Genomic DNA, 576,716 nt, shown 5'->3' on the forward strand with positions numbered 1-576,716 from the left:
AAAATCTGAACCGGCCTGTAACCGCCGAAACCAGAAATCGCTATCCAATGCGACTGCAATAAAACACCAGTTACGTTAATGGTTAGCAGTCTTGCTGCAAACAAGTATTCTGTCTTAGAGGCCACAAAGGAGCTTACTAATTAACGCACATTAAACCACACGATCTTTGCTAATAATCGATCATATGAGTTATAGAATCCACGTCGTAGCAAATTGCAGCTGCATGTAAGGGAAGGTCGTGATGTTCTTGCTGTTCATTAAACGAGCAGCACCACAGAAACTGACATGCTAATTGCTTTATTTTCGTTGTTTAACTTTTCCAATGTACGAAAATTCACAAACGAAGTATTACGCTATCAATGGATGGTGCATGAGTTAAGGTGTGTTGTTACCTCGGGAAGTGAACGCATTATCCGTCACTGAACGAACAGTCATCAGAAACAGCGATTCCATGTAAAATGGAAAAAATATAAGAAAAAATTGAACTGGATGAGCTGAGAAAGTCGAACTGCGAGGTACGCAGACGCAGATTGTGCCTGTCAATGGTATGGAAATATGGCTGTAAAGAAAATTTTCCAAACAGCGCCATTACTTAGCGAATAAATCATTCCCACATTTGGAAGAAAAAAAGACAAAAATTCGATCAGCTTTATACGGAAGTACTGAATTAACGAAGTGCTGAAAGAAGAGTATAAACGAGATATTGGAAGAAGTCGTGGAATGCGTTATTAACGTAGCTACCGTGGATACGACTAGGTGCATGACTTTAATAATAGAAGAAACGGGCATATCGCCTGAAATGTGACGATATTGGGGAACCTTTATGATGTCTTGACACTCTAGTGAAAAAGTACATGTAAGTTATATCAAACACTAGTAAAAGTCCCTCCCCCCTCCCCTCCGCCAGGTGGGACTGATTTTTCTCTTGGGTACCTCCTGACAGCTAACTGGTGCACAAATACCGCGCTTAACATAATCTGCCTGGCGCTGAGTGCCAAATCGTCTGCGGTTCCACGAATAACTGAATATTGGTCCTAGTCTCTATCCTAAGGATAAAACTGCTCAACAGAAATTTAATTAGTGAACTCCAGAATCACTGATGAGGGTTTACTCTTTACTAAGCATTTCAAGCAATTGCCTCTCGCAGGGCACACTTGGTTGCAGGTGGAACATTTATTTAACAGATGGAGCGTGCACCTGAAACTGTAGCTACAAGGAGCACACTTAGAAGGCACTAATCCTGTGATTCCATACGATCAAACGATACTAACGTACCAACCACTGTCGGTCAGCAAGGATTTGTGACTAAGGAAACACAACATGGACGCGCAATTACACACAAAGATTCGAAATGGAAGTTCATCACTTTCCTTTAGTGAATTAATCATCAAACCCAGTTCACGAGCCATAGCGAAAAGAATAATGCAAGTTAACTGGGCACTCGATTTGTGAGTGAATTGTATCCGTTTAAGCCCGAGTTCGATTGCATTTGAGTTAACGTAAAACGAGACTGCCTTGATCACTCGCGACAATCCCGAACTTATCCCGGCGATTGAGTTTACTTATTAAAGAGAATGCTGACTCAGTATCTAAGTAACTCTCGCGCAGAAATGGCTGTTCAGTGAGAGTACGCCTCACTCAGTTGAGCGCGGATCAGCGTCTGCTTGCAGCGACTTGCCCCGTCCGTGGCCCTGATGACTTCTGTCCCTGTTTCGGACAGGCTGCTATACGCACACTTTCTGCTCACTATTACTTTTAATTCCATTTTCATTCCATTCCATTGGAACTACTGACGGCCTTGGGAGAGCCAGTCCTGACAAAACTCTACCATCTGGTGAGCAAGATGTATGAAACAGGCGAAATACCCTCAGACTTCAAGAAGAATATAATAATTCCAATCCCAAAGAAAGCAGGGGTTGACAGATGTGAAAATTACCGTACAGTCAGTTTAATAAGCCACAGCTGCAAAATACTAACACGAATTCTTTACAGACGAATGGAAAAACTAGTAGAAGTCGACCTCGGGGAAAATCAGTTTGGATTCCGTAGAAATACTGGAACACGTGAGGCAATACTGACCTTACGACTTATCTTAGAAGAAAGATTAAGGAAAGGCAAGCCTACCTTTCTAGCAGTTGTAGACTTAGAGAAAGCTTTTGACAATGTTGACTGGAATATACTGTTTCAAATTCTGAAGGTGGCAGGGGTAAAATAAAGGGAGCGAAAAGCTATTTACAATTTGTGCAGAAACCAGATGGCAGTTATAAGAGTCGAGGGACATGAAAGGGAAGCAGTGGTTGGGAAGGGAGTAAGACAGGGTTGTAGCCTCTCCCCGATGTTATTCAATGTGTATATTGAGCAAGCAGTGAAGGAAACAAAAGAAAAATTCGGAGTAGGTATTAAAATCCATGGAGAAGAAATAAAAACTTTGAGGTTCGCCCATGACATTGTAATTCTGTCAGAGACAGCAAAGGACTTGGAAGAGCAGTTGAACGGAATGGATAGCGTCTTGAAAGGAGGATATAAGATGAACATCAACAAAAGCAAAACGAGGATAATGGAATGTAGTCGAATTAAGTCGGGTGATGCTGAGGGAATTAGATTAGGAAATGAGACACTTAAAGTAGTAAAGGAGTTTTGCTATTTGGGGAGCAAAATAACTGATGATGGTCGAAGTAGAGAGGATATGAAATGTAGACTGTCAATGGCAAGGAAAGCGTTTCTGAAGAAGAGAAATTTGTTAAAGAAATTTGTTAACATCGAGTATAGATTTAAGTGTCAGGAAGTCATTTCTGAAAGTATTTGTATGGAGTGTAGCCATGTATGGAAGTGAAACATGGACGATAAATAGTTTGGACAAGAAGAGAATAGAAGCTTTCGAAATGTGGTGCTACAGAAGAATGCGGAAGATTAGATGGGTAGATCACATAACTAATGAGGAAGTATTGAATAGGATTGGGGAGAAGAGAAGTTTGTGGCACAACTTGACCAGAAGAAGGGATCGGTTGGTAGGACATGTTCTGAGGCATCAAGGGATCACCAATTTAGTATTGGAGGGCAGCGTGGAGCGTAAAATTCGTAGAGGGAGACCAAGAGATGAATACGCTAAGCAGATTCCGAAGGATGTAGCTTGCAGTAAGTACTGGGAGATGAAGAAGCTTGCACAGGATAGAGTAGCATGGAGAGCTGCATCAAACCAGTCTGAGGACTGAAGACCACAACAACAAACATTAGTTTTAATTAAGATGAGAATAAATAGACACAATTCAGGTTCCCAGCGTGATGTTCCTCCCTGCCGTGGAAAATATAAACACGGGAAATATGAGCAAATGCATGCAGAGAAAAAGTACTCTGCCGAACGTGATAACGCGAAACCACAAAACTATACGAGAGACGAATTGACTGACGCCTTTAACTAGCACAATCAGAAAATCGTGCTGTACTAGTCCGTAAAGTTTATGTTAGTTTACTCCGTTGCTCATTCCACGGAACATGTGCAAGGGTTTTCATTACGGTGCTGCACGTGTCAATATAGCCCAATACATCAGCCGCTTAGCAACTCTCCCGGTTCTATAACAGCAGTTGCTCGTACAGCGCGCTGGCTTGTACAACAGAGAAAGATGGGCCAGACTGGGATCGCATCCTAAGGGCGGGTTAACGGTCGCGGCTGGTACACCGCCCAGGCTATTTCCCAAAATCCTGTAGGCAAATGCTCGGCTGCACCTTTTTTTCCGCATCAGAAAAGGCGGTACACAAACCGTTCAAATACGATCACACACACAACAAAGTCTACGTAATTGACAGACAGGCGACGCACGCGATTTTCCTCCGCTGGGCAAGTGATGGCTGCAGCGACAGGGAGTGCTTCCTGCCACAAAGCCACATAAAATAAATCTGTCACATCCTGAGCACAGCGCACCCTGCTTTACACGGGATTAGTGCTGCGTTAAAGAAAACATGGTCCCATACTAGAAGCCGAACTCGCGGAAGATCACTTTGGATTTAGGAGAAATGTAGGAACACGCTGGACAATACTGACCCTACGACTTCTCATAGAAGACAGGTTAAGGAAAGGCAAACCTACATTTACAGCATTTGTAACTTAGAGAAAGCTTTTGACAAATTCTAAAGGTGGCAGGGGTAAAATACAGGGAGCGAAAGGCTATTTACAGTTTGGGTTCAGAAACCAGATAGCAGTTACAAGAGTCGAGGTGCACGAAAGGCAATCAGTGATTGAGAAAGGAGTGAGACAGGGTTGTAGCCTATCCCCCATGTTATTCAATCTGTACATTGAGCAAGCAGTAAAGGAAAAAAAATTGCAACAGAAATAAAAACTTTGACGTTTGCCGATGGCTTTGTAATTCTGGCAGAGACAGCACAGGACTTGAAAGAGCAGTTGAACGGAATAGACAGTGCCTTCAAAAGAGGTTATAAGATGAACATCAACAAAAGAAAAACGAAGATAATGGAATGTGGTCGAATTAAATCAGGCGACCCTAAGGTAATTACATTAGAAAACAAGACACTAAAAGTGACATATGGTATTTGGGCAGTAAAATAACGAATGATGGGCGGAGTACAGAGGATGTGTACTGGCAATGGAAAGAAAAGCGTTTCTGAAGAAGAGAAACTTGTTAACTTCAAAAATAGATTTAAGTGTAAGGAAGTCTTTTCTGAAGGTATTTGTATAGAGTGTAGTCGTGTATGGAAGTGAAACATGGACACAAACAGTTTAGACAAGAACGGCATAGAAGTTTTTGAAATGTGTTGCTACAAAATAATGCTGAAGATTAGATGGGCAGATCACGTAACTAATTAGGAGGTACTGAATAGAACTCGGTAGAAGAGAAATCTGTGGCACAACCTCACTTCAAGAAGGGATTGGTAGGTATGACATATTTTGAGGTGTCAAGGGATCACCAATTTAGTTCGGGTGTAAAGCGAGGGGGAGGGGGGGGGGGGTAAACACATCGTAGAGGAAGACCAAGAGATGAATAAAGCACCACAAGCAGGCTTAGAAGAACGTAGATTGGAGTAGTTATTCGGAGATGAAGAGGCTTCACAGGATAGAGGAGCATGGAGAGCTGCATCAAACTAGTGTTGGACTGAAGACTACAGCAGCAACACTAGTCATTTACAAATTGTTTCCTAGGCCTAACTTGCCTGTTACCTTAATTCTGTATTTAAGGTTTCAGGAAAGAAACACACATTTGTAAGCAACATGTATCGGGAATAATGTACAAAACGTAGCGTTTAGTAGCCTCGTGTAAATACAAGAAGAAAATACCATGTCAGTAGGCTCACAGTACTCAGTATCAGCAGTAACAAGCGTACAAAACACTCGCCACTGTTTCTGTTCACAAATCGTTCGAAGTACCTCACACCAAGTCTTCAAAGCGTGCACCTTCCGACCGAACACAGTCTTCATACTTTGACCTCCATACACTGTCATTGCCCTTAGTGCAAAATACGCTGAACTGGACGTTTGAGCATATCTACACATGTGATTTCGATTTTTACAAACAAGCTAATTTCTAACACGGTTTTAACTATGATTTTTCTTCAAGCGTTCCTATCAAGGAAGAAGTCAGGTATTATTTTCTACAGAACTGAATGCGTTGCTTCCTAATTTAGAAACGGTCCACTAGAAGAGAGCAAATTTGTTTTCCAAAATGTCAGTTCTACTAATTAAATACCCAACTTAAATACTGATGAAGATAGGTCGATATACGTAGTTAGATTAATTCTTACAAATAACAAAGTAAAATATGATCCAGCTTTATTTATATCTGGAATTGTCAGAATGCCTTGATCTGATGAAAGGTATAACAGTTCTATATCGATTACCTGGCTAAAGTGTGTGTTCTTCGTCATTTCGCACTTCCGCCGTTATTCTTTTCATTCATTTGGTTCGTTTTGAGCTATCTAAAGCAGTGGATTTTCGTTATTTCATCACTCTGTCATTCCTCATTCTTATTTTCTGCCGGCCGCGGTGGTCTAGCGGTTCAGGCGCTCAGTCCGGAATCGCATGACTGCTACGGTCGCAGGTTCGAATCCTGCCTCGGGCATGGATGTGTGTGATGTCCTTAGGTTAGTTAGGTTTAAGTAGTTCTAAGTTCTAGGGAACTGATGACCACAGATTTTAAGTCCCATAGTGCTCAGAGCCATTTGAACCATTTTTTTCTTATTTTCTCCACTCAAGTATCCTGCATCCTAATACTCTATTCAGCTCGCTTGATACTTCTTAACAGTCTCCTGTAAGTGGACCTACCCTGTGTATTTATTTTACCACAAATTTTAATTTATTTTCAACTTTTTGCGACTTCTCCCATACTATCAGCTTTGTTCCAGACACTCTAGGTCAACAGACCATTGCTTCAACACTTGCGTGGAGCGCCTGCCTCGCTATACATATACAGTTATCACGTCTTTTCTTTTTTAATAGCAAAATCTCAGAAGATAATTTTTTCCTTCATCTCCTTTTTCTAAAATTTTACACTCCTGAAGAATATCAAATTTGTGTTCATCGACAGATTTTCTTGAATATGAACCGTAGTTTCTGTAGTAGCAGCGATTTTGTTGTTATAGTGTTATTAGTCAGTAATTTTCCTTCTGTATTCTCTTTCTGTGCTGGCAGCTGGTGGCCGTACTTATTCCATGCCTACAATGTAGCATTCCGTCTGAGAACCCATTACCTCTCTTTCGTATGCTACACTCAGACAATGCTTTCGCACAATCTTTAATAAGTTCAGTCCTGCCGCTCCAGTCTCTTTTAAGGAACGACGCATCATCAGCAAAAGTCAGTCCATCATAATATTATGCTTGGTCATGAACACAATCTTCACGCAGTCAAACTCCACTGACTTCGCTTTTTCCTAATGAGAAAGAAAGAGTAGTTACAAAATTAATAATAAAAAAATAGATCTCATAGTGCTGCAACGACTGAATAAAGAATTTAGAAATGAAGAGTTGAAGGTAAATCATTTCAAAAGTAGTGCCTCAGTCGAGTGAATGCAATATTCTATAGTCGTAAAAAGTGTATATAGTGTGTTAAAGTGTCGAACATTTTTAGAGGCAGGACTACCCACCAAAACAAAGAGAAAAAGTCAAGTAACGGTTGGTCCTGAATCGCATACTTTCTGACATTTGTAAACTTTTTCATAGAGGCTGAAAACACAAGTGTTCAACGCTGTGAGAGGTGGTGACACAACACCACAGAAAAAAAAGACGGTTACACGTGGGCCCGGAAACACATACTTTCTGTGTCCCGTACTTTTGTTCATAGGAGAGGCTCAATCTGATGTCCGCAGGAGGAGGTCAACGTGACGTCCGTATACGGCAGTGCATCCCTGTGCCATTCGGCATAATGAACCGCGCACTCTTTGAAATGCACGCTGTTGCTGTTGTCAGCTCCGGCATGCTTTGACGACGCGATCCTGTATTGTCCGGGTGCGACTGACTGGGGTGGCGTTGACTTATGCCTTCAACTGTCGCCATAAGCAAAAATCTGTCGGACTGAAGTCTGGGGAACGGGGAGGCGAAAGTGTGACAGATGTGAAAATTGCCGAACTATCAGTTTAATAAGTCTCGGCTACTAAATACTAACACGAATTCTTTACAGGCGAATGGAAAAACTGGTAGAAGCCGATCTCGGGGAAGATCAGTTTGGATTCCGTAGAAATGTTGGAACACATGAGGCAATACTGACCTTACGAATGACCTTAGAAAATAGATTAAGGAAAGGCAAAACTACGTTTCCAGCATTTGTAGACTTAGGGAAAGCTTTTGACAATGTTGACTGGAATACTCTCTTTCAAATTCTGAAGGTGGCAGGGATAAAATTCAGGTAGGCAAAGGCTATTTACAATTTGTACAGAAACCAGATGGCAGTTATAAGAGTCGAGGGGCATGAAAGGGAAGCATGGTTGAGAAGGGAATGAGACAGGGTTGTAGTCTATCCGCGATGTTATTCCATCTGTATACTGAGCAAGCAGTAAAGGAAACAAAAGAAGAATTCGGAGTACGTATCAAAATCCATGGAGAAGAAATAAAAACTTTGAGGTTCGCCGATGACATTGTACTTCTGTCAGAGACAGCAAAAGTCCTGCAAGAGCAGCTTAACGGAATGGACAGTGTCTTGAAAGGAGGATATAATATCAACATCAACAAAAGCAAAACGAAGATAATGGAATGTAGTCGAATTAAATAGGCTGATGCTGCGGGAATTAGATTAGGAAATGAGACACTTAAAATAGTACAGGAGTTTTGCTATTTTGGGAGCAAAATAACTGATGATGGTCGAAGTAGAGAGGATATAAAATGGCAATGACAAGGAAATCGTTTCTGAAGAAGAGAAATTTGTTAACATCGAGTATAGATTTAAGTGTCAGGAAGTCGTTTTTGAAAGTATTCGTATGGAGTGTAGCCATGTATGGAAGTGAAACATGGACGATAAATAGTTTGGACAAGAAGAGAATAGAAGCTTTCCAAATGTGGTGCTACAGACGAATGCTGAAGATTAGATGGGTAGATCACATAACTAATGAGGAGGTATTGAATAGAATCGGGAGAAGAGGAGTTTGTGGCACAACTTGACTAGAAGAAGGGATCGGTTGATAGGACATGTTCTGAGGCATCAAGGGATCACCAATTCAGTATTGGAGGGCAGCGTGGAGGGTAAAAATCGTAGAAGGAGACCAAGAGATGAATACACTAAGCAGATTCAGAAGGATGTAGGTTGCTGTAGGTACTGGGAGACGAAGAAGCTTGCACAGGATAGAGTAGCACGGACAGCTGAATCAAACCAGTCTCTGGACTGAAGACCACAACAACAACAACAACAACAGGTTCAAATGGCTCTGAGCACTATGGGACTCAACTGCTGAGGTCATTAGTCCCCTAGAACTTAGAACTAGTTAAACCTAACTAACCTAAGGACATCACAAACAACCATGCCCGAGGCAGGATTCGAACCTGCGACCGTAGCGGTCTTGCGGTTCCAGACTGCAGCGCCTTTAACAACAACAGGAAACTGTTACACGGTACGTTCAGATATCTTAACCTTAGAAACATTTTGGGCCACCACATGTTATCGAATGCTACCACTATTGCCATGAAATATTTCTGTGTTGTAGATTAAAACTGAAGAAACTGCAAAAAGGTGGGAATTTAAGGAGATGGGACCTGGATAAACTAAAAGAACCAGAGGTTGTACAGAGATTCAGGGAGAGCATAAGGGAGCAATTGACAGGAATGGGCTAAATAAATACAGTAGAAGAAGAATGGGTAGCTTTGAGGGATGAAGTAGTGAAAGCAGCAGAGGATCAAGTAGGTAAAAAGACGAGGACTAGTAGAAATCCTTGGGTAACAGAAGAAATATTGAATTTAATTGATGAAAGGAGAAAATATAAAAATGCAGTAAGTGAAACAGGCAAAATGGAATACAAACGTCTCGAAAATGAGATCGACAGGAAGTGCAAAATGGCTAAGCAGGGATGGCTAGAGGACAAATGTAAGGATGTAGAGGCCTATCTCACTAGGGGTAAGATAGATACCGCCTACAGGAAAATTAAAGAGACCTTTGGAGATAAGAGAACGACTTGTATGAATATCAAGAGCTCAGATGGAAACCCAGTTCTAAGCAAAGAAGGGAAAGCAGAAAGGTGGAAGGAGTATATAGAGGGTCTATACAAGGGCGATGTACTTGAGGACAATATTATGGAAATGGAAGAGGATGTAGATGAAGATGAAATGGGAGATATGATACTGCGTGAAGAGTTTGACAGAGCACTGAAAGACCTGAGTCGAAACAAGGCCCCCGGAGTAGACAATATTCCATTGGAACTACTGACGGCCGTGGGAGAGCCAGTCCTGACAAAACTCTACCATCTGGTGAGCAAGATGTATGAAACAGGCGAAATACCCTCAGACTTCAAGAAGAATATAATAATTCCAATCCCAAAGAAAGCAGGGGTTGACAGATGTGAAAATTACCGAACTATCAGCTTAATAAGTCACAGCTGCAAAATACTAACACGAATTCTTTACAGACGAATGGAAAAACTAGTAGAAGCCAACCTCGGGGAAGATCAGTTTGGATTCCGTAGAAACACTGGAACACGTGAGGCAATACTGACCTTACGACTTATCTTAGAAGAAAGATTAAGGAAAGGCAAACCTACGTTTCTAGCATTTGTAGACTTAGAGAAAGCTTTTGACAATGTTGACTGGAATACTCTCTTTCAAATTCTAAACGTGGCAGGGGTAAAATACAGGGAGCGAAAAGCTATTTACAATTTGTGCAGAAACCAGATGGCAGTTATAAGAGTCGAGGGACATGAAAGGGAAGCAGTGGTTGGGAAGGGAGTAAGACAGGGTTGTAGCCTCTCCCCGATGTTATTCAATCTGTATATTGAGCAAGCAGTGAAGGAAACAAAAGAAAAATTCCGAGTAGGTATTAAAATCCATGGAGAAGAAATAAAAACTTTGAGGTTCGCCCATGACATTGTAATTCTGTCAGAGACAGCAAAGGACTTGGAAGAGCAGTTGAACGGAATGGACAGTGTCTTGAAAGGAGGATATAAGATGAACATCAACAAAAGCAAAACGAGGATAATGGAATGTAGTCTAATTAAGTCGGGTGATGCTGAGGGAATTAGATTAGGAAATGAGGCACTTAAAGTAGTAAAGGAGTTTTGCTATTTGGGGAGCAAAATAACTGATGATGGTCGAAGTAGAGAGGATATAAAATGTAGGCTGGCAATGGCAAGGAAAGCGTTTCTGAAGAAGAGAAATTTGTTAACATCGAGTATAGATTTAAGTGTCAGGACGTCATTTCTGAAAGTATTCGTATGGAGTGTAGCCATGTATGGAAGTGAAACATGGACGATAAATAGTTTGGACAAGAAGAGAATAGAAGCTTTCGAAATGTGGTGCTACAGAAGAATGCTGAAGATTAGATGGGTAGATCACATAACTAATGAGGAAGTATTGAATAGGATTGGGGAGAAGAGAAGTTTGTGGCACAACTTGACCAGAAGAAGGGATCGGTTGGTAGGACATGTTCTGAGGCATCAAGGGATCACCAATTTAGTATTGGAGGGCAGCGTGGAGGGTAAAAATCGTAGAGGGAGACCAAGAGATGAATACACTAAGCAGATTCAGAAGGATGTAGGTTGCAGTAGGTACTGGGAGATGAAAAAGCTTGCACAGGATAGAGTAGCATGGAGAGCTGCATCAAACCAGTCTCAGGACTGAAGACCACAACAACAACAACATTTCTGTGTTGTATTATTAACTATGTGTAGGACATGGTTGATGGTATCATCTATTGGTTTGCCGGTTCTGAAGCCGAATTGGTGTTGGCGCATACCCCTTAGAGCTCTGTGTGTTTGCAAGCGCTTACACAGTAGCTTCTCCTGAATGTTTGCTAAGCGCATTGGCCTGTAAGTCTTTAGACCTGAAGGATCCCTGTCTGCTAATTTATTAATAATGACTGTTTTGAAGGTTTTCCATACTGTGGTAACCTGCCCAGCCATAAGGCATCGTTCAGTAACGTTGTTAGGAATGTTGTGATCTGCGGAGCTAGTTTTTTCACTGTTTCCGAGTGGATACCGTCTAATCTTGGTGAGATTTCTAGCGCAACTTCTTCTTGCGCAAAACGACAGGTGACGGTTGCAGTTTTGTATGGTGAGTGTAGGTCTTCTCTTACTGTTGTATGATATTGTATGTCCGTATTGATGACGGTCTCAGGAAAGCAGTTTACAGAGCAGGAACTCCTATGTATTACTCCATCCCCTCGTCATCGTGCCGTCAGCCTGCCTTAGCGTTTCCACAAGCACTGGGGCTTTTATCTTCTCTGTCAGTATTTCGTATGGTTCCAGCCATATATGTTGCCCTGTTTATGTTGTTAGAAATCGTTCCCATTGTTGTCTACGCGTGTTGCATAGGGTCTGTCTGTATAAGTCTTGCGCATCCCTACACGCTTTAAGCCTTATGCCTCTCTCTGTATCTAGTATCATCCTTTGATACAATTTTCGTTTGCATCTGTCATCTTGTTTGAGTCTCGTGAGTTAGTTGGTCCATGGTACCGGTGAGCATTTTGTGTTCTTTGCTGTCGGTATTGATATATCTGGTGCAAGTTGTATTACCTGTGATAGTTTATGTGCTCTGTAATCCATACATCCATTGATACTTTATGGAACGTATTCTTAGATAATTTCCGTTAATTTGTTCTAGTCTGCCGGCCGGTGTGGCCGAGCGGTTCTAGGCGCTTTAGTCTGGAACCGCGCGACCGCTACGGTTTCAGGTTCGAATCCTGCCTCGGGCATGGATGTGTGTGATGTCCTTAGGTTAGTTAGGTTTAAGTAGTTCTAAGTTCTAGGGGACTGATGACCTCAGATGTTAAGTCCCATAGTGCTGAGAGCCATTTGAACCATTTTTGTTCTAGTCTGCTTTGTGGAACAAGAAGTGTCCGGTGTGTGATTTGGTCTTTGTGTTCTGAGTGTGTATGTTAAGACATTGTGGCCACTATTGGCTATATCGTCACGTACGCTTCAGTTCGGTACGTATGTCATTGCTACATTATTTGATAGCATATAGTGGTACAGGTCCCTCTGTGTTCATTACACGTAATTGCGTTTCTTGTATTAGATCGGTGATTATGCGTCCTCTGACATCTGTTCTGTCTGAGTTCCAGAAGATGGATCTCGAATTAATGTCAGCACTCATCACTAATTTTTTGCCCTCTGACATACATTGCTAGCTCTCTGATGTGGTCTGCGTAATGATGGCTGTATTGGGCGTACATGGATGCAATCACCCACGTAACGTTTCCGTTAGTTATCTCTATGGTAACTAAATGTGGATTGCGTAACATAATTATGTTGTAAGTTCTATTTAAAATTAATCTCGGACGAAACGCGCAAATGCTTTGTAAGCGGTCTGCTACTTAGACTGACTGCACTTTCCAAGTGTCCTGCCAGTGAACGGAAGTCTGCCACTTGTTTTCTTTACGACTGAGCTTATGTGATTGGTCCATTTCATATGCACTCAAGCTGTTACACCCAGACGTTTGTACGAATTGGCTGATTACAATTGTGAGTCTTTGTGGAGTGGCCAGTTTTACATTTGCGTGTATTTAAAGGAAGTCCTCATTATTTTCACCGCTTGGCAATATTACGCCGGCCGCGGTGGCCGTGCGGTTCTGGCGCTGCAGTCCGGAACCGCGGGACTGCTACGGTCGCAGGTTCGAATCCTGCCTCGGGCATGGGTGTGTGTGATGTCCTTAGGTTAGTCAGGTTTAAGTAGTTCTAAGTTCTAGGGGACTTATGACCTAAGATGTTGAGTCCCATAGTGCTCAGAGCCATTTGAAACATTTGAACCATTTGGCAATGTTATGGAGATGTGTGTGAATGTCTGTGCAGCTTTTTCAGGCAGTCCATCATTGTTTGTAGTACGCCAGAAAGAGAAGGGAACCAAAACACCGTCATTCTGGCCATATACCGGCCAAGCGGGGCAGACCGGCTGCCGCCTCATTCTCAGACAACAGCGATACGGAGAGGTTTGGTGTCAGCACACGGGTCTCCCGTAGACTGATGCCGCTATATACTGCTCTGTCAGTTGGCATCACAAGGCTGCGAGCACCTCGCTCCACTCCTCCCACCGAGGAAAAATGCCTAGCAGTGCCGGCAATCGAACCCGGGACCCCACATGGCAGTCAACCGCACCGACCAATCAGCTGCGGGAGTACACGTAAAAGATTTGTAGTACATTCTATTAACCCGACGGCTGAAGGTAACGACGTCACACTCCGAGGGAAACTGTAGTTGCACACACATACGCACCACTTCATCGGGAACACGAGAATGTCAGCGTTTGAGACGCAAAGTAAGCGCAGAGGGACGATAAAGAGAGAAAGGAAATAGCTGGGCAGACCTAATGGTACGCCGTTTTTACCCGCCGCTTACTCTCGTGTTAACAGCCCGCCCGCCGTAATGACGGCTCCTTAGCTGGCTGCGCTGCCGGCATAAATCAAGGCGCTCTGTTCCTGGAAGTCGCTGCCCACACCGCCTCCGCTATAAAACACGTCGGACTTTCTCCCGGTACGCTGCGAATCTCTTCTGGCAACGGCAAGATGGCAGAAAGGTCGCTTCTTACAGTTTTACTGCATGCAACTGCTTCTATCTACACATCTTGCATCGTGATGCTAGACAACTGGACAGCTAAAAGGTTGTGCGGTATTTGGAATTTTTATCCGTTTTCTGACGACCGTCTTTTCTGTTCCTCGAAACGTTCTCTTGCATAATCACGTTCGTTCCGTGCCAGCCAGTTTTGTAATAGCGTCTCTGCGTGTGTGTGTGTTTTATTACTAACAAAGTAGCTTACAATAAACCCTGAGAAACTTCCTCGAATATTGCTTGTCGTAAACCGGACACTTATCATGTTGGATGGGTGAGAATCAACAAAAGTTGAAAGAAGGATTACGCGCTTTACGAGACATTTATTTGTTACCCCCTTAGTGCATGTTTCATCACCACACCGTATTTCCTTCAGTAGCTAACCAAAGTTCGTCCCTTGGCGCTAGTAACAGACTTAGACCGTCAGGACCTTTTGGCTCAAATGGCTCTGAGCACTATGGGACTAAACATCTGTGGTCATCAGTCCCCTAGAACTTAGAACTACTTAAACCTAACTATCCTAAGGACATCACACACATCCATGCCCGAGGCAGGATTCGAACCTGCGACCGTAGCTCAGGACCTTTTGTATGGACGAAATTTTCGTAGCGGTGTCTGGCCAGCAAGGAAAGCTGCGACGGTGACGTATAGTTGTTGATTACCACGCTAAGCGTTCGTGTCCAAGGTTAGACACCGCATCGTCTCATGAAGTAAGCGCGCGTCTTTTTTCTTCTTCTTCTTCTTCACGTTCTTCTTTCTCGTCGACAGTCTCGTGCATGATGGCGACTTTTCTAATATTGAATGGCGAATTGTTTCGTTGGTATGTCATTTTTCGACCAGGCCCTCAAGTTGGTCTTTTGATACTTACTAGCTAGATGGACTTGCTCTCCCTGTCTTACCTGTGTCGATGGACAGGCTGTTCTTCATTACTTTGTCATCTGGTCTACGTGAGACGTGGGCGTACCATCTCAGTCTGCATTCTGTAATGTCATAGCAATTTTGGTGCTATTTTCAAACTACCCCTTCACGACTTTATCTTTACGGGTGGCTCCACACGACCATCGTAGCAGACACATCTCTGCTGAATGCAACTTTCGCTCGTGTGCCGCTTTCGCAACCCATACCTCACAGTAGGCCTGTTTGGTACAATTCTACCCGTGCTAAACAAGTAGGCATTGCTAGTCATGTAGACTCGTTGCTGGGTGTGTGAAACCTACATCGCCGGATAAACACCGTCGCAAATCTACGGAAGATCCTTCCCGGAGAAAGGGAAAATTTAGCGGGACATCCGTGACTAGTTAACCTGGTGTTGAAAAGAGCGGTGAATGGGAAAAATGGGAAACGGGGGCAAATGTCTACATACTCAAAACTGACAATAGAACATGAAGTTTGTCGTAACAGTGCTTTCTGGGTCTCATACATTGTCACACTGCAAATAACTCACGGATGAAACCAAGCCGGCCGCGGTGACCGAGCGATTCTAGGTGCCTCAGTCCGGAACCGCGCGACTGCTACGGTCGCAGGTTCGAATCCTGCCTCGGGCATGGATGTGTGTGATGTCCTTAGGGTAGTTAGGTTTAAGTAGTTCTAAGTTCTAGGGGACTGATGACCTCCGATGTTAAGTCCCATAGTGCTCAGAGCTATTTGAATCATTTTTGACGAAATCAACATTTCGGCCCCGGATTTTGTCAGGACCGCTTTGCTGAGCGTAACATAACGTCACAATTTTAAGACGGTTAATATTATTGATCTATTGTGGCGGAAGCAGTCGGAAACTTTACTGTGGTAAAAGGCAATGTACAACTCCATATTCCCACTTTCTCGACAACCTATTACAGTAAATTTTCCCACTCCTTCCTCCACAAGCGGCCAATAAAATCACGGTTTTCTAAAATGTGACGTAAGGTTATGCTCAGTAGAGTAGTCGTGGCCAATTATAGTGGACGAGATCACGTACCAGTAGACCACGGACTGTAACGGTGGCAGAAATGCTGACTTCATCATTGACAGTTATTTGCGATATAACGCAGTACCGCACCCATAAAACTTTCATGTTCTGAACGCGGAAGCCTACACAGCTGTATCTCTTGGGTACACTTTCAGCGCACACGAAGAAAGGCTGCACTTGTTATCAAAGGTTTGTTTGGTCCATGGAGGAAGTCACGGAGCTGCGGAAAACCGTGAACTATTGACTAAGACAGACCTTAATTCCCGAAAGCCTTCTTAGAGACTTTCAAGAACTGGCATTAAGAGAAGGATCTAGGAATATGCCCCAACCGCTGTGGTGGTTGGAAAACTGTTGGTGTATACAGGGGTCGATGAAAATATGGAAACGCCAAAAACACAATACATTACTGTGCATAACACGATGTAGAAAACCCGCTGGCATTCGAGGCAGCTTCCAGTCATCTTAGAATGGATAAATAATGGTGCTCGAGAGAATTTTATACCATTCTTCCTGCAAAACAATGGTCAATTCAGGTAACGTTGATGGACGTGGAAAGCGATCAGACTCCCTTCTCTCCAAAGCAGACCACAAAGGCTCATTAATATTGACATCTGGTGACAGGTGGCCAGGGGAGATGAGATAATTCATCCTCGTGCTCACATAACCAATCTCGGACAATGAGAGCCGTGTGAACAGATACCTTGTCATCTTGGAACAGCGCACCGCCATTGCGGAACAAACATTGTACCGTGGGATGGACCAGACCAGCTGAAATGGTCACGTACCCTTGGCAGTAATGGGACCCTGCAAAAGTAACCATTGGGCCCGCGGAATACCACGATATGGTTCTCAAATCGTCACCGAATCCCAGCGACGTTTCGCTTCTGCGACGTAAACTCGGCCAGATGGAAACAGATCGAAGCAAGACTCATCCGACGAACTGCCATTCTTCGATTTCTCTAGAGCCCGTGTTTTATGGCGTCTCTGATGGGTGGTTTCGGAGTCCCAGCTCGCCCAGCAGTTTCCTGCTTATGGATCTCCCTTCGTGTTTTTTTTTTTTTTTTTTGTGCTGACAGGATTCGAGAAAGCGGCATCCAGTTCTGCAGTAACTTTTACATATGTCGTGCTCTTATTTTTCGTCACGACTATTTTCAATGACCGACCGGCACGACCATTCGACAGAAAATTTCGTCCACATTGAGACATAGCCGATCATGTTTTTCAGCTTTCCCTGTGTGCGATACAGTTCTTCCATACGGTGCCCCTCGAAACGTCAAACACTGACTACTTCGGTTATGGGAGCACCCACGTACGAGTGCCAACAATTTGCCCACGTTCGAACTCACTTAACTCTGACGTAATGCACTCACAACTCTGTTCTGATCACGATGACACTCGCAATGTATAGGTGCCGTTCCTGGTCAAATAGAACAGCACAGCCTGCAGGCTCGGCTGGTCTCTGCATTTACGTTCAAGCATGCATTTCTCGCGATGTTTCCACGTTTTTGTTCAGTCCCTGCGTGTAGCTACGCACAGAAGGGAAGATTAGATGGGAAAAAAATGAGCGTCAACACACCTGTCGAAAGGTTAATAACTTGAAAAGAATGCATGTCTGATATTTCTTAAGCGCAAATTTCGTCCGTAGGAACCAGTGTGTGTTAGCACGAAGCAACTACGCGGTATCGGTATTTTTTGTTGATTTACCCGGGAAAATTGTTACGACTTCCGGCAAGTAATTACAGTCGAGTTTAACACATGTCACTTCCCAGTACAATAAGGTACCTCAGCCAAAAGACATTTCGTCGGATTCGTATTACGAAAACATGCGCGGTGCGGTGGTGCATCGTTTTAACCTGTCGTTGACAGAAGTGACAGCACAGGTACGGCGGCCAGGAAGACGGGGTGAGAGAGGTCGTCGGGGCCAGAATGAGCGGATTCGCAGGCGGCGGGGGCGGCGCCGGCTTGTGATGAGGGCGGAATAAAACATAAGCCGTGATCCCGGCAGGCCGCCCCCGGCTCTCGGCGGCTAAGCCGGGCCGCGTCCCGGCGCGGCAATAACCGAGGCATTTGCCTTTCAGATGCGCCCCACTTGAACTCCGGGGGTCGCGCCGGCTGATATATGATTGTTTAAATAACATTAAAAGCCGGAGGGGGTGGGGCTTAGCGCGTCGCAGCGGGCGACCGCGATATTGTTTTCTTGATGACGGCGGGCTTTAAACTGTCGCCGGCGCCGGGGCCCGGGGGCGGGCGGCCCAGGGGGCGGGGCCGCGCCGCGTCACGTGACATCGCGCGGGGCCAATCGCGGGCGGAAGGAAGGACGGGCTCATCCCCCCCCCCCCCCCCTGCCGGCTTCCAGTCGCGCGGAGCGGCGCGCCGGGCGATACGTCGCGGGTTGCCTACGAGCCGGGCTCGGTGCCTCCCGACACTCGTCTCCGCTCTTCCTTCCCTTCCGCAGAGGCCCGGCGCGCTGCGATCGATAAGGCCCGCTGCTTCGACAGCGAGCTCGTAAATACTGCAGCCGTGTTACTCGAGGAGCGTGACTCGAATGCCACAACCGACGACTTTACCGAGAAACGTAAAGGAACCGACAGCTGAACACTACAAGTAGTCGGCGAATTAAAATAACTTCTCCCATACGATAGAGTAAAAAGCAAACACACACTGTTCAATAATGCTATGTACGAAGAAGAAATATCACCGTTACTAGTTTCGAACCGACAAGTTCATACTCAGACATTTGTTCAGGTTAAAAACTATAGCCGCCCGGTGTGGCGATTCAGGCTGGAAGCGCGACAGTCGCAGGTTCGAATCCTGCCTCTGGCATGGATGTGTGTGATATCGTTAGGTTAGTTAGGTTTAAGTAGTTCTAAGTTCTAGGGGACTGATGACCTGAGATGTTAATTCCCATAGTGCTCAGAGCCATTTGAACCATTTGAAAAACTATAGATTAGCTGCGGTCTACATCTGATATTGGCTTTTTCCGTTGTGCCCTGTGTATTGAAAGGATTAAGCTACTCTAACTGGACTAAAAATGAATTACAACTACGCGAGCAGCTTTCTAAGACAAGAAATGGGTTATGAGTACAAAACTAATCCAGCGCTTATCGTAGTGCGTCCACGTGAACTAAGCGTCGGATCACCTCAAATGCTGCGCAAATGTTAGCGTTGCGGGCATCTGCTGTGAATTACACTGCCGCTTGGAGACGACCAACATATTTTTCTTATCTTGTGCTAACATTCTCATCCCTGCATGCCTTCTACACCCAGTACCCTGGACAATTTGAATCTGCATATTCCGGTTGTTATCTGCCACAACAATTCTGCTGCACCCCTCAGATCTGGCTACTCCTGGAAGCTGTAACACGTGTCCAGCTAACATGTTCCTTCCCCTGACCAAGGAAGTTTAACGAATCCTCTCAGCGAACGTGAATCTCCCTCTCGTCTTCCTTAAATTGGTTTCATGTGCCGTTATATTTCGTATCACGGTTTACTATTAGGCCTACTCCTAACTATGTGATGTGTGTAAACAGTTTACCAATGGTCTTGTAGTCGTACCGTCGCGTTCTTTCTCGTTTACAGCACTGAAACGCATTTTTCCACGTTCAAAGAGAAGCGTCCTTCCGTTCACCAACTAAAACTGTTATCTAACTCAGTTTCCTTACAGTCAACCATCGCCCCTGCTTTCCTTTGGACAATATCGCCGTCAGCGAAGAATCCGAGATGGTCGCTGAGCGTATTCGACAAGCAGCTCGTGTACACATTCAGCTTTTACTGTCCTATGAGCGTCCTCAGCCCACACCGCACGTTCCTTTCATTACTGTTTGACAGTAGCTGTCCAGTACAACGCACAGGCTCCTAAACCTAAACATTATGTTGGAGAGTCACGCTTGTGAGCAGACATGCACGAACACGGTTATCAGTCGACCGAGTGCCAGAGGTGGAAACCTTTTACAGATCTAGGAAAACGAAATCTGCCTCTTCACCTACTTCTCCAACGAGATACACTATATGAGCGTCGATGCGTGGAATTACAAGTGCCGTATACACCTCATATTGATAGTGAAATGAAATAAATGCGCCACAATGAATGAATTTTGATTAGAAATGTATATATGAACTATTAAATGCGCAATACCACTTCCAGAGAAACATGTGGCCAACAGCCGATGGAATACCTCATTGCGTTGTTCGCTCGGTCGTGAGTCAGGGTTGTAAGCCAGGCCGCAACCACATCCGCCTAATTACTGACCGCTGGTCCGTTACATTTGCATCCAGCTCTAAGACTGAGCTGAACTCCGCAAGGCAGCCTACCAGAACCGCTTTCTTCCTTTCCTATGGACTACCATTCGTGGATGGTACAGAACAATTATCTTTATTTCTCTGTATATGCCGCAGTTTCATCAAGCGAAATATGCGGTACAGTAGCAACACGTTTCTTCCACTGCTCCCTGCTTTCAATCGTTACACTGAATGCTTTGCTGAAGCAGCTATGAGCCGGCCGGAGTGGCCTGGCGGTTCTAGGCGCTACAGTCTGGAACAGCGCGACCGCTACGGTCACAGGTTCGAATCCTGCCTCGGGCATGGATGTGTGTGATGTCCTTAGGTTAGTTAGGTTTAAGTAGTTCTATGGGACTGATGACCTCAGAAGTTAAGTCCCAGAGCGCTCAGAGGCATTTTGAAGCACCTATGAGTTATCTTACAGTCGGCCGGCGTTTCCACGACAATTCCTATATTCGTGATATTAGTGTCGGATATCGAATATCCTAAAGAATTCCAGTTTTTAGCCTGTATACCCCTGTCGATGCCTCCATTGTAACCCAAAAACGTAAAGGGGGCATGTCCAGCAGTGGGAGTGCCACGTAAGAACGAACCGTTCAGTTGACAGTGCGATTTACAGTTTTCCCTCGTTTAAGGATCGAAAACACACGAAAGTGCTGGAGCCGGGGTATACGACGTACAACTTACACTAGAGCGCGCAATCTCTCGAGGAAGGCTGGCTATGGCATTCGCTATCAGAATACGCTAGGGAAAGAAACTACGTACCGAAAGGTGCTACAAGGACTGGAGCACCTATATTCAATCAGACAGCCAAGCAGCTCTGAAATCTCAGTCAGCACTTGCAAGAGGGTCAGACATGGCCGAAGAATGCCACGAATCTCGTGTGAGGCTGGGGCGGAAAGAAACAGGTGATTCGGGTAGGCTGTCTCTGCTAACGACTGGCCAGGACAGGGGCACTGGAAACTGTCCGAACTACCACTAAGGTGACGATAAAATTTAAACTGCGTAGCTGGATCAGAAGGCAGCACTTAGATCTTTGACCAAGACCCAAAAACAAAACATGGCGGGATAATGATGCCGAAATCCTATTTAAAGAGAACTTCAACTATCCTGGGCTTAAACAGCAGGCAGCCGGCCACGGTGGCCGAGCGGTTCTAGGCGTTTCAGTCCGGAACCGCGCGACTCCTACGGTCGCAAGTTCGAATCCTGGCAGGGCACGGATGTTTGTGATGTCCTTAGGTTAGTTAAAGTGAAGTACTTCTAAGTTATAGGGGACTGATGATCTCAGATCTTAAGTCCCATAGTGCTTAGAGCCATTTGAATCAAAGAGGAGGCAAGTTAAACTCACGATAAGGTTAATGACTGCCCATGGGAACTTCAAGAAACAACTACAAACGGTGGGAATGCAGAAAGAAACACCTAAATGTAGGTTGTCGTGTGGGGATGAGACTGCACCACACTCAATATTCCAGTGCTAAGCACTGGAGGCCGAAAGACACAAAACACACATATCAAAAAAAGTATTGCATCACCTCGGTTCCGAGAGTTTCGGCACCTGCACGGAAAATTTTAATAGAGATCAACATAAACATCATTTCCGCCCCTTTTATTGCTCATGAAAACCACACTTCGCATGTTGCACCACCATACAGCGAGACCTTCAGAGGTGGTGGTTCAGACTGCTGTACACACCGGGACCTCTATTACCCAGTAGCACATCATCTCGCATTGATGCACGCCTTTATTCGTCGTGGAATACTATCCACAAGTTCATCAAGGCACTGTTGGTCCAGATTGTCCCACGCCTCAACGGCGATTCGGCGTAGATCCCTCAGAGTGGTTGGTGGGTCACATCGTCCATAAGCAGCCCTTTTCAATCGATCTCAGGCGTGTTCGATAGTGTTCTTGTCTGGAGATCATGCTGGCCACTCTAGTCGAGCGATGTTGTTATCCTGAAGGAAATCATTCATAAGATGTACACGATGGGGGCGCGAATTGTAATCCACGAAGACGAATGCCTCGCCACTTTGTTGCCGATATCTTTGCACTATCCGTCGAAGGATGGGATTCGCGTATTGTACAGCCGTTATGGCGCCTTCCATGATCACCAGCGGCGTACGTCGGCCCCACATAATGCCACCTCAAAATAGCAGGGAACCTCCATCTTGCCGCATTCGCTGGACAGTCTGTCTAAGGCATTCACCCTGACCGGGTTGCCTCCAAACACGTCTGAAACGATTGTCTGGTTGAAGGTATATGCGACACTCTTCGGTGAAGAGAACGTGATACAAATCCTGAGCGGTTTATTCGGCATGTTGTTGGGCCTATCTGTACCGCGCTGCTTGGTGTCGTGGTTGCAAAGATGGACCTCGCCATGGACGTCGGGAGTGAAGTTGCGCATCATGCAGCCTATTGCGCAGAGTTCGAGTCGTAACACGACGTCCTGTGGCTGCACGAAAAGCATTATTCAACATGGTGGCGTTGCTGTCAGGATTCCTCCGAGCCATAATCCGTAGGTAGCGGTCATCCATTGCAGTAGTAGCCTTTGGGCGCTTGAGCGAGGCATGTCATCGACAGTTCCTGTCTTTCCGTATCTCCTCCATGTCCGAACAACATCACTTTGGTCACCAACATCGCTTTGGTTCACTCCGAGACGCCTGGACACTTCCCTTGTTGAGAACCCTTCCTGGCACAAAGTAACAATGCGGAAGCGATCGAACTGCGGTGTTGGCCGTCTAGGCATGGTTGAACTACGGACAACATGAGCCGCGTACCTCCTTCCTGGTCGGATGCCTGGAACTGATCGGCTGTCAGACCCCCTCCGTCTAATAGGCGCTGTTCATGCATGGTTTGGGCGGGTTTAGTGACTTCTCTGGACATTCAAAGGGACTGTGCCTGTGATACAATATCCACAGTCAACGTCTATCTTCAGTTCTGGGAACTGGAGTGATGCAAAACTTTTTTTATGTGTGTATTTCGGCCATTGCTTTCTTCAAGGGACTGTGTCTGCCAAAGAGCTGGTAAAAGGACTCCATCCATTGTTCAAGGGCTCTACTAGAATGACAGCGAGAAATACCGGACAATTAACTTTGTCTCCCGGAGTAAACAAACCAAATCAAAAGAAGAAATACATTGCTTGACTTGTACCGAAAAGTAGGTGCCTGTAATTTTCAGAGTGAGGTTCTGCCTGTAGCACAATGTCTCTCCTGTAGCATCTCCGACTAGAGTTTTTCGACTATTCAAGGGACAGGCGAAGTAAGAGAGTGAGACAGGAGACCTGCAGTGAAGGACAAGCTTTCCTGCTTCCTCCTTCGAATACCCGATGTGAAAACGAGTATCAGAATGGACGGAGGTACAAATTTCGCATAAAACTGTATATCACCTAATAACTGAGTGGGTGTGCAGCTTTCGTGAGCACACCAAGCTCAATGGCGTCATTCGTAGTAACGCACTCTGCTGTTCAAAAACAAAAAAACCTGTAGGCCGAGTAAAACCTAACTTTTAACTCCTAAAAAATTAATGTATGGTGAGAGAACCCAGGCAGGAGTGCTGTATGTGACTGTCGTACCAGAGAGACGTTTGATTAGCTTCTAAGGTATTACTTTGCTCCGAGTTAGTGCACAGGTGGTTAATACCCCGTTCGTGTCATTTTCCTTTTGTCTAGTAGGCTCTATAGCAGTTCAATAATATTAAGTTCTGCAGGAGCCCTTTAGGTCAGTTAACTGCAAGTTCTCGGTCGACTAGGTGACAACCGTGGAGGCAAACCGGCGGACTGGTGACATGTGCAGCGGGGATAACTTCGATATTGCGAAATGAGGACTGCAAGTCCGTTGTCATGCATAAATACTTTTATTTGTTTATTTATGCATTTATTTCACTTGGCAAGATTAGGGTCTTCGGGCGCTCTGATACATCTAACAAGACTTCCACGGTGAGTAAACATTACGATTTTTATGGTACAGAAGCAATATAATAATTATTATTATATGTACAACAATGAATAAGTGGAATTAAAGAAAGGTCAGTCTTATTAAAATCAATTTCCTCATCGTCTTTTTGTCGGATGTGAATACGCACATCTAACAGGCTGAGGAGACATAAACAGTTCGATTCACGATACACAACTACCCAGTACATCGGTGTAACATTATTCCCTGACGTTTGTATTTACACTTCGATATCAAGTCGAAAGCGCGGCTCTTTGACACACTGATAGTTAATACCCATAGGTTATTTTCCATATGTCTTGTAGGCTATAAAAAATATATTTACGTAACTAGACGCGGTTGCTCCCGTCCCTACAGCGCTACCTGACGGATAAATAGTATAACTACAATGTTCATAATTTTTTCATTGTGGCATTCTTAAATAAAAAATTTTTGTGTTTCTGTACATTAATGCGGAAAATTAATTGCGCTGCTGCCACCAATTGCAGGAAAGCGTTTTTTTTCTTACTCCTTGGGTTACCTGTACTTTGGGTCCTATGAGTCTTCCAGTACAAACGCTGATGCAGTCTATGTCTTACAAGGAGACTACACGGCAATCGGAATTTTGTAATTTTTCATATTGATGGTAAGCGAATATAAATTCCCCAAAGCAATTCGGCATAAATCTCAAAAATTCTCGAGAAAATCGTCTTTTAAAGTTTTCCAAATTTCTTTACTACCCTGACATATGGCCTAATTTTCGACAGGCGTGGCTCTGTGCTAGAATGCGTACGGGCCCGGACTTCCAGTCCTGATTGATGCAAATTTTTTAAACAGAGATGCAAGTTCTACGAGCATTTCTGTGAAGCCTAAAATACATAAAAATGGAGAAAATGAGTGAAGCTCGAAACTGGTAATCGCTGGTTCAAGTCTCGTTCCGGTCATTATTTCTTTAGTTTCTTTTTTGCGTCCAGTTCGAATACCTGCGATATTTAAATACGGAATTACCATATATATATATATATATATATATATACATATATATGACAATTACATATGAAAAATTAGCATATATATATATATATATATATATATATATGCTAATTTTTCATTTTACATATGAAAAATTAGCATATATATATATATATTAGCATATATATATATATATATATTAGCATATATATATATATATATATATATATATGCTAATTTTTCATATGCAATTGTCATTTTTGTGAAAAATGCACATCATCTTATTTCCAGTAATATTTAGCAAATAAATATCCAGTTTTCACTGCAAATATAAGCTTTTAACTAACGATATTTTATAAAACGTTGTTAAAGATTATTTAAATTAAAAAACATTACAAAATAGATTCTTTCATGTTTATGTAATTCACGCTTTACGGCTATTCTCAACAAACACGTATTTTCGTTTAAAGATTTAGCCAGCTTGCAGCATAAACCACGTATTTCTAGGGACCCTGTTCTTCCTGACCGTCGGACGGCCTTTGAGACATCGCCTCCATCTCCTCCACAAGCAACAAGAACTAACTGCAGCAATTCGTTTGCCGTGCAAAAAAAGTGGTTCAAATGGCTCTGAGCACTATGGGACTTAACATCTGAGATCATCAGTCCCCTAGACTTAGAACTACTTAAACCTAACTAACCTAAGGACATCACACACATCCATGCCCGAGGCAGGATTCGAACCTGCGACCGTAGCAGTCGCGCGGTTCCGGACTGAAGCGCCTAGAACCGCTCGGCCACCGTGGCCTTGCCGTGCGAGACGAGCGAAGAGCGAGATCCGAGAAGTTAACATATTAGACAAGTGGCAGTTTTCCATTTTATGTGGTACGTCGCATTAGCGCACAAGAGTTGCCAGTACATTTTTCGTAACACTGTACCTGGAGATGGAACACAATGAGTTAATTCGTCGAGCTCTCCACAGGCTGAAAAAGGGTCAGACAGGTCATAAATCTTACAAAAGTGCGTTTTCAGAGAAAACTGAGCACAATCAATAACCGAGATATTAAAAATAAAGTCCCAACAAATTGTACCTCTGACACGAATAGAAATTCGAACCTGAGTTCTTAGCGTTCTTGAGCAGATCCGTGGCAACATAGCGGGCGAGATGCGGCGGATTCGCTTCCATGGGGAGCCGAGTTTTAAGTACTGTACGCAATCCAGTTTTCATTTTCTGTGTTTCCCTTAAATCGATGAAGCCGCTGTAGCCTATTCCACTGATGCAGACTCACGTGCACGCCTTCTTGAAGGTGTCCGCTGCAGCGCCGGTGAGGGAGAGAAGGTGTTCCTAATAGCTAAACTTCGCGCCGTTGTCCTGGATTAAATACTAAACATCTCCGCAGTGACACTGTTTATGACACTTCGCCCCTAAATGGGACACAAAGCTAAGCGGCCCCCTCAGTGCTTTTAGCGATGAGTAGGCTATGTTTCGCAAAGGCGCATCGTCATTCTTCTCTCAACATCGCCATGATAATTATTATCATCGTCTGTAACAACAACAATACCATAAACATGATACTACATAATGTGCCCTTTCATTACAGCTACCTGCACGTAATCTTAACTTAAAACAGCTGACACGGAAGCAGATAGGAAGTCTTTTATCAAGCTGTTAGCCACACGAGTAAATAAAAGAAAAAATAAACAAAGTACTCGGATGGTCCATTTGAAAAGTCCGCGGCCAGCTTACTTCCTCGCCCAATGTGAATGTTTTCTCTATGGTTCCCACAACCGAGTCGTCGTTTGAGAATTAAACACACATACCCGTTCTCTTTCCGTCAAATACACGTTACGATTCACAGCTCCAACGTGAGAGCATTTTCAGCTGCAGCTCCCAAGCCCACGCAGGCTGTCTTGCAATGTAGGGGAAATTAAGCGTGTTGAGAGACTTGTACCAGGCCGAATGTCCCGTTAAAATGCTCCACTAACTTGCAGTGCTCTCTTTGCTGAAGGGTTAGATTCTGTAAGGGAAAAATACAGACATTACAGAAACTTTTTTTGCAGATAGTAATGAACTGTTTATTCTGGTATCCACTTCGCGAGGCTATATTTAATATTGTCTGTCAGTCACTAACAGTTTCAAAGCACTCAAGGCTTTGACATCTGGCACATGTCGTGATCATCAACACACTGTGCAGTCGCAGGATATATTATTTCATAATCATTCTTGATAATGGCCCATCATTACGAGATAATATACGAGGGTTGGAAATTAAATAGTGGCAACTATTTATTTACAGCCGATACAAAAGTCCTTCAAAGTAGTCACCAGCGTTGTGTAGAACCCGTTGCCAGCGATGTGGAAGGCGTAGTGCACCGTTAGCGGAGCCTGTTCTGTTGATAGTGCGAATGGAGCGGCCTACTGCCTCTCGAATCACTGGAACAGTGCTGAAGAGCCGGCCGTTGTGGCCGAAGCGGTTCTAGGCGCTTCAGCCCGGAACCGCGCTCCTGCTACGGTCGCAGGTTCGAATCCTGCCTCGGGCGTGGATGTGTGTGATGTCCTTAGGTTAGTTAGATTTAAGTAGTTCTAAGTCTAGGGGACTGATGACCTCGTATGTTACGTCCTATAGCGCTTAGAGCCATTTGAACCACTTGAGTACTGAAGCCAATGCCACGAAGTGGATCCTTCATCTTCGGAATCAAACCAAAGTCACAAGGACTTAAGTCCGGGGACTATGGTGGATGGTACAGTACTTCCCAGTCCCATCGACCGAACAGAGCAGCCACACCTTGCACTGTATGCGCCCACGCATTGTCGTGTAAAATGATGGGTGGGTTGCGCAGAAAGTGTCGCCGCTTCTTTCGCAAAGGTGGTCACAGGTGATGCTCCAAAAACGAACAGTAATACTGTACGCTGACGGTCTTCCTTGGAGGAACGTAATGCGTTAGGATAACACCATCGCAGTCGTACACGATAATCATCATAACTTTCACCATACAGGGGCTCTGACGCACTTTCGACTTTCGCGGCGACTTATAATAACGCCATTCGTTGGATTGGCGTTTCACTTTTGGTTCGTACGATGGGGCCCATGACTCATCCAGTGTTCCGATACCGTGTAAGAAAGCTTCTCCTTCACGCTTATAGCGCTCCAAGTGCGTATGAGCAGCGTCGTAACGCAGCCATTTCCGCATTTCCGTCAATTCATGCGGAACCCATCGTGATGCAATTTTATCGCATGCCCAGGCGTTCCTTCAGGATGCGAAGCACAGTCGTATGCGCTAATCCGGTTTCGTGGGCGAGCTCACGAATCGTATGACGTCGATCACTGTCCACTAGCGTGGCAACAGCATGCACTTCTTCTTCAGAGACGCTAGGACGACCTGCCCGATGCCTGTCTGACACAGTTTGCCGACCTTCGTTGAAGGCTTCTACCCAACGTGCCACTGTTCTGTAGGGCAATGCCGATTCCCCACACGCTCTTGAAGACTTGATGACACTGCCATGCTGTACGACCTCTGACACATTCAATTTTGATCCAACTTCGTTTCGAAAACATAGTGACACCATTACGTTAGACCGCTCGCTCACCAATGACTGTGTTTCCCTCGATTGTGCACACGCCTGTGACGTGGGAATGGCGAGTCCATTTGCTCGGAGGGAAGGTAGGTATGTCAACAACGTGCGACAATAGTAGAGTCCATTGCATAGTGTCTCCACAGCAGTGTTGCCACTATTTAAGTTCCAACCTACGTATTACGCGTTTGCACAACGTATCGATGGTCACCACGTGTCGCCGATGTTGAAGTCTTGAGCGTTTCGAAATCCACAGTGATTAACAACTAATATTAAATACAACTGTGCGAAGTAGATACCATAATAAAGAGAATAAACAGTTTATTATCGTCCACAGCAAGTATGTATCAGTGCTGACGTCTCCAATTTATTCCCGTAAAATGGAAGGTTTCAGATTATAGCTTTGTATTAGACTTACTTGGTAAATGTTTCCACGCGAAAAGCAAGGGCCCGGCTCGAAATGCAGAATCGCCTCATAGTTCCCAGTCAGCCCAACACCTGCACATAAGTGACGCATGAGAGGGGCAACTGCTTATATACTCTTATGGGACCTTTTACGTTTAATCTGATGTCGTCTGTATGATCCATATGACATAGACAAAGAGAGGATTGCAAGATGTTCCTTCAATATTTTCTGTAAACTACATCTTGAAACCTGCTGTTTCAGAGAGATAATGGACGCTTTACACAACTTGCCTATAATTTATTTAAAAAAGAAGAAGAAATAGGGGTGGTTTACCCGATCAAGTAAGGATAGCGAATAAAACCTCCAGAGTCCGTTTCAAGGAAACTATTTCGGCGTAGCTCTCAACCGGTTAAGGGAAGAAATGGGAAAGCTAAGTGAGGATGAGGTGGCTTCTCCCAGCACTGCGCCACCTCGCACTCTCAGTATAGCTTTCAGGGCTTGCATAGCAGTGTTAGAGGCACGTGACGATTCCATGTATGTACATAGCTCCCACGATCGGTGTTACGCTCATTTCAAACCTCCCGCGCCTTTTGTCGCCTCATCACATAAAATATATTTTTTTAGTCGCTCTTCTGGCTGGTTTGATACATCCAAGCAAGACTTCCTCTCCTGCGCCAACTTTTTCATCTTAGTTCAACTTTTGGATTAAGTGTTAAATAACTCCATCTCAACATCATACCTGCATCCAGCTTCTTCAAATAACTGTTACATCAATTCCAATCTCTGTCTTGCCCTGCAATTTTCGCCCTCTTGGACTCCCTCTAATATCATGGAAGTTATTACGTGATGTCTTAATAGATGTCCTATCATCCCGCCCCTTCTCCTTACAGTGTTTTCCACATATTCCTTTCCTCGACGATTCTGCTCAGAACGTCCTTATTCGCACATAATCAGTCCACCTAATTTTCAGCATTCTTCTATAGCAACACATCTCGAACGCTTCGATTCCCTTCTTTCCGGCTTTCCCACTGTCCACGATTCACTACCGTACAACGCAGTGCTCCAAAAGCACATTCTCAGAAATCTCTTCCTCAGATTGAGGCCTATGTTTGGCACTGGTATTCCTTTAATAAGTTCCCTACACCTGTGCTAGTCTGCCTCTTATACCCTTCTTGCTTCGTCCATTGCGCGTTATTTTGTTTCCAAACTAGAAGAACTGCTTCACTTCGTCTACATGGCGATTGCCAAGTTTGATGTTAAGTTTCTCGCTAATCTCAGTCCTGCTACTTTTCTATAATTTTGTCCTCCTATGGTTCACCCTCAAACTGTATGCTGTGCCTAGTAGACTATTCATTCCATTCAACAGGAAATGTAATCCTTCCCGACTTTCACAGATATTAGCAATGCTGTCAGCGAACCGTATCACTAGCATCTAGTCGTCCCGCTTCTGAACATTTTTTACACTTCCTTCCATGCTTCTTCGACATGTAGTACACTAGGGGAGGAAATCTGCACTACTGTCTTAGGTCGCTTTTAACCCCAGCAAATAACTCTCGGATTTCCATCGTTGTATCCCCTTGCTTCTTGTACATAGCCCATTTACTGTCACCCACCTTTCACTACAGTGTAAAACTATCTTCTGAGGACTTTTTTTTATAAAAAAGGTTCAAGTTTATGTTGTGAAGCACTTGTTTTTTGTCGAGAAATCCCTGTGAAGGTGTCTCGATGTTTTTAAGTTTTGCTTCCATTATAAAGCTCAATGTAACAAACGCCTCTCTTATGCCTTTGTGTTCCTAAAGCCAAACTCATCTGCTAACAGTTCCTTGATTTTCTTTTTCATTTTTGTATATATTATTTTTGTCCGCAACTTGCATGCACGAGCTATTAAGATGATTTTGCGTTAGTTCTCTCGCGGATCTGCCATTTAATATTGAAACTCTTAAGTAACTGTCGCGTTGGCCTTCCTCAGAGCTAGACAGCATCTGAGGTGAAAGAGGCGAGTAGTTTCCCTATTGTCTCTACCTGGCTTTCTCTCCGGCTGAGTTATGACTCTTCCAGCCCAGGGCGCGCTCTTATGCAGACAGGAGGGCCCATCAGCTCTCTCTGTAACTGTTGAGGCTGCGTCACGCACTCCTGCTGACAGAGAAAGCTGCCCTTCCCAGAATCGCTCGCGCGAGATGCGTATCGACCGACACAACCGCACCTGCCGCTCTCCGCTACCTCTCTCCTTGCCTTTCTTCCGTCGTGGCACGGTTTTCTTCTACACCATCAGATCAAAAGCATCCCGAGACCCCTACGTACTGCGGGACGGACCACTAGAAGTAGACCCGCCAGTATAACTAGGGGCCGGGGCAGTATTGCGTTGTCTGGAGAGAAACAGTAACAGCGTAGTGGGTGGGTCACAAGCTCAGTCACTTCGACCGTCGACTAGTACTGGGTGTCACTTGAGAAACAAATCGGCCAGCGACATTTCAATCCTTCTAAAGCTGCCCAATATGGCTTTTGGTACTGTGACTGTGAAGTGCAAACTCGAAAGAAGAACCATAGATAAACCGAGTCAGGGCAGACTTCACTTGCTGACCGCCGAACATTGCGGAGTGTGGCTGTAAATGAACTGCACGACACCAGCGGAAGGAATGACTCGTGATTTCCAGTGCGCTACCAGCAGTCGAGTTAGCAAGATGACTGCGCCTACGGAGTCAAAACGAATAGGATTCAATAGTGCAAAGAACGATGCCGTGGACAGTGGATGACTAAACGAGTAATTTGGAGTGATGAATCACGCTATACCCTTTGGCAATCCGATGGAATCGTTTGGGTTTGGCAAATGCCCCGACGACTTTATCTGCCATCAAGTCTAATACCAGAAGTGAAGTAAGGAGGAGGTTTTTTTACGGTATAGAGCTGTTTTTCGTGGCCGGCCGGAGTGGCCGTGCGGTTCTAGGCGCCTCGGTCCGGAACCGCGCGACTGCTACGGTCGCAGGTTCGAATCCTGCCTCGGGCATAGATGTGTGTGATGTTCTTAGGTTAGTTAGGTTTAAGTAGTTCTAAGTTCTAGGCGACTGGTGACCGCAGCAATTAAGTCCCATAGTGCTCAGAGCCATTTGAACCAATTGAACCACCTCTGCATGAATCAACATGGGTACCTCAAAAAACGATCGTCTAAAACCCAACTCGCTCTGTGCGTCCACGATAATACGGTAGACACCAGTGGCCAGGTGGACGCCATGTTCTTTTACTTCTCGAAGGTGTTCGATACTGTTCGCTTCTGCTGCCTAATGAACAAAATGCGAGCGAACGGAATATCAGACCAGCTTTCCGATTGGATTCAAGAGTTCATGGCAAGTAGAACACAGCTTGACGTCCTTAACGGAGAAACATTTTCAGACATAAAAGTAGCTTTGGCTTGTCTCGAAGCTGTATTGCTATTCACAACACATATAAACGGCCCAATGCTAGTGGATACTTACTGGAGGGACTGGCAGTTGTCCCTCAACATCTACATCTGCTTCCATATGGATACTCTCAAATCACACTCAAGTACCCGGCAGAGGATTCATCGAACCACCTTCACAATAATTCTCTATTATTCCAATCTCGGACAGCGAGCGGAAAATACGAACACCTATATCTTTCCGTGGGACCTCTGAGTTCTCTTATTTTATTATGATGATCGTTTCTCCCGATGTAGGTCGGCGTCAACAAAATATTTTCACATCGGAGGAGGAAGTTGGTGACTGAAATTTCATGAAAAGAACCCGCCGCGACGAAAAACGCTTTTAATTAATTATGTCCATCCAAATCCTGTATCACGCACGTCCTACTGTCTCCACTATTTTTCGATAAAACAAAACGTACTGCTCTTCTTTGAACTTTCTCGATGTACTCCGTTAATCCTATCTGGTACGGATCCCAGACCGCGCAGCAGTACTCCAAAAGAGGAAAGAGAAGCGTAGTGGAGCCAGTCTCTTTAGTAGATCAGTTACATTTTCTAACTGTTCTTCCAATAAATCACAGGCTATGGTTCGCCTTCCCCACAACATTTTCAGTGTGTTCTTTCCAATTTAAGTTGTTCGTAACTGCAATTCCTAGGTATTTAGTTGAGTTTATAGCTTTCAGATTTGACTGATTTATCGTGTAGCCGACGTTTAACGGATTCCTTTTACCACGCATGCGGATGACCTCACACTTTTCATTATTTCACGGTCAATTGCCAATTTTTACACCATTCAGATATTGTTTCTAAATCGTTTTACAATTTGTTTCGACCTTCCGATGACTTTTCTAGACGATAAACGACAGCATCATTTGCAAACAAGCGAAGGTGACTGCTAAATCGTTTATATACTAGTAGAAGAGGAACAGCAGAGGCCCTTACTATCTTGAGGGACGCCAGAAATCACTTCTGCTTTACTTGATTACTTCCCGTCAGTTACAACGAACTGTAACACCTCTGACAGGAAATAAAGAATCCACGAGCATGCGATTTGATAACAGGCCACTTGTGGGATACGGTGTCAAAAGTCTTCTGGAAATCTAGAAAAGCGGAATCAGTTTGAAATCCCTTGTCAATATCATTCAACACTTCGCGTGAGTAAAGAGGTAGTTTGCAGGATATCGATGTAAAGTAGATGTAGACCCCGATTTCGTTTTAGAATGGGTCTCACTGACCGTGGTCGGCACTTCTGTTTGTTTATCTAAAGTGTTGTTTTGTGAAGCAGCTGAATGGGTTGAAAATAAATAAATCGCCAGGTCCTGATGGGATTCCAATTCGCTTTTACAGGGAGTACTCTACTGCATTGGCTCCTTATTCAGTTTGCATTTATTGCGAATCTCTTGCCCAACGTAAAGTCCCGAGCGACTGGAAAAAAGCGTAGGTGACGCCTGTATATAAGAAGGGTAGAAGGACGGATCCTCAAAATTACAGACCAATATCCTTAACATCGGTTTGTTGCAGGATTCTCGAACATATTCTCAGTTCGAATATAATGAATTTCCTTGAGACAGAGAAGTTGTTGTCCATGCATCAGCACGGCTTTAAAAAGCATCGCTCCTGCGAAACTCCCTTTTTTCACACGATATCTTGCGAACCATGGATGAAGGGTATCAGACGGATGCCATATTCCTTGACTTCCGGAAAGCGTTTGACTCGGTGCCCCACTGCAGACTCCTAGCTAAGGTATGAGCATATGGGTTGGTTCTCAAATATGTGAGTGTCTCGAATACTTCTTAAGTAATAGAACCCAGTACGTTGTCGTCGATGGTGAGTGTTCATCGGAGGTGAGGGTATTATCTGGAGTGCCCCAGGGAAGTGCGGTAGGTCCGCTGTTGTTTCCATCTACATCAATGATCTTTTGGATAGGGTGGATAGCAATGTGCGGCTGTTTGCTGATGATGCTGTGGTGTACGGGATGGTGTCGTCGTTGAGTGACTGTAGGAGGATACAAGATGACTTGGACAGGATTTGTGATTTGTGTAAAGAATGGCAGCTAACTCTAAATATATATAAATGTAAATTAATGCAGATGAATAGGAAAAAGAATACCGTAATGTTTGAATACTCCATTAGTAGTGTAGCGCTTGACACAGTCACGTTGATTAAATATTTGGGCGTAACATTGCAGAGCGATATGAAGTGGGACAAGTATGTAATCGCAGTTGTGGGGACGCGGATAGTCGTCTTTGGTTCATTGGTAGAATTTTGGGATGGTGTGGTTCATCTGTAAACAACTCTGGTGCGACCTGTTCTTTAGTACTGCTCGAGCGATTGGGATCCCTATCAGGTCGGATTGAGGGAGGACATAGAAGCAATTCAGAGGCGAGCTGCTAGATTTGTTACTGGTAGGTTTGATCATCACGCGAGTGTTACGGAAATACTTCAGGAACTCGGGAGGGAGTCTCTGGAGGAAAGGAGGCGTTCTTTTCGTGAATCGCTACTGAGGAAATTTAGAGAACCAGCACTTGAGGCTGACTGCAGTACAATTTTACTGCCGCCAACTTATATTTCGCGGAAATACCACAATGGTAAGATAAGAGAGTTTAGGGTTCGTACAGAGGCATATAGGCAATAATTTTTCCCTCGTTCTGTTTGGGAGTGGAACAGGGAGAGAAGATGCTAGTTGTGGTACGAGGTACCCTCCGCCACGCACCGTATGGTGGATTACGGAGTATGTATGAAGATGTAGATGTACCTGCCTTAGCCCCTGAATGATAGGGCAATGCATTGCGAAATAAACAAACAAAATATGCTTTTACTAGCGTATCATTTTTATGTAAATTGCCATTTAGTTTTCATTATATGACATGCTTCATCAATACTGGCGGTCCATATACGACCGTTGTAGTCGAACGACTAGTTTAAGAGCTGCAAAAACATACTGCTGGTAACTTTGTGTTTACTGAAGCTATGTCTAGTTATGACTGCTTTGCTTTATACGTAGTGCAATGTTGCTGCAATTTAATTGCGCATGTTCTTCGTGAAAAGTCAGGTCTATGTTATAGTGAAACTTCCTGACATTGATGTAGTTACCACTGCTATTTATACCGATATTAAGCAAGAAACATAGATACTTAGTTAAACTGATGAAGAGTTTTGGATGGTTAATATTGTCGATCGATACCTTCCCACTTGTTCTTGACTTTCCTGCCTTCACTCATTCCTGCAAAGACACATTCTTTACTATCTTTATTTTTCTCGGTAATTTAACAACAGAAAAAGGTACAATCCAATATCTGTGTCATTAATCGGTACTGAGAATGTTACGCCACGAGTTTTCAAATGTGTGATACTTTTAGCACAACTTGTTTCGGGACTACGTTATTCCTTTATCAAATGCTTAAAGCATTCCTTTATCAAATGCTTAAAGCTTCTATGCCATTAGGCTCTGCCAGAAGAAAAATGGATTACAAGCATTTGATAATGGGATAACGTAGCCGCAAAACATGTTGCGCAAAAAATCTCACACATTTGAAAACTCGTGGCTAACAATCTCATTAGCGATTCATGAGACAGCTGCAAGATCGCTTGTCATTACTTTCATCGTGTCGTTTTGCTGTTAGTTTTTGTTTGCCATGTCCAGGATACTGTATTTTTTGCGTCAGATTCAGCGATTCCAGCCAATAGAAATTAAAACCAAACAGTTCCTGCAATAAAACTTGATCTCCCTTACCCTTAAAGCTGTTATTCTGTTAACACGTTTTTTTCCCAAGTCACAAGCCTTCCCACCGGCTTGACACTGTCCTGTTTCCACCTCTTTGTAATCACTACACCGGACCCGCCAAGACTCGCTCTCGCAAGATACTTATCGATCACTCCACCCACCGTTGTCGGTCCCTGAAGGTTCTCCTGTCTTGCTCCCGCCGTGCCACGGTGTCCTGTATCTACACCGCCAGCCGTTACGGGGTTGAACTGATTCCAGTTACATGCAATTGGGGAACCTAACTTTGGTGTCAGATACATTCTAATTTGAATTCAGTGTTACATTCTGATTTTGAGAAATTTTATTAATGGTTACACTTGCAAATAATGTGACTGTCGAAAAGAAAGATGTCACGATCATATAATCTTGCTACTCTCGTAACTTAGTAGACGATTATTACATACATCTCAAGCACGATATACAATGATGAGCCAAAACATTATGACCACCTGCTTAATAGCTTGCTTGTCCGTCTTTGGAACGGAATACATCACTAATTCTGTGCACCAGGGATCGGACAAGTTTGTTCGTAGGTTTATGGTAGTATGTGGCATTAGATGTCTACGCATATGTCATATAATTCGCGTAAATAAAGGGTCGCTCTTTGCGCATGCGGTAATAAAAATGAAAATGAAATGATCGTATGCTATTTATTGGCCAGGACATCCCCCTTTCTTTCTTTTTTTTTTTTTTTTGGTAAAGTAGTAAACTTTCATTTACAGATTAACAATACACTGATACGTATGAAGATACCTTTAAGTTTCTTGTGTGCATCTTCTGTTAATTATCGACAGCCTTTGTCTTTTCTTTTTGTTGAGATTGTTTCCTGATGCACAAATTTGTTTTTCAACTGTCTGTTTTGTTATATTTTGTCCGCTTGCAGATTGACTTATAACGTTACTGTATTTTATTTTGGTTCTAGTCCTGTAGGTGTGTATGGCAGAGGGACATGGAGTTTTTCATTCTTTTCTTTTTTCAGTTTTTGATAATTTTATGGGCTGTTAATTCTATCACTTAAAAATTGCTGACTTTAGTGAGATTGATCTGGTGCCATAGACGCGTGAAAGATCTCTTGCGCGCGTCGTTTGGTGATGATTGTGTGCTCAGCCGCCACTTTCGTCATGTTTGGCCTCCCAGATCCCCAGACCTCAGTCCGTGCGATTATTGGCTTTGGGGTTACCTGACGTCGCAAGTGTATCGTGATCGACCGACGTCTCTAGGGATGCTGAAAGACAACATCCGACGCCAGTGCCTCACCATAACTCCGCACATGCTTTACAATGCTGTTCACAACATTATTCCTCGACTACAGCTATTGTTGAGGAATGATGGTGGACATATTGAGCATTTCCTGTAAAGTACATCATCTTTGCTTTGTCTTACTTTGTTGTGCTAATTATTGCTATTCTGATCAGATGAAGCGCCATCTGTCGGACATTTTTGGAACGTTTGTATTTTTTTGGTTCCAATAAAACCCCATGTCATTCCAAGCATGTGTGTCAATTTGTACCTCTCTATCTACATTATTCCGTGATTTATTCAGTTTTCAAATTTATACTGACTTTTTGATCACCTGATATATAGCATATATATATATATATATATATACGAAAACAAAAACAGGAAAGTACCATATTAACAAAAATAGGAAAGCACCATATTTGATTTAGCGAGCTAGTCGTGAAATGGTGGTTGAGAGGAAGAGAGAGAGAGAGAGAGAGAGAGAGAGAGAGAGAGAGAGAGAGAGAGAGAGAGAGAGAGTGAGTGAGAGATAGAGAGGGGGGGGGGGGGAACACATATGAGACATATGGTATAAAACGGCTGGGTGTGTTTGTTTGTCCTTAAGATAATTTAGGTTAAGTAGTGTGTAAGCTTAGGGACTGATGACCTTAGCAGTTAAGTCCCATAAGATTTTACACACATTTGAACATATGGTATAAAAGGAGAAGTCTTTGCAAATATTAATATTTGCATAGGTGCACAAACACAGTCCTAGATAAACCTAATGTGATTATTGAAAAGGGTTGCAGTGAGATGTTTGTTTGGTATATTACTCAAGTAATCTCCTTCGTCGTGGTGAGAGATGTTTCACAGATTTATTTACACGCTATCTTAGTATGCACTATACGTGGAGCACTAATGGAACACCTCTAATATTATTAACATTTTTATTTTCCCATTGGGGTGACGGTATTCTTTGTTGTGGCGTACTATTTCACCTAGAAGAACACTGTAGATGCGCTGCGCAATTTTACACAAACACGCACTTTTAATATGTACTTGTAGGAGTGTTGGAGAGTGGGAGGGTGTCTGCGGCAGCAACGACGAGAACATGAGTGGTTAGGGGAGGGGGTGGTGTGGTGGCGGCGGCGTCGGTCGCGGCGTATGGGGACGGAGGGCGCCCTTGAATGCGGCGTCCAGCGCGATCTGCAGGCAGCTCTGGAACGTCTGGCGGTAGTTTTTTTTTTTTTTTTCCTGGCTCTCTTGTGCTCCTCCCAGAGATCCGTGAGGCACTGCACAGTGTCGGAATCGGATTGCTTTTTCGCGATTGTGGCATGCGCTGTCATCGCTAATGTCCACATGGTAGCGACGCGCTTGGGTCGTGGGAAATTTTTTGTAGCGGGGACAGTGAGAGCTGTAATTTCTATAGTATTCTTCTGCATCCCTCCTATATCTCCTGGCTTGTCCGACATGTGACAGAGAATCTATCTCCTTTCGGGGTTCGTATTGCAAGTCGTTTTAGTTGCGCCACTGCGACGACTTGCGTGTAAATGAGGATGAAGGACATACAACACCCAGTCCCCTGACGGGAATCGAACCCGGGCCCCCTTGCGTGGTAGGCGGTAACGCTACCGCTGCGCTACGGAGGCGGACTGCCTATGCGGTGATGGCGGCCGATAGCGACCGAGATCAGTTACGTAGGATTTGCATCATGTGAATTTGGTCGCCAAGACATCAACGTGATTTCACTATAAGGCTCCTCAAACCAGAGTAGCACGGTTCTGCCTCCGAGACACGGACAATTATACTGCTGAAAGCTGACATCGCCGTCGGGGAAGACATCAAGGATGAAGGAATAAAGGTGGTAACTTTAAAAATGCTTTCGTAATGAAATATTTTCATAAAATGTTTCACCCTTATTTCGACATCTTAGGGATTGAATCTCCAAAAACAGTGACATTCGAATTTTTTATTTCTAACACAGAAGTTATACAAATTTTCATACATTTTGCTTCAAAAACGCTTGAATCGTGAGATATTTGCATAAAAGCTTTGATTCCCCGTTTCACCCCCATAGGGGTTGAATTCCGAAAAACAATGAGATACTTATTTTTTTATTATTAATTGAGAAGCCAAATTTAAATTTTTATAGATTTAGCTTTAGAAAGGTTACATAATAAGATATTTTCATAAAACATCTCTTCCCCTATTTTACTTCACTAGGGGCTCAATTTCCAAAAACACCGAGAAGTCAAATACCAGTTTTCATAGAGGTAGCTTGAAAAATACTTTAGTAGCTTTTTAATAATGAAATATTTTTAAAACAAGGTTTCACGCACTATTTAACCCCGATATGGTTAAATTTCCAAAAATGCTGAAACAGATATTTCTTTATTTCTGACCGAGAAACCAAATAATTTTCGCGGGTCTAGCTTCGAAATGGCCTTAACAGTGACTTCAAAACCCTTCATCCCCTATTTCAGCAACTTACTGATGGAGTCACGATAAATCCGTCCTTAAACGAAGCGTACAAAGATCACACTCTGCAAATTTCAAATTTCTGTCCTTAGTGGTTTGGGCTGGGTGATGAAAAGTTAATCAGTCTTGACACTGCCTTTCTCTTTCTCTCTTTCTCTCTCTCTCTCTCTCTCTCTCTCTCTCTCACACACACACACACACACACACACACACACACACACACACACACACAGAGAGAGAGAGAGAGAGAGAGAAAGCTGGTCCCTACGCCGGGATATTGTTGCTCCTCGTACAAGCGCCCGAGTCTTCTGCAGCAATTTATCACAACGAGCCGAAAAAACGGCGAAAGATGAAACAATTCACCGGGATAATCCGGCGCCCTTAGCAAAGTTTCGGCCGCTGATCCGGCGCCGTATATTTGGCGGCGCGGTGCCGCGGCGCCTGAATAAAGCGCGCTGTATCCGCGTTTATATCCTGTTTGCGGCGCTGTAAATTCTGCGACGTTATTAAGCGGCGACCAGCCGCGCCACCTGCCGGCTTTGCCCACAGCAGCAGCGCACACAACGCCCTGAGCACCACCTGTGCTGCGGCCGGCTGCAGCGCCTATTTTCCGAGAATAATCCTTAGCTCTTCTCTCAGCGGCGTGCAAAAATATATCCTTTGTGTTTCACACTGTATGACATTGTTTATTTTTAAATACCTCTGTAGTTCCCTGTGTTCTTTGCAGTGGTGGAATAACCAAAGATTTGAATGACGATAATCGCCGTTCGATAGATCCTGCATTTTGTGTATAAATTAACGGACAATTCTTATCATCACCGACTCTCTCTGTCATTGCTGGCAATAGCCTCCTCTAGAATTTTCGAGCGTAGAAGCCGACCTCGGGGAAGATCAGTTTGGATTCCGCAGAAATGTTGGAACACTTTAGGCAAACCTACGTTTCTAGCATTTGTAGACTTAGAGAAAGCTTTCGACAATGTTGACTGGAATACTCTCTTTCAAATTCTAAAGATGGCAGGGGTAAAATACAGGGAGCGAAAGACTATTTACAATTTGTACAGAAACCAGATGGCAGTTATAAGAGTCGAGGGGCATGAAAGGGAAGCAGCGGTTGGGAAGGGAGTGAGACATGGTTGTATCCTGTCCCCGATGTTATTCAATCTGTATATTGAGCAAGCAGTAAAGGAAACAAAAGAAAAATTCGGAGTAGGTACTAAAATCCATGGAGAAGAAATAAAAACTTTGAGGTTCGCCGATGACATTGTAATTCTGTCAGAGACAACAAAGGACTTGGAAGAGCAGTTGAACGGAATGGACAGTGTCTTGAAAGGAGGATATAAGATGAACATCAACAAAAGCAAAACGAGGATAATGGAATGTAGTCGAATTAAGTCGGGTGATGCTGAGGGTATTAGATTAGGAACTGAGACACTTAAAGTAGTAAAGGAGTTTTGCTATTTGGGGAGCAAAATAACTGATGATGGTCGAAGTAGAGAGGATATCAAATGTAGACTGGCAATGGCAAGGAAAGCGTTTCTGAAGAAGAGAAATTTGTTAACATCGAGTATTGATTTAAGTGTCAGGAAGTCGTTTCTGAAAGTATTTGTATGGAGCGTAGCCATGTATGGAATTGAAACATGGACTATAACTAGTTTGGACAAGAAGAGAATAGAAGCTTTCGAAATGTGGTGCTACAGAAGAATGCTGAAGATTAGATGGGTAGGTCACGTAACTAATGATAAAGTATTGAATAGAATTGGGGAGAAGAGGAGTATGTGGCACAACTTGACAAAAAGAATGGACCGGTTAGTAGGACATGTTCTGAGGCATCAAGGAATCACAAATTTAGCATTGGAGGGCAGCGTAGAGGGTAAAAATCGTAGAGGGAGACCAAGAGATGAATACACTAAGCAGATTCAGAAGGATGTAGGTTGCAATAAGTACTGGAAGATGAAGAAGCTTGTACAGGATAGAGTAGCATGGAGAGCTGCATCAAACCAGTCTGAGGACTGACGACAACAACAACAACAACAACAACAACAAACGATTTTCACTGACACCGGAAAATCAAAACATTGTAACCACAGAAATTCGAACCACGAGTCTGTAACAACAACAGCGGCATGTCTCGCATTGTTTCTCAGATTTTAGAGGTAACGTGGCCTTCCGTGGCCCATCTCCGCCGCCGGTCTGTCGATATGTAACCCCCTTCACCTATGCCAGCCGTCCCATCGCTCCTCTTTTCACAATATATGTAAATGACCTAGTAGATAGTGTCGGAAGTTCCATGCGGCTTTTCGCGGATGATGCTGTAGTATACAGAGAACTTGCAGCATTAGAAAATTGCAGCGAAATGCAGGAAGATCTGCAGCGGATAGGCACTTTGTGCAGGGAGTGGCAACTGACCCTTAACATAGACAAATGTAATGTATTGCGAATACATAGAAAGAAGGATCCTTTATTGTATGATTATATGATAGCGGAACAAACACTGGTAGCAGTTACTTCTGTAAAATATCTGGGAGTGTACGGAACGATTTGAAGTGGAATGATCATATAAAATTAATTGTTGGTGAGGCGGGTGCCAGGTTGAGATTCATTGGGAGAGTCCTTAGAAAATGCAGTCCATCAACAAAGGAGGTGGCTTACAAAACACTCGTTCGACCTATACTTGAGTATTCCTCATCAGTGTGGGATCCGTACCAGGTCGGGTTGACGGAGGAGATAGAGAAGTTCCAAAGAAGAGCGGCGCGTTTCGTCACAGGGTTATTTGGTAAGCGTGATAGCGTTACGGAGATGTATAGCAAACTCAAGTGGCAGACTCTGCAAGAGAGGCGCTCTGCATCGCGGTGTAGCTTGCTGTCCAGGTTTCGAAAGGGTGCGTTTCTGGATGAGGTATCGAATATATTGCTTCCCCCTACTTATACCTCCCGAGGAGATCACGAATGAAAAATTAGAGAGATTCGAGAGCGCACGGAGGCTTTCCGGCAGTCGTTCTTCCCGCGAACCATACGCGACTGGAACAGGAAACGGAGGTAATGACAGTGGCACGTAAAGTGCCCTCCGCCACACACCGTTGGGTGGCTTGCGGAGTATAAATGAAGATGTAGATGAAGATGTAGATGTAGATAGTACATCATTTCCCCACGGGTTAGATATACGCGCTCCTTTCTACTGTTTCATCCAAATTCAGAGCATCCTTTACTTACGGCAAGGTGATATAATATTGAATGCGGTTCTAATAGTCCAACAGTGTCCTCTTTGCTAAACTCTGTAATAAACTTCTCGTACTTGTTTTTCCAATCACAAACATGTCTTATTACTGCGTTCAGTAACAGCGGTAGAGATAAGTTACGTTATTCCTCGCAAGATACGGTCACCGTTAGTAAAACTACAGGACAAAACCTACCCTGCAAGTAGGAAAGAAACCCTTATTGCCTGTGCAACCGATAAATTATTTATTCATCTTAGTTGCGTATGAATTAATTTCACTTGTACGGCAACCTCTTCACCAGTACCACCACTTAATCAGATCGATTCCTGCTCCTCCTCCCGCCTCCGCCAAACAGCAAATGGGTACTTTGGTTCAAATGGCTCTGAGCACTATGGGACTTAACTTCTGAGGTCATCAGTCCCCTAGAAATTAGAACTACTTAAACCTAACTAACCTAAGAACATCACACACATCCATGCCCGAGGCAGTATTCGAACCTGCGACCGTAGCGGTCGCGCGGTTCCAGACTGTAGCGCCTAGAACCGATGGGCTACTCCGGCCGGCAAATGGGTACTGGTAATCTCATACGCACACCTAAAAAAGGCAGCTGGGAGAGCTCTCGAAATATTGTGCACATTGACAACTTAACCCGAAAGCAAAATCGCGTCTTTGGCCGTAGCATCGATCTAAATACCATTCCGGCAGACGCCTTAATGATTTAGGGAACCCGCGAAAAACGTAAATCAGCATGGCTGGTCTTGACTGAAATCTCTCAAAGCCCATTTTTCTTGTGAAATTATCAGCTATTTACACGTCCGGAGTAGCGAGATAAACTAGCAGCCATCAAGTTTCCGCTCTTCGTGCTTGGAATAAAACAATAATACATAAAAATATATGATAAGAATAAAATCGCTGATCTGAAATTTCGTGGGCTGTTGATGATGTACATAGGTTTGAATCCCGATTGGAAGATACGGCTGTGGTCTGCTATTAACATTTTCTATGTCAGGGATTTGGATGCAGATCGGATTCCAGAGGAAGAGATTTGGAAAATCCTGTGGAATTTATGTTGTGAAGAGACAAGAAGAGGAGTGTAGTTGGTAGGATGAGGGGAGATTGCAGTTATGTTGGGAAGGGGTGGGTCAGAGCTCTCGCTTGGAATGAAAGAGGTGAGGATTGTTATATTGATAGAATGGGTTGATCTAAGGACTGATTTCATCCTCTGAGAGGTGAAAGAGGTTGAAATTGCCTTGGGAAACGACGTTGAGTGTGTGGAATAGTAAGGAGGGAGATGATGGTAACGTTGAGGTAACTGGTCGTGGCCTTCAAGCCTGAGGGACAGGTTGGATGTTTGGATTCAATTTCGCAGGAAAATAGGGCTAGTGAAGGTATTCTATGTGACTGTAGGAACTTTATCAGATGATGCAGGTGGCAGAAGCCAAACTGAGGCTCAAGGATTTTAGTGGGAGTAACAAAACTTGGGAGGGACAGAGACCCATTCACTATTCAGTGTTTGTATAGGTGGGGATAGGATGGATAAGGCCGCGCGGGATTAGCCGAGCGGTCTAGGGCGCTGCAGCCATGGACTGTGCGGCTGGTCCCGGCGGAGGTTCGAGTCCTCCCTCGGGCATGGGTGTGTGTGTTTGTCCTTAGGATAATTTAGGTTAAGTAGTGAGTAAGCTTAGGGCCTGATGACCTTAGCAGATAAGTTCCATAAGATTTCACACACATTTCAACATTTGAACATGGATAAGGGTCTCGTAGGTGAATACGACTATAGTGGTATGTACTGCCAGTCAGTAGTTTTTGTTTGTTTCCGGCTGTTTCCCCCCCCCCCCCCCCCTTGGATGTTTAGTAAGTGGAGGGGGGTTGAAGTTTGATTTGATGATGTGTTAGCAAAGTTTTAGAGTTTTAGTTAGATGAATTGGATGGTTGTGTACTGTGAGAAAGAAGTCTGGGAAGGAAAGCTTGGGTGAGTTTCCTATTTGTCTGGGACTTTGAAGGGCTGATGGGGACGAGCATCGGTTTCATCAGAAAGTGAAGTAACAGAGTTGGGGACTGAGGAACCGTTGGGACGAATGGGCGACAAGGTGGACAACGAGGAACGTGGTTTAGTGGGCACACTGCAGGGAAGATTGTCTGGAGCGTCGGGACATAGTTCTAAAACGAGACCAGTGTCAAAAGCCTGAGTTATCAGACGAACGAAGAGAGTGAGTGCCTGGGGTGTAAACCGCGCAAGATACGCACAGAGCCTTCGGAGACGCCAGTTTACAAGGCAGCTATACTAGCGCACAGCTCGGCCCGTCGCTACGCCACGCCGCTCGGTGAGAACAGAACGATCAGGGCGCAGTGGTCAGCCCTGCGGCCAGAGCCGCTGATAAGCCAATAAATCAATATGGCGGCGCGGGGCAGGGCGTAACAATGCGGTGGCCTCTGAGGGGCCCGCGCCGATAGCGAGGGGTGAAGTGCTGCCTGCCGACGAAAACGTTTTTCTGCCCTATTTAGGGCGAGTAAACAGGAAGGGGCGGGGGACAATCGCCTTTAACTGGCGCGACATTGACTTTCTATGGGCCTCCCTTTGGCTGACGGTATTGCTGTGGCAGTGGACGATAGAAATTGCAGAACAGCATTATAACATGAGGGTCTTCCAAATCCGATCGAACTTTAGTGCTGTAAATGATTGAAATCCTGGCACGCTATGTCAGGAGCCACATTTCAACACACGTAAAGATCTCGGACACAGAATGCTACCACCTCTAGCCTGAAAAGTTCCTGGGTATGGTTCTCAGAGTACTCGTGTCCTGCAACATGGCCGTATCTGCGTGTCGCACGACTCATCATAGCAGGCAAACGCTTTTGCATTTTCGTGAGACCGCTGGTTGCGTTCCCGCACTGATGCTGATTTCTGGGCCCTCTGAGATAACGTAAACAAAGACATACTTGCGTGGCGATGGCCTCTGTACTGCACAGCGAGGAGGTGGGTCTGGATAGTGTGACTGTTAAGCTGTCCATTCACATAAATGTGAACAACTGTCAAAAGGCTGAATAACCACCTTTTGCAGAGCGAGACGTGCAGGTAGAGATTCAGTGAGATTCTGGAATGTACCGACACGGATGTGAAACCACGCCGACTCCACTGCCGTGGCCAGCTGCACTAGGTTTCTCGGTTGTGGACCCATGGCGCAAACACCCCGATCGACGTGGTCACGAAGGCTCTCAAATGGTTCAGATGGCTCTAAGCACTATGGGACTTAACATCTGAGGTTTTCAGTCCCCTAGAACTTAGAACTACTTAAACCTAACTAACCTAAGGCCATCACACTCATCCATGCCCGAAGTAGATTCGAACCTGTGACCGTAGCAGCAGCGCGGTTCCGGACTTAAGCGCCTAGAACCGCTCAACCACAGCGGCCGGCTCGAAGGTTCTCAATTTGGTATAAATGGAGAGAGTTTGTTGGCCAGGGGAGTTTGGTAAAGTCATCCTGCTGCTCTTCGAACTACTCACGTACACTGTGACCTGGGTGACAAATAGTATTGTCCTGCAGCTAGATGCCATCGTGACTAGGAGAAACAAACTGCATGTAGGAGTAGACATGGTCCCCGAGGACTGATGCGTGCTTCTGTCGATCCACTGTGACTTTCAGAATGACAAGATCGCCCAGGGAATATCACGAAAAATTTCACGACACTATAACGCTCCCTTCTCCGGCCTAAACCCTTCCTGCAATTGCTACAGCGTGTTTGATTTCAGACGTTACACGCCGTACACGGCAATGGCCATCTATCCGATGAAGCATAAAACTGGCGCTTCATCTGAAATGGCCACCCATCGCCACTCAGTGAACATCAGTTTCCTTTATCGAAGTACAAATTCCAGTCTTCGTTGCCAGAGAATGGTAGTCAGTATGGGTGCACGAAACAGGCGCCTGCTGTGGAGGCCCAAGCGCAGTAACGTTCGCTGAGGAGACATTGTCGGTAGCCCCTCTGTTCATCTTGGCGGTCAATTGCTCAACAGTCTCTAAGCTGGTAGCAGGTTGTGTTCCAAAAATGAACAGCATAGAGATAGAAGTGATGACACTTTCTGCAGGACATGACCATCATTTTGCAGGACAATGCTCAATCACGTACAGTGCAATCTGTTAATGATTTGTTTGACTGATGGGGCTGCTAAGTGCTGTACCACCTACTGCACTCCCCTGCCTTCAGCCCTCGTGAGTTCAACTCGATCCCTAAACTGAAGAAACACTTCATGGCATTCGCTTCAGAACTGCTACAAATTCGTCGGGTAATAGACCGCGACGCTCGAACTATCAACACAACTGGCACTGAAAAAGTATCCTACGACTTCCAAATCGCTTACAACGGTTATACACAATGCTGGTCAGTAAAACTTTGAAACACGTATCTATTTTGTACGAGCTGTAAATAAATAGTTGCCGCTATTAAAGTTCCAACCCACGTGCATACATACTTCGCGAACCGTCGTACGGTGCTTGGCGAAGGGTACCCTGTACCACAGCTAGTCATTTCCTTTCTTGCTCCACTCACAAATATGGTGAGGGGAAAACAACTAACTATATGTCTCTCTACGAGCCCTAATTACTAGTCAGCTTCAAATGCCGGTTCTCTAAATTTTCTCAATAGTGTTTCGCAAAAAGAACGTCCTCTTCAAATGGTTCAAATGGCTCTGAGCATTATGATACTTAACTTCTGAGGTCATCAGTCCCCTAGAACTTAGAACTACTTAACCCTAACTAACCTAAGGACATCACACACATCCATGCCCGAGGCAGGATTCGAACCTGCGACCGTAGCAGCAGCGCGGTTTCGGACTGATGTGCCTAGAACCGCTCGGTCACAGCGGCCAGCACGTCGTCTTCCCTCTAGGGGTTCCCACTTGAGTTTTCGCAGTATCTTCATAACACTTGAGTGTTGATCGAACCTATCGGTAACGAATTTAGCAGCCCACCTCTGAATAGCGACCTGCCACACAGTCGAGCTGTACTCGAGAATGGGTCGCACTGGTGTCCTACACGTGATTTCCTTAAAAAACAAAGTCGGCCATTAGCGTTCCCTACTATCCTCCTGACAAGTTCGTTCCATTTCATGTGACTCTGTAGCGACACGTCCAGATATGTAACCGACGACTCTGTGCCACGCAACACACTTATAATGCTGTACTCGAACATTACCGTATTGTTTTTCCTACTCACCGGCATTAACTAACATTTTTCTACATTTAGAGCTATCTACCATTCATCGCGCCAACTACAAATATTGTTAAGTCATCTTGGACTCTCCTACAGTTACTCATGTTCGACCCCTTCCTGTGAACCACAGTATCATCAACAAGAAGCCGTAGATTGCTGCTCATCCTGCTTGCCAGATCATTTATGTACAAGGGAAATAATAGCGATCCTATCACACTTCACTGGGGTACTCCTAATGATACCCTGTTCTCTGATGAACACACGCCATCCAGGACAACATACTGGGTTCTATTACTTAAGAAGCCTTCGAGCCTTTGACATATTTGGGAACCTATTGCTCATGCCATACCTCTGTTAAATGTCTGCAGTGGGGTACCGTGTCTAATGCTTTTCGGAAATGTAGAAATATGGAATCCGCCTGTTGCCCTTCATGCATAGTTCACAGTATATCATGTGAGAAATGGGCAAGCTGAGTTTCACATGAGCGATACTTCCTAAAACCATGCTGATAGTGGAGACAAGCTTTTCGGTCTCAAGGAAATTCATTTTATTTGAACTGAGAATATCTTCAAGGATTCTGCGGCAAACCGAAGCTAAGAATATTGGTCCCGTTATTTTACTTTTCTTGTATACAGGAGTGACCTGCGCATTTTTCCAGTCGCTTGGGACTTTGTGCTGGGCGAGGGATTCGCTGTAAACGCAAGCTAAGTAACTGCTATTAGTAATAGGAGAGAATCTGATGTCGTGACAAGTATTTTGTATTAATCTCTATCGTTAACGTGATAGTGGTCAATTCCTAGTTGACCAGTGTCTATCCTAACTAGTCTTGTCCACTTGGCATCAGCTGAAGGTTCTTGATGCGAGTCTTCAGTTGACCATTCTGACTGATGACTATAGAAGATTAGCCTCGTCTTTTCATTGCTGTTGTAATATACTCTGGATGTTGGTCGAATTCCCGTTGTGTCTGGTTTTGTGTATACCATCTAGTTTGAAGGGCGCCATCTTATTTGTTGGGCGCATGATTGTTTTTCAGAATTTTTCTGTCCTTCAGGTTTTCTGCGTTGTCTCTTTCTGACCCTGTTCAAGCAGTCGAAGGCATACTGTACTGAAGGTGTGACAGAGATGCAATGTCGGAATTTGAGGTTGAGCGAAAGGATTTTAGATCTGAAGCGTTCTTATAGAAACGGTACGCTCTCTTCAGTTTGGTGCACCTATTATCCGTGGACAGATCCTCATCGGTTTCCAGAGTTATCCAGTGCCCAAGGTATCTGGAGAAGTTAGGCCTGTGTATTAACATCGCCTTTAATACGAGGAAGAAATATTTGAGAATGTACGTTTGAAGCACAGTGCTGTATGGATGTGAATCGTGGACTGTGCGGAAACCGGTAAAGAAGGGAATCGAATCGTTTGAGATGTAGTGCTATAGTGGAATGTTGAAGATTAAGTGGGCTGATAAAAATTGAGGTGTCTGTCTGCAGAATCAGCGAGGACAGGAGTATGCAGAAAATAGTGGCAAGAGGATGGTACAGAATGATAGGACGCGTGTTTAGACATCAATGAATAAATTCCTTAGTACCTCAAGGAGCTGTAAAGAGGAAAAACCGAAGCGGAGGACAGAGACTGGAATACACCGAACAAATAACTGAGAACGTTGTGTGCAGGTGCTACTCTGAGATGAAGAGGTTAGCAAAGGAGAGTAACTTGTGATGGGCTGCAACCAAGTAGTCAGAAGCCTGATGCCACTAAAAGAAATTAATTCGTTACCCAAAGGTATCCTGTTGGATGTGTCTGTGATATGTGTGATGAACTGTGCCTTTTTAGAGGCGATCATCAACTCAATTTTATCTACTAATGCAGGAGAGATGGTAAGCAGTTTCTTCTGCACTTGTAAAAAGTATGAGGTTAACTGTGAAGGTTGCTTTTTGTAGTCGATTTTCAATCTCTAAGTCATCTGTTTGTACTTTCACAAATAAATTTATCTAGCATGAAAATTTGGAGACAGTCCATCCATGACAGTTCTCCGCATTTTACACTACTGGCCATTAAACATGCTACACCAAGAAGAAATGCAGATGATAAACGGGTATTCATTGGACAAATAATCAGTTGGTAGAGCACTTGCCCGCGAAAGGCAAAGGTCCCGAGTTCGAGTCTCGGTCGGGCACATAGTTTTAATCTGCCAGTTTCAAATGTATTATACAATAAACTGACATGTGATTACATTTTCACGCAATTTGGGTGCATAGATCCTGAGAAATCAGTACCCAAAACAACCACCTCTGGACGTAATAACGGCCTTGATACGGCTGGGCATTGAGTCAAACATAGCTTGGATGGCGTCTACAGGTACAGCTGCCCATGCAGCTTCAACACGATACCACAGTTCATCAAGAGTAGTGACTGACGTATTGTGGCGAGCCAGTTGCTCGGCCACCATTGACCAGACGTTTTCAATTGGTGAGAGATCTGGAGAACATGCTGGCCAGGGCAGCAGTCGAACATTTGTGTATCCAGAAAGGCCCGTACAGGACCTGCGACATGCGGTCGTGTATTATCCTGCTGAAATATAGAGTTTCGCAGGGATCGAATGAAGGGTAGAGCCATGGGTCGTGACACGTTTGAAATGTAACGTCCACTGTTCAAAGTGCCTTCAATGCGAACAAAGGGTGGCCGGGACGTGTAACCAGTGGCACCCCATACCATCACGCCGGGTGATACGCCAGTATGGCGATGACGAATACACGCTTCCAACGTGGGTTCACAACGATGTCGCCAAACACGGATGCGACCATCATGATGCTGTAAACAGAACCTGGATTCATCCGAAAAAATGACGTTTTGCCATTCGTGCAACCAGGCTCGTCTTAGAGTACACCATCGCAGGCGCTCCCGTCTGTGATGCAGCGTCAAGGGTAACCACAGCCATGGTCTCCGAGCTGATAGTGCATGCTGCTGCAAACGTCGTCGAAATGTTCTTGAAGATGGTTGTTGTCTTGCAAACGTCCTCATCTGTTGACTCAGGGATCGAGACGTGGCTGCATGATCCGTTACAGTCATGCGGATAACATGCCTATCATCTCGACTGCTAGTGATACGAGGCCGATGGGATCCAGCACGGCGTTCCGTATTACCCTCCTGAACCCACCGATTCCATATTCTGCTAACAGTCATTGGATCTCGACCAACGCGAGCAGCAATGTCGCGATACGATAAACCGCAATCGCGATAGGCTACAATCCGACTTTTGTCAATGTCGGAAACGTGATGTTACGCTTTTCTCCTCCTTACACGAGGCATCACAACAACGTTTCACCAGGCAACGCCGGTCAACTGCTGTTTGTATATGAGAAATCGGTTGGAAACTTTGCTCATGTCAGGACGTTGTAGGTGTCGCCACCGGCGCCAACCTTATGTGAATGCTCTGAAAAGCTAATAATTTGCATATCACAGCATCTTCTTCCTATCGGTTAAATTTCGCGTCTGGAGCACGTCATCTTCGTGGTGTAGCAACTTTAATGGCCAGTAGTGTATTTTGGACGAGGTAGTAGGGACAAACGGCTCCTCCATGAAGTGTTGACTGAAGTGCCAACACCGTGTTGCTAAAGGAGGCCGAAATGCACGCTTTTAAGCTCACGCAGATTGGCGTGAGGTCTGGAACAGTTAAGGGAATTAATAGTAGCAAATAAAGTATGTAGTTGATGTAATACTTAACTTTAATCCATAATTGGAGAACATCGCTCTTGACGGTACATGTTTTACAATTTCAATATTAACTGGTAATGGCGCCTTGCTAGTCGTAGCAAATGACGTAGCTGAAGGCTATGCTAACTATCGTCTCGGCAAATGAGAGCGTAATTGTCAGTGATCCATCTCTGGCAAACTCTGCTGTACAACTGGGGCGAGTGCTAGTAAGTCTCTCTACACCTGCCGTGTGGCGGCGCTCGGTCTGCAATCACTGACAGTGGCGACACGCGGGTACGACGTATACTAACGGACCGCGGCCGATTTAAAGGCTACCACCTAGCAAGTGTGGTGTCTGGCGGTGACACCACACTCCAGACCTAAGGTAATTTTTGTTTGGATCGTTGGCTGAGTGGATACAGTTCTAGACTTTCTCATACCAGAAACACCCGAAGTGGTCGCTCGGAACGGAATGTGAAACACATGCCATTAACCACTACAACATGGAGCCCATTTGTCGCTAAGTCATTATAAAACACGCGTGCTCAGGAACTACTTTACCTGAGGTTAAGCACAACTAACATTTTGTATTTGAATTGGTTCACATTTGTATTAGACCGCAGAATACCTGAGCCGGTCCCCCTCCATTGTGACACTGGGAGAGCATAAATCGCAGCAGGCGGTGTTCTGCCGAGAGAGCGGCCCGGCAGGGGAGAGGCGCCGTAATTGATGGCGGCGAGTCGGCAGCCGCTCCCGCTAATCCGTGACAGGGCGGCGCCCAGCGGCGACTTGGCGGATCAACCCGCGCCGGCGCTAATGAACGCCCTGATCTACCAACTTCTTCGGGGATCAGGCGTCGTTATTACCCCCCAGATGCAGAGCCGGCAGATCCTCGGCGAGCCGTCTCGAGGCGCACCCAGCCTGCTAACGCTGCTCACTTGCGTCCCTAGTTTCGACGTCGGTTTATGTGCATAAGGCAGCCGTGGCGTCCCACCGGCGGCACTACGCTCAGTTTCCAGTAGCTTACGAATGTACTATATTAAACTGAAGTAATACCTAAGAAATAATAGTGCACTAACGAGTAGGAATTTCGTGAGGAAACGATTCTTACTTTCGGTCTTTGGAGCGTCCGTGACTTAGAGCTGTGGCGACAATACCGAGCGTTAAAAACCCTGGAGCTATTTAACTACTTTCAGGAAAGATTCGGTGATCCGACGCGTGGAATACGTTCGCCGCTAACAATCGACGTACCGCCTCCATCTGGCTCCTGACGACTTGCGCCAATAATGTTCTCTACAATAAAACACGAATTCTGTTTAATGTCAACAGGGAACAAATCACACACTAACGTCACTGTGAACTTTACAGGAAAGCAAATGAAATTTCTTGGTATCAATTCACCCTACCCAACTTCGTTACTTTAATGCAACATCACCTCTAGCGTCTCCACGCTCTATCCTGGGGCCTCTTTGTGCCCAACAGGTCGACGCCCAGCAATCCGCAACACTCGTCGAGACAAATAAGAAAGTGCCTAAGGAGAATCCGACGCCGGCGCAAGGGGACGCATTTTCGAATGCTTTGCAGCCTTTCCGTACCGGAAAAGTAGCCTCGAAAGATCACTGACTCCAGACTTCCGAAATGATAACCAGTTGAAAATACGCCAAACTCCTCCCCAGAGGACCCACCACGTGCCACCTCAACCCCGTGGTCTACCGACCGACTCGTTAAATATTTATGGCTTCTGGCCGGTCAGAATCGGGAGCAGAATGTGGGGCTGCCTCATCTCTGCTTTCTGGTGGATCCCTTAGAAATTACTCCGCGAAGAGAGTTGGAAACACCGATCATCCTGGGGAAACACTCGCCCTTGAAATCCTCTTCGTCAGCTCCGACCATAACCCATTTAGGAAGGTTAGGGTAAAGGTGGCCCATCGTCTTCAGGCCGAACGAAAAATCCCTCCCCCCTGCACCCAGAAAGTGGCTGAGGCGACTTCAGTAACGGAAAGTGCTACCACGAGTGGCCGGCCACACAGTGATACGTTACATATGTAGCTGGTGGTGTAACTTCGGGCGCCAACTTCTTTAGGGCAGGCCTACGCTAGTTCTGAAGGACAACAGAATAAAACGCAAGCAATACTAGTCATTTTTCGGACAGCAGCACATCATTGTCAGGAAGATGCCTTACCTCAGAGTTTCGTGTGGAGCAATTGTACTGCTTAGAGAAGTACCACTGTCCGAGGACAGACACAATAAAACGAATGAAGGTGTTCGCTCTAGCGCCACATACTGACAAACAGAAGCGTTATGAGGAAGAACGCTATTTTACGTCGTGCATGAAGGCGCGGCCTCGTGGCGACACGTCTGTACGAGTGGTCCGTCTCTAACGACCTCGCTGTTGACGGACCGCTAAACCCGACTTTCTTCTTACACTAGTATGAGTCGTGCTGAATGTACGAGGCCTTCAAAGCAGATTAAATCTCAACAGATGGTCAATATAGTCCACGATATTGCGTCAGCCGCGCGGGGTAGCCGAGCGGTCTAGGGCGTCTTGTCACGGTCCGCGCGGCTTCCCACGTCGGAGGTTCGAGTCCTCCCTCGGGCAGGGGTGTGTATGTCGTCCTTAGCGTAAGTTAGTTTAAGTTAGATTAAATAGTGTGTAAGCTTAGAGACTGATGACCTCATCAGTTTGGTCCCATAAGACAAAAAAAAAGGTGTTGAATGAACACCAACTGCAGATTCGCAAGGCAGTAAAGATCGAAAGCTACGCAATTGAAGGAGCATTTTAAATAATACCAAACACTGATGTTACTCTTAGTTGCCCAAAAGCGGTAGGTAGTATACAGGGTGGTCCATTGATAGTGACCGGGCCAAATATCTCACGAAATAAGCATCAAACGAAAAAACTACAGCGAACGAAACTCATCTAGCTTGAAAGGGGAAACCAGATGGCGCTATGGTTGGCCCGCTAGAAGGTGCTGCTATAGGTCAAACGGATATTAACTGCGTTTTTCTAAATAGGAACCCCCATTTTTTATTGCATATTCATGTAGTAAGTAAAGAAATCTGAATGTTTTAGTTAGACAACTTTTTTCGCTTTGTGGTAGATGGCGCTGTAATAGTCACAGACGTATAAGTGTGTGGTATCACGTAACATTCCGCCTGTACGGACGGTATTTGCTTCGTGACACATTACCCGTGTTAAAATGGACCGTTTACCATTTGTGGAGAAGGTCGATATCGTGTTCATGTATGGCTGTTGTGATCAAAATGCCCAACGGGAGTGTGCTATGTATGCTGCTCGGTTTCCTGAGCGACATAACCCAAGTGTCCGGACCGTTGGCCGGATGGTTACGTTATTTAAGGAAACAGGAATTGTTCAGCCACATGTGAAACGTTAACCACGACCTGCAACAAATGATGGTGCCCAAGTAGGTGTTTTAGCTGCTGTCGCGGCTAATCCGCACATCAGTAGCAGACAAATTGCGCGAGAATCGGGAATCTCACAAACGTCGGTGTTGAGAATGCTACATCAACATCGATTGCACCCGAACCATATTTCTATCCACCGGAAGTTGCATGGCGACGACTTTGAACGTCGTGTACAGTTCTGCCACTGGGCACAAGAGAAATTACGGGACGATGACAGATTTTCTGCACGCGTTCTATTTAGCGACGAAGCGTCATTCACCAACAGCGGTAACGTAAACCGCCATAATATGCACTATTGCGCAACGGAAAATCCACGATGGCTGCGACAAGTGGAACATCAGCGACCTTGGCGGGTTAATGTATGGTGCGACATTATGGGAGGAAGAATAATTGGCCCCCATTTTATCGATGGCAATGTAAATGGTGCAATGTATGCTGATTTCCTACGTAATGTTCTACCGATGTTACTACAAAATGTTTCACTGCATGTCAGAATGGCGATGTACTTCCAATATGATGGATGTGCGGCACATAGCTCGCGTGCGGTTGAAGCGGCATTGAATAGCATATTTCATGACAGGTGGATTGGTCTTCGAAGCACCATACCATGGCCCGCATGTTCACCGGATCTGACGTCCCCGGATTTATTTCTGTGGGGAAATTTGAAGGATATTTGCTATCGTGATCCACCGACAACGTGTGACAACATGCGTCAGCGCATTGTCAATGCAGGTGCGAACATTACGGAAAGCGAACTACTCGCTGTTGAGAGGAATGTCGTTACACGCATTGCCAAATACATTGAGGTTGACGGACATCATTTTGAGCATTTATTGCATTAATGTGATATTTACAGGTAATCACGCTGTAACAGCATGCATTCTCAGAAATGATAAGTTCACAAAGGTACATGTATCACATTGGAACAACCGAAATAAAATGTTCAAACGTACCTACGTTCTGTATTTTAACATAAAAAACGTACCTGTTACTAACTGTTCGTCTAAAACTGTGAGCCATATGTTTGTGACTATTACAGCGCCATCTATCACAAAGCGAAAAAACTGGTCCAACTAAAATATTCATATTTCTTTACTTACTACACGAATATGTAATAAGTAATGGGGGTTCCTATTTTTAAAAAAAACGCAGCTGATATCCGTTTGACATATGGCAGCGCCATCTAGCGGGCCAACCACAACGCCATCTGGTTTCCCCCTTCAAGCTAGACAAGTTTCGTTCTTTGTAGTTTTTTTCGTTTGACGCTTATTTCGTGAGATATTTGGCCCACTCACTATCAGTGGACCACCCTGTATACTCGAATTGATCCGGCCTGCAAAGAGTCCGGAAATGAACCCAATGGAGCATATCACGGATCGGTTAGAACGTCAACATCGCTCCGGATCCAACCGTCGAACGTGACTATATTCTCCGGTTTCCTCCGATGACACAGGCGATGGTCATATGCCGCACCACCCGCTCCTTCCACCTCCATGATTTCTACCTCACCATTTATGGCCGTCCTATCCACCTCACTCCTAGCCTCAAATACCTTGGCTTCACACTCGACCGCCACCTCACCTGGACTCCCCATCTCCTTACCATCCAAAGCAAAGCTCATAACCGCCTCCGCCTCCTGAAACTCCGGATGTGGGGTCTGCATCCTTCCACCATCCTTCACACCTACAAATCGTTGATCTGCCCCATCCTTTGTTATGCCAGCGTTGCTTGGATTTCCGCCCCTCCCAGGTTCTATATAGCCCTCCAAATCCTCGAACGCCATGCGCTCCGCCTCGCCTTCTGCATCCGCCTTCCGTCCCCCACGCGCATCCTCTACAACCTCATACCCTTTCCCCACCTTCTCATTTTCCTTGAACATATCCGCACCCTGTATATTGTCCGCCGCCTTGATCCCCCTCACCCCCTGATGTCTCCCTTCCTCTCCACCCCCAACGTTGCCGCGCCTTTACCGTTGTGTCCCACCCTCTCTCCATCTCCACACCCTCCATCTCCTTTCCCAACGCAACTTCCACCATCTACCCCTCCCTGATGATGAGCTTCGCCCTGACATCTACCCTTCCTACCAACTCTAACCCCCTCTTTCTGCCTCCTCCTCAGGGCTCCCTCTCCTCCCCCTCTGTCCTCCTGAGCGGCTTCCCCCTCCTACTCACCCTCCTTCTCTTGTGCCCCCTTTCAGTGTCTCTGCACTCCATCCTGCCCTGTCTTCCCTCTTCATCTCCCGCCCCACGTGTCTCCTGCCTCTTCGTATACCTGCTGACGCCCCTACTCTCTTCATCCCGCCGCTTCCTCTGCTGCCCCTTGCTCTCCCCTCCTTTTCCATCCTCTCTGACCTTTCCCTCGGCAGGTCCCACCTGGCAGTTTTATTCTTCGTCGTGTGTGCTCCAAGTGGGTTTTAAGTGTGTTGTTCTGGAGTGTTCTTAATACTGTGGCCGACTTTTAACCTGTGCATGTCCATCCAGTGTCTTCACTGTGTTTTAAGAATCGCCAACTGAGTTTTTTAACTTTCTGGTGACTTTTTTAACTGTCCCCCATGAACGTCACCATGTCAGTCTATTTTTACCTCCAATTTTTCCCATTACTCTGTTTTAAGTTCCCTTTTTTATCGCCTTATGTGTGAAACATTTTATTCTTATTTTAAATTGTCGTGTCACTTGGCTGAAGAGCGGCGGATTGTGCCGGTGACAGCCCTCCCCTGCCCATATGGGGCAGGGGAATTAAATCACAATAAAGAAAAAAAATCCGATGACACTGACAAGGGAACCTCCCCATCACACCCACCTCAGATTTAGTTATAGCTTGGCACAGTGGATAGGCCTTGAATAACTGAACACAGATCAATCGCAAAAACAGGAAGAAGTTGTGTGGAAGTATGAAAAAATAAGCAAAATATACAAACTGAGTAGTCCATGCGCAACATAGGCAACATCTAGGATAGTCAGAACTTATGAACGCCGTGGTCCCGTGGTTAGCATAAGCAGCTCCGGAACGAGATATCCTTGGTTCGAATCTTCCTTCGAGTGAAACGTTTAAATTTTTATTTTCAGACTAATCTGTCCGTACAATTTTAGTGTGGGAGTAGACTTGATTACCATTCCTCCAGGTTGTACACCTCTCGTGCAACCGTTAGATGTGTTTGGTTTTCGGCAAGTGAAATACTTTGTGAAAAGATTCTATGATTTTGCGAAGCTGCACAGGTACACAGAGCAGTATTGTTTACGTGATCGTGTGTCAATTATAAAAGTTCAGGCACTCACACATAATCAACTTCGCCCTCCAAAATTCCAGGACATGTTCAGATTTGCATGGACATATGCAGGATTTCACGGTCTACACACTGAAAAATTTAAAAACGTTAAAAACATATGTTTTGACAGAGCACAGGGAAAACTATGCGACTGTGAAACTGTTGCATTCATTTGTTGCAGTTTATGTGACAAACCCTCATGTTTTGATCACTTTTTTGGAAGTGATTATCACATCCACAAGAAAACCTAAATAGGGCGAGGTAGAAGAATCTTTTTACCCATTCGCCAAGTGTACAAGTTAGGTGCGTCGACAACATATTCCTGTCATGTGACGCACATGCCGTCACCAGTGTCGTATAGAATATATCAGACGTGTTTTCCTGTGGAGGAATCGGTTGACCTATGGCCTCGGGATCAAATGTTTTGCGGTTCCCATTGCAGAGGCACGTCCTTTCGTCTACTAATCGCACGGTTTTGAGGTGCGGTCGCAAAACACAGACACTAAACTTATTACAGTGAACAGAGACGTCAGTGAACGAACGGACGGATCATAACTTTGCGAAAATAAAGGAAGTAAACCTTTCACTCCAGGTAAGATTTGAACCAAGGACCTCTCGTTCCGCAGCTGCTCACGCTAACCACGGGACCACAGCGCTCCTGAGCTCAGATGGTCCTTAATGTTGCCTATCTTGCGCATGGACTACTCAGTCTGTATATTTTGCTTATTTTTTTCATAGTTCCACGCAACTTATTCCTGTTTTCTCGACTGATCTGTGTTCAGTTATTCAAGGCCTATCCACTGTGCCAACTGATAACTAAATCTGAGGGGGGGTGCGATGGGGAGGTTCCCTTGTGAGACACGTCATCAAACGATGATAAAGGCGAAGGGCGGACACACGGCATATTAACGTCCACTACTAGGTGTGCGGGTGCTTTTGGCCAGATAGTGTAGCAGACAGAGGCAGAGGCAGAGTGGGGGCGGCCTCGGGGGCGGCGTGCGCAGGACGCAGGGCAGGGCAGGCAGGGAGGGGCGGGGCGCGGGGGCGGCGGCGGCGGCGGTGCTGGCGGCGGCGTCGGCCGCGCGGCGCTCAGAGGCGCGATGTGGCGCCTGCCCGCCGACGACCTGTTGAGCGGACGCAGGAAGCTCGTCTACCACGGCGCCGCCGCGCAGCTGCACGCCTGCCTCCGCATACGTGAGTCCGCGCCCGGCTCTGTGCGCGCGCCTTCCTAGACGACGCCACCCGTTTCTCCAACGAGTTTCCTGTGCCAGCTGTCTTTCTCGTGCCCACAGACCTGTCCCTCTTTTGTACGGCATCGCTCTTTGGTAGCGTTTCGACGTTACAGTTAGCAGCTCAGATCAAGGAGGGAAGTCGTGTGCGCAATGTGTGTGAATCGTGTAAACTTTCCTCTCTGTGTTACCGTATTTCGACAGTTTGGGTATCGTATTTTCTGTACCCTAAACGAGTGTGGAAAACCGTCTACAAACCAGATTCTGGGCGAATTTCGTGTAGCGAGTGTCTTTCTCCTTTCCTTTCTCTCCTGCTGCACGTCTCTGTCTTCCCTAGCGTAAATTCCGCCGTACGAAGTCCTAGCTTTTCGTGCTTTCTCGAATTTTTTAAGTTAGCACCGTTTTGAAATTAAAAAAAAAGACGTGCTAAGATATCTCAATAATTTTATTTTTACATGAAAGCCTGTATCTTAATCTACTTTTCTACATAATGTCCGTCAATATTGAGGCACTTGTCATAACGTTGTACCAGTTTTTGAATACCCTCCTCATAGAAGTCTGCCGCCTGACTTGTTAACCACTGCATCACCACTGTTTTGACTTCGTCATCGTCTTGAAGACGCTGACCGCCCAAGTGTTTCTTCAAGTGCAGGAACGGATGGTAGTCACTGGGCGCAAGATCGGGGCTAGAAATCTACTCTGTAGGAATCAGCATGGGTTTCGAAAAAGACGGTCGTGTGAAACCCAGCTCGCGCTATTCGTCCACGAGACTAAGAGGGCCATAGACACGGGTTCACAGGTAGATGCCGTGTTTCTTGACTTCCGCAAGGCGTTCGATACAGTTCCCCACAGTCGTTTAATGAACAAGTAAGAGCATATGGACTATCAGACCAATTGTGTGATGGGATTGAAGAGTTCTTAGATAACAGAACGCAGCATGTCATTCTCAATGGAGAGAAGTCTTCCGAAGTAAGAGTGATTTCAGGTGTGTCGCAGGGGAGTGTCGTAGGACCGTTGCTATATACATAAATGACCTTGTGGATAACATCGGAAGTTCACTGAGGCTTTTTGCGGATGATGCTGTAGTATATCGAGAGGTTATAACAATGGAAAATTGTACTGTAATGCAGGAGGATCTGCAGCGAATTGGCGCATGGTGCAGGGAATGGCAATTCAATCTCAATGTAGACAAGTGTAATGTGCTGCGAATACATAGAAAGATAGTTCCCTTATCATTTAGCTACAAAATAGCAGGTCAGCAACTGGAAGCAGTTAATTCCATAAATTATCTGGGAGTACGGATTAGGAGTGATTTAAAATGGAATGATCATATAAAGTTGATCGTCGGTAAAGCAGATGCCAGACTGAGATTCATTGGAAGAATCCTAAAGAAATGCAATCCGAAAACAAAGGAAGTAGGTTACTGTACGCTTGTTCGCCCACTGCTTGAATACTGCTCAGCAGCGAGGGATCCGTACCAGATAAGGTTGATAGAAGAGATAGAGAAGTTCCAACGTAGAGCAGCGCGGTTCGTTACAAGATCATTTAGTAATCGCGAAAGCGTTACCGAGATGACAGATAAACTCCAGTGGAAGACTCTGCAGGAGAGACGCTCAGTAGCTCGGTACGGGCTTTTGTTGAAGTTTCGAGAACATGCCTTCACCGAGGAGTCAAGCAGTACATTGCTCCGTCTTACGTATATCTCGCGAAGAGACCGTGAGGATAAAATCAGAGAGATTAGAGCCCACGCAGAGGCATACCGACAATCCTTCTTTCCACGAATAATACGAGACTGGAATAGAAGGGAGAACCGATAGAGGTACCCAGGGTACCCAACGCCACACACCGTCAGGTGGCTTGCGGAGTATGGATGTAGATGTAGATGTAGATGTAGATGATCTAGAGTTTCCCATCGAAAAGATGTGATGAGATCTTTGGCCTGATTCGCCACACACGGACGGGCATTGTCTTGCAGCAAAACAACGCCCTTGCTCAAATCCCGTGGACTGTTGCTTTGATTCTGGTGTGACGTAGGCCACCCGTGTTTCATCGCCCGTAACAATTTGGCTTAAGAAATCATCACCGTCGTTGTGGTACCGCTCAAGGAAAGACAATGCACTGTCTAAACGTTTGATTTTGTGCACATCCGTCAATATTTTCGGTACCCAACGTGCGCACAATTTTCGGTAATTCAAGTGCTCCGTCACAATGTCATACAAAACACCACGAGAAACATTAGGAAAGTCATCCCGCAAGGAGGAAATCGTAAAGCGTCTGTTTTCTGTCACCTTATTGTCCACTTCCTCCACCAAACTTTCATTAGCGACAGAAGGGCGCCCACTCCGTTGTTCATCGTGCACATTTGTGCGGCCATCTTTAAATTCTCTCACCCACTTTCTTACCATTCCATCACTCATAATGTTTTCTTCGTAAACTGCACTGATCTCATGATGAATATCGATCGCTTTTACGCCTTTAGCACTAAGAAATCTTATAACAGCCCGTACTTCACAGTCGGCGGGACTCACGATTATCGGAGGCATCTTAAACACTCAGTACACAACGTAAACAAGGAAGAATCAGACTGTAATTGCGTCAGCGCGTAGATTAAGGTACAGGCTTTCATGTAAAAATAAAATTATTGAGATATCTTAGCACGTCTTTTTTTAATGTCAAAACGGTACTTCCTTAAGAAACACGCCTCGTGTTTTAACTTTGTGGTTGGACGCCCTGCCTGTCACAGCACTGATCAGTTAACATATGGAGGGAGCTCGTACGCGCCACCTGCTGTAAATCGAGTGTTGTGCTATTTCGATGGGCTGTTCGTCGCATTTTTATGATACGAAGATTGGAGATCAGCTCAGCATTTGCGTAAATGAGCGCGGGAAACGGCCTAAAAACCGTGATCGGACTCGTCGGTGCATCGGGGCGACGCCATGTGTATTCGATCCGTGTCTGGCTCACCTGCCTCTCACGCTAGCGCATTACGCGGTAAGCTGCATGTGCAGCTCAATTTTTTTTTTGCGTAAAACATCTGTCTCATCCCAAGTTCACTGTCTTGTAAGGATCCGCCGTTTTCACGATATGCCACTATTTTTTATTTTTTTATATTTTTATTTATTTTTTTATTTTTTTTATTTTTTATTTTTTTTTTTTTTTGCATCCCCCTTGAGCGGTCGTCAAAGGAACCTAAGGGAGAGAAGTGGCTCACGCTTCCTGTCCGTCAACCGTGCTAGCGCCGTTCTGCTGTGTGTTGTCGTACAAGCGCTCACCCAAATGAGCGTACTGAAGCACCTACAGTGCAGCAGACCAATAGTCCACAGTCAGCGCCTGGTCCACCTCCCTGTCTCGTCGGTTAAAGCGCTGGCGTTAACCTAACACCCACATCATTTTTTTAACGTCGATACGTCTTACCATTAAACTCATGGTCTTCCCGAAAAGCGGCTTGCCACGCATAAAGCGGTTCCATTCGTGTACGTGTGCCTAGTCGTTAGTTCTAAGCTACTCTTTGTTACATTTTCGTGGCCGTTCGTGGGATACAGTAAAAAAACGAGTAGCGCCTCACTGTCGTAGCTAACATACTGTGTACATGCCTCACGTTGCCGAATGTGTTCATCGCTTGTGCAGTGTCGTGTTGTGCCTGTGGCCTGGCCAATGGTGGAAGAGAAAGGAGCTAATGGAGGTATAGCCGAGTGGTGGAACAGTGACTACCCCTTTCTAATACCACCAAGGGGAGCTAATTGTCCCCAGCCGACAGGTGGGTCACTAGTATCAGGTCTTGTGCCCTCAAGTTAAGGCAGATCGCTTGTCGATGAGGGGTTTAATGTAGGATATTTTTTTTTCACTACTAGTATTCGAGGCGGCTTTCTTCGGCTAAGGAGGTGACTGTCTCGTTTGTAATACGGGGTGGACAAAAACAATCTGATAATAAGGTCGTAGCAGAGGAGGAGAAAGCATTTCGAATCGGCCAAGTTTCAGAGACAGTGCACCCTTGGGGAGCTACAACCACAAACGACAGCCAGACTGCGACGATCGCGCGGGACCTTGTCCTAGTTAAGTGCGTGTGGCTCGCATTGCGGTTTCGTCCGAATAAGCTGCTGGTGCGTTATGCTGCGTCTGCTGTGCCCCACCGCACTTGTTACGGAGTGCTTCACCCAGCAAACGTGGCAGAAAAATGGTCCAAATGGCTCTGAGCACTATGGGACTTAACTTCTGAGGTCATCAGTCCCCTAGAACTTAGAACTGCTTAACCCTAACTAACCTAAGGACACCACACACATCCATGCCCGAGGCAGGATTCGAACCTGCGACCGTAGCGGTCACGCGGTTCCAGACTGTAGCGCCTCGAACCGCTCGGCCACTCCGGCCGGCAAACGCGGCAGAAAATTCACGTCTAACGTACTTAGCCGATGGTTAGTAATTTAAACTCTGTACGATTGTGACTGTTCAGCTGAAGCCAGATATCTAGCTAATTTAATTAAAAGCCGCGCTGTGCAGCATTTATTATCTGGGACAAGTTAGTTTAAAATTCACACACTTCCACGCGGCGTGTGGTGGTTGTTTTACGACCGTAGTTACACAACGGTGCGTTTCCGACCTATGATTGTGTTGAAAACTTCGCTCGATTCTAGTTCCCCTACCCTATTTTGACCTTATTATCAGCTTGATTTTCTCCATCCCGTACGTACACACAGCTGGAGTGAGGCGGAGCTCTCTGTTGTCGTAAGACCGCGGAACTAAAACCATTAATCACGTGTTCATATGGTTTAGGAAACGAAGTTCACGTAATACTTTCTTATCTGATCGTTTCATCACATTACGTTCAGCCCTAATGATACAAATCGAGAGGACTAAACTATGTTCCAGCGCTGCTACTTATGATCTCCGCTTTCCCTCTGCGTCATTATCAACTGTACACACACCATTTTACTCACATTCAACACGTACATCGTCAATGAAGGCTCGAGGTAACTTACTCATACTTCGATGAGAAAAAGGATGCCAGTACCAACGAATAAAAAAAATTTCAAGTGTCTCTTATTATATCACCTACTTACACAGAGAAAAATTTCAGGTGCTGCTTCCCTATTTCTGTCTTTTCTGTATAACATTGATGGATTCGTTGTTACTGTGAGCCTTCGTGTACGAAGAGTTGGTGTCATTTTCTTGGAATTTTTCTTACGATATTAATCAAAATTTTTTTCTACATCTGGTCTACGCAACCAAACTTAGTAGTGTGTCACTCCTACTGCAATTTATTTTTAGCGTACGGAGAATCTCAGTCTTCCGTCTGTAAATTGCGTCACTATTAGTATTTACGGTACTTTCATGTTTCTGGCGACAGTATTTATTCGGGAAACGGGAAACTAGTATTCACGCAGATAAATGCGACAACCATCTCAAAGAACCACTCAGGCTCTCAGGCATCCAAAGTCCCACTCATTTGCTAGATTACCAGATTTGACTTCGATTTTGAAAAGTAACATTTCAATCATTCGTCTAAATGAATTTCAAAAATACTGAAGCGGAACTAGTTATCAGAGCCATATTTCATTAAAACCCTACAAAAACCACTAAAAGTCGTCTCCCCACTGGACGGCAACAACTGATCTGAATCACAATAAGCCATCCTGTGTGTAGTAAGAACAGAGGACTACTTGAGTTTAGTTCAATCTGTCGGCTACTTTCGTTGAAGCATTTACCACACCCGTATATTGCAATGAGAAAGCAAATTAGGGTTAAAAAAAAAAGCAGACAGAGAAAGAAAATTATGTGAATTTCAGTGTACGATTTTCAGTAGCAACTAAAGTGCCTGAGCTCTTAAAATCTGGGAGTTAGATTTAAAGTTCCTTGAGGCGATTCTCAGGCTTCAGTTTGTTTAACAGTAATTACGAAATTATTTCCATCGTATTCTGACTTGTGTACTGCTTCCTCGTACTGGTTACCCTGATAGGCTGTAACAAACAAAAATACAACAATCCACAACCCTCCATTCCTGTTTCTAATAGAGAGGCAGCGATTTCGGTTGAAAACATACGTGTCTATAAAAAGCATGACGCAGTGTTAGAATCAACAACATTTGTGGCACTGTAGGAAGAGAATTGCACCAGCGGCGATGATCGCCCTTTCATATAATTAATACATCAGTTCTTATAGACAATAGTTGCATTTATGACGTCAGATAGGACTGTTATACCGAACGTAGGACAGGTTTGTGCAATTAAACTTTCTGTTAAGTGTCAAGACAGCACACACGTGAATTCTGAGTCAAGCGTGCGAGATGTAACATAATTAATCTTATCCGAACTTACGTGAGAACAACGAAAAAATGTGAACAAAAAGCTGGCTTTCCCTTGTGTGAGTTTTTACATACGGAGAAGTATATCTGGAAGTCATTGAGCCGGACTGCCTCGTGTCTCTGATCTTAGACACCATACATTGCCCGATATTAGTTTTTACCGATTCATGAACAATCCAGTGTGTATATCAGTTCGATACACATGCGCAGCAGAATGTCGTACCACGAGGCTAGTATCACGCGCTTAACCTAGCTTGTCCATCGACCTTCCCAAATTTTTTTTTCAAGTCTTGTTAAACGGTATGCGAACAGTCATTTTTCCCGGTCCTACTGAAACCGCATAGCAATGTGTCTCAACCGAAGTCCACATCGTGATCGGTACTTTCCCTCTTTTATCTTACTTTCTCTAGGTTTAACGTTTTGGTAATAGATCAAACGGTTACAGGAAGCCAATACGCCAAAACAACGTATGCAGTGGCTTTCCGTTCAATATACTTTAACATTTTTTTCTAGTCACTACCTTACATCCCTCCTTTGTTACACATTTACTACAACGTACGGTTACTTCTCAATTGCTGGAGAAGAAGAATCAAGTTAATGCACGATTATTTCAAACAAGGTGTGGTATTCCGTGAAGACAATTGGAAGACAATTAATGTTCTCGTTTTTCCTCTTTGAGTAAATAACTTTCTTGGCCGTATATGGTGTTATCCAGACGGAAATGAAGTTATTCAGAAATGATATATTTATATCACAATATGGTAGTACAATTGAAGAGAAGAATTTTCCACTTATGCCGTCATAAATAATTATTTATGAAGCCAAGAGTTTGCGATTGTAGGTTTTACCTATTACTTATAAGATATTCAGTCTAGTAGGCAAAAGTAGTGTAGCTTCTGTGAATTATTGCCTCAAATAAAAAAAATGTTCTGTTGTTATCTCCCTGCCTTATATCACATTCACGGTTTTATCGTATTATGGTCTTTATGCAAGTATCTTCCGGTGGTATACAGTCACTTATAAAATAGTTTGGTTTTTCTGTGGAAATCGCACTTCTTTTAACAAATTGTTATGATGGAGCAGAACTACTACGTAAATTGAAAACGTTTCATTATTTCTTATCAACGGTTCTAAAAACATCCTACAACTTAAGAAAATATTGTTTATATCCCTTGCTGTTGAGCTGACACATTCTCAATCATAGTTATTCCGTAGTATAAGTATTTGGTAAGATCGGACTATTGGCAAAGAGCATTGCACCAGACAAAATTTTTCGTCAGTTACCTAAATCAAAATTACTTGAATATCTTAAAAAATGTCACTGTAGATTACCTTACCATGGCTTTTGTCTTAATTGGCTTCTGTGGCAAAAGATGACATCAACGGACGCTGCCTTTTTCTCTTTCTTCCTCTCGAACGTGTAGTTTCAATAAATCGAAAAACGTTAGCCAAAGCTAGTATCAGCTAGCAGAACATCGCTATATTTGTAGTACGTTGCAAATGTATTGTCTGAGTTTCCAGGCATATTATCGCGTAATGTATGCATCGGTGTTAATGAGCAGGTACGAATATCTGATAAACGAACATCGTTTGTGTTTTGCAGATTTGATTTGGTTTGATTTACTTTATTGCTCATTTAGAGGCCTGTTGCCTTTCATTTTATAACAGGTCGTTCAGTTTTTCATGTAGATTACAAACATATTTCATATCACAAACAACAATTGTTTTTCAGCCGGCCGAAGTGGCCGTGCGGTTCTAGGCGCTCAGCCTGGAACAGCGAGACCGCTACGGTCGCAGGTTCGAATCCTGCCTCGGGCATGGATGTGTGTGATGTCCTTAGGTTAGTTAGGTTTATCTAGTTCTACGTTCTAGGGGACGAATGACCTCAGAAGTTGAGTCCCATAGTGCTCAGAGCCATTTTTGAACCATTTTTTTGCAGCAAATACAATGGAAGTAATAATAAATTAAAATACATTAGAAATTGAAAAAACGCAAAGAATATTCAATTTTGCAGAAGACGTTGTTAAACGCTTTACTACATTTATATGTGTAAGGGTATTAAGAATTACTGTACTTTGCAGTGGGGTGCCAACAGTTATTAACTCCTCCGTGGTTTTTCCTAGAGCCTATATGTAGTCGTCACAATAGTTTCTGCAGTTTTAGGAACCTTGTTTTGGTTTTTTTCATAACTTCTAGAAACATTTGCAATTAAATGCAAGTGTTTCACTGATATCTTTATATTCAGAAGAGACTCAAAACTGCTTATTGGTTCTTTAGAAAAGACAGGCCACAGTTTGTCTCTTAATGATAAACATTTGCTGTTAATAATACCCAGACAAATTTTAGGAGTTTATTATTTGCCTCGCCGTTAATCGGACGCGGTGGATTCAATCCTCTCTCTAGCCACCGTATTTTAGATTCATGTACAGAAGGAGCATTGCTCAAAAACCAGTCTTGCCAACCAGTTTTACATTTCCCGTGATATCATTAAACCGTTCGGATTTTGAAATGATTCCTCGAATAAGGGCAAAACCCGCTACCAATGATGTCATTCGGTTAATCGAAGCTGGTGCTTCGTTGCTTTCCATGTATGTCGATAGAACGCTAAACTTTTTATCTTTCTCGCTTATTTCTGATCGAAGTTTCTCAAAACAATTTCAGGAGTGGTATTCTTAATCAATCCTGAAACGAAGTACTAAATTCGATGCCACACGCTGTCTGTGTTGTTGCGGTCTCCAGTGCAGCCCTCTTACGTCAGTCCATCCAGTGACTCCTCTCCTGCGGCAGCCTGCAACCACTGGCGCCTGCTAATGGCGGTCAAGCCTTAATCTGCCTCTACTACTTTTGACCCATTTCCCAACTGACGCTTCCTTAATTGCCCGGGATGTATCCTATCAACCGATCCCTTCCTTTAATCAAGTTGTGTCTCAAATTTCTTTTCTTCAAAATTCGATTGAGTACCTCCTCCTTAGCCATCTAACCTTCAGCATACACTTCTGCAGCTCCAAGTTCTAAGGCTTCTCTTCTCTTCTTGTCTGAACTGTTTATCGTCCACGTTCACTTCCGTACAAGTACACACTCCAGGTAAATATGGTAAGAAGAGATTTCCTAATATCTGTACTTTTCTCGTTATTACCAATTACATTTTGTGTCCTTTTTGTTTTGGCGATAGTGAATTATTTTGCTGCCCAAATAACGGAACTCGTCTACTGCCCAATCAAATGTATCAGCATCACCTGATTTAATTCGACTACATTCCATTACCCTTGTTTCAATGTTGTTAGTATTCGTTTTGTAGCGTCTTTTTAAGGCACTGTTCTTTCCCTTCCAATCATCTCCCAAGTCCTTGGCCGTCTCTGACAGAACTGCAATGTCATCAGCAAATCACAAACTCTTTATTTCTTATCCATGAAATTTAATTTCGTTTCAAAATATCTCCTCGGTTTTCATTACTGCTTGCTCAAAGTACAGACTGAATAACGTCATAGATAAAACACAAACCAACCTGATTCATGTCCTACGTGCCTTATAATTCCAGTCTGGTTTCTATAGACATTGGAGATAACCTTCGGTCCCTGTATTTTGTTCCCGCTACCTTCAGAATAATTACAAATACGTGCTCACATTTTGTACAAGTATGGGATCGGGTTCAGTAATAATAAGTTTTCGAAGAAGATTTACGTAGTATTTACAGCTCTTGCACTGTATTTCTGGCCGATACGTACAACATGTTTACGGAAGTATGTAAGTAGAATGTCATTTTACGTAATAAATGCTAAGTCATATTTTAGAAACAAGTACAAAGCTTATTTTCGCAATTTATGTCGTTCCAGTAATTTCAGCCCCCTTTTCCATTTCAGCTTACTTTAATTCTCCTTTCGTTTTTAATAATATGATGGCATAACGTCGTTTATTATCATAGTTAGTTGATATTATTTCAAAAGTGTTGTTATTAGCTTATGATGTTTCTGCTTCAGTCACCATTAGGCTTTCTGCTAGAAATGAACTTCTTGTGAGCTGGCCGGCCGCTGTAACCGAGCGGTTCTGGGCGCTTCATTTGAACCAAATCTTGTGAGCTGTCACAAAATACATTCTAGAAGACCGCTGTTAGATCACTGACATTATATATACGTAAATTCCCATTTTGGTGGAGTTTGTTGCTCTCTACGTTTTTACCAGTCGATTGACGCATGTCCTGGTCTAGGTGGCTATATCTCTTGAGTTTACTCAGAAATGGAGTCAGTCCGTAATAAGCCTGTAATAAGCGTGAGTCGGCTAAAAGTTAAGTTTCTTGAAGGTGGAATTGATTGCCTTTATTTACCAATATTGTAATCACTGTGAAGACTGCGATCCTGTGCTACTAAGGCTAGTACTGCGTCGGTAATGACGTCCATGTCGACAAGGAGCTACATTTTTAAAAGGAAGAAAAACGTATTTCGTCGCAAACACTCCGAAACAAAGAACCCATGAAGGTAGCACGCGAGAGCTTCATTTCTGGACCGGAAGAACCACGAGAAAAGGAAAATCAGATTACTGTGCTGTCGGAGAGCCGACAAAAGACGGCGGTTCCTTTGCTCTGGGTATTCCCAACGGACGGCAAACTACTTCGCGAAACCACAGCAGTCGGGCAGTCGGCGTCACGCAATAATCACGCGTTGCGAGCGGGCTTCGGCGATCCTAAGGCGGCGACATCAAAGGGTGATTTGGAAAAAAAAACTGAATTTGGTAGTTTCGCTATTACGTGTGTGTGTAAGTGTGTGTGTGTGTGTGTGTGTGTGTGTGTGTGTGTGTGTGTGTGTGTTTAATTCTGCCGCCAACGTTCTGACAAACACGAAAACATTCTCTTACTACACGGCTATTTTACGAATTTGCTTTTTCACTGGACCGATGAAAGATATTAAGAATTGGAATAGCGACAGACAGCTGGTAGGAAACGCATTTTGGTTAATTCGCAGCAACAAATTCGAAAATGAGTTGCAGGACTAGTTTCTTTCGTCACTGTACACCGTGAATAATGTCGCGTTCCACCAATCAGAGGTGAGCTAGTGCTGAAGAGCCTGCCTACAAATGAAGAGGCCGCGGGGTCGAATCTCGGTCAGTCGACAGATTTTGTTCAGTCTTCACTTTATCCTAGCCTTCACCCCTCACTGGTAACGACACGTGGTTTTGACTCGTCGTTAAACTGTGGGTCGCCTTTCCGCGGGTGCATACGTAACACGCAAGTCGCCGAAGTGGCGTTCAGTACAGAGACGTGCACCAAGCCATGGAGCCAGGTTCCAGCCAGAGGATTCAGAGATGACGATATCGTGGAGGAGGATGGAGGAGGATATTAGTGTTTAACGTCCCGTCGACAACGAGATCATTAGAGACGGAGCGCAAGCTCGGGTGAGGGAAGGATGGGGAAGGAAATCGGCCGTGCCCTTTCAAAGGAACCATCCCGGCATTTGCCTGAAGCGATTTAGGGAAATCACAGAAAACCCAAATCAGGACGGTATTCAACCGTCATCCTCCCGAATGCGAGTCCAGTGTGCTAACCACTGCGCCACCTCGCTCGGTGACGATATCGTGCAGTACCCTGGTATAACTGGGCTATGAGCACTATGGGACTCAACATCTGAGGTCATCAGCTATTTTTTGAAAAGTGAAGTTGATACCGATATCTCTGTAATTAATATAGCTATGAAAAAAGACTATACGACATTAGTAGGGATTTTTTCACAGTTCGTTTGGCTGGAAACAGAACCATATAAGAAACGGATCAGGAAACAGGTGAACAGCTTAGCTAAATCAGTATGTACATATGGGAGAATTAATTCAGTTTGATCACGTCAAAATGGTTCAAATGGCTCTAAGCGCTGAGATCATTAGTCCCCTAAACTTAAAACTACTTAAACCTAACTAACCTAAGGAGATCACACACATCCATGCCCGAGGCAGGATTCTAAACTGCGACCGTAACAGCGGAGTGGTTCCGGACTGAAGTGCCTAGAACCGCTCGGCCGCACTGATCACGTCACCTAACTTTTTTATATCACTCGCCTATTAAAAAGGCTGACCTATTTTATATAGCGTGGCGTAGAGTCCTAACAGTATTAGTACGTGGAGTGGAAATTATTGTAACTTACTAATGAATTTATGAATTAAAATGAAAATTTTGGAAGATTAGTCTCAAATGTGATAATTACGAGGCCGAATATTAACGTAGGTGCACAGTTTCAGTCAGTTAGTATTTAGAATAATTTCAACTTGTCAATTAACGTAATTCTCTATTAGTTCAGTGAAAAGTTACACTGCGAACACCTCGTGTGTTACATCATTGCAATCTTCATTTGCCTAAAACCCGTTTGTCCTGTTTCAACCGATTACTTGATATTAGTGGCGATAGAAAACTGCTGAGTTTCCCGCCGGGTGGCAGCGTTAAGACAAGGCGACGATTTGACGAGTATCACACGAGTATGACACTCGCCGGCGCCTTAACGCTGCCATCCGGCTGGAAAACCGAGAGCTTTTCATCAGTAGTGTACGCCGGGAAGGTGTACATTCAAATATTAGCGGTGTTTATGTGCCGCAGGGCAGCAAGTACTCGCCTGTAACCGACCAATCGCCCGAATCTGGACAAGGAGCGTTTTCGTCTGCTGCTATCTGTACTGGCTGCAGCGACTTGGGTGGGGCAGGCAGCCGCCTCTGGCAACGAGCGGTTTGGGACAGCAGTAGGTGTGCACGCCTTGTGCGGTGGTCGCAGAGAGGGCCACCTGCGACCTTCCCAGCCGTGGCCACAGGTGGGAAGACCACACCTGGAGGAGGTGACTAGGCACGCGGTTGCCTTCTGACACACGGGCCCCGCCACCGCTGCGGTCTGCGCCCACTGGTTTTTCCCCACGCTTCTTGGCACCCCACTCAGTAACTACGTGCTTCTGATCTCGTGGTAGTCTATAGTGGAGGAAACGTACCTAGCAAGTTTAGAAGGTAGTAAAATTACGATTCACCGCCCCATCGACTAAGGTCAGGTACGATGCACGCGCTCGGACTGGGGAAGGGTAGGAAAGCAAGTCAGCCCTTTCTTTCTTTCTTTTGCTTGTGCCTTGTTTCCCGTGGATACGCAGGGTCGGCATGGTTAATCGGATGTGGCAACGTTAGTGGAAGGGGTGGCCGGATGCCCTTCCTACCGCCGCCCCGTACCCCCCGGGACGGAATTAGTTACCCCAACTGTGTGCAACTAGTGTAATCCATGGAATAGTGCGAAAGTGTTCAGATGTCTGCGAGCCGTGTAACTGAGGCGGGACGTGGGGACCAGCCCGGTATTCACCTAGGGGGATGTGGAAAACCGCCTAAAAACCACATCGAGGCTGGCCGGCACACCGGCCGTCGTCGTTGACCCGCCGGGCAATTCGATCCGGGGCCGGCGCTCCTAACCGAGTCCAGGAAGCAGCGCGTTAGCGCTCTCTGCTAACCTGGCGGTTAAGTCAGCCCTGACTTTATCAGGAATCATCCCGGCATTCGCCTTACACGAGTTGGGGAAATCACAGAAAATCTAAACGTGGATGGCCAGGCAGGGATTTGAGCTGCCGTCCTACCGAATAAGAGTTCAATGACTTGCCAACCTGCCGAACGAGGACCAATATTGTTATGAACAGCTCGCTTGTTGAAGAGTCATAAACCGGACAAAAAAATTAGTCACTGCAGGAGACACTGCGTGGCCTCAAGTCGTTGAAGAAGAGAGCCACTAGTTTCCCACAGTATGTCATAAACCGTTGGAGCCACTCATTGATGATTAGTCCCCGTAGAGGTGCCAAATTGCGGAGATGCTGGTTGCTGTGACTCACCCACTGCTCCATATAACCCCAGACAACTTCTGTGGCATTAAGATCGGGTGATTTAGGGCAAACTTCTGAGGTGCTGTAGAGTCCTCGAGTGTTGCTCAAAACAGGAACGCACGACTGCAGCCCTATCAACGCGGCGACTGCAGCATCTCCAGCCTACTCATCGCGAAGATGTACAAGGAAGAACAACACCTGTTCACCGAGAATGTTGAAATAAACATCCCAATTCCTGTTCAAGGTTCAAAATTGTTCAAATGGCTCTAAGCGCTATGGAACTTAACATCTGAGGTCATCAGTCCCCTAGACTTAGAACTACTTAAACCTAACTAACCTAAGGACATCACACACATCCATGCCCGAGGCAGGATTCGAACCTGCGACCGTAGCAGCAGCGCGGTTCCGGACTGAAGCGCCTAGAACCACTCGGTCTCAGCGGTCGGCCCTGTTCAAGGAAACCTCAATGACTGAGCCCAAGTCATGAAAAAAAAGCCGTCTGTGTGTTCGATGCGTCGTACCATTTGAGGAAAACAGGCAGAATTGCGTCTCGCCGGATCCCTCCACTTACTTACTGTCAACTTTATTTGTTTCTCGGCCCATTGAAGACGTACAGCTCTTTGTCTCGCTGTGAACAATGACCTTGCGCGATATACTAGAATATGTACTGCACACACTTGGCTTCGCAATGTTCCCACGGAAACTGGTCGAGATGGGCCTGCGTTCACTGAAAGCAGAAATTCCTGTTTGGTTTCAGACCGTTTGTCACTGACACTCGTCGGTTAGGACCTTTTTAAGTCCCTGGTTTTACGCTAAGTTACACGGCTGCGAGTGGTACTTGTAGCCACGTTGGACAGTCCGCGCTGATTCCCCGACAAATCAGAAACTTCATTCAGTCTGTGGTCCTTTCTGGCGTCTCGTCCACCCACCTTACCGCCCACGCGCCACTCCACTGCCGTGGCTTCCACGCCAGCAGTGGTGCGACGCTTTATCGCCTGCTAACAGCTACACACCACCCATAGCGTTCCAAAGCGACCAGTCTTCTGTTTTAGGTGCGTGACTGATATTTAGTTCGGAGACCTTAGTACATGGTTGGTAACCGAGGACGCTGACTTAGCTTTGTGCGATTTCCCTATCCTGCTATTCGCAGATAAGCAGTTTGAGGGTGGTTCAAAAGGCACTGAACCGATCATATGTCAATACAAATCCTTTACGACTGAAGCGGAAATAAATTTTCATATTACAGACAGTATTGCGGTCGCTACATTCGAGTGCAGATGTCACCATATATTTTAACAGAGCCCACAACAGATTGCTTCGCACATCCACGCTCAGTGTGACAGCTGGTGGTTAGCAATGAGCTTAAGACAACTAAACGCATTCCCTTTCTCACTGTATTCTTTTTTATTTGTTCAACTGTTGCCACCCTTTCTTGATTACGCCACCTGATCTGCTTGCGTGTTAGACGTAGTCTTATGAAGATGACCTTCGTGAGTACGTGCAGAGTTCTCGGTGTATGTTTGATGACGCCGAGAGAAGGGAGAGGGTGAAAGGCAGTGTCAACACACTCCGTATCGCTCTCGAATAGCAGCAAAGCGGCCACCCACCTTAATGTTCCCATGTGGTGGACGAATCAACTGCGTCGCTTGCCTCCGTCCTCTAGATAGATTTGCAGTTTAACTGCAGACTTCCCTGTCAAGTCTACTGATGTCGCGTATTCAGTTCTCCTGCCCTTTATAATATCAATCTACTCCCAGTGGAAGAAAAGACTTTCTCTTCAGATGTGTCTATTATATTAACGTAGAATATTTTATCCTGTCTTGCTGAAGATGTTTCATTGATTGAAAAGCACTGATGGTTTTGAGTATAGCGGAGGCTCGTTCAGTTGTTATGCAAATGAAAAAGCTCATCGAACACACTCTCCTTATTCACTGAAACGATCGAATGCATTTGGTAGGTAATCGATCTTTTTATGCAAGAAGCCGAGAAATCAAGTTATGAAAGTCAACGATTTTTTCTTTCTATGAGATTAAATAGTAACACACTAAATCGCAGTTTATTGCGCTCCTGCTGTCGGTGAGCGGCTTCGATTATCACAACTATCGGCGGAACTGTTGTTGTAGTACACAGCTACTCCGATTACCAGTTACTCATGTGATTTGCGTGAAATTAATTTAGGTATAATGACGGTTATTGTAAACGAGATTGGTCACCACCAGTACAAAGAAACTGAACTGTGAGTCAGACTGTTATTCTTTATTTTTATGTAAAGTATAAATCGCTGAATTTCTATTGTCATTTTTTTTACTTATACTATTACAGAAGGTGAACTATATAACAATACATCTGTGTAGTCTGCACGTTTTAAAATCTAGTACGTTCCTCTCACATGTAAACTAGTAGGTCAGGTTGTCTACGTTGAATTGTTTTGAAGCAAGGGTTCCTGTATGCCTCCAGCCAAGTTTATTATCTGTTACATGGTGACAACAACACCTTTCTGCCCGCTGAACATTGTTGATAGCATTTTTTTACTTCTAGGATACTAGATGCCTACCTGCAAGCAGATCAGGTGGCGTTATCAAGAAAGGATGGCAACAGTTGAACAAATAAATAAAAAAGAATACAGTGAGAAAGGGAATGCGTTTAGTTGTCTTAAGCTCATTGCTAACCACCAGCTGAGACGTCACATTGAGCGTGTATGTGCGAAGCAATCTGTTGTGGGCTCTGTTAAAATATATGGTGACATCTGCACTCGAATGTAGCGACCGCAATACTGTCTGTAATACGAAAATTTATTTCCGCTTCAGTCGTAAAGGATTTTTATTAACATATGATCGGTTCAGTGCCTTTTGAACCACCCTCAAACTGCTTATCTGCGAATAGCATGCCAGTGTGAATTGCAATATCATAAAACTTAACGTCATGTAGTTCACATTAACGTACTATTCGTAGGTTAAGGCACTGAAACCCTTTATATACTAGTAAAAATCCTGTGCGATCGAGACTGAAATACATTTTTGCGTTAATAAAATACGCAATTACCAGGCACTATTCAAGAAAACCACGGTGAGATTGACTTAGAGCGTCTTGTGTGCAAATCAATACAATGAACATATGTTTAGGTGTATTTGTCTCGAGTGCAGCTCACATGAAGCTGCATCGTGGACGATAAACAGTAGGAATAAGAAGATAATAAAAGTTTTGGGATGTCTTGCTGCACGAGAATACTAAAGAGAAGAGGCAAGTCCGGATAACTAATGAAGAAGTATTTAACCGACTTGGGAAGAAAAGAAATTTTTGTTTTCGACATAGCTTGAGTAAAAGAATGGCTAGGTTGATAGAGAACAGTATGAGGCACCGAGAAATAATCGATTTGTTTATTGAGGGGAGTGTGAGGGATAAAAATTTTAGAGGAAGCCCAAGATTCGAATACAGAGAACAGGTCCTAATAGACGCTGGGTTCACTAGTTAAGCGAAGATGAACAAGGCTGCATAGGATGGAGTAGTACGGGAAGACGTGTCAATAAAGGGTTCGAGCTGAAGGCCATAGCGACAGATAATTACAGTTGTTTGTGCTGCGACAAACAGGAGTGTCGAGCTCGGTCTTCCCAATCGATCCTCGTAATTTCCCGTCGTCGTTTTTACGTGCAGGCTTACTACACTACGTACTGCATTTTCGGGCTATCGCCATTCGCCGGAGCAACCCATCCCCCTCCAGCGGCAGAAAGTCTGGCCAGCCGACTGTCTGCCGGCTTGAGAACGTCAGCCCGATTGCGCATTACTGGCATAGATCTGCCAAGTACACCTCATTTGGCGAGACAAGGTCCCCGAGAGAACTGTCAGCGCAGTTAGCGGTCTTCAACCGAAAAGCGTGCAATCCTACCGCGACACTGAAAGCTGTATCTAGAACTGCGCCAAACTCAGTTGTTAGCACAGAAACGTAAAAAAAATCGTTTTCGTGACTGGCCGTGGCAACTGCGCGAAAGTCGCGTCGAGCCAATTGTCACAGATCTTCTCCGATCGAACAAAAATACAGCGCTAAATAAAGGAATCTAACGCAAATGAAATGAAAAGACGGTTTACGTATCTTGTACAAATTTGTTACACATTCAGTTTTCAAAACTATGGTCGTTTCGTACAGAAGCCTCATTCAGTACTGTTCGATGATGCCATGTGTTTTCATTCTGGTGAAAAAGAATTAAGGAGTGTCGAACGAAAGGATTCTGTTAACTGAGTGACATTTGTTCCTTGGGTGACAACACGTTTATAGAGGAACATAGTGTGCAGTACCAGAACCGAGGGGCCGGCCGGAGTGGCCGTGCGGTTCTAGGAGCCACAGTCTGGAAACGCGCGACCGCTACGGTCGCAGGTTCTAATCCTACCTCGGGCATGGACGTGTGTGATGTCCTTAGGTTAGTTAGGTTTAAGTAGTTCTAAGTCTAGAGGACTGATGACCTCAGATGTCAAGTCCTATAGTGCTTAGAGCCATTTGAACCATTTTTTGGAGACCCCGAGAGAAATGAACGAATTAGAAAAAAAGCGGAAGGCAAGGATGTCAACCAGGTTCCATACTGTTCAACCTGTATAACGAAGAGCGAGGATGGAAATGAAAGAAAGGTTCAAGAGTGGAATTAAAATTCAACGTGGCTTTACCCTTCATTCAATCCCTGCGAATCCCTACATTTCAGCAGGATAATGAACGACCGCATGTTGCAGGTCCTGTACGGGCCTTTCTGGATACAGACAATGTTCGGCTGCTGCCCTGGCCAGCACATTCTCCAGATCTCTCACCAATTGAAAACGTCTGGTTAATGGTGGCCGAGCATCTGGCTCGTCACAATACGCCAGTCCCTACTCTTGATGAACTGTGGTATCGTGTTCAAGCTGCATGGGTAGCTGTACCTGCCCCCCCCCCCCTTCCCAACTCGGTTTGACTCAATGCCCAGGCGTATCAAGGCCGTTATTACGGCCAGAGGTGGTTTTTCTGGATACTGATTTCTCAGGATCTATGCAACAAAATTGCGTGAAAATGTAATCACATGTCAGTTCTAGTATAATATATTTGTCCAATGAATACCCGTTTATCATCTGCATTTCTTCTTGGTGCAGCAATTTTAATGGCCAGTAGTGTAAGTGAATAACCTGATAAGAAGAGAATCGAATCGTGTGAAGTGTGGTGTTATAAAAGAATGTTGCAAATTAAGTGGATGAGAAGGTACGAAATAAGGAGGTCCTCCGCAGACTCGGCAAAGAGTGTATGGAAACCACTGAGAAGAAGGAGGGAAAGTACGGTAGGACACGCGTTAAGACATAGGGAAAAACTTCAGAGGTACCAGATGGAGCTGTAGAGGGCAAAAACTGCAGCACAAGACAGAGACTGGAATACGTATTGCAAATACACTACTGGCCATTAAAATTGCTAAACCAAGAAGAAATGCAGATGATAAACGGGTATTAATTGGACAATATATTATACTAGAACTGACACGCGATTACATTTTCACACAATTTGGTTGCATAGATCCTGAGAAATCAGTACCCAGAACATCCACCTCTGACCGTAATAACGGCCTTGATGCGCCTGGGCATTGAGTCAGAGTTTGGACGGCGTGTACAGGTACAACTGCCCATTCAGCTTCAACACGATACCACAATTCATCAGGAGTAGTGACTGGCGTATTGTGACGAGCCAGTGGTTCGGCCACCATTGACCAGACGTTTTCAATTGGTGAGAGATCTGGAGAATGTGCTGGCCAGGGCAGCAGTCGAACATTTTCTGTATCCAGAAAGGGCCGTACAGGACATGCAACATGCGGTCGTGCATTATCCTGCTGAAATGTAGGGTTTCTCAGGGATCGAATGAAGGGTAGAGCCATGGGTCGTAACACATCCACTGTTCAAAGTGCCGTCATTGCGAACAAGAGGTGACCGAGACGTGTAACCAATGGCACCCCGTACAATCTCGCCGGGTGATACGCCACTACGGCGATGACGAATACACGCTTCCAATGTGCGTTCACCGCGATGTCGCCAAACACCGATGTGACCATCATGATGCTGTAAACAAAACCAGGATTCATCCGAAAAAATGACGTTTTGCCACTCGTGCACCCAGGTTCGTCGTTGAGTACATCATCGCAGGCGCTCCTGTCTGTGATGCAAAGTCAAGGGTAACCGCAGCCATGGTCTTCGAGCTGATAGGTCATGCTGCTGCAAACGCCGTCGAACTGTTCGTGCAGATGGTTGTTGTCTTGGAAACGTCCCCATCTGTCCACTCAGGGATCGAGACGTGGCTGCACGATCCGTTACAGCCATGCGGATATGATGCCTGTCATCTCGACTGCTAGTGATGCGTGGCCGTAGGGATCCAGCACGGCGTTCCGTATTACCCTCCTGAACCCACTGATTCCATATTCTGCTAACAGTCATTTGATCTCGACCAAAGCGAGCAGCAATGTCGCGATACGATAAACCGAAATCGCGATAGGCTACAATCCGACCTTTATCAAAGTCGGAAACGTGATGGTACGCATTTCTCCTCGTTACACGAGGCATCACAACAACATTTCACCAGGCAAAGCCGGTCAACTGCTGTTTGTGTATGAGAAATCGGTTGGAAACTTTCCTCATGTCAGCATGTTGTAGGTGTCGCGCCACCGGCGCCAACTTTGTGTCAATGCTCTGAAAAGCTAATAATTTGCATATGACAGTATCTTGTTCCTGTCGGTTAAATCTCATGTCTGTAGCATGTCATCTTAGTGGTGTAGCGAATTTTAATGGCCAGTAGTGTAATTTACGTTTGGTGCAAGTACTACAAAAGAGGTTAGCAGAGGAGAGGAATTCGTGGTGGGCAGCAGCAAACGAGACAGAAATCTGGTGACGAAAAAGTGGGTTGGGGATGGGACGGGGTGGGGGTCGGGGGCAGATGTTGGAGTTAATAGCGTAGAGAAAGAGCGCAGCAGGGAAGCGACGCCAGCAGCGTGCGGCCCCGCTTGATTGTAGCGCGGCAAGCCAGGGAAGGAGGGCAGAAGCCGACGCAGTGCGCCCACCCGTCCCGCCATCGATTCCCCTCGACCCCTCGCAGCTGCTGCCCGCCGGCCCCTCACCCAGCTGGTGTCATTTCTCTCTCTCTCTCCACTCCATTACAATGATAATGCCGAGTCAACTCTGGTTGTCGTCTCCCAAGCATCGGATCCTGGGCTGTCACTTCGCCTGCCTTGCTGCGTACTTGTCCTCACCTATCTTTAGACTGTGGTCCATTTCGCTGGACGTCGTGTTGGCAAACAAATTATGTACTGACACTCTTGTTCCATCAGCCGTTCGTTGTTGGACGTCAAACTGCTGAAGGTAAAGCAACGGAAATGAAATTTATAGACTAGAGAACAGTTTACGTGATGGAAAAGCCGCTAACAACAATTACGAGGGGCGTTTGAAAAGTCCAAGAGATGGCACCACCGGCGCGTATCGAGGTATGTTTAGTTAGTAGCATCTTTGGGAAGAACGCACACCAAGTTTCAGCCATATTGGACTATTTCTTTGTGTCTGGCATTCGTGTGTGTGGTGTGCGTACTGTAAGACCTTCAGTACACACACCATCAGATTATTTGACTTGACGCTTTAACGAAGTAGGCTAGTGTCAGCAATATGTCTCGTGGTCTTATCGTGACGTGTTTATCTTCTGCCGTTAGGTCAGACGATAGAAATGCCAATTGCACGCTTAGAGTAGCAGATTGACAGTGACCGACTTTAAACAGAACTTGATTAATTTTCAGACACATTTACTAAAATAATAACTAACATTAAAAATTACTTAACTTCGTTCTGGATGCTATTTACAATTGACAATCTGAAGTTCCTTTAGTGTTGTTACGTTAATCTTATTCTCACATATATCTCTGATACTTGACAAAAGTGTCTATACATTTATCTTAACGGCTATGTACAGGAATATGGTAATCTTATTGGGCGCAGACTGAAACTTGACTATAGACTGGTACAGACAAATGTAGAACTCATACAGACTGTTGCAGACAAATGCAGACTGACTAATCGGAGGTCTGTACATTCGTTATAATACCTCGCCGTTCATGTATTACTGCGCGAGTGTGATCTGCGAGGAGAAAAGGTTCTACGTTAGCAGCAATCTCATTGGCTGCATTACATATTAATATGCGGATCGGCGGAAGCAGAATTTGGTCCTTCTCTATGGCAGCGCCATCTCGTAGTGCAGAGACGGACGAGCGCTGCGCCTGCGCTGTTGTGCTCAGTGGGGCGCGCTCTAGTGGGAAAGCTGAGTGCGCGCTGACTACACGGAACTATGTACACAACAGTGTGAATCAAGGAAGTCGAGTGACTGTCAAAAAATGGACGAAAAAGAATTTCGTGTGGTGATTAAACATTACTTTCTGAAAAGCAAAACTCCTCAGGAGACTAAAGAGATGCTTGATAAACATTATGGTGACTTCGATTAGAACAGTTTATAAGTGGTTTCAAAATTTTTGGAGCGGCCATATGGGCACAAGTGATGCTGAACGTTCTGGACGCCCTGTGGAGGTTACGACTCCAGAAATCATTGATAAAATCCATGATATGGTGACTGATGACAGAAGAGTTAAAGAGCGTGAGATAGCTAGTGCTGTGGGCATCTCGAATGAACGGGTACATAATCTTTTGCATAAACATTTGGATATGAGAAAGCTCTCCGCAAGATGGGTTCCGCCATTGCTCACGCTTGACCAAAAAAGGAATCGTGTGAATTGTTGCAAGGATGGTTTGCAGCTGTTCGGGAAGAATCCGCATGACTTTAACAACAATCTAGACAATGGGGTACCAAGGGAGAATCTGCACCAAAAAAGGCCAAGACCATTCCTTCGGCGGGAAAGGTTATGGTGAGTGTCTTTTGGGATTCGCAAGGGATAATCCTCATCGACTATCTGGAGAAGGGTAAAACTATTACAGGTGCATATTATTCATCGTTATTGGAAAGTTTGAAAACCGAGCTGCAAGAAAAACGCCGGCGATTGCACTGCAAAAAACTCCTTTTCCATCACGACAATGCACCAGCACACACCTCAGCAGTTGTGGTCGCAAAATTAATGGAAATAGGATTACAACTCGTTTCACATCCCCCTGTTCTCCAGACTTGGCTCCCTCGGACTACTATTTGTTCCCCAATTTGAAGAAATGGCTGGTGGGACAAAGATTTTATTCAAACGAGGAGGTGATTTCAGCAACTAATAGGTATTTTGCAGACTTGGACAATTCCTATTATTCGGAAGCGATCAACAAATTAGAACAGCGTTGGACGAAGTGTATAAGTCTAAAAAGAGACTATGTCGAAAAATAAAAAAACTTTTACCCCAAACACGTAAGTAGTTTTTATTTTTGCACGGACTTTTCAAATGCCCCTCGTACAATGTGTCCCAATAAAAACGTGCAATTTAAATAACGTGCAACCCTCGATCAGATCGTTTGGCAACCCTTGCTATTGCTCACTTGTCACCTATAAACATTATTGCTAGTGAAAATAAATCGCTTCACTGTCTATACTTGCTACAAATACGTGGTAAGCTCTTTCGAGACACTTTGCAAACTGAGTGCAATTTTCTATCTGTGACACGCATCCGATTCAACGGCAATTCGACGACCAAATGAGAAGTTCGAGAAAAGCATTTGAGTTTGTGGTGTGAAGGCATCAAAGAGACGTGGTACTCGCCGCTCTTCTGAAGACACTGCCTCAGTAAATCAGAGCGGAGCTGAAGTCTCTGGACCTCTACTCGCCGATTATCATAAGAGCTGAACATATCGAGAAGCACCACACACTGAGTTCTGGCAAAGGACAGTCATCTACGGCAGGGGGGTGGGGGCAAAAGTAATACAACACATTTTGTTCCGAAAGCAGATTCGTTTTATTCAGGATTCCAATCAACGCCGGCCGCTGTGGCTGAGCGGTTCTAGGCGCTTCAGTCCGGAACCGCGCTGCTGCTACGGTCGCAGGTTCGAATCCTACCTCGGCCATGGATGTGTGTGAAGTCCTTAGGTTAGCTAAGTTTAAGTAGTTCTAAGTTCTAGGGGACTGATGACCTCAGATGTAAAGTCCCATAGTGCTTAGAGCCATTTGAGCCATTCCAATAAACCATATTATTCCCCATTCTTCTGCCAACAGAATCCTATTTTTCAACGTAATTCTTGTTCAGTGCGACGGCCTTACGCCACCTTAGCCTGTATGCCTGCATGGTACAACTCTATTGGTCCACTTCACTGCCAACGTCTTGCTGCATCAAAATTCTCTCCATCATCCACGTACTGCTTCCCACAGAGTGCATCCTTCGTTCGGCCAAACAGGTGGCAGTCGGAAGGTACGAGATCGGGGCTGTAGGGTGGATGAGTGTTCTGCACTACTGGATACACAATGGCATGGAAAGGTGGGCTACAGAGTGGTGTAGCAGCTGTCGTCAGAGGAAAGATGGACATGAGCAGAAATGATTAGCAAACAAATAAATGCAGTAAACAGAAGTTGGACTTCACTCGTAGCTTTCTCCAAGCATGTGAAGACCCTTTACAAATAAACATGCATGTCCAGCTAATACAATAGTAATCAGGACACCATAGGTTGAGGCTCTCTTGACTAACGCATGAGCGATAGTGAGGGCTGCGACTGGGCTGTGTTTCAGTGGCGACTCCGTTATGACTGGGCCACTCTCGTTGGAGTGCAGTGTGTGGCTGCCACTGACCATCCTATATGGTAGCGACAGAGGGAGCTCGTCGTACGCAGCCAGTGGAGGCGCCGTTCAGCAGGGGTATTCCATTGGGTCCACCGGATCCCACACGACCACTGTTGGCATCTGACGGAAACTTGCGTTGTCGTTAACTGTGGGATGACACTGGGATGGTATCTCTCTATGATACCACAGTGGGGAAGAATAGTCCAATGAAGTTTTGTGAGGTCTTCTCATGTGCAAAGACTTTCTGTGAGGCCAAGTGTTGTTGTGGAGAAGGAGAAGTTGCGAGGGGCCAGCGCAAGCAGTGTATTTAACACTAAATTCTTCTAGAATCTTCATATGAAAATGATGGTCTAAGCCCCCCCTTTTCTAACTCCGACTTTTGCTGTTGCACATGGAATAAGAAGAAACGCGAACTGACTGTAATCGACCCTGCAAGTGGAGTAGAAAAGAGTTTGGCACCTGAAATAATTTAATTTGATAGACATTAATTTGATACAGGAAAGTTTCATTAACTCAGTGACAAATGAAAGGCTTGCTCTACCGATCTGCAGAATGAAAGTTTTGTCCAAAATAGCAATTTGATTTATTATGACTAAACTCAAAATAATAAACAAAACACATGAAACATTTACAATACGTCAAATTGGATACTCAAATGCTGTGAAGGTGAAGTTGTCCATAAACTAGTTTGTGACATTTATGACCAAGTGGTATGTGGAGCCAACTCCTTGCAACTCAAATATTAAGAGAAACACCCAGACAACCCAACATTAACTGCTGTTACAGTAGCGAGAATTCAGACAATGAACACCGAAGACAGAACCACATTAGAAAAGACGGGATCAGGCGCGCTCTGCTGAGCTCTGTTTATCACATAGCAAAATTCCCTAAACTTCCGGTGCATACATTACCAAGCTGTCTTCTTAACTGCAAGGACACGATCTGGCGTACCGGAGGCGATGGCTGGTTGCTTCGACGTCCCGCTGTGTTGATGATGATGGCGGGCCCATATGGCCGAGCGGTTCTAGGCGCTTCAGTCCGGAACCGCGCTGCTGCTACGGTCGCAGGTTCGAATCCTGCCTCGGGCATGGATGTGTGTGATGTCCTTAGGTTAGTTAGGTTTAAGTAGTTCTAAGTCTAGGGGACTGATGACCTCAGAGGTAAGTCCCATAGTGCTTAGAGCCATTTGAACCATTTTTTGATGATAATGTCGCCAGTATAGCCCGAAACAAATTATCCTGGTCTGGTTGTTCCAGACTAAAGAATTCCTAGCAATACAAATGCGCCTCTGAGGGAGACGAAGAAGGCTCGCCACGCAATCACTGACGGTACAGTGATTGATTTTAACAAGTGAAGTCACACAGTAACTCTGATACAGTCAACTTTAGCCAAAACTGCTCAAGACGGACGACATAGGCTGCTTGTACGCAGAACGCTCAATTGTTAACTGTACTTGGAAATTTACAGTGAAGTCGAAGCTTCAGCAACTTCGTCAAACAGTTACAATTAAATGAAAGTATATTAGACACCCAACGGAAGGCAGGCCGTCCTGAGCAGCGAGAGCTCAGTCTTTTAACCTACTCCGACGGAAAGGTCAGAGCCGACACTCTCAAGAGCACCCGTACAAGCCAAACACAGAACATTCCCGCCCCCACCACAGTGGCCGTGGGTAAACGTGCCAATCAGCAACTCGAAAACCTGTGGAAAATACCGCTCTATTGCCGAAGCACTACTGTCCCACCAATGGAGATACTTGGCGCCAATTTCTGGGCCGATTTTGCTACGTCACGGAGCTATCCCCTCATCAAGCCAATCACAGTTATGATTTTGCAGAAAACGCGGGAATTTGCCCGCCAAGACTTCCTGGGCACACAAGTCACTCCCACGCCTCCCTCGTTTTCACTAAGTTTCTGCGAAGTAACGGAATCTTTAACCCCAGCCGCTCCTTCAGGCCCCTGTGGGCATGTCGCCCCCGCTCTTAGAACAATGTCGGCGTCTGGACAGCATCCACTCGGCTCCCTCACACCCGTCGGCATAACCCTTTCAAGATCAACATAACCCGCCTGCCACCGGACCACCCGGGTGACGAGAGATGCTGCATGGGAAGTCCGGTCTGAAGGAATAGCAACTTTTCACCGCATGCAATTAGAGAGGAAAATATTCAAAAATATTCATATCTTCTGAGTTCTCAATACTAGCCTTGTAATGACCATACTCGGCTATACTTCCCCAAATCGAATTACTCAGAGTAAGATATAAATATGAGAGGGGGCAAGTCACTGTGTTCATCGTAAAGACATGCCACCTCTTAAAGTTCGTCTGCATTTTTGTGGCGACAAACATGCCAAAGCCGTTTCTTCAATTTCCTGAGGCTAGCACAATGCACTTCAGAGCTGATCGTTCTACCATGAGTGAGCGCATCGAACGGAATAACATCTACATTCTACAGAGTCCCAGAAGACCATCGCCATGACTTTACCAGCTCACAGTGTGGCCTTGAACTTGTTCTTCAGAGGAGAGGTGGTGTGGCACACTCCGCAGATTGTCATTTGTTTCCGATTCGCAGTGATCAACCCACGTTTAATCGCCTGTGACGATATTGGACAAAAAATTGTCACAATCAGCCTCGTAACATGCAATCAATTCCACACAGATGGTCCTTCACTGCTCTTAAGGTCTTCTGTTAGGCAGTGGGCACACGCCTTTGCGTACCCCGACTGGCAGATGAGTCTGTCCACAATACTAACAGAGACGTCCAGTTGTGCAGTGAGGTGTTTGATTGTGACCCGTCGATCAACTCAAATGAGAGTGACCGCTAGTTCCAACATAGCAAGAGTCACAGCTGAGTGTGGCCAGCAAGCAAGCGGGTGATCGGATAGGTTTGCACGACGTCGTTGTTACGGTGATGGACCCTCTTCCAACGACTCTCGGCACGCATGACCACATAACCTCGCGCAATACTTCACTTTCCAAATAATTAACCAGTTTCAATAGAAAATTAAATTTTGAATTTTTTGGGACACCGTTTATACAGAGTGTCCCATTTATCTTGACCCTAAATAACTGTTTGTCCAGATGCAAATTACAAAATGTTTCAAGCAAATGATCTTTAGCTGTCAGGGGGGCATCAATTAGCATGATTGCGTTCGTTGTAACTTCGTTTGTTTTTTTTACAAAGATATGAACAGCGGTATGACTTTTTTAAATGGCACCCTGTATTTTTTATTCGACAATTCATTTCCTCTCCTAAAGACCTATTCAAAAATGTATCACAGTATACCATTCACTGAAACACCACGTTATTAATTACATAACACAACACTGACTTTGAGCCCGGGATCACAAACTCGTCCACTTGCTGGATTTGTCAGAAAACAAATGAAAACCAAGTAAAAACATAACACAAAATTGACTGACTCTCCTCTACCATTGCCCAAGAGTACAACATTCAAAGGGACTGAAAAAATGGTTCTAATGGTTCTGAGCACTATGGGACTTAACTTCTGAGGCCATCAGTCCCCTAGAACCTAGAACTACTTAAACCTAACTAACCTAAGGACATCACACACATCCATACCCGAGGCAGGATTCGAACCTGCGACCGTAGCGGTCGCGCGGTTCCAGACTGAAGAGCCTAGAACTGCTCGGCCACCCCGGCCGGCCACGATTCTGGAAATCATTCCCGTACAATTCTTGATGTAGGTGTACAGGGTAAGGATGGAACCGGTGGCGTATAAGACTATACGTACACTGATTTTAGGAATGCCAATATCGTGTTCAAACTGTCGTGTGCTCACATGTGGATCCATAGCAACGGAAGCGAGGACAGTAACTTCGGCAGCTTCGTCTGTGCGAGTTGTCGTAGGTCGAAATTTCCCGTTTCCTGAAGCGTCGCAACAAGAAGAGAAAACATCCGTCGGGAAGGTGGATTCTTGTCAGGATATCGCTCTCTGTACAGTTCCGCTGCCTGCGTAGCATTTCGCCTATCTTCAACAACAACAACAATAAAAGAAACGTTTTGTCGATACAGTTTGTAGGAACGACAGACAGCCTTTACTGTATGCCTACTCTACACAGCAGAATTTAAAAGGACTAAAGTACTGCACTAAATGTACCTGTACATAAGAAAACAGTAGTGCAATTACTGCTCCGCTAACTTACATTCCCCATAGATGAATAGCATTTCTACCTTCTTTTCGTTGGTGTACGTTCTACTCACACAACTCTTCAACTGACAATGGTTGACGGAATGACGGGTGTGCATTCTACTAATGTTTACATTTGTCCTCTGTCAACGTCAGCACGTGGATGTGTTCCATTACCCGAGTACCTGCACTAAGGGCTGGGAGCGTTAACGTCAATGTTGTGTTATGTAATGAATAACGTTGTGTCTCAGTGAATGGTACACTGTGATACATTTTTAAATAGGTCTTTAGTAGAGGAAATGAATTACCGAATAAAAAGTACAGGGTATCATTTAAAAAAGTAATACTCTTCATATTTTTGTAAAAAACAAAGCTACAGCGAAGGAAATCATGCTGATTGATGTCCTACTTACGGCTAAAGAATATTTGCTTGAAACAGTTTGTAATTTGCATCTGGAAAAAAAGTTATTTAGGGTGGTCAAGATAAATAGGACACCCTGTATACATTAAAACATGCACGTTATTAATTTATATTCCCATGGAACAAGGGAATTATATACACTGTCAGAACACCTCACAGCAGTTATTTGGGTGGGAGATAAATTATACATTAATCGTACTATTTGGACCCCCGAATGTAATTGTATTAATCTTTAGAAATGGTTGGCGAGGAGCTGAGTAAATAGTCACCACCGGTGACAAGCGAGAGTTCCTCCCTCGTGATGCCGGCAGACAGCCTTCACTGCTCACCCTACCAGGATCGGCCATCGTACAGCTGTTAGGCCAGGGCGTGCCGGAATTCAGCGTGCATCGCGTGCAGGCGAAGGCTCAGTCTGTCACTCGGCTTTGCTCGGTCCTCCTCGGAAATACACGAAAGAGCGCGACATTTCTTTTATCATTGCGGTGCAGCATTTTTCGATGGGCACAGCTCTCTCGAGTTCAGCAGAATCTTACTGTAAGCGCTGTTTAATGCTCGCTAATTGTACGTGGTATGAAGGACGTTCACAGGTCCAGTGGCTGTAGTCTAGTGATCTACCTTCACAATCCTTTAAAATGAATGGGAATGACAGAAGAGAGGGATGAGTATTATCAGTCGACATAAGTGACAGGTATTGCTTATTTGCTACGAAACAACATTACAATACCATGCAGAAAGAATTTAAAGATTTAGTTGACAATGAAAGAGCAAAAACTCACAACGATCGGTAGATAGGATTCATTCTTCTGTACACCAAAAAGCACTATCTACTAAATTCGAAGACCTGGAGCATGTGAACAAATGTGTGGTACGAATAGTAAAATTTCTGAAGTCGCGCGGTTTATCCATTCCCAGTTGTGACAGTTTTCAATGGAATTGAACAAAGAGTATGAAGACTTCATGTACACACATCAAAAAAAGTTTTGCATCACCTCGGTTTCGAGAGTTCGCGAAATTGTACAGAAAACTGGAATAGAGATCAACAAAAACATCATTTCCGCCCTATTTATTGCTCATGAAAACCACACATTGCATGTTGCACCACCATACAACGAGACCTTCAGAGGTGGTGGTCCAGACTGCTATAAACACCGGTACCTCCGATACCCAGTAGCACGTCCTCTCGCATTGATGCGTGCCTGTATTCGTCGTGGCATACTATCCACAAGTTCATCAAGGCACTGTTGGTCCAGACTGTCCCACTCATCAACGGCGATTCGGCGTAGATCCCTCAGAGTGGTTGGTGGGTCAAGTCGTCCATAAACAGTCCTTTTCAATCCATCCTAGGCATGTTCGATAGGGTTCATGTCTGTAGAACATGCTGGCTACTCTCGTCGAGTGATGTCGTTATCCTGAAGGAAGTCATTCACAAGATGTGCACGATGGTGGTGCGAATTGTCGTCCACGAAGACGAATCCCTCGCCAATATGCTGCCGATATGATTACACTATCCGTCGGAGAATGGCATTCACGTATTGTACAGCCGTTACGGCGCCCTCCAGGATCACCAGCGGCGCACGTCGGCCCCACATAGCGCCACCCCAAAACAGCAAGGAACCTCCACCTTGCCGGCCGGTGTGACCGGGTAGTTCTAGGCGCTTCAGTCTGGAACCGCGCGACCGCTACGGTCGCAGGTTCGAATCCTGCCTCGGTCATGGATGTGTGTGATGTCCTTAGGTTAGTTAGGTTTAAGTAGTTCTAAGTTCTAGGGGACTGATGACCTCAGATGTTAAGTCCCATAGTGCTCTGAGCCATTTGAGCCAGCTATCCTAGATATAAGAGACCATATATAAAACCGAGGACGATGGAATACAGCTACTAAGACAACTACAACTAAAACATGGAATGCAAATACGTTAGCGCGATTATTATCACAGGTAGACAGCAACAAGTAATGAATTACAACTGCTTCATTAGAAAAGCAAACAGCACGTACAACTTGTTATGGTCACATCACCATCTACAGCAATGTTTACAAAAGAATGCCGTCCTAATTACGCGAGCTCAGGAGACACCGTCACAGTCGACATATTTTTTGCGTCAGTGGTCAAAGTCGATGGCTTAAATCGCGGATTGGAATACTAACACGTTGTATACGCGACACGAGGCAGAAAAATAGAGCACTATTGCTAACATGAAATATCGTACAGGACGCCGGTGTTGTGGCGGTCTTCAGTCGGAAGTCTGCTTTGGTCCGTCTCTCCACATTAGTCTGTCCATCTCTGAACAACTACTGCAGGAGGAGGAGATTAGTGTTTAATGTCCAGTCGACATCGAGGTCGTTAGAGACGACTCACAAGCTCGGATTAGGGAAGAATGGAGAGGGAAATCTGCCGTCCCCTTTCGTAAGAACCATCCCGACATTTGCCTCAAGCGATTTAGGGAATTCGCGGAAAACCTAAACCAGGGTGGTCGGACACGGGGGTTTGAACCGTCGCCCTCCCGAATGCGAGTCCAGTGAGCTGATCATTGCACTGCCCATCTTGGTACAAGTTTTGTGTTCATAGTCTAGAGTAAAAGAAGTTATACACTTTCTGGATCACTCTTTCTATTCACGACACGATGTCGGAGCTTGTGAAATACACATTAGATGTTAAAATATTTCTCTTTTTCGGAAACGGCGTTCTTGCCATTACCAGTTTGCATGTTATGTGCTTTCTGCTTCAATTAACATCAATTATTTTACTGCTCAAAAGGCAAAACTCAGTGGTACTTTTAGCGTCTCATTTCCTAACCCAGTCCGAAAGCTTCGCTTGATTTTATTTGCCTGCACGTCATTGCCCTCGTTCTACTTTTGTTGGTATCCGTCTTATAACCTATTTTCAAGATACGGTCCATTCCGTACACCTGATCTCCCAAGTCATTTGCAGTCTCCGACTGAATTAAGATGTAATCGGAAAACCTTAACGTTTTTACATTGTCTATCTGAACTTTAATTCTTTTACCTATTTCACCTTGCATTCCTTCACAGCTCGCTGAGTATACTGACTGAATGACGTGGGAGAGACTACAAATCTGTCTCACTCCCTCCTCAACTACAACTTCGCTTTCATGTCTTTCCACTCTTATAACTTAAGTCTGGTTTCTGTACAAGTCGTAGAGCACCGTTCACTTCTTTTATTTCATTCCTGCTACCTTCACTATTTCAAGGAGTGTATTACAGTCAACTGTAAATCTAAAGATGTCTGGTCTTCCTTTTGAAAATATATCTTCTGTGACAAGTTGTAGGATGAATACTGCCTCGCGTGTTCCTACATTTCTCCAGAACCCAAACTGATCTTCCCTCAGATCTGGTTCTATAAGTATTTCCTTTGTCATGAAAATATGTCATGTTACTACTTTGGAACCATGGCTTACTAAACTGATGGTTTCGCAACATTCGCAACTTGCAGCAACCGGCTACTTTGGGATCTTTATTTTTACGTCCTCCTTGAGGTCCGACGGTATTTCGCCTGTCTTGGGTATCTTGCATACAAAGTGGAATGGTTTTGTCATAATTTGCTCTCCCAAGGATGTCTGTGATTCCGAGGGTATGTCGTGTACTGCAGGTGCTTCGTTTCGACTTAGATCTATCACATCTCTTCTCTCATCTTCATCTACTTCTCCTCTAATTTCGTCAATATTCTCTTCAAGTTTGTTTCTTTTGGATAGCCATTCTATATAAAGGGTGTTAAAAGAAAGTATTCCATATTTTAGAGACGGCAGAACGGATAAAAAAAATCCAGGAAACATTGGCTATAAAATGTATGCCGTAAGAGCTAAGAGCAGTTGTTCATCTTCGCTACTGTGAAATATGTCACTTCTACAGTGAGCTCTTTGCTATTACGCCCTACCTACAGAACGCAGTAAAGAAACTAGAACAAGTTATTTGGCACTTCTGAACAACAGAGCTTCGCGTATAATCTGCTTGCTTTAACACACGACCTGTATTTGCGAGCCATCACTAAGCTATGTGTTCAAATACGGCGTCAACTGGAGAAGACTGCTGAATAGCTGTGCAGATGGTAGCCTGCATTCAGGATATACTTCAGCGCACAGGACACTCGCTCGACAGTTGCTTCTATCTACCGAATCGTAACAGAAAACCGTGCGTACGATTTTCAGTGTGGAATAATAGTTTTACACCGTGGTGGTAAGTGCAAAGATAAAACTACAAAAAAATGGTTCAAATGGCTCTGAGCACTATGGGACTTAACTGCTGAGGTCATCAGTCCCCTAGAACTTAGAACTACTTAAACCTAACTAACCTAAGGACATCACACACATCCATACCCGAGGCAGGATTCGAACCTGCTATCGTAGCGGTCGTGCGGTTCCAGACTGTAGCGCCTAGAACCGCTCGGCCACTCCGGCCGGCGATAAAACTACAATCTAAAAGCATTTAAGAAACTTAAGAAACACAAATTGGTTCCATCAGAACTAATGTATGCGCTTCACTTACCCAGAATGGTAAACAGTTTACAGTAACAACAGTAACAGGTGTTTACTGCATGTAGTATTCATAGACAACTACTCAGGAATGTGTGCTCATTTGTTTACTGCATTCTGTAGGTCACCGAGCGAGGTGGAGCAGTGGCTAGCACACTGCACGCTTATTCGGAAGGACGACGGTTCAATCCCGCGTCCGGCCATCCTTTCCGTTATTTCCCTAAATCCCTCTAGGCAAATGCCGGGATAGTTCCTTTGAAAGGGTACGGCAGACTTCCTTCACCATCCTTTCCTAATCCGATGAGACAGATGACCTCGCTGTCTGGTCTCCTCCCCCAATTAACCCAACCCAACCATCTGTAGGTCGTTCGTAATAGCAAAGAGCTTGTAGTAGAAGAGATGTGTTTCACAGTAGCGAAGACAAACAAGTGCTCATAGCTCTTAGAGTACTCATTTTAAAGCCCATGTTTACTCGATATTTTTGTCTTCTTTTGGTCGATACAATCACCGGTAATTTCCAAGAATGATTGCCTATCGAAGTGGCGGGGTCCAAACGACACATATCGAACGTGCGATAGTAAATCGATCATGCGACTCTGGTGACGGGCGTTATGAGTATGTTTACAGTGGTCGCTACAGCAACGACAAAAAATGGTTCAAATGGCTCTGAGTACTATGGGACTTAACTTCTGAGGTCATCAGTCCCCTGGAACTTAGAACTACTTAAACCTAACTAACCTAAGTAGATCACACACACCCATGCCCGAGGCAGGATTCGAACCTGTGACCGTAGCGGTCGCGCGGTTCCAGACTGTAGCGCCTAGAACCGTTCGGCTTCCCGGCCGGCCAACGACAAAAGAATAGCGTTACAAAAATACTTGTAATTGCAAAGGAGACGACTTACCTTACTCGTCGTCGGTGTTGTTATCATGTGAAAGTCCATTACGGTGGTCTGGATGGATAATTTGGAAGAGTCGAACCATGTATTCTTCCCGATACTCGTTCGTTTTCCGCAGTGTGCGCAATGAAATTGTAAACGGTATTTCAGCATCGAAAGTGTTCTTACGAAGTTTTATACATTCGCACCACCACAGTCTACACAGTCCCTTCTTTCCTCGTCCGGTAGTACTCCATATTTGCGACAAAAAGTCGAACAATTTTCTACGCTGGATAAACATGGCATTAGATTTTTCCATGTGAGAGAATCCGCCGAAGAAACGTCAAGAACACCAGACATCCCACTCACTAACAACATAAATCGTCTGAGATTCCCTAGCAACTAACAAATAATTCGCGGAGATATGTACTTTAGAGCAACTAAGCGAACGACGGAAAACAGATAAAAATTACGATCTACAAATAATTCTTCACAACTCCCGCCACCAGAGTCGCATGATCGACTTACGACCGCACGTTCTATATGTATCGTTTGGACCCCGCGACTTCGACAGGCAATCATTCTTGGAAATTACCCAATCACCTCCAAAATATAGAATATTCTTACTTAACACGCTGTTTCTTCTTCCGACTTTCAGCTTCCCCTCCTTTGTCTACTACTGGAGTGCCATCCGAGCTCTCGATAGCCGCACAAGTGGCTTCCTTTTCTCCAGAGGTGTGCTTAATTTTCTTGCACGCAGCGCGTCGCTTGCAGCTACTGCCTGGCCACTGTGTGTGACGGCCGTGTCGTTGTGTGCGCAGCGGCGGACCCGTACCAGGTGCTGAACGCGGCGGGGTCGCGGCTTCTGGCGCAGGGCTCCGGCCAGATCCAGCTGTGGCAGTTCCTGCTGGAGCTGCTCGCCGACTCCAGCAACGCCGCCTGCATCGCCTGGGAGGGCAGCAACGGAGAGTTCAAGCTCACCGACCCCGACGAGGTGGCGCGCCGCTGGGGCGAGCGCAAGAGCAAGCCCAACATGAACTACGACAAGCTCAGCCGCGCGCTCAGGTCAGTCTCTCACACGCCCTGTCTCTAGAGGAGCTGAAAAGAAACACGTGTCGCAGGCGCACCGTTTCCCCACTAGGGGTCCACCAAGGTTTGACGTTAGTTGGCGTTCCGAGAAGTTGTTCATATTGCCGCGTGATGGATACTGTTTAGAAACGTTGCTGGAAATGCCGTCCGTTTACATTAATGCACTACGGGCATCAGCTTGCTAATGATTGTCTAAAGCCCTAAAACATCGTATATTTCACGAAGGCTGCAGCTTCAATCAAACAAGCAACCAAACCATTTGGAGTGTGTGACGGTGTCTCGCACATCAAACGCTTCATTTCCCTCTACAAAAAGGAGTCCTCAGGAGTGAGGTCGGGACGAAGTCGTGGCCACGGTATTGGTCCACTCCTCCAAATATAGCAGTAGGGGTATGTTCTGCGAGGTCAACGGCAAAGTGTAGTCGAACCCCGTCGTGCTCGAACCGTGATCGTTGCTTGACCGTTAGTGCAACGTTCTGCATTTCTCACAGCGCTTCACAGAAGTAGATACGGTAACTTCCTCCACCGAGCGTGTTAGGCGAATACTGCCCAATCACTTGATTGTGGAAAATACGAGCCAACTCATTTATGGTCCAACTCCCAGAGATGTGTATTGAGGCTGTCGAACATTCCTTCGTTTCTCAAAGCAGCGTCAACAGTAGCAAAAAACACATTTGCGTGTCCAGGATGTTTACAGTTTGGTGTAGATAACATTGGTAGAATCCCAATGGATGGGGAAAAATTACCAGGTAATAGATTTTATACATTTTCATACTCGAATTGATGCTTACCCGTCTCGTACAGGACTTCCCACACACTGGGTTGGAGGTATTTAGTTCCTGGGCTATGCGCGATATCCTGGTGCTGTGATCGTTCTCAGTTCTCTGTAACACAGCTTCCTGAAACGAAACAGTTCGCTCACTGAGAGGACTACCAGTTTCCGTCGGCCTCGCCCAAACGTCTTTTCTATGAATACGCCCACCAGGTCTTTAAAATGTGACGTCACTTGGTAACCATTTCCGTGGAAATCGTTGAACATAAAGGCGCCTTTCTTGCCTCCGCATAAAGCATATGCTTGTCAGTTAACTCAGTTACGGTATAATCAGTCATGAAGAACGTGTAAACATGACTGGAAACTCCCACGCTATCGCAGCATAACATAAAGAATAATGTCACTATTTGTCCATGGACGTGAGCATTGCTAGCAGTAACGAAAACCTACCGTTCCTAGCAGTAACATGTAACTGTTTGCATATCAGTTTCCAGATTCAACATGTTGCATACGAGTCGGTGAAAATAACTTTTAAAAGGCAGATAAAAATTCACTTGACGCCTTTCTAAAGTGATGGTACTGACACGCCCATGGCACACTTAACAGGTCAGAACACTGTTACAGAGGCAACGAAAAAAGCATGCCATATTTAAAAGAACACAAAATCCCCAAAATTGACGAAGTTTTACAGAAGCTCGAAATGTAGCGCGAACTTCAATGTGGGATGTTTTTAATAGTTTCCACAAAGAAACTCTGTCACGAAATAGTCAGAAAGCCCAAAGAGATTCTGGTCATATCTAAAGTACACCAGCGGCAAGACACAATATTTTCACTGCGCTACAGCAATGGAGGTGTCAATGATGACAGTGGCACTAAAGCAGATTTACAGAACGCGGTTTTACGAAACTATTTGACCAAACAAGAGGAATTAAACGCTCTAGAATTCTAATCTAGAACAACTTCCAGCATAAGTAACTTAGAAGTAGATATCCGCGGTATGGCGAAGCAGCTTAAATCACTTAATAAAGGCAAGGCCTTCGGTCAAAATTATATACCAGTCAATTGGATATCTTTCAAGAGTCTGCTGATATGATACAATAGCTCCATACTTTGCAATCACTTACAACCGCTCGCTTGTAGAAAAATCTTTACCTAAAGGCTGCAAAGCTGCACACATCACACCAATACCCAAGGAAGTAAATAGGAGTCATCCGCTAAATTACATACCCATATCACTAACGTCGATTTGGAGTAGGATTTTGGAACATATACTGTGTACGAGATTATAATTACGTCTAAGAAAATGGTCTATTGACACACAGTCAAAACAAATATAGAAAACATCGTTCTTGTGAAACACAATTACCTCTTTATTTCTACGAAGTGCTGAATGCTATTGACAAGGGATTTCAAACACGTTCCGCATTTCTGGATTTCCAGAAGACTTTCGACAGCATACCTCACAAGTGGCCTGTAATCAAATTGCGTACTTATGGAATATCGTCTCAGTTATGCGACTGGATTCATTATTCCCTTTCAGAGAAGTCAGAGTTCGTAGTAACTGACTGAAAGTCATCGAGTAAAACAGAAGTGAACTGTAGCGTTCCCCAAGGTTGTGTTATAGGCCCTCTGATGTTCCTTATCTGTATAAACAATTTAGGTGACAGTCTGAGCAGACGTTTTACGTTGTTTTCACATGACGCTGTCGTTTACCGCCTAGTAAAGTCATCAGAAGATCAAAACCAATTGCAAGATGAGATTTCCGTATGGTGCGGAAACTGCCAATTGACCCTTAAATTATGAAACGAGTGAGGTCATCCACCTGAGTCTAAAAGGAATTCTATAAACTTCGGCTGCACGGTAATCGGTTTAATCTAAAGGCTGTAAATTCAACTAAATAGCTAGGAGTTACAGTTATGAAGAACTTAAATTGAAAGAAACCTAGAAAATGTTGTGGGGAAGGCGAACCAAAGACTACGTTTTATTGGCAGAACACTTAGAAGATGCAACAGATCTACTAAAGAGACTGTCTACACTACGCTTGTCCGTCCTCTTTTGGGGTACTGCTGCACAGTGTGGAGTTCTTATCAGATAGAGATAACGGAGTACGTTGAGAAACTTCAAAGAAGGGCAGCACGTTTTGTATTATCGAGAAATATGGGACAGAGCGCCACAGACATGATATAGGATCTGAGGTGGACATCATTAAAATAATGGCGTTTCTCGCTGCGGCGGGATCTTCTCAGGAAATTTCAGTCCTCAGTTTTCTCCGCCGAATGCAAAATTATTTTGTTGACGCCGACCTACATAGGGCAAAACTATCATCGTAATAAATTAATGGAAATCAGATCTCTCACGGAAACACGTAGGCATTCGTGTATTTGGCGCGCTGTTCGAGAGTGGAATTATAGAGAATTACTGTGAAAGTTTGGCGCGCTGTTCGATAGTGGAATTATAGAGAATTACTGTGAAAGTTACGTGCCAGGCACGTAATTACGAATTGCAGAGTAATCATGTACATGAATAGATGAACAATAATCTGAGGGAAGTCCAACGTCAAATCCTTGAAAGTCCCTAGCGGGGAAACGTTAGACCTGTGACCTTTTGTGGATTTGGTGTTTGTTTGTAACTCCTCTAATAACTCTACAACTTTGTCTGCGAATTTTTTACACCCTATGTATTCTGTCATCAAGCTGAAAAGAGAGAAGGCGAGTCCTCAGACTTTGCCATTAACTTGTCACGAGGTTGTTTCACACGATCATACTGATCCTTACTCAGTGCGCCTTTTAAATCAGTGGCACCCCAGTGCACAGAAACGCCCGGCAAAGGTTTATGCACTTGTATTGTTTCAAAAAAATCATTAGTTCTTTGCCAAATAATACCTCAATCACGATTCTTATGAACTTGCTTGCATTAGTAATCAGTCACGCACGGTGCGTGCTCCTGTACTCTTTCGATTCGTTATCCTTCAGACAGTGGATGACCAATACAAATGCAGAGTTTTACAGGTGAGTGATTTTAAAATCATTTGCACTCGCTTTTAGCTTTTCGAGCTGCGATACTTGGCTTGTCAATAGCCTCTCGCCAACTCAAATATTCAGTGTATTTTTTGCAGGAACTACCACAAAGCTCGTAAAATTTCCCAAAAATCGTATTTCAGGACCACCAAGAGCTTCTGATGAAAACAATCCTTATATACACAGGTTTAATAAGACACTAAATTATTTACGGCACCGTGTGTGGAAACTTTGGTACTAGGGCGTCAAATAAAATAAAAAATTTCCTCCATCATTTTCCTCAATTGTAAAATTCGGTATACAGCCCACAGTAAATGCATGCTGTACTCAGTTAATCCTCAAGCATTGGTTAACGTCTTACGATCAAATGATATAGTTGTGCTGTTAAGTTTATTGAAATGCATCCTATTTGATTTTAAGCTGTTGAGCACGGCATGTACGTCTTAACTTCAAGAATTACGGCACCGCTTTTTAATTTGTACGCATGGTGACACGGAGACAAAACCTCCATAAGGCTGGCACTTTTTTCCTTGTTATGCTTGGGATGGTTCAAAACGTTCAAATGTGTGTGAAATCTTATGGGACTTAACTGCTAAGGTCATCAGACACTAAGCTTACACACTACTTAATCTAAATAATCCTAAGGACATACACACACACCCATGCCCGAGGGAGGACTCGAACCTCCGCCGGGATCAGCCGCACAGTCCATGACTGTAGCGCCTCAGACCGCTCGGCTAATCCCGCGCGGCTTGGGATGGTTGTGCCCATATCTACCGTCTTGTGTGAAACTCTTACTAGGAACGTCATCGTGTACTGATGTCTGGAATATAACATGCTGTAAGCATAACAATTTTTATTGCTTCCAGAATGAATTTTCGCTCTGCAGCTGATTTGAGATATCCTGGCAGATGAAAATTGCGTGGTGGGACCTTTGCCATTCCTGGACAAGTGCTCTACCGACAGAGCAATCCAAGCAAGACTCTCAATTCAAATCCAAGGTTCGAGTCCCGTTCCGGTACACAGTTTTAATCTCAAATCAGTGCACTCTCCGCTGAAGAGAGAAAACTTCGCCATCGTGACTATCGGTTTTTTATCTTTGTTGTAAGCATCGTCTTACATTTACCCCATTCAAAGAAAGCTCCCTTTCATTACATCAGTTGGAAATGTCAAAGTGTTTCTGCAACTCCTTGCGACTGTCCAACGACGGTACCTTCCTGCACGCAACAGCACCGTCAGCGAACGATCTCACAGTAATGCTGATCCTACGTGTTTAAGTCGTTTATGTACACTGAAAACCTTACATCCCATCTTATGCTTTCTTGGGTTACAGGCGAAGCTAGAAATGTCTCTGTGCAGCAGTCCAGTATTGCTCTCTGGATGGTATTACTTTTCATTCCTCGAACAATCTACATACTTGCTAAGACACTCAGTATGATTATATCCTGGACGATTCGGTACGGTGTTACGCCTTTCGGAAATGTAGCCCTTCACATTCATCAACTGTTTGCAGCCGGCCGGTGTGGCCGTGCGGTTCTAGGCGCTACAGTCTGGAACCGCGGGACCGCTACGGTCGCAGTTCGAATCCTGCCTGGGGCATGGATGTGTGTGTTGTCCTTAGGTTAGTTAGGTTTAAGTAGTTCTAAGTTCTAGGGGACTGATGACCTTAGAAGATAAGTCCCATAGTACTCAGAGCCGTTTGAACCATTTTTTTTGCTGTTTGCAAGATGTTGTGTATAAATGCAGCAAGCTGCGTTTGACAGGAGTAGTTTCCCTGAATCCTCGATCTGAATTTAACCAAACATATAAAATATAATACCTCAAAAAAAGTATTCGTTGTTAGGCACTTTCTTCCGCCGACCCTTCCAGTCAGAGGGCAGGAAGATTAGGGTTTAATACCCCGTCGACATAGGGTCATTAGGAACGGAGAACAAGTTCGGATTGTTTTTAAGGATGGGAAAGTAAATCGGCGGTGTCTTTTTCTAAGGAACCATCCCGACATTTATCTGGAGCGATTTAGGGAAATCACTGAGAACCTAAATCAGGTTGGTCGGACAGGGGTTTCAGCCGTCGTCCTCTCGAATGCTAGTCCATCCCGCAACCTCGGTCGGCCCTTTCAATTGGAGGTAGCTGTGCTTTGGAGGAAGAGCGTATGGACTAAACTGACGTGCCACGTGACTGAGACCTCGGGTCAGAAGTTGCACTGGCCCGTCGCGTGGCAGCGAGGTTGCCTCGAAGTGCTCCGCAGGTTTCGCCTACGTTACGGAGGCTGCCGCATATGACGGACGCGCTTGCGCCTGCGCGGCAGGCAGCCTGTAGTGCGCGGACGTGAGGTGGGCCGGCGAAGCGCCGCCGCTGACCCCCCTCTGCGCAGGCGCGAAGGCGGAGCAATGGCGGCTCGCCCCCTTCTTCTTGAGCATCTTCACGGCGAAAACGTTTCTTACCCCTTCACGGCATGTACTGAGCAAGGCTAAACAGCTGCAAAAAAGTGTTACTCACGGAGACCTTGAGATAAAATACTTCGAAACCCCAACAGAGTTCTATGTCACCTAAGGTTCATCGGTCATTAACAAAAATATCTCTACATAGGGGCTTCAGGTGCAACAGGTACAACGCAACAGTTCCGCACAGCCACCTAGTGAACAAAATAGTCGTACGGAATACCAGACCAACGCTGTTACTGGCTTGAAGAGTTTCTAGCAAGCAGAACATGGCACGTCGTTCTGAACGGAGAGAAGTCTCCAGACGTAAAAGTATCTTCAGGCGCAACCCGAGGGAATGTTATAGGACTATTACTATTCACAATACATATAAATGACCTAGCAGATAACGTCGGAAATTCCATGAGGTTTTTCGCGGATAAGGTTGTTGTATAAAGATAAGTCGTAATGCTAGAAAAGAAGACGTGCAGAGACTGACTCTTGGTACAGTTACTAGAAATTGACCCTCTGATTAAACAAATGTCACACAACTTTGAAACACAGAAAGATCTTTATCGGACAATGCTTTAATTGCGCAACGACGAGTGCAAGACAATCACAGGAAGCAATTACATCCGTAAAAATCTACGAGTGTGCGATTTAAAGTGAAATTACGACAAAAAATTAGTCGCGGCAAGGCAGATGACGTACTCAGATTAACCGGTATAAACATTAGGAAAAGTAGTTCAATCACAAAATAGGTAGTTTACAAAAGCCTCGTTCGACTTATGATTAATATTGCTCGGCAGTCTGGGATCCGTACCAGATAGCATTGATAGAGGAAATAGAAAATATCCAGAGAAGATCAGTGCGTTTCATCTAGTAAGCGCAAAAGCGTCACGGGGATGCTCGACCAACTCCATTGGCATATGCAGCAACAGAAGTATTTTGCATCACGGTGTGGTTTACTGTTAAAGTTAAGAGGGCATTTGTTCCTACAAGAATCAACCAGTATATTGCTTCCTTCTACGTGTGTCTGGCGGAAAGACCGTGAGGCTAAAATGAGAGATTCGAGCCCATTCGGAGGCCTACCAGCAATGGTTCTTCCCGTCAACCATCCACAATTGGATCAGGAAAAGTCGAAGTAACGGCTGAAAGGAAATTACCCTCCGCCATAGTAAGCTGGCTTGCGGAGTACAGCTGTAGATATAGATGAATGAAAAGACAGCGCGAATTACAACTGTATCTACATTTACGAGAAGGCTTCAAAAAGTAAGATACTCCTTATTATAGTAACTTTTACTGAATCCCGCACTACACTTAAAACGACACAGATACTTGATACTATTTTTCAGCATAATCCTTGGAAACAGTGGTCGCAACGCTCTACCACTCCTTTCCTCGACGACAGAAATCCGCACGTCGGTGACAGAGCCTCTCGAGAACCGCTGTCTGAACACCCCTGACACTGGAAAACCTCTTTCCCTCAGATGTGCTTTCAACTTGACAAAAAGATGTAAATCGCACGATCCGAGATCTGGACTTCCCTCTCAGCATTAGCCATGCATGTGCGGCCTCGATCAAGTTGTTGGAACCGATTCAATACGGATGGACGCGACACTGAATTTGCTCCACGTGGCGACAGATTTTCGCAGTGAATCTGTAAGCAATTTAGGCGTTTTGCCCTCAAGAATCCTACTGCTCTGCGTACTTCATTTTTGGATTACCTTTCCAGTTGCCGCACCATCCAAATCGGACACTGTGACGCACTGTCGTAAACCCGGAACGTGTACTCTCTTGTGACAATGCCCCACTCATAACGGGCAATGGTCTTATTTTGCGAAGTCCCTATGTACAACATTCTCCGCAAGCTACGGTACAGTGCTAATTAGACGGCACTTTGCCTCACTGATAGTCGTTGCTGCTGCACTGGAAACAGGAGCGAAGGAGAAATGATCGTCTGTACGCCTCTATGTAAGCCTGATTTCCCTTATTTTAACGTTACCGTTCTTACGTGAGATCAGGTTGGAGGCAGCAGAAACCTTCTGCGGCGCATGTAAGTTCTCTAAACTTCCGGATTAATGTTTCGCCAAAAAATAGCCTCCACTCCCAGAATTCCCATCTAAACTCCTGGAAAATTTCCGCAACACTCTCGTACTAATCTAAACGGCCCGTAACAAATCTAGCAGAACGCCGTTACTTGCTTCGGTATCTTCTTTTAATTCGACTGGTTGGGGACCCCTAACGGTGGGGCAGCACTCAAGAAAGGATCTTCCTTTACATGTGCGCTACACGTCCCCAGAACTTTACAAGTGTACCGTACTCAGCCACTCTCCTTTTTTACAACTGTCCTTAGTCAACCACACTTCTTTTTTACACCTGTGCATAATTCCATGTTCCATTTCACGTCGTTTCGCAGTGTTACCTCTACATAAGAGGGTTGGAACTTTGATAGTGGCAACTATTTATTAATGGCTCGTACAAAATAGACGCGTGTTTCAAAGTTTTACTGACATTCAAAGGAGTCACCAGCATTGTGTATAACCCGTTGCCAGCGATGTGGAAGTCGTAGGATACTCTTAGCAGTGCCAGTTGTGTTGACAGTTCGAGCGGTGCGGTCTGTTGCCCGACGAATTTGTAGTAGTACTGAAGCGAATGCCGTGAAGTGTTTTCTTCAGTTTAGAAATCGAGATGAACTCACGAAGCCTTAAGTCAGGGAAGTGCAGTAGGTGGTATAGCACTTAGCAGCCCCATCAGTCAAACAAATCAGTAACAGGTTGCACTGTACGTGCTTGAGCATTGTCCTGAAAAATGATGGTCAGATCCTGCAGAAAGTGTCATCACTTCTATCTCTATGCTGTTCATTTTTGGAACACAACCTACGACCACCACCTTAGAGACAGAAGTGATGACCCTTTCTGCAGGACCTGACCATCATTTTATAGGACAATGCTCACGCACGTACAGTGCAAGCTGTTACTGATTTCTATGACTGATGGTGCTGCTAAGTGCTATACCACCTACTGCACTTCCCTGACTTAAGCCTTCTTGAGTTCAACTCGATTTCTAAACTGAAGGAAACACTTCGCGGCATTCGCTACAGAACTGCTACAGATTCGTCGGGCAATAGACCGCGCTGCTCGAACTGTCAACACAACTGGCATTGCTAAGAGTATCCTACGACTTCCACATCGCTGGCAACGGGTTATACACAATGCTGGTGACTACACTGAAGGTCAGTAAAACTTTGAAACACGTATCTATTTTGCACGGCTGTAAATAAATAGTTGACACTATTAAAGTTCCGACCCTAGTATTTAACTGATCTGACAGAGTCAAGTAATCTACAATTAATACTCTGTTTGAGCATTACGGGAATGTTTATTCTACCCATCAGCGTCAACTTACATTTATCTACATTTAAAATAAGCTGTCATTCATTGCTTCGTGATACATCTATACTCCTTAGTCCTTCAACGAAGACGCTTTCACATGCTTATCACCGTCCCCAAAAACAATCTATGATCGATGCACATTCTACCGAAGATCGTTTATGTACTTGACTACAGGCCATCTTAAATTATTTGTAAAAATATTTAAAGGGTATACCGCAAAGAACGCAACTTTCGAAACTCCCGCAACTTCTGTTCTAGTAAGTTGCCAGCGCTGAACTTTGCACGGTTTTCATCTGTTTTCTTTGTTGTTAGCAATGGAGCGCATTATAACGGAACAGCGTGTGTCATAGCGAAAACTTATTATAAATGTGGTGAATGTTGTGCAGAGACTGTTCGCAAACTCTGTGGAATGTTTGATCAACGTAACGCACCGAATAAGTCAACTACGACAAGACTGATCCCTACATTTGAAAAAATCGGATCGGTTGTCAACATTAAACACTCGGGGCGTCCTCGTGTCAGTCGTTCTAGGGAAATCATCGCCATCGTGAATTGATAATGTTACTGTAAGTCTGGTGAAATCTATTCGCTGCAGTTCACACCAACTGTATATTTGCATAACAAGCAAGTAACGAATTCTCAAAGGAAATCTGCATCTTTGGGCCTATGAAATCCAACTAACCCAACAACTGAAGCCAAAAGGTCAAGAAAAGTGTCGGTAATTTGTCCACTGGGTACTTGCGAAACAAAGAGCGGACAACAGCCTCATCAAAAAAGTAAAGTTCACTGATGAGGCGCATTTTCTGTTGAATGTCTTGGTGAAAAGGCAAAATTTCAGGATTTAGGATACAGAGAACCTTCTAATAATTATGGAGGAGCCATTACATCCATAAAGTGTGATTGCATGGTGTGACTTTGGGCTGAGGGGGTAACTGGGACGTACTTCTTCGTAGATGGCGCCGCAAATGTATTAATGGTGGTCGACGAACGCTACCGGAGCATACTAACAGAGTTTTTGTGGTCTGAACTGGATGGTGTGAATACTGAAGATGTTTGGTTTCAACAGGATGGTATAAATCTATCACACGTCGGTTGCAGCAAAAGAGTTGTTTCGAAAAAGGTTCCCTGGCAGTGTGGTTTCTCTCAACGGTGACATGAACTGATCTTGTGATTTGACATCACGTGATTACTCTCCGTGAAGGGTATTTTGAAATATCGTGTGTACGTCAACAAACCACCATCACTTCCAGAGCTCGAAGCCGAGGTTCAGCGTGAAATTTCAGGACTAGAGGTGTAATTATTCCGAAACATTATGGAAAATTTCATCGAAAGAATGAGAACGTACCTGCAGAGTTATTGCAGAACTTTTGAGGAATATCATACTTGACACACATTTACAGCTAGCATACACTGCAATAGTATGTAGATTACTTAATTTCATCAATAAATTTGTATGTTACTATGACTCAAAATTTGCGTTCTTTATGGAACATCCCTTGCATCGCTTTTGATAGAAGGCAAGTGAAATTTTCTCGACTTAACGGTAAAAAGGCTCCTTTATTATGTTTGAAAATGAACGTATTTTTTTACGTTGGCCTCTTTACTGTCAATGCACTTAGTTCAACTTTTTTCCTTGTGATTGGAGTCTTAATGTGAAGAGTGATATTGTATGGTGAGGACTAAGGCTGCCTTATGCACATATTCCTATATTGATGAATTCAGACGTCAACAAAACAAAACAAACAAAAAAAATGGTTCAAATGGCTCTGAGCACTATGGGACTTAACATCTATGGTCATCAGTCCCCTAGAACTTAGAATTACTTAAACCTAACTAACCTAAGGACATCACACAACACCCAGTCATCACGAGGCAGAGAAAATCCCTGACCCCGCCGGGAATCGAACCCGGGAACCTGCGTCAACAAAAGCAATGAATCTCCTGTGAACTTACAGCGTCTTCCAGTAATAAATTTCTTTAGGTGTGGGAATAGGTGGAAATCAGAAGGTACAAAATCTGGAGTCTTGAACAGGGAGGGAATAGTTCCAATAATTCCTTTGACAATGACACAGCCGACATCAAGCCCCTCGTTATACTGAGCAATTTTACGCCCTGTCTCTAATGACTCGACCCCGTTTTCGAGGGCATATTAAACTCTAAAGCTTCCTTCTCTTTGGATATCAGATAGACATCGTAACCTTTCGCTGTTCCGAAGATAATGTATTTTGTCAAGCACAGCCCTCACCATATGCCAGTAGACTTGGGTAGTATTCGCCATTTCTGTCTTGTTTCTGACTCTTTTACGCTCTTTCTTTCTCGTCATTTTCTTATTTCTGTGAACCAGGTTGATGTTGCCTACTTTTTGCAGGTACAAAGAACTACTTTTTTTGTTAACCTGTACTCTTTCCTTTGGCAGAGAAGTTAAAAAAAAAGTCTTTCCCTACAATCTTTTCTTCGTCATAATGTTGTTTTTGTTTCAGTTGAAATTCTGAGACCAGTAGTGGTAGTTATTTTCTCTAATACAAGAAAATCGCTAGTTTGCTTTTGTTCTACAATATTACTTTTACTGTATTAACTGGTTTTATTCAGACATGTCTCTAACATTTAAGTAGTTGCTACTGTTAGACGTGCTGAGAGTATTGCAAAGCCATCTGCAAATGCTGCGAAATTGATTTTACTTCAATTCAGTTTCCTCTGTGGCATTGTTGATTCCATTTTGTTTCTTTTCTTTTGAGCTCCTAATTCCTGATTCTAACACTTTTTTCTAAAAACAGTTCTACAGTTACGATTCTTTCTTCTCATCCCCTTGTGTTACATTAGCTATTATTTCAAACGGTGAGATACAGTATTTCGCCCATAAATTTCACTTTAGCTATTGTATTTGTTCAAGTGTCACGAAGTATGTTTGCTAATTTAGATTTTTTTATACGTCAGCTATTGTTTTAAGCTTTGCAGAGTGATCAATAACAATAATCTCCCACACCACTGCAGCCATATCTTTTCCTGCATATTGACGACTTCACCTTTCGCGAAATGTGTCCATTGGCTCCATTACTCTGGTTTGATTGGAGGTTTGTGCCCGGTTAAAAGCGCTATATCCATTTCCCCTCCGCAGTAACGGATTTACGTTCAAAATACGAAGGGTTCTTTTTAAAACGGTCTAATCACATCTGAGAAGTTCAACTGCTCCTTTGTTTTTGATCATCCTTAGACAATTGCGATATTCATCCGTCATAAAACTTTCTCTCTGTTAATCCTGCATGTAAAATATCCCGCACTCTTTCCTCCCACACGTCATCAGCTATTTCAATCCCTGATTATCCAATACCGTGTTGTATATCTTCACGACTTTTTTACCTCTGGTCGCAGTTCAGAACGTCATGGACGCGGGTCATCTTCAACAGAAGCACGGCCATGATGAATTCAGCTATCAATTTCTTAACTGTCGAAAATGAATGAGCAGGCTCCACATCAACAGTCGCGGGATATAGATGTTTTTCTGTTGTGGATAAACCAATCAAAACAAAGAATTTTATGTGGAAGCAGTGTTCCAGTTAATCATTTAAACAGAAACATACAACACGACTGCGTTAAACAGCCGTGTAGATAAATCTATTCCTTAGGGTTAGTTGGCACTAGACACTCATTATTGATCAATACATATCAATTCAACGAAGTAAAATTTCATCGACATCAACGTTATCGCTTTACCGGTAAAGAGGAGGAATATCTATGAAGTGGAAATGAACATTCAGATGCACAGAACAGAATTTTTGTCTCCTACAGACATTGCCTCCGAAGTCACATGACTGTGCCAAACCTAAGTTTTGCCCGTAAGCCTCCTGCAAATCTGGAATGTCATTACTTCATTCGCACATACAGATCCTGTTCAGAAAGTATCCTGAGTTGGAATCGTAGGCATGTCAATAATTTGCATTCGGTATGTGGCATGAACTTGCATTAAATCTTGAAGAGATAAATGTAAAGTTATTTCGTTTGTCTGCGACGAGTTTTACGGTTCAGATGTCGTTTTTGTGATATAGGAATATAGGATGTTTTTTAGGTTTTGCTCTGCACTTTATCAACTGTGTAGTATCAGGTTTAATGGATTATGCTGCGGCGACATTGGGAAATGACTTCCTAGTGTCCTGAGGAACTTCGAAGTTGGAGCTATGATTTTCAGAACTATCTGTACTGGGTTAGAAACCTGAACGGGATTAGGAAAAATTATTTTATAGTCTTTAGTCCTTTTTCAAAACGTGCTATAAATAAATGCTAAATGTAAGAGATACACAACACTCTGAAGGCTTAGAGAAATGTTATTATTCTCTCACTAAAAAATTAAGACCCTGTCGGTAGGTAAAGAAATTTTAAAGAAATCGAAGTTTTTCAAATTTCATATATAACTTTATTGCTATGCTCTCCATTTTCTCAAATGGAATGAATCTTGCACTGGAGTAAACGAATCTATCATGTTACGTTTATTTTTGTGTTGTATTTCATGGTCTACACTTATTTCAGTAATTAAGCATCGAAAATTTAACCTATGGTATTCATCTTACATATTCGTTATATCTGATAATTTCTGATAGCGATCGATAACTTATTACATATGTAACATGAAACACCGATAACCCTTCAAACATCAACTTAAATGTGATGGGCAGTTAATTAGCTAAGGTTATGGCACGATTCAGCCGACATTCCTGCCAGTTCGCAATACTCGCATTGTTAATTATACTGATAAATTAAATTGATGGATTCTACCTACTTAGTTATTTGACTGTCCCCCGTCTGGCGGCCGGCTAGGGTTGCCGAACGGTTCGAGGCGCTACAGTCTGGAATCGCGCGACCGCTACGGTCGCAGGTTCGAATCCTGCCTTGGGCATGGATGTGTGTGATGTTATTACGTTGGTTAGGTTTAAGTAGTTCTAAGTTCTAGAAGGAAAAGGTTGTGAGCTTTCGGAGCTAACGAATGTGAAAATAGTGACATACTCATCTTTAGGAAATGCCAAGGCCTGAACTGAGGAAAGTGAATAGCGTGGACATCGAAATTTTTTTTTCCTCGCGATGATAAGGAAATCATCTCATCGTTACGTCACAGGCTACTGCAAATCAACTGCTACTCCGCTATCTTAATTCCCTTAATCGCTCGCGACAGATGTTACCGACATACACTCAAGGTTAGAGCGTTGACACTATAGTTTTAATAACAATCACTTAAATGAAGACTGCCGCAGTTGCTTCTACAACTGCTAAATATGCAGAGTCACAGTGACAATTAGGCTTACAGGCTTATTAGCCATGCAGTGTAAATGGACGCTAACAAGACATCAAGCCAAGATGCATTTACGTTCACGCGAGATTAACATTCAGTTTTGACGACTTGGAAAAGTCTTACTGAAACTGTACAAGACAGATTACTTTTTGTGTGAAATAGTTGTAAGGCAATTAGCGTACCCGTTCGGTGGACGTAATAAGTTAATGTGAATCTTCTCAATTTCTAGAGGTAAGCAGCTTAGGATGTTTAACGGCAGTAAGCTAGCAGCTCTTGCCTGGATCACGTTACTTCGCTAGAACCCTGGCTTCATCCACTACTCACGGACGCGTTGAAATGTTTATGAAAATCTGAGGCAAATCCACATTCGAAATAAGATCACTCACAGTTCGGAATAACCACTGCAGTTTGATATCAAAATTCAGATACGGCTGCACTTTATACACTCAACGAAGTACACCATCCAAAAACCAAATATGTAGACCTTTACTGAGAAACTGTTAACATCATTCCATTTGTCAGCATGTATCAGTCCAGTTAAAAATAATCGCAGCCGTTTTGCCTTCCAGTTCATACAGTTCTCTCCTGATTCGGAGACTTCGACGCGAATGAAAATATGTCTCCCTCCTAACCGTCACGACGCGGCTGCTACTAAAAAAAACGATAAACATTCGCTCCCTACTTCACAAGACGAAGCAGACAAATGTTAGAAAGTTATTGATCGTAATAACCATCACTTTTCAACTTAGAAAAAAAAGAGACGTCTTTTAATCCAACCGTTTCACGCCAAACGGAACACACGAAACACGCGTACACACTCTCTTGCGACCGAAATTCGACTCTCGGTTATTTTCAACAATGTCTGCTCACCATCAACAATGACTGCGATTATCGATACCAGCGATACTACAGCACCGTCACAAAATATTTTTTGTTTACTTATTGCCCTCACATCAAAAATAGGTGATACCACGTGTAATGTTGTCCGGAGCTCCAACGTTTATAACTAAATACTAGGTCATAATATGGCCTTCGCTGACATCTTTTTTTTGGGGGGGGTTCAATAAATTATTTTTTTTATTTTCCAACACACACTTCTGTGTCAAATAAATACAGATCAGTGGCTGAAAAGTTTTGGCGGCAGTCGAGAACGCAGGAGTAATAAAACTTGGGGCCAACTGCATATACCTTGGTTAGCAAGCAAAAAACTGTCAGAAAAGCTAAGAAAATGCACTTCCATTGGAATTCTTGTTTCGATTTCTGCATTATACGAGCGACGGAGAGACGAGGTACTTACTGATAAAAGAAGTAAAATGGTCTAAGAACGGCACTCTATTAATTAATATACTTTAGACTATTGTTGGAGTTATCAGTTAAAAATACCCTTTTTCCAGATGTTGCCTGTCACATCAGTGAAACTCCACAACGATTACAACCTCATTTATGCTTAAAGTGAAAGTTAAGAAGAGCTACAGCAGAGGTTATAGCCAATGTAAATGTCCTCCGATAAACAGGTTACATGTGAAGTATATAGAAAGCTATAACGTACTAAAGTGAATGTATTAATTAAGTGCAGCTGTTGGACAATTGTAACCCTCCAGTGTTGCGTGTAGCAACGCTTTTGAGAACCGCCACAGCTACAAGGCTTTAGCAAGGCAGAGTCTCGCCAGAATCAGACAAGAAGCAACCACCACTCGTAGTGTTTCACGTACCACTCGAGTTGCGCTAATTTTAATCACAGATCCTCAGGTTCTGAGGTTTCTTCGTCCTGGCATAAACAGTAAAATTGCGAGTGATAAAATCAAAGGCAGACTCGAAGTACGATGTATTCGGCGCCCGGAAATAGCTGCACGTATGATCTCAGTTTACTTACAAATTTAGTGAAGTTACAAGGTGTACAACTTTGCTTCGGCCGTTTGCCGATAGGTGGCGACAACGGTAAGCAGTGGTCGAAAGAAACAGATTGCAGACGTCAGGCAGTTAGCTTGGTCCTTGGTCAACATAGCCTCATTCAAACATTAGTCGGTTTGTGACTGCATCATAAAGTTGTTCTTGATTGAAAATATCAGTTTACGGGCCTAATTCTCGTCATTTACGGGAGGTGTTACTGTTTTATGAAGAAAACAGCGGCTGAGTCTCAGCGAATGCTCTCAGGTACGTATGGTAAGGACGCCATTAGTGAAAGAACGTGTCGTGAGTGGTTTCAACGCTTCAAGAACTGTGAATTTAACGTCGTAGGCCAGCATAGTCGTGGAAGAGAGAATGTTTTCGAAGATGCAGAATTGGAGACATTGCTGAGTGAAGACTCGCGTCAAACTCAAGAAGAATTGGCACGATTAGTGACACAGCAAGCCATTTCAAAACGCCTCAAGGCTATGGGTATGATTCAGAAAGAAGGAACTTGGGTCCCGTGTGAGCTGAAACTTAGAGACGTTGAACGGCGTTTGTGTGTTTGTGAACAGTTGCTTCAGAGGCAAAAACGGAAGGGATTTCTGCATCGCATTGTGACCGGGGACGACGAATGGGTTCATTACGATAACCCTAAACGCAAAAAATTATGGAGATATCCCGGCCATGCTTCCACGTCGACGGCGAAACCGAATATTCACGGCTCCAAGATCATGCTCTGCATTTGGTGGGACCAGCTCGGCGTCGTGTACTATGAGGTGTTAAAACCAAGTGAAACAATCACAAGTGCTCGTTATCGAACGCAGTTAATGCATTTGAGCAGAACATTAAAAGACAAACGGCCGCAATACAGCGAGAGGCACGATAAAGTGATTTTGCAGCACGACAGCGCTCGACCCCATGTTGCAAAAGAGGTCAAAACGTACTTGGAAACGTTAAAATGGGAAGTCCTACCCCACCCGCCGTATTCTCCAGACATTGCTCCCTCTATCACCTGTTTAGAGCAATGGCGCATGGCCTGACTGACCAACACTTCCGATCTCATGAAGAAGTCGCCAGCGATGGAAAAAACTTTGAATGATACTTGTGTAACCAATTTGTTTCATTAAAGCCTCAAATGTTGGGGAAAAAACGGCGGAAGCAAAGTTGTACACCTTGTGCTATACAGTCTTAGATGACGCTCGCCCTATGGAGAGCTCTAGTTTCACCAGAATGTTTTATATTCGTGATATTACGTAAACTGAAATACAGATAGTGTTAAATAATAAGGAGCTAATTCAACGAACCAAAACATACCCACGTGCGTTGCTGGTGACGATCAAGTGAGTGCTCACCGAGCGAGGTGGCGCAGTGGTTAGCACACTGGACTCGCATTCGGGAGGACGACGGTTCAATCCCGTCTCCGGCCATCCTGATTTAGGTTTTCCGTGATTTCCCTAAATCGTTTCAGGCAAATGCCGGGATGGTTCCTTTGAAAGGGCACGGCCGATTTCCTTCCCAATCCTTCCCTAACCCGAGCTTGCGCTCCGTCTCTAATGACCTCGTTGTCGACGGGACGTTAAACACTAACCACCACCCCCCAAAGTGAGTGCTCGAAACGTATTTGTGCAAATAAATATTTGTAAGTAGCAAATGACATCGACTCAATCATTTAAAAAGTTTCTCTTATCTGTCTTATAGTTTGGTAAGCTGCAACACAGTTTCTCGATCAGTCCCCGTGGCCAGTTAATCGGTAAAACAAATCAATTTTAGACTGAGCTGAACAGATACACAATAAGTAAACTTTTTCTTGAACTTTAGTCGAGGACACTTCTCAGAGGAGTCATGTGGCGTTAGCTGGTGTTTCAGCCTGGTAAGAGCATCGCAGCGGGCCTGAAAAGTTAAGAACCATTTACGAGAAAAGGGGAGAGGGCTGGTGGTCGATGATGTAAATGTGATCTGTAATTCTACGGTGCAAACGTAGTGGTGGAATACAAGGAGCGAGGATGCATCTCTACAAAGATTGTCACTGCTGACTCGTGTAATATCTCCAGCCCGCAAAACAGTCCAACGATGTAAGCTCGAGTTTGTGACGCTCGTGCGGAAATGGAATGTCTTGACATTTCTGGAGAGCTCTGGACACTTCAGGTAGCGCCGCGTGGGGAAACCGCGTGGTTCGAGGCGCCATGTCACGGATTGTGCGGACCCTCCCGCCGGAAGTTCGAGTCCTCCCTCGGGCATGGGTGTGTCTGTTGTTCTTACCATAAGTTAGTTTAAGCAGTATGTAAGTCTAGGGACCGATGACCTCAGCAGTTTGGTACCTTAGGAATTCACACACATTTGAACTTCGGGTAGAGTTTCTGCTTACGCACTCCCTTGCTTCGCCAGTTCACAACCACACTGTCGCATTCTAACCCAACCTAGACCTCGTGATAAGCTACAGATCAGCCTGCTGCCACAACCAGGTTTTCTGTTTTCACATTCGACGGCTTCCGCACAAAAGTGTCGATCCACACTAGCGTTCCAACCGCATGGGTTCGCATTCCTTCGCATTTATTGGTGACCCCCACTCGTCAGTCCACACATTTGTTTGTATCCAGTAATGTTTTCCTACACATGTTCCTGTTCGAGAGGCTAGGTGTTCTCCTTTCTGTGTCTTGTGAGTTGAATACCGAGTCAGTTAAACCGGAATGTTGGTGCACCTCGGCAGTTTTCAGATTAACAAAGCTCTGTCCAAGGTAAAATATACAATAGACGATAGCAAAAAAAAAATAATAGTGTGGCCGGGAAGGGATCGAATTCATTCAATATCCGATCTCGCACACTACAACTACGCATACTACTGTACTCCCGTCTGTGGCACAGGGTATTTCTATTGTCGCTGTCATTTTCCCCCTTCGCTGTTCCATTCGCGTATGGGTAGCTTAGAAGTAGGTCTAGATATGTTCGGTGTGACTAAGTAGCTTAAATCGCGTAACAGAGGCAAGTCCAGCTTGTATACAGATTAGGTTACTTTCATATATAAGAGCTCCATACTTAGCAATCACATACAACCGCTCTCTCGACGAAAGATACGTACCTAAAGACTGGAATGTTGCATAGGTCACACCGCTACTCAGGAAAGGAAACAGGAGTAATACGCTGAATTACAGACTCGTCTCACCGATGTATATTTGTAGTAGGATTTTGGAACCTATACCGTGTTCTAGCATTATGAAGTGCTCGAAGAAAACGATTTATTGGCACATAGTCAGCACGGATTCAGAAAATATCGTTCTTGTGAACAAAGTAATAAGTGCTATCGACAGGATATCTCAAATTCGTTTTATGTTTTTACATTTCCAGAAGGCTTTTGACGCCGTTCCTCACAATTATCGCCTCAGTTGTGCGACTGGATTCGTGATTTCCTGTAAGAGAGGTCACAGTTCGTAGTAAGTGACGAAAATTCATCGAGTATAATGGAAGTGATTTCTGGTGGTTCGTGAGAAAGTCTTTATGGGCCCTCTGCTCTACAATATCTGTAAGGGGCATTCAAATGAAACTCGGTCACTAGCGTACAGTAAAGGTAACGATTTTATTAACTCAAAAATGTAGTTATCCACAGTACACATACTCAAAAACAGTCGCCAAAACTGTTGGCACATTTATCCCATTGCGACACGAGCCGGTCGATCCCAACCTTGAAGAAGTTAGTAGGCTGCTGTCGGATCCAGGCCTGGACCTAGTCATACACTTTATCATCCGTTGCGAAGAGACGTCCTTGTTTTAGAAGTTCAAACACATGAAAGTCACATGGTGAAAGGTCGGGACTGTACGGTGGATGTTCCAGCGTTTCCCAACGAAACTGCTGCAATGCCGTCTTCACCGCATTGACCGAGTGTGGGAGGGCATTATCTCGCAGGAGCGTAACGCCATTGGACAACATGCCTCGGCGTTTCGACTTGATGGGTCGTCTAAGGTTCTGTGAAGTGGTTTGATAAGCTGGGCATTGATGGTGGTTCCCCGTTCCAGGAACTTGACAAGCAGTACGTCCTTGTGGTCAAAAAAGAAGGACATCATGACCTTACCAGAAGTGGTGTATGCGGCCATTGATTTCTTTGGAGGTGGTGAAGTAGCATGTTTCCACTGCTTGCTCTGCTGCTTGCTTTCCGGTTCAAAATGTTGACACCATGTTTCGCAACGTGTGACAACACGCGACAGAAAGCCGTATTCCCCCTCATGATAACGTAGCATATGACTCAAAGACAGCGCCATTCGAGTATTGCGCTGTTTGGCGGTCAGTTGGTGGAGAACCCACTGCTCACAGATTTTTCGAAAGTTCAAGTGTTGATGTATTATGGTGTGGGCGGTGCCCACGCTAATACCCAGTAACCGATGGATCTCGCCCACGGTGATTCTGTGGTTGTCCAAGACTAAAGCATTCACTTCCGAAACCATTTCTGGTGTGATGACACGATGAGCCTGTCCAGCGCGGGATTAGCCGAGCGGTCTGGGCGCTGCAGTCATGGACTGTGCGGCTGGTCCCGGCGGAGGTTCGAGTCCTCCCTCGGGCATGGGTGTGTGTTGGTCCTTAGGATAATTTAGGTTAAATAGTATGTAAGCTTAGAGACTGATGGCCTTAGCGGTTAAGTCCCATAAGATTTCACACACATTTGAACATTTGAGCCTGTCCAGGACGAGCATCGTCTTCCAGTGACTCGCGTCCCTCCAGGAATCGTTTGCGCCATTCCACAACACTTGAATGACTTAGACTGTACTCGTTGTACACAGCCTTCATCCGTCGGTACATTTCACGGCCTCCAACTCCTTCCACCGCCAAAAATCGAATCACTCCTCACGGTTCCTGCTTACTCGCCTGCATGTTCGGTAGTGGACGATAACTTGCGTGACCACCTTCTCGTCGGCGTGAAACCACACCGGCGCTATGCAGCATCAAACGGTGCGCCCGCGTCAGTCCCTCTACCAATAGATGGCGCCACCATACCCGCAGTTACGTGGTGCCACCTTACATGTAAGGTAAAAGTAGACGCACTGACCAGGTTTCATTCGAATGAACCTCTTATATAAACGACTCAGGAGACCACCTGATCAGCCCTCGTAGGTTGTTTGCAGGTGATGCTGTCGTTTACCTTCTAGTAAAGTCATCAGAAGATCAAACCAATTGTAAAATTATCTATACATAGTACCTCTATGGTGCGAAAAGTGGCAACTGACTCTACATAATGAAAAGTGTGAGGTCATCTACTCCCCCTCCCCCATCTGCCCTTGGCTGTGGTGTGTCATCTTCGTGCCGACTTTTTAGTGCAGTGTTTCCAGTGATTGGTAAGTGTTGTGCGCCTTTTCCAAAGTGTTGCGGACGGACATTATACTGCCTCTGGGTGTGATTTTTATATCTCTTGCGAACAGAAACCAGACTGTCGCCGTGTTTTTTTTTTTATTGTCTGTCTACTATTTTACCTGTCTGCTTCCTGTGTACTTTATTAGCATCGCCCACCCTTTGTGTTATGTTTTAACTTTCCACAATTTCCCGCTGTTTTACAATTTAAGTCGCCGTTTTATCGCCTGCTTTTATTGTTTCTTATGTTTTAAAAATTCTGTAGGCCGAAGACCAGCGTACTGAGCTGCTGCCAACCAGCCCCCTTCGGGGGGAATCGAAATTCAATAAAGGAAAAAAAAAGTCATCTACATGAGTCCTAAATGGAATCCGTTAAATTTCGGTTTACAAATGTAAAGGCAGTGAATTCACTAAAAACATAGCGATTCCAACTACGAACAAGTTAAATTGAAACGGTCACATAGATAAAGTTGTGGGGAAGGCGAACCAAAGAGTGTGTTTTACTGGCGAAACACTTGGTAGATGCTGCAGGTCTGCTTAAGAGACTGCCTACGCTAAGCACGTCCGTCCTCTTCTGGAGTTTTCCTGCACGATAAGGGGATTGACGGAGGACATCGAGAAATTTCCAAGAAGGGCAGCTCATTTTGTATTATTGCTAAGTAGAGGAACGAGACTCTCCGATATTATACGCAATTGGATGGTAATAATTCAACCAAACGCATTTTTCGTTGCGGCGATATCTTGTCACAAAATTTCAATCATCAAGTTTCTCCTCTGAATGTGAAACTATTTTGCTGGCGCGAATCTACATAGGAAGAAACGGTCATCGTAATAAAATAGAATGATCAGAGCTCGCACGTTTTGGAGGGTGTAACGGTAGAGAAAGTAGAGAAATAGTCTAAATCTGGTTCAATTAATCCTCCGCCAGGTTCTTAAGTGTTAATTGCAGAGTAATCACATAGATGTAGCTGTAGGATGGTGCGCGGGGAGAACAAGGGTCGGCAAGCCTCTGTGTTAGCTCTAATTTCTCGAACTTTCTCCTAGTGGTCATCTCAAGAGACGTGTGTGGGAAGAAGTAATGTATGCTGCCCGACTCTTCCTGGAAAGTGCCCTCTCGAAATTCCAGTAGCGAGCGTCTCCGTGATGCACAAAGCTTCTCTTGTGGCGCCTGCCACTAGAGTTTGTTGAGCATCTCTTTAATGCTCTCACGCCTGCTAAACATTTCAGCGACAAAACGCACCGCTCTTCGTTGGAACTTCTCAACCTCTTCTGTCAACCAAACCTAGTAGGCGCCCCAAACTGACCAACAGTGGGGGGAGAGTATTGTACCTTAGAAGACTTTTCACAATTTCGCTTCTAGCCAGCTCTGTAATAGAAGTTTAATATATTTTGTTATTCATTTTTAAATGATGGCATTACTTTTTATGCGCCTCAGTCTTTTTTCTGATACTACGAAAATTACTCTGGAAAATTAAGGGTTTTTACTAACGTATAACATGTTACAAGGTACAACATGGCCATGTATCTACGAAAAAATATTCGACTGAAATGTAAGAGCCTTACAATCGACGAAACCTTATTTAATAGACAATCTGTTACATTACTACTCTACTAAACACCAAGCAGCAAGTGAAGTCAAATTAAGTAGAAGAATTATCTCAAGCCATTTACAAGTTAAATACATTTTGAAATACAAGCTGTTCGAAACTAACACAAATTTCCAATTTCAAGACAAGTACAATTGTTAAGAAATTTAAAAAAAATTCATAACATTTGCAATTATCACACGTTCCACTTTAAAAGACCTTTCTCCGCGTCGAAGTACAGGATGGTGCATGACAGTATGGCTTAATTATTCACACGTTATGTAAATAGTTCTAAAAGCGTATAGCATTTTACTCACCACAGAATTCTCTACCTGAAGAATTAGAAATATATTCCAAATAGTTTTCATATACAGGGTGTCACACGCAGAATGGTCAGTATTCAGGGGCATGACAGAAACGATCATTCGAAGAAAAAAAAATGGTAAACATTCCTTGTTTTGCAAGGAGGTAGTACGGAGCAAAATGAGAAAAAATTGTATTGTAAACGTGGGCTCTGACGTGCACACCTTAAAAGCTGTGAGCACTTGTTCATCCTCCCTGATATGAAAACCATTCTTTATACTGAACGAGTGATCATAGCTCTTAAGGTATGCGTTTTAGAGCCCTTTTTTACAAGAGTTTTTACTTCTAATGATCGTTCCTGTGGTATCACTAAGTACTAACTAATCCTCCTGGAACATAGGCTATTACACAGCACTTAAATGAGTAGGACATGAAATACTTAAAAATGCTGCGCAAAACACAACTTCATGTCTCATAACGACAAAAACTGTAGAAAATGCCAGAAGTTGCTTACGCCGGTCTCTAGAGCGCATTCCTTCGTGGGATTCTAACATCAGTCACTAGACCGAAGTATCGACCAAAGTACATCATGTATTGCTACACACACTGTTCTCCAGGCACAACACTCTCCCCTGCTCAAGAATTGGTTGAACGAAGCTTTTTTAAGCCACAACTTTCGGGGATGAAATACATTTCGTTAACATTCTTCCAATGAATCTCAGCGTGGCATCATGGAGTTCGTGACCCGCATCTCCAAAGCGTTTTTTACTTTAAGCGTTTACGTTTTTACGTACGCAAATTCACAGTTTCTCAGCTGACTTTCGGATAATAAAGTATAGGGTGTCCATAAAGTCTGCACGGCATATGTCAATGCGGTAGTCAAATTATTCCCACACTGCAGTGAGCATGTCTTGAGTTACAGCTTCCACAGCTGCTGTTATGGCCGAGCGGTTCTAAGCGCTACAGTCTGGAGCCGCGCGACCGCTACGGTCGCAGGTTCGAATCCTGCATCGGGCATGGATGTGTGTGATGTCCTTAGGTTAGTTAGGTTTAAGTAGTTCTAAGTTCTAGGAGACTGATGACCTCAGATGTTAAGTCCCATATGCTCAGAGCCATTTGAACCCTTTGAACAGCTGCTGTTATGCGATGTCTCAATTCATTCATTGTTGTTGGTAACGGAGGCACATAAACAGAGTGCTTTATAGACCCCACAAGAAATAATCACATACAATCAGGTCCAATGACCTTGGAAGCCAGTAATGTAAGGCTGAATCATTTGGTCCAGTGCGACCGATCCATCGTTCAGAAATCCTTCGATTTAAAAATTCCCGCACTTCCAGATGCCAGTGTGGTGGTGCCCCATCCTGCTGGTAAATGAAGTCGTTCGAATCAGTCTCCAGTTGTGGGAAAAGAAAGTTCTCAAGCATATCGAGATATGTGCTTCCTGTAACAGTGTTGTCAGCAGAGAAAAATGGACCATACACCTTTCCCTGAGAAACTGCTCAAAACACATTAAATTTTGGAGAGTCCCTCTCGTGTTCTAAACTTCATGTGGTTGTTCCGTACCCTATATTCTCACATTATGACCGTTTATCTTTCCATTTAAATGGAATGTTGCCTCGTCACTAAACACTAAGTGTGGAAAAAACTGTCATCCACCACCTTGCCAAGAACGAAATTACAGAACTCCACACCTTGTTGTTTGCCACCTTCACGAAGAGCTTGCAGTAGCTGAATTTTGTGCGGTTTTATGCGAAAACGTTGACGCAACACACGCCAGACGGACGTCGGAAGCATGCTGAGCTGTCGACCTGCACGGCGAACGGATTTCTGCGGACTCCTAGCGTTTGACGTCTGTGTCAGACACTCTGGGACGGCCCGGCGATTTGCCTTTACGCAAACAACCTGTTCCTCGGAATAGTTCATGCCATCGTCTAATGCTCTGTGCTGTAGGAGGATCCACACCATAGTACTACGAAAGTTGTTATTCACCCGCAATGCAGAAAACGTAGAACACAAAACGCTTTTTGTTGTCCCGAGACCATTTTTACTAGAACTAAAGTGGGCGCGCACTGCTGATACCTAACGGGAACCATGTAAAACTCGAGAGACTGTTCACATATCTCAAATAACATAATAGTTATGATTTTTTTTTGGTACACCCTGTATTTTCAACGTGATCTCCGTGCTTTTCGATGTATAATTTGATGCGCTTTGCAAGATTAAGGTGAACTCAATTGAATAGGTCTGAATTGCCGTCGATTTTAGCGCACTGACTCGTAATGCGTTCTGTCAGGTGGTTTAAATATGTAATCTTCGTCGAATAAACTTTCTCTACCCCAGAACAAGAAATCAAGGGGAGAAAGGACTGGCAAACGAGCGGACCAGTCCACATGACCTCTTCTCCCAATCTAGTGAGGAAAATTGTCATCAGCCACTGGATCTTCTGTAGATAGAGCCATCATTCGGGCTGGAAAAAAGGAACAAAATGTATTAAAACTATAAGGATTTATTTTATTATTATTTATTTATTAGTATTTATAGAATATTTACTAGAATTTATTAGAATCTCCCATGTGCCCAGACTTTGTGGACACACTGTAGAATATCTCGAAAATTCCGTGGACTTCCGGTATCAACAACAAGCTTTGCTTGACACAGGATACTTTTCAGCTGTTCACTAAAGAAGTTATAACGGAGAGGCGGATTCCCGGACGCATACGGGGAAACGGCGCTTGCCTCAGTCATACGCCACACGCTCATGTAGTGTAGTGACCACAGTCTACACACGTGCGTTCACAGTCGTGAAGTACTGACCGGAATGTGCGCCAATACGGTTTTGTACTGTTTCAGTTATAACGTTGTCAGAGTTGAGATAGCTCGTTACTTTTATTGTTCTTAGATGAATCTCATGATACATTTACTTCTCCAGTTGTCAGAGGCATCCTTTTCAAATAATGTGTTTCTCTGCGCTGAAATTTCTTGCACGTCATGCTTAAGCGACGTACTAAGCATTGATGTCAACAGATTATTATTCACAATGTTACCTTCGGTGATGGGTTGGTTTATTTGGGGGAGGAGACCAAACAGCGAGGTCATCGGTCTCTTGGTTTAAGGAAGGACGAGGAAGGAAGTCTACCGTGCCCTTCCAAAGGAGACATCCCGGCATTTGCCTGGAGCGATTTAGGGAAATCACGGAAAACCCAAATCAGGATGGCCGGACGCGGGATTAAATAGTCGTCCTCCCGAATGCGAATCCAGTGTGCTAACCATTGCGCCACCTCGCTCGGTTATATAATTCACAGAATGCAGGCTTACGTGACCGGTATTTGCGGCCTTGGTGATTCTGTTTTATGGGCATTAGGACGTAAGCAGAGACATATTTCTTTACCTGATCTTTCGTCTTCCACCGATAGACACATCATCAGAGGCTATAAAGATTCAGATAGCAGTTTCAGATTTAAATAAGCTCAGCGAGCCGAACTTTTTATGTGCACCCATGCAACGGTCGCTTCGTGACGTCATCGGACCGGCGCGTATTATCGTTACGGAGGTTATATAGAGGGGAAGAGTCGGCGTTTTTGCTGTATCTAACGCTGAGGCCCACAACTAGCATGACTGCAATCCTTTTCTGTTGAAATTGATTTTGTGCTTTTGAATTTCTGTGGCCTCTCTGTAAATCCTAGCGTAGTAATGATTGGATCTTGAGAAAATCTCGGAGAAAGGAATTTGATGGTACCCTGGTCTCAGTGCACGATCTGCTACTGCAGCTTTATCCCTGTTTTTCCAGTTAATAATTGGTGTTCCTCAAGCAGAGAATTAATTCTTTTTGTAGTTCCTATGTACACTTGACCGCATGTGCTACGGTTTTCGTACAGACCTATTCCTGTGATAATAGGCGGCAGGCGTACGTCCTTCGCACAGTTCAAATATTCATGAACCATTCTTATTGGTTTAAATGCTGTGTCAACACCGTCTCTTCTTAAGAGGCTACTCGACTGGTACTATTCGTAAGTGTTTATACGACTGAGAGAAAAACCTTTTCAGTTTTCAGCAGAAGCTCTTTCAGGGAGTAGTGCCCTACTTGTCACTTTGTCAGAGAAACCGTTTCTTCTGAAAGCAATTTTAAAGTATCGAGCTCTTTCTCCAAGTACTATGTTTGACAGATCCTTTTAGACCAGTCCAGCAATGTTTTAATCATTCCTTTTTTTCTGCATGGGTTGCTGATTTGAAGTTTTTGAAGGTATGTATTAATGTGAGTGGGCTTTCAGTAAACTTGGTGGCCCACGGTTCCGTCAGCTTTCCTAAGTATCTTTCTCCACGATCTTAGGCAGCAATCTGATGACATCACTACCTGCGGTAGCGTTCTCGCTTCCCGCGCCCTGTTTCGATTCCCGGCGGGGTCAGGGATTTTCTCTGCCTCGTGATGACTGGGAGTTGTGTGATGTCCTCAGCTTAGTTAGGAACATTGCGAAGCCAAGTGTGTGCAGTACATATTCTAGTATATCGCGCAAGGTCATTGTTCACAGCGAGACAAAGAGCTGTACGTCTTCAATGGGCCGAGAAACAAATAAAGTTGACAGTAAGTGAGTGGAGGGATCCGGCGAGACGCAATTCTGCCTGTTTTCCTCAAATGGTACGACGCATCGAACACACAGACGGCTTTTTTTTTTCATGACTTGGGCTCAGTCATTGAGGTTTCCTTGAACAGGGCCGACCGCTGAGACCGAGTGGTTCTAGGCGCTTCAGTCCGGAACCGCGCTGCTGCTACGGTCGCAGGTTCGAATCCTGCCTCGGGCATGGATGTGTGTGATGTCCTTAGGTTAGTTAGGTTTAAGTAGTTCTAAGTTCTAGGGGACTGATGACCATAGATGTTAAGTCCCATGGTGCTCAAAGCCATTTGAACCATTTGAACGTCACTACCCGACCATTGCTTCGATACACATAAACAGTTCGGCTTACTGAGCTTGAAACTGCTATCCGAGTGTTTGTAGCCTCTGACAATGTCTCCAGCATTTAGAGGCGAAACGTGGGGCTCAGAATTACGCCTTGGACCACGGTCCAACGCCAATAAAATAAAATTACAATGGACGCAATTTTTTTTATTATTATTCGAATTTTCGGACCTCATGACCACGTGAAAGACAAAATATTCTTTTTCTTTTCTTTGGATCACCACTACTCCTTCATTCTTCCTCTCTGTTGTTCTCTTCTTTCCTCTGCCTATGGCCTCCTCTCTTCTTTCGTGTTTTCTTCGGGAAACCTCTGACTTTGTGCACCGTTTTCCTGAATTCGTGCGTGTTCTTTGCGTCTTTGTCTGCCATTGCCAACTCCTGTAGATACTTCTTAACTTCTGTTAACTATTAGTTTTAGGTTTTTAGGCTTTTGTCAAAGAAGATGATTTTTTTGTCTTGTTATCCATTCTTTTTAAGTGGCCATAAACTGTAATTGTCCATTTTCTAATTATATCTATTATATTCGGAATTTTTTCAAATACTTCCTCGTTATTCTCAATTCCCAAATCCGACTGTCATACCGTAACGCAGTTTTTTTCGATTTATTGTTATTTGTTTCTTCAAATGGTTCAAATGGCTCTGAGCACTATGGGGCTTAACTTCTGAGGTCATCAGTCCCCTAGAACTTAGAACTACTTAATCCTAACTAACCTAAGGACATCACACACATCCATGCCCGAGACAGGATTCGAACCTGCGACCGTAGCGGCCGCGCGGTTCCAGACAGTAGCGCCTAGAACCGCTCGGCCACTACGGCCGGCTTGCAGTAACATTTCCATCTTTCCGGCTCTATTTATTTTAGTTGCTTTGTTCAGAGGATTTCGTAGGCACATTAAAGGAAGTGGTGACGGCTAACTGTCACCTGCCATTCTAGCTTTGCAATGGGGGCGGGCGGCTGTTGAAGTAGGCGCGCTAATTTCGGTCCGCCGTTGCGAGCAGAGCGGGTTAGCAACGGCCGCTCGTGGCGGGCAGCTGGCGCAGTCGGCTGGCGCCAGTGAGTGCCGGCGGCTGGGGGCCAGAGGTGGCGCGCCAGCAAAAAAGTGCGCAGTGGGGGCCGCCTTCCGCGAACTGCGGCGGCGGGCGGTGCGTGGGAGGCCTGTGGGATGGGCGGGGAGGGGGGGCGGGGGGGGCGGCCCTCTCCGGGAGAGGGGCTCCGCAGTCCATAGAGGCGCGCACAGCCGCGATAGCCGGTCGAAAGTATCCGGACGGTGTGCGGACATTTACCACGCCGGACATTTACCACGATTTGACCTGCTCCGAAGGGTTGGGTCCCTTGTCTCCCCCTCCTCCTCCTCCTCCTCCTTCTCACCCGCCGCCTGACCCCTGGAATTCCCGTGGACTGTCTCCAGTCACCGAACTTACACATTAAAGACTTCTTGAAAAGATATTTGATCATTTCCTCTGTCGCTGACAGGTCAGGCACCTCTGCAACATGAGTTATTTGATAGTGTAATTTGAGCTGCTTTGCAACACCAGGGGTATCTACTTCTACAGGGTGTTACAAACAGGTACGGGCAAACTATCAGGAAACATTCCTCACACACAAATAAAGAAAAGATGTTATTTGGACATGTGTCCGGAAACGCTTAATTTCCATGTTAGCCGGCCGCGGTGGTCTAGCGGTTCTAGGCGCGCAGTCCGGAACCGCGCGACTGCTACGGTCGCAGGTTCGAATCCTGCCTCGGGCATGGATGTGTGTGATGTCCTTAGGTTAGTTAGGTTTAAGTAGTTCTAAGTTCTAGGGACTGATGACCATAGATGTTAAGTCCCATAGTGCTCAGAACCATTTGAACCATTTTTTTCCCATGTTAGAGCTCATTTTAGTTTCGTCAGTATGTACTGTACTTCCTCGATTCACCGCCAGTTGGCCCAAATGAAGGAAGGTAAAGTTGACTTCGGTGCTGCAATGGACGAGGCAATTCTTCGTGCAGTTGACGATAAACCTAATGTCAGCGTCAGAGAAGTTGCTGCTGTACAAGGCAGCGTTGACCACGCCACTCTACGGAGAGTGCTACGGGAAAACCAGTTGTTTCCGTACCATGTACAGCGTGTGCAGGCACTATCAGCAGCTGATTGGCCTCCACGGGTACACTTCTGCGAATGGTTCATCCGACAATGTGTCAATCCTCACTTCAGTGCAAATGTTCTCTGTACGGATGAGGCTTCATTCCAACGTGATCAAATTGTAAATTTTCACAATCAACATGTGTGGGCTGAGGAGAATCCGCACGCAATTGTGCAATCACGTCATCAACACAGATTTTCTGTGAACGTTTGGGCAGGCATTGTTGGTGATGTCTTGATTGGGCCTCATGTTCTTCCACCTACGCTCAATGGAGCACGTTATCATGATTTCATACTGGATACTCTACCTGTGCTGCTAGAACATGTGCCTTTACAAGTACGACACAACATGTGGTTCATGCACGATGGAGCTCCTGCACATTTCAGTCGAAGTGCTCGTAAGCTTCTCAACAACAGATTCGGTGACCGATGGATTGGTAGAGGCGGGCCAATTCCATGGCCTCCACGCTCTCCTGACCTCAACCTTCTTGAGTTTCATTTATGGGAGCATTTGAAAGCTCTTGTCTACGCAACCCCGGTACCAAATGTAGAGACTCTTCGTGCTCGTATTGTGGACGGCTGTGATACAACACCCCATTCTCCAGGGCTGCATCAGCGCATCAGGGATTCCATATGACGGAGGGTGGATGCATGTTTCCTCGCTAACAGAGGACATTTTGAACATTTCCTGTAACAAAGTGTTTGAAGTCACGCTGGTACGTTCTGTTGCTGTGTGTTTCCAGTCCATGATTAATGTGATTTGAAGAGAAGTAATAAAATGAGCTCTAACATGGAAAGTAAGCGTTTCCGGACACATGTCCACATAACTTATTTTATTTCTTTATGTTTCTTTGTGTGTGAGGAATGTTTCCTGAAAGTTTGGCCGTACCTTTTTGTAATACCCTATATATGGTATGTTCCGAAAGAACAGATACCATCGGTGACCGTGCAGCTCGTTAGAATGAAATTACAATGAAATTAATACCCTTAGCTGCATACAGGCGTTGATGTAAGTCAACGGGGACAGTTGAAAATGTGTGCCCCGACCGGGACTCGAACCCGGGATCTCCTGCTTACATGGCAGACGCTCTATCCATCTGAGCCACCGAGGACAAAGAGGACGCTCAGATGGATAGAGCGTCTGCCATGTAAGCAGGAGATTCCGGGTTCGAGTCCCAGTCGGAGCACACACTTTCAACTGTCCCCGTTGATTTATATCAACGCATGTATGCAGCTAGGGGTATTCATTTCATTGTAATAACATTAGCGTGTCCAAACAGTGCTGTATTTCTAGTTAAAGCAGGCCTTGGGTGAAATTTGAGCCCAGTTGGATGGGGACTTAATTGGAAAGTTTACATTTCAGATACATTTACACTGACCAGGACAAAATACCGTGCTGATGCCAGTGGCGACGTGCAAACGCACCTTCGCGTTGTCTCGCAAACCGATCGTCCGCGGCACACTGTTTAGTGAGACGTTTTTGCTTCTGTGGGTGTTATCTACACTTCCCACCAGCGTCGGTTTTCGCCATTAGCTGCGTTAAACCCTGTACAGACTGTTTGTGTCGCTCGGATCTTAAACTGGCACCGATTCCAGAACCTTGTCATCCAGTTAGAGAACAGGCGCCAGCCACTGTCACGTACGGTTACTACAGACGGTGTGTTAACAAATAAGTAGTCCGCCTCGGCAGCTGCGCGGTCAGCAGAGCACATTGCTATGCGAAGGGGCCCAGGTTCGGTTCCTGGCCGGGTCGAAGATTTTCTTTGCTCGGGAACCGAGTGTTGTGTTGTTCTTATTTTCGTATCGTCATAATTGATATTGCTCTTGATATGGCTACATGGGCACGGCCCGAAAGCCACTAAATTGGAGAAAAGCACTCATAAGTAATACTCCATTTGCGATTAATGCAGTGGTGTCTGCCATTTCGGTTCTTTTTCTTATTTCTGATACACTTGACAAGCACACAGGCACGTAGCAGGCCAGAGTGGCCGAGCGGTTCTAGGCGCTACAGTCTGGAACCGCGCGACCACTACTGTCGCAGGTTCGAATCCTGCCTCGGGAATGGATGTGTGTGATGTCCTAAGGTTAGTTAGGTTTAAATACGAGGGCTATCCACAAAGTACATTACGTTTTGGAATTAAAAATAAATAAAGTATTGGAAATTTTTTTAATTATGTACAGATGAAAGCCACACTTAAATACTACTTTTCTACAAGTTGCCATTTAAATTAAGGCACTTATCGTAGCGATGGACGAGCTTGGAAATTCCTTCGTCGTAAAATTCGGCCGCCAGCGCCTTCAACCACGTGGTTACCTCTTCTTGAAGCTGTGCGTCGTCATCAAAACGCTGCATAGCCAACCACTTCTTCATTGCTGGGAATAAGTGGAAGTGTATAGGTGTTATCGCCGCGGAAGCGAGCTAGATCACTGGTTCCGAACATGGCGGTAAGCAAATTTCCTGAGGAGTGGAAACAAAAGGGTTCGGTTCTGTTTTGGTCAAGAAACTAAATTATTTTGAAAAATATTGGCATAACACGCCACACGATGTGGTGGAGGGGTTACCGTGCAGCTTATGAAACATATGTGTGAACATCATTTATGTCACATAGGCCACCCACTACAAACAGGATACTCATACACGCTACGACTGACGGTGAGTCGTATACGTTACATATGCTTACGTATCTCGTGACATTGCCTTCTCCGAGCTATAAGTAGTTCCCGCAAAGGATCAGAACTGCTTCATTATTCATTTCGTAACAAATATAAGAACTAATTGACAGCACAACACAACAATAACTATGTAATGACGACAAAACATTCCTAGAGGACCGAGACAGTATTATTCTTCTTCTACTTATTATTATTATTATTATTATTATTATTATTATAGTGGCAGTGGCGATAGCAAAGAATTGGCAGCCTGAAGTCTCCCAATTTATGTCAGTTCAGAAGTAAGGCGCCAGCAATCAAGTGATTTACAAGCTGTGTACAATGCACACATTTTAACTTGCTTGATTTCAAATTTGACTGCAGGGTGTGGGTAAAGCACGTATCGTTAGGGTGCAGAGTGGTGCAGTGGAAGAAGTGTCTATCCTCTATGTGGTTAGTTAGCTTTCTTTTCTCAGAGTAATTTATAGATAGCGCCAGAGATGTACTCAGAGCTGCTTCATCATTCTATAAAACAAATTTTGTTAGTATTAAAGTTTAGTTAGGTGCCAGTGTTGATGTTGGCAGGGTGGGGGTGGGGGGTCAAGAGGGGGAGGGCGTACTAGCTGATGCGTGGCTGCACTCAGAGATAACGGACTCAGAAAGGGAGGGAACCAGTGAGCTAGGATGTGTCTACTCCAAGTACTTCCAAGAATGTGTGCTGTAGCAGCTAAAGCGCTGCGTGTTGTTGCATAACCAAACTCACAGTTGTGTTACGTAACAACTTAATGTCGCAACAACAAACTGATTCCGTGAAACTATCTGCGGATCATTTCTGCAAAATTTACAAGTCAGGTGAAGTCCTGTTACAAATTGTCGTCATATCTCCTCGCACACTGTTTCATATTAGTCATGTAGTTCATTTATGAGATGACATGAATTCACATAATCTTGAATCGTGCTATCCTTCTCACTGTAGTAAGCATTGCATTGTGTGGGTTATATGTAAATATATTTAACTGTAAGAGATTTGTTGACTGCCTCATTGATTTTCTGCTCAACATTATTTTATTTATGTCGGACGTGACAAACAAACCGAAGTCGGACCATGCAGCGAGGATTCCAATGGATGGAGTATCCTTGAATATCCTTCAGTAGCGAATGTTACGTGGCAGCTTCTCTCAACCGCCGAAGCGACCTCTGTCAGTGTAAAGAAAACGGGAATGACAGACGTAAGGCATGTCGCCGTCTTTAGCCGTTGCAGACATCACTGCAAATTGAAGCTAAAATAATACAGTCGCACTCCCTCCCAAATGGGTAATAACAGTGACCTATCACAATAATAACTCTTCCACAAGACTCTCCTTTAATTACTGCACACATCCGCATCAGCTCAGTCCTCTAAAATTATAGCTTTACATCGCAGACGTCTGTCTATTGTAGAAGTACAAAACGAGTTTAAAGCTGATTCACGCTATACTTCACAAAACGGAAAGCGCGGCAATCTCAAAACGTTCCACAACGCATTTCAAATCATAACATCCCCACACATCGTCAACGGAACGGGACGACAGGAAACGGGCATCAACGTCGAGGATTCGCGGAATGAAAGAAAAGTTTTGACGTTGGTGGGGGGAAAGTGACATCCTCTGATAGCATCGGAACTCCACCTATTCTCGCATCGATCGCACGTTACAATAGTCGATTTTGTGAAGTCTTAATCTTTATTTTGTTTTATTTTATTAATTCATTTATTTCTCTTGAGACACGTTACGAAGGTTGCGTGAGACTTGGATATTTTTCCTACGGAAAGATACTAGAAGTCTGGAAGCGAAAAATTGCCTAGGTTTTCCACTACCCATACTTGGACAAAGAAAAAGCCTACTGATATGCTGCATAAATAATAAATTAAATAGAAGAAACAATTTTGGTTAATAAAAACTTTTCTTAAGAGCCAAAAGTCAGAGCTCTGAAAGGAGAAAAATACAGTTTTTTCACGTTATTTGGTATTTAGACAGTAAATAAAACACAATGTGTAGTAAAAATGTACTTTATACTGACTTCTAAAAATAGTTTGATATATTTTTTTTTTCTCGGGAAAATATATAAAGTCGTATGGCAATGTTGGCTGGGGGACACCAAGGGTTGGGTACAACCGCCCAGCCGAAAATGAGTTCTCTCGCCCCTCGCACAGATGGTCCCTCTAACTTTGCGGATATGGGGGAGTTTCATTGTCCTGTTTTTTGAGTGTATGTAAGTGTGTGTATAATATGGTGTTGTGTTTCTGTCGTATGATGATGAGAGAAGGGAGAGAGTGGAACCCAGTGCCGCCATATAGCCTATTCCTCCAAGAGGGCGCTCGATGTTAACGTCCCCATCTGACGGACAGATCGCCATCAACATAGTTACGTGCCCTCGCTTCACGAGACACTGCGGGGCAGTTTGGTGTTGAATCCGTGACATTGGCAGGAAGACCGGTTGTTAGGAACTTCACGCTGCCACCTGTCCTCCCCTTGCCGGCTGGCAGCGAAAATTGCATCCACCTCCAGGATTCGAATCGGCTTGATCGTGCAAAACTGTATTGATGTTTTGAAATGTTTGCAACACGCTTTTGCTATTTTTTCACTTCCCAGCAGAGTGTAAAAGTTTCAGACCAACATTTGTCAAGATAATTCATGATGATTTTCGCTCTGGCTATGAATAAACTCCGCTATCATTGGTAGTCCCTTAACTCTGCTAAAATTTCATAATTTTTGTATCACGGGCGTGATCTCATAACCTCGCTTTCGCCGTTCAGTTCTGGGCAAAGTGAAGTGACTTGCGTCGAAGTTCAGTATAGTGTCAATTGATCTCCATGAGGAGCACTATGAATCGATCATTAAACTCACTAATAATGATTTCTGGAGACAGCAGATGTCATCTGTCTGTATGAACCAATATCGATATCGTAATAAATAAATAAAGATACGGTGAAATGCAGCTCGCTTTGTTCGTCGAAGGCAGTAAATACAAATTCCCAGGTTGTTGCTCTGTTTCTTCATTTTTGGATAGCATTCGATGTAGTTCAGCACTGTCGACTAATGAATAAAATACGAGTGCGTGGAATATGTGACTAGCTTCGTGATTGAACTGAGGAGCTCCTAGCAAATATAACACAGTGTGTCGTTTTCAAGAAAGACATATCTTCAGGGAAAAGAAAATATTTTTGGTCTCTAACAAGGAATCCCTCGAGTGCGGGGTTGCAAAAGGCCAATGATGTTTACAGCATCCACATGCTCGATACCACGCAACCACAGTAGTGACTGCTAATGGTGATAAGGGGCGGGCGGGACAGGAGGTATCCAATGGTGAGCATAGCATGACGCTACGGAGCGTAGTTGGAGTCGATACAAAGCTGAGCAATGGTAACGATTGACAAACCAAACACTGCATTATATCTACAACAATAGATGCCGAAGTTCACATTTTGTCAAAAAGGAACACAAGGAATATCACAGGGTGAGACAGAAGTGGTAAATGGAATATTAGCGCTTCTGCAAGTGAGTCAGTGGAAAGTGTGGTGTCGTATACGCTCGACTGTGTGGGCAATGTACATGAGGAGTACAATGACGACGATACGTGCTTAACAAGTAAAAGTGATATTGAAACAGGTATCGAGCCAAGTATTTCATCGTTCTTGTCAGACAGGGAGCTGCTAACTACGTCTTCAGTGAAACGTAGTAAAGGAAAATCGTTGCCCAAGGAGCAGGTACTAAACATAATTATGTACATGGAAGATCATCCGCGCCGTAGTAAAAAACAGTTATGAACAGGTTTCGAACAAGTCCGCTGCAACATGATCGTATAGTGTGTAAGAAAAACTACGGATATTCAAGGGAGCACAAGGAGCACTTGTTACAAAAACTGGCGTTTGTGTATTTCATTTCAAGGATGCTCGATACAATTTACAGGATGTGCATTATAGTGACCTATCACGTTATGCACATCTAATTACGAGCAACGCTGATCACAGCGATTTCAAGGGAAGCAGTGGATTGTTGATTAACTTCAAACTTTGCTACAGAACTGGAAGGCGTAAAACAACGAAATTTCGAACACAGTGAACATGACGCAAAGCAAACTGTGGTATCGGCCCGAAAACTTGTAGATGAGATAAACTTATGCAATCGTTCGGTAGGGACTTTGTTTCAAACTCTGTGCAATCGGGATTTGACGAGAGAATGAATATGAAAGGAACCCTCGAAATTACAAGTACCAAGAGATTTGTATCAAGATCAACTACTATCAGTACCCTAATACATTCGTATACAATTATGCCTACTGTTAATCTGAATCGTAAATTGGATGAAAAGTTACTTATTGTGCTGTGAGAAGTTGGAGGTGCTCTGCCCCCTATGATTCTTTCTCGTGTGCACGATCTTGCATCGGCAATAGGGAATATTTTATGTCACAGCAAGCAACAGTGGGAAAATGGGCGTAAGAGAACTACAATTATGGTGTGAGCACTGCTTTTGGCCAAAAGTTAGTCAAAATAACTTGCTTTTGCTCGATTCCTGGTCTGCCTACACAAATCATACCCCTTTAGAGAAAACTATCCCTGATGAAAGGTGTGTGGCACTGCAATTTATACCACTTGGAAGGGCTGGACATATGTTTGTTTTTTTCAGGGCCTATAAAACTTATTATAGCAATATCTGGAGCTATGCCATAAAGAATAGGCAGTTTCACGATAAGCTCCACGACAGACTGTTTAGCATTTGGTTGCGTGCCATCACATTCCATCAGTTCTCCTCACCCCATTATGGCAATATATGATTCTGGATGCATTCTTTAAGAATGGATATCTAGCTGAACATCCTGCACAGTTTGTGACCCCCAAGGAGTTTGCCTTCAGTCTTGGTGGTACTAACCACTGTGATTACCATTTTTAATTTAGTGTTCATGGTGCAAGATAACGGTTTGTTTCAAACATTTCTTGAATGTTGATTATCTCCAGTTTGTCAGCTGTCATACATACATTCCATGGAATGTTGATCTCTGCACCCCAGGGACACTCATTTTCTGTTGCCCTCCGGATGCACATGGCGAGTCATTAGCAGCTAATATTTTTCCTGTCATTACTGTTAACACAGCACTTTCTAACAATCCTTACTAAAGACTGAATTTGTGACCTCACACTCCAAGGGTTCCTTGTAAGAGAATTTCTGTTTGCAGCACATATAAGCATAACATCGAGAGGTCCACAAGTCTATTGCATACAGAGGAGACACAACATTAGAAATGAAATGAAATGAAATGTCATGTGACAAGGGCCTCCCGTCGGGTAGACCACTCGCCTGGTGCAAGTCTTTCGATTTGACGCTACTTCGGCGACTTGCACGTCGATGGGGATGAAATGATGCTGATTAGGACAACACAACACCCAGTCCCTGAGTGGAGAAAATCTCCGACCCAGCCGGGAACTGAACCCGGGCCCTTAGGATTGACAGTCTGTCGCACTGACCATTCAGCTACCAGGGGCAGACTACAACATTAGAAAACTGTAGGATCAACCATTGGTGCACAGATTGGCAGATGACCCTCAACGTAAACAAACTTAAGCATATTGAACATGAATATACAGAGAAGCATGTTGTGTGTTCAGTTACACGATTCCCAAACAATCACTGAAAACAGTCACACATCCAACAGGACCTAGGAGTATTTTTGTGAAGAGATTTAAATTGGAACAAACACATTAAACTATTCGCAGGAACGACAGGTGCCAGACAGATTTATTGGAAGAATCCACCCACAAAGGAGGTAGCTTACAAAACCCTTTTTGAAACTATCTTAAAGTACTGCTCATCAGGCTTGGATCATTACCAGGTAGGACTGGTTGAGGAAATGAAATGATCATATGGCATTATTAGCCAGGAGACCCACCTGGGGTTGTTTGTTTATCTGACACCACACCGGCGACTCATGTGTCGAGATAGAGGAAATACTGCTTCCTCCTACACATACTGCTTTCTTCTACACAAATCTCGAGGAAGGCCTGTGGAGATAAAATTAGAGAGATTATCACTGAGAAGGCATACCGATGACCATTCTTTCTGAGTACCATTCACGAATGGAAAAGGAACAGGAAAAGTGTCAGTGACGCGGTACACAAAGAATTTTCTGCTACACACTGTAAGGTGGCTTCAAGAGTGTAGAGTATAGATACAGGTGACGTTTTAGAATGCTGGGCGCTAAAGAACGTAGAACATTTCAGGGGGCAGTCTGTAATCTGAAACATTTGTGTAAATTAACTTGGTCTTGGATATTCACCGTTTGCTGTCTCAACTACCTATTTTTAAACTCATAAGCACCATTGGGTTTTGCTCATCAGACTTGTACATCAGCTTGGCTTCTTGTCACATCTGGTTCAAATGACAGCTGTAGCTCCTGAAGAGTTCCTCCATTATCATCAGCAGATGGAAGTAGATGAAAACTTGAGAAATTATTTGAAGGTTGTGCAACAAAAAAATCTAGAGAATTTTATTCAGTTTGAGAGAGGTGAAAGTACAAAGGTAAAGGAAGAAGAAATTCTTAACATGCTGTGACACTAAAATATGATTCGGCTCTATGAAGTACACGAAAACTAGATGATGTTGGTGAAATATTAGGTATCAGCAACTGCACTGATATGTAGCATAATGAATACAAGCTACAGAGCTTCCACAGTCTCCACCAGTACAGAATTAATGAGAATGAATGATATAAACTGAATAGTGGGAGTAGTGCTCGTCTTTACAATCTTAAGTGGTACGACAACAATTTACAACTGATTCACTTTGATGTTATGTCATATTCAGTTCGTGAAACAGATTTGGTTCACACTATATCCAACAGCACCAGCACAACATACACTGAAATGCCAAAGAAACTGGTATCGGCATGCATATTCAAATACAGAGATATGTAAACAGGTAGAATACGGCACAGCGGTTGGCAACGCCTACCTAAGACAAGTGTCTGACGGAGTTGTTAGATCGGTTACTGCTGCTACAATGGTAGGTTATCAAGATTTAAGTGAGTTTTAATGTGGTTAATGTTATAGTCGGCGCATGGGCAATGGAACACAGAATCTCCGAGTCAGTGATGAAATGATGATTTTTCCGTACGACCACTTCATGAGTGTACCATGAATATGAGGTATCTGGTACAACATCAAATCTCTGACCACAAAGATCCTGCAAGAACGGGACCAACAACGACTGAAGTGAATCGTTCAACATGACAGAAGTGCAGCCCTTCTGCAAATTTCTGCAAATTTCAATGTTGGGCCATCAACAAGTGCCAGTATGCGAACTATTCTGCAAAACACTATCAACATAGGTTTTTGGACCTGAAGGCCCACTCAGTGACTGCATGACACTAAGCTTTACACTTCACCTAGTTCCATTAACACCGAAATTGGACTGTTGATGACTGGAAACACGTTGCCTGGTCGGACGAGTCTCGTTTCAAATCGTATCGTGCAGATGGACATGTACGGGCACGAATACAACCTTATGAATCCATGGAGACTGCATGTCAGCTGAGGACCGTTCAACCTGGTGGAGGCCCTGTAACGGTGTGGGGCGTGTTCAGCTGGAGTGATATGGAACCCCTGATACATCTAGATACAACACTGACAAGGTGACACGTACGTAAGCATCCTGTCTGATCACCTGCATCCATTTGTGTCCATTGTGCAATCCAATGGACTTAGAAATTCCAGCAGGACAATGTGACACCCCACATGTCCAGAATTGTTACAGAGTAGCTCCAGGAACACTCTCCTGAATTTAAACACTTCCGCTGCCCACCAAACTCCCCAGAAATAAACATTATTGAGCATATCTGGGCTGCCTTGTAACATGCTGTTCAGAAGAGGTCAACACCCCCTTCGCACTCTTACGGATTTATGGGAAGCCCTGCAGGATTCATGGTGTCCATTCCCTCCAGCACTACTCGAGACGTTAGTCAAGTCCATGCCATGTCACGTTGCAACACTTCTGTGTGCTCGTGGGGGCCTTACCAGATGTTATGCAGGTGTACCAGTTTCTTTGGCCCTTCAGTATAGAACACACTGCTTGAGGTGCACAGGTCTGAACACTTTTGTTTCTTATGCTGCCATTTCCTAGAACTACAGATAATTCTGATCCTCTCTCTCTCTACAAAAATTTGACACTCTGACAAATTTGCTGCTGAGGGCACATGTCTAAAAGCAAATATTTGAACTATTCAGTCACAAGATACACCCTGACTCACAGCTTACACTTGTCAGTGAGTGTCTCTCAGGATTTTTAAGAACACATGACATTCGCAGGGATGAGTCTTCGTCCAACGCACAATTTTAATCTGTCAGGTATCTCGATGTCAGTGCACAGTAGACTGAAGAGTTGAAATTTCATGCCCTACAGTCAGGGATAGACAAGCAAAAATTATACACTGAGAAGAAATTATTATATAAGCATTATACTGATGTCAGACATAGGAAAGCACAGTATCCTGTGACTGCAGTATAAATGAGTCACCATTAGAATTGGTCAACTCATACAAGTACCTGATGGTAACAATTTGCAGGGACATGAAATGTAATGATCATTTAGGCTCAATCATAGGTAGAGCATGTTGCAGACTTCAGTTCACTGATATGTTCCTGAGGAAATATAGTCAGCTTACAAAGAAAATCATTTACAAAACACTTGTGCCATCCATCCTAGAATACTGTTCAAGTGTGTGGGACCCATACCAATGGAGGATACTAAATGCATATACAAAAGATCACCATTAGTGGTCACTGGCTTCCTTGGCCCTTGGGAGAGCATCACAGGTGTCGAAGAACTGAACTAGCAGACATTTAGATGCCAACTATCTTGTGACGACCAGCATTAAATAAGGACTCTAGGAACGTATTACAACACCCTAAATATTGCTCCAATAAGGACTGCGAAGATGAGATTAATTACAGCACACACAGAAGCCTTTAAGAAATTATTCTTCTTGAACTCCACACATAAATGGAATGGGAAGCAAGCTTAAAATGTGTCCCACTGAAAAGTGCCATCATTGGTTTCCTAATGGCAATGTCCAGTAAAGATAAGAACAACCCAACAGTATACAGTTTAGTAAGGGTTGGAATGTGAACTCTAAGTACTTCCCTCTGAGTGTTTTGAAGGAAAAACTCTAGGATATTAAGCCAAGTGTTAGTGACACATTGACAGCCACATTCGTTGCGATACCTGAGCTTTTTTCCTTCAAGGAATATAGTAGTCTGCCTCTCTGAATACAGGTAACAAGCTTTCCTCAGTGTGAAACTCAAATCACATTCCACTTTTCTTCAGGTGCTTTTGGATCATTTTTTTGTTTCATACACTCCTGGAAATTGAAATAAGAACACTGTGAATTCATTGTCCCAGGAAGGGGAAACTTTATTGACACATTCCAGGGGTCAGATACATCACATGATCACACTGACAGAACCACAGGCACATAGACACAGGCAACAGAGCATGCACAATGTCGGCACTAGTACAGTGTATATCCACCTTTCGCAGCAATGCAGGCTGCTATTCTCCCATGGAGACGATCGTAGAGATGCTGGATGTAGTCCTGTGGAACGGCTTGCCATGCCATTTCCACCTGGTGCCTCAGTTGGACCAGCGTTCGTGCTGGACGTGCAGACCGCGTGAGACGACGCTTCATCCAGTCCCAAACATGCTCAATGGGGGACAGATCCGGAGATCTTGCTGGCCAGGGTAGTTGACTTACACCTTCTAGAGCACGTTAGGTGGCACGGGATACATGCGGACGTGCATTGTCCTGTTGGAACAGCAAGTTCCCTTGCCGGTCTAGGAATGGTAGAACGATGGGTTCGATGACGGTTTGGATGTACCGTGCACTATTCAGTGTCCCCTCGACGATCACCAGTGGTGTACGGCCAGTGTAGGAGATCGCTCCCCACACCATGATGCCGGGTGTTGGCCCTGTGTGCCTCGGTCGTATGCAGTCCTGATTGTGGCGCTCACCTGCACGGCGCCAAACATGCATACGACCATCATTGGCACCAAGGCAGAAGCGACTCTCATCGCTGAAGACAACACGTCTCCATTCGTCCCTCCATTCACGCCTGTCGCGACACCACTGGAGGCGGGCTGCACGATGTTGGGGCGTGAGCGGAAGACGGCCTAACGGTGTGCGGGACCGTAGCCCAGCTTCATGGAGACGGTTGCGAATGGTCCTCGCCGATACCCCAGGAGCAACAGTGTCCCTAATTTGCTGGGAAGTGGCGGTGCGGTCCCCTACGGCACTGCGTAGGATCCTACGGTCTTGGCGTGCATCCGTGCATCGCTGTGGTCCGGTCCCAGGTCGACGGGCACGTGCACCTTCCGCCGACCACTGGCGACAACATCAATGTACTGTGGAAACCTCACGTCCCACGTGTTGAGCAATTCGGCGGTACGTCCACCCGGCCTCCCGCATGCCCACTATACGCCCTCGCTCAAAGTCCGTCAACTGCACATACGGTTCACGTCCACGCTGTCGCGGCATGCTACCAGTGTTAAAGACTGCGATGGAGCTCCGTATGCCACGGCAAACTGGCTGACACTGACGGCGGCGGTGCACAAATGCTGCGCAGCTAGTGCCATTCGACGGCCAACACCGCGGTTCCTGGTGTGTCCGCTGTGCCGTGCGTGTGATCATTGCTTGTACAGCCCTCTCGCAGTGTCCGGAGCAAGTATGGTGGGTCTGACACACCGGTGTCAATGTGTTCTTTTTTCCATTTCCAGCAGTGTATTTTATTTCCTATTTCTAAAAGCGACAGTTCTAACAACTCTGATATGTTGCTTCATTCATAATGTGATCCTCATTTGTGTAATGACACAGCAATTTCAACCTGAATTTTTCTTACAGGTACTACTACGACAAGAACATAATGACAAAGGTCCACGGCAAACGGTACGCGTACAAGTTTGACTTCCACGGTCTGATGGCCGCATGTCAGGCGCAAGCACAGGCCCAGGCAGCAGCAGCATCTGGCGGAAGTGCGAGTGGCAGTTCAGGTGCGTCAGATGGACTTTACAAGTACCAAGCACACCACAGTGAGCTGGGGCCCGCACTGTACCCGGCGTCCGCACTCGCCGACTCCGCCGCGGCTGCAGCTAAGCTGCTGCCGAGCACTACCGGGGTCACTGTCCCACCTCCGGGCACGGTCTCACCCTTCTGGACATCAGCGGCAGCGGCAGCTGCTGCAGCTTCCGGACTGCAGTCCGTGTACTCGGTGGCACCTGTCAGGTACCCGTACACCCCAGGACCGGGGAGTGGCAGCAACTAGCCGGCGGCTCTGTGGCCGGCGTGCCTGACAGCACAAGTGGCCCCGACCCCGACCTGCACGTCCCACCGTCTGTGGCCCAATCGAGACGGCACTCACGTCGGCATTTCGGTCGAGCAGCCGAGCCCTTGGAGAACTCTGCTGTCCCGTCCACATTACTTGTTCTCTTAGTGACTGCAGAGTTTGTTATTTATCTCCACTGCAACTACTTACAAATCATTCGTGTGCAAAAGAGAAAGGAGGCAACCTGTACTTACAAGTGAAGAGACACTCCTATTTGCCAACCAATCTTACACACTTTTCGCTGCAGTGGTATGGACACTGTACTCTTCATAGAGCCAGCAGTATATGAGTTTAAGACGCGTGACACAGTAAACACTATTGTGACTTTCATAATTAATTTAGTTTACAGTGTAGAAAAATGTTAATTTTATTTGTACAATATATTGTTAAAGAAAGAAACTGGTAAAATTTAAAAATTGCTGTTTACTTCATAATATAAAAGAAGACATAGGAGTGTGAGCACAATTTTCATCATTACAGATGAAGACTGTGTCCTTTATCCCATACAAATTCTACTTTTCCAGTCTTCTATCCCATACAAATTCTAATTTTCAGTTTTCCTCTCTTTTACTCTGGTAATATTAGCAAAAGTATGTGTATTTTGTGAAACAATGACTTATTTCATTGATTCTCTCCAGGTAGCAAGTTAGAGAAAAATTCTAAAACTAACTCCCAGTTTTATACTGAACAAACTCATACTTCTTATGATACAAAATAATTGTTTAAGGTGAATGTAAATGTATTTTCAAATAGTATTTGTACATCTGAAGAAGACGAAACTTAAGCTGAAGCAGTATGCGCCACAATTTTCATACAAAATTCTGTTGGGTGTTTACAAGAAAGTGATGTATTTGTGAAATGTTATAGTTCCTCTGAAACATTCAACAATAAACAAAATTTACAGCTGATCATCACTTAATAAAACATACATAAATGTAGAAAAAGTTTTACTAGAAATGTGCAAGCCTTATCACTTCATTTTACCATTTTTAATTTTTTTTTTTGTTGTTGTTGTTTACATTCAAACACTTATCTTACCTTAAGGAAGAAGTGTCGCTTTGTTTTGTCTTTCACCATTATAAATTTGATTCTCAAACTGTACTTACATTATCCTTTACTTTGTAGAGAAACCAGTATGAGATTGTCTTTTATTTTAATGTGTCTGAACTGACACTCGCTGGCAACATATTTAATTTGTTAATACACCTATTATGATGGAATGCTTCCAAATATTCATTCTTATGACTTTGTAATTTCAGTATTCACATTTGCAAGCTCCTCATTCTAGCATTGTTCCCACACTCAACAGCATAGTTGATGTACTTCAGAATGTTCTTTACTATAAATATTTCCATTCCAGGATTTCAAATATTTTAGTTTTAAAGTCTTGACACACAGATCCACCTGCATTCCAACATATACCCCCAATAGCAATAATTCAAATCAAATTATTATTGTATATCGTTCCACCTTAGGTCTGTTTCATTACTACAAATGCAACATATACATTTGTTAAAAACACATGGGGTTCTGATTGCTGATCATTACACACTGTATGCTCTTGTGTAAAACAACTATTCTGAACTTCAGTTCTATGCATTTTAACCATCATTCTTCCCACAATTTAGTCCATAATTTAAAAGACCAATCAATATTAAGTTTTACATAAATAGGGGACAATTTCCACTTTTTTAAATTTCTATATAGTCACTGGCTGTGACACAGTTTTTGAGATAGTACCTGCTCTGAATATTTGAACAGAATTAGTTCATATGTGATTCTTTGACTGTTTCATAGCATCTTTCCTACTAGGAATTTTCCATTGAATAATGTTAATGGAAATGACATTAATGATTTTGAATTGTTGTATTGTGTTCTCTTCCTTTTATTATGCTACACCATTGTTTAATGCTTTTACCTCCGTTTCCTGGAGTATGGAGTCAGGATATTTCATGCAAATACCCCTAATATTTTTTTTAGTTCAACACAGTTGTAAATTTGTAGCTCTACGGAAGGCAATTCATAACAAGAAATGTCCTAGATCAGTTTCTGAGAGAGAGAGAGAGAGAGAGAGAGAGAGAGAGAGAGAGAGAGAGAGAGAGAGAGAGAGAAGTCTGTAGAAACTCACTGTAAGAAAATAAATCTGCAAGTGTCTTTTTCTCAGCATTGGCGTCACTACCAACAGTGTATCCAGTTGTCTGAGACATCAGTGACAGCCTGTGACCACTGAATAATATAGATTTCAGCCTTACATAGTAATTAATAGAAAATTATTTAAAGCAAGAATCAAAATAGTATGACATATAACCAAATATAGAATATGTTGTCAAAACTTTTAACTCTGATGAAACTGCTACCTATGTTTATGTTCCTGTCTTGTAAATATGTGTACGTAAGTGTGAGGTTATGTAAATAAATATTGTGCTGTATGAAAATAGTTCACACTGACTAAAAATTTTATTAAAAAATAGATAAAACCTTTATTTTTGTGTATACAGAAAACCACAACTTCATGCCATCTTGAAAATGCTTACAAACTGAAAATTATCTTTCATAACATTGGTAAATTCTTATCTGGAGATATCTAAACATGCTATCTGCTTTTAAATTGTACTTAGGTTTTTATGCTACAGAACAAATATCACAATAGTTTTCTACAAAAAATAACAATAATGGCAAAACAACAAATGAAATTTTCCTGGGGAGCCATTTGTGATCAAAGTCACAATTTCCAAAATATGCAGCAACAACGTATGGCAGACTTATTTAAATCATAACAACTTATTAATTACTATGTATCACAATTTTCAATGAATACAAAGTTTATGTACAAATATTATTTTTACAGGTATATAAGTACAAGTTTGAGCTACAAGTGATGCTTTCATTCTGAATAAAACTGGAAGAAAGAGTCAAATATTTCACTCAATATGAAATTAAATAATTTAGTTGAACTGGGAAGCTAAATAAATTAACAATTATATCTGAAAAATTGGTTTTGCACTAAATTAACTAAATTACTTCGCAGATACCAATCAAGTGTGCCACACAAGTTTACTCTCAACTCTCTTTAGATTTGAGATGCTTCAGAATCTGATGTGATATTAGTTTTGTAGCTTCACTTGCATTTGGTATGTAGAACCTGAAAGAAATAAAGAGGCTTTTTACAATGAATATATAAGATGAGTCCTACTACACTTCTGTTTTTATACATGTAAGAATACAATACCATGAAACAGACTTTATAACTTGTCTTCAACAGAAATGAGAAAGAAAATTCTATATTTCTTAATACTGAAAAATAAGGCACAAAGACGCTTTTGGTCATGAAAGGGAGAACCTCATTACTATGAATCAATTGGAACAAAAAGAACATCTAATCTAAGCCACGATAAAACATTTGTCTCAGAACATTTAATTTAACAGTGTAATATGACGTGTAACGAAAAATAAATCTTGAATGGATGAACCAATTACTTTTTATGTCTAAACAAACATGTTTAGTGTCTCACAGTCCAGGACAAGAACCATGTACCTACACAAAAAAGCACTGCACTGCAATACTGAGCATCACACAAAGCGGTAACAGAAACAGTGAACAGCTTCTGGTAGAAAACAACACCCAGTGGCAGTATAACAATGGTCACTCTGTTGTAGTCTTCAAGGACATGATTTCATATGTTTGTGTATTCAAGAATAAATTATATACATTATCATGCTTTTCTTTAGAAGATGAGTCAACTCAGCAACTTGTCTAGGACATCTTACCATCTACATACTTCCTCTTGTATGTCAGGTAACTGCAGACAGGTGTATCAACAAAACAAAGACTTCCAATACTAAGTGTGCAAATGTGTAACACTACACTTTTTGTACATATATTGTTCTCTACAAATAAAACTAGATCTGCTTGTTTTCCATGCAAAATACTCACTTCAAATTTCATCTCTACATATTTTATGATGAAGGCATTGTATACAGTTCCTGACTGCCAAACTGTGGATCTGTGTTGAATCCTAAATCTGTCTGCAGTTTCTCACTCAGTGAAGACTAGTGAACATTTTTGATTGTGACACACTCGCTTGATGGATGCATTAAGTTTGGGAATCCTCTTGGTGCTATTCAGTGGGATTGACTAACTGTCTGCAATGGGTTTAACACTGTTCTTTCTTCCATCCAAAATAACAAACATAACAAGTCAGAACTGAAAACTGTGAGTTAGACTTGTGAGGACATCCATACAGCGGTCCCACATTGTTATCAATGCTCATTGATGAGTATGGCACTAATGTGACTGTGATTTAGCATCTGAAATGTTTTCCGTTTCTCTTTCTCAAAATTTCTCATCGTCTGTGCTTAACCTTGATATGTGAGATGGAAAGCGAAAAGGGACCTTTGATTGAAGATGTAAAATTTTCAGTACAAGCAAAACATTTTGTACATGCTCATATCAATTTGAAAGTTGTTTGAACTATATATCAATTTGTTCAGAATTTAATGCTGAACATAAAAATTACAATAACTCAAAACCCAAAGTATTTGACAAGGAGTCCTTTCACTTTCCATTTCACATATAGTGTTTTTGCTGTCCTGATAAGGTTAGTATTTAAATCATATGACTTCCTGATTTGAAGAAAGCTTCTTAATGTGCACCAATATGGCACTAATTTCTTTATAGCTTCCACTATTAGTGTGATCTTACACCCTAAATATGTGGATTATTCTACTATTTCAAAAGTGAAAGCCCAAACTTTGGTTTTAGCAAGTTATTTCATCAGTGTTTTGTTTGTTCTTAAGCCAAACTTTGTACTACGTAACCTCCACTTCACATTTTACAGTTTTTCTAGGTCTGAAACTATTGATATGAGTGTGTATCACATGAGCAGACCTTAGCATTGTTCCATAGTTGATGGTTTCTGAATACATTCCAATTTTGTGCACAAAATCCTTTTTCTTTAGTGTAACACTTAAGAAGTTAATACAATTATTTACTCAGATTTCACTGGTGACTTTGATTTTATCATGCACACTAATAAGTTGTGAATGCATACTAGCAATTTTCTCCTCTGTACCACTCAACAGAAACAAGCTGCTAATGATGTAACTGTTTTAGTAAAAGTCTTTGTGCTATTTTATTGAAAACTGACATTCTTTGTTGGCCATATGTTTAAATTGCTCAAAAAATTCTTCCTCAATGTGGTTAATGAGTATATCAGAAAAGGTCCTTGCACTTTCAGTCATATACTGAAATTTCTCTCTCTTTCTTCATTACCCCACTTATCCCACTTAGACAGTAAGAGGCTGCCACTGTTTTCCATCCATTTCATCTTTCTTTATTTCCTGCTTTTGTTTCTAACATCAGTTTCCATAATTATTGTGGACTACTGCCTCTTTCCATGCTCCAATCCCATGGTTTCAGTTTGAACATCTTATACCACCTTAAAATATATACTATGTCTGCCTGTGTATACCTGTCCCTTTTTCCCCCTAAGGTAAGTCTTTCTGCTCCCGGGATTGGAATGACTCCTTACCCTCTCCCTTAAAACCCACATCCTTTCAACCGTGGGTTGCGATAGCTTGAAATTTGTGTGTGTGTTTGTGAGTTTCTTATTGTGTCTATCTACCAGTGCTTTCTCGTTCAGTAAGTCACAGAATCTTTGTTTTTTAATATATTTTTCCCATGTGGAATGTTTGACAGAGAGAGAGAGAGAGAGAGAGAGAGAGAGAGAGAGAGAGAGAGAGAGAGAGAGAGAGAGAGAGGGGGGGGGGGGGGTATACAATTGTGAACCAGAATATTATTACCAGCACTTACCATGACACTGAATGCCACCTGGGACTGTTGCAGATAGAAAAAGTGGTAAAAAAAGTATATAAGGGGGTTCAAACACAAATGGGCACTCATTATAATGATGAAATACAGATGGGAAAATTCACTGACATATGGGCAGGCCAGCTCTTTTTCTAGAATTATGTTAGTGTCCAGAAACGATTGTCTCATAGATTCCGTTTTATGACAGGGTGAACTATCATGATGATAAAAACAATTGTCATCTCCGAGCTGTTCCTCTACCGTTCACAGTACACAATGCTGTAAAATGCATTCATAACCTTCCACACTTAGCATTTTCCTAAGTGCAATAAAGCAAACTGCACACTAACCACAAAAAACACAACTGTACTGAACACCACATCTTCTGTACTTCGCTGCCGGTACTATACACAATGAGAGGTAACGTTCTCCAGGCATTCACCAAACCTAAGCCCTTCCATCAGACTGCTAAAGGGTACAGCATGATTCAGCACTCCAAACTACTTTTTTTCAGTCATCCACTATCCAGTGAAGTTGCTCTTTACACCATCTGAAACACTGCTTAGCACTTGACTACAGAAATACAAGCATGTGGCTTGCAAGGAACTACTCAACCACTGTACCACATTCTTTTTGACTCCCTACACAAAGTCACTGTGATAGCTGAAATGCTGATAGCAATTTTGGAAGTCATTTGTTATTTCCTACACTAATTTCTTGGAATTTTCTTTGAAACTACCCTCTGCAATGCTCGACAATCCCTATCTGTCAGTATGTGAAGTCTGCTTAGTCTTGATTTAGCTGTGGTTGTTTCATGTTTCCACTCCACAATCACATCAACAGTTCTCTTGGCCAGTGTTAGAAGGGTTGAAATATCCCTGATGGATTTGTCTTTCAGGTGAAATCCAATGATTAGCCGACATTTGAAGTCAATGAGCTCTCCTGGCTGACACATTCCATCTTCTCTAATGAGAACACAAAACTCCATATCCCCTTTTATACTGACAGGTTCACTTCCCGTGACGTGTAGTGGTCAATTCTTACATGTGAGTCTCCAGATTTTTTTTTTACACACACACACACACACACACACACACACACACACACACACCAGTACTTCATAGGGAAGAGAACTGCAAGAAAGGGGACAAAAATGTACTGGAAGATCGATAACTAAATGTGTGTAACATATTTACTGCCTAACCAAAAAAGTGAATAACCAATAAGACATGATCAGATGTTAATATTACTTCATACACAAACACACGACTGGTAGGTACGTAAATGATTAGAGGTCCAGTTTTCTGTGACAGGCAGAACAGCCATTAGAGTGAATTAGTGTTCTTCAAGTTTCATGTTTCTACCAGACTTGGTAGAGTCAATAAGTAGCACAAACATGGTGTCAGCATCTGACAGTGTTTGAAAGGGGCCTCACTGAGGTTCTCCATCTGGGTGGCTGGTCAAATCTTATAATAGCCACATTTGGTTGCAACAGTGGACTGATGTTTAACTTCAGGGGACATGAGGGCAGGCAGAATCATCATCAGTGTTCCAGATGACCACGTCTGACCACAAAAGGGAGGATTGCCATATTGTGCACTGAGTACAATGTAATCACTTGACGTAGAGCCTGCCTTCTACAAACAAGTCCACTTCTTGTGACATCTAGTGGTCAGTTCTACATTGAGCGACGAATTGCAGTTCTGCATTACACTGGATGACAACTGTCGGCAAGCACAGTGGTGATTTGGGGGTGAGATCTCTTTATTTCAATGCTTTTGAGAGGCACAGCAGTATTAGTCCTGGCATCACAGTTTGGGAACCGTAGGGTATTACTTCAGGTCATGGCCAGAAGTAACAGGGAGAACTCTGATGGCACAAAGATATGTGATGGACATTCTACTTCCTCGTGGGTTCTCTCTCTTGCGATAGTAACGCAGTGACATTTTTTGACAGGATGATGCTTATCCTCAAATGGCATGTGTTTCTAAGAACTGTGTGTCTGATGCTGAGGTACCTCAGTGGCTAGCAAGAGTCCCAGATCTGTCCCCAACAGAACACTTGGCACCAGCTTGAAAGTCTACTCCATCCCAGTGACAGTATCGAGGATATGGAGGACTAGTTACAATAGTTGTGAGCCGGCTTGCCCCAGGTTAAGAAACCACAGATTTGTGGTACCTTTCCCAACCATACCAGTATGAATCCAGGCCAGAGAGGGTGAAACATCATACTGATAAGTGGGCTCATAATGCAAAGTTCTTTGTCAATTTGATCTGAGCCTGTATTCACTATAATGGCTTTAAAATAAGTGCTTGTAGGGGGTCACTGTACATCACCTCTGTCTCACAAGATGAAGTACCAAAAGCAATAAAATGACTAAAAAATTCCAACTCTTCTGGCACTGATGGTGTCCCTGCTACAATCTTAAAGAAGTGTGCACCAAATCTAATTGAAATATTCACACACCTGAAGTTATTCCAGAACACAAAAAAAGAAGGAGAAATAATGTAAATAACTACAGGCTCATCACAAGTTCCTCTTGCATTTCAAATGTGTTAGAAAAATTTATATGTAAAGTAAGAGAAAAGCAACCACTCAACCACAGTGGATTGATTCAAAGAGCATGCACACTCTTGTGGCTACGTATGACAAACTTATGAAATTTGTAAATAAAAGCAATATCTTATGCAATGAACAATGCAGATTCAGAACTAAGATATCAACAACAACTGCCACTGAGATCAACAACAACCACCATTTATAAGTGCATCAATTGCATATTAAACCTGATGGACAAGAAACAGGAGTCAACAGATTTGACATGATGGATCATAAAATTCTGCTGTCAAATATGGTATTCAAAGTCTGTCCAACAATTGGCTCAGCTCCTTCCTGTGCAGTCTTAAGCAAGCAGTATGCATCAAGCACACAGATGTTACTCAAAAACTATTTCGGAACACTTCTCAGACTATAAACTAATTAAATACACTGCACCCCGAGGATCAGTAATGGGACCCGTTCTCTTCCTTATGTACATAAAAGAGCTAAGTTTAAACTTTGATGCTCATAAAACAATCACATTGGCAGATCTTTGTCTACATCTACATGGATACTCTGCAAATCACATTTAAGTATCTGGCAGATGGTTCATTGAACCACCTTCACAATAACACTCTGTTATTCCACTCTCAAACAGCGCGTGGAAAAAACAAACACCTATATCTTTTCATGCGAGCTCTGATTTCCCTTATCTTATTATGATGGTCATCTCTCCTGATGTAGGTCAGCGTCAACAAAATATTTTCACATTCAGAGGAGAAAGTTGGTGATTGAAATTTAGTGAGAAGATTACACTGCAAAAAAAAATGCCCTCTTTTTTAATGACATGCATCCCAAATCCTGTATCATGTCTATGACACACACACACACACACACACACACACACACACCTATTTCGCGATAACAGACAATATCCTGCTCCTCTTCGATTTTTCTCGATGTACTCCATTTTATCCTGTCTGGTAAGGCTCCCAGACCGTGCAGCAGTACTCCAAAAGGGGACAAACAAACATAGTGTAGGCAGTCTCTTTAGCAGAGCTGTTACATTTTCTAAGCATCCTGCTAATAAAACAAAGTCTTTCATTTGCCTTTCCCACAATATTTTCCACGTGTTCTTTCCAATTTAAGTTGTTCATAATTGTAATTCCTACGTATTTAAGTTGATTTTACGGCCTTTAGACTAGACTGATTTATCGTGTAACCAAAGGTTAACGGATTCCTTTTAACACACTTGAGGATGACCTCACATTTTTCATTATTTTGGGTCAATTGCCAATTTTCGCATTGTTTAGATATCTTTTCTTAATCATTCTGCAATTTGTTTTTATCTTCTGATGAGTTTAGTAGACAATAAACAACATCACATGGAAACAACCTAAGATGGCTGTCAGATTGTCTCCTAAATCATTTATATAGATAAGGAACAGCAGAGGGCCTATAATACTGCTTTGGGGAACACCAGAAATCACTTCTGTTTTAGTTGATGACTTTCTGTCAATTATTATGAACTGTGACCTCTTTGACAGGAAATCACGAATCCAGTCACATAACAGACAATATTCCGTAAGCACGCAATTTCACTACAAGCCGCTTGTGTGGTATAGTACCAAAAGCCTTTTTTGTCAACAGCACTCAACATTTTGTGTTTGTAAAGAGCTAATTGTGATTCACAAGAAAGGTGTACTCTAAATCTGTGTTGAAAGTGTGTCACTAGACTGTTCTCTTCGAGGTAATTCATAATGTTCAAACACAATATACGTTTCAAAATCCTGCTGCATATCAATGTTAATGATATGGGCCTGTAATTTAGTGGATACTCCTACTACCTTTCTTGAATACTCGTGTGACTTGTGCAGGTTTCCACTCTTTGGGTACTAATCTTCCGTTGACTTAGCGATTGTATGTGATTGTTAAGTATGGAGCTATTGCATCAGCGTACTCTGAAAGGAACCTTATTGGTATACAATCTAACCAGAAGACTTGATTTTATTAAGTGATTTAAGTTGCTTCAGTATTCTGAGGATATCTACTTCTAAGTTACTCATGTTGGCAGCCGTTCTTGATTCAAATTCTGGACTATTTACATCATCTTCTCTGGTGAAGGAAATTCGAAAGGCTGTGTTTAGTAACTCTGCTTTAGCAGCACTGTCATTGATATTATTTTCATGGCTGTTGCGCAGCGAAGGCATTGACTGTGTCTTGCCACTAGCATACTTTACATACAACCAGAATGGCTTTGGATTTTCTGCTGGGCTTTGACATAAAAGCTTCATTGTGGAAACTATAATAAGCATCTCACATTGATGTCCACATTAAATTTCAAGCTTCTGTAAAAGGTTGCCAATCTTGGAGACTTTGCATTAATTTAAATTTGACATGCTTTTTTCGTTGTTTCTGCAACAGTGTTCTGACCCATTTTGTGTACCAAGGGGGATCAGCTCCATTGTTTGCTAATTTATTTGGTATAAATCTCTCAATTGCTGTCGATACTATTTCTTTGAATTCAAGCCACATCTGGTCTACACTTACACTGTTAATTTGGAAGGAGCGGAGATTGTCTGTCAGGAAGGCATCAAGAGAATTATTATCTGCTTTTTTGAATAGGTATATTTTTTGTTTGCTTTGGGAGGATTTGGCGGTTACAATATTCAGTCTTGCTACAACAACCCTGTGTTCACTAATCCCTATCTCCATTTTGATGCTTGTTATTAGCTCAAGATTATTTGTTGCTAAGAGGTCACGTGTGTTTTCACAACTGTTTACTATTCGCGTGGGCTCATGAACTAACTGCTCGAAATAATTTTCAGAGAATGCATTTACCACAATTTCAGATGATGTTTTATGTGTACCTCCAGATTTAAACATGTTGTTTTGCCAACATATCGAGGGTAAATTAAAGTCACCACCAACTACAATTGTATGAGTTGGGTATGTGTTTGAAATTACATGCAAGTTTTCTTTGAACCTTTCAGCAACTGTATCATCTGAGTTGGGAGGTCAGAAAAAGAATCCAATTATTATCTTAGTCCAGTTGCCAAGAATGACCTCTGCCCATACTAACTTGCAGGAATTATCTGCTTCAATTTCGCTAGAAGATAAAACTACTTCTAACAGCAATAAACATGCCACCGCCAAATGTACTTAGCCTATCCTTTTGGTATACTGTTCAGTTCTTTGGAAAAATTTCAGTTGAACTTATCTCCAGCTTTAGCCAGCTTTCAGTCCCTATAATGATTTGAGCATCTGTGGTTTCTATTAGCACTTGGAGCTCTGGTACCTTCCCAACATAGCTACAACAGTTTACAAGTGTTATACTGATGGTTCCTAGATACACATTCTTCCTGTATTTGACCTGCTCCCTTTGAGACTGAAGCCCTTTTTGAATGTCCACAAGACCCTCTAACATAAAAAACCGCCCAGTCCACACCACACAGGCTCTGCAACCTGTGTAGCCACCTCCTGCATGTAATGGGCTACTGACCTATTCAGTGGAACCTGAAACTCAACCACACTATGGCGCAAGTCAAAGAATCTGGAGCCTAGACAGTCGCAGAACCATCTGAGCCTCTGATTCAGACCCTCCATTCGGCTCTGCACCAAAGGTCTGAAATCTGTCCGGTCGACTATGCTGCAAATGATGAGCTCTGCTTTCATTTTGCAAGCAAGACTGGCAGCCTTTGCCATAAAAAAGAGGTTCAAATGGCTCTGAGCACTATGGGACTTAACAACTGAGGTCATCAGTCCCCTAGAACATAGAACTACTTAAACCTAACTAACCTAAGGACGTCACACACATCCATGCCCAAGGCAGGGTTCGAACCTGCGACTGTAGCGGTCGCTCGGTTCCAGACTGAAGCACCTAGAACCACTCGACCACAGCGGCCGGCCGCCATTTGACATGCCAATTCTATTAGAAGGGGGAAAAAGAAGAATCAGTAAACACTGACACAAAATAGCAACTGGTCACAGAATAATCAGCTTGTAATAAATAGTAAAAAAAACTATTGCTCTGAAGTTCCACAATGCTCCAAACACGGGTAAGTATATCTCATTTATCTCCATCAATAATGAACAAGTTGCTAACAGTGTGGAAACCAAATTCTTAGGACTATGGCCGCAAAGCACTGTAAAATGGAAGAAATATACTGAAAATCTTAACGCAAAACTGAGCAAGACATGGTACCTTCTTTGCTCACTAAAATCCTGCTGTAGCGAGAAAACAGTAATGAACGCATACCATGCCTACTCTCATTCTTGCATTACATCAGAGTCACTTCCTGGAGAAACCCTACAGTAGCTAGCAGCATTTTCCAACTGTGAAAAAGGTCCATTAGAATCATGTCTGGATGCAAACCTAAAGACTCGTGTAAACCTGTATTTAAAATTTCTGGTATTCCTCATTTCCCATGTGTCTACATTATGGAAACCCTTATTCTTTAAAATAAATATGACAGATAACAACTCCAGATTCTAAAAAAACTGTGGTATTCATGATCACTTTGTCAGACAAAACAAATACTTACATATGACCCAAATTAACACGTCCCTGCGATAAAATGGTACTTCCCAAGCAGGATTTTGTAACAAACTTCCCAGAACCATAAAAGAAATTACCAAGGTTAAAACATTCAGAAAATCTTTAAAGACATATTTAGAGTATCACAGCTTCTACTCCACTGAAGAATACATAAATCTGTAAGTTTACCATAGAAATAACTTAATGTATGTGGTGTGTTATTTTAATCTGAAACAATTATGCATAGAAATCACTTTCACGTGGATACTCTAAACTGACTTCTCCAAAGTCTTATGCATAAGATGTTTTGTAGACAGCACGACCACTGAAATACATTCTACAATAACTGCAGCATATAATAATGTCTCTTGACTGTCCTCTGCACCAAAGTAGCAGGGTAAAGAGTATCGGTTCAGCCTTCCAAATCACTTAGATAATCTCTCCCAAATTCAACAATTTCATACACCACAAACAGAATCTTACTCATCAGTTCACATAGATCAACCAGTTTCATCATAAAGTATTTCTTCCATTTCTATCTGTATTTTTGCACTCTGCTTTGCCTATTTTTTCAGCCATGCTGTGCCCTTTTACTTTCTTCTCCTTTCTTGATTTCATTTCATTCTGTGTTCTCATACCGTAATATCCTACAGTTTCAGAAATTTGAGTATTATGCATCATTCTTCACTAACTGAATTCCATTCTGTCATGTACACCCCTCCCATCTATTTTTTTTAATGTGCCAATATTGCCTACTGAGAAAAAAGTTCAAATCCTGAAAGGCTGGGAGACTGACCCTTTACAATGTTTAAACTGGCTTTGCAGCCTGCCTGTAATAGAAAGTATATCAATGTTCTTGTAAGCATATAAGACAGTACTTTGTCGTTTACTAGAATTCACCTTCAGTTGAAGCACTTTACTGCAGACATTATTGTAGTCAGTCATGGAGGATATGAATGTGTGTGTGTGTGTGTGTGTGTGTGTGTGGGGGGGGGGGGGGGGGGGGGGGGGCGCTCGCACTCAGCTCTAACATCAACCTAAACCTTAAAGAAGTATTTGTATGACAGTGTTCACATGAAAATTGAAACCGAAGAGGTGGTGTTCTTAACTTACTTGTCCATATCAGAGATGATAAGGCCATCACCCTCAGGAACTCCGTACTTGAAGGTAATTACTTCAGGATGTTTCTTTTTGGAAGTTATCTTCACTATTGCAGACAATGGACGACGCACCGCAATGTGTGCAAGCCCTTTACGTTCAGGTATATCTCGCAGAACATATATATGACTGTCAGTGACCAGTAAATGACTGTAAACAAGAGACAAAAATTGTGTTAATAAAAAATAGCATAAAACTAGACATCAAATTTATTATATCATTTTGGAAAAGTTGTTAATATCATACACCATTAGGAATAAATGCAGGTTTGTCAAAGGATTAAATGGAATTGTTTCAAAGTGAAATAGTAGGTATCACACCATTAATTGACATTCCATACATGATATCAACACATTTTGCCATTCATTAGGTGACAGGAGATGCCACCTTCAAGTCCAGCCAGCTACAAAAGGGTATACTGTGCCATGAATGCACAGTTATTCATTAATTCAGAATAGCAGTATGCAGGTAAGTGGAATACTACTTGTAGGGGTGTTCAAATGTGCAATTAGGCAGATTCATTATAAAGAGGCTAAACTGTGTCCCCCATAAAGCACACTAGCCTTGTTCATGTGTTATGAACCACACTGGTCATGTAGACACAACCATCACACAGTGCTCGAAGCAGTGCATGACTGAAGCTATGCTTCATTGACTTCAGGGTTTGGTAGCCCCAGACAGATGAAGACTACACTAGAGAGGACTTCAGGATTATGTAACAGACTCTAAATGAGTTAAATTCACTGTAGCAGGGATGTCACATTGCAACGTAAGCAAGCTCTTAGAGACTTGTAATACGTGAAATTCACAAATAAATTTTGCTTCTGCCACAAAGAATGTGCATGGACCAATAAATCCTCTTTCAATGCTCACTGGCCAATTCCAAAAGTCATAATTTATTATTAAGTACCACACAACTCAAAAACCTGGTGTAATGATGTAAGGTACAATTCTGTACAGTACAAAGTCATCCCTTGGTAGGCCACAAATAAACAGTTTTTACTACTGCATTTACTCAAGTTCTGCAAATATATTTTCTGTTGTTTAACACAAACATATGCTACATGTTTCTAAAGAAAAAGACATACACAATTATCTTGCCCTCCTTCCCTGAAGGTATGCTCTTGGAATTTCAACTGTAAGCTTCTCTGTGATACTCAACGCCTTTCTTGTAGCAACTGGCACTGGAGTTCATCGAGTGTCTCCATTACGCTTTCACAGTTACTAAACGATTCTACAACAGTATGAGTTGCTCGTTGATGGATATTCTGTATCTCTTTTGTTAATCCTACTATGCAAGGGTCCCAGACTGACAAGATATACTACAGATTCAGTCAAGCCAGTGTTCTGTAAGTCATTTCTTGCATAGATGAATTTAATTTCATTAAGTTTTTTCCAATGAACCTCAGTCTTGCATCTACTAAGGGAAACCTCACGTTGGAATGTCAACAATATTAGCAAAAGAATAGATTGCTACTCGTGATAAAATGACCCATCGAGTTGTATACGTGCACAACAAAAAGACTTTTCCACATTATAGCTTTTGGCCAAAGTTCTCAGTGAAGAAGGCTTTGGCCTTTCCTTGTTCTCATCTGCAACTCGGTCAGTCATCTTTATGGTGAGTAGCAATCTATCTTCTTCCTAATATTGTTGATATTTTGGACTTGCATCAGCTTTTCCTTCAATCTGTTTTATGAATTTGGTATTTATCACACCACTAAGCCATCCTTGATATACAGTATTAAACAAAATCAGCATGTGATAGAAATATAGATTAAGTAGATGTATACAACACACAGGTAAATATTACTGAATACACTCCACATGACACAGTTTTAAGTTTGCACATTTGTCATTATGTTCATATTAAATTGAATGACATATTCAGTGTCCAAAAACGGCTACAAGCTAAGCTGACATATTATGCCAAAATTTGAATAAGTCTTGTATACTGTATACAGTTTCTGAATACAGTAATAACTGGAATATACCAAAAGGAAATTAGACCTCTGGTTTATTTAGTTAGTTGATTAGTTCTTCCCACTGATCTTCATATTCAGAGCATGGGAGTTACAAATCCAATAGATTTGTCAATGCAGTCTCATTGGGAAACATTCGCAACACCAATTCTGCGAGTATGAGCTGAGATACATTTTTTGAATAAACCCAATTCTTGTTATCTTTATGATGAGTTGCCTGTTAATCCCATCGTCAGTGAACCAAGATTTGATAGGAATTGCTGGAACATAACATACCACTTGCCTTCAATAGCGTGAAGTATTTAAAAGTTCTTTTTATAATGTCCTCAAGATTTGTTTTTCACACATGATGCAAGACAGTACTTTGGAATTGTAGTATGTCTGAAAACTCCTACATTTGAAGTGTTTCTTGCCAAGTGGTTGACCTGTTCATTAAAAACTATTCAAGTATGAACTGAAATCCACAAAAAGATCAAAGGTTTTCTCTACCGTTAACTTCTACTGTCTCATGTCTGCTACATAACAGTTTATTTCAGCACTCCACTTTACTTTTTCTATTGACTATCCTGCAGAATCTGAATAAATTATAATTAACAATTGCAGGTATCCAGTATGTTTGCCAAAAGTCGGTGCTTCTTTTATAATCATAGTATCTAACATAATACAGAATTTATACTGGGAAGTAAACAATGGTGTATCTAGTTTAATTTGAGATAAAAAATTTCACAAACAACAACTTGGAATTTATTTTCAGATACAACTAAATTTTGAGGATGTTTAGAGATTTATGATTGTTCTATTAGTTGTTGTTGTTGTCTTCACTCTGAAGACTGGTTTCATGCAGCTGTCCATGTCACTACATCCTGTACAAGCCTCTTCGTCTCCGAATAACTACTGCAACCTACATCCTCCTGAAACTGCTTACTGTATTCGTCTCTTGTTCTCCTTCTATAACTTTTGCTCCTCACCCACACTCTCTTCCATTACCAAACAGATGATCCCATGATGCCTCGTGATGTGTCACTCCCTTCTTTTAGTCCAATAATGCACAAATTTCTTTTTCCCTCACTTGTTATTCAATGCACCCACAAAATTTTCAGTATTCTTCTGTCACACCACATTTCAAATTTTCTCTTCTCTTCTTGTCTTAACTGCTTATCATCCACGTCTCACTTCCATAAAAGCTACACCCCATGCACATACCATCAGCAAATTCTTCCTGACACTTAAATTTATATTTGACATCAAGATTTTTTCCCCTTTTTTTTACACTTTTCTTGTCATTGTCAGTCTGCAGTTTATATCTTCTTTATCATACCTAATGTCAGTTATTTTGCTCCCAAAATACCAAGAGTCTCATTGCCTTCATTTCACTTTGTTGATATTCACCTTTTTCAAGACACTATCCATTCTGTCCAACAGCTCTTCCAAACCCTTTGCAGTCTCCAACAGAATTACAATCACACCAGCAAACTTCAAAGTTTTTATTTCTTCTCTCTGAACTTTTATCCCCTCTCAAAACTTCTCCTTGGTTTCCTTTACTGCCTGCTCAATGTATAGACTGGATAACATGGGGGATAGGTTACAATCCTGCCTCACTTCATTCCCAACTATTGCTTCACTTTCATGCCCTTCGACTCTTTAAAACTACAATCTGGTTCCTGTATTTTATCATTGCTACCAATAAGTCACAGGTTCGTTATAGCTTCATGAGTTCCCACATTTCCCCATGACCAGCTTCTACCAATTTATCCAGTCTTCTGTAAACAATTTGTGTCAGTACTTTACACTCATGATTCATCAAACTGATGGTCTGGTAATGTTCACACCTGCCTTCTCTGGAACAGGAACTATTACATCCTTCTTAAAGTCCGGGGGTATTTCTCCTCTCAAATATCTCACACACAAGGTGGAACAGTTTTGCCATGGCTGGCTCTTCCAATGGTACCAATAATTCTGAGGGAATGTCATTTACTCCAGGGGACTTGTTTTGACTTTGGTCTTTCAGTGGTCTGTCAAATTTTTCTGATAGTATCATCTCTTTCATCTCGTCGTTTACTTCCTCTTCTCTGCCTACATGCTGTCTTCAAGTTTCGTTTCCCTTATATAGATGTTCTATGTTCCTTCCCCTTTCATCCTTCCTTTCTTTCCTTGGTATCGGCTTTTCTCTGAGTTCTTGATATTCATATAGCTGCTTTAGTTTTCTCTAAATGTCTCTTTCGTTACCCTATATGTAGAATCTATCTTCCCCTGGTCACGTACACTTCTACAGCCTTGCATTTCTTGTCTAGCCATTTATGCTTTGTTAGTTTATGTTTCCCACCATTCTCATTAATCTCATTAACATTTAAATAGTTGATAATTGCAAGTCTGTACACCGTCTAATTTCAAGTTGCAACAAAGCACTTCTATTAACTTCTGGTGGTTTGGTTTCACAGTCGCATAACATTTTGTAAAAGGCATCACAGTCAACTTGAATCTAAAAGTTATTTATTTGCACTATTGCAATTTTGGCAGTATTGGTCATTATCAGGTAGTACATTGCAAAACATGAAAAAAAAAATTAACAGTATGTATATACATAATGACACTAACATCATGTCGTGCATACGACAGTTATAGTACTGAAAAATGTCAAAAATAACACATTACTTACACTGTGCTGTAATCCATGTCAGAACGTAAAAATAATCTTTTTTGGTGATGCTGAGCAACAGTCATACAATAATTTTTAATGAACACATTGTCATTTGATTGTATTGTTGTTTATTTAATTACAATCCATGTTTTGGCCTTTTATGCTGTTTTCAAGTGATTGGGTTTATGTCATTGGCGTATATTGCAGAACATAAAGCTCAAAATATTCGCTCCCCATGAAATGCCAGATGTAAAATTATTAAAAACTTGCAAAAGGATCAATAAATAATAGTGGGAACACATTATATTTTTCAGGTTTACTTTGGTATATAAAAGATGAATGCATGTGCTTGAGTTATAATGACAGACATGTGTTCATCTTTTATATTCCAAAGCAAACCTGTTTTTACTAAATATGAAATGCTCCCACTATTATTTAACGATCTTTTTACGAGATGATGATTTTACGTCTGACATTTTGTGGGAACGAATACTTTTCTTTATTTATGGCCAATTTTGAGCTTGATGTCCTGCACTATATGTTAATGACATAAACTCAGTCACTTGAAAATGGCACAAAGGGCCGAAACATGGGTCGTAATTAAACAACAATACAGTCAAATGGTGATGTGTTCATTTAAAGAAATCTTCTGACTCATATACATGTCATCATGATATATGTTTCTTGAGTCTTTTAACTGTAAGAATGCATCTACATTACATGAGCATTGAGACTATATACATCGAGATAATGGGAAACTACGTATATTGCTACCATTGTTAACATCAGTAACATGAAACCCGCCAAATCGTTATTTATGTACACTGTTTACATGGCAACTTAGTTGGTTGGCGTGAAGACACATTCTAGGTGTTTTCTTTTTTCTTTTTTTCCTTTTCTTTTTCTTTTTCCTCATCACAGATTGCACATTCCAGAGCAAACACTTGTTACCTGAGTACCTTAACTACACTCTTACATTAGTCGACAGAGCTAGTCATTATACAGCATGATTCAGGAAGAATGTCACAATTTGTGAGGTGATTCTGCATGTGAGAATCAACTGAAAACGTCCTATGAAAGTGCCTGATTTTCGATTGTTATGGAACTGGAGCAAATTGAAGACTACAGATGTCCATGAATGAATATGACGACAAGTGAGAATATTACATACCGAAATGCTGTGTAGGCACTGTGGTGGGCAGTATAATGGTCGGACAGATGACTGATCAATCCTACAATTGGTGTTTGAAAGGCCCCCACCCATCTCGAAGCACTTGTCAATACACTGGAGGGTGTGTTGCGTTGCACATCAAACATGGTCTTGATGGACTTTAATACTGGCAACAGCATGGGTGATGGGGGCAACAAGTTCTTCCTATGTATCAAACTTCGTAGTACACACATCCCCCTTTAACCAGCCCCATAAACTGAAGTCTAATGGGATTAGGTCATCTGGGAGATCTGTTAGAGCATCAAGCATCTCTATTCCCCCCACTCCCGCATACAGTGTTAGGCTTACGACAGGTTCAGGCATGTTTTGTGGGGAACTCTTTCATCAACGGAGCTGGCTTGATTGATAGATTCCAACTACGTCATCCACATGAAGCATGGTAAGGAAACAGAAGACTGACACAGGTGTAAAGAACCTGGTTGTTCAATGTTTTGCTCTTGCTCACACATATCTATACGCTTATCTTTTGTCAGCTACTTTTTGTGTGAATCCAGCAGTTCTTGATCATTACCATCATTCATTTGCAAAAATACAACTTTCACACATGGGTCAAAATTAATTAGAGTCACAAGAGGATGAGCTGGTGCCTTGTCAGTTAATAGGATCACTTTATATGGGATTTGTTTTAAATGGCAATAATGTTTGACTCGAGGTATGATGTGACAACCAAATCAGTCCTCAAAAAGAGAAGCTGTCATCCAAGCTTTATCATTTGACTTCCAGATCACTGGCAATAGAGCATTAAATGTAGTTTTTAAAGTTGTTGAATCCTCTGAGCGATAAATTAAGGAAGCTTTTAATTCACAATCACCGGCTGCATTCACAGCAATCATCACTGTCAGTCAATCTTCGGCAGCTGTGGAACCTGGAAAGATTTTCTCTTTATGTGCAATAAAACTTCTTTTAGACGTCTTATAGAACAGATCAGTTTCATCTATGTTGAATATGATTTGGCTGGTATAGAAACCTTCTTCTGTCAATGCAGTGAGTTTCTCTGGATAGAGCAACACAATCTCTCTATCAGCACTTTGTGGCTCTCCACTTTCTGGGATTCTATGCCAATTATGATGGCTTCTGAATGTGCTAAACTAACCATCACTAGTTTTAAACATTTCATCTGTGGCCACCTCTCCAGCTTCTTCCTTCAGTCTCCCAAAAATTTCTTTAGCTAGAGATCTCACCGTTTTCTGATCAACGCGATAATTTTTCACACTTCCTTCACTATCTAAATCATTATTTTAACATTGTTTCCATCTGAGGACTAATACCATGATATTTACGAATGATACTTGAGTTTGAGGATTGAGCATTTTTTACAGTTTCAAAATTTTTTCTTTACCTTATATGATTTCAATCAGAAGACTGAAATGACAACTGCACACTTGATAGGAGGCCTCAGTTCAATTGAAAAAGGATTGAAAGTTTTAGAAAAAATAGATTCCAATAAAATGTGCATTTCAGATACAAAACGGGAATAAAACATTAGTGTGCTATGAGGACTCTGTGTGAGAAGAAAAAAGTATGACTCATCAGACAACACTGTTAGATTTTACGAAGCCTTCTACATCACAATAACTTGGATTTAAATTGTTGCAACGCGTAACACTCTATTGTAATATAATTTCTTATATTGTTGAACATTGCATAAAAGATTTTTCTTCTAAATTACATTGTTTGCTTTAGTCTCTGGCCCAACTGAACTTAATTTGTATGTATTTACAAACAAAACTGAACCCCAATTTAATGTGAATTTGACTTACATTGTTATTGCTTTGTCCCATATATTGTGTAAGTCTGGGTTATTACTGTACATTTTTACAAATAAAAGACCCAACATACACACACAATATATCAGAAGATTTGTAGGTTTTCATATGTGCTAAAGCACAGTGTAAGTAATGTATCAACAAAAATGTTAGTTTTGGCATAACTACTGTATGCATGGCATGATGTTAGTGCCACTGTGCAGACACTCTCTGTTAATTATTTTTTTATGTTTTGCAGTATACCACTTAATAATGCCCATATGGCTGAAACTGCAGAAGTGAAAATAAATAACTTCTACAGTCAAAGGTGACTATGATGTCTTTTACACAAAGTACTTGTACATTACTAATAGATAACAGATAAGGAGCCCAAAAGTATATTACAAGACAATTTGTCTGTGTAAATTTATGAATTATTCAATAATGACAATATTATGAAAAGGATAGATTGCGACTCACCATATAGTGGAAATGCTAAGTAGACACACACACACACACACACACACACACACACACGTGCCTGTCACATGTGTGTGTGTGGGGGGGGCGCGCGCGGTGCACGCGTGCATGTGGACGCACACTCATGCCTGTCAAAGGATTTCTTCCAAAAGCTGGCAAAGTTTTTGTTCCCTTTTCTGTGTCCCTATCAAACGTCAACACCTCTGGTATTCGGTGAGCAGTTTCCTTTACTTCTTAATAATTTTCCAAATTTCTTAGAAGAAATTGCTCACCTAAGAACTTTGTTGAGATTTTTAAAGGCATATCCACTGAGTGAGGCTGCTCTCAGTCATTTAACACTTTAGAGCAGTTCAAACTGCAACAGTATGAGGAAGAGCCTTTAATTTCTAACCATAACTGTGCCTACACTCAGGCATTTTACTTCACTGATCATGTGATTGAAATTTCTGATTAAATTACAATTCATCAATTTTTCAAATTTTGTCATCTTAAGGCTATGAGGGCCCATTTTGCAAAGCCTTGAGAGCTGTTTGTGAACTCCATGGGGAAACACTACCTAAGGACAACAGTAAATTATCAGAGCAGTTTGTAATAGATACTGTTAACTGCACATTGACAATTGGGATGGGGAGGTATCCATCAACATGCAACTATTTATTTTATCCAAAGATGTATAAATGCCTTGACATTTTGTTGCAACAACTTGGACAACAGTAAAAGTTTAATAAATTTATCAATCAAGAACAAAATGCATCTCCAGCTCACTACTGTCAAAATATCATGTTTACTTCTGAAAAACTATAAGGGCACTCCACAGTTTTACATCATAGCCCCTAAAGTTACAGCTTTTGTATTTTTCTTAACTACTTTCATATAAAATACAGATACATATTCAAAATATAATAATGATGCTGTACACAGAAGGAAATGGTGATGACAAACACATTGCTTAAAATGAATATTTTTCAGCATATAATGTTTGTGTAGAACAGAGCTTCTCAGAAATTAAATGTTACCTTTCATACATGTAGCCATTGACTTTCACTTCATGACATTTAAAAGACTCAATTACTTCTGGCTTCTTGAGCCATGTAGAAATAGAAACCACATCTTGTTCCTCCACGTCCTCCGAATATACCTCTGCTGTTCCCTCTGAAAGTACAAGTTCAAATGAACGTCAGGAAGAAATCTACATTTTTCACAGCATTCTGTATTTGCTATTCAAAATATGGTATGCACAGGAAGAGGGACTAAAACAAACATCATAATGAACAATTCGCCAAAGAACATGAACACACCAAACTTCTGCCATTACTGACATATGTGTACTTCTTTCAGTAGCCGATAAGTAAAAAAAAAACTGACTACGCTAATTCAATAGAACAGCCTTGCAAACCTCCAGATGATTTGATCACACCAATGCCTGCAATAACATGATCAGATGTTGGTGTAAAAAGGAGACTATGTACACTAAATCAGAGTGTTTTTTAAAAGGGTGCTTATAATCTGAATAATCCTCCTTAAAAATAAAATATTGTAAAGCCAAAAAAAGTAAAGCTGTCAATATGAAGGTTGTCTTGAACATGGCAGTGCTTTACTAAGCATTATTGTGTTGGATGTGGTACATCCTTTCCTGCCTTCCCCTCTCAAACCAACTTCCCCCAGCTGTTATAAGACCGACACTTTTTACATACATAATTCTTGCCATATGCGAAACAAGTAATAAGTGACAGAAAAAAATCTTACGACCAACTGGGAATTGAATTCTAGACCTTTGGATTTGTAGTCTTACACTTACCAACAGAGTTATATTTTTTCATATTGACAGAGAAATGTTATCAGCACACTGTTCTCAGCTTTTAATAATAGCTGTCTCTGTAGGACAGTTGAATGTTTAACACTGCATTTTTAAAATCCTTGCTAGTCTTGTGACTAGGTGGTTACATGATCTTCATCATTTATTTAAACTGCCACACTGTGGTTCACATACTTGTAACAAACATACAATATACTTTGGGCTCTGGTTTACTTCCTGCATTAACTTGATTGCAATTATAAAACACACAACCATGGCAAAGAACATGTACAGTGCCGAGCCAAAACTTTGTAATCACTGCCCACTGCAGGACTGAATATCGCCTGATGATGATGTGGGCATGTCATGCAGTAAGGAAATTATACAAACAGAGCAGAGGTGAATGGGGGATCATTCTAGTGACAATATGGGTCACAAATGTGGAAATCCAGTGACATAAGCGACTTTGGCAACAGACAGATTGTTACAGCCCAGAGACTGGGAATGACCATCTTGGAAATGGTGACCTAGTTGGCTGTTTAAATGTGTGCTACTGTTGTGAATGTCTATGGAATATGTTTGAAGAACAGTAATCATCCACGAATAGGTGACAAAGTGTCGGATGTCTATGACTTTTCATAGAACATGGAAATCAAGAGTGGACTAGATCTGTACAGCATGGTGGGCAGCAATATGAGGAAGATCCGACAACAGAGTACAATGCCAGTGCAGGTAGGAGCGCACCACTCACAGTACATTGTTGAACAAGGGGGTCTGCAGCAAATGACACCTACAAGTTCCCAGCAAAATTGTCAGCTGTGATTGCAGTGGGCACAGGATCTTTGAGGTTGGCCTACGGATCAACGGAAACATGCCACCTGGTTAGAACAATCACACCTAATGTTACACCAGGTTGATGGTAGTACCCAGATAAAGCAACATCCAGGCAAACAGCTGCTCAAAACATGTGCTGTGCACCATGCCATGATGCAGGCTGGCGGAGGCAGAATTATGCTATGAGCAACATTTACCTGGGGTTCTGTGGGATCAGTGGTAGTAATCGAAGACACCATGACAGCTGTGGATTATATGCACATTACTGCCGGGAACCTGTGACCCTTCACACCTCGTGTCTTCCCCGATGGTGACGGCATCTTCCAGAGAGGTAGCTGTAATTGTGTTACAGTGATTTGAGGAGCATGATAGTGAACTCACATTAATGTTTTAGCAACCAAGTTTGTTTGATCTTAACCAGATGGAACACAAAACTTCCTGTCTGTTTAAAACGGTGTGCAGGACCACGACTCAAACTCGGGACCTTTGCCTTTCGCAGGCAGGAGCTTTATCGTCTGAGCTACCCGAGCATGACTCATGACCTATCCTCATGGCTTTAATTCTGGAGTAACTCATCTCCTACCTTCCAAACTTCACAGAAGCTCTCCTGTAAAATTGCAACTTTCATATAAGTGCAAATTCTGCTGCAGGGTGGAAATTTATCCTGGAAACATCCTCCAGGCTGTGGCTAAGCCAAATCTCTGCAATATACTTTCTTCCACGAGAGCTAATCTTGAGTTTCACAGCAGAGCTTCTGTGAAGTTTGAAAGGTAGAAGACGAGGTACTGGTGGAAGTAAAGATGCGAGAACGGGTCATGAGTCATGAGTAGCTCAGATGGCAGAGCACTTGCCCACGAAAGGCAAAGGTCCCGAGTTTGAGTCTTGGGGCAAACAGGTTTAATCTGTCAGAAAGTTTCATGTCAGCACACATTCCATTGCAGAGTGAAAATCTCATTTTGCAGATGCAACACACCTGGGATGCTGTTGAATGCCAGCTCTGTGGCCACGAATCACCAGTTCATAATTTACAGGAGCTGGGTGACCTGTATATAGACATCTGCTGCCACATACCTTTGGAAACCTGCCAAGGACATTGGATCTGTGCCACAAAGAATCACTGCTGTACTGCATTCTAAAAGTGAGCTGACATGCTAGGAAGCTGATTTCTCTCTCTCTCTCTCTCTCTCTCTCTCTCTCTCTCTCTCTCTCTCTCTCTCTCTCAACCTACCAAGGATTTAACAAACCCGTGCCACGCAGAATTATTTCTGTGGACCTCCACGACGTTAAGCAGGTGATCATAATGCTTTGGCTCATTAGTGTACATTCTTCATTATAGATTCTGTGTTTCATTACTACCATCACATTAATGTGAGTGTTATACACACACGTCGCAAAAGCTCATTCTTTTAGTGAGAGTAGAGCCCTTAATGGTATGTTGGCGATGATTGAGGGAGCCGCCTAATGTAGATTCCCAACTTCACAGCATGCAGCTGTCAGTCCTGTTACATTCATTATCTCACTGAAGAACTATAATAGGAAAAAATACAAATGGGCTGTTCACCACACCACAATATGGTGAGTTAATGACTAAATATATTACTTATCACATAAAGAAACATTACCTGACTGCTGAATGATTATATTAACTTTAAATTCCTGTTTCAATGTTATCGGGTCTGAAATTCATAAACGCTCAGGTCTAGGTTGAGAATGTAGTAAATACATCTTCTGGTGAAGTTCAGCCTTGTTCATGGGCCTTGATAAACTCTTCCAAGTCCTCGCAAGCTACTGTACTGTGGATAGGATACATAGAGGCCCTACTGTCACATGTGAGTACCTAGGATGTTGGTACTCCAATCCAGGTGAAAGAAGAATGGGAGTAGTGGACTGACAAAACCCCAACTGTGGCTTCAAACTGTGGGATCCACTCAGCAGTGCATGCACCTTACTAAATGATGTTTGGTGAAACAAACAATAATATGGATCTTAGAAATCCAACAACTTCTACTACACTCTATCCACGGATAAGTTCCTTATTTTTAGGACCCAAAGATGGATTAGTAGAGTTTGAAGAGGAGTTAAATAAAATGAAATACAATGTATTTGGGTTAATATAACAATGAAAAATCAATTATTGATAATATAATAGATAAAAAATTCCATTCTGTCTGAGATTTTGCCCGCCACACCCAGACTAGCTTTTTGTTGTGCTCCTAATCTCCACAATATCCTTGTCAGACCCTATGCTCCTTCTGCTCTCACATCCCTACCCTGTAACTGCTGCCCCTTTGCCTGTGCTCATGGCAATACTTGCCCCATGCACCCTCCTAACACCAGCTATTCCAGCCCTGTAACTAGCAAAACATATACTATCAAAGGGAGAGCCACCTGTGAAATGGCACGTCATATACTAGCTGTCATGTAAACACTGTTCGGCCTTTTACATCGGCATGACTACCACCCAGTTATCAGTCAGGATGAATGGGCATAGGCAGAGGGTGTATACTGGCAATACACAATATCCTTTTGCAGAGCATGCTGTACAACATGACAGTCATGACCTCGGATGCCAGTTTCACCACACGCACTATTTGGATTCTTCCCCCAGAACCAGTTTCTTAGAACTCTGCAGGTGGGAATTAGCACTACATCATGTCCTTGGTTCTCGCCACCCCCCTGGCCCCTAATTTACGTTAATTCCTCAGGTTTTCAAATCTCGTCTGGTGCAGTCCCCAACAATTAGTCTTCCCTTCTCATCCTATCCAGTAAGTCTCCCTTGACCTGGGATTCTGGGTGACTTTTCTAAACTGTATCCCTTTCCCTAAACCTCTCCAACCCTTTTCCTTCACCCCTCTTCCTTCCCCTTCAACTCTTCCATCAGGAGGAGGAGCCACTGGCTCCAAAAGCTCGTAAAAGTAAAATCCTTTTGTGTGTGTGTGTGTGTGTGTGTGTGTGTGTGTGTGTGTGTGTGTGTGTGTGTGTGTGTGTGTGTGTGTGTGTGTGCGCACGCGCAATAAGGTAGCTATTAAAAAGAAGACAATCACTCAAGCAAATCATAATAGGAACACGCTGAATTAAATAAAAATTCAAAGTGTCTGGGAGGGAATGTGAGAAGACAGCACTAAAATTTGGTAATACAGAAACCACGTTTCATTTGTTAGAGAACCAGAACGCATAATAACTAACGATAGAAATAAAATTTTAGTATCACTTGAAGACTTCTTTAAACGTTTGTACAGGTAAACACATGATTCAGAAACTTGTAAATAAAAATCCCGATAATCCAGAAATAATCTCAGATGAAATATGAATAAAGGTATGGAGATAATTCTGCTTCAATAAAGAAGGTGAAACTCAGATGCAAAGATGTACAAAGTATAACTGCAAACCTGTTTAAATGTCTGCAGAGGAAGACAATTCCTGAATGTAGGAACAACATTGCAATTGTTCAGCTTGACAAGAAAAGAGCTACACAGAACATAAACTTTAGACCTATCTATCAGGCATAATTTACAATATAGACACTACAACTGTAACTAACTGCATTAAAAAACTGTAATCAGGCAAAGGTACATTGATTTTGAGATAGCCTTTGCTTATGTTTCAACACAATTTGCATTATTAGTCTTTGATAAATAACTCATTGATCCATCTTATGTTAGTATCCTGAAGAATGTATACATCATTGATACAGCTTCCATCAGACTTCATCAGGACTGGGGGAAATCCAGAACTGAAAGGAGTCAAACAAGATATTCAGTATCATCAGCACTATTCTTGGAATAAATAGTTTTCAGGTCCTGAAACTGGAGAAATGAAGGAACTGTATTCACTGAAGCTCCCTGAATCACTTTCATTTTGTTTATGTCATTATACTGTGTACCTCTAGAGTAGGCAAGTCCTTCCTTCCATTGTTGAAATTTAATAGAGCAAGTGTGAAAACAGGTTTGAAAACTAAAAAAATGGGGGGGGGGGGTACAGAAACAAAGAAATTTTTGAGTTTAGTACATATGAAGACACCAACTGGATGGACGACAAAAGAAATAAACAAATAGTAAAAATTACATAGTGTGCTGTTGGTAAAGCAAATACAGTAGCTGATTTCATAACTAAGTTACCAACATGTCCAACAACAGTGTAAATTCCTTCATGGAGTAATACAGGGTGTCTCTAATTAAAGTTTCAGTTTCAAAACACTGCAGAAAGAGAAGCACTGCTAAGAAAGACATCAAATTTGATCAACATATTATTGATGCAGGGGAGGGGGAAAGGTTATTGGGGACAAAAGACTTACCAATAGATGGCACTGGAAGCATACAATATAAATAGGGTTGGTTACAAATGACAGATTCATCACTATATAACAGCTGTGGTCCGAGTTGCACATTACACCATCTGTACTGTTCAACATGCATGACTGCATAAGTCTGGCAGTCAACAACTGTGGCACTGTTAGTTACGTAGGCCCATCCACTGTGGCAAGGTCATAACGCACTGGATGGGAAAAATCGATTTTTAACTGTCCTGGGGCCGAAAACCAAACAAAAAGCAAAATCACATTGTCGTGAGATTGATGCAAAACATGTTCAATATGCCACAAGTTGAAATTGAGAAGCAGCATGTTCCAAAACAGACTGGAGTGTCCCGGGGGTCACCTTTAGAATGCGCTGCACAATGAATGCCTTCAATTCAACTATGTTCGTAATTGGAGCAATGAACACAACATTTTTCAGACAGCCTCATAAATGGAAGTGACATGGATTAAGATCAGGTGATCTGGACAGCCAGGATGTATGGAAATGGAATATCTCCGCAGTAGCCAATTCACTGGCTGTGCAATTTGCACAGGAATGCAGTCTTGCATAAAAATGATCCTCCCATACATCCATGCTGTCGAAGGGTCGAAATGACATTGTTGGGCAAAAGACTCTCAATATCATTTACCAGTGATGACGCACGTATTTTCTGTTGCCTTTATTCTGCTGTTCTGCATATTGACATGTCCTTGGTGATAGAAATGGACTTCATCTGTGCACATAATGTTCCATGTCATTCACTGTCTACTTCCACACAAGCAAGAATTTCCTGAGTGAATGTTTGTCTTGCTAACATGTCAGCAGGATGCAACTCCTGAATGTGGGTGATTTTGTATGGACAGGAATGCAGGTTGTTTTGTAGGATTTTACGCATTGTGCTCATAGACATATCCAACGTGTGGGCAATTCCCTGTGTATTGCATGTTTACACAGCACTGTTCAACCCCTCCTGCAGTGCTTTGGCCACATCTTTGACAGATGTCAGACCAACTACTCTCCTCCCTCTGCCACACTGCACTCAAAAGAACCTCGCTTTTCGAATTTTCTACATCTACATCTATATCCATACTCCGCAAGCCACCTGACGGTGTGTGGCGGAGGGTACCCTGAGTACCTTTATCGATTCTCCCTTCTATTCCAGTCTCGTATTGTTCGTGGAAAGAAGGACTGTCGGTATGCCTCTGTGTGGGCTCTAATCTCTCTGATTTTATCCTCATGGTCTCTTCGCGAGATATACGTAGGAGGGAGCAATATACTGCTTGACTCTTCGGTGAAGGTATGTTCTCGAAACTTTAACAAAAGCCCGTACCGAGCTACTGAGCGTCTCTCCTGCAGAGTCTTCACCCGAGTTTATCTATCATCTACGTAACGCTTTCGCGATTACTAAATGAGCCTGTAACGAAGCGCGCTGCTCTACGTTGGATCTTCTCTTTCTCTTCTATCAACCCTATCTGGTACGGATCCCATACTGTCGAGCAGTATTCAAGTAGTGGGCGAACAAGCGTACAGTAACCTACTTACTTTGTTTTCAGATTGCATTTCCTTAGGATTCTTCCAATGAATCTCAGTCTGGCATCTGCTTTACCGACGATCAACTTTATATGATCATTCCATTTTAAATCACTCCTAATGCGTGTTGTTGTTGTGGTCTTCAGTCCTGAAACTGGTTTGATGCAGCTCTCCATGCTACTCTATCCTGTGCAAGCTTCTTCTTCTCCCAGTACCTACCGCAACCTACATCCTTCTGAATCTGCTTAGTGTATTCATCTCTTGGTCTCCCTCTACGATTTTTACCCTCCACGCTGCCCTCAAATACTAAATTGGTGATCCCTTGATGCCTCGGAACATGTCCTCCCAACCGATCCCTTCTTCTAGTCAAGTTGTGCCACAAGCTTCTCTTCTCCCCAATCCTATTCAACACCTCCTCATTAGTTATGTGATCTACCCATCTAATCTTCAGCATTCTTCTGTAACACCACATTTCAAAAGCTTCTATTCTCTTCTTGTCTAAACTATTTATCGTCCATGTTTCACTTCCATACATGGCTACACTCCATACAAATACTTTCAGAAACGACTTCCTGACACTTAAATCTATACTCAATGTTAACAAATTTCTCTTCTTCAGAAACGCTTTCCTTGCCATTGCCAGCCTACATTTTATATCCTCTCTACTTCGACCATCATCGGTTATTTTGCTTCCCAAATAGCAAACCTCCTTTACTACTTTAAGTGTCTCATTTCCTAATCTAATACCCTCAACATCACCCGACTTCATTTGGCTACATTCCATTATCCTCGTTTTGCTTTTGTTGATGTTCATCTTATATCCTCCTTTCAAGACACTGTCCATTCCGTTCAACTGCTCTTGCAAGTCCTTTGCTGTCTCTGACAGAATTACAATGTCATCGGCGAACCTCGAGGTTTTTATTTCTTATCCATGGATTTTAATACCTACTCTGAATTTTTCTTTTGTTTCCTTCACTGTTTGCTCAATATACAGATTGAATAACATCGGGGAGAGGCTACAACCCTGTCTCACTCCCTTCCCAACCACTGCTTCCCTTTCATGCCCCTCAACTCTTATAACTGCCATTTGGTTTCTATACAAATTGTAAATAGCCTTTCGCTCCCTATATTTTACCCCTGCCACCTTCAGAATTTGAAAGAGAGTATTCCAGTCAACATTGTCAAAAGCTTTCTCTAAGTCTACAAATGCCAGAAATGTAGGTTTGCCTTTCCTTAATCAAGCTTCTAAGATAAGCCGTAGGGTCAGTATTGCCTCATGTGTTCCAATATTTCTACGGAATCCAAACTGATCTTCCCTGAGGTTGGCTTCTATCAGTTTTTTCATTCGTCTGTAAAGAATTCGTGTTAGTATTTTGCAGCCGTGACTTATTAAACTGATAGTTCGGTAATTTTCACATCTGTCAACACCTGCTTTCTTTGGGATTGGAATTATTATATTCTTCTTGAAGTCTGAGGGTATTTCGCCTGTCTCATACATCTTGCTCACCAGATGGTAGAGTTTTGTCAGGACCGGTTCTCCCAAGGCTGTCAGTAGTTCTAATGGAACGTTGTCTACTCCGGGCGCCTTGTTTCAACTCAGGTCTTTCAGTGCTCTGTCAAACTCTTCACGCAGTATCATATCTCCCATTTCATCTTCATCTACATCCTCTTCCATTTCCATAATATTGTTCTCAAGTACATCGCCCTTGTATAGACCCTCTATATACTCCTTCCACCTTTCTGCTTTCCCTTCTTTGCTTAGAACTGGGTTTCCATCTGAGCTCTTGATATTCATACAAGTGGTTCTCTTTTCTCCAAAGGTCTCTTTAATTTTCCTGTAGGCAGTATCTATCTTACCCCTAGTGAGATAAGCCTCTACATCCTTACATTTATCCTCTAGCCATCCCTGCTTAGCCATTTTGCACTTCCTGTCGATCTCATTTTCGAGACGTTTGTATTACTTTTTGTCTGCTTCATTTACTGCATCTTTATATTTTCTCCCTTCATCAATTAAATTCAATATTTCTTCTGTTACCCAAGGATTTCTACTAGCCCTTGTCTTTTTACCTACTTGATCCTCGGCTGCCTTCACTACTTCATCCCTCAAAGCTACCCATTCTTCTTCTATTGTATTTCTTCCCCCATTCCTGCCATTTGTTCCCTTACGCTCTCCCTGAAACACTCTACAACCTCTGGTTCTTTCAGTTATCTAGGTCCCATCTCCTTAAATTCCCACCTTTTTGCAGTTTCTTCAGTTTCAATCTACAGTTCATAACCAATAGATTGTGGTCAGAGTCCACCTCTGCCCCTGGAAATGTCTCACAATTTAAAACTTGGTTCATAAATTTTTGTCTTACCATTATATAATCTATCTGAAATCTGCCAGTATCTCCAGGCTTCTTCCATGTATACAACCTTCTTTTATGATTCTTGAACCAAGTGTTAGCAAGGATTAAGTTGTGCTCTGTGCAAAATTCTGCCAGGCGGCTTCCTCTTTCATTTCATACCCCCAATCCATATTCACTTACTACGTTTCCTTCTCTCCCTTTTCCTACTACCCAATTCCAGTCTCCCTTCACTATCTGAATAATTTCTTTTATTTCATCATACATTTCTTCAATTTCTTCGTCATCTGCACAGCTAGTTGGCATATAAACTTGTACTACTGTTGTAGGCGTGGGCTTTGTGTCTATCTTGGCCACAATAATGTGTTCACTATGCTATTTGTAGTAGCTTACCCGCATTCCTATTTTCTTATTCATTATTAAACCTACTCCTGCATTACCCCTATTTTGACTTTGTATTTATAACCCTGTATTTGCCTGACCAAAAGTCTTGTTCCTCCTGCCACCGAACTTCACTAATTCCCACCATATCTAACTTTAACCTATCCATTTCCCTTTTTAAATTTTCTAACCTACCTGCCCGATTAAGAGATCTGACATTCCACGCTCCGATCCGTAGAACGCGTTTTCTTTCTCCTGATAACGACGTCCTCCTGAGTAGTCCCCGCCCGGAGATCCGAATGGGGGACTATTTTACCTCCGGAATATTTTACCCAAGAGGATGCCATCATCATAACCATGCAGTAAAGCTGCATGCCCTCGGGAAAAATGACAGCTGTAGTTTCCCCTTGCTTTCAACCGTTCGCAGTACCAGCAGTACCAGATCAGTCAATCATCCAGACTGTTGCCCTTGCAACTACTGAAAAGGCTGCTGCCCCTTTTCAGGAACCACTCATTTGTCTGGCCTCTCAACAGATACCCCTCCATTGTGGCTGCACCTACGGTACGGCTATCTGTATTGCTGAGGCACGCAAGCCTCCCCACCAGCGGCAAGGTCCATGGTTTATGCGTACTCCCAGATAATTTATGGAATTAACTGCTTCCAGTTGCCGCCCTGCTATTTTGTAGCTAAATGATAAGGGATCTATCTTTCTATGTATTCGCAGCATATTACACTTGTCTACATTGAGATTCAATTGCCATTCCCTGCACCATGCGTCAATTCGCTGCAGATCCTCCTGTATTTCAGTACAATTTTCCATTGTTACAACCTCTCGATACACCACAGCATCATCTGCAAAAAGCCTCAGTGAACTTCCGATGTCATCCACAAGGTCATTTATGTATATTGAGAATAGCAACGGTCCTATGACACTCCCCTGCGGCACACCTGAAATCACTCTCACTTCGGAAGACTTCTCTCCATTGAGAATGACATGCTGCATTCTGTTATCTAGGAACCCTTCAATCCAACCACAGAATTGGTCTGATAGTCCATATGCTCTTACTTTGTTCATTAAACGACTGTGGGGAACTGTATCCAACGCCTTGAGGAAGTCAGGAAACACGGCATCTACCTGTGAACCCGTGTCTATGGCCCTCTGAGTCTCGTGGACGAATAGCTCGAGCTGGGTTTCACACGACCGTCTTTTTCGAAACCCATGCTGATTCCTACAGAGTAGATTTCTAGTGTCCAGAAAAGTCATTATACTCAAACATAATACGTGTTCCAAAATTCTACAACTGATCGACGTTAGAGATATAGGTCTATAGTTCTGCACATCTGTTCGACGTCCCTTCTTGAAAACGGGGATGACCTGTGTCCTTTCCCAATCCTTTGGAACGCTACGCTCTTCTAGAGACCTACGGTACACCGCTGCAAGAAAGGGGGCAAGTTCCTTCGCGTACTCTGTGTAAAATCGAACTTGTATCCCATCAGGTCCAGCGGCCTTTCCTCTTTTGAGCGATTTTAATTGGTTCTCTATCCCTCTGTCATCTATTTCTATATCTACCATTTTGTCATCTGTACGACAATCTAGAGAAGGAACTACAGTGCAGTCTTCCTCTGTGAAACAGCTTTGGAAAGAGACATTTAGTTTTTCGGCCTTTAGTCTGTCATCCTCTGTTTCAGTACCATTTTGGTCTCAGAGTGTCTGGACATTTTGTCTTGATCCACCTACTGCTTTGACATAGAACCAAAATTTCTTAGGATTTTCTGCCAAGTCAGTACATAGAACTTTACTTTCGAATTCATTGAACGCCTCTCGCATAGCCCTCCTCACACTACATTTCGCTTCACGTAATTTGTGTTTTTCTGCAAGGCTTTGGCTATGTTTATGTTTGCTGTGAAGTTCCCTTTGCTTCCGCAGCAGTTTTCGAACTCGGTTGTTGTACCACGGTGGTACAATATATACAAATATTTTGTAAATATTTACTCTAGACCCTTAGCAGATGTCAGACCAATGCCTTTCTTCATATCCTAAAGTATCAGGAACTTCTGCATGGCTACTGGGGTACAGCCACTGTTCCTGTAAAAGAGCTTTACCAGCAGTGTGCAATCCTTCATGAAGATAGTCATGTGGGTGTCTCTGACACAAACTGAGGAACAGCAATGTACTGCACATCTGTTGGTGTGCATATGTTGACAGTTATGTGACTGTCTATCAGTCCATTATGTTTCCCCATGTGTCAGTAACATGCTGTTCAAATTTGACATCATTCAGGGCAGTGGTTCTCTTCCTACAGCATTCTGAAACTTGAACTTTAATTATGGACAACCTGCATGTAAAATAAAGGAAAAGTAATGTCTCACCCACAGTAAACTGATGCGTGGCACGTAAGAAACATTCAACAGAATACACTATTTACACTAGCTTTTGGGCTCTTGCTCTTTCTCTAGCACGAGTACACACTTCCACATTCATACACACAACTACACAGACGCCTAAAACCTCACATCCAGGTTTGTGGAATGACTGAAACACAAAGTGCTTTAGTAGCATCCACTACCAGTTTTGAGTTACAGCAATGCTTCCCTACGTTTCAATGAACCCATTGTAAGGGGCCATCAAAAAGTTTCTGTTTGAGGGGGATGCTGTAGTGTATATGCAATGTAGTGCAACTCTGTTGTGTGTATATAAGCACCAACATGTAGCCAAGGGATCAGTGTGGCATTTCTATCTCTCTGGTAATAACAGAATGTGAACTACAGTGATACTAGTACACTCAAACATGACCAACATGCTATTATTCTTATCTTGGCAGCCAAAGATCGAACAGTTGTAGACATCCACTAGAGAATGAAGAATGTGTATGGGGCAGCATGTCTGTCAAAAACCACCGTTGTGGAATTGTGCACGAACTTCTGTGCTGGTAATGAATTGACACAAGACACTGGCGAAATCTTGATGGCCAGCCTCGTCCATCAATGACAATCCTAGTGAGAGAGACTCTAGCACCTGCCACAGCCCCCCACCCCCCCGATGCCATTATCACACCTTTGATCCTTTAAAAAAGGCTTCGAAGGGTCGACAATTCCTGTCAGATGAGGATGTGCAGCAGGCAGTTACAGACTTCTTCACGCAGCAAGACAAGGTATTTTACAAAATTGGCATCTTCAACGTGGTGTGTAGTTGGGATGATTGCCTCAATGCACACAGCAGTTTTGCCTGAATGGCATACTGATACTGGACTGTACAGTCTTCAAATGGAAACTTTTTGATCGCCCCTTATAAAAATACAGGTTGTCCAAACAGAAATGAATAATGAGGATTACTAAGAGTGGCTGGAAAACCTTAAATCAATTAGGGAACAGACTTAACTATGACTGTAACCAAAATGAGATGGAAGTGGGCAGCACATATAGCCCAGCAAACCAATTGTAGACCAACGAAGGAAGTCCTTTGCTGCGTACCATGAGATACAAAAATATTGAGACTACAGGGTTTATTGAAAGTGCATGGATAACATTAGAAAATATGCAAGAGCAAACTGGATGCTTGTCGATGAAGACAGTAATGCACAGAAAATGTCCAATGGAAAGCTTTATCCAGAGGAGAATATTAAATGGTTGCTGCAGCTGCTGAAGAAGAATAATTTGATGATGATTTTGATTTGTTCATTCATTCATTGGCAATTAATGATGTATGGATTTCGTAATCACAGTCACGTGGGCATGTGGTGTGCTTGCTTGTGTGAACGAATGCGCGTGTTTCCTTTTCTGAGGAAGGCTTCTGGGTATAAAAGTGGCAGCCTTGCCAGTTCATGACAGTCAGAAAGCGCCTGATCACAATGATGGAGGTAGTAAATCAGGATTTTACCCAAATTTGATGCGGCAAGACTACCGAGAAATTTTTATTCATGTGCTCTGTTGAGAAAGACTTTGTAGCCATATTTAAACATGCATTATACAACTAGAGGCATAAACAGCTTTTTTAAATTTAACAATATTATGAAAAGAAAAGGTGCCACTCACCATATAGCAGCAATGCTGAGTTTGACCTTTTTTTTTTAAAATTTATGATTTTATGTCCTAGACTATTAAAATGGGGATTACCAGCTCATGTGTCAATTGTTCCAGTTACTGTCCCAGCAAAAACCTCATGTGATTTAATAGATCTGCAGAGAACATACTCAGGATGGCCAGCACAGCTTTTTCCATATACAGTCACATATTTGCTACTATACAACTTACTACAGACAAATAAAAATTAAATGTGGCCATGGATACATAAAAGTTTATCTTAAATATTGACATAATCATGAAAAAAACAGATTGCTACTCACCATATAGTGAAGATGTTGACTCACAGATGTTCCAGTCTGCAACTCAACATATCCACTGTATGGTGAGTCTATCTTTTTCATAACATTGTCATTGTTTCATCCTGGATTTTACACTGTTTAATATTAAATGTTGACTTCTCAGTGTTTCTACTATAGAAAGCAAACAAAGCTACAGTATTTCTCAGCGAGAACTATGTCTAGGACTTATGGATACTCATTATCAGCCAATAGAGATGTGAAACAATTGTCAAAATTTTATCATGACACAATAAAGAGCACATTAAATGCACAGCCAATAGCCTGTCCTCACAATCATTTGCAACTTCCATCAAGGAAAGCAAAAGTATCCAGGCTATTGCTAGTACTTTCACGAAGTATGTTATTAATTTGTTCTACAGCAACAGCTTATCAGAATAGCAAACTTGCAGGAAATTACTGAAACATGATTGACATAAAAGCACAACAAAGTACAGAACACAGGTTTTGAAAACAAAACTGTTGTATTTGGAATAAAATTACATTAATTCCAGTCCACAGTAAATTATAGTCTACACAGTATCTATAAAACTATCACAGATAAGCTATAACAGTTTTGGTAGCAATGAAACATTCAGTGATACTGTGAATAATAATACAGTAATAAATGCATTCAGTTAATCTGCGACAGCTGGATGGCATTTTGACTAGACAGTTATAATTGCATAACATAATCTAATAAAGTAAAATAAGCTGCCAGTTGCTAAAGAAAAGTACAAAGAGTTACCTCTTTCTTGAGTACTACAAGCCTTCATGCTTAATTAAAAACGATAATACACCACACATCCATAACAAAAGCAGTCTGATCAGGAGGTGGTAACATAGGCTGAACTAATAATCTTTGGTTGATAATCAGTTACTTTCCTTTTAATCATAGTATGCACTCTCACAGAATAATAGAGAACTGAAAATTAACTACCAGCTATTTGTGTTACAATAGATATGGCAAGACTGAATCAAGAATAGTAATCTTTCCATCCAAGATAGTTGGAAATGATGTTCACACCTGGATAACAAGCACCAAAGTACAACTATATTTCCTCGGACTCCTTAAAAACCTGAACACCTCGGAAAAACAGTGCCATTTAAAACAATATTAGTGTTTCTTTTTTTTACTCATAACAATACAGATGTAGAATTACGTATAACATTTATAACTCTTAGAAGACAGAAGGACTGGGAAAGAAGCATAAAAGGTATACTCATTATGCATTAAAAAAGTGTCAAACAATGGCTGGGAAGTCTAAAAGAAATATTAGCTGGAAAATAAATGCAGATGATAAGCAGGTTCCAGGAAATTTTTGTACAGCTTGTAGGGTAAATTAAATGAGTAGAACATGCTTAAATCATTATTAAGAATAATAGCCAGCTACACTGCTATGTAAATTATCTAATTCACGATGCGCCCATTTCGGCAAATTGCCACCATCAGGTGCTATGGAACATCGTTGCTGTCATGTCCTGTCTGTTTTAGAATTATTACTTTCTCCCAGGTGTACACTGGAGTTGTATGTCGGATGCTTAAATCAGTTGAGCAACCTGTAAGACATGATTTATTAGAAGGGATGATGACTGTAGGAGTGAAGGTAATACTACTTCCAAGAAGTTAAATACTGAAGAATCTGTTGAAACAACTTTTTGTGTGGCACACACAACTGCTTCTTGTAACGTGACCAAATACTGGAAAACTGTAAAATGAAAAAGTAAAGTAATAATACGCTGAGAGATAAACAAAAAGGCATACAGTTCAAGCTTGATGTCGTTATCAATAATCATTAGTTGAACACCTGAAATGTATTAAACTTCTCTCTTTGCTTCCCAAAATTTCTGAATTAGCAATCTGCTTAGAATTTTTCTCCAATTCAGTCTTTAAAGCTGGGAAACTGTGAAATGAATTAACTAAGGAGAAAATTTAGGAAATGGAATTGACCATAGCTCAATATCATAGATATGTAAATACAACCATGTAGGGAAGGAAGATTAGGTTTTAATATCCAATCAATAATAATGTCATTACAGAAGAAGCACTTGTTAGAATGTTGGGAGGAACTTGACTGTGTCGTTTTCACAAGAACTATCCATAAATTTGCCTTAATCGTGTCAGAGGGACTAGAGAAAATCCAGATCTTGAAGGCTCTCAAATACAAGTTCAGTTTTTATCAACACTGTGCTGCCACATTCGGCATTTTCTCGAGTCATGTCTTGTAACAGATTTGATGAGACCCGCCATGATTTCCTGTCCTGTGCCACACTACTCATCTTACACACATCATCTTCAATTGTTTGTTGGATGTTTTCCAATCTATGCCTTTCCCTACTACAATATTGTTACCCTAAATGGCTCTCTTTAATACCACAGAAGATATTCCTACATGTCTAAATACATGTCCTACCATCCTGCCCTGTGTTCTAGTCATTAGTTTTCATATATTCTTTTCCTCAAGGATTCTTCAGAGAACCATCTCAAGTCTCATCTTACTGGTCCACCTAATTTTCAACATCCTCCTATGACACATCTCAAGAGCATCAATTCTCTTATTTTCCATGTTTCCACAGTTAAGTATGTAGAAACTAGTTAATGTGTACCAAGTAACAGATAGTATATGCAGGACCAACAAATTCCTTTCTTGCATTCTGAAAATAAGCTTTGCTGCTGCCACCCTATAAGTAAAAAAATGCACATTCTGGACTCCATATCTAGCAACTATTAAACTCATTTGAATATCTGAACTCAACAACAACATTCCCCTTTTTTAAAATAATAGTAAGATGAAGAAGCACAAGACGTAGAAGAAGAAGGCATAAAGCATATGTTATAACTACTGAAGATTTAAACTATTTTAGGACTTGAAAGCAGATCACCTGTTTTTGCAAGATGTCGCCTTGACCATTACACATTCAGCTCTGACTCACGAGTTTTACTGTTACTAGAGCTTCCTGGTATGACTTCTTAACAACAAACAAACAACAATTCTCTATTCCAGAATAAGACTACAAGAGGAGCAGATACGATGGATAGCTGTGACTTTCCCTCCTGGAGGGAACATACTCCAACCGAATTCATTTTACTGAGGTGAGATGATTGCATCAATGACAATACACTGAGTGACATCAAAGGAAACGGAGTTAGTGAAGAATGCTCTCAGAATATGCTGAACTCGAATGTAATGAATATGTTATACTTAAAGAAAATCAGTGAAAGACTGAGAACTGAACAAAGATCTGCATATCACAAGCAATCATCCAAAACCTGATAACTGACAACATCTGTTTAACCACTAACCCTTACCATAGTGAATACACACTGTGCTAAAAAGTCCTCACACACTGGAAGAACACCACTATCAATAGAATATCAACCAAGAAAATAGTTATGTGTAGCAGATTTGGTCAGTATTTTACTGAAAATAATGTTCTCCTAAAATAAGAAAGATCATTCTTCAAGTGGTTAACAATGGCAGGTTATTCGTTTATGACAAACAATTAACAAAAGATGTGGTATAAGTTGCACGTGTGTTACACCCATTGCAGTGTGAACCATTGGGGAGTAATTGTGATGTCAGTTTTCAGTTTTTAAATAAAAGAAAACACATTTGCCACAATGTTTTGACATAAATACTATTATATTGAACATTCAGCTTAACAGCTCATGCATCTAAATCACTGACAAAAATAATATACAAAAGTACTGAAAAGTTAATTGAGGATCTACTAATGGTGATCAGTTTGGCCTGAGGGAACAGAATGGTTACAACTTGATAACAGAAGCATCCACACCTTGAAAGGATTTGTTGACCAAGGAAAACTGTTCAGCAACATACATCTGTACAATTTGTTTGATACAGAATGAAATTTTCACTCTGCAGCAGAGTGTGCACTGATATGAAACTTCCTGACAGATCAAAACAATGTGCCACACCGAGACTCGAACTCGGGACCTTTGCCTTTCGCGGGCAAGTGCTCAACCACTGAGCTACCCAAGCATGACTAACGACCCGTCTTCACAGCTTTACTTCTGCCAGTGCCTCACCTCCTACCTTCCAAACTTCACAGAAGCTCTCATGCCAACCTTGCAGAACTAGCACTTCTGGAAGAAAGGATACTGCGGAGGTATGGCTTAGCCACAGCCTGGGGGATGTTTCCAGAACAAAATTTTCACTCTGCAGCGAAGTGTGCACTGTTTGAGCCATACAAAAACAGACAGACACATCAGGGAAGGGTGCGTAGTATTAAATATGTACAAGACCCAAAAAGGAGGTTCCAGAATGGAAAACCAAGAAAAAAGTGCTCATATTACACAGAGCACGAGGCAGGGGTGCAGCCTGTATGTCAAAGAAGCAATGAAGGAAATAAACAATATGCCCAGAAGTTGGATAAAAACTCAGAATGACTGGAAGTCAATGATGAGATTTGCTGATGACACTGCTAGTCTCTGTGAAAGTGAGGAGGAATTGCAGGACCTTTTAAATGGAAGAGAATGAAGGAACAAAAGACAGAAGTATTAACAGGAAGGTGAACTCATATTAGCAGTAAACTTAATACAATAACTAGAGATATGATGTGTTATCTTGGAAGCAAAATAACGCACAAGAGACGAATCACGGATGACATAAGCCACAGCAACAATAAAGAGAAGACTCATCACCAAAATAACTCAGTTATTATCAAACATAGACCTTAACATGTGAAAGAAATTTCTCAGAATTGAATCTGGAACACAACATTCTATGAAAGAGGATCTAACACTGCACGAGAAAACTAGAAAACAATGTGGTCTTAAAGGGGTGGGGGTGAAAATTAAGTAGACTGATAAGGTAAAAAGTGAGGAAGTTCTTTGCAGAATCTGTGAAGAAGGGACAGTTGGTTTGAAGTGAAAAGGACTAAACTGCTAGATCATCAGCCCTTTCACCCGTTAAGTGGAAAACCAGGAGTGGTAGTCAAAGGAAGGAGGCTAAAGGCAAATCCGCATGTGTTAAAGACATTGGGGAGTAACTTGCATGGTGCTCCTGGTAGCCACAGAGGACAAAAGCTGAAGAAGAGGGCAGATTGGAATACATCCAACAAATAACTCAGAATATTGGGTGTAATTGCTACTGTGAGATGGGGAGGTGAGCTGCATCAAACCTGTCAGAAGAATGATGACTAAGAAAATTTACATCTGCTTGTTGAAAATGGGTGATGCCTGATACATGCCTAGATGTAAAATTTTTCTACAAATACATTGGGTTTAAGTTAAAAGTGACATTTCAGAAATTAAACACACTAATTCAAGAACAATAAGCAACATAATCTTGTATTTTTCTGCACAGCAAAGATGGAAGTACTAAAATGTTTTGCAGTCTTTAATTTCTTCACACAATCATGTAAACAATAGTGTGAAATTTATCTTTTTATCTAAATCACAGCAAAATGACTGTTTTAACAACTCTCCAGCAACAAGCAGCTTTTCCTTCCACAATTAACTTAAAAGTAGATCTCACTGTAAAAGAGATAATTATTAGTGACAAAAGAATATGATACAATGACAAAATTCCAACTGCAATAGATATTTGTATGTGAAATAATAAGATAAATATATCTAAAAACAAAGATGATGTAACTTACCAAACGAAAGCGCTGTCATGTTGATAGACACACAAACAAACACAAACACACACAAAATTCAAGCTTTCGCAACCAACGGTTGCTTCATCAGGAAAGAGGGAAGGAGAGGGAAAGACGAAAGGATGTGGATTTTAAGGGAGAGGGTAAGGAGTCATTCCAATCCCGGGAGTGGAAAGACTTACCTTAGGGGGAAAAAAGAACAGGTATACACTCGTGCGCGCGCACACACACACACACACACACACACACACACACACACACACACACACACATCCATCTGCACATACACAGACACAAGCAGACATTTGCCTTTACAAATGTCTGCTTGTGTCTGTGTATGTGCAGATGGGTGTGTGTGTGTGTGTGTGTGTGTGTGTGTGTGTGTGTGTGTGTGCGCGCGCGCGCGCGCGCGCGCGAGTGTATACCTGTCCTTTTTCTCCCCTAAGGTAAGTCTTTCCACTCCCGGGATTGGAATGACCCCTTACCCTCTCCCTTAAAACCCACATCCTTTCGTCTTTCCCTCTTTCCTGATGAAGCAACCATTGGTTGCGAAAGCTTGAATTTTGTGTGTGTTTGTGTTTGTTTGTGTGTCTATCAACATGCCAGCGCTTTCGTTTGGTAAGTTACATCATCTTTGTTTTTAGATATATTTTTCCCACGTGGAATGTTGCCCTCTATTATGTTCAAATAATAAGATAATATTCACAAGTCTCAGCAATCCCATTATTCGACACCACAAGTGACCATCAACTGACAAACATGGAAGTGTAGAAGTTTGTTTATAGTGCTCCAGATAACTAATAACATTATATTAAGTACACATTATTACCTATATTATTTTGTAGCATATTTCACTACCTTACGTGACAAAATTTGTACAAATAAATGCAATAAACTCTTTTCAAATGACAATCTTATCCAATTTTCAATCACTCCACTTTAAAATTTTAACAGTAAAGTGTTCGCATCAACAAAATTGTGATTTTGACTTATCTATAGTTCTGTAAATATCTACACAAGAACAGATCCCAAACGTCTGAATGGAAGAGGCATCAAGCAGCTCTGGAAGTGTAAAATTCGCCGAAACCCATGCTTTTATTTGAGGTGGTGTGATCTGTTCTCATAGAAATATCTGCAGTTCACCTTAAATTCTCCATAAATCTAAAGTAAAACAAATACATGGTTTCGAAAACCAATAGTAAAAACAAATAAATAAAACAAATTATGATCAAACTCAATGAAATTAGAACTCAAGTGGCAATCTCTTAATGTATTGTAGGAAGTGGACAACAACACAATTCACAGAATTTTGTCGGCCATAACTCACCCACAATATGACCTTATCTGAAAATGAATGATTTTCACATTTATCTGCAATGTAGGGCCTATCTTTCAAGTATGTAAATTACTTTTTCATTGGCTCAGAAATTCTGCAGAATGTGCTACCAAGTGTCACATTTTAAAAACAAATTGTAATTTAATAGGTTCTACCTTTTTTTTTTTTATTTCATCACTAGGGATGGAACAAAATGTAATGTTAACAAATGTGAGATCCTGGATACAAACTAGAAAGAAAGATAGACCAAACAGTGGAATAAGGATTGGAGGTGAACTACTGAGGAAAGTGCAAAGTGTTAAGTACTTGGGAAGTGTGATAGAGGAAAATGGAAGAAATGAGAAAGAGATCTGTTTGTGTGACAGACAGGCAGAAGCATTCCTACAAAGTGTTAGGAGCATTGTTTGGAATAAAAATGTTCCACAAAAATGCAAAGAAGATATATATAGATGTTACTACATCCCAATACTAACTTATGCATCTGAAACATGGGAAATGAAGAAAAGAGATGTAAGCAGATTACAGACATGTGAAATGAAGTTCCTCATTGGCAACAAAGAGAGAGAGGATGAAGAACAAAAGAGTAAGGGAAGTTGTGAAAGAGGAATTCTTGCAGAGCAAGATAGAAACATCAAGGCTAAGATGGTATGGGCAGTTAAAGAGAATGCAAAACAAGAGGATTCCCAAGAAGATATACAAAATAGAGAAACAACGAAGGGATAGGTATCTGAAAGGTGTGGAGGAGTGTGTTGAAAAAAAGAGATAATGACTGCACCAGAGAGAACACAGAAAAATTATGGGAAACAGGACTAGATGGCGAAGCTTATGTTGCAACCAAACCCAGCCTGGAACTGGAAATAATTCAAGATGATGACAATCGTGACTAGGAACATTGGTTTTGTTGATGGTTTCTGTTCCTGACTGTCTTCCCACCTTAGCAAAAAAAGAATAAAAATAAAAATGTAATGAACAACATCTCCATTTAAAAAAACACAGCTAGAGATTATAGTATGAAATGAAAATCAACAATTTGCTAAGCGGTGCTCAGAACAGTGACTTTCAGAGTATATATTTGGGTGTCAAAAATGATGCTATTGTCCTTCAGCATCTCTGCAGAAACAGAACTGTGTTTGTGATGACAAGAATGAGAGATGTTGAGAGGAATAAGGGGAAAGACATGTTTAAGTAATAACTGGAGAAATGTCAACAATTGAGAAATATCAACCACAGATGGCACAGTAGAGCATATTACACGAACAAAAATATGTCCAAAGTGAAATTTTGTTGTTGATCACTCAAATACAATATACAAGAATTGGCTCCTGAAAATGCATAGTCCACTGGCATAACGAGGAGTACCAGACATTTCAAACAATTTTTTTTACACCAAATCACACGAACATTTTGCAAATCTAGCAATGTGATTGTGTCAAAATAAAATATAAACAAATGCAAGCACAAGTAAATTACTTAAGCTCCAAAACAGAATGCCATTCTTTACAAAATATTCATGTTTGTTTTGTAACTTCATGGAAAGAAAAGTTATCTACACACTGTCTAGAAACCAGACTGTAGTTTTAATAATCAAAAGACATGAGCAGGAGCCAGTAAACACAAACAGAGTAAGAAAGGGCTGTTGCCTGCACTTGATGTTATTAACCTGGAAATTGAGAAAGCACTAAAAGAAACAACAGATAATATGGACAGGGAGAAGAAACAAAAGCTTTGCAGTTTGCTGATAACATTGTCATTCTGGCAGAGAAACCAAAGACTGGGAAAAGCAACTGAATGGAATGGATAGTGTCTGCAAGACAGGTTATAAGCTGGATATAAACAAAACTAAAACAAGGGTAATGGAATATAGTCTAGATAAATCAGGTGATGCTGAGGGAATCAGATTAGTAAATGAGACATTCAAAATAGTATAAGAGTTTTGTTATTTGAGCAGTATTATACGTATGTCTGAAGTAGAGAGGATGTAAAATGCAGGCTGGTAATTTCAAGAAAAGGGTTTCAGGAAAAGGGAAATTTTTTATACTGAATATAAATCTGTCAGGCCTTCTTTTCTAAAGACTTTTATCTGTAATATTGCAAAGTTTGACTACAGCAAACAGGCTGAAATGAAATTTGAATTTTGGTTATAGTAATTATACAGAGATGAAGAGGCTTACACAGGATAGACTAGTCTGGAGACCTGTATCATGTTGAGGAGCTGAGACACACAATGAAAGGCAGGAGATGGTTGAGAGATAGTTCAGATTTACTGTACTGTGGGACTGCACAAATCGAGCAAGGTATTTTGGTGGCTAGAGCGCGTTTTTATCTTAACTCTCAACAGCAATTTGAGGGACAGGTACCACTCTTTTGGGGAATGAAATTCTGTTTCACTTCTCCTCAAAAGTGTAGTTTTATATCTTCTAAACTGTCTCACCAAGCATGCTTGTGCAGTGTTCTATAGAATGGTCTTGCATCCAGGAAGAACAGGGTTCAAATCCACTTGTGGCCATTCTGTTTTACTTTCAAACATGAAGGAACCGGAGGACATTTGCTTAATCCACAATCTTTTATTAGGTACATGGACAGTTTTGGAATAGTTACAGTTCCAACATATGGTGTAAATGGAAATAATATTCTGTTACATGCGAAAGGGAGGAGATCCTCAAGTCCAAAATATCGGATAAATAACTATGCGGTGAAATTTCAAAATTACAAAAAATTGAAAGTGACAACAGGAGATTACTTACAAATAAAATCACTAAATCATCCGACATCATCTTTACCCCAATGTTGTCATGAAACCAAAGGTTCCGTGTCAAAAGAGTAACAGGGACATAAAACAATCTGAAATACAGACATTGTGATCGGACACCAAAAGTTATCCAAATAATGAATGCAATAAAAATGTGTGGAGGGGGGACAAATTACATATTGTGTGGAATTACTTACAAAAATTCAGTAACAGCTGTTAGCCCGTGCTGCACGACTGCTAACACAAACAGGAAAGCTATATAACAGTAAATACTATATGTGAGTACTGGAGCCACTCATGACCCAAGTGCAGGCACAGTACTAAACAGACATGACATTGGTGAATAGTTTAAAGTGGGAAGTAACAGCAGGAAGGAGACGGAACCATCACAACATTAAGAGAGAAGAGTTCAAAAACAAGGAAAATATTGTGTTATAGGGACACCTTAATTTGCCTGGATAATGTCATCATTAACTAAAACATCTTTGCTACAGGTCTGTTTGTTGATTAATTGCACCATGAGGATGGAAATGAAGACTTCTTAAGACGTCAGTTTCTTACAAAACATTCAGTATCAGACCTTTTTCTGCAGTGTGTAAGACAGTTAAGTTACTGCAAACTTGCTGCAGCTGATGCTGGTTGTCAATCAAATGCATTGTCAGAGCTGATCTGGAATTGGCCACATCTTTATGTTCCTTAATCTCATATAAAAATTCCTACCTGTCTGGTTGACGTATCTGCTCTCACACAACTGCCTTTTATTGCACTTAATACAATACGCTCTGGGATAGGAGAAACGATCCTTTTTGAAGACTTCACAGTTCCTTAACCTGCCCAAATTTCCTTATCTACAGCTTTCTGAGGGACTCTCTTCCCTACATGTCCCTCCCCCATTCACTAGTATTTTCTTATTCAATTTCTCAATCTTTGGCCCCATATATCCAATACATACGCCAATACATTTATTATAGCAAACTCTCTTTCATATGCCTCTGACATGAGAGGAATATTATTTAATCCGTTTAGGAGGGACCAGAAGGCAGCAGTTTTATATTCAAATGGGTGGTTCGACACTACATTCAGAACTAAATCACTAGTAGGCCCTTTTCAGTAGATGTCAAATTCTACCCTGCCGCCATCTGAAGTGATCTTTAAGTCTAAATATGTGAAGGGCCCACTAATCTGATGCTGAACAGAGAAAGAAATCTTTCCATGGAATGAATTTTGTTACACGAACTGTCACATTTTTTCTTACTGCCTCCATAAAGCACAAAAATGTCATCTACATAATGTTTCCAATATACCACCATAGCAGCCTCCTCAAAGTTGATACCTGTACACTTGGTCACCAAATTTAAAACATAGCATCAAAGTTAAAATATTGACAGCCATCTTGATTTTGTCTGATGGCCTGCCACTAAATCTACTGAGGTTTTCATGAACGATGCCACAGATTTTGTCTGTAGGTATATGAGTACACATATTGCCAACATCAAAGGTAGCCATCAGGGCACCTAATAGGATGTCTATATTTTTAAGAGATGTAATGAGACCTTTCATGGTTTCTTTTATCACTCTAGACTCCTTGAAGGAAAAATGTTCTCTAAGAAGGTCTGCAACCAATTTCTCTAGTTTGTAAACTGCACCATTCCATGCCCTGAGAATCGGTCTCACTGAAGAGTCAGGTTTATGTAACTTAATCGTTGCCCAGAGTTTAGGTGCTTTAGGGCTCATCATTGTGAGTTTTTTCTTCCACTTTTCGTCCAAAAGAATCCTTTTTTTTTTTTTTTTTTTTTTTTAGTACCTTATTGATTTCATCGGAGTATCCTTGTCTTATCTTATGTCATTAGTAGCAATAAACTGCTCAACTTTTTCCACATACTCCTGCTGAGAAAGGACAACAGCCATTTTCCCCTCTGTCAGCACAGATGAATATGGCATTGTTATCTATGAGTTTTTTATTAAGTGACTTCAATGTCTGTCAGTCTCCCCTGTGATTAGTTCTGAACCCCACGTTATCTTTTAAAATGCTGTTTGCAAGGACACCTCATTTGTCTTATTAACAAACCTAGCGTAAAATTCAAAGTGAACCTTAGCATGCCTAATGTTCTTAAAGTTGTGATGACTGGTTTTAATGAACAGAATGTTTTTATTATTGCAGTTTACACTAGATGATGGAACTGTAACTGTTCCTAAACTGATTGTGTACCCTGTAAAAAACTGTGGATCAAGCAACTGTCTTGCGACATAAATGTTTTCTGGATATGGTACCACATCATATTGTATAAAGCTACTGCTGGAGAAAAAAACAACATTTGGCCACAGTTGCAGCGGCTTTTTTTTGGGTCTAGACCCAGGAAACTTTTATGTCAACTATCCTGCAGTTTCTTCATTTTTCACAATGGACTTTTACAGTTGCAGCTGCCCCACAAGAAGAACTCTTTGTGCACTCTGTCTTACTTTTTCCTTTGTTTCTTTAAATCATTACAGTGAATGCCAATATGGATCCTTCAAAGAGGACACAGCTGACATCCTTACTAAGCCTAGTCTGAGTCTACGCTCCATCTCTGATAATTAAGTGGCTGATCAGACATAAAATTCTAGTCTTCCTTTCTACTTCCCTCCCTATCTTCCTTCCAGTACTCGATACAAGTAATGAATAACTGTAACTGTCTTTTAATTGGTGAGATATAGTACTCTAGCAATAAGAAAGAACAAAAACTGATAGGCAGTGATATAATAGGAAGTTGTCCACATAAATGAAGAACTGGTCAAACAGAAGCTAAATCATTTCTAAAGGTAGATATTAAATTAAATGATATGTACTAAAATAACCAGCAGTGTGGTCAACTTTATAAATGTTTGACTAAGATACGTCCATTGGCATTTCAGAACAATGGAACAACCAAAAATAAATAATTATCCACACCAACAATGAGAAAATCTGTGTACTTGAAAGACTGACAAGTTCAACAAGAAGACATAGAGATTAAGAGATTACTACTTTTGTATACGAATGATTGGAGATCTGGGCATCAGACTTAAACTATTAATTAGAGGTTTCTTGTACACTGGCAACACTATAAATAACTGAGAAACAATGCAAAATAATGGAAATAGGCTTGTAATGACATTTTTGATGTTGAACAACAAAACACTGTTACAGTCAATTGATCGCTACTCAGTCTATCTTTCCATAACTTATCTCTCTGGCACATGAGTTACCACTCACATGACATAACAAAAGTAAATGAAACTGGAGACTACAAACTGTGCAGAAATGTTTAACATAAGTATATATAATTCTGCACCAAGCAAAATGCAAACTGACATACCAATAATTCAAACCTTCATTTGTATAGTGAGAGGAATCTTATTACTAAAAGTAAAAATAATACTGTACGAGGTGTGGTTATAAAATAATGGAACGGAAGCCGTCACAGAGCTAAGTACACATGCGCCAATGACGAATGACCAATAGCTGTGGATCATGAAGCCTTCTCGGTCGAATGCTGCATCCACTGTGCCTGTAGACAAATTTAGTGTGGCCAGGGCTTTCGTTTGTGTAAGAACTGTTGTTTTGTTTTGTTTTGTTTTGTTGGAAAGATGACAAGTGTAATAACAGAGCAACGAAGTGTTGTGAAGTTTCACATGAAACCTGAAAAAACTACTACTGAAACCTATCTGTTACTGAAAGTAATGTATGGCAAATACTGTTTATCATGTACAACATTTAAAAGATGTCCGAGAGGACACTGAAGATGACTCATACCCAGGAAGTCTGTCAACACCAAAAACTGATAAAAATACAGAAAAAGTAAGTAATATTATGTGATCTGACCGCTGCTCGAGTGTTCGTTTAATTTCCGAAACTTTAGGAATTGACAAATAATGGGTAAGGCAAATTTTACATAACCAGTTACACACGTGAAAAATGTGTGCGAAACTGGTGTCAAAAATTCTCGCAATTGAACAAAAAGAAGCCAGTAAAAATGTTTGTACTGACAGTTCGAATACCACTGAGAAGACCCTAATTTCTTGGAAAGAATGATAGTGTGATGAATCATGATTTTTCATTCGTGATCCAGAAACAAAGTGTCAATCCATGCATTGGAAGGGCCCAAATTCACAAAGAGCAAATGAGCAAATTGAGATTCAATGTGACGATGATTGTTTCTCTCGATATTCATGGAACTGTGTATCTTCACTGGGTCAAACTATTAATCAACATTATTACTATGAGGTTCTTGCTCAACTCTGTGAGAAAATAAGAAAAAATGACTCAACTGTGGAAGAACAAGTCATAGGTTCTGTATCAAAATGACGCACCAGCTCATACTGCACTGTCTGCCGAAAGAGTTCTGGCATCCCAATGTTTGACCACCCTCCTTATTCACCTGACCTAGCACAATGTGACATTTATTCTCCAGGATCAAATCCGTATTAAAAAGAACAAAATTTCATTCAGCTGAAGCCATGAAAGAAAAAGCAGAACCCATCACCCAGGAGCCCACACAGGAAGACTTCCAGCACTGTTTCCAGCAATGGAAAGTTCACATGGGGTGTTGCAGGTATAGAGGAGGGGAGTATTTTGAAGGTGACCATAACTAAATACATATAATTTTACAATAAAATGTTGTACAGCAGTAGTTCTGTTATTTTATAGCAACACCTCGTATTTGCTATAGTGACAAGATTTCCATTTTTTAACTTCACTGTTACAAATTACAATGCTGTTATCACATTTTAAATTTTGTCAGCTAACTGGTAAAAGAAATTTCTTTCTGATCTTTCTTTTCCCTCCAACTAAAAGGTGCCACTCAGTCTTTTATACAAGAGATGTATCTTTCTTACCTATAACTATGTATTTCATTTTCCCTTAGTCTTGTAGCTAAGTTAATTTTTCATCTCAAAGTGTGCTGTACAATTCATCAGCATTCATTCTTGTACAATGTGATGTAAATGACAATTTGAAGTGATCTGCACAAGTATTGCTCAAAGAATATTTTGGAAGAATATCATATTCACATAACAGGTAGGTCTGAAACTCATTCACCTGAGTGAATACAAAATACAGTAATTTGCTCTGATGAACACATTTGGTTATTTTACATGGAATGATATAATCTGGAGGCAGTGTCAAGGATAATTGTAACATTCATTCAATGGATATCTATAAGAGGATGCTTATAGTTACATATACTGTATATTACAACTGCAGCACATTCTTACTAGAGCACATAACTTAAAATTGTTAATTCCTAATATTAAAAGTCGATAAATTATGGGCAACCTATGTTATATACCGTAATTGAAGAATTTTAGTCCACCTGTTAAGCACAAATCTATTGTCATTTACATCAGGAAACACCTTATTTACATCCTTGTGTACACTCATCTACAATTCCGGTGCTAATCTGTTTCACAGAATTTTTCCTGATTCACATCTCTAATATATTTAAAGATGTGCCATAACAGTTAGAAACTGGAAGGACTGTGGATATATTATAATAGTTATACAAAATTCTATACTTCACATTATTGCAAAAATGCAACTCGATAGAACGTGTACCACTGCAACAGAGTCACATTCATACCTTTTCTGTAAGCATCATTCCTTGAACACAAATAGAAAAAATGTAAATTTTGTAAGATACAACCACGATAATTGTGCTGAACTCACTGTAAGAGCTCACTCATAACCAATGTGTTTCTGTACTACAACTTCTAATTCAATTTGAAATCAGAGTTACGTAAATATCAATGTTGTTGCTGTTCAGTGAGGAACATATAACATAGATCCCACTCTGTTATTGCACTGGCAAAATAGAGGTTTCAACTATCTTTCTGCCTGCTAGAGAAGATCTACAGAGAATATGCAAGAACCACATAAACACTATAAATAAAAATTTGGTATTCTACATTTCATGATGTTATTTAGTCTTTTACAATATTGGTAACTGTGACTAACTTAAAACTGAGGCAAGAATCAGACTTAAAGAGAACTCCAGAGTGAAAACATGTCTGTGGGTCAAAGCTGATACATTTGCTCTTGTGCACCATATGTATGCAAGCATACACGGTCAGTCGCATAGACATCGCACGCACGTCCTCCTCCCCCCCCCCCCCCCCTGCCCCGCCCTCCCTCCCCTCCCCCAAACACAAACTTATATTTACTATATTATTATATCTTTGGCACTGTACAACCCTGGCAAGAGAAAAGTAATATCAATACATCTCAACCAAAAATATAAATTTATACCATGAGCATTTATGAACACATTTTATTCTAAAGGAATGATAAAAATACTTGCTGTACCCCAGAAGATATGTACAATGAGTAAAGGTAAAACTTTAAAGAGATGGAAAAGTATAATGAAAAATCTCAGTTCACCAAGAAAATAACTTTTTCTTTCATGATTTGTAGGAATAGAGAAATCCTTTTTCTGAGTTAGCAACTGAAAGTGCTTTGCAGATGCATCCCAGATTTTAAATATATTGCAATAAAGTTGTACTGCAATTTGTTATTTGGCAAGGTTACCTCATGTGAAAAATTAAACCAAAATTCTAGATTATAGTACACTGTCACATATTTCGCAAATAGTCAGAAATACATGAAACTACTGTTTTCTCTACTCACTTGGGCAGATACTCACGCCACAGAAAGATTATTTTGTGGACACTGTTATGCGTTTTGGTATTTCATATATCTAAAACACATGAAATTGTGAGAAAATCGTTTGCAAAAGTCAAAACAGCTACGAATAGAAAGTTTACAAGCAATAACAGAAATCCTTATCGGTTTTGAAAATATTTTATTGTCTGGTACAATCACATTAATTTCAAAGTGAAATGCCTGGTTTCAGCTGTCACTGGCTTTCATAATACAGCCATCATTAATATGACAATGGTCAATGATGGCCAAAACCAGCCAATTCACTCTGAAACTAGTGTGATTACGTCAGGCAATAAATTATTTCCTACAGAACTGTTAGCATGGTGTCCATAAAATATCTTGGAGAAAATGTTAGACTGTAAGCCTTTTTCACTGTTTTAACAAAACACATAACAGTGAAGTCCTATCAAAACACTTTACGTAACATACAATTCTGAAGAGTCTATTCACACACAGTACAAACATCATTTGTAAAACAGTTAATAAACTGGAATACTGTGAGAATAGATCACTTCTGTGAATATCTTTTATAGTGAATTGATAAAAACCATCAAAAATTATTCATAAAATGAAATCCAGAATTTAACAAATTCTACTTTCTGAATTAAAATGAAACATCAAATTCATAAGCCCTATGTCTGTTGATGTTTCAATACAATAATTCATTTATGTATCTGTCTGTCTCAATCACCTTTTTTTAACAAAATATGTTTTATTTGATTTGTGCTTCATCTGTATTAGTTTTCAAAATGATAAGACATGCAAAATCAGTACTGTACATCTTTGTACACAGTCCAAAAACTTGAATATTTGGTGTAAGAAATGAAGATTGTTGTGCTTGAATCACGAATCTTCAGCGATACGCACAGACTGTTGGCACCGTGTCGACTCTGACTTTCAATGCTCCCTTCTGTGCCTCATATATCAAGTATCATCTTGCAATGACCATGAGTTGTTCCCTTGTCCTGAAATTTTGAAAGATAAAGAAATACAGAACAAAGAGGCTTTTCAGAATTAAGGAGTTATTGACCGACAGAGTGGACAGTTCTAACTCTACTCGTGAAATTATCATGGTAAGTCTATCAAAATTACGAGCAAAGTTTTAACACTTAGCATTTTAACACAGTAACACCGTTTCCATGCTACAATAGTGCATATTACATTATTTTAGCCTATAAGTACAGACCAACCAAGCATCAAACATGGTCATTACAACACTCACGTCACTATTACGTGCAAACTGAATAAAAATGTTTGAAGCTGGTATGAGTAGTCTGCTTTAGAATCACTAAAAAATGAATGCATAATCAAGCAACAAAAAGATCCACTGGCTAAGATTAAATTCACACTTGCACAAAAAACTGGCATCTATAGAATTGCATTGTTTCCAATCTTCTACAATTGAATTACTCAGTTACAGCAATGAAAATGTTCAGTTTCCTTTACAATAGCAAAATTCTTTCCTTCTCTGCATACTGTGGATACTTATAATTAACTTTTAACTGAAGGAAAAACTGTCTAATATGTTTTCTCTTCTTTCTTTATGGCATTTCAAAAATCTGTGAGGATTTTTTCTTTATTTTGTTATAATTGCACAAGAACAATTCAAGGAAACTGCCATTACCCAAAAGAGACAATGTCACATTCACAGGTGTTCAGAGTTAATGACTCACTTCTGCGACACTAAAAATACTGAAAGAGTGAAGGAGCTCAACAAATTACCCAATACTTGAACAATAATTTTATACTGAATCTTGACCTATATTTCTCTGAGAATGTGGACACATCTGCAATTTAGCTTAGTCTGCTTGCAGATTGTATATTTCTAAAATATAGAACACAACTCTTTTTATCAACTGAGCCAAAGACTGAGGATACAGTTCTGTGCCAACATCAAACCATGAACTGTTTAAGGTGGAACTGAGCTGAAATACTGCCAAAATCTTGGAAAGTATAACAGCAAACTGTTACATACACTGGCCTTTTACACACAAATGGGAGTGCTCATATGCAAATGTTCATATTCCCGTAAAAGTCCAGTACATAATTCTGGGAATTATAAACCAAATTACAAACCAAAAAGATTAGAAATAATTTCAATATGAAGTACTAGAAATATTCAAAGAGAAACTACAAACAAGATGATTTGAAGGTTTTTAAATACTTCTAAGACTGGTCTTATCAGAGATGTTACTTACATTAAAAGAAAACAGCTAGCACTACTGTTGAAATTATGTTATTACAAAGTAATTTATATGGTTCATATAGAAAGAGCAATGGCAATGCAACACCATAAACTGCTGCAAATATTTGAAACAGGCAGTTGCACATTCATGGTTCAAGAGAGCATTTTCCATTATACAATGAAGTTATTACAATGGCACAAACTGTTTGCTACATGTATGTCACTGAGTTATGTTTCGAAAATAGTGTACAAAAGAAATGAATGGCATTACAAAATTGGCTGCAGACTGTGTAACAAAAACTTTCAAAATCAAGAATAAGTATTTTCTCATGATGGTCTGCACAAATCAGACAGAACACAGGTGCAGAGTCAGAAAGTCATGCTATTCCAAAGTGCCAAGTTCAAGACAAAAGTAATACCTGATTTCATGTTTAAGAAACAAGACACTTGTCTGGAAGTTCTGAAACTGAGTTTACTACACTTACAATTATAAAACCCTCATTAAAAATAACAAACAATGGAAAATCCAGGATGTAATGTAACAAGATTATGAGAAGGAAAGTCACTACTCACCATATAGCGGAGATGCTGAGTCATAGATAGGCACAACAAAAAGACTGTCACAATTATAGCTTTCGGCCGTTAAGGCCTCCGTCAACAGACAGACATACGACACCCCCCCCCCCCCTCCCCCCCCCCCCCCCCCCCACACACACACACACAGCTCACATCCATAACTGCAATCTCAGACAACTGTTGCCCGAGTCTGCAGTCATCTGTGTGTGTGTGTGTGTGTGTGTGTGTGTGTGTGTGTGTGTGTGTGTGTGTGTGTGTGTGTGTGTGAGAGAGAGAGAGAGAGAGAGAGAGAGAGTGTGTCTTTTTGTTGTTCCTATCTGCGACTCAGTATCTCTACTATACGGTGAGTAGCAACTTTCCTTCTCATAATATCATTAAAAATATCTTAACACTGTGCCGTCTGGTGACACCACAGAGGAGTCGTGGATGAAATAGCAGTCAACGGCCGGCTACACCACAATGGTGTTGTGGGCATAATATTGATCAGTGGCCAGAAACACCACAGTGGTGTCATGAGCATAGTATCGCACAGTGGCCAGTGACAGCACTTCAGTATCTTTTGCATTCTGTTGATGTTTTGTTTAGGTAACAATAAGTTACACATGTCAACAAGTTTTTTGTTTTTATAAGTACTTGTGCCCTTTCATCATGGCAGACGAAAGAGACAATATGATTATTTACGATGAATGTGTGGACGTCTTGCCTGACATTCCGGACGACTTGACCAATTGGGAAGAAGACACTGGATATCAAAAAAATGAAAGTGAAGCAGAATCGTTGGAAGATAGTGAAATACGTCCAAGAAGAATTCGGCGAATGCTACGGTTGCCAACTGATTTGGATGAATCAGACGAAGAAGACAGTGCACAGTGGTCAGACTTTTGATTTACCGAGGACCAATAATAAATTTGAAGGATCTCCAGGTCCCAAAGAAACACAGAGCGTCGAGGATATCGCAGAACTATATATTGGGAATGATCTATTTGAATATATCAGCAACGAAACTAACAAGCATTGCAGTCACAATTGCAAGAGAAGGAAACTGGATCAAAAAATGCCAAATTTGTCAACGTTACGGGACTCAAACTTAGAAAATGGTTTGGGCTACGTATCCTTATGACACTGTAAAAAAAGCAAGGATCAATGATTATTGGTCAACGAATCCATTGATAGACAAATTGATATTTCACAAAACAATGTCCCACAACCAATTCAGACAAATATTATCATTTTTACATTTTTCTGACAACAATAAACTGGATAACACCGACTGGCTTTTCAAAGTGCTATTCGTAATTGAATATTTTTCCAAAAACTTAATCAAATGAATATTTGAAACAAACAAATTTTGTATTTATTTATGCATGCATATCTTCGAAATTTCATGAAAGTAGGGGAACAGGGTTGAGAACTTATGAGCACTAACAATGACATTAGTAAAACTTAACAATTTATAATCTCCCAATAATGGCAAGAATGGCCAGTGGCAAGCCAAGTAATCCGAATTAGTGCAACAATTTATAATCTCCCAATAATGGCAAGAATGGCCAGTGGCAAGCCAAGTAATCCGAATTAGTGCTGCCGGAACCAAGTGAATCAATTTTTATGAGACGTGCGGACGGCAAAGTGTTAATACTCCACTTGATAATAAACTACAAAAACTGAATCATTTACAAATGTAGGACGTTCTCTAGAAACTCAATCTTAATTTTTAATACACCTAAGAATCCTATCTGAGCTTAATGCTTAATGAAAGAACCAACCCTCCAGAAGAGAGAGAGACTTTTATTCATCAAAATGAGTACCTTATGTCCACTAACTTGGGGCACATGCTTTACACCAGCAGCAAATCTCAGAAAATCAGAGCCTTACATATCAAGCCCAGCCTAATGCCTCGTACAGTGGAGTTCAGCACTGGGTCTTATTGGGCTCTTACACGGATGTCACATATCTGATGTAGGATGCAACCCCTTCACAGGATGTCCCACAAGCACCTCCTATACCATACAATAAAGAGTTAATCACAAAAGGTATCCCCCTTCCTTTGATCTAGTCATCTAATAGGCAGCAGATATTTCTTCCTTAACTCAATAACAGATACCCTGGATGTCAAATTATTCATGTAAGGTGCACCAGAACTGGCATGAAATTGTCTGGGTTGGAACATGTTATTCTGTCATTTCTGGCACTTATCCCCACACCAGCCTGCACATTAAACCACATCTCATAATTCAAAGACACCTACATTGCTATGAATCTTTATTACCATATATGGTGAAATGGTAATTTAAGATTGAACAGTAAGTTTTTTTTAATTGCAGCAACTTTAGCTACAGTGTTAATGAACACATAATAGTTATGTAGTTAGACTTGGAGTCATAGAGCTTGCTTTCAAAGTTCATTGCAAATTTGGGATCACAGCTTGCAAATTTATTTTACTGTATCAGAGGGATAAACTTTAGAAAATTGAGAACACTATCTGCAAGGTACAAGTTTGTTTGTGGTTAATGCTGATACATGACTACAAAAGACAAGTATATTAAGAATGACCTTTGAGAATGTAATTAGTGTATATATATTTACTAACAGAGCTGCTGTGTGGCACACTGTTTGATAATGATCAGTGCATTGTATTCAGGTACAAATAAACATGATATGTATGAAATTAGATTTTTTTGTGGCTTGTCTATAGAATTCACCACAGTGTTGCATAAACTTTCAAGTAAAGACACACAAAACAAGCTGTATGTGCTGTTTTCCCATGAAAACAGAAAAAGAAGTAAAGAAATAAGGAAAGAGGCTATTGAAGCACTTGACGCAACTGGGTGTTTCAATCCCTTTTTCACCGAGCAAGGTGGCACAGTGGTTAGCACACTGGACTCGCATTTGGGAGGATGACGGTTCAATCCTGTGTCTGGCCATCCTGCTTTAGGTTTTCTGTGATTTCCCTAAATCACTCCAGGCAAATGCCAGAATGGTTCCTTTGAAAGGACACGGCCGACTTCCTTCCCCGTCCATCCCTAATCCGATGAGACCGATGACCTCGCTGTTTGGTCTCTTCCCCCAAACAACCCAACCCAACTCCCTTTTTCTATGCCTCCACATACACAAACTCCATTTTAATTGTTGTTTCATAATATTCTTCAGTAGTATCTTCAGACTTGCTATAGTTGCAAGACTCTGCATCCTCTTAATGTTATAATCAAAAGCAAGTGTCTAGTGTTGTGATACCAGATGTAATCTCCTACTTATCACATCAAATGGATGATGTTAACCAATGAAATAATCAAGTTTAAGCTAAAATTCCTCAGTAGCGTATAAATCTCACCCCTCCAGTTAGGCAGAGTGCCAAAATTACAGGAGCTCATTGGTGTCATTTAATAGTTCTGAAACTTAGATTTGTATTGGATAACAACACAGACGTTTCTGAAGTTCACTCTTAAAGAGATAAGGAAAGACAAGTTTGGAAATCAATAAATAACAACAGAGGCTCACATAGAAATGATCATGGAAATGAAGGTAAGAGATGCAAATACGAATTCAAAGCTGAAGCATCCAACTTAAATTTAATGACATCACCTGAGCGTGAACGTGCTGGGAGAGAAATCAATTAGATGTCAATAAAACAGTGTGACCTGAATTCTGTCAATGTCAAGGACTTTAGCTGTTCATTTCTCCTCTACAGATTATATTAGATTAGATGTGCTTTTCTTTTCAATTGATCCATGGTGAGGAAATCCTCTAGGATGTAGAATGTGTCAGAAGAACAAGAACACACAATAAATATTTACAATGAAAAACAAATACGCTAATGTACCTTCCACAAATCACAAGTGGAATGATCATCAAGAATATGAAATGAGTCAAAAAAAATTTTTAATTCATTTTCATTGATGAGGTGATAAGCACTGAATACAAGGATCATTTTACAACACTTATTTACAATGACTGCATTATTGCATTGAATTTGTACATAAATCAGATTGTACACACAAACACACACACACACACACACACACACACACACACACACACACACACACTTCTAAGAAATTCATCAATGGAGTAGCAGGAGTTGGTCACCAATAAACCTTCATGCTCCTCTTAAACTGAACTTTATTGATAGTTAAACTTTTTATGGCTGCTGGCAAATTATTGAAAATATGTGTTCCTGAATAATAGACACCCTTTTGGACCAAAGTGACTTTAAATCTTTCTGAAGATCCTTCTTATTTCTAGTATCGATCCCATGAAATGAGCTGCTGTTTTGAAAAATTTCATTAAGGGACATATATTGGGAAGTAGTAGTTGATATCTCCAGGTACCTAAACAGCCTTTGCAGGATGTTATTGAGTTCACACCACAAATAATTCTTATTACAAATTTTTGTACCCAGAAAACATTATCTTGGCTTGATGAGTTAACCCAAAGAATAACCTCATATGACATTATGGATTGAAAGTAAGCATTATATGTCAGCTTTTTCATTTTTATATCCCCTATGTCTGACCACAGTCGCATTGCAAAAAAAATTGTTTAGGTGTTTCAGCAGTTCTGTGGAGTCCTCCTCCCAGATGAATTTATTATCAAGTTGCAATTCCAAGAATTTAACACTGTCCACTTCTTCTATCTGTTTGTCATCATATTTTAGGCATTTACTGGTGGGAAACTGGAAACCTCTTACAAGTTCTGAACTACACTACACATAGTGGTGTCGTCTGGTCCCCCCCCCCTTTCCCCCCCCCCCCCCGCCCCCCCACCCCGGCCAATTTCAGTGACAAAGAATTAAATGAAACAAGTTTCCTGTTACCAGTCACTGTTTTCTCGAAAATAGCCTTGATTGATTGACAGGGCAGATTAACTTTAAATGCGAACATTTTGATTAGGCATTACTGTGACTGTTATTGACATTAAACGAAACAACAACTTTACTGTTACCGGTCACTCTTAAAAACAAATGTTCCAGTCGTTATGATGAAATCAGCACTACCATAATGAAATGTTGCTCCTCAGAACTTTGTGACATACTGAGTTACTTATGTAATGAATCCCTCCACAGTGGTACTTTTTCAGATAGGCTTAAATATGCTACTGTCAAACCATTACACAAAAAAGGAGCCAAATCATCCGTGACTGGTAACAGTAACCTTGTAGTTTCATTTAATGTCAATAACAGTCGTGGTAAAGCCTAACCTAAATGTTCGCATTTAAAATGACAAAGAATTACCTAGGAACCAAGTATTAATGTCCATGAAAATTTCATTAACCGATATTTTTAAGACTGCACTTGATTAGCTATTTACTGCAATGTTTGTATCAACTGCAAACAAAACAAACTTGGCTTCTGGTAATGTTACTGATTGAAGGTCATTTATATACACAAGAAAAAGCAGCCGCCCTAAGATGGGACCTTGTGGGACACCACATGTAATTAGCTCCCAGCTGGATGATGCCTGATAGCCTAATTAATGTGTGTTTCCTAATGACACCCTTTGTTTTCTGCCAGAGATATAGGAATTGAATCATTTTGCAGCACTTCCAGTTACACAGTAATATTCTAATTTGCTTAAAAGGATACTGTGATTTACATAGTCAAATGCCTTTAACAGATCACAAAATATACTAGTAACCTGTATTTTAGTGTTAATAAATTAAGTACATTTTCACTGCATGCGTAGATAGCATTCTAAATATTAGAGCCCTTTAGAAATCTGAACTGAGACTTCGACAACATATTATTTGTTGTCAGATGGTTAAGAAGCTAACTGTGTAATACCTTTTTCAAAATTTTTGAGAATGCTGGACAGAAACTGGACAGTATTCCTGTATCTCCTTTCTTAAACAAAGGCTTAACTTCACCATATTTCAATCATTCAGAAAATTTTCCACTGATAAACAACTGGTTACACAGACAGATGTTACTAAACTCAGAAGCACATTTTGTTGATGTTTTACCACAATCATTAGAATATTCTGACTTTAAAAATTTTATGATGGAAATTACTTCTGCTTGGGTAATAAGGTTCATATTCATGTTAGTGAAGTTATGTGTACTTTCTGGTCTGAGGTATTCCTTAGCAGCATCTACTGAAACTGACAACCCCATCTTTTCAATAAAAGTTATGAAATGTTTGTTAAAAAGTTTTGCAACATTGCACACATCTGTTACCAATGTGTTGTTTACTCTTAATGCTATTTGCCGTTCTTCATGTGTGGTTTCACCAATTTCCTCCTGCACTATATCCCATCTTGTCTTTATTTTGTTACCTAGTGTATGTATACAATTCACCCAGGATAAATGAAGAATATGACTGTTTCTCTAATACAGTCATATGTCACATTGAAAACTGCTACCCTAAGAAAGCAATCAAAGAAAACAGATTAAATATTTCAAAACCTTGGATTACAAATGGAATAAAAGTATCTTGCAAAACAAAAAGAAGACTGTACTTAATGTCAAGGGAAAATGATGGCTACAGAGCTAAATCACATTACAAATTATATTGTAAAATCTAATAACAAGATAAAAACTACATGGAACATAGTAAAAAGTGAAACAGGAAAAACTAATCAGGCAAATGAGGAAATTATGTTAAATGTAAGTAATGAGTTGATTAGAGATACCTCCAAAATTTCAGACACTTTCAACAACTTTTTTCTTTCAGTAGCAGACAACGTAAGTTTGCACAGTTCCTCAGAAGACAGCTTAAAACATTTAAAAAATTCATTTTTGCAGAAGTTTGACAAAATTCACCTATATCCTACCTCACCGAAAGAGATTTCTAATATTATTAGTTCTCATAAAAACAAATGTTCCAGTGGCTATGATGAAATCAGAGCTACCATAATTAAATGTTGTTCCTCAGAACTTTGTGACGTACTGAGTTACTTATGTAATGAATTCCTCCACAGTGGTACTTTTCCAGATAGGCTTAAATATGCTATTGTCAAACCATTACACACAAAAAAGGAGACAAATCATTAGTGGAAAACTTCCATCCCATTTCATTATTGGCAATACTTTCGGAAGTGTTTGAAAGTGTTATGTACAACAGACTTCATAAACAATTAGTACAGAAAAATATTCTCATTCGCAATCAGTTTGGATTTCAGAAAGGATTATCAACTGATCAAGCTATATTCACTTTAACAGATGATATATTAGAAACAGAACTCAAAAGTTATCACCACTTGGAATATTCTGTGATCTGGCTAAAGCTTTCGATTGTGTTAAGCATGATATCCTTATACAAAAGTTAAAATATTATGGGCTAACAGGAGTAGCTGGCTCATGGTTCTCATCCTATCTTTTTAACAGAAACAGGGTGTGTCTGTATCAGGCTTATCACATAAAAATAGTCATTAAAAATATGAAACCATGAGACAAGGGGTGCTCCAGGGCTCTATTTTAGGTCCTTGTTGTTCCTATTATATATTAATATGCAATGTCACAAAATGCAAATTTTGTCTTATTTGCAGATGATACAAGTATTGGTATAAAAAACAGTACCCGCGATCTCACCGAGCAACCAGCTGATGTTGTTGTTGTTGTTGTTGTTGTTGTTGTTGTTGTGGTCTTCAGTCCAGAGACTGGTTTGATGCGTAATATTTGTAAGTATCAATGGGTGGTTACGGTAAATGGATTGTCACTGAATTTTGACAAGACCTAGTACATACAGTTTAGTACCTCACAAAGAATACCTGACCCTATAAGTATAATGTATTCAAATAATGAAATTACAGCTGTAGACAGTGTCAAATTTTTAGGGCTACAAACTGACCACAACCTAGATTGGAAAACTCACACTCTAGACTTAATGAAACGCCTTATTTGCAGTATGCATGACAGCAGAAATGGGCGATTTAGAAATGAAGTAGTTAGTTTATTCGACCTACTTCCATTCACTAATGAGTTGTGGAATCATCTTTTGGGGAAACTCCTCTCACAAAGAGAACATTTTCAAAATTCAGAAACGAGTCATTAGAATTATATCTGGTGTCAGTCCTAGATCATCATGCAGAGACCTCTTTAAGAAATTTGGTATTCTAACTACTACTGCTCAGTACATATGCTCATTGATATCCTTTGTCATTTCCAACATGTCTCTTTTTACACAAAATAGTGCAAAACATGATTATAATATCAGAACCAAAAACAATTTGTATAAGGCCTATAAAAGCTTAACATCAGTACAAAAAGGAGTCAAATACATGGGTACTCATATATTCAATAACTTACCAGAGCATATCAAAGGTCTTATAAGTGATAAAGATTGGTTTCAGAGTGAATTAAAGAACTTCCTGTTGGCCAACTCTTCTACTCCATCGATGAATATCTTCACAAGGATTATAGCTCATAACTCTGTCTGCATTAGAATTGTACTATATCCATGTATCTGATTAAAAAAAAAAAAAACCTTTGACTCTTTCCACATCCCAGAGACTCCTCTCCAAGGGATCCATGGAAAACGATAAATGTAATGTAATGTTATCTTTTTCTTCTAATGCATTTGCTTTGATGTTCGTATTACTATCTTGAATACTATGCAGTATGTCTTGTACTGTGCTGTAGCATCAACTTCAGAGCCTTTTCTGACTTACTGATACAGTTTTCTTTTTGTTTTACATTATACCTTTATTCCTTGAGTAATCCATGATTTCTTTGCAGACTCTGGTCTGAAACTGTGTTCAAATAAGATAAGTACTTTATTAATAAAGTGTTGTACTTTTTATTCATGCCGTTAGCACTGTGTACATCACTCCAATTCATGTCTTTGAGGCATATCCTAAAATAGTCAATTTTTGGCTTACTGACCAGCCTGTTGAATTCATATTTAATACATTTTATATCCTGTTCGGCACCAATATACTGCAATATCTCACTAAATTGCAACTAGTTATTCAGCAGAAGTGTTCACACATCAAAATAAGAAAAAAAGTGAGAAAAATCAATGGTAATATGTGTAAGATACGCCACACAGTCCACATCTGGCTGTTAAAAGTTTTCAACTTATTGATGCACTGGAAAATAAATTATCGAGAAAAAGATGCAGAAAAAAAAGCATTGTCAGTTCTTGCTAAGAAGCATTTCACAGCACATTTTTGAAGCATAGGTGAATGAATATTCAAACTCAGGCTTGTTGTTTTGTTGTTAATGTGAACTTCAGTCCAAAGACTGGTTTGATGTAGCTCTCACACACTTAGCTCCAATACTAAATTGGCAATCCCTTAATGTCCCAAAATGTGTCCTATCACCCAATCCCTTCTTGGACTTACCAGCAGAAAATCTATATATTTACACTGATCATGTGGCAAGACCAGTAACAGCATGTTATGTCCATGGTAGTATGAATACCTTCATATATGAATTGGTAGCTTATTATCAGGCATAGTATTTTCAAACAGAGCATTTTGGTTAATTTGAAATCAATGGAAGGTAAATAGTGGCTGGCTTTCTAGAAAGAGCCTAATGAAGAATACACTGCTCATTTGGCTATTGGCCTTTAAGATACAAATATTACAGACATTTTTTCACTACATAACCAAATTTGTAAAGTTATCTCCCACATTAGAATATTCATCCAATGATAGTTCGCATCCGTAGCACGTAGTAACGTTACCGACTACCACACAAGAGGGCCCAGGTTCGATTCCCGGCAGGAGACTGGGTGTTGTGTGTCCATCATCATTCTCTTCATCACTGACACGCAAGTTGCCGAAGTGGCATCAACTAAAAAGACTTGCAATACAGTGGCCAAACCCTGAAGGGGTTATCCTGGCCAATAAATGCCATACGATCATTTCGTTTCTCATCCAATGACGTCTAATGTTTGAAATCAGAGTCTTTGTGTATAACACATCATCACTCTTTGAAACAAAATCAGATGAATTCAGTGAACTGTCCTGCTCAGAGCCTGAACCTGAACCCCAATGTTGAGAAAATGTACATCAATCAATATTTAATAATCTGTTTAAATGCAAACATTTTAGGTTAATCTGTTTATTGTAGGTCTAGATTTCAACCACAGAGTGGCTATCATCAGTGCTAAAACATATGAACACATCACAGTATGACACAGGGAAGAATCAAAACATATTCTAGTTGTATAAGCTTTGTACAAGAATGGATGATAAAGTACCATACTGGGAAGATGCAAGTCAAACCGTCTTTATCGCTTGTCTATACGAGTAGCCCCTACTACACTATCCATGGATAATTATTTTATAGAGAACAGATGCCATGTTGATTTGTGTGTTTGTAAAGCTAAAGTTCCATAACTGATGGCTTCCATATTTATACTTTTGCACTACAAAAATATGCAGATTAATTTACTCACTGCATTAAAGATCTTTCCAAAATACAGTTATCAAAATAATTTGTTGTGCAAAAGGGTCAGGAAATGTGATATCTGTGGATAAACTGTTACTGCCTGACATCACATCTAGGATATCAGATGTTTCCAAGGGAATGAATGGTCATTTTAAGGTGATATGTAAGTACCAGACCTATGCAAAAGGTTAAGATCCAATTTAAATATCAAATAATTATCAGTTACCCAAATATAAATTAACTGACTATTAGTAAACTGTTGCCTTGAGATTTAACCTTCAAATGGGAACAAGGAAACGCCAAATTTCAAGGCATTTTGTACAAAACAAAACTACCTATTTCAAGTTGATACATTATCACTGACACAAAATAATCATGGAGGTGAAACCTTCCTAGCATACCTAAGGCCATAAACCCCTTGTCTAGTTCAAATTCATTGGTGATATCTTCCTGAGCTGGACCCAGGTCTAAGACACACTATTCTCAATTGTCTGCAGCCTCTACATCCTCTATCACATCAGCCTTATCTAGTCCTCCTCAGCCTAGTGTGCCACATTCCTGACGCTGACTTTATTCACCTCTCTGAAAGTTCCATAAAATCTCTAGCAACATCAAGCCCACCGATGGTCAACAGTACCTCCGTTCTGGTACCTAACATAGCTTCTAAACTAAAAATTTTCTCCCATACAATCCAGAAGTCTGACTACTCACAGGCAGCACGTATGCAGTGATGAGCAATCCCTTGCCCCAAATACTGAAGGTCTTCACAGACAGGCACTACCTACCAAATCTACTTTCCAAACAGATCTCCTGTGCCTTATGCACATATGCACCTAATCTCCTAATGACACCCACAAACAAGATGCAAAGGAGCACTCCTCCCTTACTCAATTCTGCCCCAAAATGACAAAGCTACATACTAGTATGAGAAATGAGAAACATCCCAGAGTGGTATTTTGTCACACACACAGTCTACAAAACATCTTGATCCATTCTTATGCCACATCATTATCATATGAGTGATATCCCTGTAGAAGACACATGTGGAACATGCACTCACCCAACGTATCCTAATCCAGTCCCACAATAAGTGGCAAGGCAACCTGTGAAAGCAGCAGCATATGGCAGCCATGCTACAACTTTCGCACAACTTTTTATGTGGGCACGACCAACAACCAAATGTGCATCCAAACAAATGCTTGCAACCAAACAGTGGCCAAAGAAAGAGTTTACCAACCAGAGGTATATGCTGTTAGGCACAAGAGGCTCAACTGCAATGACTGCTTCACAATCCATTCCAGCTGCATCTCCTCCTACTCCCTCCCACCACCTACCCCATGCTAATAACAGCTTCTCTGAATTGAGCAGATGAAAGTTGTTCTTATAACACACCCTTTAAACCTCAAATCCTCCTGGCTTCAATCTCCACTAGCTCCTACCACTTTTACCACAGTCCCCAAGCCCAACTTCACCCCATCAAGCTACACTCACACTGTTATATTTCTCTCTCTCTCTCTCTCTCTCTCTCTCTCTCTCTCTCTGCCCTCCCTCTCCCTCCTCTCTCTTAACTCTGTTTTATCTCTGAAACCACTTCCAACCTTTAGTGCATAATACACACAATGACCCATGCCTGCTCCAGAACAAGCTCACCAGTAGCACTGTCCTATCCTATTCCCTTTCTGTCTTTCCTTACCAACTCTCAACCACGTTCCCCTCCATGCATCTCCTTTCTTCTTTTGCTGATTTCATCTGATATATAATCACATACCCACTCAAGATGAAATGCGAGGACAATGTGGTAAGTTGGACCAACATAGGTATGTTTGTGTGTGTGTTTTAAGTTAGATCTGAAGAGAGATACTGTATTCACTATCTTTTTCTTACGTTTATCTTCACGAACAACTGTTCATTTTGACAGGTCCCTTTAAAATTTTCTTAACCAAGTTATGGTGAAACAAGACAATATTTTTTTACGGCTCATGCACTAGAAAACAAAGAAAGTCACACACGTCAACTTATAAGTTGTTACAGGATGCTTAGAAAGATATGCCTTATGTATTTTAATTTCACAAGTTTGCACTTTTTTTCTTTCTTTTTCTTTTTCTTTTTACATCTGGCCAGTAAAACACATTGGGCACATTTTGCTCATAACTGCATCCATTACTATAGACAAATGACATATGTCTAACTGCAATAAATAGGCAAAAAAAATTTTAAAAAATCATCACTCAGCATGGTCATCTGATTATCAGCTGTGCACATACCTCCATCTTGCTCATCATCAATGCAGAAAACAGGGGCAACATTACGATAGCGCTTGCCCAACTTATCATTACTGCTCACATGTCTGTCGACAGAATTACTCCCTGTTGGGTTTACAATATACTCAAAAAGCTTCCCCTTCATTTCTGCGGATTTGGTCTTCATGGCAGCACTAGAAAACAAAGAAAGTCACACATGTCAATTTGTTATTTTCTTGGTATACTGGATTTAAGTTACACGATATATTACAAGCATACAGGGAAAACAGAAAGCCCATTTTTAAACAGGATAATAAAAGAAACTTTTGTGACACAGATATAATGTAAAACACAAAAGTAAGAGAAATAAGTGATGGGTGGAGAAGTTGAGTGCGGAAACATGATGGCACGTAAGTGAAATTTCTAGTCACAGAGTATTCGATCTGAAACTAATCTTACATCAGTTCCAAATATTTATGTTAACCATACATAGGTGGTCAAAATTTAAGTCTGAAACTACTTTGTAACACCCAAACACTCTGACCGGTTTTTACTCACCAAATAGCAGAGATGCTGATTCGCAGTTAGGCACAACGAAAAGATTCTCACAATTAAATCTTTCAGCCATTAAGGCCTTCCTCAACAAAAGACACACACACACACACACACACACACACACACACACACACACACAAACACAAAAACGCACACGCACGCATACGCAACTCTCACACACACACACACACACACACACACACACACACACACACACACACACACACAACTGCCATCTCACCCTAGATTTTCCATTGTTTGACAGTTTTTGTTGGTTTTACCAGCAAATGGCTTAACAATGAACACGGCAGGGCTGCAAAATTTAAAAAATATACTGTGAGTTCCATGCCATTATCTGCAGAGCAGAAATTTCACTGCTTGTGGTCTATAATTAGGACAGATAGAAGAGAAATAGATAGAAGAGAAATTTGATGCTAACAAAAGTGCTTTAGTGGCAGATATATAAGGATGGTATACTTGAGATTATCTTTTAGTTTCTGCTCACTAGTTCTTATTTTTGATAATTATTTCCAGATTCTTTTTCTCATTTTTCCTGAATTACCTTCAATATATTTTCTTTTCATCCTATCTTTGCCAGCCCCGTTTTCTCTTCTCCAGCTCTTTATCTTCTCCTATGTCTTCCTTATGCCAGTTTTTTTTATATTTCAGTTTCTTCCTGTACTTTGTCATTTGTCGCATACTACTACTACTACTACTACTACTACTACTAAGTGATTTGGGTTCCCCTTCTCTCAGTATTACAAGAACAGCCAATATATATTATTCTTTCACACACACACACTCACACACACACACACACACACACACACATTCTTAAATATTGATCACATATCTTATCTCTCCTAACAAGCTTCCATGTATTTAACTCAAAGTACCTATCACTGGATGTAGACCAATCAATTTTTAATTTGTACATTCTATCTTTCATTTGGCATGCAGTTTCCTGTTATCCCTACAAAAAATTCAAGAATTGTTTGCCCTCTCATGTTCTGACAGATGACATCATCCACAGTGACAATTCCCAATTGTCCAAAAGGCTTCATGATATTTTAAAACGTCATAAAACCTTCCATTCTGTTACCAGCGTATGTTCTCTCTCCCAATCCCAAATAATTTCCTTACAAGCTCATTACAGAGTCTCACTCCTGCAGCCTACCAATACCTGTCATTTGTGCAGAGATCTACCAACAACTGCTAGAAAGAAGGAAGATTCAATTTTAACATCCTACTGATGATGATGTCATCAAAAACAAAGCACAAGTTTGTATGGGAGAAGAAAGGTAAAGGAAGCCACATTTTTTTCATAGTAACGTTTCTAGCATTCATCTTAATTTGTTCAAGGAAATCACAAGAAACATATGAATGGTCTGACAAGCATCAGAACCCCACTCTTGAAAGTTAGTGCAGTGCCTCAACCACTGCCCACCTCACCTATTAGAGAAAATGAGAGTTCAGTACATGATTTTTCTCTTACTGTGTTGTCCATATTATATACTTATATTTAATCAATCTGACAGGAAATTTCACTTTGAGAGCCAACATCAGATCCATCTTACATCAACAACAAAAGTCAGTATTTCACAGTGGCAGGAAAGCTGGACAGTAATGACTTCTAGAGGCATACGTCCCAGCAGTGTGAATGCAAACATTTAAAAAAGGAAAACAATAGAAATAATATGCATAATGTACAAAACAGAGTGTTCCTTCTTCAGACAGGAAAGAGAGAGAGATTACTTAGAGAAGGTAGGAAAGGAGAGGACTTGGCGACAAATCACTTAGCCACTACGATGAGAGGGACACACAAGTTAAAGTTATGAGGCTGAGTGGAGGCAGCACCAAACGGTTGTGCTTCTTGACATTAAGTATTGCCCAGCCTTTCACCTGTTTTCCATCATCATCACTGTCGTCGTCGCAACTGCCACCACCATCACCGCCACCATATCTTTAGCCGCTCTTGGAACCGCCTTAAACAAAAAATTAGATCAACTGTTTACATTCCTGATCTAAACCCATATTGTTCCTCTCTCTCTCTGTTCACCACCTCCTATCTTCCGTACTCGCTTTTCCAGAATCATCTTAACTGCCTTGGGAGCATGACACAGCAAAATAATTTGGTCATAATTTTGATTTAAATTTTCTGCAACCCTTTGTAGAAACTGGCACTATACCTTTTTTCCGTACTCTTTTCATGGCCTAATAGAAATCCTGCACTGCCAACAATGCCAACTGCTCTCACCATCTCTGCACTTACTTTATCCGGTTCAGGTGCTTTTCCTCCTTTCATATTCTTTATCACTTTCTCTACTTCTTTCCAGGTTATACCCATCTCAATGTCCTCTATATTCCCTGGCTCCTCATTTTTCTCTTCCATATTTTCACTTTGGTAAGTCGGTAAAATGGCCAGAAGAGCGAGCGGTCTTTTGACCATGTGCCCCTCCATAGTGCACCTCTGTGATGTCTAATGGCAGAGAATTACAAGGCAGCTGGTCAACATCTCTTGGGCTTCCAAAGCCTCGATACGGGGCTCATTTTATAAAATGAGGTCAGAAAGCTGCTGTGAGGTACTGCATTAATTTGTAGGCACACATGGTGGTTGTTGTTACTGATGATGATGATGAGTTTAAGGGGACTAAACAACTTGGTTGTCAGTCTCTTGCTGCATAGGAAATGATGTGGAAGAAGCAAAAGAGAATTGACAGCTACAGTGTTTGTGACCATGATGTCATGGTTGAAAATTTGCATGACAGTAGCTAAGAATGACTGTTAAAAGTTAGATAAAACACAGGCAGATAAAAACTATAGCCAGTCACTGTAGGAGACTCTAAGAAGGGTCATTATAGTCAGTACTACTAAAATGAGGTGAGAAAATGAAGACTGTACGGATCAGAGAGTCAATTAGCTTCAAATGTTAGATAAATAAGATGCATACACAAAGAAAAAATTTCTACGAGAATATGGGCTATCATGAGATCACTACCACAACTGCATTGAGGAGAGTCCTCCTACGCAAAAGGAACTTGTTTAAGTCTGGTGACTGATACATAGTCAGCACAGTACAATGGTATCCTTCCGAGAGGCTTGGAGAGAAGTACTACGTCACACCTTGGTGGTCCACTTTATTGTTCTCTGCTTGAGGGTCGTGGTAGCCAGCCATTCTATATTCAAGTTTTTCAGAATCTGATGTCGCAGTTGCAGCAAAGCCCTCAGTATGACAGAGGGTAGAGGCAGCTGTTCCACTAGCTCCACCAATCTGCGATATCATGCAGATCTGCTGGCAGTGGATAGACGTTACATATTGTTAGCCTAACTGACAGGTGGAAATAAACAGCCACAACTTCTAATGCAGTGGTTAGTGGCACCTGTTCAAGGAGAGTGTTTGAGTGTATGAGTGTGCGGAATTCTCCAAATACTCTCTCGGCATTAATGTCATTTTTACACTATGATTTTTAGTTTTTAATGGTAGGGAGTTGGGTTTCTGAGATCCAGGTCTTCTGAAGAGCCATGCCAGCTGCAGAATAAGTAGCCACTAATTGACAAGAGTTCAGCAGGGTGGTGACAGCCGCAGTTAGTGCTTCATTGAACGAATGTCAGATAGGGTTCTGAGAAAGCAATGGGGAAATGCAAGTACAAATTACTTTGCTGTTCCACCTGAGTGTGTGGTTCTCCATTGGTATTCATAAGCTCAACCTCTGAGGGGGCCAGATGGATCGGAGCAACAGATGTTGGTTTCACTTTTGATTTTTTTATCTTCCCTGTGAGGTTTCAGTTTCTGTAAGGATTTTCCTGCCTTGGCTTCAGGGATGGAATAGGTTCATTCTTTTCTATGACTTGCAGCCTGTGGCTCTGACAGACACTGCCTGCTGGTAGACTGCTGTCCTGTTCATCCAGGGAGGGGCCACCTCGTCAGGTGTCTTCTGCCCTGTTTACGACGGAGAAGGACGAGGCATCTCCTGCTGTACCAATGGGGTGGTTACCACCAGAACTGCGGATTTTGGGGTTGAGGGAGCTGATGCTTTCTTCCACAACTGAAAGCCAGGCAATGACATGGGAGGCAGGAGCAGGAGTTGCGGTTTGAGATCTTGTCATCATTGTTGAAGTGAGTTTTGCATGTCAATTGGTTGAGTCATCCAAACTACTCCTTGGCATCTTGCAAACTGAACCTGTTGTCAAATGAGGAATCTGGTGTTCTGTGCAGTTTCAAAAATTCTCATAGGAGGAAAATAGGGCTTGATATCACACCTATAAAACATGACCTTAACTTTCTCAGATAATCTATGATGAGAGGTCCAGAGTCCAACCAATTATCCTTAGGCCCCCTCTGCAAGCGACGAACAAAATGGGCTCCACACTGCTCTAGGTTAATATGCAGTTACTCATCTGTCTTTGGCATTAGGCCCTGGCGAAAGATGGCACCTTTAGTGTTTATGAGGACAGATGGCAACTGATACATCACCGAGCTTGTCAAAGACCTGAAGTGCCTGTGACTGGTTAGCATTCAATGTTTTAATCAACAAAGATCCATTTCTAAAAATGGAAGCTCCAGACTAATCTGCAATCATTGCACAGCTTTTATACTGGTATGACTACTAACCAGCTGTCCACCAGGATGAACAGCTACTGCCAAACAGTGGGCAAGAGTAAAGAAGACCACTCTGTGGCACAACAAGCAGCTGAACATAACATGCTTTATTTCAATGCGTTTCACAACCCAGGCCGTATGGATCCTCCCCTACACCACCAGCTTATCTGAAATGCACAGACAGGAGTCGTCCTCAAAACACGTTCTCCACTCCCAAAATCAAACCAGTCTCAACCTATTGTAACCTATCATCCCCACACCCTCCACCCCACAATTTCTGCCCTAACTCCTCCTCCCTATTCACAGTCCCTCATTCTCTTTATGTACCACCCTCTGCCAATGCACCACCTAACTTTCCCTTTCCCTGCTCCTCTCTCCTTCCTCCCATCCCCCCCCCCCCCCCTCCCTTCCTAGTCTCCCAACACCACTACTAGTGTCAGTCTTGACATGCTGCCTCCTGGATTCAACACATTCCACCACACAGCACTCTTCTCTCCCCCAACCCATACCCTGCTATAGCTGCCCTTCTCCCTCTCCCCTTCCAGATTGCAGTTTCCAGCGTGAGCTGCCAGAGATGGCGGTCATGCGTGCATCAGGCATGCCTGCTTGTGTGTGTGTGTACCCTTTTTTTGAAGAAGGCTTTGGCCAAAAGCTAAATGTCTAGCAGTCTTTTCATTGTGCCTGTCTGCAACTCGACGTGTCATCTTTACAATAAAGAGCATTTCTCACTTTCTGTACTGCAGCAACTTCTCTGAAGCTATCCTCAATATTTTAAGCAAAAAACTGTGGTTTCATTGTTGCAAGAGGTTATCTGTCAGTTTTGCAGCATATAAAGAACTGGTGGGGTGGGGTGGGGGGTGGGGGGGGGGGCTGTCCACTTCCATTTCTCCTTGCCTGATTTTCAACCTATGGTGTGACCAAAAACACAAAAGCCATAAAGTTGTAAACCTCTGTATCAAAATGATCTTTTCTGCCTGCTGAGATGGCCTTTTTGGCATGGTCACCAGCATGGGTGAGTCTGATCTGTTTCTTTGCACACCATCCACCCTGATGCCACTCACTCTGATCAGAGCCTCTCTCCATGGTTGCCACCCTGTTGGTCAAACTCTCAAAGGGCACTGTAAGTAATAAAAGCAAAAAGGTTGAGGGAAAGGTTCTACAATGAGCTAAAACTGATGGATGTCCTAATAGTACCCAAGTTATCAATGTAATAGTTTGACTATATTATCAAAAGAATAGACTGCTAGTCACCATATAGAAGAGATGTTGAGTCGCAGACAGGCACAATGAAGAGATGTTATTCAGTCAAGCATTCGGCCAAAAGGTCTTTCTGAAGTACGGAAAACACACACACACACACACCATCACCATGAGGAGAAAGACGGTGTCAAGAAGCTACTGATAAATTAGAGGTGAGTGGGGGAGGGCAGCATACCAAGCATACACAATAATGACTTTCCTTTCCTCTCAGCTGAGCTATATGCCAGGCATAAGCAGCAGTTTAACCACAGTTTTTAAACATCAAATAATTTATATGGAATTATATTCATATGATTAACACACTTTAATTTTCCAGGTGAAATTTAATTCCCTGAGAATTCCAGATTTTCCAGAAAAACTGCCACCTACGCACCCACCCAACATGTTCAGATACATGGTGAAGCATGAGTTGTTCAATGAGGATGATGCTCATGAGAAAACAAAATATTTTTTGACAGAATGACCACAGAAGATGCTTTGCAAGTAAAAGCAAAATTCATCAGGTGTGACATTCTCTTTAATTAATTGTACTAAGCTTAAGATGGAGAAACCAATAATAACTGATTTTAAAATATGCTGTGGAAGATGGGCATGCAAATAAACATATTTGTTGACACAATTTGTCATTACTTTAATATTGCCTTTCCTCTCAATATCCAAAACACAGGAAGAATAGTTTTTAAATAAAGGATTACAAAGAGAATAATCAGCTCCCATGCAACGAAAATAAAACTAAGTAGAAGGCAAAGAAAATCACAATCCCACCTTTCATACACATTTTCAAAAATACATAAAGGTCCTCCTTAGCCAAGTCATAAGCAAGGCAAAGAAACTCCCAAATAGCAATTGCAATGTGGAATGTTGTCCGAGGCACTCTTGGAACTGTAAGTAATAAGGAAGGGCCTGAATACCTATGACTAAATGGAACAAAAATGTAAGAAACAAAGGAAAGAAGTGATGCTTCAAACTTATATTACTCAAACACTGCAGCTAACCTCTCACCTCAAATCATATTATCACTACTTTCTGTTCCCATTCCACTTAAAAGTTCAAATACACATATCAAAACAAGTTTTGCATCACCTCGGTTCCGAGAGTTCCAGAACCAGTACAGAAAATTGGAGTAGATATCAACATAAACATAATTTCCGCCCTTTTTATTGCTCATGAAAACCACACATTTCATGTTGTACCACCATACAGCGAGACCTTCAGAGGTAGTGGTCCAGATTACTGCAACACCAGTACCTCTAATACCCAGTAGCACATCCTCTTGCATTGATGTGTGCCTGTATTCGTCGTGGCATACTATCCACAAGTTCATCAAGGCACTGTTGGTCCAGATTGTCCCACTCCTCAACGGTGATTCAGTGTAGATTCCTCAGAGTGGTTGGTGGGTCACGTCATCCATAAACACCCCTTTCTAATCTATCCCAGGCATGTTCGACTGGGTTCATGTATGGAGCAACATTCTTATCCTGAAGGAAGTCATTCGCAAGATGTGCACAATAGGGGCGCGAATTGTCGTCCGTGAAGACGAATGCCTCGCCAATATGCTGACAATATGGTTGCACCATTGGTCGGAGGATGGCATTCACGTATCGTACAGCCATTATGGCACCTTCCAGGACCACCAGTGGCGTTGTCGGCCCCACATAATGCCACCCCAAAATATCAGGAAACCTTCGCCTTGCTGCATTCGCTGGACAGTGTGTCTAAGGCATTCAGCCTGACCAGGTTGCCTCCAAACATGTCTCCAACGATTGCCTGATTGAAGGCATATGCGACACTCATCGGTGAAGAGAACATGATGCCAATCCTGAGCAGTCCATTTGACATGTTGTTGGGCCCGTCTGTACCGCGCTGCATGGTGTCGTGGTTGCAAAGATGGAACTTGCCATAGACATGCAGTCTATTGCGAACAGTTTGGGTCATAACATGACGTCCTGTGGCTGCATGAAAAGCATTATTCAACATGGTTGCATTGCTGTCAGAGTTCCTCAGAGCCGTAATCTGTAGGTAGAGGTAATCCACTGCAGTAGTAGCCCTTGAGTGGCCTGAGCGAGGCATGTCATCGACAGTTCCTGTCTCTCTGTACCTCCTCCATGCCCGAACAACAACATTTTGGTTCACTCCGAAACGCCTGGACACTTCCCTTGTTGAGAGCCCTTCCTGGCACAAAGTGACAATGTGGACATGATGGAACCACAGTACTGACCGTCTAGGCATGGTTGAACTACAGAAAACAGTAGCCATGTACCTGGTGGAATGACTGGAACTGATCGGCTGTCGGAACCCCTCCGTCTAATAGGCGGTGCTCAAGCATGGCTGTTTACATCTTTGTGCGGGTTTAGTGACACCTCTCAACAGTCAAAGAGACTGTGTCTGTGATACAATATCAACAGTCAAAGTCTATCTTCAAGAGTTATGGGAATTGGGGCGACGCAAAACTTTTTTTGATGTGTGTATATTAATTTTTCTAACACCAGTAACAGCAAAGAGATTGAGCTGCACTTGTTGTTGTCGTGGTCTTCAGTCCTGAGACTGGTTTGATGCAGCTCTCCATGCTACTCTATCCTGTGCAAGCTTTTTCATCTCCCAGTACCTACTGCAACCTACATCCTTCTGAATCTGCTTAGTGTATTCATCTCTTGATCTCCCTCTACGATTTTTACCCTCCACGCTGCCCTCCAATACTAAACTGGTGATCCCTTGATGCCTCAGAACATGTCCTACCAACCGATCCCTTCTTCTGGTCAAGTTGTGCCACAAACTTCTCTTCTCCCCAATCCTATTCAATACTTCCTCATTAGTTATGTGATCTACCCATCTAATCTTCAGCATTCTTCTGTAGCACCACATTTCGAAAGCTTCTATTCTCTTCTTGTCCAAACTATTTATTGTCCATGTTTCACTTCCATACATGGCTACACTCCATACAAATACTTTCAGAAATGACTTCCTGACACTTAAATCAATACTGGATGTTAACAAATTTCTCTTCTTCAGAAACGCATTCCTTGCCATTGCCAGTCTACATTTTATATCCTCTCTACTTCGACCATCATCAGTTATTTTGCTCCCCAAATAGCAAAACTCCTTTACCACTTTAAGTGCCTCATTTCCTAATCTAATTCCCTCAGCATCACCCGACTTAATTAAACTACATTCCATTATCCTTGTTTTGCTTTTGTTGATATTCATCTTATATCCTCCTTTCAAGACACTGTCCATTCCATTCAAATGCTCTTCCAAGTCCTTTGCTGTCTCTGACAGAATTACAATGTTATCGGCGAACCTCAAAGTTTTTATTTCTTCTCCATGAATTTTAATACCTACTCCGAATTTTTCTTTTGTTTCCTTTACTGCTTGCTCAATATACAGATTGAACAACATCAGGGAGAGGCTACAACCCTGTCTTACTCCCTTCCCAACCACTGCTTCCCTTTCATGTCCCTCGACTCTTATAACTGCCATCTGGTTTCTGTACAAATTGTAAATAGCCTTTCGCTCCCTGTATTTTACCACTGCCACCTTTAGAATTTGAAAGAGAGTATTCCAGTCAACATTGTCAAAAGCTTTCTCTAAGTCTACAAATGCTAGAAACGTAGGTTTGCCTTTCCTTAATCTTTCTTCTAAGATAAGTCGTAAGGTCAGTATTGCCTCACGTGTTCCAGTGTTTCTACGGAATCCAAACTGATCTTCCCCGAGGTTGGCTTCTACTAGTTTTTCCATTCGTCTGTAAAGAATTCGTGTTAGTATTTTGCAGCTGTGACTTATTAAGCTGATAGTTCGGTAATTTTCACATCTGTCAACACCTGCTTTCTTTGGGATTGGAATTATTATATTCTTCTTGAAGTCTGAGGGTATTTCGCCTGTTTCATACATCTTGCTCACCAGATGGTAGAGTTTTGTCAGGACTGGCACTCCCACGGCCGTCAGTAGTTCCAATGGAATATTGTCTACTCCGGGGGCCTTGTTTCGACTCAGGTCTTTCAGTGCTCTGTCAAACTCTTCACGCAGTATCATATCTCCCATTTCATCTTCATCTACATCCTCTTCCATTTCCATAATATTGTCCTCAAGTACATCGCCCTTGTATAGACCCTCTATATACTCCTTCCACCTTTCTGCTTTCCCTTCTTTGCTTAGAACTGGGTTTCCATCTGAGCTCTTGATATTCATACAAGTCGTTCTCTTATCTCCAAAGGTCTCTTTAATTTTCCTGTAGGCGGTATCTATCTTACCCCCAGTGAGATAGACCTCTACATCCTTACATTTGTCCTCTAGCCATCCCTGCTTAGCCATTTTGCACTTCCTGTCGATCTCATTTTTGAGACGTTTGTATTCCTTTTTGCCTGTTTCACTTACTGCATTTTTATATTTTCTCCTTTCATCAATTAAATTCAATATTTCTTCTGTTACCCAAGGATTTCTACTAGCCCTCGTCTTTTTACCTACTTGATCCTCTGCTGCCTTCACTACTTCATCCCTCAAAGCTACCCATTCTTCTTCTACTGTATTTATCTCCCCCATTCCTGTCAATTGCTCCCTTATGCTCTCCCTGAATCTCTGTACAACCTCTGGTTCTTTTAGTTTATCCAGGTCCCATCTCCTTAAATTCCCACCTTTTTGCAGTTTCTTCAGTTTTAATCTACAGGTCATAACCAATAGATTGTGGTCAGAGTCCACATCTGCCCCTGGAAATGTCTTACAATTTAAAACCTGGTTCCTAAATCTCCGTCTTACCATTATATAATCTATCTGATACCTTTTAGTATCTCCAGGGTTCTTCCATGTATACAGCCTTCTTTCATGATTCTTAAACCAAGTGTTAGCTATGATTATGTTGTGCTCTGTGCAAAATTCTACCAGGCGGCTTCCTCTTTCATTTCTGTCCCCCAATCCATATTCACCTGCTATGTTTCCTTCTCTCCCTTTTCCTACACTCGAATTCCAGTCACCCATGACAATTAAATTTTCGTCTCCCTTCACAATCTGAATAATTTCTTTTATTTCATCATACATTTCTTCAATTTCTTCGTCATCTGCAGAGCTAGTTGGCATATAAACTTGTACTACTGTAGTAGGTGTGGGCTTCGTATCTATCTTGGCCACAATAATGCGTTCACTATGCTGTTTGTAGTAGCTTACCCGCATTCCTATTTTCCTATTCATTATTAAACCTACTCCTGCATTACCCCTATTTGATTTTGTGTTTATAACCCTGTAGTCACCTGACCAGAAGTCTTGTTCCTCCTGCCACCGAACTTCACTAATTCCCACTATATCTAACTTCAACCTATCCATTTCCCTTTTTAAATTTTCTAACCTACCTGCCCGATTAAGGGATCTGACATTCCACGCTCCGATCCGTAGAACGCCAGTTTTCTTTCTCCTGATAACGACATCCTCTTGAGTAGTCCCCGCCTGGAGATCCGAATGGGGGACTATTTTACTTCCGGAATATTTTACCCAAGAGGACGCCATCATCATGAGCTGCACTATACAATTTTATTTTATAGCCTGTTATTGTACATTGCTATATTTCTCTGCCACATTTCTGTATTTTTGTACGGCCAACATATTTGGTATGCTGGTCAAAAGTCATTACATTGTGGACACAACAGATCTTGCTGGTCCCTATCTCTGGGACTGCTACAGAGCCATGTACCAATAAGGTAACGTGCGACTGTATACTTCAAATTATTAGAATGGTGCTTAAGTTCATAGTGTTTTTCCATAAATTTAATAAACACTACAGATACATCGCAAGAAGTCCGAGAATGTTTTATACAACTGTGCCACTGTGAAAGCTTCGTTGTCAAACAACACACACACATAACAGGGACTTAAATCATCCATAGTATATTCTCCTTCACTATTTAGAACAGTATGCCAATGCTGGGGTAACTTTTCGATTCCACGATTGTAGGAATCACATGGCTTCGAGGTGAAGAACTTGTTGAGCCATGTTCAGAGTGCATTTTCCTATAGAAATGAAGTTCCTTGAAGGTTCAACAGTGTGAAAAAGGTGAAAATCCGAGGGTACAAGATCAGGTGAATAAGGAGTGTGCAGAATGACTTCCCAACCTAACTCCTGTTACAGTGTTGTTTTTTTTTTGTTGGTTTAGCAGAAAGTGGGCGGGTGTTATCGTGGAGTAGCATCATTTCACTCAGTGTTCCTGATTGCTGGTCTTGTATTGCATCTGCAATATATCTCAGTTGTTGACAATAAACGTCAACCATGATGGTTACACCTTGAGGAAGCAATTTTTAATACACCACACCATTGCTGTTCGACCAGAAGCACAACATTATCTTTCATGGATGCGTGCAGGTCTTTGTACGGGGATTTGCTGCCTTGTTTGGATTCAACTATTCCTTTCTTTTCCTTATGTTAGCATAAAGACCCCATTTCTCATAGTGACACAGGACAGGACTGATCGGTGTTATTCATGTGCTAATTTATGACGGGCGGCAAGCAGAGATGCACTTATGGCCACCCACTGAATTTTGTAATTTTGGCTTACAGCACTTGGTACACATACACCCAATTTTTGAACCTTCCCAATTGCATGAAAATGATGCATGATGGTGGAATGATCACAGTTCATCACATCTGCCAGTTCTGTAGTATGCTGATGTGATTACTGTTGAATAATGTGTTTAAATGATCTTCATCAAATCCTGAAGGTCTTCCGGAATATGGATAGTTACTAATGTGAACATGATCCTCCTTTAAAACAAGAACACCATTTTCTTGCAGTGCTCTGTCCAATGGCATTATCCCCATACACAGGAAAAATTGTTCTGCCTGTCTACGCCGCTGTCACACCTCTTGTCAGAAATGTTCTGATTTCTTTACCTGGCACTCCATTTTCTAGCGTCCACAGCTCCACTCACTATCTCCAAATGACAAAATGACAATTTGTACAATCAAATAGCAACAGTGAACTACTAATAAAAAATGACAGTTGATAAATAAATCCATAGGAAACTGAAATAGCAACACGCAAAACAAAAATTTTACGTGCTTAATACACCAACCTAATACCAGAGTAACCCTGAACACCCTGCCCCACTATCACCATGGCTCTTATGCTGAGAAATGTCAGAAATGTGTAGTGCTTGGTTGGAGTGTGACTGATTTGCTGTCGTATTATATCTCCCTTGTCTGTGACATAACACATTTCATTTAGTTTTATAGTAGTGTTATACATTACCCTTTTTAACAATGAAGACAATCAATTAATGATAATATAATGTAAATGGACAGATTAAAAAATCTACTCACTGAGCGTCAACAGGGGAACAAACACACAAAAGGATTTAACCTTCACAAGCTTTCGGAGCCAGTAGCTCCTTCTTCTAGAAGAAGAGTTGAAGGGGAAGGAAGAGGTGTGAAGGAAAAGGACTGGGGAGGTAGGTTTAGGGAAATTGGTACAGTTTAGAAACATCACACAGAGCCCTGGGTCAGGGGCGACTTACCAGACGGGATGAGAAGGAAATACTGATTGTTGAGGACTGCACCGGATGAGATTTGAAAACGTGTGAGCTTAAATGTGGAAGACAGGGTAGTGTGCAAGACAGAGATTACTACTAAAACATCATGCACCAGTTAATAAGAGTGAAAAGCTAAGTACATTGTATGTAACAGAGATGGGAAAGGGATGGCAAAAAAATAGAGAAGTCAGAAAATGAAAGATGTAGAAAACTAAAATGGAGTGGAGAAATGAGTAGTTGCTGTGAATAAATGCTGAGACGGAAGGAATTAATGCACATTAATTTGTTCAGATGCAGATTCTTTATAGCCATACACCATCACTCTCACTTCAGCCTACATTCCTAAAATCATGCCCTTAAACGAGATCCATTCTGTCTGAGATTTATCCTGACACACCCAGAATAGCTTTTCGTTGCCCTCCCAATCTCCACAATATCCTTGTCAGACCCTACGCTCCTTCTGCTCTCATCTCCATACCCTATGGCTGCTACCCCTGTGACTGACCTCACTACAAGATTTGCCCTATGCACCCTCCTACCACCACCTATTGCAGCCCTATAACTGGCAAAACATACAATGTTGTTAGGATAGCCACCTGTGAAATGACATGTCATATACCAGCTGTTATGTAAACACTGTTCAGCCTTTTACATTGGCACAAATACCATCCAGTTATTAGTCAGGAAGAATGGGCATAAGCAGAGGGTATATACTGGCAACACACACACAATATCCTATTTCAGAGCATGCTGTACAACATGACAGTCATGACCTTGGTGGCTGTTTTCCCATACACGCCATCTAGATTCTTCCCCCAGACACCAGTTTCTCAGAACTCCGCAGGTGGAAACTAACATTACAACATGTCCTTGTTTCTCGCATCCCACCTGGGCTTAATTTACATTAATTTCTTTCGTCTCAGCATTTATTCACAGTAAATACTCCTTTCTCCACTCTATTTTAATCTTATACATCTTTCATTTTCTGACTTGTCTACTTTTCACCGTCTCCTCTCCCTCCTCTGTTACATACAATGCACTTAGCTTTCCACTCTTATTAGCTCGTGCACAATGTCTTAGTAGTAATCTCTGCCATACATATTATCCTGTCTTCCACCTTTAAGCTCTCAGATTTTCAAATCTCATCCAGTGCAGTCCCCAACAATCAGTCTTTCCTTCTCATCCCAGCCGGTAAGTCCCCTGACCCGGGGTTCTGTGTGACTTTTCTAGGCTGTACCCCTTTCCCTTAACCTCTCCAGTATTTTTTCTTCACCCCTCTTCCACCAGAAGGAGCCACTGGCTCCGAAAGCTTAAAGCTTGTAAAAGTTAAATACTTGTGTGTGTGTGTGTGTGTGTGTGTGTGTGTGTGTGTGTGTGTCGTCTATTTTCGGCAAAGGCCTTGTAGGGCAAAAGCTTATATTATTGTGACAGTCTTTTTGTTATGCCTATCTGCGTCTCGGCATCTCTGCTATATGGTGCGTAGCAACTTTCCTTTTCATAATATTGTTACATTCCATCCTGGAATTTTCAATGTTTGACATTATCCTTTTTGTTCACGCAAAATATATATCTCATTCTGTGGCAGTCCTGTAACAGTCATTAAATTTAATATACAATTATGCTTTCTCTCCCTCTCTCGTTTTGGGCTACTAAATTGGCTGCAGCTAATAGGCTTTAGCATATATTGCATCTGGACTTCAAGACTGCCTATTATAGTGATGCAAGGGGTACCAAATTTGTTATAAAAGTCAGTAAATTACTCAACGGACAGTATTTTTCAGTACAGGTAATTTGTTCATTCCAAGCAAGTGTTGATTCGTGACGTCATCATCCAGACATGAGTTGACTGTAATCTGAATCCGTTTTAGCAAACTAATTATTTCTCTCAGGCGATAAAATTTTATAGATTATGAAATATAAGTTCTTGAAGTTTATTCAGAATTGGAAATGTTTAAGTAGTAATTACATGCCATAATTTATTTGTTTAATATAAAGGTGTTTTGAATTTTGTATGCATAAAAAAGTGTGAATTTATGTGCGGCTTTTACTCTGAGAAAAGTTATCACTTAGAGTGCTAAAAGTGCACATGTACAGTTCACTGACCTATGTGGTGAATTTTATTTTGTGATCTTGACTCGAATGGAGAGTAAATCCAGTTTCATTTAAACTTTACGTGAGATAGACACACTACATTATTACAAAAGAGTCATTTAGCCAATTATATTCAAAATATCGTGGTTAAGTTTTAATTGAGACACATATCACCTTGTTGATTACGTTGCCTAGCACCACTGTAAAGCAGGTTAATTAATTCATTAGAATGATTTGCAATGTAGTAAGGCCCATTACACACACACAATGTTACACAAAGTTTGCTGACCACATGAGAGTATGAGAGTGTTTTTCTTTCCATAAATACCAATAAACTGGCACTTTCAAAAGTTAAATTATTAACTGCCATGTAACTTCACTGATTGTCCTACACCACTACGGAACTTGTTGTATCATGTCTCTTCACAGGAGATCTCAAGAAGCCGGGATAAACAAGAAGAAGAAAAAGACTAAAGAAGAGGCATCGGTATATTTGGCACCGCAACTTGGGACTTGAAAAGGATATACTAACAACTTCAGGCCCAAAGCATGAACTTTGACCCATTGGAAAGGATAAGTATTCACAGCTAACGAGATATATTCGCAGGTACGAGTAGGATAGACATGGTATAAACGAACAGTTCTACGGTTGGTGGAAGTATATTTTTTGATTTGATATTGAAATTTTAACTGTGTATAAAGGTATTAGGAAAAATGTACACCCAAACAAAGAGAGCCGAGATAATGCAACTCAGAGTTTGGAAGTGACAAGTGAGGGGACTGAAAGTGGATATAATCCTCATGAGGAGGTAACTAGGGAACCAATTATGGACCAGCAAGCGCATAATTTGAGTGAGGAAAATCTTGGTGAAAGAGTCCCAAATGTAATAAATGGAGGACAGCAATCACATAATTTCAGTGATAGTAATATCATTGATGTGGAAGTGACAGTAGAAGCAGACCCAAATACAAGTAGAAATACACTACTGGCCATTAAAATTGCTACACCACGAAGATGACGTGCTACAGACGCGAAATTTAACCGACAGGAAGAAGATGCTGTGATATGCAAATGATTAGCTTTTCGGAGCATTCACACAAGGGTGGTGCCGGTGGCGACACCTACAACGTGCTGACATGAGGAAAGTTTCCAAACAAGTTCTCATACACAAAGAGCAGCTGACCGACATTGCCTGGTGAAACGTTGTTGTGATGCCTCGTGTAAGGAGGAGAAATGCGTACCATCATGTTTCCGACTTTGATAAAGGTCGGGTTGTAGTCTATCGCGATTTATCGTATCGCGACATTGCTGCTCACATTGGTCAAGATCCAATGACTGTTAGCAGAATATAGAATCGGTGGGTTCAGGAGGGTAATACGGGATGCCGTGCTGGATCCCAATGGCCTCGTATCACTAGCAGTCGAGGTGACAGACATCTTATCCACTTGGCTGTAATGGATCGTGCAGCCACGCCTCAATCCCTGAGTTAACAGATGTGGACGTTTGCAAGAGAACAATCATCTGCACGAACAGTTCAATGACGTTTGCAGCAGCATGGACTATCAGCTCGGAGACCATGGCTGCAGTTACCCTTGATGCTGCATTACAGACAGGAGTGCCTGCGATGGTGTACTCAACGACGAACCTGGGTGCACGAATGCAAAAAGTCATTTTTTTGGATGAATCCAGGTTCTGTTTACAGCATCCGTGTTTGACGACATTGCAGTCAATGCACATTGAAAGCGTGTATTCGTCATCACCATACTGGCGTATCACCCGGCGATATGGTATGGGGTGCCAGGCTACACATCTCGGTCATCTCTTGTTCGCATTGATGGCACTTTGAACAGTGGACGTTACATTTCAGATGTGTTATGACCCATGGCTCTACCCTTCATTCGATCCCTGTGAAACCCTACATTTCAGTAGGATAATGCACGACTGCATGTTGCAGGTCCTGTATGGGCCTTTCTGGATACAGAAAATGTTCGACTGCTGCCCTGGCCAGCACATTCTCCAGATCTCTAACCAACTGAAAATGTCTGGTCAATGGTGGCCGAGCAACTAGCTCGTCACAATATGCCAGTCACTACTCTTGATGAACTGTGGTGTCGTGTTGAAGCTGCAATGGCAGCTGTACCTGTACCCGCCATCCAAGCTCTGTTTGACTCAATGCCTAGGCATATCAAGGCCGTTATTATGGCCAGAGGTGGTTGTTCTGGGTACTGATTTTGCAGGATCTATGCACCCAAACTGCGTGAAAATGTAACCACATATCAATTGTAGTATAATATATTTGTCCAATTAATACCCGTTTATCACCTGCATTTCTTCTTGGTGTAGAAATTTTAATGGCCAGTAGTACAGTAATATACAGGAGCCTATAACTATCAAAGTTACACAGGAAAGTGTGAATCTTACATCAAATGTTACAGAGTTTAAAGATGATGATATTATTAAATTCATGGCGAGTATGCAACATCAATTAACTGAGAATATGCGATGATAAGTTTGGTACTAAAATTTGATCCCAAACTGAAAAATTCGACACCCAAATGAGTTTACTCAATGAAAAATACGACAACAAGTTTCAGTCACTTAGAGATGATAATATATAATTAAATGAGAAATTCGATAACTTAAAAGTGGAGTGGGAAGAACGATTAAACACTAAATTTAGTGAATTAGAAATAAGTTTCCATGGATATGACTAACCTACACACCGAATTTATCGGTAAAATTAATGTCAACAATTACCGTCCAATCTCCCTTCTAACAGCTTTATCCAAAATTTTTGAGAAAGTAATGTATTCAAGAGTAGCTTCACATATCTGTAAAAATGAAGTACTAACAAAATGTCAGTTTGGTTTCCAGAAAGGTTTTTCAACAGAAAATGCCATATATGCTTTCACCAGTCAAATTTTGAATGATCTGAATAACCGAACACCACCCATTGGGATTTTTTGTGATCTCTCAAAGGCTTTTGATTGTGTAAATCATGAAATTCTGCTAGACAAGCTCAAGTATTGTGGCATGAGTGGGACAGTGCACAAATGGTTTAATTCGTACCTAACTGGAAGAGTGCAGAAAGTTGAAATAAGTAGTTCTCGTAACATGCAAAGATCAGCACATTCCTCAAACTGGGGAACTATCAAGAATGGGGTTCCACAAGGGTCAGTCTTGGGTCCTTTGTTGTTCTTATTATATATTAATGACTTGTCATTCTATATTCATGAAGAGGCAAAGTTAGTTCTCTTTGCTGATGATACAAGTATAGTAATCACACCTGAGAAACAAGAATTAACTGATGAAATTGTCAATACTGTCTTTCAGAAAATTACTAAGTGGTTCCTTGTAAACGGACTCTCACTGAATTTTGATAAGACACAGTACATACAGTTCCGTACAGTGAATGGTATGACGCCATTAATAAATATATACCTTGATCAGAAGCATATAGCTAAGGTAGAATATTCCAAATTTTTAGGTATGTCCATTGATGAGAGATTAAATTGGAAGAAACACATTGATGATCTGCTGAAACGTTTGAGTTCAGCTACTTATGCAATAAGGGTCATTGCAAATTTTGGTGATAAACATCTTAGTAAATTAGCTTACTACGCCTATTTTCACTCATTGCTTTCATATGGCATCATATTTTGGGGTAATTCATCACTGAGGAATAAAGTATTTATTGCACAAAAGCGTGTAATCAGAATAATAGCTGGAGTCCACCCAAGATCATCCTGCAGACATTTATTTAAGGATCTAGGGATATTCACAGTAGCTTCTCAGTATATATACTCTCTTATGAAATTTGTTATTAACAACCAAACCCAATTCAAAAGTAATAGCAGTGTGCATAACTACAATACTAGGAGAAAGGAGGATCTTCACTATTCAAGATTAAATCTAACTTTGGCACAGAAAGGGGTGAATTATACTGGCACTAAAGTCTTTGGTCACTTACCAAATAGTATCAAAAGTCTGACAGATAACCAACAAGTATTTAAGAAGAAATTAAAAGAATTTCTGAATGACAACTCCTTCTGCTCCATAGAGGAATTTTTAGAAATAAATTAAGAAAAAAAAGAAAAGAAAAACAAAACAAAAATATTAAAAAAAATAAAAAAAATAAAAATAAAAAATAAAGAAAAACAAAAAAAACACAAAAAAATAAAGTTGTTATATTAACTTAAGTATGTTGTTAAATTAACCTAATTATGTCATGTATTGGAAAATTCGACTCGTTCCACATCATTACGAAATATCGTATTCATGATCCATGGAACTAGTATTAATCTAATCTAATCTAATCTGAGATGGAGAACAAATGTGAAGGGGCATAGTGATTTGTCAGATAAAATCTGTAACTGTGAAAGCAGTTACTTGAAGGCTAATGTGCAAATTGAGGATCTGTCTAAAAAAGATGTCAGAATTCAAAATAAACACTTGCAAGGGCATAGATAAATATTTAAAGGACCAAACTAAAAAATTAGATGATGATCTTTCTGAATGGATAGAAGTTAAAAATAAGGAAATCAAAGAGGAAGTCAATACCACTCTTGAGTTGAAACAAGCTGAGGTAGTTAAGGAAAAACAGGTGGCAAATGATGAACTTATCAAGTTATTTACTACTGAGTTTCAGGTTAATAAAGACAAAGTAACTGAAGAATTACCTAAGTGAAACAAATTGTAAATTGTCATAATTAGAACAAAAATCTTCACGGAATGTACTGGCTAAAAAAAAACTATTCTGAAGACAGGCTTAGGAATAATAAATCCTACAGTAAAGTAAAATGTAAATGTTTTGGGAATACACCCGATAAATTTTGTGACTGTTATGGAAATAAAAATGAGACTTTTGTCCAAAGGGGGTACTTGTCGTCTTCAAAGGTTGAGACAAGCATATTCAAAAGCAGACAGTTTCCTACCTTTTCGACTGAAAAAGAAGACATCCATCCAAAAATTTTCATCAACGATTTTAATCATATTTTTCCATGCAGTCGGTCTGAATGTGATAGACTTCAATATATTATGTCCAAGATCACAGGTGAAGCAGCACTGTGGGCTGCAGCAGAAGCGAGTGAGAATTGTAAAACATGCGCAGAGTTTGAACAACTTTTCTTAGCAAAATACTGGCCGAGTAGCAAACAAGACAGGCTACAAAAGGAGGTGTATCAACCAGAATTTTATAATAGTAAACGAGGTTCATTAAGACAATATTTCGAGAAATATGTTAATAAAACGAGGTGTTGGTGTGATCCTATTTCCCATAGAGAAGTGATACGCATTTTGAAAGGAGGTGGGAAACTTATAGATGGCCCTGACTATGACGTGGTCGATTCAATCAATTTGATACTAGAAGATGCCTGAGTATGGAATAATAATCAAATGTCTACCTCACAAAATAATAATAATAGTAATAATAATAATAATAATAAAGATTGCAATACAGGATCAAACAATAAACACCAGATATTACAGCAAGCATATTATTAAAGATCCCAATACCACAACAGATAAATGCAGACTTTGCAAACAACAAATAGAAACAGTAGATCACATCACAAGCGGATGTACAATACTAGCAAATACAGAATACACCAGAAAACATGACAATGTAGCAAAAATAATACATCAACAACTTGCCATAAAACATAAACTAATAAAACAACACGTTCCCACATACAAGTATGCACCACAAAATGTACTGGAGAATGATGAATACAAATTATACTGGAACAGAACCATTATAACAGATAAAACAACACCACGTAACACACCTGACATCATACTCACGAATAAAAAGAAGAAATTAACACAACTAATCGAAATATCCATACCCAATACAACAAATATACAGAAGAAAACAGGAGAAAAAAATGAAAAATACATCCAACTGACTGAGAAAGTCAAGGACAGTGGCATCAGGATAAAGTTGACATTATACCAATTATACTATCAACTACAGGAGTCATACCACACAATATCCACCAGTACATCAACGCAATACAGCTACATCCAAACGTATACATACAACTACAGAAATCTGTAATTATTGATACATGTTCAATTACCCGAATGTTCCTAAACGCAATGTAACATATACCGTACAGTTAAAAGGAAGTCACGCTTGATCAAGGTCTGCGTCACTTTCCATTTTTAACCAGACATAACGTCTGAGAAAGTAAAGAAATAACAAAATAATAATAATAATAATAATAATAATAATAATAATAATAATAATAATAATAATAATAGTACTAACAATAACGACAACCGAGATAGAAATACTAAACCTATACTACACGAAACATAGTTAAGTTTAAAAGAATGCTACCCTAGAGACATAAGTATTTTATGTTTATGAATTTTTGAAGGAATTTTATACGTATTAATGGCAGAAAGTATATTTCATGTATGTGTAATGGGCACGATCAAAGTTAAAGGGAATATGAGGAAGGAATGAAAAGGAAGCTGATGTAACTGTCCAATCGACGTTATAATCTGGAAAACATAATAAGAAGAAAACCATGTGTTGAAGACAAGGAAAGAATGATACAAAACATACAGAAATAGTTATTTGAATTTCATGATGAACATATAACCATTATGGTAAGGAAAATGAATACAAATCTCATGAAGGTACGATGTTAGGAAGATGGAAGGACTGTTGTCTAATATAAACTGAAGACAATTACGTGACAGAACGAACTTCAATGTTGGATGACAATGTATTAAAAAAAAGAAAGAAAGAAAGAGAGCACCAAAACAAGCACAGGTGAACAATACTCACAGTATTTATGATGAAGACACAAATCTGCACAATAAGGGAAAAACACATAAGTAAATCTGTAGCATGCTTTTATAACAATAAACCAGTGCTTTATGATTAACAAATGAAACCTTTTAAACACAGCAGTATATCATGATACACACATCGACGAGAATATTCCCAACCTGCAGTAAGTAACTTCAAGCCGTGAAATGGACAACAAATGCTGTCATCCAAATTTCAAGGAAATAATCTTTATTAAACAAATTATGAAACACATTTGCCGAATAACTGGAAGAATTGCTCATTCACTTCATTTTTCTGTTAACAAAACAATATCAGGCGAAGAGACAACACTTGCTCCAGAGAAAATCGCAAGAGACACAGTGGAGAAGCAGAGATGATGTTACCAGCTGATATGTCATTCGACCCGACACTGTACGCGGCTCGGTGGAGGTCGCAGTCCTATCCATTTTCTATCGGAACTGGCTGCAATCCCTGCCTTGTGCAGCCAGTTGAAAGAACTTCTCACCAAATAGTGAAGTTTTGTGTGTGTATGTGTCGTGTAATGAGTGTGAAGTGCATCATGTCAGAAAGTGAAATTCGAACAAATTCATTGATTTTTGGAGATTCATTTAAATGGGCAATATCTGTTAGGCCCCCACTTACAATTATTCATGTAAAATTTGATGTAAAGTGTATGTTACAATGTGTGGTACGAAGAAGAAAAAGACAAAAAAAGTGGCATTGGTATACTATGTGGGAGGGAGGGAGGGGGTGAGGGGAGGTGGTGAGGGGAGAGAAGGGGTGAAGAGGGGGGGGGGGGGGGGAGTGGTGTTGTTTTCATTCAGTTTCCATTCTTCCTTGGTGACAACTGAACGATAATTTGCAGGCGTGTTTGTATGTTCTGTAAAATTTGAAGGCTGTGTCAGCAAGGTCACTCAAGACAGAGTGGTCTTGACTGGGGAGCCAGACAGAGCGTGTGCCAAAACAGAGCACGGAACGCTTTAGAGGCATCGTGAAGCCAGCTTTCCTAAAGGAGTAAACCTGATACAAATCCTGATCCTGTGGGCTTGGAGTAGGGCATGAGGCGGATAACCCCATAGGCTACTGTTAAAAAAGGCAACTACGGAAACTCAACAGAATTCTAACATAATGGACGGGAAATACTTTTCATGACCTCAGCAATGAAAATGGATAAAGGATGTGACAATGGCAATATGGAATGTGGGGCAATGCTTCAACCTGGAAAATGAAAGAAATAGCCAAAGAAATCTTCAGCCAATTTGCAATAAGGAATAATGTGACAATTAAGAGCATTTGATTGCCCTCACAAAAGGATTCATCTGGGTATGTGGAAGTTGGCAGTCAGTGGAATAGTCAACCAGATTGATCATATTTTAGTGAATGTCTACCACTCCATCTCAATTGTAGACATACAGAACTGCAGATAACCGAACTGTGAATCCGATCCCTTTGTGGTAAAAATCAATGAACAGCAGTACAATAGAAAAGAGGATGAACCGAAATTTATGCACACTTAAAATTCCTGATGAAATTAAAAAAAAAAATACTACGTGAGAAATTGAGTAATGATGAACCACCAGCAGGAGCAGGTCAGAGGTGGAGCAGAATTGAACAAACAATTAAGAATACTGCAGGTTAGCAACAGAGGAAAAGAATGGAGCCAGAATGAGACTATAAAAAGAGAAACCAGCAATAACATGGAACAATATAAAAATTAAGGAGAAGAGATAACACACTGCACAAGACGAAGAAAAGAGAGTGGATCAAGAAGAAATTCCAAGAACTAGAAGAGCTAAAGGAACAGAACGAAATAAGAAAGTTATATCATGCTACAAGCAAAACAAGTAATAGATTCAAGCAAAAAATAAAGACATGCTCGAGTAAAAATGGAAAACTGATAAGGGAGGAAGAACAGGTAGGGGGCAGATGGGCAGAATGCTTCAAAGACAGAGCAAATATTTACCTACAGTAGAAGAACAACATGCAGCCCCACAGGGGAAAAAAAGGCAGCTACAAGCAAGCAATATGCAAGAAAGCAAAAATTGCAAGATGTTTCTCTGGCAGCCCACAAGATGAAAAATTGTTGAGCCCCTGGTGGAGACAGCAAAATCCCTGAATTAATAAAAAGTGGCGGAAGTGCTATAATAAAGGAGCTGCACACACTAATACCAGATGTATGGAAAACTGAAACCATGCTGGATAACTGGAAAACAGGACTAATAATCCCAATTTACAAGAAAGGAGATAGAGCAGCATGTGAAAATTACAGAGGTATACCACTGCAAAGCACAATTTATAAGATTACGCAAGCATACTGAATGAAGGATATGAAAGCGCTAAGAAGGCATCCTTGGGTAATATTATTACAGATTTAGACCAGACAGAGGAACAGCTGATCAAATATCTGTGATCAGACAAATCATGGAAAAGTTCTATGAACATAATATAGATCTATACCTCCTCAGGCTGGTTTCAAACAAGCCTTGAACAGCATAAATTGGTGAGAACTATACAGAGCGCTAAGGGAAGTTGGTGTATGTGCCAAACTAATAAATCTAATCAAGATGACAGTGACAAGAGGCACAATATTTACGAAAACTAGTCAGATATGTATACAAACCCTTGTTACATATTAACTCCCTAGTTCTACCTGTCATCATATATGGGTTAGAAGTATGGATGCTGACAGAAGCTGATAAAAATGCCCTCAGAACCTATGAGCAAAAAGTACTAAGTAAAATTTCTAGCCTATTAAAGGAGGAAGAAGCCTGTAGCATACACTCAACACCAAGCTACAATTATTAACAAAAAGAAGAGATGTAGTAAAATTTGTCAAATGACAACAAATATGATGCTTAGGATATGTGGAGAGAATAGCGGAGGATGGAATACAAAAGAAAATGATGAAAGGTATGATCGATGCTGCTAGACAGCAAGGGAGATATTGAGAAAGATGGATTGATGATGTAATAGAAATCACCAAAGTGGGAGTCCAGGTGTGGGAAACAGTTGCAAAAAAACTGTGAACCATTGTGGAACGTAGCTGAAGAACCCTAGGCTTACCAAGAGCTGTAGTGCTACAGAAGAAAACGAAGAGGAGGAAGAAGAAGAAAAAGATCAAATAAGCTAATACATACCTCTTCGATTTCTCTCATTGAGAAAAAAGGTCTCATCAAATCAGAAATATTGCCAAGAAGATTGTATGGTTTACCAAAGATTCACAAGCGGGATTCCACTGAAACTGGTTGTTAGCACCTTTGACTGTCCAACATATGGCATTGCGAAACACTTAGTCACCCTCCTGGAGCCATTTATAGGAAAAACTGAGACTTAACATTAAAGATACTGGTCATATTATCAAAAAATTAAAACCCCTCAGGCTGAGTTCAAGAGATATTATGGTCAGTTTTGATGCTGTATCATTGTTTACAACAGTTCCTCTTAACAAGGTGATGTCACAGTTGGATGGTACCTGTATTTTTGAAAAGGATACAGTAAATCTCTTTAAACATTGTCTCACATCAGCTTACTTACTTTCAATGGAATTGATGGTGGCTACAGGGAAACCATTCAGCAGAGTTGTAGTGAGTATTTATATGCAAAAATTTGAAGAACGAACCGTTCAGACAATGAAGAAGAAACCTTCATGTTGGCTTTGGTAAGTGGATGATATTTTCGTTATATGGTCGCATGGATTAAAAAACACTATGAATTTCTAAATTTTATGACCAAAAATAATTCTAATATAAAGTTTTTCATTTCTGGATGTATACGTAATTAGGAAACCTGACAGAATTTTGGGGCACAAAGTCTATAGAAAGCTCATTCATTCACACAGGTGTCGTTGTTGTGGTCTTCAGTACTGAGACTGGTTTGATGCAGCTCTCCATGCCACTCTATCCTGTGCAAGCTTCTTCATCTCCAGTACCTACTGCAACCTACATCCTTCTGAATCTGCTTAGTGTATTCATCTCTTGGTATCCCTCTACAATTTTTACTCTCCACGCTTCCCTCCAATGCTAAATTGGTGATCCCTTGATGTCTCAGAATATGTCCTACCAACCGATCCCTTCTTCTAGTCAATTTGTGCCACAAACTCATCTTCTCTCCAATTCTATTCAATACCTCCTCATTAGTTATGTGATCTACCCATCTATCTTCAGCATTCTTCTGTAACACCACATTTCAAAAGCTTCTATTCTCTTCTTGTCCAAACTATTTATCGTTCACGTTTCACTTCCATACAAGGCTACACTCCATACAAATACTTTCAGAAACGACTTCCTGACACTTAAATCTATACTCAATGTTAACAAATTTCTCTTTACGACTTTAAGTGTCTCATTTCCTAATCTAATTCCTCGACATCACTCGACTTAATTCGACTACTTTCCATTATCCTCATTTTGCTTTTGTTGATGTTCATCTTATATCCTCCTTTCAAGACACTGTCCATTCCGTTCAGCTGCTCTTCCAGGTCTTTTGCTGTCTCTAACAGAATTACAATGTCATCGGCGAACCTCAATGTTTTTATTTCTTCTCCATGGGTTTTAATTCCTACTCTGAATTTTTCTTTTGTTTCCTTTACTGCTTGCTCAATATACAGATAGAATAACATCGGGGAGAGGCTACAACCCTGTCTCACTCCCTTCCCAACCACTGCTTCCCTTTCATGAGCCTCGACTATTATAACTGCCATCTGGTTTCTGTACAAATTGTAAATAGCCTTTTGTTCCCTGTATTTTACCCTTGCCACCTTCAGAATTTGAAAGAGAGTATTCCAGTCAACATTGTCAAAAGCTTTCTCTAAGTCTACAAATGCTAGAAATGTAGGTTTGCCTTTCCTTAATCTATTTTCTAAGATAAGTCGTAGGGTCAGTATTGCCTCATGTGTTCCAACATTTCTACGGAATCCAAACTGACCTTCCCTGAGGTCGGCTTCTACCTGTTTTTCTATTCGTCTGTAAAGAATTAGTGTTAGTATTTTGCAGCCGTGACTTATTAAACTGATAGTTCGGTAATTTTCACATCTGTCAACACCTGCTTTCTTTGGGATTGGAATTATTACATTCTTCTTGAAGTCTGAGGGTATTTTGCCTGTCTCATACATCTTGCTCACTAGATGGTAGAGTTTTGTGAGGCCTGCCTCTCCCAAGGCTGTCAGTATTTCTAATGGAATGTTGTCTATTCCCGGGGCCTTGTTTCGACTTAGATCTTTCAGTGCTCTGTCAAACTCTTCACGCAGTATCATATCTCCCATTTCATCTTCATCTACATTCTCTTCCATTTCTATAATATTGTCCTCAAGAACATCGCCCTTGTATAGACCCTCTATATACTCCTTCCACCTTTCTGCTTTCCCTTCTTTGCTTAGAACTGGGTTTCCATCTGAGCTCTTGATATTCATGCAAGTGCTTCTCTTTTCTCCAAAGGTCTCTTTAATTTTCCTGTGGGCAGTATCTATCTTACCCCTAGTGATATGTGCCTCTACATCCTTACATTTGTCCACTAGGCATCCCTGCTTAGCCATTTTGCACTTCCTGTCGATCTCATTTTTGAGAAGTTTGTATTCCTTTTTGCCTGCTCCATTTACTGCATTTTTATATTTTCTCCTTTCATCAATTAAATTCAACATCTCTACTGTTACCCAAGGATTTCTATTAGCCCTCGTCTTTTTACCTACTTGATCCTCTGCTGCCTTCACTATATTATCTCTCAAAGCTGCCCATTCTTCTTCTACTGTATTTCTTTCCCCCATTCTTGTCAATCGTTCCCTAATACTTTCCCTGAAGCTCTCTACAACCTCTGGTTCTTTCAGTTTATCCAGGTCCCATCTCCTCAAATTCCACAAAAATTTCAGTCACCATCCTAATCTGAAAAGAGGAGTGATCAAACTATTAGCAAACCAGACTAAAAGAATCTGTGAATCACAGCACTTGGAGGATGAGCTCTAACATTTAAGAATGGCTTTAGAAGAAACAGCTACAATGACAAAGAGATAAATAGGTTGCTAGACCCCAAAAGTTCTAGATCTTCTAATGAAAAAGAACCAACTAAAGGGAAAATTTTCGTTCCATTTCTAAAAACTATTACAGATCGCTCCAGCAAAGTACTCAGAAAACTCGGTATTGATACAGTGTTTAAACCAACAGGATCGTGTGCAAATACTTGAACACTGCAAAAGACTGACCCCCACTGCTTGTCACAGCAGGAGTGTATAAAATCCCATGCACTTGCAGCCAAGTGTACACAGGAACTACAAAACAAGAGCATTAAATACCTGCCTCAAGGAACACAAGAGCAATTGTTGAAAAAAATCTGCAATAGTAGATCATGCACTAGGACCAGGAAACCAGCAAATTCATTTTTGCGACACTGTGGTTTTAGCAAGATCTAATAGTTCCTACGCTATGATGTACAGAGAAGCCATAGAAATTTTTTAAAATATCAGTAGAAAAGAAGGATTTAAATTAGAGAAGTTGTGGGCCCTATTGCTAAATAAAACAAGGAGCACAACTCTTCACCTTCACAAGTGCCACAGCATATGTTGGCGCAACTTCACAATCTTAGGTAGAGGTCTGATGACATCCCAAACCAACTGTTGTGTGAATACTTATAACCATTTTGGCTTGCTGGACGTTTTTTGGTGAGTGTGTAACAGTGTTCCGAGTCATTAAAATATCTGATGAAGTCACCAGAAATGGAAGACAAAACACTAGGCAGGAATTATGCCTCGAGCCACAGTCTTATGGCCATAAATTAAATATCAGCAATATCACAAATACTAGCTGTCAAAGCCTACATTGTATAATTGAAAACAACTTGACATCAGATACACATTTTGCACAAGTGAGCATCAACTCAATTACAAAAGATATGAATTCTGTTGTGTCAAGCAGGGGAGGTGTGAAATGAGAGAGCCACTAGATGTCAAACTCAGTTGTTAAGGATTTATTTACTGTTGAAGCATATTTTCATTTTTTGTTTTACATGACAAGACAATTACCTTGTCATATCACATGACCTCGAGCTGCATCATAACACAATCCATTTAGTTTCAGGGTTTTGAAGTAGCATAAAGCATTATTATTATTATTATTATTATTATTATTTTTAATCGATTAAGCGCTCACTTGAGCAAAATATATCTCTGATAAAAAGTTGCTCTAGTTGTCCCTTGTGAAAGATGAAAAACGAGCGAAAAGAAGAAGTCTGTCTCTCACTTGTTCAATATCGGTCTTGAAAAGTGGACACAAATTTAGAAGTGCAGTTGCAGATTTGTTACAATAAATAGCAAGTGTCAAAACATTTGTGTTGAATACATTATTTCAATATCACCACTGAAGAAATGCTATTGTATGCTAATGCATATTAGTGGCACCCTGATCAGTAGCCCAAAGCAAATAGGAGTGAATGAAGCAATCTTAGACTTACATAGAACGGCTGCAGCCACAACAGGTGGCTTTAGACACATCCTCTAGCAGTACAGACAGATATGCTACAGAGACACACCTTTCTCTCTTCCTTTCACTGTTGCGTAACACAGCATCACTTACTGGCAAGCATGGTGGACTATGAAGTACGATTTCTGGGAATCAATAGCGAATGCTCAGCAAATGACAGCACTAGAGTACACTTGTGTAGCCATGAGATTCATAGGTCTATTTACTAGTTTTCAATGTTTCTTTTAATTCTTCTCACAGTAGGTGATGTTTCTTGAATGAGTACAAAATTTTGGATGCTACAGAGGAAGAACTGAATGAATCTGGATCGGAGGAAGTAGTGTGTAAGTGTAAGTTGTATGAAGAAGATTCATATTCAGATAACCTGTTCATTAGCTCATTTTGCAAGTGCTTCTGGTCTTACTGGTACTCCTGTGAATGTTACAGTTTTATTTTGCTTCCTTTGTATCTGTCTCGCCTTTTCTACAGAGGAATCTGATGACAACCTCACAGTGGTCCTGACAGATTTCATCCAACCACAACACAGTCATCTGCACCTCCAAAAGCGAAACAGTGCACATCTCAAAAGAAATTGTGGCAGCTTCACCACCACACAGTTTATCATATAATATGTGCTGGGAAACTTACAGCATCGAGGTAGATCTTTACCAGACAATATGCCTCACTACCTGCTGTAAGAATGTCAGTTTGCATTTAGGATGGTGACCTGGTCAGATGGGAGTAATAAGTGCTATACTGCTTATAGTAATGCAAATAAAGCTGTATGCTATGAAAAATCGTCTAAATTGATTAGTACCCAATATGTACTGACCCCAACATGATAATGGAAGCATCACAAGTATATGAAGCAGAAAATCCATGAGACACAAGCCCTGGCAATCCACCTGGCCCAAGTTTGACAATCCACAAGACGTGAACATTGCTAATCCAAGAGGCATGAACTTCAATGGCTCACCATCACTGGACAGAATCTGAAGCAGCTACAGGTATGTCTGTAACAGTTACACTGTCAGTGACAGCTTTAGAGCCATCAGCAATGAAAGCAGCAACAGCTGTTGTACAAGCAATAAGAATTCTTCCGAGAGGAAGAACAACTGCACCAAGAGGATATTGCCAATACACATTTCATAGATACAGCATGTCGATGCAGATTCCGTGCTCCTGGCTAGAAACTTGAGTGGCAGTCCCTCGTGGCAGGAGGGCAAGCCCACCAGTGATAGCAAGTAGGCCAACAACTGTGCCTCCCTTTGGTGTCAGATAAGGCCACCACGTTGCAGTTTTTAGTTCACAGAGGCTCAGACATTTGTGTATTCCCACAAGCAGTCCTGTGGCAGCACAGAGCATGCATCAACTATGATCTTATTGCAGCAACAGTTCTCTCACAGCAAACTACTGCTGGGTGACAGAAAATCTGAACCTTGGCTTGTGGAAGGCTTTCGAATGGCACTTTATCTTCACTACTATCATCCACCCAATTACTGGCTCGATTTTCTGTCCTCCTTTGGCCTCATACAAGTTGTGTGGCATAGTTGTCTCTTAACAGAAGAACTTCAGTAAGAACAAGGGCCTATTAACTTTGTTGAGTGATCCAACTGTGGATTTCATCACAGGACCACCTTCACACTTGCAACGCTTGACAGCATTTTCCATTATAGTGTGTCCAGCTGAGTTGCTGAACTGCCCCACACCACTAAAGAGTGCACCATATACTGACGACAGCCGGCCTCCCTGTCTTCTCTTGACTACTGTATCTAGTTCCCAACAAACTTTGGATTGCCAAGATGGAATTTGGGGCAATAGTCCAGAAAGGAACAGCACAGCCTTTGGAAGACACATGCTCTTTGCTGCTGATTTTGGCAGTAAAGAAGGCAGTTGGTTGATCTGAACAGTGATTGCAGAATATGGAATGGTTGGACAATTCCCAAATGCTACCCAGTATGGCACATAGGAGATTCATGTATCATCTTCCTGGCTAAATGGTTCTTTCCACAATGGAGCTTGTCAAGACCTACAATGAGATTCCGCTTGCTCCAAAAGGTATTCATCAAACAGCTATCGCACACAGTTTGGATTGTCTGAATTCCCCTTGATGTCTACAGGCTGTGCAATATTGCACAGATATCCAAGGGTTTATTGACAAGTGCTAAGGGACAGACTTCTGTTTTGCCTTCATTGACAATGCGCTGGTGGCATCATCAGTGCCGGATGAATACTAACATTATCTCCAAGTTTTCCATTACTTTGCCAGCTACAGAATACTGAATCCTACCAAATGTGCATTTCTGCCGCCCAGAACTGGTGACACCTGACCAAGGTCACCAACTATAGGCAAAGTGTTCCGTAAACATGCCACACAATACGCTCTCGGGTGGACACACTCACTCTACTAGTGCTCTGATTGTGCAGTGCGCGTGTCTGTGGCAGTGGTCACATACAGCAAGCCGCTGAAGTGGTCAGATGAGTTCTTTTTCTAGTGTTCCACATCCATCTGCACAACAGCGGGATTCCTAACGGACCTCTGGAAGTAGATGGAAGAGTTGCAAAGACTGCCTGTCCCTGTGCCACAACGAACAAACCACATTTTCTCTGACGTGTCAATGATTAAAAACATCTTTCTGTGCCGAGACTCATTATGTAAAGATTTGTAAACTGCCTTACCAAGGCCCTACCCAGTCTTAGAATGGGCTGACTGGATGCTGACTCTACAGGTAAAAGGGAAAAGCAAGTAGTGATCGAAGTAAACAGCATGCCTGCACACAGAAGATGCTGCTGAACTGCCAGCCACAACCACATGAGCCCATATGTCTCCCCAACCACCAAAAAGTTCAGACAGTGGCCACCATACCCACACGCACACTGCCAGATATCAAGAGAATAAGGATGACATGATACATACGACTAATGTGATTCCAACTGAACCCATGGACCACTACTTAAACTGCTCGATATTGTTTCTTTCCCCATTTGGGAGAATGGTGTGGCAACCTCAGTGTCACACATTCCACACTGGAGAAACAGCAACATTGGAACACGTATTTGCCAGATTTTATGGCAGACTATAAGAGGTAAGAACACCAGCCTGCACCTAGCCTGTGACATAGAGTGTACCATGCTGTATATAGTTATGTAAAAAGAACTATGTTCTATCAAATATCATCTAAGAGTATTTGTACCCCATCAAATATCATCTAAGAGTATTTGTACCTCACAAAGTCGACTGATATAGAGTTAGGCTGGATATTCACTGACCAACAGCCTACTGTGGGAGAGTTTTTAGAAAGTCATGGCATAAAAGCAGCAGCTAATGGGAGTTTCATTCTGCTGGATATATATTTTTTTTTCATTTTTTTTCATTCTATAGCTAGACACACAAAATCAGAAACAAACAAATATCCAAAGTTACTTTATATTATGAACCAGAGACAGGAAGCTGCGTTAAATGTAGTTGCTTCTTGGCAAAATTATACTTAAAATGTCTCATGAAGAAGCCAAAATTGAAAAATTATGAGTCAATAGTTTCATCTTAACCCCATTCTCAAGATACATAATGAGCAACAATTGGCTCAAGATCATATTGCCAAATTTGTATTCAGATAACATCTCAACCTATGCTTCTAGAAGTCAATCTCAGCATGATTTCATGCAGATCTTTTTTGATCGTTTATTAGAAAAATTTTAAAATTAATTTTCCCTACCTGAAAACCTCACAACTAAAAATGACGTGCAGCGATTTGAGGTTTCGTATGTTAAAGAAAACAACCTGATAAGTACGGGACAAAGATGTAGTACATTTATCTGAGTATATGATTACCTTGAAAGTAAGACGACACATATTCTGACTAAAATTACAAACTATTTCACTGATTTAAAGCAGTGGTAGTCAGCCTGGTCTCTACTGACCACAAGTGAGCATTCCAACTTCCGTGGTGGGTGGTAAGCAGTACGAACTTTAAAAACATTTTCATTAAGTTCTAATAAAATTTTGACACAGTATTTGGCGGTTGTTGTTGTGGTCTTCAGTCCTGAGACTGGTTTGATGCAGCTCTCCATGCTACCCTATCCTGTGCAAGTTTCTTCATCTCCCAGTACCTACTGCAACCTACATCCTTCTGAATCTGCTTAGTGTATTCATCTCATGGTCTCCCTCTACGATTTTTACCCTCTGCTCTGCCCTACGATGCTAAATTTGTGATCCCTTGATGCCTCAGAACATGTCCTACCAACCAGTCCCTTCTTCTCGTCAAGTTGTGCCACAAACTCTTCTTCTCCCCAATTCTATTCAATACCTCCTAATTAGTTATGCGATCTACCCATCTAATCTTCATCATTCTTCTGTAGCACCACATTTCGTAAGCTTCTATTCTCTTCTTGTCCAAACTATTTATCGTCCACGTTTCACTTCCATACACAGCTACACTCCATACGAATACTTTCAGAAACGACTTCCTGACACATAAATCTATACTCGATGTTAACAAATTTCTCTTATTCAGAAACGCTTTCCTTGCCATTGCCAGTCTACATTTTATATCTTCTCTACTTCAACCATCATCAGTTATTTTGCTCCCCAAATAGCAAAACTCATTTACTACTTTGTGTGTCTCATTTCCTAATCTAATTCCCTCACCATCACCCGACTTAATTCGACTACATTCCATTATCCTCGTTTTGCTTTTGTTGATGTTCATCTTATATCCTCCTTTCAAGACACTGTCCATTCCGTTCATCTGCTCTTCCAATTCCTTTGCTGTCTCTAACAGAATTACAATGTCATTGGCGAACCTCAAAGTTTTTATTTCTTATCCATGGATTTTAATACCTACTCTGAATTTTTCTTTTGTTTCCTTTACTGCTTGCTCAATATACAGACTGAATAGCATCAAGGAGAGGCTACAACCCTGTCTCACTCCCTTCCCAATCGCTGCTTCCCTTTCATGACCCTCGACTATTATAACTGCCATCTGATTTCTGTACAAATTGTAAATAGCCTTTCGCTCCCTGTATTTTACCCCTACCACCTTTAGAATTTTAAAGAGAGAGTTCCAGTTAACAATGTCAAAAGCTTTCTCTAAGTCTACAAATGCTAGAAACGTAGGTTTGCCTTTCCTTAATCTTTCTTCTAAGATAAGTCGTAAGGTCAGTTTTGCCTCACATGTTCCAATATTTCTACGGAATCCATACTGATCTTCCCCAAGGTCGGCTTCTACCAGTTTTTCCATTCATCTGTAAAGAATTTGTGTTAGTATTTTGCAGCTGTGACTTACTAAACTGATAGTTCAGTAATTTTCACATCTGTCAACACCTGCTTTCTTTGGGATTGGAATTATTACATTCTTCTTGAAGTCTGAGGGTATTTCGCCTGTCTCATACATCTTGCTCACCAGATGGTAAGAGTTTTGTCAGGACTGGCTCTCCCAAGGCCGTCAGTAGTTCTAATGGAATGTTGTCTACTCCCGGGGCCTTGTTTGGACTTAGGTCTTTCAGCGCTCTGTCAAACTCTTCACGCAGTATTTGGTAAGTAATTATTATTATATGCTTTAACTTGCTGTAACTCTTCTTTATAAATTTTACAAAGTAAAGTTGCTTCCCTAGTTTATAAATCACCATTACTGTTGAAGAGGTGGATAGTTAGAAAATTTTACTGCTGACAGAGATACAAAAGAGGGTGGTAGCTGGAAAAGGTTGACTATGCCTCATACAAAGTACCTGCCTGAAAGAGTTACCATTATACCTGTTCTAAACTTATTACATTTATTGAATATCTACATTTGGACATTACAAGGACAAATAAAATAAATAAAAAAACTGTTTGCACTACATTTTATCTTCACTCACTTCTTTGCTTACTATCTAAGCTAGTCATATGTGGTATTACTATTTTTAATCATCATCATCAGTGGTGATGACATCTGGGACGACAGTTTCACCTAAGCTATGGGAGGCAAGGAAATAGGTAGATTGTTTCTACAAACGAGCATTAATAAAATTTATAATCTTGATTGTCACAAATATTTGACTGTTTCTTTTAAAAATGAGAAAATTTCCGAAATGAGCGACAAACATTTTAAGTAACAGTCACTTTTTAGACCCACAACACTCTTTAAAGTGGCTGGGCCTCAAAGTGTGAATAATCTATTTCATCATACAAGTAATGTTATTTTTAAGAATAGTAGACCCCACTCCAAGAAACTGCTAGAACCCTACACAAACCAATCATTCAAATAAAAAATAAAATTTCACAATAATTCTTTTCCTGGAAATAGTAACACAAATGACTGGGAATGCATTCACATTTCCTCATACTGTGCAAGAGGCAGGGTCTTATCAATGCTGACTGCTACTTTATAGTGCTCACTGCCCCACCTAGTATGCAACCACTTCCCCTTCCTACAATAAAGGAAAACTAAACCAGTACAGTGACACATAACCAATCAGTAGTACAGACAAATTATACAGATTGAAAGAACATTGAAAATAAGTAGCACATGACTTACAGAAATGTGCAATGCAGAATGAATGACATGTAATAAAATGGCAAATATGGCACAGGAAACCTACCATTATATTAACAATATTAGGAAAAGGATAGATGAATGGTTACTCACTGTAAAGATAACCTGTTGAGTTGAAGATGGGCACAATGAAAAGACTGTTACACACTACAGCTGTCAGCCAAAGCCTTCTTCAGTAAAGAAAACACACATTCACACAAGCAAGTGCACCTCATGCATGCATGAGCACTACCACAGACAGCGCTTTTCATACCAGTTATTAAATTAGGAAATGAGATACTAAAAGTAGTAAATCAGATGTCAAGAGAGGATGTAAAATGCGGACTGGTAATAGCAAGGAAAATATTTCTGAAAAAGTTCTTTCAGGGAGCATCTGTATGAACTGTAGACTTATATGGACGTTAAAGATGGAGGTAAACAGTGCAGATAAAAAGAGTAACAGAAACTTTGAAATGTGCAGTTACGGAAGAATGCTGTAAATTAGTTGGGAGATGGAGTAACTAATCAGCAAGTACCACAGTGAAATAGGATGAAAAGAGGTATATGGCACAACTTGACGAAAAGATGTGATATATTGATAGGGCATAGCCTGAGGCATCAAATAATATTAATAATAAATGAAACGCACCAGTTTGCTTTTGTTCTACAATATTACTTTTATTGTGTTAACCGGTTTCCAGCTTACAATGCCATCTTCAGGCATTTACTGAGTATTGTCACCAAAGAAGTTACAATGTTTTGCAAACAACAGAAACAACGGATGATTCTGTTAACATGAATATTAAAAACTTGAATGCATATTATTAATGTTCCACAATGATATTTATTTAATAGTTTGTTATGAACCTAGGCCATTGTCAGATAACTTAATACTAAATGGATAGTCCACACAACTTCAGTGAGAATTCATGGCCTTATGAAGATTGTTTTCCAAATATATGTGACATTTTAAGACTACATCGATACAAAAGCACAAGCATAATGTAATACCAAAAGGCTCCGAAGAAATAAGTCTTATATTACAGTGTATTCAAAGATTAAAAGTATGAATTTATATGCAAAATATGTTGTTCAAGTGATTAACGGCACAGACTACTATGTCATATGGACAAACTGGTGAATGTGATGAACAGGCAGTAAAAAAAGGGGGGGGGGGGGGGGGTGAGAGCACTATATTAACTGGCTGCCGTTACTTTAGTAAGGGAGTGTAGTGAAACTATAACTGGCCATTAACGACTAGATCAGGATTCTTTGACTGGTGTTTATTAACATCCAGAATTTTGATTAATGTCAGTTTTCCAATTTCCTGTGTGGAGATCATAATACTTAATATCACATAAATGAAATTCAAATGTAGCGCATTCAACAAACATGAAATCTTACAGTCTCCAACTCCTTTCATGCTTAGTTATAGTCCTACCTGATTAAAATGGCTCTGGGCACTATGGGACTTAACATCTGAGCTCCTCAGTCCCCTAGACTTAGAACTACTTAAACCCAACTAACCTAAGGACATCACCCACATCCATGCCCAAGGCAGGATTCGAACCTGCGACTGTAGCAGCAGCATGGTTCCGGACTGAAGCACCTAGAACCGCTTGGCCACAGCGGCCGGTGCTACCTGATTGACCTACATATAATTTGCCATACAGATTGCAGGAAATCTTGTAAATTCCATTCTAGCAACAACATTCTTAATGTAAAAAGCTGCAGTATATTTCCTGGAAGTATCTGTCCTAACTACATATAGCATGGGGGCCCATATGCTATCAGTAAAGTTTAGCACTGTCTCAGAAGGATGAAGAAGTGCCATTATCCTCTGTCTCTTCTTTCTACTGAGTATCTTTTCAATCAGGGTAGGAGTATAAACATTGCTGTATACTATTTCTTTAGTTATTTTCAATTCATTTTCAAAATCTAGTTCGGTTTGTGATATAAACAGCAGGCAGTGCACAATGGAGCGGGAGGCTGCAAGTCTGTTGCAGGATGCTGGAACTGACAGGTATTACTGTGTGTGTAGAAGTTACTTTCACGTATAACTTAAGTAAATGCTGTTGCTTACTAATGTCAGTCATGAGGTCTACAAAGCTGATAAGAGTCTCCTTCCAACACCACTGTGAACTTAATTTTACTGTGATGTAAATGCAAATGATGAAAAAAATTATTTCATTATTTGGTGCTACCTGTCCATGAGCACACTTACCATCAGACAATTAAATAATTTTTTTTCAACATTTGAATTCACACCACAATAAAATGAAGTTTACACTTCTTTATCCTCCTCAAACAGCACTAAACCGCACTGACAACAAATGGGACCCATGCTATATGTAGGCAGAACTTCACAGATACTTCCCTAGAAACTAAAATCAAGGCAATATACTCCAGCTTTTTAAAACTAGGAACACTGTTGTCCACACTCTGTTTGACAGTAAAGATAAGATTCCTACTTTAGAACAGAGTGGAATTTATACAATTTCCTGCAATCTGTGTGGCAAATTATATGCAGGTCGATCAGATAGGGCTAGAACTACTAGGCTGACTGAGCGTGAAAGGAGTTGAAGACTATAATATTCCACCTTTGCTGAATATGCTATGAATGAAAGCCATTTATATGATATTAAATGTGATGTTCTACACAGAGGAACCAAAGGCGGAAAATTAACATTACTTGAAATCTGGTCCATAATGACCTAACACAGTTGCATTATTCACCTTTACTAAATCAGCAGCTGCCAGTTAATATTTCTTTCATTATTAAATAATATGCTTGTTATAACTGTTCCACACTCACATTTCATAGACTCCTTTCTCCCCTGCCCCCCCCCCCCCCCCCTCCTGCCACCTTTTTACCGACTGTTCATCACGTTCACCAGTTTTTCCATACAACATAGTAGTCTGTGCCATTATGTACACAAACAACATATTTGGCTGATGCATTCATACTTTTAATCATGAATATACTGTAATAAGAGATTTATTTGTTCAGAGTTTCCATGGGTATTACATTATGCTTGTGTTTTTGCATAGACATAATCGTAAAATGTCACAAATTCTGAAAAACAATTTTATACAGCTATGAACTCTCACTGAAGTTGAGTGGACTACCTGTTTAGTATTAAGTTATCTGACAATAGCATACATTCATAATGAATTATTACATAAATATTATTGTAGAACATTAATATTGTTTATTCAAGTCGTTAATATGTCTATGTTTCCCCAAGAACCAATGGAATATTCCATAAATATCATCAAAGAATAGTTAATTTGACAATGGCGGGGGGAGTGAGAAAAGGGGAGAGGAGGACTGTAGTGGGAGAGGAAGGCCTGACTATTGCAATCAAGATCAAACAGGACATTGGCTGCTGTAGTTCACAAGATGCACTAGTGTGGAAAGCTGCAGTAAAGCAGTGTTTGGACTGAAGACCACAACACCTACAATCAAACAAAATTAAAGGCTGTTTAAGCAGATCTGTAGTGAGCACTGGCACATACCTGATCTTGCCAAAGAGATCTGATGAACTTGAATTTGGGCGAACAGTTTCAGATGCCTTCTTCTCTGTGCTGGGTGCGCAAACAAGACAGCTCTCTGTATTGTGATCTTCTAAATACTGGTTCAAGTCTTCTCTCAGAAATTCGTGGACAGCTAGAAATAATAATTATCTGGTTAAATAAAATGTTCAAATCACAAGTAATGAATATTCTGAAAAGCCATAGTCAAACAACTTGCAAAGCAAAAGCCTATTACCAAGAAAACACAGCAGATCATTTGCTGTTTGTACTTTTCAATCTTAAATACGAAGTGTACCTCAGGGGTGGGCATAAAATGATAACTGGATCCTTCTATCACCCACCAAACGATCAGCTGATGAAACTGAAAACTTTAGACAAAACATCAGTTCGCTTGTAAGTAAGTTCCCCATCGTCCAGACAATTGGAAAAATAACAATTTTGTTAGAGGTGGATGTGATAAGAAATTCCTGTGAACATTACTAAATGCCTTCTCTGAAAACTACCTACAACGGATAGTTCCGAATGCCACTCGTGATGGAAAGACATTGCATCCAACGGCAACAAATAGACCTGACCTCTTTGAGGACATCCAAATCGAAAATGGTATCAGTGACCGTGAGGCAGTTTTGGCAACAATAATTAACAAAGTACAAAAAGATAAATAAAACAAGCAGAAAGATACATCCATTCAGTAAATTAGATACAAAATCAAGTGTCATAACTCACTGAGGACTATAGACACACACACTGAATGAAATGCATTTAGCTGTCAAGAGGGTTAGTATGTGAAGCCTTCAGTGACTACCATAGCAGAATATTGTCAAATGATCTTTCACAAAACCCAAAGAAATTCTGCCCATATGTAAAGGCTATTAATGGCACCAAAGTTAGAGTTGAGTCCCCAGTGAATGAGACAAAAACTGAAATTGAGAGTAGGAAAGCAGAAGCTGAACTGCTTAACTCTGTTTTCAAATGTCCCATTACAAAGGGAAACCCAGGAGAGTTGCCCCAATTTAATCCTTATGCCACTGAAAAGATGAATGAAATAAGTAGGCTGTGTCAGTGGTGTTGAGAAAAAGCTGAATTTGTTGAAATTGAACAAAGTTCCAGGGCCCTATGAAATCCTTATCAGATTCTAGCCCTCTTCTAACTATAATCTATCGTAGATCCCTCAAACAGGAAACTGTGCCCACTTCTTGGAAAAAAGGACAGGTAACACCCTTCTACAAGAAGGGTAGTAGAAGTGATCTGCAAAACTACCATCTAGTATCCTTGACACTGATTTGTTGTAGGATCTTATAACATACTCTTGAGCTGAAACACAATGAGGTATCTTGAACAGAACAACCTCCTCAATGCCAACCAGCATGGATTCTGAAAAACATCGATCATGTGAAGCCCAACTCACATTTTTCTCACATGACATACTGAAAGATTTGGATCAAGACTGTCAGGTAGACACAGTATTTCTTGATTTCTGAAAAGCATTTGACTCAGTAACATCCCTATACTTATTGTCAAAACTCCTATCATATGGATTATCATGTAAAATTAGTGACTGAATTGAAGACTTTTGGTACGGAGGACGCAACATGTAATCTCGGATGGAGAGTCATTGTCAGATATAGAAGTAACTTCGAGTGTGTGCGTCCCTGGGAAGTGTGTTGGAAACCTTGCTGTTCATGTTGTATATTAATGACCTTGCTGGCAATATTCATAGCAATCTCAGACATTTTGCAGATGATGTAGTTATCTATAACCAAGTACTGTCTGAAAGAAGCTGCACAATTATTCTGTCAGATCTTGTAAGATTTCAAAATGGTGTGAAGACTGACAACTTGCTTTAAATGTTCAGAAATGAAAAAGTATGTACTTCACAAAACGAAAGAACATAGCATCCTTTGACTACAATATAAATGAGTCACAGCTGGAATCAGCTTCTGTTTATTGGTAGAATACTGGTGAAGTGCAATCAGTCTACAAAGGAAATTGTTTACAAATCACTCATGTGACCCATTCTAGAATATTGCTCGAGTGAGTGGGACCTGTACCAAATGGGAGTAATAAGGGATATTGAAAATATACAGCACAAACTGTCAGAGGTTTGTTTGACCCGAAGGAGAGATGCTGATGAAACTGAAATGGCTGACTCTTCAAGATACTGTACAGAGAAAGTCTACCAACAAAGTTTTAAGAACCAGCATTAAATGATGAATCTAGGAATATACTACATCGCCCTATGTATCACTCACAAAGGGATCACGAGGACAAGATGTGAATAATTACACCATGCACAGAGGCATTCAGACAATCATGTCCATATGTGAATGGATTGGGAAAAATGTCTAATAACTGGTACAATGGGATGTACCCTCTGTCATGCACTTCATGGTGGTTTGCAGAATATAAATGTAGATGTATCTTTGTCATCTATGAACAAAACTCTAAACTGGCAAGCACTTAAAAACGTGTCAAACCAGTCTTTGCACATCAGAAGTATCCTCTGAACTAACCCATAGATAGATACTGTTTATTTCATCAATCTGGATTCTTAAAATACACTACATTATGGTTGGCTGGCTTAACATTCAATACAGCTCTAACTTGGAAAATTCAATCTTTCTTATCTCCTATCTACCCTCTGATGTTCTTTCATACATTGTCCTTCTAAATTAGAAATGCATTCCTGTCCGAGCTGCCACAGATGGCAGTCATGTGCGTGACGTGTGCTTGCTTGTGTGGATATGAGTGTGTGTGTGTGTGTGTGTGTGTGTGTGTGTGTGTGTGTTTCCTTTTCCAAGAAAGGCTTTGGCTGTAAGTTAAATGTGCAACAGTCTTTTTGTTGTGACAGTCTGCAACACAAAGTGTCACCTCAACAGTGATAAGCAATCTTGTTCCTTATAATGTTGATTTCTTCTCAACCTGGAGTTTACATTGTTTCAATACTTTACCTACAATTTTATCCGTGCCTCTAGATCTATATACTACGCAGATCCTGTACAGAGAGATCTCTGGGATGTGGAAAGTACATTTCACTTAAGTGCAATACAGTGAAATAACTTAATATTAAGAAATATTATTGTACTACAGTACTAACATCAACTATAAAGTGACCAGAACCATTACTTCACTCTAGTCACTGAGACAATAATGCAACCACAATTCAAAATCTATGGAACCTTTACTTTGAACACAATCTCTGGAATATAGGACTATAGTTAAAAACTATGTAAGTCTCTCATTGCTTTTTTTATTGTTAGAGCTGTTCATTTCAAACTGTTCCATTTAAAGATTTTATTTCAATTGTTTCCTTCTGATCCAACCAACCAAATTCAGCAAAGAATGCCCTTCAAGCTGAAAAATGTGCATCAGGTGCAAGTTGGGAAATGTATTCCAAGTAAAAATATTTTTCAATCATAACAGAACAATTCAGATGTGTTTAGGCTCAGCACCATGAAGTCCTTGAGGGTCAAGATAGTTCAAGAATTCTATCTGAACAAGGCAGATTATTGTTGTTGAACGTAATTGGAAGTACGATGGATTCCAAATGTTTCTCACAAAATAGAAACTGCACATAAAGGAACACAGCACAAGCCTCATGCAGATTAAGTGACCTTAGTATGTGAAAAAGAAATCGACTGTAGCTGTAGCTGTGCAATATATTATGCTTACAAAGAGCTGAAATAACACCAACAAATGAAAAATTGTGGTGGTTTCTCATTAAAACTAAAAATAAATTAAAGGCAATTAATGTTGATAATCACCTTGGTATCCTCCAGTGAGCATGCTGACAAAACTGGTGTGCTTCTGTAAGAAAGAAGCAACAACCATGTGAGTGTACTGGTCTTCTTCGACACGGCCAGAGCCTAGGAAACAAAGGTGCTCACCACCAGCAGCTGATCGAGCTGCTAGTGCCTGGCGTTGTGCTGATAACAAGCCCTGAACAGCTGTAGCAAATGCTGCTGGCTCTTGAAGCATCTGCAAAATAGAGATATACTAACTCATCTGTGTTAACCGGTCCATTCACTTTCAATAAACTGCTTGACTGAATGATGAGCAATAAAATTTTCTGAATGCCTTATCTGAAACTTAGCAGAAATATGACAGTAATGTAATATGCTACAAGGTAAATACATAAGTGTTGTGAAAGCTCTGTTCTCCAAGGAACCGAGGTATTGACTGAGCATTAAGCCCCATAGTCATACAAGGCCAATGATTACCATTATTTTTATGTAACAGTATTTTGATTTTATTAAACAAGAGAAAATCCAGGAAGGAGCGCGCGCGCACACACACACACACACACACACACACACACACACACACACGTGCGCGCGCGGCTGCAGTCTCAGCCAATTGAAACCACCTGTGAATGGCAGCAGCAGTGCATGATGGGAGTTGCGACTGGCTGGGGGTAAGGAGGAGGCTGGGGCGGGGAGGGGGAGGGATAGTATGGTGGGGATGGCAGATAGTGAATTGCTACAGGTTAGACGGAGGACAGGGGAGAGGTGTGGAGGGAGGGAGGAGAGGGGGAGGAAGTAGTGGAAAAGAAGAGAAATAGAGAGAAATAAAGAGAATTAAATAAAAAGACTGGGTGTGATGGTGGAACAATGGCTGTATAGCGCTGGAATGGGAGCAGGGAAGGAGTTGGATGGGTGAGGATGGTGACTAACAAAGGTTGAGGCCAGGAGGGTTACAGGAACATAGGATGTATTGCAAGGAAAGTTCCCACCTGTGCAATTCAGAAAAGCTGGTATTGGTGGGAAGGATCCATATGGCACAGACTGTGAAGCAGTCATTGAAATGAAGGATATCATCTTTGGCAGCGTGTTCAACAGGGTGGCCCACTTGTTTCTTGGCCACAGTTTGTCAGTGGCCATTCATGCACATGGACAGCTTGTTGATGGTCATGCCTACATAGAATGCAGCACAGTGGTTGCAGCTTACCTTGTAGACCACGACTGATTTCACAGGTAGCCCTGCCTTGGATGGGATAGGTGATGTTAGTGCCCTGACTGGAGTAGGTGGTGTTGGGAGGATGTATGGGACAGGTTTTGCATCTAGGTCTATTACAGGGGTATGAGCCATGAGGTAAGGGGTTGAGACCAAAGGTTGTGTAAGGAAGGACGAGTACACTGTACAGGTTCGGTGGATGGCGGAATACCACTGAGGGAGTGGTGGGAAGAATAGTGGTCAGGACATTTCTCATTTCAGGGCATGACGAGAGGTAATCAAAACCCTGGCAGAGAGTGTAATTTAGTTGCTCCAGTCCTGGGTGGTACTGAGTTACAATGGGAATGCTCCTATGTGGCTGGATGGTGGGAATTTGGGACATGGTGGGAGACAGGAAAGATAAGGCAGGGGAAATTTGCTTTTGAGCGAGGGACCATGGGTAGCTAGGCTGTATGGAAGGGATTTCTTGGTATGGAATGGGTGGCAGCTGTCGAACCACAGCAATACCTCCACTTAAAGACAGCTGCCACCCATCCCATACCAAGAAGTCAATTCCTTACAGCTTAGCCACCCGTGGTTGTCGCATCTGCAGTGATGAGCAGTTCCTCTCGAAATATACCGAAGGTCTCACTGAAGCCTTCACTGACCCCGATTATCCTTCCAACCTCACACAAAAACAAATCTCCCCCGCCTTATCTTTCCAGTCTCCCACCATCTCCCAAAGTCCCACCGAGAGGCCACATAGGAGCAGTCCCCTTGTAGCTCAGTACCACCCAGGACTGGAGCAACTGAATTACATTCTCCACCAGGGTTTCGATTACCTCTCATCGTGCCCTGAAATGAAAAATGTCCAGCCCACTATTCTTCCCACCCCTCCCACAGTGGTACTCCGCCGTCCACCGAACCTACAAAGTATACTCGTCCATCCTTACACAACCTCTGGTCCCAACCCCTTACCTCATGGCTCATACCCCTGTAATAGACCGAGATGCAAGACCTGTCCCATACATACCTACTTCAGTCTGGTCACTAGCATCACCTCTCCCACCGAAGACAGCGCAACCTGTGAAACAGTCACGTGATCTACAAGCTAAGCTGCAACCACTGTGCTGTATTCTATGTAGGGATGTCTACCAACAAGCTGCCTGTCCACATGAATGGCCAAGAAACTAGCGGACCACCCTGTTGCTGAACACATTGCCATACATGATATCTTTCATTTCAACGAGTGCTTCACAGCCTGTGCCATATGGATCCTTCCTATCAACACCAAGCTTTCCTCAATTGTGCAGGTGGAAAATTTCCCTGCAATACATCGTATGTACCTGTAACCTGGCATCAACCTTTGATAGTCACTGTCCTCACTCATCCAGCCCCTCCCCTGTTCCCATTCCAGCACCACACAGCCATTATTCCAGCACCACACCCAGTCTTTTTATTTCATTTCTCTCTACTACTTACCCACCACCCCTCCCCACCTCTCCCCTGCCCTCCGTCTAACCTGCAACACTTCACCGTCCGCCACCCCCACCATACTATCCCTCCCCCTCACTGACCCAGCCTCCTCCTTATCCCCACCCAGTGGCCACTCCCATCATGCACTGTTGCTTCTGCTCACAATGTGGTTTCAGTTGCCTGAGACTGCAGTCGTGTGTGTGAGTTGATTTGCGCGAGTGTGTGTGTGTGTGTGTGTGTGTGTGTGATCTCCGCTATATGGTGAGTAGCAACTTTCCTTCTCACAATGTTGATACTATTTTGATTTTATCTTAGATCCTGAATGCAAACCTTGTTGTCCTGCTGACAGACACACCTGTTTGGTGGGAAATGCAGTAAGTAGGTTAGTGATGTACAGAAAGTTCCGACTGAAAATTACAAATTATTTAGGAATAAGGAAATGATCTCACCGAAAGGCAGAAGCACTGCATTATTGATAGGCACACAAACAAAAGGTATGCTACTTGTCCATATATATATATATATATATATATATATATATATATATATATATATATATATATATATATATATATATATATATATATATATATATATATAAACACACACACACATCTGTCTCCCTATATTTTGCTCAGTAGACTGACAGCTCTTTACTTGTCCACAGTGAGAGTAATGGGGTGTGGTAGGAGTGTGGGGTGCGGTGGAAGTGTGGGGGAGGGATGGAGATAGGTGAGAGACAGGGAGGGGTTGGGGGAAAGAGTCTCGTGGAAGAGTGAGAAGGTGTCTGTGGGCTAGCTAGCTAGGGGTGCAGGTAGAGGGTACAGGTGGGAGGCGGAAGAAGGCTGGGCACACAGTTTCATAGACTAGGGTGCGACATAACAGAACACAGCTGGCTGATGTGGGGTCACCACACACACACACACCAGCTAGCTTTGTGCTGTTATCTCACACCCTAGTCTACGAACTTGAGTGCCAAGCTGTCTGCCTCCTGCCCCCCTCTACCTGCCTCCCACCTCTCTCCATCCTCACCCCACCCCACCTCAGTATACTCACCGTGAGCCAGTGAAGACCTTGCAAACAACTAAGCATAATGTATGAAGACAGGCATGTGCATATGAGTGGTCATGTGTGTTTGTGTGCATGTTTATCCTACAGCTAGCGAAAGCTAGCTGAGCTCCGTACCTCTTGTTTGTGTGCCTATCAACAATGCAGCACTTTTGTCTTTCAGTGACGTGGTCTCCACATCAACAAGGATACTCTGCAAATCACACTTAAGTGCCTGGCAGTGGGTTCATCAAACCACCTTCACAATAATTCTCTATTATTCCAATCTCGAATAGTGCAGGGAAAAAATAAACAACTATATATTTCCGTGCGAGCTCCGATTTCCTTTATTTTATGATGATGATCATTTCTCCCTATGTAGGGTGGCAACAACAAAACATTTTTGCACTCTGAGGATAAAGCTGGTAATTGAAATTCCATGAGAAGATTCTGCAGCAATGAAAAATGCCTTGGTTTTAATGGTGTCCACCCCAAATCCTGTATCATATCAGCGACTCTTTCCCCTATTTTGCAATTATAAAAAATGTGATGCTCTGCTTTGAACTTTCTCGATGTACTCCATTAATCCTATCTAGTAAGGATCCCAGACCACACAGCAGTACACCAACACAGGACGAACAAGTGTAGTATAGGCAGTCTCTTTAGTAGATGTGTTGCATTTTCTAAGTGTTCAGCCAATGAGACAAAGTCTCTGGTTTGCCTTCCCAACAACATTTTCTATCTGGTTTTTCCAACTTAAGTTGTTTGTAATTGTAATTCGTAAGTATTTAGTTGATTTGACTGGTTTACCATGTAACTGAAGTTTAACGGATTCCTTTTAGCACTCATGTGGATGACCTCACACTTTTCATTATTTAGGGTCAAATGGCTCTGAGCACTATGTGACTTAACTTCTGAGGTCATCAGTCACCTAGAACTTAGAACTAATTAAACCTAACTAACCTAAGGACATCACACACATCCATGCCTGAGGCAGGATTCGAACCTGCGACTGTAGCGGTCGCTTGGTTCCAGACTGTAGCGCCTAGTACCGCACGGCCACTCCGGCCGGCATTTAGGGTCAGTTACCAATTTTTGCGCCATACAGATACATTTTCTAAATCATTCTACGATTTGTTTTGATATTCTGATGACTTTACTAGATGATAAATGACAGTGTCACCTGCGAGCAACGTAAGACAACCACTCAGGTTGTCTCCTAAATCGTTTACTCAGATAAGGAACAACAGGGGCCAATAACAGTACCTTGGGGTAAGCCAGAAATCACCTCTGTTTTACTTGATGGCTATCTGTCAATTACTACAAATTGTGACATCCATGACAGGAAATCACAAATCCAGTCACATAACTGAGACAATATTCCACAAGCACACAATTTCATATAAGTCACGTGCGTTGTAGCCTTCTGGAAATCTGCTTTATTCCTACACAGGTTAATGCAAGTGAAATGTTCATTCCCCACTGCTGTCAAACTTGTTAAGTACCATTTCAGAAAATTAATAAATTACTGGACAGATCTTCACATTCACACAATTTTCAGTGCTGCCCTATGCACAAAATGGCACACTAAAGTATGTACCTTGTGCCATCCACATCCTGCAATTCACTGGTCATCTAGCCCTGACTGATCCCTTATCTTGGTGGATTTTATACCCATTTCATCTTCAGATGATAACTTAAAATACACAACTTGCACACACAGAAAAAAAGACATATGTAATAAATCAACTCATCAATAGGTCCCTCACAGTCGTAACAGTATGCATTGTAAGTCACACTCAAATGAGCTAAGCCCACGCATATATTCACTGTACAGAACATGAAAGTGAAATCTAAGACAAACAAAAGGAAGAACATGAAACAGGTGTTTTGGACAACATGTAGAGGTATTATTAACTGTCATATGGATGATTAAGTTCTTAAAACAGAATAAAGCCCAGAGAGAAATGAAACATTCAGTAACAAAAGACAGGCAATATTTGACAATAAGTACCAAACTGTTTCACAGCTGATACCATTTTCCAAAATTTTTGAGAAGGTCATGTATTCTACAGCAGTATCTCACCTTAGCAACAAAGTATCCTTAGCATATCACAGTTTGGGTTTCAGAAGAGTTTCTCTGCTGAGAATGCCATTTACACATTCACTCACCAGATTTTACAAGCATTAAATAACACAATAGTGCCCACTGGTATTATCTGTGACCTCTCTAAGGCATATGACTATGTGAATCACAGTATTCTCCAAGATCAATTGACATTTTAGCCAATCAATGGATAATGTCATATCTAACTAAAAGAATGCAGAAAGTTGAACTAAGTAATACAAGCAATATAGTCCAGGGACATAATTCTGATTGGGCAGATATCATGTACAGCATTCCCCCAGGTTCAACCCTAGGTCCTCTTACACATAAACAATCTTCTGTCTATTATACAACAAGAAGAATTAGTTCTTTTTGCAGATTACACTAGTATTGTAATCAATCAAATGTACAAGAACAGAAGAAATAGTACACTAAGTTCTTAAAGGTGTCACTGACTGGTTTTCTGAGAATGGTCTCACCCTCAATTTTAAGAAGGTGCAACCTATTCAGTTCTGCATGTCTAGAGGTACTACACCAATTATAAGTGTGACACACGGTGCGGAAATAATAAATAGGGTGGAAACTTCAAATTGTATGGTGTCCATATTGATTAGAATTTGAACTGGAAAAAATACATTTTGGAATGCCTGAAACACCTTAGTTCAGCCACATTTGTGCTTAGAATCATTGGAAATCTTGAGGAGGGAAAAATCAGTAAGTTGGCATATTTTGCATATTTTCATTCAACAATGTCATATGAAATAATGCTCTGGGGTAACTCATCTGTAGGACAAAGTCTTCGTTGCACAGAAATGTGGTGTGAGAATAGTATGTGGTGCTCACACATGACCATCTTGTTGGTATCTGTTTAAGGAGTAGGGCATTATGACTATTGCTTCACAGTACATTTATTCTCTAGTGAAGATTTCATGTAAATAATCTACTACAGTTCAAAAGGAACAAAGAGGTACACAATTAGAATACCAGAAGGAAAAAGACATCCATTACTCCATGTTAAGATTGTCTTCAGCACAAAAAGGGGTGCACAATGCTGCAATAAATATTTTTGATCAGTTACCCAGTGATATAAAATGTCTGACAGACAGTAAAGTAAAATTTGATAACTGAGAAAGTTTCTCCTTGACAACTCTTCCTCTTCCGTAGAATAATTTCTGTTACTGTTCACTGTAATGTTAGAAGGTGGTGGGTAGGAATTACTAACTGACATCTACATATCTTTTTTTTCTTTTGGGGGGGGGGGGGGGGGGGGGATCCTTTAAAATGTTCAGAATGTAACCATATGTACAAAATTAATTTTCAATGTGAATGTAAAATGACTAGTTCCACATCCGTGAAATCTTCTCGGGTGATCAGCCGAGTAAAGGCGTCGTCTTCTCGCAACGTTTCGAAGGGTTTCGTACCCATCATCTTCAAGCGAAGATGATGGGTACGAAACCCTTCGAAACGTTGCGAGAAGACGACGCCTTTACTCGGCTGATCACCCGAGAAGATTTCACGAATGGAATACGCCGAGAAAGTCTCAAATTACATTTAGTTCCACATCATCACAATCTATCATGCAGAATGATCCATGGAATGTATAACTAACTAGCCACATGGTAAACATAACTTAAATAGTAATTGAGGATAAATGACTAAGTGAAAAGAAAGGAAAGCTGTAAACTGGTATACAATCGTCCAATCTAAAAATTTACTGACCTATTTCATTTTTGTCACCTCACCAAATTATTTAAAAGCTACTACTTAATCATTCGGTTTTTAACCCAAAAACTATACAGTAACAAATATGTTCCTTAGAACATAAAGAGAGCAACTGCAGGAAAGGTGACTTCTTTATCATGAGACTTCTCAAATTCTCATCTGCCTATGGCTTTGTCTGTCACCATATAACACTTGGGAAAATTTACAGCTTTTGATGTCATCATGGATTTTAAAAATCAGAAGAAATCTCTTACATACTAGATAATGTTCCTTTGAATTTCAAGATACATCTCTAGGAATTTATTGCCACCTGCTTTTACATAAGAGGTGATACCCAAAAGTTCCCAGAACATATGTGTAGCTCATGAAATCAAGTAGTACAATGAAACACTGCCACATGGTAGTTCATATATGTTTTGTGAGTCAATGCCCCAAGATACTCTGTGCTAGGTGCTTGCATTTACTATTCATGCACATTTCTCATTGTCACTTCTTGTGTATCTTGTGACATTGATGATGACGGGTGTCTGGAAGCAACAATTGTTCATAAACCTTTGTTTCAGAGTCACAAAAACCACTGCAGAAGTGTGTAACGTGTTAAAGTGAGCATTTGGGGAAGACACCTATAGGCCACAGTCAAGCTTATGACTGGTTTAAATGTTTTCAAGGTTGTACAACACAGTTTGACAACGATGCCCATTCAGGATGCCCGCCACCTGGCAATACTCCTGAAAATGTTGCTGCTGTTCAGAATGCGATGCTGAAAAGTTCGCAGACAGACAGTCTAGGACACATGCACTTTCATGGGGCTGACTTACTGGATATGTCAGAGGATTTTGTGTGCTGAACTGCACATGCGACAGATTGTCACAAAGTTTGCGCCGCAAATTCTCAGCTGTTGTTGTTGTTGTTGTGGTCTTCAGTCCTGAGACTGGTTTGATGCAGCTCTCCATGCTACTCTATCCAGTGCAAGCTTCTTCATCTCCCGGTACCTACTGCAACATACATCCTTCGGAATCTGCTTAGTGTATTCATCTCTTGGTCTCCCTCTAAGATTTTTACCCTCTACGCTGCCCTCCAATACTAAATTGGTGATCCCTTGATGCCTTAGAACATGTCCTACCAACCAATCCCTTCTTCTGGTCAAGTTGTGCCACAAACTTCTCTTCTCCCCAATCCTATTCAATACTTCCCCATTAGTTATGTGATCTACCCGTCTAATCTTCAGCATTCTTCTGTAGCACCACATTTCAAAAGCTTCTATTCTCTTCTTGTCCAAACTATTTATCGTCCATGTTTCACTTCCATACATGGCTACACTCCATACAAATACTTTCAAAAATGACTTCCTGACACTTAAGTCTATACTCGATGTGTTTACATTTCTCTTCTTCAGAAATACTTTCCTTGCCATTGCCAGTCTACATTTTAAGTTAATTCTCAGCGACAAGCAAAAATAGCATCATGTGCAAGACTGCAGAGAACGTCAAGAAAGGCTATCAAGTTAATACTGGTGATGAAAGCTGGGCTTAAGGGACTGATCCCAAAACTGGAAATCCAAGTTCATCTGTTTCTTCAACATGAAAGGAACTGTTCATAAGGACTTCATCCCTCCTCATCAGTCCACCAATGCAGATCTTTAGCTTACGGCAAATAATGGAGAAGTGTTATGAGTGAAACAGGGAATTGTATCTATGCTTTATAGATCTAGAAAAGGCATATGTCCAGGTTCCTAGGAGGAAGTTATTGTCTGTTCTATGAGATTATGGAATAGGAGGCAAACTTTTGCAAGCAATTAAAGGTCTTTAGATGGATAGTCAGGCAGCAGTTAGAGTTGACGGTAAATTGAGTTCATGGTTCAGAGTAGTTTCAGGGGTAAGACAAGGCTGCAACCTGTCTCCACTGTTGTTCATATTATTTATGGATCATATGTTGAAAACAATAGACTGGCTGGGTGAGATCAAGATATGTGAACACAAAGTAAGCAGTCTTGCATATGCAGATGACTTAGTTGTGATGGCAGATTCGATTGAAAGTTTGCAAAGTAATATTTCAGAGCTAGATCAGAAATGTAAGGACTATGGTATGAAGATTAGCATCTCCAAAACGAAAGTAATGTCAGTGGGAAAGAAATATAAAGGGATTGAGTGCCAAATAGGAGGAACAAAGTTAGAACAGGTGGACGGTTTCAAGTACTTAGGATGCATATTCTCACAGGATGGCAACATAGTGAAAGAACTGGAAGCGAGGTGTAGCAATGCTAATGCAGTGAGCGCTCAGCTACGATCTACTCTCTTCTGCAAGAAGGAAGTCAGTACCAAGACTAAGTTATCTGTGCACCGTTCAATCTTTCGACCAACTTTGTTGTATGGGAGCGAAAGCTGGGTGGATTCAGGTTACCTTATCAACAAGGTTGAGGTTACAGATATGAAAATAGCTAGGATGACTGCAGGTACTAGTAGATGGGAACAATGGCAGGAGGGTGTCCACAATGAGGAAATCAAAGAAAAACTGGGAATGAACTCTATAGATGTAGCAGTCAGGGCGAACAGGCTTCATGTTACATGCATGGGAGAAGCAAGGTTACCCAAGAGACTCATGGGTTCAGCAGTAGAGGGTAGGAGGAGTCGGGGCAGACCAAGGAGAAGGTACCTGGATTCGGTTAAGAATGATTTTGAAGTAATAGGTTTAACATCAGAAGAGGCACCAATGTTAGCACTGAATAGGAGATCATGGAGGAATTTTATAAGGGGGCTATGCTCCAGACTGAACGCTGAAAGGCATAATCAGTCTTAAATGATGATGATGATGATGATGATGATGACTTGCTGTTATGTAAATATCCCCTACTGCTCTTGCAAGACCATGCACACGAGAAAGAATCATAGGGGGCCAGAGCACCTCCAATTTCTTGCAGCACAGTAAATAACTTACCAGTCAGTTTACCATCTAGATTAACAATCAGCATAACTGTATACAAATGTGTTAGGGCTGATCTTGATACAACTCTCTTGGTACCTCTAATTTCCAGGGTTCCTTTCAATATGCATTTTCTCTTTGCATTTTCTCTTTAAATCATGATTGGTCGGAGTTGCAATGAATTCCTTACTGGACAGCGGGATAACTCTGTTTATCTGACCTACAAATGTTCGGGCTGATTCCGCAGTTTGACATGGAGCATCAACTTGAAACTTTGCTTGGAATTTTGTTGTCTTATGTCTCCCAATTCTGTAGCACTGTTTGAAGTTATGCAACCATCCTAAGCTTCCCTTGAAATCATCGCAATCTATGTCATTCACAATTTGATTTGCATAATGTAGTAGGTTACTATCATGCACATCCTGTAAATTGTACCGAGCGTCCTTGAAACATGAAAACACTAGTTTTTGGAACAAGTCTGCCTTGTCCTCCCTCGAATATCTGTAGTTTTTCTTAGGCACTACATGGTCATATTGCTGCAGACTTATTTGAAATCTGTTCCCTTCTTTATACTAGGGTGCAAATGATATTCCATGTACATAATTATGTTCAGTACCCGCTCCTTGGGCAACAATTGCCCTTTACTACATTTCAGTGAAGGATTTGTGGCTCCTTTTCAACAAGAATGATGAACTACATGGCTCAATGCCTAACCCAATATCACTTCCACTTGTTACACACATATCATCACTGTACTCTTTTGTGGCGGTGTTCGTAGCGACAAACAATTCGCTGTAGAAACGGCTTACGAAGTCACCGCCACACTTTTAATAGCGGGCCGACCGGTCCGCTGGAACAGTGAACAGAAAGATGAAAACCCAAACACTCTGATTAAATAAAAGTCGGTACTTATCTTTATTACGAAGATGCAGAAATACAGTAGTGAACTCAGTGTCTACAGAGATCTGTCTAGTTCGAGTCGGAGCGGCTAGGTCAGCGTCGGCTGACGACAAACAACAACTCTGCTGCGATGAACACACAACTGACTAGCAAGTACACAATTCGGTGGCGAGTATACAACTGAGCGGCGAATGCAGAACTGTCCTAGCGCTCGCGACTCCAGCGCTTAAGAAGCCAGAAGCCAGCGGTGGCGCGCGCAGACTTGCGGCGATTTGCTGTCTCGCTGGCGCTGCTTATGCGGACGGCATCCGGACTTTGATGCTGCCAACCTTTTGGCAGCGGGCTCGGGTGGCATTACTGGCTAGGACATAACATACTCCTCATGTACACTGTCCAGACAGGCAAGCAAATACGACGCTTCACATTATACTGATTGTTCTTGCAGGAACGTTAATATTTCATCTTCCACTTCTTTCTCACTCTGTAAAATTCCTCGTGTTCCTTTCTGGCGAACTGTCAACTTCGGCAACTGTTACTGTAGATATAATGCAATGTTTGCTTTTATCAGCACCACTAACACTGTAGCAGTGTTATTACTCAACAACAAAGCATTTCACCTATGCTCAGTAGCCTCATGCTGTGCTGATCACTGGATGCATCCAGTCCCACCCCCTGTTGCCATTAGCAGCCAATATGGTAGTTGCGTGGTAGACAATATGTGGGGAGTCGAATGCCGTAAACATCATTGGCCTTTTGTGACCTCACACTCACGGGGTTTCTGGTAAGCCCCGTAAGGGCAACTTCTTCAGCTCGTCGGACTCAGAATGAGGTAATCTACAGTCGCATTGCATGTTTCACTGAATGCATCTTATTATCCCTCACTTCCAGCCACTGAGCCTCCAACCGACATATGATCTTCTTGGGCACAAATGAGGTAATTAATAGCCTGCAGGGGGACTGAACAGCTAGCAGGAAGTGGAAGCGAACAAGCCCCTTTGGCATTCGCATCAGCAAGTTAATTGCCCTGGATCCCTCTGTGCCCCAGTAGTCAGCACAAAATAATTCTGTCCTCTGCTTGCCTTTGCAAGAGACAGGGAGCGCCCTGCATTTCTTGCACCATACGATATGCTGGGTACATCTGGCCTATATTGAGAAGGGCACTGTGGGAATCTGAGCAAATGAGCAATTTCTTGCCACAACACAATCTCATCCGTTCTAATGTCCTCAGGATAGCAAAGAATTCCACATAACAAACTGAAAACTGATCTGGGAGCCTTTTCCTTAGAATGTCAGAGAATGTGAAGAGAGGCCAATAAAATGAATGTTCTTGTAAAGAGTAATAAAAGCAGTGTGGCAATTTAAATGATTTTAAAGATACGAAACTGGAGTACAACTCTTCCTGTATACAGTCACATCAACACATAACCCCCCTGGCTTTAGACCTTAATAACCCCCCCCCCCCCCCCTACATGTAATAACTCAAGGCCTCTCCCCCATACAGATTCCAAATGTCATTGCTGTCCAAGGATGATTATGGAACGGACCTTTTAATGGCGGCTGAGCAACAGAGAGAGATGTTGGCAATTTTGTAACAGGCAGACCCTTGCATACCTGGCGAACCACAAAGAGAAGATGTTGAATAGACAGTGGATGTTCATCAACCTCTGCACACAGGCTAGCAACTGGAATCGAGCAGTAAGCCCATGTTGACAATCTAATATCCTTGTGATGAACTGCATCCAGCATTCTGCAGTATGAAGGTCTTGCTGCTCCATAAACCTGGCATCTCTATTGAAGCCAGGGTCACACAAAGTCTTTATAATGCTGGAGAAGACGTGTCCTGTTGGCTCCACAAGATATAGGACTGACATATTTAAGGATGTTTAAAGCCTCAAAGCATATCAAAAGTGAGGCACAGATAGGTAAATCAAAAAGAGTGGAAGCGATTAAAATCAACACAGTTTTCTCGAAAGAAAATTTAAAACCTGAGGTTTTAGACTATTCCTCCAGCCGCCTGATTGTCAAGTGCGGCCACTGAAAGGCTGGAGGAAGCACAGAAGATGAAGTAGTCATCCTCAAACAAGGAACACAATATGGGATACTATACTGTGGACATAATACTGCCAAGTGAAATACTGATAGCTGTTACACTTAAAACAATCCCTTGACATGCACCATTCTGTAGCATAAAATGACCAGACATGGCATTCTAAAATACCTCTCCAAGAGGAAGGACCGTATGAAAATGGGTAGACATTCATGGAACCTCCTCTCATAGTGTACAACAAAATAATATGCCTCCAGGTAGTGCTGTATGCCTTTTCCAAATTGAAGAATACACTGATATGTTTTGCTTATGAAGGAAAGCTTGCTGAATTACCACTTGGTGCAGGGTCAGGTTATTGAGTGTGGAGTGATACCTCCTGAACCAGTACTGGTAGCGACCTGGTAGGGACTTGGTTTTGAGAACCCACACTAGGCATTGGTTGACCATTCACTGCAGTGTTTTTCCTACACAGCTTTGAGACAAAGCTACAAGGTCAAAGCAGGTGGAACTTCTTAAGAAGTCAAAAAGACAACTGGGTGAGTATGACAGTTGTTTAGTTGCAGAACTCCCTCAACTCAGGCAAGGGTGTGGTCACATGCTGTGAGATTATGGACATGGACATCTCAGGGCTGAAACGAGAATGGGCATCATAGGGGATAGTCAGTGTGGAAGAAAGGATGTTGACGAGTATAATGGAAAGATTGAGAGGACCACCAACTTCATTGTGACCTTCAGCTACCTGAAAACACAATGGCAGGGTTCCTCCATCTCAGGGTTAGGACTTACATACCAAGCCATGTGAGACACTACAAATGCCAGCGATTTGGCCTCCCAACACTGATTTTCGGAGGTGAGGTGACTTGCAGGAAATGTGAAAAGGCACCCCATTTAATCTGGCACTGACCGAACGTCTGCTATGGTATCCATCAACTACTTTGGTAGCTACGGAACATCAAGTTGGGACAGCCTAGTTTTCGCTGAGGAATGTAAAACTCAGGAAATCACAGCAACAAAATGAATCCCTTATGTAGAAGCCATAAAAGAATATAAGAATACGAAACTGCCTGTCTTTGCCACTTCTTCTGCTTCCTTGGTGAAGAAATCTGTCTCCTAGGTAGACATTCAACACAGACAATATTTAGCGTACCATTATACACCACCTGTACCTTTATCTGCCAAAGCAAGGAGAGTAAACATACAGCAGCCCAGGCAGCTCTGTCAAAAGAGAAAGGCACTACATTACAGTGTGCTAAGAAATGACGCCCCAAAAGCAGAGTGCCTCTCAATTCCCCCTTTCCCCACCAACTTTGAAGGGAAAAGATGCACAGAAAGGACCACAACATTTGGGTCAAAAGCTGTCACAGGTACCAGCAGACCTCAGAAAGGCACAGCTGACTGATAAGGAAGACATGATTGTGGAGTTACTTGCTTCATTACCAGACCCTGGCAGCCCCTCCACACCCCGTCACTCTACCAGTGTCTCACTGCCTCGGTGCAAGGACAGGAATTAATCAAGACCATGCCACAGAAATGACTCCCATACTCCAGTGGAATATGAATGAATGCAGGACTTGAGACTACTTGTACAGGACAGATCTATCTGCCTATGTCTCCAAGAGGCTCATTGTAAATGGACTGATGCACCTGTACTTGGAGGCTATTGCCTGCAGAGGAAAGACTATCTTATGGGCGACAGGGTGAAAGGTAGGGAAGCAGTGTTTGCCACGGTCACATTCCACTCCTCACCTGTGTCCTTAACCAAAAGTGATCACTTTTAGGATAGTGGTCCATTTTCACATCACAGTATGCTCTGTGTACCTACTGCTCCATGAGACCGTTGACAGAGAGATCCTCACACAGCTTACTGATGAATTTCTCCCTCCCTTTCTCCTTTCCAGGGACTTAAATGCACACAGTGCACTATGGTGATCTAATACCACTTGATGATCCGACATGAATTACAGGCATCATATTGATGAATGTTGACGATGCTACACATTTTAGCACCACTACAGGTTCGTCTACAGCCCTAGGTACTTCCTTTTGCACGCCTACCCCTGCAAACACAGCTCAGTGGGGAGTGGACAATGACCTTCATGGCAGTGATAACATCCTACCTTGATCCATCTGCCAGATGGAGCAGATCCCAAAAGGAAATCATTGAGATGGCTGCTCAGAAATTATAACTGGATCCTTTACAGGCAGTTTGCTGTTTTCGAGCAATGTGATACCATTAATGTGGGTGGATTAATTTACAGCTGTGATTCACCACGCCACTGATGCATCCATCTCACAGTCAAAGGAAACACTTGGGGGGGCAGCTATGTGAAGTTTTGATCAGTGCCTTGCAGATGTGAATCTTGCAACCTTTCGAATGGCAAGAGCAAAGGAGAAGAGAATAATTCAAGAAACTAAGTGGAGGTCTTTACAAGAGTTCCTGAACTCCATCAATTTATCCACGTCTGCAAGCAAAGTATAGGAAGCCGTTAGAAGGATCTCAAGGCAGAACTCACAAGCACCAATAGCAGCTATACCGGAGCAGACGTATCTCATAACATCACCAAGAGACATTGCTCAGACAGTGACTGAATCATATAAATTCATTACGGCCAGTTCTAGCCAGGATCCAGCTTTCCATCATTATCAGTAGACAGCAATGGGTTGGTTCTGTTTTCCATTCCATCAGCATTGAAGTATGATTCTGCAATGTTGGTAGCTCATGGTACTGCTCCTAGTCACAACCTGATAATATACAGCATCTTGAAACAGTTGAAACTTCGGTCAAAGGAGGTCCTCCTCCAGCTCTTCAATGAAATTTGCACGACAGTAGAGTCCCCAACTCACGGAAGGGGGTTTATTTTAAACCTGATTTTGAAACTAGAGAAGGTTTGGACCAACCCTGGTAGTTATAGCTTCAGTCTCACAAGTTGCATAGGAAAGACAGTGGAGCAAATGGTCAACCGGTACCTAGTGTGGGTTCTCAAAACTGTAGTAACCAAAACCAACCACGGGAATGCCTTGGGCTGCGGATCGGAGCCGCCAGGCGGGGAAGCCGCCGGTGGTGGAGCATGCACCACCGGGTAAACACAAGGACGAGTCGGATGACAGACCAACGACAACCGACAACAACCGACAATGACCAACAATGACCGACTATGACCGACACAACAAGGAAGAGATAAACAACAGAGGCTTGCAGAAACCACAACACCAAACACCAACAGTAAATCCACTCGGAACCAGAGCCAGGCAAATGTCAACAACGAGCAACGACCAGAACACAGTACCGCTGAGATAGAGACGCAATCCAGAGCGAATACCAGACTGACTGGACTAGGGCAGAGCGGGTCCCTATATACGAAACCGGAGGGAGCAGCTATTGGCCGCGGTCTGCACGTGGTGTAACGTTGGCGACCTCGCTGCGCGAGAGCCGCTACGCGGAAGAGCCGCCGTGGACACGGAGCCCCCTATGGGCTGGCCACATCCATTTGTTCTGGCGTGTGTTTGACTTCTGCGGCGGGAGGTACTAGAAAAACCAAGTGCCTACCAAGTCTCTGCCACCATGGGATCAGGAGATATCACTCTACACTCGATAACATGAGCCTGCTTGGAGCGGTGACTCAGCAAGCTTTCCTTCATAAGCAACACCAAGTCAGTGTATTTTTTAATTTGGAAAAGGCATACAATACTACCTGGCGGCATTATATTTTGTTGCAGCTTTATGAGTGGGGGTTCCATGAATGTCCCACTTTCATATGATCCTACCTCTTGGAAAGATATTTTAGATACAAGGTTGGGAATGCTCTGACTGACCATTTTAAGCAGGAGAACAGTGTCTATCAAGAAAGAGTTTTAAGTGTAACAGCTTTTGCCACTTCGCTTACCACCAGTATTACATCCACAGTATAGTATCCCATACTTTGTTCCTTGTTTGATGATGACTACTTCATCTTCTGCATTTCCTGCAACTCAGCAGCAGATACACACCAACTGCATTTGTCAAGCAGGTCATTGAAGGAATAGTCTAAAACCCCAGATTTTGAATTAGCTTTCAAGAAAACTTTGAGTGTTGGTTCTAATCGCTCACACTCTTTTTAATTTACTTGTTTCCAAACTAGGCAATACCGTTCTCACTTTTATGGGAAAGGTGAAATATCCGGGCCTCACTTTTGACAAGAGGCAAACACAACTGTCACATCAGGAAGAACTGAGACAGAGATCCCTCGAGGCTTTAAACATCCATACATGCGCCAGTTGTTGGTCTCGGGCAGCCAACAGGCAGGACTTATGTCAGGTTTATGGATCAGCAAGGCCTTTTTACCACAAAATGCTGGATGCAGTTCACCAAAATGGTATTAGATTATCAACATGGGCTTACTGCTCTAGTCCAGTTACAAGCCTGTGTGCAGAGTCTGGTGAGCTTCCCCTGTCTATTCAATGTCTTCTCCTTGTGGTTCACCAAGCACACACGGGGTCTATCTGTTCCGAAATTGTCGGCACCTCTCTCCGTGGCCCAGATGCACTGGAAGGTCCGTTCTGTAAGCATGCTCAGGCAGCAAGGGCGTTTGTCATCCCTGCATGGGAAAGCCTCGAGTTAATACAGGGTGGAGCAGGGGAAACGCATGTTTTTTGAACTGCCAGTATGCGACGACGAAAGGCGAGTATTGACCTTGAATGAATGTTGGCAAACTGCCCATACAATGCAGTTTCAGTCATTATGGAGCGTAGAGCATTGTGTGTTCGTTGTCTAGCAGTACTTTAGAAACAATGATTCCGTAGTCACAGTGCAACGTCTTTTCCGTCAAAAATTTAGAGTTGGACGTCGAGGTACAGTGCCTGATCAAAATACTGTACTCCGATGGGTTGCTGTATTTAGAAGTACTGGATCTGTGATGAAAAAGAAACCACCTGGTCTTCCCTGTTCAGTCCGTACTCTGGAAAATGTAGACCGAGTGAGAACAGCAGTTCTTGCTAGTCCGAAACGATCGGCTAGACGACAGACTGTGACACTGGGTATGTCACGTTCACTTCACCGCATCTTACATGATGATCTAAGTTTCACCCGTACAAGATAATGATCACCCAGCAGCTCAGTGAAGGGGATTTTGTGCAATGCAGAGAGTTTTGTCGCGCAATGGACGAAATTTTTATGGAAGATGCAGATGCTACAGTCTTCACGAGTGATGAAGTGGATTTTCATGTAGACAGTTACGTCAATGTTCAAAATTGTCGGTATTGGGCACTGGAGAACCCACATGAATTACACCAAAGACCTTTCCACAGTTTAAAAGTAACAGTGTGGCACTGCATTTCAAAGATGGGGATTGTTGGACCCTATTTTTTTGAAGAGGAAGGAACTGCAGTTACCGCGAACATCAGTGCACTACGTTAAAATGTTAAACAACTTTCTTCATGCAGAACTTGAAAGGTGTCAAGTGAACATGAGAGAAATATGGTTTCAGCAGGACGGTGCCAAAGCTCACATAGCGAGAGCATAAATGGAAGTGGTTCGACAAATGTTCCCAGGACATGTTATTTTGAGATATGGTGATGTTACTGGCCCCCTTGCTCACCCGATTTGTCGATACGCGACTTCTTTTTGTAGGGATATTGAAAATCAAAAGTCTCCATGAAGAAGCCTCACACAATCGATGACCTGAAGAATACCATTCCTCAGGAAATTGAAGCCGTGCCGAATGAAATGTTGGAGAGAGCCATGCGTAACTTTCGGGAGAGGATCCATATTTGTATCCAGCAAGAAGGACACCATCTCCAAGACATTATTTTTGAACCTAATTAAAGTATGTATATTTCAAAACTGCATTAAAAACATGTGTTCCCTCTGCTCCACCCTGTACGTGTGTGTGTGTGTGTGTGTGTGTGTGTGTGTGTGCAGGGGCAGGAGGGGGGGAGGGGGGGGGGGGTCAGTGATGGGTATTATGGGTATTAAGGTCCAGAGCCAGGTATGAAGAAGGTGATCCCTTCTGGCTACTACAGAGGCCCACATTACTTTTAGATTTGACTGTATACATAAACAGTTGTACCCCGGTGTATATTTTTAAAATTTCAGCAAATAAAGCATCATTTAGCAATCATTTAATAGACTTTAAGGTACCTTTATGAATATAGGCAGGGGGAACTTTTTCAAATATCCCCTCCTTCCTTTTGATCACAAGAAAACATTCTGATTCAAGACCCCGTTGCTAAAGACAAACTGATTGTCAGGAGGACTAGCCTCCATCATTCATTTGCATGACTGTGTGTGAATACTCCCAGATGATACACCCATCGCTTTGGGAGTGGAAGTATTCATTTGATTCACAACAGTGTCTCATGAGCAGTCAGTGATATGTAGCTCCTCTTGGGCAGAGCCCCACTTGCCTGAGTAAGCCCCTTACAACTGAGATGCAGAAGTTTCCCCAGAGGGTGCTCACTAACATCTGTTCCGGCTCAAAGGCCACGTCTCATCAGCAAGCAGCACACCTTGAGATTTATTTATTTATTTATATTGAGGTTTCAATCTTCCTCACAAATTGGGTGCTTAAGCCAAGATGTCTGTTCTGTGACACACAGTGATCAACTGCTGCATCGTACTGTGGTTGGTGAAGCGTGCCCACGGATTATGGTTACAGAGGACTGACTGCACTTACCAGGCCTGTCTCGGGAAACCCAGGTTCGCCAAGGCTGTGCCCAACAAATAAATGCTGAGCTCCCGATGGGCTCATCATTTAGACTGACTTAGGAGGCACATGTGGATTGCTGAATGCCACGGCCCATGGACATGACGAGCAGTAGCTCCCTCCTCCCTGATTAATGTTTTGTTATTGCTGCTGCTGTTGATTATGCACAGCTGCATACTTATAATACCACCACTTTCCACACAGATTAGTTGTAAGAAATTGGAGCAACTACTTTAGAACTAATGCAAATTACTCACAAGATTGCAGTCGAGGTGAAAAGCAGTAGGCAGATGCCCTGCATTATACTGCTCTGCAGGACGGCAGTCGACAAGGAAAAATCGCACACTTTCTGCCAGCTGCTCAGTAACATCATTTGAAGCTTCTGCATTTTCAATCAGTTCCTGTGCACTTACTGGCAGGCACAGTGCTTGTGATATACTTGATGATGAAACTCCAGGAGATCCAAATAGATCTGCTGACAATTCCTGAAACAGAATGTATTCAACATTTTCTACTTGCAATATCACATCCTTATGTCTGCATCCTAGACCATATCAGCCTTTTACTGAGACAGGCATTCATAATCACATGTACAAAATGTCAAATTACCCAGAATCTGAAAGTATCAAAACACAGTTTTTTATGAATTTTTATGCATATCAGCTAAGATGTAGTATTAAAATAGTGTAACAGAAATTAATTATAGCCTTTAACATGCAAGTATTTGCACATAACTTCTAGCTCTGTAGCAGCAACACTTCTTGGTTATCAACGAACTTAACACGCAATATGCTGAGATTTTAGTAATTCCTTCATGCCTATTAGACATTAGTGCCAACATGATCTGTGCACACAAGACACACACTGTGAATCCACAACATAAAACAAGTTGCGAAAGCAAACTAAAGCCGTCCTCTCCCAGTACGTGTTTCTTATTCCAAAGCATGCCAGACGTAGTGTCCGTCATGGTTGCTGCACACTCTGTAACAGCCCGCTACACCACACGCAACACAACATGCTCCTCTTCGTGGTTTACGAACACAGTGCTTGTAATAAATCATACTCTAATACCCCCATTAATCATTTTACTGCTGTGGACATGTATACACATCCTGCTCCACTGTCTGTTAAGTGCCAGGGATGTGTATACACACACCACTTGTGTTTCCCTACAGTGCAGTTGATGTTTGTCTGCGTCCTGGATTCGGGAGGACGACGGTTCAATCCCGCGTCCGGCCATCCTGATTTAGGTTTTCCGTGATTTCCCTAAATCGCTCCAGGCAAATGCCGGGATGGTTCCTTTCAAAGGGCACGGCCGACTTCCTTCCCCATCCTTCTTTAATCCGATGAGACCGATGACCTCGCTGTCTGGTCTCCTTACTCAACTCAACTCAACTCAACAACTCAACTCAACTCCTCTGTGTCCTGAGCCACCAACCATCCACTGTTGCGGAAGAGTTACTTCCGTATCTCAGTGAATAAAAAGGTATTGAGTATTTATCGTGCAACATATGCGCCTCTTTGTGTACTATCACCTGCAAAAAAAGTCTCGTTTTGATATCTTGAACTGTTTATGAAGTATGACAACTGTTGCAACCACGCAATTCCTGATTCATAGGTAGAGAAATGGGTGTATTGTGTGTGGCTGTCCATCAGACATAAAAATCAGTAACTTGAGAATGAAATGACGTATCCTCCTCCTCTCAATTTTCATTAAAATTTTGATATCCTATCTACATTTCATATACTGCAACATATGAGCTACAGTCAACCACACACAAAGATTGCGCAGTGTGTTTTTACCTCTGAAAACTCTTTAAAATTTCATGCAATGTTTTACTTCAGTTGATGCAGCAAAGTAACTATTACTTATGAGAAAAAGAAATTCAGTTTATCAATTAAAGATATTAGACTCTAAGATGTGTAAAAATCAATTTTTTTTCAGTGAATAGTTTTCTTACAATCAGATGGTAAGTATTTCACAGCAGACAGAATACCATATCTCAGCACAGGTATCAGCATTCGGTAAGCAGTAAAGCCACAACAATGCCACATTCAGCATGGAATACAGAAAGCACGTCTGTAGCGTGAACGAGTTAATAGTAAAATACACTGACAAAAAAATTAACATTGAGTAATGGAATTTTGGGAATACATTTGTCAATGTAACAAATTTAATTGATTAACGTTGCAAGTTCAGAGGGTAATTTCACACTGAAAATGTGAAATACTGGGGTGTTAATAAGAGGTGCAAACACTAGAAAGTTTAATGCAAGCATACCAACTTGTTTGCATTGCGTTGTACAGGTGTTGAATGTCAGTTTGTGGGATCAAGTTCCATGCCTGTTGCACTGGTTCGATCAATACAGGGACAGTTAATGCCGGTTGTGTAAGATGCTGAAGTTGTCATCCAACAATGTCCCACACATGCTCAATTGGAGACAGATGTGGTGATCCAGCAGGCCTAGGCAACAAATCAACACTCTATAGAGCATGTTGGGTTACAAGAGTGCGTTCTCCTGTTGGAAAGCTCTTCCTGGAATGCTGTTCATGAACTGCAGCACGACAGGCTGAATCACCAGACTGATATACAAATTTGTAGTCAGGGTGTCGGGTAACAGGGAGAGTACTCCTGCTGTCATATGAAATTGCAATGCAGAGCATTAATCCAAGTGTAGGTACAGTGTGCCTAAGCTGCAGGAAGGTTGGTTGCAGCAGCTCACCTGGCTGCCTCCTGACCAACACAGGGCACCAAGGCAGAACCAACTTTCAACAGAACCAATTTTCATCAGGAAACAAAAATGGCCGGCCGGTGTGGCCGAGCGGTTCTAGGAGCTTCAGTCTGGAACCGCACGACCGCTACGGTCGCAGGTTCGAATCCTGCCTCGGGCATGGGTGTGTGTGATGTCCTTAGGTTAGTTAGGTTTAAGTAGTTCTAAGTCTAGGGGACTTATGACCTCAGATGTTAAGTCCCATAGTGCTCAGAGCCAGCCAAACAAAAATGACCTCCAGTCCACCCCGTAATGAAGTCTTGCTTGACACCATTTAAGTCACAAATCACAGTGGTTTGGGGTCAGTGGAATGCATGCTACAGAGTGTCTCGTTCACAGGTGTCCCTGAAGTAACCAATTTGTAACAGTTTGTTAAGTCACTGGGTGTCAACTGCTGCTTAAATTGCTGCTTCAGATGCAGTACGAAGCACCACAGCCATATGCCTAACTCTACAATACTCATTTTGGTAGTGCCAAGCGGCCATCCTGAGCCTTGTCTTCTTGCGACAATACACCTCCATGACCACCACTGCCAGCAATCGTGTACAGTGACTACATTCCTGTCAAGTCTTTCTGCAATATCACGGAAGGAACATAAAGTTTCTCATAGCCCTATTAGACAACCTTGTCTGAAGTTGGGGAGCTGCTGAGAATGCCATGTTCATCACCTTAAAGGCATTCTTAACTAACGTTAAATAACAACATCAATCTCAAACATAACTAACACTCATGACCTTTACAGCGTATATTTAAAGCAGACCTGCTTTTTATCCTCTTGGTGGCACTACTAGCACCACTCTTATGCAACTGGCATGAAATCTAAATAGAAATCATCTTTCAGAAGTAGAAACACGCCTACCAAATTCCATTTATCTCGCACAACTCCTCCTTGGTGTTGTGATTTTTTTTCTGTCAATGTACTTTCATCATCTGCCCCAGCCACAGTTCCACTGCTCCCTCATTTTTCTACATTATACACGTTCTGCATTTTTAAAAATTCTGTTTGGCATTCCTTTGAAGTCAGTAGCTCGAGCCTAATGCACTTCACTTTATCAAACATGGGGAAGTGCCACAGCCTGACAATGTTTCTTGCAATAATCCCTGGTTTTAACATAAATGGATGTATAAAACCTGTTCACCAAGTAGGGACAGGAGAAAACACATACGAAGGATACGGGGATGTGCAAGCTTTTGGAGCCAGTTCTTCTTCCTCCTAGCAGAACGATCTCGGGGAAAAGAAGATGAATGGGGAAAAGAAGATGAATGAAGGAAAAAGACTGACAAGATTTAGGAAATGGGGATAATTGTGGAAAAGTCACCCAGAACCCCAGGTCAGGGGACACTTACCAGGGAAGATGAAAATGAAACTATTTTTCTTTCAACCCTCTTCGTTTACCTCCAACAGTTCTGTAAGAAGGAAGAGGTGCTGGCTCTAAAAACTTGTGCATTTCCATATTCTTCATAAGTGTTTTCTCCTGCCCTTTCTTGGTGAGTAAATTTTAAATCAATGCAATTATATTATATTTTTAAACATTGATTATTCTCATTCTTAGTTTTTAACATTATATAAGCATTGCTCCTTCTTAATAAGTCTGCCAAGACACATTTATTCCCGTGATCATGTGCCAGCCACATTGTTCTCTTTGTAACATAAACTGTACTGAAATTAACCAATGACATAGACAGCAGCCTTTCAATTGACTGGTCCACATACCATAACACATTTCGAAAACAGAACAGACTGTCTTGGATGAAGAGTGCTCTTACTTATAGTAAACAACATTGAATATTGCAAATCATACTTCTATTAAGTTAATAAGAAACGCTCAGTATCTCTTAGAAAACAAAAAAATCACAAGCACGCAATGGGACACAAATCTACTTCCCTTGCCTTTGTAGATCATCATCATCATCATCTTGAACATTTTCCTGCCCCAGGGTGGGTCTGTTCAGAACATAAGCCTCGCCATCTATTCCTGTTTTCCACCATCTTTGTGTGTTCATTCTGGTCCAGTCCTTGCCTTTTTTTGTTTTTTTTGTTTTTTTCCCCTCCCAACAAACTCCACCACACCTTCCAGCCATCTATCACTTTGTTTTTCTCTCAGCTGTTTCCTTTGCATCTCCCTTTCATGTATCTTCTTCAGAATCTTATTGTTTTCCATTCTCTTTAAGTGCCCATGCTGTCTTACCCTTGATATTTCTATTCTGCTCTGCAAGAGTTCCTCTTTCACTATTTCCCTTACCTTCTCATTCTTCATCCTATCTCTCCTTGTTACTCCTATCCCACTCCTGAGGAGTGTAATTTCACATGCCTGTAATCAGCTTACATTTCTTTTCTTCACTGTCCATGTTTCAGATGCATAGGTCAATACTGTATGTAGTAACTTATATACACAGGGTGGGGCAAATGAAAGTGGCCTGGAGAACAGGTTTCCAAAGTACAAGGAAACACAGCAAAGGAAATACAGTGCTAACCTGACTACAGCAGATGTTGAACGTGACTACGATTCATTTCTTGGCACTTTTTGGCCCTGGTCAGCAAACTGCTGAAGGCGGGTCACAGCTCGATTGCTGGAATTGCAGCAATCTCATCCGAAATGTTCTCCTGCAGTTCTCGAAGACTATGAGGATTGTTGCAATACCCTTAGACTTGTGGGCCCCCACACAAAGTAATCGCACACTGACAGATCAGGTGGCTTGGTGGCCAGCTAGGCCATGACCAGACTGACCTTTGCTAACAACTAGGTCATGCGTGAAGAGTGTATAAATATGCTCAATGGTTCAATCAGCTGTAAGGGCAGTTGCTCCATCCTGTTGGAAGTAACTGTAGGTCTTTTTCTCCACTGTTAATGTTGCCACAAATAGTCAGGGCCACTTTTATTTGCCCTACCCTACATCATTTCTGTGTTTTTTGTGAGACATCATTGTTCCAAACCAGGCTGCTAACACTCCACAGGAATGCTTCTGCCAGTCTGCCACATTCACTGATCTCTTTCTCATTTCTTTCATTTTCCTCTATCACACTTCCCCAGTACCAGAAATTTTCCGCCTTCTTCAATTGCTCACTTCTAATCCCTATTCTGCTAGTTGGTCTTCTTTCTTTCTAGTTGTAACCAGGTTCCCACATTTGCTTACATTAAATTTCATCCCATTCTGTCTTTCAGTTTCTTTTTAAGCATCCAGATGTTGCTTCATCTCCTCCTCCCTGTATCCCTATATCATCATCTCATCTGCGGAAACATCTGCTTTCATCTACATCTACATTTACATCTATACTCTGTAAACCACTGTGACTTGCGTGACAGAGGGCACATCCCTTTGCACCAATTGTTAGGGTTTTTCCCCCAGTCCATTCAAATATGGAGAATGGGAATAATGATTGTTCAAAGGCCTCTGTGAATGCAATTATTATTCTAATCCTATCCTCATGATCCCTATGTGAGCAATATGTAGGAGGTTGTAGTATATTCCTAGAGTCATCATTTAAAGACGGTTCTTGAAAGTTTGTTAGCAGACTTTCCCGGGATAGTTTACATCTATCTTCAAAAGTCTTCCAGTTCAATTCCTTCACTATCTCTGTCATGCTCTCCCATGGATTAAACAAATCTGTGACCATTTGTGTTGCCCTTCTCTGTATACCTTCGATATCCTCTGTTGGTCCTATTTAGTATCGGTCCCATACACTTGAGCAATATTCTGAACAGGTCGCACGAGTGATTTGTTAGCAATCTCCTTTGTAGACTGCACATTCCTGGTATTCTATTAAGTCTAACACCAGCTTTACCCACAACTGAGACTATGTGATTATTCCATTTCATATCCCCACAAAGTGTTACACACAAATATTTGTATGAGATTGAAGCATTTCAGGTTGGCTTGTGCTGCGTGGTGGTTTGTTATACTTCATCTCATGCACCAAACACTTCAATAATTTGTCACCTGAATACTCCTTCTGTATACAACAAATGTTGCTTATGGAATATTTGGTCGCCGTTAAGTATTACTGATCAGGCTCCAGCTAGTCTGTGCCCTGAATCTGTGTGCCTTCTTCCTCTAACTTGGTTCAGACTTCGCCTGCTTACAGGCTCCACATAAAGCCGCTGAAAATTAATTTCTCATTCTCATTCACTCTACCACATAAATTAGAAATGAGATTCAATTCACCTTCTTATATATCTTCAAAATTACAACTCAATAGAAGATAAATGAGGACAGCTATCAACTTGTATACTGCATCTCAGTACTAATTACATAACAGATATGATATTTAAACTGATAATTAACAATTACAATACACTTATTATCTCTGACATTTTGTGTTATTGGATTTAATTTAATTCTGTATGTTATTGTGCAAGAAATAGGATGTTGGCAAATCTCCTAAACTCTCATGATCTGGTGCAGACTGCGTTCTTTCCAATCAGGGTGCAGGAGAACAGTAGTACAGCAACAGATAATATTTTTATTCATTCTTCATTACTAGATGGGCAGTCAGTTAGCAAAAGGGTGAAAGGCCTTTCAGACCATGATGCCGCAAATTTTAACACCAAAAGGCTTTTGTGCTCAAACAAATGTTACATATAATTACAAACTATGTAGGAAGGCTAATGCAATGGCAATAGAGAGTTTTTTAAACCTCACTGAGGAACAGTAGTGGAAGGATGTTTATAGTGCCGATAACATATATGACAAATATAATGCTTTCCTTAGCACATTCCACATGCTCTTTGAGAGTTGCTTTCCATTCGAACATAATAAACAGCGTACTAAAAGCAAAAGACAGCCTGGGTGGCTGACTAGTGGGATAAAGATGTCATGTAGAACAAAGTGGGAACTACATCAAAACGTTAAAAGTAGTCACATTCAAGCTACAGTAGCCCATTACAAACAGTATTTTAAGGTGCTTTACAATGTTATTAGGAAAGCAAAGAGTATGTGGTATGCAAATAGAATAGCTAATTCACAGGACAAAATTAAAACCATATGGTCAGTTGTGAAGGAAGTGTCTGGTCAGCAGCACAAGGTCGACGATATAAAGTCAGTTTGTAGTAAAAGTATTTCTGTTACTCATAAGTCAGATATATATGCAGTATTTAATAATCATTTTCTGAGTGTTGCTGGTGAATTAAATAAAAACTTAGATTCTACAGGGTATCATATAATTCTCTTGGAAAATTCCTTTCCGAGATTGATGTTTGAAATACTCCTCTGTGATACTGACATGGGGAAGATTGAATCAATAATTAAATCACTGAAGGCTAAGGACTCTCATGGATATGACTGAGTGCCTAGCAGAATATTAAAGTACTGTGCTCCACATGTTAGCCCTGTACTTAGCCAAATTTCTAATTTTTCCTTTATCGTGAACAATTAAACATACTCAGTAGTAAAGCCACTTTATAAACAGGGAGAAAGGGCTAATGTAGACCTATTTCTATGCCATCAGTCTTTGCTAAAGTAATTGAATAGGCTGTGTATGTAAGATAATTGAGCATTTTCGATTTAAGTAAGGTGTTTGATTGTGTTGATCACAAAATATTGCTCCAGAAGTTGGACCATTATGGAATACGAGGAGCAGCTCACAATTGGTTCACCTCTTACTTCAACAACAGACAGCCAAAGGTCATTATTCACAGTACTGAGAATGTGGGGTTTGAGTGGGGAACAGTCAAATGGGGGACAGTCAAATGGGGGGGGGGGGGGGGGAGGGGGGGGCAGGAATCAGTGTTGGGGCCACTCCTGTTCCTTATTTACATAAATGATATGCTCTCTAGTATTACAGGTAAATCTAAAATACTTCTGTTTGCTGATGAGACTAACTTGGTAGTAAAGGATGTGGTGTGCAACATTGGCTCTGTTTCAAATAGTGCAGTTCATGACACAAGTTCACGGCTTGTAGAAAATAAACTAACACTAAATCACAGTTAAGACTCAGTTTTTGCAGTTTCTAACCCATAATTCAATGAAACCCAACATTTTAATTTCACAGAATGAGCATACGATTCAAACTGAAGAGTTCACATTTCTAGGTGTTCAGATAGGTAGTAAACTGTCGTGGAAAGCCCACGTTCAGGAGCTTGTTCAAAGACTTAACGCTGAAATTTTTACTATTCAAACAGTATCTGAAGTAAGTGATCATTTGACACGAAAAACTCTACCATGCTTATTTTCATTCACTTATGTCATATGGTATTATTTTTGGGGCAACTCTTCCCATTCTCAAAGGATATTTTTGGCTCAGAAACGGGCAATAAGTGGTGTAAGTTGCGAGTGTGTGATAGGTATAACCTAAATTACCCTACACGTGAGCCCTGGGTGATGCTAAACGAGCAACAGTGTCATAGGTGATATACAATATGCCCGGAAACATAACTAATACAGTCCTTTTCAGGATCATCCAACTACAGACGAGAAACACCTAGTTTGTATTATGCAGCTTAATATTGAAGCCATACGCTCTGCCATGTGTGAGTATCTACAGAAACAACTGCATGAACTTAACATTGATGTCAACATTCAAGAAACACATACCAAAGATGAGCAAGATCTTCAGCATAGAGGACGAATACCTGGTTATACACTGGTCGAAGTTATCCACCATCCACAATATGGAATAGCCAATTATGTGAAGTCAGTCCTAAACGGAGTGCATGTAACTGATTCTACAGACATTAACCACATCTACACAATAGTAATCCAGATAAACGACTTAAAAATTGTCAACCTGTACAAGCCTCCAAGTGTGAACTGGACCTCCACAGATCTGCCGGCTTTCGATCAACCTTGTGTATACACTGGAGACTTTAACAGCCATCACATGGACTGGCGGTACGACACCATCGATGTCAATGGGGAGTTACTAGTTCAATGGGCAGAAACTACCAGCATGCACTTGGTCTTTGATGTGAAAGGCAAGGGAACCTTCCACTCGGCATGCTGGAATAAGGATTACAGCCCAGACTTGGTATTTGTATCCAAAGATCAGCTAGATCAACCACTTAACGCCACTCGTACTGTTCTGTCTAACTTCCCAAACTGCCAACACCGTCCTGTTATGACAGAAATTGGTTTAAAAATTCCCCTTGTAAACTTAATGCCCCTACCCAGATGGAATTTTCAACGAGCTAACTGGGATGGATTCTCAAAAGACCTTGACTCCAAAATAGCTGCGAAGAACTTACAGACAACAGCAAACAACTATGATGAATTCATTAGACCAGTTATCAAAGCTGCTAAGTCAAACATTCCTAGGGGTTACAGAAAGGAATATGTGCCTGGCTGGAACCAAGAAAGTGAGACTTTATATCAAGAATACCAAAGTTCTAGAAACCAAATAGTGGGCTCACAGCTACTTCACTCTTTAAACAAGAACAGACAAGAGAAATGGGAAGCAACACTCAAAGAAATGAACTTTGCCAAGTCAAGAAGGAAAGCATGGAGAGTCTTGAATGGGCTAACTGGCAAGCAACACCTCAAAAAGCCATATCCTAAATTGAGTCCCAACCTCATTGCCAACCGGATAGCAGACCTCACAAGGGCAAACTTCCCAGACAATTCAAACTGTCGAAAGTTATAGCCACTCTCAAACCTGGCAAGCCTGAAGACAGCCCTGAAAGCTACCGCCCTACAGCACTGCTCAGTTGTACATTCAAACTTTTGGAACGAGTCGTCCTAACCAGAATAGCATCGTTCATCAAGGCTGCTACCCCTCCTGATCAAGCTGGCTTCAGACAAGGACGCAGCTGCACCAATCAAGTTCTTACCCAAACTACCCATAATGAAGCAGGTTTCCAAGGCCATCTGAAATCAACAGCTCTCTTCATCAACCTGACAGCCGCATATGACACTGTTTGGCGACAGGGCCTGATCTACAAGCTACTGAAAGTTGTAACAAGTCGAGAAATTGTGGATTTGATATACAGCATGCTTAGTGAAAGGCAATTTGAAGTGTTTCTAGGCAGCTCTAAAAGCTACAAACGGAAACTAAATAGTGGACTACCACAGGGATCTTTTTAGCCCCATCACTACTCAATTTATACATTAATGATTTACCAACCACAATATCCACTACATTCATCTATGCTGATGGCATCGCACTGGTAGCACAGAGCAGTAATTTCGAAGATGGTGAATGAATTCTTACGGAATATCTGGAAAAGATGTCAAATTTCTTTAAGACCTGGAGATTGATCCCAAGCACATCAAAAACTGAAGTCTCTTGTTTCCATCTAGCGAATCGTGCTGCGAACTACAAACCAAGAGTTCTGCTCAATGGACAAACATTGAGGTACAATCCTTTGCCAAAATATCTTGGAATCACTCTAGATAGAACCCTGAGCTACAAAGAGCACATCACCAAGTTTTCTCATAAAGTTGCTGCAAGGAACAACATACTACGTAAGCTCAGTGGTACCACCTGGGGAACCTCTGCTGACTGACTGTGTTTTAACTGACATCAGTCTTGTGTAATCTGCTGCCAAGTACTGTGCACCTGTCTGGTTGGGAAGTGTACATGTGAAGAAGGTAGACACAAAACTTAATGACACAATGCGCTGCATTACTGGTTCCATCAAATCAACCCCATGCCACTGGTTACCTGACTGAGTCACATCCCTCCACCTCACTTACGGCAGAAACAAGCTCTACTGAGTGAGGCCAAGAAAATCTCTGCACCACCTTCTCTACCACTGCACCAAGAATTCTGTCATCCGCCACAGCAACTATTGCGATCAAGAAGACCAGCAAGTATCACTGCAGGACAACTCATCACGGATGGTTTTGATCTAAATGAAAGCTGGAAGCATGAATGGTCAACAAAAACACTGGGAACAAGAGCCCATCATCTTGATCCCACAAAGAAGCCAAAAGGTTTTGACCTACCAAGGAAACTTTGGTGCTGCTTCAACAGGTTAAGGACTGGAAATGGTTGTTTAGCTACTTCAGGTACAAATGGGGCTGGATCAGTTCACCAATGTGTGAATGTAATCAAGAAGAGGAGACAGTTGAACATTTAATCCAACACTGTCCACTTCATTCATACCCTGGAATTCCCGATGACTTGTTCACTCTCACACCCAGCTTAATTAACTGGTTGAAAAACACGGACTTTAAGGTTTAATCTTGTCTTATATGTATATTGTATAAAATCATTTGCCTTATATCAACTGTACATTGTATAAAATCACCATATGATTAAATAAATAAATCTTCAACACCGCCTGCTCCATGAACTCCTATCTCCGTCTCAGCAAGTAGGGTCATCTGACTGATACACACTTCTGTATAGTCCCTGATCATTTGCTCTGGTATCAGCACCTACAATTTAAAACACTTCCCAACAGTGTGGTGCTCACAACTTATCACTTATCGACTGGTCTTAGTCACAAACATCTTTTCTCTGACATATGTATTTAAGGACCCCTCATTCAAGGAATGGGATGTATCACTACAAGTTGGCTGATTTCAACAATGTCTCATTGATATTATAGTCATAGGACACTACATTTTTTTCATTTGGTGAAGTGTACAATTTTACATTTCTTAACATTTAAAGCAAGTTGCCAATCTTTGCACCACTTTGAAATCTGATCAAGATCTGACTGATTATTTATGCAGCTTCATTCAGATAGTACTTTATTACAGATAAATGCATCATCTGGAAAAAGTCTTAGGGTACTATTAATGTTGTCTGTGTGGTGCAAGATTATGTGTGGACTTAAAAAATGCAATAAGAATATTGTGTAAGGTCAATAACACCACATATATTGTAGAGGACTCTCCAAAGATCTTAGTATTCTTACATTCGCTTTGTTGTTAACAATGGAAAGTCTGTATCAGTTGAGCAGTGATTTATACAACCAAAATAAAAGAACCAAAAACCATATTTATACAGACTTTACCTCGAGGGAGTTGTAGAGAGTAAAAATTTTTAGGACTAGACAGAGACTGGAATACATCCAACAAGTAAACAATGATGTTGAGCATAACAGCTATGCTGAGATGAAGACGTTAGCAAACAAGAGGACTAATTTGAAGGGGTGGGGGTGGGGGGGGGGGGATTATAAAAAGCATGGGAAATACTCAAAGGTGGGTCCTTTGCTCTGGTACTGCACTGCTGTACTCTCAACAAGTTTCCATTACTCATAAAGTAAGAAGTAAGGATGCTCAGTAGTTTAGAGCAAAGATTAGGTCCTTCCCCTACAAATTATCTATTTAAATTCTAAGATTTACAAAAATATGGAAGAGAGAGATTGTTGCTCACCACATAGAGGAGGCACTGAGTTGCACAGGCACAATGAGAAAGACTGCTGAAGTAATAACCGAAACAGGAAACACACAATTCTTCTACTGTTATAAATGTTTATAACTCACTTTTGGTGTGTGTCTGTGATGGGTTGGTTGGTTTGGGGAGTAAAGGGGCTAAACTGCTGGGTTATCAGTCCAGTGTCTGTGTGGTTGTGTGTGTACATGTGTTACTAGATAAAGAATTAGTGCTCAAAACCTAGTGCGAATGCAGTGTTTGGTTACGTGTTTCTGTAGTTCTTGCATCAATATGGGTGGTTGGCTTTCCATTATTTTATGTATTGCTCTTTTTATGGTAAACTGTACAAAATGGTTTTCAGTACTGTTTATATTAAACAAACAAGTGCATTTTTTTAAACAATGTTACCATCACACCACAACCTATACCTTATTCTACATTTCAACATAATTTTCACCAATTTTACGTAACTCACTATAACAAAAAACAACCTCCTGAATTGCAATATCATAAAAATCTGCCACCTGACCATGGCTGCAGGGTTGTTTTGACATCATCATTATTATCATGGTGCTGAGCATTCATATTTGTCCCCCCCCCCCATGCACCACCACAAAAAAGCAGGAATTGATAGTAATCACTGAGCATATCATAGCTGAGCATTCAAATTTGTCTCCTCCCTCCCCCCCCCCCCCCTCCCTCCCTGGGCACCTCCACAAAACAGCAGGAATTGGTAGTAATCACTGAGCACCAGATAAAAGCTTTGCAAAGGATAAAATGAGTTGTTCCCAGTCATAAAACGCAATGAGGTATTGGCTCATGGTGCAGTATGTGGATGCACATTGTCACAAAGCAACAAAAGCCACTTACTAAGCTTGAACTCCCAACTTTCAATAGTTTAAATGTTCTGTAAGAATTTTACAAAGCGCATCTCTTGAAACTTGAGGAAAATCATTAAATAAAGACTAAATCAGGAAGTGTCCAATTTCTTGGACTTTTGCACATGCCCATTTCGCACTTCACCATGGATGTAAGTAAATGCTTAAAATGGCTCATTCAAATATCTTACCATTCCACTACTGATTTTTTCCCAAAAACTTCATTAATTTGCCGATGAACTTTAACAGCTTCCACATCTTTTGTAATCAGAAAACTAATCACTGAGCATATTTCACACTTGATAGGATTTCGGTTAATTGAAGTTCGTTGAAATTTCTCTAGGTGTTTCATAGTAAAGATGACTTATCAATTCCCTCCCCCTTCTCCGATATCCATCCCCACTCCAAGGAATGCTAGGTTGTTCAGTCACTACAGTTTTCCTTATTTTTTTATCCAGGGAGTGGGTTATTAGGGTACCAACTTTGGCTAAAATCACTCCAAGTGTTATAGAGTTATGTATGTTACATGTCACTCCTTCCTTGCACTCACTCACGCCTAGAGATTAAATGTTATTTTATTTAATCGTATGGTGATTTTATACAATATACAGTTGATATAAGGCAAATGATTTTATACAATATACATATGATATAAGACAAGATTAAACCTTAAAGTCCATGTTTTTCAACCAGTTAATTAAGCTGGGTGCGAGAGTGAACAAGTCATCGGGAATTCCAGGGTATGAATGAAGTGGACAGCATTGGACTAAATGTTCAATTGTCTGCTCTTCTTGATTACATTCACACACTGGTGAACTGATCCAGCCCCATTTGTACCTGAAGTAGCTACAACAACCATGTCCAGGCCTTAACCTGTTGAGGTGGCACCAAAGTTTACTCGGTAGGTCAAAACCTTTTGGCTTCTTTGTGGGATCAAGGTGATGGGCTCTTGCTCCCAATGTTTTTGCTGACCATTCATGCTTCCAGCTTTCATTTAGATCAAAACCATCCGTGATGAGTTGTCCTGCAGTGATACTTGCTGGTCTTCTTGATCGCAATCGTTGCTGTGGTGGATGACAGAATTCCTGGTGCAGTGGAGAGAAGGTGATGCAGAGATTTTCTTGGCCTCCCTCAGTAGAGCTTGCTTCCACCTTAAGTTAGGTGGAGGGATGTGACTCGGTACAGTTAACCAGTGGCATGGGGTTGATTTGATGGAACCAGTAATGCAGCGCATTGTGTCATTAAGTTTTGTGTCTACCTTCTTCACATGTACACTTCCCAACCAGACAGGTGCACAGTACTCGGCAGCAGAGTACACAAGACTGATACCAGTTAAACGCAGACAGTCAGCAGGGGTTCCCCAGGTGGTAACACAGAGCTTATGTAGTGTGTTGTTCCTTGCAGCAACTTTATGAGAAAGCTTGGTGAAGTGCTCTTTGTAGCTCAGGGTTTATCTAGAGTGATTCCAAGATATTTTGGCAAAGGATTGTACCTTAATGTTTGTCCATTGAGCAGAACTCTTGGTTTGTAGTTCGCAGCACGATTCGCTAGATGGAAGCAAGAGACTTCAGTTTTGTTATCAGAACTGACTGATCGGTCCATAAATCCTATGGATTCAACATAAGATAGTTTTATTCTTTATGTTTTTTGTATGTCAACCCACTAATACCCCAGCCCAGAGCTAAGGGTACCAAGTGTCCCATTTACACTATCTTTGCCAGAAACATCCAGGACAGGTGTTTTTATCCTGAGTTTGCAGTACTAAAAAGGAACAAATATTTTTATGTTACCTAGTATGTGTGTGTTCTTGAAATGACCTTAACCATGATTCCATGCAAACACACTAGGTGGCAGGGCTGTGCTTAGCAACACACTGCTCTGGTTCGTGGCACATTAGTTATGGTGACACACTACATGCTGACTGAGACCAAAGAGTGAACATTAAATTCTGTGTTAAGCTCAAGAAAACCCCTTTTTAAATGTGGACAGTGATTAAGCAAGCATACGCAGACAAGGCACTTTCAACGAAATGTTTTGTGAAGGCGGAAATTCAGTGCAACACAAACCCAGAGTTGTTGGACATCTACATTATAGATTGATGCAAACGTGTTACTGCAAGAAGGTCATCATATAACTGTGTGTGCAATATTGGAAGAACTGAATTTCAATTGTGATGTGTATCATAAGATTTTACACGAAGATTCAGGGAACAGAAACTTACTGCAAAACTCATCCCTCACAGGCTAGCAGATGAACAGAAGGATGAAAGGTGAAGAATTTCTGCTGAACTACTGGATAGAGCCATATGTGATTCCACATTTCTGTCAAAGATTATTACTGGGGATGAAAGTTGGTGCTACCAGTATGATCCACACAGTAAGCATCAAAGTGCTAAATGGCAGAGTCCTGGATCACCAGCCTTGAAAAAAGACATATGACATCCTTCGAGAATAAGGAAAATGTTGATTGAATTCTTTGAGAGTAAAGGATTAGTTCACCATGGGTGTGTTCTTCCTGGTCAAACAGTGAACCACCACACACTTTACATCTATTAAGTCTTGTAACGTTTACAACAAGCAATTCGACACTGCCACCCTGATTTGCAGTGTTCTCACAACTGGTCCTTACTGCACGACCCCATACTGCTTTATCTGTTAATGAGTATCTGGCCAAACATTCTGTTATTGCCATTTCACATCCGCCACACTCCCCCGACGTCTCGCCTTGCATTTTTTCTTGGTTTTGTGAGTGAAAAGACGACTGAAAGGAAAGGTTCGTAAAGACATCACAGACAACTGAGCTTACAAGTATTGCAGTTGAAAAGTTCCCTGCTTCCTTCCAAGACCTCCAGAAACATTGGCAATTGTGTATAGATAGCTAAGGGGACTACTTTGATAAGTGCTAGGAACATTACTTGGTAAGAGCAATTTTCCATTTTTTAAAAACACTGTCATGGAGCTTTTCTAAAAAAGGGAGTACATACCAGCTTTTTACAAAATAGAAGAGTAAAAATTACTGTATTAAAATTATCGGAGTAAGCACAAGTAATTATATGCAATTAAATGAGTTACCTATTTTTGTAGTCTGCAGTAGCTTTTTCTTTTTGTTAACATATGATTTCACTTGTTACACACCACTGAAGGTTCATAAATGGAGCATGAGTAATGAGTGAATTGAAAGCATCCACTGTTCAATTCCTTACATTCTATGACTTACCCTTCTAAATGTAGACGGCGTCCGAAATGCATAATACTGAGCTAATGAGCAGAAATCATTGACATCATCTGCCTCTAAAGCACATGGCATTGATGACAGAATATCTATAATTTCTTGTTTGTTACTGTTTTTCAGTCCAATTATCTGAGACCTGAAACAAATAAAGGAAACAAGATTACATCACACACACTACAAATTGTCTACAATTAAGGGTGCTGCTAATCGAGATGTTGATCATGATTCTTATTTAAATAATATCCAATTTTTATGGTTCAAATATGATGTGTGTATTTAATGTAATGAATGGTCTAGTAGTATTATGGAGACTTTTATGCAAACAATAAATCATCTGGAAAACAAAAGCAATCTTCTTTGTGTAACATTCAGCAAAAAAGTTACTAGTTTTTCCTTAATTTACAGGTAAACAGACACTAGGTGTAAAGTACTTTATTATAACAGACATATGATTAACACTGTTTACAAGGATGCAGCTTTTATAGCTTGCTTATTCAATTTATATTTTCTGTTTTCACTTATGTTTCACCCTGCTTAGCCATTTGTCTTCAACACAAGAGAAATCAGAAAAAGATACCTACTTAACATCTTTCATTCCTACAATAATGGAAAGTCACAGATAGCGTATTATCATTTAGCTCATCCCTGTTCCCACAAATAAACAAAATAGCCCCTCCATCTCCAACTAGGCCTGAAACAAATACACTTAGGAAGATGCGTAACATTGCGCTGCCTGATTATAACAGCACACAGATGATGATAAATTCAAATCTAGTAATCAGTATCTCCAGCATACTGGAGTTAGAATGGGTCTGCAACTATTTTGTGATTCCAATTAACTATTATGAAAATCATCTTATATTGCACAGGAACAACATTTATTTATTAACTGAGTGATGAAAAACAGTCTGAAACCTGTCATCAATAAATAAATAAATATATATTATATATAAAAACAAAGATGAGGTGACTTACCGAACGAAAGCGCTGGCAGGTCGATAGACACACAAACAAACACAAACATACGCACAAAATTCAAGCTTTCGCAACAAACTGTTGCCTCATCAGGAAAGAGGGAAGGAGAGGGGAAGACGAAAGGAAGTGGGTTTTAAGGGAGAGGGTAAGGAGTCATTCCAATCCTGGGAGCGGAAAGACTTACCTTAGGGGGAAAAAAGGACAGGTATACACTCGCACACACGCACATATCCATCCACACATACAGACACAAGCAGACATATTGGTCTTTAAATATGTCTGCTTGTGTCTGTATGTGTGGATGGATATGTGCGTGTGTGCGAGTGTATACCTGTCCTTTTTTCCCCCTAAGGTAAGTCTTTCCGCTCCCGGGATTGGAATGACTCCTTACCCTCTCCCTTAAAACCCACTTCCTTTCGTCTTCCCCTCTCCTTCCCTCTTTCCTGATGAGGCAACAGTTTGTTGTGAAAGCTTGAATTTTGTGTGTATGTTTGTGTTTGTTTGTGTGTCTATCGACCTGCCAGCGCTTTCGTTCGGTAAGTCACCTCATCTTTGTTTTTATATATAATTTTTCCCACGTGGAATGTTTCCTTCTATTATATAAATATATATATATATAAATATAATAGAGGGAAACATTCCAAGTGGGAAAAATATATCTAAAAACAAAGATGATGAAACTTATCAAACAAAAGCGCTGGCAGGTCGATAGACACACAAACAAACACAAACATACACACAAAATTCAAGCTTTCGCAACAAACGGTTGCTTCATCAGGAAAGAGGGAAGGAGAGGGAAAGACGAAAGGATGTGGGTTTTAAGGGAGAGGGTAATAAGGAGTCATTCCAATCCCGGGAGCGGAAAGACTTACCTTAGGGGGAAAAAAGGACAGGTATACACTCGCACACACACACATATCCATCCGCACATACACAGACACAAGCAGACATTTGACAAATGCACCCTCCCCACCACCACCTACTCCAGTCCTGTAACCCGGAAGGTGTACACGATCAAAGGCAGAGCCACGTGTGAAAGCACCCACGTGATCTACCAAGTGACCTGCCTACACTGTGATGCATTCTATGTGGGAATGACCAGCAACAAACTGTCCATTCGCATGAATGGACACAGGCAGACAGTGTTTGTTGGTAATGAGGATCACCCTGTGGCTAAACATGCCTTGGTGCACGGCCAGCACATCTTGGCGCAGTGTTACACCGTCCGGGTTATCTGGATACTTCCCACTAACACCAACCTATCCGAACTCCGGAGATGGGAACTTGCTCTTCAATACATCCTCTCTTCCCGTTATCCACCAGGCCTCAATCTCCGCTAATTTCAAGTTGCCGCCACTCATACCTCACCTGTCATTCAACAACATCTTTGCCTCTGCACTTCTGCCTCGACTGACATCTCTGCCCAAACTCTTTGTCTTTAAATATATCTGCTTGTGTCTGTATATGTGTGGATGGATATGTGTGTGTGTGCGAGTGTATACCCGTCCTTTTTTCCCCCTAAGGTAAGTCTTTCAGCTCCCGGGATTGGAATGACTCCTTACCCTCTCCCTTAAAACCCACATCCTTTCATCTTTCCCTCTCCTTCCCTCTTTCCTGATGAGGCAACAGTTTGTTGCGAAAGCTTGAATTTTGTGTGTATGTTTGTGTGTCTGTCGACCTGCCAGCACTTTCATTTGGTAAGTCACATCATCTTTGTTTTTAGATATAAATAAATATATAGATAGATAAATGTTCTTCCTGTTTACTGTAAAGAAGTTATGTCAAATTGCAGACAGACACAACTAAAAGACACTCACACAAAGCTTTCGGGTACAGCCTTTGACAGACACACACACACACACACACACACACACACACACACACACACACACACACACACACAAAACGGCCAACTCCAGCATCTCAGGGTAGAATACCATTCTGGCCTGATATGCTGGAGATGGAAGTCGTGTGTGTGTGTGTGTGTGTGTGTGTGTGTGTGTGTGTGTGTGTGTGTGTGTGTTTTAGTGACAAAGACTGTGGCCAAAAGCTTTATGTGAGTGTCTTAATTGTGCCTGTCTGCAACTTGACATGTATTCTTTGCGGTAAGTAGGAATCTGTCTTTTCCTACCATGTTGATATTCCTACCAGGAGTTCCACTGTTTCATTAATGTTCTTCCAGTGCAATGTAAGATGGTTTTCGTAACTGTCATCAAATCTATTAAAGTGAACGAAAATTTTCTAACAGTATGTCAAAACACAGAGAGGAAAAGTTGACCAGCAAAACCAGATCCATTATATTTACTTATAGATGCACTGCATACTCCACCAGTAGACATCAGTTTTGTAAACCAAATGTTATCGAGAAATCATTAGATCACTGAAAATGGATGTAATTCAAATCTGTAACAGCAGCAGTGAAATTGCCAGGTAGAAGACATACTGTCTGGTGGATTACAGTGATAGCAGTTTCTTTCTAGGACCACACCTATTTTCTGAGGAAATTAATCCACTCTGTATGACTCTTCAGTTTAAGAAAATATGTGTTTCATCATCCTACTATTCTCAGAAATATCACATTGTAGCTGCTAGTGTACAATTTCATAAACACCATTAGGAGCAAGGGCAGTCACGTTGTTCACGAAGTACTGATTAATATAGTAGTTTGGTTTCTGCGAACCAAGAATTCAAAAATTCCTACTCAGCGCCCGTAACTTAAAGCTCTACTGTATAACTATCAGATGATCAGGAAACTTAAAAACTGTCGAAGCTTGATGATCATTTTCTCAATGATATTCTATGAACTGTGCCAGTGTTTGAAACTGGCAGTCAATCAGAGCTTACAGGAAACCACACAAGTAGCTGTAGGTAAATCACAACTCGGGTTTCTACGCCGAATGCTGAATGGCCTCGGGATCGTGAGCTAAACCATCAGAGTCTTTGGGTAGAAATTATCTACACATAAATGTCAGCAGGGGAGATTTGGAATCAACAAGTAAACTCGTGCATACACGACTCTTACCACATGCTTTGCAACTTGCAGCCACAAGGGGCAATACCTTATCAAAGGATGAGTCCTCCGATTTCATTGACGTATGGTATTTTCTGTGGAGATGATTTGGCATTACAGCCTGGCTTCATAGACCAAGGGACTGCACCACTGTCATTGCCACCATTCAACCCATCACCTCTACTGCTGATGCCAGCTGATATTGAGCTGCTCGTGAACCTCAAGGACAAAGGTAGTGTGGCATTCCCTTAATTGGGCTGGGACATAACAACCAACTGCTCCACATTACTGTCCAATGAGCACAAAATTTTGTACTTGAAGCAGTATGTGCCAATTCTAGGGGCGAGTGGTTCTTATGCTCTGGTCTGACAGTCACTTAAATAACCTGCTGGAAATTATGGAGCCTAACATGCACCGAGCGAGGTGGCACAGTGTTTAGTACACTGGACTCACATTCAGGACGACAATGGTCCAATTCTGCGTCTGGCCATCCTGATTTAGGTTTTCCGTGATTTCCCTAAATTGCTTCAGGTGAATGCCGGGATGGTTCCTTTGAAAGCGCACGGCCGACTTCCTTCCCCAGCCTTCCCTAATCTGATGAGACTGATGACCTCGCTGTTTGGTCTCTTCCTATAAATCAACCCAACCTTAAATGCAAGCAATACCAAAAGTTTGTGTGTACTCTTGGAAGATGAAAACTAATGTTAGGTAAGTGGTGTTACAAACACAAAAACACCTTCAGACAACAATAACAACATGGATTACTCAAGTGAGAGTAAATGGACGTAAATACCATTTCCCATTTACAGACTTTCACTGGCTGTCTTCAAAGTGCTACATAATTACTGTGTTTGCATCCACTGTGAGATTTGCTTTGGCGACCTGCTGCAGATATGAACAAAGCCTAGTTTTGGGCAACACCACATCACTTGATTTCATATTACGTGTCTGTATCTGATGTACAACTGAACTGTGGAGTATAGACCTCTGATCAACACCAACACAAAACTTTGTTGAAACTCATGTGTATGGTTATTAACTTATTTTCACACTTCCTCTCTGTGACAATACACAAACAATTCCCCAAAACTGTTCCAGTTTCCTGTACATTAAAAAGTGCCTTACTCATACACCAGTTCTATTAAATTTTCACATAATTACGGCATTAACTTCTTGCTGTATTTAACAAATGATTCTAATATTTTTTGAATCAATTAAAAGTAACTGTGTTTCAGCTCTACCAACATGTCTCTCTCAACTATATTAAATCATACAGTACGGGAACACTATTGTATTTCATTACCTCGTCATTCATTCTAACACTGCACTGGCATGCAACAAAATGATTCAGTTTTAAATACATTTCAATAATTTCTCACTTTTGGTTAGTGAATGATTATCCTTATGATTTCAAGCATGCATTTCTGGTAATTTACCAGCACTTACTTTCCTCACCTTGCATTAACAAGCATTACAAGAGCAAGGAAGTAGATGAAGAATGGATCTTCTTGACGGAAATAAACATCCCACATGCAAAGTACAACAGGCAAGCTGCATGTTGCTGCAAACAGCGACTGGAACTGATAATCATGAATATATTATTAATGGAAGTTTATGAAAATGTAATGGTTTCTCAAGGAGAGCACAGATTCAAATATGAATGGTACTATGAGTGCCAACTGTATAAAGCAACTGACCATAGATTAACACAGAAAATGATCTCAGATCCAACTGCATTTGAAACCCTGCATTGTATATATGTAAATCCCAGATTGTATAACTGTGAAGTAGGATCATCTTTGAGTGGCAAAATTTCACATGTCAAGTCAAGTTCAACTGCAATTGTCAACTCACACTCTTGTGTCTTTACAAAAAATATGTTTTTTGTTTACTGGAAATACAGGCAAGAAGAAGTAAATAATAAACAAGTTAACAACACGAAAAATGTTAATCAGACATGTGAATACGCCACTCTCACACTACTGAAACTCAATTTTTTTTTTAAATATGTAAGGTTAGGCCTTGCCGCAGTGGTCAGACTGGTTCCTGCCAGATCCCGAAGTTAAGCGCTGTCGGGCTGGGCTAGCACTTGGATGGGTGACCATCCGGTCTGCCGAACGCTGTTGGCAAGTGGGGTGCACCCAGCCCTTGTGAGACAAACTGACGAGCTACTTGATTGAGAAGTAGTGGCTCCGGTCTTTTAAACTGACATACAGCTGAGAGAGTGGTGTGCTGACCACATGCCCCTCCATATCCACATGCAGTGACACCTGTAGGCTCAGGATGACACGGCGGCTGGTCAGTACCGTTGGGCCTTCCAAGGCCTGTTCAGACGGAGGTTAATAAAGCACAGAAAGTTCTGATTGAGAATTACGATTATTTAGGAATAAAGGGGACGACACCAAAAGGCAGAAGCGCTGCACTGTCGATAGGTACAGAAACAAACGGTATACTCACCGTGGACCAGAAAAGATCTGGCAGTTGACTGAGCACAATGTAGGGAGACGTACTTGTGTGTGTGTGTGTGTGTGTGTGTGTGTGTGTGTGTGTGGTGGGGGTGGGGGGGGGGGGGTGGGGGCGGAGGTGCTTGTTTTTCCTACAAGCTTGAAAAAAGTTAGCAAAGCTCTGAACCTTTTGTTTGTGTACCTATCAACGATGCAGCACTTCTGCCTTTTGAGTTGTCTCCTTTATTCCTAAATAATTGTAAGGCTAGGTTAAGAAATTACGTTATGCAAGTAAACCATGGAAAGTCCAGGTTGAAATATCAATGATTATGAAAATGATAGACTGCTATTCACCATAAAGATGACACACTAAGTTCCAGATAGGCACAACAAAAACATTGTTAACACTAAGCTTTCGGCCAAACCCTTCTTCAGAAAAGAAATAACCCCCCACCCACCCACCCACCCACACACACACACACACACACACACACACACACACACACACACACACACACACACACACATATTCATACAAGTAGGCACACTTCATGCACACATGACTACCATTTCTGGCCACTTTAGCCAGAACGTAACGAACTGAATGAAAGCAGCGATCAGGAATGAGGCAAGGAAGGAGGACGGATAACAAAGGGTGGGGAGAGAGAAGAGTGCCATCAAGTAGAGCATGCAGGAGTTACTGTAGAAAGTGGCCGGCAGGTTCGGGATGCTGTGGGAGTCGCGGGAGGGGTGGGGGTGGGGGGGGGAGGGAAAAGACTGGTGAGTGTGTTGGCAGAGAGTGAGCACAATGAGGGAGAAGGGGCATGAATTGGGAAGAGGTTATAGGACAGTGGGAGTAGAAACTGTTGATGTGGGGACAGTAGATTATCCCGATTGAGAGTAGAACAGTTTTGGGAGCAGAAAATGTGATGTAGGGGTAACAACCATCTGTACACTTCAGAAAAGCTGGAGGTCGAGGGGAGGAGCTAGATGGCCTGGGTTGTGAAGTAGCTATTAAAATCAAGTATGTTATATTCAGCTTCATGTTGTACCACAGGGTAGTCTACTTTTCTCTCATCTCCAGTTTGGCAGTGGCCATTCATCCAGGTGGACAACTGTTGGTAGTCATATCAATACAAAAAGCTGTGCAGTGACTGCAACAGATCTGGTACATGCCATGGCCACTTTCACAGGTGGCCTCCCTCTGACAGGGTAGGACAAGCCTATGACAGGACTAGAACAGGAAGTGCTGGGTCAGTGGATTGACTATATCTCTGAGACACAACTGACTTCACAGACACCAGCCCAAGAACCAGCTACAAACCACCCAATATCACCCCGGACAGTAACAACTGAACTGCTGCCTTTACCAGGGCTTTGATTACCAATAATCATGTCTTGAAATCAAGGACATCCTACCCAAGATCATTCCCACCCCCCCCCCCCCCCTAAAGTGGTATTCCGTCGCCTACCCAACCTCCATTACATCCTAGTTGTGCAGATTCTTTAAATGGTCTTTATACAACATAAATATTTGTAATTATTTTTATTCGTGTCATCTCCATGCAGCAAAGATATTATAGGGAGGTATGATTACCATGCCTTAAACCAAAGCTCGAAGAAATTAATCTTCAATTAATGTTCTAGAAGTGCCACGATGCTTCTTAACTCATACGCATCCATACCTGCATGCGTTTCTGGAATTAAAATTTCTGGTGTGGCTAAACGTGCACTAGCATAACTATGTCACATTATCTCTGTCCCTAACCATTATATAGTCCATCCCCATGCCACTCCCAATCTCAGCCCCTACCCACAGGGATCTTATCCCTGTGTAAGACCCAGGTGCAAGACTAACTAATTCACCCACCCAGCACTTCCTACTCCAGTGCTGTCACAAACTTATGCTACCCTATCAGAGGCTGGGCCATCGGTGGATGCAGCCATGTCATATACCAGCTCTGCACAGCTTTTTATATTAGTATGACTAATAGCCAGCTGTTTACCAGGATGAATGGCCCCTGCCAAACTGTTGTCAAGAACAAAGTTGACCATGCAGCGGCACAACATGCAGCTAAGCACAACATCCAAATTTTCAACAGCAGCTTCACAACCCCAGTCATCTGGATCCTTCCCTCCTCCGCCAGCATTTCAGAAATACACAGATGAGAGTTACCGCTAAAACACATCCTCCACTCCTGTAATCATCTTGACCTCAATCTCTGATAACCCACCATCCTTGCACCCTCCACCCAACAATTTCCCCTTCCACCACCCCGTCAACTTTACCCAATTCATGTCCCCATGTCACCTTCAGCGTGTGCCACTTCCGCTAAAACTGTACCAGCCCATATACCTGCCAACTCTCCCTGCTCCGTTCCTAGCCAAAAAATCCGCTACCTCCCTCTGAGCTGCTAACCACCTACCCCCAGCACCTTTCCCTCCCCCTCCACCCACCCCACTTGACACTAGCCCCACTACAATCAGTCCACCTGCCGCAAAACAGCATTTGCACCGTCAGTCTAGGTATAACCATGTAGTAGGCTTCCCCCCCCCCCCCCCCCCCCCCCCCCCACCACACACACACACACACTCCTAGCTTGTCAAAGGATAAATCCAAAAGTTAATACGTTTTCTTTCTTTTGTGAGGTGCCTAGTGAGAACTAAATGCTTCTACTTTTCAGTTTGTGGTCTCCTTTCATCATATAGTTTTTTGCACTTTACAAGAACTTCTTCTACAGCATTAAAAAGTGTTTCATGCTAAATTAAATCAACACTGCACCTCCTTCAGTGGATCTAAGTTTAGTGTTATTCAATGGTGTGGAGTCATGAGCAGAGTTCAATTTCTGAACTAAGGTCAAAATTGACCTCCAGTCAGTGATGTTTACACAGTTGGCCTTAAGTAATAATTTCAGTTTTTGTTTGGCTTTTAGAAACTACAAAACTTCAACATTTTGGTTGACAAGGGATTAAAAATTGTTATTGATTTAATGGAAATGGATAACAGAAAACATGTTTGCTACATAACACAAAGATCATCCAACTGTCAATAAATCCAAGCTAAATTGATTTTTTTAAAATAGAAACTATTTAAATGTGTATGAATTCAGAAACACACAGAACGTGCAAGAGTCGGTGAAAGTTTAACAAATTAAATATGTAAAGAGCTCATAGTTCAAAACTTACCCATGTGAGACAGTACTGGTCAGGGCTGATGCGCATTGTATCCAGTGAAGAACATAATTCTGGATCGTGATACAATAGCAGAAGCCTGAACAAGTGGAATGGTGTTCCATTCTTTCTGCAACCCCTGTGAAGTGAAGAGACACCCCATTAGTTATTTATCTCTTAAGAGACAGTTGACCGTAATTGAAAAAGGCTACCATCCTATGTTGGAAGTGTCGAGAAAGTACAAGAGATGTACAGCATATACATCTGCAGTCCTATTGGCAGCATGCCACAATTTCCAGTTGCATCTGTGAGATCTCTGCTCGCATATTTCAATCCTTCAAACAAACAATGGAAATTAAGGATGAAACATAACAATATCATGAAAAGGGAAGTTGCTACTCACCATATAGTGGAATGCTGAGCTGCAGATACACTGTCTTTTTGTTGTGCCAATATGCGACTCAGCATCTCCGCTATATGATGAGTAGCAACTTTCCTTTTCATAATATTGTTATATTCCAATCCTTCTCATACACTTTACTCTGTCTCCTCAATCCTAATTGCTATTTACTCTCTAGATTTCTCTATCCTTCATCTCATCTGCATTGACTTCATTTGAGACAACCTTCATCTCAGTTCAGTCAAATCACATTCTTGGGGATGGTGGGTGAGGGCAGATCCAAACACCTTGTTATCAAACTAAAGACGCTCACGTATATAGAATGCAATTCCTGGTGTCAGTTCCTCGTAGGCTGGTTGTAGAACTTGTTAGCACAAATTTGTAATGTGTTCCCTACATATCAAACATTGGCTTCCTAACCCATTAATTGTTAAGGGGACATGGGGGAGGGGGGAAACTATCAGCTTCCACTGTTAGACTCAAGCAATTATGGGTTGTAACTTCCATCTGGGGTATTTATGAAATGAAGTGTCATATATTTTCTAGGTAGTTGAGATATGGCAGTAGTATGTCACCCCACTGTGCACACTCATTTCAGAGGTACTAAGTTTGCAGATTACAGCAATGATTAAGATTTATCAAAACCACATTGTGATACAAGTTTACCGTATTTACTCGAATCGAAGCCGCACTTTTTTTCCAGTTTTTGTAATCCAAAAAACCGCCTGCGGCTTAGAATCGAGTGCAAAGCAAGCGGAAGTTCTGAAAAAATGTTAGTAGGTGCCGCCACAACTAACTTCTGCCGTCGAATATATGTAGCATGCTTTGTAGACACAAAGATAAATACTGGCGCCAAAACCTCTGCGTCAATAAATAAATTTTAAAAAAAGGTGGAAGACGAGATTTTTTTCTCCGTCCCGAGTTTCGACCATTTTCATACATTATCCAACGAAGTAAATACAAATTCCGTATTGTTCATCTTCGAATGTAGCAGAATTTCAATGTACTACGAAAATACGACTGGCAAGACTGTTTGGGATGTTTGTCAATATGGCCAACTCTACGTTCTGAATTCTTTCCTACCTGTGAGAAGAGATGGTTGCTAATAGGAACCTGATGAAATATAAATCACATGCACTATTCTCTTCGCCATAAGAATAATACGAATATAAACATTTTGCTATGTATTCTTTCGTGTTTGCTGCAATCTCATTTAAATCCTGTCTGCCTAATAAACTACGAAACTAGAGCGAGACAACAGCAAACGCGGAAGAATATACGTATCGTGTCATGTTTATATTCGTATTATTTTTATGCCTAATAGTGATACAGTCAGAAATGAAGCACGGCAACTGACTAGATTTTTAAATCTAAGATGACTAATTTCTGTGCAAATTTGATGTACTAAAGAAGCGGCCGCAAAGATTTTCAAAAGGAGAAAAATTTTCGCCTAATTCTCGTTCAGAACATGTTCTATCATATGCAGTCTATTATTTGGTTTTTGTTGATCATTATCAAAGAAAGCAGCAGTGTAAGTAACAACAAATAGCAGTCTCTTGCCATTGTTTCGCTAATGAGACGATTCCTCTCTCTTTTTTTTTTTTTTTTTTTTTTTTTTTTTTTAATTGTAAGCGGCGGTAGCGCGCACAAAAGCAAGCCATGCCGCGAGCGGCGACAGGCCGTAAACACGCACTATCAGAATGCGACAAACAGTGCATGACACAGTACAGTAATGCATTTTCAGCTTACAGTGGCGTAAACACCTATAAAAAAGAAAACGGCACTTATCAGATCAAAGCACAATAAGCAATCGATTCAAACCACACGAAGCACGTGAAAAAGGAAGGGTACCCGTATAAATACTGACGGAGCGCCTGACGCATAGCAATGGCTACCTGGTAAAGCTTAACTGCTAAGCTTACGACTCGAACCAAACTACTGTAGCTGTATCGTCATTCATTCGACCTAAATTGTGTCTCATATTACAATGGACCAACTTTGTTTCAATTTGGAGGTGCGGCCTAAAACTTTTCTCTCCCCTTGAATTTCGAGTCTCAAATTTCAGGTGCGGCTTAGATTCGGGAAATTTTTTTTTCCTTGATTTCGAGTCTCATTTTTCTGGTGTGGCTTAGATTCGAGTGCGGCTTAGATTCGAGTAAATACGGTAGGCTCTTGAGATATTTGAATTTTGATTGAGTATAATAATCAGAACTGACAGTAGCTGGCAGCAGCGACAAGAACCCATTGCTCTGCATTAGGGAGAGGGCATGCACTAAAAATTCAAGTCATCGCAATGGGAGTTCCGAATGTAGTGTCAGGAAGTTTAAAGGGTTGCAGTAAAAATACCACAGAAATCACAAATAGAAACACAGCATAGTATGCAGTGGTAGACACCTCCTCAGTTATGACCAGCTGGAACAGTTCAAGGCAGTGCAGCACAAAATTGAAAAACAGTTCATCATAAAATTGTGTGTTGTCAGATTCAGGAGGTGGGGGAAATTATTTCACATAGCCTTGTGAGAGAGTCTCCACTGGAGCTACTGTGTGAGGCCATTTTATTATGAGAAGCATTAATATTCCTAAAGTGGACTGTCTGATGTCACTTACAGGACAGAAAGGTTTCTAGTGGAGGTTATGAGCCATTGTTCATGGAGAACACACCTCTATGGCATAACAGGTTTTCTTTTTCTTCATGTCCAATTAATAACGTCTAAAAGTACAACTGTGTAGGCAATATTTGATTGGTGTTGATTAAGTATATTTCGATTGTGACTATTGTGCAGTACGCCATAGCTTCAACACATGTGAATAAGTGGGACGATGTGGACTATTTGTTCACTGTCTCAATCTTGTGACTACATTGTTGTTGATTACCTCTTGGTCACGCTGGAGGGTTTAGATAATTTTGTGTCTTGAAGAATATTGTATTACATATTGCCCGCAGATCAAAAACTAACCCGGCATTATGGCCTTAACTCCCACGTGGCACAGAGCATAAATCATATGCGGCACATTATGCAGCTGTTGTGCAGATTAAATTGTAAATCCATACCTGAGTAACTGTGTCCATGGTTGTTGTGCTGTGAAGTAGTTGTGATCACACAAGCTCCGTCAATTCTGATGAACTCACTTGTAACTTTGCATAATTGCTGTAATAAACGTACACTTGCCAAACTGTAGGACACCGGGCCTCAACAATAAATCAAGAGTTTACCAGATTTGTTTGTTCTCTGTTTACTGGTGTACAAACCACACCATGAGTGTTATGTCAGAGTTAAGTCAGCAACAGAGTTCACAAGTTGGGGTTTAGCATAAGAACAACTGTACTACTGATAAGGGGAGGTGAGGTTAACACATCGAGAATGTGCACACTGACAAGGACACAATACCAACAGGTAGGTCTGCATTGAAACTGTTGCACACCTCTGTTAAACTTCTGTTTCCTGGTACAGACAGTGTGTTCCGAAGCGTGGTGTCGGTTACGGTTTGATTATTTTCTCGCGATGCAACTGCTCTTATTAGCAATGAAAGGGGTTAAATACAATTAATTTATCACATGAAAGGATTTAAATGCTCCAAAATGGTGCAGCATTGTGCCGAGAAACACTATCAAATAATGTAACTGATAATACTGTGTAATTAATAATAGAGCCAAAGGGAATTCTCCAAGAGCATGTTTAGGTTTTTTATATGCACCACAGAGAATCATCGGATGGAGGTTGAAACTTCTCCTGCTTTCAGCAGAAACAGTGTGTGTTATAGTATGCTGAGAACTTTCACGGATGTTGACAACGTCACAGGGTTGGTTGTAAAACTTAGCAGCAGAAGGTTCCGAAACAACAGGCAGCAGACTCAGTGGCACCCGGAGCAAGCGGTGCTAAGCAGCAGGGTGGCTGCACGCCTCGGCAGCAGTGACAGATGGAGCAGCAACAGATGATGTGCTGCTGTACTCTTTGAAAACATATGGTCTCAGATTCTCAACTGTGGGGCACGCTTGTAACACTTGAGAATAGAATGGCCAATAGAGATAAGGGCCCACTAGATTCCACTTCGCCAGGTTAAGTTGAGGGTGTCACTGACATGGATAGAATTAAGAGGGAACAGAGTAGTACTGAAGTTTACAGTACCAATATATACTTTACACAAGTATTGTATTTAGATGAAACAAGATTACAATCTCCAAGTATTGTGTCAGCAGAACAAGTTAAAGTTGAATCCCAGGGAATGATCGGAGCAAGTCATTATCAGTGACTACTGATGACAATCGAGCAATGACAGACTCAGTAGTGGAGCAATTGTCTCCAGGGTTCGAGACAGATGGACCAAAATTTCACTGCTGTCACCAACTGAAACCTCTGGTAATTTCAAGCTGGAATTGCAAAAGGATAATGAAAGCTAAAGAGCAGCATTGAGAAAAGTAAATTTAACTGTGATTAGGTAAAATTCAAATGTAAAAACAGAGATTGATGAGGTTAACTTTCACATGTCAACAGAAACGTAAAAGTTAAATTCGGAAATAATGTACGACATTGAAGAACATTTTGCACAATACTGAGTATGGCTGATGCAGCAGGTTGATGCACCGCTGAGAAAGATAGATTGAAGTTACATTCAGATCTCGGGTAGGTGCAGAAACATTGTGACGCCCCCACCACAGAGTCAAGTACAGATCCTGGAAAGGTCGGAAGCTAATGATCTATCTATCCCACTTTGATGACAATGAGCAAATGAAGTTAAAAGCAATCAGCACATTAGCAGACACTGGGCACTGAATTGACCTATATAAGTAATAATATAATATTTGATCAGCACACTGATTGTAATATGCACATAACCAAGAGAAAGCGCATGTTGGACCCTGAGCAAACAGCAAGCAATTTTTTTTAAGTAGCTAGTGCATAATCAAGTAGCTGATGTGAAACTAATCAAAACAGACAAAGAGATTTTAAAGTTATCTAGAAATGTAGTACAACACCCGCCTCTTACCTCAGTGGAAGAGGCATTCATCCACTGCAGGAAATAAATTATTTCGATTCACATGGAAAAGTGCATCAAAAATTATTCATACAAGAATTCATGGATGTGCTACCAGTATCTTGGTCGACACAACGGTAGATGTTATCAAGGATTGTAATGATTTAAACGAGTTCAGCAATAGTTGCTAGTAGATTTCTGTAGCGAGAACAAGTAACAAGCTGATCATGGCACCATGAAAGTGTTCTGCAAACACCACTGGAAATATATTAATTACGGTGACATGGGCTTCACTACGGAACTGTTTGCAGCAGATGTACGTTGCAATTCTATATTCGACAAGAGCTGATTGCAGCACCATGGAATAATTTCAATAATTATGTCCATTTCCTAGAAAGAGTGGAACAACTGCATGGCCAGTATGGCAGCCACCAGAACGGACAATCACGGCAAGATGGCAGTAGGTCGGTCGATGCACCTTATGTGTAAATGGGACCACAGGCAAAACGCATGCAAAGCGTGACAAAGAGTGGTAGCCATTGTGGATTACGATGCAGAATGTGGTGATCAGAATATTCCACCTGACCAGTTAAGCCACATAGTCTCTTGATGCGAGATTGGCCAGAGACAACAAGGTCTGAGGTCCCAATCTCAAGCAGACTGTTGGCAAATAATATTCAAGGACTGAGTGTGAACAAAGTGCGAAATGAAGATGACACAGTTGATCGTAGTGGGGTGTGACAGTGACTGGTGTGGGCCACAGGTCTGCCTGCTGGCCTGTTAGAGCATTTACCGGGATGTTTTAATGGCTTTACCCAGGGTGGAGAGAGCACCCACAGTGCATGGCATGAGTGACACGCAGCCTCATCACCCCAGCAGTAGTTCGAGTCGTCATAACATTCTTGATGAACTTTGCGGCGATGATATTTCAGAACTGTGAGGCTGTTTGACAAACAGCAGCTGACTGCATTAGGAACAGAAAAGAATAACAATTCACCGTGGTGGCAAGTGTATGAACTTTGGGTGCAAAAAAAAAAAAAATTGTTCAAATGGCTCTGAGCACTATGGGACTTAACTGCTGAGGTCATCAGTCCCCTAGAACTTAGAACTACTTAAACCTAACTAACCTAAGGACATCACACACATTCATGCGCGAGGCAGGATTCGAACCTGTGAACCTGTGACCATAGCGGTTCCAGACTGCAGTGCCTAGAACTGCTCTGCCACTTCGGCCGGCTTGGGTGCCAAAGCACAATATTAAAAAATGTAAGGCTGAAATAACTTCTGAACTACAAGCGACAGAACTTTAAGAAGCAAGTACAGTAGAGCACAGGATTGCCTTTAGGGGTAAGCAAATTATCTAAACAGCATGCTGAAACTTAAAGCCTCTGAATTTTTTATGTGAAAACTCTGAAAGTTTTATAAATAAAACAAACTTTAGTATCAATCTACATATTATTCTTCTTCTAGTCTAAATATTTATTTGTATCACAATCACTGTAGAATGCTTGATTTTGTTGACGGAGCTACAACCTCGTCACTGCTTAATCAGTTATCAATGTGAGGTCCTCGAAAGTGTTCTTGAAGTTTTGGAAACAGGTGAAAATCAGAAACTGGGACTGTACGGAGGATGATTGATGACAGTGAACTCAAGGTGTCGGGTTGTTGCAGATGTCGCAGCGTTCGTGTGTGGTCTGGCATTGTCATGCTGAAGGAGTGGGTGCTCCATGTGTGGACAAACTCTTCAGATTTGAAACTCAATTGTAGCGCAATAGACATAGACACGTTACGCATTGCAATGTTACACGCTACTATCTGGAGACCTCTGTTAACAGAGGACTGAAAACATGTAGAAATCTAGAATAAAGACGTAGAACATTGATAATGTTTGTGTCATTTAAAAGGCCTTAAGAATTTTCACATAAAAAATTTAGAGGCCTTCTTTGCGGTACATCCTCTCATAAATTTGTATTCAATGGAGATTCCAAATACGAACTGCCCTTAAGGATAGATAATGAGAATGCAACACTTTTAGACTTATAGACCAAGTGGGGCGAATCCTAGTACCTTTGTAACTGTCACTTCACGACAGGCTATTTAGTGTGTTTAGATGTCCACCTGTACAGGAAGTAAAACCAGAAAATTCACTAGTTAAGCCCAAGTTTCTTGTTGTCTAAAGACATAAGTGTGCAGGTACTGAAATTTTATATTAGCATCAAAATCCAGAAAGTATACCACATTTCTACATGGCAGCTTGTGTTACCTGTTCCGTGTGGTGCTGTTTGGTCTGAACATTTCAGTTTGTGCATTTATACTGTTGATAGAACAACTGACAGTTTACATTGCTAATGTATTGTTAGCCATATACAAAACAGAAGAACATTATAACTTGTTGGAGCTAGTATTTGCCACCATGAAGGAAGGAACTAAGTAGCTCAAATGTAGCAAAACTGAAATGGTTAAAAGTGAAATAACATTGTTAGGGCATGCTATTAAAGTGGACATAGCAAACAAAGGAGGAATGCTCAGAGCGATAGCGGAATTTCCTAGTCTGGAATTCAAGAAGCAACTTGGAATCATGTTCGGTCTTTACATCACAGAATGTGTGTGTGTGTGTGTGTGTGTGTGTGTGTGTGTGTGTGTGTGGGCGGGAGGGAGGGGGGGGGGGGTGTTCACATTCAACACCATACCATGTCAATTACAAGTAGGACGTTGACAGTGGTGGAGTGCAATTAATGTGTGGCTGAGCAGGAGGTGCTCGCCATCATTTATGGGTTTTAGAAGTTTAAAGATCACTTATGGGAAACCTATAATAATTTTGACGGATCATAAAGCGCTTAGCTTTTCTTTTCTGCCTTAGATATCCAAGATTAGCACAGTGGGCCATGTACTTGCAGCAATTTTGACATGTAGGCAGCGCATGTCCTATCCCACTTATCTACAGACGGGGAAAGGCTGAGCAGGGGAAAAGTTCGGAAGAGCTAAAAGTCTTTTTTATGAAAAGCACCCAGCACAAAGCCACAATTTGGTGAGACATTCATACGGAACGGAACAGGAACGACCACCTGAAGTATGTGAAGCACTTCGGGCTTGCGTAAACAGCCTAACGTGAATGTATCTTATAATATACAAGGTATAATCTTTGGATGAAGAATGAAAGATCAGGGAGATTGGGAATTGTATCTTCCGAGTCAACATGTACATGCTCTGAGCGACCTGATTCACGAAAGCTATGGCCATTCAATGCTCATGTGTGGTCTGGCATTGTCATGTTGAAGCATTGGGTGCTCCAGGTGTGGACAAACTCTTCAAATTTGAAAATCAATTGTAGCACAATAGACATAGTCATGTTACCCATCGCAATGTTACACGCTACAATCTGGAGAACTCTGCTGGCAGAGGACTGAAAATATGTAGACATCTAGAATGTTTACTTCATTCAAAAAGCTTTAAGAGTTTTCACATAAAAAATTTGGAGGCCTTCTTTGCAGTACACCCTCTCATAAATTTGTATTCAATGGAGATTCTGAATATGAACTGCTCTTAAGGATAGATAATGAAGATGCAACACTTTTAGCCTTATAGGCCAAGTGGGGCGAATCCCAGTGCCTTTGTAACTGTCACTTCACGACAGGCTGTTTAGTGTGTTTAGATGTCCACCTGCACAAGGAGTAAAACCAGAAAATTCACTAGTTACGCCCAAGTTAGTATATGCAAAGCTAAACTACAAGTGACTATTTTTTTCAAGAACATGTGGAGGCAGGTGAAGAAGTGCATCGCCATGCGTGATCAGTGTCAAAAAATATGAGCTTCCACTGTATCAATTCAGGGCCTATGTCAAAGTAGTCAGGTGGAAGCACTGAGGCAATTAATCACAATGGATCTCTTCTGTCCATTGTCCATATCAAGAGTGGGTGCACATATATTTTTGTTATGTTAGACGTGTTCTCCAAGTATGTGCAGTTCTATCTGATAAGACATGTGAACACAAAAATATAAATAGAGAAGGTGGAGAATGTTTATTTTGTACAAGTTGGGAGCCAATTAAATTACTACCAGGCAATGTTCTGCCATTTACTGATACCAAGTTTGAAGTTATCTAGAGAGGAGACAGGTTACGCATGTAAGGATTTCACCATACTTCCTGCAGTGTCACTCCACTGAGGGGCTGATGAAAGAATCAAATAGGTTGTACTGGACTGTTTGTCACAGGTATAACACCACCTGGGCCAATTTTATTAAATGATTTGAGGATTTAATCAACAATCTATGGCACAAAGCCGTGATTTTCACACTGTGCAAATTAATATTTGGCTGGAAACCCACAAATATTATTGTGAAAGAAGTAGCTTTCCTGATGAGCCTGGTTCTCACACTCGACAAGGTTGAGAAGATGGCCAAGGAGCGAATGTCAAGGAGGGCCAAGGAGAGACATGGCCAAGCCAAACATCTTTCCAGCCCGGTGAGTTGGCGTTGGTCAAAATGAAACAGAGATCGATGAAAGCGTCCCGTGAAATCAAAAAGTTTTTACTAGTGTATCACGGACCACTGCTGGTGGAGAGTTCAACCCCATATCAATGTTTATCACTTAGCTTACACAAAGTCCCAAAGTTCTTGGGTTAAGAAACATACTGGATCTGAAAAGATACATCCAGTAAGTGTCACATTAGGAAAGCTTAGGGGGGTTCCCATGCTTTGAGACGCTTCGCAGTTGGGCAACAGTACACGCCTCAGCTTTTCTTGTTCTATTCTCTTCCTTGAGCTATTTTCTTTCTTTCTAAAGAGGCTTTGAGAATCTGAAAACTCCTATGGAATAACTGTTAGGGAAGTTATTGAAACGTGGGAAGAAAGCATATGTAAAGGCCTTTACGTATGTCTGCTTGTGTCTGCATATGAGCGGATGGATGTGTGTGTGTGTGTGTGTGTGTGTGTGTGCGCGCGCAGCGCGCGAGTGTATACCTGTCCTTTTTTCCCCCTAAGGTAAGTCTTTCCACTCCCGGGATTGGAATGCCTCCTTACCCTCTCTCTATTAAAACCCACATCCTTTCGTCTTTCCCACTCCTTCCCTCTTTCCTGATGAAGCAACCATGGGTTGCGAAAGCTTGAATTTTGTGTGTGTGTTTGTGTTTGTTTGTGTCTCTATCAACATACCAACGCTTTCGTTTGCTAAGTTACATCATCTTTGTTTTTAGATATATGTACTATAAGATGACATATTTCTGTTTATGTCGGCAAATAGATGTAACCATGTACAATATTGTATTGTTTTTGTGCCATCCATGCACAGAGGTAAGACATATTCCTGGTCACATGTACCAGTGCTGTATCACAATGCAAAGTGAAGCTGGAAGCTCTAGATACATAACTAACTTGGGTCACACAATATACATATATCTGAGAGATTGTAGACAATTAATCTATAAATCAATGTCACCATTTTTGAAGTTATTACAGGGCTTGAAAATGACTCAATGTTGCAAATGGCCGATTGCACAGATAATTTAGAGAATAGAGCCCACTTGGACCACGATTTCATTCTCAACACACACTGAGGCTGTGGGCCCCCACAAAAATAAAATTTTAAAGTGTTGCTACTGCAGAGAGTGATTTGTTTAAGGACTTCTGTTGATCAGTTTCATGGCGCACACACACACAATAGTGAATTACTGTGTTGGTATTAGGTTACTACACTCAAACTGGAACTACAGAACTATTGCTGGGTGTAGTACGTAGCTACCTCTACTGTACTGAATTGAGGTGTATGCGGTCCAAATTGGCCATAAGCAGTAGTTCAGAGAGTATAAAAGTGGTATTACAGTGTTTGAAGTTCAAGTTTTAGTGTGGACTATATTACTGACAACACCATACTATCATCACCAAAACTTCAGCCAGTTTTTAATGGAGGCCTTGGCTTCTGAGGACATTGGAACAAGTAAATCGGGGGAAGGCTACAATATGGATTACAAAAAATTACAATAAATTTCTGATTGGTTAAGCGATAGAAGAAGGAAATCTTGATTTCATTGAATACACGCAGTACAACACACACTAAACACAAACAATGTTACTAATTTTATGTCCTTTCTTCCATTATATAGCATATGTCCTCGCTTCCATTACAAAGATAAAAATTTAGGACAAAGCTTTTGCAACATCATGGATAAGAATATACCTTGGTACATATCTTGTAAGGATAGCTTCAAATAAATTATAAGTCTCTGCTCGAGGTAACTTCAGCGACAGCAAGGGCAGAAGCATTTCAACCCAGCCACAACCTTTCTCATATTCCAGACCATGGCTCTTGCAGTAAAATGTCAGGATTGACTCCAGATCTGACACAACGGATACCTTGTCCTCATCTTCATTGCCAAGTTTATCTACACAAAAGAAAAAGTCATTAGTTGTAATAAGAGATTTCCTGATTGAAAGACAATAAGCTTTGTTTTAATAGAAATAAAAATATTAAAAATGTGGATGTCTTTACTACATCACACACAAATTATGTAATAGTGGAAGTTCAGCTGCATCAGCTGTGATGACATAAGCAATTTACATAAAAGTCCATCATCAATATCACATATGTAAAGAACTGAGCAGCTTAGTACAGCGACGCTGCTTTTAAACTAAAGTTTAATAAATGTTGAAATGTGGAGTTTGACACCACCAGCCTCAAGAACAAATAACAGAATTCCAATGCACAAAACTGAAAATGACATTCTCTTCAAAAATAATAATTAAGAAAGACAGTATCAGCCATAAATAATTACACAGGTCTGCAAAAAAATATTTTTTGAAATTTGTTTGAAATTTGATAACTGACTTTTATGTACTTTTCAGCACTGATTTCAAAAATGCAATTTTCTTTTTTTTCTATCACGTCAGGTTTTCTCTCAAAAAAGGGAGTATTTTTGGGTACAACAACAAAATTTAAGCAATTTACATTTTCTCCAACGTTATAAAACTTTATTTTATTTATAAATCATGTTCTAAACTACATTTCCAGTACACTTCCATTTCTCTTTAAGCTCATCAGTCCTTATAATAACACTTTCGCTTTCTGTCGAAGCTTCTTTTATTGCTTTTCCGGCTGTGGACTTGTTGAGGATCATCTCTTTTTATCATCCAGCAGTAGTCTGCTATCATGTTGACATTCCATCTTCCTTCTTTCCATTTCTTTGATGTCTTGGTGGAATCTTTCGCTCTGCTCTTCACTTACATCACTAAGGTTTGCAGGGAAGTAGTCAAGATGTGAGTGGAGAAAATGAACTTGAATGCTCATGTTACAACCCAGCTTCTTAAAGTTGTCGAGCATGTCTGCAACAACTGTCTTGTAGTTTGAATCTTTTTTGTTTCCTAGGAAACCAGTAACAACTAATTTAACAATGTCCATGCTGCCTTTTCTTTTGTTTGTATTTTGTCCATAAAGTTGGGATCTGTCATTAGTTTTCTAATGTCTAGTCTGACAAAGATTCCTTCCTTTAGCTTTGCCTTGGATAAACCAGGAAACTGTCCACAAAGATATCTGAAACACTCCCTTTCTTTTGGCAATGCCTTAACAAATTGTTTCATCAGCCCCAACTCAATGTGAAGTGGTGGAAGTAGCACCTTTTTTGGGATCCACAAGGCTTTTCCTCTCAACATTTTTAACTCCTATCTGTAAGGTTTTTCTCAAGCTCCAAGCTTTTTTATGTAGTTTTGCTTTCTGTCTCTACTGTCCCATTCACAGAGAGAGCAAGGCAACTTTGTATAGCCACTTTGTTGACCAAGCAGCATTGAAATCACTTTTATATCACCAAATAGTGTCCATTTGTGGTCTGAATAGCAGAGTTTGCTAAAAACCATTTCAAGGTTTTCATAATATTCTTTTAAGTGAACCAAGTGTCCAACTGGTATAGAAGCATACTTATTGCCATTGAGTAGAAGTACTGCTTTAAGGCTTCTTTTTGAAGAATAAATAAAAAGTCTCCACTCATCAGGAGCATATTCTATTTTGAAACGCACCGTAAGTCCAGGAACATCACTGCAAAACACCAGGTCACCTTCTTGAGAGAAGAAAGATACAAACTCCTTTTCCCTCAATTGATACCAAGAAAAGGGTGTACCTGGAGCCAACATATGTTTATCTTTCAATCTAGATCCTTTGCCGATTCTTTAGAAAGGCCTAGGTCTCTAATTAAATTGTTCAGTTCAGATTGTGAGAATGAAATGGGATCGGTTGTGCCAGGATCGTAGCAATCTCTGTCTTCTTCACTATCACGTTGCTGAGCCAATGGCTCGTCATCATCTATATCATCCAAAGAACGTGGAGGAGAGTGTATTGGTACTTCAGGTCCATGAGGAACAAGGCGAATGTCTGATTGAGTGTTAGGGTAAGTAATATCCTTTTTGTTTTTCGAACTGAAACCTCATACACTGGAAGAACAAAAATAGTAGTCATCACTATGATTTTTGGGCTCCCTCCAAACCACTGGTATTCCAAAACGTAAGCACTGCTTTTTACGTTGAAACCATTGCCTCAGTTCTTCAACACACACTGAACAGACTTTGTGTGGGACGCAAGGCTTATCTTGATCACCTAACTTTATACAAAAATAGGCGAAATATGCTTTTCAACAAAATCGGAAATTTTTCTTCGTTGCTTTTTAATGGTATAGTTACTACAAATATAGCAGAAGCAATCTGGTGAGTTTATACATCCTCCGGTAGCCATTGTCCATTGTCCATAAAACAACGTCAAAACACAAGAAAACTACTTTAAAGCACTAGTAACAACTACACATGAACAGCACAGAGTGAAGAGGTACTGTGAACTGGAGGACAATAGCAGAAGCCCACTGCTTGGTGATGGCGGGGGAAGGGGCAGCACAACAGACAGGCACTGACATGAAAATACTGCTGGTTTCTCCTAATTACTCTTTATTTTACGTATATTTAGTACAAAAATGACTAAATAACAGTGTATGGAGATCCTAAAAACCAAAATTCAAACTCACTAGAGTGCTGAAATATTTTAAAAAGCTAAAACTAGAAAAGCAGTGTGTGAAATAACTGTATGTGATGCAATTTTTTCACTGTTTTTCCCGAAATCAGCGTTGAAAACACTATAAAAATCACTTAATAAATTTGAAACAATTTTTATGTATCAGGCCTGTGTTACCTAACGTCAAACAACGAAAACAGTCCTTAAAGTGTTACATTGTGGCTCAACACTCCAGTTATGTTTCAAGCACCGATAGATGGGATCCAAAAACATACCACCTATTTTTGGCAAAATTATCTTTTTTTACACATACAAATTTAACAGGTTGGCACATTACGTACATGAAGATGAAGTCTTTGTGCCTTGAAATTGATTGTAAAACAAGATGTGACAGGGAAAAAATAATAATCATAGAGAATTAATAGCTTTTATTCTATACAGCTGCAGCTTGTTGAGTGGAACGATTGCTTTTGAGAAGGAAAAAGAAAAAAAGAAGAAAAAACCAGTTGTTTATTTTCTTCTTTTGGCTCTGTTTTAGCTTTGAAAAAATGATTGTTTCTGTTGATAAGCAGTAGCATTTTTCCATCAGTGTTTTTCTGATTTAAGGAGTTTCTTGGCATTATTGTTCTTTTACCACCCAATTTGATGATCACAAAGATCTGTAGAACATTGATTATGAATGTGTAGCATGTAAGCCATGATTTAGCATATTGCAGAGCCCTTCGTGGACATTCACAGCCACGACACCCACAATTAACTATGCTACAGGTAAAAGCAGTAAGAGTAAACGTAAATCTGGAAATAATACTACTTGCATGTTAGGGGAAGTCTGTCACAGTGGTCAAATATGTTGAGCAGCTTTGTTTTTACGATCACTGTAGAGCCGAATGTGGACACTATATCATGGCAGTTGGCCACAAACATAAAAAAAAGAGAACTTAGGCTGGGACCGCATGAGGGAATGTTTCCACAATGGAAGATGTACTGTGATGAGGGCAAGCTGCAGAATGAAATGTGTAAAACTTACTTTTCTCATAAAAAACCACTGTATGTTCCCTGCAACACAATCTATCTCAATCGATCTGATGGAAACTACTCAATAAAATTCATCCTTTCTCACCTTTTATTTTCACTTCACAGCTTGATAATGAACTGGCTCTCTTTTCATTGTTGTTCATAGTTATAAGGATACTTCAAAAATAAGTAACCCACTACACATATTTCAAAAAGTTTACAGTGATCATTGTAGTCACTACCCAGTTTATATCTGGTGCAGTTGAAGTCATACACTGCTGGTATGAAATGTAGCTAAAATACTGAAGTGTGTTTTTTAGAATTATAAGGACAATCATATCTTTTCTAGTTTCGTGTAAATAGGTGACTTTTTTCCCCCTTGTCTGCACTAACCGTTTCATTCATAAAAACATTCAGTAGGCTAAATGTTTTTGTTTACATTTTGTAGAACGAATGGCATGTGTTCTAGTGAGGAAAGTATGTGAAATTGGAGTTTGCTATTGATATTACTAAAGCATTCTGTGTTCCATATAATTATACATGCAAGAAAGATGGTCACCAACTTGAAGACCCATATACTGTGAAAATATCTGAATCTGCACAAATGTGGATGAAAGAAAAATAAATGTGCCAGCAATATGAAACAGCCAAGAACTGGTTAACTATTCTGCATATGAGGCTGCTGAAGTGCCTTTAAGGGCAGCAAAATCTGAGGTTTTAATAATATGGAATAAAAGCTGTAGTAGGCATTTCCCTGAACATGTACAATTTTGTTACTTTTCATTGTTCTACCTGAATTGTTCTTTCAGTTGTTCCACCCGTATATTCTTCTGTGACATAATAAAACTATTCTGCTACTGTCAACTAATAAAACTATTCTGCTACTGTCAACTCTTTTCTTGCATTATATAGACCGTTTTAGTATAGTGCTTACTGAATGTGGTTTGTTTTACATTGTATTTTTATTAATTTAAGTATCACTCTTCAAACTAAAGTAATTGTCCAAGGTGATCATGTGACTTAATTTCTTGTAATGCAAAGGAATCAAAACCACTGTCCTCAGTTGTTCATGAAATGAGCATGGAACAGTATCCTTTGTCACATCTTGTAAGAAATTATAATGCATGCTACCACTGATAGAATGAAGTGATTCTGACTGACTGACTGACTCACGATTCGTCCTCTCAGCTTCACTTCTGCCAGTACCTTGTCTCCCACCTTCCAAACTTCACAGTTCCTTACACACTTTGCAGGACGAGCACTACTAGAAGAAAGGATACTGCAGAGATATGGTTTAGTCACAGCCTGGGGGACTGTGTCAAGAACAAATTTTCACCTTGCAATGGAGGTGCCCCGATTTGAAACTTTGAGGAATGCTAGTCCTACAAAGAATGCTGGAGAAATTCTATGAAATTCGGAAGATCAGGTTTGAGTCACAATCTGGACACAGTTTTAATCTGCCACAGTTATCCTTAGTTGCATGGGAAATAAAACTCATTCCTGGACTCTATCATAACAGCAATTTAATTAGCCTATTTGCTAGATTGTGTCACAAGAAGCATGGTGTAACATGTCAACGAAAGGAGAAATGCAAAAGTTTCTCAAAACCTGTCACTGTTTCTAATAATTTCCGGGTATGCAGCCGGATCCCGTCGACATTCTGCCATGATATTTCGGCCCAGAGACGTCCGGCCATCATCAGGTGAGTACACAACTACTGAAGAGCCCAGGTGCAGTCGCGGTATTAAATACCGCGACTGCACCTGGGCTCTTCAGTAGTTGTGTACTCACCTGATGATGGCCGGACGTCTCTGGGCCGAAATATCGTGGCAGAATGTCGACGGGATCCGGCTGCATACCCGGAAATTATTAGAAGAAGAAATACGCCGGGAAAATTTCAGAAGTCCTGTCACTGTTGTTGATTCTCTGAATAAAAATGCATAGCATGTTTGGGGAAACATGTTACCAATTCTGTTGCAATTCTGAGTTACTATAATAATGAAAGGACGAAAAGAAATATTTACCAACAGATTTTCTCTCTCTGCAAACTCGAGAAGTAATTTACAGCAAATATGCTATAACCATCCCTTCCTTTTTCTACCTTTGAATTTGCCCATGTTTATGCCCCAAATACAAGGCCTTTTTCCAACCTCCACTATTAAAATTCCTCTGTCCTATTGCTCTATATCTAGATGACACATTGTCAAACACAAACACAGAACAGAGAACACCATATTGCCTGTGTCAGATGGAATTCCTCTCTCAGTGCTGATTGCCATTAGCTGCCCCCATTTGCACACCAGCCACACCACACGTATGAGCTGTCAAGTAGTGATGGGACAACTGACTGTTTTCATCAACCAACTGACCAGTCAAATGTTTTTTCAGTCAAATGAAACAACCGAATGGAAATAATCTCTGTGGCGATGTCAGCTATATAAATGTTTTCGCTCACTCACCGGGCTAAGCAGTTTCACTCAATGCGAGACAACCGACTGACAAGTTTCTGCTGACTGTGGCCAATATACGAGTGTTTGTTTTCACTCACTTGCCTGGTTTGAGTGGTTTCAGTCAATGTGAGACAATCAACTGACACAAGTATCCATCAGTTACGCCAGTTATATGAATGTTTTCACTCAGTCTTGTGTCTGATTGATTTCACTCCCAGGCTTCTTCACCCTATTCCGTAGTGGCAACGGTCGTAGTGGCACCACTGCTGTAACCTCCTCATGCCGCTGCCAGTGTCAGGGTTGCAACTGGTGTCAGGAGGTGGCACGGAGGCCGGCTCGAGTGCAGCGCTGCTGGGACCTGCAACAGCAGTGATTGGCCACCACCTCCTGCCATCTCCCACCCTGGTCCTGGCAGCAGCAGGATGCTAACATGGAGTGTACGGGACACTCAGAGGCTAGACTTTTTATGATTAATGGCCATCACATACCTTTTCAGTGAAACGGAATGCAAACAGTAACAATAATCTGGCATGTACCCTTTCTTCTTCAGGTACCTCTAACAGAATTTTTATGCTTGCTTAACTCTGTACTTCCAATGAAGCTTTACTAGTTATGTATTGTTAATTGCATCTTCAACAATTTAATGCACAGCAGTCTTTATATCAGTTTTAAATGGTGAAAAGAAGAATTAGTCTTCCATTCATAATTAAATTAGTATATATATTGCTTATTTTAACTTTGGCACACCCACTGAGATATCTTCACGTACACCTGGGGTGCGGCTACCCTCTGGGTGTGTATGTACCAGTTTGTATTGTGTACTACTGTTTTACTTCATCTATTGAAAGCATTAACGATTGGTTTCACACAGGAGAATAACTGAACAATTAGGCAACTAACTCACTAAAGAGTGGTTTCAGCTGAACGAACAAATGAAGACATACTTCAACAGACAGAAAAACAAAAGACTGCTTTCAGTTGAAAAGAAAGTACACAAAACACCTCCGGACTGTATAGACGGTTTTCATTCTGTTGCTCCCACAAACTGGTTTCACTCAAAGGAAATGAATGTATAATAATCCAAATGATATGTAAGCTACAACTGACCGATTCGCTAGTTTCCATTCAGTTGCTCCCATAAACTTGTTTCACCCAAAAGAATGAATGAATAATTCAATCGATTCGTAAAGCTACAACTTAATAAGTCAATAGTTTTCCAAAAACCAACTGAACTGATTGTTTTCATTTGACTGTTCTCAACACTACTGCCAAGTTGATTCTAGTGTCCCATATCACTGTGACTGCCATCACATGATTTCTGGCTCATTATAGGCAATGTGGCTGGCAGGCAGCGAAATTCTGGAATAGTAGACATTGCACCCCATGTGAGCTGCTGTTGCTACCCCATATGCCATAGCTGTGCATCCATTTACCATGCACCTGAAATTCCACAAACATTCTATTCATCTGAACCCAACCTTAGAGGGCCCTCAAAGATAAAGATTATGTCCTGAAAAAACTGGAATGTATTTTCATTTAAAAGGTAATAAGATAATCACAAAAAAGGGAATGTAAAATACAATGAGGTGCAAACAATAATTCTTAGACCTTTGTTACCAGGTGTTACCAAACAGAAAATTTGCAACAGGTTATTTACATTAATCATATTATTGCACTCAAGACGTGCAGAAATTAATTTTACCAACACTCATGTTATTTGAAATTATTAATAAAATTTATCAATGAAACAGAAGGAGTTGGCTGCCAATAACTCTTTTATGCTCCTCTAAGCTAGGCCTTACTAAGCTTTTAATTCTTCATGGTTGTGAGCAAGTTATTGTAAATGTCTCTCTCTAAATAATGGTCACCTTACTGAACTATAGTAAGTGACTTTAAATATTTATACATTACTTACGACAAATTTCTTTAAGGAATAAGTATATTGGGAAGCAGTAGTTAGTATCCCCAGTTCATTGACCAAGCCCTGCAGGATGTACTCGAGTTTGCATAACAAATAATTTGCATTACACACTTTTGGACTTTGGCTTGATGAATTACCCTAAAAAATGATCCGTTATGACATTATGGAATGAGAAAGTGAAGTAAGCTCGGTTTTGTGTTTTTTATATCACCCATGTCTGACAACATTCACATTGCAAATTACAACTTGTTTAAGCACTTCAACAGTTATATGGTATGCTGAATTTATCATCATGTTGTAATATCAAAAATTTAACACAGTCAACCTCTTCTATTGCTTGTTGTCACATCTACTTCTACATCCATACTCTGCAAACCATGTGCAATGCACGGCAAAGTGACTTCCCGTTAAATGGAGTACGGGAAGAATGACTGCATTAATGTGTGTGTGGGCACTGTAATTAGTGTCAAGAAATATTTGTGGTCCTTATGAGTGTGATATGGAAGGGGCTGTAGTATAGTCCTAGATTCATCGCCTAAAGCCAGTTCTTGAAACTTTGTTAAGTAGGCTTTCATGGGATAGTTTGCAACTGTCTTCCAGCATTTACCAGTTCAATTTTTTTCAGTGTCTCTGTGATCCCCTCTCACGGGTCAGACAAACCCATGACTATTTGAGCTGTCCTTCACTGTAGAAGTTCAATATCCCTCACTAGCAGGGCTGCTGATAACCGGGACTGGGCCAAGGGCAAGATGTGTTATTGGGCCCCATCTCTAAATACAGCAACCCAGTTTTATTGTTATTTTAAAGTAGTAGAGATGAATTATGGGTGGGTCCACCTTTTTGCAAGCACACAAAATACTGTTGTGTTTGAACACCAAAGAGGTGGACCCATCATTAAACCATCGTTATTTTCTGCAAGCACACAAAACCCCAATGTCATCATTTTAAAGGGGGACTGACATGATTTAAACTTAACAGAATTTGAGGAATATTGGAGAAACACAAAAAATACTAACCAGGACAAAATATACAATAAATACAATTTCTTACTAGACACTAAATATATCTTCCCAATTGCAATCAGTCCATGTACCGCAGCGCGCAGTACCAATATGTTCTAAAAAGCTGCATGCGAAAATGCCGTTTTTCACGGTGTCGTATCTCTCGTTCTATTGATCACACAGATAAGGGGTCAACTGTTTTGGCTAGCTCTTGTCCCAGCAACTATTTGTATGCCTATAGGAAGAACTAGCATACTGTAGCTTCCCTATAGCCAGGGTCAAAATTTAGACAATACACACACTTTCACCAACCCAGGCAAATTGGTCAGTTCTTTAGCATTAGGTGTGGTACAGGATGGACATTAGGTGTCTCATGAAAGCACCATTTGCATGGGCGATAGCTGAGAAAACCCCCCCAAAAAAACACAATTTTTGGCTTCAAAAAGTACCAATTGTGGGGCTGGCCACATTCAGAGTTTCTACTCATGGCAGATCATCATCAAAAATTTTACAACATGTTCGGAAGGTGATATTCTCATGTATCTTCGAAACTTTTTTTCGATATTATTATCTGTTACCTATAGTCAGACGTTGGAAGTTAGAGTACCTGTGGAGAAAACTGCAAAAAGCAATTTTTAGTTGTTTTGTGCACAGTGGTTTGCAATTATCTACATAACCAACCATAGTAAATGGCTCAAATTTTAACTGTGCATTCTTCAGACATTCAGTCAGAAATGCCATTTTGCCAGTTTTTGAATATCTGTGCCCGCTATTAAGATATATCTGAAAACCATGATTTTTGGGTGCAAAAGCACCAGCTTGGGGATCACCACTTCTATAATTTCTATTAATGGCAGATTATTGAAAATTTCACCATACATTCTTAAGATGATATTCTCAGACAACTTCGAAACTTTTTCCAGTATCCTTATCTGTTACCAAGATCCATCAGTTCAAAGTTGTTATACTTATGCAATAAAATATAACATAATATTCAATCTGCATTGTAAAGACAATTTTAACTGACATTGTGAACATATGGCAAAGGTTCTAGGGTCATCGAAAGGATTCTGACATAACCAAACTATATTCTTTTTCACCAATGAAATTATATAATGCATTGTATCTGTATAATGGGCACGTCTTGCCTATATTAATATGCCCACAGTGGGGCTGAAATTAACAAAAAATGGGCTAAAAAGGATCTTAATATGCCTGAAAAGAATTTAATTTGACTGTCAAAAATTGTGTGAAAATGGAGTGACTGCAAATTCAGTAAAAGATTTCTCATAACATTTTTACTCTATTATGACATAATATGTAAGTGTGTTGAAGCTTATAAATAAATAAACTGTCAAATTCTACTCATCTATAGGATTCATTTTATATAAGCTGCAAACACTATTGTAGCAGGGAAAAGAATGGAACTAGCACAAAAAAGATCCTGTCAGAGCACAAAAAGATGAATATGTTCATCTTGAAAAGATTGACAGAAAAGTGGGGAGTAAACGGAAAAGTGGGGAGCCAATGGAAAAGTGGCGAGCCAGCTGCCTAGATCCTCATTCTGCGTTCCTTGCCTAAAATTTTGGCATGTGAACATATTCACACTTTTTTGAGCTACAGGAAAATAGCAGAAACATTGAAAGAGAAACGAGACAGTTCCAATGTGGCAGAAAAAGAGAGAAGACAATGATGATGGGAGAAAGTGTCAGTGAAAGGGAAAGTGAGATGAATGAAGGCAGTAGCAGTGACTGCCAAAGGGAGAAGAGATACTGGTTGTATTGAGAGACTGTCAGTAAATGACAGAGAGAGAGAGAGAGAGAGAGAGAGAGAGAGAGAGAGAGAGAGAGATGCATGGAGGTAGAAGCAACAAAAGGAGAAGAGAGGGAGACAGTGGAAATGAAAGACAGATGAGTGGACACCATAAATAGACTTGGAGGGGGAAGGGAGGGGGTGGGCCATCTCGACCCTCCCTGACCAGTGAACTTTAACATGTAGGTATAGGGCAAGTTGCACTTTGGACGAAATTTTAAACACATGGGTACATGTGAAATTCAGCTGCCGAGGTGGAGACTGGCAGTGAGAATGAAAGACAAAAGGAATAGTGTAAGTGAGAGAGGAGACAGTGGAAGTGAGCTGTACTGCAACTCAATGGGAGAAAAAGGAGACAGTGGGAAATAGACATATACAGACAATGGCAGTGAGAGGGGGCTGCTAACTATGAAGGCTTCAGTATGAACTACTGGATCAATACATTTAGAACGTGTACGATAAAAGAGCAATAACACACTTGCATGTCAAAATTGTTGGTGAGAAAGGCTTTTCTGTCAAGAGTCTTTTCAGGAGGTACAAATTCACCTTTTTGTCCTCTGACAGGAGCATTTTTCCACTGGTTTATACAACGGCACTCTATGTTGCACGAGGCACTGCAATCAGAATTCAAGCGAATTAATAGTTGTTATGGTGTAATCCCCCCTCCCCCCATGAACCATGGACATTGCCGTTGGTGGGGAGGCTTGTGTGCCTCAGCGATACAGGTGGCCGTACCGTAGGTGCAACCACAACGGAGTGGTATCTGTTGAGAGGCCAGACAAACGTGTGGTTCCTGAAGAGGGGCAGCAGCCTTTTCAGTAGTTGCAGGGGCAACAGTCTGGATGATTGACTGACCTGGCCTTGTAACACTAACCAAAACGGCCTTGCTGTGCTGGTACTGCGAACGGCTGAAAGAAAGGGGAAACTACAGCAGTAATTTTTCCCGAGGGCATGCAGCTTAACTGTATGGTTAAATGACGACGGCGTCCTCTTGGGTAAAATATTCCGGAGGTAAAATAGTCCCCCATTCGGACCTCCGGGAGGGGACTACTCAAGAGGACGGCGTTACCAGAAAAAAGAAAACTGGCGTTCTGCGGATCGGAGCGTGGAATGTCAAATCCCTTAATCGAGCAGGTAGGATAGAAAACTTAAGAAGGGAAATGGATAGGTTAAAGTTAGATACAGTGGGAATTAGTGAAGTTTGGTGGTAGGAGGAACAAGACTTTTGGTCAGGTGAATACAGGGTTATAAATACAAAATCTAATAGGGGTAAAGGAGGAGTAGGTTTAATAATGAATTAAAAAAAATAGGAGTGCAGGTAAGCTACTACAAACAGCATAGTGAACGCATTATTGTGGCCTAGATAGATACGAAGCCGATGCCTACCACAGTATTACAAGTTTATATGCCAACTAGCTCTGCAGATGATGATGAAATTGATGAAATGTATGATGAGATAAAAGAAATTATTCAGGTAGTGAAGGGAGACGAAAATTTAATAGTCATGGGTGACTAGAATTCAAGAGTAGGAAAAGGGAGAGAGGGAAACATAGTGGGTGAATATGGATTGGGGGAGAGAAATGAAAGAGGAAGCCGTCTGGTAGAATTTTGCGCAGAGCATAACTTAATCATAGCTAACACTTGGTTCAAGAATCATAAAAGAAGGTTGTATACATGGAAGAATCCTGGATATACTAAAAGGTATCAGATAGATTACATAATGGTAAGGCAGAGATTTAGGAACCAGGTTTTAAGTTGTAAGACATTTCCAGGGGCAGATGTGGACTCGGACCACAATCTATTGGTTATGAACTGTAGATTAAAACTGAAGAAACTGCAAAAAGGTGGGAATTTAAGGAGATGGGACCTGGATAAACTGAAAGAACCAGAGGTTGTACAGAGTTTCAGGGAGAGCATAAGGGAACAATTGGCAGGAATGGGGGAAAGAAATACAGTAGAAGAAGAATGGGTAGCTTTGAGGGATGAAGTAGTGAAGGCAGCAGATGATCAAATAGGTAAAAAGACGAGGGCTACTAGAAATCCTTGGGTAACAGAAGAAATTTTGAATTTAATTGATGAAAGGAGAAAATATAAAAATGCAGTAAATGAAGCAGGCAAAAGGAAATACAAACGTCTCAAAAATGAGATCGACAGGAAGTGCAAAATGGGTAAGCAGGGATGGCTAGAGGACAAATGTAAGGATACAGAGGCTTATCTCACTAGGGGTAAGATAAATACTGCCTACAGGAAAATTAAAGAGACCTTTAGAAAAAAGAGGACCACTTGCATGAATATCAATAGCTCAGGTGGAAACCCAGTACTAAGCAAAGAAGGGAAAGCAGAAAGGTGGAAGGAGTGTATAGAGGGTCTATACAAGGGCGATGTACTTGAGGACAATATTATGGAAATGGAAGAGGATGTAGATGAAGATGTAATGGGAGATACGATATTGCGTGAAGAGTTTGACAGAGCACTGAAAGACCTGAGTCGAAACAAGGCCCCAGGAGTAGACAACATTCCATTGGGACTACTGACGGCCTTGGGAGAGCCAGTCCTGACAAAACTCTACCATCTGGTGAGCAAGATGTATGAGGCAGGTGAAATACCCTCAGACTTCAAGAAGAATAATTCCAATCCCAAAGAGAGCAGGTGTTGACAGATGTGAAAATTAGCGAACTATCAGTTTAATAAGGAGAAGAATTAAAAACTTTGAGGTTTGCCGATGACATTGTAATTCTGTCAGAGACAGCAAAGGACTTGGAAGAGCAGCTGAACGGAATGGACAGTGTCTTGAAAGGAGGATATAAGATGAACATCAACAAAAGCAAAACGAGCACAATGGAAAGTGGTCAAATTAAGTCGGGTGATGCTGAGGCAATTAGATTAGGAAATGAGACACTTAAAGTAGTAAAGGAGTTTTGATATTTGGGGAGCAAAATAACTGATGATGGTCGAAGTAGAGAGGATATAAAATGTAGACTGGCAATGGCAAGGAGAGGGTTTCTGAAGAAGAGAAATTTGTTAACATCGAGTATAGATTTAAGTGTCAGGAAGTTGTTTCTGAAAGTATTTGTATGGAGTGTAGCCATGTATGGAAGTGAAATATGGACAATAAATATTTTGGACAAGAAGAGCATAGAAGCTTTCGAAATGTGGTGCTACAGAAAAATGCTGAAGATTAGATGGGTAGACCACATAACTAATCAGGAGGTAATGAATAGGATTGGGGAGAAGAGGAGTTTGTGGCACCACTTGACAAGAAGAAGGGACCGGTTGGTAGGACATGTCCCGAGGCATCAGGGGATCACAAATTTAGCATTGGAGGGCAGCTTGGAGGGTAAAAATCGTAGAGGGCAACCAAGAGATGAATATAATAAACAGATTCAGAAGGATGTAGGTTGCTGTAAGTACTGGGAGATGAAGGAGCTTGCACAGGATAGAGTAGCATGGAGAGCTGCATCAAACCAGTCTCAGGACTGAGGACCACAATAACAACATGGTGTAATAGCTTGAATCAGAGCACACAATAGTATACACATGTGTATCATTGAGCCACTGTTAACAGCACTAGCTTTGTTAGCACGCTGGATGCAATTAAATTTGTTGCCTCTAACACAATTTTTTTCCAAGTGAGTTTTCTGCAGCCGCATTTCTGATTTCCACACACATTTTCAATCAGAATTACAGTAGATTGCAGTAGCAAGAAGTTTAACCAACATTTATAAATACACTTCCAATTTCATTTGTATTTAATAATAATAATTTCACAGAAAGAAAACAGTTATTACCACACCTGCTTGATGTGCCCTTGTTACTATAATGCTCTAAATTTCACACTTATTTTGCAATGAGATCCGTCTAGAACTTTGATTAGAATAAATAGTTTCCTTCGTCCCAGCACAAGTTCAAAATAACACATTATTGGACATTGCTTCATTAAGAAAACTGTTTAATTTATAAGCCTCTATTATTTCAGGAAACTAGTGTAGCTATTATGACACACCTTGAATAATGTTCTATTACAATCAGAATTACAAAAAAGACAAAAAAATCATTACACACCACATCTGTTTCTCACTGCGGCTCTGAAAGGACTAACACAGCAATAAGATAAATCATGATTGAGTATAGAGATTAAACATATCAAGAAAGAATACCAGTGCCCTGATGCTTTCATGGCATAAGAGGCTGAAATATTAGTAATAAATTGGTTTAAAAAGTAGTAATGAAGACAGTTATTAGGAGCCCAGGACCACCACAGCTAGGGAACTGGAAGATAGCTCAACCATGACCTACATGGGAAAGGAGAAAATTGATATGACTGACAAAATTACAAGTTCAGCTTCAGACGTTACTCAACATACAATTATTGTACAATGAAATTTCAATGAACTACAAACATCAGCTGTGTATGGGACAGTGACAGAAATCAACAGGGAGAGTTGAAAATGAGAGCCTGTCCGGGATTTGAACCTGGGATCTCCTGGTTACTAGACAGGCCTCTATCCCCTAAGCCAGTGAGGACAAAGGAGTTAGCGCGGCTGTGTGGAAGTAACCCAAGCACGCCCTCCAGCAGACCTGCTTTCTCAACTAAGAGGAGCACTACTTTCATAGTGTGTGGTGTAAGTTGAGAAAGCAGGTCTGCTGGGGATCGTGCTTGGGATAAGTTCGCATAGCCGCACTAACTCCTGTGTGCTCAGTGGCTTAGAGTTTAGAGGTCTGCCTAGTAACCAGGAGATCCCAGGTTCTTCTCTTCCCGTTGATTTCAATCAACATCCCATACACAGCTGATGTTTGTAATTCATTGAAATTTCATTCCTCACAGCTGTCACTATCCACCACGGTGTCTCTTCTTTTGGACATGTCTGAAAGAACAGACACCTTTCACATACATATTGCCACATAGAAGAAGGTGTAGTTAGATGAATGACGAACACTGACCTCACTTAACAGAGATTTATTCAACACTTGCACATACAAGAGCGCAGAGCGAACTGCCTATGGCCAGAACACACACACACACACACACACACACACACACACACACACACACACACACACACACACACAGATATATATATATATATATATATATATATATATATATATATATATATTCACAGAACATTCGAATACAATGATTCTTAACATTTGTAGATACTTCTAGAATGTACAAACAAAAATATAGAAATTAAGATTTTACAGTTCAGGTGAGTTTTGAACTCACGACCCTCCATGCAACACTCTAGTACCATAACCACTACACCACAGTGACTGTGCTACTCAGCTTCTTCTGCAACATTGCTCCCTCCTTAAGAGAACAGCATCTCTGTGTTATGTCCTCCTAGTCCGGGAACAAGCCATCGGTCCTGCATACTCCAACTCCCGATGACTGATGTTCGACCTGGCGGTGGTCATCTTAGAACTTCTTTTGCCGCTACGCTCTTCGTCACCTTTCCGCTTGTTGCCTGTCGCTGGAGCTTCATATTAACCCTGGGTTGCAGAATCCTTATAGGGCTTCATTTGAAGGACGTGGACCATATCTCTGACCTCTCGTCGTCTTGTGTCGGGGTCGAAATCTTGAACTTCATAAGTAACATCAGACAACTGTCTTACAACCTTATAAGGTCCAAAGTAGCGCCTGAGGAGCTTCTAAGAGAGACCAACCTTCCAAACAGGAGTGAAAATCCAGACGAGGTCACCAGGCTGGTAGACAACAGGGCGGTGGCTCACGTCATACTGTCGGCAAACATTTTCTTGACCCTGCAGCATGCGGAGTCGAGCTAATTGCCGAGCTTCCTCAGCTCTGGTCAACACCTGACCGATGTAATCATCGTCCACATCATCAGGATGTAACGGAAACACAGTGTCCATCATCATAGTTGCCTCACACCCATGCATCAGAGCAGTGTTGGAGGCAAACGTCACAACAGGTACCACCTCATCCCAGCTGCTCTTCTCAACATCGATGAACATTGATAGCATGTCGGCCAAGGTCTTATTAGCGCACTCAGTAAGCCCGTTAGTTTGCGATGGTAGGCAGTTGACAAGATTAGATTGAAAAACTTTCCCTCGATCAGTAATTAACGGGCTTACGGCACCGTGTTTTAATACAATGTCTTCCACGATGAATTTGGCTACCTTGAATGCTTTGGCAGTTTTCATGGCTTTTGTAATGGCATAGCATGTCAGACAATCAGTGCAAACAATAATCCATCTATTGCCACTAGCAGACGTTGGAAATCGTCCAAGGAGATCAATCCCAACACCCTGGAAAGGCGTTTCGGCTGGTGGAATTGGTATGAGTCGGTCACGTGGTTTCTGAGGAACTGCCTTTCTCCTCTCACACTCTCAACAGTGCGACGCATAGCGACAGACACTCCTAAATAAACCTGACCAGAAAAATCTCTTGCGGATCCTATTGTATGTGTTAATAAATCCTAAATGTCTGGCCTTAGGTGTGTCATGGAATTTCTGTAGAACAACTAAGTGCATGTGTTTAGGAATCACCGGTAGCCACCTCTTTCCAAATGGATCAAAGTTTTTCTTGCAAAGTAATCCATTAACTACCTCAAATTGCCCTTTCACATCCTCTGACCGATTTGTTGTTGTTGTGGTCTTCAGTCCTGAGACTGGTTTGATGCAGCTCTCCTTGCTACTCTATCCTGTGGAAGCTTCTTCATCTCCCAGTAACTACTGCAACCTACATCCTTCTGAACTGGCCGATTTAAGGCAAGCATAATTTGAGATATGGCCTTGCACAGGGTTTCTTGAGAGACAGTTGGCTTATTGGGTGTTTTCTTCCACTTTTGTACACTATGGTAATGTCATACTCTTGAAGACGTAGTGCCCACCTGACGAGTCTTCCTGTTGGATCCTTAAGACCTGTCAACCAACAAAGTGAATGATGGTCTGTAACAACCATGAATGGCCTTCCATAGAGATACTGTCAAAATTTGCACATGGCCCAGATCACAGGAAGACATTCTCTTTCGGGAGTCAAGTAGTTTCTTTCGGCTTTTGTAAGTGTCCTAGAAGCATAGTATAACCTTCTCTTTTCCATACAAAATTTGCACCAGAACAGCACCGATTCCATACCCACTGGCATCTGTGTGTAGTTCTGTAGCTGCTTTCTCATCACACAGACTAAGTACAGGGTCAATCGTCAGAACTTTTCGCAGCACATTGAAAGAATCTTGTTGAGCACCACCCCAGATAAATTTAGCATCGGCTTTTAACAACTCTTGGAGTGGCCTAGCTTTGATAAAAAAGTCTTTGAAAAAATTACAGTAATAAGAACATAATCCGAGGAAGCTTCTCACATCTCTAATACTTTTCGAATAGGAAATTCCGTTATAGATCTCACCTTTCCTGGGTCTGGCCACACACCTTCATTTGACACAAGGTGTCTAAGTATTTTGATTTATTTTGCTCCAAAAAGACACTTTCTTAGATGAAGTTTCAGTCCGCCTTGTTGGAGACATTCAAGAACAGCCCTAAGTCTTTTAATGTGTTCATGAAATATCTCTGAGAACACTGTAACGTTGTCTAGATAACAAAGACACATCGTCCACTTCAGGTGACTTAGAAGATTATCCATCATCCGTTCAAAAGTTGCTGGTGCATTACACAAACCAAATGGCATTACCTTCAACACACATAGACCCTCAGGGGTGATGAATGCAGTTTTCTCATGATCAGCCTCATCTACTTCAATTTGCCAGTATCCCGAGTACATGTCCATGGTTGAGAAAAACTTAGCCCCTTCAGACAATCTAGTGTATCGTTAATTCATGGAAGAGGGTGAACGTCCTTTTCAGTTATCTTATTAAGCTTCCTGTAATCAACACTAAAGTGCCAACTGCCATCCTTCTTCCTGACGAGGACCACTGGTGACGACCATGGGCTCTGCGAAGGCTGAATGATGTCATTCTTCATTATTTTCTCTTTATCGTCGCAAATTATTCGACATTCCGTTGGTGAAACACAGTATGCTCTCTGGCTTATTGGTTGGTGGTCTCCAGCGCTAATCCGGTGCTTCACCATCGATTTGTCTGATTTGCTCTTCACCTGTGGATTGAAGCTTTCAGAGAACTCTTGAAGAATGGCAAGTAGCTTCTTCTGTTGTTCCTTAGTGAGATCTGGTGATAGTCGAGCTAGAAGATCTTTTCTCATAGTGGTAGTATTAATTTCAACCAAAAACTCTGCATGGGAGGTTTCTATGATGTTCAGCTGTTCTGCAATTAATGGCTCAGTTTTTGCTATGCACATGCTTCTTGGAAGGATCTGTAGTTCATGGTGACAGTTAACTTTACACAATTCACCCAATCCGTTCTTAAACGAGCTGGCAGAGGCTGGGATGACCAAATTATTCTTCAGTGGTATGCTTCTCTTACATTCCACTACAAGATCCATGGGTTGATGCATGGCATGACACATTACAGTTACCTTTCTAGCGCTTATTGCAGGAATAATCACTTCATCCAGCACACACAGTCTCCACACACTCAGATGCGCATCTTTCTGTCCACAGTATCTCGTCTTGTCTATGATAATCTTCAAGCGACCATAATCTATAATCGCCTGAGAAGCTTTCAAAAAGTCCAATCTGAGAATGACGTCATGACTACACTCTTGTAAGACGACGAATTCTAAGGGCTGTGCATGGCCACTTATACCCACATGAATGACATCTTCCTGTAGGTTTTACATATTTCCCATTAGCCACCTTCAGCAGAGATGTTTTGTTGTCGACAAATACAGTTTTATACAACTGGCGATGGTACTTCTCTGAAATGCCGAACGTGATGCTCCAGAGTCCACAAGAGCTTCGGCTGGTCACCCATCCATGAGGATATCAACTTAAGTTTCCTATCATTTTCGTAGTGATTGACAGCGGAGGATTTTTCTCTTCAACGGCCTCACCTCCTAGGAAGGTCGCACCCTTTAATTTTCCAGGTTGCGGCAGCTAGGTGATCGGCTGGAGCTTCTAAACTGCGAAGGAGACCTTTATTAGCCTGTTGGGGAGCGTACTCTCCAGCGGCATAGCTTGCGGCGATGTTGACCTATGTCGTCCTGTACCCACATCTTCTTGTTCATCTTTATCTTCCCGGAGTTGGCATCGGCTAAGATCGGTCTGCTGTCTTCTGGCACGGGCGTCATCAAATATCCGCCACCTTTCTCGACAATAGCGCACCACATGTCCCGGTCGTCCGCAGTGGAAACATACTGGTTGGTTATCCTGGGTCCTCCAGATGTCAGTCTTCCGTGGTGCCCAAACAATGTTTCAGCTGACAAATTTAACTTACTGAGAGGTACGACAGCAAGGAAATTTCATCCAAGCCAGCTGCAACAAGTATTGCAGCATCAACCCAGGTACTCCACTGTTTATCAGGCACAGAATATAAAGAACTTCCAACACCCAGTTTCACCAATTCCCATCATTGTGGATGTCTACTGAACAGGATGTGGGGAAGATGAATCACTCCAAAAAAAGAAACTGCTTCATGACAACTCTCAACTGCACATATTCCAGATAAGCCTATACAAGCACACAATAATTCAATAATTCTACTTATTTTCTTTCAGTTCCAAGATGGCATCCATAGTGTGATGGGCACAATTACAAATTATTCATTCTTGAAAATGTTTTCCAGCTTCTTGTAGGTCCCTGATCTTGCTAATGTGTTTTGTAAGAACTGGGTCATAATGACTCAAGAGCTCTAACATCCCAAGGATATTTCCATTATTTGAATCTCCAATTTTCTGAGATTAACCTCTGAAAGTCAAGCCTCCTTGACCAAGAAATAATTTCACAAGTAACATGAGAGTCCTCATGTCAGTCGGCTGTTCTAAAGACGAGCAAAAGAAGAACATTACCTTATTCCTTCAGAGCATCAGCATGCCTAATGCACATCTTTCACTTTTACGATTCTTCTGGGACTATCACAAGGTGGTTTTAGTGCACACAGTATAAAGAAAACATTGTGCACTCAAAATTAAACTCGAAACGGAACTGAGCCATGTTGGCTGAGCTTAAGGTGCACGACTGTCTCAGTGGCTGGTCATTGCTACAGTTGTGCTAATCAGCAGTATGTGGGCATAATGTCAACACAGTCGATTTACCCTGCATTAAGAAAGCATAGTTGCTGATATGGGTGTTGGAGTGTTGTTCATTTTCTGATGCTGTCTGTTCTAACCTTGGCGGTAAGGTACTCGTTACATGATTGATGCATGTGCTCCAGTGTTGAAGTTTCTCCCGCTACACCGGATTGCCTGTGGTTCTCCATCACTCTAAAGAATTGAATTTACCTTTTGGTGCCTCCATTTGAAGTCATTTGCGTGTGACATTTGTGTGTTTCAAAATTTCTTTTAATTACAACTTGTTATCTGTCCACTTGTTTATCAGCAGTGCCTAAAATTAATTGTCGTATGTTCTAGGCCGCCATGTGTGTTAGTGACCACTGAAGTCGAAATTGAGTCTGATTTGTATTGGAAGTTGTTGCTTCCCTGACTGATGTAGTGAACACAAAATTGCCTATGGCTGTGATAAGTAAATGCTAGTAGTCCACTAAATCTTGGCTCTTTTGAATAACTGAGTTCTATAACTCTGGTGAAGTTTTGCTCTTTCAGGAAATGTAATACTTATTGTTTCAAATATGATTGTGATTGTAGTTGTTTGAGTGTTAGCCCAAGACTTGCTTATTACCTTCTAAGCCACTTAATGTGTCTGGGGGCTTTGGGATTATTACATTAACTTGTTATATTTTATTGTAAGATCAACTGGTTAATTCTTTTAGTAATTCTTATTGTAAAATTCTTGTTTTTACATGTAAGGTTTGGTTGGGGCTTGGAGCCACATTCACATTGAGCTTCTTGTCTTGATCTGAGCATTTTCATATGTTCCACAATTATTATGCATGATTTATATGCTTTCTCTCGTCCTTCCGTGCCATTCGTGGTTTTTGGAGGTGCTGGTCCAGGATGTTATTTGTTACCTACTGGTCCACTGGGCATAGCCTGTCCACATCGGCTGTGTATATGCGTGTGGGCACGGCACTGCTTCCCATCTCACTGTAACCTCTGTGATGTTACAGCCCCCTGGCTCCCTATGGCATCCCTCAAAAGTTGAGTTTCTACATTACTGGCCTTTAAAATTGCTACACCATTAAAATTGCTACACCACAAAGATGACGTGCTACAGACGCGAAATTTAACTGACACGAAGAAGACGCTGTGATATGCAAATGATTAGCTTTTCAGAGCATTCACACAAAATTGGGCCGGTGGCAACACCTACAACGTGCTGACTTGAGGAAAGTTTCCAACCAATTTCTCATACATAAATACCAGCTGACCAGCCTTGCCTGGTGAAACGTTGTTGTGATGCCTCGTGTAAGGAGGAGAAATGCGTACCATCACGTTTCCGACTTTGATAAAGGTTGGATTGTAGTCTATCGTGATTGCGGTTTATTGTATCGCAACATTGCTGCTCGCGTTGGTCGAGATTCAATGACTGTTAGCAGAATATGGAATCGGTGGGTTCAGGAGAGTAATACGGAACACTGCGCTGGAACCCAACGGCCTCGTATCACTAGCAGTCAAGATGAAAGGCATCTTATCTGCATGGCTGCAACGGATCGTGCAGACACGTCTCGATCCCTGAGTCAACAGATGGGGACGTTTGCAAGACAACAACCACCTGCACGAACAGTTCAACGACGTTTGCAGCAGCATGGACTATCAGCTCAGAGACCATGGCTGCAGTTACCCTTGACGCTGCATCACAGACAGGAGCACCTGCAATGACGTACTCAACGATGAACCTGGGTGCACGAATGGCAAAACGTCATGTTTTCGGATGAATCCAGGTTCTGTTTACAGCATCATGATGGTCGCATCATTGTTTGGTGACATCGCGGTGAACACACATTGGAAGCATGTATTCGTCATCGCCATACTGGCGTATCACCCAGCGTGATGGTATCGGGTGGCATTGGTTACACGTCTCGGTCACCTCTTGTTCGCATTGACGGCACTTTGAACAGTGGACATTACATTTCAGATGTGTTACGATCTGTGGCTCTACCCTTCATTTGTTCCCTGCGAAACCGTACATTTCAGCTGGATAATGCATGACCGCATGTTGCAGGTCCCGTACGGGCCTTTCTGGATACAGAAAATGTTCGACTGCTGCCCTGGCCAGCACATTCTCCAGATCTCTCACCACTCGAAAACATCTGGTCAATGGTGGCCAAGTAACTGGCTCATCACAATACGCCAGTCACTACTCTTGATGAACTGTGGTGTCGTGTTGAAGCTGCAATGGCAGCTGTACCTGTACACGCTATCCACGCTCTGTTTGACTCAATGCCCAGGCATATCAAGGCCGTTATTATGGCCAGAGGTGGTTGTTCTGGGTACTGATTTCTCAGAATCCATGCACCCAAATTGCGTGAAAGTGTAATCTCATTTCAGTTCTAGTATAAAATATTTGTCCAATGAATACTCGTTTATCATCTGCATTTCTTCTTGGTGTAGCAATTTTAATGTCCAGTAGTGTATCTTGCAGAATTGGGCATAATTTACCCAGTAGTGCCCATTATTCTAAACCATCTTATTCAGACCTGGCCTGCCATACCTACCCCTTCCATGATTCCCTGTCTGAAGTTTGGTTTATATGTAACAGTTTTAATAATGATGTAATGCTCAATTGTTAAATGGTACTTTATTATTTTTCCACGTAAGTGGCTTGAATATGCCCAAGTGCCTTTCCTGATTAAGCTAATATGTTTTCAGAATTATGTGATTCACTTTGACCACTGGTATAAGAAATTTATTTATACTGAACCTATTTGTGCATTGTTTACCTGTAAATCTGAATTGAAGGGTTTCCATTTTTAATGTATGTTTGAAAGATGCTCTATATTTGTGGTGGTAAGATGGACTAAAAGAATTCAGAAGAAATGTGTTTTTGCCAGGTCGCCTTCTCTGATTGATCAAACTTGTTTTCAGAATTATGTGATTCAATCTTGCCCAGTGTTATAAAAAATTTATTTTTTCTATTTATTTATACTGAACCTATTTTTGTGCATTGTTTACCTGTAAATCTGAACTGAATATTTTCCATTTTTAATGTATGTTTGAAAAATGCTCTATATTTACAGTGATAAGACGGAATAAGAGAATTTAGAAGAAATATGTTTTTTGGCAGGTAGCTGAATTATAAGATTTAACTGTGCAATAAAATATTGTTGGACTCTTGTGACATAACAAATTACTTAGATAAATGGCTTGCACTTTCCCATGCCCATTTAGCTGTTCCTTTATCTTGGGGCATCAACTGACATTTCAAGAACTGTATGCAATTGGCCTCTATGACTCTCACTGACTTCAGTCAGTTAGTACTTCATTACAGATAAATCCATCACCTGTAAACAATCTGAGGTAACCATTAATATTGTCTTTAAGGACATTAATATACAATATGAGCAGCAGGAGTCCCAAAATGCTTCCCTGGTGCACACAAAAAGTTACTCCTACATATGACATCTGTTCAAACAATTTTGGAACTTCGTCAACAAAATTTTTCTATACTTACCTTTTACTTACTGCGCATGGTCGCCTTTGGAATATACTCCTCCACAATTGATACACTGCTCCCAATGCTGTTTCCATTTCCGGAAGTGGTCTTGGTTGGCCTCTTGCGGGATCATGTGAAGTACCGTCTGCGAGTTTTCTTTTATCTCATCTATCGTTGCAAATCTTTGTCCTTTAAATGAGGTTTTCAACTTTGGAAATAAAAAAAAGGGTGCAGGTGCCATGTTTGTAGAGTAGGAGGATGAGGCAGCACAGTGATTTTGTATTTTTGTGCAATAGTCACACATAAACAGGGATGAATGAATGGGTACGTTATCGTGATACCAAGAGTCGTGAATTCTCTCACCACATTTCAGGCTGTTTCCTTCTCACATTTTCTCGCAGGCATTGCAACACATCCCAATAGTACCATTGCTGAACAGTTCGTCCCTGTGGTACAAGTGCATGATGAACTATTCCTCCAAAGTCAAACAAAATTGTCAGTTTGGCTTTGACATTTGACCTGACCTGATGAGAACTTTTCCCAACCTACCGCAAAGATTGAACCTTGGTCTCAACATCATAACTGTTGACCCATGTCTCATCACCAGTTATGATTCTCTATGGAATGTCTTGTTCTCATTTCCACAATCCAAAAGCTCTTCAAAGATTGTGAGGCGAAGGTCTTTCTGGTCTTGACTCAAGAGCTGCGTGATGAACTTGGTGGCAGCACGATGCAATCCAAGACGCTGTGTTGGGATTTCATAACATCATCCAACTAAAATGTTACATCCTTTTGCAATCTCTCAGTCAGTCTGCCTTGACTAGGATGCACAATTTTGCTGACATTCGTGACATGAGCGTTATCAGTAGACGTCAAAGAGCGTCCTGAATAGGAGTCATCTGTAACTTCAGTTCAGCCATTTTTAAACCACGTGAACCATTCATAACTCCAAGTACAGCTTAAGCAATCATCACCATAGAATTCCTGCATCATTTGGTGTGTCTCTGTAAAGGTTTTCTTGAATTTCCAGCAAAATTTAATGCAGATGCATTGCTCCTCTAACTCTGCCATGTTGAAATTCACAAACTGTGCAACAATGTTCTACTCAATAGAGCACTGAACAATAACTAACAGACATACAACAATGAAATTTCTGGCAGTTACACATTAAACACATGTATGTGAAGGAATGCCAAACTCATTTCGTTCCAACACACCATTATCACGAAATTACAAATGTTCCGGAATTTTCTGAACAGACCTCGTGTGTCAATGAGTCTCCATCCGAAAAAAATGCTGTGTCCTCTCTTTTGATACTAATCATTTGTGTGGTACTATCTCAAATGGTTTCAAGAAATACTTTACCTACTTTACAACCTAAATCCATCAGTTTCCTTCTTCATTTTCTAACCTGATGTGACTATCTTTTTCTCATAATGCACTTGCTTTGATTTCTGTTACTATTTTCAATATCTTCCAGTATATCTTTTTCTTTCTCCTCCTTTTTCTTCTTCTTCTTCTTCTTCTTCTTTAAGGTTTTGGTGTAATTTTGGTTTCTTTCGCGGAAAACAGATTTCATGTAAGGTAAAGACCACGTGTTGTATTTTTTCATTCATGTCACAAGCAGTGTATGCATCACTCTAATTCATTTCTTTGACAAGATAATATCTAAAATTATCAATGTTTGGTTTAGCGACTACCCCCTGATCTCTATTTAGTAGTTTCTGTATCCTGACCAATTTTAAAGTTTTACATAAGGAATTGCTATCATTGTCTGAGAGCCAATTGATTACTGGTTTTGTAATTTTTTTTTTCATTATACCATTCTATAAACATATTATCAATGCCTATTTTTGAGCAGTTTGCTACCCTACTTGGAAAGTAGGAATTAAGTTGAATGATAATATTACTGCTTGCAATAAATTCTTAATGGAAGAGTTTTAAAAATAAGTTACTACCAACTCATATGAGATGCAAATGTCAAATGATAATATACAACATGTGAGAAGAGGTAATAACACAGGAAGAGACATTAGGGATAGGTGCTATGCTGTAGTTGCATGCCAACCACTAGTTAGAGAGTGCCAAACTGTTATGCTTTATGAACCACCACAGCAAACCTGCTTGCCATACTTGCCACTACCTGCTCTCCTCATATCATTAATAAAATTCCTTTTCATTGTATATTTGATGTAATTTGACACTTGGAATTGGACTCACAGCTAGAAAGAATTCACTCGTTAATCACACAAGATTTATACATCATCGTCTGCTACAACACAAGGAATTACGTCCAAAGCTACAAAGCACAGATTACGTGTGTTAATAGTGATGAAAATACCAAGGTAAGAATTCTGAAGTGTGGAATCAATTGTATTTGTACTGATGAGACACACAGTCTCAATAACAATGATCTTAACTGGAAATGGATTGTGTGTGGCAAGGAGTTCCACATAAGTTCCACACACACAACAGAAATGACCACGTGGTAGTGTCATTTTCCAAACTTTCATTAAATTTTTCGGATCAGACTTGGTAAGAACTTTCTGTAACGTGTGGAAGGTTACAATGATAACACCACAAATAAGAGACTACTGCATGTGACCTGTAGATGTATGAAAAAAGTAAACACTGATGTAAGATGCCAAGAGAAACAAATAGAAGTGTACAGGACCAACAACACACCATTACAGGAGACAGATGTTCCTGCTTTTAAAATCATGCTCCCTGCTCTAAAATAAAGTCTAGAACACGATTCTGCTACAGCACAGTTTTGGGCATACTTTCTGGAGAACTATGTCCATAGCATACACTGATGTGCAAATAGCTACAGATTGCATGCTATGCTGATCATCAACATGCTCACTGAGAGACTGCACCATACCTTAAAATACATTTAGCTGGCAAGAAATTGTGTGGATAAATCTCTGTTTGTACTTATGTATTTTGTCAAAGAAAAATTTTCTAATCAATTTAGAGTGCTTGTGAAACAAAAATTCATTAACAAAATCAAACATGTCTGTTGCAGAAATAAACAGACTGCAACAATACACAGGCTTTCATTACTGAGGAGAAATGTAGCTGGATAATATCATCTCCCTAAAATGAAAACGACAATCAGGTGGAATGCAGATGCTCATTGCGTGTACTAAATGGCAGTGCTTGGTGTCCATAGATATTTGTCCTTCATAGCTGACTGGCCAGCAAGGCTGGCTGCCATGCAGGGGGCCCTGGGTTCAATTCCCGGCCAGGTTGGAGATTTAATCCACTTGGGGACTGGGTGTTGTGTCGTCCTCCTCATCATTTCATCATTATTAATGTGCAAGCTGCCAAAGCAGCAACAAATGAAAAGACTTACAACAGGCAGCTGAATACACAAGATGATGTAACCCACACAAAAATGCCCCACCCTCATTCATTCATTCACTCTCATGTCACATGTTGAACCACTTGTCTGTCTTTCTCAGCCTTCAATAATCCAGAAAATTACAATAAACTGATCATAGTCCAGTAGTTATTCAACAATGGAAAAAAAAGGAAATGTTGGCCCAAGTCAGTGCATATCAAACTTAACACAAAGAAGGGGGTAGAACCAGTTTCAAGGTGTTAGGCTTATTATAGATGTTTAACAAGCAAAGGAAGTAGAAGTTTCCAGAAAGCATACATTTTCCTTAAAAGTGATGTCAGATGTAGTTCTGAGCCAGAATAATAAGTCACTCGTGCCAAAAGCTGATATATATGAGAAAACAGGTTAGGTTAGGTTAGGTTAGCGTTTTTTAACGTCCCGTCGACAACGAGGTCATTAGAGACGGAGCGCAAGCTCGGGTTAGGGAAGGATGGGGAAGGAAATCGGCCGTGCCCTTTCAAAGGAACCATTCCAGCATTTACCTGAAACGATTTAGGGAAATCACGGAAAACCTAAATCAGGATGGCTGGAGACGGGATTGAACCGTCGTCCTCCCGAATGCGAGTCCAGTGTGCTAACCACTGCGCCACCTCGCTCGGTATGAGAAAACAACCGGACTGTTTTGTGAAAACCCATTTTGAGAGAAACTAAGTATACTTTGAAACATTCTGGATAACTGCTTTTATTTTAATATTTTATTAATTATTATAGTCTACTGATTGCAAATTGTTTTGTGATATATTTAGTAACAGAACTTGAAAACCATAATAATTCTCTGCTCAACAATTACCAAAATGAGGTAGCTATTTCAGTTACTGGTTCACTGACTTCCTTCACCTGTTGCAAAAATCCAGTGAAAGCAGTATGTTACTGTTTACTGCCAGCAGTAGTGTCTCTGCTTTAGTCATACCTTTCATAACACCATCACGTGAATGGTGACTGTCAAAACATAATAATTCAGATGTACGCTTAACATGATGTTAAGAACCAGCTGTGCTCATAATTTACATTAACTTTGGGAAAATAATAACCCACTCCACAGTTAGCAAATATCTGTCTCATATGCAAGCATGTACTACATTATTTGCAAGTATTACATTTTTGTTACAAGGGGCATTCAATTAGTAATGCAACACTTTTTTTTTCCCAGCCAAATTCAGTTGAAAAAATGCAGGATTTGCTGTGGGACATTGTGGAATGTTTCTGCTTCAGCCCCTATAGTTTCATGGACTACCAACATGTGGGTGTGCTGCAAGTAGCCTTCACAATGGTGTCTATATCGGAGGTGTGCTCCAAGCAAAAAGCTGCCATTGAATTACTTTTGGAAGAAAACCAGGGCATCGCAAATATTTATACGAGCCTGCAGAACGGTGCTTGCAGAATGTCTACAGAGATGTGGCAGTGAACGAAAGCACCATGAATTGTCAGGTGACGCATCTGTCATCGCTGCAACAAGGTCACCCAAATGTGTCCAATATCCCGCGTGCTGGAACACACAGACACACTCATTCGAGGTGATCAACAGATCACAATCAAACACCTCACTGCACAACTTGACATCTCTGTCAGCAGTGGTGACACACTCATCCATCAATTACAGGACTCAAAGGTGTGGGCCCATTGGGTTCCTCGCTGCCTAACAGAAGACAATTAAGAGTAACAAAAACCATTTGTGCAGAACTGCTTGCATGTTACAAGGCTGTTCAAGACAATTTTTTGTTGATCATCATCGCAGGCAATGAAACATGGGTTCTCTATTTCGGACTGGAAACAAAATGACAATCCATGGAGTGGTACCACTTCACCTCAACTCCAAAGAAAAAGTTCAAAGCCGCACTTTCAACTGGTAACACCATAGTGACAGACTCCTGGGACTCTGAAGGGGTTATTCTGTTTGAGTCCTCCCTCACGGTGCTCCAATCAACTCTAAAGTGTATTCGGTTACCCTCAGGGAATTGAAGAAAGAACGTCAGGGTGTTCGTTGCCAAAAAAATGCAAATGAATGTCTCCTGCTCCATGACAACACAAGGCATCACACAAAGATTGCACATGAGAGAGGACCTTACAAAACTTCACTGGACTGTTCTTCCTCATCGGTCCTACAGCCTGGGTCTCGCAGCTTCTTACTGCCATCTGTTTGGCCCACTGAGAGATGCACTCTTTGGGAAGCAATACTTTGATGATGGGGAGGTTATTGATGTAGCAAAACGTTGGCTACAACATCAACCAGTAGAGTGGTATCATGTGTGCATACAGCTCCTCCAAGTAAGGTGTCATAAGGCCGTCGTATTGAATGGAGATTATGCTGAAAAACAGCCAAAAGAGTGGGGGAATAATATGTTGTATTGGAATCCTGAGTAAAGCCTACATGCTTCCAGAAAATAATGTGTTGCATTACTTATTGAATGCCCTTCATATATTCAGATGTTCATTTTATCAACACATACTGATTTATATACAGTGGTTCATCAATCCAGCCACACACAATTGCAAAGCTATCTTGTATGTGGTCATTTCGTAACACTAAGTTTTGCAAAATAAATGATTATGCAACATGTACTCACCAACAAACTGCTGACACTCGTCTCTTAAGGCTATCTGTTGTGGAAGATCGAACACATCATTAAACAAGACCATCTGATTTCCCTTGTCAAGCACACCCAATGCCTTCTGCCATTCCTCTGGACGTAAGGCATCATCAGGAATCTCGTCTTCACCAAGGAGGGCATTCTCCAAGTCTTGCATCCTTAAACAAATTCACACAAGTAATTCAATATACACATCTGCTGAAAAATTCAAAGCCTTTTCTTGGAAATTCAGTCACATAAAATATATATTTTTTTAAAGTAATATCAGAAATATTTTGATTAGCACATAATTAATAAGTAGAAAATCATATTTACAAGAAATAGAGTTTGCAGCCTGAACCACTATTGCACGTACTTTCAAATTCCAGAAGAATGGAAAAATTGGTAGAGGCTGATGTCGGGAAAGATTAGCTTGGGTTCTGGAGAAATATATGAACACATGGGGCAAAAAAGGTTGTAGGTTTAGAAGAAAGCTTTAGCCAGTGTTGACTAGAAATTCTGAAGCTAGCAGGAATAAAATACAGGGTGCAAAAGACTATTAACAAGGTGTAAAAAAGCCAGACTGCTGTTACAAGAGTTGAAGAATATGAAAGGGAGTCATACAGGGTTGCAGCTTATCTCCAGTGTTATTCACTCTGTACACTGAGCAATCTGTGATTGAAACCAGAGAAAGATTTGGAAAGAGAGTTAAAGTTTGGGAAGAAAAACTAAGACTCTGGGGTTTGCTAAAGATATTCTAATCCTGTCAGTGACAGCAAAGGACTTGGGGAGTTCAGTTGAACACGGCAGATAATGCCTTGAAAAGAGTTTTGACGATTAACATCAACAAAAGACAAGGGCACTAGAGTCAATTAGAATTTGAAAATGAAAAAGTAGTCAATGAGTTTTGCTGTTTAGGCTTCAAAATAACTTACTATGACACTAGCAGAGAGGATATAAAATACAGACACGCAATAACAAGAAATATGTTTCTGCATAAGAGAAATTTGTTAACAATGGCTACAAACTTAAATGTCAGGAACTTTTCTCTGAGGTATTTGTCTTAAACATAGACTTGTACGGTAGTGAAATGTGGATGATAAATATTTCAGGCAAGAAAAGAACAGCAGCTTTTGAAACGTGATGCTATAAAAGAATGCCGAAGATTAAATAGGTAGATTGAATAACTAATGACTAACTACTGAATCGAACTGGAGAAAAGAGAAATTTATGGTACAACTGTCTAAAACAATGAATAAGTTGATTGGACACATCCTGGGGCACTAAAGAATTGGCAATTTGGTAATGGAGCTATGTGTCAGGGGGTAAAAATTGTAAAGAATGATCAAGGATCAAACGCAGTGAGGAGGTTCAAATGGTTGCAGGTTGTGGTAGTTAAGCAGAGATGATGAGACTTCACAGGGCAGACTAGTGTGGTGAGCTGCACCAAACCATTATTCAGATTGGAGATGACAACACTGACGTCGACACCTTTTTCAGATGCCTAAAGAATAAAGTGTTAACTGACAACAGTTAGGTATTAAGAGTACGGCACAGTAAACAAACAAAACTTATTTACTGAGGATAATATTGTAGCTTTCATTATCAGTTTTACTTGTGAGTCCATATAAGGCAACTGCAAAGTAAATAAACAAGTGTTTTTCTGTTTTCTGTTCACAGTGGACGAAATTTCAGTTTACTACAATGCCAAAAATCAGGACAAACTGGGAAAAAATGACCTATGGACACTGTCCCGCCTGAATAAAAAAAAGACGTGGACACTTTGCATACCCAGTGCTACTCACAATTTAGATCTTTTTCTTGTGTACTGATACTGAAGACAAACTCGCTGACAATCGTATGACGCTGTTCAGAGGATTATAGAGAAATAGTAAAGAGTGTGGATGAATGCATTATGAGCACATTAATTATGTTTGCCACACTATGAGGAATTGGATCCTAATAAGAAGAGATAACTCATCTGCCTAAGCAACTGTTAAAGAGTAGAATGAATTTTCACTCTTTGTGGAGTATGTATTGATTTGAAATCTCCTGGCAGATTAAAACTGTGCACTGCACTGGAACTTAAACCTGTGACCGGGTACAGTACAGTTTCAATTTGCCGGGAAGTTTCAACACTTAAGACCTTTAAGTACACTGTTTAACAAAAAAGTGAAGCACCCAGAAGACATCATCGAATGGCAGTGTATCTTCGACCGCCTACACGCCATCAGCAGGTATGTAAATGATAGTTCCAATTCTCTGTGACACACAGTATGGCCACAAGAATGCATTAGTATTACTGCCAGCCCTGGTAGGGTACACAAGGGAAGCAAAAAACATCAGGTGTCGAGTGATCAGTTTGAAGATGTGAAGATACTGCATACTCGTGCGAGACAGTTTTATAGGCACCTGACAGTGACCTCACTGTGGTTCTCTGTTTGCTCAAATCATGCAATATCCAGATTTGAGGGGCGTTCAGATGTGACTGTGGCCCGATATAGGACTGTGGAGGAATGCGAGGACAGGTGCACTCGCTGACAGGGTTCTGGCTGACCACATCTAATCACCACAATGGAGGATTGCCATATTGTGCACCAAGCACACTGTAACCCTTCACATCTGTGCCTGCCATCTGAGAACAAGGAACAGGCTCCCTGAAAAATTCTGTGCTATCCTGCACCATTGGACAGAAACTAGTAGCAACCCAACTAGGGAGTTGCCATTCAACAGGGGTGATTGCCATTAACACCACAATACAAATGGCAGCCTTTGGAGTGGTGCCATGACCAGGAACCGTGCACCACTGGTGAATCGTGTTCAGCAACGAGTTGCGGTTCTGCACTACCACATACGATGGTCGTCAGTGAATATGGCAATGACCTGGTGCGAGGTCCCATTCTTTCAATGTTTTGGAGAGGTAAAGCAATGTTACTCCTTGAGTTCACAGTATGGGGAGCCATCAAGTATGACTCTTGGTCACAGCTGGTAGTGACTGATGGAACTCTGATGACACAATGGCATGTCAAGGATATCCTGCATCCTCATGTGTTATCTCTTGCAAGATAGTGCTGTGCCGCCATTTTTCAACCGTTAAATTATCTTCGACGTGACACATTTATTTATGAACCCTCCCTGTGATGTTGAGATACTCTTGTTGCCGGCAAGCTCCCCAGATCTGCCCCAACAGAATGCATGGGATCAGTTCAGGTGTCAACTACATCCCAGTGCCAGTGTCCAGGATATCGAGGACCCATTACAACAGGTGCGGGCAAGCTTACCTCAGGAAAGGATACATCATCTTTGTGACACCATTCCTAACCAAACTACAGCACTCCTTGAAGCCACTATCATACTGATAAGTGGGCACATACTGCCAAGTTCTTTGTCAATTTCACTTGATTTTCTAATCACTGCAATAACATCACATACCCTCTCTATCAGTGGAGTTTCATTTTGTTTGCTTCTCCCCTTCCGAGTGCTTTGCTCTTTTTGGCAAACAGTGTATGATTCTCTATCTGACTCATAAATTACGCATCTATTAGCACAGTGTCATGATGGCACTTAACTCAGGTGTGACAGATGGTGGTCTGCTGATCAGTCAGTACAATGAGAGAAGCATCGATTTATTTAGTTATTAAGTTACAGTGGTTTTGTTGGCATTAGTGGCCAGGGTTGTACATAAGCCACAGAGTGCAGAGGAAGTGCAGAACTCGGCAGCAGCCTTTGCAGATAGCTCACAGTGCTAGCAGGCCAAGGGGAGGTGGAGGTATGCTGTCAGCAATTTGGTGGGTAGAGAAATGAAATGTCAGAATCCCAACTGGGAGCAGGCTCCTACAGTTGTACCTGTCATAGCTGGATGCAGTGGAAGCAAGGGTGTGCAGCTCATTGCAGTGAGTGCACAGAGCTGAACTGGGAACCTCAAGCGTGGCAGTAGCATCAGTGACATGCAGGAGCAGAGTGTGCCCAAAGAAGGCAGCCAGTCAGGCCCAGGTGTGAAACCTGCACTCGCAGATAGGTGTCCCTATGTCAGCAGCAATCAGCCAGTAGGTAGCTCCCCTACCGGAGGCGCCAATTCGACATGCAACAAGCCCAGGCACAGGCTGTAGCAGCTAGTGGAGGCGATATCTAGTAGTGGAAGGTAGACAATCCACGACAACTAGTGTAGCTGTAAGCAGTGACAGGTAATGCAGAGCTAAAATGGGCAATATTTATGCGGGCTCAATTCGTCACTGTTACGAAAGGGTACCATTTTCCATCACATAGGCCAAGACAGGGGCCCGGTGCGAGGCTCGGTCGGGTGGAAATTGTGTTATCATGACCACCATCTGGCTTCTGTCTTTCTGCTGAATCGGCAGCGTTTACAACTCTCGTTGCGGTATCGGGGCTAGGATGTGTAGAAACTTCACCTACCCCATGGCCCACGAGAAGATTCCTGCACTGTCAGCATAGCTCGCACAGAGTTTCTTGTGAAAGAACGTCTGGCCAGCTCCTGTCTGCTTCACTCCCTGACTCCCTGATGCTTCTTGTGTCAACCTGCAGTGATGTCTTCTGCTAACCTGGTCGTGGGTGTCCACTGCCAAACCGAGAGAGACTTTGGCTCTACAGACCCACAATGTAGCCAAAACTGTACACTGATTCTTCAAAAATTGTTCTCCACTCATTCTGTGAGCAGCTAATGAAAAAATTGGTTAATTTATCAAGTTAAAATTAATTAAAACCAGAAAGTGAATCAATATTTTAAAAAATCAAACATTTTTTCCGATCAAAAATCTTGAATGTTCTCTGTCCATTGCTTCACGACTATTAACATTCCATTTTTTGTGAGAGAGTTTTTGTAGTTTTGTTACCTTTTTAATGTGAATTCTCAGTTTCAGTTATGTTCTAATGATATGTTTCGGACATTGTTCTATGCCAAATGTCTTGTTATAAAACTTCCTATAACTCTAGTATATCCTATTCAGGATTAGCTTTTAATTGTTAGTTTATTAAACATCATAATCCCAATCCCAATATCAGATTAACTACTTCACTACTGAAACACAGACTTAAAAAGAAAAATAATAGTAGTAGGGAAAAATAATAAAAAAAAGAGAGAGAGAGGAGAAGAAGAAGAAGAAGAAGAAGAAGAAGAAGAATAGTGAAGGAAGGGAGGAAAGAGAATAGAAAAAAGAAATTTAAGAAAAGGGGTAGTGGGAGTGGGGGGGGGGGGGGGGAGGGGGGGGCTGGCAGCGGCAGAGGGTGTCAAAAAGAAGCATGTGACTACCGAATCTACACTAATAATAAATCTGTAAAAGAACTGCAGTGTCTGTCTGTCTTTGAACACACTAATCTCCAGAACCAACAGACAAACTTTCATAGGGTTTTTGCAGGTAACTTTGGCATAGTTTGGGGCACCATATAGGCTTCATTTCATCAAATTCAAACCACAGAAAAAAAGATACTGTGACTGGAAATTTTACTAAAGCTTCGTCTGTATGTCTGAAAATGTTAATGTCCAAAACTACTAGACACATTTTTATGTGGTTTTCACTAGTAACTTCGGCAAAGCTAGGGCACCGTATGGGCTATATTTCATCATCCCACATCTATTCTGAAATCACCGGACCAATTTACACCAAACTTACTATACCATCACTTACTGCATGGAAAGACTCACTTTGGGGGTAAGAAAGGGTGGAGGTGGAAAAGAAGTGTGGGCAACAGCATGTGAATACCCACATTTTATTCATCCAGTATTTGAGAACAAGAGCACTTTGTTATTTACAACAAACTTTACACACAATTTCACACCTTTATCAAATTTTTCTTGCCAACACCCTCCACATAATGATGAAAGTTTATCGCTTGCTGTTCATTTTTGCACCGAGAATGACTTTAATTTATTAGTTCTTTACTACAAACTGTATTTGTACTACAATTTGCAGACAATGGTCATGTATACCTCTGAATGAACCTGCAAAATTACATCATATGATACACAGTTCAGGATATATGACGTCATAAACACTAAGGTGTGTGGAAAACTTTTGCATCTTGTATGATGTTTAAATTTATTATTACTAACCCACTGAATTGATTTTGATTAAATTTGGTAAGGGGATAGCTTGAACCCTGAGGAGGAACACAGGCTACTTTAGAAAGTCAGTAGTGAAAGATACTTAGCCTATTGATGTGAAGAGTATTACGCAAATAAGGGAAAAATATTTACTCTTGGAAAAAAAGCTATTTAGTCTTTGACTTTTGAACTTTTATCAAATTTGGTTAATATGTTCTATGTGATACAATTCACAGGCATGAATACAATGTTTATACAATTCACGGGCATGAATACAATGTTTATCCAATCTTAAACATGTTTAATGTATACTTCCACACTATTTGTTCTATAATGTATAGGTTGTATAATGTATAGCTACTGTGTACTATCCAGTATTTGAGAATGAGAACACTCATTGACTTTAAGTGAACTCTAGACATAAGTTCACACCTCTACAAGATCTCTTTCCGTCTGCACCCTCCACAAAATGATGAAAATAAAAAAAAAATATTGCTTATTACATTTTTGTTCTTCAGGCAATAAAACTGTCCCTTCAGGCTTGACATTTTAATTTATTACTTCTTTACTACACTGTATTCACGTCACATTTTGTAGGCAGTGTTCACGTACAGCACTGAATATATACGGAAAATTTTATCACTATACAGCACATAGTTCAGGATATACGATGTCATAAACACTATGTGCAAAAAAACTGCCACAATGTGCACAACATTTGAATTTATTACTTCTTAGATACTAACTCTACTCTCAACACATTTAGCACACAGTGTTCACATATACTGCTGAATGTATCTACAAAATTATATCACTGTATGGCACAGAGAGCAAGGGGGAGGAGGAGATGAACAGACAAAGGGAAAAAAGGTGGTGGACAGCGAGAGAGAGAGAGAGAGAGAGAGAGAGAGAGAGAGAGAGAGAGGGGGGGGGGGGGGGGGGCGTGGAGTAGCAAACGGAGACAGAGGGAGGGGCAGGAGGAGACTGACTAATAGAACTGAAATAAAATAAATACATACCTGGGCAATGCCTAGTACTCAGTTACTAAGAACAGCAAAAAAATTAAAGTGATAATGCAACATTCATGTTAATGGTGGTCTTAGAAAATGGTATGCTACGACCCATCAACTGCAGCCTATGACACTATCTGGAGCACTGAAATATGCCCGGCATTTCAATGCCACACTTGAAAATAATGGCCTTCACTGTGGGCAATTTCCATACTAATTTAATGACTTGTTGCCAGTTACCAGTCACATAAAGTGTTTGTGTCAAATGTGATTGTCAGACTGTTTTTATGCTGTCCCAGTTGAGTTGTCATTCACCTATCAAACATATTCGAGTCGTTTCACCTGAGTGACCACTTGGACAATTATTTCTCAACATGACTCATTTTTTTATTTTTTGAAGCCAACATTCTGCATGTATTCTCCAAATCTACAAGTTGACTGTGCACAATCCATCACAAACAGGCATTCCACCAATATGCCATGTAAGCACCATTAATTCTTATAACAACACTGTGCTGCATCTTTTGGTGCTCTGAATGGGAGCCACTTCAATGTCGTAGAAATCGGAAATTCTTCATTGCAGTGCTTGCCATTTTGTGCATTACTCTGGATGCTTTCTCAATTATTTCATAATTATTTATATGGGTATTGTATTTCCCATTTCCATACAGATATGTGTGTCCATATCGGTTTATTCTTTCTTACTAAATGGGACACCTCTCTGTCCTAGAGGATAGATATTTGGTTATCAATAACTTGCCTTCCAATAACATCAATACATTACTGCTTATGACAATTTATTACATTTGTATCACTGCTGTATCATCTACATCTGTATTCCGTAATACTTCCTACGCGTTACAATAAAGACACATTGCTAGTCACCACGTGCAGGAATACATTTGCTGCATGTGGGCAGATAGGGTGTGCTGGTGACAGGGTAGGGCTGCTTGGTGTAGTCGGGAGGTTTGGCGGGGATGGAAGGGATAGTGGAAAAGGAGGGAAGTGGAGGAAGGGAAAGAGACTAGTGTGTGTGTTTGTGGAATAGAAAGCTGTGTAGTGATGAAGTGGGAGCAGAGAATGGGATACGTTACTGACGCACAGGGAGTAATGAATATTGTGGTCGGTGGAGGGGGGGCGGGGGGAGGGGGATGAGGAGTGGGAGGGAGGCGCTCACAGCAACATAGGATATGTTTGCCTATTGCAAGGAGGGTTCCCAACAGCACAATACAGAAAAGCTGGTGTTTCTAGGAAGGATCAAGATGGTGCAATCTTTGCAGCAGTCATTGAAGTGAAGCACACTGCACTGGACAGCATGTTCAGCAAATGTGTGGTCCAGCTGTCTCTTGGCCACAGTTTGTCGGTGGCCATTCACACAGCTTGTTGGTTCTCATGGCCACGTAGAATGCAGCACACTGGTTGCAGCTTAATTTGTAGATCATATGACTGCTTTCACAAGTAGCCCTGCCTTTCATGGAATGAGAGATACCTGTGACAGCACTGAAGTGGGTGTTGGTGGGAGGATGTATGGAACAGATCTTGCATCTAGATCTATTGCAGAGATATGAACCAAGTGGCAAGGCTTTGAGATCAGTGGTAGAATAGGGATGGACAACGCTATTGTGTAGGTTCGGTAGGCAGCAGAATACCACTATGGGAGGGGTGTGGGAAGGGTAATGAGCGAGATATTCCTCATTTCAGCATACTACACTCATGCTGATAAATTAAGAAATCATGCTGATACATGGTGAAACAAGGCTCTGGTGGGCAGTTTGCAGGTTTAAATCACCTCAGGGTATGACCCCCGCCCCAAGAACCACAGACCTTTGCGTTGGTGGGGAGGCTTGCGTGCCTCAACAATACAGATAGCCGTACCGTAGGTGCAACCACAACGGAGGGGTATCTGTTGAGAGGCCATACAAACGTGTGGTTCCTGAAGAGGGGCAGCAGCCTTTTCAGTAGTTGCAGGGGCAACAGTCTGGATGATTGACTGATCTGGCCTTGTAACACTAACCAAAATAGCCTTGCTGTTCCGATACTGCTAACGGCTGAAAGCAAGGGGAAACTACAGCAGTAATTTTTTCCGAGGGCATGCAGCTTTACTGTATGATTAAATGATGATGGCGTCCTTGTGGGTAAAATATTCCGGAGGTAAAATAGTCCTCCATTCGGATCTCCAGGCGGGGACTACTCAGGAGGACGTTGTTATCAGGAGAAAGAAAACTGCCTTTCTACGGATCGGAGCGTGGAATGTCAGATCCCTTAATCGGGCAGGAAGGTTAGAAAATTTAAAAATGGAAATGGACAGGTTAAAGTTAGATATAGTGGGAATTAGTGAAGTTCGGTGGTAGGAGGAACAAGACTTTTGGTCAGGTGAATACAGGGTTATAAATACAAAATCAAATAGGGGTAATGCAGGAGTAGGTTTAATAATGAATAAAAACATAGGAGTACGGGTAAGCTACTACAAACAGCATAGTGAATGCATTATTGTGGCCAAGATAGACACGAAGCCCACGCCTATTACAGTAGTACAAGTTTATATGCCAACTAGCTCTGCAGATGACGAAGAAATTGATGAAATGTATGATGATATAAAAGAAATTATTCAGGTAGTGAAGGGAGACGAAAATTTAATAGTCATGGGTGACTGGAATTCAAGAGTAGGAAGAGGGAGAGAAGGAAACATAGTAGGCGAATATGGATTGGGGGAAAGAAATGAAAGAGGAAGCCGTCTGGTAGAATTTTGCACAGAGCATAACTTAATCATAGCTAACACTTGCTTCAAGAATCATGAAAGAAGGTTGTACACATGGAAGAATCCTGGAAATAATAGAAGGTATCAGATAGATTAAATAATGGTAAGACAGAGATTTAGGAACCAGGTATTAAATTGTAAGACATTTCCAGGGGCAGATGTGGACTCGGACCACAATCTATTGGTTATGAACGGTACATTAAAACTGAAGAAACTGCAAAAAGGTGGGAATTTAAGGAGATGGGACCTGGATAAACTGAAAGAACCAGAGGTTGTACAGAGTTTCAGGGAGAGCATAAGGGAACAATTGACAGGAATGGGGGAAAGAAATACAGTAGAAGAAGAATGGGTAACTTTGAGAGATGAAATAGTGAAGGCAGCAGAGGATCAAATAGGTAAAAAGACTAGGGCTAGTAGAAACCCTTGGGTAACAGAAGAAATATTAAATTTAATTGATGAAAAGAGAAAATATAAAAATGCAGTAAATGAAGAAGGCAAAAAGGAATACAAATGTCTCAAAAATGATATCGAAAGGAAGTGCAAAATGGCTAAGCAAGGTTGGCTAGAGGACAAATGTAAGGATGTAGAGGCTTATCTCACTAGGGGTAAGATAGATACTGCGTACAGGAAAATTAGAGAGACCTTTGGAGAAAGGAGAACCACTTGCATGAATATCAAGAGCTCAGATGGAAACCCAGTTCTAAGCAAAGAAGGGAAAGCAGAAAGGTGGAAGGAGTATATAGAGGGTCTATACAAGAGCAATGTACTTGAGGACGATATTATGGAAATGGAAGAGGATGTAGATGAAGATGAAATGGGAGATATGATACTGCGTGAAGAGTCTGACAGAGCACTGAAAGACCTGAGTTGAAACAAGGCCCCCGGAGTAGACAATGTTCCATTAGAACTACTGACAGCCTTGGGAGAACCAGTCCTGACAAAACTCTACCATCTGGTGTGCAAGACGTATGAGACAGGCGAAATACCCTCAGACTTCAAGAGGAATATGATAATTCCAATCCCAAAGAAAGCAGGTGTTGACAGATGTGAAAATTACCGAACTATCAGTTTAATAAGTCACAGCTGCAAAATACTAACACAAATTCTTTACAGATGAATGGAAAAACTGGTAGAAGCCGACCTCGGGGAAGATCAGTTTGGATTCCGTAGAAATGTTGGAACATGTGAGGCAATACTGACCCTACGACTTATCTTAGAAAATAGATTAAGGAAAGGCAAACCTACATTTCTAGCATTTGTAGACTTAGAGAAAGCGTTTGACAATGTTGATTGGAATACTCTCTTTCAAATTCTGAAGGTGGCAGGGGTCAAATACAGGGAACAAAAGGCTATTTACAATTTGTACAGAAACCAGATGGCAGTTATAATAGTCGAGGGGTATGAAAGGGAAGCAGTGGTTGGGAGGGGAGTGAGACAGGGTTGTAGCCTATCCCCGATGTTATTCAATCTGTATATTGAGCAAGCAATAAAGGAAACAAAAGTAAAGTTCGGAGTAGGTATTAAAATCGATGGAGAAGAAATAAAAACTTTGGGGTTCGCCGATGACATTGTAATTCTGTCAAAGACAGCAAAGGACTTGGAAGAGCAGTTGAACGGAATGGACAGTGTCTTGAAAGGAGGGTATAAGATGAACATCAACAAAAGCAAAACGAGGAGAATGGAATGTAGTCGAATTAAGTCGGGTGATGCTGAGGGAATTAGATTAGGAAATGAGACACTTAAAGTAGTAAAGGAGTTTTGCTATTTGGGGAGCAAAATAACTCATGATGGTCGAAGTAGAGAGGATATAAAATGTAGACTGGCAATGGCAAGGAAAGTGTTTCTGAAGAAGAGAAATTTGTTAACATCGAGTATTGATTTAAGTGTTAGGAAGTCGTTTCTGAAAGTATTTGTATGGAGTGTAGCCATGTATGGAAGTGAAACGTGGACAATAAATTATTTGGACAAGAAGAGAATAGAAGCTTTCGAAATGTGGTGCTACAGAAGAATGCTGAAGATTAGATGGGTAGATCACGTAACTAATAAGGAGGTAATGAATAGAATTGGGGAGAGGAGGAGTTTGTGGCACAACTTGACAAGAAGAAGGGACCAGTTGGTAGGACATGTTCTGAGGCATCAGCGGATCACCAATTTAGTATTGGAGGGCAGCGTAGAGGGTAAAAATCGTAGAGAGAGACCAAGAGATGAATACACTAAGCAGATTCAGAAGGATGTAGGCTGCAGTAGGTACTGGGAGATGAAGAAGCTTGCACAGGATAGAGTAGCATAGAGAACTGCATCAAACCAGTCTCAGGAGTGAAGACCACAACAACAACAACAACAACAGGGTATGACCATGCAGTGCATTTGACCTGCAGTCGTCGCAGTGGCGCTGGCAACAGTCCACATACGCAGAGGTGTGTTGGAGCATATCAGAGTACTGTGCAACGAGTAAGTGTGCAGATGCTTTCAGATGTCCCAATGGTGACTGTGTGTTGAAAATGGCTCAAAGAACACATATTGATACGTTATGAGGGGTAGAATGCTATTGGCACTGGAGGCTGGTCAAACACAGCAGGTCGTAGCACGGGCCCTCCATGTGCCACAAAGTGTGATCTCAAGATTATGGCAATGATTCCAGCAGACAGGAAACACGTCCAGGCGCTACAGTACGGGACGTCCACAGTGTACAACACCACAAAAGGACCGATTCTCACCATTAGTGCCCGCAGACGGCCACGGAGTACTGCAGGTAGCCTTGCTCGGGACCTTACCGCAGCCACTGTAACAGTTGTCTCCAGACACACAGTCTACAGACAACTGAACAGACAACTGGAGACCTGCAAGGTGCATTCCACTGACCCCTGGTCACAGGAGAGCCCATAAAGCCTGGTGTCAAGAACACAGTACATGGTTATTGGAACAGTGGTCCCAGGTTATGTTCATGGACAAGTCCAGGTATAGCCTGAACAGTGATTCTCGCTGGGTCCCTTAATGTTCTTGAAAGGGACCTATATGGAGGCCGTGGTTTTATGGTGTGGGGTGGGATTATGATTGGTGCACATACACCCCTGCAAGTCTTTGACAGAGGAACTGTACAGGTCAGGTGTATAGGGACGTCATTTTGCACCTGTATGTCCACCTTTTCAGGGGTGCAGTGGGTTCCACCTTCCTCCTAGTGGATGATAATGCACGGCCCCACCGAGCTGCCATCATGGAGGATTGCCTTGAAACAGAAGATATCATGTGAATGGAGTGGCCTGCCTGTTCTCCAGATCTAAAACCCATCGAGCATGTCTGGGATGCTCTCAGTCGACGTATCGCTGCACATGTTCAAACCCCTACAACACTTCAGGAGCTCCGACAGGCACTGGTGCTAGAATGGGAGGCTATACCCCAGCAGCTGCTCGACCACCCGATCCAGAGTATGTCAACCCGTTGTGCAGCCCGTGTACGTGTGCATGGTGACCATATCCCATATTGATGTCAGGGTACATGCGCAGGAAACAGTGGTGTTTTGTAGCACATGTGGATGGTTTTCTCAACTTATCACCAATACCGCAGACTTACAGATCTGTGTCATGTGTGTTCCCTATGTGCCTATGCTATTAGTGCCAGTTTTGTGTAGTGCCACATTGTGTGGCACCACATTCTGCAATTATCCTTAATTTATGAGCATAAGTGTATGAGAGGTACTGAAGCCCTGGCAGAAATGTAGTTCAGCTGCTTCACTCTTGGATGGTAGTGAGTCAGAAGGGGGTTGCCCTTTGGCCTGATGTCGGGTACGTGGGATGTGGTAGGTGACAGGAGATACAAGGCAGGGGAGAACTGTTTCTGTAAAAAGTTGGGAGGGTAATTACTGCCTGTGAAGGCCATATATTTGAGGAGCAACTGCTTGTCACTACATGTATGACGGGCACAAATGGCTAGACTGTATGGAAGGGTATGGTATGAAATGGGTGGCAGCTGTCGAAGTGGCGGTGTTGCGGAAGGTTAGTAGCTTGATATGTGGCTTGTTGGATTGAGGAGGACCAGGTGAAGCAAATGGGAGAGAAGGTGTTGAGGTTCTAGAGGAACATGGATAGGGTGTCCTCACCCTCAATCTAGACCACGAATATGTCGTCAATGAATTTAGTCCAAGTGTAGGGTATGGGATTCTGGGAGGTTAGGAAGGATTCCTCTAGATGCCCAATGAATAGGTTGGCATAAAATGGTGTCATGCAGGTGCACATTACTGTACTGTGATCTGTTTGTAGGTGAAGCCTTTGAAGGGGTAGTAATTGGGAGTGAGGATATAGTTGGTCATGGTGACCACGAAGGAAATTTTATATTTGGAGTCTGTTGGGCATTAGGAAAGATAATGTTCAATAGTGGAAACGCCACGAGCATTAGGGATATGAGAGTAGAGGCAGGAGGCATTAACAGTAAGGAGCAGGGTACCACGTGATAAAGGAACTAGAACTGTGAAGAGTTGGTGAAGGAAATGGTTGATATTTCTATACATAAAAGGCAACGTCCTGACTGACTGACTATTGTAGGCATCATTTAAGAAAGGATTTTTTTTAAATTCCACTCCGGAGAGGGTGAAATTGGGGGAGGGGGGGGGGTGAAGGGTTCTTTTGAAAATGTCACTGTTAAGGTGATTTTGACAATAGACCTACGAAAATTGGTATTTGGGGTCAGAAATATAGGTTTTTGCATTTCTGGAAATTTAACTCCATAGGGGTGAAATAGTGGGTGAAAGAACTACTGAAGTATTTTTAAAGCTACATTTATGAACAATGGTATCCAACTTCTCAGTTACAAATGAAAAAATAGGTGTTTCAGTGTTTTTGGAAACTGAATCCCTAAAGCAGTGAAATAGGTAAAGAGATTTTTTATGGAAATATTTTATTGTATTTGGCTTCTATGTTAGAAATAAAACATACACATGTGACTGTTTTTGGAAATTCAGCCCCTGAGGGTGGCAAAATGTCTTGTGAAAATATTTCATTGTGAAAGCATTTTTAAAGCTAAATCTTTGAAAATTGGTGTTTGGCTTCTTGGTTAGAGATGAAAAACTATGTGTTTCAGTTTTTTTTTTTTTTTTAATTCAGCATCTAAGGCGATGAAACAGGGTCAGACTGATTCACTGATTCACTGACTCATCACTGCTCAGCCCAAGCCACAAAGGACAGAAAAGTGAAGTTTGGATAGGGTGTGGATCTTCTACTGTAGGCATTGTTTAAGAAGGGGTTGTCTGAATTCCACTCCTAAGGTGATGAAATAGGGGATGAAAGGTTTTTTGGAAGTATGTCACTATTATGGGATTCTGAAGCTAGAACTACGAAAGCTGGTATTTCTCAATCAGAAAACACAAAAATACATGTTCCAGCATTTTTGGAAATACACTCACCAAAGGGGAAAATAGTGGCTTAAAGTTTTTTTGAAAATAAATAATTACTAAAGAACTACTAAAGGATTTTTAAGGGGAATATCTATGACAATTGGTTTTTGACTTCTCAGTTAGAAATTTAAAAAAATACGTGTTTCAGAGCTTCTGGAAATTCAACTCCTAATGGAGTGGAATAGGGGATGAGAATTTTTAAGAAAATATTTCATTACATTAAAAAAAAATTTGAAGCTAAATTTATGAAAATTGGAATTTTACTTGTAGATTACATACAGAGAAATATTTTTTATGGGATAAAAGTTGCACGGAAAAGGCAGGATTAACAATAACTTTGGACGCCAGCTACCAGAATCGCTCTTTGGTCAGAAGTACATTTGGAAAAGACCATCCTCATGTGGTCTTAGTTAGGGTGAAAAGCTTAGAAGGTGTTGCAATTTGTGAAAAACATCAAAATTTGGTTAAACAAAAACAAAACAAAAAATATTCCTGCACACCATACAGTGTATGCGAGCAAAGCAGCAAATACAGAGGGTTATGGGTAATATGGAAATTAACCTTACATCCATAGAAAGGGCTGGAATCCACCAACTAAAGTCTGATCCCAACATTATAATCCCACCAGCTGACATAGGCTGCACCATCGTGGTTTTGAACCGCAGGTATTATCTGTCAGATTCATTCACCTACAACGCTTCCAAAGTGGTTCCATTCCTGCAATACAACAGGATCTCCATTCTCTCCTTACATCCTTAGGCCGATCCCAGAACCTTTCCTCTGAGTCTCTGCCCGTCTCTCCTCACCCATACCACTCCCAGCACTGCGAACTCTTACACAATTCCTAAAGTCCATAAACCCAACCCCCTGGGATGCCCCATTGAGGCTGGTTACTGTGCTCCCAATAAAAAGACTCTCTGTTCTAATGGACCAACAACTTCAGACTGTTAACCCTAACCAATCCTAGTACATAAGAGACACCCACCATATCCTCCTCCAACATTCCACAGTTCTTGTTCATTTACCATGGTGCGATACTCATCACTACTGATGCCACTTCCCTCTACACCAACATCCACAATGCTCATCACCTTGCTGCTACTGAACGCTACCTTCCCAACACCTGAGTGACTACAAACCTACAACCTCCTTCCTGGTCCCCATGACCAACTATACTCTCGCCCACAATTACTTCTCTTTTGAAAGCATAACCTAAAAACAAATCTGTGGTACTGCAATGTGCATCCACATGACACCACCCTATGCCAAACTATTCATGTGGCATTTAGAGGAATCTTTTCTAACCATCCATAGTTCTAAACCCCTCATCTTGATCAAACTCACTGAGTGTGAGGACTCCCTGTTACAATCCTCCAGAACCTCAAAACCTTCTCCCTCATTCCTTCTCAGCTCAACAAATGAACTTCGTATGGTGACCATCTCCAGGATGCTAAATCAGTATCTCCATCCATATCAAACCTGCCAACCACCAGCAATACCTACAGTTCAACAGCTCCCACCCATTCGATACCAAGACGTCCCTTTCATATTGCCTAGCCACCTACAGCTGTCGCACATGTACTGACACGTAGTCCCTCTCCAAATACCCCTAGGTTCTCACACTGAGGGGTTCACAGATTGAAATTACCCCTCCCAGCATTGTACACAAACATATACCCTGTACCCTATCTCTCCGGTTACCCACCAGTTCCCAAAGTCCCATCATCCAACCACAAAGGAGGTTTGCCTACTGACTCAGTATCACTCAGGAATGAAGCAACTGAACCACATTCCCTGCCAGGATTTTGACTACCTCTTGTTGTGCCCTGAAATGAATAACATCATACCCATAATCCTTCCCACCTATCCCACAGCGGTATTCCCCCGCCCACCAAACCTATGCAATATCCTTGTCCATCCCTATTCCACTACTACTCCCAACCTCTTGTCTCATGGATCATATACCTACAACAGACCTAGATCCAAGAACTGTTCCATACATCCTATCACCACCACCTACTCCACTCTGGTCACAGGCATCTCCTACCCCATCAAAGGCAGGGCTACATGTGAAAGGCAGTCATGAGATTTACAAATTAAGCTGCAACCATTGTGCTGCATTGTACGAGGGCCTGACAACTATCAAATTGTCTGGCTGCATGAATGGAAACCAACCAACTAGGGCCAAGAGACAGCTACAACACCCAGTTGCTGAACATCCTGCCCAACACATGATTCACTTTAATGACAGCTTTACAGCCTGCACCATCTGGATCCTTCCTACCAACACCAGCTCTTCTGAAATGCGCAGGTGGGAACTCTCCCTGCAATTCATCCTACGTTGCTGTAACCAACTGCCTCCCCCACCCCCTGACCTCACCCTTCTCTAGCCCCTGACCTTTACGTACCTATCCCCATCCCTATTCACACTCCATCACTACACAGCCTATTAGTCCACCAAAACAGCCACTGGTCTTTATACTTCCTCCATTTCCACTGTCCCCCCCACCCTCATCAAACCTCAAGCTTGCACCTAGCAGCCCTAAACTGTCCCCAAGCCCCTGTATGCTCCCACAAGCAGTCCTACACCTCCCATCTGTGCAGCTCAGAAAAACTGGTGGTAGAAGGGAGGATCCAGATGTCTTGGGTAATGAAGCAGCAATTGAAATCAAGCTGTTATGTTCAGGTTGTTGTGGTGCCAAAGGGTGGTCAACTTCGCTCTTTTTCATAGTTTGGCGGTGGCTGTTCATCATGGTGGACAGCTTGTTGCTGGTCCTACCAACGTGAAATGCTGTGGAATGATTACAGCAGAGCTGGTATGTGATATGGCTACTTTCAGAGGTGATCCAGCTTCTGATGGGGTAGGATAATCCAGTGACAGGAATGAAATAGGAAGCCCTGGGTGGGTGGATTGGACAGGTATTGCACTTGGGTCTGCCACAAGGGTGTGATTCCCTATGGCAAGGGGTTGGGATTGGTAATGGCATAGGGATGGCCTAGGGTAGAGGTTGGATGGGCATCAGAACACCACTAGAGGACACTTGGGAGGGATCCAGGGTAGCATGTGCCACATTATAGGGCACAGTGTTAGGTAATCAAAGCCCTGACAAAAGATGTGGTTCAGTTGTTCCAGTCCGCAGTGATATTGGGTAAAGAAGAGGGCACTCCTTTGTAGCTGGTTCTTGGGGGTAGTGGGAGGATTGGGGGTGTGTTGAGAAATGGCAGGGGAGACTTTTTTGCGGATTAATCTGGGGAATAATGCCTCTCTAAGAAGGTAATGCTGACTGGAGAGTTATTGTTATTGCAAATATGCCGTCCCCAGTGGCCCAGCTGTATGGGAGGAATTTTTGTGTGTGGAGGGGATGACAGTTGTCAACATGCAGGTACGGTTGGTGGGTTTAATGTGGACAGACATGTGGATGGAACCTCAGAGAGGAGGATGTCAACACCCTGGATGGTGGCACACTGGGTTGAGGTGGACCAGGTAAAGCGGATGGGAGAGGTGTTGAGGCTGCGAAGGAATGAGAACAGTGTGTCGTGGCTCTGAGTTCAGATCACGAGGATATCATCAATGAACCTGAACCAGACTAGGTTTATGGCTTTTTGGGGGGCTAGGAGGGCCTCCTGTAGATGGCCCACAAACCAGTTTAATAGGAGCATGCAATGCAGGTGCCCATGGCTGTGCTATGGATTTGTTTGTATAAAATCACTTCTAAGAAGAACTAGTTGTGAGTTACGATGGAGTTAGTAAGGTGTATGAGGAATTCGGTAGTGGGTTTGGAGTCTGAAGGGCATTGGGAAAGGTAATGTTCAATAGGGGTAGGACCATAGGCATGACTGATGGTGTACTTGGAAGTGGCATCAACAGTGACGAGTAGGGACCAAAGAGGTACAACAGAGGAGGGATTGGTGGAGAGTTGGTGAAGGAAGTGGATCGTATCTTTCACATGTGAGGCAAGATTATGGGCAACTGAATGGAGGTGTTTGTCAATTAGGGTTACAATAAAAAACTATCTTGGGATGCCCAGGCTTGTTGGGTTTGAGGATTTTGGGGAACACGTAGAAGGTGGGTATGATGGGTGTCATAGGGGTGAAGAGGGAAATTGTTCAGGGGAGAGATTCTAGGAAGGGCCTGAGGTGTTAAGCAGGGACTGGAGATTATGTTGGACTTCAGGGATGGAATCACTCTGGCAGAGTTTATAGAAGGACAAGTCAGATACTTGGCAGAGGGCCTCTTCATGGTAGTCACTGTGATTCACTGCAACAGGGGCGGAGCCTTTGTCTGCAAGTAGGATGAATAGGTCAGGGTTTGTTTTAGGGTTGTGTATGACTGTCCATTCTTCTGCTGAGACGTTGGTATTCTGAGAAAGGGACCGGGGAAAGGATGGTGAGTCCAAGTTGAAGACAAGGAATTCCTGGAAGGTGGCCAACAAGTGATTAGGTCAGAGGATGGAGAATCATGTTTGGATGATGCTATGAACTGGGAGAGGCAGAGTTCAATGTTGGGATTAAATTGGATTTGGTTTGAGGGACTGGTGGCAAATAAGTGTTTCCATTGCACGGATTGGGAGAAGGAAAGTAGTTCTTTGACAAGTCCAACATGGTTAAATTTTTTTGGATAGGACTGAAACTACTGTGAGGCTGACAGATTTATTGAAAAGGTTAACAACAGTGTTACAGGAGTATTTCAACTCTGGATTTGGTGGAGTGATGGCAGGGAGTTTCGGGGGATGTTGAAAAGGTCAGCTAGGCAGGGTCTCAGTGCTATCAGGGGATGACGATGTGGACACTGTGGAACGGATATGGTTGGGTAGTGTTCCCTGACGGGACAGTAGAATGTCAGCAGGTTTGATAACTTATGGAGGTGGTGCTGAAATTGCTCATTCAGGTTCTAGATGGTAAGGGACTCAGTTTCGGAGATGTGATTTACGTAGCAGGGATTGCACAGTAGCTGTCTCTTGCAGAGGGAGAAGAGGTGGTTCTGGGATGCCTGTCCTATGAGGATGCATTTTTGCAGTTCCGTGTTTGTGAGGGCCAGGGCCTGGTGGAATCTAAAATGGTGAAGGTTCAATATGAATGGAGAGGTGGGATCCATAGTAAGAAATTTTTGTTGTTAGACCAGCGGTTGGGGAGAGGGGGTAGGGGAAGGGTTTCCCTAGATTAGGTAGCACTTAAGAAATGGGATGTGGGATTTAGTTTTAGCCAGGGAAAGGGATTCTCTTCTGAACCGGTGCAGAAAGATGGAGCAGAGGTGGCGCAGGGGAATGAGAAAGACATGAAAATGGCCAAATAATTGTGTCAGATGGTTCTGAGGGTAGCTAGATATCAGAAAAGATACTTAAAAATATCAAAGACATGCAAAAACACACACACATATATGTAAAAATATGTATAAATATATGAAACTGTATAAAATTACGCACAAATATGTTAGTAACACACAGAAACATGGGAGAAAAGGAACGAATGAGGTACAAGAGTATGTATGTGTTGGGTAATGGAAGAGAGGGGGAATAGGGATTGGTTAGTGTCGATCACAAGTTCGTTTGGCATGGGTAGATGTGAAAAATAAGATATTAAATGATGTGAGGGTGAGGGAGGAAGTGGGGCCAAAAGCAATAAATATAATTATCAATGGAAAGAATTTGGACACAAGATGCTGCATCAACAATCGGTGTGGTCGCGCCTGTGAATTGTGTGCAGATGAGATCACCGATACAATGTGGCTTGAAAATTTGCATGGTTTGGAAGGTGGTGAATAAACAGAAGAAAGAAAAGAAAGAATGGATACTGAGAAGAGAAACTAGGTTGTTTGGGAAATCAGCCTTACGCAAACACAATTTCATAAGGCCGATTTTGAAAACAACCAGTTTTTAAATCACAAACACGGAAGAACGAAAAGAGGAGCTTCTAACCTTAGTAAAATGAGGAGATAAACACTATAAACCTTCTCCTCTCTGAAGGCTCCATCTACAATTTTATCTATGTTACACAAACCAACCTTCCAACAGTACCTACATTTTGATAGCTGTCATCTCCTCCACATTAAAAAATCCCTCCCATACAATCTGCCGTATCTGGAGTGACAAGAACTTCCTTTTTCAGTATGCCCATCAAGGCCTTCAAAGACAGGCATTATACACCATACCTAGTCCACAAACAGATCGCCTGTGCCATTTCCCTACACACACCCCAATCCTCCCACCACCCCCAAGAACTTGTTACAAAGGACTGCCCTTTTCGTCACCCAATATCACCCCGCAGTGGAACAACTGAACCACATCCTACGTCAGGACTTTGATTACCTATCATTGTGGCCTGAAATGAGGGATATCTTACCTCAGATCCTTCCTACCCCTCCTCAGGTGGTGTTCCATTGCCCACCCAACCTCCACAAATCCTAGTCCATCCCTATGCCACCCCCAATCCCAGCCCTTTGCCATGGGAATCATATCCCTGTGAAACATCCATGTGCAAGACTTGCCCAATCCACCCATCGAGCACTTCTTATTCCAGTCCTAACACAGACTTAACCTACCCCATCAGAGGCCAGGCCACATGTAAAAATAGCCATGTCATGTACCAGATCTGCTGCAGTCATTGCACAGCTTTTTATATTGATATGACTACCAACTAGCTGTCCACCGTAACGAATAGACACCGCTGAACTGTGACCAAGAGTAAAGTAGACCATCACATGCTTGATTTCAATGGCTGCTTCAACAACGCAAGCCATCTGGGTTCTCCCCTTCACCAGTAGCTTTTCTGAACTGCGCTGATGGGATTTATCCTCACAACACATTCACGGCTTCCCAAAATTATCCTGGCCTCAACATATAGTAGCCCACTGTCCCCAAATGCGTGGAAAAGATGAACACCTATATCTTTCAGTGTGGGCTCCAATTTCCCTCTTTCATTATGATGATCATCTCTCCCTATGTAGGTTGACATCAACAAAATATTTTTGCAGTTGGAAGATAAAGTTGGTGATTGAAATTTCATGAGAAGATTCTGCCGCAATGAAAAATGCCTTTGTTTTAAAGACGTGCACCGCAAATCCAGTACCATGTCAACGACACTCTCCCCCCAATTTTGCGATAATACAAAACATGTTGCTCTTCTTTGAACTTTCTCAATGTATTCCACTGGTAAGGAACCCAGACCACGCAGCAGTACTCCAAAAGAGGGTGCACATGCGTAGTGTAGGCAATCATAGAAGTTCTGTTACATTTTCTAAGTGTTCTGCCAGTAAAACACAGTCTATGGTTCGCCTTCACCACGACAATTTCTGTGTGTTCTTTCCAATTTAAATTGTTTGTAATTGTAATTCCTAGGTGTTTAGCTGAATTTAGATTATACTGATTTACCGTGTAACCTAAGTTTAATGGATTCCTTTTAGCACTCATGTGGATGATCCCACACTTTTCATTATTTAGGGTCAATTGCCAATTTTCGCACCATTCAGATTTCTTTTCTAAATCATTTTGCAATCTGTTCTGATCTTCTGATGACTTTACTAGATGATAAATGACAGCACCATCTGCAAAGAACCTAAGACAGCTGCTCAGATTGTCTCCTAAATTGTTTATATAGATAAGGAATGCCAGAAATCATTTCTTTTGCCCTGAACAGCACTGCTGCCTGCCAAGAAATGATAAGACTAGTTCTCATATACATCACCAATGTTGTCAGAGAGATTGACAAAGGAAGACTACTTTGTTAGTTTATATTAAAACTTTTTTGTTTTTGAGTCATCTGATATGTCTTTTACCCAAACTTGTAGTTCCAGTAACCAGTCACTCCATAATCACAGAGAGATTTGAAAGTGCATGGATTTCTCTAATATGACAATAACATGCTCTGCCAAACAGCACTCTCCCCCACCCATAGTCTCCTATCCTTTCCTCTTCTCCATCCACTCCAGATTGCTGCTTCCGTCCTACATGACAGTTGCACTCCAGTTGAGCTGCCAGAGATGGAGGTCATGTGTGCGTGAGGTGTACTTGTTTGTTTGTTTATTTGCTTGTTTGTGAGGGTGAGTGGGTGCATGTGTGCACACTTGCGTTTCCTTTACCGAAGAAGGCTTTGGCAGAAAACTTCATGTCTTTTTGTTTTGACCATCTGCAACTCAAAGTGTCATCTTTATCTTTTCCTTACGTTGCTGATATTCCAAATTGGAGTTACCACTGTTTGATTTTGCCTAACGACTTTTCTTCCAGCCCATTACCCTGTGATATTTTACTCTTCTCAGTACTCAATCTTTCCCTACTTTCCTGTGTTTATGTACTGCCTTCCAAACTGCATCCACTCACAACACACAGCTATGTGACTGCACATATTGTTGATGCAGCATCTGAGGCCTCAAATCGATCCCAACGATAATTATATTTATTGCTATTGAGCCGATTCCTCCCTCATTCTAGTGTTATTTTAGTTCTTTATTTTGTACACCTACCCATCACACATGAACTTCTGATTCTTGACTTAACCGATCCCGTTTCCCCTCTCTTCCCTTATCCCAACACATACCCACTGTACGTCATCCATTCCTTTTCTCCCACATTTCTGTACGTTTTCAACATATTTGAGCGTAATTTTGTGCAATTCCATGCATTTGTGTGTATTTTTAAGTATTTGTGCGTATTTTTGTATAGCTGAGCATGTTTTTGGGCGTCTTGACTTTTTTTTTCTGTCTCTTTTAAGTTATCCTGGTCCCCACACAACCATCTAACCCCTTCATTTCACCATTTATGAGTCATACCCGTTTCCCCTATGTCATTCCGGCACAATGGACCCCTGCTCAATCTTTCCAAGCCAGCTCAGAGAAATATCCCTGTACCTGGCTAAAACCCAGTCCCACATCCTGTTTCTTACATGCTGCCTAAACTATGGAACCACCCCGTCCAGCCAATGGCCCGCGTAACAATAGAAATTCCTTACTATCGATACCATTTCTTCCTCCATAATAAACCTTCACCATTTTAGATTCCACCAGGCCATGGCACTGACAAACCTGGAACTGCAAAAGTGCATCCTCATGCGACAGTGATCCCAGAACCACCTCTGCTCCCTCCACAATATACAGCTACTGTGCAATCCTTGCTACATAAATCACATATCTGAAACTGATTATCTTACTCTCCAGCACCTGAAGGAGCAATTCCAGACACCACTTCCATAAGTTATCAAACGTGCTGACATCCTACTGCCACCTCAGGGAACCACTACCCAACCATATCCATTCCACAGTGTTCCACATAGTCATCAGTCGCTGATAGCACTCAGACCCTGCATACCTGACATTTTCAACTGGCTACCCCCCCCCCCCCCCCAAAAAAAAAACACCTCCCTGCCATCACTCCACCAAATTCTGAGTTGAAATACTCCTGTAAGCACTGTTGTTAACCTTTTCAGTAAAACTCTCAGTCTCACAGTAGTTTCAGTCCCATCCAACAAAATTTAACCATGTTGGACTTAAAGAACTACTTTCCTTCTTCCAATCCCTGCAATGGAAACACTTATTTGCCAAGAGTCCCTTCAACCAAATCCAATTTAATCCCAACATTGAACTCTGCCTCTCCCAGTTCATAGCATCATCCAAACACGATTCTCTCTCCTCTGACCTAATCACTCGTTGTCATCTTCCAGGAATTCCTTGTCTTCAACTAGGCCTCACCATCTTTCCCCTGCTCCCTTTCTCAAAATACCAACGTCTCAGCAGAAGAATGGACAGCCATACACAACCGTCAAACAAACCCTGACCTATTTATTATAGTTGCAGACAAACACTCTGCCCCTCTTGCTATGAATCACAGTGACTACTGTGCAGAAGCAAGTATCTGACTTGTCCTTCTATAAACTCTGCCAGAGTGATTCCATCCCTGAAGTCCAACATAATCTCCAGTCCCTGCTTAACACCTCAGGCCCTTCCCAGAACCTCTCCCATGAATCAATTTCCCTCTTCACCCCTATGACACCCAGCATAACCACCTTCTACATGTTCCCCAAAATCCTCAAACCAAACAAGCCTGGGCACCCTATGAGAGCTGCTAAATAAGTTGTTCCTTCTAATGAATGAAAAACCTAAAGCAAGCTTCCCATGAATGAAGCTGCAAATCCCTATAGATCAGTTATTCAGTTTCCAGGAAGGACATCACATGTCAAAACAGTTTGTGTTCCTGAAATCTGCAACAAACTGATGTCTTGTTTGTAGGCTTGTAGTTCAGCTCATTGGTTTTGGGAAACTTCGCAAAAGCCCTTTGAAAATTACATTCTGCTTTAGTCACATAGCATACTTCCTTCTCCAGTCTTTAGTAAATTGCTGTCAGGAATTGGAACCAAAATTTTAGTTTTTAAATACTGAACCTAATATATTCTAACTAATCCAATGGCTTTAGTCTCAACCTAAAGGTTCTTAATTGTTCAACGAGTCCTTATTACATAAAACTGCATGTGTGATTTGTCTGTTTACCTAATGGAGGAAAGAAGGGACTGTAATTTATTTTTCTTCCACAAAACACACGTGGATAACAGAACTCAGAATTTTAACTCTTTTTAAAGCACCTCACATTTCAGCAGCCACCAGCTAGGCAGACATTTGTGATTTTGTAGATGACTTTATTTGGAACCAAATCTATAAAGAACTTTCATACACTCTTGTAGAATGATTTGTATTCCACATGTGTTGGAGACTTCTCACGTATTTAAGTTTTCTCACATAATCAGCCACACATTTATTTTGAGTTCTTTTGGCATTTGTGTATCAGTAAGGATGTAGTAGTGAGTGCCTAACCAACTGTTCTTTAGTTATTGGTGCTGTCACAATGCAGCAAATGAAGAAAAAAGTTTAGGATTTAACATCCAGTTGACTAATAGGTCATTAGACATGATGCACAGGCTTATAATTGGGAAGAAACTTGGTGGGGACCCTTCAAAGGATTCACCCTAGCCACCCACTTTAAACAGTGTAGGAAAATCAGAGAAATGAGAGAGGGTGAGACTTAAATTGGAGATAAATTGTGCAATTGAAAAAAGCAATTGAGACAGATGTTAACAGAGATTAAGTCCAGGTGGTGAGATGTGAGAATATGTTGGAGTAAGTAACTTTATCTGGAGCTCAATGAAGCTAGTACTGAGTGGGAGGTAAATCATGCTACAGAGCATGCTCAGCAACTAGCTACTGGTGTGACCAAGAAAATCTATTCATGTGTGCGCATTTATGTGCTCAAGCAGTTCAGTGCTAAACATTCCTATATGAAAAGGCCATGCAGTGAAGATATGTTTGTAAACATCGCGTGGTTTCACAAATTTCTCTGCCTTTGGTTTTTAGCATTTACTAACACCCACTCACTACCACTAATTGCAGCCTCACCACTGACCCAACAGTCTAACCCTCGCTATATGTGGACGACATCTGCCTCCACTACAGTGCCACTTGGGAGTGCACCTTTGAGCCGGCCGGTGTGACCGAGCGGTTCTAGGCGCTACAATCTGGAGCCGCACGACCACTATGGTCGCAGGTTCGAATCCTGCCTCGGGCTTGGATGTGTGTGGTGTCCTTAGGTTAGTTAGGTTTAAGTAGTTCTAAGTTCTAGGGGACTGATGACCTCAGCAGTTAAGTCCCATAGTGCTCAGAGCCATTTGAACCATTTTGAGTGCACCTTTGAATGCTAGCACCAGGAAACCACCTAAAAGTCACGTGACTGTGTCCAGTAACTTGGCTTTCGGTTATCTCCTTTAGAAGACCCAAGCTTTCTGTACGCTCAGAATAGTCCAATCCCACTCTGAATTCTACGAGGGCTGTTCAATAAAGAATGATCATAATTTTTTTATGGTCATAATTTCTCACACTAAAATTTAATCGTATGGTATTCTGTTACCTTAATGTGCAACAAACACACGCTGTAGTAGTTTCATTGTTGGGACTCCTGGTTCCCACCTGTGAGAGGAAGTCAAGGTCAGATATGTTCAGTATCGTCTACCACTGCAATGGGGGTAACACGCGAGGGACATAAGGCGGCTTTGAAATTCTGCTTTTGTCTCAACAAATCTTCAGCTGAGGCCTATGCAATGTTACAGGAGGCCTATGGAGAGTCTGTTCCTCCCAACAGCACAGCTCAAAGGTGGTTTAAAATGTTTAAAGAGAGGATACCATCAATTTCAAAGGTAAGTGGACCCGATGCTCCATTTACTGCTCTTGAAAAAGAAAACATCAACACTGCTGCTGTCATTGAGAGAGAGGATCGGCAAATTACGTTAAGATCACTTTCTACAGTACTGAACATTTCATTGGGTGCCACCCACACGTAGGTGACAGAAAAATTACACATGCCATGAGTTTGTGTGTGATGGGTTCCAAGACTGTTGATTACCGAACAAAAGGACATTTGCATGCAGATATGCATGCAGTTAAAATTGATGTTAGAGGAAGATCCGGAGTTTCTTTCAAATGTAATCACTGCTGATGAAACTTGGCTACATCATTTTGATTCTAAGAGCAAACAGCAAAGCTCACCAGTAATTGGACTACAGAGATGTCCTGAAAACATTGCAAGTCCATATCAGGTGCAAAATACCACATTTCCGTGAAGCACGCTGGATGCTGCACCACGGTAATGCGCGGCCCCATATTGCCAATGTTGTTGCTGAATATCTTGCAAAAATCAACGTGAAGTGCATCCCTCATCCTCCATATAATCCGGATTTAGCCCCATGTGACTTTTTTCTATTCCCTAAGATGAAAAAAACACCTTTGTGAGAGGCATTATCAATCATCAGAAGCAGTGGTGAAGGCTGTGGAGGTGATTTTGAAGGACCTCTCAAAAAATGGTTTCCAGCATGTATTTGAAGACTGGCAGAAGTGAATAGCATTCATGGGTGACTACTTTGAGAAGGACCATCAAAATTGTGAGAATGAGGAAAGGTATGCTGTCAAGAAAAAAAAAAAAAATATGCTCCTTCTTTATTGAACAGCCCTCGTACTTAGTCAGCCAGTTGCTACGTCACGATGACAAGGAGCAGTGCACCACGTTGCGTTTCAGCCAAGTCATTCTACTGCATTTATCTGTATATGTGCTCTTCAGGATGTGCACAGAACTTTTAGTGTTTATTTTAACATTATTTCTGGTATGCTAAGGGTACTTAGCAGCTGTAGTGTTATGAGTGGCATTAAGCAAATGTGACAAGTATTACCTTAAGAAACAACAGCAGTATTTTTATGAGCATTTACATGTAGGGAAAGTCAGAAGCAGAAACAGTGGACCAATACGGCACTTATCCCAGCGTTGACAGTTCAAGAATATGCGACAGCTGGCTGTCAGACAGAGCACATAGTCTTCTCCATCCCTCTCTGCACGTATTGCAACACGCAGCCACTAAACTGTCCAGAGTGGCATATTCATACGCCAATATTTAAATGGGTGCATGCCAGTTCTCATCAGTTCCAGTTCAGGAGCTCCAGTTCTACAGTTGCCTACAATGTTGACCATTTCTAGTCATCAGACAGTTTACGATAAGTGATAGTTGATGTGTTTACCTATTGTCAGATTGAACTTAAAGTCTCTAAATTGCAGTCAATGCTGAACTTCAATTATATTAGTTAGTAATCATCTACAGTGTTAGGTAAGATTAGGATCAGAACTTTACACCAGTGCTGCACCGTCTCTGCGAGCCAAAGCAGAGTATACGTTAATATACATTATTTCAATAAATGCTCAATGTTTTTTTCTCGTGTGTTGCATAGCGATTCTGTTTTAGAGATACTGTCCTGTGAAGCTAGCAAGCAACCAGGCAGGCCACCTTTATCTGTGGCAGAAGGTACACTTCCTGCTACTTTTACTACCTTTTGTTCATATGGTGGACCTCTCAAAGAGCCTTTTGGAAAGAATTAATAATGTTATGCAGACAATGTATTAGCACATATGTATACGTAATTTTACAATGAAATTAGTAGATTCTTCTGATGCAACTCTGGTGTCCTCTTGACAGTGACCTGTGCACTTGTGAAACGCATCACAGTTGGATTATTTCCTACAACTCATGCACACACAGAACAAAATAGCCATGTAATGACTCCTGTGTTTCTTGAGAACAAGTGGTTATTATAATAAACTGAAATGGTCCCTTTACCTCTGTGTGGCGTAGGAGTGAGTATGGGGGTGAAGCTCTGCCTTGAGCAGGTACCTGTTTCATTCTTTCCTGGCCAAAAAGTCCTGAAGCTAACTCCTTCAATGTACGGAAAAGATACACACACACACACAAAGCAGCGATCTGGTGGGTGTGGGGAAAGGGTAGCAGGGTATGGGTGGGGGGATGGAGAGCACTGTGTGGCAGAGTGTGCAGTAATGGCACTGCCAACAGGCACAGTGTCAGGAGGCTGTGAGGAGTAGTGGTGGTGGGAGGGAGGAGGGGATGGAGAGTAAAAAAGAAGTGGAGTGGGTAAATATGTACAGCTTAGTTTGCAGAGGATAGCTCACAAAGTGGGTAGGAGATAAGAATAGGCAGGAGGTTATAGGGCAGAGGGTGTGGAAACAGTTGGGTGAAGGGTTTGGGGGTAGTTGGCTACCGTGGATTGAGGGCAGGACAATTTCAGGTAGCAAGGAGCAGTTGTAAGGATAACTACCATCTGATCAGTTCAGGAAAGCTGATGATGGAGGGGAGGCTCCAGATGACTTGTGAAGTGAAGCAACAATTGAAATCAAGCATGTTATGTTCATCATCAACTACTTTGCTCTTGGTCAAAGTTTGGCAGTGGCAATCATCCTGGTGGACAACTATGCAATGATTGGGTATATGACATGGCTGCTTTCGCAGGTGGCCCAGTTTCTAATGAGGGAGGATAAACCTGTGACAGGACTGGAATAGGAAATGTGGCAAGACTGAAATAGGAAATGCTGTGTGGGTGGATTGGGCAGGTATTGCACCTGGGTCTGCCACAGGGATATGATCCCTGTGGCAAAGGGTTGGGATTGGGAGTGGCATAGTGATGGACAAGGATGTCATGGAGATTGGATGGGTGATGGAAAACCACTTGCGAAGTAGTGGGAAGGATCTTGGGTAAGATGTCCCACATTACAGAGCACAGTGATAGATAATCAAAGCCTTGACAAAAGATGTGGTTCAGTTGTTCCAGTCCGCAGTGATTTGGGTAACGAAGAGGGCACGCCTTTGTAGCTGGTTCTGGGGGGTGGTACGAGGATTGGGTGTGTGTTGAGAAATGGCAGGGGAGACTTGTTTGTGGACTAATCTGGGGAATAATGCCTCTCTAAGAAGGTCCTGGTGACAGGGGAGTTATTTTCATTGCAAATATGCCGTCCCCAGTGGCCCAGCTGTATGGGAGGAATTTTTGTGTGTGGAGGGGATGTCAGTTGTCAACATGTAGGTACAATTGGCAGGTTTAATGTGGACAGACATGTGGATGGAACCTCAGAGCGGAGGATGTCAACACCCTGGATGGTGGCACACTGGGTTGAGGTGGACCAGGTAAAGCGGATGGGAGAGGTGTTGAGGCTGCGAAGGAATGAGGACAGTGTGTCGTGGCTCTGAGTTCAGATCACGAGGATATCATCAATGAACCTGAACCAGACTAGGGGTATGGCTTTTTGGGGGGCTAGGAGGGCCTCCTGTAGATGGCCCATAAACAAGCTTGATAGGAGTATGCAATGCAGGTGACCATGGCTGTGCTGTGGATTTGTTTGTATACAATCATTTCTAAGGAGAACTAGTTGTGAGTTACGATGGAGTTAGTAAGGTGTATGAGGAATTAGGTAGTGGGTTTGGAGTCTGAAGGGCATTGGGAAAGGTAATGTTCAATAGGGGTAGGACCATAGGCATGACTGATGTTGGTGTATTTGGAAGTGGCATCAACAGTGACGAGTAGGGACCAAAGAGGTACAGAGGAGGGGATGGTGGAGAGTTGGTGTAGGAAGTGGTTCGTATCTTTCACATATGAGGCAAGTTTATGGGCAACTGAATGGAGGTGTTGGTCAGTGAGGACCGAAATTCTTTCAGTGGGGTTACAATAACTTACGTAGTAGCTCTCAGGATGATGCCACATCCGCTGACTTCACAAAACATTTCCCATTACAGTGTAATATAGTAAGCAAACTTACTAAGTGTCCCTTCGAAAAATTGTCAGGTGCATCTTTCCTGGCATTTTGGCAGGTATTTGCAATTTTGTTTTTGCACTGTGTGACTGCAGTCAGCCCACACAATTATTTCTTGTCACATCTTTCAACAAACAAAATTATTTTTTAATTTGAATTTTAAACACTCATTCGATACAGCGCTCCCAAACTAGTCTAACCCAATATTTGTTTCATTGATATGCATTAGAGAGGCCAGTAAAACACAAAGAATACACAGCAATCCAACAGCGACGCAGTAGTGGTGTGTGCTTGGTGTTAACAGTCATCAGGGGCTATGGCAGTGCTGTAACTGCTCAAATACTGGTTTTTCTTAGAGTTTTACTAGTTAATACATATCAATAAAACAAACATTGCACTAGACTAATCTTGAAGCACTCTATCGAATGGGCACGCAAAATTCTCCTTTAAAAATCATTTTGTTTGAACGGGAAACAAGCTGATGCTTTCCGTTGAACACTGCGCACTGCATGAATGATGGTGATAAGCACTACACAATGCAAAAATGAAAGTGCAAATATCTGCTGAAACACAAGAGAAAATGCATGACTCTTGGGCGAGACACCCAGGATATCATATATCTCTCTTATTATAAGAGTTACGAGAATTAAGGATCTAATGAAATTACTTGTGCCTTTGCACTTTATCATTTGCTGGAAATCTCATTTTAATAGCATGCATCTCCTTGCTGGCTTACAATCACTTTTAATTCTTTATTAAACTGCAGGAAATTTTCATTTCCTGTGTTACAGGGGTGTATAGTGGTTTATTCACGTAAAGACATTTTATACAATGTTGTAGGATTTCTCAACTTAACACACTGGAAAAAATAAAATGTTACAGGCTGTAGGTAAATTCAGATATATTTAATGTGAATAACTCAGGAGGCTTGCTGTCACCTTGTTGAAGGAACCATTATGACGTTTGCACAGAAAACCTAAATCAGGATGTCTGGAAAGTGGAAGCACCACCCTGATCCTCCCAAATCTGTGGCCAGTTTCTCAACAATGCACTATCTCATATGGTTTATACTTATCAGCAACACTTTTTTCAAATTCTGAATGATTGATAGTGACAAATTCCACAAAGGGAGAAGTGAATTGTGAGGCTGTTAGCATACGTAGTCACTCAAAAGTAAAAAACTGAAAAAAAAAATTTGTAGGCAGAGGGCTCAAGAATGTACACCACAAACAGTCATTATCATATCTTTAATAGGTGCACATGTATTGTGGAAGTGTAGGATTGACCTAGAATATTTTTTGTTGACACTAGGGAATAGAAATAAGTAAAATAAATTAATTTTCTTATTTTTTGCCATCAAAAATGTCAATTCCTAGTATGTTACTGCTCCCAGAAATAGTGAAGATAAAAGGATAGGCTTACAACAGCCAATATAAATATACCGGTGCACCAGTACTCATCCTTTCCACACTCCATCTATGAAGGGAACTGGAAGATACCTTAATATATCGTACCTTCTGCCATATATGTCACAAGGATTTGCAGAGAATGTATGTAGACGTAAAAACTGTCATATCATACAACACCAAAAAGCTCTCGATTACATATTCACCAAAATCTATACTTACACATGCACGAAACTTTTTTTACTGAATACTGAGCACAATACGATTTCAATTATTTCTGGGACATGTTATATATGACTGACAGGGCACTATCAATTCAAAACAAACAAACAAGGAAGGAAGCACATGTAGTTAAAATACAGTTTATATTCCCTCTTCAATGTACAGTTAGCTGTGTGTTCTGTATTCATAATGTAGTCCCTACCCTTGTCATTAATAATGTTTAACATACTTCAAAACAATAACGCACACATTCCCATATATTTAACTCTATTAACGTAGTAAGATGTGTCATCTTTCACTTTTGTACAACACTTAGTGCCATAAAGGTACTGCCTTTTCATTCGGTTTTTACAAACATATTTGGTATGACCCGAAGAAATATGTTGATGCCGCCGCCCCCCCCCCTTTTTTTCCATCCACTGTTGTCCGTGGTGTTTTGTGTATTTATTTTATTAAGCGATCGCACAGCTGTTCTTCAGTGTATGCATATACCGTCTCCTCAACCATAATGCCAACTCAATGGGGATATAAGTTTGTCTTACAGCTAAAGTGACAAATGGATTACACATAACGAAGACGCGTGGCACGGGAAATCGTTTGGTATTGGTTAGAATGCAAAGGGACCCTGTATTTTTTTTTTAAAAAAAAAGAACTGAAGAAAAAGTCTGATCCAAGAATGCACAATTTTACTGTCAGTTGCTTCAAAGTCTCATTTGTTCTCACACTTTGAAAATTCACTAGTGGGTATCTTGACAATGCTTTGATCCATTACATCTGATATAGCATACAATATTGTTGCGTCTGCTAGGATTGGCAAAGCTACGATTGCTGAACGTATTTTGTAATAGAACTATTTGATAACGTGGCACACAACCTGTAGGTCACGTCAAAAAATAAATTCCTACGTTGTGTGAGCTACTTTCCAGCAACAGTCGCATTTACGACAAACATGAACTACTAATCTTAACCTCCCATCTCATTAGGCACTGTAATCTAATGACAACCTCGCAGCAGCCACCCAATTCTCACCTAGTTGTCAACCGCAGCTTCACGAAACAGTTTCCTACCATCCCTACTGAATTACTGATATCTAAGGTCTAAACATATTTCTATAAACGCCTGAAATAAAATGACTTGATTTAAAAAACTTACCACGTAGTATCATCGTCTTCTAATGCCATTTTCCCATCTTGATTCCTTGCTCAATCTCTGCTTTTTCGCTTCTCATTTGTTTCGGCCTTTCACCGCAGTAGGGGGCACCACCCAGAGTAACGTGTGTTATGGCATCGTCTGGTGTTTCGACGTCGTCTTGGTCGAAATGGCAAATTGCGTTAGTAGTTGGTGCTCCGGTAGCATTAGGTATAGGTTATTGGTATCTAAAACAAAATGCTTCTTCCATCGGCCAAAATAATGACTCGTCATCGAGTTCTAAAAGTAAACAGTCATCTTTGTTGGGGACCGGCGATCAAACCTCGATTGACACGGAAGGTCTCGATTCAGTGAATTCTGCGAAAACTCTTCCTGAGGTTGAACTATTCACATAACTTTAAAAGTCTATTTGTTTCTGAATAAATTTGAAGCATTATTTGCAAACGTTAAACTTTATTTGCAATTTTATGCTGTACCTACAAATGAACCATTCGCATATGATTACCCAAGGGAATGTTTGTTGCAGAATCCTTTGGAAAGAGCGCTGTATCACAAGGATGCAGGAAATCAACATTTCAAAGCAGGAAAGTATGATGAAGCAATTAAGTGTTACAATGAAGCAATCGGTGTTTGCCCCACAGACAAAAGAACTGATCTGGCCACATTTTACCAAAACAGAGCAGCAGCTTATGAACAGTTGGTATGTACAACACTGTTTTTCCACAGTGACACGTGATTATTCACTTGTATGAACATTCAAAAAGGAATAATTGTTATAGATATCTTTATCTGTATCCTGTGCTTCTCCCATGTGACTTAAGTCTCTGCACCACAGGAAACAGCTGAAGTATTTGTGTGTTAGCATGTATATAATTTACAAATAAGTTAAAGAAATTCCAATGGATGGTAGAGGAATTAGCAGTTTCGTATTTGTGTAATGCAGTAACTCAGTCACAGTGAAGACCTCTGAATGTTCCATTCCATTTTTAATTGCCGGAAAACAAAAATTTACTCATTCATCATGACCCCATTGCATGAGTGCTGATTTGCATGTGTAACTGCAGACTTAATGATAAACCAAAACATTTCTTCAGCTGTAGGACATATGTAAACTATAAGATTCATACAAAGACTTGAAAGTTATCTCTTGTCTTCTCTCTTTTTCCCATTTTTACAATCTACAGTTGAGCGGTTTATTATCAGATGGCCCAGAAAGTAATTCGTACTGCAGATCATTTCTTCTACATCTGCCAATGCTTTTTATGTATGAACCATGTGTATGTGCACCAAATTTTAGAATCCAGGTATAACTGTAGGGTACTCTATAGTTGTTTGGCCAAGTCTGTTCACAGTTCAGAGCAAAAAAAGGTAACACTGTGTCCAATAGGATTACACCTAATAAAGCAGTTGGAAGCAACTCCCCCCAGTTAAATTTGCATTAAAATTCAATCCTCTTTATTACTATTGCAAGGAAATTGTAGATTATTATTACACTCTGACTAGGCTAAAATTACTTGCTAGTTGAAACTAAGTACCTTGTAAATGAATTGCTCCAGGGAGAGGTCACATGTGAACTATCCACAACTACCAATGTTCTGTAACAAGTGTCGTAAACAGCAGCTAACATACATGAAACAAGTGTCATTGAACAGCTGTAATGCTGAGCTCTGTGAACAGACTGTTTATCTGTCACGGACCACAGGGACCAATCTTAAACACAAGAGACAACTGACAGTGATTGTGGCAATGTTGTTGTGGCACAATACAGGTGCAAGGGAACCCATAACTAAGCGAAAGGAAAAATTATAGTGTAGCCAGGCGTTTTCCTTCCAAGAATACGATTTAAAAGTCTGTATTACACAGGGTTTGAAGTGGAACTTTTTACAGCTACTTAAGTCACCATTCGTCTTCCAAAATATTAAAAACACTCCATACCCCACAGGTTAGGCCCCCTCCTACAAACTACTGTATGGATGCCCTTGTACAGGTGTCAATTAATAAATTTTAATTGGGCTACAATTTCGGTGCTAATTCATAATGCTTGTAATATATAGCATTAGAGTATTTTGAATGAAACATAGTCACTTTATAGTTAGTGAGTAATCTTATTAAAATATTGAAAGAACTTACCAGTGATAGCAAAAAAAAATGAAAGAAAAACTTGATACTTTGTTTGTTGCAAACTGTAGGTTAGAAATGCCACAAAGTGAAGAAGCATCTCAGTCTTCGAGAAGCATGGAAAGACAAGGTGTTAAGGTTGTTGAAAATAATGTGCCCTGTATTATGGCCAAAACTGGACAGGTAAACATCACAAATGTGAGGCAGAATCCAGATGCAAGACTGGAGGACACCATTGAAGCAGTGCCTACCACAATTACCAATCAAAGTAGTAGTAAAAAGCCTGTGAAATTATCAGGTGGCAATTTTTCAATGAGAAAAAACTCTAATGAAGATCCAAACACTGCTGCAGAAGCAACCAGCTCAGGAGTAAACAACAGATTTGACAGTGAAAAAAAAAAAATCCCTCATTGTAAACAAGCCAGATATGGACATTAACAAGTAGCTGAACGTGAACACCACAGAAGGTGAAAATACGAAACAACAAATCAACCAAAACTGCTGCGAATACAGCACAAGGAAATAAACTGTTGTACAAGACTGTGCTACAAAATGGAAAAGCTAGTGAACAATATAAGCCTACTTAGAAGCCTACAATGCAAACATTTGGAAATGTCAGTACTAAAAACTGAAATAAAGTCATAATAGGTCCTGACGATGAAAATGGAATGCTGTATGGCGAAAAAAGACCCAGGATTCACCTTAGCAAACTAAGAGGTGGCACAACAACTGATACTGTAACTAACTTCTTACAGAACACTTTCCCAAGTCACAACAGCTTTACAGTGAAAATCTGGAAACAAAGGGATTAAATAACAGCTTCAAAATCGGTTTTCATTTTTACTTAAAAGATAAAATAATTCACAACAGTATATGGTCCAAGAATGTTTGATAAGGCATTTTTTATTCTGGAGTGCCCCAGTGAGATAAACATCCAAGACCAAGATATTCCAGTAAAAAACGAAATGTCACCACTGAACAGAATGCAAGCTTAGTTATGGCTAGTGCAAATGTGCAGTGCCTTGGGACAAAACTCGTTGCATTATCATTGTTTGCTGAGGAAGGGAGACAAAATATATTATTTATAATTGAACACTGGCTGGCCCATATAGAAATAGAATACTATGGGCATATTGAATATCTGGAAATGGTGGATGCATGATGTAGAGACACTTCTCTGCATTGTGTTGTGTCTATATACAAATGGTAAGCTCAGTGACAAGAAAATTGATGAAAGATATGTGGACTTGGCTCTATAATTAGCTGCCGTGGGGCTGCCAGATGCCAAAATAATTGTTGTTTGTTTGTACTGTCCCCCAAATGGCAATATTCAAAACTTCATCAGCAAATTGGAAAGCTCCCTGTGTCATCTAGTGTGCCTAGGAGCAAAAATTGCCTCATGTGGAGACTTCAACATCCATATCGGGGAAAGTAGTGACAAAGATAGAGCTTTTAAGGACTTAGTAAGCAGCTATGGACTGTTCGTGGCAAGTTATCTACCAACAAGAGGGGGTGTCTGTTGTGATACTGTTCTTGGAAGCCTATATAGTTGGGAGTACAAAGTAAGTGTGGCTGACCCTATGCTTGGGCGTCAGTCATGAAGCTGTGAACAAACTCAGGAAGTACTCATCAAATGCCCTGCTGGCATTCAAATTACGTCTTCAGAAGTAGAGCTATTAGAAAGAAAAATTTAGGTGGTTTCAAAACTGCAGTGTCTTCTACATACTGACATCATATGTGTGAAGATTTGGCACCAGATGATACATTTGGTTCCATGTTCCAAACTTTTAAAGCCAAATTTGATAAAACTTTTCCACTTAAACCCAAGAGAGATCAAACTGCCAAATCAAAATACACAAAGAAAACTGTTGAAGTAAAGAGCTGGTATACCTCTCTTGCTTAAATTCTTGCTGTCCAGATGAATTTAATGAATATTTTATAAACATAGTAGAATGCACAGTAGCTGGAATTCTTACCATCAGAACTGATCCTGCAGTTGCTCTGAAATTTGGTAATAAATGCAGCATGGTAATGTGGAAGAGTGTATCCAAAAGACATAATAAAAATAGTGGCATCATAAACACTCAGGGAGCCCTGTAATTTATGGGAACCCAGTACTATTTTAAAAACTATAGTCTTCTAAATTGCTCAACCACTGTCAGTAGTAATAAATAAATGGCTCCAGGCTGAGGAATTTCCAGAATTCCTGGCAGTTCACACACAGAACCAGTTTACAAAAAAGGTAATCCACATGAAGTGTCAAGCTATAGGCCTATATCTATAATCCCATTGCTAGCTAATGTCATGGAGTCCATAAGAAAATATAAGCTGTTAAGTTATTTGGAAGGAAATAACCTCTTTTATGATGCACAACACGGCTCCTGAAAGGGCAAGTCAACTACAACAGCAGTACCCAACTTTGTTATAAATGTAAGTCAGGGTCTTTAAGACAAGGAGTCTATAGCACTGGTACTCTGTGAGCTGAGTAAGGCATTTGATTGTATCACACGCAAGACCCTTCTCAGCAAGCAAAAATCATTTGGTATTGGGGGAGCTGTTCTGCAAACTCTAGAGCCCTACCTAAATAACAGACAATAGACAGATTCTATCAGTGCAAGAAGCAGAATCAGGTGAAATGACGTTAAAATATGGTGTGCCACAGGGATCGTAGCAGGGCCCCAGTTCTTAATTTTCATTAATGACATTGGCTCCAATGGGCACACCTTGTGGTTTGCAGAGAACACAACTTTGTTCTCAAAAGGGGACAATGTACTTAAAGCAGCTCAACAAGCAGAAGTACTATTCAGTGAGGCCAAGACCTGATTCCTTATGAATGAGGTGAAAATCAATGGAGACAAAACACAGAGGATGAAATGCAGCCAAAATGATACAGCAGCTGTTGACCTTCTGTTTTTTTTTTTTTCATTGATAGAAAGTTAACCTGGCAACAGCACACTAAACATGTATGTTCCAAACTCTCACAGGTCCTGTATCTCTTGAGGAAACTAAAATGTGCTATACCACACCAGTGCCTATTAACGATTTACTATGCAATGTTCCAGTCACATCAGCTATGGGCTGTTACTGTGGGGCCATTGTGCAGGCTGCAAGAGTGTGCTTTTACTACAACAAAAGAAGACAGTGAAGTGATGATCGTTTCCTCAAGCCAAAAAAAAAAAAAAAAAAAAAAAAAAAAAAAAAAAAAAAAAAAAAAAAAAAAAAAAAAACACGACCATTGTAAACCAATTTTTTACAGATTAGGAGTTCTGACCCTTTTCAGCCATTATATTTTCAGTTGCCTTGTTCATACAAAGACAGATCGCGCATACCACAGAAAGAGAAATGAATTTCATCAGTGTAGCACTCGCTATAAAGACAGCATAGAGGGGCCAAGATGTCAATTAACTAAGACGCAGAACAGATTCCCAACGGTGCCCCTAAAATTATTTAATGCTTTACCCAAGGATATACAGTCACTACCAGTTGAACAATTTAGGACTAAAATTATGTGTATACTAAAAGAGCAACCTTTGTTCAGTGTAGAATAATACTTCCCTGGTAACAGAACAGTGTCTGTCTGAGCTGCAACTTGGTACCAATGGCAACAGCAGCAACTCTTCTATTTTACTACTTGATTATCTTATTATTGTAACGTATATTGTAATCTACTTCTTAAATATGTTTTTTAGTGCCCATTTTAGTATCAAATTGCAATTCTTTGTTTTAATGTGGTAATATTATTGTAAAATTGACGCTGCTGTCCAGCCATGACTGGTGAATGACAAAGAACTGGTAATAAATAATGAAATAATATTACATTTATTATCCATTTCAGGTATGCAGTCTTGTGATTAGATTAGATATTGATACAGATTTGCAGTTGGTGTCAACATCACGTAAAACAAAAAGTGTTTCCAAATTCACTTAGATATTAACTTTCATTTTACTAAGTTGCCAGTGTTACCTGTAAGTTCCAATGTATTCTTTCTCAGTAAATCTTCAATCCAATAACGAATGAAATATGACATGTCACAGAAGTGAGCTCTACAATCAGCAGGTGTGTTTTGGGTGAGAGTGGGGTGAGCGGCGCTAAAATATATTATCCTAGTGGGAGTCTTTTTTGCAGTTTCCTCCCACCTACTTACTTGTAGGATGTTTGTGTAATTGTATAGTAAAAGTGCACTTATGGTGCGGCAGCTGTTCCATTGCATGCTGCAATTGGTAATTGTTTGTATGGTGAAGTATGAGAAGTGGACAAGATGAATGATGAGTCAGATGATTAGAGAAGATGGCTGAACCGATGACAAAATAGTGTTTGATAAAAGTTGTCACGATATGAAGTATACAAAATTACTTGGTGCCATAATGGAAAATATTGTACAGAATGTTGTCATATAAAACAGAGTATTCCATAAAATTTGACTGTACTCTGAGGTTCCTGTGTCACACAGCTTTGCAGCAGTGTACCACAGGTCTCTAGAAGAGCGTAGCGTTCCAAAAGATTGGAAAAGGGCACAGGTCATCCCTGTTTTCAAGAAGGGAAGTCGAACATACGTGCAGAACTATAGACCTATATCTCTAACGTCGATTAGTTGTAGAATTCTGGAACATGTATTATGTTTGAGTATAATGACTTTTCTGGAGACTAGAAATCTACTCTGTAGGAATCAGCATGGGTTCTGAAAAAGACGATCGTGTGAAACCCAGCTCACACTATTCGTCCACAAGACTCAGAGGGCCATAGACACGGGTTCCCAGGTAGATGCCATTTTTCTTGACTCCCGCAAGACGTTTTATACAGTTCCCCACAGTCGTTTAATGGACAAAGTAAGAGCATATGAACTGTCAGACCAGTTGTGTGATTGAATTGAAGAGTTCCTAGATAACGGAACGCGGCATGTCATTCTCAGTAGAGAGAAGTCTTCTGAAGTAAGAGTGATTTCAGGTGTGCTACAGGGGAGTGTCGTAAGACCGTTGCTATTTCACAATATATATAAATGACCTTGTGGATAACATCGGAAGTTCGCTGAGGCTTTTTGTGGATGGTGCTGTAGTATATCGAGAGGTTGTAACAATGGAAAATTGTACTGAAATGCAGGAGGATCTGGAACGAATTGACGCATGGTGCAGGGAATGGCAATTGAATCTCAATGTAGACAAGTGTAATGTGCTGAGAATACATAGAAAGAAAGATCCTTTATCATTTAGCTACAATATAGCAGGTCAGCAACTGGAACCAGTTAATGCCATAAATTATCTGGGAGTAGGCATTAAGAGTGATCTAAAATGGAATGACCATATAAAATTAATTGTCGGTAAAGCGGAGTATGGATGTAGATGTAGAAATCGGGACATTTCAGAAATACCCCACAAAGTTTTTGAACGATTATTGGGCTACACTACAGATCAGTCGTTCACCACAGCCACGTTTCCTCCAGTCACATCCATTGGCTTCACCAACTCACAATCAAATTGTAACATTTCAGCCTAATCTCTAACTCATACTATGCTACAGATGGGTCCATCACCACAACCGGTTTTCTTACACTCACATTCATTGGCTCTGCCAACTCACAACCAGAGTGTTACATTTCAACCTAATCAAGACCTCAGGCCACACTATGGGTCAGTCTGTTACTGCAGCTAGCTTTCCCCCAGTCACATTCATTGTCTACTCCAACTATAACAATAAAATACAAAATAGTATCCCAAGAAATTTTGTCACATTTCAAGAAACATACAAGAAGTACAGATGAAAACCATTAATCACCTCTATAATCCATAATAGCCAGATTAGTAATTGTCAGTCTCATTCTATTTATGTTGAAAACAAAATAATCAATTCTTATCCCCCCCCCCCCCCCCCCCCCCCCATTGGCTATGACCAAAGGTAACAGCAGAATGCAGCAGAAGAGATGCTTACACCATAGATGCACTTTAACCTAATTGTATACTGTGCTAAAGGGTAAATTGAGCATACGCTGAACCATTTTCTGCCCTGTGGTTATCAGAATTGGAATCCCTGGGCTAGAGTGTGATAGTAACTCCCTCTGGAATGAAATCTTGGCTGTAGTGACAGACTGACCAGTAGCAGAGCCCGAGTTCTAGAGTAGGTTGGAAGGTAATGGAAGGTAAAAATTTAGTTGTAAGTTCACGAAGTCAACAAACGTGAAAGCAAAATAAAGGTTTTGGTAACAGAATAGTCTGAAGCAAAGCGTGTTGGCCACATTAGCACCATGTTTAACCCATTTTGCCATATTTTACACACTTTCCATTATAATAATTAAAACACCAAGGTAACTTCAGAAAACCTATTATGGATCACGGACAAGTTTGTAAAAACTATTTTGTTGCTTGTTCTTTACACATATCATGCATATCTAAAAATTATGAGATAGTACCCAAACTGTATGTACTCACCTAGAGCATCACCTTTCCATAGCAATTTAACATCATCAATCAAAATGATGATCACTGTTATCCACAGTCTAACCTCTTTGCTCTTTCTGGTGGGATTAAATAGATGGTGTCAATTCCATACAATACTGCAATGCTCACAGTAAACAAAGGTAGGCAGTGAACCAGTCTTTTGCTTCGACCCATATCATTATTACAGTAGTGGGCATAAATTACCCCTGGAAAGCGATTAGGCCTATATGTAAAATGCCTGCCATAATATGAATTACTTTGCATGAGCTGTGCCACGTTGACATAACCATTAGTGTTGTGGCTGACCTCCAGCAGGTCACCATTTCAGATCTACTCACCAACAAATACTTGTTACTTATCATTTATCATTTCTAAAAGGTTCTTGTGTTCGTAATGTTTGTATGTTCCAGAATATTTGCTGTTTGTGTAAATAGCAGCACTCTCTTTCCAGGAGGCAGTTCTTCTGTGTCCATAACACCTGTGCTTTTTCAGTGCTAGGTGTTGTTGTTCATTGATGACCCTGCTTTTGGATATGTACTTGATTGTGGTTACATGACATTGTTTGGTGTAGATGCCACATACTGTAAAGCATTTACTTACGATAGCTCCAATTAAAAAAGTAAAAGCCATCACCTACACAGACAGGAACTATTATACAAGCAGCACATCATTCCCAACGTCTGTATATTTAGGAGACCAGTTGACTCCAAAACAATCCTCTGTACATCAGACATCCATCATTGCTTTCCAAATACTCTGTTCAGGACACGGCAAAGTGGCCGAAAGGATTTGACTGAGGCACCAAAAACAACAGGTAGCATGACACAATGTGTTTGGCAAATTTGTGCTTTTACTTGGATGGAATAGCCCAAGAGTGGTTTGAGAACAATAAAGAGAAGCTTGAGAGCTTAGGATGATTCCCTGCTGGACTGAAGAAAACTTTTGGTGACATTCTGCAGCAAGTTCACTGAACAGAACAACAATTGAACAACAGGGTGCGTCGTGGAGAAACAACACAGTCCTACATACAGAATGTTTTGCCCCTGTGTAACATTGTGAATAAAAATATGACAGAACATGACAGTCTCACACTTTATGGAAAGAGTCACAGAAGGTGAGTACCAAGCTCATTTGGTAGAGGTAGGAATTCATCAAGCACTGCCAACACATCGAGAAAATGCAACAGATAAAGAACTGGAAATAAGAGACATGACCGTCTCCCATATGTGGTCCCTGTGACAGTTGTGGGAGACCCGCCATTTCTACACCTGTCTCATATGTCAGGTAGTGAGAGAGGAGATACACCAGTTCATGGCGGCCAGAAATCTCTGATCAAGTACTCAAGAGATAGCAGCCATGAATGTTCAACCCATATGTCGAGACGTAATTGACAACCCAGCATCCAACCAACACAGGTACACCTAACTCCTCCACCAAGGATAACACCATGCAGAAGAACAGACATTTGGAGAATGGAGGACAACTTACTGATATATTTCTACTATGGATGCCATGGACTTGTCCACTTCTGCAAAGAAAGAAGATAACAGTTAGTTAACTATTATGCCACACTCTTGTCACTGGGTGGACAATGCATAGTTCGGGGAGAAGTGGGGATGATGATACGAGATGATGACACCGACCCTTCAGAGTGTCCTTCCTGTGGATGAATGTAGCGTTTGTGTGTCACGTACCAACAACTGAACACAATCACAAAGAAAGATGTCTACCCATTGCTATGCGTTGATGATATCACAACAGTCCTATTCACGCCTGTCTAATGCAGACAAATATAATTGACCTGTGTGGCAAAGCCCATCACCCCACCCTGTACGAGGTCACTCACCAACATGAATCATCTGTTCCCATCATGTTACCAAGGTTCAAGCCACCCTCCTAACAGCTGACATCAGGAAAACTTAAGTGAGATGACCATTTATGGAAGTGAGACTGCGACAGATGCAAATCTTGCATGGGTGACGATCACTAAGACATCAGGGAGTCTCAGTAATATCTTCATTGATGGCCAACCTATCCGGGCACAAACTCACAAAATAAATCTACATACCAGTGATGATCATAAGCATTTTAGATGATAAAACAGAACTTTGGTTCATTGTCTTGAAAAGCAATTACTCATCACTAAAGGTATGTGCATAGGAATAGCCAAACCAACTCAGGATTGGAGGCTCAGTACCATAGACAAAGATTCGTCCTCCAGTACCACCACAAATACTGCGGTGTAAGAAGCTACTATTGAATTACAGATAGGATCTAGCCTGATCGAGGAACAGTGTTGGCAAGCGGTGGCCATTCTGCAACAATTTTCAGATCCTTTCAAATCTGAAGTGGAGGAAAGGCGGACCGAGCAACCCATGGTAAAAATCCATATCAACACTGGGGATCATCCACCAGTTAGCACTCTTGTCACTGGGTGGACAATGCATTGTTCGGGAAGAAGTGGAGATGATGATACAAGATGATGACATTGACCCTTCAGAGTGTCCTTCCTGTGGATGAATGTATCGTTTGTGTGTCACCTACCGACAACTGAACATAATCACAAAGAAAGATGTCTACCCATTGCTATGTATTGATGACTGTAGACTGCTTGAAAGAAGCAAAGTATTTATAAATTATGGACGTGCAGAAAGGCTACTGGAAAATTGCAAGCGCCGAAGCTGACAGGAAAAAGAAAGCATTTATAACATCTGATGGCCTCTACGAGTGGACTGTGCAGCACTCCATCCACCTTCAGGTGCATGATGGACAACCTGCTTCTACATCTTAAATGGAGGACATGTCTTTGCTATCTGGAAGACATTTGAAGAACATCCAAGTCACCCACCAAACATGTTGAAGTGTGTGCAGACTACAGACCTCCACTAGAGTCCAAGAAAAGTGCCTGTTCATCACCCAGTGAAAAAAATATCTTGGAGCACATTGTTAAGGGCAATGGAATCTATACTGACCTAGAAAAAATAAGAGCAGTCGTAGATTTTTCCGACTCCTTAGCACGTTCGAAATGTGAGATGGTTTCTTAGAACGCACTTGTACTACTGGTGATTCATAAAGGACTTCTGTACCAAGGCACATCTCTTCCAAGAATTACTGCAGGGAGACTCCAAATTTTCCGAGAACTACCGTATTTACTCGAATCTAAGCCGCACCTGAAAAATTAGACTCGAAATCAAGAAAAAAAAAAATTCCCGAATCTAAGCCGCACCTGAAATTTGAGACTCGAAATTCAAGGGGAGAGAAAAGTTTTAGCCGCACCTCCAAATCGAAACAAAGTTGGTCCATTGTAATATGAGACACAATTTAGGTCGAATGAATGACGATACAGCTACAGTAGGCTCGAGTCGTAAGCTTAGCAGTTAAGCTTTACTAGGCAGCCATTGCTATGCGTCACGCGCTCCGTCCGTACATATACGTGTACCTTTCCTTTTTCACGTGCTTCGTCTGGTTTTAATTAATTGCTTATTTTGCTTTGATCTGGTAAGTGCCGTTCTGTTTGTTATAGGTGTTTGCGTCACTCTAAGCTGAAAATGCATTACTGTACTGTGTCATGAATTGTTTGTCGCATTCTGATAATGAGTGTTTACGGCCTGTCCCTGCTCGCGGCATGGCTTGTTTTCGTGCGCGCTACCGCCGCTTACAATTAAAAAAGAGCGGAATTGTTTCATTAGCAAAACAATGGCAAGAGACTGCTATTTGTTGTTACTTACACTGCTGCTTACTTTGATAATGATCAACAAGAACCAAATAATATATTGCTTTTGATAGACGACGTTCTGAACGAGAGTTTAGCGAAAATTTTTCTCCGTTTGAAAATCTTTGCAGACGCTTCTTTAGTACATTACATTCTGCACAGAAATTAGTCATCTTAGATTTAAAAATCTAGTCAATTGTCGTGCTTCATTTCTGCCTGTATCACTATTAGGCATAAGAATAATACGAATATAAACATGACATGATATGTATATTCTTCCGCGTTTGCTGTTGTCTCACCCTAGTTTCGTAGTTTATTCGGCAGATAGGATTTAAATGAGATAGCAGCAAACACGAAAGAATACACGGCAAAATGTTTATATTCGTATTATTCTTATGGCGAAGAGAATACTGTATGTGATTCACAATTCATAAAAGTTCCTATTAGCAACCATCTCTTCTCACAGGTAGGAATAAATTCAGAACGTAGCGTTGGCCATATTGACAAACATCCCAAACAGTCTTGCCAGTCGGATTTTCGTACTACATTGAAATGCTGCTACATTCGAAGATGAACGATACGGAATTTGTATTAACTTCGTTGGATAATGTATAAAATGCAGTGGTCGAAACTCGGGGCGGAGAAGAAGGCTTGTCTTCCACCCTTTTTTTAAATTTATTTATTGACGCGGAGATTTTGGCGCTAGTATTTATCTTTGTGCTGCAAAGCATGCCTATGCAGCGCTACATATATTCGACGGCAGAAGTCATTTGTGGCGGCACCTACCAACATTTTTCAGAACTTGCGCTTACTTTGCACTCGATTCTAAGCCGCAGGCGGTTTTTTGGATTACAAAAACCGGAAAAAAAGTGCGGCTTAGATTCGAGTAAATACGGTAAATGCAAGAAAGGTCTTTCCTTGTCCTTAAGGAGGTGCTAATATCATTTTCAGCCCTAGCACTGTATGATGAGAATAATGAGACAGAACTTCGCATTGAGCTAGCAGGTATGGAATAGGTACAATTCTAGTGCAAATTCGGGTGATGGCTTACGCATCCAGAATACTCTCCAAGTCTGAGGTGAAATACTCTAGAGTGTTTGGGCCATCGGCAAGTAGTGGTTGTATTTATTTGACAAGCCATTAATTGTTGTGGCTGATCACCATTCCCTATGTTGGCTGGCTAGCCTGGGGAATCCATCAGGTCATCTGGTGAGGTGGGCATTGGGGCTTCAGAAATACACTGTCACAGTGGTATACAAAAGTGGATGTAATCACGAGGATGTCATCGTCCTTTCAAGGTGTCATTTGGCAGAATGCAGCAGTGTGGATGAAATCACAGTCAACTCTGCATCAAATGACATTGCTGCTTATCGTAGGGAAGATCCAGCATTGTTGACCATCATAGGAACCATGAAGAAGAGGAACCAAACGAAGAATAATTCCATGTAATAAACAGAACACTGTATTGGAGGAACTATGATTAAGTGGGGTGAAAATGGTTGCATGCCATCCCATATCATTCTTCCCTTAATTATTTCCACAATTCTCCAACATCTAGTCACGTGGGATTTGTGAAGACTCTAAACAGAATCAGATGCACGTATCACTGGTCAGTTGTTACTATATGTGAGCCACCATAAGGAATACCACAGTTGCCTCCAGCGCATCTTAAACTAGTTCCACCTGCAGCAGTGCCATTTTATTAGGTCAGAATCAACTGCTTGGGAACATTCCTGAGTTCAACAAACAGGATTCGGTGGATAATAATCTGTACTGTCTCACACACAACACTATCGCCAAAATTGTGCTGTCTGCCAAACCTCCGGAAATTGCAAGTTGCCTTATAGGAGACAAAATTTTTGAGGTACAGAACACTGTGTGTGATGATCTCTGATCGTACGAAAGTTTTCAAATAAAGTCTAGTACCAGAAGTAATTTTACCTTGTGGCCTCACCTACAGGATGACGACAACCTACCACCTAGAGATATTTGGCCTCACAGACTGCTTCAACAAGGTGTTCACCAGTATAATCTTGACATATGTTGATGTCGACAGAGAAATGGGATACAGAAATGCCCTTTGTGACGTACGCATACGACACAATAAAGTAAGCTACTATAGACATGACATCATTCTTTTTGCTCTGTGGTCACTAAGCTGGGATGACAATAAAGACACTGTTCCATTTTCAAGTGGACAGTATTTATGATGTCTAAGTGAAACACTTCATCACAGAAACTGAAGAATCGAGGCAGCTGGCTTGCATACAGATTCTGGGCTCCCAGAAGGATGATACAGAGCTCTGTAACGACAAGCCTGGATAATGTCTGGGAGACACAATGTGGATTTTTATGCGTGTGCAGAAAGTGAGCATGTCAGAAAAGTTACTAAAATGCTGCTTTGGGCCATATCGAATCTTTTGCCACTTTTTAGACATTGCATACAAAATAGACCGTTATGACCCTTCGTCGAGAAGACAAAAGTGCAGAGACATCGTTCGTGTCCTGCATATGAAGCCCTTCTACAGTCCTGAGCTGCAAGTCAATGATCAGAGCTTCTCATTTGAGGAAAATGAAGGCTCACTCAGTTATGACAAAGCTTCAAAGGGAGGTGTTACTTTCAATGCTCATCAGAATAAGATGATGTGACAATACGACTTGGAACGCGAGGATCCTCCAGTGCTGCAGTACAGAAGACCGCTGACAAGAGCTATACGTGGGATGCTGCAGTCAGTTCCAGTGAGAACTTCTGAAACAGCAGGTTTTCTCGAGGAGTGGGAGCTACGCGCCGAGCTGTGTTGCATGCAGTGTCAGAGTAGTGGTTAGCATCGCTGGCTGATGAGTTGCAGTTCACCTGTTCATATCTGACACCAACAAATATTTGTTATTTAGCATTTATCATTTCTATAAGGTTCTTAAAATCTCTTGTGTTTGTAACATTTGCATATTCTGGAATACTGCTTGCTTGTATAAATAGTAATAACCTCCATTCACGTGGCACTTCTGTTCTGTCTGTACATTATTATTCATAATAAAAGTGCATTCAGTTGCAAAGTGTTGTACCACTCTGACCATCCTGATTTTGGATTTGGGCTTGACTGTGTCTGCGACATCACAATATTTGCTCTCATTGCAACCAGACTGTTACCTATCAGTCTAACTGAGAACCCAGGCCTCCCTAAACATCAGTATTCCACCCTAGCTAATATTTTATATTCACATTCATTGGCTTCACCAGCTCGTGGCCAAACTGTCATCTTGCAAACATACTTAAAGCTCGGCCTTTGCTACAGATCAGTCTGTCAACACAACCTAAATTTAAAAAAATATAGAACTAAATAAATATCAACAGAATCCTGTTCTTCCTCTGTTTCTGTATATATGCCATTATGTATCCCATCATAATTATATCATGGGTCAAAGCCACCGACCATTATTGTTAGTATCAACCAGTCCCAACGTACAGGCTCCATCTTGCTCTTGTAGAGAAATGGTACCTGTATTTTGTGCTTAATACAGAACATCTGCCAGCATTTGACATTATGAAAAGAAATATAAATGTCCAAATGCTTCATATATTAGAAGTTTTTTAAACTATTCCTGTAAGGAAACAATGTGGATGTCCACTATTGATCTAATACTTCTACATAGTCTGTGTTTGTATAATGAACGCTTAATGCTAAAGTTAATAAGAACTGCTACAGCTGTATTTAAAGTACATTTATTACATCACAATGGGTTTTGTTCTCAAATGTCTTCAGTTGACGCTGAAAATTTGCTGGCAGTGTTCTCAAATTGTGATTTGAGAAGCCTGATCATATTAATTAGCATTAATGGCACATTCTGGAACACAAGCACACAAACACTCCAGCAACTGCCTGATACAATTAGAGCCAGTAGTAAGTGAGGGAACTTAACTTGGTGTGTGTTCTACACTGTCCGGACATTCTTTCCACTCCAACTGCAAGTGGCATCCAGCATCATGAACTTTGTTTTCCACTCCAATTCCGAGCCTCATTTGACTCAATTTTTCGTAGCTGTTGCATGCACCTTTCTCATATCTGGCTGTACCAGGCCCAGTGCTGTAAAATATGTCCATCTATGGAAGCCTGTGTTAATACAGTATCGAACTGTAGCAGTTATGTTGAGAGGAAGGTAGTAATTATTATGTTCAACTTAGTAGGCACAAAATGGCTAGTTCTTTGTGCACCAGTTGTTTCTGAGGAATTGAGCGAAATGCCTAAGTGAAAATGAGACTGACAATGATTTTGATGATAATGATTCATTTGTAAACAACTTGAGTGAAGTGTCAGTGGAACAGTCCACCCTGAAGAGTTTTGAAAAATAATACACAATGTAAAGTTTTGTATTGCAGTGCACTTTTTGTTTCAATTTATACCCTAATTGTTGGGGTGCAAAAAAGTTAACATGAATCAGCTGTGGAGCACAGAATGGTCAAGACTAACTCTTAAAAGCAGCACAGCAAATTTTTCATTACAAACAGTGCCTGAAAATGAAGTAAAACAACCAAGTTTTATTACACAAAATGCTGATATTGCACCATTTATATATTTCTCATTATTAGGCAGTTTTGGCCTTTGCCCATTTTCAGTTGTGATGTGCGTGTCACATTTAAAACCTGCTTCGTGCTGTGTGGGGACTGACACTTATTCTCTCTCTCTCTCTCTCTCTCTCTCTCTCTCTCTCTCTCTTCTCTCTCTCTCTCTCTCTCTCTCTCTCTCTCTCTCTCTCTCTCTCAATCATCATCATCAGTCATACTGCTCTTCTTTTTATACTTTCCACACTCACTTTTAGATCTATTTGGTATGGGCCATACAGGTGTTTGATAAACAGTCTCCTTTGTAGGTTGACTGAATTTTCCAAATATCGTACTAATCACTTGAAGTCTACTATCTGCTAAACCTAGAACTTAGTCTATATGATTGCTCCATCCATTTCATAACCCCCACAAATTGCTACATCTGGTTATTTGTATGAGTGGACTGATTCCAGTTCTGACTTTTTGATATCACAGTCATGTGATACTATTTTCCTACATTTTGTGAAGTGGCAGGATATTACATTTCTGTACATTTAATATACCTGCCTGAAAGAAACAACCACCACCTAGCAAATCTCGTTTGTAGAACCCAGTGTGGGCAAGTTGTTTAACTTCCTTGCAGATTATAACTGTTTGCTAGGCTGGCACTTGATCCTAAAATCTTGCCAAACAAGGCAATACCTAATCTGCACAGTTCCTGATTGCTCTAATATATGTAGCCCCAAAGGAAGCAAGAAGGCAACAGGCAGATCATCTGATGATTATTGAACTACTTCATATTTTCATTTCAGCTCAAAAACGATACACTGATCCCACAGCTCTTCTTTTGGGACTTTTGCTTTATTATTTAATTTTGAAATCCAGGTGTTCCTTGTCAGAAACAATTGCTATCAATGTATTTAATATTGATTCTTTGTGGACTTGATGACAGAAGCTCTGTACCATGAGATGTTGTATGACAGCATGCTTAGGCTTTTGGTATACATGGTGTCCAAGCCACTCGAGTGCTTTATTCTACCCTAGAACATCTATAAATAGCAGTTGTCCTTCATCTCCCTCCAGTCTCCCCTCTCTCTGGCTTTGTCTTTACAATGAAATGGAAACTGAATGTGCACTTTTCAAATGACTGAAAAATTAGACATCAATTGGCCATGTCAGAAGCATCTTATTAATATAACAGAATGAAGAAAAATTTAATGTGCATTTCTCAAAATGCTCCATACAGAAATTGCCAACTGTTGGAGATATGGTAATGAAGACACTACAGCCACTCCATTGGTCACTTCATAAAATTTTCCATGTTCAGTGATCATTAGACAAGTATATCTGTAGCGTGCTCCTTCATTTCTGTTAGGCGTACAAAGCATAAGACTTATTTTTTTGACCACTTGAGGCAATAAAAGAGTTGCTGCGCCCCTATTTGGGTATAGCCTTGGTTGCGGTGTCCTCAGAACTCGTAACACCTTTGTATGTACAGAAGCGGACCATATGTACAGTTTCCTAACTTTGTGCAAAAAGCCAAAAACACATTAAAAAACTAATAACTCGATAAACTAACAGTTTGGTGAGTATAGCGTCACAAATAAATCTAAATTCATGTTTCATGAAAACATAAAATTTATCTGTGAATCTAGCAACTGAGACTCATCAAAGAGGTCATAAACATCAGAATTTGCATCAGTATTTCAATCGTGACATTTACTATATGCTAAGTGATGCATGGAAGCAGGCTCTCATAACTGAGAAGCAGCAAAGATATTCTCTCAGTTGTTTACATTCTAATGAGAGCAGTGGCACAGCTAGCTTCCCTTCATCGAAAATATTGACATGACCAATTAGGCTACTGGTCGTAAAAAGCCACTGCATAGGCAGTCACAAAAGTCAGTTACTCCTGATGAATATGATTAAAATATGTAACTTATTTCCTTGTCATTCTGTCCCTAACAAACTAACACAAATTCAACTTGTTTTACATTGCAACAGAACTTCTACAGTAGCTGATGTTGAAGTCAGGCTCTGACAACCACTGCTGCAATCATGCAATAATTTTTAAAGCCAAGAGTGCATTTAATTTATTCTATTATCAGTATGATAACTTTTTAATTGATCTAAAAATATATTTCCACAAATTTAAATAATGAAGGATATAGGATCCTCACAAAAGCAATGTTAAAAATTAACATCAGTAGAGCACCTCAGCACCCTCCTCCTCAGTCCGTCATTTAGCCAGAAGGTGAATTTCATGACACACTTGTCACGTGATAATAAGAGCACAGAATAGCCATGGTTTATTTTGAGTTGTTCTGAAGATGGAACACATTATTCTGCAGGCATCAGTGCAGTGTGAAGGGTAAGGGTATTTCTGGTTCTGACAAAAGTCTAAAACCCAAGAAATGACTCGGATGGCATACTTGGAATGCTTTTATTGAAATAAAATGATACTGCTATAATAAGGTAACCTTGTTTCCCCAAGACTTGTCTAATATTTTCTGGTAATGGGAATATGAAGTGAAGTGTTCGAGAATGGTTGTTACCTGCTATGAAAGCACAGAAGACTGAACTGTTTCAGCAGTTCAGTAGATTAAGCATAAGGCTTACTCCTTCAACACTCAGCAATTTTTTGTGGATTTTTGTTAAATTTGCTGCATAATTTGATGGCTGCACACATCCTATGTCATACTAAAAACGTGTGAACTGTGAATATGCTGTAGTTAGAAATAGTTCTGTTGACGGATGTAGCGTTTAAATAAGTTGTGTTGATTGATTGAAAACTGAAACAATTTCATCACCAGTCTAGAATTGTTTGTTTCTTAAATCACGTAAGAGTGAGACAAGAGGTTCTGACTTTCTGTGCATAAAAGACTGAGCACATGGCTCCTGTTTTCCGCAAAGAGAAAAAAATGAAGTTGATATACTGTTAAATTGAAAATGAATTAGTATCCACATTAAATTGTAATTTTTTTCAGTTATTTGTTCAGGTGTGCTTTGTTTGGCCATCATTTGATTAAATTGTATGCGAACAGCAAAGTCTTCAAACTTAAGCAGTAACATTTTCACATCCTTCTCACACAAAACATTATCATCATTTTGTATGTATCTCATTATTAATTATATAACTGTGTGTCAGTTTCAGTGAAATCTGTTTTTCAGAAACTATATAAAGAGGTCCGCGAAGACTGTACACGTGCCTTGGATTTAAATCCAAAATATGTGAAAGCTCTCCAGAGACGAGCTAAGGCTTGTGAGCTGACACATGACTTGCAGCAGAGCTTGGAAGATGTCACAGCAGCCTGCATTCTGGAGGGTTTCCAGAATCAGTCCAACTTGCTCACTGCTGATAGAGTCCTCAAAGAACTGGGTATGCATGTACTTATTCAGGTTGCATTTTAAATATATATTCAGCTATACTGAAAAGGATATATTGCTACTCGCCACAAAGAAAAGGCAGTGGGTCACATACATACACAACGAAAAGACTAGTAAACATTTCAGCTTTCAGTGAAAAGACCTTCTTTGAAAATAGAAAGCATGGAAGTAGAAAGCACACACACATTCACAGAAGCGCAATTCGCGCACACATGGTCACTGTCCCTGGTGATGGTGTACCAGTAATGATTAAGTTAATTCGTGTGTTTTGTTGTAATTTTCTTGTGAATCTTAATGTATATACAAAGTTAAAAGCTTTATTGTTATTAGATGTTGCAGTACACATTCTTAAAAACTGCAATTTGGTGCTGTTCAGTTACCTAAAGCAGCAGTGGTGAGCTGCGTTCTCTAGAAAATAACTAAGTCATTTTAAAGATAATGCATTACAAATTCTTACAGTTCAGATTATTTATAATTCTTCTGATAGATGACAATTTCATATTAAAAAAAAATTGTCAGGTAACCTATTTTATGATTATTGGAGTACTTGAAGATTTGTTCACTTGTGATGTTGCTGTGGAATTCTTAGTATTTAATTTGCTAGAGAGAGGTAAATGGGTCTTATTTTGATTCCCAATATGGTACTTTCATGTCATTGATATGGAACTTACAGATTATATAGGCAATGGAATTTTGATGTAGAATCATTCTAGTTGATACTTTACAAAGCTGCTTAGTTCAGGTTTTTTGCTTGATGTATGGATCACATTCACAACAGTTTGCTATGATATAGAATGTTTCGGTAGGTTTACAAATAAGGATATATTTTCTCTGTGAAAAAGTCTTCATGTTGAGCATTTAAAAATTTATCTTTAGAGTAGGAGTAGTTGTCAAGCAATTTTATCCACCAGCAACTTTTATTTCTCAAGAAATGAGGTCAAATATATTTATGGGCAAATTCTATGCTCCTTCCTGTTAAAGAGAAAGGTTGCGGATAGTGGGGGCTACTTCTGGTCATACTGTTATTTGTTGTATTTATGAAAGCTACTATTATTTTCAAACTACGCTTGATTCTTCATAACAAACTTCATAAGAGGGTAAATACATTGTGAGTTATTGTTAGTATGCCCTTTTTACCTTCCTCAAATGAAAAGCAAGAATGGACACAAGATATTACCCTTACAGCATGTTTCTGGGCAATGAGTACTTTGTGTTTATAGCTCAATAAAATCATTCATTGTGGCATCACTGAATGTAAAAATGCAAAGCAAGCTCATTTTGTAATATTTTAATCACCAAATTAAGCAGTTAAACATATAAAAAATGTTGCTTAACACGAGTATTAAAATTACCTGTAGCATTTGATCTACAGTCACACTTGTGATCAGTATGCACACTCATAAATTTCGACCATTGATTTACATACTTCATTTTCTTGGTGCTGTATTGGTTTTGACAATATTATATGTTTGCTTGTACATTTGAATGGTGTGTTTTTTAAGTTTAGTAATAGACCATTAACCAATGAATTATGATACTTGCATCATCAGCAAAGAGCACTATTTCTCCTTTATTACTCTCATAAAGAAGGCAACAAGAGGTAAGGTCACAGAATTGAAACCTGTGGAACTCTAGTCCTAATTTGCCCCTACATTGAAGAAGATTCATCACGAGAGCTGCATGAGCTGCCTAAATTACCCTTGGCTTCATATTAGTTAAATATGAAGTGAATCACTTACTCATTATACACTGGAATCCATAAAAATTAAGCTTATACATTGATACAACAAAAGTCATTTGATACCCCCTTATATCATATCAGATTTCCTTTTGCCCGATGTAGTGCACCAACTTGATGTGACATGGAGTCAGTAAGTCATTGGAAGCCCCTGCAGAAATACTGAGACATGCTGCCACTGTAACCATTTCACTTGCTTGAACTGTCCAGAATGTTCTCCAGACCAGTTACGAACAACTTCCTGACGAGCATTTGATACGGTAAACCATAGGGTACTTCTTAAAAAGTTAAAATCTTACAGTATTGGGATCAAGCCATGAATCTTCTAACCATGTACCTGTTGAATCATAAGCAAAGCACTAAATTGTCATACAAACTAGATAATAAAATCATGAACTCCCAGTCCACCAGTGAACCTGTATTACAAGGCGTACCACAGGGCTCAATCCTTGGACCCTTTCTCTTCCTTATATATATTAACGACATTGCACAACCCATTAACTCCCATATTGTAAGCTATGCAGATGACACGTCAATCTTATTCTATGGGAGCGAATCTAAAGAGCTAGAATCTCTTGCTGCTAGTGGTGTAACAGAAGTAACAAAATACTTCAATGATCAGGGACTCAAGGTGAATGGCACCAAATCTCAACTACTGACATTTAAAACAGGTAGTTCTCATCACAACAATATGAATAGTGTGTGTAATATCTCTGCAACAGAAAATGGCAACTGTAAGTTCCGGGGTGTATATGTTGATGAAAATTTGCGATGGACATACCACATTAATTTCGTATGCAGAAAAGTCAATGGTGCCATATATCTCCTCAGCCAGCTCACAGAGATAGTTCCTAGCCAAGCACTGAAATTAGTATATTATGGAACACTTAACCCCTTTCTCAATTACGGAATTGAACTATGGGGCTGTGCAGCTGATGTACATTTAAAAAGAATACTACTGCTACAGAAAAGAGCAATAAGACTTATACATGGGATGGGACATAGAAATTCATGTCGTGATGTGTTTGTACAGCACGAATATCTGACAATATATTCTCTGTACATCTTCAAAATAGTTGTATTTTTTATAAGTCAACCAACAGAAGCTATCAAGGGCAGTGATGTACATGATCACAATACTAGAACAAAGTGTAACTATTTCCGTAACAGAACAACGTTAAAAATGACTGATAGAAGCCCATATATCAGTGGTTTGATTTGGTATAACAAGCTACCAAACTCTCTAAGAACAAACACGGGAAATGTTTTTAAAACAAAATTAAAATCTTTTCTAATAGAAAAATGTTTATATTCTTTCAATGAATTTTAAGATAGTGATTGTAACATGAGGCATTAGCATATCAGCTGTAAAGTGATAAATGTAAAAAATAGACATAAGAAGCAACAGCTACAGAATATAGTGTATTTTATAAGTATAAATATAGCCATAGTATTAAGTCTGACGTTTGCAAAAGCCATCATTACGATGGCTCCACACAAAGAAAATGTAAATAAATAAATAAACTGTGGCCCAGCAGCATGGCGCATCGTCATCCATAAAAATTCCATTGTTGTTTGGGAACATGAAGTCTGTGAATGACTGCAAATGGTCTCCAAGTATCTGAACACAACCATTTCCAGTCAATGTTTAGTTCAGTTGGACCAGAGGACCCATCCCATTCCATGTAAACACAATTCATACCATTTTGGAGCCACCACCAGCTTGTACAGTGTCCTGTTGGCAACTTGAGTCCATGGCTTCATGGGATCTGTGCCACACTCAAACCTTTCCATCAGCTCGTATCAACTGGAAAACTGGAATCTGGAATCATCTGACTAGGCCACAGTTTTCCAGTCGCCTAGTGTCCAACCAGTGATGAAAATCCCAGGAGAGGAGCTGCAGGCGATGTCGTGCTGTTAGCAAAGGCACTCGTGTTGGTCGTCTGCTGCCATAGCCCATTAACATCACTTTCCGAATTGATATGTTCGTCATACATCCAATATAGATTTCTGCAGTTATTTCACGCAGTATTGCTTGTCTGTTTAGCACTGACAACTCTATGCAAATGACGCTGCTCTTGGTTGTTAAGTCGAGGTCATCAGCCACTTCATTGTCCATGGTGATAGGTAATGTTAGAAATTTTGTATTATGGGCACTCACTTGACACTGTGGATCTCGGAATATTGAATTCCCTAATGATTTCTGAAATGGAATGTCCCATGCATCTAGCTCCAACTACCATTCCATGTTCAAAGTTTGTTAATTCAGGGCGTGTGGCCATAATCACGTTGGAAACATTTTTCATGTGAATCACCTGAGTACAATTAATAGTTACACCATTGCGCTGCCCGTGTGTACCTTGTGTGTCCCATACTGCTGCCATTTGTGTATATGCAGATCACTATTGCATGACTTTCACCACCTCAGTGTACAACAGGATGTTGTGATTTGCAGCCAAATGCCTTAGGCAAATCATAAGAAGTGCCATCAGGTGGACTCTTGCCTGTCAGATACTTTAAATACAACCCCCCCCCCCCCCCCTTTTCCTCTCATTCTTGTGCTTCTGCGTTTGAGGATCCTCTTTTTACCTCTTCCTCCCTGTACACTCCTGAAGGCTGGCCCATGCATATTGATGTGTAAAAGGTGACTGGGTAATGCATAATTGCCAGCCCCGGGTCAACAGGTATGGTTCGTACGTACCCCTGGTACAGGCCAGGCCCAGGGAGGAGTGATTGCCTGAGCTGTAACCTTCCCAAATTGCCGATTGTACCCTCTGTCAGGTGTTCGGGAGGTGTGACCTGAGGTGTGAACAATCACCTAAGGCGGGTGCACCCCCTTGTGAAGGGGCCCCCAGTTGGAAGGAGCGCGCCATCGGAGACACTGGCAATCATGGGCAATTTCCTCGCGATGAGTCAGGCATCTTCCCACTCAGCATCTACAAAACATAAACGTAATGAGCCTAATAATTCAAAGACCCTTCCCGCTGCACCATGGTTCCTCGTGGTCTCACGTACTGAAGGTGATCAGTCCTTTGCCATGGTAAATCTGTTTATTATTCAGGAAGGTGTAGATGCAGTTGCTGGCCCTGTGAAATCCTGCTCTCGTTTACGGAATAGCACTTTGCTTTTGGAGACCACTTCTAATTCTCAAGCACAACTACTGCTTGCTGCCTCATTTCTCCACAGGTACCCTGTTTAGGTCGAGGCCCATAGAACTTTGAATTCTTCCAGTGGTGTAATTTAAAGCAGACTGCTCGACAGTCTGAGGCCAAACTCCAATCTTACTTCTCTGATCAGGGTGTCATTGCTATCCATCATGTTATGAAAAAGGTAGATTCCTCCTTAGTGCCTCCCGCACTCTCTTTCTCACCTCTGATAGAGTGGTGCTTCCGTCCAAGCTCAAAGCAGGCTACGAAATTATCACCGTCCAGTCGTACATTCCGAACCTGATGCGCTGCTACCAGTGTCATGGTTTCAACCACACTAGAACGACTTGTCGATACCCAGCCACATGTCACCGGTGGTGGGGATGCGCATGAAGGCGATTGTCCACCTCCTCCTCCCCACTGTATCAACTCCAATGGCGGCCACGCCGCCTCCTCTCAGGATTGTCCAGTGTATCTTGATGAGCTATTCAAGAGATCCAGGTAAAGGAAATGGTGCCTTATCCAGTCGCTCGCAAGTTACTGGCTAGTTGCAAATCCTGCGTTCTCCTGTCTGGTACCTACAGATCTGTTCTTGCTACCCCTAATTCCAAGAAGGACATGGCCACGTAGACATGCAGCTTCCAATTCAGCTCTGAGGTTGTGAAGTCGCCTAGTGTCAAGGTAGCATCGCTATCTCCCCATCCATCTGTGCAACAAGCCATCAAACTTTCTCCTCAAGGGACAAAGCCGCCAGCTACACAACCAGTAGGCCGTAGAGGACAAAAGTAGTACTCCCGTGAAGACTTCCTCTGCCCCTCCAGCCAAACAACACCTGAGTCTTCATCTAACCGGAAAGCTCGAAGAAGTTCACCAAAGGCAAACAGTCTTCTCCTTCGCCACCTCAAAGATCCTCTACGGTGGTGTCACCATGTGGTACCTTAGCCTGGCCACCCTCTGTGTCGCTGGTGCACACCAACAACCGTTTTTCAGCGTTGGACTCCACGAACCGACCGCACAAGCAAGCTGATGCTTCTGTGGACCCCATGGAGCAGGATCCTCCTGCTTCTGTGTCCTAAAGTAGTGCCTCTTCCCCAGCTGTTACTTGGCAGCTGCCAAGGTGACACCCCTACATCTCTTCATAATCATGATTCTCATCCAATGGAATGTTCGTGGCCTTTGGTCCCACAAAGATGATTTACGGCTGTTTTTAGTGTTGCAGCGTCCCCTTGTAATCTGCCTTCAGGAAATGAAATTGCGCCCTCACGACCCACTTTGAGCTTTCACATTTCTTACCAATTCGTTTTGATCTTCCCCCTGAGGTCGGCATTCCATCTCATGGGGGCGTCATGTTGCTCATACAGTATGACATTCATAGTCAACCCATCTCCCTGATTACCAATCTTCAAGCTGTTGCAGGTCGCCTTTTTCCTTCCCCACCTGACTTTTTCCCTCTGTACCATATATGTCCCTCCATCATTCGCTGTCTCCAGGGCAGACTTCTTTCAACTTATTGGGCAGCTACCTTCCCCATTTCTGCTACTTGGTGACTTTAATGCACATCATCCCCTTTGGGGTTCTCCCCAGACCTGTCGGAGAGGTGCCCTCTTGGCTGATCTTCTTAACCAACTTAACCTCTTCTGCCTTAACACTGGAGCACCCATTTTCCTTTTTCCGCTCCTCGCACTTGTGCAATGACCAGCATGCCCCTTGTCTTGAGTGGTCCGTTCTTTCCGACACCTAATCAAATGACCATTTCCTGTGTGCTATCCGTTTACTGACTCCTACCCCATCCACGTGCATGCCTAAATGGCAGCTTCCTAAGGCTGACTGGTAGCCTTACTCCTCCCTGGCGACGTTCGAAGAATGAGATTTCCCCAGTTGTGATGACCAGGTGGAATATCTCACAAACATTATTGTTACTGCTGCAGAACATTCCATCCCCCCACTTCCTCTTTACCACGTCATGCCCCAGTCCTTGATGGACTGAGGCATGCCATGATGCAATTCACAAGCGGAGTCACGCTCTGCGCGTTTTTAACTGCCACTCTACGCAGGCAAACTGCATTCATTATAAACAGATGCGTGCAAAGTGTCGTCGCATTCTTCAGGATAGCAAAAGAGCTAGCTGGATTTCTTTCACTAGTTCTTTTAAGTTCCACACCTTCCTTTGTCATGTGGGCCAACCACCAACAGCTCTCTGGAGCCAAGATCCATTCACCAATGTCCGGCCTGACAGTAGCTGATGATGTCATCGTGGACCCTATTGCTATCTCCAACACCTTGGACTACCATTTTGCAGAAGTTTCGAGCTGTTCCCACTATCACCCTGCCTTTTTCCATCAGAAACGAGCGGAGGAGGTTCGGGTGATAGCCTTTTTATCTCAGAATCATGAGTGCTACAGTGCCACCTTTACTATGAGGTAGCTAGATCATGCTCTCAGTTCATCCCAATCCTCCGCCCCAGGGCCAGACGCCATCAACATTCAGATGTTGCAGCACCTTTCTTTTGCAGGCAAGCACTTTCTGCTTAACATGTACAACCGCATCTGGGCAGAAGGCACATTTCCTGGACGCTGGCATGAAGCCACCGTCATACCCACACCTTGGCCCGGTAACATTAAAAACCTTCCTTCTAGCTACCGTTCCATCTCTCTTACTAGCTGCATTTGCAAGGTGATGGAACTTATGATTTATGCCCGGCTGGAGTGGGGCTAGAGTCTTGCCACATACTAACAAATGCACAGTGTGGATTTCGAGTGCAGCTTTCTGCAGTTGACCATCTCGTTTCTTTGTACACCCATGTCATGAATGGTTTTCTGCAGAAATCCCAGACTGTGGCAGTGTTTTTTATTTGGAGAAGGCCTACGACACCTGCTGGAGAACTGGTATCCTCTGTATTCTTTACACGTGGGGCTTCTGTGGGCCCCAGCCCTGTTTTCTTTGGGCATTTTTACGAGACCGAGTTTTCAAGGTGCATGTGGGTTCTGCCATGTCAGACACCTTTATGCAGGAAAATGCTGTGCCTCAGGGTTCCGTCCTGAGCATTGGCCTCTTTGCTATCGTCATTAAACCTATATTGGCATTTCTCCAGCCAGGCATCTCTGGCTCCCTTTTTGTTGACGATTTTGCCATTTATTGCAGTTGTCCATGTACATGTCTCACTGAGCGGCATCTTCAGCACTTTCTTGATCATCTTTACTCCTGGAGCATCGACAATGGCTTTTGCTTTTCCACTGACAAAACTGTCTCTATGAATTTCTGGTGGTGCAAATGGGGTTTCTCTCACCATCTCTCCATCTTGGGCCTGTTGCCCTTCCTTTTGTTGAAACTACAAAATTCTTGGGGCTCATGTTCAATAGGAGACAGTCTTGGTCCTCCCATGTAACTTACCTGGCAGCCCCAATGTCCTGTGTGGCCTCAATGGTACTTCCGGGGGTGCTGATCGAACCACCCTCCTCCGTTTGTACCAGTCCCTTATCCGTTCGAAACTCGACTATGGGTGCTTTGTTTGTGTGTCTGCACACCCATCTCAACACTATCCACCATCATGGCATCCGTTTGGCCATGGGTGCCTTTTACACTAGCCCGGTTGAGAGCCTGTATGCTGAAGCTCTGAACTATCACTGTTCTACCACCGTGACTGTCTCCTCAGCAGGTAAGCATGCCATTTGTCTGCCATGCTTGGCCACCCCTCCTATGCCTCCTTCTTTGATTCCTGTGATCATGAGTTTTTTTATATCGGCTTCCGGCACACTCCTCGGTATTTATAGCCAAGCTCTTCGCCCTGCATCAGGCCATGGAGTACATACGGCAACACAGCCTTTTCAATTATGTCCTTTGCTCAGACTCACTCAGTGCCCTTCAAAGTCTATGTGTGCTGTACACCGCCCATCCCTTAGTGCAGCAGGTCCAGGAAAACTGTTACTTGTTCACTCTTGGTGGAGCCAGTGTGATGTTCCTGTGGGTTCCTGGTCATGTCGGTCTGTCAGCAAATGAGGCTGCTGAGCCAAGGGTTCAGTCCTCATACCTCAGCCCGTGTGTACCTATATTCCCTCCAATGATCTCTGCATTCCCGTCTGTCAAGAGGTGATGTCCCTTTGACATTGCTAGTGGTCCTCCCTTCATAGGAGTAAGCTTCGGCTTATTAAGCCTCTCCCAACGCCTTGGACGACCTCCTCTTGGCCCTTCCACCAGGAGGAGATTATTTTACCTCTGTTGTGTATTTGGCACTGCCTTTTTAGCCACCGTCATTCGCTAAGTGCCACAACCCCACCACTTTGTACGCGTTGCCCCCAAATTTAAACTGTTTGTCACTTCCTGATGGACTGCCGTTTCTTTAACCATTTACATTCCAGCTTGGGTTTGCCGTCTCATTTATCAGCTGTTTTAGCGAATGACGCATGGGCTGTTGATCGCATTTTACTTTTTATCTGCCAAAGCAATATGGCAAAGGCCATTTAATTTTTAGTTTTGGACCTCCATTTCTGTACAGTGTCTTTTTTGGCCCTTTTTCCACGTGCCTGTATTTAGCTATCTTCTCTTCTGTCAGTTTGGACTGACATTTAGTTATTTAACTCCTCTGTGTTCGTGTTCTATAGTTCTGACTTGAGCGTAGATGACCCCAGTTGTTTTTTGCACCCTAAAGCAAAACAAAAGAATCTCATCTCATCTCAGTGAAGAACAATACAAGCACATCTGTGCTTACCATAATCATTTTGTGTGTATTTCTCTCCTAGTAATTTAACAATGGAAAATCCAGGATGGAACGTAACAATACTATGAAAAGGAAAGTTGTCACTCACCATTTAGCGGAGATGCTGAGTCGCAGATAGGCACAATAAAAAGACTGTCACAAATAATAGCTTTTATTGTTGTGCCTATCTGTAACTCAGCATCTCTGCTATATGGTGAGTGGCAGCTTCCTTTTCACAATATTTCTAGTAATTTAAATCCACGAGTGTTCACAGTCATGGTAAATTTCGTGAAAGAAATAACTTCTCTGTAATGGCTGTTATTTATTTCCATTTAATTTTGTGTACTATGATGATTCGGCTGTTTAGCCATTCTCATGCTTTGCATGCATCTGGAGTAACCCTTGGTTGTAATCACCAGAATAAAATCAGATAAAATTGGATGGATAAAAAAATCTACTCCCGAAGCAGCGGCAGAACACATACATAAAAGACTGTTATGGTTAGCAAGCTTTTGGAGCCAGTCTCTCCTTCTTCAGGTAGAGTGGTTGAAGGTGAAGGAAAAGGACTGGAGAGGTCTAGGAAAAGGGTAGATTTCAGGAAAGTCACCCAGAACTGCAGGTCAGGGGAGACTTACTGTACAGGATTTGAGAACCTGAGAGCTTTAAGGTGGAAGACAGGGTAATACGCAAGACAGAGATTACTACTGAAACATCATGTATGAGTTAATATGAGTTGAAAGCTAAGTGCGTTGTATGTAACAGAGGTAGGAAGGGGCAGTGAAAAACAGACGGGAAAGACAATGAAAGATGTAGAAAACTAAAACAGAGTGAACCAAAGAGTAGTTACAGTGAATAAAAGCTGAGATAGAAGAAATTAACATAAATTAAGGCCAGGTGGGTGGCGAGAACCAAGGGCATGTTGTAGTGCTAGTTCCCACCTGCATAGTTCTGAGAAGCCAGGTGGCGCATGTGGTGAAACACGTGCCGAGGTCACGAATATCATGTTGTAGAACATGCTCTGCAACAGGATATTGCAAGTTGCCAGTATACACCCTCTGCCTATGCCCATTCATCGTAATTGGTAACACATACTGCCCCCCCCCCCCCCCCAAATTATCCATTTGGATGAATGGGCATAGGCAGAGGGTGTATACCAGCAACTTGCAATATCCTGTTGCAGAGCATGTTCTACAACATGACATTCATGACCTCAGTGCCTGTTTCACCACACGAGCCATCTGGATTCTTCCCCCAGACACCAGTTTCTCAACCACCCACCTGTCCTTAATTTACATTAATTTCTTCCATCTCAGCTTTTCTTCACTGTAACTGCTTTAGTCCATTTTAGTTTTATACATCTTTCATTGTCTTTCCTGTGTATTTTTCACTGCCCCCCTCCCACCTCGGTTACGTACAATGCACTTAGCTTTTCACTCACTCATGTATGATGTTTAAGCAGTAATTTCAGTCTGCATAATACCCTGTCTTCCACCTTTAAGCTCTCAGGTTTTCACATCTCGTCCCATGCAGTCCCCAACAATCAGTCTTTCCTTCTCATCACGTATGATAAGTCCTCCCCTGATCTGCGGTTATGGGTGACTTAAAAAAAAGGTCAAATTCTTGGGCAGTCTGTTTGGCCTGACATGCAATGAAGTAGAAACATTGAACACCATAAAATTACAATCAAAAATTGTAAGTATGCAGTAGATGAAAATATCGTATAATAAAATGGTTTACCACATTACCGGCTAGAAAGCTGTAACCTTGGTAATCAGTAAAGTATAAACAGTAGCACACAACTACACCATTTGAAATTGTCAGGTAGCACTGAACTGTGTGCAGTGACACCTTGTGGAACAGTTCATTAGATTCTCCACAGAGGCATCACTGTCAGATGTGCAAGCCAAAATGGCACTCTGTGAAAAGCTCATCTCTTCAAGACCAGTCATTGTGCCTGTTTCAAACTAATTCCCTTGCTGATATTGCAAGTTTGATATTGATGAGGTGTACAAGCATTTGTTCCCACCTCTCTGGCTTGTTGATCACTTATTTGTGCACTGTTCTACATATTCTTTGAGTTTGGAGTTAATTAAAGCCATTCTTTCTCGGTTTTATAGTTTTGACTAAAGCAAATGGGTGATGCACACTGGTAGTGACTACATTCTTATGCCTTAAACATTAATGCAGATCCTGTATAACAATTCAGATAAGAAGATAATAGAAGCATTTGAAAAGTAGTGCTATAGACGAGTACTTAAGAATAAGTAGATTAATTGAATAACGAATGAGGTGGTATTGAATTGAATTTGGGAGAAAGAAATTTATGGCACAACTCGACCAAAAGGACGTATCAACTGATAGGACACTCCCTCAGGCATCAAGAAATCGTCACATTGATAATGGAAGTAAGTGTGAAGGGTAAAACTTTTAGAGGAACACAAAGGTTTGAATATAGTAAGCAGGTTCAAATGGATGTTGATTCCAGCAGTTATTCAGAGGTTAAGAGGCTCACACAGAACAGAGCAACATGTAGAGCTGCGTCAAACCAGTTGACAGTCTGAAGACCACCACCAACAACAACAACAACAACAACAACCTGTAGAGTGTGTGTCTAACTGTCTTCTTGATTTGTAGAAATGTGATGATGATGTCTCATTCCTGTCTTGTTACTTTTGAAAAGTGCCTTCTCGTAAGATAAACCAAGGTCTGAAAGTGTTCTTAATATTCTGAAGCATTAAGCATTCAATAAGCACGTAGACAAGATAGAAAACTTTTGAACAAGGTCATTTTCAGCCTTTTTTTAAATGCATACTCTGAAGGATGCAGTTCAAAAGTTTGCTTAGAAGACTATCCACTGTTAATAAATTCCTCTGAAGGGTAGGTCTCATACCTTTGTGTACTGTGTTGTATTTTTAGAAAATGAAATCTCAATCAAGTCTTTAGTTTCAGCACTGTTTCTGTCATTTCATGACAGCTATTTCAAGAAAAGTATCTGTCCTTTTTTCCTTCAACAGGTAGGCAGCATGCTAAGGAGGCTATGGCAAGCAGGAAGGCAATCATGCCGTCAAAACAGTTTATTAAAACCTTTTTCTCTTCATTTATTGAAGATCCTATTAAAAACAGTATGAGCGATAAAAATGAAAGTGATTCAGCAGAAGCTGATATAAGGTTAGTTTTATTAGCCTCAGTTTGAAGTTAGTAAGATTTTAATCAGGCATTTCATTAATACATTACTGTCCTTGTTCATTTGTCACAGAGGTTTTGCCCGTGCAAAGCAAGCCTTTGTTGTTCAAGATTATGATGACATTATTCCAGCCTGCACAGATGAAATAAATTCAGAATCGGCAGAGTACAAAAACGAGGCTCTCGTTCTGAGAGGAACGTTTCACCTCCTCCTTGGACAGCATGATGCAGCGTTTAAAGATTTTGAGGCTGTTATAAATAATCCTGATGCCAATGTAAAGGTAAGATGCAGTATGCGTAAATACACCACAAATGTTACCTCATGCATCATTTACAACACTTTGGACTGTTGGTGGCACATACTGTGTAGGAAGTGTAGAGACCAAATAGCAGTCCATCAAACTTCTCACTTTTGACTGCATAAGAACAGGGACACTGTAATGCAAGTTTTTATAAATTGTTTGAGAAAAGAGAGATTTCAGAACATCTAATATCAGTATTCATTAGAAAGTATGGAAGTTGGGAAATTGTAACTGACAGCAGAATTTTTGTTCACACTTACCGTTATTCCCCAAGAGAGGAAGGATATTTGCTGTTATGAATCGATTTCTGTAACATTGATAATAAGGAAGTATTACAGCCACCCCTGCCCTCTCCTTATCCTCCCTCCCTTTGTGTGTGTGGGGGGGGGGGGGGGGCAGTTCATACCTTCTTCCTGTGTTTGTGAGTAAGGAATTAATCATACACTAACTATTTACTACCAAAGGTGCTTACATCAGTACTAAATATACACTAATCGTTTACTACAGAAGGTGCTTATCTCATATAATATTCTACTAAATCATATCTGAGGTAGCAAAATGTGTTGTTGCGCTTGATGTGCTGCCTGCTTGATTTCCGTTTAACAGATTTTATTTTGTAAAGAAAGAATGAAGGAGATTATTGGACTTTGGAACTAAATAAAATCAGCCAGTTTATGTGAAGAAATATTGAAAATAGAAAAGCTGTTTTATTTTTTAAGTGCTTGATTTATCGAAATGAGTCTAAATTAAGTTAGATGTTTAGATGAGTAATAGGTTCTTCAGAAGCCTTTTTACTATTTTGCTGTGGATTCTATATATAATTATTAATCCTATTATCTTACCAGATGTTCTCTTTTACAGCTTCGAGTTAATGCACTTATAAAGCGAGCATCACTGCACATGCAACTCGAGCAGCCAGTTAAAAGCCTAGAAGACTTCAATCTGGCTGCTCAGTTGGACCCAAACAATTCAGATGTGTATCATCACAGGGGGCAGGTTAGTTGCCTTATAATTAGAAAACATAAGTTTAGTGTAACTTTCATGTCAAGGGAAGTTGTTACTCACCATATAGTGGAGATGCTGAGTTGCGGATGGGCACAACAAGAAGACTGTCACACTTGAAGCTGTCTGCCAATGGCCTTCATCAACAATAGACACACATACGCATGCTGACAAACATGATATCCTTCATTTCAATGACAGCTTCACAGCCTGTGCCATCTGGATCCTTCCCACCAACACCATCTTTTCTGAATTGCACAGGTGGGAACTTTCCCTGCAATACATTCTACATTCCCGTAACCCTCCTGGTCTCAATCTTCGTTACTCACTGCCCTCACCCATCCAGCCTCTTCCCTGCTCCCATTCCAACACTACACAGTCATCATTCGACCACCACATCCAGTCTTTTTATTTATTTTTCTCTATTTCTCTCCTTTTTCACTACTCGCCCCCTCCACACCTCTCCCCTGCCCTCCGCCTAACCTGTAGCACTTCACTGTCCACCATCCCCACCATACTATCCCTCCCCCTCCCCACCTCAGCCTCCTCCTTACCCCCATTTACCACTCCCATCATAGTGCTGCCACTCACAGTGTGGTTTCAGTTGCCTGAGACTGCAGTTGTGTGGGGGGGGGGGGGGGGGGTGCACACAATGGGAATGGCAAGTGGGAGTAAGCAGGAGGCTGAGGTGGGGAGGGGGAGGGATAGTATGGTGGGGATGGCGGACAGTGAAATGCTGAAGCTTAGGGGAAGAACTGGGTAGAAGTGTGGAGGGGGGGGGGGAGGTGAAGTAGCAGCAAAGGAGAGAAATAGAGAGAAATAAATAAATGAATAAAAAGACTGGATGTGGTGGTCGAATGATGACTGTGTAGTGCTGGAATGGGAGCAGGGGAGGGGCTGGATGGGTGAGGACAGTGACTAATGAAGGTTGAGGCCGGGAGGGTTACGGGAATGTAGGATGTATTGCAGGGAAAGTTCCCACCTGTGCAATTCAGCTGGTGTTGGTGGGAAGGATCCAGATGGCACAGGCTGTGAAGCTGTCATTGAAATGAAGGATACCATGTTTGGCAGCGTGTTCAGCAACAGGGCAGTCCACCTGTTTCTTGGCACAGTTCATCAGTGGCCATTCATGTGGACAGACAGCTTGTTGGTTGTCATGCTTACATAGAATGCAGCACAGTGGTTGCAACTTAGCTTTTAGACCACACAACTGGTTTCACAGGTAGCCCTGCCTGATCATAAATATTAAGATTAATAATAATAATAATAATAATAATAATAATAATAACTGTATTATGAATATTCGAGTATTCAGTCGACTTTAATTATGATTGTAATAATTAATTATGATTGCTGTTATAGCAATGCTGCTACAAAAAATTTTGTATCTCTTTGATAGTAAATTAGGTTTGTAATTACTTGTTGCAGCATCATACAAATACTTTTTTTGATTTCCTGGTGGCTTAAATATGGTAATGTACTACCAAATCTAAAACTAATCAGCCAGAAAACTTTAGAACTGACTCACCAACAAAAATGTAAAAATCTTGATTTTTATTATTTTTAGAAATACAGGGAGCAGACAAAAACATGGAAAGACAAAAAACACAACACATTACCAGTCCTAAAATGGTGTAGGAAACCAACCAGCATTCAAGACAGCTTTCAGTCATCTTGGAATGGTTTTCAGTTCAGGTAGATAGTGATTGTGCATCCTTATCTGCAAAGTAGACCACAAGACCTCAATAATATTGACCTCTGGTGACTATGGGGGCCATGGAAGATGTAACAATTCATCCTCGTGCTCACAAAACCTGTCCTGAATTATGCAAGCTGTGTGAAGAGGGACCCTATCATTACGGGACACATCATCGGCATTGCGGAACAAACATTGTACTATGGGATGGACCTGATCAGCAAAAGCGATCTTTTAATCTTTGGCAGTGATGTGACCATGCAGAGTAACGATGGGCTCCATGGAATACCAGGATATGGCTGCCCAAACCATCATCGAACTACCACATTTCACTCTTGGGTTGTAAACTTGGCCATAAATCGGAAAAAGTATGAAAAAAGATTTACCTGACCAAATGACTTTCTTCCATTGCTCCATTGTCCAGGTTTTATGACTTCGGCGCCATGTTTTCCTGTTGCAGGCATTTGGAACACTGATAAGTGTTTTTGGAATTCTAGCTCACCCTGCAATTCCCTGCTCACAGAGCTCCCCATATGTTTTTCTGGCACGACATTCAGTTTTGCAGTGACTTTGTCAGCTGCTCTCCTCATATTTTTCACAATAATCCTCATCAGTGGCTGTGACATTCACTCAATACACTCTTTCATCCATGTGAGGCTTTTAGCGAATGACGTTTTTCAGCTTTCCCTGTGTGCAGTTTAAATCTTCAACAAGTTGCCTCTGGAAACATCAAACACTTGGACTCGATTGGTTACTGAAGTACACAACAATTTGCCCATGCTAGAGTTCACTTAGCTCTGATAAAGGCACCCACATATTTACAGAAACTGTTCTAATCGCAACTAGCACTTGCAATGTGTCGACGACATTGCACAGGTGCCACTCACAGTCAAATACAACCATGCAGCATGCAGCCAATGGTTAGTACCCGCATTTATGTTCGAGCATGCATGTTTTGTAGTGTTTCCACATTTTTGTCTTGCCTAAGTATGTTCATCATTAAATATTTCTGGAAAAAATGTATTACTCTTGTACTGTGTAACAAAAGATTCATATATTTGTTAATGAGTTCCAACAAAAATATCACTTTTTTTCAGGTACATTTGCTAATGGAAAAAATGAATGAGGCCATGGATGACTTCAATAAAGCAGTTACTCTGAATCCAAACTTCCCAATTGCATACGTGCAGAAGTGCTACACAGATTATAGACATGCCTTTCAGACTAGAAATATGGAAAAAATGGAAGAAGTTATGAATGAATTTCGTAGAGCTGTTGAAAGATTTCCTACTTGTTCAGAGTGTCATACACTTTTTGCTCAGGTGAGTTGTTGCACTGAAACTAGCAGTATGTCCAGCAATATATGCTTTAAACTGGATACAATTAATGGAGAAATTATTGAAACGAATGCTCAATTGAATTTAAATTAAAAACAGGAATTACACTAAAAATGGTCTACGCCTGAAAGTGGAGGTTCTATTTTAATCTTTACAGAATAATATCTCGAGAAATAAACATACAATGACAAAAGTGCTTCAGATTAAACTTCTCGAGGAAGTATTCTGTATTAGTTTCATCCTAATGCCATTACGCAGTAAAACATTCATGGAACCACCAATTTTTATTGTATACTATGATTCCGCGCTATCAACTTAGTAATTCTTATCTGAAACTTATTTCCATTATCTTACTGATTGATGCTGTAAACTTCATTTCTTTCATAGAAAGATCCCTATTCTTATCACATGTGATGATTTCAGATGAAAAATAAAACTATAAAAATAGTTACTGATTTTTCTTGGTCAATGTTCTTCCTGAAACCTTTTAACAAAGAAAATTTTAAAAGTTATTTTGACTCCCATGTTCTGAACCCACTTAAGTTTCCCTTTTCATTGCCAGCTTTTCATGTACAGTATTTATTACCATTCCCGTTGACACATCTGTGGCATCTGCTCCATGGCACTCTTTTATGTAACGATAAGTGAGAATCATTATGGGCTTTCTCAGTAATTTAGTAGCCATGTCTGTGGGCGTCTTTAGTCAATCCTGATGAAAAGTGGAAGTCATTGATGGTGGTAGTCACCACGACTGACATTTTACTTTTATCTCATCACAAGTATTCCCATCCAAAAGCAAAATGTGAATCTTTGAGTGATAGTGCAGTGGGCCCACAGCTTACATGAGGTCAGAGAATGACATGTTTTATTTTAAATACACATTCTTTACTCATAGTGATAAAAGTTACACAACGAGCTCATTTCAGCATTATGCGAGTATCTAATGAAGATGATATAATAGGCATAATATTGTTCCTTATGTCTGTTAGTTTATGTCTACATGTGACAACTTATGCTTATGTCTTAGCTGGCATGTCATGGTCCATATGACATCTTGGAGCATAAATGTTGTTTGTCCTTTTGTTATGATGGAGCCAAAGCTGTCAAAAATAACATACAAATAAAAATTGAACATATTGTATAAATATCATCATCCTATCATAACAAAAAGATAACTGACATTTACGCTACAAGATTCTGTATGGACTATGTAATTCCAGCTAAGACGTAAGCATAAGGTACCATAAGTAGACATAGACTAACATAGATGTAAGGAACAAAGTAACACCTATTATATCATCTTCACAAGTACGCTTGATAATGGCAAAATGCTGAAATGGGCTCGTCACGTAACTTTCAACTACAAGTAAATAAATAAACAGTGCAGCAAAAAGAACTTGTACTTCAAATAAGGTAGTACAGGTTTTTCAACCACTGAATTGGTGTCATTTTTGTTATAGCATCTTGTGACATGAGGTAGCGCACAGTGTTTGAATCAACTTGTACTACCTACAACACTTGCTTCCAAACAGAAGTACTCAAACCTCCCTCACAGAAATGAATTATTAATAAATGTGCAGTGATATTTTTGCTGCTGCTTGTAATATGTGTTATATTTTAGATTTGATTGAATCTCTGTCTAATGCTTATCTCTGTTGCTGGAGGGCCTTGGCAAATTCTTTCTTAGTTTTGGCCATGTATTCACTTTTATAATTCTATTGTCTTGTTGTTGTTTTGTTTTCCTACTCATTCTTTCCATATTCTGCTGTATTTTCTCCACATTGCATTTCCATCATTGATCATTCACATGATGGAACAACAAATAAGTTGTGATTAATCAACAGAGTTTTAATCTTCTGCAAGTGAAGACAGGAAACAGAATAACACTACACCTCACATAGAATAAAATGAAATTAATGGTAGGGCTAGTGCTGCCACTGGGATGGTGATCAGTAAAAACTGTGGATGTATCCGTTGTATGTAGTGCCAAGTAGTAGAAATCCCTGAATAGTTCCAGACATAATCAAAATACAGACGAGGACAAACCGGATGGTGTGGCCTTGAGATATCGGCACTAGTGAAGTCCAAGATTACACTACCGATGTGAAGTGACGCATGTGCTTATAAAGCCCTGCCAGCGTAGAAATATCCAAGCCATCGATGGAGTCTACGATGGTGTGGCACTGCGACATAGGTGCTTCTCATTGTGCAGCAATTTGACGTGGTTATGCCAGCTGGCATTGTGACATTACCACAGAGGCAGCTGTGTGCATGGGCTGCACCTGCACTGCCCAGCTGTGCAGTGCTGCACACAAGCTGAGAATGGTTGGTCGTGGGCTGTGTGACTTGACCTGCAGCGGCATGGCCGCAGGTGCTGTGGTGTAGGCATTGGTGGTACCACAATCTATCCCCCCCTCCCCTCCCCTCCCCCCCCAAGTTGTCTCACCACGGTGGTGTACTGTAAGGGGGTCTCAGCACGAAGAGGACGTCCAGGCCGCAGGCAGGGCAATGAGATCAGACTGGGAGCTGATTTCTGACATGACCAATCCACTTTCCAGCATTTGCTGCACAGGCCCCCAGAAAAACTGGAGGCAGAATGTGCCTTCAGCCTGTCCTGGTGTGAGCAATCTCATGCTGGCATAAGTGAGTCAAGGTCAATGGACATCTCAGTAGACAACAGTGGCTGCATTTGGGACAGCAGGAGGCTCGGTGGCTGTGACGGTGACTACAACACTGACATCACCATGGGCTGAGATGATTGACACCTGGGACGCCAAGGGCAGTGGTGGTTGGGGCCACAGCAGCCGAGGTGACCCAGGCCCCGAAGGCTACAGCGACGGTAGTCGCGATGTGGGAATTGTGGTATTAGCTGGTACAAAGTGCAATGTGGATAATTGCTGAGGGAGGCGTTGTCTGCCTTAGCACCGTTGGGAACAGAGAGGTCCACAGCAAATAAGGAATAGCATGAGAGCATAGCTGATTTTGGTGTCTGTGATGATTGTGTTCTGACATGTCCCAAATAACATAGGTTGCTCCGCCATCAGGTTGGATTATAATCCCAGTTCAAACAAATAACTGCTGTTAAAATCTCTGAAATACACTGTGGCATTGGCTTGGAATTTTGAGGGGCCGTAGGAGCATGCAGGGAAATTGGAGGCTGGAGAAGGTGGAGTGTAGTCCAGTGAGACCTGCCATGAAGAAGTGCAACCAGCAACTTATCTCCCTGAGGTGTCGTATGGTATGTTGATAAGAACAGGAGCAGAGCATTTTCCTTGAAGTGGGACTGCTTTAATTTCAACATTTGCACTTTGAAGGTACACAAAATCATTATGCTTCACCGTTAAATGGTGATGAGAAAGGTGCCAATCTGGCATGGGTGATACTGTTGGCCTTGCTGAAAGACGCAAATTCTGTTGAAGACAATCGTGGACCATTATCAGATTCAATAATAGTTGGTAATCCATCTTGACAGAATACAGTTGCTAAAGCCCAAATTGTGTTTGTCGACATCGTAGAATTGAGAGGGACCTAAATAAATTTTGAAAAGGGGTCCATGACAGTAAGCCTTGACAGACCCCAAAATGGCTCTGCAAAATCTATGAGAGTTCGTTGCAAGAGGGCATCTTGTCAGACCCAGTCGGAAAAATATTGGAGAGGAGCAGGCATGTTCTCAGCGCATTCTTTGCAATGTGTGATCATTTGTTCCAGGTCATTTTCCACCCTCGGCCACATGCAGTGCTGTCTGGCCAATTTCTTCATACGGGCAATACTCCAATGTCCTTTATTAAGTAATTCCAACACCTGTTGCCACAGAGATGCTGGACACAGCATCCATATCTGTATGTTTGGTATGCGTAAGGGAGCACCTCCATTTGAACTGAAAAGGCATCCCAGTGGGAAAACCAGTGCCAAAGAAACTCATTGGGAAATGACTCCCTATCTGCAGGCCAACCTGTCTGAATAAACTGTCGAAGGAACCGGAGGGTATAGTCTTACCCTGTGGCCATGGTAATACAGTTGTGGTTACTCAGAAGGGGAACCACTGTGGCTTTATCGATCTGATCAGTGTGAAAATAATTGTCCTCAGAAGACTCAAATTCCGCATCTGATCTGACAGGACAATGAGATAAAGTATCCATGTTGGTATGGCGTGACATGGGACAATAGAGTATTTCATAATTATGAAGCGAAGATAATATGAAATCTTATCAAGGACAGACTGAACTTTGGCAAGATTCTTTGGGAAAGGAAGCTTCTGAATAGCCTGCAAGTGTTGGTAGAAAGGTGAACGCCATGGGAGTGGATGGCATAACCAAGGTATTCAATTTGGATAGAGAAAAGTTTGTATTTCTCCCAGTTGCATCTGAGTTCTGCATTGTGAGTGTTTAGCAGTGGCATTCCAGGTTCCAGAAGTGCTCCTCTGGAGTTCTACCCAAGATGACAATGTCATCCAGATAATTGGAGCAGGAAGGCAACTTCGATGTCTGTTGCTCTAAAAAAAACATTGGAAGAAGGTCAGGTGGAAGCACTACCAAGTGGTAGACCCTCATATTGGAACAGTCTGATGTTAGTGTTAATGGTGAGGAAGGATTTTGTTGCATCATCCAGTGGGAGTTGCAAATAGGTGCCTTGAGTGCTCTCTTCAAGAACAACACACCCTTTTATAATTTGTCCATTCATTGCTCGAGGTGAGGGAGAGGATATGAATCCATGACTGGCTGTTCAGTGATGGACTTAAAATATGCCCAAAGCTGGAGTTGCCTGTTGGGTTTTCTGACTATGGCGAAGAGTGATGCCAATTGACTGGCAGTGATGGGCATGGTAACTCCCAGCTCCTGAATACACCTTGACTGTGCCACAGCTTCCTCCCAGATGTTGGTGGGAAAGTCTTTTGCAATAGCCAGAGAGTCCGCAAAAGGCTGACAGTATTTGTCACAGAGCTTTGTAATGCTGTCATGGGGGACATGGGAGTTGATTGTTACCATATTATCTGAGATTTGGAAGCCAAAGATGTCAAAGATATCCAGAGAAAAATTTCAGGATCATCACAAGAGTGAAGCAACTTCACTGGAATTGCCTTAGAAGTAGATCTGAACAATATCTGTACAAGACTGGTGCCAAAGACAGTGAAGTGATCCCCATTGTAAGCAACAAGGGGCTGTCAGAGCTTCGAGCCGTAAGGAGCTGAGCTTTTCAAATGTGCACCTATTGGTCAACATAACGGAAGCCCCAATATCCAGCTGGTATTGGACATCCATGTTCTGAATGCACAGCTGAATTAAAAGTTTCTTTGGCTCACATACAAGTACAGAGGGATGCTGGAGGCCACTGACAACCTTGTGAGATTAATGCATAGTGGTAATGATGTAGCAGGTTCGAATCGGGAATGACTCATCAGAAACCAAAGGGTTCCTAAGCACAGTGTCATTGACATTGACCTGATGGACTATCCATTGCCTCAGAACTGTGGGTGTCCATGTTACCTGTTAACACATGGGCCCCATAATTTCTTTGACCAAAAATATTGGATATGTTCAATCTTTTTACAAAACAAACAGTTGGTTTGGAGGAAACTACAAGCATCCCTATCCTGAGAGATGTAGCATTGAGGGCAGGATTGCAATTTGGTGCCATTATGTGGCTGCTGCAGACATGTTGTTGGTTGTTTACGGTGCCCTGAAGAAACAGAGACCTGGTGTGGAGATGAAGACGGGCCACAAGCGGCGAAATTTCCAGCTCTGTGGTGACAAACAGATTTCTGTGCCTCAGTTACACGAAGGGCATTCTCCAACAAAGGGTCTGATAGTTTGATGACTTATGCCCCAAGTTGGGAATCAGTAACATTCTGAACAACATAACATGGTGCCTATGTACAACTTACTGCAGACACATACGAATTTGCAGGTGTGGGTCATGTCTCGTAACTCCGTGAGCTACTGCCGATAGTACTGGATAGGTTGGCACTTTGTTCGAAAAAACGTATAATGCAGTGGTGACCAACAAAATATTTATCAAGAGCTCCAATCATTATGGGAAAGGAACAGACTTTAGTGAATAAGAGGGGAAGGCTTAATGCAAATTCGCATGATATCCATGACAACCCCAGAAGAGAAATATTATCATTGAACAACATCTGAAATGTTGTAGGCTGCAAAGTGTTGAAACAACTGCAATTTGTATTTGACCCATTTCCCTGCAGTGTCGAACTTGTGGAATGACGGAGCCGATCAGTGTCTGCTACCATTGTCATCAGTCTGGGTGATGCGTTGAAGCAGGGTAAAGCTGTTGATCTCCAGCAGCAGTCTCACCTTGTCCATCAGTTGAGCTAACTACATTGACTGAAACTTAAGAAGCTGATATAATGACGTAGGTTCCTCTAGCTGGGTGACCGCTGTGGCAAAAAAAGAAGCAGTGATAAGACAAGGTGTACGAAAGAAAAACAACCAAAGAGGAGCTCCCCCAAAAGTTAAAGCTCAACACCATCCATTCTGGAAAGCAGAAGAAAATTGCACAACAATCCCATGTCGTAGATTATTAGACACAGAACTGAAAAGCGAGGATGTACTGATATGTCATAAAATGGAAAGCAACACAAGAACGAGCCACTGTCACGAATAATTTATTGTATCCATGAATGGCAGAATAACAAATAACAGAAGGCATGAGTAATGTATTGCAGTAAAATCAACAAAATGAAGCAGACTCTCACGCATAAACATCACATAGAAATGGCATAACAAACCCAAAAAACTGACTTGAAAATGGGAATCATTTCCTGAAATGCATTGTGCGGAAAATAAAATAAAGAAAACCGTGACTGGTAGCAGATGAGTTATATACAGGGTGTTACAAAAAGGTACGGCCAAACTTTCAGGAAACATTCCTCACATACAAATAAAGAAAAGATGTTATGTGGACATGTGTCCAGAAACGCTTAATTTCCATGTTAGAGCTAATTTTAGTTTTGTTCTGCCACCTACACTCAATGGAGCACATTATCATGATTTCACACGGGATACTCTACCTGTGCTGCTAGAACATGTGCCTTTACAAGTACGACACAACATGTGGTTCATGCACGATGGAGCTCCTGCACATTTCAGTCGAAGTGTTCGTACGCTTCTCAACAACAGATTCGGTGACCGAAGGATTGGTAGAGGCGGACCAATTCCATGGCCTCCACGCTCTCCCGACCTCAACCCTCTTGACTTCCATTTATTGGGGCATTTTAAAGCTCTTGTCTACGCAACCCCAGTACCAAATGTAGAGACTCTTCGTGCTCGTATTGTGGACGGCTGTGATACAACACCCCATTCTCCAGGGCTGCATCAGCACATCAGGGATTCCATGCGACGGAGGGTGGATGCATGTTCCTCGCTAACGGAGGACATTTTGAACATTTCCTGTAACAAAGTGTTCGAAGTCACACTGGTACGTTCTATTGCTGTGTGTTTCCATTCCATGATTAATGTGATTTGAAGAGAAGTAATAAAATGAGCTCTAACATGGAAAGTAAGCATTTCCGGACATGTCCACATAACATATTTTCTTTCTTTGTGTGTGAGGAATGTTTCCTGAAAGGTTGGCCGTACCTTTTTGTAACACTCTGTATAAACAAACCTATTGTTTTCACAGTCACAGGCTTTCAGAACCATTTATAATGCATCAAATCAGATTATTCCTCTACAAGTGAAGACAAGAAACAGAATAATGCAACACTTAAATGATGGCACTAGCACTACTAGTGGGATGGCAGTCAGCAAAATCTGTGGAAGAATCTGGTACCTGGAGTGCCGAATAGTAGAAACCCAGTTCCAAATGCAATCAAAATCCAGATGAGGGTGGGTGTGGTGTCGTGGAATCAGCAGTAGTGAGATAAGACTGCCATCATAAGTTGCCATGTGCACTTACAAAGCCCTGGTGGCACGGGAATATGCCCACCATTGATGAGTATATTGTGGTGTGGCACTGCACGATTGGTGCCCTACCTTTGTGCAGTTATTTTGTGTGTGTACACCGGCTAGGGTTTACTACATTAACACAGAGGCATCTTCGTGTGTGGACTGCACCTTTGCTGTGCAGCTAGACGGCACAGCATGTGGGCCAAGTGCTGTGTGACACGTGATCTGCAGCCTTGCAGTGGCAGGTGCTGTGGTGTTGGCATTGATGGTAACACAGTTTTGATGCTTGTTCTTTCCAAATGTTTTATAGACTTGAATGGATACCCACAATGTTGCCCTTGAACACAATCCTCTATACCTTGAGCCTAGAATTCAGGATGTCACTTTCGGTATAAGTTCAGGAGATATCTCTTCACCACTTAAAATATAACCCTTCTTTAGACAGGAATCGAAAAGATTATGCTCTCAGACTGCATTATTAGTGGTATACCTTTCATACTTGAAAAGGCTGTGTTACTTCTTGTGCAGCCAATTTACTTGAACTTTAAATTTAAAATTTGCAGCTGCATGTGAAAAGATGAATTTATATTCACATGTGTTTGAAATTAAGTTCCATACAAGTCATCTCCATAAATAATGTGTCTTCAGATACTTGAAACTAGATAGAGAACCTTTTCCTTAGAGAGTAGTTTTGTTAATGAGAAATAATTGATTAGTTATGCATATTGCATTCGATTTAAAATTTAAAAAGTGTGTGATATTAATTCTTTATACATTACAGCTGACAATATTAGGAAAGGCATAGAATGCTACTCACTGAGACGGTCCTTTGAGTTGCAGACAGGCACAATGAAAAGACTGTTAAGCCTTACAGCTTTCACCGAAAGCCTTCTTCAGCCAAGAAAAACACACACACACACACACACACACACACACACACACACACGACCACTACCACCAGCAGGTCTGACCAGAATATGACTCTCAGATGAATAGCCATCTGTAGTGAAGCGGGGAAGGGGAGCAGTAGCAGGATACGGGTGCAGAGAAGAGAGCTGTCTGGTGGGGTGTGAAGGAACTAGAGAACACTAGGCGCAATGTTGGTAGGTGGGGTGTGGCAGGTAAAAAAAAAAAAAAAATAATAAATAATAATGTAGAGCGGAAAAGGAGAGGAGCAGAGATGGAGAAAGGACTGGAGGGATACATTGGCAGACGGAGGCACACAAAGAGGGTGAGAGAATGTGAAAAGGGAGTAGGTTATAGGATGAGGGGGCAGAAACTATTAGGTGGAGGATGAGAGGAGAGTATGTTGCCATAAGTGGAGGACAAGATAATTTCATGAGCAGAGAATGTGTTGTAACGATAACTCCCTCATGCACATTTCTATAAAGCTGGTGGTGGAGGGGAGGATCCAGATGGCCTGAGTTGTGAAGCATCCATTGAAATTGAGCATGCTACGTTCAACTGCAGTGTTGTGCCACAGGGTGGCCTACTTTACTCTTGGCCACTGTTCAGTGGTGGTTGTTAACCCTTGTAGACATCTGGCTGGTAGTCATACCAATATGAAAAGTTGTGCAATGGTTGCAGCAGAGTTGGTATACAACATAGATGCTTTCACAGGTGCTGGGCCTTTGATGATGGTGTAAGATACGCCTTTGACAGGACTGGAATAGGACATGCTGGGTGGGTGGATTTGGCAGCTCTTAGACGTGGGTCTTCCACATGGATATGATGGTTCAGTTGTTTGAGTTCAGGCCGATATTGGGTGACAAAGGGGGTACTTTTTTTATAGCTGGCTTTTGGTGGTGGTGGTGGTGGTGGTGGTGGTGGTGGTGGGAGGATTGGAGGATTGATAGTGTGCGGGGGAAATGGCACGGAATATCTGTTTGCGGACTAGGTTTGGGAGATGGTACCTATATGCAACTCAACAGGTCGTCTATACGGTGTGTAACAACCTATCCTTTTCCTCATATTTTTGAAATTCCAACCTGGTGTTTCCAATGCTTAAATTACAGCTGATGTATTTTCTGTTCAAAGGTACTTAGCGATCAGCAAGATTACGAACGAGCTGACCAGTACTACAGAAAAGCTATTGAAGTAGAGCCAGAAAATGCTACTCTGTATGTTCACAGGGGTAAGTTGTTACATTTAACTCTCTCTCTCTCCCTCTCTCCCTCTCTCTCTCTCTCTCTGTGTGTGTGTGTGTGTGTGTGTGTGTGTGTGTGTGTGTGTGTGTGTGTGTGTAAGGAGGAGGACTGTCTGCCAGCACATGTCAGAATTCAACAGTGGCTTGTTTGGGATCCCGTGACTCTTACAAGTACCCAAAGAAGGGCGTACCCAATGCCATGTAGGATTTTGACAACTCCATGCAACTAGTGGCCAAGAAAACAAACATAGTGTACATTTGGCCATGCAGGATTGTACAGCAATGTCACATACCATGAGTGAATAAATGGGGTTGTTTGCAACAACACAAAATAAAACCATGTATTAAAGAACCTGCTTTTAATGAAATCCCACTTTTAACAATTCCATCTGTTCTGGTGAAACTCGCATAAAAACAAGGTTTTGCCTCCCCATTTTTAACAAACCCTGCTTTAAGAAACATTCTGCTTTTAAGGAATAAAACAGGAAATATTCTGCAAATTAAAATCCAATTTGTACGCCATTCCTGACACGTCCAAGTGAGTTTTGATTTCACGCATGCCATACTTCGTATTGTGTGACAGCAGTAAACGGCAATCTGTTCTTCCAATTGACAGATATCTAAAGTGTAGTTTTTTGCTCAATAATGCAAAATCCCTTGTAGTGATAGCAGAAAATGCATTGAACAAATCAGAAAGCGATTCACACCCTGCCCGTCATGCAACCGTAGTCACATGATCTGGTATCACAATCATTGAGTGTAAAAGTGCGAGCTCAGAAGTCCAGTTGTTTATTGCTGAATTTATAAATTTTACTTTCGTGGAGATACGGCCTCCAAAAGTAGAAAGCGACTGTTCAGCATATCTGACAATCATTTGTGATGTTGAAGACAGTCGTAACATAAAACTTTCTAACATAGCAAAGAAATACAATTTGGCACCGTTGAAGACAGTCGTAATATGAAACTTTCCGATATAGCAAAGAAATACAATTTGGCACCATCTTGATTATACGGCATACTCGAAAACAAAAAAGCATATCTTAACTGCTGAAGGTGGCAGTTCCTCTGGATCCAAAAGGAAGGACAGTCACATGTGAACATTTAATGAAGTGGACAATAATCTTTTAAAATGGTTGTAAGTAATGAGAAGTGGCAGTATTCCTATAAGCGGAACAATACTGCAATAAAAGTCTTGTGTGATTCATGCTGAAAATGGGTGTTAAAAATTTCGTGCATTGGAAGACCGGCTGGAACGTTTTAAAAAAAAAGTCATAATATTGTCACGTGTAATTAGGTGAATGACGCACACTAACTTCACTTAAAGAAGGTTTATTCAACACTTGCACATACAAGAGCACAGAGCGAACTGCCTCTTGCCAGAACACATACAGTATATATACAGCTACAGAACATTCCAGTACACTGATTCTTGACATTTGTGGATACTTCTAGAATGTACTCGAACCGAATATAGAAATTAAAATTGTACAGTAAAGGTGAGTTTTGAACTCGCAAACCTCCATGCAACAGTTTAGTATCATATCCACTACACCATGGTGCTACTCAGCTTCTGCGACATTGCTCCCTCCTTAAGAGAACAGCGTCTCAGGTGTTATGTCCTCCTAGTCCAGGAACGAGTCATCGGTCCTGCATACTCCGGCTCCTGATGACTGATTCTCGCCCTGGCACTGATCTTCTTAGAACTTCTTTTGCTGCTATGCTCTTCGTCACCTTTCCGCTTGTTGCCTGTCACTGGAGCTTCGAATTTACCCTGGGTTGCAGGATCCTTATAGGGCTTCATTCGAAAGACGTGGACCATATCTCTGATATTTCGTCGGGGTCGAAATCTTGAACTTCATAAGTGACATCAGACAACTGTCTTACAACCTTATAAGGTCCAAAGTAGCGCCTGAGGAGCTTCTCAGACAGACCAACCTTCCAAACAGAAGTGAAGATCCAGGCGAGGTCACCAGGCTCGTAGACAACAGGGTAGTGGCTCGTGTCATACCTTCGGCGACCATTTTCCTGAGCCTGCAGTGTGCGGAGTCAAGCTAACTGCCGAGCTTCCTCAGCTCTGGTTAACACCTGGCCGATGTAGTAGTCGTCCACATCATCAGGATGTAACAGAAACACAGCGTCCATCGTCATAGTCACCTCATGGCCATGCACCAGGAAAAACGGTGTAAATCCTGTGGTGTCTTGTTTGGCGGTGTTGTAGGCAAACGTCACGAAAGGTAGTACCTCATCCCAGTTGCTGTGCTCATCATTGACGAACATTGATAGGACGTCTTCCAAGGTCTTATTAAGGCGTTCAGTAAGCCCATTAGTTTGCGGATGGTAGGCAGTCGTCATGTGATGAGTAATCTTGCACTGGCGGTTTATCTCTGTCACAAGATTCGATTGAAAAGCTTTCGCTCGATCCCTAATTAAAGACCTTGCGGGCACTGTTTTAATATAATGTCTTCCACAGTGAATTTGGCTACCTCGGATGCTTCAGCTGTTTTCACAGCTTTTTTTAATGACATAGCATGTCAGATACTCAGTGCAAACAATAATCCATCTATTACAACTAGCAGACATTGGAAATTGTCCAAGGAGGTCAATCCCAACACGCTGGAAAGGCGTTTTTGCTGGTGGAATTGGTATATGAGTTGGCCAGGTGGTTTCTGAGGAACTGCCTTTCTCCTCTGGACTCTCGGCAGTGTGACACATAGTGACGGACACTCTTAAATAAACTTGGCCAGAAAATCTCTTGCGGATTCTATCATATGTCTTAATAAATTCTAAATGTCTGGCCTCAGGTGTGTCATGGAATTTCTGTAGAACATCTAAGCGCATGTGTTTAGGAATCACTGGTAGCCACCTCTTTTTCCTACAAAGTAATCCATTAACTGCCTCAAATTGTCCTTTCACATCCTCTAACCGATTTAAGCCAAGCATAATTTGAGATATCTTGGCATCCTTCTTCTGCTGGACAGAAAGATCCCAGAGTGCAGCGAGACAGTCACTATCTTCATCAAAGTCTTGATGGTCTTGCACAGGGTTTTTTGAGGGACAGTGGGCTTCTTGGTGTTTTCTTCCACTTTTGTACACTATGGTAATGTCATACTCTTGAAGACGTAGGGCCCACCTGGCGAGTCGTCCTGTTGGATCCTTAAGATCTGTCAACCAACAAAGTGAATGATGGTCATAACAACTGTGCATGGTCTTCCACAGATACTGTTGAAATTTGCACGTGGCCCAGATCACAGCAAGACACTCTCTTTCTGTAGTTGAGTAGTTTCTCTCGGCATTTGTAAGTGTCCTAGAAGCATAGGCTATAACCTTCTCTTTTCCATCCGAAATTTGCACCAGAACAGCACCAATCCCATACCCCTGGCATCTGTGTGTAGTTCTGTGGTACTCTCTCATCATACAGACAAAGTACAGGGTCAGTCGTCAGAGCTTTTCGCAGCACATCGAAAGAATCTTGTTGAGCACCACCCCAAATTTAGCATCGGCTTTTAACAACTCTTGGAGTGGCCTGGCTTTGATACAAAACTGATAAAATGACGGTAATAAGAACATAATCAGAGAAAGCTTCTCACATCTCTAATACTTTTTGGAATAGGAAATTCCGTTATAGATCTCCCCTTTTCTGGGTCTGGCCACACACCTTCGTTTGACACAATGTGTCCAAGTATTTTGATTTCTTTTGCTCCTAAGAGACACTTGGATTAAGTTTCAGTCCACCTTGTTGGAGACACTTAAGAACGGCCCTCGGTCTTTTTATATGTTCATCAAATAAATGTTATCTAAATAACAAAGACACATTGTCCACTTCAGGTGCCTTAGAAGATTATCCATCATCTGTTCAAAAGTTGCTGGTGCATTACACAAACCAAATGGCAGTACCTTAAACTCATACAGGCCCTCAGGGATGATGATTGCTGTTTTCTCATGATCAGTCTCATCTATTTCGATTTGCCAGTATCCAGAGCACATGTCCATGATTGAGAAAACTTAGCCCCTTTCAGACAATCTAGTGTAGCCCCCTTCAGACAATCTAGTGGATCTTCAATTCGTGGAAGAGGGTAAACATCCTTTTTAGTTACCTTATTAAGCTTCCTATAATCATCCTTCTTCCTGACGAGGACCACTGGTGACAACCATGGGCTCTGCGAAGGTTGAATGATGTCATTCATCATTTTCTCTACATCATCATGAATTATTAGACGTTCCATTGCTGGCACATGGTATGCTCTCTGACTTATTGGTTGGTGGTTTCCAGTGCTAATCCGGTGCTTCGTCGTCAATTTGTCTGATTTGCTCTTCACCTGTGGATTGAAGCATTCAGAGAACTCTTGAAGAATGGCAAGTAGCTTCTTCTGTAGTTCCTTAGGGAGTTTTGTTGATAGTCGAGCTAGAAAATCCTGTCTCATAGTGGTAGCGCTAATTTCGCCCACAGACTCAGCATGGGAGGTTTCTATGACTCTCAGCTGTTCTTCAATTAGCGGCTAAGTGTTTGCTACACACATGCATCTTGGAAGGCTCTGCGGTTCTCGGCGACAGATAACTATCCACGATTCACTGAATCCGTTCTTAAATGAGATGACAGAGCCTGGGATGACCAAGTTATTCTTCAGTGCTACGCTTCTCTTACATTCCACTATAAGATCCATGGGTTGCTGCATGGCTTGACACGGGCAGTTACCTTTCTAGTGCTGACTGCAGGAATGATCACTTCATCCAGCACACATAGTCTCCACACATTCGGATGCACATCTTCCTGTCTACAGTACCTCATCTTGTCTTGCATAATCTTTGGGCAACCACAATCTATAATTGCCTGAGAAGCTTTCAAAAAGTACTATCCGAGAATGATGTAATGATTACACTCTTGTAAGATGACGAATTCTAAGGGCTGTGTATGTACACTTATACCCACACGAATGGTACATCTTCCTGTTGGTTTTAACTGTTTCCCATTAGCCACCTTCAGCAGAGATGTTTCGTTGTTGACAAATAAGGTTTTCTGCAACTTGTGACGGTACTTGTCTAAAATGACTCCAGAGTCCACAAGAGCTTGGGCTGGTTGGCCATCCATGGGGATACCGACGTAGTTTCATACCATTTTTGTAGTGATTGACAGTGGAGGATTTTTCTCTTCGGTGACCTCACCTCCAAGAAAGTTCGCACCCTTTAGTTTTCCAGGTTGTGGCAGCTACGTGATAGGCTGGAGCTTCTAAACAGTGATGGAGACCTGGATCGGCATGTTGGGGAGTGTCCTCTCCAACAGCTAGCTTGCGGCGATGATGACCTAAGTCATCCTGCAGCCACATCTTTTTGTTCATCTTCGTCGTCACGGAGTTGGCGTCAGCTAAGATCAGTCTGCTGTCTTGTGGTGCGAGCGTCATCAAATATCCACCACCTTTCTCGACAGTAGCGCACCATATGTCACGGTCGTTCTCAGTGGAAACATACTGATTGGTTATCCTGGGTCCTCCAGACGTCAGTCTTCCTTGGTGCCCAAACAGGTTCCTCATGTGGCATTGTAGGAACGTAACTCCGCTTGGAACTTTTTCACCGTTTTAAAGGGAAATGATGGATGAGAGATTGGGTTCAGTGTCTGTTCCACTCCCTCCCTTATGACCTCTTGAAGCGTCTCGGTTTTATGCCTTCTGAACTTCCTCTCTCACTATATGGCAAAGAACATTAGTGAAATCAGTTGTTTCCTCCATCACAGACATCAATACGGCGTTTGGAAACCATTCAAACTTCTTGTGTGTAATTCTTTTTTTGATGCATTGCTTCGATATACTGGCACCATTTTATGAAGTCGTCTGCTGTCGGAACCTCCTTCAGGAGTTGGAATTGATACATGTCCTCAGCAACACCCTTCATGAGATGTGCAACTTTATCTTCCTTCATCATTCTAGGGTCCACTATTTTACACAGCTGTCTTGAATGTAGGATGCTGTAGTTTCTCCTGGACGCTGTGCCATGCACTTTAATATATCTTCAGCCTTGCACTTCTGTCGTTGTGTGTTGCCGAAGTACTTGCACAGTTCCAGCTGGAATACTTCCCAGCTTGTGAACTTCTCCTCGTTGTTCTCATACCATTGCTTGGTAGTGCCTTCCAAGAAGAAAAATACGTTAGTCAAGCACATGGTGTCATCCCATTTGTTAAATTTGGCTGTACACCCATATACCTTCAGCCACTTGTGCTACTCAGCTTCTTCTGGGACACTATCTCATTTCAGAATGCTAGTAGAGGAAGTGAGGCTGTGCATGTAGAACATGTAAATTATTGGAAGAACATTACATTGTTATGATTGATATAGGGTTAGAGCCCAGATATTTTCAGCATAGGTGAAATTGGCTGGCGTCTTATAATTTACTTCCTGCAGATATGTATTTCATTAAAAGAGAAAAATGACACAGAGGTAAAAAAAGTAAAGAAAGGATGACTGTGGCATTGTGTGTAAAAAGTAATGGAAGTCAAATGTTGCCTCCACTAATAACAGTAAACTTAAAATTCCCAGATGTTTCAAAAACGTAAAACTACAACCTTGTACTTAGGAGTAGAACAGCAATGCCTGGATTATTTCAGAAATCTTTGCAAGATTTCTCAGTTATTAAGATGCCAAGATCAATGCACGAGGAAGGAAAATAGTACCTGTTGTTGACCAATGTCTTGTACATCTCGAGAAAACATCATTTCTGAGGAACGTCAATATTGTGTTCCTTCCTCCAAACTGCAGAAGCCATCTTTAGCATCTGGACCCGGGCACACTATGTTAATGCCAAGTACAGAGTAGCAGTTGTGTGGAAGCCTGTTAAATTCCTGAGAGAGAGGAAGTGATGAGAATCAACATTCTGTAGGCAAATCATATGTTTGCCACTACCCGGAATAATGTAAGACAGCAGACTGTGTTAAATTATTTCACAAAGGGTAGTTGTGATCAGTTGCTGTTAAAACTGATCCTGGTCCAGAAGAAGAATGAATAGTATTGTAGCTGTTCCTGAAAAATGTGACATTCCAAGAGTTTGTTTCTTATGATGGTAATGAGATGATTATGACGACGACGATGATGACGACGACGATGATGACGACGACGATGATGACGACGACGATGATGATGACGACGATGATGACGACGACGATGATGATGATGATGATGATGATGATGATGATGATGGTATCATCTTGACTTCCACACCCTAGATGAATGTAAGTGAGAAGTTTGAAGTGCTTGCGAAGGGACAACGAGGATGAAGACAAAAATGAAGAGGAGGTGGAGGAGCAGGAGTTGTTGCACTAAGTTTCGCAGCTGCTGTGCAAAGATTTAATACCATCAGGAATTACTTTTCCTTGTTGAATGTAGACGAATCAGTTCTAATTGATATCAGCCAACCAGAGTGACAATTTTTGTCACTACAATATGCAGGAAGTATTTAAATTTTTACTGCAGGATACTGGCAAATTTGTAATTAAATTGCGCTTGTATTGCCTAAACATACTTGAATTATGATTCTGGGTCACTCCTTCCATGTATTTAGACAAAGCCTGAATTTAAGGAAAACCCCCGTTCAAGAAAAAAAAAAAATTTGGATCCTCACAGATTCATTAGAAAGAGAGTTTATTGTATCTGTACAAATAGTGCAATGATGTCTGGTGTGACATGGGATGTCAGCACAGTGGCCATTGCTGTGGTTTCCCTCAGTGCAGTTAGAGGGGCACAGAAGAAATGTACATCTGTGGAGGATCCGGGGGAATCAACATTGCGTTCGTCATCGTCATACTGACTCAGCACTGGACATGATTGGGTCAAGTACCATTGGGTACACAATACAATCACCTCTGGTTTGCACAGCCAATAATCTGGACAGCAGGCCATGTCCTATCTTCGAGGTCTCCATCACATTTTATTTCCACAAAGTATTGTGAGAACTCTTGCTGGCAGTACTGTACTCACGTATCTCAGTATGCATAATGTCACCTGTTGCCTTGTCCAGGACATTCTCCAGATATTGCACACATTGAATCCATGAGTCACATGTTGCCCAAAGATCGGTACACTGCTACTTGGTGGCAATCATGAGCGATGAACTCCGGTATAGTTGCAGCAGCACGGAATGGTGTACCTGAAGCTGACATCAGAGTTCAGTTTGACTCGAAGCCGAGTCTGGTTAGGCACACTCTTGCTGCCAGTGGTGGCAGCTGTGTGTAGTATATTTCACACACTGTGTACCTCCAAGTCAAATTACACATTTAATCATGCATTGTTCGTATTGTACTGTATAAGCACAATAAAGAAACTTATATTATGTACTGTTCTTCCTGGTGCTGCAATTTTAATGGTCTGCCATATATTATTGTGCCTTTGTAATGTATGTGTCAGTGTATTTCTCATCTCTTTTCTTTCCACATAACAGAACCTATCTGATCAAGAATCATCATGAAACCTCTCTTGCTCAGCTAGTACATTATCTTTATCTGCAGAAACTTTTTACTAGCTCCCTAAGCTTTCTCATGTGGGTGGTAATCCCATTATAAGGTACCATAGCATGATCCTATTTGAGAGAGCAAATATTCTCCAGGCATATTAATGACAGGAACTCTTTTAAATAAGTTGAGAATACACTATTTGTACATCTTAGTAAACATTTCAAGGATGTTAACAACACTTTTCATTACTGTAACTTATATAATTTTTATACAGGATGGTTCTATGAATTGTCATCGTCATTGTTGCGGATGCTCTGCTGCTGTTTTTGCTGTTGCTGCTGTTGGACCTTTAGAGTACACAACATCACGGTCGTCAGCACCCTTATGTTGACTGTATGAGATGAATGGGGCTAGAGCACACAATGTGAGGATAGCCTAAAATACAAGATGAGGTCACTTACGCTCCCTTTTACTCTGTGTTATGTGAACACTCACCATTCCTCCTAATGATGCAATGGTGCAAGCGAGTCAAGGCAGATTGTGAGAAATGTTGGTACCAGATCTGCATGGCCACTAATAGGCAAGTCCAGAAAAGAAGATTGGCTAATCCATGTGTCATCTTTGTGATCAGCTAATCATCCTCCAACATACTAAAAGGCTTTGACCTAAGAACTTTGGTAGAAGGGAAGACAAAAAACAAAATCATAAAACACATACCACCTTCAACTCATCAAGTAAAACTGAGGGTAGGTCTACCGATAGACCAGCTTGTACCCTCTCGTCATTATATAAAATACGATGGTTAAATGTAGCAAACTGTAAGCAGCACATCACATCCATCACACATAGGCAGTTCTTAAAGTCTGAGAAGACAGCCATGGGTCAGAGGGCTGTGTCCTATTTGAAGTCACATTAGACAGACTTCATCAATTCTGATTGGCAAGGAGGAGGACATGATCAATGGTATCATTGTCTCTTTTTATTGATCACAACCTATCCATCGCACCCAACCACTGTTCCTTCCAAAGACACATGACAGACATTCGCAGCAATGACAGTGCAGCACGGAGGAGGAGAGTGCAGTTGGTTATGCTGGGAATGGTACATGTCTCCTTGGCCATGGTATCGGCTTACTTATTCCCACAGATATGCATATGTCCTGGTACTCAGCAGAATTAGACCTCCTTTCTTTGTCTTTGTAAGTGCAGGATGGTGTGGATGTTCTGCACAAATCTATCTGCTGGGAACATATACTGGATGGTCTGCAGGGCACTAAGGGAAACAGAGCTGATGAGGAATTTGGATCCATGATCACGTTTCATCTGGTTCGAACCTGTAAAAATCACATAGAGTTTGACGTCAAACTCAGTAGAGACAGGCAGAACGTGAAGACATAGGTAGGAAAAATGATACAATAGCCATCAGACATCTTGGCACACAATATGTGACAGCCACATAGATTTATTATGGCTTCAGCTATCATTGATATCTGTGATATTATAATTATACTATCTGACAGTGTCTCCTAATACATAAATAGTTTTCTACATCAATAAATTGTATTGCACTTTTACTACCATAGGCTCATAAATCCATTCTCCCCTGCATCAGCTGTCAAGTTCTGTGTCTGTGGTGTGTGTTTTAACATACCTAACTCTCTCCAGTGTTCTTCATTTTAATGTATGGAGGTTTCAATTTAAACAGGATCATCTTCTTTGTTACTCTGTCTCCTGACTTGCGGTTTTGTTCATTTTTCTTTCTCCACACTTATTTGAAAGTTCTGTGATGACCCAGTTGATATTACATCAGATTCATGCTTGCTTTGTAGAGTATGATGGAAGTAGTCAAGTGTTAAGAGCCCACAACATTTTACCTTAAATAAGCCTTATGTAGAAGTATGCTGGCTTAAAAATTGCCAGGTGTCCATATTGTTTCAAAAACATTCCCAGACTGTACTCGGTCCATTGCTTCCTGTACACTTCCACCAACAATCCCATGAGCTTGCACATTGCAATAGTGCCTCCAACAGTTTGGCCCATGAAAAACTTGGCTACCAAGCTGAAAGAGCTTGGTGGCCAGTGCTAAACCTCAACAGAGCAAGACTCGGCTATGCTCTGCCAAAATGTCAGAGGTGAAAACTTAGAGGGCAGTTAACATAATCAATAAGTGCCAACAAATGTCTGTGCTTCTGTTATGGTTAGCCAGTATCAGTCCTTCCCTTCTGTGAGAATGGTGCACTCTATTTGGTAACTCAAAGATGTACTGTCAATATTATCCATGGGGCGAGACGGAGAGCCAGTAAATCATATTTGCTAACCAAATAATATTCTACGAGGCTAGGTAATATATTCAGCCAGTGGCAACAGGTATTTTAAATAGTGAAGTAAGGACATTCAAGGACGGTTTGTCTGGTTTGTATACTGTGTCCTATCCAGTTTGGGACACCTTAATGTCTGGCACACCTCTCAGCACTGTGAATTTTCGAACTTGTGAACAAGGTTAGGCGGGTGATGGAGCCCTTAGGGAAATAGCGTACAGGGCTGAAAAGAATTCCAACGTGCACTCGGTTTGTCTGCCGGGGGGCCTCCATCCAAGATGTGGAGGCAGCCTTGCCTGCGGCTATCAAGCTTACGGGGTGCAGTCGTCTGCAAGTAGTTGCTCATCGGCACCAGTGATGGCTGTCGCTTGGGTTCTGAGGTGATCCTCAGTTCGTACAGGCGGCTGGCGGATTTGGTGAAGACCGCTGGCCTCACACGCGAGGTGCAAGCAGAGGTCACTATTTGCAGCATCGTTCCCAGAGTGGAACGGGGTCCTTTGGTTTGGGGCCGAGTGGAGGGTCCCCACCAGAGGCTTTGTCGACTCTGTGACGGTCTTGGCTGCAGATTTCTAGACTTGAGCTACTAGGCAGTAGTGCGAGGTGTCCTGATGAACACTCACCAGTCGACGTGCAGGCAGGGAAATCAGGACACGCTCAGTGTAAAGACACTTCAGCTATCAAGATATTAGCAGTAAATTTTCAGAATGTTCAGAATAAAGTTCCTGAATTTACTGCCCTCCAGGAAGCGTGTGGCGCAAATTATACTCGGGACTGAGACCTGGCTGAACCCTGAGATAGGAAGTTCTGAAATATTTAGTGAAGGTTGGAACATGTATCGGAAAAACAGATTAGACACCTTAGGAGGTGGTGTCTTCATTGCAGTTGACAAAAATATTGTGTCTACTGAGGTCTAAGTAGAGTGTGATTGTGAAGTTATCTGGACACGTTTAACAGGGCTAAGGGAAATAAAGTTGATTGTGGGGTATTATTACCGGCCACCAGGTTCCACCATGACGGTTCTAGAATCATTCAAAGGAAGTCTACACTCTGTATCGCAGAAGTACCCAGATCATGCTACATTAGTCGGAGGTGACTTCGACCTATCTAGTATAGACTGGGATGTCTATGGATTCATTACAGGTGGTACAGACAAGCCGTCATGTGAATTACTTTTGAACACATCATCCGAAAATTGTCTTGAGCAGCTAAATCGACAGCCAACGTGTACTGGAAATATTTTAGATCTGGTAGCCACGAACAGACCAGACCTCATCGACGGTGGCAGTGTTGAGACAGGAATTAGTGATCGTGATGTTGTCATTACGACTATGGTTACAAAAGTTAAAAAGTCGGTCAAGAAGACTAGGAGAATATTCTTACTAGAAAGAGCAGATAAGCAGTTGTTAGCATCCCACTTAGTAAATGAATCAACTTCATTTACTTCCGGTACAATGGACGTGGAAGAATTATGGACAAATTTTAAACACATTGTAAACCACGCATTGGAGAAGTATGTGCCGAAAAAGTGGGTTATGGACGGAAAAGACCCACCGTGGTTTAACAGCGCAATTCGAAGAATGCTCAGGAAGTGAAGACAGTTGCACTCGCGGTACAGGAAAGATCGGGAGAATGAGGACAGGCAAAAGTTAGTAGAGATTTGTGCTGCTGTAAAAAGAGCGATGCGTGAAGCATACAAGCACTACCACTGTCATACCTTAGCAAAAGATCTTGCTGAAAACCCAAGGAAATTCTGGTCTTAGGTAAAATCGGTAAGTGGGTCGAAGGCTTCCATCCAGTCATTCACTAATCAGTCTGGCCTGGCAACGGAAGACACCAAAACGAAAGCTGAAATTTTAAATTTAGCATTTGAGAAATCTTTCACACAGGAGGATCGTACAGACATACCGCCCTTTGAGTCTTGTATGGATTCCCGTATGGAGGACGTAGTGATAGACATCCCTGGGGTTGTGAAGCAGCTGAATAGGTTGAAAATAAATAAACCACCAGGTCCTGATGGGATTCCAATTTGGTTTTACAGAAAGTACTCTACTGCATTGGCTCCTTACATAGATTGCATTTATCGCAAATCTCTTGTCCAGCGTAAAGTCCCAAGCGACTGGAAAAAAGCGCAGGTGATGCCTGTATATAAGAGGGTTAGGAGGACGGATCCTCAAAATTACAGACCAATATCCTTAACATCGGTTTGTTGCAGGATTCTCGAACATATTCTCAGTTTGAATGTAATGAATTTCCTTGAGACAGAGAAGGTGCTGTCCATGCATCAGCACGGCTTTAGAAAGCATCGCTCCTGCGAAACGCAACTTGCCCTTTTTTCACATGATATCTTGCGAACCATGGATGAAGGGTATCAAACAGATGCCATATTCCTTGACTTCCGGAAAGCATTTGACTCGGTGCCCCACTACAGACTCCTAACTAAGGTACGAGCATATGGGATTGATTCTCAAATATGTGAGTGGCTCAAAGACTTTTTAAGTAATAGAACCCAGTACGTTGTCCTCGATGGTGAGTGTTCATCGGAGGTCAGGGTATCATCTGGAGTGCCCCAGGGAAGTGTGGTAGGTCCGCTGTTGTTTTCTATCTACATAAATGATCTTTTGGATAGGGTGGATAGCAATGTGCGTCTGTTTGCAGATGGTGCTGTGGTGTACGGGAAGGTGTCGTTGAGTGACTGTAGGAGGATACAAGATGACTTGGACAGGATTTGTGATTGTTGTAGAGAATGGCAGATAACTCTAAATATAGATAAATGTAAATTAATGCGGATGAATAGGAAAAAGAATCCTGTAATGTTTGAATACTCCATTGGTAGTGTAGCACTTGACACAGTCACGTCGATTAAATATTTGGGTGTAACATTGCAGAGCGATATGATGTGGGACAAGCATGTAATGGCAGTTGTGGGGAAGGCGGATAGTCGTCTTCGGTTAATTGGTAGAATTTTGGGAAGATGTGGTTCATCTGTAAAGGAGACTGCTTATAAAACACTAATACGACCTATTCTTGAGAACTGCTCGAGCATTTGGGATCCCTATCAGGTCGGATTGAGGGAGGACATAGAAGCAATTCAGAGGCAGGCTGCTATTTTGTTACTGGTAGGTTTGATCATCACGCGAGTGTTACGGAAATGCTTCAGGAACTTGGGTGGGAGTCTCTGGAGGAAAGGAGGCGTTCTTTTCGTGAATCGCTACTGAGGAAATTTAGAGAACCAGCATTTGAGGCCGACTGCAGTACAATTTTACTGCTGCCAACTTAAATTTCGCGGAAAGACCGGAAAGATAAGATAAGAGAGATTAGGGCTCGTACAGAGGCTTATAGGCAGTCATTTTTTCCTCGTTCTGTTTGGGAGTGGAACAGGGAGAGAAGATGCTAGTTGTGGTATGAGATACCCTCCACCACGCACCGTATGGTGGATTGCGAAGTATGTTTGTAGATGTAGATGAAGACAAATATGCAGTATTCTGAACCATGAGTTTCAGAACACACAGTTTTGATCAGCTGTGAATAACTAGTGTGCTTGTTTACATGTCAAAAACTTCAGACTTACTTAATTACATAGGGGAAAAAGTTTCAGATAGAATTATTGTGAATTATACAGCCAAATTAAGAATAAATTATCTGTTTCCAGTTGACACCTTTGAGTACCCATCATCTTGTTGTTGTTGTTTGGTGAAGAGAATACTGATATTTGTCAGTTTTGTGAAGTTAATACTGATATTTGTCAGTTTTGTGAAGTTTTGCTGCAAATTAAATTCCAGCTGTACATAAAATTATTAAGCCCTGTTTAGTTTGACATAAGGCAAATAGAGATCTGTCTTTCATACTGTGTTAGCTGTTTAGTGTGATAAATGTGATAGTGATTCAAACATCATGTCTCCTTTCAGGTTTGCTGCAGCTGCAATCTACAGGTGATATTAATAAAGCCATAGAACTGATCAGCAAAGCCCTGAAAATGGATGATCGGTGTGAATTTGCCTATGAAACTCTTGGAACAATAGAAGTGCAAAGGTTGGGTTATCAATGCAAAAATTATTTATACAGTCAGATACTTAAGGGGTGCATGGAATGATTTGTGTGGTTTTTTTTTTTATAAATGCCTTGTGATTCATAATATAATTGTTATTTAAATGTGTATTTCTTTGAAATGCAAAACTACCTTTATGTTACAGGGGTAATTTGAAACGAGCCGTGGAGCTTTTTGATAAAGCCATTCCTTTAGCGAAGACTGAAATTGAGATGTCCCATTTATTCTCATTGAGGGATGCTGCAATTGCACAAGCTACAGTTGCGGAGCGAATGGGCATCAGTATTGCCTCCGGTAATCAAAATTAGTGGAGGTGTGAATTCTTAGTGAGAAAGATAACCTGACTGTGACCGTGTGCAGTATTTGATAACATTATAAAAACTCAGGATCCTCCAAAATAAAAACATTGTTATAGCTACATGTTACAACTTTGATTTAAGCCAGCAAAAGACTAGTTTCAGTGGAGTTTGTCTTCATTACTTGATTGTTCATGTACTTATAGATAACTGAAATTTTCAGTGCACTTAAAACAGCTCAGTGCGACTTGACAGTTATTGTTCTGATACTGTAAATAATCTCAGACAATGAATGCTACACCTCATCTGCACATAGTCTGAAGGATTATTGCCACTGTTTACAAGAATGAGAAATATTTTTTGCTTATTGCAAACATTGTTCAGAGAATTTCTAAAAGCTTAAGTTTTTTTCAAGTCTTCATCATTCCACCATCAGTTGCATAGTAGAAAATTTTTTAGAGTGAAGTAGTGTGCGTGTGTGAGATTGAGAAAAATAAGCTGTGTTCAACAAAATTGAACTATGGAACAAGAGCTTAAGAAAGACTTACTAGATTTCAGTTTATATTGTAGCATTATTAAAGCTCACAAGTATGTGTTGCATTTGTGTCCATGTACAGTCACTACAAAAACTGTTTGTAAATTCTTTATTGCCACACACAATAAAACACATATTTGTGCGAATGTGTTTTGAACTGAAATCTCCATAATATATGTAACATAGCAATACCCTGTCTGAAAAAAATTTCCAGTTTTCCTCCATCCGTTCTCCCAGTGCATTAAATTTATGTGGTGTAAACAACTTAAGAGTAAGTCAAAATAAAAGGTGCAGAAGCAGCAGTACCTTCATTATGTATGTAAATTACAATTCTTACACAGTGAATTCTCATTGCAGTTGCAGTGTTTCATGTAAACAAACCTTCATCCCTGAAAGTTTTATTGAGTTTGTAAGAGTCAAATTATTTTAACATACCTCAGTAGTTAATGGGAGGCTGCAAAGACAAAAATAAATAGGACTAAGCTTAGTATTATGTTTTGAACTGTGAACTGATAGTTTTTCGTTTTAGTTTCTGACATCGCACACACAAATGTTACATGAACAAAGCCAGTACTTGCTAAATACAAACTGATATTAAACTGTGTTATGACATACAAGAAATAGTGCGAGTGTCAGAAAGAATAGCAGCTTTCAAACTTACCACACAGTCATAAAATAACAATCATACAAATATATGCCCCAACAGAAATGAGTACCAATGAAGAATTAGAAGATATTGATGAGGAACTAGATGACATCTTAGAGAGATATCAATCACCAATAAACATAATAATTGGATATTTCAACAGTAAAGTGGGCCCCCGCAGTAACGATAACAAAGACCCAATCGGACCACATGGAATCGGACCACATGGCTTTGGAACAAGGAACAGGAGAGGAGAAAGAATAGTACAATTTGCTCAAGAACACAAACTGAAAATAACCAACACTTTCTTCAGAAAAGTCAAAACCCAAGATGGACTTGGCACTCGCCAGGTGGCAAGATGAAAAACAAAATAGATTACATTCTCACAGACAAACAAAACATAATAAAGGACATCCAAGTAATCTCACAATTAAAATTTAGCACAGACCATAGAATAGTGAGGGCAAAAATAAAAATTCCAAAGAAACATAGGAAAAGCAAGCAAACAAGAAATAGAAAAACTGAACACAGACAAATTTAAACAAGAACTGCAGAAGCAACTACAACAAGCAAAACCAATACAAAACAAAGCACTCATGAAATGTATAATGCACTAGAAAAATGCGCATACCATTCTCACAAGGGCACAAGCAAAGACAAGCAAATGAAGAAAAGTCGAAGCAAATTAAGTCAGAGTACCAAACAGCTGATCGACCACAGATCGAAAATGTTAAAACCTAGAGATATTTCAGACAGGAATAAAGAAGAATAAGCAAAACTAGACAAAATAATGAAAAGGGAAATTGGAAAGATATCCACAAGCACCGATCAGCAACAATGAGAAAGACTAGAAAGAAAACCACTCAATTAGAAAAGTGAGCATAAGCACGAAGGGCGGGAAACAATGGATACTAGGATGAAGAATTAGGCGGGAGAACATCTAAACACAAGAGAATTTAATCAAATCAGCAACAGAATTCCACAAAACAGTACACACAAGTTCTCTGCCAAATTGAAACCTTACCCGCTATAACACACAGCGAGGTTAGAACCACCATCACCGAATTGAAAAATTGGAAAGTTACCTGGAGAAGACAACATATACAACGAGCTCTTAAAAGAAGCCCAAGATCTCCTAACACCAATCATTACAGAAGTGTTCAACAAAATCATACAAACCGAAGACATTCCAGATCAGTGGAAAATGAGGAGGAGATAAAAAAAAAGGAATAAAGAATATAGTTGAATGGATAAATAATAAACAGTTAGTTTATATGTTCACAGAAATTGAGTCCGTGAGGAGGTTAGGATGCAAGGATGTATTGGAGAGAAGTTCCAATATCTGGAGCTCAGAGGAACTAGTATTGAGTGGGAGGGTCCAAGGAACCCTTGTAGTGTTTGCAGGTCCTGACTCGTGCAATGGTTCAGACAGCTTTATGTCCATTAATGTGCTCAAACAGTTTGGTGGTGGGCATTCCTACATAAAACACAGCAGTGGACATATTTAAGCTGGTAAGCAACATGTGGTTTCGCATGTTGCTAAGCCTTTGATGTTGAACGTTTTACCTGTGGTCCAAATGGAGTAAATGGTAGTGTGTAGGTGCGTGAGGCAGGAACCTTGTGGTAGTGATCACGGTGTTATGGAGGTGCTGAGCATGGTGGAATGCTATTGAGGAGAGAGGACTTCATTTTTAGGGCTCAAGTCATGTCCTCTGCAGAGTAAAGTATCGAGGCTTCAGTGGTACTGCGTGATGAGGGTTCTCCTAAATGGAAGCTGTGAAAGAGGGAGAAAGGAGAATGATGCCTGCGAGATTTGTGGAGTACCTGCAAGAGAGGAAAGTGTAGGTGAAGTAATTGGTGGAGGAAGTACGTTTGCTCATGATGCCTAGGCTATAGGGAAGGGAACATTTGACTTGGAAGTGGTAGCAGATGTCAAGAGTGCAGTTATTGTTGCTTATTGGTAGGTTATCTATTAACTGAGATTTGGATGTGAGCTGGATGTCACTGTGAAGAACAACTATTCCTGAACAGCTTAACTCTTTTAATGTTAAATTCAGTCTTTGTTACATTTTATTTTATTAATGATTTCGCATTCTGTCGCTGCCTTATAACATTTTATATGGCTTTAGAGCCGAAACTGGTTACCTGTTAAAATAAAATAGATTTTATTTTAACTGATAACCAGGTGTGGCTCAGGTTTTAGCTGAACAATTTATTTACCTTCACTGTGTCATCCAGACAAACAGCTGAGTTACAGGCACTCCATAGGGCTGTGGCTCAGCTTCTTCCTGTGTAATGAGATCTACACACATCCATTATCCACCTGGGAATTGGAGTCTACTCTGTCCACAGCAAGAGACATGCTCCCAGACGGGACAGATTCGTTATGCCATCCTCAGTCATCTGTGCTCTGCAGCCAATGACAAGCTCATATCTTATTTCAGACAGGCCTAGTTTGATGGACAGTAGCTTGCCACTTGGAAGGAGGCAATATTAATTCCCTTATGGAAAATTAGGGAAGAATTGTGTCAATCCTAGTGGACTGTAGCCCTTACCAGTGGATGGGTAATATATCTGAGTGCATGGTCAATTGCTGCCATGTCTGGCTCCTCAAATCCCAAAATCACCTCTGCCCCTCCCACGGAGGTTTCAGGCACCACTATTTACCCATTATAACTTAATTCTAAGTGAGATGGCAATACAGGAGCCAAAACAATTTATTTCGTATGTTTTTTTTTATCTTGAAAAGGTGTATGACACCACTTGGAGGTACAATACCCTTCACCAACTTCATTAATGGGTCTACATGGACATCTGCAGATTCTTAGGCCGGTGCTTTTGCTGTTGCATTGGTGATACCTCATCTGACCATCTCCAGTCAGAAGCCCTGTTAAAAATTCTTTGTTTATGGATTACTTTGATCTTCTGCTCTTTTTCCAAGCCTACGATGACAAGAAGGCTACTACATTTGTCCACAGGGACGCTGGAAACTTTAGACCAATTAAGTGGTTTTTAGTTCTCACTAGAGAAGACTACTTGTGACAGTTTTAACCATACTCATCGCAGTTCTAACCAGACACAGCTCACAATGGGGGACAATATTTTAAATTTTACAGATAATTTGTGCTTTTGGCAACACAAAATTAACCTGGCTCGCACACCCAAAACATCTGAGAACAAAGAGCATCAAATATTTTGAAATGGCTCAGTGGAAAGGCATGGGAACCTCACAGGTCATGCCTCCTGCAGTTTTATAGAGCATTTTTCTGGTAACAGATTACAGCAGCGTGATTTACAGATCAGCACGTACTTCTTTGCTCAAGGTACTAGATGCTGTCCACCATGAGGGCATTCAGATATCGACTGGAGCCTATTGGATCAGTCCATTTCAAAGGCTGGTGAACCATCATTCCAGCTTTAGTAGCATCTCCTCATGGCTCGACAAGCCTTCAAAATTTTAGCACTGCCTCAATCATTGGCATTTAGTACAGCAGTCCATCCGAATGTTGACAGCTGCTCAGGTGTTGGCCCCATGCGACCAAGCTGTTTGTATATCTTCACAGATATTCTGCAAATCACACTTAAGTGTCTGGCAGAGTTCATCAAACTACGTTCACAAAAATTCTCTATTATTGCACTCTCGAACAGCATGCAGAAGAAATGAATGGCTATATCTTTCCTTGCAAGCTCTGATTTCCCTTATTTTATTATGATTGTTTCTTCCTTTGTAGGTCAGTGTCAACAAAATATTTTTGCATTCGGAGGAAAAACTGGTGATTGATATTTCGTGAGAAGATCCTGTTGTGACAAGAAATGTCTTTGTTTTAATGACGTCCATCCCAACTCTTGTACTAAGTATGAGACACACTCCCCCTATTTTTTGATAATACAAACTGTGCTGCTCCTCTTAGAAACTTCTTGATGTACTCCATTAATCCCGTCTGGTAAGGATCCCACACCTTGCAACATTACTCCAAAAGAGGACGGAAAATCGTATTGTAGGCTTTTTAGTAGAAGTGTTCTGCCAATAAAATGCAGTCTTTGGTTCGCCTTCCCTCAATGTTTTCTATGTGTTCTTTCCAATTTAAGTTGTTCGTAATTGTAATTCCTTGGTACTTAGTTGGATTTAAGAACTTCAGATTTTATTAATTTGTTGTGTAAATGAAATTTAATGGATTCCTTTTCACACTCCTGTGGATGACCCACACTTTTCATTACTTAGGGTCAATTACTAATTTTCACATTATACTGATATCTAAGTCATTTTTCAATTGGTTTTGATCTTCTGATGACTTTACTAGATGATAAATGACAGCATCATCTGCAAACTACCTAACATGGCTGCTCACATAGTCTCCTAAATTGTTAACATGGTGCATTTCAACATTAATGATATGGGCCTGTAACTTGGTGAATTACTCCTATTTCTTTGAATATTGGTGTGATCTGTGCAACTTTCCAGTCTTTGGGTATGGATCTTTTGTTGAGCGAGTGGTTGTATATGATCATCTCTCAATTGCTGCCAATATTATTTCTTCAAATTCAAGACACATCTGGTCTATACTTAACATTGTTAATTTGGAAGGAGTTAGGATTGTCCTTCAGAAAGGCATCAAGCAAATTTTTATCTGCTTTTTTTGAATACATACATTTTTCATTTATTTTTAGAGGATTTGGGGGTTACAATATTCAGTCTTGCAACACTGCCCTGTGTTCACTAGTCCCTGTATCCATTTTGATTCTCATTATTAGCTCATGATTATTTGTTGCTAAGAGGCCAAGTGTGTTTTCACAACTGTTTACTATTCCTGTGGGCACAGGAACTAACTGCTCAAAATAATTTTCAGAGATTGCATTTACCACAGTTTTGGATGATGCTTTTTCGCGTACCTCCAGATTTAAACATGTATTTTTGCCAACATATTGAGGGTAAATTAAAGTCACCACCAACTATAGTTGTATGATCGGATATATGTTTGAAATTAAACTCAAGTTTTCTTTGAATCTTTCAGTGACTTTATCTCCTGAGTTGGGAGGTCAGTAAAGGGATCCAATTATTATTTTATTCCGGTTGCCAAGAATTATCTCTGCCCATACTATCTCACAGGAACTATCCACTTCAATTTCACTATAAGATAAACTATTTGTAACAGCAACAAACATGCAACCGCCAACTGTATTTAGCCTAACCTTTCAGAACATCGTTAGGTTCTTCACAAAAATTTCAGCTGAACTTATGTCCAGCTTTAGCCAGCTTTCACTGCCTGCAACAATTAGAGCATCAGTGCTTTCTATTAGCACTTACAGCTCTGATACGTTCCCAAAAAATCTATGACAATTTACAAGTGTTAGATCGATGGTTCCTAATTATACGTTCTTCCTGTATTCGATGTGCACCCTTTGAGACTGAAGCTCTTTTTTGTGTTTCCCCCAGACCCTCTAACTTAAAAAAAAAACATACAGTCCATGCCTCACATCCCCAACTACGCACATAGCTGCCTCCTGTATGTAGTTGACTGCTTGACCTATTTAGTGGAACCTCACACCCCACCACTCTATGGCACAAGTCGAGAAATCTGCAGCCTACATGGTCACAGAACCTTCTGAGCCTCCGATCACACCCTCCACCCAGCTCTGTGGGTTCAGAATCTGTCCTGTCAACTGTGCTGCAAATGGTTAGCTCTGCTTTCATCTCGGAAGCAATACTGGCAGCCTTTATCACATCTGATAGCCACTCAAACCAGAGAGAGTCTCTTCCGATCCAAAGCATCACACGGTTGGTACTGACGTGAGCCACCATCTGCAGTCAGCTGCACCCTGCATTCTTCAAGGCATCCAGAATGACTGTACCTGGTATGCACACGGAGTCCACATTGGCTTTCTTCCCTTTCTTGGCAGCCATGTCCCTAAGGGGCCTCATAACATGCAGCTCCCAACTCCCAATAATTCCACTCTTTTTGATTGTCTGAGTCTTGCAGGCTGAGAGGTTTCCTCTAAAACACAACAAGGGACTGTACCTGGCTGACAGGTAATGTCAGCCACTGACAGCATATGAAACGTGTTTGTCTGACTAACCAGGGAGGCCTTACATGTGGCCCCTCGGGAGGCCTTTCACAGCCTTCCATGCCGTGAAGCGATCACATGTTAGAACACAGGTGAGGGGTCAATCTCAGTGCGACCAATAACTGGGCTGGCCGCCAGTGTGGACTAATCGGTGTACTCGTGGGTCTAGCTGGACGTCCGTTGAATCCCAACGGCTGGCCCACGATAGTAATGCCCTTCCACTGCAGCCTCAAGTTGTTTAATTGAAGCCAACATACAGTGGAGCTGAGAGCAAAGTGTCACCAACTCTGCTTGCATCTGCACATAGCAGTCACAGTCCCTATCCATATTAAAGACCATGGAAAACTCCACTAAACAGACAAACAAAGGACTATTGACACGCGCCATGGAATTCTGTAAACACTGATGAAGACACAAGAAGTGTGCATAAATAATTCACTCCTGATTAGGAACATATGTCACAAAATCAGCTTACTTTCCAACACAAATGAAAACATGAGGACTGTTTCTATTAAATATGAAATTAACATGCAGAAATTCAAACACTGAATTACCAAAGTACACATGTGAAACTATAAAATTCGCACCTGGTTAGGAACTCGTAAAATGTCACAAGATTGGTTACATCCCTGGTGCTGCTCTGTCTTGGCCGGCGGCTGCTGGCTGACTGAGTTATTTGGGAAATCCAGGAAGGAATAATGATAATATTATGAAAAGGATAGACTGCTAGTGGAGTGCTAAGTTGAAGACAGGCACAATAAAAAGACTGTTAAACAAGTAAGTTTTCAACCAGGAGGCCTTCTGAATTCTTTATTCTTTTAGTCTACTTCAGAAGGAGGCCTTGGCCAAAAGCATACTTGTTTAGCAGTCTTTTTTATTGTGCCTGTCTGCGATTCAGCACTCCACTCTGCTCAGTACCTCGATTTCAGCAGTGCAGCTGCCTGTCGCAAATAAAAAATCAACTGAGTCACCACAGAATGAGTTACTTCTACCAAGATGCACAGTCTTCAACAAACCATCAGCTCGCGATTCAATCAGATGAGGATGATGGCTACACAGAGACTGAATGTGACTCGTGTACCAAAAAACACCAAAAATGGGATGATCAGAAACACAACACGGCAGCATGCAAACATCTACAGACAGTGTCACCCCTGATGCTTAGCCTCATGTATCGGATGAGAAAAGTAGTTGCAGAAGGGGACCACAACCATAATACACAGTTCAGAGAGCCACACCTCATCTTAGATATAGCCAGCAGGTGGTCTTTACCAGCAGTTCGGATTACAGTACTGCCAACTGCCATGGCTGCCCACTTGAATGAGGGAAAGTTATAAATGGTGAAACACATTGTGAAGACATTTTCAATCATGTTCACCTCTTGTGTCAACAATTAACAGTATTTGCTTTTTTTATTTGTATAACTTTTGCTATGTGTCATGTCTTGGATCACTGGTTAATTCTCCATGTATATAGTTTTAGTGGTTGTTTCTGCACCGCATCTGATTTGTGTTCATTATTTACCACTGCTTCTCAGCTCATTGTGTGATGAAGCAAGCCGGGATAATTTTACTTCCCCTCTTGTTTTGCCATCTGCCTCCTTAAATTCGTTTTTTCACTTTTAACTAATTACCATTAACATAAGTGAGCATAATCTGCATTTTCATGAAAGGCAAAGGTTAATCCTCAGTTTTAAAGAATATGTGACGCCGATAAACTTGTCACCATAATATCAATACATAAACAAACCATCTTTGCATTGTATTTCATCTCTGACTTCTTTGCTTCCCGCCATGTTAAAGTTCAGTTCTGTATGTGTTGTTCTGCCATGATGTGCAATAAAATATAGTTCTCAACATATTTGTGTATTCTCTGGAGAAAACCTCCCTGAATCCACCACAGTGGTGACGCCGAGTTTCTTCGTTATTTGTTTTCGCTTTTGGACAGTGCCCACGACAACTGCGCCGGTTATTTTCGTGTGTTTTACCACAACAGTGTTCAAACAATGACTTCAGCTCTACGCCTAACGCCGGATTTTGTGACAAATATGCACCGTGTTGCTGGCGATGTACACCCGCCAGGATTGCAACACGGTGTTTCTCCTTCGACGGCTCCCCTGGTGTCACTCGATATTTTCGAGCCTGTAACAACAAGTGAGGTTAGGAACACGCATGACTCTGGTTACCAAACACCTTTGTTGTCGCCACCTCATGTGCCTACCTCCACCAACCGTGCCACCATTACTTATGGCTCTCAATGCAGTGTGGTACCAACGTTGAACTCCATTTATGTTTCATTGGACAACTTTCCACTGCTGCTGAAGCAACAATTCTTGACGCCCTACTCCGTGCAACCCCACGTTAACTACAGCCACGTGGTCGGCCCTGCCAGGCTCATGGGCCTTTCACCTCAGCTTCCGACCACGCTTGCTGCTACTTCTGTCCCACATCAATATGTTTCTTCCAACTTCGGCACATCAGCCTGCAACATGAACAAAAAGTGGTCTAGTGGGCCTAACGACACCCTACGTTCTACTACTACGCCCTAGTACTCTGTGCCACGGCTCTCACCTTATCCGAACATGATTTCGAGTGGAGTGACTATGAACAATGAACCTTTTTACCACTCACCCCGTGTTCAGCATCACTATACACACGGTGCTTCGCTTCAGCCCACACCTCTGCTGCCTCCCTGCTACACAGGTGATTACGGCTCAGCTCTCTCGTCGAGCTATCAGTGTGTTAACATGCGCCCACAGTTCATGAATTTTTTCTCACCTCTTGCATCTGCGCCGGCTCCAGTCGAGCTTCCACAACCGTTTTCAGCACAGCCAGGTGCCTCTTCCGCGTCTGCCATCTGCAATGTGCCACCTTCCATGAAACACGTCTCTCCTGTCGCATCCACGCCGGCTCCTGTCAAGCTTCTGCATTTGTTTTTGGCACAAACCGGTGCCTCATCCGCGTCAGCCTTCCATGACATGACACATCGTCCTCCACCACAATGTGCCAACTTCACTCACCGCAGGGCCAGTTCACAACTCCATCGAGCTCCCCTACCACGCTGCGAAGGCTCGAGAATGCTACTGCCACCCACGCTTTGGACCTCACATCTGCTTCCGCACTTCACCCCCAGGCTGCTTCCAGGCCACCACAGCTCGCGAAACTACCAAAACTGCCTGTGTTCTCCACCGAGAACCCCAAAGTCTGGTTTGCCGTAGTCGAGCAGATCTTTCAATATTATTCGCTTGATGGCCACTCACAGTATATTTGTCTTATGAACAATCTCCACGACCATGCTGACTTGATTCATGATTTAGTCACCACACCTCCTCAGGTAGACGTATACGCTTCTGTCAAGAGGACGATATTGGAACGTGTTACACGGACGTCGACTGAGAAGGTCCAGCAGCTCATCTACGAGGAACAACTCGGCGACTCGACTCCATCACAGCTGTGGCGCCATCTCCGACTCCTTGTTAACAATCAGGCCATGCCTGATAACACGCTCTTGTCAATCTGGATCGAGAAACTTCCTCTTTCTGCCCAAACTGCCATTTCTTGCCTTGAAGATCAAGCAACTAACGTACTTATCCGCGCCGCTGACCGAGCTCATTCTGCACTACAATGCAAGCTTCACACCCGACAAACTGAACCCGTTTCCCACCAACAACTTCGCCCTCCTCCTGCACGCCGCGGACGCCGCATTAATTTGGACACCGGTAACCACTCGCCGGCATCACTGATGGCCTCGCCCCTTCCTGCAGTCAACTCTTCGGCAGGCACGGACCCTCGTCCTTCCCCCTTGGCTACTGGCTCTCTGCAGGATGCACATCCACATTACCCCTATTGCTAATTCCACACACGTTTTGGTGATGCAGCAAGGAACTGCAGACCGCCTTGCTGTTTCCCAAATGCCGATTGCAGGTAGGTTTGGGTGCCGCCTCCTGCGCACAAGACAGGCACCTCCCAGTGCTTCACTTCGTTCGTGAACGACCTAACATTTGTGGACACTTATATGTCAAAGATATGCCTTCGGGACAACTGTTCCTCGTTGACACCGGTGCTGATGTGTCCCTACTGCCACGTCTCTAGCATCTGGGAACATTTGTTCCCACCACACGTTACTACAAGCCGTCAACTCCACTAAACCGCAGTGCGTTGGTTCGACATCCCACTCTGTTACGCTCCTCCTAACGGCAAGCTCGGGTGGACTTTCCTAGTCTGTGATATTGACGAACCTATCATAGGCATTGATTTCTTGCGCCACCACAAACTTTCCCTGGACATAGTGCGCAACACCGTGTTTCATCACCCGACAAACACTCACTTTCCCTGTGCTCCGTCGAGCCCTCGCTCCCTGGATGCATCTGTTTGTGCTCAACTAGTACACACATGCTCGTCTCTTTCGACTGTGCTGCAAGAAATTACACACAAGTGCTTCATCGAGCAAGAACAGGTCGCTCGCCTACTCAACGAAAATTTCGAGCTTGCCCGCCGGATCCACGAAAAGCAGTTCGAGCTCTCCATTGCTCTCAAGAAATTAAAAACACTTCAACAAGGACAAATCAAGGTTAGTAAGTGCATCGACTGTACAGGCAATCCTACTTCCGTGTGCTCCTCATCCGTCACCTCTATCAACCCTGCTGTCACCACAATGTCGTACACAGACGTGTGTAATCTAGGCCCCCGTACTGCTGTCGCCACATGTACTGACAGCCCCATAGTGCCACGCCCTCCTCGCGCCACAGTTGTTGACTCTGACTTGTGTACCACTGCGCATGTGCACCACACCTCACTTCAACCTGGCCTGCCCCCAGTGGACGACCTTGCAAACTGTGAAACCGCTGCTCCTGCGTGCCACCGTGTGAACTCGATGAACTAGACAGACGGTGCACTCGTGCCTGAATGCAATTCACATGTTTCAACCGAGACCGTGCTGCCGCAGGCCGCACCCACGGCCGCTGTGCCTACTAATAGTTCATGAACCCAACCGAACTTTCACGATTCTGGAGTTTGCACTTCAGGCTGGTGGCCATCTTGTCACGCTGGCTCCCGGGACACGTCGCCACCTCAGCTTCCTTCGGAAAAGCTGACCTACACCAAACATAGTAATCCTGCTCCACCTGACTCGCACTACCCTGTACCAAACATTGCCATCTTCACCAGCGCGCTATCAGGTGCATCTGTTTCTTCCGTCATCGACTGTAAATGGGCTTACCAACAAATTCCAATGGCCCCCGAGGATACTGAAAAAACAGCAGTCACCACACCCCTCTTTCAATTCCGATTCATGCCTTTTGGACTCAAAAACGCCGCACAGACGTGGCAACGCTTTATTAACGAGGTTTTGTTCGGCCTCATATTCTGTTTTGCTTACCTCGACGACATACTTGTCTTCAGCTTCTCTGTCGAGGACAATATACATCACGTGCAGACCATTCTAGGCACCTTGAAAGGTGCAGGCATGGAAACCAATCCCGACAAACTACAACTGCAACAGCCTACTGTCATCTTCCTTGGGTTCCGGGTATTGGCTGACGATATCTCACCTTCACCAGAGAAAGTACAGTCCATCTTAGACCTACCAAGACCTCCTTCATTCAAACAACTTCGGCGTTTTCTTGGCACTGTGAACTATTATCGAAAACACCTACCCCGAGCCGCGAAAATCCAAGCCCCGTTAACCAACGCTTTGGCAGGAAAAAACACCTCCGGAACCCAGCCTGTGCAGTGGACACTAGAAATGACACTCTTTCTCGGAACCCAAGAAACTCCTCGCCAAAGCCTGCACAATCGCGCATCCCCACCCCGATGCGCAACTTTTCATAACTACAGACGCCAGTGACTCTGCCATCGGCGCCGTTCTCAGCCAGACAGTCGACTACCCTGAATACACCACAAATATAGCACCAGATCTAATTTTGTGCTTAATTTTATGTATGTTTTTCTAATTTATTTTGACTTTTACTAGTTAATACTTTTGTTATAGGGTGAAAGTCAGTGATTGTTTCGTAACTTGTTGACGTATAAACAAATATAAATTCTGTACTAATTATAAACATTTGGATGAACAACTAATAGTATTGTTAAAGGATCTATTTGACAACATGTTAGCAAAGCCAGCCCTTAATTAATTCCAAAGTAATTAACAGTTTTGTCAAAACTATTGTTTGTGTAACGACATTTGTTAACTACATCATTTAAACAAATAATTCGGCCTAACTCTTGTAGTAGAAGAAACTGTTAAAAGGAACGAATTTTTCGATGTATTCAGTCAATTTAATGAGTTACGTTTTAATTGCAATTTCTGTACATTAAACCTTGAACAATGTTTTGAGGATATAAAAGGGGCCCGATTTTTTGTCCTGGCCGCGTTTCAGACGAGAAACCTGTGTTGGTTGCAACAACAACAATGCTTCAACTTAACTGGAAATAGTGATGGGCTAAACTGCGATTTTCCGATATTTGTGATTTCTGTGAATGCTACTTTTCCGTATCTGTTATTCTTAACTGTGATTTCTCGCAGGTAAGGAACCTACGTCGTGTATCCCTCCGTCACTGCTATTTCTGCGATTTCTGCTACTTCTGCGATTTCTGCAACTTCTGCTACTTCTGCGATTTCTGTGATTTCTGCTACTTCTGCGATTTCTGTGACTCCTGCGATTTCTGCGACTTACCACCGTATGAAAAAGTTACATCTGTCCACACAGAAAATTGCATCTCAACAAACCTGTCATTGGTAAGTATGTTTTACGTTTGTTCTTCCGTTGGCTTTAATTTTGTATTGAAGAAACAACTGTGAAAATATTAATAGTGTAATTAATATGTAAGTAGCCATACAGTAGCGTAATAGTTCGTGTTTATAAAATGAATTCTAACATATTGTTATGTTCACAGGTACGCGAACTACATTTTAGTCACTCAGTAAAGTGATAACTCAAAATATCATTGTCAACAGATCTGGAGAAATTGCCACTGCGTCTTTAGACCGTTTTCGTCAGACGAGAGGTTAGTTTCTAAGTGTTTCGATGGACTTAATTACTTCAGTGAGATCGTTCTTGCAAATGCGAAATATACCCCATTGAGTGGCTTTCATTAGAGGAAATTTTAGCAATCTACTCTGTCAATTATATTACTTGTAATTAGTGACAGCAAAAATTGTTTAATAATCCTTGTGATTTTGCAGACACAGTTCTGACTATGATTACTGGTTGCTGTACGTATCTATCCACATTAAGGCTGTTGAGAGAGACTCGAGAAGATTCAAGACAGCTCTTAGAAGATTTTGCAGTTTAAAAGTGACATAATTGTGAAATAAGTGTGCAGATGAGTGATTAAACTGTGTTTTATTGAAGTTGTTGTGCGATTTTAAAGGAATAATAAACGTTAAATACAATGAGTGAATAATGAAAATCTCATTTTCCACATGTTTAAGCCGTCCTATACCCGTAATTTTCCGCCACTTATTACTTATTTACTGGTAAACACTAGTTGGAGAGTGACATACCCCCCCCCCCCCCCCCACTCACCGTCTCCACAATCTTGGTGTGACACTGACCTGTAACATATCCCAAAGTCTACAATATGCATTTTGAGGCTGTTGATATGGAAGTGGGAAGTACAGATCTTCCATTTAAACCAGGAATAGCTTAAGTGCATTACTTGAAAGTAACACAAGAAAAGCTTACTTATGTAGGTGGTAGTAGTGTTGGCAAAAAGTTCTTGTGTGTGAAGTTGCCATGTAGAACACCAGGTGTAAAACTTTTATCCCGAGTCTTGAACTGTGTCACTACACTTGTACAGATGTCTGAGTTCCTCTGTGTTAACATTGCAAAGTCCTGTAGGCATGTGGAGTATTAAGCAAAACTGTCATTGGAAGCAGAATCAAACACATTTGTTACGTTATTGATATTTTCAGGAGAAAAAGGCAATGTTGCTTCTTATTAATATACTTTCAGAGTCACAGCTGTGTTTGACCAACCATAACTGATGCTGAATGTGCATGTCGTCATATAATGTGAAGGGCTTATTTCAATAGTGGTACAAGTCCATTACCTCCACTTTTCTGTCTATAATGCTTCTGAAATTAATGATCCAAACAAACATAAATAAAGGTTCATCTCTAGCAAGAAGCCATATGCTTGAATATTTCTGGTATCTCAACTGCAGATTTTTCAGCGCTCATTTAACTTTACGACTCTGTATCTGAAAATGAACAAAAATTGACTTGTACCACTAATGAAATAAGTCCTTCATATGCACACACAGCACACCGATCTCGTGAGGCACAAGGCTCTCATAACGAAGTACGTACGTCGGTCAACAGATGGCAGTAGGAAAAGAATGTTAACTGCGCTTTTTAGTAGCTACTTGCGACTCTTAGTAGCGATTTGTCACAGAAATCGCAGTTTCTCGGTAGCGAATAGCGTAGTATGAACTTTGCTCAACAGATGGCACTGTTAACTGCGCTTTTTAGTTGCTACTTGCGACTCGACACGGAAATCGCAGCTGGACTCGACTGCGAATCGCAGAGGCGAGCGTAGTACAAACTTTGGCTAACAGATGCCACTGTTAACCGCGCTTTTAAGTTGCTACTTGCGACTCTTAGTTGTGACTTGTCACTGAAATCGCAGAAAGCAGTGCTAAATTCGACCAATAGATGGCTCACGTCTTTGAATGTGAAATACTACTTGCGACTGCTAACTGTGACTGAAATCGCAGTTAGATTCTGTAAAGTTGTTATTGTGATATCTGCGACTTCTCAGTCACTGTGATTTCTAACAGATACGCGATTTCCTGCCCACCACTACTGTGAAATAAGTGTTAGGCTAGGCGCAAATTGAGACGAGTATAGCACGTGTGACGTGACACGATTTTGCCGCGCGGCGCGCGCGTTCGACACGTGTCGCGTGGTGCTGCGCATATTGAGACGCGTATGTGACGAGTGTGCCCTAGTCGGTGTGATACGCGCGTGCCAGACTCCGAATACCGGCCTACTGCTTGTCAGACTGACGATGTGTGTTTCGCGAGTAAGAGAGATGTTATTGTTAGACTTGAGTTCCGAATCAGATTCGGACACTAACGCTGAAGAGGAAGTGTTGCTTTATTCATTAATAAATAAAAAATTCAAATCCACAAATAAATATATTTTGTATGAAAGAAAACCATGTGGACAATTTCAAACTACGACCAAGATGAGTCACACTGATTTCACGAATTACTTCAGAATGACCAGAAAGCAGTTTTCTGAAGTACATGGAATAGTAAAGCACACTATTGATTCAAAAATGGCTCTGAGCATTATGGGACTTAACTTCTGAGGTCATCAGTCCCCTAGAACTTAGAACTACTTAAACCTAACTAACCTAAGGACATCACACACATCCATGCCCGAGGCAGAATTCGAACCTGCGACCGTAGCGGTCGCTCGGTTCCAGACTGCAGCGCCTAGAACCGCACGGCCACTCCGGCCGGCACTATTGATTCAAATGGGTGTAATGCACAGGAGCCGATTGCTACTGAACAAAAACTGGCAGTATTTTTGAGGTAAGTGATGAACGCTGACATTAATTTTTTATCTAAGGAATTATAAAATGTTGCACCCTTGTGTCTAGGCATTTTATTTTCAGCTCCCTTACACAGAATCGATGGGTGTTATATAAGTTTGACTCCTACGTGTGTGTGTGTGTGTGTGTGTGTGTGTGTGTTGATCTACATCAAGGTACATAGTACCAGAACTCAAACAGTCTAAATAAAAGTCGTCGAGAGCATACGTTTATCTTTGACGGTTGAAATGCAATGGCCATTTTTGTATTAGGAAGGTGCCTCGCACAATATTATATAACACAAAAATGTCGAGTGTGACTGTTGTAAAAGGTAAACATATGCTTTTGTATACTATTTAGTAGTCTTTTTGAGGTCTACAAATCAATACTGAATCAAGTTCTGTTGCTCTTATGGTTTAGTCGGCGTACTGCAAAAGAGCGCATTGATGGGAGAATTTTTTCGGACTTGCACTTTCCTCGCAACTGCTTACTCACTGTGATATCTAAATTAACAAACTATGTACTAGAACTTAGCCACAGAATATATCTACGGATCAGAATAAGAAAAATGTAAACCTAATAAGTGGTTCTTAAATACTGAAGAATTAAAAATCCTTTTGTTTTTCTTTGCAATTCTGCCAAAGAAGATTCGTCGAGGGCACCAGGAAATAACTTAATTTTGTCAACGAATTGCAACACCCTGTACACTTTTCACGCAACTTAGTGCAATACAAGCTAGGTCTTAAGCGAATTTCACCTTGACAAAAAAAACCGTTCTGCTAGCTGGAGTGGGTTTTTAAAAATTTTTTACCAAATTTCTCTTGTTAGTGTTTTATTGCAATAATACATGTTCATAAACAAAGAATGTTAATTTATAATTAATGAAAATCTGGATCGGTGCAGCGAAGACTATTCAGAAAAGAAAACGAAAAATACACAAAATGCTGATACAAAAAAGAATTAAAGTCTTAAGCAAACATAATTTTGATGGTCACTTCAGATTTCTTGAAAACGGTGAACAAAATCGGTGATATTAGACAAACTGGATTCAGTTGTGTCGACCTTCAAATCTTCCATCTGCTGCTGTTCTGAATAGTGAGACGCTGTCTGTTGGTCTGAATCAGTCGATATATATGGCGATGAAGAGTGAGAAAAAGGTGCTGTACTGTATGGCGCTGAATTATTTGAAGAAGATGACATCGAAGGTGTCTCGCTCCTTACGTTCATTATTTCTTCTTCTGCAAGTGACACAGCTGGGAAAAGTTGACCTCTGATTCTGTGTTGGTAACTTTGAGGCATGTTTTTAGTCAGCTGATACATAGAGATAAAAAAATTGTAAAGAGGGTCATCTTTGATACAGCGTGACTCCAACGCTCTTCTTTCTTCTGCTCTTTGTCTTGCCCTGTCCTCACGATGTTGCATTGATTGTTTTAGCAGAATTACAACGTCTTCCTGTTTTCTTTTCCTTGATTGATTTCTTTGAATAACTGGAGTTGAAGTAGCGGTGTGATGTGCTATGCACTCCGTTCCTATGCTCCTACTAGATACTTAGTTGCTGTCGTAGTTATTAATATCTTGACTTTGCTCATTCGCCTCATTGTCGAGTGAGTTGTTATCTTCTAATTCCTCGGTTTCCAGTGCATCACTTCTTGCTGATGTTTTAGTTGTAGCTTGTGAGCTGTGATCACTGTCATCACCTAGATTACTATCACGTGGACCAGCTGTCATAAAAGGTTCAAGAAATGACATCTGGTTTTGATATCTCCACGGCTTGATATTCTCAGCAGCAGCTCCGCTTTTCATATATTTCACCTGTCGTCGTCGTGCATCTCGATAGCTGCCTCTCAGCTTCAGCCACGAATTTTTTGTCTCTTCCCCTGCAATAATTAACAACGTATAACTAATAAGGCATTAATGTTGTCCCATATAGATAGACAAACTAAAGATATGCAATATTAACTTATAGTGTTTGGATAAAGACATATTTGCAATCTACTTTTATCGTTCCACATTAACAATATACTTTCGTTTTGCTTCAGATATTTACCCTCCGGTGACAGCTACAAAAGTATTGCGTATAACTATCTCTTGGGAAATCGAACTGTATCTAATATTGTAAAAGAAGTAGCTACCGCTGTATGGAAAGAAATGCAACCAAAGTATTTAGCAGAACCTACAACACAGACATGGAAATCGGTCGCTTCACGGTTTGAACATAGATGGAAATTCCCACACTGCGTTGGTGCAGTCGATGGAAAACATGTTCTTATTAAAAAAACCTGGCAAAAGCGGATCATTGTACTTTAATTATAAACATACATGCTCCATCGTTTTGATGGCGACGGTTGACGCAGATTACAAATTTATCACCGTTGATGTTGGCGCAATGGGACGATTCAGAGATGGGCATGTATTTGCTAGCAGTGTGTTGGCCAAGAAAATGAGAAAAAACACGTTATTACTTCCCATTACTGAACTAATACCTACAATTTCTGATCCAATGCTGTATGTGTTTGTGGGAGATGAAGCTTTCCCATTGTCGGAAAACATTATGAGACCATATCCTAAGAGACAGGTTACCGACAATTACGAACATCAGGTCTTCAATGCCAGACTTTCTTGAGCACGACAAACTGTGGAATGTGCTTTCGGTATACTATCATCACGTTTCCGTGTGTTCAGGAAACCATTTGAAACCAAAGTCGACACAGTGAAAGATGTTGTGAAAGCAGCCTGCGTTCTGCACAACTATTTACGATCTTCAGTAGTAGTTGCAGATGGTTTAAATGACATCGAACCGTTGCCAGCAACTCAGTTACTTCGTGTGCAGGGGAACAGGAGGAGGACTTCATCAACTGCCTTCAAAGTGAGGAAAAATTTCACTGAATATTTCAACACTTGCGGAGCAGTTCCATGGCAACATCAGTCAGTTCTGCTTGGTAATTATTGACAATATAGCAACTTCCAATTATTGTACCATTATTGTGCTCCACAGGTTATGTGCTCAAGCGAAGTACACAGTGATATGTATTAACTAAAAAATTGTGAAATAAATATTGCAGTACTTACCGTCTTTCAAATTCAGATCCTTTGCTATATCACTCCAAATCCGGTTCTTGAGTTTGACCTTCATGTCGTCTGCATGTTTTGTGTCATACAGCTCTCTGTGTTCCCTCACTGCCTCTATTAATTTTTCTTCTGCCATGGTGAGAAGTGAACTATTCATCCACTGCACAACGTCCACTGCACAACGCCCGCTGCACAGCAGAATAGCCTGTGTACTGTCAGTAGCCGTGAATAATAAACGCGACAAGAATGCAGAAGCTAGCCAGGCGTGCCTTGTGGAAGAGTTCACGTCGTCCGATAAACATTGTCATGATTGTTGCCTGTCGTTGTCTGAAATACTTTTCAATAAATTAAATATATCAAATCGCCGCACATTTTCAAAGATACTCATACTTTCGGAATAATACCGACCACTAATTCATTTGTGTATCCTGTTACATAATTAGCTTATTAATGCTGATACTGTGTATGCTACCACTGAGATGTTTTTCTCGTCATGACGAGCCAAGTAAGACATTGTCATTCGTGAAGGTTTCTCGGCTGTTTCTAGCTTGCAGTGGAAATGTGATATTCACATGCAAGTAGTACAGTGTGTCGTTATTACATTATTACATCCATATCGAAGTAATGACTGTGGGCCTTCTATACTTCAGATCTTGTACGCTTTTTACCAGGAGCACAAAGGGGTCACACCTGTGGAGATTATCCCTTTCCGAATTTTTGTAACAGATCGTACGGATATGTCAGCATACTACGAAGCGAGAGGATAACGTTGATTTACTTTCCTGCCTTGCTTCTATAGCACATGATTTTATAATATTCCTTGCTTCCTTATTCACTAACCTATGTCCGTTCTTGTGATCTGAAAACATCCTGGAGGGGTATGATACAATTCTAGCGGCCAATGGCTCACTAGTTACTGAACTATGCATTTTTCTTGAGAGAAGAAAATGAAAACAGAACAAAACTATACAGATATACATAACAGGAAAATATAATGCACTAACGACGAAAGCTGGAGCATTTAAATGGCGCAAAACGAAACACTACCCAATGGCATTAAAATTCAGTACAGAGTATAAGGCAGTATTTATCGTATGGGCAGTGTTTTCACTGCTCATATGCGCCGTGCCGAAGTGAGCATATGGTCGGGCTACTTTCTCGCTCCCCGCCTCAAATTTCCCACGGTGCTAGCGAGGCACGTGCGAAGTGCGGCGCGAGAAACTGTGCCTCAACCACAACGCCGCGCGACCTGGCGCAGGCGCGTGTCACGTCCCAGTCGCGCCGCGTCGCAATTTGCGCGGTCTTATTTGAAACTGTGATGTTACAAAAACGCGCGCTGCGCTGCGTCGCGCCACACGCGCTATACTCGTCTCAATTTGCGCCTAGCCTTACACAATTAGGCTGCGCGTTGAAACAATGACAATGTCTGCTCCATCTGTACTTTTCTATTCTTCAAGAACTGTCGACTTTGTGGTTAGGTTTTTACTGCTTGTAGATGTTCAATAGTAAACTACTGTAGCAGTATGCGAATGTTCACCTGAAAACTATTATTGAAGCTTATTGAAAGTTAAACTAAAGTGCACTGGCCATATTAAATGTGTACAAGGGGATTTGTGGAAAGTGAAAGTAAACAACTGTAAAACGCAAATATGCACCTGTCGGCTACATTATTTACAGTAGACAGTACTGCAAGTGCACTTCCATCCGCTACTTTTTCAGCTAGTACGTCGACACCGAGGACAACAAACGAAGTAGTAAATAAAGTAGGTGAACCGCCACGACTGGATCCCTGTTTATGCACAGGTCACATAAGCAACTGCATGTTTTAATCAGGTCTATCCACTGTTATTGTTTAAATCAAAGCCAAATGAAATTATATATCTTTCTCTTGTGTTTGTACAAGTTTCCAGGATGTCCTTGGCTGGATACATAAGCTGCACAGGTTGTAGGAAACTCAGGGAATGCGAGCAGATGAGTTATTTTGTAGCACATCTCGCGTCCGTCGGCCGTCGTAATTTAATTTATTATTTACTAAAGAAATTGATTCGTAATGGTGATTGTTGCCGACTTACGTGGTGGGCCTTAATCAAAATGATATTTCATTCAATTTTGATTTACAATTAAATGATTTTGTGAAGTTGTCCTTTTTGACAATATTAATCTTCAATGGTAATTATTTGTTACGTTAATGAACGTTAAGACTCGCTGAATCTTAAAACATGAGCATATGAGTTGAACAATGGAATGAACTTTTCATATTAATTTCCTCGGCTAGTGAGTTCACTTAAAAGCAAAAATTCTTTAGTTATTAATAACAATTGCGACCCACACACGCGCGAGGTATTTTTGCTTACCTCCGTTAACCATTGCATTGTAGTCGGAGTCTTGGCTCTGGCTCTCGTACTGAAAATAAGAATCTCAAAGCTACGTATTTTCAGCAACGTCGGGCGGCTGTGGAGAAAAAGGTATACTATGCTAATTTTTATAAGTTAATATCGCCACGTAATGGCGTCGTTGCGGCTGCATCGGCAGCTGCGATTGTTGCACTGTAAATTACTCGAATGCAGGTTAATACCAGGAAACCGGACATGAAATCGGGATCACTTGTTACAAATTAAAAGTGAACAATAATATTAAATCAATATATTATCTGCTTAATTAGTACAAATATGTTTACATTTGCCAGCACTCGCAAGATGTCCATCTACATGCAACCAAGACACGAGAAGAAGTGAAGACGACTAAAAAATTAACAAAAGAGCGTATCTTGTCAACTCTTTAGATCATTTTGTTATATTTCTTTGCCCTCGAAACTTACACAGAGAAATTATTATAATACGGATACATGAGAAAAATACATGTTTGTCTGAGCAGCTAGTGTCTCACTTATTATTAAATTTTTAAATGTCTCTTCTTTATAAATACTGTTTTTTAAGTCTTTTCTTAGTATTTCACTGGGGACGCTATACACAGATCTTTCATCAGTTCCGCCTTCACGGATTGGTAACGGAAAACTAAGTGGCCAAGGTGAACTCCTCCCTTTAGATCCATCTTGTATATTGCAAGGTAATTGTTCTGCCTTTTCTTTTTCTGTTTATTTATTTTTGTGTGAGAGAAGAGGAAATGGTGTGCTGTCATGCAGGGCATGACAATATACAATGCCTTTGATGTAGGGAAAACCACTCTTCACTCTATATTGTCTAATGATTATTATATAAAAGACAACTGACACTGCGAAAAAGATAGGAACCTTTTTACATGCAAGATTTGTGCTTGTGCATGCTGTAGGCCTAATTATGATCACATCTGTAAGTGTGTGTCAAAATTTTCAGTACCTTACAAAGATTGATTTCAGCAACATTCCTGTCCCTTAAATCTAGGTGATTATGAAATCCACAACAGCATAAAGTTATGGGACAAGAAATAAAATCAGTCACATCCCTCAAAACTGGTCTCTTTGCACTTTCATATATTTCTATACATGTAATGTAGTTTATCATCTGTTTGGTCTAAAATTAATAAAATTTCAAATATATTCCCATCCTCCATGAACCATGGACCTTGCCAAGGTGGGATGACTTGCCTGAACAATACAGATACCCATACTGTACATACAACCACAACCGAGGGGTCTTTGTGGAATGGCACGACAAACCCATGGTTCCTGAAGAAGCTGAGCAGGCTTTACAGTACTTGCTGGGGTAATAGCCTGCATGATTGATCTGGCCTTGCAATATTAACCAACATGGCCTTACAGGTAAAACTACAGCTGTTACTTTTCCTCCTGAGGGCATGCAGCTCAACTGCATGGCTTAATGATGTTGATGACATAATTGTGGGTGAAGCATTCTGCAGGTAAAATAATCCCCTTATGATGACACAGCTAATTGAACAGTAAAAGAATCATTGAAGTGTGGAATATCTCCTGTTCTATTGTGTCTGCCATGCTGTTTTATCTACTTCATTGTTTCATGTACCAGCAGGTGAGTTAAAATCAAGTAGGCCTATGCTATTTCATTATTAGCAACTACTAAGAGAAATTTGTTAACATGAGCTATAAATTTAAATATTAAGAACTTTCTGGAATGCAACATTTTACAGCAGTGAAATGTGGATGATAAATAGTTCAGACAAAAAGAATATCAACTTCGAAATGTGCTGGTACAGAAGAATGATGGTGATTAGATGGGTAGATGAGGCAGGTAACGAGCCGGTACTGACTCACACTGGGGAAAAATGAAATTTACGGCATAACATGATTAAAGACAGGGATTGGTTGATAGGACACAATCTGCAGCATCAAGGAATAGTGAATTTGATAATGGAGGGAAGTGCAGCAGGGGAATGGGAGAGGGAGGGGGGGGGGATAAGATTATAGAGGGAGATCTAGGCATGAATAAGGTAAGCAGGTTCAAATGGATGTAGTTTGCAGTAGCTTTTCAGAAGTGAAAGGGCTTGCACAGGAGGGACTGGTGTGGAGAGCTACATCAAAGCAGTCTTTGGACTAATTTAATTAAAGGAGACAGAAATACAATTTCTATGGGTATAATTTAGAAGGTGCTGAAAAACATAACAATGCTTTCTTTTGTTTCAGGATTGTCAACAAACATGGTGTTATCGTTAGAACAATGGAAATGGGTGCTAAAGTGTTACTAGAAAACAGAGAATGTGAGTGCAGGTTGCTTATGTTGAAGAGCTAAATTTGGAACACCACCCCAACAAGAGTAACAATTACAAGAATCAGAGATAAGTTTGAAGTCGAAGGAACAGTGCATGATATGAAGAAGGGACATAGTGGACAAAAGAGAAGTTACACAGACTATGAGAGTGTTGATTCAGTAATCCAGGCATACACATGATACCCAAAGTAGTCTGTGACGCAAAGCTTTTGTAAGACTGGGATCTGCAGAAGTGTTCATAGAATTTTGTGGTCTCATACTTTAAGCCTTATTTTCCAAGACTCCTCCATGCTCTTAACAAGGATGATCCTGACAGGCAAAACGAATTTTGTAAGTGGTTCATTAATGGTTGTGAGGAAGAACATCATTTTCAAGATGGAATTCTTTGGTCATATGAAGCGACATTTAAACTTGATGGAACAATTAACCACCATAATTGCATGTACTGGGCCAGGGAGGATCCATACATAACTCAGCAAAGGCATGTTAATCTACTAGGAGTAACAGTCTGGTGTGGTATGTCTTCTAGAGGGTTAATTGGGCCATACTTCTTTGACAACACTGACACAGGCGACTCGTACTTGGAAATGTTGAAAATGATAACTCCTAGTCTTAGCATTGTGTTTGGAAGTGAATATTATTACTTTCAACAGGGTGGGGTGCCACCTCATTTTCACCTGGATGTGAGGGCATTTCTCAATTGTACATTCCCTGCCAGATGGATAAGACAAAGAGGGAGTGTGGAATATCCCACTCGATCTCCAGATTTAACTCCTCTAGACTTCTTTCTGTGGGGTACTCTCAAGAACACAGTTTACACTGCGAGACCACACACACTGGATGATCTTAGAGAGCAAATTGAGCAAGCCTGTCGATGCTATTCTGTTGAAAACAATGAATTTGGCATGTTGCTCAGTCGTATGTCGTCGTCGACAGTTTACTGCGATGGACAGAGACACCAGTTTGAACATTTACCTCCTTACATCAGACCATGAGGCACCTAACACCACTAAAATTGTTTTTCTGACACCTTTCATTAAAGAAATACTCAGTTTCAAATAGTGTATACATTATTTTGGGACACCCTGTATATTCCCATCTGAAGTTGCTGTTAATTACTGTGCAACAAAATGTAACCCGAAACAAGTTGATTCACATTGTTCTTGTGGTTTTCAGCCTGGAGACTGGCATGCTATAGATTTCCATACTAGTCTATCCTGTGCAGTACTCTTCATATTGCAACCTACATCCACTTGAGTTTCTTTGCTGCAGTCGGGCCTTGGTCTCCTCCAGGTTTTGCACCCCCACACATAACCCTGTTATCAATTGGCAATGGTGTCTCAGGATGTGCCTTTTTTTCTTCAACAGATCCGTTTAGTCAGTCAAGTTGTGCCATACAGCTCTTTTCTCTCCCAGTCAGTTCAAGTACAGGGTGTTTCTAAAATGACTGGTATATTTGAAACGGCAATAAAAACTAAACGAGCAGCGATAGAAATACACCGTTTGTTGCAATATGCTTGGGACAACAGTACATTTTCAGGCGGACAAACTTTCGAAATTACAGTAGTTACAATTTTCAACAACAGATGGCGCTGCAAGTGATGTGAAAGATATAGAAGACAACGCAGTCTGTGGGTGCGCCATTCTGTACGTCGTCTTTCTGCTGTAAGCGTGTGCTGTTCACAACGTGCAAGTGTGCAGACAACATGGTTTATTCCTTAGAACAGAGGATTTTTCTGGTGTTGGCATTCCACCGCCTAGAACACAGTGTTGTTGCAACAAGACGAAGTTTTCAATGGAGGTTTAATGTAACCAAAGGACCGAAAAGCGATACAATAAAGGATCTGTTTGAAAAATTTCAACGGACTGGGAACGCGACGGATGAACGTGCTGGAAAGGTAGGGCGACCGCATATGGCAACCACAGAGGGCAACGCGCAGCTAGTGCAGCAGGTGATCCAACAGCGGCCTCGGGTTTCCGTTCGCCGTGTTGCGGCTGCGGTCCAAATGACGCCAACGTCCACGTATCGTCTCATGCGCCAGAGTTTACACCTCTATCCATACAAAATTCAAACGCGGCAACCCCTCAGCGTCGCTACCATTGCTGCACGAGAGACATTCGCTAACGATATAGTGCACAGGATTGATGACGGCGATATGCATGTGGGCAGCATTTGGTTTACTGACGAAGCTTATTTTTACCTGGACGGCTTCGTCAATAAACAGAACTGGCGCATATGGGGAACCGAAAAGCCCCATGTTGCAGTCCCATCGTCCCTGCATCCTCAAAAAGTACTGGTCTGGGCCGCCATTTCTTCCAAAGGAATCATTGGCCCATTTTTCAGATCCGAAACGATTACTGCATCACGCTATCTGGACATTCTTCGTGAATTTGTGGCGGTACAAACTGCCTTAGACGACACTGCGAACACCTCGTGGTTTATGCAAGATGGTGCCCGGCCACATCGCACGGCCGATGTCTTTAATTTCCTGAATGAATATTTTGATGATCGTGTGATTGCTTTGGGCTATCCGAAACATACAGGAGGCGGCGTGGATTGGCCTCCCTATTCGCCAGACATGAACCCCTGTGACTTCTTTCTGTGGGGACACTTGAAAGACCAGGTGTACCGCCAGAATCCAGAAACAATTGAACAGCTGAAGCAGTACATCTCATCTGCATGTGAAGCCATTCCACCAGACATGTTGTCAAAGGTTTCGGGTAATTTCATTCAGAGACTATGCCATATTATTGCTACGCATGGTGGATATGTGGAAAATATCGTACTATAGAGTTTCCCCAGACCGCAGCACCATCTGTTGTTGAAAATTGTAACTACTGTAATTTCGAAAGTTTGTCTGCCTGAAAATGTACTGTCGTCCCAAGCATATTGCAACAAACGGTGTATTTCTATCACTGCTCGTTTAGTTTTTATTGCCGTTTCAAATATACCGGTCATTTTTGAAACACCCTGTACATGTTCATTACTTACTTAATTTATCCACCCAATCTTCAACATTCCTCTGTTACACAGCACCTCAAAAGCCTCAATTCTCCTGTCTGTAATGTTTGTCCACACTTCACTTCCATATAAGGGTACACTATTCATATGCCTTTAGAAAAACCTTCACAAAACTTAGTCAATATTAACAGATTTCTCTTTTTCCAAAAATGATTTCCTTTCTGTTGCCATTCTGCATTTTGTATCGTCTTTTCTTTGCCATCATCAGTTATTTTGCTGCTCAAATAGCAAAATTAATCTACTGCTGTTAATGTCATTTCCAAATCCCAACTTTCTCATGTGATTTGAGTGCATTGTGTTTCCACTGTTTTACTTCTTTTGATAATCATCTTATTACCTCTTTTCAAAACAGTATTCTTACTCTTCAACTTTGCCACCTATGGCAGTTACTCTAGAATGTCATGTGCAGACATGAAAATTTTTATTTTTCCTCACTAAACTCTAAATCCCTTGGACACTTTAATTGCTTGTTCAATGCATTGACTGGATATCAGGCATAGGCTGTAACCCTAACTCCCTTCCAAACTACTGCCTCCCTTTCATTTCAGATTCCTTTACCTATTGTCCTGTTTGTGTTATACATAACCTTTCACTTGCAGTATTTTATCTCTATCTTCATAATTCAAAGAGTATTCAAATCAGCACTGCCAAAAGTTTTCCCTAAATCTACAAATGCTATATGTTGTTGATGTTGTTGTTGTTGTGGTCTTCAGTCCTGAGACTGGTTTGATGCAGCTCTCCATGTTACCCTATCCTGTGCAAGCCTTTTCATCTCCCAGTACCTACTGCAGCCTACATCCTTCTGAATCTGCTTAGTGTATTCATCTCTTGGTCTCCCTCTACGATTGTTACCCTCCACACTGCCCTCCAGTACAAAATTGGTGATCCCTTGATGCCTCAGAACTTGTCCTACCAACCGATCCCTTCTTCTAGTCAAGTTGTGCCACAGACTACTCCTCTCCCCAATTCCATTCAATACCTCCTCATTAGTTATGTGATCTACCCATCTAATCTTCAGCATTCTTCTGTAGCACCACATTTCGAAAGCTTCTATTCTCTTCTTGTCTAAACTATTTATCGTTCATGTTTCACTTCCATACATGGCTATATAAGCTTAGGTTTATCTTTATTTGGCCTACTTTCAAAAGTTGGGGGTCATTACTGCCATATGTGTTCCTACATTTCCTTGAAGCTCATCAGGTCTTCCACACATCAGCTTATATCAGTCATTCCATTCTGGTGTAGAAAATTCATGTTTATATTTTGCACCCATAAAATTGGGATTGAGAATGTAGTAGCTGTTGGCATCTCCCTTCCTTGGTATTGGAATTATGTACTTAAGTCTGATGTTATTTCACCTGTCTCATACCCCACATGATAAATGGAACAGTCTTGTCACGGATGGTTCTACGAAGGATTTTCATGATTCTAAGGATATGTTCTCCATCCCAGGTACCCTATTTTGACATCTGCGATTCACATCAAGTACCGGAAATAATCGAATACGATATTTGAATGGTAGAACTGCTAATATTTCATAATATTTTTGTTCATGAAGTACCATTAAATGTCTACACACAACCATCTTCAAATGCTTTACTGTCCTTGTGAATTAAATACTAATACCAAATTGCACTGCATTAGTTAATTCCACACTTTGTTAGTATATGAAAAAAAACCATAATTACAGTAAAGGAAAAATTTACCAATATCAATAGAAAGTTCTAATTTTAACAAGAAAAAAAATGTCTACCAACTTGAGAGCATACTTACAGAAGGTATCAGATGATCAGAAAGGGTATGAAGTTTTCGTATTATTCTTTTTCTTTTGAGCGCAACAATGAAAGTAGTTAGAACTTTTAAGGCTAGATAGTATACATCCAGAACTTTCAAGCCAAAGAAGGCAGCAGAACAGAAAGAAGCTAAGAAAGTAAAGTTGCAGATTGGAGGGTGTCATTATTACATGTTGAAGAGGGTGGTTTGACTGGAATAAGGGAGGAAAACCACTAGGCAAATACAACTGTTAGCAGGAAGATAAAAAAGGAACAGCATGAATTATTCAAAATAGGGACACAGTAATATAATTTGGTATAAGTTGACACAGAAAATTCTCTGATGTTTGTACTTTGGACCTGTAGATGCAGACACTATAGGAACTTTATGGCACACAATATGCATATACTGGTTTCACTCTTGAGCACGAGAAGCATTGAACGAGTTACACAAGATTTATTATTTTTTTTCCCCCCCAACCAATTTTGGTTGAGAAAATGCAGAATTTGCTGTGGGACATCATGGAAAATTCTTGCTTTAGCCCCTACAGTTTCATGAAGTTCCAATTGGTGGCACCGCATGGTCTCAAAATGGCATCTGTAAGATACATGCATTCCAAGCAGAAAGCTGTTATATAGTTTCTTTGGGGAAAACCAGAGGCTCGCAGATACTCGTAGGCACTTGCAGAATATCAGCACAGACCTGGCAGTGAACAAAAGCAAAATGAGTTGTTGGGCTAAGTACCTGTCAAAATCAGAACAAGATTGCACAAACCTGTCCGATCTTCTGCATGCTGACCAACGGACATAGCTGTGGCTACTGCAATGATGGGACATCCAGACACTCTCATTTGTGATGATTGATGGGTAACACACACCTCACTGCTCAACTGGACAATCTGTTGGTAGTGCTGACAAACTCATCCACTGGTTGGGGTTCTGTGTACTTGGTTCCTTGCCGCCCAACAGAGGACCATAAAGAGAAACGAAGGACCGTGTGTGTTAATTGCTTGTGCATTACAGTGCTGTCAAACATTGTCACAAGTGATGAAACATGGGTACATCACTTTGAACTGGAAACAAAACAGTAGTCCATGGAGTGGCACTGACCTCCGTGTCCTCTGAAGTAAAAGTTCAAAGCTGAACCCTCAGATACTACAGTCATGGCGATGTTCTTATGGGACTCTGAAGGGGCTATTCTGTTTGACGTCTTCCCTTGTGGTACAATAATCAACTCTGAAGTGTGTTGTGCTACCCTCAGGAAATTGGAGAAACGACTTCAGTGTGTTCGTAACCACGAAAATGCAAATAAACTTCTCCTTTACCATAACAACACAAGACCTCACAAGTCTGTGCATGTGAGAGCAGCTCATAAAAGTTATAGGACTGTTCTTCTAGATTCACCCTCCAGCCCAGATCTCTCATCTTCCAACTTCATCCTGTTTGGCACCACGAAGGATTTATTCTGCAGGATGACAGGGAGGCTATTGATGCAGCAAGACACTGCTCTGACGATCTGTAGAATGGTACCATGTGGGCATACAGGCTCTCCCAGTAAGATGGCGTATGACTGTCGCATTGAATGGAGATTATGTTAAAAAGTAGGGCTTTGTAACCTAAAGAGTGGTGAATAATATGGTGTATTGGAATGCTGATTAAAATCAACCTGCTTTCAGAAAAAATTTGTCATGTTACATATTGAACACCCCTCGTATACTGGTTGAGAGAAACGGAATGTTATATGAAAATGTTAAACAACTTTATAATCTAAATCTTTATCAGCTAGCGTAAAGGAGAAGTGAATGAAATCAGAATCTTGAAGCTGTTATTTAGAAAGACATTGTTGATCTATCCCTAATTAAAGGTGAAAAATGGAGAAAATAAAAACACATCTGAAGAAAAATAAACTTGTGTGAGATGAAAGGATGAATTGGCCAATTTCATATTATGATATCCAATTTAGTTTGGACAGGACTCCACAGAATGCACAAGGCATTTACCACTTTTCAGTGCTAAGTGCTATGAAGAACACGTCATTGTAAATGTTGACTGCTGTGATCTTTCCAAAAAGTATAAATCAAACATGTGATGTACTGAAATTTGTGTGTTAAGGGCGCCATCAATGTGACTGTATAGATGTTCATCGGGGAAGAACTGTTGACTTAATATGTCATTTGGTATTTTGTTACCTCTAGCCATGCACGATCTCCCTGAGGCCCAATTTTTGCATTCAACAATGAGGGAATTCACTCAAGTGGACAGCACATGGCAGAACATATTCAAGGGAGACATCCCTTTCTGCTTTGTGTTCTCTGGATTCCTATGTTATCTGTACCAAGCATCAATTTGTCGACATTGTCTGCCATTCAGTCTACTAGGTACATTTCCCTAATAATCTGAAAGGCACTAAGGGAATATGAGCGTATTCTTATTGTTTGCATTTCATCTGGTCCATTTCTTTTAAGACTGTGCACAACACTGTACATTCACATGGAAGAAATTCTACAAAGACACAGTAAACTATTGTGCAGATAGCAGTCTCAGGTATTCAGTAAATCAACCAATAGGCAGTGCAAAACACACACTCAAGACGTGAAGACTCTCAAATGAGCATAATCTGCTGAAAAACATGTCTATACTGTGAATTTTGACAGAGGCAGCATTAAGGCATTCAGTAGCTCATGACCTGGTATAAGTTTTTGGGGTTTACAACAATATTAGGAATACGATAGATAGAACTCACTGTAAAGATGACCCATTGAGTTGAGACAGACACAAGAAAAGAACTGTTAGACGAGCAGCTATCGGCCAAAGTAAAGGAAGCACGCACGCGCGCGCGCACACGTTCCTGCTGCAAGCTGCAGTGCCACAGACAACTAAAAAACACACACGTTTAGATACGGGACGTTCAGTGCACAAGGGAATAGATTCCATTTTTCGTTAGACGAGCAGCTATCGGCCAAAGCAAAGGAAGCGCACGCACGCACGCACGCGCACACACACACACACACACACACACACACACACACACACACACACACACACACACACACACGTTTAGATACGAGACGTTCAGTGCACAAGGGAATAGATTCCATTTTTCGTCATTTTGGACTAAGTCCCTTTTAAGTGATATTTATGAAGCTGCTTTCTGAGCATAAAAGATTTGTGTCCAGATATTGTAAATGAATTTTATAGGACTAGCAACACTGTTGTATGGATGGAAGCCAAAGCTTCCACGGTTTGTTTTCTCGGTGTGCGAACTGCAATTGAAACAGGCTGATGGTTATGAGTGATTTGTCTGAAGGTATGGAAGATAATGTACCATAATGTCAGCGTATAGCTCAGGTAAGATAAGTAAGTGATAAACTAATGAGTTAATAACTGGCCTGGGTTATTGATATTAAATGTATAATAGCATTTTTACATTTTACAATGTTTCGTATTTAAAATATACATATCAGTTTTACATGGTACTTTCACAAGTAATTGTATGCTGTGTTATGCAGGAGAGGACACAGCTGCTGAGGCAGGTGATGCTTCTCCAGCAGCTGATAATGCCTGCAATCAAGATGTTCTTGACATCATGAGAAATGGAAAAGGAGTATTTGGCAGCAAAACTGTGGGGAGGAGGGAATTACAAGGAAGGACATAAAGAGTCTCTGATAAAATATTTCCTGATAACGTTCCTGCTGCAAGCTGCAGTGCCACAGACAACTTAAAAAAGACAGAAAACATAATCCATTCCTTTTGGAAACTTAGTAAATGTAGGCGGCAAAATGGGTATCTTCAGGGACTCTTTCAGTCAAGTTCAATGATGAGGTCTCAGAAAAAGAGATGGTTCTGAAAGTCATAAATGTGTTAGCTTCAAATATTTCACAAGGATTAGAGTCAGATCTGTAAGGGTATTTGTTTGTTTGTTTGTTTTGCTGGTGCCAAAACAACTGGGGCCATACGCGCCCAAGTCAAGACTATAGAACACGAAGAAAGACAGGAGTTAAAAACGACTATACGTCAGTCCCAATTGACATAATAGAAGACAGCTAAAAACAAGGATGTGGAAGAAGGGCTGAACAGACACCATACGGAAAAGGAGGTCCAAAACTAAAAATTAAATGGCCTTCACCATGTTGCTTTAGTGGGTAAAAAATAAGACATGGTCGACAGCCTGCTTGTCATTTGCTAAAACAGCCTATAACGGGAACGTAAAAGGGTAAAAACGGACATTCCATCAGGAAGCAGCAGACTGTTAAAATCTGAGTGCAATGTGTACAAAATGTTGGGGTAGCGCCACGTAGCAAATGACAATGGCTTAAAAGGCAGTGCCCAACACACAGCCGAGTTAAAATAACCTCCTCCTGTAGGAGGGCTGAAAGGAGGTCATCCAAGCCAGTGGGAGAGGCTTAATAAGACAGAACTTATTCCCTCGAAGGGATGACCATCGGCGATGCCAAAGGGACACCACCACCTGACAGACGGCAACACTGAGATCGTCAAGGGAATAGTGAGTCTGAGCAGAGGACACAATTGAAAAGGCTGTGTCACTGGATGTATTCCGGGCCTGATACAAGGCGAAGAGCTCAGCTGTAAATACAGAGGAGTGCGCCGGTATTGAAAGACATGGGTGTCAATGACGAAGGCACACCCGAACCTACGATCAGTCCGAGAGCCATCAGTGTATACAAAGGTGCTATCGCGAAGTTCCATTGAAGGTCGTGAAACTGAAGGCGATAGACTGAGGCTGGAGTAGTGTCCTTAGGAAGCGAAGGAAGTCCAAGGTTAACATGGGCTGCTTCACGAAGCCAAGGTGATGAAGGGTTCACACCCACTGGGAAAGGGGCAGTTAGTGTGAAGTTAAGCCACTGTAGCAAGTACCGAAAGTGGACTCCAGGAGGTAACAGAGAAGGACAAGCCCCATACTGATGATCAAAGAAATAATCAAAGAAGGAAGCATAAGATGGATGGTCACACATGGCAGACAAACGGCATTCATACTGTCCGTGGAAAACTGCAATAGATGGTAAAATTGTCAACAAAAAGGGAGCTTGAGATGCCTCGTGGGAGACAGGCCATGATAGGGTTCATGGTGATAGCAAAGAGGACGACAATCAGGGCGGAACCCTGAAGCACACCATTTTCCCAGATAAAGGTGTCCAACAAGGCACAACCCACACACACCTTGAAAACTTGATCTTGTAAAAATGCCTGAAAGGAAATAGGGCAGGCGGCCACGGAAGCCCCATGTGTAAAGAGTACGGAGGATACTGGTTCTCCAGGTGTCGTAGGCCTTCTCCAAATCGAAAATCATGGCCACATCCTGGGATTTCCGCAGAAAACTATTCATGACGTGGGTGGACAAGGTAACGAGATGGTCAATTGCATAATGCCGTGCTTGAAATCCACACTGTGCGTTCATCAGTAAATTGCCAGAGTCGAGCCACCACACCAGCCGGCCACGAATCATACAATCTCTCACCTTGCAAACACAGCTTATAAGAGAGATGGGGCAGTAGCTAGAAGGAAGGTTTTTGTCCTTACTGGGCTTAGGTATGGGTATGACGGTGGCTTCACGACAGAGTCCAGGAAATGTGCCCTCTGGCCAGATGCCGTTCTACGTGTTAAGCAGAAAGTGCTTGCCCACAAGAGAAAGGTGCTGCAACATCTGAATATGGATGGCGTCCAGGCCTGGGGTGGAGTATTGGGATGAACTGAGAGCATAATCAAGCTCCTTCATAGTAAAGGCAGCATTGTAGCACTCATGATTCGGAGAAGAGAAGGGTATTGCCTGAGCCACCTCTGCTCATTTCCGATGGAGGAAGGTAGGATGATAGTGGGAAAAGCTCAAAACTTCTGCAAAATGATGGCCCAAGGTGTTGGAGATAGCAATGGGGTCCATGATAACATTGTCTGCTACTGCAGGGCAGTAAATGGGGAATGGATCTTGGTCCCAGAGAGCTGTCTGAGGTTGGCCCACACGACAGAAGAAGGGGTGGAACTGTTAAAAGAACTAGTGAATGAAATCCAGCTAGCTCGTTTGCTATCCCGTAGAATGCGACGACACTTTGCACGCATCTCTTTATAATGAATGCAGTTTGCCGTCGTAGGATGACTTAAAAACGCGGACAGCGAGTCTCCGTGTGCGAATTGCATCATGGCATGCCTCAGTCCACCAAGAACTGCAACATGACGTGATAAAGAGGAGGAATGGAATGTTCTCCAGCAGTAAGGATAACGTTGGCGAGATAGTCCATCTGGTCATCACAACAGGGGCAATCTCATTCTTCAAAGGTCGCTAGGGAGGAGTAAAGCTGCAAGTCAGGCTTAGTAATCTGCCATTTGGGCATGCACGCGGAGGAGTCAGCAAACAGAGCACGAGAGAAAGGGTCACTCGAGTAGGTGTCAGAAAGAATGGACCACTCAAGATGATGAGCAAGCTGGGCAGTGCTAAAGGAGAGGTCCATATGGTAATATGTTGTGCGTGGAGTCAGAAAGGAAAGTGGGTGCTCCAGTGTTGAGGCAGAAGAGGTTAAGTTGGTTAAGGTGGTCAGCCAAGAGGGAACCTCTCAGACAGGTCCTGGGAGAACCCCAAAGGGGATGATGCGCATTAAAGTCACCGAATAGCAAAAATGGGGGAGGTAAATGCCCAATAAGCTGAAGGAAGTCTGTCCTGGTGACATCAAATGACGGAGGTACATAAATAGTACAAAGTCAGGTGGGGAAGGAAAAGGCGAACTGCAACAGCTTGAAGACAGGTAGTCAGGGAGATGGGTTGACTATGAATGTCATTCTGCATGAGTAGCATGACACCCCCTACGAGATGGAATGCCGACTTCAGGGTTAAGGTCAAAATGAATCGGTAAGTAATGTGAAAGATCAAAGTGGTCGTGAGGACATAATTTTGTTTCCTGAAGGCAGTGCGATGTTAGAAGCAGCCGTAAATCCTCTTTGAGGGACCGAAGGCCGCAAATGTTCCATTGGAGGACTGTCATGAGGAGAAAGATATATAGGGATAAACTCGGCGGCTGCCGAGTGACAGCTGGTGTGGAGTCGCTACAACAGTGCACAGAAGCAGGATGATTCTGCTCCATGGGGTCCACAGAAGCATTGACTTGCTTGTGCGGTCAGCCCATGGAGTTCAACGCTGAAAAATTGTTGGTGGTGCACACCGGCGAGGCAGAGGCTGGCCGGGCTAAGGTACCACATGGCGACACTGTCAAACAGGATCTTCGAGTTGGCAAAGGAGAAGACTGTTTGCCTTTGATGGACTTCTTCAAGCCTTACTGGTTAGAGGAACACTCGGGTGGTATTTCCCTGGAGGGACGGAGGAAATCTTCACGAGAGTACTCCTTCTGTCCATTCCTGCCTATTGGTTATGTAGCTGGTGGCTTCGCCCCTTGAGGCGAAAGTGTTTCGGTTTTTTGCACAGGGGGATGGCGATGCACTGGGCGATATCACAACCTCAGAGCTGAATTTTAGGTCGCATGGCTGTGTGGCCATGTCCTTCATGGAGCGAGGGGTAACGGGAACAAAACTATAAGTGCCAGACAAAATAACGCAGGGTTTGCGACTAAACAGTAACTTGCGAGCTACTGGGCAAGGCACTTTATCCTTTACCCGAATCTCTTGGACAGCCTGCTCACCAAGATACATGGGACAATCTGTAAGGGTGTTTTATAAGTGTTTAATGCCTTACAAATTAATTGGGAAAGTCTATAGAGGTATAAGGTAGTAAATATGAAGTTATTAGTGTACTGCCTGGCTGCGGTAGTATTAAGGCAGCCTATAAAATTGATGATATAAAGTTACTGAACATATTGCTCCCATCCCATCTTAACAAAACTATCACAATCAAGAAGGATTCAAAAAGCAAATATCTCTATGCTGATTTAACAATAGATAAATGGTTAATGGTTATAGTATCAATTGGCAGGCTACAAGGTGGTTATATTATGAAATATAATCTCCTCTTCCTCTGATGTTGAAGCAGTCTCTGAATCCTGACAAGCAATTTCATGAAGCTGACTTGCATAACATCCAACAGGACCCTCTTCATATCTAACTTTGACCAGTAGCAAAAGCAAAGAAAAATGACATGGGAGACTTACTGCTATGTATTTTCAGGAACCTACCAAGTAACACTGCCGCAACAGCTTCCTCTACTTTGGAAGAGCAAACAGATGAAGGTATATAAATTTTTCTTTGAATATATTGCGTAAGTTCCTATTTGGAAATATTCGTTATAAGCAGACACAAGGAATAAAATTGTATATTCCAAAATGTATTTTCTTTATCTTTTTTTAATAACACCTGAAGACTAGAATAAAACAGAAGATTCAGCTAGCATACATTCACTGCACAAAAGAACAAAGTCCAAAATTTTAGATCTTGTTCAAGGTAACATGCAAAAGCATTTAAATTTACCCACCTTCAGTATGAGAATACATTATTCAAACATTTTAAAACTGTGTCAGCTTGTCATTGTAATTAATTATTCAGCAAAAATTATGTCTATCTTCGCAAAACTTGCTTATTGTAGCTTGATTCCCTTGTGCTCTGAATGCCCCATACATAACTGCCTTCAGCCACAAAGTTCATTTTCTTACTGTTGTCAACAAATACACCTGAGTGAAATATAAATAGGTGGCAGGAAGACAACCCCTTACTATCGTAAGTAGCTGCAGTTACTGATGGGGAGTTGCTGTGTATAGCATCTATACAGCCTCATCACAGGTCCAAGTAGTGTTAGGCAGTGCCACGATAGAAGTGACAACACGGAATAGCAACAATTTATTAAAAGAAACAACATTACTTAACAGTAGTATGACGATTGTATGTTGCAATAATTCAATGTTCACTTGCATTAAACTGACTAACTCTTCTTTAGTGCTGAATTCGGAGAATGGTAACTTCTGTCACTCACAGAATGTCCAGTGGATCATCTTCATGGCGCCTACAGACAGTGTCCCAATGCCTTCTTGAGATACTGTTGATATTGACCACGTTGAGCCATGTGATAGCTTCTATCCACATTTGGTTGGTTGATGTTCACTTCGTAATTATGTGAGTGACATAGCAGAGGACACTGCATTGTGAACACTGATGATATTCTAAAGAAAGACTGTGGCAGTGCCTCTAACTTACCGCCAAATGGATCGAAACAATGCAATATATTAACCTAAAAACAATCTGTATTGCTAGCTGGACATTTCTGGGGTAGTACACACCAAACTATCCTATAAAAGAAAAATTGTTCATCCTGGCATGTCTACTTTTTGTCCCATGATACCATCAGACATTAAAGAATAACAACCAGAAAGTGGAAAGGCTTAACTACAACAGTACAATTAGAATATGACAGTATTTCCTATCACAAATACCAACTGAATTTTCGAAATTTTTCACTGTTTATGGTGTAATATTCAATTTCAGTAGCACATTACTAGTTTTACAAGTGGGTGTAGGTAAGACAAAGACAACACACTTTTTGTACTGAAACATTTATTTCACAAAATGTTATCCATCAGTATTCCATTACTGCTCACTCCAAATCAAAATATTTCACAATTCTTAAAATAAGTGTAATAGTGCATTCTGTACCTATGCAACCAATTACTCTGTAACCACAAACTTTCAATTCTCCACAATCCTCTCAAGTATAGTTCATACTATGACAAGCAATTATTTTACAGAGTTTAATACACATTTTATAATTTACAACTACATGTACTTCAGGTATAGTGCTTGGAATTACACTTTATAACCAACAATGTGCCGTTTTCCAATACATTCTCCAACGAAGAACCAACATAAAACTTCCACAGTGACAAGAGTATTAAGCCATGCTTCCTGAAAAATTTAAAAGGGTTCTATTAAGATACAAACACTGTAGCAACTTTTAATTTTAATGGTAATGAAGTGAAAACAAACAAAATCTGGAAGAGCTTATTGAATGAATGTTTACAGAACTGGACACATTTTTGTAAAACAAATGCCTTCCACAGCAGTAGAATTGAGTAGAGGAGAAAGACCATTTGTTTAATGACAACATGGAAATATACAGGGTGTTACAAAAAGGTACGGCCAAACTTTCAAGAAACATTCCTCACACACAAATAAAGAAAAAATGTTATGTGGACATGTGTCCGGAAACGCTTAATTTCCATGTTAGAGCTCGTTTTAGTTTCGTCCACCTACGCTCAATGGAGCACGTTATCATGATTTCATACAGGATACTCTACCTGTGCTGCTAGAACATGTGCCTTTACAAGTACGACACAACATGTGGTTCATGCACGATGGAGCTCCTGCACATTTCAGTCGAAGTGTTCGTACGCTTCTCAACAACAGATTTGGTGACCGATGGATTGGTAGAGGCAGACCAATTCCATGGCCTCCACGCTCTCCTGACCTCAACCCTCTTGACTTTCATTTATGGGGGCATTTTAAAGCTCTTGTCTACGCAACCCCGGTACCAAATGTAGAGACTCTTCGTGCTCGTATTGTGGACAGCTGTGTTACAATATGCCATTCCCCAGGGCTGCATCACCGCATCAGGGATTCCATGCAACGGCGGGTGGATGCATGAATCCTCGCTAACGGAGGACATTTTGAACATTTCCTGTAACAAAGTGTTTGAAGTCATGCTGGTATGTTCTGTTGCTGTGTGTTTCCATTCCATGATTAATGTGATTTGAAGAGAAGTAATAAAATGAGCTCTAAAATGGAAAGTAAGCATTTCTGGGCACATGTCCATATAACATATTTTCTTTCTGTGTGTGTGAGGAATGTTTCCTGAAAGTTTGGCCATACCTTTTTGTAACACCCTGTATACCACTGTTCCAGAGTAGAAAAACAGTTTGTAGATCCCATCTTCCGTGCTATGACTCTAACCTCAATATGGCGAGGCAAACCTGACGAAACACCCCTCGCCCCTTCACCTTGCCCAGAATAGACATACTTTTTATGGTCAAAAAAGATTACATTTACTCTATGTCTTCACACTTCACATTTTAACCCTTTCAGTCATTATATTAAAACTGACAACTGACAAAAAATCAGAATTAGATAAAGCTTCAAAAAATTTGCTTCTATTTCTTTAACACTGTCTAGGTCTTCACAAATTACCACTAGAAATACAATATATATCAATTTTTAACTCTTTTCCATCAGTGCTTCGAGAACATAATATTAAATAGGAAAACACTTCCCAATGTTGTGCAGAACATTAGGAAGTCTTTTTGCTATTCAATATCGATAAATCTATTTCATGGCCAAATAGGAGATGCACAAAAAATGATTGTGTCTCAGTGCTTACATGGAAATGGGCGACAAAAAAAAAAATCAAATTTACTGCTGTCTTCATTACAGCAATTAAATGTATGACCAAAATCCAGAATAAATTTAAAAAAATACCTGTGTTACTAATATAAATGTGTGTGTATACCCAACATGCAAATTCAGTTGTACTATACAATCAACTGTCATTACAATACACCTGAAATTATTATTGAAAGTGTGTTTTATGGTCAACTTCAGAGAGGCAAGTTTACAAATTTAAGGCAATCTTAATGCACAGTACTCCATATGGATGTCTGAAAAACTCAGATTTACCAAATATATTGCCGGAACCTATGTTACAAAGTTATTTGCATAAAAAGTACGCTTTTTTCTGGCGCATTTATTATTTTTATGAAAATTGCAGCTCTTAAGGTACTTCAGAATTATCAGTGAAATAAATCTGATTTCACACCAATTTCATCTACATAATATTCTGCAAGCCACCTAATGTTGTGTGATCGAGAGTACTTTTGTACCACTAACTGAGCACTCCAACCCTGTTCCACTAATGAATAACGATTATTGGTAAGCCTCTGTATAGGCTCTAATTTCTTGAATTTTCTCCTCATGTTCTTTATGTGAGACATTATGTGGGGGCGAAGTAATATGTTGTCCAACTCTTCCCGGAAAGTGCTCTCTCAAAATTGCAATAGTAAATCTTCCCATGATGCACAATTCCTCTCTTGTAATATTTGCCAACGGAGTTTGTTGAGCATCTCTGTAACGCTCCCATGACGAAATGCGCCCCTCTGTTACATCTTCTCTCTCTTCTATCAGTCCTACCTGGTAGGGATCCCCAGTAGATGAATAATACTCAAGAACCGGTCAAACAAGTGCCCTATAAGCCATTTCCTTTGTGGATGAGGTACATTTCCTACAAATCTGAGTCTGGCATCTACCTTTTCCACTATTTGTTTTATGCAGTCATTCCACTTGAAGTCTTTCAGGCTAGTTACTCCTAGATATTATTTGGTAGATAATGTTTCCAGCGGTTTGTCATCAACAGTGTAACTTACAGTAGTGAACTACTTTTCCCATGTATGTGCAATAGGTTAAATTTATTTACATTCGGGGGTCAACTGCCAGAGCCTACACCACCCATCAATTCTCTGGAGGTCATTCTGCAAATTGTTACTATCTTCTGGCATTGCTACTTTGTTATATAGACACCCGCATGGTCTGAGCAGCCTTAAAGAGCATCCAATGATTTCTACTAGATCATTTATATATATTGTAAACAGCAACAGTTCTAACACTTCCTTGGGGGTAATCCAGAAATTACCTTTACATCTGACAATTTTATTCTGTTAAGAGCGATGTGGTGAGTTCTATCTGCAAAGACATTAAATGGGGTGTCAAATGCCTTCCTGAAGCCAAAGAACACAGTCATTTACCAGAGTGGCATTGTCTATGGTGCTGTGGATCTCATTGAGGAACAGAGCGAGCTGAGTTTCACAGGATCTGTTTGCAGAATCCATATTGACTTTTATCATGAAGATTTTCATTCTCCAAAAATGTCATAATTATTAGGCATAAAACATATTCCAAAATTCTACAACAGACTGAGTGCCTCTGCCCTATGCCCCTTCTTAAAAACCTAGAATGACCTGCACTTTCTTCCGATCATCAGGTACCCTTCGTTGCTAAAGCAATCTATGATAAGTTACTGCTAGAAGGGGAGCAAGTTCTTTCACATATTCTTTGCAGAATATTATACTTATCTCATCTGGTCCTGAGGCCTTTCCACTACTAAGTGACACTAGTTTTTCTATTACGCAATCAGTGATCTCAATACTTCACATTTTGAGGTTCATACAACGACTGGAAGGAGGGACAGTGTTACGAACTTACGCAGTAAATTTCTGAAGACAGAATTCAGTATTGAACTGGAATTAACCAATTATGTAACTACTCAAATGAGACAGGCCTGATTTACGTATAAGTCATCTTTTGATCATGCTGTTACAACAGTAACAACAACATGGAGAGGCTAGACTGGTACTCATCACATACAGGAGGCGTTCAGTCACATACAGACAATGAAAAATAATGCTGGAAATATTTAAACTGTCTGACCTTAGCAACTGGAGACTGTGGCCGTGCACAAGTAATTAGCAGCAGTTTGAATGTGAGTTTTCTATTCTGAAGCAGGACTTTCCAAAAGCTGAAATATTTCTCACATTACTTTTCATTGTGGCTGTCTGTGGCTCAAAGCCGCCTCTACGCAGTGAGTAGCAAACTGTCCTTTGCACATTGTTATTCCATCCTTGACTTCCCATTGTTTGACCATGCCAATAATAAACATTGGTTCCAATGTTCATTCAAACTTCAAAGATACATTTCACATATCTAACAATAAAATTTGTTTTTATTTGTAATCTTGTAACACTGAAATTTTTGGGTAAGATACAGCAAACATACCCAAATTTTATCATTGACTTTCACAAGTTCCACGAAGTTGACATTCCACACATTTTCCCCATGAACTGTGTGTCAAATATTTCCCATGGAGGCATCCCATTATTGCATCAGATTGAAGCTTAAAAATTAAATTTCACAGTCAATAAGTTATACCAGAAAGTAATGTCACTAAACCCATAAAATATTTATTGATTAAAATGGAGCAATGCATAAAAACAGGACATACTTTCATCAACACATTTTTGCAATTGATATTTTCAAGTGTTTTAGGCACCTTGGAAGGCTTGGGTTAGAATTTCCTCTTGGGCACATGAACAGCAAGTTCTAAGTTGTCAATGGTTCGAAACTGTGGTCTTCTAAGCATGTCTTGATCCAAGGGGGAAGGGCCTCTGCCAAAGTGAGGTAAGGACTGTAGAGGGGCCAAGGCAGTCTTGCCACATCATTTTTGATCAGATAATCCCTCACCAAAAAGATGATACCAGTAGGCCAGTTGTCTTGGTAGCACTTCCAGGAACCAGCAACATGTCGTCTGGCATCAATGACTTTTTTCCAGTGTTCTGAGCACCTTAGCCTCTGAACAGTCTGTCCAGCAAGTATAAGCTCTTGGTTGACGATAAAACTAGCACTGAGAAAGATAATGAATATTGCCTTCACTTTGGATCTGCTCATGTACGGACGTGGTGACCTTCACAAATAGTAGAGAGCTGGATTTACGGTTGCCCATCAAAATTTTTGGAACCTTTTTGCATGTACTTACTTTGTCTGCAGTTATTTGGTTACAGTCTTTTGTTCCATGGCTTTGGGCACTTCCAGAGTCATGCGAAGACTCATTCTACAGTGTATTTAAAAGTTCATGCACGGAAGTCACACTGTCATCTTTCATGCCTTGGAAAATCCAAGAAGGAATAATGACAATATTATGAAAAGGATAGACTGCTATACACTATGCAGTGGAGATGCTGAGTCGCAAACAGACAACAAAAAGACTACATTCACGTTGTCTACTCAAGGAGGAGGCCTTGTGGCCAAAAGCTTACTTGTTTAGTAGTCTTTTTGTTGTGCCTATCTGCGACTAAACATCTCCACAATATAGTGAGTGAGTGGCAATCTATCCTTTTCATAATACTGTCTTCGTCTTTCAATCTTTAAGTGGGTCCAGAGCATGTCTCGTTGTCAACATTATCCTAGCCTTCCAGAATTGCCTTGTGCCACCGAAACACCAGTCACTTTGAGAGGTATTCATTCCTAAATGCATGCTCAATCATTTGAAATGTTGTGACCACAGACTTCCCAGGTTTCACACAGAATTAGACTGTGTAATTGTTATAGAGTGAATGTTGCATCGTAACTGGAACTGGACCGCCAAGAAGTGGTTCACTTTGGGACATTTGCTGACTTTCTGAGAGCTCAGTGGACACTGAGGATGGTTGTATTGGAAAGCTAACCACCACCACCACCACCAGCACCACCCGTTAGCCCAAGCAGGTAGGCCACTCTGCTCAACAGGAATGTCAGAACAGAACTGGCTACATTACCTCGCAGGCAAACCTTGTATTTACTAAAATATCAAATTTTTTAAGGCTTCAGTAACTGATCAAGTTTGTCTAACACAGGGCTTCCCAACCTTTTCAGCTGGCGGACCCCTTCTTCAGTCGAAAATCCATGGCGGACCCCTAGTCAGTAAAATTTCAGAGTGAAACCCAAGGAAACTGAAAGCTTCTTAATGCAAGTGCCATGTTCCCAATAACCCCCCCCCCCCCTGAAGTATCAATAGTCTTGTTTAGAGATGAATGAAAACAACTTGCAATTAACGATCCAATTTGAATTCCCACTGTATCCAGACACTTACCAGTAGATTTATTCCGTTTGTTCAACACACTATAGCCTGATTAAAATTATTTGGTAATTGACATTTCACACGTTCGTAACAGTCGTGTGTGTGTGTGTGTGTGTGTGTGTGTGGGTGGGGGGGGGGGGGGGGTCGTGAAATCCGAAGAAAAATGTTAAAATGTATGTAAAGTCTATGGTACTTCACTGCTGAGGTCATTAGTCCCTAGTCTTACACACTATTAACCTAAGTTTAATTTCCACTATTTGCACATCCATAAAAGCCAATAAAATTGCTAATCCTGCAACATCAGTGGATTCATCTATCTGCAGAGCAAATTAATTGTGTTGGATGTGAGAAACAAGAGTGTCCTTCATATCATTGGACATGTCAACAATGCGTCTCTTGACAGTATTGTTTGATAATGACCGAAGATAAGTTTCACAGCCTTTTCGTCTAGGATGCAAGAAACAATATCATTAACACACGGCTTTATGAGATTTTCTGCAATGGTATGAGCTTTGCCTGTTTTTGCCACTCCATAACTAACCAAGAAAGTAGCTTTTAATGAATTTTCATTAATTGTTTTTGCATGAGTTTTCATGCAATGCTGAGATGCAGCTGGTTCAGCACTCTTCCTTTTGAGAAAATCTCAAAAGATGTCTTTAGCTTGGAAATCCAGGTGAGTACCTCCAAATGACGGCGCAGTTTAACTGGAACCATTGAACTGTTCGGAAGGACTCGCGCACAGATTACACATTGAGCTTTACCCTCCTTTGTCTCCACGAAGCCCATTTCTAAATAGCTTTCGTTGTAATTATGCTTCTTGGTTATTCCACTTCCACAGGATATTGCAACCAATGGAGTACTTGCAGCGTTTTCACATAATAAATCCGGCTGTGGAGCTTCTTGTGATTGTTCTTCCTTTGGTCATCCTCCCTTCTCATTCATTTCAACTGGAAACTTCCCTTGTTGTGAAGGCGATGGAGAAACTGCACCCTTCTTCAATGTCCTGACTTCAGCAACCGATCCATGTTAGAAGTAATAAACTGGTCAAAAATCGACTTATGAAATAGGTAGTGCACTGACAAAGCAAGTTTAACGTTTAATGATGCCTGGGGCCGCATACGTGCCAGCGAGCGCTGTGATTGGTCGACAAAGCACGCTCCGCGCATGCGTAAAAGGTTTCAGCGCATCTAGCGCTGTGAGCCGGTGCACAAACGGCCCCCGTATTGTTGCGAAACAGTCAATCAGAGAAGCCGCATTCTATGGCACTAAACTGTGTATGCGTTCTCTCTTAAGAACCGCAAAGGCTGCTTGGGAATACGACCTGAAGTGAAAGTACACATGCTTTTCATACGAAAAAAAAGTGATGAATTTGATTTTCACATTTTTATTCAATAATTTTACTCATTATTTTACACAATATGGTGGAAGGTGGCTGCGGACCCCCTAGAAAGAGCCGTCGGACCCCTAAAGGGTCCGCGGACCACACGTTGGGAAGCCCTGGTCTAACAGGGAAGTTACAGATATGAAGTGACCACAGCAATAGAAAATTTTAACAGGTGATAGCAATAATTACTCTTACCATCGACTGAATACTGCAGTGCTCTTTCAGAGGGAATATTATTTAAAGAATCAGAGTTGTTATCATAGATATCTTTTTTGTTAGCAGCAAATTGTTTTGTTTATTACCCACTAGTTGTTTGACAAATGTGAGAAAAATAATGCAAAAGTTTCCAGTATGTTATAAATGAGGAATGGTAAAAACTCTTCACATAGGAGGAACAGATCTGATTAACTGAAACCTCTCATAAATCAGTTTAAAGCAATGAAAAATGTCACACACCTTTAAGTCTAAAATATCAACCTGTCATTTCTTTGCAGAATTACTGTTTACTGTAAAATAATACCTTCAGATATCTTAATGCATTTTAACTGCACATGTGTAAAGTTACTTTAAAACCAACATCTCCCAAAACAAATTTTATCTTTACAGAATGGGATCACACACGCATTAACATCTTTATTATTAACTCTTAGGTGTAATAAAATGTATTCTGGGAGTAACAATCCTGTTTATACCAACTGATGTAGCCTCAGAATTCGAGGATACTTTTTCAAAAATATGGGAAGTCATACAAGCAATTCATGGCCTTCAAGCCAACGGCCTCGCCACATTGATTACATCGGTTCTCACCCGATCACCAGAATTAAGCAATGTCACACCTGGTTACAAAGACAGGTGATCGCTTGGGAATAACAGCTGCCTTTTGGCTTAGGGTCACCGAAGTAGTGTACAACTGAAAAATTTGCAACAATCTGTTGCACAACTTTATATCCCAAACAAATTGTCATTCTGAAGTTTACACAGATCCCTGTCTACAGGGTAACTTCACTTGTTAGTCCAAATTAGAATTGATTTTGGATAAAATTCATCCAACAAAAGGAAAGCCAAAACAATGCCATGTTCTCCGATGCTTATGATGACTTTTAACCTCATTTATCAAAGTGTTTCAGCTACTGAAAGTGATGTTAAACAAGGTACACATGTATAATAGGTTAGAGAGCACAGAAATAAAAAACATGGTAAAAGTGCTTTTCTGGATCCCATGGCCTTTTCATTGCCTGCTGTAATTGGTAACGGTTCCCAAGATGAATAATAGGAAGAGAACATAATGAATCTTTAAGTGGAGTGAGTGGCCAATCATTCTGCTGGTAAACTTTGTAAGCGAATTTGGCTGGCATTTTGTTTCCCTTGCAACAATTTAAGATGTGCTTCAAGTCTCACCCTAAACAGAAGCTTGGAAATCATGATATATCACCGAAAAACAGCAAAATATTTTTATCAACCATTCAGAAAAAGACATGATTAGATTGAGAGATTCTCACTGGCTACCTCTACACTATCACCTGATGGGCTATGACCAATGAAAACTGGCAACAGCAGAGCACAACTGATGAGCTGCAGACTCCATTAAGAGCATTCTACCAGAAAACATTTATTATTTATGTTTACGCCGATTGGATGAAGAATGTAGTGAAACTACGGTGATGTGTCTCCAAATGTGTAATCAGCTATGTGCCACAACATTTAGATTACATGGAAATGGTATTTCCTACATTCATTCAGAACAAATAATGAAATTCTTCTTCAAGTGGCAATGAAATTTTAAGTGGTATTTCACAGTATTTTAAAAACCTGACGATATTTGTGAGAAAATGCCACGAGGATTTTAGTTTTTTTTTCTTGCTTAAAATGACTATTAAATTATCTTCGTCAAAATATGTAGCTCCATTCATTTATGTTATTGCACGGAAATTTATAGAGGTACCACACTTAATTATTAGTGTACTAAGAACACCCATACAATTATTAAAATGTGCGTCATTTGTATTGAAAAGGGTAATTTCTGTATTATCTGTACATGTGTGTAGTTTCCGTGTATTATGACTTTAGTGGAATTAGCTTACATGTACTTCTTCAGTATTACAGAAAATACTTGGTTGTCAGATACCACCCATTTTCTTTGACCAGTGATGTACTTATGCTATGCCACACTGTCGTGTGACGGCATCGTGCCATAGCGTATCTGTTTTCGAGTGGGGAAATGGGGCGGGGGTATTGGTACCCTGGTCTACAGTTGAGTATACAGGTTAACTGTGGATTGGGATACTATGCTCATGTGGTGTGTTTTGTATGGTTTTGCCAGGTTTCATTTTTTGGCAGTTTCATATGTTTGTCTCCCCCGAGTCTTGAGTCATGAACATTGGTTTTATTATTGAATTTATAGTTTGTTCCAGTCCCCAAACCCCTTTTCCCCACTGTTGTCCTGCTAATTTCATTGGGTGTAGTCAGTATATTGGATCGTGTGGTATTTGTATTTTTGCAGATGTTACGATTGATCCAGAATGAGATTTTCACTCTGCAGTGGAGTGTGCGCTGATATGAAACTTCCTAGCAGACTAAAACTGTGTGCCTGACCGAGACTTGAACTCGGGACCTTTGCCTTTCGCGGGCAAGTGCTCTACCATCTGAGCTACCGAAGCATGACTCACGCCCGATCCTCACAGCTTTACTTCTGCCAGTATCTCGTCTCCTACCTTCCCAACTTTACAGCTCTCCTGCGAACCTTGCAGGACTAGCACTACTGAAAGAAAGGATATTGCAGAGACATGGCTTAGCCACAGCCTGGGGGATGTTTCCAGAATGAGATTTTCACTCTGCAGCGGAGTGTGCGCTGATACGAAAGGTAGGAGACGAGATACTGGCAGAAGTAAAGCTGTGAGGACCGGGCGTGAGTCGTGCTTCAGTAGCTCAAATGGTAGAGCACTTGCCCGCGAAAGGCAAAGGTCCCGAGTTCGAGTCTCGGTCGGGCACACAGTTTTAATCTGCCAGGAAGTTTCGTTACGACTGATGTTTCGGTGGCACTGGTGGCTACACTTGACATGGGGGTTTTAGGCATGGTGATGTCATTGGTCAATGCAGACAGGTGATACCTCAGTCTCTAGTAATCCTGTTGACTTCAACAACTCGCAAAATAACGCCCACTTTTGTGAAACCCATAAAGAGACACTTGTAAGCACAGAATATACCATGGGATTTGCTGTCTCAAGCAATACGCATAATTCTTTGAGGCAGTAGATAATCTGGATGAGTGTGACTGTGCCTGATACTTATGTAGAGTGGCCTAAGGGCTAGGTTTGTTACAAATTTGGCTGTGAGAACACAAAGACAATGAATCAATAGCAAAAGAAGAGTGTGATAAATGATCTGTACTGTAGCCTGAGGTCTATGTTCAAGACTGATAACACCCATTCCACATTTAAGACACTTTGAAAGCATATAAACATTGCTTTGTGACTGAATCAAATTTGAACACAATCTCCACATTGCAGGGCTTGCTGTGTAATATAGGTAGCAGTACGACCTTTTAATGAATTGTTATTTCCTGTTGCCTGCTTAAACTTTATTATTGCTTCAAGCTATAAGCTTATTTCTTGTTGCCATTTGCTAGTACAATATTGATTTGTTAATAACATATGAACATAATGCATGTGCGATTGCCATTTTCTTGATGTCATATCAGGTACAAGTATGTGTTTTACATGGGATTTTATAGTTGGTTCTATTTTAACAGCTTGTTAACTTGATCCTGGTTTCCTTGCATTCAGTTTTTGTACCATATTTATATACCAGATTTGCATATGGTCATAATTTTCCTGCTGTCTGATATTTTGAAGAGTTATATATCTTAAGATATACAGCTTCATAACTTGATGCAGAGGTCTTACAAAAAATACATAATTATTCACAGTATAAGATAGAAAATTATGATAATATAAAATCCAGTACACAAATGAACTGCTTATTTCAGAAGGGTCATATGTCCATCGGACAGTTTTCAGAAAAATGGAGAAAGCTGTCAATATTTCACAGGGCATTTTCTTAATATTCTGCAATAACCATGTGAGAGATACCTTTATGAACAATCATTATCACTTCTTATATTCACAAATATTGTGTGTGTTTATTCACTAGAGCTGAATATTTCTTGGACATAGATCTTTTCTGAATAAGCGAGAAAAATCTTAAAACTTTCACATCATACAAACAAACTGTTTAATGAACTAGTACGTAAATCTTTATCAATATTGGAAATCACAAATCACTCATCTTGCGTGTCCAGTGCTCCTGCAGCAGTTGGCAATTGACAAACTATTCCACAATTTGAGTACGTATTCTTCCTACACAATGTCAGCAGCCGACTTCTTTACATCTACCATTATCTTTATTTTGACAGGAATATAGTCATCTGAATAGGCTCAAACAGCTGGTAAGTTGACACTGGATCGAGAAACTCGAGGTTGTCCTAATCTGACCCTGTGGGTATTTAAACCCCTGATCATACTGCATGCTGTTAAGTCCAAAATATTTCATCACTGAAGACAAATTGATGAAATGTTTAAACACTGGAGTAAGTCCTTTTGTGATTAACTGTTTCTCGTGAATGAGTTGTCCTCTTGTAAAGCCTCATCTGTTGAGACAACCTATATAGAGAATTGAAGCCTTGCACTCTACGATATGACCAGTTCAATGTAATCCATAATATATACTCTGAATTCTTTGCAGCAGCCTCTTGATTGTATCAAAAGCTCTATCAGACGCCAAGAAAATGTCCTCTGATAGGAAAGAATACCACTATTTCTTGAAAATTTCCAGCACCCATGAAAGCCTGACATTTTTGTTAACAGTGATTTTTGTTTTGCACTGGGCAGTTATCAAAAAACAGATGAACAATTTTTGTGTGTTGGGGATGCAGGTGGTGAGAGTGATACAAGAAAGTGGACACTTTGTTAGAACCTTTGCTGGCAACACCTTCACAATAAAGGTAATTAAATGTCATATTGTCTCTTAAAATGCAAATGCCAAAAACATTAACCATCAGCTGCTGGAGGGAAAATAGATCCTGAACAGGAATGCTTGACAGATGAAGATTCTGTATGAAATGAAAGTTCAGACTCAAAAACGTATATTTTCACTGCACAGCCTTTCACCTATATTCAAAGCAGCATAAAATTTTCTGGCATTTATCCGGTGCATTTCTTTTTAATTTTCCCCATTAATTGCTCAAATTCACGTCACGCATCCATGGGCAGCCTGTCGAAATTGAGGTCAAAATCCTGGTTAAATGTTTTCACTCAGAGAAGGGGGATTCACTTCTTTGAAAATCTTGTAAATGGCCTTTTTATTCAAAGTGGTACTTAGTAAATGTACACTTTAACCAGCATTATAAAATTCGTCAGAAATTGTATGTGCTCATGAACATTGGCAATTTCGGCTCTGATACTGAACTACAGCTTCCTAGCTCATCTTGAGGGCTTTTTCCAAACATAAGTTGCTGTCTTATTCTTCTCGCCCTTTTTTTGCCAACTGCAAATAAGCTGGGAAATACTTGTCTCCAAATTTGGGTACAATTTGTTCCCGCGATGCAGTACTATTTGAAAGAATTTGCCTTTGGATTTTTCCCTCCCTTGGTCTACGTCGTTTTACTTTTGCTGCCTGCATTACACTCTGAAGGTACAGGTCTTGTCCTAATACCAGATGCATTATTTATATTGTTTTCCCACCTTTTTCGACAACTGCATCTCTAGAAAAGTACATGGAGTCATTTTCACAATTGTTGAGAGCAAAAGCACCCTATGTCCTGGAAAAAGGACTCTTTTGAAATTAACAAGAATCTCTTTGTAGTATCTTTAGGCTATTTGATAAAATGGTAAGGTCCTTTCACACTCAGAGACAAGTCTATCCCTAAAGAACACAGAAATGTATATAGCACAAAATATCAAAACTGGACTTAGGGTACTTCTGAAATAAGCTTTTCAAATATGTTATAAAAGCTTAATACAAGGAAACCTGGATAGAGTTAAAAAGTTATCAAAACAGAAACAACTATAAAATCTTCAGTAGAACCTGTACTAGTTGTTGTGACAGCAAGAAAATAGCAATCAGACACTGATGCAGAATGTACATACGTTATGAACAATGTCACGATCTTGAAAAATGGCAATAACTCAGAAGTAAGCTTGTAGTATGGACAGATAACGTTAAAGCAGGTAACAGGAAATAAGTATTCATTGTCAATATTCTCTGTATGTACGACCTCTATGAATTTTCTTTACAAATAAACTTGTAGGTATTTTCAGAATCACTGTATCATGAGAATTTTCTGACTAGCATGTTATAGGTAGAGCCCCTACATCAGCAATGATAAATAGAAAGAATATGCCACGGCCACAAATCAATACTACTTGCTGTTGCAAATGGTAGTGCATCACCTAACCAACACACAGAGATTCAGCATTGGACCCAAATGCCTACATATCTCCTCCAGTAGGCCTAACAAATACTAACCGTGAGAGATTACCAAATGGCGTGGAATACAGATGAAATGGCAGCAAGTGTGTCCTGCTGCATAAATAGTGTATAGCTACATGAAAATTTTTACTATGATAAATCACAAACAAATGAGACTATCACACATTTTTAAATGAAGAATTTATTTCTTACACACACCTACTCCACACTACTGAAAAAACTGATTTTTAGACTGCTAGAATGAAACGTTGGCTATAGCATTTATAGTCGTTGAAATACGATCCAGAAAAAACAACCCTTTTTTCTGGGTGTTACTGTAATAAAACAAATGTGGTCTGAACCGTGATATTTGTTCTTAATCTTTACCTTCACTGTCAGCTGCTTCCATCGTCCAGTTCGTGCACCGCTGAGCAGTTTCTGTATGCCACTAGCAACTTGTGGGAATTCGCCAGGAGTTGGTGGTGTCAACTCAACACGGGCATATTTCAGGAACGTCTGGAACCGGGGCTGTGCATATTCTATAACAAAGTTTCGGCAGGATGTCTAAATTAACTTTCTGTAAATGGTCTGTATACCTACCACCTTCTGTAAAACACTTCCAACCGAAAAGAATGAAAAAAACAGTTTTCAATAAAACTAAAACGTATTCATTAACAACTTAATACCTCTAGCCCATATTGGAGCCCTCTGCACCAAATTAGAAACAGCCTTCGCCATCTTTCCACCAACCAGACGACAAGGACGTACGGCGTACGAAATATCTTTCTGGGGAACCTCTTTACAAATATAAAATATCACAGAACTCTCATTCGACCATATCGAAGTGAAACTAACTAAATAGGCACTATCGATATGAGAAAAACTACGTCAATCGTAGTCTACTCTACTCAAGCCGCATTCCTTCAATACAAAAATACCACACAGCAATCAACTAGGCTGCCGACTCGCAGAATGGAAGGTCCATTGCACGAAGCTGTTTTATTCTCTAATACACGCCACTGTGTGTTTAACGCAAGCACACAAAAAAACAAATCAATGATGTATTTATTCTCATTTAAATATCCATAAATGTAGTTTTAACAGTTGTGGAAAATTACAAATAGAAATACAATGAGGTGACAAAAGTCATGGTGTACCTCTTAATATCGTATCGGAGCTCCTTTTGCCCGGCGTAGTGCAGCAGCTCCATGTGGCATGGAGCAATAAGTCGTTGGAAGTTCACTGCCGAAATATTGAGCCATGCTGCCTGGGTAGCCACCCGTGATTGCAAAAATGTGTCCAGTGGAGAATTTTGTGCACAATTTCACCTCTCGAATATGTCCCATAAATTTTCGATGAGATTCATGTCTGGCGAACTAGGTGGCAAAGTGGGCATGACATCGTTGTTTGGGAAAATGAAATTTCAGTTACAGAAATAACGTCACTAAAAACAATAATAATTTGCCTGTACAGAATCCCAGATACAGAGTCAGCAAACTTCAACATAAATATCCAGAAAAACTGAAACTAAAAACAATATCTCATGACTTTTCTTTCAACGTATAATTCATAATTTATAGTTATAAACTCTCCCACTAGGGTTACCAAAACAACATGTACCACTACTGACCAAATATTCACAAATGCAGGAAAAACCGCTTCCAGACTGGAACCATAAGTACAGGATTATTGCAGTAAACAACAACAACTGATCAATCTGTTCTTATCTTATAATATGACGGCAACAGTAACAGAAGACACTAGATATTTAAAAGGGGCTGAAGCAATAATTGTTCAAGTATTTGCAAGTAAGAATAAGTGTGACCATATCACTGAACTAACAGATACGGGGTTCTCGGATCATAAGGCAGTAACGTTAACATTATATAATATATCCATTAAGGATCCAGTGGTACATGAAAAATACAGAGAGAAAAGATTTGTTAATAAAGACAGCATAAGACTTTTTAATCACATGTTAAAAATATAACTTGGGACATAGAATCAACCTGTGATGTAAATAAAAAATTTGAGTCTTTCCTAGAAAGTTATGGGCATTGTTATGATGTCGCAATTCCTATTAAAAGAGTCAAAATTAAAACCAAAACGAAGACATGGGTAACACAGGGAATAAAAAAATCTGCAGACACTCTGCAAAAGTTAAACAAATCTGCAAAAAATACGGTTGCATTAAAACCACACGTGAAAATGTACAGGAAAGTATTTTAAAAAGTTATAAAAGCGGCTATGAAACTAAATAATGACTCAAAAATCAGTAAAGGTACTACCAAAATAAAATCAACCTGGGAGGCAACAAATAGGAGCATCGGTAAACAATAAAGTAAAAACTTCATTGTTGTAATTAAAACTGAAGGGAAAACAGTTGAGGACCCACTACAGATAGCCAACATATTCAACACACATTTCACAAATATCGCAAGAAAACTAATTCAAAGAAGATGTGATTTCAGCTCCAGAGTGCAACCACCAATGAATGATAAAACCATGTTCCTATATCCTGTTACTGCATTAGAGGTACAAAATGCCTTAAATCAGTTAAAAAATAAAATTACATATGGCTGTGATGGGATTCCAGACAAAGTAATAAAGAACACTGCAAGATACATAGATTCCCCACTTGCTGACATGATTAACGTGTCATTTAGCACAGGAGTCTTCCCAGAAAAACTAAAGAAATCGATTGTCAAGCCTATTTACAAGAAGGTTGAAAGGGTAATACATGAAAGACTGTCTCATTTTCTTAATAAAAATCAAATTCTAGTTAATGGGCGAAACGGTTTTAGGAAAATAGGTCAACTGACTCAGCAATTTATAACTTTTTAAAACTGATCATAAATTCTGTAGACAAAAATGAATTAAACTGTGGCCTGTTTATGAACCTGTCTAAGGCATTCGATGTCACTGACTATAATTTACTGCTCAGGAAACTATAGTGCTATAGGGTTCGTGGTGTAGCATATGACTGGTTCAAATCCTATCTTTCTAATAGGTACCAGAAGGTAGGGATAAAGCATACGGGTAAAGTCTACTCATTGGCATACCAAAGAGTCAGGTATGGTGTGCTGCAGGGCTCTGTACTGGGGCCTTTACTGTTCTTAATATTTATGAATGATATGCCAAGCCATATATCAACAGCTGATACAGCATTGTTTGCCGATGACACCAGTCTGTTTGTCAAAGCTATATGGTTCACAAAGCTACATGGTTCACAAACAACAAATTAATTGTGAATGACAAAAAAACAGTTTGGATGAACTTCCGACATATAACAAACAAAATAAAATCTGAGCTCAGTGTAAGATAGAGAACCCCCCCCCCCCCTCCCCCATACTAAATTATTAGGATTATGGTTAGATGAATATTTAATGTGGGAGATACACACAGAAATGTTAAACAAGAAGTTGTCAATACTGTTATGTCCTTAGATACTAAAAATACCTGTAGTGTTGATGTAGTGTTATGTTCATACTTTGCACTCATACATAGCACACTAAGATATGGTATCACATTTTGGGGTAATACCAGTTTGGCCAAACACTCATTTGTGCTTCAAAAGAGGGCAATAAAGATAATAAGAGGAATGACACACAGAGAATCATGTAAAAAAGTTTTCAAAGAAATACAATAGTTTGGTTCAAATGGCTCTGAGCACTATGGGACATAACTTCTGAGGTCATCAGTCCTGGAAATACAAATCATGATTCTATCATCTATCTATGTTTATGAAAGTATATGTTTTATGAAGGCACACCAGGAACATTCTTTGTTAAACATTCAAGTTCATAACTACATAGAGAAAGTCACACAAAAGCTATATATAAAAAAAGTGTTCTTTATCAGCCAAAAATTTTATTTATTGCACTACCAGAGGAAATTAAAAGTATACAAAAATTCCACATATTCAAAAAAGAACTTTTAAAAGATGTTAATTAGCAAGAGTTTTATAGTGTCAAGGAATACTTAAATCACCAGCATTCAGTATACAATAGCTTATTTCCTTCATCATAATGACCCAAAATGCTCATTGAAAACTAAATTGTATTCATTTATTATTCTAATTTAGCATATTATGAATGTTGTTATGTGTATGGTTTCATGTTATATGTAATAATATTTTATTTATGGACATATAATTGTAAATCTTTTCGTCTCCTATTTTTTATGTTAGACAATGTATGACAAATCCTTTATCATTTTTATAATGATGAGATACAAGGATGCTAAATAAATAAATAAATAAATTGACCATAATGGACAGTATATTGCTTTCCATACAATACCGATACCTAAAACCATAAATCAAACAGAATTAGTCAAAGAAGAACAACTCCTGACAAACAGAATATAGACACCTTCAGACAACTGTTAGCTAAGGAAACATGGAATGCAGTATATGAGCATGGAGGCACATTTGAAAAGTTCAACAGATTTATGAAAATATTTAGCAACTACTATGAAACTGTGTTCTCAATAAAGAAACATAGACTGAGGTCTAATAATAGAAACAAATCTTGGTAACAACTAGAATAAAGCTCTCAAACAACAAAAAGATAAAACTATATGATATTATAAAGACACAGCATGTAGGTGATGAATTTAATGCTTGTCAAGGAAGAAAAAATGAAGACAAATGATCTATACATTCAGTTTGCTGGAATCAAGACCAAAGATTTGTGGAAAGTTGTGAAACAACTGACAGGTAATGTCACTACTAGAAATGCCAATATCATGCTATGTCAAGATGGAGAGAAAATAACAGAGCCAAGAAAATTATCAAATACCTTCAACAGCTATTTTACAAACATAACTGAGCAACTAATCAGTAACATTACTCCAAGTAATCAAAATACAACAGCATCACCACTCCAGTTCAACAGCTCAGCTACATATTGTACCTGTACCCAATGAATGAAGAAGAAATCCTGACCATCATGAAAGTATTAAAAACGAAACAATCCTTAGGAGTAGATGGAATATGCAATAAAATAATAAAAAGATGTAGTGAACTCATTGTAAAATCACTATCATAGTTATGCAATAGTTCGCTGGCATCACGTACTTTCCCTTCGTGTCTAAAAATTGCAAAATTGAAACCAATCTATAAAAAAAGAAACACAGAAGAACTTGACAAGTATAGGCCAGTTACCCTATTGTCTGGCTTCTCCAGGAATTCTAGAGAAGGTCTTCTACAAAAGACTTACAGCCCATATGGAAAAAATATCAAATCTTACCCACAGAACTACACAGGTTTAGGAAGAACCGCTCAACCAACAGTGCTATCTATGAACCTAAGCCAAAACTTACCAGAAAGTGGACAGTAACGAATATATCATTGGTGTATGCCTTAACTTGTCAAAAACATTTGATATGGTAGACTATGAAGAACTCCTACAGATATTAAATCAACTAGGCATCAGAAGCACACCTAATGATTGGGTCAGGTCATACCTTTGTGGATGGAAACAAATAGTGGAAATACAACACATTGACTACAACAAAATGACAAATCATTACTCAGATTACCAAGACATGAAATATGGTGTTCCCCAAGAATCAGTTCTGGGACCGGTACTGTTCCTCCTTTATGTAAATGACCTAGATCTCCTTCAAACACCATCAAGCTATTTAGAATCCAAAAACGAATTATAGAAGGTGCTTTGCACAGAAAATCTTGAAAGCCTCTCTTCAGAAAACTGCAAATCCTCCCACTTCCATACCTTTATATATATGAAACCATAGTATTCATATAGCAGTATGCGACTTGATACCCCACACTATTCCTCAGAAATGAAGATGTACACACACACAACACAAGACAAAAAATAGAACTCTGTATGCATCATACAAAAACTATGCTCTACCAAAATGGAGTTCCGCATCTTGAAAAAAAGATATTAAGGAGACTACCAAGTAATCATACAATCATGCTATAGCATGGAATTTCTGATGTGTCTGGCTCCAACTGCCATTCCACTTTCAAAGTCTGATAATTACTGTCATATGGCCATAATCATGTCAGAAACCTTTTCACATGAACCACCTAGTACAAACGACAGTTTTGCCAATGCACTGCCCTTTTATGCCCTCTGTAATTGATACTAGTAGCATCTGTATATGTGCATATCGCTACCCCATGACTTTTGTCATCTCAGTGTATGAAACACAGTCTAATAAATATGTTAGTCTGTGACATTAAAAATGAAAATGAAACTTTGGGCACAGTACAGTAAACAAGTACCAATAAAGTTGAGAAAAAAACATTGGACAGACATTCTTCAAACTTTGGGAACAGATGAAAAATACAATGCTTTTGAAGAAATCTTAGCACATTACTTCAATATAGCATTTCCAAACACCAAGAGGAAAAGAAAAATCCTCCAGAACAAGCAGCGCATCATGGAGGAAGAAATAGAACAGAATGCTACCTTAAGAATGATGAAACAGACAGAAAGTGCTGAACTCTACAAACGGCATCAGAAGAGGAACAGACAGTTAATAAGCAGAAAAAAGCTGCCTCTTACATAAAAGCAATTCTATGATTGGCACATGTGCACAAGGACAAGTCAGTAATACCATTACCATTTAAATGGACAAGATTTATGATTCATTAAAACAATGTTGTGTAGCTATCAAGTATAATGCAGAATTTATGGTATTCACATACATAACATGTCAAAAACAAGTTTTTCACAGCAACAAATCTAAAAGATGATGTCAAATTGTTATCATATGTTAAATGTGAGATGCTCAAAGTGGTTTGTAATGTTATTACATAGTTGCTTTTTTCAGAAGAATTTCATTATCAGTTTCCTAAGTGCAAACAGTGAGACATAATGAGATGTCAGACTAGACAAACAACATAGTTTTGTTGAATTATTTTGATAGATTCATTTCAGATATTCATTTATCCATAAGGAATTACTCAGAGGCACATCGAATTTGTAGGGACCATTTGACATTTTTTTCAAAGATTTGCTTTAGTTTTTTTTATAAAATTTATAATTGTATTTGGCCTACCTCAAAAGAAATACACCCGCAATACCAAATGTGCATGTGTTTGTTCATTTGTTGTCTTGGAACAACTTGCAGCTCGGGGCCTTGCGGTAGCATTCTTGCTTCCCGCGCACGGGGTCCCGTGTTCGATTCCCGGTGGGGTCAGGGATTTTCTCTGACTCATGATGACTGGGTGTTGTGTGTTCATCACCATTGACTCGCAAGTCGCCGAAGTGGCGTCAACTAAAAAGGACTTGCAATACAGCGACCGAACGTCCCCGCATGGGGCCTCCCGGCTAACAATGCTATACGATCATTTCCTTGGAACAACTGTACAAAATTTCAACATTCTATGACAAACCATTCAGGAAATAATGGTACCTACAGGATAAAAAAGTGTTGTTTTGAGAAAACTTGGTTTAAAGGTTTATTTGTATATTATTTTTGTTACAGTACATACAATTAATATTTTTTCTGCACCATATTCAGCATCATCTCAATTGTATACATCCTCCCTTCTTTTATTCTTGTCTCTTTTTCTTTTTCTCTCTTGTTTTGTGCAATTGAGAGCAGCTATGTCCACTTAACGAATTCTTTAAAAATCGATATTACGCAATGCCAGTCTAGTGTTTGCACCTGCATTTACTCCAAGCCTCACCAGTACCTCAATTTTTCTTGATGTTCCATCATTAAAACACAAAACAGTGTAAAATACCCCAAATTTTAAAGTTCCATAGTGTACAAAGACTGTTTTTGGTAGGCGATTCCATATTACAGAGTTCAAACTTTCATTCAAATTTTGAGTTTTTCCATGTAAGCACTTCTTGAGTACATCAGTACTAGCCAAGTCCCGAAATATAGATTTTATTGCACTCATAACTGCTAGAAGTAAAGAGTGTTTGTGTTTATAATTTTCACCAAAACATAATGCCTGATTATACAGGGTGATTCAAAAAGAATACCAAAACTGTACTTAATGAAAGAAACATAATATAACCTTCCGTTATACATCATTACAAAGAGTATTTAAAAAGGTTTTTTTTCACTCAAAAACAAGTTCAGAGTTGTTCAATATGGCCCCCTACAGACACTCGAGCAATATCAACCCAATACTCCAACTCGTTCCACACTCTCTGTAGCATATCAGGCGTAACAGTTTGGATAGCTGCTGTTATTTCTCGTTTCAAATCATCAATGGTGGCTGGGAGAGGTGGCCGAAACACCATATCCTTAACATACCCCCATAAGAAAAAATCGCAGGGGGTAAGATCAGGGCTTCTTGGAGGCCAGTGATGAAGTGCTCTGTCACGGGCTGCCTGGCGGCCAATCCATCGCCTCGGGTAGTTGACGTTCAGGTAGTTACGGACAGATAAGTGGCACTGTGGTGTCGCTCCATCCTGCTGAAATATGAATTGTTGTGCTTCTTGTTCGAGCTGAGGGAACAGCCAATTCTCTAACATCTCCAGATACTGTAGTCCAGTTACAGTAGCACCTTCGAAGAAAAAGGGACCAAATACTTTATTGGCTGAAATGGCACAGAAAACGTTCACCTTAGGCGAGTCACGTTCATACTGAGTTGTTTCCCGCGGATTCTCAGTGCCCCATTTACAGACATTGTGACGGTTGACTTTCCCGTTAGTGTGGAAAGTTGCTTCATCACTAAACACAATCTTTGAAACGAAAGATTCATCTGTTTCCATTTGAGCAAGGATAAAATCACAGAAATCGATTCTTTTAATCTTATCAGCTGCAGACAGTGCTTGAACCAATTTCAGACGATAAGGTTTCATAACTAACCTTTTTCGTAGGACTCTCCATACAGTTGATTGTGGAATTTGCAGCTCTCTGCTAGCTCTGCGAGTCGATTTTCCTGGGCTGCGAACAAATGCTTGCTGGATGCGTGCTACATTTTCATCACTCGTTCTCGGCCGTCCAGAACTTTTCCCTTTGCACAAACATCCATTCTCTGTAAACTGTTTATACCAACGTTTAATACACCACCTATCAGGAGGTTTAACTCGATACTTCGTTCGAAATGCACGCTGAACAACTGTCGTCGATTCACTTCTGCCGTACTCAATAACACAAAAAGCTTTCTGTTGAGCGGTCGCCATCTTAGCATCAACTGATGCTGACGCCTAGTCAACAGCGCCTCAAGCGAACAAATGTACAACTAAATGAAACTTAATAGCTCCCTTAATTCGCCGACAGATAGTGCTTAGCTCTGCCTTTTGTCGTTGCAGAGTTTTAAATTCCTAAAGTTGTGGTATTCTTTTTGAATCACCCTGTATTTGAACCAAGTTTCAGGACCGTTTGGGCAAAGGCTGTGTTGTGGGTCTTCATCACTTGATACTTTATGGAAAAATTCTTTCCCATACAGCTCTTCTCACGTTTTCCATATCATTACAGTTCCTTCTTATGGCTAACCCATAGTAAACTTGCAGCTTGTCTATTTCACAGTTTGTAAGACATTCTTTTCCTCCAAGTTTTTTTCAATCTTCTAATTTATTTCCTGCCTTTTCCTTTAGAAGCTTTCTCAGCCTTGAGCCACGTCCTTTCTGAACATGCCCTATGCATTCTAGTTTTGTAATCTGAATGTCAGGGCCATTGGCTTCTCTTCGCAGAATTTTGGGAAGGCTTCACTGTCGCCATCGCCGAGATCTTTCGTGTACATGACACCTCTTGTGCTGACAGAGCGCTGAAGTATTTTTCGTACTCCAGCCACCTCCATACCCCCACTTGGTCCGCTATGATTTTTTTCACAGATGTGTTTTGCTCCTGGGTCATTTTGACAAATAAAGCAAAACTTACTCATCACTTACACATCCAAAACTTTTCAAGTGTCAAAAGATGTGACAGAAACAATGCCATTGAGAGATGTGTGGCCTTGTTCCTGCCATGAACCATCATAACAAGCTGTTGTTGTTGTTGTTGTTGTTGTGGTCTTCAGCCCTGAGACTGGTTTGATGCAGCTCTCCATGCTACTCTATCCTGTGCAAACTTCTTCATCTCCCAGTACTTACTGCAACCTACATCCTTCTGAATCTGTTTAATGTATTCATCTCTTGGTCTCCCTCTACAATTTTTATCCTCCACACTGCCCTCCAATGCTAAATTTGTTATCCCTTGATGCCTCAGAACATGTCCTACCAACCGGTCTCTTCTTCTTGTCAAGTTGTGCCACAAACTCCTCTTCTCCTCAATTCTATTCAATACCTCCTCATTAGTTATGTGATCTAACCATCTAATCTTCAGCATTCTTCTGTAGCACCACATTTCGAAAGCTTCTATTCTCTTCTTGTCCAAACTATTTATCGTCTATGTTTCACTTCCATACATGGCTACACTCCATACAAATATTTTCAGAAACGACTTCCTGACACTTAAATCTATACTCGATGTTAACAAATTTCTTTTCTTCAGAAACTCTTTCCTTGCCATTGCCAGTCTACATTTTATATCCTCTCTACTTCGACCGTCATCAGTTACTTTGCTTCTCAAATTGTAAAACTCCTTTACTACTTTAAGTGTCTCATTACCTAATCTAATTCCCTCAGCATCAACTGACTTAATTCGACTACATTCCATTATCCTCATTTTGCTTTTGTTGATGTTCATTGTATACCCTCCTTTCAAGACACTGTCCATTCCGTTCAACTGCTCTTCCAAGTCCTTTACTGTCTCTGACAGAATTACAATGTCATTGGCGAACCTCAAAGTTTTTAGTTCTTCTCCTTTACTGCTTGCTCAGTATACAGATAGAATAACATCGGGGAGAGACTAAAACCCTGTCTCACTCCCTTCCCAACCGCTGCTTCCCTTTCATGCCCCTCAACTCTTATAATTGCGATTTGGTCTCTGTACAAATTGTAAATAGCCTTTCGCTCCCTGTGTTTTACCCCTACCACCTTTAGAATTTGAAAGAGAGTATTCCGGTCAACATTGTCATAAGCTTTTTCTAAGTCTACAAATGCTGGAAACGTATTTACCTTTCCTTAATCTATTTTCTAAGATAAGTTGTAGGTCAGTATTGCCTCACATGTTCCAACATTTCTGCAGAATCCAAACTGATCTTCCCCGAGGTTGGCTTCTACTAGTTTTTCCATTCGTCTGTAAAGAATTCGTGTTAGTATTTTGCAGCTGTGACTTATTAAACTTATAGTTTGGTAATTTTCACATCTGTCAACACCTGCTTTCTTTGGGATTGGAATTCTTATATTCTTCTTGAAGTCTGGGGGTATTTCGCCTGTTTCATAAATCTTGCTCACCAGATGGTAGAGTTTTGTCAGGACTGGCTCTCCCACGGCCGTCAGTAGTTCCAATGGAATATTGTCTACTCCAGGGGCCTTGTTTCGACTCAGGTCTTTCAGTGCTCTGTCAAACTCTTCACGCAGTATCATATCTCCCATTTCATCTTCATCTACATCCTCTTCCATTTCCATAATATTGTCCTCAAGTACATCGCCCTTGTATAGACCCTCTATATACTCCTTCCACCTTTCTGCTTTCCCTTCTTTGCTTAGAACTAGGTTTCCATCTGAGCTCTTGACATTCATACAAGTCGTTCTCTTATCTCCAAATGTCTCTTTAATTTTCCTGTAGGCGGTATCTATCTCACCCCTAGTGAGATAGGCCTCTACATCCTTACATTTGTCCTCTAGCCATCCCTGCTTAGCCATTTTGCACTTCCTGTCGATCTCATTTTTGAGACGTTTGTATTCCTTTTTGCCTGCTTCACTTACTGCATTTTTATATTTTCTCCTTTCATCAATTAAATTCAATATTTCTTCTGTTACCCAAGGGTTTCTACTAGCCCTCGTCTTTTTACCTACTTGATCCTCTGCTGCCTTCACTACTTCATCCCTCGAAGCTACCCATTCTTCTTCTACTGTATTTATTTCCCCCATTCCTGTCAATTGCTCCCTTATGCTCTTCCTGAATCTCTGTACAACCTCTGGTTCTTTTAGTTTATCCAGGTCCCATCTCCTTAAATTCCCACCTTTTTGCAGTTTCTTCAGTTTTAATCTACAGGTCATAACCAATAGATTGTGGTCAGAGTCCACATCTGCCCTTGGAAATGTCTTACAATTTAAAACCTGGTTCCTAAATCTCTGTCTTACCATTATATAATCTATCTGATACCTTTTAGTATCTCCAGGGTTCTTCCATGTATACAACCTTCTTTCATGATTCTTAAACCAAGTGTTAGTTATGATTATGTTGTGCTCTGTGCAAAATTCTACCAGGCGGCTTCCTCTTTCATTTCTTAGTCCCAATCCATATTCACCTACTATGTTTCCTTCTCTCCCTTTTCCTCTCAACAGATACCCCTCCGTTGTGGTTGCACCTATGGTACGGCTATCTGTATTGCTGAGGCACGCAAGCCTCCCCACCAACGGCAAGGTCCTAGGTTCATGGGGGGGGGGGGGGGGGGGGGGGGGAGCTGCAGATATAAAGTATTTATTGAAAACATTGCAGACTTTATTAGGATCTTTAATTGTGTTTCCTTCATGTCTTATATTTACAATTTCAGTTTCTGGCTTCGGTGTGGCTTTGCGGAATTGATTTACAATTCTCCATGAGGTCTTGGCTATATTGTCTGACTGAGCTATTTCACTGCTGTATATCTGTTTTCTTAGATTTGAAAGCTCTTTCTTAAAGATTTTCTTGGCTTCATTGTGCTTGGCCTTAAAAACCTGCAGGTTTGTTAACTTGTGTAACACATCCAGGTCCTGGATGTTTTGCCTGAGTTTTATCATATTTGCTGGAAGTATCAGTCTGTTGGTTTTTGCACTTTGGTTATGGGTGAACACTCTTTGTATTTTTTTAACAGGGCAGCATCTGTCAAAGTGTCTTAACATAGTATCATAGAATTTGGCCCATTTGTTTTCAGATCCTTCAGTCTGGTAAACCAGATCCCAGTCCTCTATAGCTAATTTATTTCTTAGGGCAAGGATGTTACCCTCTTTTAGGATTCTTTTATTAGCGGTAACTTTTGTCATTTTTGGGATGCTTGTGTTTACGTACTCTACAAGCTGGCATTTGTGGTCAGAGTAGTGAAAATCCATATTCCAGCACCTAACACTGTCTTTAATATGTTTACATAGTATAACGTAATCAATTCTGCTAGATGTGGACTTTGTTACCCTGGTATCACTATTTACTACATTTACGAGATTATATGGGTTAAGAGTATCTATTAACCTCATATTACACAAACTGGAAGATTTTGCCTCAATATTCAGATCACCAAGTATAGTTAGGTCACTGGGACCACAACGTCCCACTACTCTACTAAATATGTCTATGAAGCTAACTACATCAGCCTTTGGTGGATGATAAATCCCAATAGCTTTATGTTTTCTCATAACCTCTCTACACTCTTTGGTGTGGACTTCGATGCCTGTCACTTCAATCAAGCCTTCTTTGTTGTACTGGTCTAGATAGTTTAATTTCTTATACTCAAGATTCTCACTAATGTAAACTGCCACACCACCACCCTTATGTTGCTGTCTACAATAACTATTTGCTAAGGAGTAGCCCTCTAGTTTACAGTAAATAATTTCATCAGATTTTAATCCATGCTCAGTTAACACTACTATATGAGGTGACTATTCATTTACAAAAACCTGTAATATATTAAGCTTATTTCTAAGGTACTGTATGTTTAGGTGCATGAGCCTTAGTGGTATTTTTAACTGGTCACTCTGATTATCTTCCTTTAAAATGCACTGAGTTGGTTCACTAACAGTTGGCTTTAAATGTAATAGTTCCCCTTCCTGTAATATACTAAGCACTTCAAATGCTCCCTTTGCTTCTGGTACTATGCAGTGATTTTTTTCAGTTTGTGTCATTAAACCTGGATCGTATCTTTGTCCGGTGTTTATATTCCTCTCACTATTGTCACACTGGTATTTAAGCTGGACAGTTTTACTTACATCTTTTTCCATGTTCTCTTTCTGCTTACTCGGTACCATAAAAAATCCTCACTTAGTGTAGTAGGTCTCCTAGTCCTCAGGCATCTGTCTTGATTTGAAGCTGTTTCTGCTGTTGATCTCCCAGGCCTCAGGTACCTCTTCGGTGTGGTTGCTGTTGCTGGTGGCTCCTGTGCTCCCCGACTTGGTGACTGCCCTCCTTTGTTAGCTGCTGCAGCTAATGACCTTTGTATATTTTCCTCACATGCATTTTCATTGCCTTGAGGTAGTATTATGGGGTCTTCTGTTCTCGATGCTGTTGCTGATGACGACAGCTCTGCTGATGATTGTGGTGATTCTGCTGCTATTGGTTTATCTGACACTGCTGCTGAGAATATCTGAGCCTTTGCTGCTGCTACTGGTGTTTGTTGTAGCTCCACTGTTACAGACAACTCTTGTTTTGGCGGAATTGGGATTGGAGACACTTCCATTACAGATGACTCATTAATAAATTTAAGTATTTCGGCACTAATAATCTTTTTCCCTTTTACATTCATGTGGAGACCATGTCTTGTGAAGTGCTCTCTGTGAACACTGTTTATCTCTACGAAGGTCGTATTCTGGAAACCTCGACATATTTTCTCAAATAGCCTGTTTGCTGTAACAATCTCGATGTTTACGCACGAGTTTTCCATCAGATCGTGTCTCCTGGGGATGTTGTTGTTGTTGTTGTTGTTGTGGTCTTCAGTCCTGAGACTGGTTTGATGCAGCTCTCCATGCTACTCTATCCTGTGCAAGCTTTTTCATCTCCCAGTACCTACTGCAACCTACATCCTTCTGAATCTGCTTAGTGTATTCATCTCTTGGTCTCCCTCTACGATTTTTACCCTCCACGCTGCCCTCCAATACTAAATTGGTGATCCCTTCATGCCTCAGAACATGTCCTACCAACCGAGCCCTTCTTCTGGTCAAGTTGTGCCACAAACTTCTCTTCTCCACAATCCTATTCAATACTTCCTCATTAGTTATGTGATCTACCCATCTAATCTTCAGCATTCTTCTGTAGCACCACATTTCGAAAGCTTCTATTCTCTTCTTGTCCAAACTATTTATCGTCCATGTTTCACTTCCATACATGGCTACACTCCATACGAATACTTTCAGAAATGACTCCCTGACACTTAAATCTATACTCGATGTTAACAAATTTCTCTTCTTCAGAAACGCTTTCCTTGCCATTGCCAGCCTACATTTTATATCCTCTCTACTTCGACCATCATCAGTTATTTTGCTCCCCAAATAGCAAAACTCCTTTACTACTTTAAGTGCCTCATTTCCTAATCTAATTCCCTCAGCATCACCCGACTTAATTAGACTACATTCCATTATCCTTGTTTTGCTTTTGTTGATGTTCATCTTATATCCTCCTTTCAAGACACTGTCCATTCCATTCAACTGCTCTTCCAAGTCCTTTGCTGTCTCTGACAGAATTACAATGTCATCGGCGAACCTCAAAGTTTTTATTTCTTCTCCATGAATTTTAATACCTACTCCGAATTTTTCTTTTGTTTCCTTTACTGCTTGCTCAATATACAGATTGAACAACATCGGGGAGAGGCTACAACCCTGTCTTACTCCCTTCCCAACCACTGCTTCCCTTTCATGTCCCTCGACTCTTATAACTGCCATCTGGTTTCTGTACAAATTGTAAATAGCCTTTCGCTCCCTGTATTTTACCCCTGCCACCTTTAGAATTTGAAAGAGAGTATTCCAGTCAACATTGTCAAAAGCTTTCTCTAAGTCTACAAATGCTAGAAACGTAGGTTTGCCTTTCCTTAATCTTTCTTCTAAGATAAGTCGTAAGGTCAGTATTGCCTCACGTGTTCCAGTGTTTCTACGGAATCCAAACTGATCTTCCCCGAGGTTGGCTTCTACTAGTTTTTCCATTCGTCTGTAAAGAATTCGTGTTAGTATTTTGCAGCTGTGACTTATTAAGCTGATAGTTCGGTAATTTTCACATCTGTCAACACCTGCTTTCTTTGGGATTGGATTTATTATATTCTTCTTGAAGTCTGAGGGTATTTCGCCTGTTTCATACATCTTGCTCACCAGATGGTAGAGTTTTGTCAGGACTGGCTCTCCCACGGCCGTCAGTAGTTCCAATGGAATATTGTCTACTCCAGGGGCCTTGTTTCGACTCAGGTCTTTCAGTGCTCTGTCAAACTCTTCACGCAGTTTCATATCTCCCATTTCATCTTCATCTACATCCTCTTCCATTTCCATAATATTGTCCTCAAGTACATCGCCCTTGTATAGACCCTCTATATACTCCTTCCACCTTTCTGCTTTCCCTTCTTTGCTTAGAACTGGGTTTCCATCTGAGCTCTTGATATTCATACAAGTCGTTCTCTTATCTCCAAAGGCCTCTTTAATTTTCCTGTAGGCGGTATCTATCTTACCCCTAGTGAGATAGGCCTCTACATCCTTACATTTGTCCTCTAGCCATCCCTGCTTAGCCATTTTGCACTTCCTGTCGATCTCATTTTTGAGACGTTTGTATTCCTTTTTGCCTGTTTCACTTACTGCATTTTTATATTTTCTCCTTTCATCAATTAAATTCAATATTTCTTCTGTTACCCAAGGATTTCTACTAGCCCTAGTCTTTTTACCTACTTGATCCTCTGCTGCCTTCACTACTTCATCCCTCAAAGCTACCCATTCTTCTTCTACTGTATTTATTTCCCCCATTCCTGTCAATTGCTCCCTTATGCTCTTCCTGAATCTCTGTACAACCTCTGGTTCTTTTAGTTTATCCAGGTCCCATCTCCTTAAATTCCCACCTTTTTGCAGTTTCTTCAGTTTTAATCTACAGGTCATAACCAATAGATTGTGGTCAGAGTCCACATCTGCCCCTGGAAATGTCTTACAATTTAAAACCTGGTTCCTAAATCTCTGTCTTACCATTATATAATCTATCTGATACCTTTTAGTATCTCCAGGGTTCTTCCATGTATACAACCTTCTTTCATGATTCTTAAACCAAGTGTTAGTTATGATTATGTTGTGCTCTGTGCAAAATTCGACCAGGCGGCTTCCTCTTTCATTTCTGTCCCCCAATCCATATTCACCTACTACGTTTCCTTCTCTCCCTTTTCCTACACTCGAATTCCAGTCACCCATGACTATTAAATTTTCGTCTCCCTTCACAATCTGAATAATTTCTTTTATTTCATCATACATTTCTTCAATTTCTTCGTCATCTGCAGAGCTAGTTGGCATATAAACTTGTACTACTGTAGTAGGCGTGGGCTTCGTATCTATCTTGGCCACAATAATGCGTTCACTATGCTGTTTGTAGTAGCTTACCCGCATTCCTATTTTCCTATTCATGATTAAACCTACTCCTGCATTACCCCTATTTGATTTTGTGTTTATAACCCTGTAGTCACCTGACCAGAAGTCTTGTTCCTCCTGCAACCGAACTTCACTAATTCCCACTATATCTAACTTCAACCTATCCATTTCCCTTTTTAAATTTTCTAACCTACCTGCCCGATTAAGGGATCTGACATTCCACGCTCCGATCCGTAGAACGCCAGTTTTCTTTCTCCTGATAACGACATCCTCTTGAGTAGTCCCCACCCGGAGATCCGAATGGGGGACTATTTTACCTCCGGAATATTTTACCCAAGAGGACGCCATCATCATGTAATCATACAGTAAAGCTGCATGCCCTCGGGAAAAATTACGGCTGTAGTTTCCCCTTGCTTTCAGCCGTTCGCAGTACCAGCACAGCAAGGCCGTTTTGGTTATTGTTACAAGGCCAGATCAGTCAATCATCCAGACTGTTGCCCTTGCAACTACTGAAAAGGCTGCTGCCCTTCTTCAGGAACTACACGTTTGTCTGGCCTCTCAACAGATACCCCTCCGTTGTGGTTGCACCTACGGTACGGCTATCTGTATCGCTGAGGCACGCAAGCCTCCCCACCAACGGCAAGGTCCATGGTTCATGGGGGGGAAGTTAACAATGTAGAAATGCACTCGAGGCATCCTTTTGATTGTTTCCTTTAGGATTCTCGTTGCACGCCAAGTTTCATTACAGTAAACATCATTTGCGCCTCCTATTATGATGCAGCTGTTACCCGTCGTTAATATGTTGTCTCTGTTTTTCAGAATTTCGCGTAATGGCGCGCCTGGTTTGATGATGCCTGTTACATTAAGGTCTTGTTGATTTCTTCTCATAATTTCCGTAACTCCTCTCCCATGACTATCTGCAAAAATATATGTCTGTTGCTTGTATCCTTGCTTATGCATAACGTGGTTGTTTACTTTTTTTCTTTACGAATATTTACCTTGTGTTTTTCTCCGTTTAATCCACTTGTATATTTTTGTGTGGATAGTTTGTTCATATTTTTATCCATAGATGCACTATTAACACTTTCTTTTCTTGCGTTTAATTCACTTGTGTCTTTTTGAGTGATCAGTTCGTTCATATTTCTAGTTACAGTCGTACTGTTTACACTTTGTACATTTGGTTGTGCAGAGCTACGAATTTTATGGCTAGCATTAATGAGATCTTGTTGCCTTGACGATTCAGACAGTTCCCGTACGGTTAGTACTAAATTTTCCATTGTTTTTATATATTTTTTTATAATGTCATGTTCTTTTTGAAGTTCGTCTTGCACGCTGTCTTCTATTCCCGCGTAGCACTTTTCACTCGCGATCTCGCGGCCGTTACACTCTATGTCACATTTACACTGTATTTGTAAATCATCTTGAGCATAGCAGTGTGAATGGCACCATTTATGTTTAAACACGCATATTCTAATTCCATTTAGCACTGTTTCGTCACATACAATACACTTGATTGAAATTAAGTCCTCAAAAACTGCAGAGCGGTTTAAAGTTACGTGTACACTTGCCGCCATTTTTACTTAGCTCATTTGTGTTCTGTAGACCCATTAGCGATAAATCGCTTGGGTTTAGAATGGTCATTTACATAGATTTGAGAGATTTATTTATAATGATAGGTTGTACAATGAATAATATATTAGATAGAAAAAATGTTTACAAGAATTGTTTTTTGTAAAAAGTTACAAATTACATTGAACAGACTTACAATAGATCAAAATTAATTCACATATTCTCATACATAAATTCGGCCAGTGAGTAAATGGTTTTACTTAGAAGATATTGTTTAAGTTGATCTTTAAAAGTAGGCGGATCAGTAACTGACATTTTTATTGCCTGAGGGAGAGCATTAAATATTTTTATGCAAGAGTAGTGTACTCCTTTTTGTGCCATACTTAGATTCTTTTGTTCAAGATGTAGATCATTTTTTACCATAGTGTCATAGTTATGATACATGCTGTTCATTTCAAAAAGGGAATGGTTTTTACACTAGAAACACATTAGAGAGAAAATGTACTGAGATACTGTTGTGAGTATTCTCAGCTCTTGGAAGAGTTTCCTGCAGGAATGTCTGTAATTGATACCACACAGAATCCTAATGGGCTATGAGTATTTTGTTTGCCATTGGCTGGTTGCCCCAGAATATAATTCCATAGGCCATCAGGGCATGAAAATAACAAAAATAGGCAGCTTTCAAAGTATTTAAGTCACTGAGGGAAGCAATCACTTGAATAGTGTAAATTACTAAGCTTAGTTTTTTAGATAGGTAAGGAATGTGTAAGGATCAGTTTAGATTGCTATTAAAAAGTAGACCCAGGAACTTTGTTGACTCCACTCTTGCTAAATTCCCATCATTGTATTTAACATTAATCTCACCTTCGATATTTTGGCTTGTATGGAATTGAATCAATTGAGTTTTTTCAAAATTTAGTGGTAGTCCATTAGAGGTAAACCAGTTAAAGGTCTCCTGAAAAATTGCATTTACAGTGATCTCAAGATAGGTATTTGTTGAATTGTCTATCAGAATTCTAGTGCCATAGGCAAACAAAGTAAATTTTACCTTAGCCCTTCTACACATTGGAAGGTCATTTATGAAAATAATGAAAAGTAGAGGACCCAGAATAGAGCCCTGTGGAACTCCACAGTTTATTGTGTCCAACGGGCGCAATATTTCTGAAAATGACCATCTTGCCATAATCAGGTGCACTGACAAACTGCACACCTAGCATTTCTGATTTCTGATTAAAAGAAAAAGAGAGAGAGAAGATGACATTATTTGAAGGTGTGGAGGGTCTCATCTTTTCAGCCATAGGGAATACATATAACTTTATTTACTGGGTTTTATATTTCCATTACTACTTGTGTTTGACAATGAAGTTTTTATTTTGGATGTTTCTGGGTCTTGGGGTGTGGAGGGATTTGGGGGCAGCTCTAGGGAAAACCTTGAAAACCCTGGCTGAAAGTCTGCTGGCATTGTCACCCATTTTTCTGCACCTAATGTGAACATCATTTTCTCAAGGAGTCTGGCTTCCAGCTGTTGGTTGAGGTTCTCCACAGCAACGTTGATGAGTACTTCAGCTTTGTTGTTCAGCATTATTCTTCTCATCTTCTTGTCTATGTTAGATACACCTTCTTCTGTCACATCTGTGGCAGTCTTTCTGTGGTGCAGCAGTGACTGCAACCTCCTCACTGTCCTAGACAAGCTCCAGGTGCACTGCCTCCTGTTACTATGACACCTTGTAGTGCTCTAAGTTCTGGCGCTGACATATTTTGTTGCACTTAGTGCAGGTATCATCTTCTTGAGGAATCTGGTTTCCAGCTGTTGGTAGACCCTTTCCTCAGCTGCTCCAACAAGTGCTTCAACTTTGTCTTTCTGCATTATTCTTCTCACTTTGTAGTCAAGGATCAATATGCCTTCTTCCTGCAATGATGTGACACAGTCATTCTGCAGCCCAACTCTGACTGCGACCTCCCTGAGGAGCTCATCCAATTCCCCCTCCATGATGTCTCACTAAGTCAGAATGTCCTGGATGAGCTCTGGATGTGCTGCCTCCTGTAATACCCTGCATTCTCGCATTGACTGGTGCCTCTCCTTTGATCAGAGCCAGTTTCCCAAACCACTGTCACTGGTGGTGTCTTCTGGTCGCACTATGGGAGGGGTGGCCTCTGCCAGTGCACCCAATTTCTTTTCCGGAGGTAAGGTTGTTTTTTTTGCAGTGCAGCTCCTCTTCATCTTCCTGGTGTCCACGACACCTGCTGAGTTTGCTGCCCTCTATGGAATCTTCTCACTGGGAGTGCCGTCTGAGAAAGCCCTGCATCCTCATTAGCTTGCAACGTGTTGTGTGCTGCATCAAGTGCAAGCTGGTTGATCTTCTTGATTTCATGTGGAGTAACAACTGTCATGTTTGCCGATGCACTTGATGCAAGTTATAGGGATGTGGTAATACTTTGCCAAATGTCCTTCTTGTTGGTATTTGAAGCACATTGGCTTGGTGTTGAACCCAGCAGGGAGAGGTTCTATCTGGACAGCGAAGCCTACATGGCTGGTCAGCTTGAAGATGTGTATGAAAATACCTACATTGTATGGGAGTAATTTGGAAAATAAAGAACGTTTTGTTGTGACATGTGACCACAGCCCCCAACACCACCGCCAACCAACCACTGATCTTGGTACTCATCTGCTTCAGTTTGGCAACAGCTACAATCCAATGCAATCGTTTATTGCTTAGTTGTGTAACCTTAAAATGTGTGACAAAATTGATGATCCTGTCAGGTTGAGGTGCACAATATTATTTGCTTTTTAAAACCAAAGAGGCTAACCCATCAAAATTTATAAACAGATAAGTGACATTTACAATAATGTTATGAATGAAGCATCAGTTCAGAAGTGGTGTATCCTAGTTAATGGTACATGGAAGAATGTTCATGATGGAGGTCACTCAGGTCAGCCCTCAGTGGTGACTGATGGACCCAAAGGATGGACTGAAACACAAGTCCAAGAAGATAGGTGTTTCACAATTAGTGGACTGCACTCATTCTTCTTAGACTTTTCAAGAACTGTGTTGTATGAGACTGTAAGTGCAGATTTGGGCTATAAAAAAGTGTGTGCCATGTGGGTTCCTCAAATTTTGTCATACAAACACAAAACCAAATGAATGTCAGCGGAGTTGACATTTCTCAGTCACTGTGAAAAGTTTAGTGATGAATTTTTGACTCATATTGTCACTAGTGATGAGACCTGGATGTCACATTTCACATCAGAAACAAAATACCAATCAAGGAATGGGATCATTTCCAAACCCCAAGAAAACAAAAAAAAGCAGTACACATTTTGAACACAAGAAAGGTTATGACTACAGTGTTTTGGAACCACAAAGGATGTCTTGCTCTTTGACTAAATGCCTAGAGGTGAGACTATAAATGCTGCAGCCTATTGTCAGATGCTTCAGCGATTTTGTCATACCCTTAAAAACAAGTGGTGCACAATATTAAGCAGTGCAGTCATCCTCCTTCACAATAATGAACATCTACATGCAGTGGGAATCATACATGACTTGCTTCAGCAGTTTCAGTGGGAAATGTTTCAACATACGCCAAACAGTCTGGACTTACCCCAAGTTGTTATCACTTATCCCCCAAATTGAAATATTTTGAGTGGACAATGCCACAGAAGTGATGATGAACTTAAAGAAGTTGTTAATTATTAGTTCAACAACTTGACAGCAACTGAGTATGTAGGAAGCATAGAAAAAAAGCTGGTAAACTGTGTGACAAGTGCCTAAATTTGAATGGTGACTGTGTAGAAAAGTGACGTGGGTATCAAATTGTTTCTAAAATACAGTTTAGTTTAATTATATTTAGTAAAAATTTCTGTGGAAAAAAAGTTCTTTACTTTCTGAATGACAATCATACTTGAAGCTCACACTGTCGTCTAAAATATCGGTCACTGGAGTGAACAATGGAGATCACTCCATGATAGCACAGTTGTGAAGCTTCACTACTGCATCAAATTCATGATCCAGCAGTGCTTGGTGCACTGTTTGCACACCTAGCATTTGTGGCAGCTCTCATAGGAGAACCTTAATTGGTGGTCTCTTCTTCTGCTGTACTGTCTTTACTGGATCTTAGATTAGGTAGTCCTTCATCTGCTCTCCTCAGGACCTTGCAGTCATTCTCAGTTAATAACCATAGTTCTGGAGTAGTGTGGTTATTGGTCAAGCTGACAATTGGAGTGCATTGAAGTTCAGCTGCTGCTGTTTCATAGGTGCTATCCAGTCATTTCCCACGGAGCAAATGAACATGTGGATGAGACTACTGTTGAACCTATGGATGAATAGAACTTCTTCTAGTCTTCTCTGTGACCTAATACCTGTCAAGTTTCCTAACTCAAAGGGTGTTTCAGCAGGACTATCCACATTGTCCTCTGAGATGTGCTGTTTGCAAGTCAGTCATTTGTCATTCGAAGCAATCGTTGGTTGCTCAGATGAATCGGTGAGCAGATCTGCTGTGGCATCTCGTGTCTTCTTGGACAGCTTGCAGACAAGCTTTTGCCAGACTTATATCTCCTTCTCCTCCCCCCCCACCCCCCACCACACCCCCCCCTCCTACCTAGCACTTTGCGTGAGGCCCATGGAAAGGTGTGGGTGTGTGTCCAATATCTCAGTCCTCTCTGCTTCTGCCATTAACTTCTTTCATCCAAGCATTGTGCACAGGAATGCTTTCTGTCTGTGTCTCTGCTGTTGCTCTGCTTGCTCCTGAAGTCAGTTCATCATAGGTTATCTTCTTCCTCTTTTTAATCGGACTCAGCAATGCTTACCAATCCTTACTAAGGATGTAGCCACTATCACAATTGATCAGTGGCTCCCTTACATGAACCTTGATTTATTCTCTAATTACACAGTCCCAGAAGTTAGACATATGTGTCAGAACCTTAATATGGTAATAATCCAGTCCACGTAATTGTGATAGACAGTGTGCCATAACTGCTGCCTTTTTGGGCTGAAGCAGTGTGCATAGTGTAACATCTGTGTTCTCGGCAGCAGTCTTCAGCAGTGCACACTGTTTGGCCTATTTAAATCATGGCATGTTGGCAAGGAGTCTGGTAGATCATGGATTTCTGTAGTCTGAGTTCATTCTTTGCATTTGTACATTTGTAAGCAGTGCCTGTTTTTAGCTGCTGGGTGGAAGACAGTTTTCTCTTGATGTTTACAAAGAATTAGTCCCATTTCCCTGTATAATGCACCAGGAAATTGAGTAAATGCAATGGCCACATCATCTTGAGGTTCCTCTTCTGTTTCACCAGTTGTGCAGTCATTGTAGGACAAAGAGCTCTCTAAATTTTCCAGTCTGTGTAGCAATTTTTCCAGAAAACCCTTTCCAGTTGTTCAAGTTCTCAGTTGAGTCTCCCATTGTTAGATAAGGTGCAAGCCCTGTGTACCAATATTTTGAGCATGTTGTTCCTCTGCGATGGATGGTAACAGTTGTCTGTATGTATGTGTAGGTTGGTTTCTGTCTTCTTATGGTACATGCTGTGGCCCAGCGTAGCATCATCTCTTCTTTTTACCAGCATGTTTAGAAAGTGGAGTGCTCCATCCACTTCTTCTTTCATGGTAAACTCAATGTCCTGGTGAGATCATTCAGCTTGTCTATTCCATATGGTCATATGAGAAAGATGTCATTGACATGGATATCTACATCTACATCTATATTCTGCAAACCATTGTTAGGTGCATGGCAGAGGGCACATCCCATTGAACCAGTCATTGGGGTTTCTTTCCTTTCCATTCACATGTGGAGTGTGGGAAAAATGATTGTTTGACTATCTCTGTGTGTGCAGTAATTATTCTAATCTTATACCAACACTCTCTATGTAAGTGATATGTAGTATAATGTAGAGTCAACACTTAAAGCTGGTTCATGAAACTTTGTCAGTAGACTTTCATGGGATAGTTTATGTCTACCTTCAAGAGTCTTCCATTTCAGTTTCTTCAGTATCTTTTTGACACTCTCCCATGGTTCTAACAAACCTATGACCATTCATGCTACCCTTCTCTGTATATGTTCAGTATCCTCTGCTAGTCCTATTTGGTATGGGTACCACACAGTTGAGCAACATTCTAGAACCAGTCGCATGACTGATTTGTAAGTATCTCCTTTGTACACTGATTGCACTTCCCCAGTATTCTACCAATAAACTGAAGTCTACCACAAGTTTTACCCGTGACTGAGCCTATGCGATCATTCCATTTCATATCCCTACAAAATGTTAACCCCAGTATTCGTATGATTTCAAAAGTGACTCAGTGGTATTATATTCGTAGGATACTACGTTTTTTCATTTTGTGATGTGCATAATTTTACATTTCTGAACTTTTAAGGAAAGTTGCCAGTCTTTGAACCACTTTGAAATCTTATTAAGATCTGACTGAATATTTACGCAGTTTCTTTCCAGTTAGTACTTCATTATAGTTAACTGCATCATCTGCAAAAAGTCAGAGGTTACTATTAATATTGCCTGCATGGTCATTAATATACAATATCAACAGCAAGGGTCCCAACACACTGCCACAGCTGAAGTTAATTCTACATCTGATGATGGCTCTCCATGTGAGATAACATGCTGCATCCTCCCTACCAAAAAGTCAACCAGTCACAAATTTCACTTGATATTCCATATGATCATACTTTTGACAATAAACATAGTGTGGCATTGAGTTAAATGCTTTTTGGAAATCAAGAAATACTGGAATACTGGAAGAAACAGGTAGATTTCCATTGAGCTGATTCTAGGACTTCCCCCTGGAAGTGTTTCATGTATGTGTAGATGACTACTGGTGAAAGTGGACTTATTATGGCTACACCTTCCATCTGCCATAGTGACCATCATTGAAAAGAAAGTACGTCAACACCAAGCCATGACTATAAAGATTGGTCATCTCTGCTTAAAATTTCTGGGCAATAAGTTCCAAAGATTTTTGCAAAGATACTCTGGTGAAAAGTGAGACAATGTCAAAGCTGACAAGGATGTCAGAATCACTGTGCCCAAAATTGTTAAGACACCCAACAAAATCTGCAGATTGCATGACATGTATTTGCAGTTGAGAATATGAGCAGCCATCAGCTGTATAAATGGATGATGACAGTAAAAATTTGAGCCAGACTGGGTCTTGAAACCAGGTTTCCCACTTTACATGAATGGTCACCTTAACTGCTTTGGCTATCCATGCAAGACTCACACCCCGACTCAAACCTCCATATGTCATTGCTTTTGCTTCACAAGCCCTTACTTGTACATACATTGCGTAATTCTTGTGCAGAGGAGGACATTTCAATTGAAAGTTGCTGCCTGGTTTTGGAGGATAATACATGTCTGAAGAAATATTTCATAGTCTTGCTTAACAACACAGGCACTGCAATATCATATTTATCCATAGTAAGTGATGATAACTGTAACTGCATCAGCCAGTAGTTACCTTCCTTGGTCATTCAGTTAGCAGTGAAAGCATAAGGCCTATGATACAATGAACTGAGACCATTAGTCAGCTAACATCACAGAATTTTCAAGAATTGTGTCAATTCCTTCGCATGTGTAAATTTTTATTGCAGACACTTCCCTCAGCCAGCTGCCATCCAGGCACCACCGATGGACACATTAGCAAGCAAATGCATAATGGGCAAAAGAGGCATTCAATGGACTCTGCAGATTCAACAGGAATTTGAGCAAATTAGAGGCCACCTTTCTCAGGCTACATTGTTGGCACATCCAGTACCCACTCCAAACCTGTCCATCAGCCGACATTGGAGCAATTCCGCAATTGGAGTGGTTCTCCAACAATCGTTAGTAGGATTACAGCAACAACTACGTTTTTCATTTCCAAAAAGTTGAATGACACCTAGGGTAAGCAGTCATCTTATGACAGGGAATTGTTGACACTATACAAAGTAGTTGGCACCTTAAAGATGATGCAGAAAGCAGGACAGGACTTTTGCCATCTACGCCAGTTGTCAACCTTTGGCAGATTCAATTTGCAATCCCAAAAGAACTGTTGCTCATGGCATTTTCGCTGTTTACATTATTTTATGTAATTCACAACAAACATTTGACATCTTCATGGTGCAGATAATGTTGTGGCACATTATCTCTTCAGCATAAATGCTCTGTCAGGTGATACTGACTATGACACAACAGCAGAAGCACAACTACAGGACACACAATTGTGTGAACTTTTACATGGCACCACAACCATGTTGTGCATAAAATGCTGCACTGTTCCCAGTTCCTCAAAACAAGTACTGTCTGGTGTGTCACAGACTCATCTTCAACCATTAGTACCTCTCTGCAGGTGGAGACTCATCTTTGGTAAACTACATTGGCTGTCCCATCCAGGGATCCATCCAACAAGGAAACTTGTTGCAGTCTGCTTTGCGTGACCAGACGTCAGAAACAATTGTAAAAATTGGACACAGGCATGTGGTGACTGCCAAGATCTAAAATAGAATGGCATGTGCATCTCCAACATAGCTGTTATTCAATCGCTAAGGCCTGCTTTCAGTAGGTCAACCAAGACCTCATCCCCCCCCCCCCCCCCTTGACTCAGATGGTTTTCACCATATCCCTTCAGAACCAACAGGTTATCCCGCTGGGTCAAGGCTATAACAGTATCTGACATCACTGCAGAGACCACAGCAAAAGCTTTTGTTAATTTATGGATATTTCGTCTCGGTTGTCCCATATCAATTACACCTGATCAACAGAGACAAATTGAATCAGCACATTTTACTGAGCTCCTCGATTATGACTGATCAAGGCAGACAATTTCAATCAGCACTTTTTACCGAACTCTGTCACTTGTGTGGTGTTCAGCATTTCTGAACCACAGCTTACCATGCTCAAAGCAATGGACTAGTGGAGCGTTGGAAATGCATGCTAAAAACAGCCTTCATGTCATGCAGGTGAAGTTAACACAAGATTTGCCTTGGGTTCTTTTAGGCATGCATTCAGCATATAAGGAAGACCTTCATGCATCACTAGCAGAAATCCATAATGGGAAACCACTCACTCTACTGGTGGACTTCACAGAACCTTCCCTACTACCAACGGAGATAGAACTTCCTCTTCCCATCCATAAGGTCAAGTGGCACAACACTCGTCTCAAGATTTACCAGCACCCCTACAAGCACATGCTTCACACAGAATTGTTGTTCATCAAGCCCTAAAGAACTGCGACTGTGTAATGCTGAGAGATGGTAGTGTCCAGAGCATTGCAACTGTCGCACCCAGGGACACACAGGATGATTAGATTGAACAATAACACATTTGACATATTACTGAACGAGAAACTGATGACTTTTACTGTCAGTAAACTCAAGCCTGTGTGGATCCTACAGAATACTTCCACTGCAGTGTTTATATAGCACCAACCATAGAGATGACAGCACTCACCTCGATCCCAATAATAACCTAGTTACAGTGCAAATAGATATGCAACAATTCAATCTGAAGAGATCTTAGTGAGACTCATCAATGACCTTCTCATAGAGAAAGGACAGCATGGTGAACAGTGAAGCAACAAAGGGACACCTCTGGGAATATACTTTCATCATGACAGGCTTCTTTAAGAGGTCGACCAGGACACTCTCTCTTCATCTACATCTACATCTACATACATACTCTGCAATCCACCATACGATGCGTAGCGGATGGTACCTCGTACCACAACTAGCATCTTCTCTCCCTGTTCCACTCCCAAATAGAACGAGGGAAAAATGACTGCCTATATGCATCTGTACGAGCCCTAATCTCTCTTATCTTATCTTTGTAGTCTTTCTGCAAAATATAAGTTGGCGGCAGTAAAATTGTACTGCAGTCAGCCTAAGGTGCTGGTTCTCTAGATTTCCTCAGTAGTGATTCACAAAAAGAATGCCTCCTTTCCTCCAGAGACTCCCACCCAAATTCCTGAAGCATTTCCGTAACACTCGCGTGATGATCAAACCTACCAGTAATAAATCTAGCAGCCCGTCTCTGAATTGCTTCTATGTCCTCCCTCAATCCGACCTGATAGGGATCCCAAATGCTCGAGCAGTACTCAAGAATTGGTCGTATTAGTGTTTTATTATAAGCGGTCTCCTTTACAGATGAACCACATCTTCCCAAAATTCTACCAATGAACTGAAGATGACTATCTGCCTTCCCCACAACTGCCATTACATGCTTGTCCCACTTCATATCGCTCTGCAATGTTACGCCCAAATATTTAATCAGCGTGACTGTATCAAGTGCTACACTACTAATGGAGTATTCAAACATTACGGGATTCTTTTTCCTATTGATCTGCATTAATTTACATTTATCTATATTTAGAATTAGCTGCCATTCTTTACACCAATCACAAATCCTGTCCAAGTCATCTTGTACCCTCCTACAGTCACTCAACGACGACACCTTCCCATACACCACAGCATCATCAGCAAACAGCTGCACATTGCTATCCACCCTATCCAAAAGATCATTTATGTTGATAGAAAAATCTCTTCTCGGTTGTCAGGAGATGGAACCCTCAGGGTCACAGCTGCTAAGAGACAACCACAGCCTCAACTTACAAATGGAACAGGATGCACCTGTAACTGTGCACCTGTAACTTTGCTTTTGGTGCCTCCACCATTTTTACGCTCCACCCCACTCCAATGTAGATCAGATACCCCATTATGGATGAACACACCAACTCCTCCTCACCTCATACAGTATCATCTCTATTAAACAGTAGCATTCGCATCTTGCTCCATCTACTCGCTGCACCGAGAAACAGTCCAGCCTTACCCTCCTTAAACAGACAGCCACAGAATAACTTGTCATGTGCACCCGTGTGAAGAGGAGATTAACAGCAGCTTTGTCAACCACCCCTTCCCCATGCTCTGCACTACCAGGAGTGGGCTCTGTAGTGACTCAACAGTATTGCATCAGCTGGTATAGTAAAAGCTCTCTGGTTAGCAGTGCAGTGATGCCACAGGCTTTTCTTTGGAGTCACTTTGTTCTGAGCTTCTGCAGTATGCACATGCATATTAAGTATTGCTGCCAAGCAATAAAGTGTACTACTACACCCTTGCAGTTACACCCTTGCAGTCTCTGTCATTTTGTCTGGAGTGTTCTCACCTGGGTACTCTCTGCAAATATTTTCACTTTCCATTTAAAATCATCTTGCTTTCATAGGTAATATTGCCACTGGATAGGAAAAAATCTTTCACAATGGAATAAATTTATTGAGTTTGCAGATAGAGATACATATATAATTCTGAAGCACATAACAAAAGTGCATCCAACAAAGATAGAGAGATAAGATAACATTACAATGTGAAATGTTATTATTAATTTATTATCCATCTTTAAGCCTTAAAAAATGCAATTGCATCATCTTCTGTGTACATACACACTTACATATACAGTTACGTAAGAGGCATACATGGTGTTCAGATCATTATTGGCTATCAAGATAGAAAATTGTCCATCATAGTGCACATGATATATTCACATCTATAAGTTTAATTTAAATGAAACTACAGTACTACTTAAGATCTACATCTACAGCCATGCTCTGCAAGCCACTGTATCGTGTATGGTGGAGGCATCTTGTATCATTACTAGTCATTTCATTTCCTCTTCCACATACAAATACAGTGAGGGGAAAAGCAAATGTCTATATGCCTCCACATCAGCCCTAATTGTGGCCCTTACACGAAATGTATGTTACACGAAATGTATGTCAGCAGTAGTAGAATTGTTCTGCAGTCAGCTTTAAATGCCAGTTCTCTAAACTTTCTCCTAGTGTTCTATGAAAAAAAATGTCATCTTCCCTCCAGGTACCCAAATTCGAGTTACTGAAGCATCTCCATACTACTTGCTTGCTTATAACAAATGTAGCAGTACACCTCTGAATTGCTTTGATGTCTTTCCAATCTGATGCAGTCCCAAACACTAGAGCAGTACTCAAGAATGGGTTACACTGGCACTCTATTTGCCATCTCCCTTATGGATGACCAAGTGAGGTGGTGCAGTGGTTAGCACACTGGACTCAGTAACGGGACATCCTCCTCTCTAGTATTACTTTTCCTCAACAGTTATTCATGTTTTGGACAGGTCAGTATTATCTCAGTTGCTTTTCTGAAAACTTTCATACGATTTTACACAGAGTTATATTTCAAGCGAAAATGTATGACAGGAATTACTTTTTAAGTTTCAGTGTTATAATCAGTAAGTACTAGTTCTGAATGTACAGTTAAAATTTTTTTTACAAACATTTGAAACTAGGAATTATTTGCACACTTAAATTTTCTATTATTAATTACACAAACCTGTATTATTTACTATGTTTATTTCTTGATTCATTTATGAAATAATAATCAAAATTAATATTGTAACAAAAACTAGTAGGAATTAATTTGTTAAGAAAAATTGTAAACGCTTGGGAATATTGTTATTTCTGCAGCGTGTGAGGATCGTAAGATTGCCTCTGAAGTGATTGGACATATTTTTGTATAATAGGTGTGAACACTGTAATTTCGGCTTTTTTAATGTGAAAAATCAAAATCCTGTATGATATACTAAACTGTGAGAAAATCAGTGCAAAATATATTTACGTAAAAAATTCTGTGACAACAATCTTCCAATTTATTTATTTGAAACCAACCCTGAGGATCTGATTTTAGATTTTCAGCTTCAAGAATCAGACCACTAGACAAGAAGAACTGGAGCCATCTCAACATGACAAGCTAAGTAAACTTGCAAGTTTATTGTAATCTTCGCTCCTCTCTAATCTTCGTCGTATAAGACTTTGCTTATTAATTACTTGGACTGGGCATTGTTTAATGTGGACAGTAGATGGAAGAAGGCAGGAGGGGAGGGAGATGATAGCTCACATTCGGCAGGATGATGGTTCATACCCGTGTCTGGCCATCCTGGTTTAGGTTTTCTGCGATTTCCCTAAATTGCTAAGGGCAAATGCCGGAATGTTTCCTTCAAAAGGGTATGGCTGACTTCCTTCCCTAATTCCATGGGATTGATGACCTCGCTGTTTGGTCCCCTCCCCCAAATCAACCAACGAACCAACCTTACGGATGAACTACTCTTTCCCAAAATTCTCCCAATAAAACGATGTTAGTCATTCACCTTCCTTACTACAAACCCAACTTGCTTATTGCATTTAATATCTCTTTGTTATGCTATGCCTAGATATTTAAGCAATGTACTGTGTAAAGCAGCACTCCTACTAATACAATATTTGAATGTTACAGGATTGTATACAAGCAAACCCACGACACAGCTGTGGGCACCTGCATGGCACCCCTGCACCTCTTTATGGGCCTTGTAGAGGAGACCTATGTAGCCTCCCAGAACATCAAACCCCCAGTCTGATTCAGGTTCACTGATAATATCTTCACAATCTGGACTCAGAGCCAAGACACCCTGTCTTTGTTCTTTCACAATCTCAACACCTCATCTCCCATCCACTTCATGTGAGCCTCCCCAGCCTGGCGTGCCACCTTCCTAGATGTTGACCTCCTCTCTGGTGGCTCCATCCGCAATCTCTGTCCACATTAAACAGAGCAACCACAAAGAGTACCTGCATTTTGAAAGCTGTCTCCCCTTTCACACCAAAAAATCCCTCCCATACAGCGTGTCCACCTAGGGACAGCGTACCTGCAATGACAAGAATTCCCTTGCACAGTATGCTAAGGGTCTCACCAAGACCTTCACAGACAGGCATTATCTCCTAGACCTAGTCAGCAAACAAATCTCCTGTGCCATTCCCCTCACACACCCGATCCTCCCACCACACCCGAGAACCACCCCCAAAGGAATGTTCCCTCTGTCACCCAGCACCACCCTGGATTGGGACAAATGGACCACATCCTTTGCCAGGGCTTTGATTACCTAACATCATGCCCTGAAATGAGGGGCATCCTACCAGAGATACTTCCCACCCCTCCTAAAGTGGTGTTCTGTCATCCACTCAACCTCCACAGCACCCTATTCCATCCCTATGCAACTCCAATCTCAACCTCTTGGCACAAGGATCATATCCCTGCGGAAGACTCAGGTGCAAGACTTGCCCAATCCACCCACCTGGCGTTTCCTATTCCATTTGTGTCACAGGTTTATTCTACCCCTTCAGAGGCCGCTCCATCTGTAAAACCAGGTCTGCTGCAATCACTGCACAGCTTTTTATATTTGTCTCACTACCAACCAGCTGTCCATCAGGATGAATGGCCACCACCAAACTGTGGCCACAAGCAAAGTAGACCACCCCGTGGCACAACATGCAGCTGAACATAATATATTTGATTTCAATGGATGATTCACTACCCAAGCCATCTGAATCCTTTCCTCCACCACCAACTTTTCTGAACTTTGCAGATGGGTGTAATTTTTACAACACATTCTCTGCTCCAGTAGTTGTACCAGTCTCAACCTCTTTTAGGATAAAAACACACCCTCCACCCAACAGTTTCCATCCCATCTGTCCTATAATCTCCTCCCCGTTCTCATCTCCTGTTTATTTGCCACCCTCTGCCATCAGACTCATCCATTTTCCCCACTCCTGTCCTTTTTCGCTGCTTTTTTCCCCACCTCCCTTCCCTACAACCTCCTGACACTGCACCTGTTGGATTATAGTCCCCACACACTCCACCAGACAGTGTTTGTATCTCTCCATACCTATACACTACTGTCCCTTCCCCTTCTCCACCCCATCCAGAACGTTGCTCGCATCCCACGTGATAGCTGCATTCCGGCCAGATATGCTGGAGTTGGTGGTCATGTGTGCATGAGGTGTGCTTGCTTGTGTGTATGAATGGTGTGTGTTTCTCATTTGCACATGAAGGCAGTGGACGAAAGCTTCATGTAACCATCTTTTAATTGTGCCTATCTGCAACTTAATGTGTCTTCTTTGGTAGGTAGCAATCTGTCTTTTCCTACTTTGTTGAAATTCCTACCAGGTGTTTCCATTGTTTCATTCTGACAGGTCTGGTTTTCCTATCCATCCATATTAACTTACATTTTCTTCTGTTTTTATAGGTTATCTGTCTTGAGCTGCCTGCAATGTACTTGAAAAGAATTACACCAGATGCATTTCGCTTTTATTTACAGAGCATCTTCTGTGGTATTTTGAAAATTGGATACACACTTTTGTACATTTATTCTTTATTTTTTGATTCTTTTAGGTTAAAAACAGTGTTTTCTTTATAAAGTGTTTCTTTACATAATCCATTCTTTCCCCTCTTACTAGTAGTGGTTGGTGTCAACAGGCTTCATTTCACATCTGCAGTTTTTAGCATTTTGCGTTATTTCCTGCTCGAAACTATTTACAATTGGCTTTCTTGACTGTTTTTCATTCATCGCTGCCACAGTGTTTATGCCCATTCGTTTGTTTTCGTTTATGTTGTGAGTGTTGCCAACTTATGAAACTATTTTGTGTGTGTGTGTGTGTGTGTGTGTGTGTGTGTGTGTGTGTGTGTACGCGCTCGTGCGTGTATGTGTGTGAGGAGAGAGAGAGAGAGAGAGAGAGAGAGAGAGAGAGAGAGAGAGAGAGAGAGAGAGAGTTAGCAAAATTGTTTTGTATGTAGGTAGAGACGACAGGGATGGCCTGGACAATGATTATGGGACCGATCTGGGAGGGAATGGTAGTGGTAAATGGAGCCTGTGGTTATATGTGTACTTTTAATGTTATATTAAGTGGTCAATCAGTTTAAAGAGTGTGTAGTTTGCCTAGTTAATCTGATCATTTATGAGTTGTTTCTTTTCTGTTATGGTTTTTTAAGATGTGGTAATTTTCTCGTAAGGTGAGGAGGTGTTTTTCGTGGTTGTTTATCCTTATGATTTCCATGTCTGTTTCTCTGGTTGTAATTTTAAGAGGGTGTTGGTGTAAGTGTTCTGCAAAAGTTGAATGATTTGTCCTATACTTACATGCTCTTACATGTTCTTTGTGTCTGGTGTCAAATGTCCTCCTATTTTGACCTATGTATCTTCCATCACTTACCCACTTGCAAGATACACATTGAAAATCTTATCAGAAAACTACAAATTACAAGAACACAGGACTATAAGAAACACCACACAATTGGTTCAGTACATAAAAGACATACAAATTCCAGACACAGCCACCCTCCTGTCATTTGATGTAGAGAATACGTATTCCAATATACCAATAACTGAAACAATAAACATTATAGAACAAAATCTTAAGAGACACAGTACACTCCCACATGAATACATCAAAAAAACAGGCAGGCTTCTAGAGCTAATTACAAAACAGAATTATTTTCAGTTCAATAATGAATTCTATTTACTAAGTGAAGGATTACCAATGGGATCTCCAGTGCCTGGAACCATAGCAAACATATTTATGAACCATGTAGAACAGATTATATTTAACAAAATAGTGCCAAATAGGTACAACATCCTATATGGATTAGATAAATGGATGATACCTTGTGCCTGATAGATGAATTAAACAATAAAATTGACCAGTTATACAGACATAAATTATGTTCATGATAAGATACATTTTACAATAGAGACATAGCGAAATAGACATTTAATTTCTTGGACATCACCATAAATATTAAAAACAACCAACACACTTTTGCCATGTACCAAAAACTGACAACAACAGACACAATATTTACATGAGACATCACAACAGCCCAATTCTCAAAAGCAGGCAGCACTTAGATACATGCTCCACAGACTAAACACAGTACCATTAGATACAGACATTAAAAAAAAATACTATAATATGACTAGCCACAAACAATGGATGCAAAGAGAACTTAGTAACAAAGCTAAACAAGAAACTCAAGAAACAGAAAACAACAAATACACACTGTCACCAACACAAGGACAAAATCAAACACACACAAATACACAAAATACAAGAATAGAAACAACACAAAGTGTGAAAGAAACAGAAAGTAAAAGATGGTGCACAATGAAATTCAACCACAAATACGCACAGAGGATATGGAATATTTTTTTTAAAAAAAAGGGCATAAAAATAGCACACCAAACGAACAACTCAATTCAGAAATACTTCCCAAAAACAATAAGAAAAACTGATATCTATCAGAAATCAGGAATATACCAACTGAAGTGCAGTACATGTGATGGAAGATACATAGGTCAAAATAGGAGGACATTTGACATCAGATAAATGCAAGAGCATGGAAGTATAGGGCAAATCATTCAACTTTCGCAGAAAACTTACACCAACACCCTCTTAAAATTACAACCAGAGAAACAGACATGGAAATCATAAGGATAAACAACCACGAAAAACACCTCCTCACCTTACGAGAAAATTACCACATCTTAAAAAACCATAACAAAAAAGAAACAACTCATAAATGATCAGATTAACTAGGCAAACCACACACTCTTTAAACTGATTGACCACTTAATATAACATTAAAAGTACACATATAACCACAGGCTCCATTTACCACTACCATTCCCTCCCAGATCTGTCCCATAGTCACTGTCGAGGCCATCCCTGTCATTCCTCCCCCCCCCCCCCCCCCCCCCTTGCAAAAAAAAACACCACTCCTCTCATGTCTCTACCTACATACAAGACAATTTCGCTAACTCTCTCTCTCTCTCTCTCTCTCTCTCTCTCTCTCTCTCTCTCTCTCTCTCACTCTCCCTCTCTCCGTCACACACATACGCGCACGAGCGCGCATGCGCGCGCACACACACACACACACACACACACACACACACACAAATTGTTTCATAAGTTGGTGGCAATACTCACAACATGAACAAAAACAAACGAATGGGCATAAACACTGTGGCAGCAATGAATGAAAAACTGTTAAGAAAGCCAATTGTAATGAGTGCAGTGCAGGAAATAATGCAAAATGCCAAAAACTGCAGATGTGAAATGAAGCCTGTCGACACCAACAACTGCTAGCAAGAGGGGAAGGAACACATCATGTAAAGAAACACAATAAGTAGCTTGCAGACCAACTTTATAAAGACAACACTGTTTTTAACATAAAAAATCAAAAAATAAATGTACAAACGTGTGTATCCAATTTACAGAATACCACTGAAGATACATTGTAAATAAAAGTGAAACGTGTCTGGCATAATTCTTTTTAATTACATTGCAGTCAGCTCAAGACAGATAACAGATATTAACAGCTACTGTGGAAGATGGCCACACAAACAAACATACATATTCTCCACTTAGAGCATACTGCCATTCATCTCAGCAACTAGAAATTTGGTGTAACTCAGCTTCGACACTCCTACAGTCACCCAATAATGACACCTTCCTATACACCATGGTGTCATCAGCAAACAGCTGTAAACTGCTGCTCACCCTGTCTGTCAGATCATTTATATATAGAGAGGTCCTACCACATTTCCCTGGGGCACTTCTGATAATACCCTTATCTGATAAACACTCACCATCGAGGACAGAGTACTCAGTTCTATAATTTAAGAAGTCTTCGAGCCACCCACATATCTGGGAATCTATCTGCATGCTTGGTCAATTGTAATCTTATGTGGGGGCACTGTGTCAAACATGTTTTGGAAATCTAATAATATGGAATCTGCCTGTTGCCCTTCATCCATGGTTCACAGGATATAATGTGATAAAATGGCAATCTGAGTTGTGCACAAGTGACACTTCCTGTAACCACGCTGCTTTGAGGACAGGAACTATATTGTATTTGAACCGAGAATGATTTAAAGAGGCCTACAGCAAATCAATGTTAAAAATAACTGTCTGTAATTTTGTGGGTCTGTTATTTTATCCATCTTATACACACACGTCACCTGCGCCATTCTCCAGTAACTTGGGTCTTTGCACTGGGTGATAAATGTCAGCTAATTGGAGGGCCAAAACTGTAGAATACTCTTTGTAAACCTCCTTGAAATGCCATCTAGACCTGGTGACTTATTTGTTTTCAATTTTTCCAGTTGAGTTTCTGTGCCAGGGATACCTATTACTGTGTCCTGCTTGGACAACTTCTTAAATGCAAAATTTAAACCTTCAGCTTTGCTTTTGCTATCTTTATTCCCACACACCAGACCAGTCAATGAGCAGCTGGATAGAAGCCTTCAACCTAATAAGTGATTTAACATGTTGTTGTTGTGGTCTTCAGTCCAGAGACTGGTTAGATGTAGCTCTCCATGCTACTCTATCCCATGCAAGCTTCTTCATCTCTGAGTAACTCTGCTTAGTGTATTTATCTCTTGGTCTCCCTCTATGATTTTTACCCTCCACACTTCTCTCCAGTACTAAATTGATGATCCCTTGATGCCTCAGAATGTATCCTACCAACTGATTCCTTCTTCTAGTCAGGTTGTGCCACAAATTCCTCTTCTCCCCAGTTCTATTCAGTACCTCCTCATTAGTTATGTGATCTACCCATCTAATCTTCAGCATTCCTCTGTAGCACCACATTTCGAAAGCTTCTATTCTCTTCTTGTCTAAACTATTGATTGTCCATGTTTCGCTTCCATACATGGCTACACTCCATACAAATACTTTCAGAAAAGACTTCCTGACACTTAAATCTATACTTGATGTTACAAATTTCTCTTCCTCAGAAACGCTTGCCATAGCCATTCTACATTTTATATCCTCTCTACTTCAAGCATCATCAGTTATTTTGCTCCCAAAATAGCAAAACTCATATATCACTTTGAGTTTCTCATTTTCTAATCTAATTCCATCAGCATCACCTGATTTAATTTGACTACATTCCATTATCCTCATTTTACTTTTGTTGGTGTTCTTCTTATATCCTCCTTTCAAGACACTGTCCATTCTGTTCAAATGCTCTTCCAAGTCCTTTGCTGTCTCTGACAGACTTACAGTGTCATCGGCAAACCTCAAAGTTTTTATTTCTTCTCCATGGATTTTAATACCTACTCCAAATTTTTCTTTTGTTTCCTTTACTGCTGCTCAATATACAGATTGAATGACATTGGGGATATGCTACAACCCTGTCCCTTCTCAACCACTGCTTCCCTTTTATGCCCTTTGATTCTTATCACTACCATCTGGTTTCTGTACAAATTGTAAATAGCCTTTTGGCTCTAAGCACTATGGGACTTAAGACCTGAGGTCATAAAAAAGTCCCCTAGACTTAGAACTACTTAAACCTAACTAACCTTAGGACATAACACACATCCATGCCCAAGGCAGGATTCGAAGCTGCGACCGTAGCAGCAGTGCGGTTCCGGACTGAAGCACATAGAACCGCTCAGCTACAGTGGCCGGCATAAATAGCCTTTTGCTCCCTGAATTTTATCCCTACCACCTTCAGAATTTGAAAGAGAGTATTCCAGTCAACAATGTCAAAAACTTTCTCTAAGTCTACTAGTGCTGGAAATGTAGGTTTGCCTTTACTTAATCTACCTTCTAAGACAAGTCGTAGGGTCAGTATTGCCTCACATGTTCCAATATTTCTTACTGAGCTTCCCCAAGATCAGCTTCTACCAGTTTTTCCATTAGTCTGTACAGAATTTGTGTTAGTATTTTGCAGCCGTGACTTATTAAACTGACAGTTCAGAATTTTACACCTGTCAACATCTGCTTTCTTTGGAATTGGAATTATTATATTCTTCTTGAAGGCTGAGGGTATTTCACCTGTCTCATACATCTTGTTCACCAGATGGCAAAGTTTTGTCATAGCTGGCTCTCCCAAGGCTATCAGTAGTTCTAATGGAATGTCATCTACTCCTGGGGCCTTGTTTCGACTTAGGTCTTTCAGTGCTCTGTCAAATTCTTCATGCAGTATCATACCTACCATTTCATCTTCATATACATCCTCTTCAATTTCCATAATATTGCCCTCAAGTACATCACCCTTGTATAAACCCTCTATATATTCCTCCCACTTTTCTACTTTCTCTTCTTTGCTTAGGACTCGTTTGCCATCTGAGCTCTTGATATTCATACAGGTGGTTTTCTTTTCTCCAAAAGCCTCTTTAGTTTCCTGTAGGCAGTAGCTATCTTACAACTAGTGATATATGCCTCTACATTCTTGCATTTGTCCTCTAGCTATCCCTGCCTAGCCATTTTGCACTTCCTGTCGATCTCATTTTTGAGACGTTTATATTCCATTTCGCCTTCTTCATTTACTACATTTTTATATTTTCTCCTTGCATCAATTAAATTCAATATCTCTTCTGTTACCCAAGGATTTCTACCAGCCCTCGTCTTTTTACCTACTTGAGCCTCTGCTGCCTTCACTATTTCATCTCTCAAAGCTAGCCATTTTTCTTCTACTGTATTTCTTTCCCCTGTTCTTGTCAATCATTCCCTAATGCTCTCTCCTTAAATTGTTACCTTTTTGCAGTTTCTTCAGTTTTAATCTACAGTTCATAACCAATAAATTGTGGTCAGAGTCCACCTCTGCCCATGGAAATGTCTTACAATTTAAAACCTGGTTCCTAAATCTCTGTCTTACCATTATATAATTTATCTGAAAGCTTCCAGTGACTCCAGGCCTCTTCCATGCAAACAACCTTCTTTCACAACTCTTAAACCAATTGTTAGCTATGATTAAGTTATGCTCTGTGCAAAATTCTACCAGGCCGCTTCCCCTTTCATTCCTTACCCCCAGTCCATATTTACCTACTACTTTTCCTTATCTTCCCTTTCCTATTATTGAATTCCAGTCTCCATGACTATTAAATTTACATCTCCCTTAACTATTTGAATAATTTCTTTTGTTGCATCATACATTTTTAATTCATTGTTAGACCAAGTCCTGCATTACCCCTACTTAATGTTGTATTTATAGCCCTGTATTCACATGACCAGAAGTCTTGTTCCTCTTGCCACCAAACTTCACTAATTCCCACTATATCTAACTTTAACCTATCCATTTCTCTTTTTAAATTGTGGGGATCGAGATATTACGTACGGTAATATCGAACCCAACATTAAGTATTTGCTAGTTTATAATGAACTGACTTTTTTTTGATCATGTCGGTACAAACACATCCACTCGAATACAAAGTTCGGAACACACTGAGATCAACAGTTTTCAAAGAAATTCGTTCTCAAAGATGAGGCGGTCGACTCTTGCAGTCGATAATCGCCACAGAGCCCCTGCCGGTAGTGTGGAGCATGGTAAGGATGATGAGAGGCGTGTGTGCACCCAGCTGGCTGATGGCGCAGGTGCGCGTGACCGATCGTGTCATGGCAGGCGCTAGTGCGAGGCACGATTGAGCCATTTCTCGATGTCTCAGTAGGTACGACCAGCGGAGTGAAGGAGGCACGGAAGGCATCCACAGGTTGACCGTGCCATGCTGATGGCATGGTGGAAGCAGAAGGCGGCAGCGTGTTGGTGGGGAGAACATTGTTGTGCCGAGGCCGTGCGGTGCAGCGGGGTTTTGATCCAATCAAAGGAGCCGAGTGCGCCGAAGATGCGATGCGAAGTATTGCCAAAGTATTTGCCGGCGAGGGCCGCGGTAAGTGCAACGTGTCTGGTAACAGTTTGTTATTGGCCGTATGACATAAAGGAGCAAGCATGCTGTGGCTTAACAGGTAGCGTAAGAGATGCTGGATGAGCAACACTCGTGGTAATGACGGAGTTATAGAGGTGTTTCATGTCACAGCTGGGGAGAAAACAGCAAGCTGCACATGACTGACCTTGGCGGTGGATGACTTCGGTGTAGATGGAAGCGTCACCTCAGAGTCCGTGGACGGTGAGTGTGTTACAGCGGTAGATGGCAGGATGTTCCAAGCGGAGTTGACAGTGTTGGTGTTTTGATGTGCGAAACAGCCGTGATTGAAGGTTGGGGGGCATGGCCGTGAGCCCTGTGCATGAGGCATGGTGATGGCGAGAGGTGGTGGAAGGCGGACGTGGTCGGTGAAACCATGGTCGGAGCAGGAAGGCGATGAGACGTAATGTGAATGTGGAGAAGTCGAGTCGGCGGATGAACTACTGGTCCGTGGCGGAGAGGAGAAGTGACACAGTTCAATGGAACTGGAGCTGCGTGCGTGCTGTTGCTGACGGCCTGCGGTCAAGTTGTAAGGCTGCAAGCTCCTTGCATGACAATGCTGCACAATCGTGTGTCGGAGCGGAAAGATGTTCACTCGTCGAAGCAGGAACGGCAGATGTGTTGGTCGTACATTGAGGAGGTAGTGAAGAGGGCGGCAAAGCAAGCGACACTGGAATGTGGCTGGTTATGCCATGGTACAAAAATGAATTGTCTGCAACTACCAAGGAAAGGTGGCAGTGGCGTAAATAAGTCGCTTGTATAACATCAGTAACGTAGAATTTCCACTTGAGGCGGCGTGATGCTGACAGTTGTGACATCTGGGACATAGATCCATGTAGTGTGATCGTCAGGGTATTAGTTGTAGTGGGTAGTAATGGTGAAGGATCGGAAGCAGTCGGAGGCGGAACAATGACAGGAGCATCTCATTGCACGTCGTGCTCGGTCTGTGTCGGCTGCAGCATGTGTAACTGATCTTGTACCAACAAGTTGTATGTCACAATTTGCTCACGTAGCTGTTGCAGTTGTTCAGGCAAAAATGTATGTTGTGAAGCAGTTTGCTGTGTATCACTGAATAAGATGGGGTTGAAAGCAGAATCTGTCTCTATCAAAGGGTAACCTGGCACAGAAGACAAGGTCAGTGGCACAGTATTGACGTAACAGTTCGAGTAGAAAAGATCGTGTGTGCGATCGCAATTGTGAAACTCAGCACTCAGCGGAGGCAGAGTGAGAACACGTTCACTGCTGTATGAAGCATTGATACGGCTGAAATCGTCCTCTGGGGTGGGTGAACAAGTTGCGGGTGTGATCCAGTAGTGAACGGCCAGGCAGTAAGCGTGCATAGTGTTGGTGAGTTGTTGACAAGATGCGGGTGCGGTAGCCGTGGCGGGATTGTATGTCGCGCAGCTGTTTGTTTTGACTGGGTCAAGGTCATTAAGCCATCAGGCGGCAGCTGTGATGGCGCTGTCAGCAGCGGTCGAGCAGAGTCGGTGCGGCTCGGGTACTGAGTAGAGGGAGGCGTGGCGCATCCAGTGTTGCACTGAGAAACAGCTGGCATTGTTGCCGGTGTAATTGGTGCATTGTCATTGATCAGTAGGATGTCCTTGATGAAATCGTTCCTGTGAATTCGACCATGCATGCAATTTAGCCGTAGTTCGGAGTTCGTGCAAACTGGGATTTCCAACATAGTCCCCGTTTGTTGCAGTCCATTGTTTGGCATGATTGTCCTGTATCGAAGCACTGCACAAAGTCAATTCATTACACAAAAGCAAGTCAAAATTGTCCAAATTAATCGGCGAAGGAGCACTGCACTGTCCGGAAGTGAAATTACCGACGCGTTGAGCGGGTTTCGACAGACGACGTGTGCCCCTCGGTCGCATTGTCGATGTGTGAAAAGGTGACGAAAGTTACCAAAAAGCACGATTCACACAAGAGATGGGAATTTACACACTAATTACACTTCCTGTACACTGCATCCAGATGCGGTGCAATGCGAAGCCGTTGGACGTAGAAATCCGACAAAGGGTTGCTGCATTGTTTGTCCTTGGCAATGTTCCAGTACACATTTCTGGTGTCGTAAGCAGTGTTCGTGAGCATCAGGGTCACCAGTGTGGGGATTGAGATATTACATACAGTAATATCTAACCCAACATTAAGTATTTGCTCGTTTATAATGAATTGTTTTATTTTGATCATGTTGGTACAAACACATCTGCTCAAATACAGAGTTTGGAACACACAAAGATCAACAGTTTTCAAAGAAGTTCGTTCTCAAAGATGAGGCGGTCGACTCTTGCAGTCGATAACCGCCACAAAATTTTCTAACCTACCTTCCTGATTAAGGGATGTGACATTTCATCCTCCGATCTGTAGAACGCCAGTTTTGTTTCTCCTGATAATGACATCCTCCTGAGGAGTTCCTGCCCAGAGATCCAAATGGGGGACTATTTTTCCTCTGGAATATTTTGCCTAAGAGGATGCCATCATCATTTAACCATACAGTAAAGCTGCATGCCCCTGGGAAAAATTATGGCTGTAGTTTCCCCTTGCTTTAATCCTTGTCTATACTGACACCATTCATAAGCTTTGGCCTATTTCAAGCTACAAGATCTAAAATATTTCCATTGCATGTAGGCATTTTCAGAAAATGTGTTAAAAAACACTTCATGAGACTGCCTGTCCTTACCCCCTGAAATTAATATATAGATGTCTGTCTATATCCAGTAGGTTTCAGTCACATCCACCTAATATTGCATGAAATGGGTATTTCTTTGTTACTGTGCATACATTTTCTTTAAATGACTCTAAAATTGGCACGGTGGAATCAGATGGCCTGTAAAAACCTCCAATAATTAACTTGATTTCACCTAGACCTGTCATAAACATTCAGATAACTTCACAGTCCCAATCGAATTGGATGTCAATAGAGAAAATATTTTTGTCAACTGGAATGACAGTCCTCCTCCTATGGTATCCCATCTGCCTTTCTGATATACATTCCATGACTTACTGAATATTTCTGCTTTCTAATTCAGGTTCTACCAGCTCCCGATCCTGAGAAAAATTTGAGCATGACAAATTTCCCGGAGGAAAATAAATTTGGGAACTTTGTTATGAATACTGTGACAATTTATTGATAAAATTTTGACAGTCAAAGTGTCTTTACTTTGAATGTGGCCTGATTTTGTTGTCTGTGTGTGAACTAGTGAATGTTCATCAAAGTATCTCATACTACCACATAGCATGAAAAAACCCCATGTGCCCCCCTCAAGTACCCTACTGGGTAGCTGCTTGCTTTTTGTACTGCACCCATGCTCTACCAAGGGGAGTCCTACAACTCTCGACCTGATAGCACACGCCTAGAAATCTGCGGGCAAGAACACGACAGAATGGACAAAGTCTTTTGTTGAGACTCTTCGCTCAATTCCAAACCAAAGGACCCCACTGAACTCTGGAAACAATGCTGGAAACTGCAAGATCTGCTTGAACCCTGCATTTGAGGCCAGCAGTCTTCACCACTTCTGCCAGCCACCTATATGAACTGAGGATCGCCTCAGAAATCATGTGACAGGTGTCAATGGTACTGAGGTAAGCCACAACTTGGAGATGAATGCACCTTGCACAGTCAGTAGCTGCAGTCAGGGCATCTTGCACATCTTGAGGGGCCCCCTCCCCAGTAGACATACTGAGTGCACAGTGGTTTTCTTTCTGGCCTTGTATGTTATTTCCCTGAGGTGCTCCATTGTGTGCCTGACACTGGAGCTGCTGATAACTAGCAAATACCTCCCCCCATATGACTGCTTGGATGCTGCTGAAGGGGTGGCTACCTGTCCAGTCACAGGGTGAATGGGCAAGGGCAAACAGTCAGCTTTCACATTGTCCCTCTGCCTCCAGCAATGCAAATGCATTACCACCTGTCACTCACCTTGCGGTGAGGTCAGATCCAACATATCAGGTAGACAGGAAGGTGCCTTGGCACCAGAACCTGTAGGCAAAACAAGCGACACCTGGGGTGTCCCATGCAACACAGTAGATTCTTCGCCACTGTTACACACCAAAGCAGCAGTCTGAAGACAGCTGACTGTAGCCAATGCACCTTCAGTTGTTCATAAACTGTGGCTGACTCCTTCTGCATCCACACACAGCATGCATACATCCTATATCCCAGCAAAACTAGCTTAAGAAGTAAACTATAGAAGCACACAGAGAAACCTAAATATGCAACTTTCTACCCTCCTGATTTGTACCAATGTAGGTTGATGCATTACTGAGCTGTGTAGCTGGCCATTTAAAAGATATGACAACTGTGCTACAGACTGCCTGAATTCACATTTTACATTACAGAAATGCAAGATTACATCTCTTAAATGAAAAACACACATGGATTTAAGAACTGAACTCTGAAGAAAACACAGAAAAAGAAAAATAAGTAAGTTGCTCCTCTGTTGGTGTGTAGGTACGTGACAGCTGGAACCCCAGATGACAAGCCTATCCTATAATGCCATATGAACTGTTCACAGTTACAGATTTCCCTTTCATTTTTAAAAATTACAAGGTATTATTCCTTTTCACAGTGGAGTCAGTGGTCAGAAACAGTGAACAGTGCATCTGCTAGTGACCACTGGCTTTGTGTAAGCTATGGTGGTGGCCAGCCCAGAATCTTTGGCCACTGCAGCAAAGATTCCAGTGTTGACATGTTACGTCACTTGCACTGTTGACATGACTAAGATAATTTTGTGTTGTGAGGTTGGGAGATCACCTGAGCCAAGGATTTGTTTGCCCATGGAACTCGTCCCGTCAATTTTTTTGCTATTTTAATGACTCCTTGCTCGAGGTCCATTTGGGGTTTCACAAAATCATTACTAAAGTGAAACAACACATAACTTGGCCATCATTGAGTAAGGATGTCTGACAATTAGTGGGTGAGTGCAAGCTAAGTAAAATGGGAAAGCCTAATCACAACTCACCCAAGGGTCTCCTCCAGTTGGAGAGAGAACAACACACTATGGACAAGTTATTCATTGATTATGCAGGCCCCCTTCCCCCTACTAAGGTAGGGAATCATTACATCTTGGTTGTCATGGATGGCCTTTCCCAGTTAAGCTGGCTTATGCCTAGTAAGAGAGTTACAGCCGCAGTTACCATTTACCATCTTTCTAAGGTGTTTTCTATATTTGGTCTACCCAGGGACTCAATCAGGGGCAATGCCCCAGCCTTTGCTTCAAAAGAGTTTAAGCACTTTTGTTTTCAGAATGCCACCATTAGACATATTATGACAATACCCTACTATCTCCAGGACTCGTTTGCTGAGAGAGTAAATAGGAACCTTAAGGCTGCTCTCACACATACCAAGTGGGATGCCTCACTCCCATGGATCAACCTTGCCTTTAATTCCATCCAATATGAGGCTATTAAGGCCGTTCATGCTTTGTTAATGTTTGATTACCCACTCAATTCTCCATAGCCCAATTTGTGGAACGTTAACAACCTTTTGCCTCAGGACATCACCTTGGAGGTTATTAAGCTGAAAGGGGACAGGGCTGGATGAAATATCCAATTGCCTCACTCCCGACAAGCCAAGTGTTATAATCAGGGGAGGCAGCCCATTATGTGAGGATCTAGATTTTATTCATAATTTTGGCTCTGGGGCAGTGGCTGGTATTTCTAGGAAGCTTGCACCACTTTTTCTAGGACCTTATCAGGGTGCTGAGTCCTGTTAACCTTTTATTCCACAATCTAGCTAGTGGTAGGACCTCCCAAGTATACATCAGTCAGATTAAACAAGCCAGGTAGAGCCTCTCCATTCTCCCACTCCCTGTCAGGAATAACCTGGGAGAGGGAGTTTATTGTTTCAGTGGGGGAGGTTGAGCCATGTTGGCTTATATCAATTTCTCTTCCAGGCAACTTCCTCTGCTTGATTTCTCCTCTGGTCATCCAGTGGCACTGCCACCGCACCGTGGCTGGTGGGCCAAATTTTTGCAGCCTGTGGGTCTTGTTTGGACAATGCTGGGAGAAAATTGGGATGGCAGTTGACTGTGTGGGAAGTGACCAAAGGCTCTGTTTTGCGAGACACTCATGGCTATTGGTTTTCCATCGAAAGTGTGTTGCTGTCATCATACATTGTGTTGCCAGCCACCTAAGTGACCTCTCAGTAACAAACTGTCAGTTGGCAATTCACTTGCAAACTTTTCCCTTGCCCTTGGTTGGTTGGTCAGTCAGTGGGTCGGTCATGTCAGCAGATGGCATGTATTGGGCCTTTTGATCATTTTTGCGTTCCGTGTGTCCCTGGTTACTTTCAACTCGTCCCTGTTGCTGCATAGTGATTGGTTTTGGTATTGTTTGAGTTGCTTGTGGTAATGTTTTTTGGTGGGTCTGTGAAGGGGTACAACTAATAGAAGTCCTACTAGGATAGATGGGGCAGTTATTATGCTGAATTGTTAAACTCTTTTTTTTTTTTTAAATTGTGTTTTAGAATTACCTTGGACATCCAATGGGGTGTCCATTAGCCCTACCCACCAAGGGAGATGGCTATCATGTAGTGGACACTGGGGACTGTTGACAAGTGCCCTATACTGGAATGCGCAGTATCGGTATTTAGTGAAGTTTTTGAATGAGCAGTCAGTCTTAACATTGTCCGAGTACTGGATTAGTGTATATATATTTTCAGGGTTCTGGGGACAAATAATAATGTTGTTGCAGTTCTCTATATTTTTAGGGCTTAAGTGTTATAATCTTATATATGTGTTTGTCATTTTTTAAAAAGAGAACAAATTTGCAGAAGGTTCAAGTGGTGAATTATTCTTGTGTTTTGTGTGGTTACCATCTAAGTGGATCTAATGCTAATATCAGGTTGTTTGTTTCACAGATTAGGCTAGTTAGCCATCTTGTATGCTGATTCAGCTCCTGATTTTCTGGGTGGCCAACAAACTGTTCCAGTGTGCCTCACTAGCTGGTTGACTTGACGACAGGAAAGGAAGTGGGCATGGTTCTGGGCAGAGGCTGGTATTAGCACTTCATTAGGATCACTATTCTGTGTTGAGTTGTGGTTGCGGGTCATCAGTCACTCAAGTTCTCATGCTTATTGTGATGCTCTGTCCTGGGGATCTTCTTAATTTTCCAATCCTCATTAAATTTGCCCTTGCCTGCCTTCCTCTCCCAGAATCAAGCATCAAAACTGTTCAGATAGGAAGATTTCCAGTCATCAGACAGTTACTAAATTTCATCAAGTTAAACTCTGTTGCAAGTTTAGTTCACTTAAACTGTTTTGGAAGAATTGTAAAATATCTTGATCTATTTCTGTTAAAAGTGACTTTTTTAAGGGAATTTTTCTATTGGTTGTTGTTAACTGGCTTTTTGCTTCATTCCATTGTAAAGGAAAATTTTAAATGTTTTGCTGAAATAGATCTAGATGTTGTCAACTACAATTAATGTTGAACCTGGATCTTGGCCCTTCCATGAATTCGTGCCACCACCAATGAAAGAACTTTTCACTACATGTGTTGCAAGAGTTTAATTCTGGAGTAAGCTTCATCTGTTTCCCATATTTAAAATCACCTTCTGTTTCACTGCTAATTTTTGCCAACCAATTTTCTTTCTCTAAGTGGCATTGTTGTTATAATGGTCTTGGCTGCTTTATATTGATGGAGCGTCTTTCACTTTTGTCAATATCTTCCAACATTTCTGGGGTCATCCAAGATGTCTTAGACTTTAACTTCCTTATTCCTAATGTGTCTGTAACAGTATTTGTTATATCTGACTTGATAACACCCCCACTCTTGTCTTTCCTATCTGATTCCATTGTTTTATGCTTGAACTTCTACACAACCCTTGCATCCTATGATTTATACATTGCCCATTTCTTTGGATATTTCAGCTGGTGCTTCTTAAATCTGATATTGCACTTTGCTGCAACAAGTGTATGGTCAAAATTTATACCAGTGTGTAAAATTTAAAGATGAAAGTAACTTTCTCTTGATGTGTCACTGCCAAGTAACATAGAACTGATACAGTATAATACAGAAGGTAACAAAGGTATACATAATGAGATGAGCAGAAATAACACTTTTATTCAAAGACAGTTATTAAGTACAATGAAGTCACCACAATTTATAATGGTCCCCTGGACATAACAAGGACTGTACATGGTTCTTAACATGGTGTATGACCACCATGAAGAGTGATGCATGCCCTACAATGTATTGCCATGCTAGCGACTAGGTGTGTTTATGTATGTTTATGAAACAAATCACAATGAAATTATAAGTAAAATTAAATCATTAAGCAATAAAATGTCAAGTGGTATTGATGAAGTACCTGATTTCATATTAAAAGCATGTGCTCACCACATAGCAAACCCCTTGGCAAAAATTTTCAACCTCTCTCTAAAAACTGGTGTATTTCCAGATATTTTTAAAATAGCAAAAGTTTCACCACCGCTAAAAAAAGGTTCTTCTGAAAAAATATCAAACTATCGACCTGTGTCACAGTTAAGTTCCTTCTCAAAAATTCTAGAAAAACTGTGATATGACAGGCTTTTAAGTTTCATAAATAAATATGCACCTCTTACAGTACAACAACATGGTTTTAGAAAGTCTAAATCTACACCGACAGCAATTTTCGAATTCTTAGACTGCATTTTAAAATCCTTTGATCAACATAAATTAGCTGCAGGTATTTTTCTAGATCTATCAAAAGCCTTTGATGTTGTGGACCATAATATTCTGCTCGAAAAATTAGAAAGACGAGGAGTAAGAGGTGTAGCACATAGCTGGTTGTGTTCACACCTAAAAAACCGCAGGCAGAAAGTATCACTTCAGTATGAATTCAATAAAATGAATAAAACAAGAAACAACTCCTTTCTTTCTAGTGAATTAGCAATAAAATATGGTGTACCGTAGGGCTCAATCTTAGGTCCACTACTCTTCTTGATTTATATGGACGACTTAGTTGAATATATGAGTCCCACAAAAACTATCCTGTTTGCTGATGACACCAGCATATTGCTCACTGGATCCATTCCAGAAACTTCCAACATTTCTGGGGTCATCCAAGATGTCTTAGACTTTAACTTCCTTATTCCTAATGTGTCTGTAACAGTATTTGTTATATCTGACTTGATAACACCCCCACTCTTGTCTTTCCTATCTGATTCCATTGTTTTATGCTTGAACTTCTACACAACCCTTGCATCCTATGATTTATACATTGCCCATTTCTTTGGATATTTCAGCTGGTGCTTCTTAAATCTGATATTGCACTTTGCTGCAACAAGTGTATGGTCAAAATTTATACCAGTGTGTAAAATTTAAAGATGAAAGTAACTTTCTCTTGATGTGTCACTGCCAAGTAACATAGAACTGATACAGTATAATACAGAAGGTAACAAAGGTATACATAATGAGATGAGCAGAAATAACACTTTTATTCAAAGACAGTTATTAAGTACAATGAAGTCACCACAATTTATAATGGTCCCCTGGACATAACAAGGACTGTACATGGTTCTTAACATGGTGTATGACCACCATGAAGAGTGATGCATGCCCTACAATGTATTGCCATGCTAGCGACTAGGTGTGTTTATGTATGTTTATGAAACAAATCACAATGAAATTATAAGTAAAATTAAATCATTAAGCAATAAAATGTCAAGTGGTATTGATGAAGTACCTGATTTCATATTAAAAGCATGTGCTCACCACATAGCAAACCCCTTGGCAAAAATTTTCAACCTCTCTCTAAAAACTGGTGTATTTCCAGATATTTTTAAAATAGCAAAAGTTTCACCACCGCTAAAAAAAGGTTCTTCTGAAAAAATATCAAACTATCGACCTGTGTCACAGTTAAGTTCCTTCTCAAAAATTCTAGAAAAACTGTGATATGACAGGCTTTTAAGTTTCATAAATAAATATGCACCTCTTACAGTACAACAACATGGTTTTAGAAAGTCTAAATCTACACCGACAGCAATTTTCGAATTCTTAGACTGCATTTTAAAATCCTTTGATCAACATAAATTAGCTGCAGGTATTTTTCTAGATCTATCAAAAGCCTTTGATGTTGTGGACCATAATATTCTGCTCGAAAAATTAGAAAGACGAGGAGTAAGAGGTGTAGCACATAGCTGGTTGTGTTCACACCTAAAAAACCGCAGGCAGAAAGTATCACTTCAGTATGAATTCAATAAAATGAATAAAACAAGAAACAACTCCTTTCTTTCTAGTGAATTAGCAATAAAATATGGTGTACCGTAGGGCTCAATCTTAGGTCCACTACTCTTCTTGATTTATATGGACGACTTAGTTGAATATATGAGTCCCACAAAAACTATCCTGTTTGCTGATGACACCAGCATATTGCTCACTGGATCCATTCCAGAAACTTTGCAGTCCACAGCAGAAAGTTCTATGAAAAGACTTTCTGAGTGGTTCACTAAAAACAAACTCATTATAAATACGGAAAAAACTGTGTGTGTTGATTTTCATTTAATTCCTCCAACTAATCAAATGTCTATTCAAGCACAATTAAAAAATGATCCCCTAGAAAATGTAAGCGTCACAAAATTTTTGGGTCTATGGTTTCAGCAAGACTTAAAGTGGGACACACATATAAATAACTTGACTAGAAAACTATCATCTGTGTGCTATGGCCTAAGAATTTTAAAGGTTACTACAAGCAAAACAACAGTACTGCAGGCATACTATGCACAGTTCCACTCACTAGTCCGATATGGGATCGTTTTCTGGGGATACTCAACTCACAGTGTAAAGGTTTTTTAGAATGCAAAAAAGAGCTCTAAGAATAATTTGTGGCCTTAAAAAGATGGAGTCTTGTAAATCCCATTTTACTGAGCTTGGTGTTCTAAATGTTCCAAGTTTATTCATTTATGAAACTATCTTGTTCACTAGGGACTACCTCCTGAAAACAGGCAAACTGCTACAGAACAAAAATGTACACAACTATAGTACCAGAGGGAAATCAAATATACATCAAAAATATCACAGAACAACCACCTATCAGAGGAGCATAATTAACATTGGTGTAATACTACACAATAAGATACCAGACAAAATAAAAAATGCTACTCATCCAATATTTAAAGCACTGTTTCTATTCTGTCAGAGAATTTTTGAATGCATAACAAAATTAATTGTAGTAGGTACCTATTTTTAATTTGCCTACTATTTTGCTAATACTATTTATTATTGTAACTTATCTTTGACCTGTCCAATATCAGTTGTACAATTTGTGATGTATGATAAAACTGGACCAATAAAAAATCAAATCACATTCTTGTGGTACTGCTTTCCGTTCCTCCACCAACATGGTTGACAACTACTAGATGGTTGTTGGTGCATGTGAACATGCTGCAATACTCTGAGGTGACAAAAGGCCTGGGATACCTCCTAATATTGTGTCAACCTCCATTTTCCCAGCGTAGTGCAGCAACTTGATGTGACATGGACTCAAAAAGTTGCTGGAAGCCCCTGCAAAAATACTGAACCATGCTGCCGCCATAGCCATTTATAATTTTGAAAGTGTTGCTGGTGCAGGATGTTGTGCATGAACTGACCTCTCATTTAATTCCAATAAATGGACAATGGGATTCATGTGGAGCTATCTGGGTGGCCAAATCATTAATTTGAATTGTCCAGAACGTTATTCAAACTAGCTGTAAACAATTGTGGGCTGGTGACATGACATCATTGTTTGGCAACATGAAGCCCAAGAACAGCTGCAAATGGTGTCCAAGTAGCCAAACATAACAATTCCCAGGTGGTGATCGGTTCAGTTGGACCAGAGGTCCAAGTCCATTCCATGTAAACACAGTCCAAACCATTATGGAGCTAACAACAGCTTGCACAGTGCCTTGTTGACAACTTAAGTCAATAGCTTCATGGGGTCTGTGCCATTCTTGAAACATACCATTAGCTCTCAATGACTGAAGTTGGGACTCATGTGACCAAGCCACGGTTTTCCAGTCATCTATGGTCCAACCGATATGGTCACAATCCCAGTAGAGGTGCTGCAGGTGATGATGTGCTGTTAGCAAAGGAAATGCCACCTACCGTGCTGATTTAAGAATGTAAATTTTCCAGGCCCCCACTTGAATGCATTCACAAAAAATCATTCAAGTTGATCCAGCCATTTAGTTGCAGTATAGATAAATAACCTAGATACCGGCTGCAGCGCCATTTGCCGAGCTGATTTGTGAATCTAAACCATCCAAGGCGCCACAAAAATGCATACAAAAAAATTCATTCAAATCGGTCCAGCCGTTTAGGAGGCGTTCAGTGACATACACACGTACAGTATAATTATATATATAAAAATAAATGTTTGGAAGATGAAACTCTAGTATTCTTTAAGTATTTATTTGGCTCTATGCCTAAACATGTCAGTAAAGTGCCTAAACATGTCAGCAAAGCCAGCCCTTAATTAATTCCAAAGTAATTAAAAGTTTTGTCAAAAGTATTGTTCTAAACAAATAATTTGGCTTAACCCCTGTAGTAGTTAAGTTTTAATTGTAATTTCTGTATATTTAACTCCAAACAATGTGTACTTTCGGCACCTGTTATTGTGAGGATATATAAAGGCCCGATTTTTGGTCCAGAGACAGTCAGTCCACGGCCGAGTTTCAGACGATGAACGTAAATTGGTTAGATCAACACCAATGCATCTGTGAAATAAGTATAACACAATTAGGCAGTGTGTTAAAACAATGACAGTGTCTGTTTCCATACATACCTTTTTATTCTTCACGAACTGTGAACTTTGTGGTTAGTTTTTTACTGCTCGTAGATGTAAACTATTGTAGCAGTATGTGGATGTTTGCTTGAAAACTATTAATGAGGCTTATCGAAAGTTAAAGAATAGTGCACTGACCATATTAAAACCGTATATTGGGGGTTTCTTCATCTTCTGTAGTGGTCAATCCAAGGATTGGTTTGCAACAGCTACAATGGCAGCTTGTCTTCATTCTGTGCGTCTTTCAGCTTTTCTCTTAATTTCTTTATAGGTGTTACATCCCACATTTTTCACGATTTGATCCATGTACCTCAGTTGTGATCTTCCTCTTGGTCTTTTTCCCTCGACATATCCCTCTATGATTGTGTTCAGGAGTCCTTTATGTCTTAATAGATGGCCTGTAAATTGCACTCTTTTTTTAACAATGAAACTCCAGAAGCTTCTCTTCTCACCTGCTCTTTCCAGAACCACTTCGTTTGTGACCTTGTCGATCCATTTTATTTTGAGCATGTGTCTATAGCACCACATTTCAAAAGAATTTAGCTTCTGCTGTTCCTCTGTCCCGAGAGTCCATGTTTCACACCCATAGCATGCCACACTCCACACATATGATTTCAAAAATCTTTTCCTGTTTTCAAGGCTGATGCTCTTAGATGTTAATATGTTTTTCTTCTTGTTAAAAGCAGCCTTTGCTTGAGCTATTCTACTTCTCACTTCTGCCTTGCTCCTTCCATCCCTGGTAATATTACTGCCCAGATAAGTAAATTTATCAACTTGTTCAAGCAGTTCATTGCCTACATGAACTTGGACTTTCACTTGATCTTCTTTGTCGTATGCCATTACTTTTGTTTTTGCTTTATTAACTCTCATATTATATTCTTCACCCATAACTTTATCCATTCTATTCAGTAGGACTACAAGATCTTCTTCACTTTCAGCCAGGACAGCTATATCATCGGCATATCTTATCATATCTATTCGTTGGCCATGAATTACTACACCTGTCTGTGAATTTTCTCTTGCTTTTTTCAGCGCCTCTTCAATGTATACGTTAAAAATAACAGGGGATAGTGCGCAACCTTACCGGACACCTTTCCGTATCTGCACCTCTTCTTGTTTTGTCCGTCCACAGATAACTGCTGTCTCGTTTTTGTACAGGTTCCATATCATTTTTCTATCTTTATGGTCTATTCCTACTTTTTTGAGTACCTCAAACATCTTATCCCATTTAACATTATCAATGGCTTTCTCTACATCTACGAAAGCTATGTATATTTTCAGGTTCTTATCTAGTCGTTTCTCTATTATTGGTTTTAGAGCAAATATTGCTTCTCTGGTTCCTCTATCTTTCCAGAATCCAAACTGGTCTTCGGAGAGTGTAGCTTCGACTTTTTGTTCTATGCGTTTTAGGATAATTGAGGTTAATATTTTAGAGGCGTGAGTAACTAGGCTGAGTGTCCTATAATTTTCACATCTTGTAGCATTTGCCTTCTTTGGAATGGGGACCATAATGTTTTTCTCAAAGTCTGTAGGAATTTTACCCTGCTCGTACATGTTGAAAACAAGATTATACAACTCCTGATTCAGTTTTGCTCCTCCAGATTTCAGAAGTTCGGCTGGGATATTGTCTATACCAGGCGATTTGTTGTTTTTCAGTTTTTTTCAGAGCTAGTTCAAACTCTACCTTTAATATAGGTTCACCTATGTTGTGTGCATCTACTTCTGTTTCTTCTTCCATGATGTTTTCAGACAGGTCTGGTCCGCTGTACAGTTTTCCTATATATTGTTTCCATCTTCTTGCAACTTCATCATCGTCATCCAATATATTGCCATTTTCATCCATCACAGCCCTACATTTGTTTCTTCTGGCACCAAAGCAATGTCTCACACATTTATAGGCCTTGTCGATATTTCCCTTGCTCATGTTGTACTCAACTGAAATACAGAGATCATCAAGGTATTTTTCTCTTGCTTGTTTTGCCTCTCTGTTGATTCTGTTTTTCAGTCTCTTGTATTTCTCTTGGTCTTCCTTCTTCACAGAATTTTTTAATTTCCTTCTTTCTTCCATCATATTCAGTAGGTCATTAGTGATCCATTCCTTCCTTTTCTCTGTGCTTTCTTTTCCTATTACTTCTTCTGCTGCTTCTAAAATACCAGTTTTTATTTTTTCCCAGCTGCTTTGGATGTCATTGCAGCCCTGTGTATTTGTTTTCTTGTCTGTTTCTAGTTGATAGTGCTTCAGTGTATTTTCGTTTTTCAGGTTTGTCAAATACCATTTACAAGTACTTCTTCTTTTAATGTTCTTGAATTTTAGTTCAGTCGTCATCGTAATGAGTATGTGGTCACTTTCCACATCACAGCCTGGATATGATCTGCTGTCCTTAACTTGGTTTTTAAATCTTTGCTTCACTAATATGAAGTCAATTTGGTATCTGTTAATGTCACCAGGCATTTTCCAAGTATATCTTCTTCTTGGATGATGATTAAAGAAGGTATTTGTAATGCAAAGTTTATTTCTTTGGCAGAATTCTACAAGTTTATCCCCTCTTTCATTTCTTAATCCTAATCCAAAATTCCCTGCCACATCCTCTTCTTTACCTTCCCCAACAATGGCATTCATGTCTCCCATGATGACAAGGTTTTCAGCTCCTTTAATTCTGCCAATTACTTCTTCAAGGTGGTCATACATCATGTCGATTTCATCATCCTCGTGCCTCGTAGTTGGCATGTATACTTGGATTATGATTGTGTCTCTTGGTTTAGTTTCCAATCGGACATAAATTATCCTCTCACTATGTTGAACAAATCCTTTTACTCTTAACCCCATCTCTTTATTGAGGATAATTCCCACTCCTGCAATCCCGGGACTGTCTTGTGCTGTTCCACTGTGTATGATTCTGTAATCCCCTGACCAAAAGTCGCCAGCATTTGGCCATCTCATTTCTGAGACTCCCAGTACATCAATATCCATTCGTTTCATTTCCATTTTCAAGTTTTCCAGTTTACCACATTTAAGAAGTGAGTTGACGTTCCATGTTGCTATCCTTCTTACATTAATGCTTTTGAATTTTGGTATCTCTTTAGTTGTCCCTGCCCGGAGATCCAAATGGGGGACTGTTTTACCTCCGGAGAATTTAACCAAAGAGCTTTCCATCATAAGCTGTTGATACTTGGGATACCCGCCCGGGTCTTTAATGGAGTGGTTTCCTGTTGCCTTCTCCATTCTATGCTGTTGGCCACCTTGTGGCTCCTCCGCCTTTAGGAGCAGTTTCCCACCCCAAGGGGAAGAGAGTGCCCTTCCTTCTAGCCGCTCATCCGCCCTCCTAGAAGGCCGTTGGCACTTGATAGAAGGTAATCTCCTTATCATGGGAGATATTCGGCTCAGTAGAAGTATAGGTTGGAAATGGAAGACCCCTAGCCCTCGAAATCTATGGGGGGTTGTGAAAAGTGAAAGTAAACAACCGTGAAGCGCAAATGTGTATCTGTCAACTACATCGTACACAGTAGACAGTAGTGCACTTCCACCCCCTATTTTTTCAGCCAGTACGTTGACACCAAGGACAACAAACGAAGAAACAAAGAAGGTGAACCATTACAGCCTGCTACCGTAAGTTCTGGGCATGCTACAGTGACCACTGTACAGCACGGCAGTGGAACGTTGTGTGTGACAGCGAACAGGGATCTTGGCTCGAACACCTGTGTTGCGAGGATGGAATAAACCTATAAAAAAATCCCCTCAATGTTAAGGTGTGCTGCATGCTGATGATATTTGTGGCTGTTGGGATGGAGCAGTCATTGGCGGACAGCCTCTGGGGAAACTGCCGTACCTTAGTTTTATAATGCTTACTTAGCATGTCGAGCTCTATCTCAGTGGACCCTTATTTCCATAGCTGCTTGTGTGACCAAAATGAATCCTCCGAAATTTTCTTTTCCTCCATCCAGCAGAAAGGGTGGGCACTGATAGGTACTAACACCCAGTCTAACAAGGAGGCCCATCTAGCCAGTCCTCCTCACTCAGGGATTACACAAAGTTCTTCAGTATATTGTTAACAGGATGCATGCTGCTGGTCAGGATGTGTTTTTTATTGTGAAGCAAAAAGAGGGCAGCTTTGTGAAGTTTTCGCCTCTTTATATTCAGAAATGTTCAGAGGGCATCACAAGTACTACGAAATCTCTGAAACAATTTCATAATGGTACGCTGTTGGTTGAAACTCCTAGTTCTCAATAAGTCACCAACCTCCGGGAAGCTAAGTGCCTTGGGGAATATGCCATAGAAACGGAGCTCCACGACACCTTGAACTATAGCAAAGGTGTTGTGCCCTGTAAACATCTTTTTGACATTTCCAAGGAGGAATTAAAGGATGAATGGGCTCAGGAAGGGTAGTTGATGTGCAAGATATATTGAAAAGGGTGGATGTGGCTCTCATCCTTATGTTGAATAGGATGAAACTCCCTGAGCATATCAAGGCAGATTTCCTTCATCTAAGTGTACGGTGTACGGCCATATGTCTCTAGCCCAAGGCACTGTTTTAAATGCCAGCATTTCAGGCATACCACCTTAGGATGTATGGGTGAAGCCACTTATGGCAAGGCCACCCATTACGGCGTTGGCTGCTCCTCACCACCAGAGTGTGTGAATGCTTCTGGGGATGGAAAATACGGGAGATTAAGACATCAAAACACATAGGATACGGAGATGCGAAGCAGATTTATAATACCCTGCAGCCATCCACATTCACTGCATCTTTTGCTTCAGCCCTTAAAAAGCCTGTTTTGACAGCCAACACTTTTACACAAATGGAGGTTGCTGGTATCAGCACTAGTACCTATGTTTGTCAGTGCACATGTCAAGCTGCAGTTGTTTCACAGCCCATAGCCCTCCTGCAAATGTCAGGTAAGAGTGACAGTTGCTGCCACTGTGGACCTTCCAGTACCTCGAAAAGCAGAGGCCGATAAAAAATTCGGCACTGCCTCCACCGCTGCTGTGGCAGCTCCTCCAAAGCCCTCCCAGTCTAAAAAAGCAATTGGGAAGCTTCCACCACGGGTGAAAACATGTGGCAAATTCTCTGATACTGTCAATGTCATATGACTTGATGGCTCTGCTGCTTCCTCTTCAGTGCCAATGGACTGCTAAGCTTGACCATCCCACCCCAAAGCTCAAACTCTACCTGTTATGGGCTCCCCATCCCACTGGAAAGACAGGGTGAAAGTACAACCCCCGTGACAGGTAGCTCCCATACTACAGTGGAACATAAATGGTTTCAGGACTCACATGGAGGAACTGAAACTCCTGGAACAGGCACACCCTCTATGCTTGTATTTACAGAAAACACATTTCTAAGCTACTAATGACCTGTGCTGCCGGGCTGTATTCTCCATCAAAAGGAGAAAGGCAAGTCTTCTCGTCCAGATGGTATACCAATCAGGTTCCTTTCCAGATACAATAGCGCCTTTCTTAGCAATCATGTGCAACCGCTCACTTGACAAAAGGTCTGTTCCTAAAGACTGGAAAGTAGCACAGGTCACACCGATATTCAAGAAAGGAAATAGGAGTAACTCATTGAATTACAGACCCATATCACTGACCTCAATTTGCAGTAGGATTTTGGAGAATATACTGTACTCCGACATTATGAATCACCTTGAAGAAAATGACTTATTGATACATAACCAACACGGATTCAGAAAATATCGTTCTTGTACAACACAGCTAGCTCTTTATTCCCATGAAGTAATGAGTGCTGTCGACAAGGGATCTCAGATCGATTCCGTATTCCTAGATTTCCAGAAGGCTTTTGATACCATTCCTCACAAGCGACTATTAATCAAATTTTGTGCATATGGAGTATCGTCTCAGTTGTGTGACTTGATTTGTGATTTCCTCTTAGAGAGGTCACAGTTTTAGTGATAGACAGTAAATCATTGAGTAGAACAGAAGTGATATCTGGCGTTCCACAAGGTAGTGTCATAGGCCCTCTGCTGTTCCTGATTTACATAAATGATCTAGGTGATAATATGAGCAGCCCCTTTAGACAGCTTGCAGATGATGCTGTAATTTACCATCTAGTAAAATCATCAGATAAAAAACCTGGACCATTAGAAAGGCTGAACGGCGAAGAATTGACTCCTTCGAATTGTGGTGCTGGAGGAAACTTCTTAGAGTTCCATGGACTGCAAAGAGAACCAACAGATCAATATTGAAGCAAATTAAACCAGATTTCTCCCTGGAAGGTCTAATCTTAAAACAAAAGCTGACCTACTTTGGACACACAATGCGAAGGCATGCCTCGCTGGAAAAAACATTAATGCTGGGGAAGATTGAAGGAACTAGAAGAAGAGGACGTCAGAGGATGAGATGGATCGATGGCATCACAGAAGCAATGTGTTCCAACCTGGAAGGTCTACCGGAGAAAGTGCAAGACAGGGTCATGAAGAGAGAGAGAGAAAATCATCAGACGACCAATTACAATTACAAAATGATCTAGAGAGAATTTCTGTTGTGGTGCAAAAAGTGGCAATTGACACTAAACAAAGAAAAGTGCGAGGTCATCCACATGGGTACTAAAAGAAATCCAATAAATTTTGGGTATATGATAAATCGCACAAATCCGAGGGCTGTCAATTCGACTAAATACCTAGGAATTACAATTATGATCAACTTAAATTGGAAAGACCACATAGATAATATTGTGGGGAAGGCGAAACAAAGACTGTGCTTTGTTGGCAGAACACTTAGAAGGTGCGACAAACCCACTAAAGAGACAGTATACATTACACTTGTCCGTCCTCTGCTGGAATATTTCTGTGCAGTGTGAGATCATTACCAGGTAGGATTGACAGAGGACATCAAAAAAGTGCAAAGAAGGGCAGCTTGTTTCATGTTATCGCACAATAGGGGTGAGAGTGTCACTGAAATGATACGCGAGTTGGGTTGGCAGTCACTGAAACAAAGGCGGTTTTCTTTGTGGCGAGATCTATTTACGAAATTTTAATCACCAACTTTCTCTTCTGAATGCGAAAATATTTTATTGACACCCACCTACATGGGGAGAAATGATCATCATAATAAAATAAGAGAAATCAGAGCTCAAATGGAAAGATTTAGGTGTTCCTTTTTCCCACGCGCCTTTCGAGAGTGGAATGGTAGAGAAGTAGTATGAAAATGGTTCGATGAACCCTCAGGCACTTAAGTGTGAATTGCATAGTAACCATGTAAATGTAGATGTAGGATGACCTCAATTGGAACAGAGATAAGGGAGGTGTTGCTGTGTTTGTCAATAACACACACCTGTCCTCTGCCCTGTTATTGACCTACAAGCAGTAGCCACTGCACTTCATGTGGATCAGATCACTACTTGCTGCCTGTATTTACCTCGGGCCACTCCCAGGCCTTATTGAACAACTTCCCCATCCATTTCTTCTCCTGGGTGATTCCAATGCCCATAATGCACTATGGGGCTTGTACTATACTTGCCCCAGAGGCCGAGTCTTGGAAAACCTCATGACATCTTAGGAGCTATGCATCCTTGACATGGGAAATCTCATTCATATCTCAGCTGCTGCTGGGTCGACCTCTCTTTCTGCTCTCCTACCCTTGCAGACTCAGCACACTGGGAAGCAACTGATGACCTCCAGTCCAGTGACCGTTTACCACTTTGGATCCACCTACTGGACCGAGCATTGTTTGAACAGAAGCCACTGTAATGGATGATCAGTGAGGCTAATTGGATGCCGTTCAGCCACCTGGCTGTGCCTGAATGCCACAACAGCATCCAGGAATGGGTTGACCACATCACATGAGTGATCAGTCATACCGCTGATCTAGCCATCCCAAAATCCTCAGGTCACTTTAGGAGGTGACCTGTATCTTGGTGGATAGATGAGTGCCATTCAGAAGTCCAGGACAGGTGTGTGGCTCTTTGAGTTTAAATACGGGTCAACAAAGGAAAACCTCAGAGCTTTCTGAGTCATGGAGGCCAAGGCTCGATGCACCATTAAGGAGAGAAAGAAATGGTCACGGCAAGCTTTCCTGGACTCTATCAGCCATTCCGCTTGTTCTCCAAAAGTATGGGATGCCATCCGGTAGATTATTGGTAAACACAGTCATTTACCAATAGAGCAGGACTGAAACAGGAGTGTCTTCAAACAACATTTGGAGACACTGGCTGAGCCTTTCGCAAAAACTACTGTCAATGCAAGCAAGGATCTGGCATTTTGTTGCTACCACGTGACTGTTGAGAGGGGCAAGTTGGACTACAGATCCAACAGTTCTGTGTCCTACAACTCTCCTTTCTCCATGTGGGAGCTGAAATCAGCACTGTCTGAGACTCGCAATACTGCACCTGGTCACAACCAAATCTGGTACTGCATGATTTAATATTTGCCAGCAGCATCAAAGGAAATCCTCCTTGAATGTTTTAATTTTATGTGCAGGCAGGCAACTTCCCCTACCCATGGAGGGAGGCAACTTTAGTACCTCTGCTCAAACCAGGAAAGAACTATCTGTTTCTCAGTAGTTACAGGAGTATCGCCTTACCAAGCTAAGTAGGAAAAACTCTGGAGCGAATGGTTAACCATTGTCTATTCTGGTTATTACAGACCACGCAATTCCTGAGCCACTCTCAATGTGGATTCCAGAGATATTGGTCCATTGTCGACAACCTGACCCTGCTAGAGGCAGCTATTCAGCAGGCTTTCCTGTTTAAACATCACTGTATTAGTAAGGTATAGGATACCACTAGGAGACACAGCATCCTCACACAACTGCATCAATGGGACTTTTGTGGCCACCTCCCCATCTTCCTATGATCTTCCCTATCTTAGCAATTTTTTTATGAGCCGAGTTGGTGACACTTCTCTGATCATTTTGAGCAGGAGAATGGTATCCCTCAGGGCAGTGTTTTAAGTGTTACCCTCTTTGCCATAGTTATAAACAGTATCATGTCTATGGTAATGAGTCCTATACAGTGCTCCTTATTTGTGGACGATTTTGCTGTTTCCTGTTCCTCCTCCAATATTGCAACAGCAAGACATCATTTTCAACTTACATTGGAGAGATTAGAGGAGTGGGCAACAAGGACGGGGTTCAGTTTTCTCCAGATGAGTGAATGAGTGTGTGTGTTCATTTTATGTGTTTAATTTTCCTGACTTGCTTATGAGGGACACCATCCTATACCCAGTCTCTGTGCGGAGGCCGGGGAACTGCCACACACCCTCCAGCGGCAGCTCCTCATGGTGCATCAGGCATGCAAGTTCCTCACAGCTCCGGCTTCACCTGCATACCGTAATGTTGCTCATCCGCATCTGGAGTGCCTTTTCTCCAACCGTCCATGAGCCACAATGCTGCTTTGGATCCACGTTTGGCATGTGCTGGAGTCACTTGGTGTGGAGAAAGTTCGACCACAACTCCAAGGTTTTAACTGTCTGCCGCCCTGGTTACTACAGAGGCCCAGGACAATTTTAGATTTGGTGCAGTACAGGAGAGATTTCATTCCTGCTTCCGTTTTCCATACGATATTTTCTGATGTTTTACTTGAGCACCACAACTAAGTAGGTGTCTTTAAGGATAGGTCTAAATAGGGGGCCTTGGCTGGTTGCTCTGTTGTTTTTCTGGGATCATGTCCTCAAGATCCAACAGCCTCAAGAATTTACTATCTTTGACGCAGAAATGTATGCGATATTGCGGGCACTAGAGCAGATGAGACTTTCCCCCAGTGTAAAATTTCTTGTTTGTTCAGATTTTCTTAGTGCCCTTCACTCTCTCCAATATTTGTACCCAGCAGATAAAGTAATCCAGAATGTCCTCCTCCGACTATGATGACTGGGGAAGGAGGTGTCTTTCTGTTGGGTACCAGCGGACGTGGGTATTGTTGCAGGGAATGAAAGAGCGACTCTAGCAGCCAAAGAGGTTTGTTGTGATCCTCAGTTGTTTCAGTGTGTCATCCCCTATATGCTATCATCTTGATGCAGAGTTACAAAGTCATGCATCGACGGGAAGACGAGTGGCTGGAAGTGACAGCCAATATGCTCCGTCTAGTAAAGCCAAAAACACAGCTGTGGTATACTTCCTTCCAGCCACAACGATGGGACGATGTCCTCTTTAGTTGTCTTTGCACAGGCCACAGCTCTATGACACATGGCATTGCTCCAGTGAGAGGATCCTCCAATGTATGGCGCTTGTGGTGTACGCGTCACTGCGCGTCACATTTCATTGAGATGACAACTATTTACAGCGACTTCCTTTGAGTGGTGGTATCCATGACTAGCCGTTACAGATGCGGATACGGTCAGTCCACCAAAACTCACTGCACTAGTTATTGATGGAAGAACTGCATATAAATCATTGACTGAGGACTATATAGATCAATTTTTTGACATTTGTGGCTTTCTCTGTTTTTGAGAGGCATATTAGTTGTAGAAGAAACGCCTCTATTATTAGACAAAAAGAGCAAGATTATGTAGAATAACTACTGACTGTTCATTGATGATACAGACATGCAGGTAGTAATACAAGTTTTTGAATATGGATTAATGCACCTCCATTAGCTGTGTGAAATGGAATGTTTTCATTGGTTTAGTTATGAGACACATCCTTTCCCTTGTAAGGTCAACGTTACTATGGAGTGAGTAGCCCCGTAGCATAAATGCACCAGTGGCATTAAAGGGTATAAGCATAGGGTCCTTTCCTGCGGCGGAAGTTTCTGTTACTCCACATGTGTCCTAATTGAGAGTCATTTTAGCAGTTATGTTTGTCTTTTTCCTTATCCCTCCTCCTCCTCCTCAAAGCTGGGGACTTAAAAGGGATGATGGACTTAAAAACGGTTGATGAACTGGATGAGTAACTCAAATGTACAAACACTTGTGGATATAACTTTTTTTCTAGTAGGACTTGTGCACCATCCATAAATGTAGTTTTTTTTTAATTATTTGGAAGGTGCAAGCACTTTCCAGCTACCATATTTTTATACACTTGCATTTGCAGGTATGTATGTGTTTTCATTACTGCTCTTTCTGTTGATGTGCAACCTTTTTACTTTTAGTGCCGGCTTTTGCACAGCAGCTGTACATGCATTTGCAAATATGGCTGCTTGTCGCTCCTTAAACATCTTTCACTTCATTGTATGTTTCTTGCTAGGTCACGACAATCTTGACTTCAGGTAAGATGACTCTCACTACAATTAAATCTTGAGGGCACTAATGTACAGGGTGCACAGAAACAGTGTGGAAATCTCATAAGGGTATTGTAAAGTAAGTTGTGCTAAGAAATAACTGTTAAGAAAAAAACTCAATACACTACACTGTTTTCGGGTTAATTTGCATTGAAATTAACCAATCAGGCCATTCTGTGTGCAAATTCAAGCGATCTGCCAGATACAATTAGTGCCAGTTGTTCTCCTAGTGTAGGTGATAGCACGAGACTGCTCAGCCTTTGGTTCTGGTTCAATCTGTACTACCATCCCACATTCAGTTTTTGTATCACTCTCGTGTTCAGTTTTATAGGAATCAAACAAAGATGTCTGGCGACACCCTCCCTGGTGGGCCTCTTGAGTTTGCATGTGCAGTGGCCCGATTGGCTAACTTCAAGGCTAATTAACTCAGAAAAAGTGCACTGCATCAATTTTTTTTCTTAACAATTATTTGTCAGCACAACCTACACTGCTGCAACTGTTTCTGACCACTCTGTATGTCCAGTGCCTGTTTCATCAGAGCTGCGCCATAGTTTTTTCAAATTGCCTGGAATTTGCATGCCGATGGAATGTACCAACAATGCATTTAAAACACCTCAAAGGGTTATATGAACAGCTGGACTTTTAACAGATTGGCTGGTAAGATACTACTGGCTGACACAGCAGAGCTTCACACCTGACGCTGTGTGCTCACCGGCAGCCATACACTCAAATTCGTTTAGTACAATACTGTTGTTTAATTTGTATTTCTTGACAGAACTGATGCTGGTGTACAGGAAATCAGGTAGAATGCCTTATTGAATGATGTTCTTCTTCTCCTTCTTTTTTTCCCCCCAACAGAACACAACCACAAAAATATACTGTAACTGTACTAAACAAAGTAAAGTGTGTGGCCACCAGAGGGCACAGACTGTCATGTGTGATCCTCTGCTGCATCCGTTGGTGGCCTCCCAGCATACAGTGTGTTAAGCAGTTAAATGCTTCTTTTGATATACAGGGTGTCCCATTTATCTTGACCACCCTAAATAACTGTTTTTCCAGGTGCAAATTACAAAATGTTTCAAGCAAATGTTCTTTAGCTGCCAGAGGGACATCAATCAGCATGCTTGCCTTCATTGTAGCTTTGTTTTTTACAAAGATATGAACAGTGGTATGACTTTTTTAAATGGCACCCTGTATTTTTTATTCTGTAATTCATTTCCTCTCCTAAAGACCTATTCAAAAATGTAATACAGTGTACCATTCACTGAAACACGTTATTAATTACATAACACAACACTGACGTTGACACTCCCAGTGCTTAGTGCAGGTACTCGGGGTAATGGAACACATCCATGTGCTGACGTTGACAGTGAACAAATGTAAATACAAGTAGAAATCACACCTGTCATTCCGTCAACCATTGTCAGTTGAAAAGTTGTGCGAGTAGAATGTACTCCAACGAAGAGAAGGTAGAAATGCTACTCACCTATGGGGAATGTAAGTTAGCAGAACAGTAATTGCAATACTGTTTTCTTATGTATGGGTACATTTAGTACAGTAGTTTAGTCCTTTTAAATACTGTTGTGTAGAGTAGGCATACAGAAAAGGCTGTCCTTCCCACAAAAGGCATCGACATAACATTTCTTTTATTGTTGTTGTTGAAGATAGGCGAAATGCTACGCAGGCAGCAGAACTGTACAGAGAGCGATATCCTGACAAGAACCCATCTTCCCGATGGATGTTTTCTCGTCTTGTTGTGACGCTTCAGGAAACAGTAAGTTTCAACCCACGACAACGCAATTGTAGCACTCGCACAGACGAAGTTACTGTCCTTGCTTCCGTTGCTATGAATCCGCATGTGAGCACGTGGCAGCTTGAATACGAGATTGACATTCCTGAAACCAGTCTACATCATATTCTTACATTCCACTGGTTCCATCCTTATCATGTAGACCAACATCAAGAATTACATGGGAATGATTTCTAGAATGGTGTACAGTTCTGTCAGTGGGCACAGCAGCAAATCCTCACCAACTCGAACTTCTTCTCCAGTGTTCTATTTACCAACAAATGTTCCTTCTCAAACAAAGGACAGGTAAATACAAGCAACATGTATTATTGGTCCAACAACAACCCATGGTGGCTTAAGACAGGTGGAACATCAGTGTTAATGGAGAGTTAACCTATGGTGTGGGATGCTTGGTATTACAATTAATTGGCCCTTATTTCATCAATGGTAGTCTAAACGGCACAGTGTATGCCAACTTCCTCGGAGAAATTCTTCCTCCTCTTCTGGATGAAGTGCCACTAAGAACTAGAATGCTTATGTGGTATCAACAAGATGGACGTTCAGCACATAATGCCTTGCATGCACGTCGTGTTCTGAACCGAAGGTATCCTGCCAGATGGATTGGTCAAGGGGGAACAGTTACTTGGCCTGCTAGGTCTCCTGATTTAAATCCTCTGGGTGTTTTTCTTTGGGGATGCATTAAAGACGTTGTCTATTGCAATATTCCAACAACTCCAGAGGACATGCAGGAACGTATCATGCTTGCTTGTAATTCTCTTCAGCAGGCAACACTGGAAGCAGTAAATAATTCTTTCATTCAACGAGTGCAGCAGTGTATCGGTGTCCAGAGTCACCACTTTGAGAACCTTGGAATGTTCTACTCTTGGGCAATGGTACAGGAGAGTCAAAGTCAATTTTGTGTTATGTTTTTACTTGGTTTTCAGACAACTCCAGGAAGTGGACGAGTTTGTGATCCCAGGCTCAACAGCAATGCTGTATTTTGTAATTAATAACATTGTGTTTCAGTGAATGGTACATTGTGATACATTTTTGAATAGGTCTTTAGGAGAGGAAATGAATTACTGAATTAAAAGTACAGGGTGCCATTTAAAAAAGTCATACTGCTGTTCATTCCTTTGTAAAAAAAGAAGCAAAGCTACAATGAAGGCAACCATGCTGATTGATGTCCCCCTGACAGCTAAAGAACATTTGCTTGAAATGTTTTGTAATTTGCATCTGGACAAACAGTTATTTAGGGTAGTCAAGATAAATGGGACACCCTGTATATACAAGGAATGGGCATATGATAAATCAATATAGATGCAGTTGCCTTTAGCATTTCTGCACTGCTGTTTTTCATGTTTTCATATATTAGTCACTTGATCACATTCCCATTTTTCCCTTAATTCACTAGTGTCTAAGTTGTATTATGTTCTTGAAAGTGTCACATTTGCTAAAATTGTGGATTTTAATGCAGTTCCGTCTCCTTTACATACTCCTTTCACATTCTGCAGCCAGTGTTGCTGAAATGAAGTTCCAATCCACTAGCAATTTTCCATTTTGGAGGTGTTTCAATATTTGAAGTGCTCCTACTATCCCATACAAAACTTTCTGAATATAGAAAAATGGAGGATTTTCTAATGTACCTTTGTTCAAACCTGGATTTTCAATTGTTTGAATAATACTTCAGGAAGGTATAATAAACCAACTTCGGTTTTGCTTCTTTGTTTTAATTTTCATTGCTCCCACATTTCCATCTTTTGCGTATCATTCCTTTTCTTCCAGGGTCCACTTCCTTCTATTGCAGACTTTTTCTTTCCTGAAATCCTGTCTTTTGTGTTGCTCCCCTAAAAAATATTCATATCCATTATTTCCACTTAAATTCCAGTGTTTTTGTCAATTTCAGTGAGCCATGAGGGTTGGATTTGTAGCTGTTTAGTAAGTTAAAAATCTGCTTGGCTAGTCTGTTTAGGTATGTGTGTCCATAAAACTGTAGTTTTCTTTTCCTCATTACGTCAGATAGCTCTTCCATTTTCAAATAGAGCTATCTGATCATTTGTATTCAACGTAACTTACTTCCAGGTCCTGGTATTTTCCGTATAATTACCGTCTTTATCTTCTCCCACATCCATAAACCTTATTAGTTTAAGGGTTTCTGCTGCGTAGTGTTTCAGGCCTTACCATAGTTTAATACTAATGTGTTCCAGGACATATTTTTTTGTTAAGTATGTTTTTTGTATTATGGATTGTCCTTTCCATTTTATCTACTCCTTATTACTAAATTTTCTTTTGAATTGCTAGTTACCTATTCTCCTAGGTATTGGAAACAGGTAGCTTGAGAGACTGTTATATGAGTTGCATGATTTCTGTTTCGGGTGAGGGCCTAATTGACATTTATCATGAACTATGTTTTTCCAAATGATATTTATAATCCTACTTTGTCTGCTTGTTTCTGTAGTTCTGTGAACTGTTCTTTGGCACTATCCAGTGAGTCAGCAATCACAATATGTGGTGATTTTATTTGGATTTCTTCCTAGTTGAACATCCTTAGTGTTGCTGTATTTCTTCCATTATCTAATGACTCAGTTGAAAAGCAGAGGTGACAAACCATCTCCTTGTCTTACTCTTGACTATTTCAACAGGTTTTGACAGTACCCTCATAAATTTTACTTTCAATGTTGTTTGTTACAGTTCCTTTAATTATTTCTATTGTTTTATTATTGAGTTTGAATTCCTTTATAATGTTGATTAGTGCATTTCTATCCATTGAATCTTAGGACTTTCTCAAATGTGCAAAAATTATAATGTATTTGCTCTGCGCAACACCTTTTGGTCCAACCCCTACTTACACATACCTGACAAGGAGAAGACTGTTCTGTAATTGTTTTCTTTTTTATGTAGTGGATGCATTAATGCCACTGTCCATTCTGGTGGTAAGCTGTTTATTGTACGAATTTCATAAATGATTTCTGCCAGACATAGAATAATGTTGTCAGTAGAGGTTTCCATAATTCGGCAACTTTGTTGCCTTGTCCTGATGCTTTGTTATTTTTAAGTTGTTTTATGACTTCTCAGATTTTCTCTATTGTTGGTGGCTTTGTGTCTGGTTTATTCGGAATATGTTACCAAAATTAAATTATTCTTTTGGTTGACTGCAGTTTTGGAATTCTTTGAAGTAGTCCATGAGTATTCTGCAGTTCTCAGTGTTGTTATATACAATATTCTGTGTTTTTGGATCTTAAACTGTAAGCTTTGTGGTATGAACATCTTTAAAATTTTTTGAATGTTTTATTAAAGTCTCTTGCATCATTCTGCTTAAAATACAACTGATGCTTGCTGATCTCTTACATGTTGTGCTCCTATCCTTTTGAGACCTTTCAATGTAACTTTCCTGATTGCTATATTATTTTCCCATGTTCTTACTTTTTATCTGGCAGTTTGAATAATGTCTTTCTGAAGTTGTTCACACCATTTAGGTATTTTTTTTCCCAAAAGCATTTTGAAATCTTTTTTCTCTAGATAACTTCTGAACATCAAACTTTTTTTGGCTGATATTGGTTCCTTTTCTCAATTTCATATAGGTAGTGGCATGAATCTCAACTTGCACTCTTAGCAACTTTTAGGGGTGATCAAACTGTTTTTCCACCACAAACTGGATGTGGTGAGATCCTCGTAGCTTGTTTCCAAGAAGTTTTCTGAAGAATGTAGATTTTAGTACTATGTTATGCAATCTTTCTCTGTGTTCGTTCTTTTACGCGCTGTGAATTTTTCTGTTACATACCTGTGCTGATGTTTGTCAATTTATGTAATGAAGTCTCCAAGTAGTATTACTGTGTTTTATTTATGGAATGTGATCTAGGGTATTAAAACATATTTTGCCATAAATTTTCTGTTTGCTCTTTCTGAGTTCTGCTTTTTTCTCATTTGTTGGTGTGGGTATATATTTAAAATAGTGTAAATATTTTTGATTTTAATGTTAGAATGCGTAGTATTTCATTAACCAATTTTAATTCTGTTACTGAGTTTAATATGTTTTTGTTCACAATGAAATCTGTTCCAATTTGAGGTAAATTCATCATAACTTTTTGATGGTTTCCCTTAAATAGTTTGAACGATCCTGAACTGAAGGGACATTTATCAGGAAGGACAGGAGCACAGCAGACAGTCACAATCCCATTAGCTTTTACTATTCTTGTAAATCTAGATTTCAGCTAGAAATAGCCATCTTCTGTGTGTTTTTGCTACAATTCAGCAGAATGGCAGAAGTTCATATCATGTCATACAGGTGTACAGGCAGGACATTGAGCTCAGTGTCCTCCTGCCTGTACACCTGTATGACCATATGGTGGCATGAACTGCCGTGAGTCTGTTGAATTTTAACAGAAATGCACTTAAGATCACTATTTCTACTGGAAATCTAGATCTGCAAGAATAATAAAAGCTAATGGGATTGCGACTGACTGCTGTGTGCCTCTTCTTCCTTACAGTCTACAGTCGCTGCACAACAGTTCCTGATGGAATCAAAGTTAGATGTTTATCAGTAAATCTTGTTTCTTGAAGTGATTTTCTACTTTTTTCCTTTAGAAAGTAAAAGTTTTCAATTTTCCTGTTTTTAAGAGAAGATTTACATTGAAAGCAGCTAGGTAATTTATGTTTCTGTGTTTGATTTTATGGGTTTGTTGTTTTAGGCGCATTTCAGGATGCTCCGATTCATTCTTTGCAAAGTGTTTCAGGCTCTCTTTATTATTACAGGCACATTCTGACAGCTGAGCTCTGTTCCATTACTACTGTCTGGTGTTTGTGGATGTTCAGGAGTGCTGAACTCAATTTGCTGTAGGCTTCACAAACATCCACAAGACCGCTTACCTTAGTGAGCCTTGAAACTACCGGAGTGTGGCAGGTGTCCCAGAGGCAACAGCATCCACCACATCAGCATACAGCACAGTACGAGTTTTTGGTTAGACGTCCATTCCATCCTCATAATCTGGGGAGCTAACTGGGATTCCCTTTCCCCATGACATACATTCCACTGCCTCCACATGGTGGCCACTGAAGCATGTACACAGATTACAGATAAAAAGAATTTTTAACACCCACTAGCCATAAGCTCACCAAACCTGGTTTTGCCTAACAAATTCAGTCATCTAAGACTGAGCTCACTGAGGTACTCATTATTTACCATCCTTCAAGCATATGGACTGCTACAGAAAAGTGAGCAATGTCCCCCTCGGCCCAATAATCTTGCTTTGCTGTTTGAATGGAATGGTGAGAAATCTGAAATATGATACAATAAAGAAAATTCCTGCCATAAACTGGACCAAGGTGCAAAGTTTTGCTGTCTGCCACAATGAAATTTCGTTTTATCAGGGTGCTCCTTGCTTTATCCAAAGAATAGTTTTATGATAACTTGTTTCTGACACCACATCATCAATGGAAATTCATTTAAATATGATATTTTTAGAAGTTGCCACACAGGCTTCATAATTCAATGGGGCCTTAATTTTAAAGACGTTCCATGCCAGTGAGGTCCCACAGCTACAATTACATTTGAAAACATGAAGAAGTACACAATATTTGACACTCAAATGGGTTTGAAACAGGGAGCACTAGACATCCAAAAACAGCAAACATTTTAAATGAAGTATCAACTATGAGAATTTTTTCAACAAGATGAATGCTACATTTGTTGAATACTGACAAAAGCACATATGTAATTGCATTTTCAGCAATGTTGCGACAAATTTGAAAAGAATCTGATGGGTTTTCTGTCCCTACTGGTTACATGGATAAGACATGACACCATTTCAAGCCAGAAGGGAAACAGCAATCAAAGTAGCAGGTGGAGGCGAAATTAATCTCATCTGCTGCAATAGCTACGGTAAGGTTTAACTAGGATGCAGAATGGATTATTTATTTACCTAACGAAGTGTGAAGCAATAATTGCACAATACTATGCAAGTCTTTCAGACAAATAGATTCAAAAATGCATAGAAATGAGTGTGGAATGCAGAACAAAAATTATAACATTTCATCAGAAAAATGCACCTATTCACAGAGGTGCTGTGGAAATGACAAACACAACAAACCTGATGTACGAATTGTATCTATTCACCAGAACTGACACACTGAGACTCTCACATCCCCACACCTAAAGAAATGGGGGGCTAGGAGGAGTGCAATGGTTAAAGCAATTAAAGGGTGTTTTCCAAACAATCCAATATCATACTAAAGAGATGGAACTGCCCACTAAAAACAGTGCCAGACTACATTTGAAGAGTGGAAATGAAAATGTTCCATGTGCCACTTTTTCTCAAAACACATTTTCATTGCTATTGTCTTCTTGGTACTCTGTTACACGTCTTTAGGCACGATCCAGGTACCAAGGCATGGAAAAGGTTCTTTCAAACATGCATTAATAGACGGAGCACGATATTTCTGCTAAGCTGTGCTTCCCTTTTGGGTTCTAATATTTAAATGATATAAAAAGTGGTTTTTGTTGACTACAGTTCTAATAATTTAAAAAACTAATGCTCGTATTTTCACAAATAAGACACAGAGCTCAGTATTAGTGGCATTTCAAACAAAACCTATCCTCCTGTTATTTTGTAAAAAATAGACATTTCTGAGACTGTAGCCGAGTACAAAATATAAGTTGACTCATGCAAAGAAGGAAACACCAATCATCCACTCTTAGCAATGCTATTAACACCAATAACACTGTCACTAGTTTCAAACTAACAGGTTCACTTTCAGACAGTTGTTCACGTTTATATTACGATTCCAGAATGAAACAATGGAAAATCCAGGATGGAATGTAACAACATTATGAAAAGAGAACTTGCTGCTCACCATATAGCAGAGATGCTGAGTCGCAGATAGGCAGAAAACACACACACACACACACACACACACACACACACACACACACACACACACAACCGCGCGCGCAAATGCAACTCACATACACGAACGAACACTCGCACATGACACATGAATGAGCAGCTGTCTGAAGATTAACCTGCCAGTTCTATATGTAGTTGGTTATACATGAAGTCTACTCTATTCGTGGTCTCCTTTATAGATGAGCTATATTTTCCTAGAATTTTTTCAATACATCAAAGTCTACCATTTGCTTACGCTACTGTCACCTTTACATGCTCATTCCATTTAATATTGCTTTGAAATGTTATGCCTTGATATCTAATCAGTATGCTCGTGTCAATAGAACACTGTTAACGCTGTATTACAACAGTACAGGATTGTTTTCCCTGGTCATCTGAACGCGGAGGTCACTGAAGCATATAAGCAGCTTACAGTTAAAAAGGACTGGCAACATCAACAAGCCACCAGCCCACAAAAAACACGGTTATTCCAAACAAATTCAGTCACCTAAGACTGAACACACTGAGGTTTTATTTCTCAAGAAGTCTTCGAGCCAGTCTCATATTTGGGAACCTATTTCGTATGCTAGGACGTTCATTAACAGTCTGTAGTGGGGCACCTTGACAAATGGTTTCTGGAAATATAGGAATATGAAATCTGCCTGTTGTGTTTCACCCATAGCTTTCAGGAGATCATGTGAGAAAAGAATTTCTCATGCCATGTCCACATAACACCTTTTATCCTCTGTCCACCCCCATAAACTAGACACCAAGGAGCCACCCCTATCCCCCACCCTTTTTTATCACCAAATACCACCCTTGGGTGAAACAACTTAACTATATCCTCTGCTAGGTCTTCTACCACTTATATCTGGAAATGAGGAACATACTACCCATACTGTATGAGGTATCTCAGTCCATTCATTCTCCACACCTACTGCCAAACACTCTCGATACCTGGGTCATAACCCTTGCAGACCTAGGTGCGAGACCTGTCCAGTGTACTCACCCATAGCATGTATCTATTTACCACTTGCCTCCCCCTATACACTAAGACGTTTTCTCCTCTCATTACACTGTTTATGGCAGTAATTACTGAAAGATCTCTTTTCTTACACATTATTTTAGTAAAATGACACAAACACTTGCAATGGCAAAACAAACTGTTTCAAAAAGGATACTTTCAAATGACTATAATTGTTTCATATATTAGCAGCCCATGTTTTATAAAAATTACACGAGTTTCACCTGAGAATAAGCCACAGTCTTTTACAAAGAAAATATTCCTATCTACTTTATTTGGAAAAGCCTTTTCTTTGTAAATAATAAGCGGCTTCATAATAGTGAAACATGCATTCATCACTGAGAATATTCAGAATTGTAAGGAAGGTGGATGGGGTTTAATACTAAAATTATTACATCACAAACAGCACAGTAGTTTCATTCTATAGCAATTTTCCAAAGAATTGCCTTTTTATGCACTAATGTGCGTCATTTTTTGGTACATACAATTCAAAACTAAAAATGTTTTGAAAATATTACCAATATGTTATAGAAGCTCAATTTAAATTCTTCAAAATGTGCAAATGGTTATAACAGACATGAAACACAGAAAAAAATAAGCACAGGAAAACAAATTAAATATTATTACACTGTTCCCCAAAAATAATTTTTTGATACACTGCTGTGCACTGGGTCTACATTTAGTGTTACACCTTTCCACAGAAATAATCACTTACTGAGCAAATTCATTTTAATGAAAATAATTACATAGCTTTTTATTAAATGAACATCCCATCTCAAAATTATAGGTTTCACAAGTAACTTTTTAAAAAATTACATCCAATCAATATTCCATTCATTTTCTTTCATAATACACCAGTTTGGTGATGCTTTATCACTTGCCAGCCAATTGAAATCATCAACCATATCCCAGTTGTTTCTATTTACATCTAAACCTGCTAACTGGAAATGATGCACCATATTTTCATATTTTAAATTATAGGGAGCAAACCTGACATGCGTAGTATCTTCAATAATAGTTCGACTTGTAACGTGGAGATAAAAGTCACTGTGTGTTGTGCTGTGAACTCTTAACTGTTGACATGCCAAAACAAATGTGCAGTCTGAACAATTTTCAATAAAAACTGATGTTGTTACAGGACCGGTTATTATTTTGCAGTTGCTCAAGCCAGCAATATACAATGTATTAGGAGCTCCAGGTAGTCTCACAGTACAGCTATTAAGGTTAGAAAGAACAACATCCTTTTTATATATTTTTTCATGAGGAAGAGAGAGAATTTCAGCAGTTCTGCCAGAGAAACCACAATTGTTCTCCTTACTGTTCTGAAGCAGCTTGTGGACAGGCGAAGAATGGGAATCTACAGTGTCTTCTATTTTTTCATTGAATATTACATCTTTCTTATTAGGCACCTTTCGAATTTTAAAACCAAATTTTTTCTTTGGTAGTAACTGCTGCTCTAGTTGCTGACATCTTTGCTGCAAAGTCAGAATTGCTTCTTGAGCTTTCCGGATATCATAAACACGAAGAAACATTGTTGATGAAGATAAAAAATGCTGCAGGGTCTGCACATTCTTTCCAATCCTATCAAAATGATTTGGCAATTGGGTTTTTTCTATAAGTCCTTCTGCTGCTGCGGTTAAAGCGTTCTCAATCTCCTTTTGTTTTTCTGCAAATGTATCAAAAAAGTAACTGAGCTCTTCACCAGTTGATCTTTGTTCCTTTTCTTCCCTTTTTTGTTCAAGCAGTTGCTGCCTTTCTGCTTCTCTACGCATTAGTTTTTCCTTTACAAGATCACGGTTGTCCTCTACTGCAATTTTATCCATTTCCATTTAAATATACCTAATAGTCAACAATACAACCAGGAAATACTGCACTCACAAAAGCAACACTGTCCACTACGAAGCTGAGACCTGCTACAATAACTACCTCAATATTCGTTATTTGTCACCAGAAACATATTCCTTCTTTTTTGTTTCAACTTCTTCTTTGGTCTTTCGGTAAATAGGTGTAGAATCTTGAGCTGCACCACGCAAAACGTTAAGCATTTCTTGCTTCTTTCGCTGCACATCTGACTGGTAAGCTGGATCAGATCGTCTCAATTTCTGGAAGAAAAATTTACTTTCAGAAAATAGGCATTTTGATTTGAAAAATAAAATTGTTATTCAGGAACTAAACTTGAAGTATTATCAAACAGTTTTAATTACTTTTTGAAATGAACAAATACGTAATAATCCTTATATAAGTGTGTATTACTCTGACACACAAAATACAATGATGAAATAAATGATGCAAGTGCAGCCCACTCAGGTAGGATTTCAAACAATCACATTAAATTTAAAACAATTTAAATATTCCAGCACTCTTAAGTAGCAAAATGAAGCAAGTACTTTAAACAGTCTTCTTAAACCTCAGTTTTAAGTGTGTATCAGGAGACCTGGAATATCACATCCTGAAGGGAAGTCTCTTGGTCAGCCAATTTGTCTCTCTGTAATTATGTAGTGCTCCATTTCATCTACTGCCAACAAGACATAAGTAGATGAATTCTGACTGGTAAAAGAAAAAACTTATAAGAAATAAAAAAACAGTATAGCAGAAGAAAAAGCACACCAACACAGTTAAACATACAGAGAACGGTGTTAATATAACAACAATTGCCTTTCTTTTGGAATTTGTGAATCCTTTCTCTGGAGCAAAATGCAAGCAAGGAGAAGAGAGAAAAAAAACATACAAACAGAGAGAAAAGAGGGAAAAGGAACTTACACCACAACATGAGAAACACAAAGAGTGCAAGAAGGTACTCCAAATGCTTCACCTGACATCATTAATTTACCTTCCTTCAGTAAACATTTATTGAGTGTCCAGATCAGGGGCACCAATGGCCTTGCTGCAATGGTAAGACCGCTTCCCATCAGGTCACTGAAGTTAAGCGTTATTGGTCACGGCTAGTACTCAGATGGGTGACTGAGTATCTGAGTGCTTGAAAAGATGTGTTATGTGATTTTATTAACAGAACAGGCGTTAGATATACATCTTCTCATTCTTTACTTAGTCCCTTTACTTAAAACCTTACTGTGTTTGTTCAGGCATTCCATCTGGATGGTTATTAACAGGTGCAAACATCACTAACACATGCATCAGCAGCAGTAAATTTTCACATTATAAATGTAATGTAGCAATTCAAAATCTGTGATATTATTACGGCTCTAATCTAGAGTTCCTGCATTAATTTCTTTTAAAATTAGATTCACGAAAGAAGATGCCTTCAAAAGGGTGGTGGTGTTCTGGAAACTGTTTTAACCACTCAACGAGGCCTCCTTTATAATTAATTTGAGTTTGCCCCAATTTCAGAGTGGAGTGTCCACAGCATTATCTCCATTAGCGGTAGCTTCAGGTTTGTTGTAAATACCTGCACTGGTTTCTTGAAGTTCTTGTCCTCTATAACCCCTTCAGTAATTTCACTTTTTTTCTGTTCCAAAACATGAAAAGTCATGTCACAACTGCTAAATGCATGTAACAATAGTATATTTTATTTAAAAGTGTGGGCCAATTTAAATATTGGGGCTATAGACAACATTTCGTCTACCACACAGACAGAATGCTTAGCAACATCAAAAGCACTATGCTCTGTTCATTGTTAAGAATAAACCTGATGTAAGAAAACACAAAGCATATGTACACTGGTGGTGTTATGCTCTTGGAAGTAGGTCCTACTTTATACATTAGATATCTTATTACTAAGTTATGTAAAATGAAACTTTAAGATATTCTACTGTATCAACAGCCACCAACATTTTCCTTAATCATGCTTTAATTATATGGTTTTTATTTCAAAAATTGTATACTGTCACAGTCTCTGCACTGTTGTGCTCTGATAGTCAAACTGTTAATATGCAGTATGAAAATGGCTAAGGCTGCTTCCTGCTCTATAGTGAATAATGTTTGTGGAATACAGTTAAAAAGTGCTGAGAAATAAGTTCTTAATGTTTTTCATAAATTTACAGGAGGTGGAGGGGGGGGGGGGGAGATCGACTTTGAAGTTTTCCAAGGGGCTGTATTTGATATGGTTGAGATACAAATATTCACTGGATGTATAGTGGAATCAGTAGCATAGTAGATCATTTAAGTGGTGCAGCTGACAGCTAGTTCAAGCCAATTTGTCCCCCCCTCCCCTCCCCCTACATTCAATCTGAAATAGCTTCATCTCTTAATTATAAAATTTGTTATCATTTTTCGTGAATAATGCATGTTTTCTTGTTTCTAATTACATATTGTTTTAGTTTCCAATATAAATTCTTAAGTATCGATATTTTAAGAAAGATTGTTAATAAAGGTTGCCAATATGAATCCTACAGAACTGACCTGGAGCCAAGTTAAGGGATTTATCACCGAAATAGCAAGGCTGTTAGGGTGCTGGATATAGTGCTACAAATGCACACGGACATTACACACATCCATGCCAGAGGCAGGATTTGAACCTGCGACTGTAGCGGTCGTGTGGTTCCAGACTGCAGTGCCTAGAACCACTCAGCCACCCTGGCCAGCTGCTTGTCTCTATGTCTGAACTGCAACTGCTCACATCACTACAGGTTAGTTGGAACAGCTGGCTGGACAGTGCTGTCCAAGTTAAATGTGACGATATAGCTGTTGTCCCACATTATCACTCAGACTATGTGCCTGTACCATACATAAAAATATCCTTATGATTGTACTTGACTGTACTGGACACAGTTTGGCTTCCGCTCCACATGAAATGAAATCCAATGAGATTCCAGCAAACACTGAAGAACACACTATGTAATGTTTGCATCAGGTTTATTTTTATGGTGTGCAGAGTATGGACACAATTAGCACACCATGTATAGTTCACGTAGATTTACGTGTCTCTGTATCCAACTGCTATGGACGGGTCATGTAAATTTACGTTTTTTGTTCTGCATGTGTTTTCTGTGACCTCCTTTTATCTTTCATTTCACTGCCAAAAATCAGTACCGCGAAACCGTCAGTACTGTAGTTGTAGCCATCTACATCTACACTCTGCAAACCACCATCAGGTGCATGGCAGAGATTATGTCCTATTGTACCAGTTATTAGGGTTTCTTCCTGTTCAGTTCACATATGGAGTGTGGAAAGAATGATTGTTTGAAGGCCTCTGTGCGTGCAGTAATTATTCTTATCTTATCTTCATGATCCCTATGTGAGCAATATGTAGGAGGTTGTAGTATGTTCCTAGATTTATCATTTAAAGCCGGTTCTTGAAACTTTGTTAACAGACTTTCTCAGGATAGTTTAGTCTCTTCAAGAGTCTTCCAGTTCAGTTCCTTCAGTGTATCTGGACACTCTCCTGCAGATTAAATAAACTTGTGACCATTCCTGCTGCCCTTTTCTGTATACATTAAATATCCCTCATAGTTCTATTTGGTATGGGTCCCATACACTTGAGCAATATTCTAGAACCAGTCACGAGTTATTTGTAAGCATTCTCCTTTGTAGACTGATTGCAGTTCCCCAGTCTTCTACCACTACACCGAAGTCTACCATATACTTTACCCACAACTGAACCTATGTGATCACTACATTTCATTTACCTACAAAGTGTTGAACCCAGGTATTTATATGGGTTGGTCAATTCCAACAGTGAGTCACTGAGATTACAGTCATACAATACTACATTTTTTTCCCCTTCATTCTGTAAAGTACAAAATTTTACATTTCTTAACATTTACAGCAAGTTGCCAATCTCTGCACCGCCTAGAAATCTTATCAAGATCTGACTGCATATTTATGCAGCTTCTTTCAGATAGTACTTCATTAGAGATAACCTCATCATCTCCAACAAGTATGATTTTACTATTAATATTGTCTGCAAGGTCATTAATATACAACATGAATAGCAAGGGTCTCAACACAGTCCCCTGGGACACACCCAAAGTTACTTCTAGATCTGACAACGACACTCCATCTAAGATAACAGGCTGTGTCCTTCCTACCAAAGCGTCTTAACTCCAGCGATAAATTTCACTAGACACCCCATACGAACACACCTTTGACAGTAAGCATATGTGCGGTACCAAGTCAAATACTTTTTGGAACTGAAGAACTACTGCATCTACCTGGTTTCTTGATCGAAGGCATTCAGTATGTCATGCACAAGATGCGAGGGTTCGAAATCCACGTTGGTTGGCATTGAGAAGGTCATTCTTTTCAAGATACCTCATTATGTATGAGCTCAGAATATGTTCTAAGATTCTACAATAGATCGATGTCAAGGATATTGGATGGTAGTTTTGTGGATTACTTCTACTACCCTTTATGTAGACGGGTGTGACCTGTGCCTTTTTCCAAAAACTGGACACAGTTTTTTTGTTTGAGAGACCTACGATATGTTATAGTTAGAAGAGCGGGCTAACTCAGTCGCCAATTCAGTATAGAATCTTACGGAGATTCCATTAAGGCATGGAGTTTTGTTCAATTTTAATGATTCTAGCTGTTTCTCAACACCACTGATACTAATACTTATTTCATTCATCTTTTCGGTGGTATGAGGATTAAATTGGAGCAGTTAAGCATTTCAGCTTTTGCTCTACTATCCTCAATTTCAGTTCCTGCCTCATTTGCTAGGGGCTGGAGATTAACTTTCGTGCCACTAACAGCCATTATATGACCAGAATTTCTTTGGGTTTTGTGAAAGATCACTTGACAATATTCTGCTATGGTAGTCATTAAAGCACTCATGCATTGCTCTGACAGCCAAATGTTTCATTTAGGGTCTATCTACAGCCCTACGCTTTGTTTTACACCTGTTGCGCACTGTCTTTTTAGAAGTTTCTTTACAGTGACTGTATATCATGGAGATTCCCTACCATTATCAACTGTTCCACTGGGTACATATCTACCCATGCAAGATCAACTATTCTTTTAAACTTGAGCCACAGCTCCTCTACATGCTCCTGCCCTGCGCTGAAAGTTTCAAGTTCCTCACCGAGATATGATACTACTGATTTTTTATCTCGTTTACTGAACACACACATCTTTCTGATTGTTTTAGTTGTCCTTCGTACTCTGGTAATCATTGTTGCCACAACCACATCATGGTCACTGATATCAGTTTCGATGTGGACGTCCTCAAACAGATCAGGTCTATTTGTTGCCATTAGATCCAATATATTTACGTCATGAGTGAGGTTCTTAACTACCTGTTGTGGAGAGTTTTCAGAGAATGCATCACAGGATGTCTTATCATGCCCACCACTATTGAAACTGTAATTTTTCCAATTAACTGTTGGATGATTAAAGTCTCCACCAATGATTACAGTATGAATGGGGAACTTACGTACAAGTGAACTGAGGTTTTCTCTAAAGTTTCCGATTACATCAGGAGATGAGTCTGGTGGGCAATAGAATAATCCAATAATCTTTTTATGCTCACCCCTAATACTGACTATTGCCTAAACACTCTCACATGCAGCATTTGGATTTGTTGTCTACTACGACAAATATACCACCTTCATTTCGCATTTGCCTGTCCTTTCGATATACACTTAAATTTTCTCCAATAATCCTATTGTTATCAATTTCAGGTTTCAACTAGCTTTCTCTTCCTAGCGTTACGTTGGCTTCACTGGTTTTCATGAACACCTCAAAATCTGACACAAATGCTTCGGAAGTTTATCATTAGGATTTTTATACTCTCGCCTGTGGGAAGCATTTCTTTTGATCTTCCACTGATATTTCTGGGTGTCCTACACCTATCATTATCTGGATTGGATGGAAAGTTACATAATCTAAAAAAACCTTGTGTGCACCCCACACATAGTCGACTACCTGGTTAGCAGCCTCTGATGGGTAGTGCAAACATGACCTATTTAGAGGAACCCTACAGTTCTCAACCCTATGGGACAAGTCCAGGAAGTCACACCCTAGCTTGTCACAGAACCTTTGAAGTCTCTGGTTCAGACCTTCCACTCTACTCAGAACCAAAGGGCCATGATCAGTTCCTGGGACAGTGCTGGTCTTCTCAACCTCCTGTGCTAGTTTCTGGAATAACCCAAGAAATGACCTCGGATCCCTCGCAACCGGCATCATTTGTTCCAACGTATGGTAGTATAGCATAGCATGGAAGCAGCTGACAGAAAGTGAGATTCTTGCTGAACTGTTTGTGTGCAATTGTTCTGGTGTTCCAAGTGATTCAGATGATGTTACTGATAGTGGTAGTGAAGAAGAAAACAACATGACTATAATCAACCAAGGTGAGATAATTGTGAATGATTTAGATGAAGAAGCTTCTAACAGTAAAAGTTGGCTCAAGAAGGACAAAATCATTATTTTAGAAACAGACGAATTCCAGGTGTAAAAACCCTTCCCAGTAAAATCAACAGCATTGTAGCCACTGAGGAATTATTACTAGGCAATGTATTGTTTGATCAGATATTGACACAATCAAACTTTTATTACAAACAAAACACAAATCATTATAAAGTATCTCCCAAATCTACCAAATTTACAAATATCACCACTGTTGAAATGTAAAAAATTCTGGGCACGATTATTTTGACGGGGCAAATAAAGATTATCTGGACTATTTGTCAACGGATCCTCTAATGGACACACTGATTTTTGGCAAGCTAATGAGCAGAAATTGATTTGAACAGATATGGAAATCTGTGGTATTTCAATGACAGTTCCTTATAGATCGGTCAGGAAAACAGACTCTACAAAATTGAACATGTGCTGAAGTGCCTCCTACATAAATTTCAGACTGTATACAAACCTGAACAGGAGCTTTCTCTTGATGAAGCACTGACACTATGGAGATAGCAGCTTCATTTCCGGACATATAATACTGGAAAACTTATCACATATGGTTTTGAAAAAATGTAAGTGGATATATCTCCAATCTAAAAATATGCATTGGGGAAGGAGAAAAGC

General features: G+C 41.2%; 7 protein-coding genes and 1 non-coding gene across 9 annotated transcripts in view; 2 read left to right on the forward strand and 6 right to left on the reverse strand.

Annotated features, from left to right (window-relative positions):
- The first annotated feature begins 60,072 nt into the window (after positions 1-60,072).
- On the forward strand, positions 60,073-141,476 carry LOC124803163 (transcriptional regulator ERG homolog). The gene is made up of 3 exons (XM_047264344.1): positions 60,073-60,166; positions 95,787-96,030; positions 140,701-141,476. Exons 1-3 carry the CDS (start codon positions 60,073-60,075, stop codon positions 141,119-141,121), a joined length of 759 nt encoding a protein of 252 aa, XP_047120300.1. The 3' UTR covers positions 141,122-141,476.
- Trnat-ugu lies at positions 128,164-128,237 on the reverse strand. Its single transcript has one exon. It is a non-coding gene; the product is annotated as a tRNA-Thr (tRNA).
- A 2,189-nt stretch (positions 141,477-143,665) lies between the features above and the next one.
- On the reverse strand, positions 143,666-377,780 carry LOC124802789 (TBC1 domain family member 23). Its single transcript, XM_047263790.1, has 13 exons — positions 377,635-377,780; positions 343,537-343,718; positions 312,979-313,183; positions 301,448-301,571; positions 297,273-297,397; positions 291,818-291,968; positions 274,949-275,176; positions 254,626-254,839; positions 250,844-250,994; positions 210,577-210,746; positions 164,313-164,448; positions 155,179-155,373; positions 143,666-144,323 (listed from the first exon to the last, which is right to left on the reverse strand). Exons 1-13 carry the CDS (start codon positions 377,661-377,663, stop codon positions 144,242-144,244), a joined length of 1,992 nt encoding a protein of 663 aa, XP_047119746.1. The 5' UTR covers positions 377,664-377,780; the 3' UTR covers positions 143,666-144,241.
- Positions 377,723-440,731, forward strand: LOC124802790 (mitochondrial import receptor subunit TOM70). Its single transcript, XM_047263791.1, has 10 exons — positions 377,723-378,008; positions 378,158-378,331; positions 397,602-397,809; positions 410,409-410,562; positions 410,651-410,858; positions 411,741-411,875; positions 414,675-414,899; positions 424,853-424,949; positions 439,615-439,738; positions 439,900-440,731. Exons 1-10 carry the CDS (start codon positions 377,763-377,765, stop codon positions 440,060-440,062), a joined length of 1,734 nt encoding a protein of 577 aa, XP_047119747.1. The 5' UTR covers positions 377,723-377,762; the 3' UTR covers positions 440,063-440,731.
- A 17,655-nt stretch (positions 440,732-458,386) lies between these two features.
- Positions 458,387-460,043, reverse strand: LOC124803164. The gene is made up of 2 exons (XM_047264345.1): positions 459,908-460,043; positions 458,387-458,715 (listed from the first exon to the last, which is right to left on the reverse strand). The coding sequence occupies exons 1-2, from the start codon at positions 460,041-460,043 to the stop codon at positions 458,387-458,389; spliced, it is 465 nt and encodes a 154-aa protein (XP_047120301.1).
- An 18,818-nt stretch (positions 460,044-478,861) lies between these two features.
- Positions 478,862-493,670, reverse strand: LOC124802699 (ATP synthase subunit g, mitochondrial-like). The gene is made up of 3 exons (XM_047263641.1): positions 493,511-493,670; positions 493,212-493,363; positions 478,862-479,226 (listed from the first exon to the last, which is right to left on the reverse strand). Exons 1-3 carry the CDS (start codon positions 493,560-493,562, stop codon positions 479,128-479,130), a joined length of 303 nt encoding a protein of 100 aa, XP_047119597.1. The 5' UTR covers positions 493,563-493,670; the 3' UTR covers positions 478,862-479,127.
- A 74,832-nt stretch (positions 493,671-568,502) lies between these two features.
- Positions 568,503-569,620, reverse strand: LOC124802926 (tubulin-specific chaperone C). The gene has a single exon (XM_047264000.1). It carries the CDS (start codon positions 569,618-569,620, stop codon positions 568,604-568,606), a length of 1,017 nt encoding a protein of 338 aa, XP_047119956.1. The 3' UTR covers positions 568,503-568,603.
- Positions 569,621-569,756: 136 nt separating this feature from the next.
- The window catches only part of LOC124802927 (protein CEBPZOS), an 18,856-nt gene continuing 11,896 nt past the window's right edge, over positions 569,757-576,716 (reverse strand). For both annotated transcript variants that reach the window (XM_047264002.1, XM_047264001.1), the window contains exon 4: positions 569,757-569,893. The gene's annotated coding sequence lies outside the window, so the exon portion shown is untranslated. The remainder of the gene's footprint in view (positions 569,894-576,716) is intronic.

The sequence above is a fragment of the Schistocerca piceifrons genome, chromosome 6 (assembly GCF_021461385.2).
Source record: "Schistocerca piceifrons isolate TAMUIC-IGC-003096 chromosome 6, iqSchPice1.1, whole genome shotgun sequence".
NCBI lineage: Eukaryota > Metazoa > Arthropoda > Insecta > Orthoptera > Acrididae > Schistocerca > Schistocerca piceifrons.

Bases quoted from the DNA above. Each gene is read 5' to 3' on its own strand.
- LOC124803164 (XM_047264345.1), bottom strand. From the start codon at position 460,043: ATGGCAGAAGAAAAATTAATAGAGGCAGTGAGGGAACACAGAGAGCTG. The intron at 458,716-459,907 runs GTAAGTACTGCA...TAATTATTGCAG, and splicing joins GGATCTGAATTTGAAAGACG to GGGAAGAGACAAAAAATTCG.
- LOC124802699 (XM_047263641.1), bottom strand. From the start codon at position 493,562: ATGGCGAAGGCTGTTTCTAATTTGGTGCAGAGGGCTCCAATATGGGCT. The intron at 493,364-493,510 runs GTATTAAGTTGT...ACTTTGTTATAG, and splicing joins GGCTCCAATATGGGCTAGAG to AATATGCACAGCCCCGGTTC. The intron at 479,227-493,211 runs GTAAAGATTAAG...TAAATTTTTCAG, and splicing joins GGAAGCAGCTGACAGTGAAG to GAAGCATGGCTTAATACTCT.
- LOC124803163 (XM_047264344.1), top strand. From the start codon at position 60,073: ATGTGGCGCCTGCCCGCCGACGACCTGTTGAGCGGACGCAGGAAGCTC. The intron at 60,167-95,786 runs GTGAGTCCGCGC...TTGTGTGCGCAG, and splicing joins GCACGCCTGCCTCCGCATAC to CGGCGGACCCGTACCAGGTG. The intron at 96,031-140,700 runs GTCAGTCTCTCA...TTTTTCTTACAG, and splicing joins AAGCTCAGCCGCGCGCTCAG to GTACTACTACGACAAGAACA.
- LOC124802790 (XM_047263791.1), top strand. From the start codon at position 377,763: ATGGCATCGTCTGGTGTTTCGACGTCGTCTTGGTCGAAATGGCAAATT. The intron at 378,332-397,601 runs GTATGTACAACA...TCTGTTTTTCAG, and splicing joins CAGCAGCTTATGAACAGTTG to AAACTATATAAAGAGGTCCG. The intron at 397,810-410,408 runs GTATGCATGTAC...TTCCTTCAACAG, and splicing joins TAGAGTCCTCAAAGAACTGG to GTAGGCAGCATGCTAAGGAG.
- LOC124802926 (XM_047264000.1), bottom strand. From the start codon at position 569,620: ATGGAAATGGATAAAATTGCAGTAGAGGACAACCGTGATCTTGTAAAG.
- LOC124802789 (XM_047263790.1), bottom strand. From the start codon at position 377,663: ATGGCATTAGAAGACGATGATACTACGTG. The intron at 313,184-343,536 runs GTGAGTACATGT...TCTTTTGTGTAG, and splicing joins CGAGTGTCAGCAGTTTGTTG to ATAAACTTGGCAATGAAGAT. The intron at 254,840-274,948 runs GTGAGTAATTTG...TCTATTTTGCAG, and splicing joins TTCACCTCGACTGCAATCTT to ATGCTTCAAGAGCCAGCAGC.